General features: G+C 46.0%; 13 protein-coding genes across 27 annotated transcripts; 5 read left to right on the top strand and 8 right to left on the bottom strand.

Annotated features, from left to right (window-relative positions):
- The first annotated feature begins 12,038 nt into the window (after positions 1-12,038).
- Positions 12,039-42,176, top strand: P2RX1 (purinergic receptor P2X 1). Its single transcript, XM_053367912.1, has 13 exons — positions 12,039-12,330; positions 23,964-24,111; positions 26,516-26,587; positions 31,744-31,813; positions 32,479-32,575; positions 32,905-32,985; positions 34,091-34,232; positions 34,465-34,598; positions 35,049-35,139; positions 36,512-36,577; positions 38,195-38,296; positions 39,306-39,366; positions 40,659-42,176. Exons 1-12 carry the CDS (start codon positions 12,194-12,196, stop codon positions 39,360-39,362), a joined length of 1,197 nt encoding a protein of 398 aa, XP_053223887.1. The 5' UTR covers positions 12,039-12,193; the 3' UTR covers positions 39,363-39,366; positions 40,659-42,176.
- An 11,574-nt stretch (positions 42,177-53,750) lies between these two features.
- Positions 53,751-140,036, top strand: CAMKK1 (calcium/calmodulin dependent protein kinase kinase 1). Of its 3 annotated transcripts, XM_053367905.1 has the most exons (17): positions 53,751-53,934; positions 84,388-84,504; positions 91,307-91,864; positions 99,427-99,474; positions 103,674-103,727; positions 106,232-106,283; positions 106,549-106,682; positions 108,525-108,561; positions 109,345-109,366; positions 111,129-111,217; positions 119,807-120,006; positions 120,614-120,667; positions 121,664-121,737; positions 128,220-128,307; positions 128,714-128,842; positions 131,080-131,183; positions 137,391-140,036. In XM_053367905.1, the coding sequence occupies exons 3-17, from the start codon at positions 91,412-91,414 to the stop codon at positions 137,461-137,463; spliced, it is 1,611 nt and encodes a 536-aa protein (XP_053223880.1). In that variant the 5' UTR covers positions 53,751-53,934; positions 84,388-84,504; positions 91,307-91,411; the 3' UTR covers positions 137,464-140,036. The 3 variants fall into 3 exon arrangements, with proteins under 3 accessions (XP_053223880.1, XP_053223879.1, XP_053223878.1); XM_053367904.1 differs by lacking the exon at positions 84,388-84,504; XM_053367903.1 differs by lacking the exon at positions 84,388-84,504 and having other exon boundaries at positions 53,751-53,991.
- A 4,964-nt stretch (positions 140,037-145,000) lies between these two features.
- C1QBP (complement C1q binding protein) lies at positions 145,001-151,508 on the bottom strand. Its single transcript, XM_053367913.1, has 6 exons — positions 151,185-151,508; positions 149,313-149,463; positions 148,984-149,068; positions 148,562-148,657; positions 146,796-146,918; positions 145,001-145,503 (listed from the first exon to the last, which is right to left on the bottom strand). The coding sequence occupies exons 1-6, from the start codon at positions 151,441-151,443 to the stop codon at positions 145,354-145,356; spliced, it is 864 nt and encodes a 287-aa protein (XP_053223888.1). The 5' UTR covers positions 151,444-151,508; the 3' UTR covers positions 145,001-145,353.
- Positions 151,509-155,420: 3,912 nt separating this feature from the next.
- Positions 155,421-166,482, bottom strand: DHX33 (DEAH-box helicase 33). 2 transcript variants are annotated; one of them, XM_053367901.1, is made up of 12 exons: positions 166,107-166,482; positions 164,961-165,121; positions 164,126-164,353; positions 163,512-163,682; positions 162,773-162,958; positions 161,373-161,484; positions 160,526-160,685; positions 159,783-159,871; positions 158,899-159,026; positions 157,980-158,183; positions 157,108-157,194; positions 155,421-156,511 (listed from the first exon to the last, which is right to left on the bottom strand). In XM_053367901.1, exons 1-12 carry the CDS (start codon positions 166,354-166,356, stop codon positions 156,203-156,205), a joined length of 2,085 nt encoding a protein of 694 aa, XP_053223876.1. In that variant the 5' UTR covers positions 166,357-166,482; the 3' UTR covers positions 155,421-156,202. The 2 variants fall into 2 exon arrangements, with proteins under 2 accessions (XP_053223876.1, XP_053223877.1); XM_053367902.1 differs by lacking the exon at positions 164,961-165,121 and having other exon boundaries at positions 166,107-166,357.
- Positions 166,483-168,098: 1,616 nt separating this feature from the next.
- Positions 168,099-178,160, bottom strand: DERL2 (derlin 2). 2 transcript variants are annotated; one of them, XM_053367914.1, is made up of 7 exons: positions 177,998-178,155; positions 175,081-175,146; positions 173,481-173,554; positions 171,425-171,518; positions 170,321-170,516; positions 169,976-170,066; positions 168,099-168,642 (listed from the first exon to the last, which is right to left on the bottom strand). In XM_053367914.1, exons 1-7 carry the CDS (start codon positions 178,088-178,090, stop codon positions 168,537-168,539), a joined length of 720 nt encoding a protein of 239 aa, XP_053223889.1. In that variant the 5' UTR covers positions 178,091-178,155; the 3' UTR covers positions 168,099-168,536. The 2 variants fall into 2 exon arrangements, with proteins under 2 accessions (XP_053223889.1, XP_053223890.1); XM_053367915.1 differs by lacking the exons at positions 170,321-170,516; positions 171,425-171,518; positions 173,481-173,554 and having other exon boundaries at positions 168,544-168,642; positions 177,998-178,160.
- A 2,087-nt stretch (positions 178,161-180,247) lies between these two features.
- On the top strand, positions 180,248-182,817 carry MIS12 (MIS12 kinetochore complex component). 2 transcript variants are annotated; one of them, XM_053367917.1, is made up of 2 exons: positions 180,248-180,419; positions 181,279-182,817. In XM_053367917.1, the coding sequence occupies exon 2, from the start codon at positions 181,310-181,312 to the stop codon at positions 181,925-181,927; it is 618 nt and encodes a 205-aa protein (XP_053223892.1). In that variant the 5' UTR covers positions 180,248-180,419; positions 181,279-181,309; the 3' UTR covers positions 181,928-182,817. The 2 variants fall into 2 exon arrangements, with proteins under 2 accessions (XP_053223892.1, XP_053223893.1); XM_053367918.1 differs by having other exon boundaries at positions 180,252-180,353.
- A 1,099-nt stretch (positions 182,818-183,916) lies between these two features.
- On the bottom strand, positions 183,917-190,267 carry RPAIN (RPA interacting protein). Its single transcript, XM_053367916.1, has 7 exons — positions 190,097-190,267; positions 189,358-189,555; positions 187,861-187,906; positions 187,655-187,769; positions 187,387-187,450; positions 186,239-186,373; positions 183,917-185,972 (listed from the first exon to the last, which is right to left on the bottom strand). Exons 1-7 carry the CDS (start codon positions 190,172-190,174, stop codon positions 185,943-185,945), a joined length of 666 nt encoding a protein of 221 aa, XP_053223891.1. The 5' UTR covers positions 190,175-190,267; the 3' UTR covers positions 183,917-185,942.
- Positions 190,268-191,143: 876 nt separating this feature from the next.
- Positions 191,144-208,237, top strand: NUP88 (nucleoporin 88). The gene is given in 18 exon segments (XM_053367900.1): positions 191,144-191,169; positions 191,171-191,531; positions 192,610-192,779; positions 194,269-194,394; positions 195,768-195,854; positions 195,978-196,154; positions 196,594-196,780; positions 198,154-198,304; positions 198,745-198,843; positions 199,551-199,641; positions 201,004-201,105; positions 201,533-201,691; positions 202,966-203,091; positions 203,852-203,917; positions 205,124-205,204; positions 207,017-207,143; positions 207,366-207,484; positions 208,033-208,237. Coding segments are annotated over 18 exon segments (2,319 nt in total). The 3' UTR covers positions 208,097-208,237.
- An 883-nt stretch (positions 208,238-209,120) lies between these two features.
- Positions 209,121-262,338, bottom strand: RABEP1 (rabaptin, RAB GTPase binding effector protein 1). 4 transcript variants are annotated; one of them, XM_053367896.1, is made up of 19 exons: positions 262,153-262,338; positions 240,489-240,614; positions 238,376-238,579; positions 237,001-237,161; positions 233,946-234,065; positions 232,955-233,090; positions 231,964-232,142; positions 231,506-231,544; positions 230,203-230,325; positions 225,199-225,663; positions 224,870-224,974; positions 221,033-221,149; positions 218,649-218,747; positions 216,709-216,849; positions 215,052-215,241; positions 213,778-213,833; positions 213,369-213,467; positions 213,117-213,233; positions 209,121-212,627 (listed from the first exon to the last, which is right to left on the bottom strand). In XM_053367896.1, exons 1-19 carry the CDS (start codon positions 262,193-262,195, stop codon positions 212,526-212,528), a joined length of 2,622 nt encoding a protein of 873 aa, XP_053223871.1. In that variant the 5' UTR covers positions 262,196-262,338; the 3' UTR covers positions 209,121-212,525. The 4 variants fall into 4 exon arrangements, with proteins under 4 accessions (XP_053223871.1, XP_053223873.1, XP_053223872.1 ...); XM_053367898.1 differs by lacking the exon at positions 240,489-240,614; XM_053367897.1 differs by lacking the exon at positions 231,506-231,544 and having other exon boundaries at positions 262,153-262,337.
- Positions 262,339-266,398: 4,060 nt separating this feature from the next.
- Positions 266,399-270,598, bottom strand: IFT22 (intraflagellar transport 22). Of its 2 annotated transcripts, XM_053367919.1 has the most exons (5): positions 270,298-270,543; positions 268,973-269,052; positions 268,089-268,178; positions 266,698-266,900; positions 266,399-266,599 (listed from the first exon to the last, which is right to left on the bottom strand). In XM_053367919.1, exons 1-5 carry the CDS (start codon positions 270,334-270,336, stop codon positions 266,451-266,453), a joined length of 561 nt encoding a protein of 186 aa, XP_053223894.1. In that variant the 5' UTR covers positions 270,337-270,543; the 3' UTR covers positions 266,399-266,450. The 2 variants fall into 2 exon arrangements, with proteins under 2 accessions (XP_053223894.1, XP_053223895.1); XM_053367920.1 differs by lacking the exon at positions 268,973-269,052 and having other exon boundaries at positions 270,298-270,598.
- Positions 270,599-283,811: 13,213 nt separating this feature from the next.
- On the top strand, positions 283,812-379,185 carry COL26A1 (collagen type XXVI alpha 1 chain). 6 transcript variants are annotated; one of them, XM_053367908.1, is made up of 14 exons: positions 283,812-284,418; positions 302,635-302,757; positions 306,159-306,262; positions 360,636-360,697; positions 364,150-364,306; positions 365,603-365,692; positions 367,946-368,098; positions 371,565-371,657; positions 373,560-373,621; positions 374,009-374,071; positions 375,292-375,336; positions 376,560-376,644; positions 377,587-377,727; positions 378,628-379,185. In XM_053367908.1, the coding sequence occupies exons 1-13, from the start codon at positions 284,261-284,263 to the stop codon at positions 377,718-377,720; spliced, it is 1,329 nt and encodes a 442-aa protein (XP_053223883.1). In that variant the 5' UTR covers positions 283,812-284,260; the 3' UTR covers positions 377,721-377,727; positions 378,628-379,185. The 6 variants fall into 6 exon arrangements, with proteins under 6 accessions (XP_053223883.1, XP_053223886.1, XP_053223885.1 ...); XM_053367906.1 differs by having other exon boundaries at positions 283,814-284,418; positions 377,563-377,727; XM_053367907.1 differs by having other exon boundaries at positions 283,815-284,418; positions 306,165-306,262; positions 377,563-377,727.
- PFN4 (profilin family member 4) lies at positions 311,155-312,195 on the bottom strand. Its single transcript, XM_053367923.1, has one exon. The coding sequence runs from the start codon at positions 311,811-311,813 to the stop codon at positions 311,334-311,336; it is 480 nt and encodes a 159-aa protein (XP_053223898.1). The 5' UTR covers positions 311,814-312,195; the 3' UTR covers positions 311,155-311,333.
- Positions 379,186-422,035: 42,850 nt separating the features above from the next.
- On the bottom strand, positions 422,036-444,958 carry MYL10 (myosin light chain 10). Its single transcript, XM_053367921.1, has 7 exons — positions 444,837-444,958; positions 436,215-436,304; positions 434,827-434,902; positions 433,716-433,820; positions 428,902-428,980; positions 424,116-424,164; positions 422,036-422,373 (listed from the first exon to the last, which is right to left on the bottom strand). Exons 1-7 carry the CDS (start codon positions 444,837-444,839, stop codon positions 422,275-422,277), a joined length of 501 nt encoding a protein of 166 aa, XP_053223896.1. The 5' UTR covers positions 444,840-444,958; the 3' UTR covers positions 422,036-422,274.
- Between the last annotated feature and the right edge of the window lie 68,500 nt (positions 444,959-513,458).

Genomic DNA, 513,458 nt, shown 5'->3' with positions numbered 1-513,458 from the left:
CAGAGCTGTGTCTGCCACGGAGCCCCTAAATTAAGGCCCAGGGCACAATGCTATCCTGTTGCTTGTGTTTAAAGGAAGATTCAGCTGCCGATCTAGCTGGCTTCTGGACGTGAAATGGAAAGGAGGCCATCTTGGCCATACATTTAAAGTGCTGTGATCCCACCTTGAACCGTCATGGCTTCTGCCCCAAAGAATTCTGGGAGCTGCGGTTTGTTGAGGGTGCTGAAAGTTGCTAGGAGGCACCTGTTCCCCTCACAGAACTACAGTTCCCAGAGTTCTCTGTGAAGAGGGATTGATTTAGTTAGACCACTTCAGGAACTGTAGTTCTGGGAGGGGAATAGTGGTCTCGTTAGGACGTCTCAGCATCCTTAATAAACTGCAGCTCCCAGAATCCTTTGTAGGAATCCATGACGGTTTAAAGTGGTATCATAATGCTTTAAATGTATGGTGCCCCGGCAGCAAAAATGTCTTAGGCCAGCCCTGCCTAGGTTGAAGTATTTTCAGAGTAGTTATAGCAAGCTAAAATCTGACAGGTACCCCCCCAAAGTTCATCTGTGGATTTACACCAGTTTTTGGTTTTGGTTTTAAGAGAGACAGGCAAAGAGAGATCAGTCACACATATTGGACCTGCTTAAGCAGCTTTTGTTTTATTTTTTTAAATGACAATTCTCCAATATGCTGATTGAATATCAGGCCACCCCTTTCTTCTTTATCACCAGCATTGTATAAAATAAGATGTTAATTAAATGATTGGGAGCACCACCAGGCCTCTGGGAGTGTACAGACTTGAATATACTACTGAGTTGGTTTTGCTGTACAGGAAAAAAAAATTCTTGCATGAAATGTTGTTACTGTATTTAATATATAAATGTATTCAAGGAATTTTAATATGGAGGTTTTTTGGAGAGGGGGAAAAAACCCTTTATAGATACTGTGTGTGATTTCAGGAAAGTTGTTTTAAGAAACAAAAAGAAAAGTTATTCTTCACATTCTGGCTGTGTTGTGTGTGTGTTTCCCTCCCCCCCTCCCCCTTGCGGTCGAGCTGATCTTTGTTGGCATTTTAATATTTTAGTAAGATGGGGAAGACCCACACACAGATTGCACAAGGCAATGAAAATCCAAGCCAATTGATAAAAATAAGCAATAAAAATGCTACAATTGTAGTGAACAGCATGAAGTAAAAAAGAAAGAAAAAAGAGGTATAAACAAATTTATACAACCCAAAAGGAGCCCTGACTGACAAAGAGTCAAGGAGAATAAGGCAGATATGCGAAAGAGAGAGGATGGCACCCATTTATTCAGTTATTTAATTAAAGTAACCCAGACACAGTCAAGTCACCATCTGCCAGCATCCAAATTCTGTGAGACCTCGCAACTCACAACAGCCACAGCAACAACAACAACAAATTTAATTAACTGTTCCCCCAAAGCAGATGCATTTTGCAGATGAATTGCATGAGCTAAGCTGCTGGGTGGAGAGTCCTCTCTTGCAAGGTTGTGTCTGTGCCATTTTACTCCTTTCCATCTCAATATGTACCAGAAGTCGCTTTGAATTTTGTAAGAAAAGCAACTAATAAGTTACAATAGCAATAACAGTCCTTTATCATACATGGAATTCTCAGCACTCCCCTCACAGTCCCTCTCGTCTCCTTGGATCGATCTAACCCTGGAACCAGGAAAAGAGTCAACTGTGCCAGTGGAAGTCTCTCTAGTTTTAGCAGGGGAAATGTTAGGAGGTTACTTTCCGACTAGGAAGCCTTCAGCAAAACACCCCAATCTTGGGACACCCTCCCCATGCAGAGGTCCTTTGGCGCTGTCTGCGGTGCTGATTGAGTTGTTGGCTGGGACCCAATTGTATTTACTGTATTTTTCGCTCTATAAGACGCACCAGACCACAAGACGCACCTAGTTTTTGGAGGAGGAAAACAAGAAAAAAAATATTCTGAATCTCAGAAGCCAGAACAGCAAGAGGGATCGCTGTGCAGTGAAAGCAGCAATCCCTCTTGCTGTTCTGGCTTCTGGGATAGCTGCGCAGCCTGCATTCGCTCCATAAGACGCACACACATTTCCCCTTACTTTTTAGGAGGGAAAAAGTGAGTCTTATAGAGCAAAAAATACGGTATCATTCACAAGGCAGCTTGCGAGACTCTAAAATTGGAGGTGGACAGGAGGTTCATTTTCAGCATGAGGGCCATTTCCCCTCTTCATTACCCCCCTGGGGGCAGCAGCAGGTGTAGCCCACAAAAGAGGAGATTGGTATCCATCTATCTCGGGAGACAACGGAGGATTGCGCCTTCGGGGGTAAAGCCCAAACCATTGGAGAGTTACAGCACCTGGTGTGGCTGTCCAGTCCAATAGGGGAGAGACGTGTCCTGTTGCAGCTGGGGCAGATGAAGGTGTCCGGTTGTGCAGATGCACCATGGTGTTTCTTCTCTTCTGCTCTTCTCCCAGCGGTTATTCCTTCTCTGGTCACTGCTGTGGATACCCAACCTAAGAGTGTCCAGGCATTGTGGTCCTCTGCAAGGCATTCCCACATGCCAGGGCTGATGTTGCCAACCTTCATGCCACGTTTGCAGACATCTTTGTAACACGGAGTCGGTCTGCAAAAAAACCAGATCCGGTTATGAGCCATTTCGGCACGCAACAATTATGTAACGATGTTGTTTCTCATGGTGAGTCAAGCCACGTGATGGTGCCCATCCTAGCACACACAGTTTAGGGTTTGCAGTATTAGCTGGAGCTACAGGATAAGCTGCAGGTTGAGGGCACACCTAGTAATAATACTTGTGGGTGTCTTCCTTTTTTCTTTGAGGATACAGATAGATTTGTTGTTTCGTCTTTCACTCCAAGCTTCTCCGTGGAAAAGTGCATAAGCACACACCCAGTACACTTTGGCAGCAAATCCATGGTCCTGGACTGTAAATATGCTTTTGAACGGGGGTTATTTACTTGGCACATCCGGAGATGCGTCACTCAACAGTAATCCACAGCAATCATTCAGATGAGCATTTTCCTCCAGGTCAGATTGGCCAGTGACTGGGAAGTGGAGGCTCCCTCTTAGGTGCCTTCTATGCAGCTGGTGAATTTATCCCCTCGGGTTGCGCTGTCCAGATCCAAACCTGTTGGCACACTGTAAGCACCTTCTCGTGACACTCCTGGTGATGTTTTTTTTTTGCCAAGACAAGGGTGCAGTCCTGCTAAATAATACTGAGGCCAGGTCAGGGGCTAGAGGCAGGGATATAGTTCAAACAAGCACAGCCAAGGGTACCAGGGGAATAGGAGGGGGGGCTGGGGAGGAGGTATGGACCAAATAAAACTTCCCATGCACCCTGCAGGGTTTGGGTTCACCACACCAAGCAGGATTGAACTCCCCAGGCCCACACACCAACCAGTTTAGCTGGCAGTTCAATCCTGCTTTTGGGAGGGATTGACACTGCAAGCGGCCACTCCATCCATGTCTACTTTCACTGCACCTGATGTCACAGATCACATCAGGTGTGGGGCAGGTGGGTGTGGTGTGGGAGAAATGACCAGGTAAGCCAAATCTGGCCTGAGGGCTGGAGTTTCCCCACCTCTGGTCTCTTTGGCGATCACTCGTAGCCCAGTGAGATTGTCTTCCATAAACACGGTTTTAAAAGTCAGTCCGTAAGTGAATGTGGAGGCCAATTCTGGATCCACACGTCCTTCCACAGTGGGGACATAGGTTTCTGGGCAGGAGTTGATCATGGTGGGGGGGATTGCCAAATGTGCCTTCCTCTTAGCACGTTTCTCCCTTTCGTCCTATGTTCGAGTGACTTCAAATCCCATGACACCTTTGGTAAAGGCTGTTCTCCAATTGGAGCGCTTGCAGGCCAGTGTTTCCCAGTTGTCAATATTTATGCAGTGGTACCTCTGGTTACGTACTTAATTTGTTCCGGAGGTCCGTTCTTAACCTGAAACTGTTCTTAACCTGAAGCACCACTTTAGCTAATGGGGCCTCCTGCTGCCACCGCACCACTGGAGCACGATTTCTGTTCTCATCCTGAAGCAAAGTTCTTAACCCAAGGTACTATTTCTGGGTAGCGGAGTCTGTAACCTGAAGCGTATGTAACCTGAAGCATATGTAACCCGAGGTACCACTGTACTACTTTTGTTTTTTTAGATTTGCCTTGAGAGAGTCTTTGAACCTCTTTTGTTGACCACCAGCGTTACGCTTTCCATTTTAAAGTTCGGAATAGAGTAGTTGCATTGGAAGGCGATAATCGGACATCCGCACAACATGATCAGTCCAACGAACTTGATGTTACTGGCAGGGACTGTCCAGTGTTTCAAACAGGGGACATTCCCTAGAGAAGTCAAGGATTGAACCTGGGACCCTCTATAGGCAATGAATGTGCTCCCACTGCACTATGGCCTTGCCGCTGAAGAACCTGTGAAAAGCTAGCTACTGTACTTAATTTGGCCGTGGTTGACAAGCTTCTTTTTGACAACCAGCTCTCAGAACCCGGGTGCTTATGCAACGGTTGTCTATATTAGATTATATCAATTTTTATTTGCAACGCTGTTGTGGGATTTTATCACCAGGACAACCGAAACCTTAAATAGAGAACGGCTGTCAACATTACTGTTGAGCAGGAAGAGGCGGGTTGCGGCCGTCCCCCAGACTTTGATATGTAGGTGGGAAACTGTGTTCCTTCCCACCCATGGCAAACAGGGTGCTGTATTAACCAGCTGTTGCAGTTTATCCATTTGCTCTCTCTATCTTTCTCTCTCTCTCTCCAGAAGCCTTGGCAATAACTATCACAATAATAAATGGCAAGGGAAAGTAAACAGATGCTGGAATATAGGCAAGAGGATTTGGGAAGTCAGGAGCAAACAGAAAGCACCCTTTCCAAAAGGAAAACCTTCTTTATTGGCAGTCAGACAGACCGTTCTAACATTTAATAACAATTAACAATTGCTGTTAAAAACATTGTAATAAAATACACACATATAAAACTGAACACAGAGTTTCACAGAGTAAGAACCGTAATTCGTTCTGGAGGTCTGTTCTTAACCTGAAACTGTTCTTAACCTGAGGTACCACATTAGCTAATGGGGCCTCCTGCTGCCACCGCGCGATTTCTGCTCCCATCCTGAGGTAAAGTTCTTAACCCGAGGTATTATTTCTGGGTTAGCGGAGTCTGTAACCTGAAGCATCTGTAACCCAAGGTACCACTGTATATGACAGTCGCCATCTTCAGATAGCTCATGGAAGATAGAGGGAGTTTGTTTTTGGCTGTTCCAGAGGGGAAGACCTGAAACCATGGATTCAAATCACAAGAAAGGAGATTCTGACCGAATGTTAGGAAGAACTTTCTGACAGGAAAAGCTGTTGGACAGGGGAACAGACTACCTGGGAAGGTGGTGGACTCTCCTTCAGTGGAGATTTTCAAGCAAAGGTTGGGTGGTCATCTGTCAGGGATTCATTCTGCGATTCCTTCACTACAGGGGATTGGACTAGATGACCTTTGAGGGTCTCTCCCAACTCTAGAGTTCTAATATTCTATGGCCTCTATGTTCAAAAACGTTGCCACTTTCACTGTAACTGATTTATAGGAGCCCAGAGGCAAGTGGTCATAAGTGACTCAGAAGAGTGACTAGGGAGGGGCTGAATAATGGAATATATAATGTCTTTCATAATAATAATAATAATAATAATAATAATAATAATAATAATAATAATTTATTATTTATACCCCGCCCATCTGGCTGGGTTTCCCCAGTCACTCTGGGTGGCTTCCAACAGAACACTAAAATACAATAACTTATTAAACATTAAAAGCCCCTTGAGCGAAACTTTTTCTTTTTTTAAAAAAGGATTGACTCCACCTCAACATTGTTACAGGGCCAGTATCTGTTGTTCACTGGAGTTTTATCTTATCTGGCATCTAATAAATTAGAAGAGAGAACATTAGACCCTGCCAGGGAAAACTTAAACCGCTCATTTCAAGGGCACTATCTCAGGTTTCAAATCCAAACAAGGTTTTAAGGACCACTCCTGGAGGTGATTAAATTGTGGTTTTTAAAAAGAAGCAGAAGCACAACAAATGCTTTTGAAAAATGAGGACGATCAAAGTTATACGGGATATGTTTAGGGTTTTCGATGGGAGGGCTGCAAAATGCTCTCAAACAGATTGGAGCTCCTGTTGCTCGGTCCCTGCTCCTGCCAACCTAGCAGTTTGAAAGCACGTCAAAGTGCAAGTAGATAAATAGGTACCGCTCCAGCGGGAAGGTAAATGGCGTTTCCGTGTGCTGCTCTGGTTCGCCACATGACCTGGAAGCTGTACGCCGGCTCCCTCGGCCAATAAAGCGAGATGAGCGCTGCAACCCCAGAGTCGGCCACGACTTGACCTAATAGTCAGGGGTCCCTTTACCTTTACTAAGGCTGTTGTCTTAAACCTGTCTGACCAGTCCAGCAACCTCCTCTGTTAGGATATCTAACCCTCAATTGGTACAGGAACCCAAGAACTGGAGGGGACTCATCCAGACTGAACCCACAAACCCGTCAACTTACGTAAATTGTTGCAGAACTAGAAGAGGGATTCTTGACCCGAGAAACTTAAATTCTAAAGTTGAACACGTGGTTAGCTCTACTTGCTATGCTTCACATTGCATATGACCTTGTCATCAGTGCAAGTCGAACAGCTATCCTTTGTGAGAAGCAAAGTGATTTGTACTGGGTGTAGAACCCACCGGTGGCCAGGAATATACAAGCTTCAGAGGAATAATGTCATCCAAGCATTCTCTGGCCAAAACTCAGCAGCAGACAAGTCAATAGCAAGTCTGCTACCAAGAAGAGAAGATCGGGGGTGGGGGTGGGGAATGGTACTGTAGCAAAAAAGGGGGGGAAAGCTGATTTGAAATTGGGTGTGGGAGAGAGACTTGTTTCGTGAAAATTCACTGCAGAGAAATTGTGTCGCTTTTCCCATTTTGGATAATTCCAGGGGGACTGAAGTGAGGCAGAAATGTTATCTTATTGAAAGGGATATCTCTCTCTCTCTCTCTCTCTCTCTCTCTCTCTCTCTCTCTCTCTCTCTCTCTCATCTGTCTTTGAAGCATTTTCCAATAGCCAAAATTAATTGGTTACCTTCAGAGTGTATTGATATTGTGTTGGCTACGTGATCCCTGATGAACTAGATCATATAAGCAGCAAAAAGAAGGGTGTGGGTTTTGTGTCAAAGCAGCAAAATTGAAACGAAAAAAAACAAGGTGTGTCAGGGTTTCTTGGGGGGGGAGTCCTTTATTGCACCCAAAATCCACCTTTTTTGCACCAAGAACATTTCCCCATTAACCCACCGTGAAACGAAATGGAATATGAGGCCTCTGTGAAGTGAACCTTTTAAATCATAGAATAGCATATCTACTCTAAAACAGGACTTGCACCTTGGTGTTTATTTGCTGTTTACATGGTAACGGTTCTGCATCTATTACATGCTGGACAGGAAAAGTGGCTGAAGGACCTGAACCAATCCATTTGGCTTGGCCCTGTGCTTTTGCCGCATGCCATGGGAGGCTGGCTGTTGGAAACAGTTGGGTTGGGAATGCATTTGAATGGTTTGATTTGAACCTCTGGGGCATGAAGCAAATTGGAGAAGCACAGATCAGATGATAATGGGTTCTTCAACATGACATTGGCCAGGCCCCTAAAACTCAGAAGAATGTCTGATAACCATCAGATTGGACGGCCAACTGCAAACTTCAGGCCCTTGATGACAATCGTTTACTATCGAGTGCTGCAAGGCAAGCCTTATAAAGTGCGGTCGGCCAATAATCATAACTGATGGCATGAAATGAGGCCTTCTATGGAAGACTTGCTAATATGCCGTGCCAAAGCAGTGATAATAATGGGGCAGCTGGAACTCTAAATTTAACAGCAAAACATCTTGTAAAACACAGCCTCTTATGTAATAGTATCAATAATAATAATAATAATAATAATAATAATAATAATAATAATTTATTATTTATACCTCGTCCATCTGGCTGGGTTTCCCCAGTCACTCTGGGCAGCTCCCAATAGAATATTAAAAACACAATAACAACATCGAACATTAAAAGCTTCCCTAAACAGGGCAGCCTTCAGATGTTTTCTAAAAGTCAGGTAGTTGCTTATTTCCTTGACATCTGGTAGGAGGGCGGTCCACAGGGCGGGCGCCACCACCGAGAAGGCCCTCTGCCTGGTTCCCTGTAACTTGGCTTCTCGCAGTGAGGGAACTGCCAGAAGGCCCTTGGAGCTGGACCTCAGTGTCCGGGCAAAACAATGGAGGTGGAGACACTCCTTCAGATATACTGGACTGAGGCCGTTTAGGGCTTTAAAGGTCAGCACCAACACTTTGAACTGTGCTCGGAAACATCCTGGGAACCAATGAAGGTCTTTCAGGACCGGTGTTATGTGGTCTTGGCAGCCACTTCCAGTCACCAGTCTAGCTGCCGCATTCTGGATTAGTTGTAGTTTCCAGGTCACCTTCAAAGGTAGCTCATCAAGATGAACCACACATGGAAGAGATTCAGGGTATGTCCTCTGCTCCCGATCCCCAAAAGCCAAACCTGGGGAGGGGTGGTGGCGGTAACCGTTGGTGATGATAGCATCTGACCAATCTCAAACTAGCTGAACATCCCAGACCTCTCTGTCAGCATCTGCAATGGAGAAACTGTTGAGGGCATTAGGAATCTGTTCTTCAGGTCTCCTGGGCAGTTATCCAGGCTCCAGTCGCCTTCCAGTTAGACTACTGCAATGTGCTGTACATGGGACTGCCCCCTGGAGACTGTTTGGATGCTGCAGCTGGTACCAAATGATGCCTGCGAGACTTTTCAGTGAGACACATTGGCTGCCACTTCTGTGAGCTGGTATGGATTAATGCTCCGAGTTGCTAGGCTCCCAGACAACAAAAGGGCTACCTGCTCCTGACATGTGGTAGGAAGTCAAGATAGATAACTGCCAGTTGTCAGCTGAACCATTATCTTAAAGATAAAAATCTCCACAAAGTGCCATCTCAAAACTAGGCACAAGAAACTACCCGTTTATGTACCAATTTGCCACTTAAAAGGCCTAATTTGCCACTTAAAAGGCCTAGGCCTGCAGGATTTCTTGGGCATGTGAGGGGAATTGTTTTGTACCACACGACACCTTCTCAAAATGTCAGTGGTCTTCTGTGATATTCCAATGAGGTGACTTTGGCGCTGCTAGCGCAGAGGTTTGACTTCACAGATGGATGCCAATAACTTCTATGAGAGAGTTTTCAACTTAATAGCACAGCTTTGGACCAAGGCCAAAAACTGGCTGAGTGACATAATTGTGGATGCCGAATTTTAGGTGCAACTGAGTTAGCCTGCACAGAGTTTCTTAACTTCTTGAAAAAGATCCCAATTTGCTTAAAACAGCAAAAGGCCAGCTAAAATACAAATGTAAAAGGAGGCAAGCCAAGGGCTATCCAACCCAGCTTGGATGTAAAAACATCAGATTTAATTTCAAGTATGTCAGTTCAAAGGTGCCATGCTGCGAGAAGGGAAGATACTACTGTTAGCAAAGTCACTTAAATGATGCAGACTGAGTCTAGAATGAGTCTCTGCAAACCACTTCGATGTGGGGTTGTTGTTGTTGTTTAAAGATCAAGTGGTATACGAACTGCATGAAATAAATTGAATAAAAATGAAATAAGAAAAATCCCAGTCACACTTTACTGAGGGAAACCTGGGGGAGGGCATAAACAGTATATAATTTGAGGGAAAGGAACAGAGAGGTTTTGTTTTTCGGGCCTGCTCCACAGGAGGGAGACATACCACCAAACAGGAAAGAGAAAACTCCCTCAGAGATATGCAGCCAATCAGAGTAGATGTCACCTCACCATTATTGTTGTTGTTGTTGTCATAAGATCTCAGGGCGGTTCACAGATCTGACTAGAGATAATGCCACTCTTGCTGGTTGCTAAGCAACACCACCACCTATGGCTAGTTGGCTAACACTGAGAAGGGAAGTAACCCTTAAGTTACGCATGGAATAATTCCTGCAGTTGTACTTCCAGTAACAACAAGCAATATCCCCAGTGAAAAGACTTACAGTGGTACCTCAGGTTACATACGCTTCAGGTTACATACGCTTCAGGTTACAGACTCCGCTAACCCAGAAATAGTGCTTCAGGTTAAGAACTTTGCTTCAGGATGAGAACAGAAATCGTGCTCTGGTGGCGCAGGAGCAGCAGGAGGCCCCATTAGCTAAAGTGGTGCTTCAGGTTAAGAACAGTTTCTGGTTAAGTACAGACCTCCAGAACGAATTAAGTACTTAACCCGAGGTACCACTGTATAAAGATTTGAAGAAAATGTGGGAAATGATTGTTTTTTAAAAAAAAATTGATGTTATGATATTGAGATGTACAGGACTTGATGGATTGTTTGAGCGAAAGTCTTTGTTCCGATATGCGAGACTGGATGCCAGACCAAGACCAGCCAGCCCCTATGGAAGGAAGAAGCCTCAGCCAAAGAAGATAAAAAAGAAGACTGGCAAAATAAATTACTGAACTGTGCAGGACAAATTATTACAAAAAGGGCAATTGTTCAATGCATATTTTTAAAGCTTCATGTACAGATTTTTACATTGGTACAACTTTTAAAAGTCACTTGTAATAAGATGAAGGTTTTAAAATTGGATTGTTAAGTATATAAGGTTTTATGGATGTGCATAAACAAGTATATTATAATGGAACCAAGAGGGGGGTGGAGGAAAGTTGACCAAAAAATTATGGTTTAATCTGTTTGATTTTTTCTTTTCTGTTTTTTTTGTTTTTGTTTCAGAAAATCAATAAATTGTTACCAAAAAAACAACAAGCAATGTCCCCAGAGAGTGAGCGGTTGTCTGGGGGCACCCACCACTCTCTGCAGGTCTTGCTGTTTAAAAGCCCACTGAGGGGGTGAAATAAGCTCTGCGGATTCTCGCCAGCATTTAGAGGGGCAGAGCAACATGCGGGAATGTTATCTCAGTATGGAGGGGGCCTTGCTACTGTTTTCATAGGGAGAGTAGCTTGAGCAAAACAAGAGCTCTGTTGGACCAGGCCATTCTAGACCACCACCCCATTCTCACAGTGGCCAATGAGGTGCTCCAATGGGAAGCCTTGTAGGCAGAAGCAGTGAAATGCAGTAGACAACTAAACCACTGCCGAAGAGTTTTTGAGCCATGTCCAAATGGCCTCTCAAAACACTCTACTGTATTTTTGGACAGATAAATTGGGGGGGGGGGTGTCACCAGATTTCTCTTGGGGGAGGAGAAATTCTCCCGTAGTTCCTTGGTTGTGGGTTTCAACATTTGCATTGCATAACGCTGTGGGCACAAACCCTCCAAGTGTCCCTATTTTCCAGATAATCCCAGATTTACAGAAGCAGCCCCTGTTTCTGCTTTGGTCCCGGAATGTCCCACTTTTCCTTAGGATGTCCCTATTTTCATCAGAGAAACGTTGGAAGGCATGGAATGATCTTTTACAGGTTTTCAGCTTCCTGTGTTTTACCTGTGTTGCTTTGATTTGGGTAAGCCACCTTGAGCCTTGGTGAAGAAGAGGGATTCATAATCATACGCCAGCCTGACTCTAGCTCTTTAAGCTGTTGATAACCTATTGCAGGACAATTCTTTCTTAAGTGTCTAAGTCAAAGAAGGAACATCCTCTTGGTTATTCAATCAGCACAGGGAATGCTACTGCAAAGCAAATATTTACAGCGTGCAGAAGGCAGAGTAAAATGTAACAGAGGAGGACCTTTGGCAAGGAACTTTCGGCTAAAGTGCTGGCACCTTGCAAGCATTCTCCTATTTTAGCCCGTGAAAAGTTGGAAGGTTTGCACAAGCTCCTTCTTCTTCGCAGCTCTTTCACTTCCTCCTGCGACCATCTGGAGGAGCACAAACCTCTAGGGTGCAACGGTTTCCTGGGCAGTGGTTGCAGGCTGGTTTATTATATTTGCTTCCGAAAGCACACCCACCTCCCACCCCCCAGACCATCTAAGGAGATGTAAAGTGACCTGCTCACACCCATGAGAGAGAGCTCTGTGTCGTCTCCGGCAGAAGGGCAGAAGGTAAAGTGGATGAGTTGCAAGAAAACACCACACCAGGACTTGCAGGGAACCAAAGCCTGAAGAAGCAGCCAGAGGTTTCTCACCTGCAGCGGTTGGCAGAGACCAAGGCGGCGTTTCATCCATGGGGCACAAATTCTCGGAGAAAGTGTCCTCGTTCCTTTTCGAATATGACACGCCACGGATGGTTTTGGTGCGGAACAAGAAGGTGGGGCTCACCTTCAGGCTGATACAGCTGGTGGTCCTTGCCTACATCATTGGGTGAGTGCATCTTCTATCGTTTGGGTCAACCAGCTTGTGGGAAGGGGCCATCGTTCAGTGGTGGAGCATCTATCCGCCTTGCATGCAGAAGGTTTTGGGTTCGATCCCCAGTGACTTCTCCAGGAAGGACTGGGAGAGACTCCCTCCCAGCCCTTCATTTGGAATAATGAGGACTAGAATCTTGCTTTACTTTTAAGGAAAGGGCTGTAGCTCACTGACCTGGATGGACCAATAGGCTCCACTTTATCCTCAGTATAAGGCAGTTTGCTACATTCCACTGTAACTAGGTTAGTATCAGGCCGTTTGCCAATTGCACCTCCCTCTCCAATCTATTTAACTCTCTTCATTTAACCAGCTGATTGATGAATTAATTAATGGAATTAGTTGAACTAATCAATAACATCGTGGGTTTTCTCTCATATGGGTTCAATGGATAGTAGCAAGTTCCGCTTGTTCTTCTTATTTACATTTATATCTCATCTTTCCTCTAAGCAGCTCAAAGTGGCATGTATCGTTGTCCCTCTCCCCCTCCACCCTCCCAACAGGCCTGCAAGGTAGGCCAGGCTGAGAGCCAGTGATTGGCCCAAGGTCACCCAGCTATTTGTTGTGTTGAAAAATCCTGTCTTATTGAGGCAAGCCGGTGCCTGCCAATCAATCATTTCCAGCTCTTTCTAAATATCCTTTCTGCGCACACGAAAACGCAAAAGTAAACATGGCAATAAAAATCAACGGTCAGCCAACTGTTAAGAAAAATAGGGACAGCTACCCAGAAATAGCTTGCCAGGAGCTGGGATGCCATCAGCCCTCCAGAGGCTTCCTGTCCCAAAAGCCATGTCCGAAGTTACAGGCCCCTGCTTCTCCCTCTTCCAGAAGTCCTATCAGCCCCTTCCCCTGGGAGAAGAGGGAGGAGGCAGCCAGGAAGCACAGGAGACAGTTAACCCTTCCGCTAGTGTGCAAAATTGGCACAGGGGACGACAGCCTGCTAATCTTGCCAGAGATCTAGCATTGGGCACTCCTGGCCCAAAAGGATTCCTGCGGTCTGAGCCAAAGGGCACGCAAGACTCTGCAACCAAGGGAAGCATTTTATTGCTGTAACACTGTCAGGTTTTGTTTGTTTTGGTGTTTTTTGTGTGTTTATTGTTGATGTTTTCTGGAAAGCCGTTCATAAATGCAATGCAATGATATAATCAGAGGCTTAGGAAGGGTGGTGCGGGGGATGTGGGCCACCCCGGGTGTCATCTTGGGTGCGTTTTTTTTTACAAAATGGCACACCGCAGGGGGCGGCACTTACTGCGGGGCCTGGTCTGCAGCATGCCCGCGCCACACGTCTCTCCTGGGAGTGACGCGGTGGCTTGGGGCCCTGCGCTGTCCCAAACGGATGGCCAAGGCACCCCCCTGGGCAGATGGCCGCGGTGCCCCCATGCGTGGATCGCCCCACCCCCACCTCTCCATGTGCCGGAGCAGCTAGCTATGCCCCTGGATATAATAGCCATCTTCAGTAAATGGCTGTGACATGGAAGAGAAGAAGAAGAAGAGTTTGGATTTGATATCCCGCTTTATCACTACCTGAAGGAGTCTCAAAGCGGTTAACATTCTCCTTTCCCTTCCTCCCCCACAACAAACACTCTGTGAGGTGAGTGAGGCTGAGAGACTTCAGAGAGAAGTGTGACTGGCCCAAGGTCACCCAGCAGCTGCATGTGGAGGAGCGGGGAAGCGAACCTGGTTCACCAGATTACGAGTCCACTGCTCTTAACCACTGCACCACACTGGCTCTCCCAAAGAATAGCCAGAGATAGCCTTGTTCTCCATGAATTGGTTTAATCCACTTTTAAAGCCCTCTGGGTTGATGGCCATCACAGCCTCTTGTGGCTACTTTAGGCATGAGGGTACTTACAGAGAATCATAGAATTGTAGAGTTGGAAGGGACCCCAGGGGTCATCTAGTCCAACCCCGTGCAATGTAGCAATCTCAGCTAAAGCATCCATGACAGGTGGCCACCCAACCTCTGCTTAAAAGCCTCCCATGAAGTCCGCAACCTTCAAAGGGAGTCCGTTCCGCTGTCAAACAGCTCTGACAGTCAGAAAGATTTTCCCGATGTTTTGTTGGCATCTCGTTTCTAAAGATGGAACAAGCTAGTTTTCCGCTGCTCCAGAGGGGAGGCCCTAAACCAATGTGTTCCAATAGCATGAAAGGAGATTCCGACTCAATATTAGGAAGGATTTTCTGACGGTAAGAGCTGTTTGACAGTCGACTGGACTCCCTCAGAAGGTGGTGCGCTCTCCTTCCTTGGAGGTTTTGAACCAGAGGTTGGATGGTCATCTGTCAGGGATACTTTAGCTGAGATTCCTGCATTGCAGGGGGTTGGACTAGATGACCCTCAGGGTCCCTTCCAACTCTACAATTCCATGATTCTATGAAATGGAGGCCTGAAGCTCCAACTGTTTACACTCTACCAAGGACAGTCCTGGCCCCTAAACCTGTGAAGTCTTGAGATCTGGGCCTGTTTTGTTAAGGTAGCAGAGCAATCATTTTTTGTGAGGGCGGACCCTGCAGCCACTGGCACGGCTAGGAAAGACCCCCAGTTTGCAAACCTGGAGAGCTGCTGTCAGATAGTGTTGATAATACTGAGCTAGATGGACCAATGGCTAGTATAGAACAGCTTCCTAGGTTCCTCCTTAGTGCAGTGCAATGAGGACTAGAATCTTGCTTTGCTTTTAAAGTGGAAGACCAGAGTTCTGTGGAAGAGTTCTGCGCTGAAGATTGGGAAAATGAGAAACAGAGAAAAAGTGGAATTGACAGGTGCCGCCATCCCTAGTGATTTGTAAGTCCTGAGCTGCCAAGGAGGGGTGGAAAGGAGATGGATCTTCTGTTATTCTACCCATCTTCCCAGGAAAGAACAAAGGAGATTGCTGGCAGACAGTGTGGTTCCTGAAGACAAGATAGCTTCCAGAGATCTCCTCCAGGACTCTCAGAAAGCAATGCGTATTCCAAACAGTGACAAACAGAAAAGCAACAGTTGTAAAACTTTTGCAATTAAACATTTAAGCGTGCTTTGGGGTGTTTAGATCTCCAGGAGTGTTTTGCAACCCAAGTCCAAGAACGGTTGCTGGCATTAGATTAGTGCCTAATTAGGCATCAACGAATTTGTCAATTTCGCTTTCTCTCAATTTCTCCCCCCCCCCCCAATCTCAAGCTCAGTTCTTCACATTTCTGCATCAGTTTGTAATTTAAAAGAAATGGGTCATAACATGCCCGTGGTTTTTTTCTTTTTAAGCAGATACCTTTAATTTAATTTAGTTATAAGTCCCAACTGTGGAAGGACGTGTGGATCCAGACTTGGCCTCCACGGTTACTTACAGACTCACGGCTAAGACCGTGTTCACGGAAGACAATCTTACTTAGCTATGAAGGATCGCCAAAGAAGAATTCCATTATAAGAATATGTATATGCCACACTTCATTAAAAAAACCCTGAGCATTTTACAAAATCATACAATAAAAATAATAGTAAAGTGGAGATCCGCTGACTATTAATGCATTTTCCATCGATATATGCATTTCTGATGAACACTTTCCCCAAGTATGCATGTTTTTGTTTGGCTGGAGAATTGCACTTGGTGAAGTGCGAATTTCAAAAGATGGCCCCTTTCACATCACATATTGCTTGCGGAATTGTGAATTAGGTAGGTTCACATGGAAATGCAAACCAAACTGGATTTCTGATCCATCTCTACTAATTCATTTCCTATCTACGTGGGTTTGGGTGATTCAGTAGCTGAGTTCTCCCCCATCATATGTAAGATTTGCTCAGGATACAAGATGAGCTATTTAAAAACCATATAAAAGTTGGAAATAGCTTGTCTAAAAGCTCATCCACACTTTCTCTTGTTCTGCTGCTTTCTCCTAGGGAAAACCGCTCTTTAGTGCTTAATCAGAGCAAACATCAGCTGGGTTTTCTCCAGATTGACATTTGCTCCGATTGAGCACCAAAGAGTGGGTTTTCCCTGGGAAAGGAATGGGGCGAGGGGAAAATCGCTTGGACCCTCCCCTTGAACCCATGCTAAGAAAGTGCAGATTAAGTGGGAAATCGCTGAAATCTGTGCTTTCTAAGCACAGGACAAGCAGGATGAGCCCTAACTCTCTGAAGTCAACCTGACTTCCTGGATCAGACCAAATAGTTCATTTTGTCCGGGGTCCTGTTTTGACCCTCAGTGGTCAACCAGATGTCTTAGAAGAAGCCAACCAGCAAGGTTTAAAGGCAATAGCCTGGAATAATAGAAAATGATAGAACTGTAGAGTTGGAAGGGACCTAAAAGGTCATATGGTCCAACTCTGTTCAGTAGGGAAAGTGGATGGAGAACAGCTTTTCTCCTTCCCTCCTAACACTAGAACTGAGTGTTAAATCACTAGATAAATATTGATGATTGCCGATAACCTAGAAACGACACTCTCAAGCAGTAGGAAACCACTCAGGCGGTCTTGAGGGCCACTCGGCCTCCGAATGATTGTTCTGGGAGAGGCACAGGTGTAAATCTGCTGTAAATCTGATCCCTTCGCAGCAAATCTGGTTCTGTAATAACCATGTTTGCATGCAGCAATAAAACATGCACCATCTGTCCCTATTATTTTTTTACTCACCACTGTCCATCTTGTGTCATGCAGTGATCAAATGCTGTTACTGGGGGTGCTGTTTTTTGTAACTTTTTTTAAAAAAATTCATTTTATAGCGTATATAAAACTGAGAGAACGGTTAGAACAACAGTTCAAAATTAAAAGGTGAAAAGCAAAGCTATAAAATAGGGGTGTAGAATGAGCACAGCTGCACATGGGGAAAAATAACAAAGTCCTAGTAAAGAATATTAATGTTATCTGATTATCAGATAATATAGTTCCAGATGGGCAAAGCTTGTGGTGTGGCTTGTCTTGAAAATGATGGTTCTGTGGTATATGTAATAAAATAATGTCAAATTGTATAAATAGTGTCTGGAAGTTCTAGTTCTTGCAGAAGTCTCAAATTGTGCATAATTTTCTCCATTGTTGCTATATTTCAGAGTGAATGGTACCAAGCAAAGTGTTGGTTCTGTTGACATGCGTGGTGCTGTGGTCTAAAACCACTGAGCCTTTTGGGCTTGCTGATCAGAAGGTCGGCGGTTTGAATCCCCGCGATGGGATGAGCTGCCATTGCTCTGTCCCAGCTCCTGCCAACATAGCAGTTCAAAAGCACACTAGCGCAAGTAGATAAATAGGTACCGCTGTGGTGGAAAGGTAAACGGCGTTTCTGTGCGCTCTGACTTCCATCATGGTGTCCTGTTACACGAGAAGAGGTTTAGCCATGCTGGCCACAGGACCCGGAAAGCTGTTTGTGGACAAACGCTAGCTCCCCATGCCTGAAAGCAAGATGAGCGCTGCACCTCATAGTCGCCTTTGACTGGACTTAACCGTCCAGGGGTCCTTTATCTTTTTTGTTTTGTTTTGTTTTGTTATTATTGTTGGGGAGAGGGCTCTTGCACTCAAATCCTGTTTGCTAGTTTCCACAATGGGGCATCTGGTTGGGGCACCGAGCCAAGGGAGTGCCTTCTCAATAATAATTTTAATAATAATAATATATAATTTTTACCCCAGCCACTCTGGGCAGCTTCCAACAAAGATTAAAAATACGTTAAAATGTCACACATTAAAAACTTCCCTAAACAGGGCTGCATTCAGATGTCTTCTAATTGTCAGGTAGTTGTTTATCCCTTTGACATCTGATGGGAGGGTGTTCCACAGGGCGGGTGCCACCACCGAGAAGGCCCTCTGCCTGGTTCCCTGTAGCTTTACTTCTCGCAGTGAGGGAACCCCCAGAAGGCCCTTGGCGCTGGACCTCAGTGTCCGGGCAGAATGATGGGGGTGGAGACACTCCTTCAGGTATACTGGGCCCCTGGTAAGTGCTTCTCTGCCTTCAGAAAGGAGGCGTGAGGGCTTTGGCAGGGTCCTAAATCCCTCCCATCTCCTTCCCAAAGCTGGGACAGAACTAAATAGGCTTTGGGAAGGAAGTGGGATGACTCTAGGACCCTGTCAGAACCTCCCGCCTCCTTCAAAATACCTCCTCTGCCCCACAAGCCGTTTCCTGCTCCTTGCCCTGCCTGGGGCAGCCCAAAAAAGATAGAGAAGAATAAATCAATAGAGGAGTATTCAGGGGCAGAAAACGTCATGGCCTGGATGCCACCACCAAGAAGGCCATGCCACAGTGGTGAATGTCTTCCTTTCCTCTACAGTCATAGAACTGGAGAGTTGGAGAGGATGCAAGAAATCATCGAGTCCCCCCCCCCCGCGCAATGTGCCTTCCTTGGTGTCTCAGATGATGATGGGGCTGTGAGCAGCCAGAGACCCTAGCATCGTTCGGACTGTGTTTCTTGGCTCATGCACCAAGATGCCTTTTCGACAGAAACTTGGCGACGTGCCTGCTCCTCAGCATAAACGTCGTAACTTATTTTCCGGAACAGACTAAAATTAATATACCCTGGCTCTTTGCTGGCCAGATTCTCATTCCCAGCTTCATGAGAGATGGGCAAAGGGCAGTTCAGCTACAAGCAGAGAATGTCTGGAAGGTTTTTGTGTTTATTTGGGAATTCCCAGCCCTACACATGATACTTTATAAAAAGAGTAAAATTTAAGTTTCTAGGGGAATGATAATCCACTTGTTGTCGCTGACGCCTTATATCCTCCGTGTTAAACCAATGTGTTGGCAGTGTGGAAAAAATGAACAGAATGTAGTTTCTTGCCCTTTGCATTAGCTCAGGGGACTATCTGATGCAGGGGAGTGTTGGAAGAATCAGGACAGGCAAAAGAAAGGACTTCTTCCCGCAGTGTAGATTTCAACAATGGCATTTCTCCCAGAAAATATAGTGATAGACAAATCTGTGGAGAGCTTGTATACTAGCCCCAGTGATTACCGTGTTTTTCTGTGTATAAGACTGCTGTGAAGAAGCTACCTCCTCAACAACTTTGGGGCGACCTCGCCCAAAAAGGCTCAACAACTCAAGGGTGATCTCCCCCCAAAAAACATTGATTTCTTAATTTTGGGTTCGAAAAAATAGGTGTTGTCTCATACACGGGGGCATTTTATACACGGAAAAATACGGTACATTCTATTGTTTTATTTATTTGTAATAAATGTGATGTATGTGGTTCTCCCGCTCCTCATCTAATCGCCACAACAACTCTGTGAGATAGGTTTAGCTGAGAAGAAGAAGAAGAAGAAGAGTTTGGATTTGATATCCCGCCTTTCACTCCCCTTCAGGAGTCTCAAAGCGGCTACCAATCTCCTTTCCCTTCCTCCCCCACAACAAACACTCTGTGAGGTGAGTGGGGCTGAGAGACTTCAGAGAAGTATGACTGGCCCAAGGTCACCCAGCAGCTGCATGTGGAGGAGCGGAGACGCGAACCCGGTTCCCCAGATTAGGTGACTACCGCTCTTAACCACTACACCACACTGGCTCTCACTGAGAGGCAGTGACTGGCCCAAAGTCACCCAGTGAGCTTCATGGCAGAACCAGGATTTGAACCCTGGTCTGCCAGATCCAGCACTCTTAACTGTTACCCCACACTAGATGTGCCGTATCACATGAAAATATTGTAGTGCGATAAGGGGCGGTCCACCCATGAGGCAACATGAGGCAGCGGCCTTAGGCAGCGGCAGGATTCACAGCAGCAGCGGATCTGGTGCATCACCCACTGCAACAGCTGCAGCTTGCTCCTTGAATGCCAGATCCGCCTCCTCCTCAGCATCCTCGAGAGCCAGTGTGGTGTAGTGGTTAAGAACGGCAGACTCGTAATCTGGTTCTATACTAGCCATTGGTCCATCTAGCTCAGTATTATCAACACTATCTGACAGCAGCTCTCCGGGTTTGCAAACTGGGGGCCATGCCAGTGGCTGCATGGTCTGCGCCCTCACAAAAAGCGATTGCTCTGCTACCTTAACAGAACAGGCCCAGATCTCAAGACTTCACAGGTTTAGGGGCCAGGACTGTCCTTGGTAGAGTGTAAACAGTTGGAGCTTCAGGCCTCCATTTCATAGAATCATGGAATTGTAGAGTTGGAAGGGACCCTGAGGGTCATCTAGTCCAACCCCCTGCAATGCAGGAATCTCAGCTAAAGTATCCATGACAGATGACCATCCAACCTCTGGTTCAAAACCTCCAAGGAAGGAGAGCGCACCATCCTTCTGAGGGAGTCCAGTCAACTGTCAAACAGCTCTTACCGTCAGAAAATCCTTCCTAATGTTGAGTCAGAATCTCCTTTCATGCTATTGGAATACATTGGTTCAGGGCCTCCCCTCTGGAGCAGCGGAAAACTAGCTTGCTCCATCTTTAGAAACGAGATGCCAACAAAACATCGGGAAAATCTTTCTGACTGTCAGAGCTGTTTGACAGCGGAACGGACTCCCTTTGAAGGTTGCGGACTTCATGGGAGGCTTTTAAGCAGAGGTTGGGTGGCCACCTGTCATGGATGCTTTAGCTGAGATTGCTGCATTGCACGGGGTTGGACTAGATGACCCTTGGGTCCCTTCCAACTCTACAGTTCTATGATTCTCTGAGAGCCAGTGTGGTGTAGAGGTTAAAAGCAGTAGACTTGTAATCTGGTGAACCGGGTTCACATCTCCGCTCCTCCATATGCAACTGCTTGGGCCAGTCACACTTCTCTGAAGTCTCTCAGCCTCACTCACCTCAGAGTGTTTGTTATGGGGGAGGAAGGGAAAGGAGATTGTTAGCTGCTTTGAGGCTCCTTAGGTTAGTGATAAAGCGGGATATCAAATCCAAACTACTACTACTACTACTACTACTACTCTTCTTCTTCTTCTTCTTCTTCTTCTTCTTCTTCTTCTTCTTCTTCTTCCTCCTCCTCCTCCTCCTCCTCCCCTCAATGCTGCCTCTACAAGATTGAAAAATAGGAGGCTGGTCTCCCCTCAGCCCTAGGGAGGAAATGGCGGTTGCTGCTGGGCTCTGCACCCATCCAGTATCATTCACAGTAACAGACCCTCCTAGTTTCCCTATTTTCCATGGATGTCCCTGATTTAGAGAAGCTGTCCCGGTTTCTGATTTGATCCCGGAATGTCCCACTTTTCCTTAGGATGTCCATTGGAGGTTATGGAGTCATCCAACCTCCGAGCCTTCTGAAGGCAATCCTGTATAGGGAAGGGTTTTTTAAAAATTACTTAATGTTTTATTATGTCTTTATATATGTTAGAAGCTTCCCAGAGTGCTGGGGCAACCCAATAAGATGTGTGGGGTATAAATAGTAAGATTATCATTATGGAATGGGACGTCCTTATTTTCATCGGAGAAATGTTGGAGGGTATGGAGTGGGCCGCTTCCCCCCACCCCTGCTCAGTGATGGTCTTTGATTTCCCCTTCAACCACTGAGTAAGGTAGATTTAACTTTCCTCCTTGCTCCCGATGGAGATATTTATTCCCCCTTTGCTCCTGATGTAGGTCTTCGCTCACCCCTTCTTCCCTGGCATTTGGGGGGAAGGCCGCCATTTTGAGGTTCATCTCAGGTGCCAAAATGCATTGGGCCAGTCCTGAGCCTGATGTTATAATAGCGGCTTATATTTAGTAAAAACGAAAAATATCCAGCAACCACTTTCATTTCGCTCCAGAAATGCCATATGTGGCTGGAAGTGTCCCTCTCTTTTTTGCCAGATTAGCATTCCCTCAAATCAGATCCCTTCCGTTTTGACTCCGCAAATAGCCCATTAGGTCACAAGCAAAACACAGCGGATTGATTCATCCTGGCTCTCGGAGGCGGTAAAGGAAGCCATCACTTTTCGAGCTGAAATCCAAGATTGTGTGGCATGGTCTGCTCGAGACTGCCAGGCTAAAAAAGGAGATAAATCTGGTTTTCATCCCCACAGCAGAATGTGGGCATGACTCCCATGGCACAAGAGATGAAGTGGATGTTTTGAACCAGGTCTCCTCTTGGTCTCACACTAAAGCAAGACAGCTGTGACAATTTAAGAAGAGCCTGCTGGATCAGGCCAACCAGATGCCTGTGGGAAACCCACAAGCAGGATTCGAGCACAAGATCCCTCTCCCCTCCTGTGGTTTCCAGCAACTGGCATTAAGAAACAATGCTGTCTCCAACTGCTGAGGCTGAGCTAGTATTCATTGGTAGCTGTGCCCTCCATGAATTTGTCAATCTCTCTTTTCAAGCCATCCATGTTGGTGGCCATCACTGCCCCCTGCGGAAATGAGTTCCATGGTTTAACTCTGCACTGCGTGAAGAAGTCCTTCCTTTCATCCCTGCAACATTTAGCTAGATAGGCTGGTTTTAGCCTTAAAAACTAAAAGGCTAGTAATCCAATATGCTTTTTTAGGGACGCGGGTGGCGCTGTGGTCTAAACCACAGAGCCTAGGGCTTGCCAATCAGAAGGTTCGTGGTTCAAATCCCCACGATGGAGTGAGCTCCCGTTGCTCGGTCCCAGCTCCTGCCCACCTAGCAGTTCGAAAGCACATCAAAGTGCAAGTAGATAAATAGGTACCGCTCCAGCGGGAAGGTAAATGGTGTTTCCGCACACTGCTCTGGTTCGCCAGAATTGGCTTAGTCATGCTGGCCACATGACCCGGAAGCTGTACGCCAGTTCCCTTGGCCAGTAGCACCTTAGAGACCAACTAAGTTTGTTGGTATGAGCTTTACTTGCTGAAGAGTAGTAACAGGTACAGCAGCTTTGTTCAGGCAGGCTTAAAATGGTGATCCAGTGACAAACACATACTTAAGTCTAGCTTAAAATGGTGCCTGAGCACTGGAGCTCAGAAAGGAAGATTATAGATGATAGATAGATAGATAATAGATGATAGATAGATAGATAGATAGATAGATAGATAGATAGATAGATATAAATATATAACAGAAGACTCTGTGAGCTTCAGCTCCCATGATGTGCCTATCTAGCAAGATATGAATTGTAGGTCTGGCTGCTTTTTGAATATCCCAGAATTTCAACTTTCCCTCCCCCTCCTTTAGGGCTCAGTGTGCCATCAAAGAGAGTCAGGAGAGGCTAGCATGGTGGAGGGAAAGTCCAGGGTATTTGGATGATGCTTTACGTCACATAAATTTAGACTGTGGACCATATACAGTCTAGGGCACGGGTGTCAAACACAAGGCCCGCGGGCCGAATCCGGCCCGCCAGACTTCGTCATGTGGTCCGTGTAGCCACCGGCGGCCGCCAGCCTTCACCTTTTATTCTCCCCCCTTTTTTTTTTGACACAAGAAAGCCGCCTCTTCAGCGCATGCGCGGCAGCCTACAAGCCAGAGAACGTCTGCCCTCTAGCGGCGCCGGCTGTTCTACACAGGAAACCTCCACTTTACATGCATTCAGGAAACCTCCACTTGTTTTTATATTGAGTGCATATTGAGTCCTATAGATACAACCGGCCCTTTGAGGGTGACCAAACTGCTGATGCGGCCCCCGATGAATTTGCTTTTGACACTCCTGGTCTAGGGCCAACAGGTTGCCCATCCCAGAATTAGAGGACAGGTATAGAATCTGCAATGTGATTGGCTGTTCTGAGGATGCAAGAACGCAACACCCAATTGCTCCTTGTGGCTGTCAATTATCTTGTGTCTCTCCACCCCTCCCACTTCTTCACTAGGTGGGTTTTCCTTTATGAGAAAGGCTACCAGTCCAGGGATGGCATCATCAGCTCTGTCTCAGTGAAGCTCAAAGGATTAACCCTGACAAATACCAGTGAGATCGGCCCACACATATGGGACGTGGCTGATTATGTTTTCCCTCCTCAGGTAAGGAATTAAGCACTTCTGTCCAACAGAAGGAAAAGAAGCTCTTGGAAAGTTTGGTTTTAAGGAAAAGGAATTGGTTCCAGTGCCGGTTCACACCCTCCGGAAAGGAACCAATTCAATTCCTGTTCAGTTCACAACGTGGTCCTTCACATTCTCCACACGGACACCCTAGCCAGCCTTCAGAGTTTTACAAACTGCTCTGCTAGTATAGTTAAGAAGATGAAGAAAATGTGGGGGGGAAACAGAGTGGGATGTCAACAATTTTTCCATTTATTTCCCCGTATAATTATTATCTTTAAGCTTAAACAACAGCAGCACCTTTCAGATACAGTGGTACCTCGGGTTACATACACTTCAGGTTACATACAAACTCCGCTAACCCAGAAATAGCACCTCAGGTTAAGAACTTTGCTTCAGGATGAGAACAGAAATTGTGCTCCGGTGGCGCAGCAGCAGCAGGAGGCCCCATTAGCTAAAGTGGTGCTTCAGTTTAAGAACAGTTTCAGGTTAAGAACGGACCTCCGGAACGCATTAAGTACTTAACCCGAGGTACCACTGTAGGTAAAATGATGATCACAATCAAACACGGAGTTAAGTGTGGCCACACACACTGTGAATGTGACACAAACCGCAATGAGACCCAGCAGTATGTAAAAATACTTGCAATGTACCCCGAAGTACAAACATGTAAAAAATAATAATAAGGGCAATCAGTTAACAGCAACACAAATAGTACTGTGATACTATGGAACAACCAGTTATAGATCTGTTTTGAGCAGTAAATCTTTATCCTCTATGTCCCAGTTTATCCTAAGTCCATAGCTGCCAACGTTTCCCTTTTTTTAAGGGAAATTCCCTCATTCCGAATAGGATTCCTTGCAAGAAAAGCGAAAAGTTGACAGCTATGCCTAAGTCTCCTTGGCGAAAGCTTTTCTCAACTATCATCTTTAAGGAATGTGTCCCAGTAATCCGGGATGTGCATCAACGACTGATAAGACGTCTTTGCGCTGTGCAGTTTTCTTTTTCACGAGAAGCTGTTCTCTGAGGTGCTGATGGAAGTTTTTCACAAAAATTGGCCATTCACCCTTCTTTTGTCATGGTTGTATTAATTGTACAGTTTTTCATCCTGCTTAGTGCTATTTATACATATTTGAACTCTGTACGCAAATGGCAGTGCTTGTTGGTAGCTGATATCCAGGACATATTCACCCCCTACACGTAAAGCACTATGATAATATAAGCAGTCATGGGTTTCCCCAAAGAATTCTGGGAGCTGTAGTTTGCTAAGGATACAGAGAGTTGTTAGGAGGCCCCTATTCCCCTCACAGAGCTACAATTCCAAAAGTGGTTTAACCACCAATGCCCTTTCCCAGGGAATTCTGGGAATTGTACCGTTCTGTGGGGAATAAGAGCAGGAAAGTGGATAGTATTATTATTATGTTTTATTGCCATTACCCGCCCTTCACCAGCAGGTCCTAGGGTAGGTGACAACAACTTAAAATTATGAATTAGAAGCAGTTGAAACACATTACAGTCACAAGAATAGGGTGGGCCCCCAAAACACACACCTCAGGCCCAAAAATGTGTGTTTTCAGCATTTGCCGAAAGCAGTATAGCGAAGAAACCAGTTGCATCTCCCTAGCAAGGGAATCCCACAATTTAGAGGCTGGTTGATATGGCAGGTTGATGTATTACGAACCAACCTTCTCATCATTAAATAATGGATGGAGGAGATTTTGTAATAAGCTGATCTGGAATTTGAAATTCCACCACCAGGGTAAAAGGCAAGCTGGTAAGCCAACCTGTGGACCACCTGGTTCAAACAATCACAGAATTCTACAGTTAGAAGGGGTCCTGAGAGTCATCTAGTCCTACCCCCTGCAACGCAGGAATCACAGCTACAGAATCCCTGACAGGTCGCCATCCAATCTCTCGCAAGGAGTCTGTTCCACTGTTGAACAGAGAGCAGAAGAGGCATGTTGTTGTTGTTTAGTCATTTAGTCGTGTCCGACTCTTCATGACCCCAATGGGCCAGAGCACGCCAGGCACTCCTGTCTTCCACTGCCTCCCGCAGTTTAGTCAAACTCATGCTGGTAGCTTCAAGAACACTGTCCAGCCATCTCGTCCTCTGTCGTCCCCTTCTCCTTGTGCCCTCCATCTTTCCCAACATCAGGGTCTTTTCCAGGGAGTCTTCTCTTCTCATGAGGTGGCCCAAGTATTGGAGCCTCAGCTTCACGATCTGTCCTTCCAGTGAGCACTCAGGGTTGATTTCCTTCAGAATGGATAGGTTTGATCTTCTTGCAGTCCATGGGACTCTCAAGAGTCTCCTCCAGCTCCATAATTCAAAAGAGGCCTAATTACACTTCTCCTTACCCAAGCTATCTGGTCTTATTTTCCTCTGTAGGGCGACAGTTCCTTTGTGGTTATGACCAACTTCATTATTACCCGTGGACAGAAGCAGGAAACGTGCCCTGAGGTAATCGGTTGTTTCTTAATTCCACATATCTCTCTTTCCTTCTTCAGAAAGTGCTCACAGCAGCCAGCAGCAAACACGCACAAAATTAGGCTGCGCAACATTTGCTGGCGAGTCCAGAGTTTGGAGTCCGGGAGTGGAGAAGATGGGTAGCAACATCTTTGAGGAGCACCCCAGCTCTCAATAAGTTGAACTAGAGAGGGGGCTTTTCGGCAACAGCATAAATTGGGGGGCAGCGGGAAGGCAGGGAGTGGCACACCCCTGTTTCGCTTCAGGCGGCGAAACAGGACGGACCGCCCCTGCTCCCTGCCTAGGCAGGTGCTTTCACTGCACTTCTTTTGGTGCCTGCTAAAAACTCTTTTTTAAATTGTTTTATTTCATTTTATGTGTAAAGTTATAACAATACCAAATACATATCCATATAAAGAGATTTGTCTGAATCTTGGGACTTCCCACCATCCCCTTCCTGGGTTCTATAGCCAACATTTTCAACTGCATATTATTTCACAACCTATATTTTGCATCTGTCCATATCATCCATAGTATTTGTTACCTACAAGAATCCTGCTAATGTTTTCATCTGCTTACAGTGGTCTAAAAACATTTTTTATTTAGGTGAGCTTACCCAGATGTGTTGAATGTTGACGTGTGTTTTGATCCCGTTTTTAGCTTTTTTTGTAATTAATACATTACCAAATAGTTGTTTTTAGCTGTTTTCACTGATAATCTCACTGTTTTGCACACTGCTTTGAGGGTTGTTGATTTTGTTTTGTTGTTGTTGTTTTCTTTTTCTTTTCTTTTTTTAAATGATATTTATTAAAAGTTTAAGATTACAGAAAAAAGAAAGAAAAAGAAGGAAAAAGAAAGAGAAGAAGTAAACAATACAAATCAATACATTACAATACATATATAAAAAAGAACAAAAAACACAATACTGTACATCAAAACAAAAACAAAAGCAAAAACAATTAAAAACACATCCAATATTTCCATATCTTTATCTTTCATTAACTTGTTTCATCGACCTCCTCACACCTCCCTTTTTTGTGTTCTAGTTATTAATTATTTCAGCAAATCCTTTCCATCTTTCACTATTTTCTGTCATTTAATTGTCTTAATTTATTTTAACCTTATCTTACCATAAAAACCCTAAAACTTATTTATACTTAACTCCTTATAACATTTCTACTAAAGCTGTATAGTTTCATTCCAACATTTTTCTAACACTCATTAATTTTACAATATTTCTCTAAATAAATTTTTAAACTTTCTTCCAATCTTCATCCACCGTCTCTTCTCCCTGGTCTCGGATTCTGTCAGTCCTTTCTATCAATTCCATATAGTCCATCAACCTGGTGATCTTCTGTCCAAGGCTCTTAACTCTTTTCCATGCCCCTTCTGCAGATCTTCTTCATATTTATACCTGCACTTTACTTTGTCTTCTGCTGATCTTGTTCTTAATTTCCTTCCTTTGGCACTGAGGAGTAGATCTCGGGGAGACTCCAACCTAACAATGTCTTTATTCCTTTTCGACAGGTCAGCCCATTCTCCATAGTCAGAACTAAAATCCAAAAGATATTTCCGAGCATGTTTCAAAATCCCTCCAAAGTTAAAGGCCCCCACAACTCCAATCTCCCCCTGGCCCAAAACCAGATCCCAAAAGCCAGAACATCCCTGCATAAGGGGATCTATCCAACTTTCCTTCTCCAATCCAAGCGGGACTCCATCTCTCCAAATCTGACTTTCTCTAGATTCGATCATAAAAGACAACAGCTTATGTTCATCAAATTGCCTCTGCAAGGCCGAGGCTCTCTTCACTTGTGTTACTTGAGGTTCAACAACAACCTCCTCCTTTGTCTTCTCCACAGCTTGCCATGTCAAAACAGATTCCTGAATCTGTTCCTGAGTAGTTTCTGTATAAGTATTCACTTTTTGTCCCAAATCAATCATTCTTTGTCCCAAATTGTCAATTTTAGTAATCATCACATCCGTCTTCTCATGAAGCTGTTCCAATAAAGCACTTGTCTTGCAAAAAGCAATCACTAAGGCTTCTTCTGTCAACATTCTTGTCCAAGGTCAATGTCAAATCAAATCAAATTTATTAAAAACGGTCACAGACCAGATTAAGGTCAATGTCTAATTCTCACGGTCTTTAATCTCTGCAGCTGGAAAATTCCCCGGCTCCACTCCTGCAACAGTTTCAAAAGCTCCCTCTAGGGGAAACAATTTCTATTTGTGTCCGTCCTTTTAAAAGCAGATCCAGCAATAAAGTTAATTTCAATTTTCAAATATTTTGCTCCTTTTAAGTGCAAAAGGAAACATTGGAATCAATATGTTTCTCTTATTTAACTATCTGTCAACATACGTTTTATTCAGTCAATGAACTTTCCCAAAACGTCGGTCTTACTGGCAGCCCGTTCCCAGGTTCGAAACGGTGGTACTTTATCTTTCTTCACTCTCTCTCCTGCAGGCTTAAACGATCTAAAAATTCCTCCCTCTTCTCCTGCTTCCAAGGGGGGTTTGGTAGTTGATGGAGATTTAATCCTTTACAAAAGACTTTCCAGACTTTAGCTTGCAATGTCTTTGCTTCAATCTATTTACAAAAGAGGAAGGCGGACTTCCTGTTTGAAACCTTCCCGTTTCGGTGCCAAATTAATATGTTTAGAAATCCAATTTTCCGTTCTACTCACGGGTAGTTGTTTAAAGTCCAATTGTCCACAGGAAAAAGTCAGCGCTCTCCGGCAACAGCAATGCGGCTTCACTCCGTGAAAAAAGCAATCGATTCGAAGCACCACGCCGCTCACCCCATGTCGCTCCGGATCCCCGAAACCGGGTTTCCCCGCGAGTAGGGGAGGCGCAAAAGGTGCCAGCCGAATCCCACGTCCACAGGCTTCTCCTGCCTGTGGTTTTTAATGGGTCTCCGCCTCGCCGTGGCGGTCCAGACCCTGATTTCCACAAAGCGGATTCCTCCCAATCAGAGGAAATCCGCCATTGCCGGAGGCGCTAACCCGGAAGTCCTGTTGTTTTTCTACAATCAAACAGCATTTAAATTTTATTCCAATAAATAAATAAACTCCCTAGAGTCATAGAATTGTAGAGTTGCAAGGGGCCCTAAGGATCCACTAGTCCGACCCCCTTGCAATGCGGGAATCTCAACTAAAGCATCCATGACAGATGGCCACCCAACCTCTGCTTCAAAAACCTCCTATGAAGGAGAGTCACCACCTTCAGAGGGAGTCTGCTGGATTGTCGAACAGTTATGAGTTTAAAGAGCTGTTAGACTTTCACGCAGCTCTGACCACTGACCCATCCACAGGGGTCAAACGCAGGCAGCTGCAATGCAGCTCTTTGCTACATAGATCTGCTATAATCCACAGCAGTTCCACCAAGCTATGCATCTGTGGGTGGCAATCCTACCAACACCAGCAGCTGCAGTCTGGCTCCTGCCCCTCCTAGACCTGTATCATGCCATGTCTGGGGCTGACTGAAATACTTTATTGTCTCTTGTACAACTTTTATACAGTGAGATTACACGAGCACCCCCCACTCAGCTCTCTTAGTCCTAATTCCCCTCGTTTACTGACGCACACCCACCAAACCCGAAAGTCAGTTGCCCTGCTGTTATCTTTTCATTCAGCAGCCCACGGATAGAAGCTGTTCTTTACCCTGTTGGTGCGACTAATCATGCTTCTATATCTTCTGCCTGAGGGCAGGAGATCAAGAAAGTGCTGGCCAGGGTGTAAATCATCCCTAAGAATTTTCCTCACTCTCCTGAGGCAACGTTCTTCCACTATTTCATCCAGCGGATTCACAGGACAGCCCATAATATCTTGTGCTGCATTCACCACCCTATGTAGGCACTTCCTATCAGTTGATGTCAAACCAGCATACCACACCGTGATGCAGTATGAAAGGACACTTTCTATTGTGGACCAGTAGAAGGAGATCATCAAATGTTGATTGACATTGTTCTTTTGCAATATTCTGAAGAGATGGAGTCCCTGTTGGGCTTTCTTAACCACCTGGGTTGCATTTATTTTCCAAGTAAGGTCTTCACTGAGATAAACTCCTAGGAAATTAAAGGAAGAGACTATCTCCACACATGGGGAGTTTTGGTTCAAAACACCTGGATCGAACCAGGATGGAGAAGGATGACTTTCCCCTAAAGATACAAGCAGGCCACCACGATAATAACATTCCATCAACTGGCTAAAACATTCAAGAGGACACCCTGTCAACTGCCTTCTTATTTTACCACGAAAGCCCAAATCAAATAGAGTTTCAAATGGGGGAAAGTTGGCAAAAACTAACAGGCACGAGCAAAAGCTCTGCGAGTTTGAGGCTAGCACTGGACTGAAGAGTAACAGATTCTGTCTCCCACCTCCCTCCCTCTGCAAAGCCCAGGAATTTAATGTAATCAGAGGTCACTGATATTGCAAAGCTTTCTGCGGCGAACGCAGATGATTCAGAAGGGAGTGTTCTTGCCCCAGTGGGAAGTAGCAGCAATTGTGCAAGAACAGGAGAGCCCCAACCCTGAAAAGAAACGAGCATAAATGTTAATAGGGGGGAGTTACAAAAGGTCCCGACTAGGAAGGGTGAAAGGTCTGTAAAGTAGCCAGGAGGAGGGATGTCGCAAGACGTTTGTACCAATTAACTGAAGTGCTTTAATGAAGTGCTTTCCTGGCAAACAACCAAGAAGCAGAGCACTAATCAGGGACAAAGCAAAACAAGTAACGGGATGAGAGTCCTTGTGCTATTTTCAGGGATGCATCAAGCTGATGCAGACAATGCCATAAAACTTTGTTTCTCGTCCTCCTTTCCATACCACACAAGGTCATCCGCCATCAGGAACCTGCCCCTCCACCAACACACACCATGTTCAAGTCTTGCTGCTTCCATCCTGTAACCCCCAGTGAAGTGAGACTCACTTCCTCAGCAAACCTTCCCAACATGCTAGCCTGACTTGTGCTCCTCCATCACTAGTTTGATTCTTCCCATCCCCAACAATCAGGGGTGGTCGGAGTTTTAGTCCAGCAACGTCTGGAGGGCCACAGAGTCCCCAGCAATGAAGTGCCTGATGTAAGAATGCAAAAGAGATGTGATGTAAATTTACATCCTGGTTGTTGAGTGACACACATTTTTTTCTGCCCTTATCTCAGCACCCCGAAGCAGGGAAATGTGACCAAGACAGCGAATGCACTGCCGGAAAGTTCCTTCGTCAGGGCCAAGGTGAGAAGGAAACCGTGCAGGCAATAAGCCCTTGTTGCATTCACCCTGTGATTCATTATATATCTTCCTGTATATATAAAAACGCAAGGCTGTCGTCACACAGCCTGCATTGGAGGATTAGCATCACCATCCCGGATTTGCATGAAGTCAGGGCAGGGCTGCAAAAGAGAGGGCGAAAAGCTTTTCTCTATCCACTCTCTCCATGCCATGCATAATGTTATAAACTTCTGTGTTGATTTTACTCCCATCAGCCCTGGCTAGTGTGGCAATATGTCAGAGAGGAGGATGGGAGTTGTAGTTCTTCAACCTCTGGAGACCCACAAGTTCCCCATCCCCGGTCTAAAGCATTCAAGGCGAAGTGCATAGATTAAATGCAGAAGTTCCCCTTCCAAGGTTTACAAGCTGCTGGAGGAAATCATGGGTGAGAGCAGGCATGGGCAAACTTGGCCCTCCAGATGTTTTGGGACTACAACTCCCATCATCCCTAGCTAACAGGACCAGTGGTCAGGGATGATGGGAATTGTAGTCTCAAAACATCTGGAGGGCCGAGTTTGCCTATGCCTGGGTTAGAGTATAGTAGAGCTTTATCCAAAGACTGCAAATAGCTCCTGCTGGTCTCTTAGGTGATCTTCTACTAACCGGACTGTGTTTTCCACTTCCTGCAGGTATCATGACTGGGAAGTGTGTGAATTTTAGCCACACAGAGAAAACCTGCGAGATCTTTGGGTGGTGTCCAGTGGAGATCGATGACAAAGTTCCTAAGTAAGTCTCTGCTTTCTCATCCAAGCGACACTAGTCCTCATGAAATCAGAAGAATGTAGGATGTTGCCTCTTAGGCCATTGGGTCCATCTAATCAATGATTGTCTATTCCTGGGATCCTCAACACAGCATGAACTGGGAGGGTTTTGTGTGTGCATTTTTTATGTGTGTTTGTGTATGGTTTTATATATAATTGTTGCTAATGGCTCTGGATTGTTTTTATTAATAGTGGCATATAATTTTGTAAACAAGTAAGGTGGAAGGGTATCCCCACCTCCTTTGGACACAGGCATTTTGACACATAGGCACTAATCCTGCTTTTGTCTTACAGCCCCCCTCTGCTTCTGGCGGCTGAAAACTTCACCTTGTTTATCAAGAACAGTATCACCTTCCCCAGGTTCAAAGTCGCCAGGTAAGCCCAGGATCCATGAGATCGTGTGGGACAGTCCTCATGCTATACGGTAATGTTGTTGTTGTTGTTGTTGTTTTGTTCTTATATTACCTGCCCCTCCAGGGCGACTTATAAAATTAAAAACAGTTTAAAAGAAGTTAGAATCGTATAAGGGTTTGTTATTCTGACTGGAGTGTAATTGAAATTCATAAGATTTCGGAATGCAGAAATATAGTAAATCATCATCAAACCATCAATTCTTGTACACGGGGGAAGGGGGAGCACCTAAATTGTATAATTTGGCTTTTGAATGATTGGCATTATTAATGGTATTATAATTTGGCATTGTTATAATAAGGCTTTTATTGGATTATTGTGATTGAAAACTAATAAGAATTATTTAATTTTTAAAAAAGTTAGAATCATAAAAATAAAGTAGGTCCTAAAATTATACAGTTCAAGCCGGGGCAAAGAGGTGGGTCTTCAGCAATCTCTGTGTTATGTACTGAGTTGAATAGGATCCAAATTGCAGCAGTCTTAGAACAACAGGATTCAGAATGCAGCAGTCTGATTGGTCCTAGGACAATAGGACCCAGAATGCAGCAGTCTGATTGGTCCTAGAACAATGGGATTCAGAATGCAGCAGTCTGATTGGTCCTAGAACACTAGGATTCAGAATGCAGCAGTCTGATTGGTCCTAGAACAATAGGATCCAGAATGCAGCAGTCTGATTGGGCCACAGGAGCCACTCAATCCAACTCCAGGTGGAAGTGAATCCGCAACCAGATTGGCCTATAGGAGAATCCCGGAATTAGCCAATCACGTGGGGCCCATTGTGTAAATAATGTATATAAAGCAGACATATCGGGGGAACTTCCATTCCTCCTCACCACTATGAGCTGAATAAAGAGCATGAAATCCACACTCGACTGCGAGTATATTTCACTCTGGAAGCTGTACAATGAAGCTGGACACAGGACTCCAGGCGGGATCCTGTCTTGAACCTACCCTGCCTTTTCCGCTCATGGCATGATGCGCAAGACAGCTGGCAGCCCAGTTAACAACCCTCATTTAGTGAGCCATCCGCAAACAGAGATAACAGGGTTTGTTTCTTTCTGTTCCGCAGACGTAACCTTGTGGAGGGAGTCACTGAGCCCTTTCTCAAGAACTGCACCTACCACAAAGACAGGGAACCCCTGTGTCCTGTGTTTGAGCTGGGGTACGTGGTGGAGGAATCCGGGCAGAAGTTTTCCGTTCTCGCCCTTAAGGTGAGGACTTCCTCCTGGCCAGTCTGGGCAACGGGAAATTGGTTGACTAGTAGGTGCTGAGTCAAAGTGCGTGGGGTGCTAAGCAGGCATGGATGGCTCCAACTCCTTCAGACGCAAGCCAGTTTTGCAGGCCGTGCCGGATTTACTTATAAGCTAAACAAGCTATAGCTTAGGGCCCCACTCTCTTGGGGCCCCCCAAAAATTTAGGATGCCCTCTTGTTCCCCTGGGCAGGGGGGCGTCGTTGGCATCACCATCTCCTGGGACTGTGACCTCGACTGGCCTGTGAGGCACTGTGTGCCCGTTTATCGGTTCCATGGGCTTTACAATGACGACAACAACAAGCTCTCTCCAGGGTTCAACTTCAGGTACAGTGGCCTTTTGGGGTTGTTCTGTCCCGTCTGTCCGTCTCTCTTTCTCCCCCTTATTTATTTATTCCATTTGTATCCCCACCTTCACCTCCAAGGAGCTCAACGTGGCACGCTCAGCTCTTCTCTCTCTCCATTTTTTTCCTCACAACAACCCTGTGAGATAGGTCAGTCTGAGAGAGGCAAGGACTGGCCCTCAAGGTCACATCCGTGGCTGGGTGGGGGGATTTGAACCCTGGTCTCTCCCAGGTCCTAGTCCGTCACTCTAACCACTATGCCACTCAGAAATAAATGCCAGCTGCCGGCATCATACATGGGGAGATCACTGCTGTGAGGGGGGTGGCCTGGAGAGAGCCTTGAGGGCCAGACAGAGAGAGACCCTGAGGATTCCAGTTCCAGCAACCCTTGTTCGTTTTCATGCATACAAATTGCCTCTTTTTGCTTTGAAAGGTACGCCAAATATTACAAAGAAAATGGAAGAGACCTAAGAACCCTGTACAAGGTGTTTGGCATCCGATTTGACATTCTGGTGAACGGGAAGGTAAGGCTCGCTTTGAAGAACGGTTGGCGTTTTCTCCTTGTGGCCTCGATTGTTGTGAGTAACGTCAGTCAAATGCAGCTGCGAGTAGGGTTGCCAGACCTCCTGAAATATCCAGATTTGCCTGGCCCCCTCCAGGTGGCAGGGGTAATAATAATAATAATAATAATAATAATAATAATAATAATAATAAAATTTATTATTTATACCCAGCCCATCTGGCTGGGCTTCCCCAGCCACTCTGGGTGGCTTCCAACAAAATATTAAAATACAGTAATGCATCAAACATTAAAAGCTTCCCTAAACAGGGCTGCCTTCAGATGTCTTCTAAAAGTCTGGTAGTTGTTGTTCTCTTTGACATCTGGTGGGAGAGTGTTCCACAGGGCGGGTGCCACTACCGAGAAGGCCCTCTGCCTGGTTCCCTGTAACTTGACTTCTCGCAGTGAGGGAACCGCCAGAAGGCCCTCGATGCTGGACCTCAGTGTCCAGGTAGAACGATGCTTAAATCTCCAGGTGGGCGAGAGCGCCTTCAATAATAATAAAAATATTGAGAAGAATGTGCATGCAGCTTGCTGGCTGCAAATTATAGCCTAGACTATATGGGTTGGTGGGTTGCCTTCCTCTGCTCCCCTCTCCCAATTAACCTCCATCTCCAGGGCCTGCCCCATGACATCACCAGGGGCCATCCGTATGTCTCAGGTCTGGACCTTGAAATCTCAGGTCTGGGATGCTCCTGCAATCCTAGCTGTGTCCCTGGTTTGACCAACCCTCACCCCCTCATCCATCCCAGCTTTTCTTAAAGGCACTCAGGGCAGTATACATGGTTCTCCACCCCCATCTCATCCTCACAACAACCTTGTGAGGTAGGTGACACCAGGAGCAAGTATGACAAGCCCAAGCTTCTTGGTTGAGTGAGGATTTGAACTCGGGTCTCCTCGCCAGTTGCTCTAACCCAAAGAAGTGAACCTGTGGCCCTCCAGGTGTTAACTGGAGTCCAACTCCCATCAGCCCCAGGCAGAATGATGGAAACTGGGAGTTCAGCAACATCTGGAGGGATGAAGTAGTTCCTCACTACTGCTCTAACCACTATACCTCAGTGCCTCTCAGTCCCAGGTAGATAGCTCAAGCAGAAGGTTTACCTGCATTGGGTGCAGATCACGCACTCTGTATTGTGAAACTCCTATTGTGTTAGATGGAATTTACTTCCAAGCAAGATGCAAATCAGGGGGTGGGACATTCCCAGGCCCCACCCCTTCCTGCAGCTTTAATCACCCACAGAGTTGTGCAGAATTAACCAATCAAAGCTCACTTGCTTTCTTTGGTGGCCATAAACGACACTAACAGTTCTCCCCTTGCCATCTGTGTTCCTATTCAGGCAGGAAAATTTGACATTATTCCAACGATGACAACCATAGGCTCCGGGATTGGCATCTTTGGAGTGGTAAGTGCTGTTATGAAGAACCCCAGAGGAGTCTGGCTGCTAGATAAGGCCCTAGTGGGTCCGTCCAGTCTCACAGTGGCCAACCAGATGGCTGTGGGAAACTCTTAAGCAGGACCCAGGTGCAAGAGCACTCTCCTCACTTGTAATGCCCAGCCACTGGAATTCAGAATCAACAACAGCACCTCCAACAGTAGACAGAACACAGCCACCATGGCTAGTAGCCACTTACGGTCCTTTTCTCCATTAATCTAATTCTCTTGTAAAGCCATCCAAGTTGGTCGCCATCGCTGCCTCCTGTGGCAGGGAGTTCCCCAGTTTCACTATGTGGTGTGTAAGGAAGTACAGTGGTACCTCGGGTTACAGACGCTTCAGGTTACAGACTCCGCTAACCCAAAAATAGTACCTCGGGTTAAGAACTTTGCTTCAGGATGAGAACAGAAATCGCGCAGCGGCAGCAGGAGGCCCCATTAGGTAAAGTGGTACCTCAGGTTAAGAACAGTTTCAGGTTAAGAACGGACCTCCAGAACGAATTAAGTTCTTAACCCGAGGTACCACTGTACATTATTTTGTCTGTTCAGAACCTGTTCAGAATAGCTCTATTCTGGCTATGAAACAGGTGGAACTCCAAAAGAATCTGCAGGCATTTACAACCTTGGGGGTTGTTGTCACTTAATGCATCAACATAGAGGACAGAAGAAGATACAGATTTGCCAGAGATCTGCATGCCAAATTATTGGCATAGGAGCCAACTTGGATTCAATGGCTATAGTTTAAATGCAACATGCAACCCATCTCGCTATTGTTGGGAAGACTGTGACCAGGTGGTCTGTGTGGTTTTCTCAGGCCACACTCACACCATCCATTTAAAATACTCTGGTGCCACTTCTGATGGTCATGGCATCCAGGAGTTACGGGTGCTGAGAGTTGTTAGGAGACCCCATGTTCCCCTCACAAAGATCCCTGGAAAGAGGGACTGGTTGTTCAACCACTTTGGGAACTGAAGCTCTGTGAGGGGCATAGGAGACTCACATCACCCTTAACAAACTACAGCTCCCAGAAGTCTTTGGGAGATGTCATCAAACCTCTGCTTAAAACCCTCCAACGAAGGAGAGTCCACCAGCTTCCAAGGGAGTCCATTATACCCTCCAACGTCTCTCCGATGAAAATAGGGACGTCCTAAGGAAAAGTGGGATATTCCAGGATCAAATCAGAAACCAGGACGGCTTCTGTGAATCCCTGGTAATGTCCCTGGAAAACAGGAACACTTGAAGGGTCTGGTCCATTCCACTGTTGAACAGCTTTTAAGAAAGTTATTCCCAATGTTAGTCGGAGTCCATGTGCTGATTTTTTCTACCCGTGTGAGTGCGCTGACATTCACTGCCCTTTCAGAGATTTAGCTTCCAGAGACTCAATTTTTCTGTGAAAGATTAAAATGGGAGACAAAACTAGCTTTAGAAGGAGCACATAGCAGAAAACAGAGACTGTATTTATTACCTTGTAAATAGAGAAAGTGAGGGTGTCTATGGGAATGGCAGGAGGGCACTGTCACTCAGGTCCATCTGTAGCCACTCCAAGCACATGTCAACAACACTGGACGTCCTGTTTTGTCTTCTGCAGGCCTCTGTACTTTGTGATCTCCTTCTGCTCAACTTCCTATCCAACCGGGACTACTACAAGCAGAAGAAGTTCAAGTATGCAGAACAGGATTCCATCAAACCTGTGAGTAGGCATCACGTTCTTCCTCCTCTCCAGAAGGGCCACAACACGCCATAAATCTGGGCCGCGTCTGCTGCTCACTGTGGTTAACGGTTTGGGCTTGGAAGAGGGTGGTTTGGATTCCAATCCTTTTTTGGCCATAATGCTCAAAAAGCAACAGCAGGCGTGACACAATCTGTTGACCCAAGGCCGGCTCTACTGTTAGGTGGTGTGTGGTGGCAGCCTTAGTTGCTGAGGGGTGGCAGCAAGATGCTGGAAGGCAGAATTGGGTGCTTCACATTATGCCCTACACTCGCTTTAGCTGCCCTCCGGTGTGGTGTGGGTGTCTACCCCAACACCAGCGCTTACGTAAGATTCGAGCGCCAGAACAGTTGGCTTCTGTAGCTGGAATGAGGAAGGCGCATCACCTTGTCCTTTGCCTCAGGTGGCAAAATGTTTTCAGCCAGCTCTGACTTGGGTCGCATGCATTTAAAGCATTGTGATACCACTTTAGACAGTCAGGGCTTCGACCAAAGCATTCTGGGAGCTGTAGTGTTTTTTTAAAGGGTGGTGATAATTGTTAAAAGACCCCATTCCCTTCACAGATATATAATTTCCAGAGTTCACTGGGAAGAGGGGTTGACTGTTAAATCACTCTGAGAATTGAAGTTCTGGGAGGAGAACAGGAGGCTCTTAACAACTCTCAGCACCCTTAAAAACTCCCAGAATTCTTTGGGGGGAAGCCATGACTGCTTCAAGGGGCATCATTGTGCTTTAAACAGATGGTGTGAATGTGGCTCATCATGACAGGGTGAGGTTTATTTATTTATTTACCCTTAATTCAAAGAGCTAGGGAGCCTGTGGCCATTCATATAAAGTTCTTTCTTTCCTTCCACCCCTCAAGATTTTTTGAGGGGGGAAGGCTTTCATTTTGCTCCTGATGAAAAGGAGGAAATTTTGGGGATGCAATGCTGGGATGAACCAACATGTCTCTCATTTTATTTATTTTATTTTGGCGTGGGGGAAATCTTAGGAAAAAGAAGACGCCGTCATGTGCGACTTACACGGGAAGGAAAAGGCTGTTCAATGAAATTGTAAGTTGCTATGAAAAACAGTATAAAATGAGGCGGTGACAGTGCGCAAACCTATGCATGTCTGCTTGGCAGTAAATCCCACTGAATTCAACAGGACTTAGTCCAAATTAAGCTTTATCTGTCCTCATCTAAACATCCTGTTCCATCATTTTGTCCCAAATGCAAAAACCTCACCCATCAAGCATGTGGTCACATGATGTCCATTTCACAGATAAAACCAACATCGAACAACACACCATCATAATCATCGTAAATTGTCATATTAACTTATAAGGCCCTGAGCAACTTAGGACCCAAGTATTTTACCTTGGGAAGATCATAGAATTGTAGAGTTGACTCCATCATCTAGTCCTGCCCCCTGCCAACCATATTTACTTATTTATTTCATAAAATTGGCACACCACGACTGTTTTAAAAACAAAAACAAAAACCATCAGAGCATAAAAAGCAAAGAAGAATGAAATTATCAGTTTAAAAAATGTTAAAAACAAGGATTTAAAACATCAAAAAAAGGTAGAATCAGCAATAAACTTAAAACAGGCTAAAACGTGCATCAACATTCTACATATCTAGTAGATATTGTGATTGTCAAATTGTGATTGTCAAATTGTGTTACAGTGGTAGCTCGGGTTACATATGCTTCAAGTTACATATGCTTCAGATTACAGACTCCGCTAACCCAAAAATAGTGCTTCAGGTTAAGAACTTTGCTTCAGGATGAGAACAGAAATTGTGCTCCAGTGGTGCAGCAGCAGCAGGAGGCCCCATTAGCTAAAGTGGTGCTTCAGGTTAAGAACAGTTTCAGGTTAAGAACGGACCTCCAGAACGAATTAAGTACTTAACCCGAGGTACCACTGTATTAGTGTTATTATGGTTTTTGTTGTATGTGTCTTTTGCGATTGTTGCTTGTATTGAAAAACTTATTAAATATTTTTTTAACAAAGCAAACCACTGAGGGGGGTGACAAAATTTCGGGCGGCACTCACCACAGGGCCTGCAGTGCGCCCAAGCCACGCCTCTCTCCTGGGAGTGACGTGGTGGCTTGGGCACCCGCAGGCTCCGGGCTGCCCCAAACTGTCTGCCTGCTGCCTCTCCCTCAGCTGTAGAGCAGCTGACTGGGAGGAGGCAGGCAGACTCCCCACGGAGCGTCCTGCCCCGGCTCACTCCGCCCCGCAGGCAGCTGGCCCTGACTCAGGGTGCAGAGCACGCACGGTGCCCCAGGTGCCCGATCGGCTTGCTCCGCCACTGCCCCCCCTTTCTTCCTCATATATTTACTTCTTAACTTCTTGCAGGATCCACTCACCAAGCACATGCCCCGCCTCCTCTTCCTTCTCCTTGAATACGTGGCTGTCGACCTGAGAGATTTATCCACCTACCCCTTCCTGCTGAACCCCGGGAGCACGGGACTCGCCTCCCTTCTATGGCTTGGAGAGGCTGTTTTATAGACTCCCCCAATATTCTCAGTGCAGAGAACACTGAGAGGACATGGTTTTAAGAGTCACTTGATGTGGACACTGGAACACTATAAAAAAAGACAAGATGCAAGCTGTCTGGGGAGGATTTGAGACAGCCTCTGGGACTCTCGACTGGGGATGGTGCAGAAGCCGAGGACGTATGTCGAAGAGACAGGGAAACACAGCAACGGTCCTTCTTGGAGTTACACTATAGATGCAGCCAAATTGCACGTAGTTTCTTTTGGAAGTTAGGGAACCAGTAATGTCAAACTAGCCTAGGGATGTGGGGTCGATTCCACTTGCATTTAAAGATGAACTTTCCTAGTAACAACGAAACAAGATGCAGACTTAAACACAGCTGTCCTTTGAAATTCACAATTTTGTGATGCAGTTCTCTTATTCTCATTTTTCCCCATCTTAGGTTCAGTTGTCCACATTTCCACATCAGTTTGCAATTATATATATTTTAAGAAGTCCTTGTGAAAATGCACCAGCATTTTAGTGCAAATTCTCATGTACACTTTTTTGCTTTTAAAAAAACAACATTTTATTGGTTTTCTTTGATGTATAGCAAAATATAACTAGTCAACTAAACTTAATTGTAACACACACACACATCCAGTCTTGCCAGCTACTGGGTAAGTATTCAATCCTTAATAATATTCATGTCTTTTTTTAGTTTTTCTACAAAATTTCTCCTGCATCACACATTTTTGCATGCAAAGCATATTTTGCCAAACACGGTGCATTTTTGGTTTGCTATTTTCACCAGCATATGCATTTCTATGAAAACTTTACCTGTGTACGATTTTTTTGCACACACTGCTTGACTGAAAGAACAGATTTGCAAAATTCAGAGAAGTGCGAATTTTGAAGGATGGCTGTGTCTCTCAGTTCACAAAGTGTGAATTGCATAGATTCATGTTTACGTGTGAACCGAAGCAAAATTCTCCTCCATTCCTACAAAGCTGATAACAAGGACTTGCACCTGGGCTGGCCTTATGCTGACCCTCTGCAGCCGAGAAATGTGTGGTTCTTTGGCAATGCCCAAAGTCCTTAGAGATGGTGGTTCTATGTGAGCACCTCATCTTTGCCAATGGCATCAAACACTCCCAAGGCTGCCAGTGACTCTGAATGGGCCCCTTACTTAATGGCACAGCTCAGTGGTTTAGACACACACACACACACACACACACACCCCACTGCCATGCTTTTCAGTCAACAGCTGTTCCTGCTGCATGAATCCCAGGGAAGGTGGGTTGCAGAGGCCTGTTTTGAAATAATATATTTTTTATTTTTAAAAAAAGAGAAATAAAGACCTTTAGTTTTGGTACTACCTCAAATTTCTTTGCTCCGTGATTATCCTTGTGTGCATATTGCTGTGCAGCTGTCAGTAATGATGGTTCCTGATTATTTATTGAATCTTGCTCTTCCTACCCGAGGAGCACAGGGCGGCAAGCAGGTGTACCCTTTAAAACAAAAGCATTTCAAAATGGATTTTAAAGGTTGAAACATTCGTTAGTCCAATGATCATCAGGTTGCTTGCAATGGTATTCTTCAGACTTCAATTTCATTTTCTGGTCGCTCCTTTCTGAACCTTCTCCAGCTATCCTTTTTGAGAGGAGATAATAATAATAATAATAATAATAATAATAATAATAATAATAATAATTTGTTTATACCCCGCCCATCTGGCTGGGTTTCCCCAGACACTCTGGGCGGCTTTCAACAGAATATTAAAATACTGTAGTCTTTTAAACATTAAAAGCTTCCCTAAACAGGGCTGCCTTCAGATGTCTTCTAAAAGTCTGGTACAGTAGTTGTTTATCTCTTTGACATCTGGTGGGAGGGCGTTCCACAGGGCAGGCGCCACTACCGAGAAGGCCCTCTGCCTGGTTCCCTGTAACTTGGCTTCTCACAGCGAGGAAACCGCCAGAAGGCCCTCGGCGCTGGACCTCAGTGTCCGGGCAGAATGATGGGGGTGGAGATGCTCCTTCAGGTATACTGGACCGAGGCCATTTAGGGCTTTAAAGGATATCACCAACACTTTGAATTGTACTCAGAAACGTACTGTGAGCCCGTGTAGGTCTTTCAAGACCTGTGTTATGTAGTCTCAGTGTTATGTGGTGATGGGAGCTGCACCATAGATTTGGATAATGGTGTTAGGATATTTCTTTTAACTTTTTTTCCAGCAGTTGCTCATGGGCCTCAGACCCTCTAAGTGTCCCTGTTTTCCAGCGACATTCTCAGATTTATGGAAGCCGTCCTGGTTTCTGATTTGATCCTGGAATGTCCCGCTTTGCCTTAGGACATCTCTATTTTCACTGGAGAAATGTTGGAGGGTGTGGAATAGGACGTCCCTATTTTCACTGGAGAGATGTTGGAGGGGATGTCTCTGTTTTCATCGGAGAAATGTTAGAAGGTATGGGGCCTTGGTTTCCAGACCTCTCACTATCCGGTGCCAGAGATAACAATCTCCTACCTGAGTGATAGATTTTTGCCTCAGAACATGGGAGGCCTGCAGTATAGCTAGGCTTTAATTTCTCAGGGACGAGAAGGCCGCTAACATCAAATGAACTGGCTCTACATCAGAGTAATGCTTTGACAAATAAGAGTGGATATGGTTCCCCTTCTTTGTAGCCCCTTTTACCACAACAATATATTTCTTTTGCCTGTTAATGAAACAGGATAGATCAGAAAGGCCAGAAGTAACAAAGTCAAGATAGCTAAAGGCCCATACAAATATAATTCATTCATTCATTCCTTTCACTTAGTCCCAATGGCAGTATTAAAGCAGGCAGGCAGTTACTGCCCATTCAAAATGAAAAGACATTTTATTATAATCTGCAGCTTCTCTGCCCCCCCCCCCGCTGCCCTCTAGGCTCCTGGCTCTGCTTATTATCTCCTTCAGGAATGCAATGCAAGGCAAGGTTATTAAGATGATGTTTTCTCCAACAGAGACTCCGAGATAATGCCACCAAGGGGATAGTATCCTTGAAAATAGAACACAGTTACTGTAGTAAAAAAATTGCTTCACCAAACACCGATTACAAAACAGCTTTCCTCTGCCTCTGTTTGGAGACTTCAGATCTCTCTGAAATAACAAAATAGAGGCGGGAGAACATCTGGGCCATGCCACACCTGTTTTTCCTCCTCAAGAACATTTGCTGATGTCCTCCTTAAAATGTGGTTCCCAGAGCTGGACACAACTCTGGATGTGGCCTGATCAGCAAAAAACAGAGCAGAACTACAGTCCTCTTCAGGGGCAGAAGCAATTCGGTCCTTGGCATCTGCAGGGATGGCTGGGAGAGAACCCAAACTCAACTCCTGGAGAACGACAGCCGGGCTGTGTAGGAAATACTGAGCTGGGTGAAGAACAGTAAGGCAGCACCCTCTGTTCATGGAAGCTATGAGGGTATCCCGTTCCGCTGCCTCCATCACTCTCCATGAGTTGTTGTTGAAGAAGAAGAAGAAGAGTTTGGATTTGATATCCCGCTTTATCACTCCCCTTCAGGAGTCTCAAAGCGGCTCACAATCTCCTTTCCCTTCCTTCCCCACAACAAACACTCTGTGAGGTGAGTGGGGCTGAGAGGCTTCAGAGAAGTGTGACTAGCCCAAGGTCACCCAGCAGCTGCATGTGGAGGAGCGGAGACGCGAACCCAGTTCCCCAGATTATGAGTCTACCGCTCTTAACCACTCCACCACACTGGCACCACACCACAGAAGGACCACTCCACTACACCACAGAAGGACAGACAGGCATCTGAAGGAGGGAGCCTCCTAGGAAGGGCTGCAGGAGAAGGACGCAACAGTCACACGCCTTTCAGTCCCAGCCCCTCGAGGACAAGGCTGGGATCAAAGGGTGCATGGCGTCATTCTCACACTGCCCTCCCTGGTCCGCTTTGCAATTGCAGCTTCGCAAAGTGGCACAGGGCTGGCTCAGGGAGGGCGGCACGAGCAGCACTGCTGCCCCCACCGAAAAATTTACCCGGGGCAATCACCCCGGCAACCGCCTACACACTACACCCCGATGCCTCTCTTGTTAAAGAACGCTGGAGATTATATCTGGATAGACGGGAAAAGATATCTCGGGTTAAAGGACACGGGATCACAAGTCACTATAGTCCACCCGGAGATCATCAGGGCTGAAGCCATTATTCCAGGAAAATTAATAAAATTAAAAGGCATTTCGAAACAAGCAGAGATCCTAAAGGTGGCGGAAATAGATGTCAGGTTCAAAAGCTGGGCAGGGAAGTGGCAGGTAGCCCTTTCGGAAGAAATCCCCAGCCCTGTGTTCATTGGTTGGGACATTTTAGAACATGTGCAGAGTACTTTCATAGTTACCAGAGCAAAAGAGAGCCCACAGTCACCTAATCCTGAGGGGGCGGATACAGTAGCAGAGGCATACAATGCTGAACGACAGCAAGGGGATAATCAGTGTGAGGAAAGAAAAGACACCTTTTTGTTTCCTTTGACTAAAAGTCAACTCCAAGTTTTGCCAAAAAGCAAAAAGAAGATACTGAGTTACAAATGTACTTTGAGGCAACCGAGTCGGAGAGGCCGTTAACTCCCGAGTGCCCAGAACGGTTTTGTTTGAGCAAGGACCTTTTATATTGAGAAGTCCTTGCCCCACCATCCAGGGGGGTGAAGAAGTGAGAAGACAGTTAGTAATCCCATATGATATAGAAGTTTATAAAATTATCCCCAGAAATGAGGTAGAAAAAGGGTTTTCTCCCTCTCAAGGCTAGAGGGTGCATGTGTAGAAACTAGCCCATTGTACAAAGGTAAAATGCACATCTATTGCTTTGCTCAATTTTGCCTCTGCCCCCCACCCCCCACCCCGGCATGGGGTTCCTTAGGTTGCAAGGATGGGAATGTGGCCCTGAATCAGAGAGAGATTCCCCAGCGTTAAGGGGACCTGATGGCTTTATAAGGGGATGAGACAAATGTTTGGAAAAGGTTTCCATCAAGGATTATTAGACATGCTAGCTAAAACAGAACCTCAAAGTTAAGAGACTTCCTAAATATTGCTAGGAAGAGAATATTTTGAGAGAGAGAACGCTATTTCCTTCATTCATTCTTTTTCTTTTAAAAAAGTTTTTTTGGTGCAGAGAGGAACTACTCCAAAGCATCTTTGCTCTAGAAAAGGGAAACTCGGATCAAAATGCAACAGGTCCTGTCTTTGGAATCGTTGTTGCAGTATTAGAAATTGGCCAGCAGAGGGAGTGAGAGCACTTGCAATAGCTCCCCTGGAAAAGTCACAGGCAGGTTCTCCCATGTAAAACTTGGTGGTCAGTGAGGAAGACCACCACCACTGCTAACACCACTTTCAGGTCTGGAATTTGAACTTTCCTCAAGCCGGACCTGCAGGCATGGCATTAAAAAGCACTGGAAAATGCACAGCAGTGATCTCATTTCCATGGAGGCAGAAACAACAAAAAGATTTGGCTGGGATCTTGAGGCTACCTGTTTCAACGTGGTGTATGTGGTGTTGTGACGATATGAACAGCAAATTATCAGGGGGGTTGGACTATATCAGGGGTTGGCAACCTAAGGCCTGTGGGCCGGATGCGGCCCAATCACCTTCTCAATCCGGCCCATGGATGGTCCGGAAATCAGCGTGTTTTTACATGAGTAGAATTATGTGCTTTTATTTAAAATGCATCTCTGGGTTATTTGTGGGGCCTGCCTGGTGCTTTTACATGAGTAGAATATGTGCTTTTATTAAAATGCATCTCTGGGTTATTTGTGGGGCATAGGAATTCGTTCATCCCCCCCCCCCCAAAAAAAATAGTCTGGCCCACCACATAGTCTGAGGGATTATGGACCGGCCCATGGCTGAAAAAGGTTGCTGACCCCTACTGCCAAAGAAATTTTAAAATATTTTATGTACGCGACAATGGCGGCAAGAGTCTTAATAGCAGAAGGATGGAAGGATGGTTAAATCCTGACGAAAGAACTGTGGCAAGAAAAACTGATGGACTATGCGGAATTGGCAAAACTGACACACAAACTACGTGACAAGGATAACTGTGATTTTAAAGATGAATGGGAACCTTTTACGAAATATTTGAAGAAGCAACAAAATGAACTGAACTCTTTGGCAGGTTTTGAATAAATATTCACAAACTCTTTATTGTAATATATAGATAGATAATTTGAGGATCTTTACAATTTTACAACATGCAGACAGAAAGATGTGTTGAGAAACCAGAGAAAGGAGCTGAGGGAAGTCCGGGGTGGGAGGTTGGGTTTTTTGTTTAGGAGGGAGGGGGAGGGGAGGGGGAAATGGAGGGGGGGCAAATATGTGGATGATGTATTTTTGTTAAAATTATTGTGTTGAAATTTCTATTTATTTATTTTTTAAAGGTTGCTGACCCCTGGACTATATGATTCTTCCTTAGTCTCAGTGTTGCCCTTGTGGAATTCAGCAGGGAGGATGGGGACAAAACTAGAATGAGTTAGCTCTCCCTGTCATTAGCTCTGGCGCCACCTACTGGTGGCCTCCTTGCATTCTGCCCTACCAGCCCCGATGGTCACCAGACACACTGCAGACAGACAGACAGACAGACATGCAAAGCCAGTGTGGGGTAATGGTCAAAGTGTCAGACTTGGATCTGGGAGACCAGGTTCAAGCCCCCACTTGGTAATGAAGCTCACTTGGTGCCCTTGGGGGCCAGTCACTGCCTCTCAGCCCTAACTTATTTCCCAGGGTTGCTGTGCCACTGTTGTCTAAACCACTGAACCTCTTGGGCTTGCTGATCAGACGGTTGGCGGTTCGAATCTCCGCGACAGGGTGAGCTCCCATTGCTCTATCCCAGCTCCTACCAACCTAGCAGTTCAAAAGAACGACAGTGCAAGTAGATAAATAGGTACCACTGCAGCGGGAAGGTAAACGGCATTTCTGTGCTTTCTGGTTTCTGTTATGGTGTCCCATTGCGCCAGAAGTGGTTTAGTCATGCTGGCCACATGACCTGGAAAGCTGTCTGTGGACAAATACCAACTCCCTCGGCCTGAAACGAGATGAGCGCCACACCCCATAGTGGCCTTGGACTGGACTTAACCATCCAAGGGTCCTTTACCTTTCTTACCTGTGGGAATTACAGGAGGCAGGAGAGGACCATATACCTTCAGTTCCTTGGAGAAAAAGGAGGGATGTAAATACAACAGGGCAGCAGTCAGAGCCGTCTTTCCCATACGCAGGAAGTGGGGGAGCTGTGCGGCTTTGCCGACGGCCTCCCCTTTCCCTGCACCCCCGTCAGCTGCGCCCCACCAACCATAAGGCTGGCAGGCATGCCTCTGCAAGGATCACTCTCCTCCCACAGAGGCTTGGGAGGAGCACAACATCACACCCAAGCCTCTGCGGAGATCGCTCTCCCGCAGTGGCATGGGGGAAAAGTTGTGCCCCAGTGGCTGGTCATGCGCGGCTACAGCCACCCAAACACTATGTGGTAATTTTGGGGCATTGGGCGGATATTTGCACCCCGGCGCCGCATCTGCTAAAGACGGCCCTGGCAGCAGTGTTCCTTGGTAGAAGAATTGGAGGCGTTACTATTGTGACTCTGCTTTTATGTGTGAAATGCTGTAGCATCTGCTTTTCTGGTTCAGGCAGCAAAGAGTCTTGGTCTCGGCCGGGCCCTGCCGTTGGGCGTTCTCTATGTGTGTACAAGTGGCCCTGCTGCCACTGTTCTCAAGCTCTTCCCGAGTCGTCCCCCCCCCCTCTTTTTCTGCTTTGTGTTTGCATTTTCAAGCTCTTCCAGAGGCTTTCCCTGATTCATCTTCTCCAGATGGAACCTCGTCACTTTCCACATATTTCGTCAGCTAGAAGTGAAAGGCAGCCTGCAAATGAGTCACAAGGCTGCAGAGGGAGGGGTGCGGAAAATATGAATGAACAGTCTGAGAAAAGACGGCGGCAGCTGGATTGAGCTCTGTTTATGCCTCGGGCACATTTGGCAGGCAGCTGCAAAGGAAGAGCAACCCTAAAAATACTAAATAATTGCCTGTATCACAGGTGAGCAACCTGCCGCCCAGGCCGAAGGTGCTTCCATCCCAAAATAGTTCCTCCCTTCTCTTCTCTTCCTCGCCTTTGCTGCTTTTTGAAAATGTCTCCTGCAAACTTGCATATATATTCTGTGTGGCTTCAGTTATGTATTGCAGAATCATCGAATTGTAGAGTTGGAAGGGACTCCAAAGGTCATCTAGTCCAACCCCATTCAATGAAGGAATCTCAAGCATCCATCACAGATAGGTATTCATCCTCTGCTTAAAACCTTCAATGAAAGATAGTCCACCACCTTCTGAGGGAGTCTGCTCCACTTTGGACAGACTTACTATCAGAAGGTTCCTTCCTTATGTTTAGTCGGAATCTCTTTTCTTGTAACTGGAAACCACTGGTTCAGATTCTACGCTCTGGAGCAGGAGAAAACAAGCTTGCTCCATCTTGACAGCCCCTTAGATATTTGAAGATGGCTATCATATCTCCTCTCAGTCTCTTCTTACCCAGGCTAAACATGCCCAGCTCCCTCAACTGTTCCTCATAAGGCATGGTTTCTAGACCCTTCTTTGCCACCTTCCTCTGTACACATCCCAGCTTGTTAATATCCTTCTTAAACTGTGGTGCCCAGAACTGGACCCAGGACTCCAGGTGGGGTCTGACCAAGTCAGAATAGAGTGGTACTATTACTTCACTTGATTGGGACCCTATACAGTGGTACCTCGAGTTACATACGCTTGAGGTTACAGACGCTTGAGGTTACAGACTCCGCTAACCCAGAAATAGTACCTCGGGTTAAGAACTTTGCTTCAGGATGAGAGCAGATATCGTGCTCCGGCGGCGCGGAGGCAGCAGGAGGCCCCATTAGCTAAAGTGGTGCTTCAGGTTAAGAACAGTTTCAGGTTAAGTACAGACCTCTGGAATGAATTAAGTACTTAACCTGAGGTACCACTGTACTTCAGTTGATGGAGCCTAGAACTGCATTAGCCTTTTTTGCTGCTGCATCACACTGTTGACTCATGTTAAGGATATGGTCTACTAAGACCTCTAGATCCTTTTCACATGTACAAGTGTCCCACATCCCATATTTGTGCAGCTGGTTATTCCTACCTAAGTGCAGAACCTTACATTTGTTCCTATTGGGCTTCATTTTGTTGGCTTCTCCAATCTGTTAAGGTCATGTTGAACCCTGATTCTATCTTCTACGGTAATAGTTACCCCTCGCTATGTACTAGGGGCTGTACCTGCTGGCGTGAAAGAGAGAGGCAGTGTGGTGTAGGGGTTAGAGTGTTGGAGTAGGACCCGGGAGACCAGGGTTCACATCTCCACTTGGGGGCCAGTCACTGCCTCTCAGCCTAACCGAGGGGGAGAACCGTGTGCCCAACCCTGAGCTCCTTAGGAAAAAAAGCTGGTGTTATGTACTGAGTTGAATAGGATCCAAAATGCAGCAGTCTGATTGGTCCTAGAACAATAGGATTCAGAATGCAACTGTCTGATTGGTCCTAGAACAATAGGGTCCAGAATGCAGCAGTCTGATTGGTCTACAGGAGCCACCCAATCCAGCTCCAGGTGGAAGTGAATCTGCAACCTGATTGGCCTACAGGTGAATCCCAGAATTAGCCAATCACGTGGGGCCCATTGTGTAAATAATGTCTATAAAGCAGACATTCTGGAGGAACTTCCATTCCTCCTCACCACTATGAGCTGAATAAACAGCATGAAATCCACTCTCAACTCCGAGTATATTTCAGCTGGGAGACGAATGCAATAAACAAACAAATCCCCAAGAGGCTTTGGATTTGGGGGGCTTTGGTCGCTATGCTCCTGTGCAGTCCTGCTTGGCATATTCCCTGCGAAGAGTGCATAGAATCTCTGCCTGGGATATCACATTTGTGGCTCCTTTCTCTCTGAGAGGAAACCACGAGAAAGACCATCTGCAACCAGACACAGTGAATGGGGAGAGTTTTCAAGGTTCCCTCCCTAGTGTTGCTCACTGTGTCTTAATTATGCCATGATAGTCCTAATTACTTTCCCTGGCAAACTCCAGTTTCATTTGGCAGAGGCCCTTTTGTGCTGTTAATTGCTCGTTTTAATTTTTACAGGTAGCACGAGTTGCACGGGAAGCGGGGGGGGGGGGGAGACGGGCACAGCCCACCCCAAATCCTAAGTTGTTAAAATGAGTCAGGCGCCAGGCGATAACTTTCCTTTTTAACCAGGTCTTGGGCTTTTAACAATCTCTAGGGCCTTTTAGAGTGGGTGGGGATGTTTTGAGCTGCCCGCGGCAAAAAAGAGACTAGTAATATTATTGTCGACCCACCCCCGTTTTCACTTTCAATAAAATAAAATAGAATTGGCCTGTCTCTAGTCTGTAAATGAGGGACGCGGGTGGCACTGTGGGTTAAACCACAGAGCCTAGGACTTGTCGATCAGAAGGTCGGCAGTTCGAATCCCAGTGATGGGGTGAGCTCCTGTTGTTCGGTCCCTGCTCCTGCCAACCTAGCAGTTCAAAAGCAGGTCAAAGTGCAAGTAGATCAGTAAGTACCGCTCCAGCAGGAAGGTAAACAGCGTTTCCATGCGCTCCTCTGGTTCTCCAGAAGCAGCTTAGTCATGCTGGCCACATGACCCGGAAGCTGTATGCCGGCTCCCTTAGCCAATAAAGCGAGATGAGCGCCACAACCCCAGAGTCGGCCACGACTTGAGGGTCCCTTTACCTTTACCTTTAGGGCCTTTTAGAGTGGGTGGGGATGTTTTGAGCTGCCCGTGGCAAAAAAGAGACTAGTAATATTATTGTACGACCCCCCCTCCCCCCCGTTTTCACTTTCAATAAAATAAAATAGAATTGGCCTGTCTCTAGTCTCTAAATGAATGAAGCAGCACAGAATCTAGAATCGTAAGACCTTTTTAGACTACAAAGGGGTCTGTAGAGGTCTTCAAGTTAATGAAGCATCTGCAATGCAAGGCTACAACAGCCCCTTCTCTGATGGACAGCTGCCTAGCCTCTGCTAAGGCCACATTCACACCATACATTTAGAGTGCTATGATACCACTTTGAACAGTCAAGGCTTCCCCCAAAGGATCCTGGGAGCTTGTTGAGGGTGCCGAGAGTTGTTCAGAGACCCCAATTTCCTTCCCAGAGCTACAACTGTTAGAGCAGTTTAACAATCCAGCCCTCTTCACAGGGACCCGTCAGAGGGGCATAGGGCGAAGTCTTATTCTGTTGCGGTTGCAAATTTATGTTGAAATGTGAAGAAAACTTAAGGTTGGAAAAATGAGAAATCGAAAGAGAAATCATCAAGGTTCTGCCTAACCTACCTGACAAGGTTATTGTGAGGATATACTGGAGAGGCCATTGGGTGGAAGAAGTTTGCACCTAACATTGGAGAAAAAGGTGCAATATAAATGCAAATTTTTTTTTTACATATTTCTAACAGGCCTTTGGGAATTGAAGGTTGGTTTTTTTTAAAGAAATATATTTGTTTTTTATATTGTTTAATTGTTTTTCCTTGCTTTAATTCTGTTACCGAGTTTAATTACTTTTCAGAGTTTATTGTTTATATGTTTTTAGCTTTTTGTATTTTATCCGTGCTGTCCAAGCTGCCTTGAATCCTTATTTCGGAAAAAGGTGGGATATAAATAAATATAATAATAATAAATCATGGATACATTTCAAAGTTTTCTCTGTGCGCTACACGTCTCATGAAGATATTAGTGTATTTTTCGTCTTTGTGAAAGCCACCCAGAGTGGCTGGGGAAACCCAGCCAGATGGGCGGGGTACAAATAATAAATTATTATTATTATTATTATTATTATTATTATTATTATTATTATGCACGGCCAATTCCTGCAGATTCACTGTGCAGGAGCAAATACACAGCTTCCAAGCCCAGGCAGGCAACTGTCCCTTGGAAACTCAAGGTTGGGGAAATGAGAAATGGAGAGAAAGCGGAATTGGCAGATTCTGACCTTCTTTGCAGGGTTTTTGTGAGGATATCCTAATGGAGATGGGGAGAAGTTTGCACGCCGCCTTGAGCTCCTTGAAGGATAAGGTGGGATATAAATGCAACAGATAGAATCATGAAATTGTAGAGTTGGAAGGGACCCCACCGGTCATCTAGTCCAACCCCCTGCAATGCAGGAATCTCATCTAAAGCGTTCATGACAGATGTCCCTCCAACCATTTTGCTTAAAAACGAGCGGAATTAATAACCGGCACATGCACTGCAGAATTGACCAGCGCACCACTGGGATGAAATGCACAGCCTTCATTGCACAGCAGCAAAACAAAAGCCTAGTAATAATAATAAATATCCAAACCCAGATGATGGATTTTTCAGAGCTAGCCAACCTAACCTGAAGAGTCCGCGACCAGAAGGAGGAGGAGTATCAGGAAGAATGGACTAAATTTAATGATTATTTAGTTAACTATGTCAAGTTAAATTAATTGGAAACAGCTTGCAGATAGTTAATCGGTTTAAGATTTTATATAAGTTAAGTGATGAATTAATATGTTTAATTTCAAAATGAAAAGATCTAAGGATGTTAATGTTCACGTTAAACTTTATAAGATTTGGAAAACCGTTAAAGGATATGCATTGAAATTCAACCAAGGGGAAGCGAGGAAGTCACTTAACAATGTTAATAAGTGTAATTTTTAATAAGGTTATGATTTATGTTTGTTTGTTTGTTTGTTTATAATTTTGTGAAAACCAATAAAAAAATTGGAGGAAAAATAATAATCCAACCCCACCTAGCTTGCAAGCCCGGGCAGGCAGCAGCAGAAACCTTCCCTCCTGCCGAACGCCGGGCAGCCGATCGAGAATTAAGCTCGCTCCGCCGGCCAATGGCGAGGCGCGCGGCGGGCCAGCCAATTATACGGGCCAATGAGGAGCCGAGCGGGCCGCCTGCCAATCGCGCCGCCTGTCACAAAGCCAACCCGCAAGCAGGCGGAGGAGGAAGAAGCAGCGTCCGCGCAGCGCGGCGCCGGGCTTGCTACGGGGCTGCGGATTGGAGGCTGGCCGGATTACTTTGTTTCGGGGCTCCGCGCTGGAATTGCGAGCGAGCAGAAGCCGGAGGAGAATCGGCTGGAAGGGAGCCGCCTCCTTGGGAAGGAGCCGGAGCAGGTGAGCGGCTGCATCTCAAGGAGAGAGAGGGAGATCGAGAGAGATCCAGCTAGAGAGGTTAGCGCCTTTGCATTTTCTGTTTCTCCAGATCCGTGATCCAGACCCGTGCAACAGCTGGAGGGGTTTGATATCGGTGGGGGAAATAATGAATCGGCACCTCTCTGTGAGCCAGTGGCTTTGGGCGGTGAAAAGGGTCCTTTTCCTCCGCACGCCCCCCTTCCAAAAGGGCCATTGTGTCTCATGTGTGGGTCGCGTCACGTCTGTGGGGCGGTGAGGGGTGACAGCTGGTTGACACCCTCGAACCAGATGGGTTTGGCAGCGCAGGGCTTCGAGCGGAGGAAGGGTGCCTCTGAACATGTGCGGAGGGCCGCCCCCAACCTCCCCCATCAGCGAGCGGAATGCGAGTTTTGACCAGACAAGATGCGGAGACGGGCGGAGGGGCGCGTGCTTCCCAAGCAAAAGGGGGAGATGAATGGGGGTCTTCTTTCTCTCGACCTCTCTGCGGGTCCTACTGCGGACCGACGGCTTTTGACTCTGCTCTTCAACCTTTTGAAAGGTCCATTCTGTGTAACGTGTGGCTTATGTCTTTGGAGGTGAGGAGATGCAACCCCCCCCCCCGTAAAAAACACAAATGAGGTTTTGCAGCACAGGGTTTTGGAAATGTGAAAGAAGAGAATAGTGCCTTCTGAGCATGTGTGGAGTGTCGCCACCAACTAAAGTGGTGCTTTCGGCTACACACAAGGCTAAGATTTGGAGATGGAGCTAAATAATGTATCTGGACAGTGCGCCTAGGCAGACTTGAACCCCCAGCGTTGGAGGGTCGGAGGAAAAGGAGAAAAGGTGTCGCTACTGAATGAATTTCCTAACGCGAGAGATTCAAGGGCAAAGCTCAAGTCTTTGCTCCGGAATTGTGTTTCTCTCTAAGCCAGGGTTGCAAACCTGTGGCCCTCCAGATCACTGCAGCTCCATCAGGCCGGGCTAGCATGACCAATGGTTAGAGATGGCACTAGCATCTAGGGGACACCCTGTGGGCTTCCCTTGGCTTACTCTGACTGGCAGCAGCCCTGTAGAGCTTCAGGCAGAGGATATTCCCTGCCCTTTCTGGAGGTGTCATTGGGGATTTCTGCATGCAGAGCAGGGGTTCCATCCCTGAGCTATGGCTCTTCCCTTAAAAACAGAGCGAGGCTCCGGTCCTCATGATTCTATGCCCAGGTCAGGTTTAAATAATAACATAGCAAGCTGCCTTATCCTGAGCCCACAGGGGCCCATCTGGCTCAGAATTGTCTACACATTTATCAGCTGCTTTCTGGGGTTTCAGGCAGGGGACGTTCCCATCGCCACCAGGAGACGCCAGGGATTGAACCTGGGAACTTCTGCATGCATGGCAGGTGTACTGAGCTGTAGCCAGCATGACAGGGGTTATGGGACTTAGCCTTGTAGTATCATAGAATCGTAGAGTTGGAAGGGATCACCAGGGTCATCTAGTCCAACCCCCTGCAAGACAGGAATTCTTTTGCCCCAAATGGGTCTCGAACCCACAACCCTGACATTATGAGTCTCATGCTCTGCCCACAGAGTTTCTGGGGCCCCCCAACTTTCCCACATTCAGGTGTGGGAAGGGACAGAGAGAAAAGGGCATGGCACATCTTTATTTGGGGGGGGGCAGTCTTAGAGTTCCTGTCTTCCAGCTCTGAAGAAGGGAAGGGCTTTAGTTCAGTAGTAGATCCCCTGCCTTGAATGCAGAAGTTCCTGGGTTCAGTCCCCGGCATCTCCAGGTAGGGCTGAGAATGTCCCTTGTCTGAAACCTTCTGGTCAGTGTGGACAGCGGTCAGCACTGCTACTCTTTAAATCAGCCCTCTTATTCAGAACAATGAGGACTAGAATCTTCCTTTGCTTTTAAGCGAAAGACCACAGCTCAGCTCTGCAGTGCAGGAATCTTTTGCCCAATGTGGGATTCGAAACCAGGACACTGAGGTTAAGAGTGTCATGCTCTACCAACTGAGCTATCTCTAGGAATATTAGACAATCTTGAGCTAGGTGAGTCGATGAACTGACTCCTCCTTGAGCAGCTTGCTGAGCTTTTATTTTCCAAAACTCCCGTCAGATACCACCCTCAGTTGTTAAAAGACGAGCTTAGAGCTAGAGATGGGACTCCAGTAAAGAGTTTGGAAGGGAGAGTGTGTCCTTGGGGCACCTTAAGGGTCAGAGAAATGAATTGTGGCATAAGCGGTAGAGTCAATTTCTGGAAAAGGAATTCTGTGGTCCATGCAATCTCACTGTGTGATGACACATTGCTGGAAGCTACAGGACAGGAGAGTGATTCCTGCATTGCAGGGGGCTGGATTCGATGACCCTTGGGTCCCTTCTAACTCTGATTCCATGATCTTATAATAACGCTGCCATTCTATAGCCACTAACTGGGAGTAAATCCCATTGAACTCGATGGGACTTCCAAACAGGCAGGCTTAACATTGTGTTGCTAAATCTCTCTTTAAGCCTTTGAAATATTTGTTAGGGAACCTGTGGCCCTCCAAATGTTGCTGGACTTGCAATGTGGCCAAATAGTCACATTCAAGTCCCTCGAAAACCTGGAGCGCTCTAGTCTCCCCACCCATGATGCCTCAAGGGGCCTCAAGACTCATCTGTGTGTATTTGCTGTAATGAGCTAACATGGCTACCTTTATTTGGCCAGTCTGCTAACCTGGCCTACCTCGCAGGGGTCTTGTGAGGCTCAATCTGTGACCCTTGGTGGATAGGTGATGGTAGTGATGACGACTTTTCATTTAAGTACCTCTCTCTTCGTTTAAAAAAAATAACAATCACAGGGCAGTTTGCGGAACGAAACAGCCCAGAATGAGGTGGCGTGAGATAAGGATTGCAATAAACAATAATTAAAGCCCAGGCACTAATTAAGCCCTGATGAGCAGTCAACTTGGTTAATTGTCAGTCTTGACTCTCCAGGTTTTCTATCAAGAGTGTCTCTCTCTTCTTCTTTTTTTAAAAAAGCTTGTTCTGTTTCCCCCTTTTTTTGGAGACAGTGGAAAAATACCACCTTAGGATGAACCACTAAGTCTTTGCTGTCACCATACAGCAAATGTATGGTGGTCTTTGGATCCATATTGATCAGCTAAGTAGGGGTGTGTGTGCTATTGCAGTGATGGCTGGTAGGGCAAAAATCAGGGAGCCTTACAGTAGGGGGCGCCCAAGCCAATGATAGGCAAAGCCAGCTAACTCCAGCTTTGCCCTCCTTCTTGCCCCTGCTGAGTTCTACAAGGGACAGCATTGGAGGTGTTTAAGCATAGTTTGGACGGACAGTCTGTCAGGGATTATTTAGCCGCTGTTTCTGCATTGTAGGGGGTTGGACTAGATGGCCCTTGGGGGCCCAGTCCAATAACTCTGCTATTCAGTGATTCTAAGGAGGAGGAAGCTGACAGGCAGGGCGTCATCTGGGCTGGTTGTAGGCAAGAGTGAGGACTGGCTGGGGGCAGACAGGGCTTATTGAGCAGTGGAGTTTGGATTTGATATCCCGCTTCATCACTACCCGAAGGAGTCTCAAAGCGGCTAACAGTCTCCTTTCCCTTCCTCCCCCACAACAAACACTCTGTGAGGTGAGTGAGGCTGAGAGACTTCAGAGAAGTGTGACTAGCCCAAGGTCACCCAGCAACTGCATGTGGAGGAGCGGAGACGCGAGCCCGGTTCACCAGATTACGAATCTACCGCTCTTAACCACCACACCACACTGGCTCTTAGCTGCAAAGGACCGTCCGCAACTGGGCTATTGCTGTCTCTCCTTGAACAGGAGCCTCAGTTTGACGATGAGGGAGAAAGAGCAACTTGCATTCCCATTTGCTCGCTTCTGAGCTGGGGCCTACTTCAATTTCTATCTTTCTTCCTTGCTGCCAATCCAAAACTGGTGGATTCATCTCGGGTGGGAGCAGAGAGAATGGCAGAAAAACCAGGGTTTGGCCATCCTTGCACTAAGGTTTCACAAGCCCCCTAACCTGCTCCTCTGGTTTCTGGAAGTGAAAAAGGCGCCTTACTGAGACCACCACACTTTGGGGGTCCTTTGGTCTGCAAACCTGGGTGGGTGTCGGAGAGCACCCTTTTGCTCAGTCTCCTCCTTCACACATCTCCTCCAGCTTGCAGATGGTTTTGTTTTGGGTGGTTTTTGGGTTGGGGAAATCGTCTCTATCTTCATTCTCCCCTCCTTCCCATTCCTCCTTCTCTAGACAGCACCTTCTGGAGATGATCCCAAGGTCTCCTTTAGATGTGTATGTACCAAAGAGGCAATGATAACTCCTAGCTGCCTTCGAGTCTTGTGTTTGTGTGTGAAACCTCAAAGAAGGCCTTCTATTTTTTATGCTTTCCCCGTATTCCACAATGGATCGGGTCCTCATTGTACATTGTAGGTGTCCTTCATTATTTTTATTTTTTTAACTGCTGTAGCTTTTCAGCTCTCCTGAGATGGTATGTGCTTTTGTTTTTGAATGCTGAATTGGCAAGGCTCCTGAGTTTTCCACCTGCTCCCTGTTTCCTCCATAAACTGGTTTATCCAGGTTAGCAGAACAAAAAACAGGAGTGTGGGGCTTGATGGCAAGTCGCAAATAAATACCTCCTCCCCCATCCCCGTTTCATATACAGTGGTACCACGGGTTAAGTACTTAATTCATGCCGGAGGTCTGTACTTAACCTGAAACTGTTTTTAACCTGAAGCACCACTTTAGCTAATGGGGCCTCCTGCTGCTGCCGCGCCGCTGGAGCACGATTTCTGTTCTCATCCTGAAGCAAAGTTCTTAACCTGAAACACTATTTCTGGGTTAGCAGAGTCTGTAACCTGAAGTGTATGTAACCCGAGGTACCACTGTATTATTATTTTTTTAATTGTTCAGTGCTTAAGAACCAGGAAAGGCCTCATGATATTCCCCGCTGTCTTCTGTGGGGTTTAACATTACTTATTTCATTGTGGTTTCTGCCATCTGGTGCAAGAGCTTGTGGCTTACCTAACACCCGGCTTACCCAAACTTGTGGTGGCCACAAAAATGCTTCTGTTTACCCCTGCAGAAAGGGAAAGCACTTTCCCTTAAGAAGATAAGAAAGGCCTGGTGGATCAGGCTAGTGGCCCATCTTGTCCAGCATCCTCATTGGCCAACCAGATGGCCTGTGCGAAACCTGAAAGCAGGACTCGAACACAGGAGAACTCCTGTGGTTCCAAGCAACGGGTATTCAGAAGCATTGCTGCCTGCCATGTAAAAGGTAAAGGGACCCCTGACCAGTCGTGGCCGACTCTGGGGTTGCGGCGCTCATCTCGCTTTATTGGCTGAGGGAGCCGGCGTACAGCTTCTGGGTCATGTGGCCAGCATGACTAAGCCGCTTCTGGCGAACCAGAGCAGCACACGGAAACACTGTTTACCTTCCCGCTGGAGCGGTACCTATTTATCTACTTGCACTTTGACGTGCTTTCGAACTGCTAGGTTGGCAGGAGCAGGGACTGAGTGACGGGAGCTCACCCCTTCGCGGGGATTCAAACCGCCGACCTTCTGATCAGCAAGTCCTAGGTTCTGTGGTTTAACCCACAGCGCCACCCACGTCCCTGCCATGTAGCCATCAATAATAGCCTTCCCCTCCATGAATTTGTCCAGTCCTCTTTTAAAAAGCATCAGGGTTTGTAGCTGCCACTGCCTCCTGTGGCAAGGAGTTCCATAGTTTAACTCTGTGCTGTGTGAAGAAGTCCTTTTTTTTTTAACCTGTATCTTCTGTCATTGAAATGTCCACAAGTTCTGGTGTTATGAGAGAAGGGAGAAAAACTTTTCTCTATCTACTTTCTCCATGCTGCGCATGATTTTATAAACTTCTATCATGTCACCTTTGAAATCCCAAACACTGCCACCTTTCCTTGTAGGAGAGTTGATCTTCTATCTACCCCATTGAACATTTGGGTCGCCCTTTCCCTCTTCGGACAGCCCTGTTTTTTCAATTTTTAACGAAGTGTTGTTTGCCTCTGGTGCATGGATGAACTGGCTGAGAAGCTCACCCTGGTGCTCTTGAATGAGTCACTGTTCTGGGTGTGCCTCTGGGTTTGGAAACAGGCAAGCTCAGACCAGTGACTCATCTAGCAGGCAGCCTCACTGGCGATTCTCTCTAGACCTGACGCTCTAAAACTTCTTTTTCTGTTGCTGAGGATCTTTGAGAAACAGTGGACTTTTTCGTTTTCTTTGTGCCTTTATCACTGACATCTCCCTCAAAGCAGCGCTGAATTGTGAAATCCCAGGCCCTAGACCAGGCTGCAGAAAACAGCATTTTTAACAGATACATTTTAAAGGGGGAAATGGCCCCCGTTCTGTGTTTCTGAAAACTGTAGGCACCGGGCCAGAACCTTGTTAGTCTGTTTGGTAATCCAGCTCTGGTCAAAATGACCTCTGTCTCCACTGGCAAAAAAATAAAATAGAAAGAGAAGATCAAATTAAGATATCCTTGATTTCTCTACAAACTTTTTGCAGGCTGACTGAAACGAGGGTGCAAACCACCGGTTGGCCACAGACCACACATTATGGAAAACCTCTGTTCCTTATATATTTATATGCAGCCTCAAGGTAGCATGATTCTGTTCTTCCCATTTTTTAATCACAACAGCCCTGTGAGGTAGGTTCAGCTGAGAAAGAGAGAGCTGTTGTGAGCTTCATTTTGTAATAAAACACTTTGCACTGTGTGGATAAAGTAGAGAGAGGAGAGTTTTTCTCCCACTGTTGTAACTGAGAAGCTGGCTGCCTAAAGGTTCATCTCTGGCTGTGAGTGACCGGGAAGATCCAGCAACACCCGGCGGGTGCTTGGTTTGTGAAGACTGCGGACCACGCCGATTCTCTGATTTGGAAGTAGCCAAGATGGTGTCTTTGTGATGCTGTTGGATGACAGCCCCCATGACGCCTGAGACAGCTCTCCACTTCGCTGGGAGTCCCTTCTGTGACTGAGGTAAAAGCTGCAAAGCTCTTGGGCTTGTAGAGTCTGGTGAGGTGGCTGGGCTCCTTGCGATGTCTCCGTTGTCTCAGGGACGAAGGTACTAGCCCTGTCTCCTGTAGCCTTCCTGGTGCAGACGGCCTGTGTGCAGGATGAATCCTACAGTGGGTTTTCTCATGCTGAGGAGGTGTCAGGGAGCTTTGGCGGTTTTCCAGCTGCATCTCCCAGGTTTTTGGGTGTGTGTGTGTGTGTGTGTGTGTGGAATGGGGAATTGGCATTAAAAGACAACAACAGGCTTTCTGGCTGGGGCGTGAAAGTGGGAAATGGTATAATATCTCTCACTCATTCAGAACATGAAGTAAATTGTCTCTGTGTTCCGATGAGTTGTTCTGGAACATCAAAAGAGGCAGCCATCAGATGAAGCTGAAATTGGAAGCAATAAATCCTGCACACGGCATGTGTTAGATTTAAGGATGGGCAAATCTCTCTCCGTTTCGATTTCTCTCATTTATTTGTTATTATTTTATTTCTCCCCTATCCCTAATTGGATTTCTCTTCCTGTTTGCTTGGGATTTTGCAGGGACAGACTTCGGCCACATCCGCACGCCGTACATTTAAAGCACGATGATATCACTCTAAACCAGGGCTAGTCAACCTTTTTATACCTACCGCCCACTAATGCATCTTTCTTGATGGTAAAATTTCCTTACCGCCCACCAGTGCTCGATGGAAGGAGAATTCAGCTTGCGCCGTAGAACCCCCTACACCCCACCTAGAATCCTGACATGCCCACTAGTGGGCGGTAGGGACCAGGTTGACAACCCCTGCTCTAAACTGTCATGGCTTCCCTCAAAGAATCTTGGGAGCTGTTGTTTCTTAAGGGTGCTGAAAGTTCTGGGGAGACCTGTACAGTCATACCTCGGGTTACAGACACTTCAGGTTGGTTTTTCAGGGTTAGGTAAAGGGACCCCTGACCATTAGGTCCAGTTGTGGCTGACTCTGGGGTTGCGGCGCTCATCTTGCTTTATTGGCCGAGGGAGCCGGCGCACAGCTTCCGGGTCTTGTGGCCAGCATGACTAAGCCGCTTCTGGCGAACCAGAGCAGCGCACGGAAACGCTGCTTACCTTCCTGCCAGAACGGTACCTATTTATCTACTTGCACTTTGGCGAGCTTTCAAACTGCTAGGTTGGCAGGAGCTGGGACTGAGCAACGGGAGCTCACCCCGTCGCGGGGATTCGAACCACCGACCTTCTGATCGGCAAGTCCTAGGCTCTGTGGTTTAACCCACAGCGCCACCCGCATCCCATTTTTTGGGTTACAAACTGCCAAAAGCCGGAAGTATCGGAACGGGTTACTTCCGGGTTTCGGCGGTCACGCATGCGCAGAAGCGCTAAATTGCGTCTTGCGCAGAAGCACCGAATCACAACTGTGCATGTGCAGACGCGCCGCTGCAGGTTGCAAACGCTGCGGGTTGCGAACATGCATCCCACATGGATCATGTTCGCAACCCGAGTGTCCACTGTATTCCTCTTCCAGGGGAACAGTTCCCAGAATGGATTGACAACGAAGTCCCTTTTCCCAGGGAACTCTGTTTTTGCATGCAGAAGTTTCAACTCCTGGCAAGTCCAGATTAGGCTAGGAAAGGCTCCTTTCTGAAACATCAGAAAACTGCTGCCTATCTGTCACGGACTGATTGGACACAGAGAAATGGTGGTGAGGAACCAGTTGGGGAAGGAGGCTGAGAGCCCAGGAATTGGTGGTGGGACGACGACGAGTGGTCAGAAGGAGAAGACTGGGGTGAGGTGGTGTCAGAAACTCAGGAGGTAACAGCGTTTGGTGAGCTGGGAGAGTCTATGGAAGAGAGAAGTCCAAAATTGTGGGAAACTGGTTGCCCCTTATACAAAACTGTCAAGAAAATAATACCTCTAGTGAAAGCAAATTCAAGTACAGTGGTACCTTGGGTTGAAGACGCTTCAGGTTACAGACTCCACTAACCCAGAAATATTACTTTGGGTTAAGAACTTTGCTTCAGGATGAGAACACAAATTGCGCGGCGGCAGCGGGAGGCCCCATTAGCTAAAGTGGTACCTCAGGTTAAGAACGGACCTCCAGAATGAATTAAGTTCTTAATCCGAGGTACCACTGTAGCTTCTGAGTGGTTTTAAGAGAGGTCTCCTCTTCCTCACGTCCTCTTCATAAACCGGAGTACATCCGTTCGGCATGCACCTGGCCAGGCGTGAGGAGCCTACAAGATGACAAATGGCCTTCATTTACCTGGTGCAGTTTCCTAATGTGCTAACCAGACAAGGAGAGATGTCTCTGCTGCGGCCTGGCTGGCCTTCTCGCTCCCGGCTTGGCTGCATATTACCACCGGCTTCTGACTGCAACACAGCTGACCTCCTGTTAGCACTGCAAATGGATCTTTCAGAAGCATTTCAGGAAGAGAGATGTTTCCCCACTGCCCCTCTGAGCGGAAAATTGAGGGAGAAGTTTTGCTAATTGGATTTCTGTCTGGCCTGCCTTGAATATTTTACTGACATGCTTGCAATGGGTGGAATGCGACTAAATTTCACTCAGAGTAGACCCATTAAGAGTAATGGACTTGCTAAGTTAGGCATGGATGCGGAACAGAGCTGCTCTTACAACCGTTAAAGAGCAGCTCCGGGAAGTTAAAATCAGATCAGAATACCTCGCAGGCCTGAACAAAAGTTAATGGAAACATTCTTCATATGGTGCTAAGAAAAGATAATGATGTTGGCACCAAAGGGACCTCTCTGGAGAAGATGTTCCAAAAATGGGGTGCTACTGCTGAAAAGGCCCTGTCTTAGAATACTGGGATCAGGAGTGGGCAGGCTTTTCAGGATTGAGGGCCACATTGACTTAGGGGAAGGCGGTCAGGGGCCACATGTGGATGGCAGTGCTTTGAGCCAAAGATGGGTGAGACATCCATTCTCTGTCACTCTCTTCCTTTTATCCACCCATGGAAGATGGAGCAAGCTTGTTTTTCGCTGCTCCAGAGGGTAGGACCCAAACCAGTGGATTCAAATGACAGTAAAGGATATTGTGACTAAACATCAGGAAGAACTTTCTGAGGTAAGAGCTTTTTGACAATGGAATTGACTACCTGGGAAGGTGGTTCCTCTCCTTCATTGGAGGCTTTTAAGCAGAGGTCGGACGGCCATCTGTCATGGATGCTTTAGCTGGAGTTACTGCATTGCAGGGGGCTGGACTAGATGACTCTTAGGGTTCCTTCTAACTCTACAATTCATAGAATTCACTGAGGCAGTGTTAGAAACTCAGATGTACAAGCTAGGCGCCCAATGGCTCCTTAAACCAGGGTTACAGTTGCCAAAACAGAATGCCTAATTGCAGTTTTGGGGCCAGACAGCTTGAAAGTCATATTTACCAATACAGTGGACGCTTGGGCTGCGAACGTGATCCGTGCGGGAGGCAACCTGCAGCGTTTGCAACCCACGCCCCACGCGTCTGCACACACATGGGTCATGATTTGGTGCTTCTGCACATGCGCAAAGTGCCGAAACCCGGACGTAACCCGTTCCTGTACTTCCGGGTTCAGTGCGGTGCGCAACTCGAAATAGCGCAACACGAAGCGTCTGTAACCCGAGGTATGACTGCATTATTTTTTTGGTTCCTGGATTTAATTCTGATTGTGCATATAAAATATAACAGATAGAATTCTACAGGATGCTAGTCAAGATCCAGTGATCCCCAGGCATGCATCTTCAGATGGTGGAGACATCAGACGCCATCCTGGTGCCCAGGCATCTTCACTTGGCCGCAAGTGGCCGATAGGTAAAGGACTCCTGACCATTAGGTCCAGTTTGTAGCCGTCCCTGCCTTCTATTGGAATAGGTAAAGGTAAAGGGACCCCTGACCATTAGGTCCAGTCGTGACCGACTCTGGGGTTACGGCGCTCATCTCGCTTTATTGGCCGAGGGAGCCGGTGTACAGCTTCCGGGTCATGTGGCCAGCATGACTAAGCCGCTTCTGGCGAACCAGAGCAGCGTATGGAAATGCCATGTACCTTCCCACCGGAGCGGTACCTATTTATCTACTTGCACTTTGACGTGCTTTCAAACTGCTAGGTTGGCAGGAGCAGGGACCGAGCAACGGGAGCTCACCCCGTCGCAGGGATTCGAACCGCCGACCTTCTGATCAGCAAGTCCTAGGCTCTGTGGTTTAACCCACAGTGCCACCCGCGCCAGGTTCAAAATGCGCCTGGTCCCTGGTGAATTTTGAACGCTGTCCTGAGGATCGTCTCGTCCAACCCCCTGCAATGCAGGAATATGCAGCAGTCCCATATGAAGATTGAGCCTGCAACTTTCTCATGCTGAGCACCATGTTCTAACCTACTGAGCTAATTCTTTGATTCTACGTTGCAATCACAAAACAAGGGCATTGAGCTGCAGCGGGCAGGTGCCCCCCAAATAAGGAGTGCCCATAGTCAATAGAAATAGTTTTAAACATATGTGAGCACCGTAAGGAAATGTAAAGCTTTCAACAGAATCTTTGGGGAACCTTGAGCTTAATTTCAACAAGTTATAATTTTGCCAGTGCAGGGAATAATTTTCCGTCTGCACAACCAGGAGTTACAGTTTGCGAGAAAAGCATGCGACCGCAAGGGGAGAACTTTGAAATGAGCATTTTCCCTCCCTCGTTTCTTGTTGCCAAAGAATACTCTCAGCTGCACGCTAATTTTCCCAAGCACGCAAACTAATGGGTCCATTTCCTTTGGAAATGGCTTTTAAAAAAAATATAAAGAAGGAAATTGTACGGTTTATTTTAGGGTTGAGTGTGCTTGTACAAAACCCATGTTTGAAGGCCAGAGGATAAGAAATTGCTTGCCTGCATCCTCAAAATGGGACACGGGTTGCGCTGTGGGTTAAACCACAGAGCCTAGGACTTGCTGATCAGAAGGTCGGTGGTTCGAATTCCCGCAATGGGGTGAGCTCCCGTTGCTCGGTCCCTGCTCCTGCCAACTTAGCAGTTCTAAAGCACGTTGAGTGCAAGTAGATAAATAGGTACCGCTCCAGCGGGAAGGTGAACGGCGTTTCTGTGCGCTGCTCTGGTTCGCTAGAAGCAGCTTAGTCATGCTGGCCACATGACCCGGAAGCTGTACGCCGGCTCCCTCGGCCAATAAAGTGAGATGAGCTCCACAACCCCAGAGTCGTCCACGACTGGACCTAACGGTCAGGTGTCCCTTTACCTTTACCTTTACCTTTATCCTCAAAATATCATCCTGTTCAAAAAGGTGTGGAGAGTGTGGGTGGGAAGAAGGCAATTAAAAGGGAAAAGAAGTTTCCTTCTGGTGGGCATGATCTGGAGCTTAATAATAATAATACAGCACTATTGATGGATAGTTTAGTCGGTAGAGCATGAGAATCTCAGGGTTATGGATTCGAGCCCCACGTTGGGCAAAAGTATTCCTGCATTGCAGGGGGTTGGACTAGATGACCCTTGTGGTCCCTTCCAACTCTACAATTTTATGGTTGTATGATTCTACCTTGCTTTTCTGTTTCGAAGTCCTCCTCCTATGTGGCACCCCCCCTCCACTTTGTTGCTGAGTCATAAATCACATCTTGCGCACGTCTGAGGCTACCGTAGGTCCATCGTCTGTGGCGAGTCTTTTGTAATGAGAATCCAATTGCAATTTTTCCTTCCTTTTTTTGATTTATGGTTTCGCCGCAAGCAGATGGGGAGTGGGGGGGGGGGAGAGGGAGGGAGCGAGGGAAAGGGCCTTATTCCCGTTTAATTATTCCGAGTGGATTTTTGGCAAGCAGGTCCCTCTTTGCCGTGTTTAGATTGTTTTGAGAAACCAGCTTCCAGGAAGAGAGCTCATGTTTGCACATTTTTTAAAAATCTGCTGGTGTGTACATGGAGATAATGCATACTCATGCGCCCACCCCCACCACACCCCCGCTCCCCAAGCTATCTGCTTTAATTTCACTGTTGCTGTAAAGTCCGTGAGCTAACAAAACAACAACCTACTAGATTTGGCTCCACTGCAAAATCTGCGAAATGTTTGCATGTTGGCAACCTGGCATTCGTCTGGATTGATGCTACCATGGAGGGGTGAGTGGGTGGGAATCTGCATTTAGGCTCCCCCTCCCATCCAGCCCACACCAGCGAAAGCCTAAATTTTTGATGCACCAATTCTTTGATCAGGAGGGCACCGTCCATCGTGTAGCGATGCAAATCGGAACCGTTTCTAACTGTAGAATTCCCCTGTCCCCAGAAATGCACCTGCCTCTTCTGTAATGATGGTTGCATGCACTCCAGTTTGTGGGCAGCGAGAGACTGTGGAACTCCCTCCCACAAGAGGCTGTGACGGCTTCTTCCCCTTGGATGGCTTTAAATGAAGATGGGACAAATTCAAGGCGGATAGGGAAGGCTCCTAGCTGTGATGGCTCTGCTCTGCCTCCGCAATTAGAGGCAGCCATGCTTCTGAAGGCCAGTTGCTGGAAACCCAGGAGGGGAGAGGGCTCTTGTGCTCAGAATGTGGTTTTCCCACAGGCATCTGGTTACCCAATGTCAGAAGGGGATGCTGGTCTAAATGGGCCATTGGTGTTGTAAACAAAATCTGCCCTTGTTCCCTAATGGGGTGTCCAAGAGCCCGTATAGAGTCCTTACGCAGGTTCCCTATTGGTTGTTGTTGTTTAGTCGTTTAGTCGTGTCCGACTCTTCGTGACCCCATGGACCAGAGCACACCAAGCACTCCTGTCTTCCACTGCCTCCCGCAGTTTAGTCAAACTCATGCTGGTAGCTTCGAGAACACTGTCCAACCATCTCGTCCTCTGTCGTCCCCTTCTCCTTGTGCCCTCCATCTTTCCCAACATCAGGGTCTTTTCCAGGGAGTCTTCTCTTCTCATGAGGTGGCCAAAGTATTGGAGCCTCAGCTTCAGGATCTGTCCTTCCAGTGAGCACTCAGGGCTGATTTCCTTCAGAATGGAGAGGTTTGATCTTCTTGCAGTCCATGGGACTCTCAAGAGTCTCATCCAGCACCATAATTCAAAAGCATCAATTCTTCGGCGATCAGCCTACTTTATGGTCCAGCTCTAGGAGAAAATAACAGAGACCAACCAGAGAATATTGAGAAGCAAAGCAGCTAGTAAGCCTGATCTTTATTGATCTGTTGCAACAGGGTGCTCCCCTCACATGCAGGAAAGGAGGAGGACCCCGAACAAAGGTGTGCCTGCCCTTATATAGACATTTGAAATTGCCCGCCCTGGAGTCCAAGACCACCCCCAGAAACATCATACATACATCACAGAAGGGGTGTAGCTCAAGACCACCACCCCCAGACACATTATACCTACATCACAGAAAGGGCGGTCTACAGCAAAAATCTGAGTGCGTTGTTTATCTCCTGTTGTTGTTTATCTCCTGTCTGGCAGATTACCTGCTAATGCTTACTTGATTGGATACCCTGGGGAGCCTGGCCAGTCTTTTGTAATGATAAATACTTAGTTCCTGAGCCAGGTCACAAGCTCACACCCTATTCATATCTTAAATGTGCCCTTAAGACAGGATTCGTGAAGGAAAAGACAATGGGGAGGCTTTTCCATTTGCCTTTGACCTTGCAGAGAAAACATTTGCTCAGTTTGGGAATAAAAAATGGTTTCAGGTCGGTCTTCCTGTGCTGATCTATGTACGTGACTGCCTTCATTTGCATTGCTCTCAACTGAGAATGAGGCGGGGTTTTTTTGCGAAAAATGAAAAATAAATTTGAAGATGTAATCTGTGATCTTGTTAACAAAAGCAGCCGCCAAGTTAATGTTTAGTTTACTTGAGACTTATTATATACCTTGTTCCTTGAGTAAAGTCTGCTAAGTTAAACAATAATTTGCCGGAATTGAATGGTGGTCCTTTTGTAAGTGCCAAACTTTTTTTTTTTGTCGGCCCTTGGGAGTTTTGTAAGCTCTAAACACTGTACTTATTTTCCCCTGATGGATATCCCAGCCCTGGACACGTCCAAATGTTTAGGTTGCATGAACTTTGGGACGGTGATAGATTCAGCGTGGTTTGGATACCGGAATTCTAACCGGACAGCAGATCCTTGGTGCAGCAGCCTTGCATTCAAATCTAATGATGATTCCATATTTCTGGGATCTTTTTTTTTTTTTAAGTACACTTTGTGAGAAAGTGTTCTCTAAGAACAACAACGCAACAACACGAAGAGGCCTCACATCCCTGGGATTTCCATTTCTGACCTTTTGCTCTTTCTACTGACCAGCTGGGCCATTTCCAAAGTGAATCTTGTTTTAAAACACAAAGCCCCACCCTTCTTAATGGGATGGGAAGCAGCCTGGGAATTGTTCCTAAAAGGAAATTCCAATTTTAAAAAATGGAGCTGTGGCAAGCTAATGGGATGTCGGCAAACTTCGGAAGCCCTTTGGACAACAGGGAGAGAGGGGCATAAGATCTTAAGAGCCTGTGAGAAATCTACGTGCAGGATCCGAGCACAAGAGCACTCGCTCTTCCTGCAGTTTCCAGGAAGTGATATTAGGAAGTACTATTGCCTCCAACTGTGGAGGCAGAAGAAGAGTCATCATGGCTAGTAGACAGCCCTCTTCAAAATGAATTTTTCCTTTCCTCTTCGAAAGCCAGGCAGGTTAGTGGCCATCACTGTTTGGAGAGAGGTTGATTTAAAAGATGCATAGTGAATGCTTAGGACAGTGTGGTAGCTCAGCGGAGTGCTCTTGTATGCATATTTTTTAAATTGGTTATTAGGAAGTTTTATTGATGCAGTTTTAAAGCTGTGGATTTCAGTGCCTTGTTAAGTGTTGTTTTAATGAGATTGCCGTGAGTTATGCTGTCGCTGGCAGCTTTGAGGAGGGAGGAAGTGGATAAGAGAGAAGTTCTCTCTCTCTCTCTCTCTCTCTCTCTCTCTCTCTCTCTCTCGTAGCACTGGAATTCGTGGGAAGCTGGATGTGGGAAGGTTCAGGACTGATTAGAAGAAAGGGCTTCTTCACTCAGCGCCTGGTTAAACTGTGGAACTCCCTCCCACAGGAGGCAAAGATGGCAGCCAACTACGTTGGCTTTAAAAGAGGATTGAACAAATGCATGGAGGAGCATAGGGAGAGCTTGGTGGATCAGGCCCGTGGCCCATCTAGTCCAGCATCCCGTTCTCACTGTGGTGACTCAGGTTCCTGTGGGGAAACCTGGAAGCCAGATTCAAGCACAAGATCATTGTCTCCTGCGCTTTCCAGTATTTCTGGTATTCAGAAGCATGACTGCCTAATGACGGAATATCTAGGCACCTTTTTTTTTTAACAGTGGTATTTATTATTGTTATTATTATTTATTATTATCATTATTCATTTCATTTCTGTACTGCTTTATATTTTAAAGAAAAAAATCACAAAGCGGTTTGCAACACATGAAAACATCAAATAATACAGAATGAAGCAAATTCAAGCTTCAAGGAAAATATTTCAGACCCTTCTGCAAGTGACATTTTGCTTTCCCTGTATTTATCTACCTGCTTGAGTTATAGAGCTGCTCCATAGTAGACGTACTCTAGGAAGCCAGCGTGGCGTAGTGGTGAGAGTGTCGGACTAGGACCTGGGAGATCAGGGTTCGAATCCCCACTCTGTCAGGAAGCTCACTCCGGGATCTTGGAGTCACTCACAGCCTCTTGACCTTCCTCACAGGGTCGTTGTAAGGATTAAGAGAGGAGGGGAGTGAGCCATGTGCTCCCTGGAGAAAAAGGTGGGATATTAATGCAAAAAATGAGCTCTTCCGCTTGCCTGCTTAAGAGAGCTGGAGAGGCCAGCCAGATGGATATGTCAGTCGCCAACTTGGCATTCAGAGATCTCCACGTGGTCGCACGTGGATCTGCGCCAGTAGCAAAATGCGCCTAGCGCCTGGCTAATTTCTAACACTGAGGAGAAGGGTATTGGTGGCTGCTAATAATATAATAATAATAATAATAATAATAATAATAATAATAATAATATCTTTATTGTCATTGCCCCCTCTCAGGGACAACGAAATTACTTGACTGCTCCATAAAAACACTAATTAAAACAATACAGTATAGTACAGCAAGGAAGATTAGATGACTTTCAAAGTCCAGGCTTCCCATTCAGGGCTGAGATCGCTCTGGAGAAGAAGCTGTTCTTAAGACGGCTCGTTCTTGTCTTCATCGTCCTGTATCTCCGTCCCGACGGCAGGAGCTCGAAGAGACAGTGACCAGGATGCGATGGATCTTTTACTATGTCCAGTGCCTTCCTATGGCACCTTGTGGCATAAATCTGCTCTAAGGTGGAGAGTGGGCAGCCAACAATGCTCTCTGCTGCCTTAACAACTCTGCACAACCCCATCCTGTCCTGGGTAGTACAGCTTCCGTACCACACACATAAGCCATAAGTGAGCACGCTCTCAATGGCACAGTGATAGAAGGCAAGCAGCAGTTTCTGCGGAAGATGGTTTTTCCTTAGAATTCTCAAAAAGTACAGTCTCTGCTGCGCCTTCTTCACAAGCCCCCTTGTGTTGACACTCCAGGACAGATCCTCTTGTAATTCAATGCCCAAAAATCTAAACGTTGTTACCCTCTCCACACAGACCCCATCAATCAAAAGTGGCTGGATATTGCTCTTCTGTCTCCTGAAGTCCACCACAAGCTCCTTTGTCTTCCTTGTATTTATGAGCAAGTTGTTAGCTCTGCACCACTCTGTCAGCCGCTCCACCTCATCTCTATAGTCCGTTTCACCCTCCCTTTCAGGGATAAGCCCAATCACGGTTGTGTCATCTGCAAATTTCACAACCCTATTACTAGGGTGAGCAGCGACACAATCGTACGTGTAGAGAATATAAAGGAGTGGACTGAGTACGCATCCCTGTGGTGTTCCTATGTTAGTCTTAAGCATTTTAGAGGTATAAGGGCCCAACCGAACCCTCTGGGAGCGGTCTGACAAAAAGTCCAATATCCACCCACAAAGTGATAACGGAAGCCCCAGATCTTCCAGTTTAGACATCAGACACTGTGGTAGAATGGTATTAAATGCCGAGCTGAAATCTAAAAAAAGCAGTCTGGCATAACCCCCCACCCCCCGCTGCTCCAAATGTGCAAGGACGGCATGGAGGGCAATCGCCACAGCGTCCTCTGTCGATCTTTTCGTTTTATAAGCAAATTAGAATGTGTCCAGTCCCTCTGGTAGGCAGGCAATGACATCCTGCTAGCCAGGATGACTATGCTCAGCCTCCATGGTCGGAGGCAGTAATGTTTCTGAATACCATTTGTAGGAAAACCACAAGAGGAGAAAGGGCTCTTGGGTCCTGCTTGAGCATCTAGTTTGCCCTGTGAGAACAGGGATGCTGGAGTAGATGGGCCATTGGCCTGATCCTGCAGGTTCTTCTTATGTTCCTAACTTTGGATCGGAAGCAGAGGAGATGCATATATTACCGAAAGATATCGGGGAACAGCTTTCCTTGCAATCGGGAATAATTAGCTGGGCTAGCCTGATCTTTTTTGACTGAGCTGTGTGCAAGGTGGCCTTGACTGCTGAGATTGTGGCAGGCCTAGTCAGCGCAAATTAGCATTTTGATGGCTCTCTTTGCATCGCGCTCAGGCGTTCTGCCTGGGAGAGCATCCAGACCCAGCTTTGATTAGCAGGGCTAAGATAAACCCTTTATAGAACTAAATGCGGTAACGGTTAATCTCGGCAGAGTCACCTGGGTCCTGCGAGACGTAAAGAAGCTTTGCTGCTTTTGATTGTTAACATCCACTGGGCAAAACACACACACACACGTGTGAACACTTGTTGCTAGCAAACATCATTTTTGCAGATGGTTGTTGGGGAAATGACCTTTTTTGAGATCATGCAGCCAATCAGAAACTGACCCTGGCTATTTCTCCCCCACTCCCATTAGAGTTAGGCAATGTGGTGACCTGGGGGTGACATTAGACCTCTAACTTCCAGCAGCCCAATCCAGCAAGGCCAGAGATCATGTGAGTTGTAGCAGCAGGCACCACTTTGGCTAAGCGCTGGACTATAAAGCCGATGCGTCAGGTGACTCCTTACGCACTACCGAACAAGAGGACAGAGATCTGCATAAAAGTGGCTTCAGTGCTTCTTCATCTTTAAACTAGACTTGGACAGAATAGCCCTTCAAATAGAGGATGCCTTCAAATCAGGCATCCCCAAACTCCAGCTGTTTTGGGACTACAACTCCCATCATCCCTAGCTAACAGGACTAGTGGTTAGGGATGACGGGAATTGTAGTCCCAAAACAGCTGGAGGGCGAAGTTTGGGGATGCCTGCTCCAAATAGAGAACAGTCCCCTGTCAAGTGAAACAAATGGCCACCCAAAGCTGATGGAAAAGGGGCTCTTGTACCTTTAATAGTTGCCTGGAAGAGAGGTGTTAACTAAAGGTGCAACGAGCCCTTTTTCTCTTTTTCATCTGGCTACACTCCCTTCTAGGCTCCATTCAGCTCCATGGTTATCCCAGATTTTCTGGGACTGGTCTTGAAAATCTGTGTGTATTCAATACGTTATTGCACAGATACTTTCAACTCTGCTTTTATAATACAGTGGTACCTCGGGTTAAGTACTTAATTCGTTCCGGAGGTCTGTTCTTAACCTGAAACTGTTCTTAACCTGAAGCACCACTTTAGCTAATGGGGCCTGCCGCTGCTGCGCTGCCGCTGCGCGATTTCTGTTCTCATCCTGAAGCAAAGTTCTTAACCCGAGGTACTATTTCTGGGTTAGCGGAGTCTGTAACCCGAAGTGTATGTAACCCAAGGTACCACTGTAATGCAAATTTGGCCTCATGTGAAAGGCCGAAGGTGCTCCCCAGCCCGGATTTCCCAGTATGCCTTCAGAGAACTAAAAGTTAAATTTGCAGGATTTAAGTAACACAAGTTAGCAAATACAGTGTGGGAGGCACTGCAGATATTTCTTTCCAAAATGAAGATATTTTTGGCCATTCTATCCTCCCCCTATTCCGAAGCCTCTTGCAGAAAGTGATTTATTTGCAAGAGGAATCTGTTCTTTGTGCTTCTAGATGATTAGAACATTTTCAAGAGACAATAATTGTTTATAGAGCTGGAGGAATAAAGAGCTCTGGCTGAAGCTTGCGGAATTGAAACAGTTTGAGGGGGTTGCAAACAAAGGGTGGCTGGGCGGGTAGTAGAAGTTCCCTTGGCATTAAGAGGAGGGCAAGCAAAGCAGCAAGGACACCCAGGAGAAAAAGCTCCCATCTGTTTGCATGTAGCCTAGATGCAGAAAGATGCACTGCGGATTCTGGTGGAAGAATCTACAGTCTAATCCAGGTCTTCAGCATGTGAGGCAAAGCTGTCATCGCCCCAGAAGATATTCCTGGGCGCTAAATTGCCCACCCATATATGTGTGTGTGCTGATTTGCTCAGCACCATCCGCTGGCATCCCTGCACCTGAGGATCTGAGCCTCAGGATGGGTACTAACATCTCTTTATTATTTATAACCCGCCCCTCTGGCTGGGTTACCCCAGACACTCTGGGTAGCTTCCAACACATATAAAAAAACCATAATAAAATGTCGAACATTTTTTAAAAACTTCCAAGCACTCAACACCATACGTGGTGGTAGACATTGTGGAATGGGGGAGGGGGGCGGACCCCTGGCTCTCCTCTAGCTGTTGCTTGGCTCACATCTGTGGGATGTTAGCATCCAAAATGCATGGTGCCATGCACTCTGTGGTTCAGTTCTTAACCAACTTGTGAGTCAAAATGAGAGCAGCAGGTGTGTTGCATTGTGCTGCTGTCTGCCTCAGAGTCAGAGCACCAGTCTGCCTGTAAATGTTAGGTCGCCTGTCACTGTTTAATCTATGTACACTGTTATGTACTGAAGTTCTCACCCTGGGCCAGCAGGGGGATACTGTAGATAGTTTTCACTCAGGTCCACATATGCAAATAAGGGATTGAAAGTGACGTTCGGTGATTGGATAGTTACAGAAAGTTGTTACTGTTGCATTGTAGTGGAGCTCTATATAAGCAGGCTGGCTGAACCCTTCAGTTCAGTTCTGTTCTGGTTTGTGAATAAACAAGAGCTGTCTGAAGAATCGCTGTGTCATCTGATATGTTCACCCACAATTTAACATACACAACCCGTGTTGTGTATATGTTCAGTCTGCAACTGCAAGTACACTAAGCAATTTGTTCCTTAAACTTTAAACAAGGGCGACTTGCGTAGCTTTTATAGGAGGGGAAAGAGAACGGGAGGGTCAGACGACCCAGGGCTGTCTTTCGCATACTTCCGCCAAATGGGAACTAAAGTCTAATTCCCACGCCATCAGGCAGGGTGGCTAGGGATGATGGAAGAAGACGGAGAGCAGCTCAGGCCCAAAGCCTGAATGTGGTCCTTCAGTCCTCTTTATTAGGCCCTCAGAACCCTCCCCAGGCCACACACACTAGTGGCCTTGCTTCATACGCCAAATATTTTCCCCTGGCTGGACTGTGTCCTTGAGCTCTGATAATACCTCTTCATTGTCTGGTCTATAGAGAGGGATGATTGACTGTGTGTGTTTGTGTGTGTGTCGGTACAGAAAGTAGCCTACTACATACATGTAAAATTTGCATTTATTGCTCTGCTGACTTTTGCCTCTGACTGCTCCCACTGCTGGCTGCCCAGAAGAGAATTTATCCTTCTTTTTCGCCATCCTTGTTTTTGCAGGTCCCAGTTGGCAAGCTGGCCCGCTCCCTTCTGAACCGCTTAATAATAATAATAATAATAATAATAATAATAATTTATTTATACCCCGCCCATCTGGCTGAGTTTCCCCAACCACTCTGGGCGGCTCCCAATCAAATGTTAAAAACAGTGCAGCATTAAATATTAAAAACTTCCCTGAACAGGGCTGCCTTCAGATGTCTTTTAAAGATAGGATAGCTGCTAATTTCCTTCACATCTGAAGGGAGGGTGTTCCACAGGGTGGGCGCCACTACCGAGAAGGCCCTCTGTCTGGTTCCCTGTAACCTCACTTTAAAGTTTGCAAAGCATCCTCCAGACACGCATTTGGCCTTTTGCCATCTTCTCCCACCCTTTTTCCTGGCGCTCTCAGAATGAACAGGATTTGACAGGTTGCATCCTCTCCCCTTGGAAACTGCACTGCATGTCTCCCGGGAGCTTGGTCTCTCTGGTTTCCCGCATTTTCCCCATAGTGTTCTTCAGGTTTGAAGTGCAGAAGATGTAATCTTGTAAAGGGGCTTTGAATTCCCTAATGCAAGAGCAGCAGACAGTGGAGGCTGGCACCAAAAGAGAGTATATTGTGTTGGAGACTAATTGGATGTGGTTTTCGAGGTGTGTGCTTCATCGGAGGAAGGGATCTGCGATGTCTAAAGCGTCTTGCCAACTTGATCCTTCTGACTGTAGGGAAAGTTTAATTCCAGCAATAGATGTAATGTGGTCTAGTGTTGGAATGTCAGGATAGGATTGTGGTTGTCTAGGGACAAATTGGATTCGTTTCATGTTTAAAAGTGAATCCACCTAATCTGCAGTTTCAAACCAATAAGTGAATCCAAACACTGCCATCCTTTGAAATTTGCATTTCTTCAAATTTTGCAGTGGAGTTCTCCAACCAAGGATTGTACACAAAAATGCATATTCTGTATTAGCAAAAAATAACATGCAAAAATGAGTTATATTAGGGGAAATTGTTTAGCCATCATGGCTAGTAGCCATCAGTAGAATGCACTCCAACATTTCTCGGATGAAAATAGGGACTTCCTTTTCAACAACAACAACAACAACAACAACATTTATACCCCACCCATCTGACTGGATTGCCCCAGCCAGTCTGTGCTGCTTCCAACATATGGTATATAAAAACATAATACAACATTAATCATTTTTAAAACTTCCCTATACAGAGCTGCCTTCAGATGTCTTCTGAAGGTTGTATAGTTACTTTCCTCCTTGGCTCGGGGGTCGCATAACTCCATACCCTCCAGGGTTTCTCCAATGAAAATAGTGACGTCCTAAGGAAAAGCGGGACATTCTGGGATCAAATCAGAAACCAGGACGGCATCTGTAAATCCAGGACTGTCTCTGGAAAACAGGGGCACTTGGAGGGTTAGGGCTTTTAATTACCTATGGAGGGTCTGCAATAGCCTTCTCTGTGAATTTGTCCTCTCCAAGTATGTAGCCGTCCCTGCCTTCTATCAGAATAGGTAAAGTTAAAGGGACCCCTGACCATTAGATCCAGTCGTGGCCGACTCTGGGGTTGCGGCGCTCATCTCGCTTTATTGGCCGAGGGAGCCGGCGTACAGCTTCCGGGTCATGTTCAAGAAGGACACTGACAAACTGGAACGTGTCCAGAGGAGGGCAACCAAAATGGTCAAAGGCCTGGAAACGATGCCTTATGAGGAACGGCTAAGGGAGCTGGGCATGTTTAGCCTGGAGAAGAGGAGGTTAAGGGGTGATATGATAGCCATGTTCAAATATATAAAAGGATGTCATATAGAGGAGGGAGAAAGGTTGTTTTCTGCTGCTCCAGAGAAGCGGACACGGAGCAATGGATCCAAACTACAAGAAAGAAGATTCCACCTAAACATTAGGAAGAACTTCCTGACAGTAAGAGCTGTTTGACAGTGGAATTTGCTGCCAAGGAGTGTGGTGGAGTCTCCTTCTTTGGAGGTCTTTAAGCAGAGGCTTGACAACCATATGTCAGGAGTGCTCTGATGGTGTTTCCTGCTTGGCAGGGGGTTGGACTCGATGGCCCTTGTGGTCTATTCCAATTCTATGATTCTATGTGGCCAGCATGACTAAGCCGCTTCTGGTGAACCAGAGCAGCGCACGGAAACACCGTTTACCTTCCCGCCGGAGCAGTACCTATTTATCTACTTGCACTTTGATGTGATTTCGAACTACTAGGTTGGCAGGAGCAGGGACCGAGCAACGGGAGCTCACCCCGTTGCGGGGATTCGAACTGCTGACCTTCTGATCAGCAAGTCCTAGGCTCAGTGGTTTAACCCACAGCGCCACCCTCTATTGGAATAAGTGCCATATTAAATATGCACTATGTGAAGATGTACTTTCTTTTATCTGTCCTGAATCTTCCAACTACCATTGGAGTTCCACAAGTTCTGGTGCTACGAGAGAGGGAGAAAAACTTTTCTCCGTCCACTGTCTCCATTCCATGCATATTGTTATAAACTTCTGTCATATTGCCTCTTACTTGCCTTTTCTCAGAACTGAAAAGTCTTATGCTGACCATGAGGTTTAGATTGCTTCCCCAATGAGCAGGTGACTGTAATACGTCTGTCCCCTTCCACTGTCATCTCTTGCCTCTCACCCTTGAATTATTTTGTGGTTGGAGGGATTAAGGGCGAGAGAGAGAGAGAGAGAGAGAGAGAGAGAGAGAGAGAACTGTGCCGGTCAGGACAGCTTGCGTCTGTTGTGTAACTGAAATGAACATGGCGGAGAAAATGTTAAATATGCAAAATTTGCTGGTGGGGAGCAGATGTTTTGCTGCTCGCTCTGTAAGGCCTAATTTGTGTTGCTTTGACAAGCTGACTGCGCACCTGAAGGAAAAACCCCCTCCGTTCGCCCAGGGAGGGGCTGATGGGCTCCAGATGGCGCCGAATAATTTCTGCACATTGTTAATGTAAAATGCAGTTAATAGGGCCTGGTGTTTGTTTTCCTGTTTGCCTCCTACTTGCTATGAGGGGCTACAGAGAAAGCTGCAAATAGTTACGAATCCTTTCTGGAAACCTTTATTTAGTCATTCTTTTTTCAAAAATGTAATTGCATCAGGCATTTATAACTGTGCCTGATCCAGCAGAACTCTTCCTGATTTTTAATCCTCTATCCTTTTCTTTGTACAAAATGGCAAACCCCTCAACTGTCCCAGGAAAACTGGGACATTCCCCCTCCTTTTTTTATTTGCGTGAGAGCACAGCAGCCATTTTGGGCACCGTAATCTCGCCCTGGAAAAAGCGCTTTTGGGGGAAGCGACAGTGTTTTGTTATTTATTTATTTCTATTACCTGCCCTTCACCCTAATATAGACCTCAAGTGTCGGAAGCCAGGGTAAAGATGTGCGTCTTCAGCATCTTCTGGAAGCTGTATAATGAAGGTGCCCAATGCACTTCTCTGGGGAGGTTGGGCCACAGTTTAGGGGCCACCACAGAGAAGGCCCTCTCCTGGGCTGCCACCCCTGCGAGACTCTGAGCTACCAAGAAGACCCCCTCTACCAATCTCAGCAACCAACAGAGTCTCTAGGAAAGGAGGCTGGCTTTCAATTATGGGGGGCCGAAGTCTTTTAGGGCTTTAAACACCAGCGTGAGGGCCCAGAAACAAACTGGCAGCCAGTTCGGCTGCTTTGAAATGGGATTTATGTGAGATCTAAACAGAACCCCAGGCAGTAATCTGGCTGCTACATTTTGGACCAGTTGGTTTTCCTGAGTCGTATTCAAGGGCAGCCTCACATAGCAATATCCCTGTCTGCAAATTCCCAGAGCATGGTGTATACCATACCCCGCAAGTGTCCCATTTTAAGCAGGACACCCTGGATCAAAGAAGCCAATCCTAGGCTCTGTTTGGATCCCAGAAGGTCCCATTTTTTTGGTCTGGCCCTCTGGTGTGAGCCATTGCACCAAACTGCCAGACCAGAAAGCACTCTGGTGTGTGACCTTGCTGACAAGCGTCGGACCTGAAGGCACCGCACCCTTCCTGACACCCCAGTTTTGGGGACGAAAATGTCGGGAGGTTTTGTCTGAAAGGTACTCTACCCATGTGTCATTGCCGTGGCCTACAAGACGCCTAGCGTGGTGGGGCCTCTGCTAACAAAAACTCTCTTCCTCTCGGATGCCTTTAGCATCCTTCGGATCATTCCCTCTGGCACAAAGCCATTACATTTCCCCCAAAACCTCTTCTGTCTTCCTGTGTCACTCATCTTCTTCTCTTTTTATATCCTCCCCAAGAATGAATGTAAGCAATCTGTTGCCATAGCAATGACAACTTCGCCATCACCCGGGAGCCCGTAAGTACTTCAAGCGCCTGGCTTCTGTCAGCAGCAAGCACTGTCAACTTTCTTGCATTGTCTCCTCTCTCTCTCTCAGCCCTCCAATTTCTTCCCACTCCTGGTGGGTTTTTAGAACCATTAATAACCTGAGGGAGAATCATATTATCGTTCCTCCAGAAGCACCTGGGGGGGCCTGCAAGATCCCCGGCTAGCTGCAGTGCGGAAGTGGGAAGAAATTAAATTCGCTTCGCGTATCATCGTGAAGCCGCCTCGTTCGCATTTTCATGGGGAGAGGAAACAACAAACTGAACCACAGCAATCCTTAGAAATTCGCTGTCCTGAAAGGAACTGGCGATACTGGTGGAAGGGCCAGATTCTGGAGGGGTAGACCTTCGAACATTGATTTATTTTATTCATCTCGTAAAAGTTATACTCTCTGCTTGATTGTCAGAAAAAGCCCTCAGAGCGCTTTACAAAGAGGATAAAACCATGGTATTTGAAAGTCTGGGAGACAGCTATTTTAGAAAAAAATTACTTGAAAATTGTCCAAGGTCAAAGTAAAAAAGGCATATTCTCTTTGGTATGGTGTGATTTCATTACTTATATAAAGGATGCAACAGATGGATCTGTTGCCGTTCCAGCGTTTAAATGTATCTGGCTAGGGCAATGAACTGAAGTGCTAGTACAGTGGTACCTCAGGTTACAGACGCTTCAGGTTACATACACTTCAGGTTACAGACTCCGCTAACCTAGAAATATTACCTCAGGTTAAGAACTTTGCTTCAGGATGAGAACAGAAATTGCGCCGCGGCGGCACAGCGGCAGCAGGAGGCCCCATTAGCTAAAGTGGTGCTTCAGGTTAAGAACAGTTTCAGGTTAAGAACGGACCTCCGGAACGAATTAAGTACTTAACCCGAGGTACCACTGTATCATGTTTGAGTTTTTTTTCTCTGTCTTTCTTTAGTTTTCTGAAACTTGACCTCTGCCTGCAAATCCAATTTTCTGGATAGTAGTTATATTACTGGTGCTCAGTTTTTTGTTTTTCGGCTTGCTGATTGCTTTAATGCAGTGTTGGCCAAACTTGGTCCTCCAGCTGTTGTTAGACTATAACTCCCATCATCCCTAGCTAACAGGACCAGTGGTCAGGGATGATGGGAATTGTAGTCCCAAAACAGCTGGAGGGCCAAGTTTGGCCAACACTGCTTTAATGTTTTTATGTTTCTCTCTTTTGGAACTTCACTAGTATTGTAGAGACCATGCTCCCTGACTTGATTGTACTGGGTCTTGGACTGCTGTTTCTCTCTCTGTATGTATGTACTATAAAAAGGAGTAAAATTATTTACAACAGCAACAACAACAACAAATCACACTCCTCTGAATTTACAGTTCAGTAACATGCACCAAAATGCATATATTAAGATGAGATGTGCCTGGAAATGCATTAATATACTACTACAAAAATAGCACAAAATCATCCAGTACGTTAAGAAAAATGGCAGAAGTGTTTCTTACGCTAAATCCTCAGTAAAATGCTGATGAATCGTCACAAGGATTTAATGATAATAATAATAATCCACAAACTGGTGTGGAAATGTGGAGAACTGAATGTATGAATGGAAAAATGAGAAACTGATAGAAATCAGAATAGTAACATACTCCCATCCCTGGGGCACAGGTAGTGCTGCAAGACAGATCAAGGATTCTCTGTATTCTGACTTCGCTATTTACAAAGAACAGTTACGCATGAGCACACCCACACTAACCCACACTCTATTAAGCGCCGGCTGGAATTATTGTTATTATTAATTTGCTGATTGCCTTTTGCATCTGTGTCAAGGTGGTTTACAAACAGATGTTGGCAAACTCTTTATGATTCCCACAAATGTAAGAATGGTGGGGAAAACCCAGCCAGATGGACAGGGTATAAATATTATTATTATTATTATTATTATTATTTATTAGATAGCAGTATATAAATACAGGAAACTCCCAACTGACAAACATCCAGTTGATACCCGCATAGTGCCAAAATTAGAAGTGACTCAAAACTTCACTCAAAGGACAAAATGAAGCTGAAAGCTTTACATGAGCCCCACCGATGCACGCCCCCCCCCCGGCAAAACGAGAATTGCCTTTACTTCTATAAACAAACAAACAAACAAACTGCAGGTAGCTGAATTAGTTTTGCCTCCTAATTTTCCACCAGCCCTCCCCTTATCCCAGTGGCTTCTGGGCACAGGGTTGTGAACAGCAGCTATTGTGCTATTTTCATGAGGACTAGTGTCATTTCAGATCTTGGGCTTAACTAGTGGCAGAGAACCGGTGTTGTGTTGGGTGTCTTGTGAATCAGACCTCTTGGCCCCACGAGGTTAGCGTTGCAGCTTTCATTTTTCCTGAACATATTTTGTTGTTTTAAATTGGCCTCCCACCCGCCTTTCCCCCCCTCCTTGGGTAATTTTTGTCTGATTGTTGCTTATATGTGCAATTAGGGTAATTGTGTCTGATTATGCAAATGCGTGTAATTAGAAGCTGGAAGATAAAATATAATACATCCATGGGCTCCCTCTCCTTTCTTCCTGTCTCCTTCCCCTCCCCCATTGTTCTGAACTTCCCGAACTGGCTATAATAATGCAGAAAGCAAGTGATTATTGTGATCGCTCTTGACTTTGGGATGAAATTGTTCTTTCGGAGCCCTGGAGTGCTTCGGAACAGATTTTTAAATGCAAATCTTGCTGTATGGTTAGAGTACGCTGGTCTGCTTCAGCTATTCAGCCACCACTAATGTGGGCCGTAGAAATGATAGAGAAAGCAGGGTACCTTGCGCACCAGGTCCCGATCCAGCGACAGTTGTGCCCCAGGAAGTAGCATGAAAGAATGAGAGTGACCAGAGCTACAGTCCTCATCCCCTGTTGAATTCCATAGGACTTACCGTATTTTTCGCTCCATATGACACACTTTTTCCTCCTAGAAAGTAAGGGGAAATGTCTTTGCGTCTTATGCAGCAAATGCGTGGTCCCTGGAGCCGAATTGCCCAGGAGCAATGCTTTTTTTTTTTTTAAGAAAGAGGGAAGGGGGTGTTGAAAAGAAGCTGCTGAGCAGCTGATCGGCAAGCGATCAGGAGGGAGATAAGGACGCTAGCAATAAAGGAGGCTGCCTGGGAGCGGGAAGGTAAAAGCACACGGATCCTCAGGATTTTTGCATTGGGTCACCCCAAATTCACCATCAGATTACATAGCATGCCCATGGCTACAGCCTGCACCAAAAAAAAATCATGCATCCACTGTTTCGTGGGGCCGCAATGACACAAAAATGTGGTTATAAAGCACAGATCCACATGGATTCTCAGGATTTTTGCATTGGGCTACCCCAAACTTACCGTCAAATCACATATCATGTCTGTGGCCACAGCATGAACCACAAAAATCATACACCCACTGTTTCGTTCAGAGTATTTTTTTCCTTGTTGTTTTCCTCTAAAAACTAGGTGTGTCTTATGGTCAGGTGCGTCTTATGGAGCGAAAAATACGGTAGCTAGACATCTGTCAGGGATTCTTTAGCTGTGATTCCTGCAATGCAGGAGGGGAGAGGGCTCTTGTGCTTGAATCCTGCGTGCAGGTTTCGCAAAGGCACCTGGCTGGCCGCTGCTGGACTAGATGGGCCATTGGCCTGATCCAGCAGGCTTTTCTCATGTGTGTACTGACAGAACTCAAAATGATGAATGGCTAGCATTAAAAAACAACTTTTTTTTCCTCCCATCGTAGGTCAGGGCAAGGGGTTTAGCTATATCTCTGAGAGGTTTCTGACGAGAGAAACAAATTCTTTGATGTCCTGGGAAGATGGCAAGGGTATTCCTTTTATGGCGGCTCCTCTCTTCCTGCTATGATGCCTTTCGAATCAGTACTCCTTTGATCTGCCCCTAAGCTTGCCATAAATAATGCAAGGGAGAGGGATTCAACCCAGCTAGAGGAAATGCCGGCCAGCAGAGCCTAGATAAGGTTGCCACATAACGTTACTCCTTCGGCTACGCCCCTGCAATCAAAGCCAAGATCTCCATTTTGCATGCCTTTCCCAGAGACCTGAGGGGAAGCAAATACGTCGCAAGATGCACCCAGCTTTTTTTTAGCCTGAGGTGAACCATGGTTTTGGTGCCAGTGGTCCATCCTCAATCAAATTAGGTTGGCTTTGTGGATTTCTTCAATAACTGCACTGTTGTAATGTTTAGGTGGAGTCCCCCAGGCTTATATAGAGGCATTCACTCGCCTTAACTCTACGCTTGCATAAAAACAGAGTCACGTTCTCAGAGGAAAAGCATGCCTGCACTATCTGAGCTGAATACCTGATTTAGCAAGAAGAACAGGGTGCCAACCCTCTATCTCTCTATTCCCTGTTTAGGGAAGCTTTTAATGTTTGATGCATTACTGTATTTTAAAATATTTTGTTGGAAGCCGCCCAGAGTGGTTGGGGAAGCCCAGCCAGATGGGTGGGGTATAAATAATAATAATAATAAAATAATAATTAAATAAATAATATCTTAGGGGCCGCCACAGAGAAGGCCCTCTCCTGGGCCAGCCCCCCTGAACTTCTGAGAGAGGTGGAACTACCAAGAAGGCCCCCTCTGCTGATCTTAACACCCGGGAGGGTTTGTGGGGAAGGTGGCTGCCTTTCAAGTATTTGGGGTCTTTTCGGACTTCGAACACTAAGATGAGCGCCTTGAACTCTGCCTAACAGATTTCCCTAAAATGCATATTTATGCACACTTTCCCCTACTACTAGTTTTTGTTTATTTTTGTTTTAAGAACCACCTCCTGAAATTCAGAGAAGTGCAAGATTTGGAGGGCTGCATTTGGTTTCTGGGTCTTGCTTCAGGAAGTGGGAATGCGGAAGGCTGGCATCGAAACACAAACTGAACCAACTTTCCCCTCCATCCTTAACCTCTGTTGCATGCAGATCTTTCATTTTGCCATCAAGCAGCAGTTGTGTGTTGCTTATGCTTTTAAAAAGGCAGCTGCTCAGCACTACAAAGGAAAATGGCAATAAACTAACTGCCTTTTCCTGAAATAGCGTGGGGCAGATTTTACTGCCACGTTGGGGTTCTTTTCAGCAGATGCTCCGCAGGGAGGGAGATGAATCGCGGACAGTTATGACCGGGGATCTCCAAGGGGAACATGAGTTTTATTTGAAACAATTTCATTTCCTTTTGGCCAGGTGCCCAAACATCAGCAGACAGTTCCTTCCCCTTGAGCAAGGAAACGTATTGTTAGGGTTGGAGAGGGGGGATGTCTTACAAAAACCAGCAAAATACCCTGCCACCCCCTGCCATTCCTTTGCTGCCCTCTTACACAACTAGAATTAGAGAATATTGTTCCAGCAAAAACAAACTCTTTTGAGACTGTGGCCACATTCATACTGTACGCTTAAAGCACTTTCATGCCACGTTAAACAGTCATGCTTTCCCTCAAAGGATTCTGGGAGCTGGAAAATGGCGGGAGTAAAGGGAAATTTGGGGCGGTATCCCGGTATACAGTTCTTTCCTTCTGTTTTCAAGGGGGAATCGTGCAAGAACTGAAAGATAAAGGCGGAGAAGGCGGGCAGTAGCGACATTGTCCCAAAATGTTTGTTGTGCCCAAGACCCTAACGACTACGCCACGCTGTCTCTGTGGTTTGGGTATCATTTTATTTGATGTCATTTTATTGAAATGGTTTTTATTTTTTAAAAAATGAGTGGTAGTAAACAAGGCACATTTTGGTAGGGTTGGTCTTGATGCGCCTTCCTGAAGGAGTTAGCTAGAACCAACTGCTATTCTCTCCAAACTGGTTCTCCGTGGGGGTATCCTTAATTTGCATCTTCTTCCTTCGCCCCTTGTCCATTTTATTATTATTATTGTTGTTGTTGTTGTTACGATATTCCAACAGTAAACAAAAGGCTACGAGCTTCACCCTCCGTTGGCTGATAGTATCTCCGGACAGGGAAAATTTGCATTGGCCCTGTTCGCCTCAGGGAAAAGGAGGAGGAAGTTTTAACAAGAGTCCTTCTCCCCTCCAGTCCATATTGTGACACACTGCCAGCTTCCCTGAGTTGGGTGAAAGATGGGGTGTGGCCAGAGGTCTTCCCTGTGAAGGCACCCTCTATTTCAGTGGTTCCCAACTTGGGACCCTGCGGACCCCAAGAGGCACCACTCATCCCAGCCAGGGAAAAACATGGAGCAAAAGTTAAGAGCTAGTGGGGGACAGTGGCCAAAGGCCTTTGGCCTGAGGGTCTTCCATCCCAGCCTTAGGCCACATTCCCACCATACCCTGAATGCCACTTCAAACATTCATGGTTTCCACCAAAGAATCCTGGGAGCTGGAGTTTGAGAATTCTTACAGTGGACCTGTTGCCTTCTCAAAGCCACAATTGCCAGAGTTCCCTGGGAAGAAGGATTGACTGTTAAGCCACTCTGGGAATTGTAGCTCTGTGAGGGGAACGGGGGTCTCCTGGCAACCCTCAGCTCCCTTAACAAACTACAGTTCCCAGAATCCTTTGGAGGAAGCTGCGACTCATAGCTCTTTAAATGTACAGTCATACCTCAGTCATACCTCAGGTTGAAGTAGCTTTGGGATGAATATTTTTGGGTTGCGCTCTGCAGCAACCCGGAAGTAACTGAGCGCGTTATTTCCAGGTTTCGCCGCATGCGCAGATGCTCAAAATGACGTCACGCGCATGCGCAGAAGTGGCGGATCGCGACATGCAGGCGCGGGTTGTGTTCGCTTCAGGATGCGAATGGGGCTCCGGAACGGATCCTGTTCGCATCCAGAGGTACCACTGTACGGCGTGGATGCAGCCTTAGAAGAAAGAAGGGGAAGCATTTTGGCAGACATGGTGCAAGGACCCTTCTGCTTTTCGTGTCGGAATGAAGTGGCCGCACTATTTCTAAATCAAAGCAGAAGGAATGGAGGAAATGATGAAACAGGGGAGGGAGCTGGTTGTGTGTGAATCCTTTGCAATAAGAGGCCTCTTTGGGCTTCAGACAGTCTGCAACACTGATCGAACAGTTCTTTGCCGTTGTTACACCGCAACCTTTCCATGCCTTCCCCTGCGTTCTTGTCATTTGCTTGCATATCATTGTGCAGTTGACAGGTTTCCAATGGTTTTGATCTAGTGTCATGCTGGCATCCAAGCTGCTCTGGTTTCTGTTTTTGACTGTGTTTTAGGGTTTTTCAACATGTGAACTGTCCAGGGAACATGGTTGATTGGGTGTAGGATGGATGGGAGAGAAGTATGATTCAGCTCACATTTAAAGGCGAATCCACCCACTTAAAGGCAAATCTATGAAATTTGCAGTTTCCAAAATAGTCTAAGAACCAATACACAGCCATCTTTAGAAATACACACTTTGCTGAATTTTGCACCGCAGTTTTCCAGTGAAGTAATGTGTTTTTAAAAAATACCTATATGTGGGTGAAATGTACATAAAAATGCATATTCTTTTTTTTTTAATAAAATTTTTATTGGTTTTTCAACATATAATATAAAACAATACAAAAGACAAACACTAACAAACAAACATACAAACATGTATAATTTCACAAATTTTTTCATATACCCAATTTCAGCGACTTCCCCATGCCTCCCTTTTCTGCATCTCTGTTTTAACCTTTTTTTTTTCAGCAACCCCTGATCCAAATTATTTATTAATTCCTTTTTTTTTAACCTCTTTCTTTCCTCTTATCCAATCATTTATCGCTGCAAATCTGTTATGCTTTACCCATGACATTTTAGCACTCAATAATTTTGCAATTATTTTTAAGATAAAGTTTAAATTTCTTCCAATCTTCTTCCGCCGTCTCTTTCCCTTGGTCCCGGATTCTGCTCGTCATCTCTGCTAGTCCCATGTAATCGATCACCTTCGTCTGCCACTCTTCCAGTGTGGGTAGTTCTTGTGTCTTCCAATACTTTGCTAGTAGAACTCTCGCTGCTGTTGTAGCATACATAAAAAACATCCTATCTTTCTTTGACACCAATTGGCCTACCATGCCCAGGAGAAAAGCCTCTGGTTTTTTATGAAAGGTACACTTAAGCACCTTCTTAATTTCATTATAGATCATTTCCCAGAAGGCCTTAATCCTTGGGCACGTCCACCAAAGGTGATAGAAAGTACCTTCAGTTTCATTGCATTTCCAACATTTATTATTGGGCAAATGGTAAATTTTTGCAAGCTTGACTGGGGTCATGTACCACCTATAAATCATTTTCATAATATTCTCTCTTAAGGCATTACATGCCGTAAATTTTATACCGGTGGTCCATAACTGTTCCCAGTCAGCAAACATAATGTCATGACCAATGTCCTGTGCCCATTTAATCATAGCTGATTTAACCATTTCATCCTGTGTATTCCATTTCAGCAGCAAGTTGTACATTCTAGACAGATTCTTCGTATTGGGTTCTAACAATTCTGTTTCTAATTTTGACTTCTCCACCTGGAAGCCGATTTTCCTGTCTTGTTTAAAAACTTCGTTTATCTGATAATAATGTAACCAATCTCTTACTTTAAACTTCAATTTCTCATAACTCTGTAATTTCACATTTCCACCTTCTTGTTCTACAATTTCCCAATATTTTGGCCATTTAGATTCCATATTAAGTTTTTTAACTTCTTTAGCCTCCATTGGTGACAGCCACCTAGGGGTTTTATTTTCCAACAAATCTTTATACCGAATCCAAACATTGTATAATGCTTTCCTTACAATATGGTTTTTGAAGCTTTTATGGATTTTTACCTTGTCATACCATATATATGCATGCCAACCAAATCTATTATTAAACCCTTCTAGGTCCAAAATGTCTGTGTTCTCAAGAAGTAGCCAATCTTTCAGCCAGCAAAAAGCTGCTGCTTCATAATAAAGCTTTAAGTCCGGCAGGGCAAACCCCCCTCTTTCTTTTGCATCCGTTAATATCTTAAATTTTATTCTGGGCTTTTTGCCCTGCCAGACAAATTTCGATATATCTTTCTGCCACTTCTTGAAACAGTCCATTCTGTCCACAATCTGCAATGTTTGAAACAAAAACAGCATTCTTGGCAAAACATTCATCTTGATAACAGCAATTTGGCCTAACAAGGAAAGTCTCAAATTTGACCATATTTCCAAATCTTTCTTAATCTCTGTCCAGCATTTCTCATAATTGTCTTTAAATAGATTCACATTCTTAGTTGTTAAATTAACCCCTAGATATTTCACCTTATTTGCTACCATTAATCCAGTTTCACTCTGAAACTTCTCTCTTTCCTCCACTGTTAGATTCTTTCCCAATACCTTTGTTTTTTGTTTATTTAACTTAAAGCCTGCCATTCGACCAAAGGCTTGTATTGTCTCCAAAACCTTTTTTGTACTAGTGTCTGGCTCTTGCAAAGTTAAGACTAGATCATCTGCGAACGCTTTCAACTTGTATTGTTTAGCTCCGACCTGAATCCCTTTAACCAGCTGGTCACCTCTGATCATATTTAGTAAAACCTCCAGAACAGTTATAAAAAGTAGTGGGGATATTGGGCACCCCTGTCGTGTCCCTTTTTCAATAGCAATTTGTTCAGTAACCACGTTATTTACAATTAATTTTGCTTTTTGTTCAGAATAAATTGCACCTATACCATTCTCAAAACCTTGACCCACCCCCATTCCTTTGAGATTCTTTTTCATAAAACTCCAAGAGATATTGTCAAAGGCTTTCTCAGCGTCCACAAATATTAATACTGCCTTAGTGTTAATGTTATTCTCAAGTAGTTCCATAATGTCTATTATATTCCTCACATTGTCAGATAAGTGTCTTCCTAGGAGAAAGCCAGCTTGGTCTTTATGAATCTCACCCACCAAAACCCTCTTCAGTCTTTTTGCCAAAATGTCTGCAAAAATTTTGTAATCCACGTTAAGCAATGATATAGGGCGGTAGTTCTTAATCTGATTCTTTTCCTTCTCAGATTTTGGTATAAGTGTAATATAAGCTTCTTTCCACGATTCAGGTGCCTTCTTCCCCTCTAAGATTTCATTGCAGACTTCCTTAAACGGTTGAATCAACCAGTCTTTCAAAGCTTTGTAATATCTGGAAGTCAGGCCATCTGGTCCTGGAGATTTTCCCAATTTCATGTTTTGAATGGCTCCCTCTATTTCTTGCTCAGTTATTCTCTGGTTCAAAGTCATTCTACTTTGATCAGATATTTTTTGTAGTCCATACTTTTTAAGAAATTCTTCCATCTCTTTTTCCTCCACCGGCCCTTGTGCATAAAGTTTCCTGAAATAACTCTGAAAGCAGTTTCTAATCTCATTTGGCCTAAAAATGTTCTTTCCTTCAACCTCTAGGCTTGTAACCGTGTTTAACTTTTGTCTCTTCTTCAATTGCCATGCCAGAAGTTTCCCACATTTATCTGCCGATTCAAATGTCTTTTGTCTCATTTGCTTTATTTTCCATTCTATCTCCTGGTTCATCAATTCCATATACTGTCTCTGGTAAAACTTTATTTCTCTTAAAATTTCATGAGACTTTGGCTTTGATCTCAATTTCTTTTCACCTTCTTTTATTTTTTCCAAAATTTTATTTTTCTTTTCATTCTGCCTCTTCTTTTTCAGGGTATTCTGCTGTATCAGAAATCCTCTCATAACAGCTTTACTTGCGTCCCAAATTGTTCTTTTTTCCACCTCTGTTTTCAGATTTATCTCAAAGTAGTCCTTAATAGATTTCTGGGCCTTTCTGTACACCTCTTCATCTCTGAATAGGGAGTCATTCATCCTCCATCTAAAGGAGCCAGCCGTAAAATGCATATTCTTATTCTTATTATACTACCCTTCATCAAGGATCACAGGGTGGTTTACAAAATAATAACACAAAAATACACAACACATATCAGTGAAAATAACATTCAAAAAGGCATCATATTAGGGGAAACTGCTTTGCAAAAATGTGTATGTTAAATATTAGAAGAAATTCATGCTGATGAACCTTCCCAAGGACTTAAAAAAAATTCAAACTGATGAGGAAATATGAAGAACTGAATTTATTATTTATTATTTATTTTTTAAAACTATTTTTAATTCAACAACATGTAAGAAATAAGGACATAATGAGGAAAAATACCGTTAAATTTAAACATGCAAACAGAAAAGATACAGATATTGGTTGCTGTATTTGCAATGATTATTCCTAATAATCACATATACTTTTAAAAACAATTTTCTTTATTTGTTAGTATCAGGATGCTGCCCTCGGGGTCTGATGACATTCACAGTGGCTGGAAACCACAGCATAGGAGAGGGCTCTTGTGTTCGAATCCTGCTTGCTGGTTTCCCACAGGCATCTGCTTGGCCCCTGTGAGAACAGGATGCTGGACTAGATGGGCCACTGGCCTGATCCTGCAAGCTCTTCTTATGATCTTACTTAGTTACAGCTACGCAGGCTTGACCATGACTTTTTGTGATACTTTCCAGGTGTCCATGCAGCAGGGTGTCCACCTCAGATGCTTCCCATGAGCCACACCGCTCCAGCACCCTCCGTTGTCGTCATCTAAGAACGCGGAAAGCCACGAATCGAGGATGGGGGATTCCGCAGCCGAGACAGCGGTCCAAATCCCCGATGTCTGTTGCAAAGACACCCAGACGGAGCTCGCCGAGAGAGTCGCGGCGATCCACGTTGCCGTCGGCCCCGACGCCGCCGACCAAAACGGTCAAGGAACCATCGCAGAGAATGACGTTGGGTTCTCCAAGATGGCTGCCAACAATCAAAGGAACGGGGTTGATGTTGATTCGGGAACATCCGAAGAACTAGATGGTGCTCACGAGTTGCTTGCCCCAAAGAGGGCTCCAGCAAGACCCATCCTCTCTGGCCGGAAATACTCCCTTCAGGAAAAGCCCGCGGGGAACTACTTGGCTTCTTCGGATGCCGCAGGCTTTGGTCCTTACGCCACGGGCCCTTCCACTCACATCTCGCCACGGATAGTGCGGCGGCCGACGATAGAGTCCCATCGAGTCTCCATTTCAGATGCTGCGGTGGGTTGGCTCTCCCTTTTGGATGGATGGGGTGTTCTGTTAACAAAGGGCGGTTGAAAAATACTTTTTGGGTGAACTGATAAATGAAATTCACACAGCCGGCTCTGCCATTAGACAGAGTGAGGCAAACTCCTCTGGCAGCCATTTTGGGGGGCTGTCAAAAGGAAGCAAACAGATAGTTATTTAATGTATTGTTATTAATGCGGCTGCTGTTACTACTGCAGTTTTACAGTTAGGGGGTGAGAGAAGCAATTGTGGGAGTATCTGAAGCGCTGACATAACTTGAGTAACCTTGGTTTGGGATGTGGGAGGAATTGGTTTGTGTTGAAAGGGAAACCTACTTAATTCGCCCCTTTCTGAAGCAATATGTGAACTGAGACACAGCCATCCTTTGAAATTTGCACTTCTTTGAATTTTGAAATGAAATGCATTATATTAAGGGAAACTGCCTTGCAGAAATGTGTACATTAGATAAAACACTGTGTATTTATTAATGCAATCCACCATTTAACGCAATCTCCACTCCTTGATCCTAAGTCCTGCCTTCTGGAGCAACCGTACCCAATAATAGAATAGTTTGGTGGCATCTGCAGATTCTCAATTCCTTCATCCAGGTCATTTATAAAGATGTTGAACAAGACGTTGTACTCTTTGGGTTCGGTCAGTCAACCAGCTACAAATCCACCTAACAGTTACCTCATTCAACCCACATTTTACCAGCTTCCTCGCTAGAACATCATGGGGGACTTTGTCAAAAGCCTGACTGAAATCAAGATACACTATGTCCACAGCATTTCCCTGATCCACCAAGTTTGTAATTCCATCAAAAGAAGAAATCAGATTGGTCTGGCATGACTTATTTTTGAGAAACCCATTCTGGGTCTTAGTAATCACAGCATCCTTTTCTAAATGCTCACAGACCGACTGTTGAATTATCTGCTCAAGGACCTTCCCTGGTATCGATGTCAAGCTCTGTAGTTACCTGGGTCTTCCTCCCCCCCCCCCGCCTTTTTGAAGATGGGGACAACATTTGCTCGGCTCCATCTTCTACATGGCAGCTCTTCAGATATTTGAAGACCACTATCGTGTCTCCCTTAATCTTCTTTCCACCTGCCAGCCAAACCAGGGATGGGATACTTCAGGCCTGGAGATCAAATGTGGCCCTTCAGGCCTCTCTGTCAGGCTCTTGAGACCCTCTCCAAGCCACACCCCTCACCAGCCCATCTCCCACACCCTCCGTGAGTGTTCTCCCCTGGCTGGTATGTGTCTTTCAGCTCTTAACTATGTCTCTTGCTTGTCTGGTGGGAGGTGAGATAGGAGTTGGGTGAGCATAGGTCAGGCATAGGCAAACTCGGCCCTCCAGATACTTTGGGACTACAACTCCCATCATCCCTAGCTAACAGGCCCAGTGGGAAGGGATGATGGGAGTTGTAGTCCCAAAACATATGGAGAGCCGAGTTGGCCTATGCCTGGCATAGGAACTAGCCTGCTGTACAGAGCTAATATTTGCATTCCTTGCGCCACCTACTTTTGCCTCTGGCCCCACCCACCCCACGTGACCCCTGGAAGGTTACACAGACAGGAATGTGGCTCTCAGCAGGTGGACAAAGTTTACCCCACTCCTCATCTGAACCTAAGATGCACCAGGCTGCAGGTCTCCCCCCAGCTCGACTCGGCAGCAGGAACTTATTTCTACACGCCAAGTTTTTTCTGCTTCAAAGTTGCCACGCTGTTGGCTCCCTGTGTACCTTTGGCGCCTGTCTTTGGGGAATTCTAGCAGCGGCTGGCTCATGATTATTTTATCAGCTGACGTGTGCCACATTTCCCAGCACGGCGCACACAAGAGCAGAATATGGGCACAGTTTGAAATTTTAATGCGGGCAAACGGTGGGCAGGTGCCTGATTGTTGGCAGCTGTGCTAGGAAAAGCAATAGATAGATCGGCCAAAGTGGCCTTCCTTGTGAGGGTGTTGGAGCCCCAGAGTACCAGCAGAAGGTCTCACAACACTGTTTATTGCAGCACCAGCTTTTGAGGAGCAGAGCATCGTGTGATGCGTAGACAGACATATTTGTACAGTGCTGCAGCAGGAAAGCATTTTTTAATATATATAAAGAAATGTACAAACAGTGGGGCCAAAAGGTCATGAAATCCGGTGGGATTTGTTATAGTTCAGTTGCATTTCTACACGGAGTGCAAATACACACAAGATAAGAATAGATCGACCCATTCAAAATGACAGCTGCTGCAAATAAAGCTGTCTGTCGGGCTGCGCTGTGCAAAGTTGACATCGGAAATGGGAAAGAAACCCAGCAGCCAGGAATAAGCTTTGCCAGGTCATCACTGTGTCCTCACTGCCTCCTGTGGGAGTGAGTTCCATAGGTTAACAATGCACTCTGAGAAGAAGGTCATCCTTTTATCTGTCTGGAATCTGGATGGCCTGGAGTTCTAGTGTTTCTGGAGCAGAATAAGAACCACTTTCTCCATGCCATACATAATATTTTTAAGTTCTATCATTTCGCCGCGCCTTTTCTCCAAAAGATTCCCAAATTCTGCAGTCTTTCCTCGCAGGTGAGTCACTGCATTCCTTTGGTCATTTTGATGGCTCTTTTCTGAACCTTTTCCAACCCCTTTTTGGGGCAAGGCGACCAGAACGGCACAAAGTATTCCAATCGCCTCCTCCCCTGCCACCGTCTTTCCTATTTAGACACATTTTCGATAGGCAAGTTGTTCAGCGTGGCGTGGCATTTGCCCCACCCCAATACATCTTTCTCCCTGAGCCCCTTTCTAGCGACATTCAGATACATTGGAATACTTTCCGAAGCGACACCTTTCCCCTGGTGCAGGCTGCTTGGGGGTCATCCATCACTGTCAGAGGCAGTGTTATCCCTCACACCGTGGTTGCGAGTCATTACGCAAGTTACATCCCTGGTAAAAACGAAGATGAGATCAATCACAGCTGTTTTGTTGGCTTATTCCCATTGGTGAAGATCCATGATGGATTGGTGGCTGCCTGCTGTGCTACACAACTGAGGCTACGCTCGTGTCAACAGAGAAGGATTGCATCCTTAGACAGCAATGCATTTTAAGACCTTAGGCCTGGGGTCAAATGCGGCCCTCCTACCCTCGTGTATCAGGTGTCTGGAGCTTTCCCCCCAGTCACATAAAACCCAAGCCATTTCATCAGAGGCAGAGAAGAGCAGAAGAAAGGTTTGCAGAATCCGGCCAATGGCCCATCTAGTTCAGCATCATGTCCTCACAGTGGCCACTCAGACACCTGTGGGAGACCAGCAACCAGGACCTGACTCTGGAGGCTAATAGCTTTGTCCAATCCTCCTTTAAAGCCGTCCAAGTGGGAAGAGAGTCCCGCAGTTTAACTCTGCCCAAATCTTTATCTGCCCCAAATCTTCTAACATTCCGTTGGGTGTCCACAAGTTCTAATAAATGATGAAGCAGAGGAAATGTCACAGAGCCAAGCGGCAGTAAATCACACCGTTCAAAGTTGGAGTTACAGTCGTACCTTGGTTTCCGAACATCTTAGTTCTTGAACGTTTTGGCTCCTGAACACCGCATACCCAAAAGTGACTGTTCCGGTTTGCGAACTATTTTTGGAAGCCGAACGTCTGATGGGGCTCCCGCAGCTTCCACGTGCTTTGGTTTCTGAACGGCTTCCATTCAACTTCCAAGGTATGACGGTATTTGCAAAAACACAGTCTCTGTAAACTTGGCTGAGTGTCAGGCCTAAAGGGCACAGCAGCTCATCCCCATTGGTGCTCCTCCTTGACATCAGTTGCCAAGACTGAAAGTCCCCGCGTCCCCACAACCGTTCTCTCTTCTCCGTGACTTTTTCCAATCAATCGGAGACTGTGCCTGTGTGCAGGCTGTCACTGCTCCGCCCTTTTAATTCCTCTTCTGGTTCTGGGAGACATAGGGAGGAGGGGAGCTTGTTGCAGCAGGAGACACCCGTGACTCTTCACTAGCCTGATTCATCTCTGCCTCTTGATCTCCCTTCTCCCTGTGACCACTCATCGTTGTCCCACCACCACTCCCCGGGCTCTGAGCCTTCTTCCCTTGGTGGCTCCCCATCTGGTTCCTCCCACCATTCCTCTGCGTTCAACCAGCCCATGACAGGAAGCCTCTTACTCCAAGATATAATATAAAATATGATATAATTTATTATTTATAACCCGCCCATCTGGCTGGGTTACCCCAGCCACTCAGGGCGGCTTCCAACAAAGTATTAAAAGCTTCCCTTAACATTAAAAGCTCCCTAAAGAGGGCTGCCTTCAGATGTCTTCTAAAAGTCTGGTAGTTGTTCTTCTCTTTGATATCTGGTGGGAGGGCGTTCCACAGGATGGGTGCCACTACCAAGAAGGCCCTCTGCCTAGTTCCCTGTAACTTGGCTTTTCACAGTGAGGGAACCGCCAGAAGGCCCTCGGCGCTAGACCTCAGTGTCTGGGCAGAATGATGGGGGTGGAGATGCTCCTTCAGGTATACTGGACCGAGGCCGTTTAGGGCTTTAAAGCACCAACACTTTGAATTGTGCTCGGAAACGTGCTGGGAGCCAATGTAGGTCTTTCAAGACCGGTGTTATGTGGTCTTGGCAGCCGCTTCCAGTCTAGCTGCCATATTCTGGATTAGTTATAGTTTCTGGGTAGCCCCATGTAGAGTGCATTGCAGTAGTCCAAGCAGGAGATAACTAGAGCATGCACCACTCTGGCGAGACAGTCCACGGGCAGATAGGGTCTCAGCCTGCGTACCAGATGGAGCTGGTAAACAGCTGCCCTGGACACAGAATTAACCTGCGCCTCCATGGACAGCTGTGAGTCCAAAATTACTCCCAGGCTGTACACCTGGTCCTTCAGGGGCACAGTTACCCCATTCAGGACCAGGGAGTCCTCTACACCTGCCCACCTCCTGTCCCCCCAAAACAGTACTTCTGTCTTGTCAGGATTCATCCTCAATCTGTTAGCCGCCATCCATCCTCCAACCACTTTCAGACACTCACACAGGATCCAGGGCTGAGTTGTTAGAAAAATGGTCTTCTGCATTTACTCCTTAGTTGCCATGGGAACCAGGCCTTCACACCCTTCTTGAGTGTTTTTGCTTGGCTGGAATATGACCTTCAGCCCTGATGATGCTTCTTGCTTATCTTGATGGAAGATAGAGAGGGGCGTGTGATTATAGAAACTAGGCCAGTGTGGAAAGGTAAAAGTAACATTCACTGCTCCACTCACTTTTGAATCTGGCTCCGCCCACCACTAGAATGTGGCCCCTGGAAGGTTGCCTTGGACAGAAATATGGCCCTCAGACTGGAAAAGTTTCCCCACTCATGTTTTAAGGGGTGGATTGAACATATTTTCAGTGGACCAAAAGCTGAACGGCCGGCTGTATCATGTTCTGTTTTATTCAGTTTACAAGCTGCTTGCTTAAGATAAAACTATACTCTAGGTGACACAGACAAAATTAAAACATTGCACATTGAATTGTGCAATAAAATTCAATAAAAATCATAAATCAATTTAAAAAAACCCTCCCTAGCAATAAAATCCAGTCATAAAATCCAGCATAGATAGATGCCGTTTAAAGCCGCAGTTAAGAATCTGAGAAAAATCAGCTCAGCTAGAAAAACTAAAAAGAAGAAGAAGAATCGTTTGTCATCGACCTGCGGAGATGAAATTAAAAGAGCAATTAAAAGAGATGTGTTAAAAGGCTTGGGAGCACAATAAAAGGCCTTTGGCTGGGAAGGAAATGAAAAGGGACTCTCTCAGGATAGCATTTCACAGACCAGAAGTGAGGGGCTTTGCAGAAAGGCCCTCTTCATCTTAAGAGCCCTCAGGATTTCATTGTGTGGGACACTTGGAGAAAAAACAAACTTAAAACATCCCAGCAAAAAGGCCATAGGTAAAAGACCTGATAAAAAAGGAATATTTTTGCCTGGCACCTAAAGCTATGTAATGATGGCGCCAGGCAAGCTGCACTGGGGAGAACGTTCCACAAGCAAGGAGCCACCACTGAAAAGGCCCTGTTCTTGTGTTGCCACCCTCCAAACGTCACATGGAGGGGGGCACACAAAGAAGGGCCTCAGGTGATGATCGCAGCGCCTGGGTCAGTTCATACAGAGAGATGAAGTTCTTGAGGTGTTGGTACCCTGAGCCACATAAACCTTTATGGGTCAGAACCAGCATTTTGAATTGGGCCTGGAAACCAGTTGCTAGCCAGAGCAGTTGGGCCAGGCTGGTATTACACACTCAGAGGATTTTGCCCTGGTAAGCAACCTGGCTGCCGAATTCTGTACCGGCTGCAGTTTACAAAAAAAGAAAACCATTACTTCGATCATAGCATATTACTACAAATAAACGAACTTACCAATAAACCCCAACCATGGAGGCAGAGCATAGCGTGGCTTGTTGCCATCAATAGTCCTATCCTCCGTGAATTTGTCCAGTCCTCTTTTAAAGCCATCTAAGTTGGTGACCACCCCCTGTCTCCAGTGGGAGGGAGTTCCATAGTTTAGATACGCACCGTATGGCAAACACGGCCCTAGTAAGTGTGTTTAGGGTTGCCGCCTTCATCAGTGAGTCCATTAATCAGCTAAAATGCACCTGATGAATAGACCCAGATTATTTTGCCTCACGTATCCTCCGTTAACAAATCCCAACCCAGACTTAGATGGCTTGGTGTGTTATGCTGACTACAGCGTCTGGCAGAGGGCAGACTTTTCGTACAAAAATTGGCCGGAGGCGGCAAAAAACCTTCAGAGCGAGCTGCCTTCGGAGCCCGATCGCATTTGACAGTCTCTCTGCACGGCAGCGCATCCTCCCTTTTGAAATGGAAAGACTCGCTTCATGCTTCCAGCTGAGGGAAGCGGACCTAGCAGCTCACTCAGACGTGTGACTGAGGAGAAGTGACAGGCAGAGGGAACCTGGCTTGCCTCTGAGGGTGTACTTTTCCTGTCTGCAGATCACAAATACTAAGGGGGTATTCTTCCTCGTCATCTCCCAATGAAGCTGGGTTGCGGTGCTCAGATGCCATTATTAGCTCTCGCTGTTGTCGCTGAATTTGGGGCGAGGGAGGAATTCGGTTCAATTTGCATCGAAAGGCAAATATTACCTAATTCACAGTATCCAAAACAGCTCGCAAATTGAAACACAGTCATCTCTTGACGTTTGAAAGTATCCAAATTTTTGAAACGCAGTTTCTCTATCCAAGGTAATCGTGTACCAAAATGCATCTATTGAGACGTGCGTTAAAATGCATGTGTTGGCGAAAAGGACATACAGAAGTGCATTGTATTACGGGAAACGTAACTTTCAGGGGAAATACGGTCTGCGGAATCAGGGATATTGGGCAAAAGCGCATCCGGGAATGTTTGCATTAGGAGAAATACTCACAAAAATGCTGATGGGTTTTGGTGATTACTTTAAAAAAAAAATTCAGCTGATGTGGATGTGAGGAGAGCTAACTGGAAAAATGAGAAACTGACCAATTTGCCCATCTCAGCCTCCAAATGCAATCCTTTTGAACTAGCTACCCTAACTGAACCTCTATTTCTACCCCTCCAGGATTGTGTGCAGCTGAACCAATATAAGTTGAAAAGCGAAATAGGCAAGGTATGTGACCACAACTCTTCCTCAACTACTTCATCAGAAGTAGATTTTTGGGGTTCTATGCAATTTTATTCTGTATAAGTTTATTTAAAAAACCCTGTTGATTGTTATGTATATTTTGGTAATTTTATTATGCCTACTGTTTTTAAATATCTGTTTTTAATCGCTGCTTCTAATGACCATTTTATACTATTTTACGCTCCAAGTTCCTTCCGTGCTATCTTGGAACTGTAGGTAGAATGCAAAATCCTGATGGCGACTCCTTTCATCCTTCCTTCCAGCTGAAGATATATGAGCAATTATACTTCCAAGTCCTCTTAGTGTTATTCAGTTCATACGTAACTAATAAAGGATGGTTTCCATCGTAAACCTTTTGCAAAATAGAGCTTCCCTCCCCCCCCCTTTTTACACACACAGTTCCATTTGATGTTATATTCCATATTTATAATCCAATTTCTTCCATCCTCGCTTGTACAAATATAATTTGAACTAGCATTCAGAGGAGGGTTGCTGAATCATAAATGTAGAGAAGAAAACTTTAAATAAAGAAACCGTAGGCTCCCGTCCCCACCGTCTTTTGCACCAAATGAAATCTTATCTCAAGTTCAAACCGTAATGTCCTTGCAGTTGGTTTTTTCCGCATTTAGCGATCTTATCTCTACTAGCACACACCTGTAATTTAGTCCAATTAAGCTCTAATTAACAGGAGAACCTCTGCTTCTTAATGGCAGCGTTGGAGGGTTTTCGGCAGGTGAAGTGCTTTTGCACTCAGCGCCTCCTTGCCCCCCCCCCAATTCCATGCCAGAGGAGAGCCAGGTTTGAGACAAACTGTGAGTGAAGTGAAGCCGCCCCCCCCCGTCCCTGGGGGGGGAATTTGCAAGGATAATTGCCCTCAATCATGCTTGTTTTTCCTTTGCCAATGATCTCCTAATGTCATGAGGGCTGCTTCCATTAAGGCAGAGCGGAACCGGAAGCCAGCGTGGCATTTGATTGTGAGTTTTTGAGCCGCTTCTTATGTCTTGGAGCCCTGCCGCAATGCCAGCTCACTCTTAACAAATCTGATGGGGCTCAATGTGCTGAACAAGTGAGGTTGCAGGAATAAGGGGAAGGTGCTGTTGTTGACTTCACCGATCCAAGCCTCTTCCCGCTACAGGCAGCAGGTAAGCGGAGGAATGGCTGGTGTTCTTCTCCTGCCTGCCTTTGGGAATCCTGTGCCAGCCTCCTGCTACAGAGATAATGACTGTGTATATCAAAATTTGCACATGGCAGAGTTCCCAGCACTGCAGCACCTGGGCTCCGCGTGACGAGAATCAAGAGATGTCCCCTTCCTCTGCCCTTCATGGAAAAGAGCCTAAAGTCTGTGCTCCAACACATAAGTATCCCTGGGAGGCAGCCCAACAGATAAGCATGTTCTGCAAGAACATGAGAACAGCCAGCCCTCATGCTGCCTTTCCAAAACTGGTGCTGGGCTTTTGGAAGGAGGCGCAAGGCCCTGGCAGGGTCCTAGAGCCCTCCCACCTCCTTCCCAAAGATGGGGAAGTGCTAGCTAGGCTTTGGCAAGGAGCGTGGAGGACTCTGGGACCCTTTCGGAGCCCACACACCTCTTTCCCAAAGCCCAGCACCTCCTTACCTGACCTTGGAAAGGCAGGGGTTGGGAAGTCATGAAATGTTGCTGGAAAAAGGTATGTAACCCTCAGGCCCTCCATGTTGGAACACCCTGGCCTGACGATTGAATTTTGAAGTCTGTGGGAGTTGGGGTGGGGAAGAGGGAATTGGCCAGATAAAAAATAACCCATCTCCCCATTCCACTGACAGAAGTTCTTTCTGCCTGATCAAAGAACTTTCCATCCTCATGAATCTCTTTAAACCGATGAAAAGGATTGCGTAGGTAGATCATCTGCCTTTGAACTCAGTTTAGCTCCTTCCATTTAAGCACCTTTATTTACATTTTTTTGGCATATCAAGAGAGGGGGAAAAAGAAACTAAAATCTTCTGGGCATTTGCAGACGGGTCATCGCAGGAGCCCTGCTGGATCAGAGCAAAGGACCACTTGGTCCGAGATCCTGTTCGTGACTGCTGTCACCATCTGCAGTGATCATGGAGCCCAAGAAAGTAAAATCTCTCACTGCCTCCATTTCTTCACCTCCTGGCAATTAGAAGGGGAAGAAATGGAGGCAGTGAGAGATTTTACTTTGTTGGGCTCCATGATCACTGCAGATGGTGACAGCAGTCACGAAATTAAAAGACACCTGCTTCTTGGGAGAAAAGCAATGGCAAACCTAGAGAGCATCTTAAAAAGCAGAGACATCACCTTGCCAACAAAGGTCTGTATAGTAAAAGCTATGGTTTTCCCAGTAGTGATGTATGGAAGTGAGAGCTGGACCATCAAGAAGGCTGATCGCCGAAGAATAGATGCTTTTGAATTATGGTGCTGGAGGAGACTCTTGAGAGTCCCACGGACTGCAAGAAGATCAAACCTCTCCATTCTGAGGGAAATCAGCCCCGAGTGCCCACTGGAAGGACAGATCGTGAAGCTGAGGCTCCAATACTTTGGCCACCTCATGAGAAGAGAAGACTCCCTGGAAAAGACCCTGATGTTGGGAAAGATGGAGGGCACAAGGAGAAGGGGACGACAGAGGACGAGATGGCTGGACAGTGTTCTTGAAGCTACCAGCATGAGTTTGACCAAACTGCGGGAGGCAGTGGAAGACAGGAGGGCCTGGTGTTCTCTGGTCCATGGGGTCACAAAGAGTCGGACACGACTAAACAACAATTTACATTTTTTTGGCATATCAAGAGAGAAGTTGCTTTTTTTAAAAAAAGAAACTAAAATCTTCTGGGCATTTGTAGATGGGGCATCGCAGGAGCCCTGCCGGATTGGAGCAAAGGACCGCTTGGTCCAACATCCTATTTCCAACAGGAAGTGGTCAGATGTCAGGACACAAGCAGGGAAAGGGGCATGGCTCAATGGCAGGACACCTGCTTCGCATGCAGAAGCTCCCAGGTTTGTTCTGCAGCATCTCCAGGTAGGGTTGAGAGAAACACCTGAGCCTGTGACCCTGGAGAGCTGCTGCTGGTCAGTGTATGCAGTGCTGAGCTAGGAGAAGGACCAGCGGTCTTGACTCAGTTTATAAGGCAGACTTGGGTTGCGGAACAGTATCCGGCCAGCGGGCCACATCCTTACTCCCCTACCCTGATGACAGGTGGGCAAGACCACGCACCTGTCAGCAACCTGATGTCACAATGATGTCAGGTGACTGAAACCTGTCAAAGTCCAAGGGAAGTAACTGACAACTGACAATCAGCAGTTACAGCAGCCACCTTTGAAGATGCGCTTTCGGCGCCGTTCAGCACTGGGAGTTGCACCTTCAAAGGGAGTCTCTGTAGCCGCCGACCAGCTGATTAATGTTTAGTGGAAGCCCTTTTGAAGTACTCAAAACGAAACATATTTCCCCCTGCAGAGAAGGAGGTTTGTATTCAGAGCATTTAGAAAGGGAGCTTTTCTTTCTTTTTTTCATTTCCAAGTAAGCAGTATTTTTAGTGCAAACTCTTTCCACCAGAACGAAAATATGCTCCATTTTTTCAAGGCAGCATTTTTCTTGTTTTGTTTTCCCCCCGCTGCTGAGAAAGCAGCTTGGATTTAAAGCACTGCAGGAAGCGTTTTGAATCCAAACTGCATCCTCCAAGCCTTTGTTCATACTTCCAGAACTTACACGTGGACTCTCTGCGCTTCGAAACCCCACTCTTCTCTTAATTTTTGGAATGCAGCTCGCCCAACGAAAAGCGTGCAAAGCATCATGAGAAAATTGCATTTTGGGGAAACAGCTTACAGAAAATAGATACGTTAGGCAAAAAGGTGTAAAGAACTGTGTATTAATACACGAAAGGTACATACAAATCTGCAAGAGGTTGCAGGAGTTCTCATGTCGTCCTCCCATTGATCAAAGGAAGCCACATTTTTGTCCTTCCAGCGTATTAATCTTTTTGCAGATGTCCAGGCCCAGAGAATCCATTTACGTTGACCATTTGTCAAGCCCCGTATATTAGGTATAAGAGGATGTTCTGGAATTTTCAACTCTTTCCTCACAATAGTTTTTATACATCCTGATATTTCTTTCCAAAAAATTTGCTAACGTCGAACATGCGTTTCAGCGAGCCATTCTCTAGTCTGAACTGACATTGTCTGTGCATTTATTTCTTAGGGCTCCTATGGCGTCGTGAAGCTGGCCTACAACGAAAGTGACGACCAATATTATGTAAGTTCCTCCCCTGCTCCCTGCTGTTCCCTATGCAAGTGGTTGGATATTCCCTCCAATCAAATTTGACCTCTCAGGGGAGCGTGTTTTCACTCATCCCTTGTTTGTTTGTTGCATTTTTACCTCACCTTTTCCTCCAAGGAGCTCAAGTTTGCGTACATGGCTCTCCGCCTCCTCATTTACCCCCCCCCCCCACAACAACCCTGTGAAGTAGGTTAGGCCAAGAGGCAGTGACTGGCCCACAATCAGTGAGCTTCATTTTTGGGTGAGGGATTTGAACTCAGGTCTCTCCCAGGTCTTACTCCAACACTCTAACTATTGCACTGCCACAGGCTCTTGCCTGTCTGTGTTTGGTTGAGTTCACTTGCCTTGAGAACGGACTCTCCGTTCTACCACAAAAAAAACCATTTTGTCCAGGAACAGAGTGGGCTTCATCCTAGAGATGGAGGAGGCCAGCTCAGATTGCAGGAATTCTCCCCAATAATTCTGGGAGCTGGAGTCTGTTAAGGGTGCTGAGGGTTTATAAGGAGATCCCTATTCCCGCCCCCTCGCCCCCAGAGTTGCAGTTGGAGGCAGCAATGCTTCTGAATACCAATTGCTGAAAGCCACAAGATGGGAGAGTCGCTCTTGTGCCCGAATCCTGCTTGCTGGTTTCCCACAGGCTCACCTCTGTGAGAGCAGGAGGCTGGACTAGATGGGCCTTGGGCCTGATCCAGCAGGCTCTTCTTATGTTCTTTAATCCCAGAGTACAGTGGTACCTCAGGTTACAGACGCTTCGGGTTACAGATGCTTCAGGTTACAGACTCTGCTAACCCGGAAATAGTACCTCGGGTTAAGAACTTTGCTTCAGGATGAGAAGAAATCGCACGGCGGCGGCAGCGAGAGGCCCCATTAGCCAAAGTGGTGCCTCAAGTTAAGAACAGTTTCAGGTTAAGAACTGACCTCCAGAATGAATTAAGTTCTTAACCCGAGGTACCACTGTAGTGCAACAACCAATCCCTCTTCCCGGAGAACTCTGGGAATTGTAGTTTTGGGAGGGGAATTAGGGCCTCCTAACAACTCGGCACCCTTAACCGACTCCAGCTCCCAGAATTCTTTGGGATAAGCCATGACTGTTTAGAGTGGGTATCACTCGGGATGACATGAATGTGGCCTAAGTTGAAAAAAGGAAGTTGGAAGGACCCTGCACAGATCGCGGACAGCACCACTCCTCATTCAAACATCTTGGAAGATGTTTCTGTTGGCTGGCTCACCAAGTAAACCTCCGCATTCACAGAGCCATCCAGATTCCCTGAGGCCACTGAGGAAGAAAGCAAAAGAAAATGGCACCTGGGAGGGAGGGGGGAACCCATAAGAGAAACTGCTCCAAATTGCATAATGAGCTAATGGCCGGTTAGCTCCCCAGCACGCTACTTGATTGACAGGTGGCTTTTCATACCGAAAGAGATTGCATGTTCCATGTATCTCTGCTTTGTAGAACAACGTTCACACCGATAGCGCTTTGACGAGAGCTGTCAAGTGGGCAATGGAAATATTTCACGCAAGTGCAATGCACCACCAATTACCTGGGACCCTTTTAAAATTCTGACAATTGGAAACAATTCAGATTCTCTCTTTCAGTCTCACTCGCACAAACAGACACACACACAAGCAATATGCTGAATTTTTTCACCGTTGCCTGTCTATGTCCTTTCCCCCCTTCAAGGTGGTTACAGCAGAGACGAGGGAGCGTTGCTCTGCTGCCTTCTGCCTTTTGATCTTACCTTTAAAGCATATGTCCAGATTTTAAGGCTGAGATTACCGTGGTGACAGCGTCAGGCTACTAGGACCTGGAAAACACCAGGGTTCAAATCCCTGCTTTGGGTCACCTTGGGGGACTGTTCACAGACTTTCTTGGCCTAACCCACTTCACAGGTTTGTTGTGAAGATAAGATGGGGAGGAAGAGGACCACATACACCCCCTTTGACCTCCCTGGAGGAAAAGTGGGGTCTGAACGAAGTACCGTATTTTTCGCTCTATAGGACACACTTTTTCCCCTTCAAAAATTAAGGAGAAATGTGTGTGCGTCCTATGGAGCGAATGCAGGCTCCTTGGCTTCAGTGATAGCAACTCAAAGCCTCCAAAGCACAGAGGAAGTGCTCCCTCCGCGCTCCGGAGGCTTTGCGTTGCTTTCGCTGAAGCCTGGAGAGTGAGAGGGGTCAGTGCGCACCGACCCCTCTCGCTCTCCAGGCTTCAGGGATAGCCGCCTGAAGCCTCCGGAACACAGCGGGAAGTCCTGCTGCGCTCCAGAGGCTTCGGGTTCCTTTTGCTCCTTCCTCTTTTGTTGTTTACCCTCCTTTCACCCTATAGTCCCCGGGAAGCTGACCACAATTAAAACACAGTATTGAAAAACAGTTTAAAACAAACTAAGAAATAGAATGGGTCCTACTTACTGCTCCAAATTACTACTTACTTGACTTTTTATAATACACCTCTCATCCCCACCCCTTCTGTTTCACTACAGGCCATGAAAGTCCTCTCCAAAAAGAAGCTATTGAAACAGTATGGATTTCCACGTAAGTATCTGTGCCTTTTTACATCTTGGGGAGCTTATCTGAAGGTAGGGCAGGCACACACTTCCGTCTAGGCAAACAAGGGGCATTCTGGGAGTTCAAGGACATATTCCAGCCAGGCAAAAACTCTCAATGAAGGTGCAAAACTGGGCCAATATGGGACGATACTTAGTTTGTGAGGACAACAACTTTATGAGCATGCAAGGAGACAAGGAAAACTACTCCTAACTAAAGTGTGAACTGGTGCGTCTTGTTCCTTTGGGTAAAGGTCGACCTCCACCTCGAGGGTCAAAAGCTGCTGCCGGGGGACAGGCAAAGCCCATGGCCCCCCTTGAGCGGATCTATCAGGAAATAGCCATCTTAAAGAAACTGGACCATATCAACGTTGTCAAGCTGATTGAGGTTTGTTTGTTTCTGTTGTGTGTCTGACCCTGAAGGTAAAGGGACCCCTGACCGTTAGGTCCAGTCGCCAACGACTCTGGGGTTGCGGTGCTCATCTCGCTTTATTGGCTGAGGGAGCCGGCGTTTCTCCGCAGACAGTTTTTCTGGGTCATGTAGCGAGCATGACTAAGCCGTTTCTGGCGAACCAGAGCAGCGCATGGAAATGCCATTTACCTTCCCGCTGGAGCGGTACCTATTTATCTACTTGCACTTTGATGTGCTTTCGAACTGCTAGGTTGGCAGGAGCAGGGACCGAGCAACGGGAACTCACCCCATTGCGGGGATTTGAACCGCCGACCTTCCGATCGGCAAGCCCTAGGCTCTGTGGTTTAGACCACAGCGCCACCCGCATCCCTGACCCTGAAGCATCCCTGCAAATGGTGCGTACAGGATCATGTAACAGGGGCTGTATGTGTCCTCTTGGGCAGGCTTTTTACTTGTAAGGAAGCTAAAGAACATAAAGAAGAAAATAGTTTCAAAACTCAGCTCCCTTTTGTTAAAACTGTCCCGGAGATCAGATGCATTTTACATCCTGTTGCTGCTTTCAGATCAAAATGCACCGTTCTCTCTCTCGAATGTGGCCAAGTTCTGAGTAAAGCTCTCCAGGAACCAACCCCAGACATTTCGCAATTTCCCCCTCTTTGGGAAAGACTGCAACGTTTATAATGTTGTTCCCCAGCCCCACAGACAAACAAGAGTTAAAAACCCATCTTTCCCATATAGTCTTGCTAGTCTCCATACGCCATTGCAACTAATGCCACATTCAGACCATAGATTTAAAGTGCTAAGGCAAGTTCAGCAATCACGGCTTCCCTCAAAGAGTTCTGGGAGTTGTGGTTTGTTAAGGGCGCTGATAACTGTAAGGTGGCCTCTGTTCCTCTCACAGAACTAGAATTCCCAGGGTGGTTTAACAATCAACCCTTCTTCATAGGGAATTGTAGTTCTGGGAGGTGGGGTAAGGTAAAGGTAAAGGGACCCCTGACCATTAGGTCCAGTTGTGGCCGACTCTGGGGTTGCGGCACTCATCTTGCTTTACTGGCCAAGGGAGCCAGCGTACAGCTTCCGGGTCATGTGGCCAGCATGACTAAGCCACTGCTGGTGAACCAGAGCAGCGCATGGAAATGCCATTTACCTTCCCGCCGGAGCGGTACCTATTTATCTACTTGCACTTTGTTGTGCTTTCGAACTGCTAGGTTGGCAGGAGCAGGGACCCAGCAATGGGAGCTCACCCCATCGCGGGGATTCAAACCGCCGACCTTCTGATCGGCAAGCCCTAGGCTCTGTGGTTTAACAATTCTTTGGGGGAAGCCATGACTGTTTTAAACGCCATCGTAGTGCTTTAAATCTATGGTGTGAATGTGTCCTCTTTTAAGTTCTTGCACTCTAAAGTCTATATCCATCTAAATTCTACTGGGAGTAAACCCACTGAAATTAATGGAGCTTACTTGGTCATGGCCATTAATTTCAGTGGGTCTGCTCATGAATAAAACCAACGGTGGATACACCCCTAAATGTTTGCCTCCATTGTCCCTTATGTCAGGTTTGAGATGGCAACACCCACAGGGCAGAAACTTGCCCCTTCCTACTCTCCTGTAGCACCATCACTCAGCCCTCTTAACACAGCTCTCAGCACCTTCATTCGGATTACAGTTCCCAGGCTTCTTGTGAGGGGATCCAGGACAGCATAAAACCAATCCACGTTTTGTGCTGTCGAATGATATCCTCATCCTTCTGTCATTGCTCCTTCCCTTGGCCTGTGATCTGAGGAGGCCCAAAGGTTTGAATAAATCTCTTTCCTTCCAGGTACTAGATGACCCCGCAGAAGACAACCTGTACATGGGTAGGCATGTCCATCTTTTAGAAAAACGTAGTTGATCGGCGCCGGTTATTTGTGAGCAAACCGTTGTGTGGGGGGGAAATGCAGACGAGCTGTGTGATCAAGTGGGGCAAATGGGTTTCAAGCAGAGCAGCTGCAACAAAATGCCGCAGCATGCAATTACCCCTGTTTAGTGTTTCAGCCAGCCAGCCAGCCAGCCACGACTCCCTTCAGGTTGCTCCATTTCGTTCCTCTCCTCACATTTTCTGACCCCTCCCACAACAGATAATCGGCATGCTTTGTGCTTAATTTTCATTCTGCTGGTGGGTTTTATTGGGGGGCTTAACTTCTTGAGCAGTTGCTGTGTCCCCAGCCCAAGAGCAAGCTGAAGGTCCACCTGTCAGGAATTATTTAGCTGTGATTCCTGCATTGTAGGGGGTTGGACTGGATGATCCTTGAGGTCATGCGCATTCGGTGATTCCCTTGGAGCAGTTTATAGAAGTGGGACCCTCACAGAATATTATTTCATAGAGCTCTCCAGTTTAGGGTCCGACTCAGCTACCCACGTCCATTTCCAGGATACTCCATTCCAGTCCCCCATGCCCACAACAGCCAGCCAGTGTAGCATGCACCTATATGGAGAAAGGGTGGCGTAAATTCAGCCACAGCACAATCCCTTGCAGGCTTACTTAGGACTTTGTTCAACATAAGTGTGTGCATAACCTTGCAGCCTCAGTAAGTTAAAAGGCAGGTGGTTAATCAAGCTCGTCCTTTATTTATTTTCCTTCCCTTTTCTGTCTCTTCCAGTGTTTGACCTCCTGCGGAAGGGGTAAGTAAGTAGCTTGAACCTGACTGCTAGATCATGGCCAAAGGCCTGTCCAAAAGATGTTTTAAGGCGGATGTTTCCTCATGCTCCAACCAACCTGGTGCCTTCCAGATGTTTTGGACTACAACTCCCATCAGCACCATCATCATACAGAAGTGCTGGCTGGGTCTGATGGGAGTTGTAGTCCAGAGCTTCTTGGGAGGGCTTCCAGGTTGGCCAAGACTTATTTCAAGTGCTTAAGCTGCCAACAAAAGTAATAGCAGTGGCCGAGTCAGGCATAGATCTCCCGTTCCTCATAAAAATGTTAATCATCACCTGAATTCCTTCCTTGAAAATGTAAAGTGTGAAGAACAAGTGTTGGCACGTTAGCGGCCAAGGATTTATTTATTTTTTCGATTATTTAATGGGTTGCATCCATTAGTCATTCTCCGAGTCGGCCTATTGAAATGAATGGGCCTGTATGAATCGTATCTACTTTGAGGCTTTTTCTACAATCGAGGTATATACATTTTAAGAAATAAATAAATACATCTAAATGGGGTGGTATTCAACTAAGCTTTACTCGGGAGTACACCTATTGAAATTAAGAGGCCTTACTTCTTCATTAATTTCAGTCAGTATGATCTGAGTCAAACTTAGCTGAATACCATCCGGTAGGTCTACTCTTGAGTATAAAAATTTTAGTGGCAAGGTTGCTCAATGTGGCAAGACAATCTGAGGATGTAACACCAATCCTGGCCCAACTGCACTGGCTACCAGTTAGTTTCCAGAAACAATTCAAAGTGCTGCTATAAGGAGAACCTCTCCCCATGTGAACCAACCTGAACTCTGTGATCATAACCTGCAGCTCTTCTTTGTGTGCCCCCTTTCATGAGATGCCTGGGGGGTGGGCAACACAAGAAGGGGCCTTTTTAGAGGTGGCTCCCCATTTGTGGACTGCTCTTCCTAGGGAGGCTCACCTAGTGCCATCATTACATAGCTTCAGGCGCCAGACAAAAAACATTCCTTCTTCATCAGGCCTTTGGTTTCTAACCATCTATGGCCTTTTTACATGGGCGGGATTATTATTATTATTATTATTATTATTATTATTTAATTTTACCGCGCCCATCTGGCTGTCTGGGCGGCTCCCAACAGAATATTCAAAACATGATAAAACATCAAACATTAAAAACTTCCCTAAACAGGGTTGCCTTCAGATGTCTTCTAAAAGTCAGGTAATGATTTATTTCCTTGACATCTGATGCGAGGGCGTTCTACAACTCGGGGGCCACCACCGAGAAGGCCCTCTGCCTGGCTCCCTGTAACCTCACTTCTCGCAGAGAGGGAACCGCCAGAAGGCCCTCAGAGCTGGATCCGGGCTGAACGATGGGGATGGAGACACTCCTTCAGGTAGCATAGGTTTAAAAAATAAAATGCTGGTTTTAATGTACTTAGGTGTTTGTTTTTTGCTTAAGAAATTGTAACGTGCTTGTGAGTTGCAAAAAAGCGACTAATAAATTTAATTAATGGTAGCAGTAGTAATAATAATACGACTGAGACTGGATAGGTTTTTTAAGTATGTGGATTTTATCAGTATTTTATAACACTTAGAGAGGGTTTTTCTAAAAGTTGAGCAGTGTATAAATGTAATAGGATTTCCATGGAGAATAGAGGGAGTCAGGTTTGATTGCAGCTCCACACTGAACATGTCCTTCCCAGATTGGTCTTATGTGATGATATGAAAAGGCCTTTCGTGGTTCTCCCTTTTTTACCCCATTTTTAGGCCTGTCATGGAAGTGCCGTGTGACACCCCCTTCACTGAGGAACAGGCCCGACTCTACTTAAGGGACATCGTCTTGGGCATTGAATACTGTGAGTATCAAAACAACACGTTTCCATGGCATTTGGGTGGCCGGGCACCCAAGGACAAATTGGGGTAGGCCGCGTTCTGCAGCCTCCAGAAGCATATTTGGAGCTGGCCTAGGACCTGCTTTCTAGATTGTTCCGGGCCCTTCTGGAAATATGTAAGAGGTTGGCACAGCATAGGCCTGGTGGTCTCCAGCTGTGGTACATCCACCTTCCATATCTGCAGGCCCCTGGAACATAGGCACCTGCCGACTCAGACCTTTGATCCATCAACTCAGTATTGCCTTCACTGACCGGCCGTGGTTTCAGACAGTAAATGTTCTCAGACCTACCAAAATACCTTGAAGGTATTTGAAGGTGACTATCAAACCACCTCTCAGATAAATCTCTTTGAAGGTGCACTCCTGGTTGCCCATCAGCTGAATGGCATTGAAGGTGCATCTTCAGAGATGGGTGCTGTAACTGCAGATTGGCATGTACAGTGGTACCTCAGGTTGCAGACGCTTCAGGTTACATACGCTTCAGGTTACAGACTCCACTAACCCAGAAATAGTACCTCGGGTTAAGAACTTTGCTTCAGGATGAGAACAGAAATCGTGCTCAGGCAGCACGGCAGCAGCAGGAGGCCCCATTAGCTAAAGTGGTGCTTCAGGTTAAGAACAGTTTCAGGTTAAGAACGGACCTCCGGAACGAATTAAGTACTTAACCCGAGGTACCACTGTACAGTGACCTCCTTTGAACTTTGACAGGTGTCCGTTATGACATTGGTTTATTGACAGGTGGGTGGTTCTGCCCGCCTGTCGAGGTTGGCCCATGGGGATGGAGGAGGAGTAAAATAAGGTTTTGATCCACCAGCTAGATCCTGATCCTCGACCTTAATCTGCTTTATATTGGAGTCAGGCCATTTGCCTATCTAGCTCAATATTTCTTACACTGACTGGAAGCAGCTCTTAAGGGTTCCTGTGCAGAAGAGCCTCTAAAACAAAAATGCAACTCTGTGTGTGTGTGTTTTAAGGCTTATAAAAAGAACTTAAATTCTGTTGCAACACAGGGTTGTACCCAGTATTATTCCTTCTCAAAGTAGATCCATTAACAGTAATGGACTAACCTGGGCTCATTAATTCCGGTGAGTCTACTCTGAGCAGTTGGATATGATCCTTAGGGTCCCCTACCTGTTAGGTTAAGGTTACCAGACGCCCCTGTTTCCCGGGGACAGTCCCCAGATTTACAAATCAGTTCCTTGACAAAATCCACTGAATTCGACTGAAATTGAAAAGTGTCCCCGGATTCATTGGGGGAAAAATCTGGTCACCTTATGTTAGGTACCTTCCAAAAGCTAGACTGACCTTGCCAGAACTCTCCCCAAAGCTACAGAAAAGGCTTAATATGTGAATGATTACTCTCCTTTGTCTAGACTCCCTCATTCCTTAAAAAAAATATCCCCCCCCCCTTTGCAAGGCTCAAGCTGTTCTTGTTACAGTGAGGAGCACAGGGTGGAGGGGAAGAATCAATTTCTCCACACACACCTCCGCTCACTGCTTCCTTCCTACAAATCGTAACACCTTTATTGATTGCGTCCAGGAAAGCCCATGGCGGTTAATGTGGAAACGGGCAGCGCAGCACCCTCAAGGGAGGTGTTTTAATCTGCGGTTGAACAAGCGGGTTTAGGAAGAAGAAAGGGCGGGGGGGTGTGGACTGTTGACGAAACCACAGGGAGGTTGCAAGCACCGCAGTCGCTCACTTTCGCCTCGATTCGCAAGCTCAGTCCTGCTGCGGTGCTCCCAAACTCCAACAGTGGCAGACAATCTCAGCAGCGGCCTGTGTGCTGCCTAATTTTGGCACACACAGACCCCCTCCTCTCGCCTTCAATTGTTCATGCTCCCCTGTGTCCACCTCTGACTCCATGCCAGGTAAAGGTAAAGGTACCCCTGCCCGTACGGGCCAGTCTTGACAGACTCTAGGGTTGTGCACCCATCTCACTCAAGAGGCCGGGGGCCAGCGCTGTCCGCAGACACTTCCGGGTCATGTGGCCAGCGTGACGACGCTGCTCTGGCGAGCCAGAGCCGCACACGGAAACGCCGTTTACCTTCCCGCTTGTAAGCGGTCCCTATTTATCTACTTGCACCCGGGAGTACTTTCGAACTGCTAGGTTGGCAGGCGCTGGGACCGAACAACGGGAGCGCACCCCGCCGCAAGGATTCGAACCGCCGACCTTTCGATCGGCAAGCCCTAGGCGCTGAGGCTACTCCATGCCAACCTCTGTGTTAAAGGGAAGCACCCAGATATAAACACCCCCTGTGTTCCTGAGGGCTCCGCCATCGACTCCCGTCTGATTTACTTGACAAAGGGCCTCTGCCTAAGTCAGATATGTCAATTTTCCTTTCTTTCTGTCAGTATAGGGCAGCTTCCGACACTCTAAAGCAGCCCTCTATTCAGAATAATCAGGACTAGAACCTTGCTTTACTTGAAGTAAGAGACCATGGTTCATTGGCAGGGCATCTGCTTTGCATGCTGAAGATAATAATAATAATAATAATAATAATAATAATAATAATAATAATAATAATAATACAGTGGTACCTCGGGTTACATACGCTTCAGGTTACGCACTCCCACTCCGCTAACCCAGAAATAGTGCTTCAGGTTAAGAACTTTGCTTCAGGATGAGAACAGAAATCGTGCTCTGGCGGCGCGGTAGCAGCAGGAGGCCCCATTAGCTAAAGTGGTGCTTCAGGTTAAGAACAGTTTCAGGTTAAGAACAGACCTCCAGAATGAATTAAGTACTTAACTTGAGGTACCAATGTAATAATAATGCAGTAATTTATTTATACCCCGCCCATCTGGCTGAGTTTCCCCAGCCACTCTGGTCGGCTCTCGATCGAGTGTTAAAAACAATACAGCATTAAATATTAAAAACTTCCCTAAACAGGGCTGCCTTCAGGTGTCTTTTAAAGATAAGATAGCTGCTTATTTCCTTCACATCTGGTGGGAGGGCGTTCCACAGGGCGGGTGCCACTACCGAGAAGGCCCTCTGCCTGGTTCCCTGTAACCTCACTTCTCGCAATGAGGGAACCACCAGAAGGCCCTCAGCGCTGGATCTCAGTGTCCGGGCTGAACTATGGGGGTGGAGACGCTTCTTCAGGTGTACAGGAAGATCCAGTCCCCAATGACATCTACAGACAGGTATGGTGTCTTGGACTGCTTGGACACAGAGGAATGGTGGGAGAAGCCAGCTGGGGAACCACCAAGGGAAAAAGACTCGGATCGTGGTTGGTGGCTCAGAGGGAGAAGAGGGAGAGGACTGGGATGAAGAGGTTTTGAAGAGATAGCAGGGCTTAGTGAGTGGAGAGAGTCTGTGGCAGAAAGAAGTCCATAATCAGAGGCTAGAGAGGGGCCAAGAGACAGAGATGAGTCAGGCTGATGCAGAGTCATGGGTGTCTGTCCTTCCTGCTGTGAGCAGCTCCCCTCCCTGCTGGTCTCCCAGGACCAGGAGAGGCATGAAATGGGAGGAGCAAACACAGGAAACACAACCATGCAGGCTTAGTCTCCAATTGCTTGGGGGAAAGCTTGGAGAGGAGGCGACTTGGGCAGCTGTGAGATGACGGGACCTTCAGTCTCAGCAACTGCTTCATGGAGGGTAATAATAATAATAATAATAATAATTTATTATTTATACCCCGCCCATCTGGCTGGGTTTCCCCAGCCACTCTGGGCGGCTTCCAACAAAACACAAAAATACAATAACCTATTAAACATTAAAAGCTTCCCTAAACAGGGCCGCCTTCAGATGTCTTCTAAAAGTCTGGTAGTTATTTTTCTCTTTGATATCTGGTGGGAGGGCGTTCCACAGGGCGGGTGCCACTACCAAAAAGGCCCTCTGCCTGGTTCCCTGTAACTTGGCTTCTCGCAGCGAGGGAACCACCAGAAGGCCCTCGGCGCTGGACCTCAGTGTTCAGGTAGAACGATGGAGGTGGAGACGCTCCTTCAGGTATACTGGGCCGAGGCCGTTTAGGGCTGAAAAGGTCAGCACCAACACTTTTGTGCTCGGAAACGTATTGGGAGCCAGTGTAGGTCTTTCAAGACCGGTGTTATATGGTCTCGGCGGCCGCTCCCAGTCACCAGTCTAGCAAGACCTACCAGAGATGAGTTGCTATGGTCATTAGGCCTGACACTCCTGTGCAGATCCTCTTTCTGCTAATAAAGAGTTAACTCCAACTTGCTCCTTGCGATTGACTGCAGGCTCGCTCCTGTCTTATGGCTGGGGAATGTCCCCCTGCCTGAAACCCCAGAGAGAGCGGCTGCCAAGTCAGTGTTGACAAATACTTGGTCTGACTCAGTGGAAGGCAGTTTTCTATGTTCCTGTGACCTCTCCCCGCTGTCTTCACTTCCCTTTAGATTCCCCCCACCCTACATCTCTCCCCCCCCCACCCCGCTGCAGATTTCTTTTGATAGGGTGTTAAATCATTCCTCCCCTCCAGATGCTGTGATGCGAAGCCGATAGCTAAAAGCGTGTTTCTGTGGCGGCAGCGCCTTATGGAGTGCTCTTTGTCCTTGAACTGCGGCAAGCAACTCTGCTGATCAAATATAATGCGGCAAGAATCGGCAGACGGCATGATGTGCCATTGTGCTTGAAGTGCATTTGTTCATTCATTCATTCCCCCTCCCTTCCCTCCCTCCCTGAATGGTGGTGGAATCTGTGTGGTTCCCAGGCTGCTGGCTTCCAGGCATGAAGATGCCAGCGAAAGAAAACAGGCTGTGAGGTTTCATTTCAGACATTTGCAGTAGCTTTCTTTCCTCCTTTCATCTATAATCTCAGTCAGCCAAACTTACTCTCTCTGGTCGCATTTGCACGAAACATTTTAAAGCACTGTGGTACTGCTTTAAACCACAGTTAAACCACAGAGCATAGGGCTTGCCGATCAGAAGGTCGTCGGTTCGAATCCCCGCAATCGGGTGAGCTCCTGTTGCTCGGTCCCTGCTCCTGCCAACCTAGCAGTTCGAAAGGACGTCAAAGTGCAAGTAGATAAATAGGTAACGCTCCGGCGGGAAGGTAAACGGCGTTTCCATGTGCTGCTCTGGTTCGCCAGAAGCGGCTTAGTCATGCTGGCCACATGACCCGGAAGCTGTACACCGGCTCCCTCACCGCAACCCCAGAGTCATCCGCGACCGGACCTAATGGTCAGGGTTCCCTTTACCTTTACCTTTTACTGCTTTAAATAGTCATAGTTCCTTCTCCCCCCCCCCCTTGCAAAAAAAGAAAAGAATTCTGGGAGTTGTAGTTTCTTGAGGGTGCTGAGAGTTGTTAGGAGACCCCTGTATTCCCCTCATAAAGCTACAATTCTCAGAGGTCCCTGTAAAAAGAATTGATTTGAAAATTGCTCATCTAGGTGTTGCTGAACTAGAATTCCCATCCGTTCCAGCAAGTGTGGTCAGGGATGATGGGACTTGTAGTCCAGCAAGATCTAGAAGGCCAAAGCTTCCTTACACCAGGAGTAAGAGAAAGTAGATTGAATTATGAGGCTGGTGTGAAAATGGAGCTTGTTTATAATTTGTTCGAATTACAAAACTGCAAGCCTTGATATTAGTAAAAATACACACAAACACACACATATATATATTTAAATTGAAAGAAGGGAAAATAGGGAGGGACAGAGGAAGAATAGGAAGAGAGGGCAAAGATGTCCCATAATAATAATTTTAATAATAATAATACCCCTCCCATCTGGCTGGGTTTCCCCAGCCACTCTGAGCAGCTTCCAGCAAAATATAAAAAAATAATAAAATGTCAGACATTAAAAATCTTTCCTGATGTTTTCTGAAGTTATGCAATTATTTACCTCCCTGACATCTGACGGGAGGGCGTTCCACAGGGAGGGCGCCACTGCTGAGAAGGCCCTCTTATAAATAGTAGTTGTGCAAGTAGGTAGCTCAGTTGGTTAGAGCGTGGTGCTGATAACGCCAAGGTTGCAGGTTTGATCCCCGTACGGGACAGTAGCCTATTCCTGCATTGTAGGGGGTTGGACTAGATGATTCTTAGGGTCCCTTCCAACTCTACGATTCTAAGTTTTCATGACAATGGGAAGTAGATTTGTTGTTTTTTCCTCCCCTGGGGAACCTTGACAGAAGCGGCGACAGGAAAGCATCTTATATACCAAGGATGCGTCTGAGCTAGGAGCCGAACTCTCCTTCATGCTTGTTCCTGCACGTAATGATTACCTGTCACAACCAACTTGGGAGCCCATTTGTTAGCTGAACGTTTTGCCAAAGCAGCTCTTTGGATCGGCTCCTGCCAGAAGCCGTGATTCATCCTGCACTGGGTCTCTGTTGGCGGGGAAGCTGCCCAGTGTGAGTCCAAACGAAGGCTGGGTCTCAGTCCCTGGCCCTCCCCAGTTTCTTAAGATGTATGTGTTATAAGGGGAAGAGTACCAGCACGCTAGCTGTCATGCCCTTGGGAAACGCTGCGCAGGGGTCTCAGGTGGGTGGAACAACCCTCCTGTCAGTCATCAAAGTCATCCCTCCCGGAGTCAGGACAATCAAAAATGATAGAATTGGAGATCTGGAAGGGACCCCAAGAGCTATCTGGTCCAGCCCCCTGCAATGCAGAACTCACAACTAAACTGACAGATTGCCGTCCAACCTCTGCTTGAAAATCTCCAGCAAAGGAGAGTCTCATCATCTTCTGAGATGGTCCATTCCACTGTCAAACAGCTCTTACTGTCAGAAAGTTCTGCCTCATGTTTAGTCGAAAGCTCATTTAATAATAATAATTTATTATTTATACCCCGCCCATCTGGCTGAGTTTTTCCAGCCACTCTGGGCAGCTTCCAATCGAGTGTTAAAAACAATACAGCATCAAATATTAAAAACTTCCCTAAACAGGGCTGCCTTCAGATGTCTTTTAAAGAGAAGATAGCTGCTTATTTCCTTCACATCTGAAGGGAGGGCGTTCCACAGGGCAGGCGCCACTACTGAGAAGGCCCTCTGTCTGGTTCCCTATAACCTCACTTCTCACAATGAGGGAACCGCCAGAAGGCCCTCGGCGCTGGATCTCAGTGTCTGGGCTGAACGATGGGGGTGGAGACGCTCCTTCAGGTATACTGGACCGAGGCCGTTTAGGGCTTTAAAGGTCAGCACCAACACTTTGAATTGTGCTCGGAAACGTAGTGGGAGCCAATGCAGATCTCTCAGGACCGGAGTTATGTGGTCCCGGTGGTCACTCCCAGTCACCAGTCTAGCTGCCGCATTTTGGATTAATTGCAGTTTCCGGGTCACCTTCAAAGGTAGCCCCATGTAGAGCACATTGCAGTAGTCCAAGCGGGAGATAACTAGAGCATGCACCACTCTGGCAAGACAGTCTGCAGGCAGGTAGGGTCTCAGCCTGCGTACCAGGTGGGGCTGGTAGACAGCTGCCCTGGACACATAATTAACCCGCCATTTGAAAGGCTGCGTGCTTTGCTAGGTTCATGCAACCAAGAGAACAGCAAGAAACAGTTGCTAAGGAGGGTCTGATCCAAGCCTTAGCCTGAGAGGTTGTAGGAATGCAGGCATTTGCAATGATGGAATTCCTCAAGCATCCGTAAACCAACTGTTTTGACTGATAACATAGCAGGACCCCTTTCGTAATGAATTCATTTATTTGTTTGACTTAACACACACACACACTCCTGCTCACATAGCCCTGTTGACATTCTCCATGTGTTGGTTGGCAATTTTACCTTGTCCCATTACCCAAACCGGCAGACTGCAAGCTGGGCACTGCAGCAGCGCTGCTGCAGCATTAGAGATGCAGGTCACATTCATGCACCAAAAACTTTTTTTTTCTTTTGCTGCAAGGGGATGGTTATGCAAAAGAAACTGACCTCGGACTCTGTATACCTGCCATGGTGAAAGGTTCAGAGTCTTTGCCTTGAGGCTGAAATTACCTTGATTTATGGCACAGCTGCCCTTGGATTACATTCATACATACATAATTTTATTTCCACGTTGCCTTCCCATAGTTAAAACCATCCTCAAGGCAGCTTATGCAAGAAAGAAATATGTAATTGCAAACATAACAAAGATAGTCATAAACAAGAACTGAAACACTGAAAATTACACAACCAAATCGAACAATTTCCACATTAAAATAAGATTTAAAATGAAGATGCAAAACATTGATATCAAAAACAACAACCAAAACAAAACAAAAAACCCTAAGCAATAGCCCAGAACTGTACAAAACAGCAGGACCTTCTGCATTCAATGCAGGTGCTCTAACCACTGAGCCACAGCCCCTCCTCCTTCTGGAGAGAGAATCAGATCTCTCTTAGTTATCGGGATCTTTCACTCGCAGCCGTGAACAGAAAGTCTCGTGTGTATTGAGTTGTGCACAGCAGCAAAAAAATTGCAAACAGAACCAAAAAAAAACCAGAGAAAAAGTAAACAAAGAATTAAAAATGCGAACCATAAAATGTCACTGCCTAGAGGGACAAAAGTGCATCTCCAAAGGGATAATAAAGCAAAGCTATATAAAACTAAAAGGATTATCCACCGGTGAGTTCCATCATGACTGAGAATAAAGGTTCTATAAAAGTTCTCCTCTCCACCTCTCTTCAGTGCATTACCAGAAGATCATCCACCGGGACATCAAGCCTTCCAACTTGCTCTTGGGGGATGACGGGCACGTCAAAATTGCCGACTTCGGAGTGAGCAATCAGTTTGAGGGCAGCGATGCCCAGCTCTCCAGCACTGCTGGGACTCCAGCCTTCATGGCCCCTGAAGCCCTTTCTGAGTCTGGGAAGAGCTTCAGTGGGAAGGTAGGATGCTGCTTATGTGATGTGGACCCCGCTTGGGGAGGGGACCCCAATAAGAGCCCAGTAAGAGCTGAGCTGAGCTCTTACTAGTGGCGCTGTGGGTTAAACCACAGAGCCTAGGGCTTGCCGATCAAAAGGTTGGCGGTTCGAATCCCCGCGACGGGGTGAGCTCCCATTGCACGGTCCCAGCTCCTGCCAACCTAGCAGTTCGAAAGCACAAAGTGCAAGTAGATAAATAGGTACCGCTCCGGCGGGAAGGTAAACAGCGTTTCCATGCGCTGCTCTGGTTCGCCAGAAGTGGCTTAGTCATGCTAGCCACATGACCCGGAAGCTGTACGCCGGCTCCCTCGGCCAATAAAGCGAGATGAGCGCAGCAACCCCAGAGTCGGTTACGACTGGACCTAATGGTCAGGGGTCCCTTTACTTTTTAAGAGCTGAGCATGCTTATTGGCCACAAAATGCTGACTGGCTGTAACCGGGGTTGGAGGGGAGCAATGGGGAAATGGGGAGGAGGTGGAGTATTCGGAGTGGGGGGCGCTTTATACCACAACATTTTGTTGCAGCCCCCCCAGAGATCTGATTTTTAAAAAATCTGTTTGCTTCTTTTCAGGCACTAGATGTCTGGGCCATGGGGATCACACTATTTTGCTTTGTGTATGGAAAGGTAAGATGTCTATAAAAGCGGGACGGTTTTTTGTGGTGGTGGTTGGGGCAGGGCCGGCCCACCCTTGAGGCAAGGTGAGGCAACTGCCTCAGGCAGCTGGATCCGCAGGGGCAGCAGATTATTATCACTTATTAGAGTTCTATGCTGCCCTTCATCACAAGATTCGCGGTTCGCGTCTCCGTTCTTCCACATGCAGCTGCTGGGTGACCTTGGGCCAGTCACACTTCTCTGAAGTCTCTCAGCCTCACTCACCTCACAGAGTGTTTGTTGTGGGGGAGGAAGGGAAAGGAGAATGTTAGCCGCTTTGAGGCTCCTTAAAGGGAGTGAAAGGCGGGATATCAAATCCAAATCCAATCCCATCCAAGATCTCAGGGTGGTTCACAGAGCAAAAACACAATAACAAAAGTAAATGGTTAAAACGAGAACAACAAAACAGTGCCCACCAAACTCATTTATCAGGCTGCAGAATATTAATCAGCCAGAGGCTGATTAATGGCCTGAAGTAATTTCTTTCTGGAGCTGTTGTTGATGGTGGTTACTAATTGCCAAATGATTAGATAAAAGAATCCTGAGCAAATTATAAAAAGAAGATAAATCTCAGGCAGGCTCATGATGGAGAAGGAAGGCAGTTCTTAAGTGTGCAACTGAAAAGCGTCTTGTATGAAGATGTTCTGAGAATCTCTCTGCAGGAATCATAGGAGCCAACTCCTAGGGGCCGAGGTCCCTTCACACACCACACCCCAATAAAATACTTGAGGGGGCTGGTCCCCCTTGAAGTTGATGACCGTTGCCATTCAAATGGTGTGTGCGCACCACATCTTGTGACCTACCCCACCCCCAATATTTTAATTCAAGTTGGCACCCCTGGCAGGAATGCCCCAGCCTCCTTGCAGAGCCGAGCTCTCAGGGTTCCTTGGGACTGGTTATAGAGTTTTAGTCTGTAAGTGCAAACAAGAGGATTCACAAAAGCATGCAAACCTTTGCTCTGTTTTGCAGTGTCCTTTCATTGATGAATTTATCCTCGCTCTTCACAACAAGATCAAGAACAAGCCGGTGGACTTCCCGGAAGAGTAAGTAAGCTTTGCAGGTCGCAGTGGAGCACAAGGGTGCTGCAGATGCCTCTGGAATGCCTCTGAGCGCCAGTTCCTGGGAATCCCAAGTGAGGAGAAGGGCTGCTGTTGCCCCCAGGTCTTGCTTGTGGACTCCCCATTGGGGCTTCTGGTTTGCCACAGTGAGAACAGGATGCTGGACAAGATGTGTCTTTGGCCTGATGCGCTTAACCCACAAGTTTGCATTCTCACTACCTCTCATTGTGGACCAGAGGAGGTGGTTTTGCTTCACCTCGCAGCAGCATTGAGCACAGTTGACTCTGATATTTTTCTGAGTCCCAGGAAGGAGTGAGACTATGACTCATTGCTCCGGTCATTGTTGACACCTACCAAGTTAGACATTGTTGTCATTTTCCAAGTTAGCCATTGCTGACATTTACCAAGTTAGGCATCGCTGACCTTTAGCGAATTAGATGGTCCCCTGAAATATACTCAGAGTCGAGAGTGGATTTCATGCTCTTTATTCAGCTCATAGTGGTGAGGAGGAACGGAAGTCCCCCCAGAATGTATGCTTTATATACATTATTTACACAATGGGCCCCCACGTGATTGGCTAATTCCGGGATTCACCTGTAGGCCAATCAGGTTGCGGATTCACTTCCACCTGGAGCTGGATTGGGTGGCTCCTCTGAACCAATCAGACTGCTGCATTGTGAATCCTATTGTTCTAGGACCAATCAGACTGCTGCATTTTGGATCCTATTCAACTCAGTACATAACATCCCCCCTAAAGAGCGCTGCACCATTTGGTTATCTGTTTTTCTCCTCTCTTCTCCCCTACCTGCACCAGCCAATCTGTGTATGTCCTGCCTGACGTGAGAGAAAAGTCTTTCCCTCCCACAGCAAAGGCTACACCCAGCTCCTCCCATTCCGAGTGGGCAGATACAGCATCCTGGGTTACTGGTTCTCTGGCACTTTCAATAAGGGCCAGGTCACAGGTCCAAGAGAGAAGACAGGATTGTGGAATTTCCACCCTGGGAAATGTGAGCGGGGCTTGTAGTGGCAGCCAAGGACAAGGAACCGGGAGCCAGCCTTGGCTTCAAAGATACGATGGAGATGTATAAATAAATACATGAATAATGAGCCGGAAGATGTGATCCTGTATATTTACACATGCACACAAGCAGATTCATATATATCAAAATGAAATATTTTAAGAAAAATATCCAGAGTGCACACGTTTTGCAATGGTTCTGTGCATCTGGCTGTTAACCCGGTTGGCGGTTCGAGTCTACCCAGGGATGGCTGCCGGCAGGATTCCTGAATTGCAGATAACTAGTAAGAGCTGTTTGACTGTGGAACGGTCTCCCTTGGGTGGTTGTGGCCTCTCCTTCACTGGAGGTTTTTAAGCAGAGGTTGGATGGCCATCTGTCATGGGTGCTTTAGCTGAGATTCCTGAACTGCAGGAGAGCTGGACCCTGGGAGGGGGGGTCCCTTCCAACTCTAGGTAAAGGTAAAGGGACCCCTGACCATTAGGTCCAGTCGTGGCCGACTCTGGGGTTGCGGCGCTCATCTCGCTTTATTGGCCGAGGGAGCCAGCATACAGCTTCCGGGTCATGTGGCCAGCATGACTGAGCCGCTTCTGGCGAACCAGAGCACCGCACGGAAATGTCGTTTACCTTCCCGCCGGAGCGGTACCTATTTATCTACTTGCACTTTGATGTGCTTTCGAACTGCTAGGTTGGCAGGAGCAGGGACCGAGCAATGGAAGCTCACCCCGTTGTGGGGATTCGAACCGCCGACCTTCTGATCGGCAAGTCCTAGGCTCTGTGGTTTAACCCACAGCGCCACCCGCGTCCGTCCCCCCTTCCAACTCTACAATTCCATAATTCTGTGATACTTTAGGAAGCTGCCATTGGCCTCTCTATCTAGCTCAGTGTTGTCTACTCTGACTGGCAATGGGTTTGAGACAAGGGGAACGGAGGGGGTGGCAGAGAGAGGGGAAGAGTAAAGGGAGACAAGAGAAGGGAGAGAAGGGGGTGGTAGAGAAAGAATAGGCAGTGGGAGGCAGAGAAAAAAGAGTAGGGAGTGGCAGCAGCGGCAGAGGAAGCCGCTCAGGCACCTGGGGAGGGGCAAGCCACCCATAGGGGTGGGGGTGGGGCGAGCCGCCCATAGGGGCAGGGTGCACCGTGGGGCCTCCAGAGTCTGCCTGCCTCCTCACACTCAGCTGCCCTACAGCTTGGGGGGAGGCAGTGGGTGGACCGTTTGGCCAGCACGGAGCCTGCGTGCGCCCAGGAGAGATGCATGACTCAGGCGCACTGCAGGCCCTGCGGTGAGTGCATTTTGTCACCCCGCTCAGTGGTGACACCCAGGACAAACAGCACTCACCGCACCCCCCTTCCTCCACCCCTGAGTGGCAGAGAGAGAGAGGAGCAGGGCAGAAAGGGGTGACTTTACCCCTTTGGGGGGCTCCGGCCTCACTTCTGACTGATCTTGCTTGCTGCCAACATGCAGCTCCAGCAGATCCCCCCCCAAGGAAATGCAGCCCCTAGCAGGAAAAAAACAACAACATTGCCCATCCCCGTCTCGCAGCTTTTGTAGAAAGTTTCGTTGTCCCCTTCCCAGCCCATCCCCAAACTTGCGTCTCGAGCGAAGATGCTGCAGCTGTGATTCTCCCAACTCGGCGTTGCACCAAGGCAAAGGATTCCTGACCTACTTGCATGAATTAATCCTTCGTTCCTAATTGAAATGTAAAGATGATATCATATCACCGCCGCTGCCGCTTGAAAAGGAATATTGGGGGAAGAATGTGGGTGGGTGGAGAAACAAACGGGGGGGGGAGGGCAAGTGTTCGGAGAGAGAGGCCCCTCTTCCTTTAACCCTGGGCTTGTTTTCGGTGTTGGATTGTAAATCATGCATTACACGGAGGGACTGAGTACCCTCACTGCCCCCCGCCCCCGTTAATGGTCTAAAACTGACTACAGTGGTACCTCAGGTTAAGTACTTAATTCGTTCCAGAGGTCCGTACTTAACCTGAAACTGTTCTTAACCTGAATCACCACTATAGCTAATGGGGCCTTCTCCTGCTGCTGCACCGCTGGAGCACGATTTCTGTTCTCATCCTGAAGCAAAGTTCTTAACCTGAAGTACTATTTCTGGGTTAGCGGAGTCTGTAACCTGAAGCGTATGTAACCTGAAGCATATGTAACCCGAGGTACCACTGTATCTAGGAGATCCTTACAACCAGGCTGAGCCAAGGAACCCCACCCCCCTTGTTTAATCACCCTTTCTGTAGGCTAGGAAGTTGGGGTAGGTTTGTGATTTGGAGGTGGGGGGCTGTCAATGCAAAGAAGGGGTGTTGTCCAGCAAAGGTCTCGGTGGTGATGGCCATGTGGCTGCGATTGTTGGCCATGGGCGACTGCCCTTTCCTCCCCACCCATCACATAGCCCAGGGTGCACAATGCCCGTGGGGTGTGTCATTGCGCTTGCCAGGACTTCCAGCATTGCCTGTGAAATGTCTCAGTAAAGCTGCCCTCTGAAACCCGGGAGACTGAACTTGTCTGGGTCCTGGAATCTTGTCCCTGAGACGCCCCACTGAGGCAGCGCTGCCTAATCTGCTCTGACGCGGCACGCTAGTATGCAGTAGCTCAGGTTCAGATTTTACTATTGAAGCCTTGCAGTGCCATGGCCATTTCACGCATTAAGTCCCCAGTCAGCTGGGAGTTCCCTGGGGCATTCTTGGCATGGCAGCATAAGTCTGGCAGGGCCCTGGCAGGATCCCCCAGCCAGCTTAGCCCTCCGAGTTCTGGGGCAAGTGTACTCCGGGTTTCGGAGCAGTTGCTGGAAACGCCAGGGGGAGAGAGGGCTCTTGTGCTGGTGTCCGAGCTTGTGGGTTTCCCACAGGCATCTGGGTGGTGATTGTGAGAACAGTGTTCTTGTCTAGATGGTCCATTGGGCCTGATCTAGCCGACCCTTACAGTGGTACCTCGGGTTAAGAACTTAATTCATTCTGGAGGTCTGTTCTTAACCTGAAACTGTTCTTAACCTGAGGTACCACTTTAGCTAATGGGGCCTCCTGCTGCCGCAGCGCAATTTCTGTTCTCATCCTGAGGTAAAGTTCTTAACCTGAGGTAATATTTCTGGGTTAGCGGAGTCTGTAACCTGAAGCGTATGTAACCCGAGGTACCACTGTATTTGGTTCTTACTAGCGAAACTTGTCTATCTCAAGTTTCCCTGCCAGTTCCACCATTTCACATGATCCTCTTTCACCTGCCTCCTCCTCCAAACTATATATTTGGAGTTTATTAGTCAGCTCTGCGAGAGACTCTTCACATCTGCCACCTCCGCAAGGGATTAGCTTTTAATGGGCTGGCTGGGCCTCTTCCTCCTAACATCTCCTGCGGCAATAACTCTTCGCTGCCTGGCTTATTTTGACATCCCGGTGACCTGTTCTTTCCATCTCGAAAGGCCTCTCTCCTCATTAGCTTGTGGAGAGAGGCAGGGGAATGGCAGTGTGTTGACTCAGTGTTTAAACCTAAGCCTGTTAATTTGATAAAGCCCATAAGAGAAGAGGGATTGGAGGCAGCAGAGAGTGCAAGGAAGGAGAGTATCATCAGATTAGTCCTGGCTGCACCACAGACCTCCCAGAGACTCAGTCAGTGCACTGGCTCTTCCATGGGACCGTTTGCAAGCCGAGCATATTCTGCCCTGGCTGCAGAGGCCAAGGAGCTTCTGTTTACTAAAAAAGACCTTGCTATTTTCTGCACTCAGGCGTGGACAGAAGCCAGTCAGTCACAAACCATTTGTTCTGCGCCGTTGCTTAGTTTTCCCATTTGGAGTTCACAGTTTTTTATGCTCCAATGGAGCCGGTGTGATCTGCTTGGTCTAATGTTCTCATTCCTAAAGCATGATTTGTAAGGTAGTTAAATTTTGATTCGGGGTTCAAGATGACCTCGACAGATTGGAGAACTGGGGCCAAAACAAGCAAAAGGAATTTCAGTAGGGACAAATGTCAGGTTCTGCGCTTCGGCAGGAATAAGCAGCTGCACAAATATAGGATGGGGAACACCTGGATTGCCAGTAGTATATGTGAGAAGGATCTAAGGAGTCTTAGTAGACCACAAGCATAAAATGAGTTAACAGTGTGATGTGGCAGCAGAAGAAAAAGAAAAAGCTAATGCAATTCTGGGCTGCATCAACAGAAGTCTGGTGTTGATCTGGATCAAGGGAAGTTATTTTGTTGTTTAGTTGTGTCCAACTCTTCGTGACCCCATGGACCAGAGCACACCAGGCACTCCTGTCTTCCACTGCCTCCCGCAGTTTGGTCAAACTCATGCTGGTAGCTTTGAAAACACTGTCCAACTATCTCGTCCTCTGTCATCCCCCTCTCCTTGGGCCCTCCATCTTTCCCAACATCAGGGTCAGAATGGATAGGTCTGATCTTCTTGCAGTCCATGGGACTCTCAAGAGTCTCCTCCAGCACCATAATTCAAAAGCATCAATTCTTTGGCGGTCGGCCTTCTTTATGGTCCAGCTCTCACTTCCATACGTCACTACAGGGAAAACCATAGCTTTAACTGTACGGACCTTTATTGGCAAGGTGATGTCTCTGCTTTTTAAGATGCTGTCTAGGTTTGTCATTGCTTTTCTAGGTTTGTCATTGCAGGTATCTTTTAATTTTGTGACTGCTGTCACCATCTGCAGTGATCATGGAGCGCAAGAAAGTAAAATCTCTCACTGCCTCCATTTCCTCCCCAAGGGAAGTTATAGTACCGCTCTATTCTGCCTTGGTCTGATCACATCTGGAGTCCTGTGTCCAGTTCTGGGCACTGCAGTTTAAGTAGGATATGACAAGCTGCAATGTGTGCAGAGGAGCGGGAACCAAGATGACCGAAGCTTATGAAGAATGCTTGAGGGAGTTGGGTGTGTTTAGCCTGGAGACTGAGAGGTGATATGATAGCTATCTTCAGGTATCTGAAGAGCTGTTACATGGAAGATGGAGCAAGCTTGTTTTCTGCTGCTCCAGAGGGGAGGACCTGAACCAGTTTCTTTAAATGTCAAGAAAGGAGATTCCAATTAAACATGGAGGAAAACTTTCTTACGGCATGAGCTGTGCAACAAAGGAACAAGCTTCCTCGGATGCTGGTGGACTCTCCTTCCCCGGAGGTTTGTAAACAGTGGATGGCCACTTGTCAGAGCTCCTTTTAGCTGTGGTTCCTGCACTGCAGGGGGTTGGACTAGATGACCCTTGGTGTCCCTCTCCAACTCTACACTGGTGAGCCACTATGATTCAAAATGCGGCCTAGGTCTCCATCTCCCCCATGTCAGCATGTTTCAAAGAGAGTTTGTTGCTTGTACTGGGTATGTCCATCCCAGTTTTTCCAGTTTGGGGCTGTTGTTTTTTTAAAAAACTCCTACAAAGTAGTTTGGTGTCTGAACACAGAGGATTGGCAGCCTGTAGCTTCTGTCCCCACAACAAAACACTTTGTTTTTCTTTCTGCCAGGCCTTGGATCAGCGAGGAGTTAAAAGACCTGATCCTGAAGATGCTGGAAAAGAACCCTGAAACGAGGATAACAGTCCCCGAAATTAAGGTAAGTGGGACATGAACTTTAATAGGAACAAAGGAAGCTGCCTTATATGTATAATTGTCCTTCCAGCTCACTGACCGGCAGTGGCTTTCCAGGGTTTCAGGCAGGGTTTTCCCCAGCCGTTCCTGTAGATGCCAGGGTTTGAACCTGGAACCTTCCTGGCTTGCGCAGACTTAGAATTTTGCCACCTCTGGGCTGTTAAGTTTCAGTGTCCATCTCATTTACATGTTAAGTTTTATTAGAGTTGCCCCACCAAGCTGTGCCTGACCTCAGCCAGCCCCAGCTGCCTATGCCCTCCAACACCTAGCTGCCACCCCTCAGGATTTTCTGCCTGAGGCAGCCACCTCACTCTGCCTCATGCTAGGGCTGGCCCTGGCCGTGATAGCCTTCGCTTGTGTCTTCCATGCAGCTGCACCCTTGGGTGACGAAGTTCGGAGAGGATCCTCTGCCTCTTGAGGAGGAGCATTGCACAATTGTGGAGGTCACCGAGGAGGAAGTGAAGAACTCCGTCAAAACAATCCCGAGTTTGCCTGCTGTGGTGCGTACCGCTGCCGCCGCGACACTGTGTTGTGCAGGGCTTAAAAGCCACCATCCTTCTGCGTTGTGTGGTTGATGGTACAGAACTGGGTGCTTGGCTAATGGCCGGTGTGGGTGCTCTTTGTCCAAAGTTGCGTTGCAACACACCACATTAAGCTGCTGAGTGGAAGGAGGTTTGATCCTGTTTTCCCCAGCAGAAGGAGATGAATGCTTTAGGATTTGACTGGGGAGCTGGTTCAGAAGGTCAGGAGCTACTGCACTGACAGTAGCCTTGTCTGTGTTTTTCCGCTTGCTTCTTTTCTGCCCTAAAATACCTGCTCAACCTGTATATTACAAGCAACTTATCAGGCGAGCCTGACATAATAAGAATGCTTATATTGGAAGCCACCGTCATAATCTGGTATGCATCATTTGAAATTCACCACGCTCGTTTTGCACCTGGCTATCGGCCACTTGCAGCCAAGTGAAGATTCCCAGGCGTCAAGATGGCGCTTGATGTCTCCACCATCTGGAACTGCATGCCTGGGGATCCTTGGATCTTGCCTGTTTTCACACACTAACAACACATCCGGTAGAACTCTACCTGTTATATTTTATCTGCACAATCAGAATGAGTTTCAGGAACCAGTATGTCAAAAAAATACAAATTTCGAGCCGTCTGACCCCAAAATGGCAACTAGGCATTCTGTTTTGGCAACTGCAACCCTGGTTTAAGGAGCTATTTGGCGCCTAGAGTATGTATCTGAGTATCTAACACTGCTGCTATGTAGGGGGCATCCCTGGTGCAGTGGACTGTAAAACTCTCTGTGCACCTACTCCAAAAGTCTGGCAGCTGCTCACTCGCTCTTTCTCCAGGCAGTTTTGGGAACAAAGCAACTGTTAGTGCAAGGAGATGCTCCTGGATGCTTGGCACCCCTTTATGGCTCGGCTGGCTCTGGCATTTATCTGGGACTCCAAGCACACTGGGACACGGGTGGCGCTGTGGGTTAAACCACAGAGCCTAGGACTTGCCGATCAGAAGGTCGGCGGTTCGGATCCCCGCAATGGGGTGAGCTCCCGTTGCTCGGTCCCTGCTCCTGCCAACCTAGCAGTTCGAAAGCACATTAAAGGGCAAGTAGATAAATAGGTACCATTCTGGCAGGAAGGTAAACGGCATTTCCGTGTGCTGCTCTGGTTCGTCAGAAGCGGCTTAGTCATACTGGCCACATGACCCGGAAGCCGTACGCCGGCTCCCTCGGCCAATAAAGTGAGATGAGCGCCACAACCCCAGAGTCGGTCACGACAGGACCTAATGGTCAGGGGTTTGGTGCTTGGAGCACTCTGTCCCTTTAAGAACAAAAGAATACAGTGGTGCCTCACAAGACGAAAATAATCCATTCCACGAGTCTCTTCGTCTAGCGGTTTTTTCGTCTTGCGAAGCAACCCTATTAGCGGATTAGCGCTATTAGCGGCTTAGTGGCTAAAAGGCTATTAGCGGCTTAGCGGCTTGGAAAAAGGGGGGAGCGAAAAAAATCGCAAGACTCGTAAGACGTTTTCGTCTTGTGAAGCAAGCCCATAGGGAAATTGGTCTTGCGAAGCGCATCGAAAAACAGAAAACCCTTTCGTCTAGCGGGTTTTTCGTTTTGAAAGGCATTCGTAGAAAATCGTTTTGAAAGGCCTGTAGAAAATCCACGTGCAGGACTCAAGCGCATCAGCAATCTCCGTGATTTCCATCAAGTGGTATTCAGGAGAAATACTGCCTCCTAGTGTGGAGGGGAGAGCACAGCCGTTTGCCCAGTCCTCTTGTAAAACCATCCAAATTAGTGACCACCACTGCCTCAAGTGGGAGAGAGTTCCGTAGTTTAACAGCGTGCTGTGTGAAGAAGTGCTTTCTTCTATCTGCCCTGAATCTTTTTTTTTTAATAAGCTATTTTTATTAAAGCTTGAAACAAAGAAAGAGAAGACAGTATACAGAAATAAATATCAAATATCAAGCATTATTTAATCTGCCCTGAATCTTTGGACATTTAGATTTATTGGATGTCCAACAGCTCTAATGTTGTTGGAGAGCGAGAAAAACTTTCTGAACAGGCTGCAGTTGCAAAACAAAAAACATACAATCACATTTTTTAAAAAAGAAGGCTGCAATCACAATCTTGAGACTGAAAGTATGGAAAGGCTTTCTAGAAATAGATGGGTTCTTCTTCTCTGTGATCCATTTGCAATCCTGATTTCTTCTTCTTACCCCCTTCCCTAAAGATTTTAGTGAAAGCCATGCTGAGGAAACGATCTTTCAGCAACCCATTTGAGGCCCAGGCCAGGCGAGAAGAGAGATCCATGTCGGCTCCTGGAGACTTATTAATGTATGTACCTCTTTTTCTAGTGTTTGTCTACGGCAGGGATGGGGAGCCACACCACAAAGCCAGGAAAAGGGTTCTGTACCCTGGATCTGTGGAGATCTGGGAGGAAGTGACAAGCTCAGGAACAATCACGTTACACGCCACCACAATCTCTGAGCAGTGAGAGACTCCCGGGGGCGCGGGATATGCCTGCCCTTTCCCAGGGTTCAGTTTCCTTGGAATGAAGGTCAGCGGAGACTGAGGTGTCATTAGGATATATGGTTTTATTTACACATAGATACATCCAAAGGACAAGATCGACATGCTCACAGCATTGATACTCCAGCAGATCCTGTTTCTCCATTAGTCACAGATTTGGATCCAGCACAGAGCAAGTCTGTCACTGTGTCTCCATCTTCCCGTTCAGCTCACCCACATTGCTGTGGCTATGGTTCTCCTACATAGCTGCTAGGTGGGGAGGGTGGAGACAAGGCCCACCCATTAGCCTGGAGGGCAACATCGCTTAGTTGCAGCTCTTGCAACCTGGTTTATTCTTTTGGGATGCTGATGAGGACACTTCAGTGGCCAGCTAAGGTCCTTGTCTTAAACTTGTCTGACCTGTTCAGCAAAACCTCCTCTCTGAGATTCTTGGGCACAGGGACCCAAGAACTGCAAGGGTCTCTGGGTATCATCCAGACTGACCCCACAAACCAAAAGGGGAAGAATTATTTGAAGGTAGGAGATCGGCTGAAGGCTTAGGAGGAGCTGGAAGAGCCTTCACACAGTTGCACTGTTCATGGTGCTCATTTGCATCTTGCGTGAATATTCAAAACCAATTGGGAAAGGCGAAAGTCTCATTTTTAGCAAACAGAAAAGCAGCCCCCTAAAAGTTGCTTTTAAAATCATTTTTAAATCCCCAGCTTGTAATTCTGCACAATGTTTCCAGTGTTCATATTTCTCTAAAAGTGAATTAAGGGCCGAAGTCAAGGCAATTAAAAAAGCTTTCAAATTGCACAGTCGGTCCTTAATTTACTTTTAGAGAAATAGTAATTGGTGTGTTCCTTGCCCTCGCAACCCCCCCCCCCCGAATTATATATTGATTCTGTGACCATCAGGATTAATGTTTAATTATTTTGCATGGCAACTTCGGACAGCCGGGTTCACTTTTCAACACCCAGTTCCAAATTGCGGCAAACTGAAATAGATTTTCTCTTTTTCAAGGAGACAGAAATAGCAAAACAAATTGCAAGCTTTCTCTTTATGGGGGGGTTGAGATGAAGGTGGGGGACAGAAGCTTTATGTTCTGATTTGCGTATTCTTGACATTAAGGTTTTGTCTGTGGGCAGAGAAGGAATAACACATTTGCACAGGGAATGCTGAAACGATAAAACCGAACCAATTATCAGTGGTTGATGCTAATCTTTCCCCCTGTATGGTTTTCTCCACAGGATGTGCAGAAGTGAAAGGAAAATAGTAATTAATTATGTGAGCCAGGTGGTTAAAAAAGAAACTGGTACAGTTTTGTAGTACACCTTATACTATGTAGAATATACTACAATACTGGAATTACTAAAAACTACAAATACGCGTTCACAACATACATTTGAAGCCTGATGAAAACACTTCAGACAACCATGGCTGCTAAACACCCCCAAAAAAGAATTCTGGGAGCTGTAGTTTGTTGAAGGTGGCTGAGAGTTGTTCGGAGACCCCCATTCCCCTCTCAGAGCTATCATTCCCAGAGTGGTTTCACCATTCAGCCCTTTCCCCAGGGAATTCTGGGAATTGTAGCTCTGTGAGAGGAATAGGGGGTCTCCTCCATCTCCCAGCATTCTTTGGGGGAAGCCATGAGTGTTTAAAGTGGTATCATAGTTTCCTGTCCTACGGGTCCAAAAGCTGACCAGGGCGAAGGATTGATTGATGCCCCAAAGAACCCAGTTTCAGGGATTCCAACGAAAGTTCTAGCACTTCATTATAGAGACATACCAAGAGACTTACATGCAACAGCGCAGTGCTGAATTCCTTGCCGCCACACCTCAGGATGGATGTTGAAGCGGCATGCACACTGGCTTTGTCGGTGAGGGGCTAATTGTACATGGGTTACTCACACAAAAAGCGAGCTACGTAAGCTGGCAGCAGTAGCTCAGTTAACCACCCTTGGCTTAGAGGCCTGTTCCCCACGCCCACCCATCTCTCAGAAAAAAGGAGTAGTCGACAGCCCAGCCAGTGTGAGAAGCTTCCCCTCTCCCAGCTAACTGAACCAAAAGTAAGGCTTCAAAGCAAAGCAGATGAGCATATATGATCTCATTTGACAGATCACACCAATTAGTCCTGGGGTTATCTTGACTACCAAGAAAGCCTTTACAGGCCTACCGGGATATTCACACCGTGTACACAGAGCGCTTTAAATGCATTTTGCTGGTTTTGCCTAAGTTGACTCGCAGCACAATCCTTTGCAGGTTTACTCAAGAGAAAGCTCCACGGTATTCAGTAGCTTGCTTCCAGGTGTAGATTCACCCACTGAGCTCAAAGTAATTTAGGTCCTGGAACCCAGGGATAAGTCTTTCTGAGTCCATGCGCACTGCAGGGTGCAGAACCTCTGGCCTTCCAGATGGTGGCGCTGTAGTTGTCATCCAGCAAAACCTGGAGGGCGGCAGGCTCTCTGTCCATTGTGGAGTGGTTAACCTTCCAGGTGTTGGGTTGCAACTCCCATCCTTCCTCTCCATGGACCCCGTTGGCTGATGGGAATTGGAGTCCAGAATGTGTTGGGGGGGAAAGGCTGTTCTCAGCCAGGGGCTCCGAGCACCAGAAAACCCCATCAAATCATCATGGGCTGTGTGACAAAAGTCCTTGTCTTCCGTCCCTCCATATGCTTCCTTTGAACAACTTCCAAATCCTCCATAAAGACCCCTCTCCTTGCCTTTTTCCTCACTCTCACCCCACCCATCCCTGTTGATTTTCAAAAAATATTATTTCTGCATATATATTTTTTTTACTTTCTGTCTCAATTCATGCAATCTCATTGCTGGGTTTTCCCCCCATTTCCTTTGTCTTCGTGGTTTGTCTCCAGGCATGGTTTCCGCTTAAGCCCATCTGTCTATTTGCACCCAGCTTTAAGGTAACTCGGTGTCTTGCGCTGTGACCTTTTCTCCCGTCTCGTAATTTGGTGGTGCCTGTGTGTGTTATTAGAGAGAATCTCTTTCACTGTTCCTAGAAGAGTGGGTATGTTCCACTGTGTCACGCTCAACGTTCAGTCATGAATACAGCCCTCCCCCTTTCTCCTCCTCCCTCTTCCCCTTCTTCCATATTTTCTCTTTCTTTGTTTTTCCCCTTCCTTTATTTTTAAAAACTTCTATTGATTCAGCCTGTGCGCTGTGGGCAGCTCAAGGTTAACAAGAGAGCCGTGGACCAAAACAAGTCCCAGAAATGGAGGCAAATGGAACACTAAGCTGGAGTTTCCCAAGCAGAGAGAACTATATTTGCAGACTGATGCCTCAGGAGAGGTAGAGGGCCGTAGCTCAGTGGGTAGGGCATCTGCTTCTCACACAAAAGGTCCCGGGTTCAATCCCCAATGACGTCTCTAGGTAGGGCTGGGAGAGACACTGCCAGTCAGTGCAGGCAGTAATGAGCTAGATGGACCAATTACATATAAGCTTCCTGTGTAGTGCTGAAGGAAAACTTCTCCCGCATTTTTCTTTTAACAATCCTCCTTCAATTTAATGAGAAGAAGAAGGGGGGGGGGGAATTTTGATGATGTTCTTGTGGGTGGGGTGCAGGGTTTTGGTCCTGCTTCCTCTGCTTTTGGGGTGTTTGGGAAGGGTTATTTTCTTCCATTCTACAAGCTAACGGTGGTCTGCACTCGGCAGCCTCCCCGGTTGCCCACACTTCGATCAAAATGCAAGGGAAGGCATCATGTGATTAACTCATCCCTCTTTGGCGCCTTTTTAGGACCAGAAGGGGCAGGAGGTCAGGGAAAGGTCTGAAGGAACATCTCCTGGAAAGAAAGTCACAAACACACACAAACCCTTAGCCACCTCAGAATCAATAAGGCCAGCTCAGAACCCCATGCTGCCCCACTCCAGTGCTAAGGAAATTCAAATTAAATGGCAGAGCACTCCAAACATTGCAGAGCCTTCATCCTGGCATGCCTAAATTTCCCCTCAGCGACTCTGGAGGGAAGAGACTTAAAGAGCCTCCACCATGAACGCAAGTCTTCCAAGAATCTCCTTCACCAGTCTAAAATTTGGTTTCCTCAGAGGTTGAGTGGTCGAAGAACGGATTCTGTCACTGTTGGATCCATGCACTTTTCAAAATTCTACCAGAAGTCAGGCTTACTAGCATCATCTAAAACAGGCTTCCTCAGCCTCCGCCCTCCAGATGTTTTTGGCCTACAACTCTCGTGATCCCTCGCTTGCAGGACCAGTGGTCAGGAATGATGGGAACTGTAGTCTCAAAACATCCGGAGGGCCGAGGTTGAGGAAGCCTGATCTAAAAACATAAGGAAAGCCTGCTGAATCAGGCCAGTGGCAGCATCCTGCCCTCACAGTGGTCACCCAGGCAAGCAGGAACCAAGCGCAAGAGCCAGTGTAGTGTAGTGGTTAAGAGTGGTAGGCTCGTAATCTGGGGAACTGGGTTCGATTCCCCACTGCTCCACATGCAGCTGCTGGGTGACCTTGGGCCAGTCACACTTCTCTGAAGTCTCTCAGCCTCACTCACCTCACAGAGTGTTTGTTGTGGGGGCAGAAGGGAAAGGAGAATGTTAGCCGCTTTGAGACTCCTTCGGGTAGTGATAAAGCGGGATATCAAATCCAAACTCCTCTTCTTCTTCTTCTCTCCCCTTCCTGCGGTTTCCAGCAACCGGAATTCAGAAGCATTACTGCCTCTAACTATGGAGGCAGAAGATAGCCATTGTGGCTGGGAGCCTCCCCATGCAAAAACAAATAATCTGCTGCTATACAGGAGAGAGAATTTGTTGCCTTTCTGGATGGCTCTGCAAATCGGAAGCTGCTAGAAGTTACCGGAACCCGTGTCATCCTGAGCTCGGTCATTATCAGTTAATTGGAGCACCGTTTGGCTCTCCCAGACAGCGTTTCTCATTAATTTAGGCAATTAGCTGTACTGTATCACCTGGGAAACACTGTCATTGGGGAGAGAGAACCAATCCCTTTCAGGAAATGGCTTTTTTCATTTTTTTTAAAAAAGATCACCTTATGTTATCTGGGGAGAAGGTGAGGGGAAGAGCCTGGCAAAACAGCTTGGAGACTAAAATCTTGTGGCCTGAGTCTAATGACAGCATCAGGGAAGGACTCTGGGGCAGATTTCCAGAGACTCACATTCAGGAAAATGAACAGGGAACGCACACCCCTTCCCAAATGAAGCAGGAGTGGCTTACCACATTTCAAAGAAAATAAAGTAATGCTTTGCTAAAGAGTTTGGGGGTATGTAAGATGAGTGTCGTGCCAAAACCCCATTCTGCATCCCCACCGCCCTGCCCACCATTCCCCCTCAATGAACAAGAAAAGAAATGGCACTTGGAAGTTATCAAAAGGGAAATAAAATGTTCATGAAATTCTAACAAGCATTTTTGTTCGGCTTGCCTCCTTTTTGAACCGGGCAGGGGGGGGTCTCTTAGACTGTTCTTCCTTCCATTCTATAAACTAACTCACCAGTGGTCTGTACGCTACAGCTTTCCTGCATGCCCACATTGCCATCACAGGAAGTGCAGGCACCCAGGGAGGCTGCAAGGAGCTGGACAAATCTTTCCTAGAAAGCAAAACGCATAATGTCGAGGTTAGAAAAATGGCAGTGTCTTTTGCAGAGGAATAAAATATTCGAGAAACTGGAGAGCAGATTTCAGTTTAGAAGTACATAAGACCGTGAAGTCCAGAATCTAAAATCATCTAACTGTACTCACCCCCTGTGCTTCCAGTTTACATACCACCATTGATAAAACACCTTCCCAAAGTGGAGAAATAGGTGAGTGAGTGGACCATTGGTCCATGTAACTTAGTAGTGTTTGCACTGACTGGCAGTGGCTTTCCAGGGCTTTCAGCAGGAGATTTTCTCCCAGCCCTACCTGAAGATGGAAACTCAACCTGGGACCATTTTTCTCTGCAAAACAGATGCTCTGTGAATGAGCTATGGCCGTCTCCAATAGGGACTACCACACACAGCTTGTTTTCCTCTGTAATGGGTGGGGTTTTATAACGTGTATCTTTTGAACGTGCGCAGAAAGCAAGGGAGCCGAGAAGGGTTGAAGGACCCCGACCTGCCTGACGTATCCGAAGACGAGGCCACATCCTGAAGCCCCGAGCATGTCGCACACTGATCACTTAACTGCTGCTACCGTGACCATCGTATCCAGTGGTGTCGTCCTGCACGCCATGCTGTTTTCATCAACCAAAGTTTGTGACTTGCAAAAAGAGAGAGAAAGAGAGAGAGATTCCTGCTTTGCAGGCGGTTGGACTCAAAGTCCCTTTGGGTCCCTTCCAACTCTACAATCCTATGATTCTATCATATTGAAGGGATAAAATGGTGGGAGTCCCAGCTGGTGGGACAAGTAATGGCCCATGGAAGAGCTGGCTCTCCGGCTGCCCACATCTGTTTACGTCGTAAGACATTTTGGTGTTGTATACTGGACCATGTGCCTCATATCTTCCAGTTGTGCTTCATGTTGTGATATATGTAGTCAGCGACATACGGCGATTCGACTGATGAATGTGCACCAACTGTTCTTTGCTAGAGAATGCTTGGTTCAGAACCACCCATGTACATCCCGGCTCCCGGCATTTATTTATTTTTGTTTTGGAATTTCTTAGTCAGGTTGCCTGCTCAAGCCCAATGTTGTCTGTTACGCAACCTGCTATAATGGAACAGGTGTGTCCTAAGCTGCCTCCATTAAGCAGCCTTTTGACCTTTCGGAATTTAATTGGCCCAACCTACTCCCAATATAAAGTAGACCTTGACACCAGGTGAATCACAAAGCTTCAGACCAGTTTTTCTCCAAACCAAACTATGCCTTTACTTACAAGTTTCGATTCACGCAGTTTTTGAGAAAATGCTTTAAAAATAAACAAACTAGTTTTACGCTTTGAGTACATACCCACAAAAGCAAATATAAATAGAGATAAACTGCATCCAGTTAGACCTATTCTATACTATCCCTAGCCCAGCAAATACTCATCAGTACAGTGGTTTCTTGTCTTCTCAGTTCAACTTCTCAAGACAGGATCCATTGCAGGTTTTCATCCTGGCCCTGTGCTTATTTCAGTTCTTTCTTAGTTCTTAGCTCTGTGTGTTTCGGCTTTTTTCTCATAATTTCTTCAGTTCTGATCTCTTTTTTAAGCCTATTTTCTTTATCAACTTTACTTATGTACAAACTTCCCCTTGCAACCTTTTAGGCAGTCAGAAGGGGAATAGAGTCCTGGTTAAGTTTCTGTTTTTCCTTAATTGCCAGGCTGAACCATTGGCCCTCTTGTGCAAAAAAAACTTCTGCTTTGCATTTTAAACTTTCCTGTGTAAAACACCTTCCTGTGAGCTTTTGACCTCCCTGTGCAAAAGAGCATATCTCAGTGACCCCTGTGCTTTAAAGAGGTGCCTTTTTGTTTAAAGAATGCATCAGAAACACTCCCACCAGTATCCATATCCATCATGCTTCAGCTGGTTCTGTAGGAAGCAGCTGGATCAAAGTCAGAAAATTGGAAGATGGCAACTTACTTTCATCCATAGCCCTTGGGTTTTGGTTGTAGAGCTTGTAATCTCGTGGACTTTCAGAAGAGTCTGGAATTGATTCTGTAGATTCCCTGCAGTGGGATTGGTTGAAATCAGCCCCCTGTGCAATCTACAAAACCTGGGGTTGGCCAGCATCAAGAAATGTTGATCATGGAGATCAGGGAGGGAGAGTAGTTAGTGGCCTGAAGCTTGCCAATCAATCTTGGATGCCCAAGAAGGGGACACAATCAGCACAAAGTAAAGCACCCCTAGGATGAAAAGACCATGGCAAACTCTCTTGGATTCCGTCTGAAGTTCCTGCAAGGACATGCATAACAAGGAATGAAGCTCTGTGCCTATATGATGATCAGAACAGTGGCTTGCCTATATCCTACAGCAGGCAAACTCGGCCCTCCAGATGTTTTGGGACTACTACTCCTATAACCCTAGCTAACAGGACCAGTGGTCAGGGATGATGGGAATTCTAGTCCCAAAACATCTGGAGGGCGAGTTTGCCTATGCCTGTCCTACAGCGTCCAGAAGCAGCTTGCTGTGTCTTGTGTAGGAAGGAAGGAAGAGATTAAAGGAGACAGGTTGCTTGCAAAAATAATTTCAATTCGACTTTGCTCAAGGATAATCTTCTCCAAGTCACTGAGTCAAACCTGATTCCTTCCTTCCTTCCTTCTGAAGCCACACAAGGCTGTACCTGCTGAATTTTTACAGCAGTTGGTGCAGAAATGGAGCCTACGAAATATTTAAAAGACTATAAAAGTTTTTTGATATTTTTTTTAAGGGTGGAAGGTGCAGGAAATGGGTCATCCATTAACAGCATCCCTGGCTACCCTAGAACTTGAACCTTTTTATTCTGTTTTTTTGGGGGGGGTAAGAATGATAGCAGGAGCAGTAATCAGACTCACAAAAAGACTGCACAAAAATCAACAAAAAGAAAACCAGTGGCTTTACTAACAGAAGATTGGAAGTTCATCTGTGCTAGTGAGAGAGGATACATTCGATTCAATTCAGTTCAATTCAATCTGCACTTGAAAGGAGAACCTACTTAATCTACACTGTAGCAATATGTCTTATATATAACTGAACCTTGGAGCTTTTTTAAAAACAAAAACAAGTGGTTTATAATTTTTCTAAGTAAAATATATCTAACTAGGAGCTGTCACCCCTCCTTGCTCTGCTGCTTAACCCCACCCAACCTCCACCCCCTTCTCCCCACGCCAACCAATTCCAAGGCAAATGTATCAAAATCTCATTCTACAAAGCAATATGCAAACCAAAAACTCAGGCGTCTCTCAAAATTCACACATCTCTGTATTTTGCAAGGCAGTTCTCCCGCTAACTCATGTGGTCAAAAATGCATATAGTGTGCCTAGGAATGCATATATTAGAGAGAACCACATGCAAAAATGCACTGAGAATAAATTGCTTTGCAAGATGTGTATGTTGGGAGAAATTGGGACCGAAATTCTCAAGGATATTCCAACCCTCAGGAAGTTTCTGTTGAAATCTGTTTCTCCCTGTTTCGTTCTAGTCCCATCTTTTCTGCCCCCATATTTCACATTTGTAGGGAATTGTGGAATGACCGCACTTTACTTTCTGTAAGAGTGACGTCCAAATTTATCATTCCCAACATTCAGAGCTGTATTCCGTCTCTCTGGGAATTATAGCCAACCGTTCTTCACCCTCCCCAAATTGGCTTCAGCAAATCCTGTCGTTTTCCAGGCTTGCAGCAGTCAGTCAGTCATCCATTCCTGATATTTCCTCACCAAACCATCCATTTCTACCTCGCGAATTATTGCTAATCCTGTTCAAGTAGTTATTAATTTGATGTCTGTAAAGTGTGCTTTATAACCGTAAGTGGGCCAATAGGCAATATAATTCCTCTTGCATGGCTGGCGGGCATGAAACTCGTGAAACTCAACAGGATATTAGTTCATATTGAGCATGGATACAGTGTCAGCACTCCATGTTTACAATAGTCCTGTATAATGGGCTAGTTTGATTGCCCCAGTGTTACAGTTTGGTTCCAAAGCTGGCATTTGGCAGCTTGGCTGAGAGTTCCCAGCTGGGATGAGATTTAGTAATAATAATAATTTTATTATTGGTTCCCCACTCTTCTGACTGGGTTGCCCCAGCTACTCTGGGCAGCTTCCAACGTATCTAAAAACATAAGAAAACATCAAAGCTTTAAAATCTTCCCTATACAAGGTTGCCTTCAGATGTCTTCTAAAAGAGTTACTTATCTCCTTGGCATCTGATGGGAGGGCGTTCCACAGGGAGGGTGCCACCACCAAGAAGGCCCTGGTTCCCTGTACCAGGGACTTGGAACCTAAGATGGTGCTGACTTCTAGCTTCTGCTCTTAACGGTGACCCTAGATTAATGCAGATTTGTCCCAGTCGCCGAAGCATAGGAGTGGGCTTGGATGTTCCTGCAAATAGGGTCAGGGAGCTCCTGCCAGCCTAGCAGTTTGAAAGCACACCAAAAAAAGTGCAAGTAGATAAATAGGTACCATCCGACGGGAAGGTAAACAGCGTTTCCGTGCGCTGCTCTGGTTTCAGTGTTCTGTTGCGCCAGAAGCAGCTTAGTCATGCTGGCCACATGACCTGGAAAACTGCAGACAAATGTCGGCTCCCTCGGCCTGTAAAGCAAGATGAACGCCGCAACCCCCGAGTCATCTGCGACCGGACTTAACTGTCAGGGGTCCTTTACCTTTTAAGACCTTTTGAGGCTCTAAGCACTGAAAACATTGCGGTGCCCTCCACCCCCTCAAAAAATAAAAACACCCTTGTAATTAAAAATAAAAACTGTACTAAAGTTATTTTTTAATGACGCGGAGCCTACATGTATGCATGCCTAAATTAAGATAGCCTCATTCTGGATTTTCTGATTGCAAAAGTCTTGAGCAGCTCATCTAAGTTGCACATTGCAAAGATAGGTGAGATAAGTCAAGCCTCTCCTGAAATGTTGTTCCCTGAGGGTTTTTTAATTTCCACTTGAGTAAAAGAGCATTCTGCAGAGCAGTAATTGCCAGTTAGAAAAGTGATGGCTGCTTCAATGCTTTTTTTTTTAATGTCAAATTATTGTTAATTCAATTTATATGCCGCCCTTTATCAAATGATCCCAGGGCAGTGCACAACATTAAAAACTCATTGCAGAACATCCGTGATAAAATCATAATGAAATGCGTACTGACAGACAGCCTAATAATAAAATATCATCATGATAACAGTCCTCTCCCCCACACTTTCACAAGCCATAGATTATTTAATAGCCATAGGCCCGGCTAAAGAGGAATGTTTTTGCCTGGCACCTAAAGGCATGTAGTGATGGTGCCAAGCGAGCCCCTTTGGGGAGAGCATTCCACGATCGGGGAGCCACAACAAAAAAGGCCCCATTCTATGGGATGGGGGACATAGAAAAGCGACTCTGATTACGAGTGCAGGGCCCGGGTCGGTTCATACGGGTTCAAATTCTCCCCCCTCCCTAATTCTCCCCCCCCCTTTTTTTCTTTTTGTACTGGTGTCCTAAGCACTTGCTGTGATTTCTGCATTGTAGGGGCTTGGCCTAGATGACCCTTGACCCCCCCAACTCTACCATTCTATGCTTCTGTTGGGTAAACTAGCACTGTCTGCAAATGGCATTCCTGCCGTGTGTGCAGTTATCCTTGGGCAGTGAACAGAATAACCCCCGACTTGTCCATATCTCTGAGGCTCAGGAGCGACTTCAGCTTTTTAGGATCTGCATGCCATCACACACTGCTGTCACCGTTACAGAAAATCTGCTATGGTCACATCCCTTATTCCAAAAGGGTGTACGCTTCTCAGCTAGTTATATTCTTGATGTTGTCATGTGCCTTATTTAAGACTCTGTAATAAAGACACACGCCCACACCCCAAAATATGATGTCGAGAACATATAGAGAATAGCATTTAAATCCACGCTGCCACATCTCTTACTTTCCCTGCTTTGTACCCAAGCCACCGGCCCGTTGTCTGTCGACGTGTATGTGTCTGTTGTGAAAACCAACCTGTATTTCTCCCTAGGTGTGTGCATGTCTATGTGTACATGCACAAACCCCAAAACTGAAAGCATGAGTCGTACACAGCGATGGCATTCGAGACCATTGCTGCGCTGTAAATATGTACCATGAATATAGAGAGAGCCTATTTAGGGCGGGGCGGGGTGGCGGGTTGCATGCTTTTGTACTGTACTCTGGAAAATGGAAAGGCAGGGGGTGGAAATTCCAATAAAAGTCCTTGGAATAAACCAATTGTCTGATGAAGTGATTGAAATGGAAGCTCACGTAGATTCCTTTGGGCATTTCGTCAGGGAGTGGCGCACTTTTAAGCCTGTAGAGCTTGAGACTCTTAGGGTCGTAGGTTCTAGCCCCGTGTTGGAGAAGATTCCTGCATTGGACCAGATGACCTTTGGGGTCCCTCGCCACTCCAAATTCTCTATCACACTTGCCTTGTGTGTTCTGGCCTCTTTTTTTGTAGAAAATCAGGACAGTTGTAGTGAGAGATTTAAGGCTGCAGTCTCATGGACGGCATCCCAGGGACCATAGGATACTTCAGAATCCCCTTCCCGATGCTGCAGATCTGATGTCTGCTCCCTGTGGCCATGGAAACATCCCTAGCCCTACCAAGGTTGCCGCTTTGATGTTGGTAGCTACAAAGAGAAGTCTCTGGGGTGGTTTAGAAATGTGCCAGGGCGGGCCTGGAAAACCACTGGGATGAAAAAGAGCCAAAGATCTCCGGGTCTCCTGACATACCCCAAACCGAGGAGAGACTTGGGCCTAAACCTTTCCCTCCTGTTATTTGCAATGGGAAGCAAAGCTATTTTTTAAAAAGCAATTTAAAAGGTTGGAAACAGAGGGACATACCTGTTCAGCTTTTACCACACTCCCCATAGGCTCTCAGCCTGAAATACCCTTTTCTCCCACTCACTTTGAAATAGGATGTGCCAAGTTACGAGGCGCTCAGAAGCTTGCTTCTATGCAACATGGCCTGTAAAAAGGGTATTATTTAAAAACACTTTCAGAATTCCCTTGGTGCCCTCTGCTGGCCTAAATATTCAATAGTTTTGTTTATGCATTGGACGGACTCCAACCACATTTGTTTTGTTTTGCTCCGAGGTGTAGCGGTTTAGGGTTGCGGAAGGTCAAAAGACCCGTTACTATTTCTGCGGCAGGGACGGTGTGTGTCTCCAGCATCCTAGAACCAGCCAAGGGTTGACGCTTCTTGGCTACAAAAAAGAAATCTTTCAACGCTTTGTACTGATTGGAGCCAGAGTGAAAGGAGTCAGTCCCCTGAGGATAGGCTCCTAGGGTCACTCTGCAGAAGGGGCACAGGAAGAACATCGAGGAATTGTTCTGCACGATTCAAAGCTAAGCATTTAGGAACCCTGAAAACACAAGGCGCCCCAGTTTCAAGAATGTGCAAGCTTTGCTGCGTACAATGGAACTTCAGCGGAAACACAATTTAGGTCACTAAGATTATATTGGAGCACTCCAAATCATTTGCCCATGTCTGTGTACGGAAAGTAGATCCAGCTGAAAGGCAACATGTGGAGATCAGTTTTCATCATTGCAGTGTATTCCTTAGTAGCATTGTTTAAGAGGATTGTATAATCTTAGAAGGGGGTATAGCTGTGAAGATGTAACTAACTATCATGACAGGATCCTGCACTTCTGACTCTGCCGCTTACAATAATGTGAATACTCACAACATGCCCTTCACCAAACCGTTTCAGGCTGGAGTAAAACACGAAATCAATATAACAAGTTAAAAGAACATGTAACATGAGACCAGAGTTAAAACCACAGATGTAACTAAGCAGAAATGCACCGTTGATTTTGTGTTGTGCAGTTTAAAGCTTGGTATGTCAACTCACAGTGTTGAAGCATGCCTTTATAATCCCACGAAGCTAACGAAGGCGTTACTAACTAGAGGGTTGTGCCACCTGGCTGGAACTCCTAGAGGGGCTGGTTGTTAGCAGTGGCACAGCCATCCTGTGTACATGTGAACACACACACACACTCAGCTTGTCCATCTAAGGTGAGGTCTGGGTGAAAAAGCAACGAACAAGTCAACAACACTGTTCACTCTACACAGACAAAAGCCTTCAACTGGATTTATTTTGAGATCATTTTCTTTTCCTTCTTCAACTGTTCCAAAAACCCCAACCACACTTCCAAGGGCGAGAGGAGGCTACGGGGTTTTACAAAAACTTTGAAGCGGATCTGCGTGACGCCGGTCAGGTCGTGAACAAGACCGCTGCAGGGTTCTGAAACAGTGACATCTCCTCCTTCCAAGGATGCATGTTTAACACACACACCCCGTGTGAAGCTCCCATTTCTCACTCTCATTCCACAGCGTTTGGAAACAAAGTCCAGCCTTCAGTGGGAAGAAAGAAGCAAAGGAAATTGAGGACCCCCCCCCCGAATATACAAGCCCTGACACTCTTCTCAGCCTACTGGCATTTGACAAAGAGTTTAAGGTCTTCGAGGAATCGAATGTATTCCCGGTGCTCCAGCGCTGTGCTGAGGTCAACAAGCTCATCCGCAAATGTGTTGTCTACCCCTCGGTCAGCCAAGAAGTCCATCAGGTGGTCATACAGAGCCTAGGAATATAATGGGATTTAGGGGGGCAGGAAGAGAGTGAGTGAGTGTGAGTGTCACAAAAACTCAATAGCTGTTACACTCCTTTCTGCTAGGTAAACCTGGGTTTGCCACAAACATGTACCGTATTTTTCGCCCTATAGGACGCACTTTTTCCCCTCCAAAAATGAAGGGGAAATGTGTGTGCGTCCTATGGGGCGAATGAAGGCTTCAGGAAGCTCTGCGCAACCCTCGGGAGACCAGCTCCGAGGGTTGCGCAGAGCTGCCTGCAGTCCCAGGCTCAGCGCAGCTCTGCGCGGCCACCGGGAGCCGGGCGCGAAGTCCTGCCCCGCTCCCAATGGCCGCGCAGAGCTGCCTGCAGTACCGGGATCAGCGCAGCTCTGCGCGGCCATCGGGAGCGGGGCGCGAAGTCCCGCCCCGCTCCGGATGGCCGCGCAGAGCTGCCTGCAGTCCCCGGCTCAGCGCAGCTCTGCGCAGCCACCGGGAGCCGGGCGCGAAGTCCTGCCCTGCTCCGGATGGCAGCGCAGAGCTGCTTGCAGTCCCTGAATCAGCGCAGCTCTGCGAGGCCATCGGGAGCGGGGCGCGAAGTCCCGCCCCGCTCTGGATGGCCGCGCAGAGCTGTCTGCAGTCCCCGGCTCAGCGCAGCTCTGCGCGGCCACCGGGAGCCGGGCGCGAAGTCCCGCCCTGCTCCCGATGGCCGCGCAGAGCTGCCTGCAGTCCCGGGATCAGCGCACTTCTCCCTATCGCCAGCCCCACAAGCTCGGGGGACAGCGGGGAGGCAGAGTGCGCCTTCCCACTGTTCCCCGACCTGGTTCTTCCAACCCCACACCTGGGGGGGAAATAATTTTTTTTCTATAGTCCCCCCCCCAAAAAAAAACTAGGTGCGTCCTATGGGCCGGAGCGTCCTATGGGGCGCAAAATATGGTACTTGGGAGCTCTGTGTAGCTCCCAACCAAGTGCACCTGTGTGATTCAGGAACTTTTCACATTTTTCTGGAAAATCCACATGATTCAGTGTTGAGCTCTTGCACAGGACATAATGCATCTTTCTAACACGATACCCAAGAGGCGTCAAGGAAGACATGTGGATGTCCTTCCATAAATGCACACAAGGGTCCTTTGCAGTGCACAAGACTTCCTGACACACTCGTATTAGCAGGTTTGCTAATATTAGCAGGTTTGATAGGCAAGCTTGCAGCCAGACTAATCTGCGTTTCCGTAAAACCGAAAATACAGTCGTGCAAAATAAGAGCACCACCCAAGCGCATGTACCCTAGTTATACAGCTGCTCCTACCCAATCGAGAGAGTCCGTGTTGAGGGTGTAATTATTGTCTCTCCATTCTGAGTCTCCGGTGGGCTGGAAGCTGACCTCTCGGATAGAGAAGATGTCGCTGTCTTCTTCTTCGCCAGGAGCAACCTGATTCGTTTTTTAAAGGGGGTGGTTAGAAACAACCCAGTTGGCAGGAATGAAAAATAAAGTGGTGGGTGGGTGGCTTTAAGATAGTTCTGTATTAAGCTTTTTTTGGGGGGGGGGTTATGCTGGTAGATGCAGAGCAGCTAAACAAGGTCCAATCGTGGGATGCTAAGCCACACTCCCCCCCCCCAAGAAAACCCTTCCCTCCAACCTGTGGGCCTGGCAGAAGCACTCTCACTGCTCCCCCAAAGTGCATGACATAGGGCTTCCCTTCCATGCCGTATGACAGTTCTCCCCATGGACCTGATCCAGATTTCACTGAGACTGCTACCCCCCAATAGCTGGGGGGTTTTGTATTCATTTATTTAATAAAATTTATACGCCACTTCGATTGTAAAAAAACAACCTCAAAGCAGTTCACAAAAAAGATAAAACAATAAAATTATCAGTAAGAAAAATGGAACAATAATTTGAGGCTTTCCAAATGTTAAGGTAGCAATAGACCAAAAGCAGATTAAAACTGGGGTCAACTTTCTAAACATCTCCCTAAACAAAAATGCCTTTTAAAAACCTCTTTTAAAATGTGAGAGTTATTGGGTTGCTGCTGATTATGCTGATTGGGTTTGATTTTGATTATGTATTTTGTGGTTTTATATTTTGATTTTATTCTGTGAACCACCCTGAGACCTGTGGGTATAGGGCAGTATATACAATCAATCAATCACTCAATCAATCAATCAAGTAAGTTTTTATCAGGCACCAGAAAGAGCACAGTGAAGGCACCTGCCTGATGTCAATAGGCAGGGAGTTCCAAAGTGCGGGTGCTGACACATTAAGAGGTGGATTTCTTACAAATGCAGAACAGATATTGTGTGGTGCCGGAGGTGGGCTTCCCATCCCTGTAGTAAATACATTTTCTCAGCCTGGGGCCTTCCAGATGTTCTGGACCCCAACTTGGATCCACCTGAGCCAGCATGACCAATGGTCAGGGATGATGTAGAGTTGGGATATAGAAAACATCTGGATGGCAGGCAGGCTGATGAAGAAAGCTGGTTTACTGTACTGTAGGGGTAGAGAAGCTTCTTCCAGAGGAAGGGCCACATTCCCTTCTGGGCAATCTTCTGAGGGCCACATGGCATGGTGGGCGGGGCCAGAAGCGAATGTGGGCGGAGCAACACATGTACATATTAATTTTCTCAGGTGCGTTAGTTTATAAACTCGCACACCACTTTCTATCCTCCCTCCAGGCTAGCAAGAGGTGGGATCAGAGTTCAAGGAGCCAGTGTGGTGTACTGGTTAGCGTCTCAGACTAGAACCTGGGAGACCAGGGTTCAAATCCCCCCTCGGCCATGAAGCTCATTGGGTGACCTTGGGCCAGTGGCTCTCAGCCTAACCTCCCTCACAGGGTTGTTGTGAGGATTAAATGAGGAGGGGTGAACCATGTACACCCCCTTGAGCTCCTTGCGAGAAAAAGATGGGATATAAATGCAATAAATAGTAATATTCCAGCCAGGCCTAAAACACCTGAGGGGGACATGCAGCAGGGGCCAGGGAATAGCATGGCCTTGGGAAAGGCCCCCAAGGGCCAGAAAAGGGGGCTCAAGGGCCACATGGCCCCACACTTTCATTTCGAAAACAACACCCACCTCGTCCTCAGGATAGTGGCAATCAAGCACAAGCGTCTGCTTGGTGTCGTCTTTGGTGACTTCTACAACGAAGTTTGGGGTCGACGTGAGCTCAGGCTAGAGAAGAGAAACAAACACCTGTGTGGGCCTCTGAAGTAACAGTGGCCAAAGGATGCTCTGCTAGCAAGAGCAAGAAGGGAGGTCATGGCTGCCTTATTGCTGTTGCTACTCTGGACATGATCCACCCAACAGTTGGATAGGGGAGCTGGAAAAAAATTTCACACCTGGCAACCAACCCGGCCCTTTGGTTTCAGATAGTAAATGGGCAAACGCCCGGGACACGTATTTTCACAGCCCTCTAGCAGCTATGGGGGCACATTTACCAGAGACGATTTAGCGTTAACTCTGGTGCCTTCCTTAGAGAAGGATTCTTCCTCGTTTACCTCTTGCTCATCCGGCTTCTGCCCTTCCTGAGCCTCGTCGAAGCTTGGCGGGATGCTGTTGTTAATGTTGAACGAAACAGTGACCCTGCAAGAAAGTGGACCCGCAATCAGCAAGCAGAGAACAAGACAGAGCAGTCTAGTGTTCTACTCCACATGCTGGGAAGCTTTGGGCCTCCGGTTGCCGCTGAACTACAACTCCCATCAGCCCCAGCAAGTGTGGCCAAGGATGATGGGAGTTGCAGCTCAGCTTCTGGGTTCCAGAGGCATAACTGTACCCCACCCCCAGCTGTCACTTTTAAGCCCTCTGTGAAAATTCCTCGCACGCTTACGTTTCACCAGCTACCTTCCGCACTAGCTTGGCCTCTGTGCCGTGCACGTCCAGCTCCCACCCTCCGGACATCTTGGGGAGGGACTTGTGCTTTTGGATTTTCTTCTCTTCTTTGATTTCATCCGTGAGGAACTCTGCAAAAGCTTTGTCACCTGCAGGTTGGGGGTGGAAAATAACAGGTTTTCTTCCCCCTCTGACACCACGAACCAAAAACTCCTGATTGATAGACAAAGCATCACTCTCAAGCCATTAAGAAAGGAATTTGCAGTGCTGTTTAATAATTTTGGCAGTGCCATCGGGTCTGCGCTCCAAGGAGCTTGAAGTACAGTCATACCTTGGGTTGAATGTGCTTCATGTTGAGCACGTTCGAGTTGCGCTCCGCGGCAACCTGGAAGTAACGGAGCATGTTACTTCCGGGTTTCACCGCTTGCGCATGCACTCAAAATGACGTCACGCGCATGTGCAGAAGTGGTGAAAAGCGACACACGCGTATGCAGACGTGCCGTCGCTAGTTACGTTTGCTTCTGGGTGCAAACGGGGCTCCGGAACGGATCCCGTTTGTATCCAGAGGTACCACTGTATAACATTTTGACAGCGGGCATGAATGCTGGCAAATGCTGGTCCATGTCCTAAAACTGTTAAGGAGCGATTTGGAGGAAATGTTATTATCATTATTAAATGCTGTCACCATCCTCACCAACATCATCATTATTTTTGGCACATCCAATCAGTAGATACTATTAAGCTGACTGTATATGCACGCACTATTTGAATCTTTGAGTTTAAGTGATTTTTTTTATTCCAAATAACTAGCAGCAGTTAATGCAAGTACCCCACAGCACTTATTATGTAAACCAAAACTTCCGAGCTAAAAAACTTTACTGTTTTTGTACAACCCTACAAACCTGCTAAGCATTTACTCAAATCCCCATTTTTCAACTGGACTTATTTCCATGAATATTGGGTTGCATCCAACACAATCAGAGCAATCTCACTGAAATCAAAGGCCATGACTAATAGTGGGTCTACTCTGAGGAAGCCTGACATGGGATCCATCTAAGCCATGGCTGTAGGCCCTTTTCAGAACTATTACTAGAGATGCAGTGAGGCCCAAGTCCTCTGCATGTTTACCCAGGAGTAAGTCCCCCTGAACTTAATGGGGCTTATCTTTTGAGTAAGCATTTATGGAACTGAACTGCCAGATTTTCTTTTGGAACTAGGAAACACGTGCTCTTTCCCTTCCTGCCTGACCCTATTCAGGCCTCTGCCCTCAAACATCTTCCCAGCTCCTGATCCTTTTATCAAATTAGGTAATTTAAAGGCTTGCAGAGAGCCAATGGTTAGTGTCGGATTGGGAAGACCCCAGGGCTCGGCCATGCAACTCAAGGGTGTGACCTTGGGGCCAGTCACTGCCTCTCAGTCTAACCTATCTCCTTGGGCTGTTGTGGGCAATAAATGCGGAGGAAGAAAACCACAGACCTTGAGCTCCTGGGAGAAAAAATGTGGGATGGAAATTCAGTAACTGCTCGATCCCGCTTGGGGGGGGAAATGAGGATGAACCCATACCCGTTATTATTACTATTTTTTTCAAGGCATGCCTCCCCCTGGGCGTAAGCTCCTCTTGGATGGCAGGCGCACATTTACTCGCGAGCAACCCGATGCCGAGGGGTATTCCTCGCGAGCAAGCGCGCCTTGGCTCGCAGCCCAGCCCCCAAGCACTTTTCCCAGGACAAAAGCTCGCTAGGAGGAGGATCGCGGCCGTCTTTTTCCTCGGACGCGATCCCCAGCGGGGCTTCCTCGCGAGCAAGTGCCGCCCGGAGCCCTGCGTTCCTTGCGAGCGACCTTCTTCCCCTGCCCTCCGCGCGTAGCTCACCATCGGTGTGGAGGCCGCCGCAGGCGCAGGAGACGGAGGGCGAGCCCGGCCGGAGGAGGAGGCGGCTGGGGCCTTGGCCGGCGCCGCGCAGCACCCACAGCGAGCGGGTGAAGGGCCGGGAGACGGCGGGGGCGAAGGCGAAGGCCGGGCCGGGAGGCGCCGCCGAGCTGGGTTGCAAGGACAGCAGCGGCCGGGGCTGGATCGGGCGGCGCGCCACGGCGGAGAGGGCGGCGGAGCGCAGGGCGCGAGCGAGCAGCATGGTGTCTGGGGATCGAGGGAGGCGGACACACGTGGGGAGAGACGGGCCGGAAGGGAAGGAAGGGCCAGGCGGGGGAAATCCTGACCCGCCTCTTTCCCTCCCGCCTGCTCTGCTTAAAGGCACCGCGGCGCGCAAGGCGCGTCTCCAAGCGAGCTCTCCAAAGCGCGCGGGCCTCTCTGAGCGGTGAGCGCTTTGCGCATTGAAAAATGAGAGAGGAGAACCTTCTCGCCAGTCCCAGATAGGCAGGGAAGGCACCGTCCTAAGGGCCCCACGGCTTTTAAGGGCCCTGCAACAACGGCTCAAAATAATATAGATTTGATCTCGAAATCAGGGCCGGGTTTAGGTTTGATGAGGCCCAAAGCTACTGAAGGTAATGGGGCCCTTTATATGTTCAGCTGTCCTTTGTCAGCAACAAATTGAGGCTGGTTTTTTTGTGTTGAATATATGCTATATGGTAATTTATGGACCTAAAAGGTATCTAAAGCCATTTGCACATAACAAAATGTGTATTTTATCAAAGTAATTGTTGAACTGAAGTACAATTAAGAAGAAGTATATTAATAGTGAAATACAATTAAGAAGTATATTTGGGGGGCCAAGAGAGTGGGGCCCTAAGCTATAGCTTGTTTAGCTTATACATAAATCTGGCGCTGCTCGAAATATAATTACAATCGAGGATTAGGAAATGATTTGTGAGATTTCAATTGCCTAGGGGCCTCTATAGGGCACTGCCCCTAGCGCAGCATCCTGCTCTTGCAGTGGCCAGCCAGATAGATGCCTGTGGGAAACTGCGAGCAGAGCCTTCTCCCTTCCTGTGCTTTCCAGTAACTGGCACTCAGAAACTGCCTCCGACTGCAGAGGTAGAGGATGGCCATCATAGCAGGCTAGTAGCCATTGACAGCCTTGTCCTCCATGAATTTGCCCATCCTTATTTTACAGCAATCCAAGTTGGTGGCCATCACTGTGTGAAGACGTCCTTGCTGTTAGCTGTCCTGAATCTTCCAGCGTGTGGCTTCATTGAATGCCCACAAATTCTAGTGACATGGGAAAGGGAGACAAACTTCTCTCTATCCACTTTCTCCATGCTGTGCAGCTTTATAAACTTCTATCATGTCACCGGTCTTGCCTTTTCTCTAAACTATAAAGTCCCAAGCATTGCTACCTTTCCTTGTGGGGAGTCACTCCATCCTTTCATAATTTTGGTTGCCCTTTTCTGAACCTTTTCCAACTCTCCAATGGACTTTTAGAGTCGAGGTGACCAGAACTGTACCCAGTACAGTGGTACCTCAGGTTAAGAACCTAATTTGTTCTGGAGGTCTGTTCTTAACCTGAAACTGTTCTTAACCTGAGGAACCACTTTAGCTAATGGGGCCTCCCACTGCCACCGCCATGTGATTTCTGTTCTCATCCTGAAACAAAGTTCTTAATCCAAGGTACTATTTCTGGGTTAGTGGAGTCTGTAACCTGAAGTGTCTGTAACCTGAAGCATCTGTAACCCAAAGTACCACTGTATTCCAAATGTGGTCCTCACACTATAGATTTGTGTAAAAACTGGTAGGTTTCAGTTCCTTTCCTAACGGCGCACAGCATGAAATTTGTTTCACAGCTGCCACACACCTCCAAGGTCTTGTCTGGTCACTCACCATCAATTCAGACCCTGTGAGCGTAAATGCAAAGCTAGGATTTTTTTGCCTTGACATGCATCACTTTACATTTGTTTGATGTTTGCCCTGAACAGTAATTGTGGGTCTTTAAGGACAGTTATTTTATGCATTCGTTGACTTTGGGAATTGCTTTGAGTGGTGATGTGGGTTTAGTTGCTTTCTCTTCACTCTGTTTGAGGCAGAGCGATTCATAATGTGATCAACCTATCATATGATGCAAATACGAGTGACAAAAAATCAATGCAAACAACCACACACAAAAACAACTTCCAGTGCAAAAACCAGTATTTAAACTACTAAACCCCAGGATTCATTGTATCGTGGAGGTTATTAGCCCACATCAATCATACTCTCTTAAATAGAAAGGCTGAGAACCACCACTTGGCTACTTCTTTAGAGAGGTCTTTTTAAACTTGTGGAGTTATAAGTCGGGCCTCGCAAGACCTCCTGCCAAAGGTGGCATCTATTCTGCCAGCAGCTCTTATTATCCCCGGATACCTGGAAGTGTGTCTGCAGTTTGCTTGTGCACAGAATTGTACTGAAAATTGTGATCACTGGAGCTTTCAAGGCAGATTCCCATGGAACTGCAACCAAAGTTGACAGTGCTCACTATCAATGGCATTCTCTCCCCTCTAGACTCAGAGATGATGAACTGATTACTTTGCTGGCACATACCAACTTCTGAGGCTCCCCTCTATGGAGTCTAGTAGCTACCAGGTTGCTGGCAGAAGGTCTGCTACTAAGGATTGAATCCTGGACTTTCTACATGTCCCACTCTGGTCCAGCCAATCACTTCTACGGATGTAGCTCATAATCAAGGCATGAAGTCAACAGCCCTCCTGCTCTTTCTGCCTAGCTAGCACCTTGTCTTTAGAAGTGGATTTTCCATAAAGGGTAAGAGTTATTGATACACCCCACTTTGGGGGATTCGTCTAAGCCAGCTTTGTAAATAAGCTGGCAAACATTACTAGCCTACATATAATGAGCCTTCTAAGTGGTTAGTGCCCTACATTTCCATGTTGACCACAGAAGTGGTGGCAGAGCAAGCCCCTTATCTGCAACCAGCATGAATTCAGGTGATTTATTTTTTAAAAACTGCTTTTTTGCCAAGCAAGCTGGTGGAGAAGGAATGGAGGAATCGGCCTCTTTTCTGCCAGATGCTCACTTGCCTTCATGGGATTTCTTGTCCCTGATGGTGACCAGGTTAGTCATTAACCGGGTGACTGGTCTCCCCTTTTGTGCTCGAGTGTGGGGAGCGCTGCTGAAATGAATTGGGAAAGAACAGTTTTCTCTCTTTGTCAGCTATCTAGTGGCTTTTTGGCAGGTCTCCAGCCTTCCCCCAGAGGGACATCTTCCTTCTCCATTACGCAGCTCAGGTGCTTTTCCCCAGAGGAGTCAACCTACTGGCAAAACAGACTGTGTTGGTATCTCCCTTGTTCTCACAATAAGAGTGTGCCCTGTAACTCTTAACGTGTGTGTTGCGGCTGTCAACAACACAAGCAAGATGTGGCGTTTCAAGATAGTGCACTTCCTAGTCCTTATGACAACCACGGGATTATCTCCTCTGATTGGCATGTGGCTGGGGGCTGATGGGAGTTGTAGTCCAAAACAGCTGGAGGTTCACTAGCATGGCAAAAGTTGCTATCAGTCAAGGGTTAGGGGCTTTTAGTTCAGAGGGTGATGCTGCCAGTTTCGAGTAGCTGTTATCTTTCTCCTCCCTGAAATTAAGTACGGAACAATTAGTGCTACCTACCGTGGTGCAAAAGTGTGCAAGGTGGACTTCCAAGTTAAACCAGAAGTGGGGGACTTCAGGCCTGGAAGAGGGCAAATTAAGTATTTCATATTTCTGGGGAATATGAGTGGCTGGGGAAACTCAACCAGATGGGTGGGGTATAAATAATATATTATTATTATTATATTTCTCTCTGGCTCCTGGGACTCTCACAAGGCCACGCCCCTCTTTGGCCTTGCACCGCCCCCTCCTCAGTCCTTTTGCCTGGCTGGGATGTGTCCTTGACTGCAGTAACGCCTTTTCCTTGCCCTGATGGAGGGGTGTTTGTGTGCCTGGATTTTGCAAGGCTGGAACATAGCCTGCTGCACAAAGGTAGGAGTCCCAGCTGTTGTCTTGCCTCTGACCCTGAAGGTTTGCCCAGGGAGGGATGTGTCCCTCAGACTGGAAAAGATTCTCCACCCCTGAGATGAGCAAAGGCGAATGAGGGAAAGAGAAAAATTAGCATCTCACACCTAAAAATAAGTGTGCTTTGAAAGACTGCTCTCCCCTTGCAAAACGATTCACACAAAAACGCGAAACCACAGGGTTGACAAAGTCTGTTTCAAGGCCATTTTCAAATAAATAGAACTGCTTTCTTTGGGTACACACCTCTTTTCCAATTTACTGAGCTCCAAGCTCTTCTGTCCTCCCTCAGATAAGAGGATCCCCTAAGACATACATGATGGCACAATAGCAGAAGGATCGTTTGGAATGAAACTTCAGTCACCCAGTTTTTGCTGCTGCACAGATGCAGTTGGCACAATGTACCTGTGCAACGCTCCTTTTGAAAGAGACTTTACAGGAAGCACTTGCTCACAAGTGGATGCAGATGCGCGAGGTCCAGCCGCTTAGGAAGCAATTCTCTGAACAGTGGGGAAAGTCTTAAATCCCTGTGCATTCAGTTCCTCCCAAAAAAATCCCACTTCCCCAAATTCTTTGGCCAGGGTGGCTAACCCACAGCACTCAGTCCATTTTCTTCCCATCCCGCTTAAGACCCCACTAGTTTTGGCAATACAGCAAGAAGAGAAATAAAAATAATGTAGACGCAATGCTGGGGGTGGGCAGAGAGGCTTATATCTCTCCACCCAATTGTCAGGTTGATAAGTCTGATGAGCAGGGAGGACACAGGAACCCCTCCTCCCAAAGTGATCTGCACTGTTCAGCCGAGGAGGGAGGGCTGCGTGCCTGTTCGTGCATGCATCCGATACAGGTGTGCATGCGAAAATGCGGCCTGGTGGCATGCAGCCCTGGAGTTGGCCGAGAGCGAATGCTGCTCAGGCCAATGAAGGTTCGGTGGGTAGGTTTTCCTTCCCTTGTCCCCGGGTCAGTTCTTGGCTGCTCTGAGCTTCCGGCGGAAGTATTCAGGCGCCGCGTCATAAAGCCAGTCGGCATCGACCACGCACAGGTCCCTCATGTAGCACTTGTTGGTGTGGAGCAGCTCATTGTAGGTGACGCAGGCCGGCTTGCAGTGGAAGAGGACGGAGGAAGGGTGGATGGCCACCAGCTGGTGCGTGTCGGTCGTGGCATAGGTGCCGTCCGCCTGCAGCTCGGCCGTGTTCATGAAGAGGCTGTGCGCCAGGCAGCGGCGGATGTTCCCTGTGTCGGATCGGGAGGACTCCAGCGGTATTGAAAGCTGCGTGGTGAAGCGCAAAACAGAAAAACAACAACAGGATGAGGACTTTTGAGGACACCATTGTTCAGCACAGAGTTTAAAAACCATCCCTTCCAGGCACTCTGTAATGAACAGGGGGATGCACCACCATCTTCACAGATTCAATTGCTGCCTGGCAAATTGAACAGCATCCTATAATTACTTTTACCAGCACAAGTTTGAACTGGAAACCTGCATAGCAAACCTAAGCCCACAGCACCTTCCCTTGTGTTTCCTCCTGTGTGAGATCCCTTTCTGGGTTCCACCACTGCCTGAAGCAAGGCTGCCAGATCACTTTTATTTTGCTTGGGTTTTTGAGTTGTGCCATGTTGCCGTGCCTGGTGGGAGTTCTAGTCAAAAACACCGGTTGGCAAAGTCTGTCAAGGACTATTATTCTTGTATGATTCAGATTTATGTTTCAATACTATCTGGAGGAGTTTCTTCTTCTTTTGTTCTCTTTGCACTTTTATTGCTTCCCTCCCCTTTTTGTCCCACCCCCGGCTGGCATCTAAAATGACAACTTGGATCTCATTAAAAATGGCACATGCTGAACCATTTTGAAGCCTCCCTATAGTTACCTTGATACAAATGTCCCTGAGCTGAGCTCTGACGTCTGAGACCAGCATCATATTCCTGCTGTTCACAAAGTTTTCTTTGCACCATTCCTGAGGAAAAGGAGAAAGTGTGAGAGGAGAAATTAGAAGGCTAACTGCTCGGGTCAGGTGTTAGCTCCATATACCTCACCTTGAAATTTTCATACATGAACGAACACACATTGTATCTACCTATTGACAGACAGACATAGATGTGTACGCTAGTAGTAGCATTAAGAACATGGAGCGGTGCTCCCCCAACAACGAAATCCAGTAACAAGCCAGCGATAAGTCACTAAATAATAATACTTTAAAAAAAGAAAGAAAAGAAATTAATGTTTGCCTGCACTTGACGCCTAGTCACGTTGGCTACCTGGTACTGAAGGAAGTGCATGCTCAGAGGTAATCTTGATTTTAAAAATATATATAGTTGTAGGATCCTTGAGAGACAAGAGTACTTTGCTCTGACTTTCTGAACTTGCTTGCTCTCCTCTTTCCTTCCCATTTCTTTTTCCTTTTGTGCTGTCCCTGCCTGCAGGCTCACAATCTTATCCTCTAATATCTGTACAGTGCTTATAAAATTTTGAGCACTTTTACAAGTTCAACAACATCAACTAATTGCTTTATGGCACCTGTCATTACTTAATGTCTGCCATTACATGTATAAGGGAAGCATAAGTGTCTCTTAATTGATTCTTTTTTCAAAATTTCTGTTTAAAATGACTGTTCTGAACATGTAGGAATTAAGTATCAAAGCATCCTTGTCAGAACACAGATAGGGAAGCCCCCTACAAATTAAGTGTTACAGAAGATGGATTTTTAAGGAGGGGTGCCCAAAACCTGCCCTGACCACTTACCCGATTGCCACTGATGTTTTTGAAAGCTCGATAGATGTTCAGCAGCGTGATGTGATCCCCTTCACTCGAGATGAATTTCTTCCGGACGGCTTGTACTTCATCCCGCCGCGAAGGGGGGTTGTAGAGGACACTGTCCACGGAGAGCAGGGAGACAATGGTGAGGATCTCCTCTGTGCAGTGGAACTTGGGGGCCATCAGGATGGTCTGCCAAACACAGGTAGAAAGAGGCTGCTTTTAAAAAAGATGAGATTCAGCAAGCGAGCCAATCGCCTGGCAAGGAGAAATTGTATAGGATGCCAAACTGGAAGGTTATAGGTCAGGTTCGGGAAGAGCCACACCGTGGAAGTGATAAACTTGTGACTGGCCTGGACCATTTCAGATTGCAGGTGCAGACTAGCATGACACAATGCTCCTTTCTATTTAAAGAATATGTTTCTGCACATAGATGAGTGGACTTCTTCCTGATATGCCGTTTTCCTATGTGCTGGGAATTCTTCCATCATGGCAGCCTAAGATGGAAAAGCCCAGAAACAGTAGGGTCACCACTTCTGTGACAGCTAAGACTGAGCAATGCTAGGCAGTATTGTGGCTTGTGGAGTTCAGAAGGGTTTCCAGGAGATGAAATGGCAATGGTGCAGAATGCCGGCTCAGGAGTGGCACCTACCCTACCTCCCAGGCTGGATAGCTGGGCTCAAACGCCAACTCCTTCGTTTCCACATAGTACTGGACTCGCTAGGGGAGCGGAACCAAAGTCAGTTATCACTTTCTCAACCATAAAGAAGGCAGAAATGCAAAACAGAGGAAGACGTGGCTGTGCTTTTCTTCTGTTTTGCCAGTGAAGTTGAAGAGCAAGAAAACAGAAGCAAGCAGAAGGATCTAATTTGTCTCACAGGAAACAAAACACAGGTGACTTCCTTACTTTGGAGAACTTGGGCTCCAGAGGAAATGCAGCCATCTTCCTTCCCAGGGGGGTGAGAATCAGCTGGTCGTCTTTCCTTTCCACTGCGCCAAGGAGGGCCAGTTGCTCCACGGCTGCCTGGAGCGCTTCTGTCAAGATGAAGGAGACGGGGGTGAGGATCACACAGCTGGTCACAAGCCACAGGTGTCAGAAGTTGCATAAGAACCTAAGAGGAGCCTGCTGGATCAGGCCAATGGCCCATCCAGTCTAGCATCTTGTTCTCACAGAGGTCAGCCAGATGCCTGTGGGAAACTCACAAGCAGGACCCAGGCACAAGAGCCCTATCCCCACCTGTGCAAGGGAACCCAGCTCAACGTGCACAGCAACCTGACAGCAGTATATACATAATCACTACATACGATTAGCCACTAGAAGCAGGCATGTTCCTCAGGTTAGCGCTAGACTTTGTGTAACTGGTTTGCTGACTATAGATCAGGGGTCGGCAATATGCAGCCCGTGGGCCGGATGCAGCCCATGAAGACCGTTTTACCGGCCCCCGAGCCACCCGCTCAGCGAGTCCCCCGCCCGCTGTGCAAAACCAGCACAGTGCGGCGCGGGGACTCGCTGAGCGGCGCCAGAAATTGTGTCTGTGCACGCGCAGATACTGGAAATCGTGTCTGCACATGTCCAGACGCTGAAAACGCTTCTGTGCAGGCGCGATTTTCAGCGTCTGGGCATGCACCAATGCAATTTTCGGCGCCACGGACATGTGCAGATACAATTTCCAGCATTGCGCTGTGCCACTCTGGCCCACAGACCATCTCCGTGGGAGTGATCCAGCCCATGGCCGGTAAACCTTGCCGACCCCTGGTATAGATAGAATAACATCGAACAGCCAGAGTTACCTGGAGATGGTTTTGACATGAAGTCAAAGGTGAGGACGTTCGGGATTCTCAGAGCCAAGAGGTGGAGCATCACACCAGCTAGGTTACACCTGTGGAAGGAGAACCATTTCACAAACAGCCTGAACTTTTGCTAAAGCAAGTGAGCCCACCCTACCCAAATTGCACTTAGTGGCTCCTTCTAAGCCTCAAACACCTTGTTTTTAAATATCATTTTACAGTCTGATTTTATGTTTTTATGCTGTAATGAACCACGGTGATACACTTTTATTATACAGCGGTAAATAAATATTTGTATAAATATTTTTTTAAAAAATGAGTTACATATTTCCTTTCACTGACAGCTTCCTTGGGTCCCTCGCTGTGATGCAAATTCTTTTTTGGGGGGCCTCCCATATATATATAATTGAACACTCCCACATCTCCTCTGCTGTGATACCAAACAGGACTGAATCTTGCCCACCCCTGAAGCAGCTGCCATCACCCAGTGATGGCAGCTGATTGGCAGGTGGGTGTGCCTTCGGGGAAACAATCTCATGGGCCGAGTGGGAGCCCCTTGGAGTCCAGGATTGGCCTGTGGGCTCAAAGTCTCCCACCCAGCTTCCTCTCTTATGAACTTGGGATGATCCAGTGCAACTCTTTTGAAGGAGATTCAGGATGGACCAGAAGAGGGAGCACTTCTCCGCTCAATGTGAAATTTACTTCACAGAGCAGTGAACACTTCTCCACGGGAAGAGCAGCCTCACCTCTGGATCTCTGGTATCGTCATTTTGTCAAACTTCTCAAACTCATCTTCGGTGTAGAGGCGGTAGCAAAGCCCGCTGTCTTCTCGCCCGGCCCGGCCTGCCCGCTGCCAAGCCTGGGCCTTTGACACCCGCTGGACCGCCAGCACTTCCAAACCACTTTCTGGGAGGAGCAGAAAACACCCACCATTAACCAGATATTTCACATGGAGCAAAGTAGGCTTTCTGTGGCTCCAGAGGAAAGGAACCAAACCAATAGGCTAAAATCGTAAGGTGGTTTTGACTAAACAGAACTGGCACTACTACAAGCACTGCAAAATATCTGTTGTGCATTTGTAAGAAATCAATCTTTTAGCGTGGCAGCACCTACACTTTGGATCTCCCAGCCTACTGACATCAGTTCACTGTTCTCTTTGCTGAGCCCACTAAAAATATTTTTGTTTGGACAAGTCTAATGTTATTGTGTGTTTTAATCTGTTTTTAGTTTATTGCTGATTTTAGTGTGTGTGTTTTTATAACCTCCGGCTATAGCCTGATCTTAGCCCGACAGGAGGGTCAAATATGGCCTGCGAGGCCATTTTTTCAAAACCACACTCACCTGTCAACAGGGTGATGTCAGCTGATGTTGTGTTGTCAGCTGATATTGGTGACTGGCCCAGGATGATGGGAGTTGTAGTTCAGCAACCTCTGGAGGGCCAAAGGCTCCCCACACCTGGTTTAGAGGCTTCTTAGCTAGACTGACCAATGGTCTGACTCAAAACTAGCCAGCTTCCTGTGTTCCCAGGACCCTCTACATTAGCTAGTCTCTCAACTCTATCTCCTGGCATGACTCTGTCCAATACACACATACCGGGACTATACTTCTTCGCTTTAACCATGCCTGTGTCCACAACATATTTAATGCCTGCAATGGTGATGGAGGTCTCAGCAATGTTGGTAGAAAGAACTACTTTGCGATAACCCTGGGAGAGAAGAAGAAAAAAGCCTTATTAGTGCTCATTCTAAGTTTGTACTTTGCCGTAAAAGTTTATTTTTAAAAGGTTCAAGCCATCTCCTCACAATGAAAAGATGAAAGTGTTAAAGACAGGCAAGAAATAACATATCAAAAACAACAAAGCAGGAGTAATTCCATCAGAGGCTCGCCTTCAAGTTGCCTGTTTGTTACTGGATGTAAGGCAGGTGGATATCCTGGAGGGGGGCTTTTTAGCTGTGGGAGCCACCAGCTCAGGAATAGCCTTCTGGGAAAGGTGTCATGAGCCCCAAGGAGATGTCTTGGAGGGGCTGGTTAGAGCAGGATGAGGGATGGGAGGAGTTGCCCAGAGACAACCTGGGGAGGGAGAGAGAATGGCACCAGGGCCAAGAAAGACAGCGGGCCTACCCAGAGCGGAATCAACAGAACAGGATTTGGATCCTGGGTAGGGTCTAAAAATGTATAATGAAGACGCCAGACAAACCTCCCTGGGGAGACCTAGTGATCACCACCAACTTAAAGGTAAAGGTAAAGGGACCCCTGACCATTAGGTCCAGTCATCGCCGACTGGGGTTGCGGCGCTCATCTTGCTTTATTGGCCGAGGGAGCCGGCGTACAGCTTCCAGGTCATGTGGCCAGCATGACTAAGCCGCTTCTGGCGAACCAGAGCAGCGCACGGAAACGTTTACCTTCCCGCCGGAGCAGTACCTATTTATCTACTTGCACTTTGACGTGCTTTCGAACTGCTAGGTTGGCAGCAGCAGGGACCGAGCAACAGGAGCTCACCCCGTCGCGGGGATTTGAACCGACCTTCTGATCGGCAAGTCCTAGGCTCTGTGGTTTAATCCACAGCGCCACCCGCGTCCCATGAAGACACCAGACAAACCTCTCCGGAGAGACCTCGTGATCGCCACCAACTTGGGTGGCTGTAAAAGATGATTAGACTTAACTCATGGAAGATAAGCTTATCAGTGGCCACTGGCCATGAAGACGATGTTTGGCCTCCACTGTCAGAGCCAGTGAATACCAGTTGCAGGAAATAACCAGTTGCTTGTGGGTTTTGCGGAGACATCTCACTGGCCACTGTGAGAACAGGATGCTGGACTAGATGGGCTCCCTTTGGCCTGATCCAGCAGGGCTCTTCTTGGGTTTTTAGGAACCAGGCCTTTTGTCTAATTTGGATGCTACAGGGAAACAGTCCATCTTGAGCAGTTTAGTAGTTTTTTTAAAAAAAATAAAGCGTCCGAGTAATCAAACCACTTCTGCCATCAATTACTTACTTTGGGTGCAGTCTGGAAGACCCGGAGCTGTTGTGAATAAGGCAGAGAAGCATAGAGAGGCATCACCACCATCTGAGGGCAACCGTCAGGAAGATGCTTTGCAATGTCCCGACAGGTTTTGGTCATTGCTTCGATCTCTTCCTGACCCGTCAGAAACACTAGGATATCCTGAGGAGGAGGAGCTTCCTTTAAAGAAATGAGACACATATGATTGGAAAGTGGTCATAGCTTAATGGTAGGGCACATGCTTTCATAGAATTGTTGAGTTGGAAGGGTCCTCAGTGGTCATCTAGTCCAACCCCCTGCAGGTCCCAGGTTGAATCCCTGGCATCGCCCTTTAAAATGATCAGGTTGCAAAACAGGTTAAGTTTGCTCTGCCTGAGCCCTTGGAAATCCACTTAGCAGTCAGAAGAGGCTAATCGGACTAGCAGGCAGCATTCTATTTAAATTGGATGCACATACAGAAAAATGAAGATCTACATTAATACTTTATCTGCTCTCTGATTTGTAAACTTGTCTGATCGCTATATGTCTCAACACCTCTTAATATATCAAAGCCAAATTTTGAATACATTTGAATGTCATTTTGAATAAAGATAGCATACCAAACTTTTCAAAACTGCACTCATTTGAATACCTCTTAAGATATTAGAACCAAAATTTGTGCGATTGTTCCTGAGAAAGGTCAGGATAAAAAATGTACCATAGATATTCAAAAATATTGAAACTAATGTGGTACCTGGTGGATTTGGAAAACTGTCACTAGAGCTGCTTGGAGGTAATCGCTTTGAGATTGCTTAGCGTAGAAGATCTGGATGGGATGTTGCCTGCCTTCTAGGTAAAGGACAGGAGCGCCATTGAAGTACTGGGAAAACAGGTCGACATCCATAGTAGCTGACATTATGATTATCTGTAAGAAAACAACAAACAACAACAACCCACCCTTGTTACTGAGAATTGTGCTTGATGAGTAGTATAAGAGATCAATATGAGGCCCTCCAGCAATTTAAGTCCAGGGTACCTCAGGGAGCGCTTGAACCCTTATATTTCAGTTCTATCACTGACATCATTTGCAGAAGCATCACTGGTTGTTCCCTGAGTTGGTGAGGCAAATTTGACAACAACAAGAAACACAGCCTTCAGTGTCTTAACGCCTGCTGAAAACCTTTCTATTCTGCCAGGCTTATGCAGGCAACTGAAAATACACGTCTCCACAATAGTTAATTAATGCCTGATTTTAACTTTTCATACAATTTTTATTGTATGGTTTTATGTGCAATTGTTGCAAACTGCTCTGATGTTTCTTATGAACAGCAGTGTGTGTCAACTGGCAACCTCCTGCCCACCACTTACTTTCAGTGGCGACTTCCCCAGTTCCTTCCGCCTCTTCTGTGCTGCTTTCACCACTCCAAATAGCACATCTGTGTGGATTGTCCTCTCGTGTGCTTCATCCAAAATGACGACGCTGTACTTGGCCATGAGGGGGTCCCCAATGGCTTCTCGCAGCAGCATCCCATCGGTCAGGAACTTGATTTTCGTCTCCTCAGAAGTGAGGTCCTCAAAGCGTACCGTGTAACCAACCTGAACGTAGGAGCCATGGGGTGGGGGGGGGTGCAGAAATAAGAAGGTGGCACATATTTTTCACCAGCTATGCTTCATGAAAAAGTGGAATATCAATGTAATAACACATAAACATACAAGGTGATATAATTTTTTTGCTCCAACAGGCCTTTGGCCACTAAACTGGCTATTGTGGCAGGATGTTTTCAATAGTGGGTGTTGTATGTCTTTTGTGCTTTTCAATGGTTTTAAGTTACTAAACTGTTTTTGATATTTATATTTATTGCATGTTTTTAGTTGCATTGTTTAACTTATGTTGTCAGCCACCTTGGGTCCTGCACTTGGAGAAAGCAATACATAAATTCAATTAATTAATTAATAATAAATAAACAAACTGAAAAGTACATAGAACAGAGACAGGAAGTGGGGAAGTGTGTCACTTTTTCAATTTCTAAGGCTGGATAGCTCAGTCGGTAGAGCATGAGACTCTTACTCGGAGGGCTGTGGGTTCAAGCCCCACATTGGGCAAAAAATTCTTGCATGCAGGGCGTTAGACTAGATGACTCTCAAGATCCCTTCCAACTCTATGATTCCTTCAGCTCCACTCAGGAAAATACCAGGATCGTACCAGTTTCCCCAGCTCTGTTTTCTTCTCATCTGAGACTCTGGTGGCCAAGGATATAGCAGCCACACGGCGAGGCTGGGTCACAGCAACGATGCCTTGGCGCCCAATCCCTCCTTCATAGAGGTACTGCGGGATCTGAGTCGTCTTGCCTGAGCCTGTTTCCCCTGCAGAGCATTAAACAAATGGCATTGGGAAGTTACTGCCTGTGGTCTCCAGCAGAGACACATGTTAGATACATCAAGGTCAGTTCCCAATTACAGTGGTACCTTGGGTTAAGTACTTAATTCGTTCTGGAGGTCCACTCTTAACCTGAAACTGTTCTTAACCTGAAGCACCACTTTAGCTAATGGGGCCTCCCGATGCCGCCACGCCGCCGGAGCACGATTTCTGTCCTCATCCTGAAGCAAAGTTCTTAACCCGAGGTACTATTTCTGGGTTAGCGGAGTCTGTAACCTGAAGCGTATGTAACCCGAGGTACCACTGTACATGTCTACAGCATTCTGCTGAATGGAAAACAAAAGCAAGTGGCTTCCCAAATTCAAACAGTCAACGCAAGTGGAGCTATCTACTCAAGAGTGAACCCAACAAATTCGATGGGATGTCTCCTGCCTGACAGGTGTGTGCTTTCTTCCATTCATCTCAACAGCGGAATGAGGACAATGCTAAGTCACTTTGAGTTGGCCCTACATTGGCCCACGGAAGGTGAGAAGGAGAAGCAGAATAGCATAAGCCTCAGTCCCATTGCAGAACAGGGAGGAATGCTCTCCCAGTTCCGTAAAACAGATTGTCCTCCGGATGTTCCTGAACTTGGGGGTTCGAACCTGGGACCTTCTGCAGGCAAGACAGGTGCTCTAACCACTGAGCTACAACCCTTCCCTAACAACCTTGGGGGGGGGGAGGGAGAGGCACACAAGTCTACCATCCCTGCAATAACCACAAAGGGAGGTGCTTGCTTCAGCCCCACCTCTCAAGCATGAAAAGGAGGCGGAGTTCCACAGGCCCCTCCCCTGTACACTGGAAAAGGAGGGGCTTGTCGCAGAGAATTCCCCAGTCAGCCCCTTTCCCCGCACCCTCCGCAAACCCCTCCCCCTTTAAGGGGGAGGATGAGAATAACGGCGGTTTGTTTCTTATTTTTAACCCTTCCCTCACCGATGAGGACGGCGCAGTCCAAGCTCCGGAGCTGCCCGAGCAGAGTCCCCCGCGCCTGGAAGATGGGCAGGCTGCGTCGCTGGCTGTCGAGCCCCGAGGAGGAGCCGGCGGAGGAGGCGGGCGCCGTGTGGCGCTTGGGTCCGGGCGCCGCCAGCAACATCGCTCTGCGCGGGGCCGAGCCGAGGGGCGCCGTGGCGGAGGCCAGCTTCGGTCTCTTGGGCGGGGGCAGTGGGCCGCCTCCCTGAGGCATCCTCACCTCCCGGCAAGAACAGGGCTGCCGCCCTCCTCGCCGGCGACAGGGAACATGCTTCGCCGGGCTCCGCCTCTCTGCTCGCGCCTCAGGGCCGGAAGGACTACGCTTCCCAGCACGCCTCGCGCCGGATGATGTGCATCGCCGGGCCCCGCGTCCTGGCGCCAGCCTCAGCAGCAGCCCAGTGCCTGCTGGGAGATGTAGTGCGGATGGACTGTTCGCAAAAGCGAGTATGGATGCGCACTTGAGACTCCACGAAGGCAGCGCCACCTACAGGCAGCTAAGAGCGCAAGTGATGGAAGCGGAAGGAAGTAGCCGCTGTTGCATGGCAACGGAAGAACCTTTAAAGCACATACCGCTCCCCTCCCCGAATCTAAGGATGCTGGGAATTGTATCTGCTAGTGGTAAACTAGAGTGGTAAACTTTGGGGGAACCTACGTGGTTTAAATCTTCTTCTTTGGCGATTTCTCGTAGCTGATAAGATTATCTTCCATGAACACGGTCTTAACCAGGCACCCCCAACCTCGGCCCTCCAGCTGTTTTGGGACTGCAATTCCCATCGTCCCTGACCACTGGTCCTGTTAGCAACGGATGATGGGAGTTGTAGTCCCAAAACAGCTGGGGATGCCTGGTCTCAACAGTCTGTAAGTGACTGTGGAGGCCAATTCTGGAACCACACATCCTTCCACAGTGTGGACATAGGTTTCTGGGAGTTGATGACGGTGAGGGTTTACCAAGCGTGCCTTCCTCTTAGCACGTTTCTCCCTTTTGTCCTGATTTCGAGAGTTTTCAAAGTCCATGACACCTTTGGTAAAGGCTGTTCTCGACTTGGAGCGCTCGCAGGCCAGTGTTTCCCAGTTGTCAGTGTTTATACTACTTTTTTTAGATTTGCCTTGAGAAAGTCTTTGAACCTCTTTTGTTGACCACCGGCATTACGCTTTCCATTTTTAAGTTCAGAATAGAGTAGTTGCTTTGGAAGACAATAATCAGACATAGTCTCAGGCTGCAGTTCCAACTCCTTTTACCTGGAACAAGCTTCCTCAACCTTGGCCCTCCAGATGCTTTTGGCCTACAACTCCCATGATCCCTAGCTAGCAAGACCAGTGGTCAGGGGTGATGGGAATTGTAGTCTCAAAACATCTGGAAGGCCAAGGTTGAGGAAGCCTGACCTGGAACTAAGCCCCACTGAATTCAATAGGATTTTCTTCTGAGCAGACATGGTTAGAATTGTGCTGTTAAGTCAAAGATAACTTCAGCATCTGCACTAGCTTGTGATCCTGATCCTGCTTAAATTCAGATGTAAATAACTGTCCCTGAGGACAGCACTCACCTGTAGAAAAATATATATTCCTTCAGAGCATCAGTGTATAGCAACAGTATACAAGCTTCCCTCCCACTACCAGCACAACAAAGTAGAAATGTTCTCTTTTAAGATAAACTGAAGCCAAAATGTGTTCATCTGCTGGGTCCAAATTCCACATTTTACGCAATACGTACACACAATGTTAATTATTCTGATACGCCAATCCCAGAATAAGCCTCACATCACAGGCATGACAGCAGGCCAAGTTCTGTAAAGCACTAAAGCTTCTGAGTGTTACTTTACCTACAGGATCCGCCCAAGTCTTTGAAGACAGAAACCAACTCCTCTTTGCTGGTTTGTTTCAGGAGCATTTTTTGCCACAGCCAAAAATCAAAGTGACATCAGTTGTTTGAAATGTAATCAAGCACAAATGAAAAACTAAAGTCAAAAAGTTTTAATCATCTTTTGAAGTTCTCCAGTCTCTGTATCAAATAAATGGGGATGGAGAATGCCTTAGAAATATATTTTGTTTTTACACAAGAACTGATGATCTCATTAAATGAGTTGCGAAAGTTCCACTTCCAGTTTGTCTTGGCTTGGAGTAGATTATCCACACCTGAACCCAGGAATGCAACTAAAGCCCCGGCGAGGGTTTGCAGTTACTGTCAATTTCCTGGAAAAGGTCTTTTGATTAGAGCACCTTCCCACCAACCCCTTCCTTAAAAAAAGAAAAAAGTGCATCATATTGTTCAGACTAGTAAAGCTATTGAAACTTCCTTTATCCACAAGAGAGCAAATAAATCTCCGGGAAAGTTCTCCAGGCCAGTGTCTCTGGAAAGGTCCCTGTGTCTAGGACATCTGCCCGTCTGTCTTCTGTTCAGCCTCCCAAGCGCTGGCCTTCACCCCAGGCAAAGCCTCCAGGCCGTTCTTCGGGCAGAGGGTTGTAATTGGGATCCTCTTCAGGTGTATCAAATATGGCTTTCCTGTTAAAGCAAAATAATAATAATAATAATAATAATAAATTTTAAGTTCACGTCATCAAGTACAGAAAGCTCTCTGTAACCTGGTTGGCAACTACTTTTGCCTTGAGGGCTATTATAAGAAAGGAGCCAGGCCCCCCCAACCCTACTGTGACCCACTGCCCATGTGATTCATGTGAACCCTTCACTCTGCGGTTGGCAAGAGCGGTGTGTCAAATTTTGTCGTAAAGAAGAGTCATCCCTTTCTAGGCCAGAATATCAGGAATACTGCTTTGGCACTCTGCTTGTCTGAATTGTTATTCGCTGGAATATCATTATGGAATTAACGCTGATGTGCTGCTGCTACTTGATTGCCGTATGTCTTGTGTATTATGTACCACATCCAGTGCAATTTTCTTGAACGTGAATTAAAAATCCTTGTTTGAAAAGAACATGAATTGGTACAGCTTATTTTCTCCTCTCTGGTTATGAACTAGATTACTCCTTCTGCAGGGGTGTGGTATGATTTTGACAACTTGGCTTCTCTCATCCGTTTCAGATTCAATTTACTGTATTTTTTGCTCTATAAGACTCAATTTTTCCCTCCTAAAAAGGGGGAATGTGTGTGCATCTTATGGAGCGAATGCAGGCTGCGCAGCTATCCCAGAAGCCAGAACAGCAAGAGGGATTGCTGCTTTCACTGCGCAACGATCCCTCTTGCTGTTCTGGCTTCTGAGATTCAGAATATTTTTTTTCTTGTTTTCCTCCTCCAAAAACTTCTTGTGGTCTGGTGCGTCTTATAGAGCGAAAAATACACTCAAAAGTTTGTGAAGTTTGACCTGGCAGCAGCCCTCGGCATCTAGAGCTTTGCAATTACATATGTGGTTGCCTTATCCAGAATCAAACTGCTGGTCCATCTAGTCCATTATTGTCTACTATGACTGGCAACACATCTCCAGGGTTTCAGACAGATCTTTCTCAGCACCTGCTAACGGATCCTTTGAGCTAGGGGATGGTGCCTAAGAATTTCTCCATGCAAGGCATCCGCTCTAACAGTGAGATATACTGTCTTCAGTGTAGTAGGAGGTTCCATCTAGCTCTTGTGTGTGGTCAGGTAGACTTTGGTAGAATTTCAGCTTTTTCAAAAGACAGGTGTTTAGCCTTCATGGTCCCAGAAACAAAGGCAACAATACTAAAAGATGAGAGATAGGTCAAGGCATCTCTGCCAATCAGACCCCATCTCTCCTGGTGACACCCTAGTTTTAGAATTCCCTCTCTGAACTGGTTTTGGGACAGTGTCTTCCCACCCCCCGCCCAATAATAATAATAACCCAACACTACACAGGAAGACACTTACAGGATTGATGGTGTTTTCAAAAGCCTTCCTCCCCCAGGCTGATTTGGAAAGACATCTTCCAAGAAGAAATATATATGACCAACAGCAATACCTAAAGTCAAGGGGAAATATTCAGAACCTTCTAAAAGTGCTCCACACAGTCCTCAATCTTGGGTTATTGTCTGTATGCTGCTGTTTCTGGAAACTCAATAAACACATTTTATTTATTTAAAAAAGGCCAGACTTTCACCAAAGTTCTGTGACCTTAGAGTGAAGGGATGGTTAGTTAGTTAGTTAGTTAGTTAGTTAGTTAGTTAGTTAATTATTATAATAATAATACTGATTGAATGACCATCATTGTCTTACCTAGAAGGTCAACAATAATAGAGTTTCCCAGTAAGAGTGAAAATCCCATGAGGACCCAGGGGAGAAAGGGAGCCTGGAAGATGAGAAGCCCAAAGAAGTTCATGCGGACGAAAGGGTTCCTGCGACTCCAGACGTAAACCAACATGATCGTAAACGCCTGTCCTAGGAAGACCAAGTTGACGAACAAGCCAAAAAGCTGGTGGAGGAGTGGTTAAAGAAAGAGCGGCTGCACCCATGTCAAGAAAACATAACCATTTTTTTAAAAAAACAGCATGAAGACCAATGGTGCAATACTGCAGAATGTACTTCTTGTTCAGTTCTTTCTTTTAAAAAAATCCAAATCTTGACACACATACACCCCGCAAAATAAGCTGATGAATAAACAAGATTTATCAACTTCCTTTTCTGCCCATCACAAAAGCCGAAACAAAAAGTTAAGATATCATGCCAAGCTATGATTTGTGCTAGCCATAGTTTAGAATCCCCACTACAGTTTGAGCTTCCAACCATACAGCAGGGAAAACATGGTTCGGAGCTACTGCTTCCGTTCTGATTAGCATGTTTGCACAGAGCAGCCTTCTGCAATCTAGTGATCTCTAGATATTTTGGGTTATTCTTTATATACCACCTTTTTCTTCCAAAGAGCTCGAAGGTGGTGTATGTGGTTCTCCTCCCCATTTCACCCTCACAACAACCCTGTGAGGTAGGTTAGGCTGAGAAATGGTGACTGGCCCAAAGTCACCCAGTGAACGTCATGGCTCTGTGGGGATTTGAATGCTGGTCTCCCAAGTCAAAGTCCAACAATCTAATTTACGCCACACTACACCCACCATCCGGGAGCACAAACCCTGCTGCTTGGGGTTGATGGATGTTGGAATCCTAAACATCTGGAGGGCACCATGTTGGGGAAGGCTTCACTGGGACCAGGGAGCTCCAGGTCCTGGTCACCACTCAAGCCACAAAGTCCACCTGGGCCTGTCATCCATACTCAGCTTAACCTACCCTAAAAGGATAGCTGCAAAACTGGAGAACCACTTTGCTATAATGATTTATTCAGCTCTTTTCAGTCTCACAGTATCTTTATCTCAACACCAAAAAGGATACAGTCATTAATAGTCCACCAAAAAGGAACATAAATACAAAGTCTGCTGTGCGGCCCCGGAATGATCCTTCCTCAAGCATTCGGCAGTAGCGGTATCTGAAGTTATTAAGGTCAGGAGAAACGCTCGATAACAGGCAGGCATTTACCATTTTTATCTTTGCAGGGAAATGAAAAATACATTCTGCACTTAAATAGAATTACTTGCGAGTATCAGATAGGCCTAGGATTAAATCATGTGATGCTGTAGAATACTATGTTAAAAGCTGAAATGAAATGAAAGAAAGATGTTAATGGATTAAATAAATTATATGTGAAAATAGTTTTGGAAAACTGCAACAATGATATATATGGAAACTCAGCCAGGGGGATTTGAGGAAGTCACCCAACAATGTCAACAAAAGTGGAATTATTACAGTTAGGATGTATGTATGTATGTTTTCTGATTTTTTTATGTTTGTTGATATGTTTGTTATAAATTGGGAAAATTAATTTTAAAAAATTGGAGGGGAAATACATTCTGCATTTGAGTTTCAAAGAGTTCCTGAAACCAGTCTCTGGGTATCAGAAGGGATTTGGGTAGGTGGGTGGGGAAAAATGGATTTGAAGCCAGCAAAGGGGGGCATATCCAGTCTGATTTCATACCAAGCGGCCACAAAATGTGCCAACATTCTTAGCAGAAGTGAAGCAAATGCACAGGCTAGGCTCCATAACTCATACATCAGGGGCATCTGTTGAAATGAAAATAACTCTACGGAATCTTAGCAAGGATCAGTCTCTCAACCTGCCTCATTCCCCATCTAGCCAAGCGATATGGTTGCCAGGGCAACCCTGCCAACTATGGCAAAGGCCATCTCACTTTTCCCAGAACTCAGTAGCCACCAGCATTAAAATGAAGGAGGGGAGAGGGAGTTTCCTGTCCAAAGTGGCTGCATTTCAGCCAACAAGGTTTGCTTCTACCGATAAATTCACAAGTTGCTTTTCTGCAGAAAGAACACAATACCCAAACCCACTTAAAGGTGTAACAAAACTCAGTAAAAAAACCAGCTGATCTCAATGTGAGTCTTACAACAGAGGAATCCTGACCTTTATCCAGATTTGTACAGTTTGTTTTTGTAGCCGTGGCCTTCATCTAAGCACAGGACTTTCTAAAGAATATGCATTTATGTTTAGTCCGTCAATCATTTATTGTGTCTGACTAAAAGCCATTACAAATTCAATTACAGATCCAGCAAGTCAATTAAAACCTGATAAAAGAAATCCAGAGATATACATCCATTTACAATAAGTCAAATTAGTGAATCACCTGTGCAGTCTACAACATTGTCTTTTATATAGCTAGCATTAATACTTTTAGCGGCTTTAGCAAATAGGACTGTTTTGTATGTGACAAGCAGATCACAATCAGATAATAGCCAACGTATTTTCACTTCAGGGTTCTGTCCCTGTAGTGGTGTATTTATATTTAGAAATAGGACTACTGTACCAAAGTTCACCCGCTTCGAAGGACTACAAATATATTTATTCAAAACATTGCTTTCCCTCTCGTTTCATATACCTCATGCAGCTTACAGAACAAACCATTAGAAATATTAGTAATGAAAACATCACGGATGAGCTACAATTTATGTGTCTGTAACTACTGCAGTTACTACTGTAACTACTCTAATCCCATGGAATGTCTTGAGGTAGAGTGTGAAGAAATATTTTCACCTAGTGCAATGTTCCTGCCTCCACTGGGTGTTCAAAAGTTGGGTGCCAACACACAAAATGCCTCCTCCCTTGGCAGTCATACCCAAAGATGGGGCACCGAGAACAGTGTCAAAAAATATTTTAAAACCAGCCTATACAAGGTGGGCTATGTAACTGGGAAGTCAGAGCAAATCTTTCCACTATAAGCCAAAGACCAAGCAAACCTTGAGGGCCAGACTGGTCATTGCTAAAGGCTGAACTTGAGAGAAGCAGCTCCTGCCAACTTTGTATTGATGCCTTCCTAGAGAGTCTCTTACAAACCTTCGATAAAAATTTTTGTGCTCTGAGGAATTTTAGGCCAAAGGATACAAAAATATCATATTAAATAAAAAATTAAATCCAACTGGTCCGAAGAAAAGGTAGTTCGTTACGAGCCTCCATACCTGCAAAACAGATGAGGGAGCAGATGTTAGTTACCCGCATGCTCTCAGGAAAGGCCTCATTGCTTTAATTCAGGGGTAGGCAACCTAAGGCCCGGGGGGCCAGATCCGGCCCAATTGCCTTCTCAACCCGGCCTGTGGACGGTCCGGGAATCAGCGTGTCTTTACATGAGTAGAATGTGTCCTTTTATTTAAATTGCATCTCTGGGTTGTTTGTGAAGCCTGCGTGGTGTTTTAACATGAGTAGAATGTGTGCTTTTATTTAAAATGTATCTCTGGGTTATTTGTGGGGCATAGGAATTTGTTCATTCCCCCCCCCAAAAAAAAAATATAGTCCGGCCCACCACATGGTCTGAGGGACGGTGGACCGGCCCACGGCTGAAAAAGGTTGCTGACCCCTGCTTTAATTAGAAGAAATCTCAATTTGCTTTAAATCATCTAACCTTTCAGACCGATGGCCTCATTCACTCTTACCAAACAATCAATCTGATAGGAGTAAAAGCACAAAGTCCAGTCCTGCGCCCTGTCTACTTTTTGATTTTTTTGCCACTGCCACCAGAAAACAGTGGGGTCTGGGGAGATCAGACCCCTGGCTTATGAATTAAATTCACAAGTCCACATCGCACAGAAAACATATTTTCTTCCCTTTCTTTAATCAGACAGAAATTAAATAATTAACACCTGAGTTTGCATAGAGCACCTTTTCGTCATCACTAAGTGAAAGCTCCATTAATTTCCATGGGTCAATTCTCTGACTAGAACTCAAATTTGACAGGACCCAGAATGCTTACATTGTATAAAAAAGTGAAAGTGGAGATCTTAATACTTTTTAAAATGTTAAATAACATTAGCAAAGAAGTCACTTTTCCACTAAAAAATGGCAGTTCTGGCCAACACAGAGTTAGGGCTGGTTCTGATGTTTTCTCATAATGGGTCCAGGTTTTAGGATGCAGAAGAGGAAGAACAGAGATTGACCAGAGATGAAAGATTTAAACAGGTGGACCCAAACCTCATCCATTAAAATGGCAATCTCCTGAACTACTCTACCAGATTTGAGTCTTCTGCCTTTCAACCCCTCTTCTCTCTATTGGTGTCTTAAAGACAAGATGAAAACAAAAATCACAGCAGATCCAGCTGTGGCTCCAATTCCACCACAGTATGATGTAATCAGGCCACATAACACAGGCTCCCATTCCCATCATAGCATGATGTAATCAGACCACATTTACTCTTCCACTCAAAAGAGGACAATCATTCTATTACCTCTCAATGGTATTAACATGCACGGAACCATTGCCTGGAGCCATCACAGAAGCACTTGTGTCTGTCCCACCCAAACCCTCAAATTCCACCTGCAGCAACCCCAAAACACCTCGCAGTTGGAGAGGTAGTTTGCTCATCTGCTTCATTCCACTAGTGTGAAAATGGCAGTGATTTTTCAGTTGTGGAAACACGGCTTTAACAACTGCCTTTAAAAGTCACTGATGTGCAAAAAAAAACCACACACCCCCAAAGCAAAATCTACTTACTTGAAAGTGTTTAAATATTAATTCAGGGTTGAAGTACAGCTGAAACGGCGTGATTAATTCTAATTGCTGAAACAAAGGAGAATGCAAAAGAGCTTAGAATTATTTCAGTGCAGTAATGTAACTTAGGAATGAAACCACTGGGTGCCAATACAGCTTTCGCCAACCTGGGTCCCTCTGACATCGTTGAACTACAACTCACCATCTATAGCCATGCTGGCTGGGCATGATGGGAACTGCCCTCCAAACATTTGGAGGTCACCAGTTTTGTGAAGGCTGAGCTAGTCAACTCTGCCTTGTATTCCAATTCTCAGATTTTTCCACTTAAGAACATAAGAGCAGCATGTTGATTCAGGTCAGCGTCCCAATTTTATGGGAGAGGGTGTGTAATAGTTATTTGTTATTTTGCTACTTAATGTACTGAATTCATCAACATTTGCAAAAGCTGTTACTGACTTAAAAATGACAAGCACCTGTACCGTTGCAGACATTTTTATTATTCTATGCCTAGATATTCTTGAAAGTAAATAAATATATAACAAAAAAGGAACAAAAAAGAAACCCAGGTACTTTTGCAAAGCATAGTTTGGGTTAACCACAGTTTGGGCAATATTGGACTTGATTAACCACAGCTATGACTGTCACTCCAGGCGCCACTGGTAAATGGGAGTACCAAACAAATAGAAAAATGAAAGGCTTATATGCTGGAAGGGGTGGAGTACTTCATTGGTAGAGCACATGTCAAAGGAACAATTGCTGGCATAGCCAATTAAAGATTCTCAAGACAGCAGAACTGGTAAAAGGCCACTGAGAGCCTCTGCTAACTGGAGCACCCAATTCTCAATGATCTTCTGGTTTCGGAAAAGACTGTTGAGCTCAGGCACAGAGCCTGTGCTTTGATTACAAGTGGCCCCAAGTTCAGGTTCACTACATTTTCCTCCTACCCAACTACCTTAGGAGCTCAAGGCAGTGTACGCAGTTCTTCTGAGCCAACTTTAACTTCCACAACATTCCTGAAGGTAGGTTAGGCTGAAAGATGAAGTTGCATTGAGGTCACCCCAGTGAAAGCTTTGTGGGCAGTGGACCCAGTTGCTTCCTATTGTTGGTCCGAAAGCCTAACCACTACACTTGGCTAGCTCCTAGAGATGGAGGGGACACAGAAAGCTGCCTTATACTGAATCAGGCCACTGGTCTAACCAGCTTAGTATTGCTGACTGGCAATTAAACCATAAACAGGGTGGTGATACAATGACTACTGCAAACAGCACAAGAGAATATCACCAAGGCAACTATCTGTAAACAAACAGGAAATGTCCATAAAAAGGGCAAAAATAGTTTCTTTCTCAAAGAGGTTTCATCTTAAACAACAGCAAATGCAGTAAATAAAGAGTTCATTTGTAATATATCAGTGGTTCAGTGCTCATCTCTTCTCTTTCCAAAATAATTTTTTCTTAAACACTCGCAAACACAGTAAAAAAGCGCCCACTTGTGATATACCAGTGGTTCAGTGCTCAGACGTCATTCCAGTAATCTGACGTTTCGTCGCTGAAGAACTTAGTCATCTGACTGGCAGCAGCTCTCCATGATCTCAGGCAGGAGCCTTTCCTAGCCTTTCCTGGATGCCACCCACCGTGCAGGCAAAGCAGATGCTGTACCGCTCTTCCAGGAGCGTGGGTGGGTCTTGAACCCGTAACCCCAACAGCATAGGCTTGCAGGGCATTAGCCAGCGGCTCATTGTGGCTCCCACCATACCCAAACCCTGGCCATGCTCCAACATCAGATGGAGGGCCACAGTTCTCTCACCTTGATTGTAAATGAAAAAGCCAGTCTTTGGAGAAGGGTCATAACTCAGTGGTAGAGTGCCCAGCTTGCAAGGGAAGGAGACCAGGTCCAGCGCCCAATGGCATCTCCAAGTAAGGTTGGGGTCTGAAACGTTGGGAGCGCCACTGCCAGCCAGTGCTGATCTAGATGGACCATAGTCCGACTCAGTATAATGGTCACCTCCAGACTGGATTATTGTAACTCGCTCTACGTGGGGCTGCCCTTGAGACTGACCCAGAAACTCCAGCGGGTGCAGAATGCTGCGGCTCCCGGTGGAGTACAGGATCAGGTTTAAGGTGCTGGTTTTAACCTTTAAAGCCCTATACGGCCTAGGACCCTCGTACTTACGGGACTGCCTCTCCTGGTATGTCCCACGGAGGACCTTACGGCCTTCAAACAAAAACACCTTGGAGGTCCCGGGCCACAGAGAGGTTAGGCTGGCCTCAACCAGAGCCAGGGCTTTTTCGGCTGTGGCTCCGATCTGGTGGAACACTCTGTCACAAGAGACTAGGGCCCTGCGGGACTTGACATCTTTCCGCAGGGCCTTCAAGATGGAGCTGTTCCACCTGGCCTTTGGCCAAGGCACAGCCTGACCCCCTACTTTGGTCATCCTCACAGAACTCTAGCCCAATGGTTGCCATTAATTTGATTTTGAACTGATTTTGGAATGAATTGATTTTAGAATGCTGTATTACTTTACTGTTGTTAGCCGCTCTGAGCTGGGGAGGGCGGGATATAAATAAAATATTATTATTATTATTATTAGGCAGCTTCCTAGGTTTCTCTCTTTCAATGAGCTGGCCTACCTCGCAGGGCGGTTGGGAGGATGTTGAAAAGGGTATTATAAATGTCTAGAAGAAGGAAGAGCGGGATGAACTGTGGGCTTAATTAGCAGCTTAAAGCAGGCCATTCATTAAGCTCATGGACTGGCACCAAGAGAGAGGGGGAGCTTGCAGGCAGTCCAGCCTGGGCGACCTCATGCTGGAGGCGGGGTGTAGGCGGGACTATGCTAATGAGCCTCGGCCCTTCGCCCCGCCCCCTCCGAAGACAGGGGCCGGGCGGGTAGGCCGAAGCCTCCCTCCCTCCTCCCCTTACTCACCACGGCGGCGGTGGTGAGGACGCAAGCGGTGGTGTAGGCCCGGGTGACGGGAGGCACCTGCAGGTATTCCTGGCGGAAGGTCTGGTACGCCATCTTGGCGCCGGCGCCGCCTAAGCACTTCCCTCGCCTCTTGGCGTCCCCTCAGCCTCGACCAATCCGTGCCGGCAACGATTGGCCAATCAAGAGCCTTCCCCGCCCTAGCTTTTGCCCGCCCTCTATCTCCGCTCCGGCAAATCAGCGCCGTCTTCCTTCGCCTTCGCAAGCCTAATCGGAATCGAAGACTTCGAGCCCATAGATTAAATAGATTTAGAGTCATGCTACAGAGGCGACATAGGAGTCTCGTGTCTCCTTAAGAATAGAGGCAGGCGGATAAGGGTAAGAGTGATCCATTCAGCGGTTCTCAACTTGTGGGTCCCCAGATGTTGCTGGACTACAACTCCCATCATCCTTGAGCTCTGGCCTTGCTAGCTAGGGGTGATGGGAGTTGTAGTTCAACAACATCTGGGGACCCACAGGTTGAGAAAGGCTGCGAGTCTAAGCCTAAGGAACACACTTGATTCTTGTTGCGGGGATATCAGTGGTAGCTCAGTGGCAGCAGAGTATCTGCTTCGCGTGGAGAGCCGCTGCCAGTCAGTGCAGACAATACTGAGCTATAGATGACCCGACGGTTTGACTCCCTGTATGGCAGCTTCCTGTTATGTTCCTATGCCTCAGTGGAGTCCGCGGTTTCTGAGGAAGAAGAGCCCACTGGCCTTTGCTGCAGTCGGAGGGGACTTTGGGCTGGAAGTCCACCTCCCCTCAGTCAACACACCGAAGGGTTGTCAAAGTTCCTCTTCCCATTGACGCGAAGAGTGAACAGCCCTGCAGGGTTGGCCTAAGCGCCAACTTCAGCTCCATGCGACGTACAGCTGACAACCACGGGCAACACTGCAAGGATGTTGTAAATTAACTCCTCCCAATCCCTAATCTGCAGCATAGATCAGCAACTGTAGGGATGGCAGCTAGTGCTGCCAAATGCAGCAGTTCTTTCCAAGAATATCAGGACAAAAGAAATGAGGAGGTGGGAGGGGAACCAAGACAGTTTTATTAACAAACAAACATACAAAGCATAACATAAAATATACCCAACAGGGGCCACCCAATCTCCCCTTCAGCTGCCCGGAGCTCCAGGTAGAGCAGCAGGAGAAAGACCCCGACCGTTGGTCTCCCAGCATCAGGGCCTTTGATCTGGGCAGAAGCTCCCCGGGCCCCTCCCACCTATGGCTTTTATAGCCTGCCTTAATGTAATCAAGTGCACCTGGCATTAGGTAAAGGTAAAGGGACCCCTGACCATTAGGTCCAGTCGTGACCAACTCTGCGGTTGCGGCGCTCATCTCGCTTTACTGGCCGAGGGAGCTGGCATACAGCTTCCGGGTCATGTGGCCAGCATGACTAAGCCGCTTCTGGCAAACCAGAGCAGCGCACGGAAACACCGTTTACCTTCCCACCAGAGCGGTACCTATTTATCTACTTGCATTTTGACATGCTTTTGAACTGCTAGGTTGGCAGGAGCAGGGACCGAGCAACAGGAGCTCACCCCGTCACAGGGATTCAAACCGCCGACCTTCTGATCGGCAAGTCCTAGGCTCTGTGGTTTAACCCACAGCGCCACCCGTGTCCCTTGCACCTGGCATTACTCAGGATTAATACAGAGCGGCTGAGTGTCTCCCACTACCTGCAGCCAGCATCCAGCCAGCACTTGCAATACAGAAGATACTCCAGACAGGTGTGTAAAACACAAGAATCCAACTGGGGATGTTAAAGGGAAAGGGACATGCCACCTAACTCCTCGAAATACAATCGTCTTCTGCATTTTCACTACACAGCTCTGTAGGGATGGCAACCCCTTCAGCTGGACCTCTCCCCCCTGCAACTGCAGATTCGTTAGATTAGATTATTAGATTATTACTCTATTATATATTATTCTATTATTTAATTTCTGGTTGGCAGCGATTCTCTCAGCCTCATCCCAGTCTGCAACCTGCAATAGGGATGCTTACACCGCAGGAGTGTTAATGGCTGCTAGCCACGACCGTTCCGTCCTCCTAGGTCGCAAAAAGTATACAAATGAAACGATCCCCTCTTGACTTTTTCATTGCTCCGTGTTTGCCATCACGGAGGCTTACTGGAAGCCACGGTGTCGCTCTTGCCTGTCCCCATCTCTATGATCGGATCTGGGAAGGAGGGCGTGAGAGGAACGGTGGGCGGGGCCGAGGAGGTGAAAGGCTAAAAAGTGGCGGGAAGCAGAGGGGCTTCCAGGTCGGTGCTGCACCGGAGAGGCTGCCGTGGTTGTGGGTTCGAATCCCCGCTTGGAAAGGTAAAAAGACCTGAACTCGGGTCAGGAGCTCCAGATCTCGAAACGGGAACTTGCCCCAACTGTCTGGTACTGTATTTCTATAGGAAATAATTATAGATTCAATCACAGACATAACTATATGTTTTAATCCTGCTTTTTAAAAAAAATTAAAAGTTTCTTCTAGACTGTATCTTTGTTTTTTGCTGGTTTAAATGAATTTGCCTGCTGTTGTAAGTTGCTTTGAGATTATTTTGCTTAAAAACAGTGACTAATAAATTTAATTAACAATAATGGTTAAATGCCATTCTCCCAGACTGAATGTTTTCTCAGTTTATCTTTAGCACTGCAGCCTTTGAGGGGCTTGTAAACGCCAGTAAAAAAATTATAAAGTTACTGCTAACCTGGATTACACCTCAGTGGGTGAAATCTAAACCAGTAAGACCATAAACTCACAGTAGCAGCTAACACATATATTTATATGTATATATTGAAGCATAGTGAACAATGCAAGAATGCAGGAGTAAGATGAATAGAAACGTCTTAGCAAGCAGATGTTTAGATCATATTTTGTTCAGAGGACACTGTCTCCCCACTACATCCCTCTTCCCTCATGAAATTGTCATTGTTTTTCTAAAAATTCACCCCTGAACCTGTTCTCCTAGGTTTACCATGTTGTGTCATGTCAGAATGTAGGAAATTACAGTAGAAAATAAACAACTATTTGACTTTTAGAAGATATCTGAAAGGAGCCCTGTATAGGGAAGTTTTTAATGTTTGATGTTTTACTGTAGTATTATAATTGCTGCATGCAATAATAATACAAATAGCTCCCTTTGCTGAGGTATAATAATAATAATAGCTAACAGGCAGTATCTGGTTTTGCCAATGGGGTCATCCAGTATTTTTTTTACCTCTTATAACACTGTCCTTTTTTTCTATTTCGCAGACTTCCATGCTGTGTAGCTAGTTTTGCAAAAATGTCGGTAAATCCCATGGCCTATGAGGCCCAGTTCTTTGGCTTTACTCCTCAAACGTTCATGTTGCGAATATATGTAGCCTTCCAGGACCACCTTGCTCACATAATGCTTGTGGTGGAGGACACGATTCTGAATAAATTGGAGTGCATCCGTCCCAATAAGCTCACGCCTTCCCTAATCCGGAGGAGCACAGAGCAGTTCTTCTCTTTAATGAAGAAGATTTTCAACAACCTCTTTGGCAAAATGGAAGACACCCTTCTGAAAACAGTGTTGAGCATCCCCCCAAATGTTTTGCTTCCGGAAGACAAAGGCCAAGAGGAATTCCACTACACTCCAGAACAGTTTCAGGAGCTCCAGGATGAGATTGACCAGCTGGAACGACAACTCAAGGCCGAAAGCGCAGCTGAACAGGCTCTTCTAGCGGAGCTAGAAGAGCAAAAGATTGTCCAAGCGCACCTTGAAGGGATCCTCCAGTGGTTTGATGGCCTTGAAAACGTAGGCAGAGAAGAGGGGGTCGGCAACCTGAAAGAAAGCTTTTCCGCCTTGACAAAAACAACTGTCAAACTCCAGAGTGTCGTGCGGGAGGTGGAAGAGAAAATGAACAAGCTGAAGAAGTGATTGTGTAAAGGTGGGGATGGAGAACCATCAAATGTTCTTGAACTCTATCACTCCCATCAGACCCAGCATAGCCAATGGTCTGGTGGAGCTTGTAGTCCGGCCACATGTTCCTCACCCCTAGTGGCAAATAAAATGGGATCCATTGGATCAGTGTTGCTGTTCCGCCTTAAAAGTATGGCAAGAAGCTTTTTGCATCTGGAGATGGCCTCGTGGTCCCACTCGCTAGCTGTTGGTCAAAACTGGGCAGCTACTCTCTTGTGACACATCTATTCTCACCCACACACCTTTAATGAAGAGCTCTGCGATAGGAGCAACCCTGCCATGGACACTACTCCCCAATATATTGCAGGACCTCTTCTGGGGAGGAATTGCTCCTTCAGGCAGCTGGAATCTACAGGGTGGCCCAAAAGTAGCTATACTGCTTTAGAATCCACTTTTTTTCTTCTTGACTGTTCTTTGATTCAGCTGTATACCTACTTCTGTAGATCAACTTTTGGGCCACCTTGTATGTATGCAGAACTATATAATTACACTCTTAACTCTGAAACTTTTAAGAATGGGCACATTTTTCTTTGTCTTTCCGACCCCTGCCCTCATAGTTTATCATTTTACCTTGTTATTTATAAGCTGCTGCTTGGCTAGCGCAGGGTAAAAATGTTTTCAGCTCTTAGCTGCGCCAATACCTTTATTTAGTTTCTCAAGTGTGCTTATCGACAATGTGCCTTCAAGTGATGTGTGTTTTCCAGCAATGCTTTGAACTGGAAAATTATTAAACTTGCATTGCAAAATTTCCAGCTTTAAATGTAAATATTCCCTAGAGTAAGGTGTTTCAGGGGGTTTGGTTGGTTTACCAAATACACATAAATAAACGCATCACTTTGAAACAGCCATGGCTGCCTGTATTGTGTCGGTTTGTTGTTACTGACGAACTTATGAAATGGGATGTGTTCCAATAAAAAAGTAAACCCTGGAGGTTTTCATTTTGGAAAACATTCCATCCTGTGGCACTGCCCATCTTCAAGGACTGTTAGACAGTGGAACAGACTCCCACGAGAGGTGGTGGGTTCCCTTCCAACTCTGATTCTTTCCTTGTATGATAGGTGGCCAGTGAGCTGAATACAGTGGTACCTCGCAAGACGAATGCCTCGCAAGACGAAAGTGTTTTTCGTTTTTTGAGTTGCTTCGCAAGACGAATTTCCCTATGGGCTTGCTGCGCAAGACAAAAACGTCTTGCGAGTTCTTGTGAGTTTGTTTCCTTTTTCTTAAAACCGTTAATATCGTTAATAGCCGTGCTTCGCAAGACGAAAAATCCGCAAGATGAAGAAACTCGCAGAACGAATTAATTTCGTCTTGCGAGGCACCACTGTACTTGCTTAGACCTGTTGTCCATCTAGCTCAGTACTGTCTAGCACATATGGGAAGCCCTGGAGAACAAGAAACAGGAGGGAAAAGAACAGCACTTGGGGAGCAAGCTGGTAACCTGGAAGAGGAAAAAACCAAAGGAAAGGATTTCAGGATTGTCCACAATGACAGGTAGCAGCTCTCCAGGGTTTCAGCCCTCACTTCCCAGCTCCAATTGGGGATTTCAGGGATTAAATCTGAGACCTTCCTGCTACTGCTGTCACTGTAATTACTCCTGTGTAACAGTGCCTGGTGTAGTCTGGTCCATGGGGTCACGAAGAGTCGGATACGACTACACAACAACAAACATTGCCTAGGATTGTGGCTAAGGAATATATCATGCTTTTAGAGAGAGAGTGTGTGTGTGTGTGTTCAAATAAAACTACCAACAATTTCCTTTGCATTTCAAGTTATAAACAACACTGGAATCCCATCTATGCAAAGATGATTATCTTTTCATTGTACTTTTTAATACGAGAATACTGGAGGTGGAAAATAACACTGATGCAATGTTGAAGCATTGCTGAGTTTATAAATGTAGAGAAATAGAAACATTTTCATACCATAGGAAGTTGAACTACACAACCAAAGGGTTCCCTGCTCCTTTAATTGGGGTTGAAATCTCACCCAAAGCTTCAAAGTTTCCATGTATTGTCAAAACAGCCTGTAATCGGTGGCAGATGCTTTTATTACACGTTTCATATTTGTTACTAGTAACCTTGTCACTTAAGCCACAAATCAGAAACACAAACAACGCAATAAAATAGCAAATTAAATAAAGCAGAAGCACAAAAGGGATACAATAATCTCAGAAAGGTAAAAAAACAACAACACAATAGTGTTCAAACTGCTGTTAGAGCAGAGCTATCTGCAAGCTTAGCCTGCAGGCCTCAGTCTGGCCCAACCTACCTGGCCTACACATGGTGTCACAGATGTTATCAGGCGTGGGCTGCTGCACACCTTGGCTGAAAGCAGGGAGGGCAGGCACATCCCATTTTGCAAGCTGTATCCCACAGGAGGTGGAGGAGAAAAAGATCTGACCTGCTGGCCTGATCCAGTTCCCCACCCCTAGAGCAGAGACTAAGGCCACACTCACCCCATACATTTAAAGCACCATGATACTACTTTATAAACAGTCACAGCATCTCCCAAGGAATCCTGGGAGCTGTAGTTTGTTTAATCGGTGATGAGTAGTTAGGAAGCCCCAATCCCGTCACAGAGCTACTATTCTCCGAGTGGTTGAACCACCAATCCCTCTTCACAGGGAACCCTGGGAATTGTAGGTCTGGAAGAGGGGATACAGGGGTCCCCTAACAACTCTGAGCACCCTTAAACTCCAGCCTTAAATTCTTTGGTGGAAGCCATGACTGCTTAAAGTATCATAGCACTTTTAAGAGTATTTTGTGAATGTGGATTGCCACATATGCTAGGGGTGTGCCACACCTGGAGATTTTCTTCCACACTTAATAGCTTTTGCTTCATGCTTCCTTTTGTAGACACCAGTAAGCAATCAATTCTTTCGTTTAAACGCTGATGGGTGAGCCAAATTACCCCACTGAAACACCCAGAATAAAAACATTTGATCTTTCCCAACCCGTATTGGGGTTTTTAATCTACGTTTATACCACAGCCACCCTAACCACCCTCAGATATTGGGAGAGTTCATCCTCCTTTTTCTCTGAGTGTCCTCCGGTGATACCGAAAAATTCAAGTTTTTTTCCCCTTATGCAACTCTTTCGAACTATTGGTTCACCGGTGTTTCTTCTGCTTGAAGCAGGCCTCTCAATGGAAGGCTCACTGCAAAATGACTTTCTTGGATGGTCTGAAAGCTTCCTTGCATGTCTCAAGTCCAAGTATACTTACACGTGTATGCTGGGACACTTGATATGAAAAGGAATAAACTGTAGTATATCCTGTAAAAGCTCTTGCCTTCAAAAACTGCTGGACATTAGAGAGTTTGTAGTGCAAATGGTGTACTAAAGATCTTCAGATACTTTTGTTGCAAATGCCGGTTTTGGAATTTAGTTTAGTGGTTCCCTGAATGACAAGAGGAGGCAATAGTGCTTGATCTAATTCAAGATTAGTCTGGTTCCTTCAGAGAAAACTGAATGGTGACAGTTGCAGTCCAACTTTATTCGCAAAGAATTATTAAAAGGATGTATGTGACACGAGTCTGCCTTAGAGGGGGGTTCTGACACATCAACCCAGCGGGTTTTCATGATCTCATGTCATCCTACCTTCCTTTCAGTGAACATTGCACTTTTTAAGCAGGAAAAGCAACACTCCCTGCTCTGATAGCAGGATCAGTGAAATCTAGATAAACATTTCAAAGCAGCTGTGCCCCACTTAACGTTACAAAACAAGAAAACAAAATATCCCATTTGTTCCATGTGCACCAAGACCCACCTCCTCTCAACACTGAAAGGTATTTTTGTTCAACCGAGAACCACTGTAAACAACATGCATCAAGGAATCCACAAAGGGCACTTTTTGACATTATGTACATTTGTGTGTATTAAACCCACACGTAGATAAGACGCTTCTCAGAAGGGGACGTGGGGAAAGACTCGAGAGTTCTCTGCTTTCCTGGAAAGTGCTGCAAATGGAGCCACGGCTACAAAATAACTGTCCACGAATCGCAAACCTAAGAACACAAAAAGAAATATAATAATTGCCTGCCATGTGCAGTTTCTTCATACTGTGCAGCGCTATGGAGATCAAAAGACTTCTTTCATCACTTCCCATCAACTGGCAGCGCTATAGGGGCTACACCCAGGGATATCCTCTGAGCTCCCAAACAAAGACAAGGGCCTTCTCAGTCCTAGTCCTGTCATGCTAACCACTACACCACACTGCCTCTCCAGCGGGCAGGCACATCCCACTATTGCTGTCACAAAATGAGGTGCTTACCTGACAGCTCATGAGGAGATGTGCTTCGCCTTCCGTCCAGCTGGTTACAGCAAATTCAGGCCAGCACTGACAGCGGCGGCCATGTTCTGTCACGTTGTCTTCCAGTGAGGAGCAGAGCTTCTCCTTGGTCATCCCCTTACAGAGAGAAGGAATCAAACCCTTTTGGTGGAGCAGGCAACCCAGTCCTCCCCATTCCACACATGTATACCTCGCTCGCCAACCGCTTCCCTTCCCCACGGTGGGGTCTGGCACTGTGGTCTAAACTACTGAGCCTCTTGGGCTTGCTGATCAGAAGGTCGGTGGTTCGAATCCCCGTGACGGGGTGAGCTAAGTTGCACTGTCCTAGCTCCTGCCAACCCAGCAGCTTGTATGCACGCCAGTGCAAGTAGATAGATACTGTTGCGGAGGGGAAGGTAAACGGCGCTTCCATGTGCTCTGGCATGCATCACGGTGTTCCGTTGTGCCATAAGCGGTTTAGTCATGCTGGCCACATGACCCGGAAAGCTAGCTATGGACAAATGCCAGCTCCCTTGGCCTGAAAAGCGAGATGAGCGCCGCAACCCCATAGTCGCCTTTGACTGGACTTAATCGTCCAGGGGTCCCACCCTAGGACCCTGAAGTGCAAAGTGGGTAATAAATCACAACAACTTTACAAAATTAATAGTGAAATCCAGCCCGGGAAAGCTGCTCAGCTGTTTAACTCAATGGGCCTTTTCTGCTGTGTCTTCTCATTTGTGGAATGCTCTCTCCAGGGAAGTTTGCCTGGCACCTACGCTACATATCTATAGGGTCCAGGTAAAAACTTTCCTCTAATACAGTGTTTCCCAAACTTGGGTCTCTGGATGGGGTTGGGTTTTTTAAAAACTACAATTCCCACCATCCCTGACCACTGGTCTTGTTAGCGAGGGATGATGGGAGTTGTAGTCCAAAAACAGCTGGACACCGAACTCTGGGAAACACTTATCTAAAGGCCTTGGCCCTTAACCACCTATGGCCTTTTAGAAGTGGGTGGGATATTTCTGATGCATTTCTCTGCCCCCTTGGTTTTAACATACCCAGACCTTTTGTGTACAAATCTGGTGCACTCTGCTGCTGAGCCATGTTCCTCTACCCCAAACGGCGCAAATGATTTTTGTGCACCCACTTACCTGCGTGTTGATGGAAAGCCCACACGGACACACGACCGAGTGACTCATCACACAGAGATTGTTCCTGGGAAGAAAACAGCCATGAATTAATGCAAGGTGGAGAAGCGATCAGGGGTGAAACTTCAACAGGGATGAATTCCTTTTTGTTTCCTTTATTAAGTCTTACGCTGGCGAACTTCGGCCACCTGCTAGCTATTTCTCCACATCATCTAACTGGGATGAGGCCGAGGAAAGGCCTGACCTAAAGCAATGTATGTGTTCTCCTCACCTTCTGCAAACCGGGCAGATGACCTTGCGCTCTGCATCCAAGCCATCCAGGATAGCATTCAGGCACTCCTCCTCAAAGCGCAGGCTTTGTTCGTACTCTTCTACGGCCAGCTGTTCTGCAAGGGAGAAAGCCCCGTCCCCTGCGTCACAGGCTGTGCCAACAGAAATTAAAGCTGCGGCTATCAGAATCAAAGGAGAATCAAGTACCTTGCAAGATCAGCTCCTCCTGGATTTCCTCCAAGACGTCCAGCATCTAAAGGGAACCGCACAGTAAGCTGGTATTAGCTCCACAGAATAAAAACAGACTTCACCTGCCAGCAGAAGGACAATATGGAGAGAGCCAGTCTAGCCTCTCTAGGAAGGGAGCTCCAAAATATGGGAGCTGCCACCGAGAAGGCCCTGTCCTACGTCCCCACCAAGAACGCCTACGAGGATGGTGGGGCTGGGAGAAGGGCCTACCCCAAAACATCTCAGAGCCCGAGCACGTTTGTGTGGAAGAATACAGTCCTTCTGATAGCCTAGACCTAAAGCTGTACAGTGGTACCTTGGTTGTCGAACTTAATCCATTCCGGGAGACTGTTTGACTCCCAGAACCGTTTGAAGACCAAGGCACGGCTTCCGATTTCGTAAGCTGTGTCGGACGTTCGACTTCCAAAGAACATTCGCAAACCAGAACACCCACTTCCGGGTTTGCTGCATTCAGGGGCCGATTCGTTCGACAACCAAGGTACCACTGTATAAGGCTTCATAGGCCTAAACCAGAATTTTGAATTATTATAAATAATAGTTAAATTTGTATACAGCCAGAGGGATGCCAGCCATCTAAGTTACAGAGGTGCCAACCTTTCTAGGCTCATGGGCACATTTGGATTGAACCGGTACTGCAGGTGCCCTTTGGGCATTTTAAAGTGCTGTTTGGGCATTTCTCACCTTTCACCCCTGGGATCAGTCCAGCCACCCGCCCCCCAGAGAGTGATAGACAGACACAGACACACTTACATTGCTCTTCCAAGGGACCTGGCTAGAAGGCAGATCCACTAGAATTAATCTGAGCCTTGAGAAGCACATAGAGCTGAAAGAGGAAGTGTGAAAGAGTGCCGCTCTTCCAACTTCCTCCTTTGGCTCTATGTACTTTCCGAGGGAATGAAAGGTCACCTCTCTGGTTGCCAAGGGTACTTCATGCGGCTGTGAGGTGTGTGTGCGCTCAGAAACCTTGTGGGCACCAGGACATTATGCTGACAATCCACACACACACTGCTGAGATTTCCATTCCACCTTAAGGAGCAGGTGTGAGGAACTGTTGCGCGTCACATGGCTGTTTACATTTCAGCAGTTTGCTAGGAACTTCCATTGTGTGTGTTGCTTTTGCTTTTCTCTGTCTCTCTGAGAGGATGAAGAGAGAGAGAGAGACGACATGTTTCTTTGTCCTGATTTATGATTAATAAATCTGTAGTTGTAGTATGCTTCCACAAGCCTCACGCCTATTCTGTGTGTGCAATCTGCTGAGTGTGCCCTGGCTTTGAAGCCCGGGTCGCTGATTTATGTCAGAGCAGAGGCTGATGGGTCTTCGCAGCGGATGGCTGGAAGGAGACGGCCCAGCTGGGGCTAGCCAGCTGGTCTTGCAGCCCTCTGCATGTCGACACCCCCCCACCCGCGATATGGACAGCCGCCCACAAAGAACACAGTACAGTAGCTGCTTCTTACCGCAGAGACCTGAGGGGAAGTTTCTTGTTTCCTGGGGAAGGGCAGCTGGAAATCCAGAGGCTGCAGAGCCTGCCATTCCATTTCCATCACTTCCTGGACCAAGAGGGCTTTGCTCGCTTGATGCGCTGGGTCTTCTCCCACATGGCGGTATCTGTCCAAGAGTCTGGCACGGCTGCTCTTCAGCCTCTCCACGCAGCGCTGGAGGGCAGGGAACAGAGAGATAAAGACTTGCATGGAGACACCAGCATGGCAAAACCATTTCTCTGACTTTCCCCCCACAATCTCCTACTTAGGAAGACGAAATGCTTTCTGAACAATTTTCTTTTTTTTAAAGATTCAGTTCAGTTCAGGGATCTTATAAAAACACATGGTTTGTGAGCATAGCCGTCACAGCTAGTAGCCATCAACAGCCGCCGCCTCTATGAATTTGTCCAATCCTCTTTTTAAAAGCCATCCAAGGTGGTGGCCATCCCTCCCTTCTTGTGGGAGGGAGTTTAGCTATATGCTCGGTCCCTATGGGTTGGGCTCCTACGGAAACGGCCACCCAGGTAGGACGGCGGCCAAATCTGCCCTTTAGCAACGCGCAGAGCCGGCAGGGCTCCTTGAAATGTATCCAGACATGGAACGTTCGCAGTAATCATGGAACGTTCGCAGTCGCCGCGTTCTGCGGAAGTCATGGAACGTTCGCAGTCGCCGCGTTCCACGGGAGTTTCGGGCAGACCCCGCGCCGCCGTCTTACCTGCCTGAAGGTCTCCTTCCAAGGCGGGGTCCGGGCGCCCTTGTAAAGAGCCTGGTGCCGCTGAACCTGCCCCTCCATCCCCTTCGCGAAGCACGACACCCGGACCCGGCAGCTGCGTTTACACGGCAGACTTTACCGCCTTCCTTTAACCGCCCTCCACCCGCCCAAGGCACCCTGGGAAATGGAGTTCGGCAAAGGACTCCGGTGCATGCTGGGAAACGCCTCGCACCTTTCATATTGAGGGATCAGTCAGGCACTTGATGGGAATTGTAGTCCGGAAGGAAAACGTTCTCGTCGTTGAAACGTCCCTTCCCGGGTTTTGGCGGTGGGAGGAGGAAGAAGGCGAAGTAAACAAGCCAAGCCTCAAAGACAAGGAGATGGGAATGTAAGAGTGATAAAGCAATAAAGTGCGCGAGGGGAGGGTGGGAATCAATTTTACGAAAAAAGTGTGACCAAAGCAATAAAGAAAAATGAAAGTGTGATATGCAATATTTCTAATACCGTGCGGAAGAATATTGTGGTCAAACGGTAGAGATATATTGATAAAACAAGGATGATAAAAATCTAAAATGATCGAACAAAAAACTGAAATGCCATTGTGGCTGAACAATTATAGAAAATGTTAGAATGATGAAGCACAAAAGTAAGAAAGAAATATTAGTTAGGCAACAGTAAAAGAACGTTTCGAATGATAAGACACATGAATGTAGCAATCCCTATCTCTATGTGTAACTAACACAATATTCGCAAAAAAACAAAAAATATACTAAATTAACAGATGAAATCCCGGAGATCCTTCCCCGCTTTTTTCGCCCAGCCTAGCCAATAGAAAATACTGCCAAGATTTGAACGGGCGGGATGTTTTTTCGACGTAAGCAGCCCTCACTTCCACCCCAGGATAATGAGAATATCTATGGAAAACCCCCAAGCCTCGCGCAGTTTTCACGTCTACACTTTTCACAAGTCTACGGTCCAGAGACCGCTTGCGTCAGCAGGCCGCGGTGCACTCTGGGTCTCGTCCTTCCCTCGCTCCCTCCCGTGGCGAAGATGCCCGCTGGGCTCAACCATCTTTATCGGGACGCCGACGTCACCGCCCGCGGTGCACTCTGGGGCTCGTAGTCCCGCGCTCCTGAGGCGGCGAGGCCCCGACCGGCTTCATCGACCGGCGGCGATGGCGGCGGCCGTGGCGCCGGGCTTGGGAGAGCGCTGGTGGGCGGAGCTGCCTCACCACGCCGTGCTGTGCCGCTTGCGGGAGCAGGCCGACAAGGAGGCCGGGCCGGAGCCGGGGCCCGAGGCGTCGCGCCCGTCCCTCCCGCGGGACCTGTTGTTCGGCCTCGGCGGGGAGCTCTTCCTGTGGGACGGCGAGCGCGCCGCCTTCTACGCCCTCAGCCTGCGGGGCCTGGGCGACGAGCCCGACAGGCTGGGCCAGTACCAGGTGCGGCCTTTCTCCCCGATAGGGCTCGGCCCTCACTGAGGTGGCCAACCTGTGTTTGGGCGCAGCCGCTTCGGGCCTCAAGGTGGTGGCGACTCACCTGTGGAAAGCCCCTCTACATAGGACTATAGGCTTTCATTATCAGTAGCGATAATAATGAATGGCTTATTGCGGTTTTTTTCTCCCAAGGAGCTCAAGGTGGCATACAGTGGTACCTCGGGTTACATACGCTTCAGGTTACATACGCTTCAGGTTACAGACTCCGCTAACCCAGAAATAGTGCTTCAGGTTAAGAACTTTGCTTCAGGATAAGAACAGAAATTGTGCTCTGGCGGCGCGGCAGTAGCAGGAGGCCCCATTAGCTAAAGTGCTTCAGGTTAAGAACAGTTTCAGGTTAAGTACAGACCTCCGGAACAAGTTAAGTACTTAACCCGAGGTACCACTGTGCATTCTTCCCCAATTAACCCCACCACCACCACACACACAACAATCCTGTGAGGTGTGTTTGGCTGAGAGGCAGTGACTGACCCCTAAGGTCACACCCAGTGAGTTTTGTGGCTGAGCAGGGATTTGAACGCAGGTTCCAGAATTTTTGGAAGGGGGCAGGTCTTTTGTTAGGGGGGCAGAACCTCAGTTAAGCTATGTATTTTTATTGATTTAGGAGGGCTATGCCCAGGTCTCTGATGTTCTAGTCTAGATAACTACTACACTTGCAGCTGTGTTTTTAATTGTTGTCCAAGCATTGGGAGAGAATGCTTGAAGGAACACTTCTCCAAGCTTTTGTCCAAGGCAGACCCTGTGGGTTTAGTGGTCTCTTGGCTTTGATAGAAGAACAGTAGCAGCTACCAGTGCCTTGCATGAAGCATAAAAATAATATAGGTAGTCTTCATCGCTCAGCATCCATACCAGATCATGCCTGAAAGTGAGCACAGATGAAATGCTAGGAAGCGACAGGTGCAGTTTGCTTGCAGCCAAATATGTAATTGAGTGACACACACACATCTTGCACTAGTTTTTAAGATTTTGTTCTGCACAAAGTTCAAATATTTAAGCGTTAACCAATTGCTGCTTTGATTTCCAGACCCTGCTCTGCATAAATTCACCCTTTTTTGAGGTGTATCAAACTGCACTGAGTCCTACACAGGAGCATGTAGCTCTGATAGGAACAAAAGGCTTGATGGTGCTGGAGTTACCTAAACGCTGGGGAAAGAACTCTGAGTTTGAAGGTGGAAAACCAGTGGTTAATTGTAGGTATGTAGGCTCTCCATTTCTCATAATTGCTTTGCAGCTCTAGAACTAGGGACGGTTGCTACTTCATTATCATCTGGGTCTGTAAAGAAAGCAGTTTTGAGTACATTGTGTCAGTCTCATTTGCTGACTGTTTTTACTGAAATTCTCAGGCATTATATTTGGAGGGACTTTTGTTTCAGCTGCATACATTCCTCTACTATAGAGAGGCAGTCTCTTTTCAAACTTTTTTAGAAGGGTGGCTGAGGTGCTTTATGGTGCAGTGTTAGGATACAGGCTTTGTAGGCCTGAGGTTCTAGGTTCAGTTCCTTGCTTTTCCATTAAAAGTGATTGCTTTTGAGCAAAGTTCTGAAGCAGTCCATCTTGCAGTCCATTAAAAGTGATTGCTTTTGAGCAAAGTTCTGAAGCAGTCCACCTTGCTGGTGGCACATTTGCTTTGCTGTATCAAGGGGAGGCTAAGGCAACTTTTCTTTGCAATGGAAGTAGTACCATCCATCTGCTCAAATTCCTCACAGTTAACATTTGACAGATCACTGCAAGGCTGGAGAAAAGAGTAAAGGCTGTTGCATTTCTCCCGATTGTGGAAGAAACAGGAGAGGACATTGCACAGAGAACTCACAGCCTGGCAATCTGCATTATTTGCTAGTATCAGTGACCTCTATGTGCACGTCACTAAATATGAGAGGATAGGTCCCTGCCTCATGGAGCTTACAATCTATAAACAACAAGGAAGACAAGGGACAATGAGAGGCAAATGAAGGGAATGGGAAACAAGGAATGGATACATAAATATTTCAGATATATGTACTTGAACATAGTTATAGCACTAGGAGATAGCGGCTAGGGGACTGTGCCAAAGAATAGGTTTTGAAGAGAGAGAGCTTCACAGATACATTACTGGGAGGCGATTCTGGGCATAAGCAGGGTCATTTGTGGGAGCAGGACTGTTAATTGGTTCAAAAACAAGATTTCAGGAAATGTTAGTTTTGGACAATAGCTACTCTTTCAACCTTTTTTTACATTTATGGGGAAGATCAGTTCGATTTTAGGTTGGAAGCTCTTTCGATAACCGAGTCTGTGACTACATTTTTACCTAGAAGAAAGCTTCCTTAGTTAAATTCTTTCTCCACAGAGATAAAATGTTTGAGTACTGACCCTTCAGGACCAATGATAGCTAATTATTTAGTACCTAGAGTTTAAGCAAGGGTAGTGTTCATGTAACACATCAAGTTAGGAAATAAAAAAGGACTGTTACAAGTCTATGTCTATCCCTTGAGCTTTTTTGCTTTTGATAGGTTTGCCAGTTGGGGAGGAAAAGCCTGGCCTCTTCTTGTGCTCTTGACACCAGCTTGCAGAAATTGACAGGGGACACAGGCATGGACGTCTGTAGCCCAAGCTGCTGGTCAAAGGCACAGCAACAGTCAAACAATTGGCAGCCCTCTGTTGGGTTGGAACATAGTGCCTTTCATGATGGAGACCTGTCTTCTTGCAGCACCATCCCTATTGCTGAAAGGTTCTTCACTAGTTCACCATCCCTGACCCTGAAGCATTCCGCCTGGTACCCCAGTGAGACACTGGACCCTCACATTGTGCTCTTAACATCTGACAACACGATAAGGTAACTTTATTGCTCTGAATGGTTTGCTTTTGAGTAGGCTTTGAGAGCCTGGTTTCCCTGACTGTTTAAAAAGGTGGTCTGGTATCCAATATATATTAGTCATCCTTTTTTATATATAAAATTTAGTGGAATATAGTGGTGAAGAGTGTAAGCCACGGGCTTTTAGTTTTCTGGTTCAAATCTTTGCTCAGCTGCAGACTCACTCAATGATCTTGGGCAATCTTTCTTACTTCAGCTGCCTCGTTGACAATAAAAGGGACAATAAAAGGTCTGAAATATTTTCTGTGCACTGCACATGCTGTATCATTGTTCTGTTGCATGCCTGCCCCCCCAAAAAAAAATCTCTGAGCAGTGAGAGCCTCCAAGGGGTTCCAGTGCTTCCCTGGGATTGGTTCCCTTGCAATAAAGGTCAATGGAGACTGGTGTCTTTTTGAGATATGGTTTTATAAAAATCATATGTACAATCCGAGCATCAAATGTAGGGGCTCACAGCATTATCCTAGGAGCTTTTCCAGCTAATTAGCAGAGTATAAATGCTTTCAGAGGCTAATGTAAAAGGTAAAGGTACCCCTGCCCATACGGGCCAGTCTTGACAGACTCTGGGGTTGTGCGCCCATCTCACTCAAGAGGCCGGGGGCCAGTGCTGTCCGGAGACACTTCCGGGTCACGTGGCCAGCGTGACAAAGCTGCATCTGGCGAGCCAGCACAGCACACGGAAACGCCGTTTACCTTCCCGCCAATAAGCGGTCCCTATTTATCTACTTGCACCCGGGGGTGCTTTCGAACTGCTAGGTTGGCAGGCGCTGGGACCGAGCAGCGGGAGCGCACCCTGCCACGGGGATTCGAACCGCCGACCTTTCGATCGGCAAGCCCTAGGCGCTGAGGCTTTTACCCACAGCGCCACCCGCGTCCCCAGAGGCTAATGTAGCCTCCTTTAAATATTTATTTGATGGGGTCATTTGGAACCACATGCTTAGAGACCCGCAGAGCAATTGTTTAAGCAATACTTATTACAGTTTTCTCCCACTCTTTTTCCAAGGAGCTCAGTGTAGCATGTATGCTCTGTCTTCTTATTTTATCCTCATAGCAACCCTGTGTAGTAGGTATGTCAGACCTGGAGGGAGTGACTAGGCCAGGACTACCCAGCAAGGCTGAGGGCTAAGCAGGGCTTTGAACTGGATCTCTCTGGTCTTGGTCTGACACCAGGGCAGCTCTTCAGCTGAAGTGATACTGCACCAGCTTCTGCCAGTGTAATAATGTTGGGGGCAGTACCAAAAATTGTAAAGGTATTCAGCTAATAGAGGTTGGGTTTATAGAAGCTATTATCTGGGATGTACTTCTCGTTTTTAAAAATGTCATATTTTGCTTTAAAGGATTTACAGCCTGAATTCACCCCAGACACCTGTGAAAGTGATTCATCTTTCAGAAGCTGATGAGGAGACTCTGAGGCTCAATAAGGGGTGAGGTCTGAAGCTTCCCTCATAGTTGCCCCTCCAAGCACACCCCAGCGGCCACTTTTTGTTGGGCAAACTGAATGTGTGCAGAGAACTGCTACAAACTCAACTGACTGCTCCCTCCCTTAGGAGAGCCTACACAGCATTGATAGGAGAAACGGCAGTAGCATTCGACTTTGGGCCCCTGGCAGCAGTCCCCAAGAACATTGCTGGGCAGCGAGAGAAGGAGGAAGTGCTAGCGTATCCTCTCTACATCTTGTATGAAAATGGGGAGACTTTTCTGACCTACATTAGTCTTCTGCACAGGTAAAGGTCTAACCCAGATTCATGATCCCCTTTTCACCTTCATTTTTTGCACTGGGCAGTGCTTGACCAGACCTCATAGATGGCTGGGCGGTAGGAGGGTACTGATTTGAACACCAAAAGAGTTGCTCCTAGTTCAACTCTGAATGGAAACCCAGGGTTCAAGAATCAACGCTTGCCTGTATTATCTCCTTGTATGGTTGAGGTGATTTGGTTGGTGTCTGATTAGTATATCCTAGCCTTTCTGCTCTGAGGCTGGCAAGGTGAGTTTGGTGCCTTGGTTGGCTGCAAAACTTTGCTGTTCCAGGTATTTGGCCATAGCTTGCTTGGAGTTTTTTTGAGGGTGGTGGCAGCAGCAGCAGCAGCAGCAAACTGCCCTAGAAGTTTGGGCTCTTCCCAGTAGGCTTCCTTTGATTCCCTCCCCCCCATTTCTTTTTTGTAGCAGTGGAAACCTTGGTCGGCTCTTGGGCCCACTGCCAATGCATCCTGCAGCTGAAGACAACTACGGGTACGACGCTTGTGCGGTTCTCTGCCTTTCATGTGTTCCCAACATCTTGGTGATTGCCACAGAGTCGGGGCTGCTTTATCACTGTGTGGTACTGGAGGGAGAAGAAGATGATGAACAGATGGTATGTTTGCCTGTTACTACTTGGAGTTTTCAGGAGAGCTTCCCCACCCCCCACTCCTGTTATATGAGGAGGAACTGTAGTACTTTGCACTGAAAAGGTCCCCCACACAAACTCTGGCTTTTCCAATGAAAAGGACTGGGTAGCAAATGGTAGGAGAAGCCTCTTCCAGAGATCACAGAAAGCTGCTGCCTGTCCTAATATTGGGCAAGATAGACCCGTGGACTTGGCATAAGGTTGTTTTCAAGTGTATCCCCATCCTGGGTATTCATTTTTAGCTTGCTATCTTTGCAATCCTCCCCTTTTTTGTCACAGGTTTTTCACATTATGACATGTTCTTACTGAGCATGTGACCAATAGTGCAGTGCTGTTGCACATTCTTATCCTTTTTCTAAATTAATTTGTTGTACTGATATCCCACTTTTCCTCCAAGGAGCTCAAGGTGGCTCCCTCTCCAGCAATCTGTCCCCACAGAAGCATGATGGCCCTCTGCCCAGCTGATGATTTGCAGTTCCTAAACCCTAAAACTGTGGCTCATCTTAATTATGGAAGTTGGTTTAGTTTTCCCCTGATCAACATCTTTGCATCTCTGCAGCCATAAACAATTTTGGAGGTTTTGCAAGGAGGTCACACCCAACTCAGTTGTATCCAGAGTAGACTCAATGAAATTAGTGGACCTAAGATAGTCATACATGCTATTCATAGCAGCCACCATGGTATAGTAGTTATCAAGTGTCAGATTAGGACCCGGGAGAGGTTCAAGTTCCCACTCAGCCATGTAGCTCACTGGGTGGCCTTGGGCCATTCACTGCTTCTTGGCCTAACCTACCTCACAGGGTTCTTGTGGAGATTAATTGAGGAGGGGGAGAGCCATGTACACCATCTTTAACTCCTTGGAGAAAAAGATGAGGTATAAATGCAGTAAGTAATGCTCAACCCCTTGGGAATTAATGGACATGACTCAATACAGCCGGGTGTCTTATATTTCATATTCCTCTTGTATTGAGGAGCTATTTTAAAAACATTGTGCATCTCATAAATGCACAATATTGATCTGCATTTGGTCCTTAAAAGCATAAACACACAAAAGAGTAAGAAGTTGGTATTGTTTCCCCTCCCCACCAGCTCACTAAGAGACAATTGAGGGTTCTCTATTTATATTTCTTTATTATTTGTACTTACAGCCCACACTTTATCAAATACTGGGTTTCCCAATTAAAATACATGCAATGTGCAATTAAAATAATAAACAAAACCCCCATTTTTACCTTTTTTTGCGGCGGGGGAGGGAGGTGCTTCCTAAGTGAATTTAATCCCTTGAGCTATTATCTCAAGGGAGGACAAATTTAGAAGTGTTAACCAAATCATCCCTACAGTCTGTCAAATCCTGGGATTCAAGAACTGACCTCATTCCGTCGCTCTACGTGTTTGAATGTGTTGAACTGGAGCTTGCACTGAAACTGGCTTCAAGGGAAGGGGAGGAACCCCTGGAGTCGGACTTCTCCTGCCCAATCAAATTGCATAGAGGTAGGAGCACAAGTCAGTTACCTCTCTTGCTTTCCCCTTGCTCTGCTCACTTGGCATCCAATTAAAGCGACCTTTCAGGTAAATGCAAAAATTAATAAATGCCAGGCTCCCTGCTCCTTGATTTGCATGTAGCTTTATGTCACAGGATAGCATCACCCAGCTGTCTGAGCAAGGTGTTTACTGTCTCTTTCTGCAGCTCCCAGTGGTCTGAGTTGCTTTGCCATCTTGAGGCAGCCCACAAGCATTGCCCATCAATAAATGAGAGGGTGGCAACAATGTGGGTCATTGCTGGGAGTTTATGGAACTGCTTTACATAAACAGGTTCGGCACAGTTCCATTTTCACGCCGTTCCACGTTGCCGCTTTCATATGTGGACTAAAACCTTCCCATGTCTTTGTTGGCTCTCCTTGAATTCATAAATATCTCACTTGCATTTTCAGATCCCAAATGTCCCTCTCGATATCACTGTACACATGACGCTGGGGTGCACAGCATTGGAGTCACCTGGATCAACAAACTTCAAAAGTTCCTTGACTCAGGTAGTAGTGAAATCTTCCTGCCTTGGAATGTTGCATTCCTAAGCCTTGTTTCTCACAGGTGCAACTTGTCTTGAGTAGTGTGCCAGTAGTGTGGAAAGGTGGGATATAAATAGAGTGGACAGTGGTACAGTTTAGTGAGACATCTGAATCTGGCAGACCATAGTTTACCTCCAGGTAGAACTGAAAACCTACTTCAAACTGTAGTTTCCAATTCAGATTTGGAGGTAAACTTAGATTTGACTGAGCCAGAAATAATGAGGGGCATCGGAGCACGTGCAGAGATGAGAGAGAACCAGAGCCTAAGGCATGACACTCACAACACAGCCATGATGTGAACTGAACCCATATATTGCTGGCACAACCCATTCAAAAATGTGATCCAAAACTGGTAGGCCAGAGCAAACTTGTCAGTATCTGCGTCCTCCCAATGGTCAGGACCACCTCCTTTTCTCTTCTTCCACCTCCCAATGGGCTGCCAGGAAAGGGGCAGATGGCTTTTGTCAGAGATCTGAAATGATCAACTGCATCATCTGTAACTCAGTCCAGTTTGGCTCCCTCCCCCTACCAATCCCCTTTCCCCTCCAGATTCCCCCACCCCCCCGTCCCCACGCATGACATTTGGCTAGGAGTTCTGATTTCCTCATTACTGTTCTGTGGTGTGATAGGTGTGACTCCCCAGTAACCTGCATGTTTACTTGCTTTTTCAGATGAAGAAGACAAGGACCGTTTGCAAGAACTTGGAGCAGAACAGAAATGCATCGTAGAGCACATCCTTTGCACAAAACCTCTGCCATGCAGGTAAGAGTCTACTTCTTCCCAAATCCATATTCTTCTGGCAGCTGCTTACTGCTGGAGAATCCAGGCCGAGAACAGCTATACACAACTCAGTTTCTGAAAAATCAAGCATTGAATGGTGTTGTTTGTGTTAAGATTTGGATGAGAAAGCAGGGTGGACAGGGAAGGAGAACTGTTTTTGTGTCTCTCTGTCGTGAAGACAAGGCTCTTGACTGTTTTTGGGGTGCCTTTTTTTCTTGGTGTGGGTAAGGATGTTGGCTGGAAAAAGGCCTTTTTTGGAGAACATGAGAGAACAAGGCATGAATGCTTATTCTGGGGATTTGCAGGAGGCCTTCAGTGAGCAAAAGGTTAAGCCCCATCACCCAGAGATGGGCAGGGAGATGTAATGAAAGAGAAAGCTTTACCGATGTGAGGCACACTCAGCACTTCTTTAGTGAGTACTCTCAGAACCTTGTGTAGATCCCAGGTTGGAAACATCTGCATCCCAGGTGGGTTCAACAGAGAAGGAGACCTTCTTAACTAGCAAGACATGCATGGATGGGCCAGTGGAAATTTCAGCTTTCTTCTAGTAAATGTGACAGACGCACGACTTTGAACTGGTTTTTCAAGGTGTTGGAACAGAGCCCCAGTTGAGGCTGTAGTGCAGTAAAGGCAGCACATTGGTGATACTGGCGGAAAACTGAAACACAGAATCATAAAATTGTAGAGTTGGAAGAGACCCCAAAGATCATATCATCAAACCCCCTGCAATGCAGGAATATGCAGTTTTCTGATACGGGGTTCAAGCCTGCAGCCTTGGCATTATCAACACCACACTTTAACCAACTGAACTATCCAGGCATTTCTGCCTGCTGTGACATTTCAAGACCTACCTAATGGTCTTATAAATGTGATGAGTAGAATCTCTGCAAGACACCAGCACAGGGTCCACTGCAGCTCCTGGATACTTAAAGACTTATAAATCTTGCATTCAGCCTCCAGATGAAGAGGCAGAGCCAAACTGGGTCAAAATATAGGAATAGGGCCTAAATAGACGATAATGAGCTGGAGGGGTTATCTCTGGTAATTATAGATCTGAGAACAACGGTGGGGATGACCTCTACTCTTGCTCAGTTTTTGCAGAAGACTGACCAGGAGAGACACTAAGTATCAAAAAGCCTAGGAAACCAAATCAGTATGAGGTTGTAACTGTGGCTACTGTGAAGGAAGAATATGATACGAGACACTTAAAAGATTTGCTAGATTCTGCGGTGGATTCTTTGTTGTGTTAGTCTGAAGACAGCAAGTGGCTTCTGCTCTTCTGTTGTTGGGGTTGCCAATGTTTTCTGGGATAGCTTGACATTTTTTTCTGTTCTGTTCCTTCAGCCAAGCGGCCTCAATTATAGGGTTTTGGATCGTCTCAGACATTCTGGGTCCCACAATGGTCTGCATCACCAGGAGCTACGAATGTGTCACCAAACCTCTTCTGTACGTACTGAGCCACATTTACCTATTTAGTGCTGAAATATGGTAGGCATACTTCCAAGGACACAGTATATTTCCCTTATATAGTTGCTAGGACTCCTGAATTGCCTAGGTAACTCCTTCAAGAGTCCATGGCACCAGGCTCTGCTGACCTTGAATTCATGACTGTTGGTTCTCCTGGTAATCCCTGACATACCCCTTCATTACCTTGACTGGCACACTTGCCTTTCCCTTATTCCTAACTAGGCTTGTGTTAATAATTCTCTGAAGTTTCTTATTCAGCATTTCATGCCTGCTCTTTGCAAAGGTCTGCAAACTTTTTTGGGGGGGAAGGGTGTAAAAGAATTAAAAACCTCTAAAGAACTTCATGAAAGCAAGTGAGGAGTGTCTTTGGAAATGTCTAACTAATGCCTGACACTTGTATTGACAGTTCTGCCATCCACCCACCATGCCCTCCGCTTCTGTGCACCAAGCAAGATTCGCCGGTTACAGTCTCACCTCTCCGCATCCTGGCCGAATCACAGGATTCCTTTGAGCGACACATCCGAAATATCCTGGATCGCAATTCTGCTAACCCTCTCCTATTGAAGTATGAAATCTTTCTGGAGGCAAAAGGCTTTTGTCATCCCCCATCACTCTTGTATCCCCAAAAGGCAAAGGCACACCTTGGCCTTTGGTGCTGTTCGGAAGGGGGGGTTCCATCATTTGGTATTCTCAGCCCTTTTCCTTTCCCTCTGACAGGATTCACCCTTCTCATTGTTATAAATAATCCTGCATAAGGTCTACACTTGCTGTTCCACCACCTCCATCTTCAGGATGGACTTATGCACAGTGGTCTTTCGTTCTGGCCGATCTCAGCTCCTCTTCTCCCACACTTGACAGCTCTTGCAACTTCACTGGTGCCACCATAAATTTCTTGCTGCTCTTTCTGCACCAGCATATCCTGCGGCTCAGTCATGGCACAGTCGCTTTGGGGTTCTGGCTGGGTTGTTAGGCTCATGGGACATGAATCTAGCAGGGTGGGTGGGCTTCTTGGCTTCTCTTTACTATATTATTAACTAAAAGGGAAGGATGGCATTGGAGATGAGGAAAGTCAGCACTGAACATCTTAAGTGTTTCTGGGCATTTTAAATAGATTGGCTTTCTGGTGTGTTGATGAGCATCCGACTCGAGGGCTTTGCCAAATGCAATTTGATTGTAATGTCCTTATCTGAGCTGAACCCTCAGTTTGAGGCCAGTTAGAAATCTTACCTAAATAACTGGACCCCTCTCCAGTTCAAGCTTCTTGATGCACACAGCCTTAGGGCATATGGTGTCAGAAGCATTTGTGTGGCAAAGCAGCCTTGGATAGCTCAGTCGGTAGAGCATGAGACTCTTAGTATCAGGGTCATGGGTTCAAGCCCCACATTGGGCAAGAGATTCCTGCATCTCAGGGGGTTGAACTAGATGACCCTCGGATCCCTTCCAACTCTATAATTATATGATTCTAAATGCTCTTTATCAGAGCATGTACCGTAGTTTTCCGTGTATGACGAGCTTTTTTTCTTTAAAAAGTAGGTTAAAAATTAGGGTGCGCCTTATACACGGATAGGGCACAGGGGGTACGTGGGATTGTTTGATGCTGGGAGCCGGAGATTGTCAGCAGCTATTGGTCGTGTTATTTGTGGCTGCGGCAATTGTGTGGGTGATTGGTGGCTTTAGTGATGTGTTGTGAGTTGCAGGGCAGGTGGGTGAGCAATGTTTGGCAAACTCCCTCTAAAAAAAAGGTCAACAACTCTGGGCCACCCCCCACCCCCACCCCCAAAAAGCTCAACTCTGGCAGTACACTGTAATGGCCAAGACAATGTTGTGTTTGTCTTCCAGGTCTGCAGATAAAGAAGTTTCCCCTCCCCCTGAAGAATGCCTTCAGCTTCTCAGCAGAGCGACTCAGGTGTTCAGGGAGGAATACATTCTGAAACAGGACTTGGCCCGAGAGGAGATCCAGCGAAGGTAAAATGGGCCCTTGGCTTCTAAATCCTTGTTCTTCTTCCCTCCTGTTGCAGCAACAATTGGCCATTTTCTGATCCTGATCCTGCAATCTATTATCTGCCAACTTCATCAGATGTAATACAATAGGGACAAGAATCTCCAGTGAATAGGTTTCCTGCCCTTGGGAATTATTTACATTTTTCTGAAGAGCGTATCCCTGATTTGCTTTTATCATTGGGCTAATCGAAAGAGTGGCATAACTGGGTGGAAATCCCTGCCTTGTTTGCCCCCAATCCCTGCTCCAGAGGAAAGACAATCTGTGGCAACGTTTGGCTTAATTCCAAAAGCCTTCTGCAAGCTGTCAATTCTGTCCTCTGGCAAAGGAGAGTGAGGAGGTAATGCACCTCCTCCAGCAGCCCTCTGGATTGGGGTGGGGAAAGGGGTTGGCCTGCCCACCATAGAATGCAGCCCCTAACAGAGTATCAAGGGAATGTGCCCCCCCACAGGAAGAAGGTTGCCCGCCTCTGTTCTACAGCTAGGTCGTCATCCTCCCCCTTTCTCTCGTTTTCGGAACAGAGCAGTTAATAGCACAATTCCTCTTTCTGTAGTATGTGTGTCTTTAGATGTCTCCACCCCCGGTTAACCCCCTTGTCCTCATAATTTATTTTTCTCATTGAACAATGGGTTAGAGGTGTAGGGGAGAGCAGAAAGGCAAGCCAAGCAGACAGGTTGCGTCAAAAAACCTAACTGTTTGGCTATCCCTTCAACCCTTGCTCCTCAGAGTGAAATTGCTTCGGGAACAGAAAAAGAAGCAGCTGGAAGATCTTGCCTACTGTCGAGAGGAAAGGTGAGGTGACTGTCTCTTTGCTTTTTAAGCTTGCTTGGCTGGTAGTTTAAAAGAACTGGGTCGCCCCGTGGGAGCAGCTCAGAACTCAGTGGTAGAGAATGTGCCTTGCATGTCAAAAATCTCTGGTTTAACCCCATCCATCGCTAATGAAAAACGATTGTGGGTATTAGGGCTGGGAAAGCCCTCCTGTGCAAAACCTTAAAGAGCTGTTACCAGCCAGAGTAGGCATCACTGAGCCTAGAAGGATCTGTAAGATACTTTTCAGAACATCCTTTCCAGAGGCGTCCACCAAGGTCCGATATTAGATACAAGCGTTTTACCCCAGGTTGAAACCTGAAGAAACTGGCTCCTTGGCTTCATGTACTGTTGTACCAAGTTTGGCAATGACATCTTAAGAATGCCTAGAGAACATACAGGTGGACCACTTTCCAAAACATATAGTAGGCTATAAATAGTTTGTGGCTTTTATTTGCTTCTGGCTGTTTTTTATAACATGTCTCAAACAACATCGGTTGGCATTGTCTTTTAATGGGACATAGAAGTTATCAGTGGGTAGTGCTGCTGGGATTTCCTGGACATTACTGGGATTTCAGTGGTGGAAGTTTTGGGGTTTGGGGTTCAGTGGGGCACTTCAGTTATACAGGAACATGGATTAAATTACTTTCAGTTGTCTTATTTCACTGTACTCATAAAATCTCTACTTCCACATCTATCCCAAATATAAAGGTGTGGAAGAAAATTCTCTGCTTATTTGTTTGTTAGAGAAAGTCTCATTTGCTTTGCTGTGAGTTTTCTTTTGCCATTGATGTCTATGGGAGACCCAGCTGCTCTTCTGCTGCCTGTCATTTCTATGTTTTCCATCTGGTTGGCATGAAAATGCATTCCATGTCGATAACAGACCTGTCAAGTTCAGACAGCCAATCCCTTTATGAGCAGTTTTTAAAAGGCACACATAAAGCACACCGCCGGCGAAGTTATAGTAACTGGTGTCCAGGATTTGGATGAGAGTCAAAATTTCCTAAAAATTCACCCTTGCAGCCTCATGTAGACATGCCAGCTGCTGTTGGGAGACAGGGAAAGAGAAGGGTGCACTGCCCTTTAGAACTGCTTTGTTTCATAAGAAACAACAAATAGACCCCACTTGTTCTGTTTTATGAGACAAATGTGCACCACTATCCCAGAATAACATTTCCCCTTCACCCAAAGGAAAAGCTTGCGGGAGATGGCAGAGCGATTAGCTGACAAGTACGAGGAAGCCAAAGAGAAGCAGGAAGACATTGTGAACAGGTAAAAGGGCACACTCTTCAAGGCTCTCTTGCTGGGGGCTGGAGCAAGAAAGTGCCCATGCCTGTCTGATGCCAAGTATGCCTTGGGCTTGTGCTAAAGCCTTGTCCTTAAGATGTGCACCCTTCGGAATTGCTGGGCCTCAATTAATGATAAGGAAAGCCAGGTTGTGGAGAGGCATTTCAGCTGAGCAGCATGCAGCTTGCCAGCCAGCTGAACTAAACCTACAACTTAAGCTGCTGCTAACAGCTTCGTGCAAGTTTATTCACTGACTAAAGCCTTTAAACCCGTGTTTAAAATGGCAGAGATGCTCCCAAACAATGCTGTTGTCTTTGGAAGGGCAAGCTGTTTGGAATTGGCATTATCTAGCCAAACTTACACCCCCTTTGTGTGCCTGAGTGGTCTCAGTGTATTAGAGAGAAGGTGAGCAACACAGTTGCAAGTGGATTGTGTGTGAAGTTAATTGGCCTCATTCTTCCTGAAAAGCAGTTGACAGAAGCCAACTTAATAAAGGAGGGTTGGGAGTGCTTTGAAAGTAGGGGTACCACAATTAATGTGCATAATTTTGCATAACATGGATTAGAAAATAGGTAGTATGCAGTTTGTACATGCAGTTTAATATTCAGTTGGGAGCCGCCCAGAGTGACTGGGGAAACCCAGCCAGATGGGCAGGGTATAAATAATAAATTATTATTATTATTACTAGTCTTTGGACCTGCTTGGGAATACAATGATACCTTGAGTTACAAACGCTTCAGGTTACAAACTCCGCTAACCTGGAAGAGTTACCTCAAGTTGAGAACTTTGCTCCAGGATGAGAACGGAAATTGTGTGCCGGTGGCACAGCAGCAGCAAGAGGCCCAATTAGCGAAAGCACGCCTCTAGTTAAGAACGGACCTCCAGAACGAATTAGTAACTAGAGGTACCACTGATATATAGCTTTGATGGCAACTTTCAGCGTTTTGAAAATAAGGACTGAATTTGTCTTTAGGAAATTATGCTTGTAGTGTAGGGTGACAGTCCCCTCTTCAGCTCCTACTTAATTAGCACTTGACAATGTAAGTTTGTCTCGGTTCTAAAAGCAGAATTTGCGAACAGTTAACTTTGTCTACAAGTTGGGGATGGTCACACGTTACTCAACAAGTGTATAGTCTCTGTGCACAATAGAAGAGCTGCACAAATGAACTAGCATACACTTTCACAGTGTGCAGAGACTTCTTATATCTGTGTTGAATGTAACATATGAATGAGCCCATTGACTCTGACAGTGGTGGTATAGTGATATATGAAGTGGTGGTCAACCAAGTTATCCTCGGAATAGACCCACTGAGTTGAATGTACATTATTAAGCTTGGTCCAGTTCAGTATTCTGAGTAAAACTTCGTTGAATACCATCCATGGTCAGTAAACGTGGGTTTAATTTGCCTCCCCCTCAGCTACTTTTGGTATGATATTGTCTGATTCACATTCTTTCAGAATTTTCAGGTAGGACTTATAATTGGTATCTGGCAAACCTTTTGGCAAATTATTTGAACTTATTATTAGACTGTCGCTAAACTTCTCCTGGCTGAAAAAAAATGTAAAGAAATTTCCCCGATTAAACCTTTTTCTGTCTGGCTGCTGTTAAAATTTCTAACGGCTGTGTTGTTTCTTTTTTAATCTACTTTTAATGTTGTATAGCTTATTTTAGACATGCTTCAGATCTTCCTCACATCTTGTATCGTGGATATACATGGCTGCTGGTTTTATCTTGTTCTAGTCTGTGACTGCATAATAAAAAGATTGATTGACTGACACTGTCTTTGTGGGCTGAAGGATGAAGAAGGTACTGCGTAACTTCCACTCTCAGCTGCCTGTCTTGTCAGATAGTGAAAAGGACATGAAGAAGGAACTACAGACAATCGAAGAACAACTGCGGCACTTGGGAAATGCTATCCGGCAAGTAAGTGTGGATGTGCATTGTTTTTGTAACGTTTGGCTGTTTTTGTATATGCAATGCTTTGGGATTATCAAGTGATCTAAAAAGCCTTTAAAAAATAAATAAGTAGAAGAGGAGGGTGGGAGCTAGAGGCACTGCGCGTGAAGCTGGAAAGCAGTATTTGAAACACTTTCTCAAGGGTTTTTGAAGCATCTGTCTCTTCTGCTATTTACTGCTTGCCTTTAGGTTAAAATGAAAAAGGATTATCAGCAGAGAAAAATGGAGAAGGGGACCAGTCCGCGGAAGCCTAGCATCAACCTTAACACCTATCAGAGGAAATGCATCCAAGCAGTTCTGAAAGAGGAGTAAGTGGGTGCTTGCACTTTGAAACACTTGGCAAATGAACAGCGAGCGAGTCAAGAGGCCCAACTCTTGGCTGCTGAGTTGTTGTGCTGCCGCTGTACTTTCAAGCAGTAATGTTGAGGGGTTGTACACGTGGGGTAAGAGGGTGCTGAAGTAAGAGGGTCCCACCAGTATTGGCACTGTGCCAGCTGTGAAAGACACACCTGCTCAGACAAACATTCCCTTATCACCTGATTTGAACCTTCTTCTTCACTCTTCCAATTGTTGTGCTGCTTGTTTCGTTATACATTTTAAGTGCAGTTGTCTCCGTGCTTAGATTAAATTGTTATCGTGTACGTTAATTGTATTTTTGGCAATTGGTTTTATACTGGCAAGGTGCCCAGAAGCAGTATATAAATTAATAAATGCTTATTTGCTAGTGTAGCCGCTTGCAGTAGTGAAGGTGAAAACCCCAGCTGGGAAAGTTGTGTGTTGCACTCTGTTTTTCATGACTGTCTGCGCAGAATGGCTGAAGTCACTGAAGTGCTTTCTCTTTCTCTCTCTGATGCAGGGGAGAACGCATCCAGGCGATGGTAAAACAGATAAATGATGTCAGAAACCATGTGACCTTTTAGAGCTGTCATGAATGGTGTAAAGCAAACTCGTGAAACATGAAGGGAACGCAAACTGCCTTTCTCCTACTTTATACGTTGGTTCCTTGTGTTATTTTTTTATATATAAAACATCTCTGTTGTGAATAAATTCTTTTTTTGAAACCTCGTCTCACTTCTAAATCTAGGCTTAGACTATTTGGTATGATGTACTGCTGTTTCTTCTCCAGAAGGCAAAACACAGGAAGAATCTTGCCAATAGGTCTTGGGCATAATCACCAGGATTACTCTGAAAGTCTCTTTACAGAACTGATTAATTCCCCACACACCAAAGGAAAAAGCACAAGCACGGTTTTACGCCTAGATATTGCAGGTGCGATATTAAGGTCAGTGCTGCTCATGTATTCAAGTTTTTTTGCAACATTCACATAACGTAACAGCAAAATGTCAGCCTATGTTTTCTCCCGATTTAATTCAAGTCTGCCCCTTGTCCAGTAAGTAAAAAACCATGTTGCCAATTACCCATTTGCAAATTAAGCCCCTACCCCATATCTTTTTAAAGAAAATCTATACCTTACTTACTAGAACAGAAAACCTCTAAGCGGATGTTAATCCTTGCCTTTCTAGTTCTTACTGTATTTACGCAAATCTAATGTGCCATCGAATCTACTGCGCACCACAATTTTCAAAAACATTGAAACCAAAAAACTATTTGCTGGTGGTATCAAATTTAATGCACACCCTAATTTTTGCGACGTAATTTGGCCAAAAAACGTGTGCATTACATTTGAGTAAATACAGTAATTTGCCCTCCCTGCAACCTGCAGTTCACTTCTGCGCATAAAAGCAAGTCAGAACTTGCCATGATGTCGTAAGGATGATTTAACACAGGATAATAATGGAAACAAATCCTTAAGCCCAGTGATGAACAGAACATTAGACTGGTCTCCTACTATGTCCATTTTGAGGAAAGCGTCACGGATCTCTTTCTAGCCTCATGACCTAACGTTCACCTGGGCAGAAAGGAAGTATAAGAAGGATCACAAAATACTTTTTACCTCCTTTAATTTGGAACACTTCTTAAGGATACACCTTCAAATACAGTTAACAAATGGTTACATTTCTGAATTTGGTAGACAGGAGAATTTTACATCCACAGTTTCACAGGACACCAGAGGCTTGGTTCATTGGAATGTAGTATTCCAGACACTCATTTGGAATTTAAAGGCTTAACTAATTTTTTTCTTAAGGGACTATATTTATAGATGACTTGCCTGTCTCCTACCCTTATTCTTATCCAAACCATGCTTTAAGAGGTTGTATAGCAATGGCACAGGAGTCAAGTAAAGAAGATGTTAACAGGTTAGACATGCTGCAAGAACTTATTTTGCACATATTAAGACTGTACAAGTATACAGAACAGAGCTAAAACTTGCAGGCTTTTTCTCTTAAATTCTGCACACAGCCCCTTTCTCAAGAGTTACTGTATTATATTCCCTGTCTGTAGTAGCTAAGGCTCAGTGCGTAACCCTGAAAGCCAATGGTACAAATTAAGCAATCCTTTACAGCAAGAGAGCCAGGACCTAAGGTCAGATGGGCACAACTTTCCCTTTTAAAAAAGAGGGGGGGGAAGCTTAATTATAGAAGAAATTATGTCCACAATTAAATCATTTACTTTCACTGAGGATTTCCCGGCATTGAACAAAATTATTTTCCCTTATCTAAATTATTTGGACGGCTTCTTTAATTCATCCTGTGTGTATCTTGGGTTCTAGGTTTGAGAATTTCTGCATTACACTGTCAATCTTCTGTTAATTTAGTTACAACTATGAAAGTTTTAAAATCTAGTACTGCTGATCTATTCCCCTGTCCTCAGGAGCTGAAAACATACTTCCCCTGTTGTCTCTGAAGCCATACTAGGCATCTGGATGGAAAAACTCAGCTAATCAAGCACCTGACCTCGCAAAGTACTGCTCTTCAATGCATAAGCTGTAACGAGTTCAGTAATGGTCTTATTGTGCTACTCTACATGCTATATCGTTCTCTTCCTATTTAACCAGTTTCTAACCACTTTAAGACAAATAGTTAAATAAAACTGACTAGTTGGTGCTTTTCCAAAGATGGCTCACCAGAGAAGGTGGACAGGAGAGTCACTAAATCCATCCTGACTCATACTGGAAAAGATTTAGCAATGTTGAAATGGCAGGAGCAGAACAGGGAGAGTTAGCCTCACGCATGCTTGAAGAAATAGGAAAACCTCTCCTACAGCCTCTAGGACAGAATTAACAATCCAAAGAAACTTGTCAATGCAGACTAGATTCTTCTCTCCCAATCCTACTGGTTGCAAATGTTCCTCGCAGCGGTAGGCGTCCCAACCTTGCCATTTCTTTACTGCCGCAGTATTCCACCCCTCCCATAAACACACACACACACACATACACACAAACAGACTGGATTCCACCAAGTGTTTTCTGATTCTGTAGCAATTATGTGGGTGGAACCACACTGAGCGAGAGACTCCCCATAGGAGATCGCTTCCAGCACAACAGAAACCTGCAGAACAGCCAAAGTGACTGATTACTTCTGGCCCCAAGTGGTTAAGTCTGGAATGGGACCCTTGGCAGGAGCAGGGTGGGGGCAAGGAACTCTGGTAATTCCTCCTCTTACACTGATAAAATATGAAGCGGAATTTCAGATCACTAGTTGTTTGGGAAATAATCAGGTAATGGCGAACATGATTATATTAGGGGCCATGTTAGGCTCATTCCAGCAAATCAGCTTCATGGAGCAATGGCTGGTCTTTCAGTAGCAGGAACAGAAAGGGGAAGGGGAAATGGGCTGCTCTTTGCACCCAAAGCACCTCCCTGTTGAAGGTGATCTGTTCTGCTACAGGAAAAGGCTATGAATGCAAGGGAGCTGCAGCTCATGGATACAGCACACCCTGCCTATTTCACACAACCCTTCTAAGATGCACTTTCTAGGAAGCTACACGCTCTTACAGGGAATCATGGTTGAGAGAAATCAAAAATATTTTTGATACGCTTGAACCTGCAAATAAGGTTTCTTTCATGGTGGCTCTGCCTCAAAGCCTGTTTCTTCCAAACTCAGCAGTACATTCCACCCCTGCCTTCATGCTCAAATGGTTAGATGCAGAGGGCAAATGAGTTGCATGGAGGTCCCACTGATTTGCAACGGGGCCAGAGCATGATCAGCTGCCAACCCAAAGTCCACAGCAAGGGGAGTCTGCATCTAAAGTGGCATATCCAAGAATGATTCCATTGAAGCTTAACCGCCGTTTCAGAATCTGTTTTAAAAGAGCGGCATATTTTACAGCTTCTAAATCTGTGAGTCTGAAAAGCACCTGCTCCACTTTGCCTTGAAATCGACATGTTTGTTTTATTAAAGAGTCATAAAAAACCTAATTCCATCCTCTGTCCTTTGTATTCAGATTAAATACCCCCCCCCATAAAGCACACACACTTCGAGGGGAGGAATGGTGGGATATAGCTCCCTCCCATAAATGAAAAGATCCTAAATTTCAGCTCAACTAGGGCAGGATATCTTTGCCTGCCACCTCTGAAATAAAGGCAACACAAAAAGTGTTGTTTTCAAACAGCTCCTGCAGCCGTTCCAGGGTGCATTTGCCACCCATTCTCTTCCCCCAACAATCTGCAGGGCGAGGCTTTTTATTTCTAGTGGTCGCTTTCCCCCGAAGGCCAAGTCCTCTCTTTCGACAACTTCAGAGCCTTCTCATCTACACTGCCCCCCATCCCCCGAACATCCTGTCCCATCACACTTTTCAACAGCAATTGGTCTCCTCCTGCACAACATACGAGATACAATGTGTGCACCGAGCTCAAAAACCCCAAATCCAGTGTCCTGCAGATAAATTCATATTTTAATATAAAATATTCATACAGCATGCTAGACCAGCATCTGCCTAGCCTGCTCTCTCACTCAATACCCCTGGTAGCCCTTCAGTCTTCATTGGGGTGGAGTTCAACAGCTTCACTCCAAAATATGGTTTGGGGAGAAGGGGAGATTTGATTTGCAGAACTACCTTCACCACAGTATTTTGTTTTTAATGGGAAGAGGTGAGAGAAAGAAGAGAGCCGAATTCCAGAGTAGGGGTGGAGGTGAGAGAGGGAGGATAGGGTGGTTATTTTGACAAGTCCGGTCCCCCACTAAAGCCCCCCCCCCCAAAGCATCTTGCTCATCTCTCCATCTGACGCTTTTCTGCCCCCAACACAAAGCCATCTCTCCCTTCCAGAAACACAGCCTGGATCATTGTTCCCCTGTGTCATCTTCTGCTTCTTTCAGTTAAGAGTTAAATAATAATTATTAAATGTTTTGCTATAAAGATGAGGGTTTTTCTTTAAAAAAAAAAAAAACCAGAAACAAACACAAAACAAAACAAAAAATTTGCAGCCTTAGAGCCCTGCTATGGAGGGTGTCATGTTTCAGGCAGTTGATTAATGTCTGTCAGTTTTGTGTCGTTGAGGATCACACGGATTCTCTCCAGGGAATCTGCCTGCCGGATCCGTTCCAATTGGACCTAGGAGGAAAAATTATTTGGTTCATTATTTCCGGGTTCCCAGACCTTAGATCATAAAAATACTGTAAACTGCAGTGAAAAACCCGTCAGCCCATACGGATTGTTTTCTGTTCGGCTGCTAAAGCTGATCAATAGGTGGGAAACATTTTTAATGAATGGGAGTACATTTTAATCAGAGGGGGAGAAATTAAAAAGGCTATTTGGGTTCTGGGGTGTTACTGTAGCGAGATGATAAAGACAGACTTTCTTTAGAGTATGGTTTAACTAACATAAATCAGTGTAAATTATACCACAATTGCTATTATTATTATTATATACTCTGTCAGATGCACTAAGTGACCATAATAATAATCAAGGCAACTAGCTGTCAATTTACTACTATTACTTAGGCATTAGAGCCCACCCAGTCCAGCTTGGGCTTTCCGGAGTCTGGAAAATCTCTTCTGAATCTCCCCTTGGTTTATTCACCAATTGTGCCAACAACCCTACCTGAAGGGTCTGCGAAAGCTTCACAAAATCTCTCTGCACTTGCTCACTAACATCCAATTCTGTCTGCAGCCGCTGAGCTTTGTTCTTCTCCTCAAACATCAGCTGCTCCAGGTTTGCCTGAAACAAGTTTTTATTTGCATGAAAGGGCTTATCATTGCACTGTAAGATGGCCCTGATGGTCAGGGGGCATTGGAGTGGCAAATAATGCCCCCCCTTTTTACATGAACACAACCTATTTTCATTAATAGTTACCTTTGCAGCCAACTCCTTCTTCAGCTGCTCCTCAAGGCTGTTTCTCCTTTCCTGCAAGCTTTCCAGCTGTTGGTTTTTCTCCTTCAAGGCGGATTCCAACTGTGAAATCAAGAATAAGTTGCATAAGGTTCAACACTGCCCTTGTCTGGCATTCACCTGCATGAACTGACTGCAAGTTAACTAAATCTTACAATTCCCTGGCCTTTAATAAAACGAGAATGGAAAAGCCTGCAGTCAATGAACACTCTCCTGTATTGAACAGCCCCAGAAAACTTGGGCCAACTGCAAGTCCTGGGCAAGTGACGCCCACCTGCTCTACAGGGGCTGCTGCTACAAGGTGGACAGAGAGAGGCTGTTTTTCACCAGAGCATGTCAAACATCCCCTAAAGCATCCAGGTGGAACCCTTACCTGCTCCTTCCCTGCTTTTATTCTCTCCAGTTCTGTTTTCAGACTGGAAGCAGCAGCTGTAAGAGAAGAGAGAGACTTTCAGGTCATTAACCAACCTTGTGTTCGGGCACATGCTGGCCAGGTAGGGACTGAAGTCGCCAACATCACTTTCTCACCGATGGAATTCCATAAAAGACTGTTTATCATATTTCAATGTGTATGTTCCTGTCTGAGCCTCTAGCTGCTGATTTTTTCCTCTCAACTTATCTTGGCACGGAATATTAGGGCCCTGCCCTCCCTTTGCAAAGGGAAGGAGGCTGAGCAGCGGCAGGTGGCTCCCTCATACCTGTGCTCTGTTCTCAGGAACCTACTAGCTCTCAGGCATAGCTCTCACCTTGTCCTGTGACTCTGAGCCTGAGACACAAAACTCGTGCCATCTATCTTAAATCAGTAGAGATAAGAAGTTTCCGTGGAGGAAGGAAAAGCTTGTTTATGTATTTATTTTTATTTCCTAATATTTATACCCTGCTTGATTGCAAAAAAACAACAACCCCAAAAACAACCCCTCAAAGCTGTTTACAAAAAGATAAAACCAATTTTAAAAAAAGTCACAACCACTGTTGTGTTTGGCTATGATTAAAGCCTCACACAAATCCCTATGGGCAGGAATACCTTTGTATGGCAGGCTGAGGACTGGGAAAAGGTTCTAGAAAGGGGAGGAGCAGGGAATTCCATAAGCAAGATGGCCAGAGGAGGAGTGCACTTGAGTGTGGAAGAGCCTAAATGTCTGATTGAGGCAGAGGAAATAAGAAGGGGATAATGAGGCAAAGTGCTGTGACAGGCTGCATGCTATGTCCGCTGTCACTAGAGGATTGAACTGGCAACCCTAAAGAGGCAAGGAGGATCAAAAAGTAGCGGCTAGAGGCAGGATGAGGAAACAAGTACTGAATTTCCCATATCAATTTCAACTAGCCAGTTATTTGGTTGCAGGGTCCCATTTCAAACATTGGACTTATTTCAAGTGGTTTCATTAAAGCACATCGGGCATGACCCTGAAAAAGTTTCTTGGGATGCTCCTCTCAATATGGGGGACGAGAAGTGGAAAACTACCTTTCAAGGCTCTTGAAAGGGTTACCAAGATATTGCAGAGCACTTTGTGTGGTTTAGATGCAATGAATGGCACTGATCCTTCTGTGCAACTAGAGGAGCAGTTTCCTTCCAGCTCAGGGTACCTTTCTGCTCTGGTGCTCGGTGCTGCCCTCTCCCTCCAGGCCCAGCACTTGCCCTTTTCTAACCTATTTCCTCTTTGCAATTCTCTATTTCCAGCTGCAGAGTCTCCTCTATGTTCTCTTTCAAACATTGCTCAGCTTGAATCTGCTCTTTCAGGAACAAAATCTCCGCCTTCAGCTTTTCCTCCAGGTGGTCTGCTGCTGTCCGCACACTAATGATGTCTTCCCGATATTTGAGGACCAGGTCGCGGAGTTCCTGAAAGGAAGGTTGACACAGTTCTAGAACAAAGCACTCTCTCTTTCCCATGCCCAGACACAGCCCTAATGTAACAAAATATTTACCACCCTGCCCCCTGTAGAAACCGGTTTTAAAATTAGCAGAAGAGGGAAGTATACACTAAAGAGAGAAACCAACATTAGATTCCCCTCCCAAAAAAGCTGTGTGTCCAAATGCTAGATAATCTCTTTCTGAAAGTCAGCTGGGGGATGGTGGCAGGGTGAGGAAGAAATGTTGAGGAAGTAGAGATCCACACTGAGGAGCATCTGACACCAAGGTCCCACGACCTAAAGGCACCAGAGCAGAGTCCTCAAGCAGAGAATGATGTCTCAGCAAAAAGGCACCTGTGTGAGATTCCTAGAGTACAACTGGAAAATGCATACTAGTGAGGAGGGAGCAAGAATCAAGCATGACATTCAGTAGAGAGATGTCACATTTTCTAGGAAATCATCTTATTTCTTTTCACCCTGTAGAGTCAGGGGAGGGAACTGATGGGGGAAGGTGGTATGGCCAATTAATCAGGTATGGCCAATTAGACTTGGGCTCACCTCTAGGGGATGAAACTTGGGACATGTTGTATCTGACAGAGAGAAAGAGATGGATCATTGGCACCTTTCAGCAACCCAGGAAGAAGGAAAAGTGAAAAGGTGAGACTCTAGAGACAGAGATGTCAAACCCACTCCTGGTCAGTGTTAGAAACAGAGATATGAAAGCTAGGAGCTAAATGGCACCTTAAACCCAGGTTATGGACACAACAATGGAATGTCTATTCACACTTTTTGTAACAAGAATACAAAGCTGAAAATGAATGAACTGCAGCTAAAATATTATGTTCATTTTTCACATGGTCTAGTCCTTCCCTTGCCCACCCCCCTAACATTCTTAAGAGGGTCTCTTATCCAGTCTTAAGAGAGTAGCTGGAGGTGGGGAGGCAGAAAAAGGTCCTCCTTCCACTCTGCAGTTTTAATCTGAAATCTTAGGCACAGGACTGCGCCCAGAGCTCAGAAACTGCTCATGCTAATGAAACCCCCTGTCGCAAAATGCGCCTACAACTATGGGAGTTTCGAACACTGCTCCTGGTAGACAGAACCATCAAGGGAGGAATTCCAGCCTGAATGCATGGAGGATTTCGGAAATGTGACAGGCAGGTTGCTATGCAATGGGGAAGGTTAGGCCATTGTCCCAGGTACACTGGACTTTTAAAGGAACAGGCATGTATTTCATTGTCACACTTGTGTGCACAGAAAGCTCATTTATGCATGTGCCCAGAAGTTAAGGTCAACATGTACTAACCTAACCTCTCACTGGGGCAGAAGTGAGAATCCTTGTGTTTGTGTGGATACAGAGGCACCTGAAACTAACTTGTACATCTTTACTCAACTATCTCCCTGAGCTTTTCATGTTGAGAATAACTTCCAGTCAATAACCACAAACATATTCTCCTACCTCTCCAGATTCTGGCAGGATAAAGTCTTCAGCCTGCTGCAAAGAGACATGCAGGCAATGTTTTCCTTGAAGGCTTTCATTGTCTTTCTGGAGTCTCAACAACTCCTCCGAGACATGTTCCCTTGACTGCGTCAGGACAGCCTCCGGTGGAAAAAACACACACAAATATTTCAAAGTCATGGTTTCAAAATCAATGAAGTTGCATCTCCAACATTTTCTAAGCTCATGCAAGGTAAAACACTACCTCTCTTTGTGTCAACACCTACCCCAGATTGGAAATAGGAAGTGATTTTAAATCATGTAGGAGTCAGTGGGAATTAAACTGCTGCAGAAAAACACCTTACAGCTAACCGACCAAAGATCAATTGCATCATGGTTTCTCATTCCAACAAGCAGCATATTACCAGAAGCAGTAAAGGATAGATGTGTCTTTTCTTGTCCGCAAGGGTGCCCTTGCTCCATTGCAAGGTCAGAGTTCTCAATTACCTCAAAGAGCTTTAATAGCCTTTGAAAAGTTTAACACTGAAAGTAAAATCGATTGCAGCAGACACAATTGAACAATAATTCATACCGACATGATTCCGAAGGTAAACAGACAAAAAGGAATCTTGTTACATGAAGTGAAAAGAAAAATTCAAAACACCCAGTACCAGGATGACAATAACTGTTCTACTGCTCAGAACTGAGTGTGCAAATAAGTACGCATTTGCTGTTTACAAACTTTGCATTCAGCCTTCATCAGTAAAACAATTTCATGGTGGGTAACATTATGAAGAAAAATCTACACTGCCAGTCAAGAAAAGGTATTACAAAATCTAAAATCAGAATCTGCACTTACATATGAAAAAGAAGGAAGTTAAAGGCAAAAACCAGTTTATAATAGGCATATTTTGTGCCTGTTTCCTGAATGGAAGACTGACCTACTGGTCAAGACATGGGCAAACACTTCTAGCCTAGTGTCCATTCCTATCACTGTGAAGTTTCTGGGACAGAGCCAGCAACAAATGACACTAGGAAGACACTTATAGATACTTGAATCCCACCTGTGTAATCTCTAATCCACTTTTCCCACTGTTCTAGTGTGCAGATAGAGTGGGTTCAAAAGCCATGGAAGCAATACACGCCACTGCTGGATAAGAATAAGCTACCCCAGGACAAGATGAAAGACATAAAACCTCTGCCATCAACCGTTCCCAAGAGACTTTAGGTTGAGCATTTACCACCTTCTGACAAGACAGCCTTTCTGGCCTTTACACTGCAGGCAGAATTCATCATTATGTTATTATTTATTTATTGCATTTATATCTCACCTTTTTTTCTCCAAGCAGCTCAAGGTAGTGCACATGGTTCTCTCCCCCCTCCCTCCATTGCATTTAATCCCCAAAACAACCCTGTAGGGTAGGTTAGTCTGAGAGGCTGTGACTCATGTGGGGACTGAACCCTAGTCTCCCAGCACTCTAACCACCACACCACGCTAGTAGCTCTGTGGGACTCCTCTGCATCTCTCAGGACATGGTCAACTGAGATATCCCTACTCCTCTTATTGCTGCAGTGTCCTCAGTGCCCCCTTCCCCTGCCTTCCTTAATATTCCTTAGAAAGTGGCCATCTTGATGGGTTCCCCACCACCATGTGCATATCTGGGCTCCTCAAACAGCTGGATAAGCAGAGAGAACAAGGAAACAGATGCACACCTAGCTTTGCTGTCAGGAGTCAGCCAGGTACAATCTCCTTATTTCTCTCTCTCTATATATACATATATGTAGGTGAGGATGGACAGCACTCAAGTTTGTTAACTGCCTGGCATCAACCATTCTTTGCCTTGGAAGGGCAGGCAAGTGGATAATTACAAAGCTGTCATTTGGAGTAAAAAGCCATACAGTGACATTATTTATTTATTCAAAACCCCAAGATTATTTTAAAAAGTCTGCATCTCTTTTACCATTTGGTCCTGGACATCTCTCCTGGCTTGAGAAAATGCCTGTTGAAGTTCGCTAAGCAGGGCCTCGGACTCCTGAACTCTAACAATAAGCGAGGAGATCTGTTAAAGGGAAGGGGACGGGGGTGGGGGGGTGGGGAGAAGACCTTATCAACCAACACAAATATAACACAAAAAGGAATCACTATACAAAGTCTTTAGTAGATGGTGTGTTGCCCCTTGCGATGTTTCAGTCAGTATGTTGAAAGGGCCATGGACAGATTGGTGGGGATGTCTATTAGTGCAGGAATTTCTGGTACATGGTCTCTTATATAGCATGCAACTGAAGTCACCCAAGCAGCTTTCTCAACAGCAGTTGATAAAATTTGGGAGGCCATGATTACATACATTCCATTTGTCTTCTATTTTCTATGTGGAAGCTCTTCAAGCTTCTGATCACATGTCATTCAAGCATAGATGCATTTGATTCTTTAATTTCTATACTGCTTAAAATATTTTTTAAAATCTCTCTGATCAGTGTACAGATAACTGAAACAACAACAGACAACTTAAAACAGAATATTATAAAAATGCACAGTGATGTATAAAAATGTGATACAAAGTTACTGGTACATGTAATACAAGTTAATACAAAGTTACTCATATATGTAAATCAATATCTTTTCATTTTCCTTCTGACACACTCTACCTCTCAGCCTCTGGATTCTCACCCAGGGGCAAAACCAACTCTTAGCTCCCCTCCAAAAGTCTCACCATGAGAAGAGCTCCTGGAAACAGCAAACATCCTAGCCTCTCACTCTATAGACTTGCTTTTTGTGAGCAGGCCCAAGGTGGTTGGTACTTCCTCAGGCTGCGCATATATATTTTCCAGCTATGATCTGGCTACATAACTTGCACACATCTAAACTTCTCCTTAGGCTATAAAAGCGGCAAAGGAGTCTTGTGGCCCCTTGAAGATTAAATGTGGCATTCAGCTAAGTAACCCCTTTGAAATTAATGGACCTAACTTAAGTCATGTTCATTAATCTCAATGTGTCTACTCTGTGTAAAACTTAGCTGAATACCACCCCTACAAATTTATTATAGCATAAGGTTCCATGGACTACAGTCTATTTAATCAGAAGCATGCAATGTTATCCAGAGTTATATACATGGTGATGGTGATTTTATCGTTTCTACTGAAATACAACAACATAGAGAAGTCTGGAAATCCTTTGCTTGTTTTACTCTAATGGTCCCCAGAAGCTTGCCTGTGATACTCTGTAATTAGAGAGTTTCCTTTCCCCTTTAACTATGATATTGTTTTATCATGCATTCTTCCTTTTCTCTTGTCTATCTATATTTTTAAAACTTATATCAAACCAAAATTCCATGGTTGGTTGGTTGTTTTATATCACTGCCATTAAGGGAAGCTGTTTACATAGGGAAATCACACTTATGGGGTTAATCAAGGGCTGGAATAGAAGCATCAGCTTTTCTTGATTTATTCTCCCAAATCTCACACTGGGTAGGTATTAAGCTGGCTCTAGGTGCTTGACCTTTGAGAGTACAGGGTTAGATGAGGAGAGGCCACTTCTTTCCTCTTCCCTCCTCATACCTTTTTTGCTTTTGTGCTGTGTCTTTTTAGACAGCAAACCTATGAGCAAGGACTGTTTGGTCTTAATTAATTGTATGTATGCTGCTCTGAGCTTACATAGCAATTAAAAGCAACTGAAAATAAATGAAACCTCTTCTATACCTATAATTGTTTTTTAAAAACAGTAAAGATAAAGTAAAGGTACCCCTGCCCGTACGGGCCAGTTGTGTCCGACTCTAGGGTTGCGCGCTCATCTCGCTCAAGAGGCCGGGGGCCAGCGCCGTCCGGAGACACTTCCAGGTCACGTGGCGAGCGTGACTAAGCAGCATCTGGTGAGCCAGCACCAGCGCAGCACACAGAAACGCCATTTACCTTCCCGCTATAAAGCGGTACCTATTTATCCACTTGCACTTGGGGTGCTTTTGAACTGCTAGGTGGGCAGGAGCTGGGACCAAATGGCGGGAGCTCACCCCGCCGCGGGGATTCGAACCGCTGACCTTGCGATCAGCAAGTCCTAGGCACTGAGGTTTTACTCACAGCGCCACCCGCATCCCTAAAAACAGTAGTCCCTTAAAAACAGTAGTAGTTGCCAACTCTCTCTCTCTCTCTCTCTCTCTCTCTCTCTCTCTCACACACACACACACACACACACACACTTCTCTCTCTCTCTCAAAACAGTTCTGCTAAAAGCTTGAGCTGTTCTTCCAGGGAACTCTGGGGTTGTACAATGAAAAAGCTTCAGGCCTAGGATGCCCTTCTGCAGACTGCTGCTCTTCCTTTAGGATTTTGCTTCTCTCCAGCTTTTCTGTACCTGATTTCCTGAATCTTCAGTGCTTTGTTTCATGTACTCCTCCAGCTCCTGTTTCTCTCGCATGGTTTTTTCGAGTTGGTCATTGGCCTGCCTCAACATCACCTGAAGCTTCTTCACCTATGTGGTTGGGACAAGAGCACACCATAAATTACCTTTCTTCTAAAAGGGGGTGGGGTGACGACAACTGTCCAACAACAGTATCATAGAATTGTAGAGTTGTAAGCTGCCACGAGGGTCATCTAGTCCAACCCCTGCAATGCAGGAATCTTTTGCTCAACGTGGGGCTCAAACCCACAACCCTCCGAGTAAGAGTCTCATGCTCTACCAATTGAGCTATCCCAGTAGATCAGCATCCACTGACCTCATGTTCTCTAGATGCTCTGAACTTACAAATACCTTGGCCGATGAGAGTTGTAGTTCAAAACATCTGGAGGGGTCAAGACTGACGTAGATTAAAAAAACACACCATGAATTAATGTTTGCACTCTTGATGAGAGAGTGGCTGTGACCAAAGGCCTCCCTGTATAGGATGCAACCTTTTCCAACACTGCAGCAATTGATTCATTGCACAGAATTCTAAATTCTTTTCCTAACTGTAATCAAAATGTTGTACAACTTGCCTTTTCTTCTCTGCAAAAAAAATCAAAAGCTTTCTGTAAAGACTACAAAAATCAAGTATGCCAAGTTTTCTAGATGTAGGTGTAGCTATGCACAAAAAAGCTGAGGTGTAACATATTTTAAATGTGAAGAAGAGTTTGAACTTTTGGACACGAGAGACTCTGAAAGATCTGGTAGCAGTTAATCTGTCTGCCAGAGGGGCTTGTCTACATGATCAATGAACCAAGGGCAGCTTTCTCCAACCCGGTGCCCTCCAGATGGGTTGGGCTGATGGCAGTTGCAGTCCAAAACATCTGGAGGGCACCAGGTTGGCAAAAAGGCTGCCCTGGGTTAACAACCCCCAAACTCTTTTCAACCTCCAATTTTAACTCAAGGGGTGAATCAGAGGCTGAAGTGAGTTGAAAGAGAGGAAAGGAGCCCCTGCACAAACTCAGGGGCTCTTGACTCACCTCTCATGCAAACAATAGCGGAGTTGTTATCACTGATGTGCAGAGGTAGGTGGAGTGCAGAGTTCCCTGCAGCCACAAGTGACCTGTGAATTAATTATACGAGAAAGTGAGTGCTGCATTGTGACTGGGTGCACTGTAGACCTCCTTGATCACGTGGAGAAGGGATCCCTGCATTGAAGGGGGTTGAACTAGTTGATCCTATGGGTCCCTTACAACTCTACGATCGTCGATCCAGGAAACCATCCCCGAGTCAACAAACTCAACCTCAGCCAACCTGATCTTGCAAACAAGCCCCTGGTCTCTACAACAGAGATTGGGAACCTACAGCTATTATAGAATTCCAAGTGCTGCTGGACTCCAGTTCCCAATGGACCCAGCCAATAGGGCCAGTGCTGCTTCTAAAGCCCAATAACACCAGAGGGTTGGTTGCAGGCTCCCCACCTCTAGAAATGTGAATCTCAGAAGAATATTGACTGAAAGTACAGGCTGAGTCATGCTTCATTTGTGATTCGCCTAGCCCTAAACCACCCAAACTTTATGTTCTGCACAAGCAGCAAAGAGGTTTTTATTACAACTGCTTTGACACTGGTAACACTTGCAATAGGAGGGAAGATTCCCTTTGCTCCACCCCCCTGGTGTGTGTTGCAACTCTGCCAAAATAGTAGAACTGATGGCGCTTATGCACAGAAGGGAAGGGGCAAGACAACTCTATGTAAGACATTTTAATAATAAAGTACTACAGTACAGAAGTTCTTGTTCTGCAACACATTTTTAGCAGGGGCAGTCTTTGAACTGCACAAGGCCCAAAGGCCACAACACTCGCTCCACCCACCAGATCACACCTGCCTGAGCCCAGATGCAGCCAAAGGCCTCCTTTACCCTCCTCTCCCTGCTATGAGTAGCAACAGAGGATTCAGAAGCCTGATGCACTTCAGCTGCTCATTCTCATTTGCCTGTTCTTGACTTGTGCATGGGAATCAGCAGCTGAGATGCAGAACAGGAAGAGCTCCACAGCTTTGCGGCTTCCACAGAAGAGAAGGTGGTTAGACCTTATCAGATGGGCAATATGTAGACAGCAGAGGTCCCAGGTGTTGGGGACTCAGCTGGGTCTAGACTGAGCCTTTGAGAAACCAGCTGCCTCCCGTTTTAATTTAGTGCAGCGTCCCCCGACCTGGTGCCCTCCAGATGTTTTGAACTACAACACCCATCAGCCCCAACCACCACAGCCATGCTGACTAGGGCCCATACTGAACCTCTGGAGTACAGCAGGTTGGTTTAGTGGATGGGCGGGTTCAGACTCAGATAAAGATGCATCTATTGATTCCCGCCTTTCAGATAAGAAACCACAACTCAAGAAACACTCATGATCCAAGAGATATACTAGTCACATCTTGAACTGAGACTCAAAGGTCGCTGTTTGTGAGATATTTCGAATGTCCAGTGATAATGGCAATCTTATCAGATTTTTCCAGGAGGGAGGATTCTAAGTTTTTAACCTGAAGGTTGAATAAGGAAATAGATCAACACAGGTGGGGTTTCTCCCTTAAAATGTCAATTGATTATAGAAGAGAAATGCTGACCATGTGCTCTGCTGACTTGGCTAGGGAGTTGTTAATGTATATATTTTTACTGTTTTGAGGGGGGTGGGAACCAGATACAACAAAGGAAGAAAATTCTTACAAAAGATTACCAAGCTTGCAAGTAAACTCACAAGTAAAAAAATCACACCACATAACCGATTGAGCTTCCTGTCCTTTCCCAAGCAATACATGTACACTAAAATGTCAGAGTGAAGGCACATAAGAAAGTACGCATTTAACACCAGGGTAAACTAAGAAAATGCTGTGTGTAAGAGACAAAATAAAAGGGGAAAAAACTATGAACAACTGGTAAGTAGAAAGAGCCTAACAAGAACTTGAGCAAGAGTGAAACATTCAGCCACAAAGCAATGAAGTTAAGCATTTCAGATCTTTGTATAATGTATCTGAGGAAGTGGATTATTGATTTCACTATTAACACAGCTGATAAAGGAATACTGCTAGGGAGATGTTAGATACGTCAGATTTAACAAAGTTGAAGCAGATGCAGAAGACGATGTAGAAGATAAAGAGTGAGAAAGGATGGCTTCCTAATTTCATACAGCCCATGGCCTAATTTTACAGAGGTGGGGAGCCAGGAGGAAGAAGATGACGACGACAGGAGAGGAAGAAAGGCCAGACAGATGGAGCCATGTGGAAGGAGAGAAGATCACTTAGCAAGCAATCAGTTCAGATCGCTGGCAAAAGTGATCTGTCCTTCCCTGAGGAGCCCACTGGAGGAGAAGGCGGGGGGGAAGGACGATGGCAGAACAAGAATAAGAGTCTGATCCCCTTCCACTTTTGTTTCTGACCAACACCACCCCAGGGTGCAGCCCCTAACACATTACTACTGCAAAGGGATGTGGACGTGGCCCTCAAAAGAAAGTGGTAAAATTATACTTTACAAGAAAAGAAGCAATTCTGGGAACCACAGAAACCCACCCCGCAAGTGTCAACATTTCTTCCCCTTTATACTGAAGTATAGTAACAGTTCTATGTGAAAATTTTGCTTCTGTCTGACACTCCAGGAATCATTTTATTTTCTCATTTCAAAGGTTGAAGGCTGGCCAGCTTCACTTCTGCCAAAGTCCATGCAGCCGAGAGCTATGCTGCCCAGTAAGTACTCAGTGAACTGGTAGCAGCTTCTAAGAACCAAGACCCTTTTGCATGGAAGAGAGCAACCTTGGACCCACCTGATCCCTGGTTTCTGCCTCCTGGATCTGGATTCCTTGCAACTGTTTCTCATAATTGGAACACATATCGCAACGCCGGCCCAGCTTGTTCCCAGCGTTTTGCACCTGGAGAACATAAAAGTCATCATTTGCCATGGAAGCTGCAGAAACTCTGCAAAAACAATGCCAAAGTATCACAGAAGACTGCACTGTGATGGCGGCTGCAGCAAGTGTTGGTGGAGGTTTAAGGATTCTGGGCAGGGCAGAGCAGTTTTTTGTATTTAGTGGATGCACCATCCTCCACAGCAGCAATCTTCAGGAGGGAGGAAGATGGTGGATACAAAACTTACCTCTTTCTGAAGGAGATTCCACTCTGTTTCACTAACTAATCTGTAACCGCTAGGAGATACGTAAGCATTCTCAACACTCTGTGTGATGCTGGAGAGCAGGGATGCTGTCTCCTCCTGCTCCGGTGTCATCGCTGTGATTGCTTTCTCCTGGTCTTTGGTTAACATAAACCCACTGGGCATTTGCAGAGAGCCAAGGGAGGCCGTGTCAAAGTTCTCTGACATAGAGTCCGCCCCAACTAAGGGTCCAAAGTCAGACTCATCAAGATTCCCAGCCGATTTGGCTTTGTTGTTGTAGCCCAGAGTTTTGGCCTGCAAGGATCCTGATGTTCCCAAGCTGTCCGTTGACTGTGCCCTCCGCAGCCCCTCTTTGAACATGTCGTTGTCTGACTTGAGAGATTCTCCCGAAGACAGCAGGGCATCTGTGTCGAGTGAGTGGACTGAACCGTGAGTACTGTTTATGTGCACCTAGAGAGAGATAAAAACACTTAGGCAATGCTTACAACTGAGAAGAGAAGAAGCTGCCTTACACCAATCTTGTCTACTCTGACTGGCACCTTTCCTCAAATTTCTGTGAGGAAAGGTTGCAAGGTTTGGGACTTTTTCATTCAGAGGAAAGGCAAGTAAGATAGAAGTTTATAAAGTTTTGCAGAGCATGGAGAGAGCAGATAGAAAAAAGCTTTCTTCCCTCTCTCGTTAACACTAGAAATCATGGACATTCAATGAAGCTGAATCTTGGAAGACTCAGGACAGACAAAAGGAAGCCCATCTCCATGCAGCACACAGTGAAACAATGGAATCTGCTCCCATCAGAGGCAGGGATGGCCACCAACCTGTATGGTTTTAAAAGACGACTGGACAAACTCATGGAGGCTATTAATGTCTACTAGTCATGGTGGCTCTGCTCTCCACAGCTGGAGGCAGTAATGCTTTTGAATACCAGTTCACTGGCCTGATCCAGAAGGCTTTCCTTGTATTTTTTAGTAGCTCTGAAAAGTTTCAGCCAGAGATCTTTCCTTGTAAATTTCACCAAGTTTAGCATTTGACTTGGGAGAGCTGCTAGCCAGATGCTTCTAGGAAAGCTACAAGCAGAGCACAAAAGCAATCGCCAACTCCTGTTGGTTTCATGCAGTATTTTACATTTACAAATACTAACATTCTGTTTAAATGTTATGGCAGTTGCCACAAATAAACAGATGAAGAAGAACAGGTCTGTCTAATACTTTCTAAAGGCTGACAAGTTAGTGTCCACTATCACACTTTGCCTTAGGAAACTTCACGTATGCATTTCGGTTGTTTGACCTACATCTATAGTGAATCAGGCAACCCTATAACATCCCAATATTATATATGGGGGAGGAAAAATAAATCTCTTTGATCAATGTCTTCCGCACCCCACACTCTCGCCCCCAACTAGACTCATGACTCCAGCAGAGGTGGGTAGAGTCCCAAATTCTCTGAAGCACATAGCAACAGAAACCTGAAACGACTAGTTAGTGGAACATGAGACTCTTAATCTCAGGGCTGTGGGTTTGAGCCCCAGGTTGGGCAAAAAAGATTCCTGCATTGCAGGGGGTTGGACTAGATGTCCCTCGGGGTCCCTTCCAATTCTATCTTTTAATGGTTTTGTTATTCCACGTGACTAATATTTCCTATAATTCCTTCACAGCATTAAGAAGGTTGCTAATTCAGGACTGTCGCCTGGGGATTAAAGTAGAATTCAAGCATTTTTTTTAACCAAACAGGAAGCAGCGTTGTACAAAGTCAGACCGTTGGTCTATGTACAATCAGGGTTGTCAACATGGCTGGCAGTGGTTTCCCAGGGTTTCAGGAAGGGATCTTTCCCAGCCCCACCTGGAGATGACATTGGGGAATGAATATGTGACTTTCACCTGCATGCAATGCATGCCCTCTACCACTGAGCCCAAAGCCCCTCTCATGTGAACAAGCTCATGGGACTTAATCTGAAAGGAACATCCTTTTTAAGCATGCCTGTAGCAGTACGTCTCCTTTTTGTAATGAATGCAGGTCTGTGTGTGTGTGTGTGTTGCTTACAACCATCTGCACAACTCCATCTTCCTACTTTACTACAGTATAGCCTTTGCAGGAAGCAATATGGCACGACATGCTGGCCGAAGCAACATAAAAATGTCTTAAGGGCTTAAGCGTCAAACCTCAAGCACACAATTCTCTTGTGTGGCTTACCAGGACTTCACTAAGACACAGAGAAGGCAATTAGTGCTGGTGGGAGCCAATTATTATGGAACCTCATTTAAAGAACCCATGTAAATCCTATTAACATGCCCTATGAAAAACTGGCTTACAGCCACCTTAAGTTAAAGGATTAAAACAAAGAATTTTTCCCGTAGACACAAGAATTATGTTCTGCTGCTTCACAACGCAACTGAAAGAAGAATAGGCAAGACAGCAAGGGAAAGACCGTCAGTCCTGAATATGCCCCAGTAAAACTATCCGTTTTAATATGGAGAAATACTGACTTTGCTCTACTGAGGGTGACTGAATTTAAAACCAACTCAGTTTCAAAAGGGATAAGGAAGACAAAAACTAGCACAGCAAGTACGCCCAGGCGATCAACTTAGAACAATGGTTACATTCAAGCCAAAGCCAGTTGTTTACCAGATTGCTTATTAAAACGCATAAATAATGGGGTCTAACTGTGCAACTTGCAAATTCAAAGCCAATTCCTATCACTAGAATGTATTTCAGATTCACCACCACAAGAATTATGCTGAGTGACCTGGCAGAGATCAGGGTTCAAATCCCCACTCAGCCACAAAGCACAGCAGGTGAGAACCACATATGCCACCCTGCATGGACATACCTTAAACTTCCCAGTTTAGGACAAGGGCAGCCTTCACCACCCCAGTGCCTAGCAGGTGTATTAGACTACAATTTCCATCAGCCCAAGCTGGAACCACCAAAACATCTAGAGGGCACCAGTTTGGCAAAGGCTGGTTTAGGAAATCAGCTCCTCTGCGTTCACATGTAGTAACTTCAGGCTTCACACCATATTTAATTATCTTTACAATTCAGGTTTTGTGTGCAATCCAAATCTTTAATGTGCATATTAAAAGGTAAAGGGACCCCTGACAGTTAAGTCCAGTCATGGACGACTCTGGGGTTGCGGCGCTCATCTCGCTTTACTGGCCAAGGGACCCGGTGTACAGCTTCTGGGTCATGTGGCCAGCATGACTAAGCCACTTCTGGTGAACCATAGCAGCGCACGGAAACGCCGTTTACCTTCCCGCCGGAGCGGTACCTATTTATCTACTTGCACTTTGAGGTGCATTCAAACTGCTAGGTTGGCAGGAGCAGGGACCGAGCAGTGGGAGCTCACCCCATCATGCGGATTCGAACCACAGACCTTCTGATCGGCAAGCCCTAGGCTTTGCGGTTTAACCCACAGCGCCACCCGCGTCCCTACTAATGTGCATATTACCAGAGTTTTAAGATGAGGATTTAATTTTTGTGACATTAAGGCTTTAGAAAATTGCTGGATAACTGATGCCTCATGTTTCATTCCGAAAAAGAGGGGGAAGGTCCCAAAGGTTGAGAGAAATATTTCAAAAGGAAAAACAAAAACAAAATAGTGTAGGAATTCACTGGGAAAGAGCTGAAACATCTGCATTCCATTGTAGGCTGAGTAGTATGTTGAGTATATAGTTATCAACTGTCAATTGTTAAACTATTTTTAAAAGGACAGGCCCAAGAATGTAAGATAAGCCCTGCCACATCAGGCCAATGGAAGCCCTTCTAGGCCAGTATCCTGTTGTCACAGTGGCCAACCAGATGCCTCAAAGGGAAACCAGCAAGCAACACCCGTGCACAAGAGCACTCTCCCCTCCTGTGGTTTCCAACAAGCAGTATCTCTTGCCAAAATCTTATGCAAAGCCAAGGAAAATTACATTCTGCTCATTTAGGTCTTGTCTTACTCCAGCACCATTTGTTTCACATTTACTAGACTATAGCCATACATTTAAAAGGCAGATCATACACCAAGAATACCATTCATCATGCTAAAACTTCAAGTTTGGCAACACATGATAAGCAAGCTGACTCCAGCTACAAAGGCTGGGGCTGCTGAGGAGGCAGGAGACCATCTTGGCTGAGTCCTGGAAGACCTGCTCCCTGCCTTGCAGGCCTTTCCCACCTGGCCTGGGAGGGCGGTCCCCGACTGACTCCAGCTACAAAAGCTGAGGCTGCTGAGCAGACTCTTGGACTAGGGTGGAGTCGGGTTTGTTGCGGGAAGTTGTTGCTATTGGTTTTTTGTAACTTTATTTTAGTACTTATTGTGATTTATGTGAAAATTGTTCAGTTTGGTTGTGTATATTTTCATGTTTTATTTATTGTTTATAACTACTTGTGGTTATGTGATTTTTTTCATGCTTCAAGCCAGCTTGAGCATGGTGTGGAAGGCAGCATACAAATAAAATTATGTATGTATGTAAGTAGCAGTGAATGAGAAAACTCATGTGACAAGACAGGATCACATGGAAAATATCCCTAGATGTTACTGCAACAAGGTGAAGGACTTGCCTGCCACAGGGGGTATTGGGTTTAGGGTTACCCTCATGTAACACGGTTCTTTGTTCCTTTGAAGAGTGAAGTGCATCCTGTCCTCCAAGCCGTGTCACACTCCTTACAGGTTATTTTATTTATTTTATGTTGACATTTAAACACCACCTTTCCACCAAGGAGCTCAAGGTGGTGTATGAAGTTCTCCTCTTCCACATTTTATTCTCGCAATAACCCTGTGAGGTAGGTTAGGCTGAGAGTGAGTGACTGGCCCAGTGAGCTTTATGGCCAAAGTGGGGGTTTGAACCCTGGAATCCATGATAGGGGTCGCAGTTTGCTCTCAACACATTGTAGTATTGGTCTGAATAAGCCAAGATGGCTACCAAGGAGTCTCCATTGATTTTTGCCATCAGTAGCGTTTGCTAAAATTAAATACAATCAATAACGTTTTGGGAAACAAATCAGCTTTACCTCTTCACCAAGGAACTGCGGAAGGGATTCATCATGAGTGATGGAGCTTACTTTCGATTCATCATCAGGGCCTTTCTGCTTGTCTTCCTTCCTTTTATGAAGTTTCCGCTGCTCTTCATCTTCCTAAAAACAATGAAGTGTTTTGATGTGCTTTCAGCGTCACCTATACTATTATGAATTTCAACGTGGCAGGTGACGCCTGAGTGCCTTGCTAAGCAGGGAAGGAACGGGGGGGGGGGGGACACACGTCCCAAAGGAAAATATTGCAATCGAAAGAGAAATGGAGGGTTAGGTGTCAAAATGACTCAAGTTCTGGATTGAACGACTGAATGATTGCGAGCTCTAAGGTCCAACTGAACACAATCACAAAATGGTGGACAAATAATAGAATCACAGAGTTGGAAGGTACCCAAAGGGTCATCTAGTCAGCTCCCCCTGCAAGGTTGGGGGTAGGGGAGCTTATAACAACAACAACCCTCTAGTCATCTAGATCAGGGAAGGGGAACCTTTGGCTCTCCAGATGTTGCTGCACTACATCATCCCTGACCACTAGCAATGCTGGCCAGGGCTGATGGGAGTCAGAGTTTGGTAACATCTGGAGGACCGCAGGTTCCTCATCCCTGATCTAGGCGTACTGCTATTGCATCAGCTTAGAAGTCAGCTGCCATCAATTAGTATCAGTCACACATGGTATCAGGCCTCCATAGATCTCAGCCCAGACCACAAGTGTGTTAACAAACAGGGATGGGGCAAGAAATTGAAGCAGGGGTGCTCAACTATGCAAGTGCATCTACTGGAATTGTTGCAAGTTAAATTCAACGCAGGCATGGCCAACTGCAAGCGGCACCCACCCCCTTTGATTCTGCTCACATTCCACAGCCCAAGTGCAGCCTTTCAAGTCACCAAGCATAAACAAATGGAGCAGCTGGTTTGCATGACAGATGATCTGAAGGGCTGCCTGGAGGGGAAACTGCTGCTGGAAGCAAAAGGTCTCTACCATAGGGAAGCTTTGGGACATGTGGGTTTAATGCAGCAGGGAAGAACAGGTTTGCTTTCTGCTCACATTCATTTTGAGTATTTATAATAGTCCTCCAGTATTTGCAAATCCTAGGTCATTTACGAGCCGAGCGTGAGGATCTCCATAGACCCCTCGTCACACGCACATGGCAAGAACTGAAAGTGCACACCAAGCGCAAAACTCAAGCAAGTGAACCCAGCTGCAGAGCCATTTGCATCAAGTCACATGCATCTCACAAATATTCGTCACATGTCATTTAGGAATTGAACATGTAAAAATGTTTACCCTTTTTATGGATAGGACTGTACTCGGCTTCAGTGTTACCTAAGAATAATAAGCGATCTCCTTCACAGAGAAATCAAATACACGCAGAGCAGGTCTTTTTATAAAACACATTGAGGTTGTTTTGTTTTTTGACAATCAAGCAGTGTATAAATTTTATGAAACAAACAAACATCTGTCTCAAACACAGCAAATACAAGAAAAACAAAGAAGCCCACCTATCTCGGGGTGCACATACATACACACAATACATTAAACCACTGTAAATGTGCACACACATGCCAATGCACACTAACCTCCTTAAAACAATTTCTGCCTTAATAACGTATGTCAAAAAATATTTGAAACCCAGAAACAAATGCTCCCCGCATCCTTGCACTCCAGCCTCCTTGTCACCAAACGCCCACAATTATTATACTCTGAAAAAGGCAACAATATTTGATTGCAACACACACGCCAACCTGATCTTTCTTCTTCAGTTCTTCAACTTGCCGAAGCTGCTCAGAGGTCAGCACCATTTCCATCCACTGCATGTCCCTCATCAGCAAACGCTGCGATTCTAAGAACTGGTCGTTGGCCTTTTGCCAGGTGTGCTTCAGCTGGTTGTGCTGCTGCCGTTCCTGCTCTAATAGATGGCAGACTATGCAGAAACAGAAAAGGATGATGAATTGGGGTTTTAATGGTCACCATTCACCGAAGTAACTCTGGTTACATTTGTTTGCTATTCCACACATTAGAGCTTTTTACTTAAATCTAAGAAAATGCTCATCTTGCACAGAAACAAAGTAGGCATTTACTCTCGCAAGAGTCACCATTTATATGATTTAGGCTAGGCTCTACCCTGGTTGACTGTAAATAAGCAATTAACATGCTTGGAGGGGCCCACCTCCTGCCTCCCCATTGCCTCTTGGCATCGATGGTCCATCCAGTCCAGCATTCTGTTTTCACAGTGGCCAACCAGATGCCTGTGGAAAATCCACAAGTGAAACCCAAACACAATAGCACATTCCTCTTCCTGTGGTTTCCATCAACTGGTACTCAGAAGAATTGCTGCCTCCAACTGTGGAGCCAGAGCCCAGGCATCATGGCTAGTAGTCATTGATAGCTGTATCCTCCATGAATTTGTTTTAAAGCCATCCAAGTGGGTAGCCACCACTGCCTCCCATGGTAGACAGTTCCATAGTTTAACTATATGCAAAATAACTGCAGAATTGGAGTCTGGGACAAGCCCTGCCTGCAAATCCCCACCTTTTTTACTGCCCTGTGATTAAAACTCTAATGATCCCCAGACCACGTTCTGTATGATACCACTGTGCGGAAAGTAAGTGGAACACTCTGGAAGCCAATGTGGGCATGCAGCTCAGCCCAAGCACCTGGCTGCCCGCTCCTCATCTAAAGCATGGGTCTACTGTTGCCACCTCCTATGTTTTTAGCAAAGAGGAGAATTCACACCTTCGTGAAGTTCTTTCCGCAGCTTCTCTGCATCTTCCTGCAGAACTGATTTCTGAGTGTTCAGAACAGCCACATACATTTCTAGATCGGTCCTGCAGGATTTCTCAGCTTCCAAATAATGATTCAGTTCTTTAACCTGAAAAAGGTATATAATCAATCAGAGGAAGATTATGGTGAAATGCATGCAGCTGGCTTCAGTTGCTGTACTAAAATGACTGAAGTTTATAGCCACTTAGTGAATTCAAGCACATTTCTAGGAATAATAAACTCCACTGAGAGTCCTTTACTCCAGTTCTATAGTTGCCATCAAGTTTTTGTGGTGGCACACACAACCATTGTAAATTCAAAGCTCCTATTATTTGCCATTAAATGCTCAACGGCATTTAAAGATACTATCATTAGTCATTTTGAATAGAAAGCTAGTAAGTCACTAGAACTTACTAGCATCAAAGTCAATCAAATCTATCTGAAAATGCTAAAAACTAACAAATCTGCAAGGAGTGCATATACTTGCCAAGATGAAAAACTAGATTCAAAGAACAGTAAATAGATCTTGGAATGTTTACTTTGCTGTTCAGAACACAGAGGACACCAACTCAAAGGCCACATACATACAAGATTTCTGTATCCCAAAATGAACATACTGGTAGTCCTCTAGTCCACACAACCATCTCTGCCCTGTTCAATTTGACATCTCTACAATACCTTCCCCACTACTATCTGTGGAAAGATAGAGCCTGAAGCTTTAGACTTAGATAATACATGTTGCTTGCTTATCTTTCAAGATCTGCCTGCTATACAAGATTTTCTACAATCCTCTGCTGAAGACAAGTGAGGAAAACAGGGCTTGAAATATTAAGTTTACAGGCAGGTCCCGCTTCAAGATGTTTGAGAAGCACGATCTATGAAAAATATTAGTTTCCTGTATCAAGGCAGATGACCCCATTGCAATCTTACAAACACAAGATCTTTGGACATTTTCCTCACCCACCTTTGAAGCCTCCAGCTCCTTTATCCTTTCTTCAGCCTCTGTCAGTTTGTCTTTCAAAGTTGCAATCTCCTTTTCCATGGGCATCACAACTGAACGAAGCTTCTCTGCATCTTCTTGGGCCTAAAGTCAACATTTAATGATGTAACAAACCAACAATGGCCCAGGGTTCATTTATTGTTCTATTGCTTGAAATGTAACAGAAATGCAGCCTCAAATTGGAATACTCCTATGCAACCCACATGCCCCAAATGTTGATTCTGACTGAGATGGCCACAGAGCCCAGAGGTTTCAGACTTTGTAGCCTTTCAGTAGCAAACATGTTTGTGTAGGATGGCTATATGTTGCAGAGGCTTCTGCGAAGCACGTCTCACAGTGGGACTTACTCTTGAGTTGCCATGTACAGAACCGTTGACCTCAAATTAGCAGCTCTTGCTGAATCAAGCAGCCAAAGTTTTCTAAGTTCAACAATTCACTTAGAACATTTAAATGATACCATGAAAAAACACTGACCAGGCCTGTTTAACTTCAAACAAGGCTTCTACGTTAATGTGTCCTCTGACAACAATCATGGCCCAGATCATTTTAAAATATATTTTTAAGCCTAACTTACTGAAAGTTAAGGGAGGCATCAACAGAATTAAAATTTCAAAATAGTTGTGAATATGTTGTGCTTTCCACGCAGCCCAACATTTCACATCAGGACAGGGGGTTCCTGCACCCTGCTGCAGTTATTTCAGGTTGGGACAGCGATACCGTCTTTCTATTGCTTTCATGCTTGAATGGCCCTACAGATGCCGTTGGACTCCAGCTGTCATCAGCTTCAACCAATGGTTAGAGATGATGGGAACTGTAACCCAACAACATCTGGAGGGACACAGGTTGCCTCTGCCTCCACACTCAGCTAATAATGCAGAGACATTCTCATGCAAACATGCCCTTAAACCTGTAACATCAACACACAAGAACGTATCAGCCCCTGCCAGTTAATTTTAAGTAGCCAAAAAGCAGCCAGTTAGGTCAGCCAATATCTACCAGTATTTATGTCATGTCAGGAACGTAACTACACATAGTAGCCATAATTGTACAATTGCAAATTTATCTCATTCTCTCTCTCTCTCACACACACAAAGTCAAGATGTTACTGCCTTTTAAGCAGATGATGTGTTCCAGGAAATAGCTTCCAACTCCTTAAATGCCTAAATCAATGCCATCATTTTTAGTCCACAGAGGAGCCTAAGCATTAAGGCCCCCATTCTGTCCAAAAAACTAAGTATGTTTTACTATAACCACACTTTGTGTGTAAAATTAGAAATATGACTTAAGGGAAGCAGATTCCTGCATTTCACTAAACACCAATTCTCAGCGGTAAAAGATTGTGATATTTATTTAAAAACAACTAAACAATTAAAAAATGTGGATCAGTACTTTACGTAAAATTTCACATGCATCTCATTATAACAGCTCTATTTTTAAAAACACACACAAAAGCACGCATTTTCAAATTATATCAACAGGGATATGCATACAAGGAGACCAAAAAAAGATGTTTGTACAAGGAAGAATTCACCAGGAATTCCCCTATACAAGTCCCACTGAAACAAACAGGACCTGCACAAGGGAATTTCCTGGTGGGCTACACCTCATTAAGATTTGCCCATCTCCCACACTATCCTACAGCAGCACTGCTTCCGATCGAGTCAGGCAACCAAGAGGCACATTTTGGCATGGGCTAACAGAGGTTCACAAGAGCAGCAATACCCGTCCCCTATTGACCTGTTGTCAAATATTCACAGCCTCTGAACACATGGGTTATATGACTGGACACCAGACTGAGTTATGGCTGCTAGGCCTATCTTTCATATATGCTTCTTCAGATCACAAGTACTGCTTATACACAGGTTTCTGTGATGATCTGCCGCTCAGACATGGACTCTCAATGTTGTGTCCACACTTCGACTGAGTATGCTAGAGAGGTTTAATTACCCACTCTTCCTCCAATGAAATCAGGGCAGTATATAGATGCTTCTCTCCCACTCCTTTTATCATAACTATCCTGTCTATGCCCCTGTGCTTAAGAAAAAGTCAATATAAGAAGAGCCCTCAGACCAAAGGCTTAGTGGGCCAGATCCAGAACCCTTTCCCTCCCCAACCACCTGCAGGGGGGGCAGCTTTACCTGTCCCATGTCTACAGTCACATGATATCAGGTGACTGTAGTTTGTGCCAAACCATACCAGGGGCCAAATGGGAATGACTGGAGGTTCACCTTCACTGGTCTGTCTAGTCCAACATTCCTGGTTCCCACAGCAGCAAACCAGATCCCTATGGAAACTGCACAAAACAGGACCTGAGGGCAATAGCCCTTTCCTGCTGCTGTTCCAGTATAACAAGTATACCGGAGAATGCTGTCTCTAATTCTACAGGTGGTATAGTCTCACCATGATTAGTATCCACTGACTTGCATCCTCAATGATTTTGTTTAATCCCCCTGTAAGCAGCCATCTTACTTATCGACTAAGATAGCAGCCAGCACCACATCTTGTGGTAGCTTAACTATGACCTGTGTGAAGTATTACATTTTATTTGTCTTGAATCTTCAGTTTCACAGGATGATCCTAGGTTTTAATATTACGAGAGGGTGAAATAATATCCCTATCCATTTTCTCCACATCTCTATCGCATCCGCCTGCTTACTTGTCTCAGGGTGCCTGAGTAGGGAATACTAAGGGGAAAGCGGAATAGCAGGAATGGAGTTTGTGTTGGGGGAGAACAGAGGGGAGGAAGGGGAATAATTAAGAGATGTTTGTGCTACAAACCTAAATATTGTGGGAATAATTCAACTCAGGCACACAGCTTCAAGTTTCAAAGCAGAAAGAGAACATTTCTGGTTCATACCAGCTTCTGTTTCCTACTTTTATTTTCTAAGCTGACTAGTCATGACAAAAAGAGGATACACTCCTAGTTATTTATTTCCCAGTTCTCAAGAAGAAAGACAATGGGCAGACAGCTTCCAAACAAATCTGGCAGTACTACATGTTGAAGTATGCTTTGATTTACCTTCTTCATATCATTTTCCAGGTTTTCCTCTTCTTGGCCTTCGGAAAGACGTCTTCTCAGATCCACTATTTCCCTTTCCACGTTCTCTCGGTATTGGTTCCACTGAGCTCGCTCTTGCTCCAGCCTGTGATGAAACTGGAGTTCATAGTCACTGACAGTTTCTGTTTAATAACAACAACAATAACAAGTTGCTCATCACTTCTTTAATCCCCCACATCTTCTTTAGGTGACAAGCTCATTAAAAGGCTGGCATATGTCTCAGAGTGAGATCCTTAAGGAGATTATTTAATGTCCTGCTGAAATCAACAACATATGCAGCTGCCTCATACAGAGATAGAATGCTGGTCCATTGACCTCAGGATTGCCTACTGCAAGGGTTCAGAGCCTGGTACCTTCCAGATTTTGTTGGACTACAGCTTCCATCATGCCTGAGCGCCAACCATGCTGGTTGAGACGGATGACAGTCAGGATCCAGCAAGATCTGGAGGGCCAAATGTTGCCCAGTTCATCTACTCTGAGTGGCAGCAGTCCTCCCAAAGCCTCAAGAAGAGGATGGCCTACCCCAGTCACAGAGAAGCCAGAAACTGAACCTGGGCCTTCTGCATGAAGAGCAATGCTCTACCACAGAGCTATGGAACCTCCCCACCTTAGGAACAACATACTTCCCAAGCAAACAAGTAGGGTTCAGAGGTCACACTGTTATATATTTAGCACATTTCTCACTTGCTATTCAAAAATGTTCCAGGCTTGACCTGTCCCAGAACTGTAGGGACCCCCACTGAGAAGACCCTCTCATGTGTGTCATCATTCCTGAAACCTCTGAGGGCAGTGGAAATCAAATTAAAAACTGGCCTTCCCTGCCAATCTTAAATCCAGGGCTGGTCTATAAAGATGGAGGTAACAGTTCAGGAATTCATAAGGGAAAATGTTTATTTCTTTTAACTTCTGCTGTATTTTCCCCCTTCTGCTTCTGCTGATTGTTTCATAGTTTTGTTAAATACACAAGGCTATCTCTTTTCTGCCATTTCTAACTTGCTTGTGATTATGAGTCTTTTTATACTTTTTTATTATTTACCTACATTAGCATTTGAAGTAAACTTTAAGACAAACAGGATAATAATTTGCTAAGTACAGTATAATTAAATGAAAAATGAGTTTGGGGGCTGCAAGAAGTATAGAAAGCCAGAAAACATACTGAAGAATGACCTCAAATGTCAACGTGAACCTACCAACTTCAAATAATACACTCTCGTTTCTACAAGAGATATCTCAAGCATGTGGTTTCAGTGCTACTAAAGCAGTGGTTTGGGGATCAGCGATATCACTGAATATGAAACTTTTTTGATAGCAATTCACCCTTTTCCGTCAGTCCCACCTTTCATGATAGCCTGCAGAGAAGCAACCTCTTCCTGCCATTGCCTCTTCACTTCATCAATAGCTTCCTGCTTTGTATTTTCAGATACTGTCGCAATGGCTTTAATATTCTCCATTTCAGCTTGGGCTTCCGTAAGCTGCGCTCGCAGTTGCTCCAGATCATCCTGAGCTGCCTGAAGTACTGCATTTTGCCTCTTCAGATCCTCTGAAATGAAAAGTAGTTCCACTTAAAAGCACAATACATTAATGCAGAGGTTCAAAGTGAAGCCAAGGGGACAGAACTCCTGCTGTTCCTCATTTTAGCCATAAATGAGTCTGTAAACGCCGCACTTAGTTTACTGCTTCATCTAACAAAGAGGATCACTGGCATCTCACTTATGCCTCTACCATGCTAGGAGTGGTAAAATTTACCTTATGCTCAGCTATATTTCACAAAAATAATTATTCCTTTGGCTACGAAACAGAACTTCCCAGTACAAGAACTTCTCCATTACATCACTGCCATACAAGTTCCCTTTCTCCTTTTAGGATTGGTGATATAAAGCTGGCATGGGAAGCCTCCAGTTCATGGGCCTAATCTGACTCACCAGGCCTCTTAATCTGTCCTGCAACACTCTCCCTTGGGCAGAAGGTAGATCAAACCTACTGTTAGATTATTGGGTGATTTGCAATAGATCGGGCAAGGCGGGGAGATTCTGAGGCACAATTGTTTTAACAATAGCAAGAAATTGATATTTTCCCACGTAAATTAAATTGATGAAATGGAGCAAGCTAACTAGGAACAGACTTTGGTATGAAAGGAATATGAGCTCATTCAGTTCTGGTACTGATTCCTGTACAGAAATAAATGCCTAGTCTCAGAATATGCTCATAATATCCTGCTCTTTAAATCTAATGATATATTTTTGTTTGGTGGCTTTGGTTAGGGTTCTAGTACAAAATGAAGTAAATACAACAAGTCTGAAGACTCCCCACCCCTGTCACACACCTTCCCCTTAGGCCATGCCCCTCACTTGTACTATTTTGCAGCAAGTTCATAAATCAACAGATTGCAGCATTTTACCTCTGCACTGAGAAAGGGCTTCCCATTTCTCACCACACAGCAGGGAAGCCAAAGTGAGAAAGGGAAGAAAGGAAAGGGAAGGGCGTGTGAATGGGGTGCGATGGTTGGTCCTGCCCACTTTGGGAACATGCTCCTCACTTTCCCTGAGAGATTTCAACACGTTGGGGGGGATGTTCCCCATCCCTGGTGTAAAAGCTTTCCCAAACTTTCCATCTGTATAGGAAAGTGAAGTCCAAAGTAATATACAAGGAAAGAGTTCCAGACATATCAATGATTATCATTAATGTAGTGGTTCAGGCTTCTTTGGAATTTCTAAGGGCACATATTTAGGCGTCATGGGAATTTAAGTAGTAGTCTATCTAATTTGATAAGGGCATGAGTCAGACCTGTCTGTGTACTGTGACCCGGAGCTTGCCAAACTTCTACCAATATGCCCAGGGTGTATTTTACTCATAAAGCCACCAAAGTTTGAGTCTGGTCTCAGATCTTTTAGTTACCAGCTCTCTTTTCACTACCAACAAGGACATTCTTTGTCTCCAATCTTGAAGTCTGTGATACAACAGTCAACACAAAAACAATGAATACGCTTCCCTAGTAGTCATGGCACTTCTATCCAAACAAATGGGATCATCAGCTCCCCATGGAGGTTTCAGGATGACACCAACATTTCCAATCAGTTGACGCTTCCTGAGGTGTTCTCTAAACTTGCACAAAGAAGCTGAGCTAAATATAGCTAGACATGTAACTAGATACATCAACCTAATCCACAGGTGTCCGGTGGTTTTACCCACATCAAGAGACAGAAGCAATGAATGCAAGCACTATATATCCCCATTTTAAGGTGTGATGTTCTGTGTCGTTCCATATTCTGGTAGTGACTCATTTTGGAGTGCACAGTTGTGACATTCTGCAAGACAACAATGCATGTAGTTGAAACCCCAAACTCACAATGTGATAAAACGACACCAAATTAAAATAGCTTACTTGTTCAGTTACTCTAAAGACCACATGAATGACTACAATTTCTACATTCAGTAAATTTAAGTATTACCTTCTTTAGCCAGATACAGCTCTTTAAATTTTGCCCTCTTTTGATTAAATTCCTGCTCACGGTGCTGCTTCGTGCGTAGAAATTCAGCATTGACTTTTTCCAGTTCTGCTACTCGTTGAAGGAGAGCTAAAAATGGGCCAATGGGGGAAAAAAGGCACATGACCTCAACAATCAAACAAGCTGCATTTCATCACTTACTCACTAAGGCAAATCATTCATCCGAAAGGAACATGGCAAAAAGCATAAAGCGTTTGTCCAGATTGACAGCTTTGCCCTTGTGGTTTAATACTTTAGATACTAACTAGTTTGCAGGGCTAGCACAAGACATTTCACTGCCTGAGGCAAAAGATGACATGTGCTCTTCCAGTCAATAGTCTCTGGATTGGCAAATGAACCTTAGTTTCACCAATAGGACGTGAACAGCATCCTCCAGTATGTCAGAAGGTGACAGGTAAATTTTGGAGGTATAGAGCAGGCCACAGAAGACACAGCTGCCTCGCACTACCTAACAGTAGGGCTGTCCTTGCTAGTTTGTGTTTTTTAAAGCAACAGATGCTCTTATGGACTGTACCACCAACTCTAGCCCTCATGTCTTCCCCTGGACTGGAAGGGACCAGCACAGGTTAGTATGAATCCTATATGACTATCTGACTTTTAGCAACTATTTGACTTCTGGAAGACACCTGAAGGCAGCCCTGTATAGCCAAGTTTTTAATGTTTGATGTTATACTGTGTTTTGATTTGCTGAAAGCTGCCCAGAGTGGCTGGGGCAACACAGTAAGATGGGCGGCATATGTTTTATAGTTATTATGTTGTGCCAAATCAATATACCTAACCCACTGCAAAGCCTTCACTTTGAAGCACAAAATATGCAGGGTGGTAATCCTGTACACAGAAGCTGCCTTTGCTTCTTCGCTTTGCAGAAGGTCGTGGGTTCAATCCACCATGACTTCATTTTAAAAGGTGACAGGGAAAACTACTACTACTGAGACACTGGAAAACTGCTACCATATGGTATGTCAGGATGATCAGGTGCATTTTACATCCTTTTGCACCGAAGCGGGTCTTAAACTGAGGCGCGCTTTCCCTAATGAGGCCTCCCACCACTGATGCCCTTCCACCGTTCGGATTCCGTTCTTAGACCGAGGTAAAGTTCGCAAACCGAGACACTACTTCTAGTTTTGCGGAGCTCGTAAACCGAATAGTTCGTAAACAGGGCTGTTCTTAAACCGCGGTACCACTGTATACATAACTGAATAAAGTGTTCTATTTGCTTCTTATTTTGCTTCTTTAATGCTGGTCAAAGACTGTAAAAATAAAGATCTGATTTGATTTGCTAGCACAATAAGAGACAGTACTGGGCTAATGGTCCAACTTAGTTCACCAACTGTGAGCAAAACTGAACATGACCATAGCTGGACATATTGCCACAAGTGCAGCAGCACATTTTCAAGTGTTAACAGAAGTTAACAGAATTATTATTAATATTACTACTGCTGCTGCTGCTACTACTACTACAATTTCTTAACCACTATTCAGCTTAAGGTCACTGTATTAAAACCCCAAGAGGGTTTTGCTTCTCCCGTGGCCACAGCCACTAATTTCCACCAGAAATTAGGCATGGCTTTGTCTCTCAGCTGCCCAGTTGGCATCCTACTTCTAGCTTCTAGGTCACACATCTCAACTACAGCCTTGTCTTTCTAACTACCAGAAATCTGAGGGAGGCGGTCCACCCACTTACCCTCTAGCACAAAGCCACTTCTTTCATTTACCTTAAAGAACCATGCTTAGGTCATTACCAAGAAACTTGCCTGGCTATTCCAGCAATTGAATTCTTGTTGGATCCAGGAATTAGGATACCAGGTACAGCCTACCCCTCCTCCACCTCACAATAATACCTTTCCAACCAATATTAAGAGTTCTAAGTCACACTAGGCAAGTAGATTAACCACAAAAAATTAACCAGCTTGTATCCTGTTTCTATTCTGAGCACCACTTTAGCTCCTGCTAAACCCTGCAGTAAAACTTTCAATTAACAAATGAACTTAAAGCACCTTGAAGTATTAAATACCCATTTCATATATAATGGGGGGGGATTCAGAAATGAGTTCATACAGTAAGCATGCGTGCTATCTTTAAGAAGAGAAGCACCTGCACACCCATTCTATTCAATCATCTAAACCTTAAAGCTCTGTATCTCCTCTATGGTGCCTCTATCAACCACAGAGAAGGTGGCTGCTATCAAGAGAAGGCTGCTTCCACCTGCCATGCTATACCCCCTGTGCTAGATGCCTTCATATGGGAGTACCTGTCAGAACTGTGAGGGATTTTTGGGGTCTTTTAGGTCTGGTATAAAAGTTGGTGGACATGGATTTCTAGGTACTAACACCATCCACTTTTAGGCTACTATGGGATAATATTACAGTGGTGCCCTGCAAGACGAATGCCTCGCAAGACGGAAAATTCGCTAGACGAAAGAGTTTTCCGTTTTGGAGGTGCTTCGCAAAACAAATTTCCTATGGGCTTGCTTCGCAAGACGAAAATGTCTTGCGAGTTCCTGCAGGGTTTTTTTTCCTCCCCCCCCTTTTTCTAAACCGCTTATCCGCTAAGCCGCTAAAAGCCGCTAATAGCGCTAATCCGTCAATGGGCTTGCTTCGCAAGACGAAAAAACCGCTAGACGAAGAGACTCGCAGAACGGATTCTTTTCGTCTTGCGAGGCACCACTGTAATTGTAAGCGTCATGCTCTCAAATTTCTTTTGATATGTTCTAAATTAGACCGGGCAACCTTTTTTACCTGAGGGCCTGATTCCCTTGGGCACCTGCTTCTGGGCATCAAATACACTGTGGGGGCTGGGGGCCAGAGAAAACCTTGCCAGGTAGGCAATTTTCATATGTAATTGGGACAGAGATACAGGCAGATTAGATATCACGGCACTGCCCATTTAGGCCCTATCATGCCATGCACTATATTATATTCCAAGCAGCTATCTCTGGGTTTTCAGTCAATTCATGGAGAAACAAAAACACCATTATCACCACACTCCTTCTATCGACATCCTGGTCCCCTGCAGTTCCCAAGGTATAAAGGAGCTGAGATTAAGAGACTCACTTAGGGCAACTCAGAAATATCAGGGTTAAACTAGAGGCTGGGGTACATGAGAATTCTCAAGCCAAAGTGACTTAGGAAAAAGCATCCCAAAGCTAAGTACAGTGGTACCTCGGGTTACATACGCTTCAGGTTACATACTCCGCTAACCCAGAAATAGAACCTCAGGTTAAGAACTTTGCTTCAGGATGAGAACAGAAATCATGCTCCGGCGGCGCGGCAGCAGCAGGAGGCCCCATTAGCTAAAGTGGTGCTTCAGGTTAAGAACAGTTTCAGGTTAAGAATGGACCTCCGGAACGAATTACCGTATTTTTTGCTCTATAAGACTCGTTTTTTCCCTCCTAAAAAGTAAGGGGAAATGTGTGTGCGTCTTATGGAGCGAATGCAGGCTGCGCAGCTATCCCAGAAGCCAGAACAGCAAAAGGGATTGCTGCTTTCACTGTGCAGCAATCCCTCTTGCTGTTCTGGCTTCTGAGATTCAAAATATTTTTTTTCTTGTTTTCCTCCTCCGAAAACTAAGTGCGTCTTGTGGTCTGGTGCGTCTTATAGAGCGAAAAATACGGTAAGTACTTAACCTGAGATACACTGTAACTGTTCTGCCAAAATAGTATCAGACATGCATATTGAAACAGAGGACTGTCCCAAACCTCTCTGAACGATCTGAAATATGAAACAAAATTGGTGTCACTATTTATGTAGTTTTCCATCTTAATATTTGTGCAGCTGTACTCTCACAATTCCGCAATGTATTACAATCTTCCATATGTAATTACAGTGGCTGTGTATATAGTAAACAAAGCTTGGTAGGCCAAGGGTACTAATGCAATACCATCTGACTGAAACAGGAGACACAGAACAAGATGCTTTCTAAGCACTGGAATGAGGTTGCTATGGGGCCCACAAAATTCATGCTACATAGGAAAACTTATTTCCTACGATTCACAGTATCACTCTCATTTTGCTTTGTTTTTATGTCCAAAAAAAGCTTGCCATACCAGTTTCTCTGAAGCAGACTTCTTATTAGTGGGAGCATTTGTACCCTGCTCTTCAGCCAAGAAGGCTCCCAGAGTGGCTTACACACAATTAATTAATTATAGTCTAAAAAATACAACACACAAGACAAGAGGGGAAGGAAGGAACAAGGAAAAGAAATCAAACTCAGGCACTCATTCTTAAATAGTTGTTCTTGTAATGACCAGCTTGCGTGGTTCAGTGGTAGCAGGTACCTGATGGAGCTGGGCTTTTGGAAAAGATGGTAGAATGAGCCCTGATTCCACCTCTCCCACTGAGGCAGTCAGATGGAACAGCAGCTCTCAGATGACACTTGAGGGACAGGAGGGCTGATGCAGCTGGCCTGTTCTAATTCAAGAATTCCTAACTATTACTACTTTTTCCTTTTTCTCCCCCCCCCCTTGCATAGAGCATCTCTTACCACCCAAAGTCTTAAATTCTACTTGAGCCCTCTTAACATGGAATCTGGAGGAGATATTGACCTCAGGAAGGAGACAAGTTGCAAAGAGGCTGGAGAAGAGAGAGTATAAAAGGAAGTGCATTTCATGGTATTCAACTCACTCTGTTCACAGCTGTTCAGGAGCCAAACTGTTGCTCAAACCCATGGATGGGGAACCTGTGACCCATCTGATGTGGCCGGATGACAACTCCCACCATCCTATCATTGGTCAATCTGACCCAACATCAGGAGGGCTAAAGGTTCCCCATCTCTGGTCTAGCTTTTGGCTAGGAAACACACACACCACACACACGACGACTTCCTTTCTTATTCTCCTGGCCCTCAACTGGCCAGCTGGGTAACACAAGAACCAGTTTTGATTATGCCACATCTTAAAGATGTGTGCCAGCACCAGGATAAACACCAAATAAGGGAACTGGCTCACACCCCAAACCAAAATCCTCATACTCTAACCTAACCTAGAGAAGAGCTCTTTTTAAGTAGCTGTCTTCTTGTAAATTGGTTATGCATAATGAAGTATGTTGAAACACTTTCTGAACTGTGCTATGAGAAGTAACAACAGACTTCATTCCTCCCACAAGTTCTGAGTGATGCTTTTCAATTAATTTAGCAATTAAGAAAGTGTAGGTGAAAGAAGAGACTGAGAAAATGCTTATTTGAAAGCTAGATTTAGTTCAGGCACTTCAGTTTAAGCATACTCGGCATTTGTGCCTAATTAGAAAAACAAAATAAAATTCAGATTTAAAGAGACTTTAGGTCAACTCAATCTTGGGAGTTAGGGCCTTTGGGAAAGGTGCTTCATGAATTCCCATTCTTTCAGTTTCATGAACTCTCCACTCATGCTTTCTTGTCCCACTCACTCCTGGAATCCAAATCTCAACTACCACTTCTTTTGAGGATGGAAGGAATGAGGAAATAATTGCCTGACTGCCTAACTTTTGTTAGGGCAGAATCCTATGGCCTTGGGACAGCCTCCTACTTGAAGCTCCTCCTTGCAGCTGTGGACACTACACAGAGGACATAAAGAAGATTTTCTGGGAGCATGTCAGGTTAGATGAGAGATGCGGCCAAGACTGAGGACAAGGAAAACCCCACCTTTAAAAAGGCATGAAAAGTAATAGGAGAAACACCATTTCCTCTCCACCTTCCATCCTGTTGACATGAGCCCAGCACAGCTCTGGATTTCTTGGTTCTGGGGTTTTACTCCTTTGCCTGATTTGGATTGCTCTACTTGTGAACTTAGTTGGAGGAGGGAAAACAAAAGTCTTTCACATATGCAAAGAACTGGGAAACAGATGTTATAGATAGATATTGTCAGCTATACCCAGTATATTTGAAACTGGCCAGATTTCAATGGCAACTATGCTAAAGTTTCTAGTTTTTCAAAGTACATGAAGGCCACTCCAAAATTTAGGCACAGCTAATTATCCATAGAATTATTTTTGAGCACAGTCGGATTCCAAATTCACAATACAGACATATTTCCTGAATGCAACAAGAACAAAACAAGCCATCACAAGTTCAGAACAACTTAAGTGTAGCTGGACCAAACATTCTGAATGAAGACTGTGAAAGCCATCTATTGAAACAATAGTCCAGAAGAGTAGCTATGCTGGCTACAAAACAATGAGTTCTGTGCCACATTTGAAGGATGATAGATGTATTGCAGCACAGCACACAGATGGCCTCCAGGCAATTGCAAGGCAACCAATGAATTTTTATTGGCAACCTTCATGCACATCTTTCACACATAAAATGTTTTGAGCCTTCACCCTATTAAGGAGATTAGAGGTCGGGGGTGACTTTGAAATCAGGAAGCAAAGATATAACATTCCAGAAGTATTGATCTACAGGCCATTTTATGCCAAAGCTGATAAAAAAAGTCTTGCCTTTGCCCAGCTGAGCCTTACTGAAGTATGCCAGGCCCTAGAGCTATAAAATCATCAGTGTGATCCATAAGATACCATCCTGTATCTCTCTGGGATCATGCAATAGGACCACTATGATAATCCCATGCCTCTCAATTACATCATTTACCTACCAGAGCCCTGTATTGTGCTTCTGCCTCAAATTATTTATTTATGACTGAAATAGACAGAATGGATTATTTGCTTTCCATTTCATAGACAATTTTGCCCAGTAACTGCCAGCATTTGCTTCTGGAAAAATCTCAGCATTTGAAGCACAAAGCATGTTTACTCAAAAAATAAAATTTATTCATCCCTTTAAAGCCTCAGGATGAAAGGAAGCAAGTGTCTGACATGTGTGAGAATGGCTCTCCTCTGTCAGAATTCCCTAGCAGTATGAAGGCATGAGAAGCCCTTAACCATCTCTGAAGTTTGTCCTATAAACTAGTTGCCATCTCAGCTACCTATGTAAACTGGCCCACAAATTAAGTGAGAAAATTTTCTAACAGCAGGAAGATTCTGTTTCATTTAGTTTTCTTCTTAATAAAAATTAGACTTGCCCCCCCAAAAGGCCTAGAAGAATATATTCTCACCCACAATTCAGCTCCCATTACCCTTTTGGTTCTCAGTTATGAGGATTTATGTACACATAATCATTCAAAGAGATGATGAAGCTATATTGCTTTTCTTGTCAATCTCCCTTTGCTACCATAGCTCTAGATTGTGTAACAGTCTTGGGTAGTTTTCATAGGGTAGGAGGCAATAAAAAAATAGGTTAGGATGGATTTTTAAGTCATACAGTAACTTGAGCCGTCTCTTTCAAAACAGTTAATGGGTGAAAGAAAGTCCCTCAGGGCTTGTATTAACAATGATAATAATCTAGATTAACTAAAGATTTGAAATGAAATCATATTAATCTCTGTATGAACATTCAGTTTAGAGGTGAAGCAATTTGACTTCGCCTGATTTAACTCAGAGAAAAAAACATGAATATTCAGAGCAAGGCCAACTTAACTGGATAATGCTTTGTGTGTTTTATATGTGAATTGCTACCAGATAATTTGCATTGCTTTGCCTTCCAGCAATGTACATGCGCTTCTGTGTCATTCCTGCTCCCACAACAGACCCTTTGCCCCCCTTGATTCTGTATTCTTCTATAATACCAGGCCAATTCAACTGCATAACTATATACCAAGCAGGGAGAAAACACACACAGGGACTGGTCACTTATTCCAAGACAACGGCAATAGCAGAGGCCCATATATGATACATGCACAGCTATTCCTCAGAACACAAGGATCCTACCGAGGGACAAGAGGAGACAGTTACTGATGTACTATTAAATGACTGTGAGGGAGCTGGTAGCACCCATGCTTAGAAAGATCAGAACTTCAGCAACCAACCCATTTACTTTGTAGCACCTCCATGAATGCCAAACAGTTCCACAGCCTACCGATATATATTATACAGTGGTGCCTTCGTTCTGCAGGTCCATTTGTAAGCCGAAACCGCTCGTAACATGAGGCGCACTTTCACTAATAGCGCCTCTAGCTGCTGCCGTGCTGCCAGCGCGCGCCTTCCGCTCGCATCCCGGGGCAAAGTTCGCAACCAGGAGCCTCTACTTCCAGGTTAGTGGAGCTCGTAACTCGAAGCATTTGCAAGGAGGACAGTACGTAACACGAGGTTCCACTGTACTGGGTTAGTCTATAAGCAAGTAGGTGGGAAGTCTATGCATCAGTAACAATCCAGTTAAGGGGGGGACAACATGGGTGTGTGTGGAAGTACTAACCTTAAAAGCAGAAACAGCTTACATACCTGTCATGAGGTTCCCTTTGGATAAATTACTAAACTGCTTTGTCCTTCCCACAGGCAGCAAAACAAGCTACATAACCATCAACAGAGTTAGGAGTCTTGTTCCCAATTGCAGCTCTCTATGTCATTTCCCATACTGTTCCAGAGGGTACCCCAGACCTCAAAAGAAGTTTTGAGAGGCACGAGTGGTTGGGGCGGGGTGTGTGAGAGCTGGGCAAAAATCAAGGGCCCTGCCTTGCAAATGTGGAACTGCTTCCATTAGCAAAAAAAAAAACACAAAAAAAAAACCCACTATGGGATGCATACTCTTTGTAATAAGAGTTTTACTCATATATATTTAAGGACAACTTTAAGCAAGTATCCCATGGCCTCAGTTCCATGGGAACAATAGGTGCTTGCTCTATTGGGTTTCTGATGACTTGACAGACTGAATTTGCAGCCAGGCAAACAGGATTGTTGTGAGGCTGGATGAGACACAGAACACCTTTTGCTTAAAGAGAGCACTTCAGAAATTTTAAAACACTGAAATGAGAATGAGCTAAATTGTGCATCAAGTACAGAAACCAAATAGGATAGCACATTTTTAAACCAGATAATATAAAATAAATGAATCATTAAAAAATGGGTTGTCCAACACAATTTAGACACATTTACTATGAATATTCATTTTTTCTATGTATAGGCTTTAAAGGGGGGAATAGAAATCTTTGGTAAATCTCTTCATACACATATCGCCCAACACCTTTGACCACAAAGGGGCCCTTCTGCTACTATGAGAAAGGGTGTGTAGTATTCTCCCCTCATCCAATTTTGCAAGGTGTCAAGATTCGTATAGGCTGGGGTTGGCATACCCATCAGTTGACTTCTTTTCTGACCACAGTCAAATATTGTCAAATATTCCATTATGTCATGAATGCCCCTATGTAGCTGGAAGCTTCCCAGTTCTGTATTTTATTATAGCACCATTTGTTCCCAAGGGAATGAGTAAGAGCTGCAATAGACACAGGCAGACCTAGCAGCATAGTAAAACTTCTCTTACTGGCTACTCACTTACATTTCCTGATCACTAGTAGCTACCTGGTATTTTGCAAGAGATCCAGGGCAGTCAACTTGCCCAGTGACCAGAGGTTACAAACTATCAGAAGCTATAATGCAGCAGCTTGCAAGCGTACGAAGATAGTAGAATATGTCTTGTTATTTCAACAGTAAAACTGTCTTTGTTCCTCTCTTAAATCACAGTGGGAGAAATAAAGTTGAAAATGAGGTTATACTAACAATAGTATGATGAGCAGAGACCTAGAAAGCCACAAACTGCTTTCTAGCCAACTTTTACATCAGTGTAGAGAATCTTTGTTTTTTTGTTTAAGTACAAGAATGCTTTGCTTCATGTGTGCCAGTACAAATTGTATTATGCTGTCCTGGGTCATTAGGCAAACTAATAATAGATAAGCAAAAAACAAGGGTCATACTGCCTTACAAAGTATATTTATGGGTTCTCCTGAAGAAAAATACATGTATAGGGTTCTGGCTTTCTTTTAAAATAACAGCCATGGAACAACAGTTATCACAATTATCTTGAACATATTACAAACAGCTAACTAACCTGCATAGGGGCTTTCATAAGACAACTTTACATTTGGCAGTGAAATAATATGCTAAAAACCAAGTAAAATTAGTTTCAGGAGAAAGGGGCAAGCTTCTTATCCAGGGATCAACAATCTGGATATTCAATGCTTTTTATCCAAAGGAAGAACTTGATACTTGCTCAACTGGATCCAGTCACAAGGCAAACCAAGGGTTCCTTACAAATGACTTTCGCATAAGAAGTGTTCAAGAGCAAGAAAAGAGAGGCCTAGGAACTTTCAATGTGGTATTTCCAACATATAACCACTGAGGCTAAACCACTCAGTAGGAGAAGGGAGAATGTTTCAGTGTTTGTGTTTACCAATCTGCTCCTGGTTATGAACTGAAAACTGTAAATTCTATCCAGTCTATGTTAAAATTCACAGATTTGAAGAGGATCCTAAAGAAACAAAGATTTTTGCTGGATCTTCAGTTTTCTGCATTTCCTTCCTATCCCTACAGCCAAACTGTTCCTGATCTCTCTATGTTTCCTTCCTGCTTTTGTCAAACAAATTAAAAACTTAGTGGTGATTTTTTTAAACTACACCATACAGAACCACTTAACTGAAACAATTCATTCCACACATGAATTTTATATTTCCTTGGCACAGAAGAGAAATCAACAGATCAGAACCTTGCACTTTAAAACTAATAGCCTTTCCTTTCAGTTTGGAACCCTATGAGCATCAGCTCTAACTTCATTAAATTCTTAAGAGAATGCTGTTGTCATTGTCCTTGAACACCTGATAGCTTTGGAAAAAGATGCACTTTCTTAGAGATAAACATGTTTCCATAGGTTACTGAAATCTAGGGATTAATATGAGCAACCCCACCTCCCTCCCACATATTTGTTTGAAAGAAGGTTGTCAAGAAGACAAACCTTTCAAGCTACAGCCCAAACCCCAATTGTCTATTTGCCACTGCAAGGCTGAATAGAGCTTGTCCACTGCCCAAAGTAACTGGCTGATACCAGCAAAGTACAGTACCCTTAAAGCTCCGTATCATGAAAACCAAGAGGCTACAGACTAAAACTACAGGAGTGAAAAAATACATGTTTCTCACCGTGGGGAAATTGTCACTTCTTGAGGACAAAAAATGCATACCCCAGCTGCAAAGTCATCATCAACAGAGGAAGAAGGAAGAAGCAAGTCTGCTAAACCAAAGATTCAACAGTATTTATCTCAGTCTTTATCATGTGCCGTCTTATGTGAAGATCTGGACTTTCCATGGCTGAAAGGAGTTGCATCCATTGTCAGTCCTACTCAGAGGAGACCCATTTTAATTAATGGACATGACTAACTTAGGTTTATCAACTTCAGTGGGACTACTCCAATTAGAGTTGGATATAGCACAGTTTATTTCCATTTGAATGTTTACCACACTGTATAATTATTTAAATGTGCAGACCACATTTAACATCCAAACATCAGAGCAGCATTTTATTTTCATACCAGCTCTGAAAGGTAGGTTATGGTAACAGGAAAATGACTTGTCCAAGTGCCTTCCCAAATGAGTTTCATGGCCTATCAAACTATTTTGAAGCTGCTAAGGCTTCCATGCTGCCTCATCCAACATGTCAGCCCAAATCCAGTAAGCCCAGGGACAAATGAGCATACATTTGACGCCATGTATCACATCAGGAGCTGCTTTTGACATTCCTGAAGTTGCTTTGATAGCTTCCAGGGCGACTCAGTAGAGCTGTTGAAAGTCCTGATGTATGCAAGAATCATCCTGATCTCTTCTTTGAACTGAAGTCATACTATCTATATCATTGTTCAAAACTCCCATTGTTCCAGGTGCATTTTGCAACAGGGAATTTCATTAGCACGAGCAGTTTCTGAGCTCTGACCGCAGTACTGTGCCTAAGATTTCAGATTAAAACTGCAGAGAGCTGCAGTTCATTCATTTTCAGCTTTGTATTTTTGTTATAAAAAAGCACGCCTAGACATTTCATTGTTGTGCCCACAACCTGGGTTAAAGGTGCCATTTAGCTTTCATATCTCAGTTTCTAACACTGATCTATATCACTGTTACACACATCCACCATGCAGTTGTATTAGTACCAATCAAACTGCTCACATACAGTAATCATCTATGGAGGCATGGTGGAAAATTGCACTCAACTAGAGAGGGGCAGGCTTCCTTATTTCACTTTTCCCAGTATATAGAAACCTTTGGCTGGAAATCCTGTGAATCCATCATTAAGACTCTGATCTTTGTCCATTATTTCCTAGCAAAAACAGGAACACACTATATATATGGTTTTCTTTAACTCTACTTTATCCCCACTATCACCATGATGTATAAGCAACTGCGCAAAATGTATAGGCAATTGCACAAAGAGCACAGCAAAATCATCCATCAGAAACATTCCTCTATTTGGAGGAATATAAGATCACCTAGAGTAATGACTACCATATTTTTCGCTCTATAAGACGCACCCGGCCATAAGACGCACATAGTTTTAGAGGAGGATAACAAGAAAAAAAATATTCTCTCCCTCTCTGCGTAGCGGCTCTTCAGCAAAGCGGCAGGAGAAACGGAGCCCCTTCCATTGCTCCTCCCGCTTCGCTTAAGGGGCGCTGAGCAGAGAGGGAAAGCTGCACAGCACCTCTCCAGCGAAGCGAAGCCAGGAGAGCAAGAGGTTGGTGTGCACCGATCCCTCTTGCCCTCCTGGCTTCAGGGATAGCCGCCCAAAGCCTCCGGAGCACAGCGGGAGCGCTCCCGCTGTGCTCCGGAGGCTTTGTGTTGCTTTCGCTGAAGCCATGGAGCCTGCATTCGCTCCATAACACACACACACATTTCCCCTTATGTTTTAGGAGGGGGAAAGTGTGTCTTATAGAGCGAAAAATACGGTACCTCTGGGCAACCTCCAGTGGAAGAATGAAAGGCAGAGAGGAGATGGTACACACATGTTCCCTAGAACTCCTGATTAGGAAACGGGCTCAGGATATGTAGCACCGAGTACTGAGAACTGTGTCTCACTGGCAAAGGCAGGGAGGGGTTGAGAGAAAGAGCACAAGTTCCTGCTGTCTTTCTCTCTCCTAGGCTAGAACCCTACACTCTAACTCTAGGGGAGTGAAACAGAGCAGCCACTGCTGTAAAAACAGAGCACTGCACTGACAGTTACCTCTAATGGCTAGCTGCCCAAGCTTCTCAGTGCATGGGAGAGATGCTGGAGAGCAAGCAGAGGAGTGTGGTTGAGGGGGTGGAAGATCTGATTTCTCTCTCTCTTAAAACACCCAGTCACATTACAAATAACTGGACAGCAGCAACAGCAGGAAGAGATAACTACAGAACTTGTGAGGGTGGGTCTTAGAATCACCAGCTCATAATAATATAGAATACATTGTTTCCCCCCCAAGCAGGGCTGGCCCAATACATTTTGGCACCTAAAGCAGATCCCAAAATGGTACCCTACTTCCTGCCAGGGAAGAAGGAGTGAGGGAAGATCTACATCAGAAAGAAGAGAGGAAAGAAAATCAACATCAGGATCTGCTGCCCCAGAGGATCCTGCCAACCAAAGCAGTCGCCTCACCTTGCCCCATGGATGAACCAGCCATACCCCCTAGTAATTATAGAGAATGATAAAGCTTTTACATAAAGGCTACAGTACACCCAGGAAATTCACTACTGCTTTTGCACAGCACCCTGAAGATATCCTGAAGTAAGCAAAGAACATACAAAATTAGTAGCTGGACAGGTCGTTGGACAAAAATGTTGCTCTTCTTCTTCAGGAGATGATAAGAACAAAATCCACATTTTCTGATAAAGAAGTTGCTTTTGCTATGAAAGCAATTATAAGACAAAAAGATCTGCTGCATATTTCACTTTTATTCTTTGGCTATTGCTTTCCAGCGTTGCAAAAATCCTTGTAGGCACCCAAAATGTCAGAAAGCTAGAAAATACTGCAAGGTGGAATGCTCTTGTTTCATCCACCCAGCCATGCCCTCATCCATGATACTCCATTTCATCTCATTTCTCACCTGGTTTTTCCTTTTCTCTCCCAAAAGTCTGTCAGCAGTCCACTGCCACACTCAGTTCCTACTAAACTGTTTTGGCAACAACAACAAAAACACCCCTTAGCACTTTTCTTCTTCTTCTTTTTGGTACTTTTGCAAACATTGAGGTTTCCCTAAAGTCTGCTAATATTTCTCTCTTGTGCATAGATAGTACCATTTTGGCTACATGAAGATACACATTGACCTCTAAACTACAGAAACAGATTTGGGGAAATGAAACACAAATGGGGCAAGCCAATCTCAGATGTAGAAAGTGGGATAGTCATAATAGCTGCAAAAATCCTTCAAAAAACCCAGTGCAACTGTGGGAATGATTCCCCACCCCACACCTCAAGGATCGGGAGAGGGACTGTGGACAGTTTTGGCACTGCATTTCAAAAGCATTCCAAGCACCTTAGAAGTGCAGCAACAAACTGATATATTGCAGACTTATTCCCTGAAGAAGGGAGAAGGGGGCTTGTGTTGCTGCTGCTTTTCCAAATACTTTGGAAGAGCAATGTAACTGTAGGAGCAATCCTTACCTCACCCTGCTATCCAGGTCCAAGTTTGGAGTTGAGGAAGAGAATAGAAGATTGCCCTTGACACTGTATATGGGGACATAGCACTAAGCCAGGGACACAATCCTTTCCTTTGGGAGAGAGCAGGTTGCTAGCGACTACAAATTTTTGGTTGGCCACCAAGGCCCACAAAAATTTCTGAATCACAAACACAATAAATCTATGAAGCTCCAATCAGTCATAACAAGCAACTTCACATAAACTGCATTCATTTAACTTTCTCCACTTAATTGCTTCACAAGAACAACGAACTGAATACACATTAAATCCTGTTATTCACTCAAATGAAACACTTCGTTTCAGTTTGAAAAGAGACAAGAAGTTCAGCCAACATGCTGCTATAGCAGTGTTACATGCACTGCTACCCCAATCACCTTGGGGAGAAAACAGGGACACTTGAAGCCAGGATTGACCCAAAGCAGGTGGTGGTGATGGCAGGGAACAATTTTGTGAGTGCTGGCCTCCCTTCAGGAGAAGCACGCCAGGGAGCAATTGCTTGCCTCAGAACCAGGACCCATCAGGTCCCATGCAAATGGTGGCAGGGCAACAGCCCCCATCCCACCATCATTTGACATTCTGGGGGAAATTATGCATGAAGTCCAGCTCTCTGTGAACTAGTGCAACCAACTGCTGTGATATACAAGAGATAGGTGACCAGAGCAGATGCTGGACAAGCACCCTTCTCAAGGCTAATCTGCAAGTCTGAATTACAGTCACCACCCTGAAATAAATTGTACAATGCCCTAAAACTCTAAACAGAATGAAGGATGATATCAGTAAGTTTCAAATAAATAAAACTCACATTGCAAGATGACCTGTACACGGCCACCACTACCATCTAACGCTGTATACCAGGACCCGTAAATAGCTACCCACCTGTGGTGTCACCTTCAGGCAAGTAGGCAGGGAAACTCTTAAACTGTGGTTCTTCCTACGACCTTTTCAGGCCACCCATGTGCCAGAAATGACTAATCTATACATGTGGGCTGGCAAGTGAGTAACTTTTATAAACTTAGGCTGAAGAAGTTACAAAGCTAAGCAGTAGTTGAAACCTCACGCATCTCTTACCAGCAACTCAGATAATGTTGCTTGTATCCAGCCCCACTCCTGCTGGCTGGGGCTGAGTACAACATCTGGAGCGCAACAGGTTCCATGCACCTGGGCTAGAGTGCCAGACTACAAATGGGGAGATCTAGATTCAGATCCACACTCAGCTGTGAAACTCATGGGGATGAACTTGTGGTTTGTCACCACCTCTCTGCCCAACATATCTCCCAGGGTTATTATAAGCATAAAGGTTGAGGAAAGAACTATGCATGCAGTATTGAGTTCACTGGAGGAAAGTGGGGGATAAAATATAGTTTTGTGCCCTCATGAGTCATTCCAACTGCAGCCACTGAAAATTTTAAAAATCATATATATATTTTTAAAGGATGTGATAATGTCAAATTCTTATTCTAAACCAATAAAAAAAAACTCTGTTCCAGTTAACATTCAACAGAGGCTTTTGAACAACAGTTCTGGTCTTGTTGCAAATGAACAAAAATGAAGGTTCAATCTTCTTTTCAGTTCAGATTTGGTTGATGTACTGCATAAAATATAATTTGGCAGCTAAGAATGCACTACAAGTAAAGATCAACAAGTCTAATTCTCTGTCTATAAAGATATTTGCTTAACTGCATCCATTCCCCTACAAAGAATTATCCAGTCTTTGTTTCTTGTTCTCCAAAAAACATGCCACTGGTCAATCGTGAAGTGATTAAACTAACTTTCCCCCAGAATGTCCTAGGTTAATATTATGAAGCTTCAGTAAAAGTTTTCTTACAGAAGTTGTTATAACTGCCTCTCCAAACACAAATAATCATAATTACCTGCCCAGATAAATACAGTACCTCTTTCAATTCTAATACAGTATGTTAAGTCACTTCACTGGATTTAGTTCATCCAAGTGATCTCCCTGACCTTAGTGATAGATTTCTTACATGAACCTGTCAACTAAATTCTTTGCAGCATTTCTGGCCCCTGCTCTTTATATACATAGGTAGATATTCCATAGGCTTTTAATTAGTGTACTAGAGGTAAAGGAGCCACTCTTCTTGAATAAATCTATGACTACCATTGACCTACCACAAAATTCCTACAACACCAGCAGGTTATCACTGATGTGCTTTTTTTTTTTTTACTTTTCATAGAAGAAAAACTGAGAATGGTACCTTGCAAACTGATGCCTCAGTGGGACCTTCAATGTGTACCATTCCAGTTGCAAGTCCTACATTGTTCCACATAAATTCACTCAAAAGTCTTAGGCTGGAGCCACAAGTGTACAAGCTTACATTTTACACTCCCTCTCTGCATTAACATTGTGAATGGTTCAGTATATATTTATTCAGATCACCAGCCAGTACTAAAGATGACTCATACTAACAGAGTTTTAATAGTGGCATAAACTGAATATATTATGTTTTCAGCCCCAGTATAATAGTTCACATTCTGCTGTTCTTAGGAATAGTAATATTCAAATAACATCCTTTCTCTTCATCCCACATACTTACTTTTCCAGATTCATCCCTCTGAAAATAGGCTTCCCAAATCTTTACATAGCTAGTGAAGAGGGAGAGTAGAGCAGGCACATTAAGAAGCTCCAAAGAAAAGACTACCTAAAGGATCTTTACATTCTGGTATAAACGGGCTAGGTGAGGGCCAATAAACAGAAGCTTATTCCAGACAAGACAGAGGTGATTCTGATCAGAAGGGAACAGACTGCAGAACAGGGATGCAGTCCATTTGGGATGGGATAGTACTTCCCTTGAAGAATCTGGTTCACCATCTGGAGGTACTATTGTATTTGGATATACAGGTGGCAGTGATGGCCCAAAGGGTCTTTGCCTGTCTTAGGCTAGTATGCATCATTTGTGAGAATGTCAGATCTGGCTACAGTAACATATCCTTTAATTACATTCAGGATGTATTATTGTAATGCACCCTATATGAGTTTCCTTTTGAAGAGTGTTAGGAAATTTTAAGTGATCCAGAAAATGGTTGGAAGGATGTTAATGGGCCCATGGGATAACATTACACAAGCCTATCCAGCCTGGTGCTTTCCAGGATGCGCTGGCTGTGGATGGATGGAGTTTTAGTCCAAAACTAGGCACCAGTATGGTGAAGACTGTAGCAATGATTCTCCAACATCAGCTTCGTTGGACTGGTCATGTTGTGCGGATGCCTGATTATCGTCTTCCAAAGCAACTACTCTATTCCAAACTTAAAAATGGAAAGTGTAATGCTGGTGGTCAACAAAAAAGGTTTAAAGACTGTCTCAAGGCAAATCTAAAAAACTTATACTACAACTGGGAAACACTTGCCTGCGAGCACTCCAGTTGGAGAACTGCCTTCACGAAAGGTGTTGTGGACTTTGAAGACACTCAAATTCAAAACGCAAGGGAGAAACGTGCTAAGAGGAAGGCATGCTTGGCAAATCCACGCCGTGATCAACTCCTGCCCGGGAACCAATGTCCCCACTGTGGAAGGATGTGTGGGTCCAGAAATGGCCTCCACAGTCACTTATGGACTCACTGTTAAAACTGTGTTTATGGAAGACAATTTTACTCGGCTACAAGTAAGAAGAAGATACCTATCCAGCATCAGCTGCACTGGTTGCCAATTTGTTTACAGGTTTCACAGTGTTAGTAATTCCTTTTAAATCCCTAAGTGGCTTGAGTCCTGGATACCTGAAGGACCACCTTATCATGTAACAGCCTGCCTACTGCCTAAGATCTGATGAAGTGGTCCTTCACACTGTCCTGCCTAAGGTGGAAGCTCCATTTTCTGTTATGAGGTACTTTGTGATGTATATTATTAGATGAGTAGGGTAAACATTCTCATAGAAATAAATCCATATTGCCATGACAGGTATTGTCAGTCACATAACCCTAAACTCTGTGTTGCTACTTGATTCTCAGGTACCAAGTGTTCGGTACTGTTTGCTAGCTCCGCCCTTTTCTTGGGAAGAGACAGCTGACTATTGTGTCACTGTTCAGGATTAATGCAGTTTACCCTACCATGGGGCTGTATTTGAATGGTGTGAAGAAATTACCTATGATCCAGGATGCAGCAGCTGAACTCCTGACCATTGTAGCCAGAGAGAACATTATGTAGCTATTATTAAGGAAGAACACGTACCTTGGTTTTCGAACAGCTTCATTTTTGAACATTTTGGTTCCCAAACGCCGCAAACCCGGACGTGAGTGTTCTGGTTTGCGAGCTATTTTTGGAAGCCAAATGTCTGATGGAGCTTCTGTGGATTCCAATTGGCTGCAGGAGCTTCCTGCAGCCAATCAGAAGCTGTGCTTGGGTTTCCGAATGTTTTGGAAGTCGAACAGACTCCTGGAACGGATTCCGTTCAACTTCCGAGGTAGGACTGTATTGCCCATTTGCCTTCATGTCAAATTTAAAGTGCTAGTAATTACACTCAAAACATTAAATAGTATTTGTCCTTTATCAAATATGTCTCCCACACCTGCATCTTCTAAAAATCTGCAGATGAAGCCCTGCTCTATGTGTCTTCAGTGGTGGAGATGTGTAAAGTGGTAGTTTTTCTGTTTTGGCTCAGCTTCTTTAGGAACTCAATCCTTTGGGCCTGTCCAATTCACTCCTTGTTTTAGAACAATTGTTAAGATCTTCCTGCTTCAGAAGTCCTTTTTATTTTTTTACTGAACAGTAGCAACAACTTTTATTGCATTGTTAGTTTAATCTGATTTGTTGGTTTTACAATCTATTGTTTTAGAGCTGTTTTACTTTTCTGTTAATTATTGCAAACTTCTTTGAGAGCCCAGCAGTAGTGGATAAGTGGAATAAGGATATAAGAAGAAACTTGCTAGATCAGGTCAAAGGCCCACCTGGTTCAACCCATGTGTTCTGACAGTGGCCAGCCAGATGCCTACAGAAAGCCTTAAGACATGACCTGAGCACAACAGCACTCCAGCACTTGTGGTTCCCAGCAACTGGTATTCACTGCCTTCAAAGGTGGAGGCAGAACATTAATTCTACCCTTATCCCCCATTAATTTGTGTAATCATCTTTTAAAGCCATCCAAGTTGCTGGCCATCACTACATCTTGTTGAACAGAATTATGGGAGCAAATTCCACAGTTCAAATGTGTGCTGTGTGATGAAGCACCTTGTCTGTCCTAAATCTTCTAACATTCAGCTTCATCGGACAGTCCTGGGCTCTAGTATCAAGAGAGAGGAAGAAAAATGCCTGCCTATCCACTTTCTCCACATCATATAGAATCTTATGCACCTCTATCATGCCCCTCATTACCTGACTTTTTCCTAAGGAGATGCAAGTAACATAAATATGTTGTATTGTATTGTATTATGCATAATATAAATTTTATTTTAATGTAAAAATATGTAGCTGATGTAGCTTATGATAGCACCACATAAAATTTGATTTTCAAAAGTTGGACACATCCTTATCCAGGTAAATCCCATTAGCACACTTCAATAGTAGTGTCACACCAGCTAAAATAACTGCTGTTTCATTGTACAGAAAGAGCACTTCTGCTACCACATGGGACTTGCATGTGTGTGCACGCGCGCGCACACACACACACTCTCTTCCTTCACACTCACACTTCTCCCTCGAAATTCAACTCCACAACCCAACCCTACAGAGCCTTTTGACTCTCGTTGCATTTCGAAAGCACGTCAAAGTGCAAGTAGATAAATAGGTACCGCTCCGGTGGGAAGGTAAACGGAGTTTCCATGTGCTGCTCTGGTTCGCCAGAAGCAGCTTAGTCATGCTGGCCACATGACCCGGAAGCTGTATGCCCGCTCCATCGGCCAATAAAGTGAGATGAGCGCCGCAACCCCAGAGTCGGTCACGACTGGGCCTAATGGTAAGGGGTCCCTTTACCTTTACTCTCCAAGAAGAATGCAACCACTGGATCTGTCTTGTTCATTTCACCAAAGGCTTACAGGTCAACCACAACTTCAGAAACATGGGATAACCCAGGGCTGTGGATGTGCAACTGCCAACAGCATGAAGCTGAAGGAAAAGGGAACTGAGGCTGCCCACAGTGCAGAAGGGGGAAAGCTTGAAGTTTTTGTTGCATGGAACATTGGACTCATTTTTGCACAGGGCTTAGTAGGCTAAAGGAATGGGTTGTATATGGCTGCAAAAAGGTGGTGGTGGTGGTGGAATATTTTACCAGCAATGATTTTAACTGTAATTTGAATGTTGGATTTCCAATCCACAAAAATTAATGCCACAATAAATGTTATTCTTTTAAGGTGCTACAAACTCAGGAGATTCGTCATGAGGGGAGTAAGACAGAAAAACACAGAGCGCTTGAGGTGAGGATTGAAGGGAGTAGCTACTGAGGGTAGAAACCAGTAGGCTGGGGGTGGTGATGCCTGTAGTGGTGGGGCAGGAAAATGATAAATTAATAGGTGTGGGTGTGGGTGGGAGAGAGAGAGAGAGAGAACCAGTAAAGCACAAGATGGGGGAGAGAAACACTCCTTAAAGATAGGATGAAACTGTTAAGGAGAAACCAGTAGGCTGGGGGGGGGTGCATAGAAGTAATTGCAAGGCGATGCCTTCGGTGGGGTGGGGGGCAGGAGAAAGATAAATTACGGAGCGGGGAGGATAAAAGAGAAATAAAATAAAGCACGAGACAGGGAGAAGACTGATAAGGAGATAGCACTGCGAGGAGGGGGGAGGGAGAAGTAAGGGTTAGGGAAGCAAAAGAAGGAGTTGCATGGGGATGCCTGTCGTGGTGGGGCAGGAGAAGGAGATACATTACTGGCGTGGGGGGGGGGAGAGAGAAGAATAAAGTAAAGCACGAGATTGGGTGGGGGGGTGAAATAGTCCTTTGATGTGGAGGGAGGAGACTGCTAAGGAGAAACCACTGGGGGGGAGGTAAGGGAAGTGACAATTTAAAAGTGGGGGGGCACGAACAGGGAGTGTCAGAGGCTTGATATTGGGGAGAGGGGAGAACCCCCCTGGGGGTGGGGCTACACTTCCGCCGCCCCCTTCCAAGCCTCCCTGGCCTGCATCCCCAGCGCCATCTGCCCGCCCCCCACAGACACACACGCGACCCCCCAGGCCCAGGTAAGCCTTCGCAGGCCGCGCCCGGGCTTTCCCTCCTCGTCCTTCTCCTCACCTTCGGTCGACGACTCTTCTGCCGCCGCCCCGGGCTGGGCCATGGCTGAGCCAGCTCACGCCGAGGCCGGGCCCGCTAAGTCAGGCGAGGGGAGCGGAGCGAGCACAACAGGGGCCGCCGCCTCAGCCTCCGCCGCCGGCCCTGGGCCGCCTCAGCCGCCTCATCCTGACAGGCAAAAGGGGCGGGCGAGGAGCTGGGGGGCGGAGGAGGAGAGTGAGGGGGAGCTCTGCGCATGCGCCGGGTTGCCAGCGTCTGAGGGGAGGCTGGCGGGCTGCGGGAGGGGAGCCTCAGCCGGGGAGGTTTATAACCACGGGGAAAGCCGGCTTTGGGGGAGCTGTGGCTGGCAAGGACTCCCGGGGCGGGGCGTAGGGGGGTATTTTTTCAAAAGGAAGAGGTACACGCGTACAAAAATTAAGGGCGCATTCACACGTTACGCGCCAGGGGGCTCAAAAGCCCGAGTGACAAAAATTAAGCGCGGGGGAGCATTCTTCAAACTGCAGGGGGGTGGGGAAATAGAGGCTGGGTTTTTGCAAATTGGTGCACAAAAATAGGGGTGCTTTCACATGCTAAAACTTCACTAGGGTTTACATGGAATTATAGAATTGTGGAGTTGGAAGGGACCCTGAGGGTCATCCGTTCCAACCCCCTGCAAAGCAGGAATCACAGCCATGACAGATGGCCATTTAGCCTCTGCTTAAAAACCTCCAATGAAGGTGAGTCAAACAGCTGTTACCCTCAGAAAGTTATTCCTGATAATTAGTCAGAATCTCCTTTCTTGTGACTTGAAGCCATTGGTTCAGGTCCTACCCTCCTTAGCAGGAGAAAACAAGCTTGCTCCATCTTCCATGTGACAGCCCTTGAGATATTTGAAGATGACTTGGCTATCTCCTGTCAGTCTCCTCTTTCTCCCCTTGTGGGGTCTGTTCACAAGACTCAAGAAGAATTGTGACTGTAAAGAAAAAGCATGGCAAGGTGGCAAGTTAGTTTATTCCTGTGTGAAAATAATTACCAAGCAGGTGTGGCAATATTTTTGTTTGCACCGTAATTCTCTTCCATTCAAATTTACTCTGTTGACACAACAAGATGTCCATGTTTTGCCAAATACATTTATGTCAATGGGCTTACGTGAGTCTAATGTGTGTTGGACACTGGTCAGTTTGAAAAACAGAGTGTCTATATGTACAATAGTACCTTGGTTTACGAACTTAATCCATTCCAGAAGTCCATTCTTAAACCAAAGCGTTCTTAAACCAAGGCGTGCTTTCCCATAGCAGTGGAGGACTCAATTTACACTCAACAGGAAGCGGAACATGTTCAGCTTCTAAGGCAAAGTTCAGAAACCAAAACACCTACTTCCGGCTTTGAAGCGTTCTTAATCCAAGTTGTTCATAAACTAAGCTGTTCTTAAACCAAGGTACCCCTGTACTCCCAATGCAGACATAGACTATACCAAAGCTTTAGGGTCCCTTATTTTAGGAAGTTTATCTAGCAACCACAGTCTGACCCTTCTGACTATTCTACTTTGTGAAATGTGTCATCTGTCGTAGTTTTGCTTGGAATCCCCCTAACTTCCCAGCAACGATTCCCTACAGTATTGTAACAAACCTTTGAACAGTTTAGTGCCCTTACTTACATCTTTCAGGCTGCATCTCACAAACACCCAAAGACCACGTCTGGTATTTTCTACACACTTGATCTTAATGACCACATACTAGAGTAAAAGCGAGCAAATGCATTGCTAAGCAGAAACAGGCCCATAGTGACTTTATGATTTTTCTGCTTTGGAAATGTAGGACATTCTTCCACAGTTGAAAATCTTTGCAAGTACCATCGGGAAACCATGTTATTCCTGTCCTCTTGTTTAAAAGGTTCCATGTGGTGTATGGCTCAGAATAGATGGAAAGCAGATGAGTGTGTATATGTGTGTACCCCCAAAAGTATGCTGTCTACAAGTTCAGATACAAACACATGCTCATGGCCTTATTTGAAAGCTGCCTTATTAAATTTCTCTTTTTTCTTCTTCTTACCAGGCCAGGATGGAGGATGGGGTGCTGATGTTTGTGTACGTGTAGAAAGAAGGCTTCTGTATATAATTGTAAAATGCTTAGGGTTGCCATATTTTAAAAAGTGAAAATCTGGACAGAAAAGTTGTTGGGTTTTGAGCTTTTTTATAATATTAACCAAACTAGTTGAGCTTTTTGAGCTATTTTTCATGAAATTCACCAAGATCTACATTACTGATGTGGGCTGTTATGCCTACAGATTTACCCAGACCTTCAGCGATTTCTGCCTGGACATATGGCAACCCTACATTTGCTGCTGTGCCCACTTTGGCCTGCAAGCTTACAAATTCTTGGCATGTGAGCTACAAAAGGTTGCCTAGAAAGGAAATGTTCTCCACTCCTGATCTAGAAGCTCCTAGAATAACATGAGGTGGGGGCAGCAGGTAGAGCAGACCCATCTGATAGGTTTCCTAGCCCTTATTGCTGACTTATTGAGTTACTGAGAACTCAAAGCTTAGGCACTATTTTGTGACATTATAAATGTAAAGGGACCCCTGACCATTAAGTCCAGTTGTAGACGACTCTGGGGTTGCGGCGCTCATTATAGTTGACCTAATAAAGGTATTGGCCCAAAGCGAGTTTTAGACTTTTGTTAGCTTGTTCTGTGCAGCTGTACAATCAATCATTATAATGTGCCTCTTTATTTTAAATTTTATTGTGTGAACTGGTTACAAAACTTTTATGGACATAAACAAGAAACCAGAACAAACTTCAGCTGTAGTTGAACATGAACTGGGACCAAAATTGTTAGAATTTGACTCCCTCGTAAAATATGGAATTGCTCAGCAAAGGGGTAGGCATCCATATGATTTGCAGATCAGCTCTATTTTGGGGGAAAGGGGAAGTGATGGTGTGCATTACAGATCTTTGTGTCTTATGTGGCATTCTCAAAGCATACCAAGTTCTTCCCCTTTTTGTTCACTGTGGGAAATACAGATGCAAGCAGAAGGAATCATAGAATTGAAGAGTTGGGAGTTAACTTACAGTCTGGCGCACCATCATTGCACAAGAAAAGGCCCTTGATGTTCCATGGGCCATGGTTTCCTTGAATCATCTTTTCCCACAGTGCAGCACAGCAGCCACTTTTATCCTTAATAGTAAGCCATACTTTGCTTAATAAACTGTGGTGTGCACAAACTAGGCACTGGTGGACATAACCCACTCATGCAGGAACAAACAAACCAAGGTGTAGCCAGCTTAGCCTGTTAGTCACCCATACCCCTCCAACATCCCACTGATCAAAATTGGAATGCTTGTTTTTTTGGATCTGAGCTCTCACGGGAGTCAGCTGTTTTGCACAAGACCAAAAAACAAGCATCTTTTGGTCCAGTACTCTGGCACAAGCCAGCTGTGTTATGCGAGAGTGTGAGAACAAAAACAAGCATCTTTTGGTCCCAAGCTCTTGTGAGAGCTAGCTGATGAGTGTGAGACCAAAAAACGAACAGCACTTGGTCCAGTGCTCTGGTGCCTGCAATCTGAAAGAGCAAGACAAAAAAACAGTGTCTTTTGAACCTCAGACCTGGTGGCCACATGTGGCCCTTTAAGCTGCTCTGTCTGGCCCTTGGGACGCTCCTCAGGTTACTCCCCCTTCCCAGCTACATCCTCACCAACCCTGCTTTGTACCCTCCATGTTTTTGTTGGGCTAGAATGTGTCCTTCTCTGAGATAAGACATACTGGGAAAGGGTGTATGTGTGTTTATAGACCAGCCTACTGTACAAAGTTAAAATTTACATTCATTGCTTCACCCACTGTTGCCTCTGGCCCTGCTCGCCACTGGCATGAGACCCCTTGAAGTGAATGTGGGCTGAAAAGGGTTTCTCATCCCTGATTAAGCTAAGAACTTCTATTTTATTTATTGCATTTATATCCCACTCTTTTCTCCAAGGAGCTCAAGGTGGCATACACAGTTCTCCCACTCCTCACTGAATCCTCACAACGACCTTATGAGGCAGGTTAGGCTGAGAGTGATTGTCCCAAGTCACCCAGTGAGCTTCATGCTGAGTGGAGCTTGGAACCCTGGTCTCCCAGGATCTAATCCAACACTCAAACCACTACACTACATGTATGCCACTTCCACTGCTGTAAAACTGCTTCTTTAAGTGTAAACCTGAGGAATCCAAATTCTTTTTTTTTTAAAATGGGTTAGGTAGAAAGCAAAAGACCAGGAGTGTATGCGTGTGTCTGTTTAAGTGGGTATTTCTTTTATTTTCTTTGCAGCAGCGTTCCTCCTGCTTTTAAGTGATCAGCAGCATCTCCTCTCTGTCTCGGTTCTCATTCACCAACTTGGTGATGCCCTTGAGGTACTTCACAAATTCCATCCGGAAATCTTCAGGTTCTTCTTCGAGGCTAGAGTGGGCCACCTGCAGCCTGTTCAGCGGTGGAGCTTTGAAGTTTAAGAAGCAAACCATTAAAACTATTGGCAATTCTGACAAAACACCAAATATAGGTTAGAGCCAGGAAAGCAAGGCATCAGGGTCTTACGCAAGGTGAGATTCTCCGGGTCCATTGCACTGCCTGGCTTGTGATGCGAAATGAGCAGGCACTGGCTCTCCAGCAGCTGCTGTTGTTGCACAAAACAGGAGTGCCACATTTCAATCTCCTTCAAATGGGTGGGCGAGTCTTGGTTGAAAACAATGACGACCCCATGGGAATCTTTCATCAGTGCTGGCCAGCAAGTCTCGAATCTGGAAGCGCAACAGAGAAACGGCACAGCTGGCATCACCTGTGTACAGTTCTGGTTGCCTCACCTCCAAAAGGATATTGTAGAGTTGGAAAAGGTCCAGAGAAGGGCCATCAAAATGATCAAAGGGGTGGAACGACTCCCCTATCAGGAAAGCTTGCAGTGCTTGGGACGTTTTAGTTTAGAGAAAGGGTGAGAAAGAGATGATATGATAGAAGTTAATAAAATTATACATGGCATGGAGAAAGTGAACAGAGAATTTTTTTCCTCCTCTTATAACCCTGGAACTCATGGACATCCAATGAAGCCAAAAGTTGGGAGATTTTTTTCAGGACAGGGAAAAAAGTAAAGTACTTCTTCATGCAGCAAATTGTGGAACTCTCTCTTCCAGGAGGCAGTGATGGCCACCAACTTGGATGGCTTGAAAAGAGAATTGGACAAATTCTTGGAGGATGAGACTATCAATTGCTACTAGCCATGATGGCTCTGCTCTGCCTCCATAGTCAGAGGCAGCAAAGCTTCTGAATACCAGTTGCTGGAAACAAAAGGAGGGGAGAGTGCTCTTGTGCTCAAGTCCTGCTTGCAGGTTTCCTACAGGCACCTGGGTAGCCAATGGGAGAACAACATGCTGGACTAGATGGACCATTAGCCCAATCTAGTAGGACTCTTCTTAGGTTCTTACCTACCTTTATCATTTTTTTGCTTTAAAAAAATCTCAGTTGAGATTCTGCAGCTGCTTTGCACATACTGGGTTGTATCCAACTAAGTAATTATTGCAAGCAGAATGATTTCCGCCTGCACAATGGAAATTCCCTTTCCCCTGCTCCCGCTGCATGTCCCTACGCCTCTTCTTCCAACCCTGCAGAATATATTTAGGGGCAATACAAGGAATGCGCAGAGAAGAGAAGTTCCATTGTGCAAGAAGGCCACCAAATCTGTGCCTTGTCTGGCATTTCATTTTTTTGAAGGGGTTCACCAACCACAAACTAGAATGCCCCTTACACAAGTGCATGTTTCCAACATGCCCAGAGTACCCTCTGCTTCTTAAATGATCAAAAATAATGGTAGGGCTTTGCTCCAACTTCTCGTGAATAGCCTCCCCTCCCCTTCCTTAACCATGGCTTGGTGTAGCATTTGAATTACACCAACTTATTCTGAGAAAGTTGGCAGGATACGTAAGTGATCCACTTACTTTTGATCTCCTCCACAATCCCACAGTTCAAACCGACACCCTGCTCCTTTGCCGTTTCCACCGAAATTTGGCATCTCATATTCTAGGATCCTAGAATTTAAAAATACATATTTTATACAAATCAATAAGGCTGGCATTCTTTGGGCCTACCTGAAAGACAGAGCTCCCATCCATATTTGCTGGTCCCTTTTTCCAATGTCAGTTCTTAGTTACCCATGTTGTGTGCGTGTTTCGTAATTGTATTTTCATGTGTCTAAAGATGAAACCCATCCCCACTTACCTGGGAATAAGTCCCATTAAATTCAACAGAACTTACTTGTGAGGGGACATATTTAGTTAGGAATGTGCTGTTAGCTTTATAAGCCACCTTTGTAAGCAGTGTGCCCTGAAAGGCATGTTAAAAATTTTTTTTAATTAAAGTAAAAAATCTCACAGCCCCAAATTCCATCCAACCTCCGCATTTGGCTTACCTGGCACTGGAGCAGCTGCCACTGTTATAATGCATTCCCCCTTCCCCCATTTCATGTACCATTTTAAGACTTTACTAGTAATCCACACATAGTGAACTGTGTAACAAATACCAACACTTCATCACTTGAAGAAGGCCTGGTTGGTTTGATATGAAGAGATAACCAAGAAGTTGATGTCAAGGAAATCTTGTAGATTTTGCAACCATGCTGTTTTGCAAGGATGGAGAACTTCTTGTGGACCTCCAGATGCTTCACTCCAACTCCCATCAGCCTCAGCTAGCACAGCCAGCAGTCAGGGATGATGGGGGCTGTAGTCCAGCAACTTCCAGAGGGTACCAGGTTCTGCACCCTGTTGTCTGGGGGGGGGGAATCCATGTTTTGCTAGCAGTTCCACTCTACCTGCTTGAAACTCACCTTACTGCATGTGTTGGGAGGTAACTACCAATGCCTTCGGTGCTCTCTGACAAGAAGTTTGCCAAGACAGACTTTCCAGCCTATCACAAGTGAATACAGAAGCAAGATTAGCAATAGGAAATAGGAAGCTTCCTGCTACCAAGTCAGACCATCGGTCCATCTAGCTCAGTATTATCTGCACTGACTGGCAGTAGCTCTCCAGTCTCTGAAAGGGGTCTCTTTCAATCCTACCTGGAGGTGACAGAAACTGAACCAGGGATCTTTTGCATGCAAAGTATGTTTTCTGACCCCTAAGCTACGATCCTCCCCAAATGTTACGATCTTTTTTTTTATTTGTTATTTCATAAAATTTATAAAGCACTCGATTTTAAAACAAAACCTCAAAGCAGTTTACAGAAAGAATAATAAAATTAACTTTGCAGTAAAACAATGCAAAACAACTCTGTAAAACATTCAAATAATAACTAAAATCAGTGATAACCTAAAACAGATCAAAACACACGCAAACATTCTACAAATTTGGGTAGGCTCGTCTAAACAAGAATGCTTTTAGCAGGTGCTGAAAAGAGTACAGTGAAGGCACCCGCCTGATGTCAATAAGCGGGGAGTTCCAAAGTGCAAGAACTGCCATGCTAAAATATAAATTTATTATAAATGCAGAAGGAGTATTAGGCAGCACCTGTAACAGTGCTAGTTCCACAGACTGAAGCAGGCATATATGAGGAAAGGCGGTATTGCAGGTAAACCAGTCCCAAGCTGTTTAGGGCTTTATATAGTAATAGTAACACCTTGTGATATGCGCAGTAGCAAATTGACAACCTGCACAGGTGTTCTATGCGGAAATGGTCTCTCTCTTACCAGCAACACTGCTGCAGCATCCTGAACTAACTGCAGCTTCCAGAACAAACACAGAGGAAGTGCCACAGAGCACATTGTAGTAATAAACAGATGTTAATGAGATGAGATGGACACGGTTTTGTCTCTAAACCCCTAAAAACAACGTGGTATGTGCAGTTCTATTAACAGTTATTAGCCTGGCGTTTAACAGAACCTCCATGTTCAGAGACAGTGTACCAGAAAACCAGGTGCTCAAAGCAAACAGCCAGGAATAGCTCCCTCCATCACGTCAGGGTATATATGCTTCCCAAAGGCATTCTGCTGGAAACGAAATACTGGATTTGTCCTAATCTGAAAAAGTCAAGAAGAAGCTTTGCCCCTATGATTATGGTTCACAGCGCTTTTAAGGGCTGGGGAGGCGACTGTAAGACCGTGGGGAGCTTTCCTTTCCTCCAAAAGGGACCCCAGGCGCTCTTTCGCTCACTCACCTCGCTGGGGCCAACGAAGAGTATCTTCACCTTCAGCATCGCCCCGTCGGACTAGGCCGCATAGCCTCGGCCTCGCGTAGAAAACCAAGCCGAGCAAACGGCCGAAAGGGCGGGTCGAATGATGCCGGCTGACTCCGCCCAACCCACCGACGCGACGTTGCCAGGCGCGGTTGCTAAGGGCGGAGAGAAGGCTGAGCCCTGGCGGAGAAAAGGGGAGACGGCTCGTTTCATAGCAGCCGGGTATTTCCATGTTTACTCAGACAAAGGTTCGTATCCTTAAAGCCCAGTCTTGCACGTGTGAACGACCACTGTGTTCAAATGGGATTTATTTCTAGGTCAGTGTGCATAGAATTCCGACCATAATTAGGGAGGACTTGCATTTGTTTACTGACAAGTATGCCCCATTGGGTTCAGTGGGGCTTACTCCCAGGTAAAGGTATATAGGATCGCCACCCTCCCTGGTGGTAATGTGTCTTCTGGAGTGCAACAGGCATGTGTCCTGTACAAAAGACATAGAATTAATAAAATTCTGAGACCAGGACTTTGTTTCTAGTAGCAGAACTGAGTGACACTCCCAGCCCCTTCCACACACAAAATCCCCAAGCTTTCTTCATTTCTGCAGTAGAATTTAGTGTGTGCATATCATTTGTTGTTGCAATTGTTAAATGACTGGGAGTCAGAATCCTCATCAATCTGCAAATCAGCCACAGATCTGCCAAACTGGATGTTACTCAGTAGTATGTTGGGGATATTTATTAATTATTTTATTTGAGATATTTATGTACTGTTTTTCAGGTAGACCTCACATAAAGTAAAGGTAAAGGGACACCTGACCATTAGGTCCAGTCGTGACTGACTCTGGGGTTGCGGCGCTCATCTCGCTTTATTGGCCGAGGGAGCCGGCGTACATCTTCCGGGTCATGTGGCCAGCATGACTAAGCCGCTTCTGGCAAACCAGAGCAGCGCATGGAAACGCCGTTTACCTTCCTGCCAGAGTGGTACCTATTTATCTACTTGCCCTTTGATGTGCTTTCGAACTGCTAGGTTGGCAGGAGCAGGGACCGAGCAACGGGAGCTCCCAATGGGAGTTCCCAAAAGAACATTACAACAGTCGGCTTTTTTTTTTTTTTAAAAAAGGTTATAGTAAAAGAGAAAGATAACTTAGTTCTGAGTAAACAAGTACAGAATTATGCTGTTTTAACCCCTTGTTCACCAAGTTGAACTATTTAACATTTTAAAAAAACCAACCCAAACTTTTACATAAAGAGAAGTTACTGTACTCCATAAGTCTTTATTTTCCAAGTATTCAGAAGAATAACAACATACTTAAATGGCTATGTACAAGCAACAGTCCATTTCAAATTGATGAGAGGCTATCCAAACATTTTAGAAAGATGGAACATGTTAAAGGATGTTTTGTTTTGGTTGAAACTTAATCTGAAAGGTTTTTTCCCATTACGAAAGAGCAACACATTAATCCGCATTTCATCAGCCACACATTTATTTCATAAAATTGATACACCAGTTGATTGTATAAAAAACCTCAGTGGTTTATGGAAGGAGATATGAAGCACATGCTGATCAAGCTACAAAAAACCAAAGGAGAGAAAAATCTGGAAGCTAATGCTAGTAAGATGCAATGAGCCCCCGTTCTTCCTTGCCACCTTAGCCGGTTTTGAGCAATGCTTTTGCTATTCCTGGAGGCTCAATTTCCTGCATTAATATGAAACTTTTATAAGACAAATACATTTAGTAGTACTGGGTAAAGGTAAAGGGACCCCTGACCATTAGGTCCAGTCGTGGCCAACTCTGGGGTTGTGGCGCTCATCTCGCTTTATTGGCCGAGGGAGTTGGTGTACAGTTTCCAGGTCATGTGGCCAGCATGACTAAGCCACTTCTGGCGAACCAGAGCAGCACACAAAAACGCTGTTTACCTTCCCACCGGAGCGGTACCTATTTATCTACTTGCACTTTGACGTGCTTTCGAACTGCTAGGTGGGCAGGAGCAGGGACCGAGCAACGGGAGCTCACCCCGTCGCGGGGATTCGAACCGCCAACCTTCTGATCGGCAAGTCCTAGGCTCTGTGGTTTAACCCACAGCACCACCCGGTACTGAACTGTACAGTACTGGGTAGCAGTACACTAATAGATGTAGTCCTCTTGCTGCTGCTATAGCTGTTTTCGTTAAATTTTTAAATGAGCTACATGCTCTGTGCAGTATGCTAATGTAAAAAAATCTACTTAGAGCACAGTTAACATGCTATTTCCTCAAGACTGCAAAATGTGTGGAAGATTTTCTTTTCCTGTTCACTGTCATTAATTATATACTGAGTGAAAAACACTTAGGGGTTTTTTCAGTCTGCTCTCTTAGGCCTTGTAGTTTTTCCTTGCGTGTCTGCTAGCTTTTTTCCTTTCATACATTGCCACTGATTTTCATGTAACATATTCTCTTTAGAGTTACTAGAGACTAAATTCATTCAAAGTATAACACTGTACATTGCACAGTAATATTAGAAAGGTGTGTGTTTGATGAAGCAACTGTCAGTATCAAATTCCATGGACCAACAGTAGCACCTAGTGGCGGAACAGACTTAAATTCATTTCCTTTTTCTCCGTTTGCCTTTAACCTGATATGACTGGCAGTTTTTCTCTGTATCCGCTGGGGATTGGCCGCTTGTCCAGCCCGCTGCCCTGTTCTGCTTTCTGCTAAAATGGAAGCTGAAATCTGAAACTGCACTTTCCCCTCGGTTATACACCACCATTGCATTCTCTGGTTTGGTTGTGTGCTGGATGCAGAATCTGTTGCCCGATCAGCCTAGTCTGGGTGGCCTGCACATGTCCATCTAAACTCTCCTAGTACATATACTTTCTCTCTTTTTCTTTTAAAAGGAGTGAGTCGGCTGTCTGGTGATGGGCGGTGCATTCGACATCCTGATACGGCTCCCCTGTGGGAACTTGATACGTCCTGAGAAATAACAGTTTTGTAAAGTTCAGCTCCACGGCGGTCTCAGTCGTCATTTGCTTCTGGGGCAGCTTGTTCATCTACCAGGCTCCCTTGACACTCTCGCATTTGTGATTTTGGGGAGTGGGGGAGGTCGGGACAGGGGATGACAGAGATGGTGGGACAGGAGGACCTCCTCTTGCAGCTCATCTTTCAGTTGCTGCAAAAGGAAAAAGTCGTCCTCCCCAGCATCTATCATCATTAAGGTTGTCATAGGTAGCCCTGGTTAACCCTTCCTTGTCCAGCTGCACCCACCCCCACGTGCTTTCTAGGCAGCTGTTAGACTTTTAAAAAAAGCAATTTGGCACCCATGGAATATTTTTCTTCTTTCTTTCTTTATAGCATTTGCACTCCAGTCTTCTGCCAAAAAGCCTCCCCATAGTGGCTTACATACACTCAGTTGAAAGAAGACAGCACCCATCAACCTCTTGGGGGCCCTTAGCCAATCATGGCTGAATGGGAAACATTTGATAGGGAAGGAGAGAGGTTGGGAAAGGTTGACAGCCTGACTGGGGAAGTAACTAGAGAGCTCTTTCACCTGTGACAAACAGCTTCCACGACTTCTTGCGTTGTTTTGCAACACACACACACACACCTGCAAAAGTGGTCTGACCAGAAAGGGCAGAGAAATATCCTCATGAAAACCATTGCTTGCTTCCAGCCCCAGACCTCTGTTAGGGCTCCCTTAGACCACAGGCGAAGAGCAAGGGGGACAGCATTCAGCAGCAAATGAAGGGACTACATCTAAATCAGCCTAGACTCTATAAGCCAAGTCAGAATTTTATGCTCTTGACCGATTGCCAGGATTATAGGCACTGAAGGATGCAAAGCAGAAAGAAGCAGGGGAAAGAAGGAAAATATTGGTGAGTCGGGTTTTTTATCATCCTCTGGTCCATACAGAAGGGGAGGACTGAAGCTTCATAGTAAAGCACTTGATTTGCTTGCAGAAGTCCCCAATAGCATCTCCAGTTAAAAGACCCAAGTTCCAGGAGAGCAGAAAGACAACTGCTGTCTCTGCCCCAGGCGCTGAATATTGTCAGTCAGAACAGACAATACGGGGCTGGATGGCCAAATGTATGGCGTGATGTGAGACAGCTTCCCGTGTTTAAGAGTGTGCAAATGTCACACACACCCAGGGGCTACACCGCAAGTGCAGCCACCTTCTACAATGTATGTTCTGCGAAGGCAAAAGCATCAATGCAGCATGCTGTACCACCACGGCTCACAAAGGTAATGGAAATCCCTTACAGCCTTACAATTGAAAATCCACGACGCAAAAGGAAAAGGGAAAAGGAGGGCAGAGGGAAATGGAAATTCAGGCACAAGATCTCTCTTGCAAGAGGATACCCCCCCACCCAGCCTGAGCTGATGGACCTGCTGCCCCCCATTTTCTTCACATGTGAACACGTAAAGACCACACCCTCCAACACCTTGAGTGCCAAAACTGGCAGGTCATGTGACCTGCGTGAGATCACAGAGCCTGAAATACATTTTTTTTCAGGCCCATGTTCTGGGGCGCCACCTGAGGTTGTGGTCCCCCAAAAAGTGCTATTTTCCTGAGTGAAAGTGCTTTCTTCTGAGTGAGAGCTCAGTGCGAAATCATGCGAGATCACGGCACCCCCAAATGGTTGCCGTGCTCTTGCACAATAAAACTGAATGCCCCATTTTTTTCCCAGGACACTTGCAGGGTATGGAAGATCGATCTGTCCCCCTGTTAGAAAAAAACTGTATCACTTAACATGCAGGTACTGTTAATATTCCTGGAAGGATTTTATTTGTGGTGTAGAATTTAGAGGGTTGGACTAGGGCATGGTAAACCAGGGTTCAAATTCCCCCTCGGCCACGAAGCTCACAGCCACAAAGCTCACATAGGGCCTCTCTCACTCCAACCTACCTGTTATGTACTGAAGTTCTCACCCTGGGCCAGCAGGGGAATACTGTAGATAGTTTTTACTCAGGTCCACATATGCAAATAAGGGATCGAAAGTGACATTCAGTGATTGGATAGTTACAGAAAGTTGTTACAGTTACATTGTACTGGAGCTCTATATAAGCAGGCTGACTGAACCCTTCAGCTCAGTTCTGTTCTGGCCTGTGAATAAACAAGAGCTGTTTGAAGAATCGCTGTGTCGTCTGATATGTTCACCCACAACGTAACACTACCTCTCAGGGTTGTTGTGAGGATAAAATGAGGAGGAAGAGAACTATGCACTTAACATTGAGCTCTGTGGAAGAAAGCTGAAGTACAAATGTAATAATGCTATAAGAAAAAAGTTTCTATGATTTCTGTTTCACCTCATGCATGGTGTGATTATAAGAACCAAGCAGCCCCAGGAGGATCACAGGAATGGTTCGCTCCATGGTGACCTTTCCCCGTGGCTAGGGAAACTCGGCTCTCAAAATAAGCACCAGGATCCCACTGGGTTTTGTGTTGAAAGAAGCCTGATTCCATCGCTCTGTACTGCAATTGCAGCCATGATTGCTAAACCCAATTCACTTTTTAAAAAATCCCTTAAATATAGCAAAAGGTTTGAATGATGTACGTAGCAAGGAAAATGTAGAACATGATGCCAGACAGTATTTCTGAAGAAACAGGCGATAAATCAAGGAGGTGGCAGTTTTGTTCGCATATGATCACATCCAGACAACTCAAGAGTGGTATCTATAGAGCAAAGAATTGTCTGCGAGGAGATGGGATCTGGGCGGGGAGATAAAGCTCAGGCCAGGAGATAATACCAGGCTGTATTTCAACTGTTAAGTTATGAAGCAAAGGGGATCCGGCCTCTCGTTTAGGTTTGCAGAAAGATCTCCCTGTGGCTCAGCCGAGATGCCTTTTAAAATGGTGAAGAGGATTAATCAAATTGATTCGGACAAAAGTCTGTGAAAAACAAGAGCATGAGAGAGAAATGCAAAGAGGGGAGGCTGTGTGTGAGGTGGCGGGGGGAGGCAGAGGCTGATCTGGCAAAACTCTTGGCCTCCATGTGGAATAAGTTACTGGAGGGGGGTCCTGAGAATCCAGCCAAGCTGGATGCCTGGGAATGAAGTGATGGCAGATGGGCAAGGGGGGAGGGAGTTGGCAGCCTTTGGGAGATGCTCGGGCTGTAAGGCTGAGCAGAAGAGAAGCCGTGAAAGTCAATTGGTTTAAGAGACCAGCTATAGGATTCAATGCCCATCTTGGTTGTGAAATAAACTCAGTGTTAAAAACAGTGGAAATGGATAACATTCACAAGAATAGGATGGGTCCTGAAAGCCACAGGTGTTTCATCCTTAGTGTTGTCGATTGACAGCAGTTCTCCAGTTTCAGACAGGAATCAAACTCTTACCAGGAGATGCTGAGGAACAAATGTGTGACCTTCTGTGTTGTGATGTATGTGCTCTTCCCTTTTGCTGCCAGACATCCTTGAGGAATAACTGCAAATCATCCAGCAGAGAGCTGTTGTTGTTGTTGTTGTTGTTGTTGTTGTTTAGTCATTTAGTCGTGTCCGACTCTTCGTGACCCCATGGACCAGAGCACGCCAGGCCCTCCTGACTTCCACTGCCTCTCGCAGTTTGGTCAAACTCATGTTGGTAGCTTCGACAACACTGTCCAGCCATCTCGTCCTCTGTCGTCCCCTTCTCCTTGTGCCCTCCATCTTTCCCAACATCAGGGTCTTTTCCAGGGAGTCTTCTCTTCTCATGAGGTGGCCAAAGTATTGGAGCCTCAGCTTCAGGATCTGTCCTTCTAGTGAGCACTCAGGGCTGATTTCCTTCAGAATGGAGAGGTTTGATCTTCTTGCAGTCCATGGGACTCTCAAGAGTCTCCTCCAGCACCATAATTCAAAAGCATCAATTCTTCGGCGATCAGCCTTTTTTATGGTCCAGCTCTCATTTCCATACATCACTACTGGGAAAACCATAGCTTTAACGATACGGACCTTTGTTGGCAAGGTGATGTCTCTGCTTTTTAAGATGCTGTCTAGGTTTGTCATTGCTTTTCTCCCAAGAAGCAGGCGCCTTTTAGTTTCGTGACTGCTGTCACCATCTGCAGTGATCATGGAGCCCAAGAATGTAAAATCTCTCACTGCCTCCATTTCTTCCCCTTCTATTTGCCAGGAGGTGATGGGCCCAGTGGCCATGATCTTGGTTTTTTTGATGTTTCAAGATCATGGCCACTGGGCCCATCACCTCCTAGCTGCAAATCATCCAGCAGAGAGCTATTGTTGTTGTTACTATTGTGATTGTGATTATTTACCCACCCTTCCCCAGCAGGTCCCAAGGTAAGTTACAACAGTTTAAGAATTAAAATAGTTACAAACAGATCACAATCACAGGAATAAGTTGACTCCTTGAAACACAGAGCAGGTTCCAAATGCCAGGGTAAAGAGGTGCAGCATCATCATCATCATTATCATCATCACCTGGAAGCTGTATAGTGAAGGTGCCATACACACCTCTCTAGGACGGGAGTTCCACAACCTAGGGGCTGCGCAGAGAATGCCCTCTCCCAGTCCACCACCACCCCAAGCTTCTGAGTGAGGTTGGAACTAGAACCGAGGTGGCTCACAAGACTCTTAAACTCAGCATGGTGGGTTCGGGCAAAAGGTTCCCGCATTGCAGGGGGTTGCACCAAACATCTCTTGTGGTCCCTTCCAACTCTACAGTTCCATGATTCTACCAAGTGGAACACTATCTGCTGATCTTTCCGCCCTTGGCGGTGCACATACTGTAGCTTAGCGCTTTAAACACTAATGTGTTTAAGGCCCAGAAACAAACTGACAACCGGCGTAGCTGTTTTAAAACAGGGTTCATACGAGATCAGAAAAAAACACGAGCCAGTAACTGGCTGCTGCATTTTGGACCAACTGAAGTTTCCGAGTTGTCTTCAAGGGTAGCCCCAAGTAGAGCATGTGGCAGTGATCCAACCAGGAAGTTACCAGAGCATAGGGCACTGTCCTTCAGGGTATCCAGAATTTCTACTTCTGTGTCATGACTGGAACACATATGTAGCCAGTCTGAGGGTAGCTGAAGTCATTCATTACTACAGCTTCTCCTCTTCTGGATGCTTCCTTGACTTCATTCATCACCTCAAGATCTCCCTGAGCACACCTCCTGGGGCCCAGTGTCAAAAGATGCTATGAACCAGCTCTCCGTCTTCCTAATACTATTATTTACTGCATTTATACCACATTTTTTTTCCTCCAAGGAGCTCAAGGTGGTGTGCACGGTTCACCCCCTCATTTAATCCCCACAACAACCTTGTGAGGTAGGTTAGGCCGCGAGGCAGTGACTGGCCCCTACGTCACACCCTGTGAGCCTCATGGTCAGGTGAGGATTTGAACTCTGATCTCCCAAGTGCTAGTCCTACACTCTAACCACCACGCTGCACCGGATCACAAATTTATATCTGTAGCCCTCATTTGCCAGCAAACATTTTATCAATACGTTGAGTGCTATAAAAATATATAGTTTTTAAAATATTGCTCACTAATAGCATGTCTGGTTTATAAGAACTGGTCCGTTTTTCTTTCTGGGTTGCTCTTCAGAAAAAAAGGGGGGGAGTAAGAAAGAAAAAATCTCCCTGATAAATTGAATGAATAGATATTTGTCTTGGCTGCCTCTCTTTCCAAATTGAGCTGGTTCCAATTTATCAGCATAGTTTTGAGAAAGTGTTCAGAATAGGCAGTTCTGATAGGCACCCTGGGGGGGAAACGAGGCAGCCTATTTATTACTGCTAATGTAGGCCATTACATGACACATCTCCAGAAGGGAATGCCTTCTTTCTTTTGCTCCTTCCAGCAGAAAACCTTGTGCTTTTCTCTTCTCTCCCCAAACACCCTGGAAGATGCTCCATTGACCTGTGTATGTCTTCAGGCCAAAAGAGGTGCAGTGCTGGAGAGCTCTGCCTGGATCTCAAAACAGAGCAGCAACAGCTTTTCAAAAACTAGTTCCCTAGTGCAGCGGTTCCCAATTTTTTTGGGAGGCCACCACTCCCTTGGTTCCATAAACTTACCGCCAGTGCCGCCTGCCCTGGCCTATAAAAAGCATTATTTGGAATAGTGATTTGCATGGCCCACTAAGGAAGAGAAAAACACAATGAAACTCAAAATAGTAGCAATTAATTGCACATTTGGTTTAATTCAACACAACCGATGAACTTGGAATCGCAGAATTAGAAGGGACCACGAGGGTCATCTAGTCCAAACCCTGCAATGCAGGAATCTTTGCCCAACATGGGGCTTGAACCTACAGCCTTGAGATTAAGAGTCTAGTGCTCTGCCAGCTGAGGCTGTTGATCTGGTGATAACAGCTTTCCAAAGTCTGATAGTCATTTATACCTCCAACACCTCCCTGCTGCCCCCCTCCCTCTTAGTCTCTCCTTAGGTAATTCCACCCCCCCCAAGGGACAGTACCACCCACTTTGGGAACCACTGGCCTATTGCCTTCCAGATGCTTCGCACTACAACTCCCATGGCCGGGCCTTGTGAAGACCATGCTCCAAATCATCTGGAGGGAAGCAGGTTGGGGAGGCTGTGCCTTGCCATTTTCCTGGTCCAAATCACTTTCCCCAAACCTTTATCTTTTCTTCTTTCTTTGGAGGTGGAGGAGTTAGACGTGCCACAGGGATCAGTACACTCATCCCAGGGGATGAATAGCAACCTGTGTGGTGAAGTGTGGCCTAATGGTTAAAGTACGGTGGTACAGTCATACCTCGGGTTGAATGTGCTTCGAGATGAGCGGGCTCGAGTTGTGCTCCGTGGCAACCTGGAAGTAATGGAGCGTGTTACTTCCGGGTTTCGCTGCTTGCACATGTGCAGATGCTCAAAATGACGTCATGCGCATGCACAGAAGCTCCAAAATGTGACCCACACACGCGGACACGGGTTACGTTTGCTTCTAGATGCGAACGGGGCTCCGGAACGGATCCCATTCGCATCTAGAGGCACCACTGTACCTTGGTTTGCAACTGTTTTGGATTACAACCGTTTTGGATTACAACCACGTCAAACCCGGAAGAGTGTGTCCCTTTTTTTGGATTACAACCCAATTTTTTTGGATTACAACCAATTTTGGGGGGAGAGAGTCCCCACTGGTGAAAGCACGCCTTGGGTTACAACCTGTTTTGGTTTACAGCCGGACCTGTGGAACAGATTATGGTTGTAAACCAAAGTACCACTGTATTGGACTAGGACTTGGCCCTGAAGCTCACTGGGTGAACTGGGGGAGGGGGCAGCCTAAGCTACTTCACAGGGTTGTTGTGGCCATGTAGTAGATTCGTTTTGTCCCTCACTTAGGAATTTCTTTCTGAATTATTTTTTTAAAAAATGTATTTCTGTAAGGTTTAAATTTCCCCTGGCAAGTCTACCGATATGTTCCTATTATGAATGGAAGGTGGTGTCTCAGTGATAAACAGATCCATGTTTGAAGAATAAATTCACAGCTGGAGAACCAGTGACCTTTCGGATGTTGTTGGACTCCGTCTCCCTTCATCTTTTGGTCATGCTGGCTGATGGTTCTTGGACTCCCAACAAACATCTGGTGGGCCACAGACTCCCCATCAAGGTACATATTCATAATGCAGACAAGTCCTCTGGCTTGGAGTTTGACATATATCGCAAACATTCTCTACAAATAAATCAGATCAGAACTGCAATGCATTTTTGTGAGCTGAAAAGCGTGGTCGAAATCTACATTCCCCACAAACTTCCAAAATATAACTCTTTGGGGACACTGAATAGCATATTTCGTTTGTTCTTTTTTAAATTGCTTGCCTCTGGTGATTGCTCTTTAGTGAAATGTCCCTTTATTCTAGAAGATTCGTTATGACATGAGTAATACATATCTATGTCAATCTACTGTATATCATGGAAAGTTTTTCACTCACCTGTTCTCTATGCATTCAGATGCCTCTAGAGCAGGGATGTCCAACTTCCAAGAGACTGCAATCTACTCCCACTAAAAAAAAAAAAAAACTGGCAGTGATATACCGATTGTATTGACCAAAGTTGTTGAGCTTTTTTGGGGGAAGAAGACCCAAAGTTGTTGAGTGACGCCCCACGATCGACCAGTAATTGACATGTTGGACATCCCTGCTCTAGAGATATCATCACCAAATTTGGTATGAAGGTTCCCAAGACAGAGGATCCATTTTTTGTCTGGATGCCATTGGACACCGTTTTGAATCAAGATGGCAGACCAAACAATTCTAAACTGATTTGGATACCTCTGAAGACCTCGTCACCCAATTTGGTGTGATGGTTTCCAAGATCAAAGAGTGGGTTTGGATGTATGTTTAGATATCTTATGAAGGCATTTTGAATCAAGATGGCAGACCTAAATATTCCAACTTTTGGAATTATTAGAATTCCAGAGCAATGCTGGCTTCTTTCTACTGGTCGGTCATAAAAACAGCTACTTTCTGTTGGCCTGGAAATGACTTCACTTGGGAATGGGACCTACAATAATTTTCTTAAAATCTGGCAAGATGAACATTTGAGTTGATGACCTCCCCAGTATTCTGAAACAATACCATTCCAGGAAGAACTGTATCATCTGAGTTCAACTGATGTCTAGATGACTATGCTTACATTTTCCTTTCACCTATACTACTCTTCCTGCCCCTTTATCTCTTTTATATTCCTTTAACACCCCTGATAAATGGATGTGTTGCAATTTACATTCTCCTTCAGAGGATGTCAGTGGAATACATGAAGCAGAGCTTTGATTTCTGTCAGCACCGAGATTTAGTGAAATGAGAAAACAATTATCACCAAATTCATGTCAGAGCTTATATCAGAGGTATAATGAATCTCCCTATTAATTAGAAACAGAGGTCTATGTGTCTGTTACATCTATAAGTTCTGGTATGTTACTAGGAGAAAGCTTTAGTGAGGTTATCTCAAAAGCGTGAGAATCCAGGAGTTCACCAGTTACTTGCTCCAGTCTGTTCTGTGCTGTCCAGAATTCTGTCACCAAAAGTGGCAAGCACCTTAAAGACAATCGCATTTATAAGCTTTTGTGGATTCAACCCCACAATGGTCACTGGGACCATTGACCTTATGTTTTACTCCTTTCTGTACCTGCCAAACAAAAATTTCACAACATGCCTGTGAAAAAGTGGGCTGGAGTCCATGAAAGCTTTTGCCATCACCAGTGGTGGCAATTCCTGTTCTGCCATGTGAGATGAAATGGGAAGTGCTGCCATGCTCTGCCATGCCACCCTCCCTACCATCTCCATCACCAGCACTGCCACCCTCCACCAGCATCCCTGATGTGCCGCCTGCCTCCACAGGCACTGCCTGCTGTGCCACCTCCACCATTGGTGGAGAAGCAGCACTGGCATCGATGCCAACTTCTGGTGAGATCTCAACGAGACATCACTGAAATCTCACAAGTTCTCATGCACTCCATGAAATCTCACGACATCTTACAGAAAGTGGGTGCCAGTGTCGCTTCTCTGCTAGTGGTGTGGGTGGGAGGGCCATCTCGGGGGCTTCCACCACCTGAGGTGTCTGCTTCACCCTGCTTCATGGGTGGGCCGGCCCTTGAAGGAAGGCCATCAGGAATTGGTTAGTCTTGAAGGCAGAGCTTTCCAAACTGTGTGTCGCGACATGTCACTGTGTCGGCTGCAGTGTGTAGGTGTGTCATGTGAATGCTCCCTGCACTCAACCCAGGGCTGGAAAGTTTGCTACTTATAGTTTGCTAGTAAAACTGAATTACTGTGTTGTGAAACGATGCAGGTCTAAAAAGTGTGTCACCAACAGGAAAAGTTTGGAAAGCTCTGCTTTAAGGTGCCACAAGGCTCCTTGTTTTTAGATGTATTGCTTAATGATCCCCTCCTTCAATTCTTTTCTTCTAAATTTTGGTTGCTGTTTTATTATGGAAGTTAATCATAGAATCATAGAGTTGGAAGGGACCCTGAAGGCCATCTAGTCCAACCCCCTGCAACGTAACTTTATTGCTTTTTGTAAAGATTTTGTATTCCATTTTATAAGGCACATAAAACAGAGAGAACAATTGTAGCAACAGATGAAAATGAAAATATGAAAAACAAAACCCCAAAAGACACAAGCAAAGTCCAGTTCCATATGGGTTAAGTAACAAAGTCCAAGTTGTGAAAGGGGAAAAGTGAGAACAAAAGTTTTCTACACATCAACAAGGAATGTGTGTGTTATTTGATAATCAGGTGTACTTCCAGATTTGCCAGGCATGCATGTGATGAAAATGATGCTTCCACTGTATATGTAATCAACAAATGCCAAATCATATAAAAAGCACTTATAGGTTCTGCTCCTTGTGGACATCTCAAAATATGTGCAATTTTCAAGGCACTATATTAACGGATCTGTTTTGCACTTGGGGGACATATTATTAATGACTGACTGTCAGCTACTTTGAGGTTACTGAGTGGCAGAAGAACAGCATTTACGTACAGGCGAGAGGGGGAAAGGCCACCCTCCCCCAAAAGGAGCAAGAGACTTGACTTGCGCCTTCAGGCAAGGTTCATTCTAAAGTTTCCCGGAGCTGCTGTGCCGCCTCGCCACTCCTGGCTTGTTCCAAGACAGCTGCTGCTGGAGCAGCCGCGACGACGACGCCCTTGAAGGGTTAATCCGAAGCCCCCCCACTCACGTCCCCACCTCCCGCCCCTTTCGGAGAGAGCCGCTGCGAAGCAACCTCGCTCTGGTTTGAAAACGCACCCGCAGGCTGCTTGTGCGCCCAGGGCGCACGGAGCTCGCGCTTTGGCCACTGGGAAGCCTCCGTCTCTTCTCCGGCTGCTCCCCCAAACAACCAAGAGCCCCCGACGGCAAATCCCTCTCCTGTCTCTGGTCTCTTTCTCTCTCAGCCCAGTTCCCGCGCGGGGCCCTCCGCAGCCTGGGGACGATGCGCCTCTGAGTGGCTCGGTTTTGGGAGACCCCCTCGCCACTTTTGCGCGCCTAGGTTGCAGCCGTCCAAAGCGCTTCTCCAAGCCGAGCGGCCCTTCCCAAAATGCCGCTGGCGTTCTTTTGGTGCTGCTTCTGCTTCTCCTTTTGGGGATGTACCCTCGGGACGGGATTCCTCTACCAGTTCCCAGCGTCGGCCTTGCAGCACAACTACCCGGAGCCGAGTTCCGGAGGGCCGTCGGGCAATGGCTTTGCCAATCGCCGGTGAGTGACTCAAGCTTCCCTTCCCAGCAAATCCCAGGGTGGTCTGTAGGAGCGAGGAAAGGCGAAGTTCAGGAGCACTGCTGGGGATGGGAGGCTGCTGTTCTAGTTTACCGAGGAGTAAGCTCCAGAACTCCATTGAAGTGCGACTTACCTCTGAGCAGACATATACTATATATATAAGATTGCATTAACTTTCATGGTGGCTTTTCTTTTGGTGATGAGGAGACAGCCTGGGGGTGGTGTTGTTTTTAAAACTAGCAAAACCATGAGAATAAAAACTTTTGCAGAAAAAACCCTATGTATATAGTCGGTTGGACAAGCCTGAAGTAGATAAACTGAGCTTTATTGTTGTTAATTATCCAGCAGTTCTCTCCATTTTAATTCTTGCAACAACCCTTTGAGGTAGACTGGACTGAGAGGCACTGATTGGCCTAAGTTCACCCAGTGAGCTTTCTTACTTTGAGAAAAAGCAGGATATGAATTCTCGTCTCCCAGGGTTCTTAGTCTGGCTGGCACTCTAACCACTATACCACACTGTCTCTCAATAAACCTGAAGGGGCTTGTGTTGTGAATCTTATCCTCAATTCAAATAGATCATAAAGAAGGCTTTGCTCCTAAACTGCTCAATCCGGGATGGGGATGCTGCTGTTGCTTTGTGAGTCTCTGTATTGAACCACCACCAGTGTCCATCTTTGTCAAGAGCAAAGGCGCCCAGGTCTTACCTCCATGTTCATTTGACCCCCTCCACTCACTCATTCATTTCAATTTCTGGAGGAAATAGTGGGGAGTTCCAGGCACAGGGAGTGACAAAGGAGAATGGGCGGGGTTTTTATAGGAGCAGGTGACCTTTGATTGGCTGAGAGCAGTAGAGGTGGAGTTATTTTTGTGCTGTAAAAAGTGTGAATGAAGCCATGTTTTAAGGGTCTGGTCATTATTTATTAGGAATGGGTGCCTTTCTCTGTTTTCCAGTCCTAAATTCAAGTCCTTTCCATTTCTGCATCAGTCTGTGATTATTATTTTTTTGAAGTCCTCATAAAGAATTCGTCAGTGTGTTAGTGTTAATTTCTCCCAATACACATATTTTTAGATACAATTTTGCCTAAAATGTGACTTTTTTCACAGAATAATTTCCCCTTCTATAACCACAGAATCATAGCATTGTAGAGTTGGAAGGGACCTCAAGGGACATCTAGTCCAACCCCCTGCAATGCAGGAATCCAATGGATTTTAAAATGTTATTTACACAAATGCACGTACAGTATTTTTGTGAATACTGTTTCATGGCATATGCATGTTTGACTGGAGAAGCATGCATTTTGGAGGATGGCTGGGTTTTGGTTCGCATAACCTTTTGGAAATGGCCAATTAGATAGATTCTCCTTGAAATGTGAGATGGGTCAAGTTTCTCCCCCATCCCTATCCCCAATTTGGAAAGTGGTCTGTCTGCTCATCTGCTCTCTGTGCATTCCAAGGCCTCTTGAAATATCACCCCCAAACTTGGCCCAACACTGCTCGAGATGGGGGAGCCAGTTTTCGTCTTAACTTTGGATTTCATTGGGCATCATTTTGAATCAAGATGGCAGACCACACCATTCCAAATTGTGCTGCTCAGGAGGTCTCTGAAGATAGTGCCGCCCAGTTTGGTGTTCTACAGATGGAGGAGTGGGTTTTGTCCTGTGTTTGGAAATCATCGGGTGCCATGTTGGATCAATATGTTGGACAAAACTGTTCCAACCTGTGCTGATTGGGACATCTCTGAAGATATTGCCACTCAGTTTAGGGTGACAGTTCCTGAGACAGAGGAGCAGGTTGTGGGCTAGGCTAGGCTACCGTCAAATGCCATTTTGATTTCAAATGAATAGGGTTGTGCACTGGATTCAGCCAAAGCCTGATTCCCAAAACAAAATGGGTCAAGTGGATCCGGGCTCTGACCCGGATGCCAAGAGTCAGGTGCCAAGAGGACTTTCAAACAACCCTGCACTGTACTTTGGCTGTGCATGCCTTTTCCCAGCAGGGGAATGTGCACACATGTGCACACAAACGGAGCATGATAGAATCTTGCTGGTTGCAGGCATATGCTTTGTCTGTGCATTATCTCGGCCCGGTATACCTGAAGGCGCGTCTCCACCCCCATCGTTCTGCCTGGACACTGAGGTCCAGCTCTGAGAGCCTTCTGGTGGTTCCCTCACTGCAAGAAGTGAGGTTACAGGGAACCAGGCAGAGGGCCTTCTCGGTAGTGGCACCCACCCTCCCATCAGATGTCAAGGAAATAAACAACTATCTGACTTTTAGAAGACATCTGAAGGCAGTCCTGTTTAAGGAGGTTTAATAATGTTTGATATTTTATCGTGTTTTTAATATTCTGTTGGGAGCCGCCCAGAGTGGCTGGGGAAACCCAGCCAGATGGGCGGGCTATAAATAAATAAATAAATAAATAAATAAATAAATAAATAGTTATCCACGTGTTTGTTTGCTATGCATTTGAACACTTTGTGGTGCCTATTTTGGTGTGGCGTTTCTCGAGTTGGAGGAACTGGTTTTCATCTATGTTTGGTTACCAATGGGGGCCATTCTGAATCAAAATGGCTTACTGAACCATTTCAAACTGCACTGATTTGGACACCTCTGAAGGTATGGTTGCCCAATTTGACACAATGGTCCCCAAGATCATGTGATTCTTGCCCTACATTTGGAAACCGTTGGAGGCCATTTTGAATCAAGATGGGGCACCAAATTGTGCTGGCTTGGACACCTCTGAATAGACCACCCCCAAATTTGGCATGGTGGTTTCTGAGGTTGAAGATGAGGGATATGTTTTTTATTTGGATATACTGTAACTGGTTGTTCGGGGTAGTGGCAGCAGGCAGAAAAACTAATAATTACATTATCCGTTTACAAATACTGTATCAGTATCTTTTGACTACATCAAGAACTGCCAGCCAAGTGCCTTATATATACCCAGTAGGTCACTGTGTTCTGCAGGCAAGTTTCTCCTTCCAAGTCCCTAAAATGGGTGAAGAAACTCTTGGCCACAGGCTATTCTTGGCCTTCTGACACCTCCTCCCCCTTACTCTGCTCCCTCTTCTCCCTCTGACCACTCACTGTCATCCCACCACCAGTCCCCTGGCTCTGAGCCTAGTTCCCTTGGGGGTTCCCCAGCTGGTCCCCCCCCCCCCGCATCCAGCCACTCCATGACACCTTATGAAGGATGGTTGAGGGAGCCAGGTATGTTTAGCCTGGGGAAAAGAAGACTGATAGGGTTGCAAAATTTCAAAAAGTAAAATCCAGGACACCCCAAAAGTTGTTGAGCTTTTTAAAGGAAGACCACAAAATTGTTCAGCTTTTTAAAGGGAAACCCAAAAGTGGTTGAGTTGTTGTTTTTTAATAAATATGCCTGAACCACTGAATTCAGGTTACAAAGATATTCTGACTAAACATTATGAAGAATTTTCTGATGCTAAGAAGAAGAGAAGAAGAAGAGTTTGGATTTGATATCCCGCTTTATCACTACCTGAAGGAGTCTCAAAGCAGCTAACATTCTCCTTTCCCTTCCTCCCCCACAACAAACACTCTGTGAGGTGAGTGGGGCTGAGAGACTTCAGAGAAGTGTGACTGGCCCCAGGTCACCCAGCAGCTGCATGTGGAGGAGCGGAGACGCGAACCTGGTTCCCCAGATTACGAGACTACCGCTCTTAACCACTATACCACACTGGCTCTCAATGGCTCCCAATGGCAGAACAGACTCCCTCGGAAGGTAGTGGGTTCTCCTTCATTGTAGGTTTTTAAGCAGAGGTTGTTGGATGATCATCTGTCAGGAATTCTTTAGCTGTGATTCCTGCATTGCAGGGGGTTGGACTAGATGACCATTGGGGTCCATTCCAAATCTATGATTCTATGATTTTATGATTAAGGCAACAGACCAATAAAAGTTGATACACACAGTAAGGTATGTTGAGTTTTTGAGCTTGCAGCTTCCAAAAACGAGGGGTGCTAAGAAGTTGTAACATGACTTGGGAATTCAAAAGATATTTTGGTTATAGTTTTCCTTGGTAAGTAAAACGTCTGTAAAATTACATAGAAATCATTAAAAATGATTGCCAAGTACTTGCAGTTATATATTAATATTATTTTTATTGTTTATTATTATTATTTTCAGAAGGTAAAATTCTTTGGTTTTCCAAAAGCAGTTTATGTGCATCTTCATTAAATGTAGACTGACCAAGCTAAATGTTCTCCCAAGCTAACTGTTGTCCATTCACAAAAAATAATAGCAAATTTGAAATCCTCACACTCAAAAAACAAATTATTGAGACCCCTCACCAAAGAAATTTGCAAAAATGAAATTTCACCCACTAAAATAACATGCCCTAATGCACAGTGTCATTAACAAAAAATAAAATAAAATATATAAATTGATATTAAATACATTTGTGTCACCCCCCCCTTTTAAAAGAGAATAAAAATGTAAAAAAAAAAACTTTAAAATTCTCAGATAGGAGGGACGGAGGAGGTTAGTATTGTCATTGTTCCTGGCCTATTAGTGCCAAGTATGGGGGCAGCTTCTGATTTAAAACACAGGGAATCAATCAGCCAGACCCACCGATAACAGTTCTGCACACATGTTCTTTGCTTTAGATCAGTAACTTTCAATCTGTTAGGGCAACCTTTGCCAACCTGGTGCCCTCCAGGTATTTTGGGCCTGATGGGAGTTGTAGTCCAAAACAGCTGAAGGGCAACACATTGGCGAAGACTGTAATTTATATATTTGTAAGTAATATATTTATACAGATTTATATACTACTCACACATTTGGGTCCATTCCAACTCCACATTATATATGATTGATTACTCAGTCACTCACTCAAGTATTTCTTCCTATGTTTCCTAGTGTGCCATTGTCCCAAGGCATTATGGGAATTTTAAAATGGTGGCTTATTGCCGTCTGCTGGAGGGTGGGCAGTTTTCAATACTGATGGGCCTTTGTGAGGTGCATTCGAGGGTGCTGGGTATTGTCATCGGCCTGGATGTGATCTGCAAAGAGTTTCTCCAAGGTGGAAAATGTGGATGTCGCTGTAGTGGAAGTCACGAGCCTGGAATATCATTTCTTCCAGTAGAGGGAGCATTACCAACATTTCGGAGCATTACCAACATTTCGGAGAACAGCTGTGAATCTGGACCCCATACCTTGCTTCTGAAAAGATCTAAGTTCCCCAGCCTAAATGAACCAGCCTAAAGTTGTCAATGACCTGGAGCTGAGGAAGCCTTGTAGAAATCATTCCTAAGGCTGACCCGCTTTGGGAGGAAAAGACGAGAATCGAAAGTACAAACCGATTGTACAAATGTACGAATCTTCCATCTTTAAATGCAAATGTGGCCTGTATCACCGGAGGGAAGGGAGAAGCCAGCGAGCACAAGCCAAGGATTTTGTGCTGTTGTCCACATCTGAACCACACATTTACATCACTCTTCCACCCACTTTAAACTGTCATGGCTTCCCCAAAGAATTCTGGGAGCTGTCGTTTGTTGAGGGTGCTGAGAGTTGCACGGAGACCCTCTATTCCCCTCCCAAAGCTATCATTCCTGGAGCGGTTTAAGCAGTCAATCCCTCTTCACAGGGAATTCTGGGAATTGTAGCCCTATGAGGAGAATAGGGTTTTTTCCTAAGAATTCCCCTAAAAATAAAAAAGGAAGAAAACCACTTGACTATCCCGGGGGGGAAATGGTCCCTGCCAGAAATCTCATAACCAAAAGGTCTAGAAACATGATACTTTTTGACAAAAAGTTAGCGTGTGTCTGTGTGTGAGAGACCCACCTACCCAATTCAGAGCTCTTATTATATGCTGGCATGGGACGGCTTGGCTCCTGTTCAGGTCTGGCTCCAGAATAAATAAACGTAAAGCTCGCCTCGTTTCCTTCTCCCCCCATCTGCGCCTGCCAGACTTGAAGGCTTGCGGGGTGGTGAGCCTGGGGGAGAGACCTGCTGTTTCTTTTCTTTTCTCCCCCCCCCCCGCCTTCCCTCCTTTCCTTTCCAGTTCCTTGATGTGGTTTCTCCCTTCTGGGAGTCAGTCTTTGCATTTGACCTTTCCACAGTTGGCTTGAGTTAGTGGGTCAAGCTGAGCATGTCAGGAGATGGAGAGGGAGGTCGGGGTGGGGGCAGCGAGGGAAACATTAGGAGCTGCCGCTTTGGGGGGCGGCTCTGTCTGAACGGGCGCGGTGGCTGCGCGGACCTGATGGGAAGCAGTGGCTCGGCCTCCTGGGCGGTTTTATCCTGGGAATTTGTCGTGTCGGGGTTCTGCCAATCTCTACTGATTTTCCTGCATCCCTCTCAAGTCATTAACGTAATAGGAAAACACTATAAAATGCAAACTCTCCAAATATCCCTATTTTCAGGGGACAGTCCCGGATTTACGGAGGCCGCCCCAGTTTCTGAATTGATCCCGGAATGTCCTGCTTTCCCTTAGGATGCCCCTATTTTCATCAGAGAAATGTTGGAGGGTATGGAAGATCAGCCCTGCTGGATCAGGCCCATTTTAGCCCAGTGTCCTGTTCTCCAAGTGGCCAACCCACCAGTGGGAGAGCCCTCTACTTTCCCATGGTTTCCAGCAAGAAGTGTTTCTGCCTCTGGGGTTGCCAGGTCAGGAACATACCAGACCCTCAGATTTCAGGGCCCAAACCTGAGATTTAGGGATGAGCCCTGTTGATGCCACAGGGGTGGCCCCTGTGATTCTTCCCCCTCCCACCACTGAGCCTTGGAGATGGGGGTTAATTGGGAGGAGGGAGCAGAGGAAAGCAGACCTTCTAAGGAGCCTATGCAAAAATATGCAGCCAGCTCCTGCCGGGCTGAAGCTTGCAAGCTGCACACATAGTCTTCTTCATTAAAAAGTGAATTAATTAAAAGCATTCTTGCTCACCTAGAGAGTCAAGCCCTCCCCCTGCCACCTGGAGGGGGCCAGGCGATGCTGGATATTTCAGCTCAGCCCTGCTGGTTTGGCAACCCTAACTGCCTCCAAGCACACAACATTCTGTATTAAAAGTAAATTACGTTAAATTAAAAGTAAAGTATATTTTTAAAAAATATATAAAGAGATCCAGTGTGGTGTAATGGTTGAGGTGTTGGACTAAGACCTGAGAAACCAGGGTTCTAGTTCCCCTTAAATTATGCAGCTCACTCAGTGACCTTGGACCCCCCCGCTGTCTCTCATCCCAGCATACAACACCTCACAAGGTTGTTGTGATGACAAAATAGGAAGGGGAGAACCATGTACATTGCTTTAAGCTTCTTGGAGGAAATCTGAGATTTCCAAGCAAACAAACAAACAAACAAACAAACAAACAAACAAACAATGCATTCAATATTAAACACCCCATTAGTAATACAGCTGTGTCCTAAAGAGGGTGAAAACATAGCCTTTAGATAATGCTTTTGAGCGTCCAGAACTCTTTTCAAGTCCAGCTTTGTTTCCATTTTTACAAACGCTGTTCAAGATAGACTAGTATTGCCATCTCCATATTGCAGAAACCTATGTGTAGCTGAGGCTTAAGGAGAGCATAAGATTTGGGCTACAGTCGCCGGATTCTGTCCAACTTTTTTGGGGGGTGGGCAGCGTGCGTGTGTGATGTCATGCGCACAGCACACATGTTTTATGTCACGCATTAGGAGGAGGTCTGGCAGGGCCTGCCACAGCAACGGGTAGGCTCGGCAAGGCCTGGCACAGCCTTGGGGAGGCCTGCCGCAGGCACAGAATATGGAGGAGGCCTGGCCCTCTCCTTGAATTTTGTTGGGGGGGTCCTTAGCTCCTCCCCCTCGATGGCGCCCCTGGTATAGGCCTTTTATTCTGTTAACTGGGAGTTTTTGTTTTAAGAAGTTTGTCCTGAGCGGGACTCAGTAGATGGGAGAAGCAGAGCAGAATAGGCAGATGCGGTTTTAACCCAAGCACTTAACCTCAGAGATGCCATGAACTTGTGAACCAAATCACCTCATAACTCAGCAGCATGAAGAAATACAGGATGGGAACTTGCTTTTACACAAGCCAGTGCCTCTCACTTCACATTTACAGAGATAAGCTGCTCTTGATTGCCCGTAAGCTCCGAGCAAACCTTTCTTTCTTTTTCTTTAAAAAATGCATTTATTACATAGTGCAGAAATGTGGGCTGGACAGCATTTGAGTAAGCCAGGCCAAGAAGAAAAAGCCAGGGGAGCAACTGTTTGAAGAAATACAGCACCTTCCCCGCGACACCCTGGGATTCATTTATTATTTTTTTTACAAAAAAGAGCTGCATGGAAACACACTTTCAACTGGACCGTGAGCCAAGTTAAATGGATCAGTTGCTCAGGCTGAGCCAAAAAGCAAATTATCGGAAGGGCAGCATACAAACGAACTTGGCTTCTGAATCCGTCCAGCTTCAGCAGTTGGGAACTCCTGGGCACTGTGAAGGAATGCTGTTTCCTGGTTCTGTATAAAATGTCCTGAAAAACAGAAATCCCTGGGGAATCCTATACATTCCTGCTTAGAAGTCCTTGCTTAGAGTTTGGTGGTGCTCACTCCCAGCTAAGCAGGCATCAGAGCCAGATGGCAGGGTCTTCACCAAATATAGAACTAGGAATATAAAATAGCACTTTAACAAAAAGTCTCACGTATTTGATCCAAACATCTCTTTTGCAGTCCATTCCTGGTAAAATCACAGTCTCCTTCAGAAAGTGCTGTTTTTTCCTTTACAACTATAAACAGCTGCTAGGAGACCATGATTTTTGTCAGGACTGCAGGGAATGAGAAAGAGGTTTCCCTCCACAAGAAACCTGGGGAATGATTTTGGTGCTCCCCCGCTGTTGCTATGCAGCAAACAGTATTCAGAGGTACAGTGCCTCAGACTATGGAGGTTTCATTTCTCTACTGGTGCTGCTTGATAGATCTGTCCTCTCCCACGAATCCTCTTTGAAAGCCAGTATTATCTGCTTGTTTGATTTCCGTCCCACCTTCCCAACAATGAACTCACCTCAAAAAGGGTATTGAAGAATTGGAAAAAGTTTCAAAAAAGGGCAACCAAAATTGTCAAGGGGATGGAGCCACTCCCCCTGGAGGAAAAGTTGCAGATTTGGGGGCTTTTTAGCTTAGTGAGTATGGTAAGAAGTGATATGATAGAAGCTTATACAATTTTGCATGGCACGGAGGAAGTGGGCAGATAAAAGTTTCTCTTTCTTCCTCATAATACTAAGAACATGTATTCTCATGAAGCTGAACGTTGGAAGATTCAGGACAGAGAAATGAAAGTACTTCTTCACGCAGCGTATAACTAAACTATGGAACTCCCTCCCACAGGAAGCGGCAATGGCCATCAGTTTGGATGGCTTTGAAAGAGGATTGGGCAAATTTATGGAGGGCAAGGTTTCCCAATGGCTACTGTTAGCCACAATGGTCGGAGGCAGAATGTTTCTGAATGGCTTTCCTCTCCGGCCCTATTTCATGCTCGTCACAGATGTCTACGGCCATACTGTTCTGAATGCTCCTGCTCTTGTCAGATCTCAGAAGCTAAGCAGAGTCACGCTTGGTTAGTACTTGGATGGGAGACCGCCTGGGAATACGGGGCTTGCAACAACCCTGTGAGGTATTTCCATCTGATAAATTGTGATTGGCTGCAACGTCACAGGGTGTGTTTCATGGCTGAGCAAGGATTTCAAACTGGGTCTCCCCACTCTGAGTCGGACACTCTAACCACTGCACCACATCTAGTCTGGGTAGTAAAAAGAACTCCCAGAGCTTTCCCCTTGCCTCTCTTAAATCTACTTCTAATGGATTTAAGTGCGTGATCCCAAGTTCTTGGAGACAGAATTGTACCCCCCCTCCCAGATGTTGTTGGTCTCCCAGCTCCAGCCAGCCTCTGCCAACACGACCAGCATTCAAGCATGATGGGAGTTGGAATCCATAAGTCCCTAAGATGAGTCTGCTGGATCAGGCCAATGGCCCACCTAGTCCAGCATCCTGTTCTCATATTAGCCAACCAAATGCCTGGAGGAAACCCATAAGCATCATTTAAGCTCCTGAGGTTCCAGCAACTGGTATTCAGAAGCTTTGCTGCCTCCAATTCAGCAACATCTTGGGCCATCCACCCTGGGGCCATTTTGAAAGGGAGGGCGAAAATATCCCTCTTCCCCACAATGCCTGATTATTATTATTTTGGAAAAAACAAATTTGGCTGATTTTTCTTCCTAAACTAAAACAGGTATCCACTCACCCTGCCCACCTGATATTTTTGATTGGCCCTTTCTGCCCCCTTTCCCAGCTCTAGGATCTTTTCTTTATTATTATTACCTTTCTCCAGCTCTAGGGTCTTTTTGAGAGGCTGTAACTTCTCCCATACACTCATGCAAACCTTCACTAGCACTCGATGTCTGAAATAAAACGCTTGCTTTTAGCACAAGTGCTGCATTCCCTGGTGTGTCTCGGATATTGCGAGAAACAATTGTGGGGCCTGCCATTCCTCCCTCCTCACTTTGGCAAGAACCGCTGCTTTTTGGCAAGGGTTCTTCTTCCTACAATGCCTGTCTGTCTGTGTGTTTGTGGGTGCATTTCAGTGTGTTGTGCTGGTGTGTTGCACGCTTTTCCGTTCGGCCTTATTTCTCTTTGTTACCTTGCAGTGAGTGTGAAGGGGAGCAGAGCCATGCCTTGTGACCAGGGATTTTTAAAAAATCAAGGGCTCTCTTGGTTGTTTCAGCAGGATAGCAATAGCCACAGGCTTAGATGGTTTGTTTGTTTAATTAAAGTAGTGGTCCCCAAACTTTTCTGGGCCACTGCTCCCTTGGTTCCATAAACTCATCTCCAATGTCCTCTACCCTACCCTATGAAAAGCATTATCCAGGAAACAATTTGCACCACCTGTTTTAAGGAAGATAGTAATAAAATTCAGAACAGGAACAATTAATTGTACATTTATATAAATTAATTCAACAAAATCGATGAATGTGATCCGGTGATACCAGTTTTCAGTGCTTTTTTTTTCTGGGGAGACGCAGGGGCACGCATACCCCTAAACATGTTGTGAATCTCAGTTTGGCCCGCGTGGTGTAGTGGTTAAGAGCGGTGGACTCGTAATCTGGTGAACCAGGTTCGTTTCCCCGCTCCTCCACATGTAGCTGCTGGGTGACCTTGGGCTAGTCACACTTCTCTGAAGTCTCTCAGCCCCACTCACCTCACAGAGTGTTTGTTGTGGGGGAGGAAGGGAAAGGAGATTGTTAGCCGCTTTGAGACTCCTTAGGGTAGTGATAAAGCGGGATATCAAATCCAAACTCTTCTTCTTCTTCTTCTGGCAGTATTTCAATATGAGTAGGAAAATGGGAGTACCGCTAGACATTTTTTTAAGGAAAAAATAGCACTGCCAGTTTTTCAAAGTCTGATAGTAATTTATACCTCCAGCGCCCCTAGGTAATCCCACCGTTACCAGGAGGCGGTACCACTCACTTTGAGAACCATTGCTGGGGGAGGGGTTTGCATAGATTTTTCGTGCAGCAAGATAGTTCAAGTGCAATATCACTGCTCGAGGGCCTCTCTGCAAGTTGGCAGCAAGAGCTGTCATCTTTTACACCAATCCGTACCCTCATATCTATCTGCATACCCAACTACAGTGGTATCTCGGGTTACATACGCTTCAGGTTACAGACTCTGCTAACCCAGAAATAGTACCTCGGGTTAAGGACTTTGCTTCAGGATGAGAACAGAAATTGTGCTCCGGCGGCGTGGCAGCAGCAGGAAGCCCCATTAGCTAAAGTGGTGCTTCAGGTTAAGAACAGTTTCAGGTTAAGAACAGACCTCCGGAACGAATTAAGTACTTAAACCGAGGCACAACTGTACTGCCACAATTTAAGAAAGGGCAAAAAGACCTCTGTACTTAACTTTCCTGTATTTAAAGGACCAAGGATATTAAGCTGGGTGTAGTGCAAGCCTGTTGAGCTTCACAATCTGTGTTCCCACCACTAGCACCATATTCCCGCTCCCCCCCCTGCATTTTTAAAGCAAAAGTTCAAAACGTCTTTGTTGAATTCAGCCAGCCCCCTTTCCCCTCAGAAGCAATGACCTTTGAGTTTTTATTGAAATTCCTCTCCCCTCTTGAAGAGAAATGAGATCTCTCTGGAATGAAACACAATGGATAAGCTTGGGTGTGGTTGTGGGGGGGGGGGAAGAGACCCTCTCCTTATCAAAACACTCCCACTATTTTCTGTGCCCTCAGAGCTGATCTCCATTAAATATCGCACAGAGACCTTTCCTCCTTAGGAAAACAAGGAGATAATTCGGTGCAGTTGTTTGGGTTGATAACAAAAGCTTTAAAGGCAGCCCACAGCTCTGAGATCCCTTCCATCCATGCAGAGGCACAGAAATGTGCTTCTTTGAGCAACAGATCCTGATCTTTACCTTGCTTGGATGGAGTGGTCCTACATCCCCATCTCTCCATCTGCTTGATGGAACAGACCTATTCTCATTGTCCCGTTTACAGACCCAATTCTGGACCCAACACACTCCTCAACTGAGGCCCAGAATCTCTGTGTGCCCCCTCCGTGGGAGGTCTGGAGGGTGGCAATATGAAAACACGCCTTTTCGGTGGTGGCCCCCTGCTTGTGGTATGGTGTCTCCCATCCCCATCACTCCATACCTTTAACTGGCCAGCTAAGGCTATTACTTAACAACGGAATTGGTCTGACCGGTTCACCAGCTTTCTCTTGTAGATCCTATCCTCTGTTACAGGGTCACAGGTTCGGAAGTGACACAAGATATCATCCAGACAACCTCCCACCATACCTATAACAGTATATCACTCTTGTTCTGAATTGCTTTGGGACTTTCCCTTTTGCAGGAAGTGGCTCATATGTCTGCTTATCCCACAAATGCTCTCTACCAGTGATTTACCACATGATTTAACAATAAAAACAGCAATAACAATGCATTTAATTGTAATAACGCTTTACCCTAGTGTAAGCATTTCAGTGCACATTGCTTGATCGGAGAACTGCACTGTAAAATTTGGAAAAGGGGTGAATTTTGGACATGCTTTGGTTCGTGAATTGTTTCTGGAAAAGTAAATGAGGCAGATTCACCTTTAAATGTGAACTGGACTGAATTCCTTCCCCTGCTCCTGCAGTGGCCCAGGTGAAGCAGAGAACCCCCAAGGGGGGCACAGTCCTGAGAAACCCCCCCAAAAAAACCCCCTGGCAGCCCTCCCACTTATACTGAAGTAGCCCAGTCCATAAATATAAACACTGAGCAGAGAGTGAACCCTGTAAGGCATTTTTTTGTAAAGCTTTTGTTAAATCAGTTGCTGATGGACATAGTTTTGAAAGACACAGCAGGCTTGTGCACTTGGGGAGTTGAAATCTGAGCTGTTACATTTTGCTCAGCGTATCTGTTGCTATCCTGGGCTGGGGCCAGCTGCGTTCCTAACTTTCTTGCACCAGTACATCTGTATGTAATAGAGTTGACGGGGGTGGGGGGCATCTATAATCTCTAAAACCTAAGATGGAGGTCTTTTCATTACCGTTTCGTCTTAGGGCTTTGGAACGCTTTTGCACATCAGTGGGGCTGTTTTAAGATATTGGTTTAAAGGAAAGGAGAATTCCCGCTCCCCCAACTCACAGACGTCAACCAGTATCTTGCCTGTACCACTTCAGACTGTGTAGCTCATGTGGTTGTGAACTGCACCATTCCTCCCACTCCAGAAAAAAAAAGATTCCTTGCATATAGAAAGCTAGCTGCCACTGAGAACTCGAACCCTTCTCCCTTCCCTTACAACTAGGTATCTTTCGGATGGGCTGTAAGCGGGATTATTCAGATGTATAGCTGCATCATCTTGACCCGAAGTCCATTACAGTGGTACCTCAGGTTAAGTACTTAATTCGTTCCGGAGGTCCGTTCTTAACCTGAAACTGTTCTTAACCTGAAGCACCACTTTAGCTAATGGGGCCTCCTGCTGCCGCCGCACCTCCGGAGCACGATTTCTGTTCTCATCCTGAAGTAAAGTTCTTAACCTGAAGCGTATGTAACCTGAAGCGTATTTAACCTGAAGCGTATGTAACCTGAGGTACCACTGTATAAGAACATAGGAAGAGCCTGCAAGGTCAGGCCAGTGGTCCATATCGTCCGCCATTCTGTTCTCACAGATGCCTGTGGGAAACATGCAAGCAGGATTCAAGCTAAAGAGCACTCTCTGGCCTCCCATGGTTTCCAGCTGCTGGTATTCAGAAGCATTATTGCCTCCAGCTGTGGAGGTTAGAGCATAGCCGTCAGGGCTAAGAGCCGCCAGTAGCCTTATCCTCCATGAATCTGTCTAATCTGGCTTTTAAAACCATTCAAGTTGGTGACCATCCCTGTCTCCTGTGGGAGGGAGTTCCATAGTTTAACTATGTGCTGCATGAAGAAGTCCCCTTTTTTTAACTTGTCCTGAATCATTCTAACTTCTTTGGATGTCCACAAGTCCTTGTGATGACCTGGGACTTGGGCTCGGACTCGGAACCAGAGGAGACGCGGTCCGCCTCAGGCATGATCTGAACCAAGTCTGGGGCCTGATCCTGAAGAGTCCCTGTATGCACAGGTTCCCCTGCAACAAACGCCAGTTGGGCCGAGTTAGGGTCCTGAGCCTGCCCTGGCTCCAGATGTGGGGATTACCTTGTTGCCTTCAGCTGGGCCACTTCTTACACCTGCTCCACTACAGGTTGGGTCAGGGGAGGCTGAAGCGGCCCCTGGGTCTAGTAACCCACCGACTTCTCCTGAGCTGCAGAGACTAAGTTCTGAGAGGAGAGACCTGAGTACTCACAGAAGGAGTGCTTGCCTTCGGGCGAAACAGGGAGGTGAGTCACTGGGGGATCAGGACTGGACACTCCCCCGACAAAGATAAAAAGCTGTGGGACCCCACCCCAGGGAACAACATTGCTGTATGCTAGATCCTGCTTGAGATCCTGTACCTATCCTTGCCTGGTTTCCTGCCTCGTGTCCTGCCTTGGCCCTGTCAGACTGACTCCCAGTGGAACCTTCGGATTCTGGACTGGACCTGGACCATGTTTCATGGGTTACCCCCGGGCCCAGCACAGTCCTAGTGTTATGAGAGAAGGAGAAACATTTTCTCTATCCACTTTCTCCATGCCATACATCATTTTATAAACTTTTATCATGTCATCTCTTTCTTGTCTTTTCTCTAAACTAAAAAGTCGTCGACACCTGCAATCTTTCCTCATAGGACTGTCACTTCATTCCTTTTATCATTTGAGCTGCTCTTTTCTCAACCTTTTTGAACTCTTCAATATCCTTTTTGAGGTGAGGTGACACAACAAAGATTTGAGTAGCTCTTAGCTGAATTAAACAGTCTCATTTTCTCTACCCAGTGGCAGTCTCCCTGTTGTTGTTTTGTCGGGTATGCCAGAATCACGAGTGCATGAAGAATACTTGCTTATAATGCGTTAAGTCTACACCGCTCCTGATAGTACGACTGTGAGTTGTGACCTACTATGCAAAGGACAGTAAACGGCGTTCCGTGTGCTGCGCTGGCTCGCCAGATGCAGCTTGTCACGCTGGCCACGTGACCCGGAAGTGTCTTCGGACAGCACTGGCTCCCGGCCTATAGAGTGAGATGAGCGCACAACCCTAGAGTCTGGCAAGACTGGCCCGTATGGGCAGGGGTACCTTTACCTTTACCTTTTATGCAAAGGACAAGTTCTCTCTGTGAAGGGGTTTTCTATCTGTAAGGCTGTCTGGTTTAAAGAACCCCAAGAAGGTATGCCAAGCACACTCCAGATATTGAAAAACAATACAGGTCCAAAATTGGATGGGCTGCACGTTGAGACTCTACTGTGAAATCCCGCTCTTTCCCTCTTACTTACCAGGATGCAACCATCAGGCCATAGGTAGGTAGGGAACTATGGTATCATGCACAGACCCTGAGAGTCATGGGAACTTCCATATCCATGGCTCCTTGGAATCCCGGACATTGATTAGGGTTGCCTGAACTCCAGGTCTGACCGGAAGCCTCCAGGTTTGCAAGTTTGCCTAGATAGGACTCTCAGAATCGCACAGGAACATCTGGGGCACACAAAAATCTAACATAAAGGATGCTTCTTCTTCCATGTGCTTTGTGAAAATTCAGCAGACTCCATTATTCACTTGAAAGTTGTTGTTGTTAAAAAAAAAAGCCTCTCTCTTAGTCTTAAAATTACAGCTCTGTCTGGTCAAAGCCATGTTACTCCCATAAAGATTAGAGGGTGCATCTGACAGACTGAGAAGAGCTTTTTAATTAGGTGGCTTGCTTTATTGCTAGGAAATCCTTTATCCTGGGATGCAGGCTTTGAAGTGCATCGGGCAATGTAAACAATGCTTGAGTGCCGTCCCCTCCAGCGGTAAATCTTTTCATGGAGTTTAATTCTGCTTAGATGACGTTCCACCTTGTTTCCTTTCCTCCAGGTTCATTGGCACAAAAATGATAGCTACCCTCTCAGTAGAGGTAGTGCTAGACGTCGGTTCTGTGGTTTCCTCCCAGTAGCTCTGTGCATTCTCTCGCATCTGAAACAGGGGCTGGCCAACATTATATTTATTTGGATGCTCATCCTATTTCCAGGGAGAGCTGAAACAAGCTTGTTTCCCAAATGCAGTCTTTGTGGGGCTGCCCTTTGACCTGGTTCAGAAGCTCCAGCTGGTGCAGAATGTGGCAGCCAGATTGCTGAGGGGGCCTTCAGGATGAGAACATGTGACACCTTTAATAACAACAACAGCAACAACAATAATAATTTTATTATTTGTACCCAACCCATCTGACTGGGTTGCCCCAGCCACTCTGGGTGGCTTCCAACAGAACACAGTAAAACACCATACTTTAAAAACTTCCTGATACAGGGATGCCTTCAGGTGTCTACAGAAGGTTGTGTAATTTATCTCTTTGATGGGAGGGCATTCCACAGGGTGGGTGCCACTACTGAGAAGGCCCTCTGCCTGGAAAAAGGGGGAAAAAGACCCGCAGTGAGGTAGATGGAAGTCACCTTTAAAAAGTAGAAGACTATCTAATCATGATGTAAAATCCTGGAGACATATGGTGTTGAACCATTAACTATGGGTGTTTCTTCATGATCTCTTTTTTTTTGTATTTTGTGTACCTTGTGTTGTTTTGAAGATGAATGGAATATTTGTAATATCTAATGCGGCAGCTAGACTGGTGACTGGGAGCGGCCCCCAAGACCATATAACATCGGTCTTGAAAGACCTGCACTGGCTCCCAGTACGTTTCCGAGCACAATTCAAAGAGTTGGTGCTGACCTTTAAAGCCCTAAACGGCCTCGGCCCAGTATACCTGAAGGAGCATCTCCACCTCCATCGTTCTGCCCGGACACTGAGGTCCAGCACCGAGGGCCTTCTGGCGGTTCCTTCACTGTGAGAAGCCAAGTTACAGGGAACCAGGCAGAGAGCCTTCTCAGTAGTGGCACCCGCCCTGTGGAACGCCCTCCCACCAGATGTCAAAGAGAAAAATAACTAGCAAACTTTTAGAAGACATCTGAAGGCAGCCCTGTTTAGGGAAGCTTTTAATGTTTAATAGGTTATTGTATTTTAGTGTTTTGTTGGAAGCCGCCCAGAGTGGCTGGGGGGACCCAGCCAGATGGGTGGAGTATAAATAATAAATTATTATTATTATTATTATTATTATTATTATTATTATTATTATTACTACTACTACTACTACTACTACTAATAATAATAATAATAAGCATTGCAGAGAGAGAGAGAGAATGCCCTCTGCTTGCTTCCCCATAACTTCACTTCTTGCAGTGAAAAGCATGGTAAGGTAGCACCTTGGACAGCCCCAAGGGGAACCTACACTGGCAGTGAGACAAGGCAGGCTTGAATGTCATTCTAACAACCAGCAAACTTAGGCAGAGCCTTAAATTGGGCCTCCAGCTTCCTTTGAGCATCTAGCTCCTCCCTAATGGGCGGAGCCTCTGCTCTTAAAGGGGCCCAGACTATTTCAGGATCCATGCGTTCTGGCAGTGTGAGGATGGCTGTGGCTTAGCTATGGCCTCTGCGCTGGACTCCTTGGGAGGTCTCTGTTCCAGCAGCAGCCCTAGTGGACCAGCCAGTACTGGAATTTTTAATAATATCTAGTCCCCCTCTGTTCTGTGCTAGTTATTCCACCTTCTTGATTTGCAGCAGTCAGCGATTTGGCCTTAATGACATCGAGTTTGCCTTCTGTTCCTCTCTGCAGGCACTGGTGTCAACACACGGTCACCCGGACTGTTTCCTGCCAGGTGCAGAATGGCTCGGAGACTGTGATCCAGAGGGTTTATCAAAGCTGCCGGTGGCCGGGACCTTGTGCCAACTTAGTGAGGTAACCTCTGTCTGAATAACTTCTCCTGGCTTGGTTGGAATGCTGGGTTTTCTGCACAGGGTTGTAGAGGCAAGCTGCTTGCAGTCACAGAGAAGGACCCACATAGTTGACAGACTGCCTTGTACGCCCACCAGATCACTGCAGTCTGTGGGAGAGTTTCTCCTGCAAAGATCTCAGAAACCCTCTCTGCAGGAGCTCAGAGCAGGGCCTTCAGGGTGGCTGCCCCTGTCCTGTGGAATTGCATCCCTGTTGAGATATGATAGTCGCCCCCTAGCTGCACTTTCCAGAAACAGTTGGAGACTTTGTTGTTTTGATGGTCTTTCCCAACTGGATAAAGGCATCGTTACTACAAGTGTCCACTTGTTAAGGTTTTAGTTTTTGTTTTCAATGTATTGGTTGACCCCGCCCCCCTAATTTTTGATCATCTTATACGCAAATTGCCTTGAGATGGTGGTTTGGAAGGCAATTAATAAATTAATTATAGTAGTAATAATAAAAAAGTGGTTCTGAAGGGAGTGAAGAAGTTAAGAGTGTATAAAAATACCTGCTAGTTCAGGCCTGCTAGTTCAGGTCTAAACCACACAGCCTAGGGCTTGCCAATCAGAAGGTCAGCGGTTCGAATCCCCGCGACAGGGTGAGCTCCCATTGCTCGGTCCCTGCTCCTGCCAACCTAGCAATTTGAAAGTACGAAGTGCAAGTAGATAAATAGGTACCATTCTGGCAGGAAGGTAAACGGTGTTTCCGTGCGCTGCTCTGGTTCGCCAGAAGCAGCTTAGTCATGCTGGCCACATGACCCGGAAGCTGTTTGTGGACAAACGCTAGCTCCCTCGGCCAGTAAAGCGAGATGAGTGCCGCAACCCCAGAGTCGTCCACGACTGGACCTAACTGTCAGGGGTACCTTTACCTTTAGTTCAGACCAAAGGCCATTCTCACACTGGAAGCCCACAAGCAGCAGCGCTCTCTCCATTTGTGAAACCCGGCAGAATACAGAGTTGACTGCACTGACAACGGAGCCCACGTCTTCCATTCTGACCAGTGTCTGACTCCAGCCCTGACGGTACCCACTGACAGGCACAGATTTGTCTGATCTTTTAAAGCCATTCTAGATGGTGGGTGGGTCCTCGCCCCATCCTGTGGGAATGAATGCCGCAGTTTACCTGTGTGCTGTGGAAGTGGATAAGAAAGCAGGCCCGACATGGCATGTTGAGTGTACATGCCGCATCATAGAATCACAGAACTGTAGAGTTGGAAAGGACCTCAGGGGTCATCTAGTCTTAATGCCCTGCAATGCAGGGATTGCAGCTAAAGATTGAGATTCAGGGATGGTGGGAGTAGGCACCCAAAACATCTGGAGGCAGCAGGCAAGGAAAGAATGACACAGAGTTAAAAAGGAGAAGGTGCAGACAGGGCAAACACAATGAGCCAAGCAGGGGAAATGATCAAGAGGCCACACAATGGCCACCTTTAAATATCCTGAGGGGCTGTCAAATAGACGATGGAGCAAATTTTCTTTCTTTTGCTCCAGAGTCCAAATTGCAAGGAAGGGCATTTCAGCTGGGCATTTGGAAGAGCTTTTAAGGACGGTGCACGATCTTGAATAGGCTGTATTGGAAGTGGGCGGGCTTAGGCTAGATGACTTTTGAGGCCACTTCAAACTCTCATGAGCCTATGATTTTTTAAAAAAAAATATTAAGGAACTGATCCATCTTTCTGATAAAGGGAGGATGAAACACTTGGGGCTTTTTTGTCGTGAAACAGAAGACGACTTAAAGGGAAGGATAAAGGATAAACTCTGTTTCACCCAGTGGAACTGCTTGGCAATCGGTTTACTGGACTGACAGAAGGAAGTGCTTTTTCAGACAACAGATAATTAACTCTGCAAATTTCACTGGCCACACAATGCGGGGATGACGGGTTTAGATGGCTTTAAGAGGATATTAGGCAAGCTAGTGTCAGGATCAGCCTCCAGCTTTTACCAAGGTGTGCCAAGGTGGTTGTTGGGGATGGTATGTGCAAGCTTGGATCAGATTATGATTTCTTCTTTTTCTGTGAGGGGGGGGCAGTGTTCTTTTCTGTCTGCCCTCCCAACATGTCAAAAAGCAGAATCATAGAATTGGAAGAGACCCAAAGGGTCATCTAGTACAACCCTTTGCAATGCAGGAATCACAGCTAAAATCCATTTTCCAGTTCTCATAGAGGCTAACCAGATAGCTATAGGTTAGCATCTAGCAACTCATACTGATTTTAACAAGGCATTTTAATAAGGCAAAGGTAAGGGCAAGGAATCACCAGGGACCAAGAAATTGAAACTGTCACTGTTAAATAGTCACGGCTGGAATGTTTGAACTTCACTTTTTTGGGGGCGGGGAGAGTTGTTTGTTTTAAGAGGATTTCAAGCATGCAACGATTCCAAATGCAAAACATCAGATTCCACATTTGGCACCAAAGGCTAATTCTTCAGAAACAAGTACACTTTCAAGACCGGAAACTGGTCAGGACAATATTTTTTTTGGGGGGGGGATTGGGGAGGGGTAGAGATATGGCTTATAGCATCCTGGGACCCAAATGGAGTACACAGGAAATGTCTTCCTCCTGTGTGTTTAAAGCATTTGCCCTGCAATGCATATCAGTTTTGCAAAGAAGCCATTTGAGTACACAATTGCCTTGTAGACTGGGATCCAACTTGCAAGTCTCCTTTCTCGATTGTGCTGGCAGAAAGTTGACAGGCTCATCTGGGGCGCTTTTGAGTCCATTTGTGTGTGTTGACAGTTGAGGGAATTAGGCAGGTTTAGCTTGGAGGAGAGAAGACTGAGAGGCGATAGGATAGCCATCTTCAAATATCTAGAGGGCTGTCACATGGAAGAGGGAGAAAACATGGCCTTGTACAGTAGGAGGGTCTTATGTTCCCATGAAACTGCAGTGAGGCTGCACCTGTACTCGCTTACCTGGGAGTCTGTACCCTTGTTAGAGTTCATCCACACTTCCTCTTGTCCCAAACTTCCACTTTCCCCTTGGGGAAAACTGTTTTTAGCACACAGTCTGTCAGAATAAACAGCAGTGGTGTGCAGTCGGTGGATTAGACTGTCCACTAAATGTTCAGGGTAAATTAAGAGTATTGAAGCCTGACCCTCCTCCCCAAAGCCTGGGAAGCTTCTGCTCTTATTTAGCACGAAAGAGTGGATTTTCCCTGGGAAAGGAGCAGGACAAGTAGGAAACTGCATGGACCCAGGCTTCCTAGGCCTAGGACCAGTGGGAAGTGTGGGTGAGTGTTTTGTGTTTTGTGCTGTGTCAGCCTTGCATTAAAGCATACCTGAGCTTACTTGCAAATGTGCAGCTTTTGATATTTGCAAGGTTGGCAGGTTTGGGGCAGAGCCGTCTGCGTGACCTCTTGCTTGTGTTAGTTACAGGACTCTCATCAGACCCATGTACAAGATCTCCTACAGAACACTGACTGCCCTGGAATGGCGATGCTGTCCTGGCTTCACGGGAAGGAACTGCGAGGAAGGTAAGCATCTGTGAATGAAAGTGTGTAGAGCTTCCTTCCTGTCCCCCCATACCCTGAGTTTGCAGGATCTTCCAGTTGCACTGTTCAAATATGGAAATACAGATCTGTGGGAGTTCCTTTCCCAACCTTCTCTTGAAATGAAATCTTCTCTCTCTCCCCATCCCTGGAAGACTCTTGCATTCTACGAGAGGGTTTCAACCATTGTTGAAACTTGCTACGGAGTATAACAGAACGTCTTGACCCTTTGCTAATAGGTTCAGGTTTCTGGAAGAGGAAAAAAAAGGAACTACTTAACCATCACCAGCTGGCGGGCACCTCCTTAGTGCTGATGGCTACAGATTGTTTAAATTAGAATTATCTGAGGAATTTTAACTCTTAACCAGGCAGCCGACGAGGAAGGTCTCCAGCCTGCGAGGAAGTCTTGCTGGCAGCTAGCTAAACTCTGCTGTGCAATATTGCGGGCTTTAAATCTTCGCTTTTAGATTTTATCTTTTGGAAGAAATGACTTGCCTTCTTCACGGGCTGCCTGTCATTTGATATGCTCCACGGCTGTGTATACGTGGGGAATTTGGAGACCATTTGTGCTCCCCGGGAAGCACCGTCTGGGATCCTCGCATCCGAACCGCGGGCTTCCCTGCACGAGATGTCATGCTTCTGATTCGTTCTGAGTGGAATTATTTATGATTTATTATTGGGTCCCAGGGCAGGTTACGACATTAAAGCACAACCATGCAACTAAATATTAAAAACAGTTTAAAACGTCTTTCAATTAGAGAAATAGGGTGAGTCCTAAAAATACACACCTCAAACGTTGAAAGGGTAGGGCGAAGAGGTGTCTCTTCAGAATTTGCCAGAAGCTGTATAAGGAAGGTGGCATCACAGTTCACAACTGAGGGGCTGCTACAGAGAAGGCTCTTTCCCAGGCCACCCTCACCATCCCTGCTTTACACCTTCCTTGGCTGGAATGTGTCCTTGAACTTTGATGATGCCTCTTGCTCACCTGATATGGTCCAACATCCAGGGTTGGCCCTGAACTCCCTAAGCTGGGCTGCAACTCTCAGGTGCAGCAGAGGGCTCTATACCATCACCAGGGTTGCTGCAAGATTCAGTTGCCAGTGCAGCCGTTCTCTGGTGGAGACACCATCTTCAACCCAGGCAGCAGAATATCTTGTGCAGGCCCCAAGCAGTGATTAAATCACTAATTTGGGTCTGGCTACTGCCAACTTCCAAGTGTTCCTATTTTCTGGGGACAGTCCCAGAATTAAAGAAGCCATACCGGTTTCTGATTTGATCCTGGAATGTCCTTAGAATGTCCCTATTTCTATCGGAGAAATGTTGGAGGGTATGTAGTTATGTGACCCCTGAGCCAAGGATGTAAGTAACTCACAGCCTTTAGAAGACATCTGAAGGCAGCCCTGTACAGGGAAGTTTTTTTAATGTGTAATGTTTTGTTATGTTTTTATATATGTTGGAAGTAGCCCAGAATGACTGGGGCAACCCAGTCAGATGGGCAGGGTGATACTAATACTAATACAGTCATACCTCGGGTTACAGATGTTTCAGGTTGCGTCTTTTCGGGTTACGGACGCGCCGAAACCCGGAAGTACCGGAACAGGTTAGTTCCAGGTTTCGACGGTCGCACATGTGCAGAAGCACTGAATCGCAACCCCCGCATGCGTAGACATGCCGCTGCGGGTTGCGAATGCTGCGGGTTGCGAACGTGCATCCCGCACGGATCACGTTCACAACCCGAGCATCCACTGTACTAATACTAATACTAATACTAATACTAATACTAATACTAATAGAATCGGTTGTCCCTATTTTCATTGGAGAAATGTTGGAGGGTATGCTTCTGTTCTGAGGCCTCCCGTGCTTTATGGTTTTATTCCTGTGTCTCCCTGGGCCCAAAGAAGTCTCAGGTAAACCCCAAGTGATGGAACATGTCAGATTCCCTGACATTTGGAGTGAGTCTTAAGTTAATTCCTGCCTTGTTTGGGCTTCTCTCTGCATCTAGCTAAGTTGATAAGATAACAAAGAACTTAATCGGAGCTGTTGCTTCAGCTTTGGAGGGACTTTAGTCAAACAGTTCTGCTGGACGATCGGTCTCGCTTTGCTTTGTTTTCTTTCTCTCTTTTTGGAGCGAGGGGGATTTTTTTAGCTGCAGCAGGAAATGAGCCACCCAGCCTGCGGAATCCTGATATAAAGACCATATGGAAAGGGGCAGCGCAGAGGTGATGTGGGCTAGTTATTGCAATCATGCATCAGTCTGATTGATTTCAATCCAAGATGATGCTGGCACCTCCAACTAGCCTCTTTCCCCTCCTCTCATACGCTTCGAAGTTCAAAGCCCAGGGACCCTCTCCTGGGAGGCCAATGTGTCCCCCCCACCAACCCGGGAAACTTGGCGCCAATTTGAGGGCAGCCAGAAAATGACAACCTTGTTTTACTTTTGCTAATATCAGACGTCATCTCTCTCTTCTCCCGTCTTTAGACCCAAGTTTTCTTTTCTTCAGATGGAACGGTGCAAATCCGGGAAACAAAATTACCCCCTCCGCCTGCCTGATAACGGGAAGGGCAGTTTGCATGCTGCGATTCTGTCGCAGTGTAGAAACTCTGTTCCTACGACTCACATTGTTAAAAAAAAAGTGTCTTGTGTCCTTATGGTTGTGTAACGCATTCTGATTTTGGCGCATAGGAATCATCCTTAGACCAAGGCAGACCACTGAGCTTTCCATCTCAGTATTGTTAACACTGGCTAGCAGCAGCTTTCTAGGGTTGCAGGCAGTGGCATGCAATGAATTTTTTTTGTAGGGGAACTGTTAGGGCCAGGGGTGACAGGTGGGCTCCTGGACCCATCAGAGCATCGCGCCTCCCAGCTGATTGAATCCAGCTGACTGAGTTGTGTTTCCCCCAGCTTCCGATAAGTTCTGAATTTCATCTACAGTGGTACCTCGGGTTAAGTACTTAATTCGTTCCAGAGGTCTGTTCTTAACCTGAAACTGTTCTTAACCTGAAGCACCACGTTAGCTACTGGGGCCTCCTGCTGCTGCTATGCCGCCGGAGCACAATTTCTGTTCTCATCCTGAAGCAAAGTTCTTAACCTGAAGCACTATTTCTGGGTTAGCGGAGTCTGTAACCTGAAGCGTATGTAACCTGAGGTACCACTGTATCTCTTTTTTTAAACACCATACACATGCACAGGTGTACATTTTGGAGAAATAAGCCATATGGGTACAAGAAAGGAGAAGTGGTGAAATGATTCTTTTCCAGAGAGAGGATCACTAGATGACCTATTTATGACATAAGATAGAACCCTTAAAAAACTACAGATATGTCCCAGTCATTGTTGCCAGAAGCACCAAACCCATCATCATCAGCATTATTGACGGACTTCCATCATTATTACTTTTTATTTTGATGTTTCGATCTGCTTTGTAATCCGCTTAGAGTTTTGTTTTTTTTAAAAAAATATAAGCGGTATATAAATTGTAGAAATAATAAATAACAGTAAGTATAAATTAGATCAGCTTGCTTTTAAAGGAGAACTGAATCAAGTTATATATACCTTGCCAATCTCTTACACAGAATGTTCTAGAACAGAGGGGTAAATATTTAGCCCCGAGGGCCACAATCCCTTATGGGGAATCTTTTGGGGTTCACTTGCCAGTGGTGGGCATGCTCGGAGTCAAAAGTGGGTGGGCCCAGAGATAAAGATTGGTGGAGCAATGGATATGATGACTCTTACCTTTGTTCTGTAGTACACCTTCCAGTCTACCCCAAATTTCTGTGCCCACACCAGTGTCAGAAACTTGGATATATATGCTAATCATCAAATGCTACCCTAAACCTGGGTTACGGTTGCCACAATGGAATGTCTAGGTGCCATTCCCCCCCCCCCCCCATGAAATTGATGATGATGATTTTCATTTCTATACCTCTTTATATTTTAAAGGAGAAAAAAAATCTCAAAGTGGTTTACAACACATTAAAACATCAAATTAAACAACCCAGAATAAATCACATTCAGGCTTCAAGGGAAATAGTTCAGATTCTTCTCCAAGTAACATTTTGCTTTCCCCATATTTATTTACCTGCTTAATTTATAGAGCTGCCCCATAGCACAAGGACTCTAGGAAGTGTGGTGTAGTGGTTAGAGTGCTGGACTAGGACCTGGGAGATCAGGGTTCAAATCCCCACTCAGTCAGGAAGCTCACTGGGTGACCTTGGAATCACTCACAGCCTCCTAACCTACCTCACAGGGTCACTGTAGGATTTAACCAAGGAGTGAACGATGTACTCCTAGGAGAAAATGATGGGATATAAATACAGTAAATAAGCTCTTTTGCACCTGCTTAAGAAACCTGGAGGCCATCCAGTTGTCAGTCGCCAACCTGACATTCAGAGAGCTCCATGTGGTCACAACTAGACTCGCGCCAGTCACAAAATGTACCTGGCACCTGGGGAATTTCTAACACTGTCTACACCCCTCCACCCAGGAAAGCAAGAACCACTATCCTGATGATGATGATGATGATAATAATAATAATAATTTATTATTTGTACCCCTCCCATCTGGCTGGGTTTCCCCAGCCACTCTGGGTGGCTTCCACAGAAACCAAAAATACACTAAAATATCACACATTAAAAACTTCCCTGAACAGGGCTGCCTTAAGATGTCTTCTGAATGTCAGACACTTGAGATAGGGTCAGGAGCAGAGCTACTGGTGGTTGTGTCCTGGAGGGAAGGCATGGCCTGGAGCGTGGAAAGTCCTGAGGGCCAGGCAGAGAGGGCCACAACATCCCCAGCCAGGAATTGCAGCCAGCCTCAACCAATCAAGGCTTCAGGCCAGGGAGAACCTGAAACGATACACGTATATCAATCAAGCACCAAGGTTTTACTTCGCGTGCATTTAATTTTTCTCCCCTCCAACCCCACAAGTAGGAAGCTTGTGAAAAGGATTTGTGGTCCTTGCATCAGCTGCCCTCTCTTGCCGATAGCGATCCGTTCTCTTGCTGGGCTGGGCTGCGCTGGGTCTCCGAGTAAAATGGCTCCATCTCCACAGCCTTTTCAGTTTCCCTTTGCTCTGAAGTAGTCCGCCAGCTTCTCCACGGCTTCCACACACACGCTGGGGTACATGCCTTGGGCGTAAGTGCCGACCACGATGAAGGTCCCAGTTTTGGCTAAAATCACCCCGTTGTCTTTCCCTTTGAGGTAGATGGAGTGGTCGTCTGCTCTGACACACTTGTAGTACCGGTCTTTGAAGTAAAGCCCGTCCCTTCTGACTTGGAGCAGCTCCTTAAAAAAGGCTTGGAGGAAGACCAGGGCTTGGCTTTGGATGTTGAAGCCCGGAGTGGTTGCCAGGATGTTGCCGTCCACTATTCTGATGAGAGCGGCGTTGGCAACATGCTTGGTCCTAGTGAGGCCGTCTATCAGCATACTTTGTGTCTGGTTCATTTTCCTCTCTCCCCGGCTCTCTGCTGTTAAGGATTTGTCTGCTTCCTTGGTTACACAAAACAGCTTCAACTGCCGTGGCTTCTCCCAAAGCATTCTGGGAATTGTAGTTTGTTTGGTTCCCCACCACCACCACCACCACTCCTGGCTCCTGAAATGAACTAGGCCTTCTCTCTGAATTTTTCATTTCTCGTTTCTTTTTAGAAAGCCTTCTTTAAAAACACACACAGAGAGATACAAGTCAAAGGGTGCAAGCTATATGGGAAAGGGAGCTGGTTCTAGTCTGGGATCAAGTAACCCCTTGCTGACCATGCCGATTCTCACATTCATTCATTTCCTTTCTTTTTCATTTGTTGAACGTCAGTAATGACAAGCTGAGAATGTGCATTTGGCAGGAATTCCCAGGAGGTTTATCTCATTTTTTTTTCTTGTTCCCCCTTTGTTTATTTCTTTAAGGCATTTAAATCCCACCATTTAGGCAAAAAGGCTCTCGGAGTGCCTTCAAAAATTCAGTACTTCTGTGTACAATTGGGAGGGGAGGGAGTTTTCTCAGGTGTAGCGGTGCTAAAGTTAGGGTGGCCACTTATCTTTATTTATCTTGTTTAGTGTATATATGACCTGGTTTTCACCAAAAGTCCCAGGGCAGTTTACCTCATTATAAACAACAAAAAATAAAATTGATAATAAACAATGAAAACAACTATCAACCCTTTGTGTCGAAGACACAGATTTGCACCTGATTTTCTTTTTTTTTCTTTTTTTTAGATTTGCACCTGATTTTCATATTTTAATGTGTTAATGCAAATTTAGAAGCGGAATGACAAATTTGAATAGAAGCTCAATCCATCACATCATAGTAACAGAGATAGCTGCTTTATACTGAGTTAGGCTGTTGTTGTTGGTTTGTTCTGTTAGTTTGAAATGGACTTGGATCATTGCTGGTCAAACAGGCCTTGCAGGTGTTGCGATGTTTCAAAAAACCTGAAGATCCCGTTTGATTTCGAGGCAAAGAAAATGCCTGTACCTTAAAGAAAGCAATACATCTGAAAAAGCCACTTCGAAAATCTCCTATAGCTTTACCATAATTTCTTTTAAAGTTTCCTTTTACTGGTTCTTAAAGGCATCATCTATCAAATGGACCATTCTCTGTGTTTTGCTCTTAAATAAAACCATTTACATCTCCAGGCTACCCCCCTGGCATTCCCCCTCCCCTCCTCAAACCCACAAAGAGCAGTCCGCTTGGGAAGACTGAGCTGAACAACACCAGATTTATTTCTGCAAGAGGCCCTGAATGCATTTGGTAATCCAGCTCCCCAAGAGATGGGCTTCCTTTGTCTGTACAACTTCCAAAAATGATCCAGGAGTTTTCCCTTTATATTGGAGCAAGATCTGGTTTCTCAAATGCTGTGTTTTTAGCCAAAAGCACACAATTGCTCTCTGCTTGGGACTACCAAGAGATTGGCGTGGGGGTGGGGCAGGGACTATAGGAAGAAGAGAAATACGCTGTACATCTCAAGCTCAAAAAAAGAAGCAGTGTTTTATGGGGGTGAAATCTTAAGAAATGGCAGCATCTCATAGGTTTATCAAGGTGTACCTACTCAAGGCTAAATTTACTTTTGTTATACAGTGGTACCTCAGGTTACATACGCTTCAGGTTACATACGCTTCAGGTTACAGACTCTGCTAACCCAGAAATAGTACTTCAGGTTAAGAACTTTGCTTCAGGGTGAGAACAGAAATCGTGCTCCGGCGGCGCGGCAGCAGCAGGAGGCTCCATTAGCTAAAGCGGTGCTTCAGGTTAAGAACAGTTTCAGGTTAAGTACGGACCTCCGGAACGAATTAAGTACTTAACCTGAGGTACATTAAAGCACAATATTAAAAGCAGCTTAAAACAACTTAAATTATCAAAATAAGATGGTTCCTATAGATTTGCACTGCATGTGCCAGAAAGCAAGGTAAAGGGGTAAGTCTTCAGCATTTTCCGGAAGCTGTGCAATGAAGGCGCAGGGCACACCTTCCTCTGGGGAGGGAGCTGCACAACTTAGGGGCAACCACAGGGAAGGCCCTGTCCTGTGCTACTCCCCCAACAGCCTCTGAGGACAGAAGAACTACCAAGAGGGCCCCCTCTGCCTATTTCAGCACCCGAAAGAGTCTGTAGGGAAGGAAGGAGGTGGCCTTTCAGGTATTCAAATATCAAAATGTGCCATTGGAAAGCTTACAAGGTGCAACTGAAAGAAATGGGGGTGGGGAGTAAGACACCTTAGGTGTATATGTTTAAAAAGGCAGACAGTGTCACAGCTTATACAGGCCTTGTTCAAGATCTATCATCTAACAACCATCTGACTATTAGAAGACACCTGAAGGCAGCCCTGTTTAGGGAAGTTTTTAATGTTTTAACGTGTTTTTAATTTTCTGTTGGGGAAACTCAGCCAGATGGGTGGGCTATAAATAAATGATGATGATGATGATGATGGCTGAAGGGCATTACGATATAAGTGCAAAACACTAATGTGTAAACAAACAAACAAACAAACAAACAAACAAACAAACAAAGGGGGGAGCTAAGGGATCATCAAACCAATAAGTTGGGAATATAAAGGTAAAGGGACCCCTGACCATTAGGTCCAGTCGTGACCGACTCTGGGGTTGCGGTGCTCACCTCGCTTTATTGGCCAAGGGAGCCGGCATACAGCTTCCGGATCATGTGGCCAGCATGACTAAGCCGTTTCTGGCGAACCAGAGCAGCGCACGGAAACGCCGTTTACCTTCCCGCCGGAGCGGTACCTATTTATCTACTTGCACTTTGACGTGCTTTCGAACTGCTAGGTTGACAGGAGCTGAGACTGAGCAACCGGAGCTCACCCCGTCACGGGGATCCGAACTGCCGACCTTCCGATCGGCAAGTCCTAGGCTCTGTGGTTTAACCCACAGCGCCACCCGTGTCCCTTGTGCCACCCACGTCCCTCAAGTGAATTCAAAGAAACAGGATTTAAAACATTCAAGCTACCCTTAACTTTTAGCACTTGCACAGTTCAGAAAGGCTTATCCTACCTTTTCTGCAGCAAACACAGATGACGCTACCCTATGGCTGATATACTTACCTGCATCATCCAGCAGCTACATGATCTTAAAATCATCTAGTTGGCCTGCTGAGGAAGGGCTGAAAGGGAAGATTAAACTCTATCTTAACTGCAGGTTTCTCGGGATTAGTTTACAGGGACAGGAAACCATTGGCCATGCTGGCTGGAGCCGATGGGATTTGGAGTCCGTCAACATCTGGAGGAGAGCTACAGATCTTCCCACCTCTGGCTTACAGTCATGTGCTTTACTAAAGAGAACGTGTCCTCGCTCCCATCATAAGTTGAGGAGCAAGCAGTACATTATATTAACTCCCCCCCCCCACTTTTAAAGCCACCTAACTACTCTTACTTTGAATGAAATGCAGCTGTGTGGGCCCCTGATTTCCTGCCCACCTCCCAACTGCTATTTGACCCCTAAATATGCTTTCTACTGCGCCTTTGGGGGCAGCGGGGGGTGATTTTTTGGCAGGAAACCCAACGCTGGACCCTGCTCTTGATTGGAAGGCTGATATAGAGCCTGGCCAGCTGTTTTCCCTTCAAAATAAAAATGGCCTGCATAATCATGCATGCACATCTCACGCATGTACACATGTTTCCTGTAGCACGTAGTTTGCGCCTGAGATTTAACTTCCTCAAACCCTCTGAGGTTAGGAGCTGAACCTGGAAGGCTATCAGCTGGTACGACTCAATTTTTTAAAGTTTGAAATCCTTCAAACGTAGCAGTGGGCACAAATTAAATACAGTGTGGATGCATCGTACATGCATTTCGCTTGCCACGATTTCAACCATGAGTTTGGAGGCCACTGGTTGAAATCCTGCAAGTTAAATGAAAGTAAGGCAAAGAGTTCAAAAGATTTTTTTTGTGCTGGGAAAGCACAGCAGAAAAAGTCTTTAAGACATCTGAAGGCAGCCCTGTTTAGGGAAGCTTTTAATGTTTGATGTATTACTGTATTTTAATATTTGATTGGAAGCGGTCCAGAGTGGCTGGGGAAGCCCAGCCAGATGGGCGGGGTATAAATAATAAGTTAGTAGTAGTAGTAGTAGTAGTAGTAGTAGTATTTCCCTTGCTGAGGGTGGGGAAGTGGGGCAAGAAAATCTCTGCATGCCGCCTCCAAAAGCCTTGAGATGTTTGTGGAGGGGTGACACCAAGGGTCTGAGTATATCCAAGGTTTTTTCCCCCCAGCCAGAACTCGCTGGAACTCAGTTCCGGCACCTCTCAGATGGGCGTCATTGCAATTAAAAGAGAACAAGGGAGGTGTTGAAGGTGAGTTCCAGCACCTCTTTTTCCAGAAAAATAGCACTGAGCAAATGCATTTTTGCGTATACAGTTGTTCCTTGGAAGTCAAACATTATCTTTTCCAGAAGTCCGTTCGACTTCCAAAATGTTTAGAAACCAAAGCGCAGCTTCTGATTGGCTGCAGGAAGCTCCAAAAGAACGTTAGAAAACCGGAACAGTCACTTCCGGGTTTCAATTGTTCAGGAGCCAAAACGTTCGAGAACTAGGCTGTTCAAAAACCAAGGTACGACTGTATGTGGAATCCTTGGAACCGACCCCACGCACAAGATGTGATTGAACTTTTATAGCAGTTGTCCTTTATAAGAGGGTTGTCCATTTAATAGAGGGAGCCTTTTGCTCAAGTCCCACAGCAGCTCCACAAACTGTTTTGCAAAGGAATCAAGGGTCTTGCCTTTCAGCCTTCACCCATGCGAGTAGATCCTGGCCGCCATCCACAGCTGGTTTCCCTTCATGGCTTTAATAGGAACTGTTCACACCGAAACCGTTTGCGAATGGGAGATTATCTGCGGTATGTGTCGTTCTCCCGTACTCTCTCTTTTGCCTCCCTGCAAGGGATAGCGGTTCAGTGTGGATTCGAGAGCATTGTTAGGGCTCCGTCTCCTTGGCAGAAAACAACAGGCTATAAAAACCGCTCTCCAGAACAGCTGCGGAGAGAAAGGCCTTTGTGATATTCCTCCTCTGCTCCTCCGCAACTGCCCCCCTCCGCTTCCCAGCCCACTAATCGCCCCTTTTGCTGACCTGAACGAAGGCAATTATACATCCTGGTTATTGTAAACGGACCACAGAACACCAGGCATACCTTAAAATGATGTCATGTCTAGACGAGCCATTCAGGTATAAATTATTGAGAGAGAAGGGGGGGGGGGGAGTAGCTTGTTCAGTGGTTAGAATTGTTAAAAAAAAGTTAACGAGATATTTTTGTGTTTCTCTTGTGTGTTGTCTCTCGAACGCCGTACCGTGCCTTTGGACTGGGAGAATTCTCAACTGCCTCTTGGTTTGACAATGAGGATTGACTTTGTGAAACTGGAGAGTTCTTCCTCTGTTTTTCCCCTCCTCCCTGCCGAAAGAACCCTGTATCATTTCCTGTTAGTACAGAGTTTTGGGGTGGAGGGGCATGAGACACCTGTGTATATGAAGGTGGGATGAATCTTCTATAAGCCAGAAGGAAGTGGCCTAATAATAATAATAATAATAATAATAATAATAATAATAATAATAATTGTACCCCACCCATCTGGCTGGGTCTCCCCAGCCACTCTGGGCGGCTTCCAACAAAGATTAAAAATACATTCAAATGTCACACATTTAAAACTTCCCTAAACAGGGCTGCCTTCAGATGTCTTCTAAATGTCAGGTAGTTGTTTAGCTCTTTGACATCTGATGGGAGGGCGTTCCACAGGGTGGGTGCCACTACCGAGAAGGCCCTCTGCCTGGTTCCCTGTAGCTTTGCTTCAGAAGACAGTCCTCTACCAGCACTTCCCTTTTGGGGGGCACTGCCCCTTTGGCTTCATAAACTCACCCCCAGTGCCCCCACCCTACCCTATAAAAAGCATCACCCACTGCATAATCCTCTAAGGAAGATAACAACACAATAAAATCCAAATGATAACAATTGCACATTTATTCGAAATCCAGTTACAGCTCTTTAGTTTAATTATTTCAACAAAATCTGTGAACTCGATCCAGTGATACCAGCTTTCCAAAGCCTGATCTTCATTTTCAGATCTGGTGTCTCCCTGCTGCCAGGATGGTACCTTCCACCTTGAGAAACATTGCCCTAAACAATTTAGATCCCCAAGCAATAACATCACCCTTGCAGCCTCCCCAGCTTTTATTGGCACTCTTATTTGGGTATCATTACTATTACAATTATTATTATTATTATTATTATTATTATTATTATTATTATTATTATTACCATCTTAAATGTGCTCGCTGCAAAAGGGACCTAATCAGTTCTACCACCACAGTTCATCTTGCAGTTTCCTACATCACATTTTTAGTGATCTGCTGGTATCTTTCTAGGAGTTCCAGTTTGTCAGTGTCCTTCTTGAACTGTGGTGCCCAGAACTGGACACAGTACTCCAGGTGAGGTCTGACCAGAGCAGAATACAGTGGCACTATTACTTCCCTTGATCTAGATGCTATACTCCTATTGATGCAGCCCAGAATTGCATTGGCTTTTTTAGTTGCCGCGTCACACTGTTGTTTAGGTGTCTGAGGAAAGGAGTGTGGGAAGGAGATTGCATTGCAGGATGAACCAGTGGCCCCCAAGAAGGAATTTAATACCTTTTCCCTCTGTGTTTTTTATTTTTATTTTTAGAGCTTTTGTGCTTTAGGGACTAATGCTTCTGTTTCCAGATGCAAAATAAGCACTGGTTGTTTTTAAAGCATGGGTCGGCAAACTGAGGCCCGGGGGCCGGATCGAGCTCAATTGCCTTCTGGATCCAGCCCGCGGACAGTCCAAAAATCGCTGCGTGGATCGGTGTGGGGATTCTGATGGTGTGGGCCGCGCCATTTCCCCCCTCTCCCTCCCTGACACACACCGAGTCGGCGCCTCCTCCCTCCCTCCTGGCTTCTCCCTGCCCTGCCTAGAGGAGGAAGGGGGCTGGGCTTTGTTGAGCTGCAGTTGGCTGAGCACCATTTTAAGCAGCCCCTCTCTGGAGCCAGCCCTTTCACGCCGCTCATCGTCCCACCGCTGCCACCAGCCCCTGCCGCTCTCAAGGCACAGGTAAGCAGCCCCTGGGGCTCGTCCTGTGCTGTGGAGAAGGGAGAGGAGAGTTGGGGGGATTCCCCCCCCCCAAATATAGTCCAGCCCCCCACAAGGTCTGAGGGACAATGGACCGGCCCCCTGCGGAAAAGGTTTGTTGACCCCTGTTCTAAAGCCTGATTCGTTAACTCTGTCAGAGAGTCTGAAGGGCACTTGGGGAGTACAGATGGACTATTTGCCTTGGAATGCTCTGCACAGGGGATTCTGCCAATTTGCTGTGTATGTCCCATTCCCAAAAGTTGTTGGGAGAAGGCACAGAATGAGGCAACTGAATTGAAAAGAGTTGAGGCACTTCTCCAGCGCAGGAAAGTTTTGCCTTGTAGCCTATCAGTTTAGACACCAGAAGGGCACCCCAATCTTCGCTTTCCCAGAGTTTGGTTTCCTTGGAATAAAAACCAATGGAGACTATGGTGCCGTTATGATACATGGTTTTGTTTACCCATATATACAACCTCAGTATAAGATAGAGATGCTCACAGCATTAACACCCCAACAGATCTTGTTTCCTCATTGGGTTTCCAGGGAAGCCGCAAACCACAGCTCTTGGTTTCAGCACAGAGCAAGACATGTCTCTGTGTCTCCAACTTCTAGCATCCAGCAATACTCACCCCTTCTTGGCCTGCTGGTCTCCATCCTTCAGCCAGCCAGATAAAGTGGGAAAAGGCCCACCCATTTATCTCTGTGGCAACCTCTTTGGACATGTGAATGACAGTATTTTAGAAAAGCATGGCTGCCCTGAAATAGGTTATCAACTGGAAAAAAAAATTAAAAAAAAAATTCCCCAGCTGCAGTGTTGATAGATAGATGATAGATAGATAGATGATAGATAGATAGATAGATAGATAGATAGATAGATAGATCAGCAGTTGTGGTGCCTTAGGGTTCAAGTACCTGCATTTTCACACTAAATATATGTTGACTTTCCCACTCTAACATTTCATTTCGGTGCAAAATGTGTCTCACCAGCTGCAATATATACAGTAAACACACACAAAATTGGCAAGCTGTGCACCTTGTGTTCATTCACACACATTTGCATTTAAGTGTACTAAAGATGTGTAGACTCACACTGAAATTTAGTTTGAGTTTTATATATCTATATACACCCTCTATGAGGTCTACTTTCTAAAAACTAAAATTCTAAAATTCCCAGAGTGGTTTAACAACCAATTTCTCTTCCCAGGAAACTATGAGAATTATAGCTTTGTGAGAGGAATGGGGTTTCCTAACAATTCTCAGCACCTACATGTTCCAGGATTCTTTGAGGGACGCCATGACTGTTTAAAGGGGCATGACACTGCTTTAAATGTATAATGCAGATGGTTTCTAAGTCTGAGCAAAGGTCCATCACACTAGCATCCTGTTTCCCATCATAGCTGCCTAATAAGCTTTAGAATTTTGCCTCCACATTTTGCTTTCTAACTTTCTTTGTCTGATTGACACTTATGGTTCCTAGAAACTGGCATTCAGAGATGTACGGTCTCTGACAGTGGAGGCAGAGCATAGCCATCATGGCTCAGTGAGGGAAATAGGGGTCTCCAAACAACTCTCAGCACCCTTCACAAATCATAGTTCCCAGGATTAGGAGAAGCCATGATTGCTTAACGTGGTGTGCTTTAAATCTGTAGTGCAGATGGGGCCGTATTAGAGCTCTTCTTAAGATTTTGCTGCTTAGGAGGGGAAGTGGTTTTCCTAACCATCCTTTCCCAGGAAGACTGAAATGGGTGACAGGCAGGCAAAATGCCTTAGACTACAATCTTAGACTTGATTGCTTCCCCCTCTCCTAATTTTCCCCTCGCAACCTCCCTGGTGCTTAACAGCTAACAAGTAAGGGTAGCGCAAGAGAATCAGCTCACTGTCAGAAAGTTTCAGAATTAATGGGATAGTGTCCGATTCCAAAAAACCCGCATAAATTACATCCTGGAATCCATTATGTCTTGCTCTTGTTCGACAGGAGGAAACACGGACGGTCTATATAGTGAAATAAAAGACATCCTGGAACCTATTATACTCTCTGAGAAAAAGACAAAAGGAACACAGGGAAGGATGTTATAGGATCGACGGGTCTAATAAATGAAGTGTTGGCATCCTTCTTCCACCAAGACGTGGATTAACAACAGATGTATTACACTAATGTCTATTTATACGTTAATCTAAAACAACTGCATTGCTGTTATGGACAAGAATTCTCTATATTCAACTCCCTCCAACTTCACTCCTCACCCTCCAATATTGATTCTGCTTCTAGGACAGCCTTCCACAACATTGTATCGGCCATATCTTCTGGACTACAACTCCCATCATCCACGGCTATGTAAGCAGTGGCTGGTGGGCATTGTAGTCCAAAACAAATGGACTGGGCATTATGTTGGGGGAGGTTGCCAAAGTTGGGGAAATGAAGTCAGATGGAGGGTGGGGAATGGAAGGATTGGTCAATTTAATTTTCTCCATCTCTCCTTTTTCCAGACTTAAATTCAGGTCTCCACATCTCTGCAACCATTTGCATTAAAAAACCCCTCATGGAAATTTTCCAGCATTGAATTTATCCTAATAAACACATTTTTGTATGCAGTTTTGAGGAATGTACATGCTTTCTTCAAGCAGTATCTCCTAACATAACACAGTTGTGTATGTTATTTTCTCTAATGTATTAATTTATATGCAAGCTTTCCCCTAATATATGCATTTTTGCAAACATTGTTCAGTTGGAGAAATGTACCACAGAATTCAGACTATAACCTTTAAAGGATGGCTGTGATTCGGTTTTCCTATGTTTTTGGAAACCGCAGGTTTTTAGAGTTCCCTTCAAATGCAAACCGAATCCAATTCTGCCCATCCCCAGTTGCGGCAGAGGACATAAGGCACCCCAAAGTTAGATGCATAAGAGGAGAATTATGAATTTGTACCTGTCATTTAACCAGCACTGTTGCTTCAACACTTTATTTCATAACTGAGAGTCAGATGATGTTCCCTGAATCAACAACACATATCACCAATAGCTTAGACAGCCCACACCTAGTTCAGTGGTGTATCCTGATCTCACGATGTCAAATAAATCTGGAAATACCTGCTATTTTCTCTGGGTCTAGCCCATTAAGGACATCCACCTGAACACTTGTAACATATCTGGACTGTGTTAGACTCCTCTGAAGGAACAGGGATGCCATCTAGGGATGCCATTGGCATCCGTCCATCTTGGGAGACAAAGTAGGAGTATGCCTTTGGGGTTGAGGTCAAACTGTTGGATGGTTGCAGCGCCTGCAGTGACTGTAGAGACCGAATTGGGAGAGACGTGTTTTGCTGCAGCTGAGCAGATGAAGGTGTCCTGTTGTGCTTCTTCCAGCAGTCATTTCTCCTCCGGTCACTGATGTGAATGCACAGATTTGACTGTCTGTCTCCAGGCACTGCGGTCGTCTGTAAGGGATTCCCACATGGGAAGGGTCAGTGTTGCCAACCTTCATGTCGCGTCTTACAAACAGCAGTACAGTGGTAAAAGGTAAAGGTAAAGGGACCCCTGACCATTAGGTCCAGTTGTGACCGACTCTGGGGTTGCGGTGCTCATCTCGCTTTATTGGCCAAGGGAGCCGGGGTACAGCTTCCGGGTCATGTGGCCAGCATGACTAAGCCACTTCTGGCGAACCAGAGCAGCGCACGGAAACGCTGTTTACCTTCCTGCCGGAGCAGTACCTATTTCTCTACTTGCACTTTGACGTGCTTTCGAACTGCTAGGTTGGCAGGAGCAGGGACCGAGCAACAGGAGCTCACCCCGTCACGGGGATTCAAACCACCGACCTTCTGATCGGCAAGTCCTAGGCTCTGTGGTTTAACCCACAGCGCCACCCGTGTCCCACTACAGTGGTACCTCAGGTTAAGTACTTAATTTGTTCTGGAGGTCTGTTCTTAACCTGAAACTGTTCTTAACCTGAAGCACCACTTTAGCTAATGGGGCCTCCTGCTGCCGTTGCGCCGCCACTGCACGATTTCTGTTCTCATCCTGAAGCAAAGTTCTTAACCTGAGGTACTATTTCTGGGTTAGCGGAGTCTGTAACCTGAAGCATATGTAACCTCAAGTGTATGTAACTCGAGGTACCACTGTACTAGGAGCTGCCACCCCTGTTCACTGTGGGAATGTTCAGGGTGGCAGGAGAGGATATATTGTTTATTCATATCCTTCCTAACTTGCACCAGCAAGTTCCTTTACTTAGCAGAGTGCATTCCCTTTTACACAGCAGAAAACTAGTTGCAAACTCATGTGAGTTTCTTAAGACAATACGCAATTCAATCTGGCTTGTCCAGATTGAAATGTGTTCTAATATTTTCCTGGTAAGACCCCTTGAACCCCTCCTAAAAGAAGAAAGATACCACATTCATAAGTAATAAAAAGAAAGTTTACTCACAATCAAGCAGAGCGCAGTGTGATCCCTGAAGGCAGGCTTTAGGCTTAAAGTTACAAACTTATACTAACAGGTTTACCCTCTAAGGGAGATGACCTGGGGGACTCTTTGGCTGGCAACCAGCAGTTCATTCCAGGAAGTTTGCAGGACGAAAAGAAGATGGAGAAGAGAAGAGTGGCAAGATGCCTTGTCCTTTTACCAGGTCTGGAAAGGTCGTGCCCACCTACTAGTCACATGCAAGGAAGGATGTTCCAGGCCAGGAGGAACAGGAAGTTTCGACTGGCTGGATCAAACATTCCTTTGCATGTCCACTCTAGGAAAACAAGGAATGTTGTATTTGACTGCTCCCAGTGGATTCCATCCCACATTCACTCCATGCACCAAACCTGGCTACCTGACAACTTCTTTGGTGGCTCCCCGTCCTTCACACCTAGCTAACTACTCCTCTCTTTACATCTGACCAGACCCTCCCCACCCTTAACAGCTGCCCCATCCCCTTGCCTATCCTTTCACAGTTGTCCCCAAGCTTCTTCCCCATTTGGTTTGGTTGGGGGGAACTTTGGAGAGCACTTTGACAAACTGCTTTCTATAGCACCTCCTCTCCATCGTTAAACATCTTGCCTGGGCTGCCTGCCACCCACGCTGCTTGCTCGCTTGCCTGCCTGCCTGCCTGCCTGCCTGCCATTCTGTCATCGGTCCTGACCATTGCCCATGATGGCTGCCACGCATGGAGGGAGACAGCCAGTGTGGTGTAGTGGTTAGAGTGTTGGACTAGAACTTGGGAGACCGGGGTTCGCATCCCCACCAAGCCATGAAGCTCACTTTGTGTGACCCTGGGCCAGTTGCTGCCTCTCAGTTTAACCTACCTCACAGGGTTGTGGTGGAAAGTCAGTGAAGAGAGGGAGAACCATGTATGCCAGGAGTCAGCAAACTTTTTCAGCAGGGGGCCGGTCCACTGTCCCTCAGAACTTGTGGGGGGCTGGACTATATTTTGAAGGGGGGGAAATGAACGAATTCCTATGCCCCACAAATAACCCAGAGATGCATTTTAAATAAAAGGACACATTCTACTCATGTAAAAACACCAGGCAGGCCCACAAATAACCCAGAGATGCATTTTAAATAAAAGGACACATTCTACTCATGTAAAAACACGCTGATTCCCGGACCGTCCACAGGCCAGATTTGAAGGCAATTGGGCTGGATCCGGCCCCCGGGTCTTAGTTTGCTTACCCATGATGTATGCCCATCATGAACTCCTTGGAGAAACAAGGTAGGATGTGAATTTAATAAATAAATAGTTCAACAACATCTGGAAGGTACTACACTGTCTACCTCCCTCTCCCCGTTTTAAAGAAAAAATATAAATGTATTATGTAAAGGGGCCCAACAGTTTATCGATTCTGTTCTAGAAACATCTGACAGATTTATAGCCGTCTCGCCTCTTCCTCCCGATTTGTACAACCTTTATTCCTTTTGCTTGCCCTGCCTTTTCATCTTGAAGGGAGCTGCATAATGCAACTTAATTTACCTCACGCTGTTACTCTTCCTTCTCCACCTGCTGGGTGTGGGTTCAAGCCATTGGGGAGTACTGAGGGGCAGGCAGGAAGAAAAGAACTAATGGGAAAACAGGGTTGGATGTTAAGCAACCCCCTCCACCCCATTTTGCGGCTTTTCATTTGTTAATAAGAGTTTAAAGCCTCAACCCCACCCACTCCCTCTGTTCCTCCTCTTTAAAGTCGCAACTTCAGCCGACAACTCAAAAAACTTTTTACATTTGATCTCTCAATGGAGTTCGTGAACTGGTTGCTAACGGTTACTATGATGTTAGACATCTGGGAATAGCCCTAATCAAATAAACTGCTGACTCAGTTAGGCTGGATAAACCCAGACTAGTGAATTATTAGGTTTGACATAATGTTATATTTATTTTTTCCTTGTGTTCAGATGTCTCTGGCGAACAGGCCCTGTCTGAAAGAAGGATATACATGGTTTTTGAGTTGTTGGGTTGTTTTTTTTAGTTGAGGCAGATAACGGCGCTATATCCCTGACATAAAAGGCTTCTGCTCAATCAGTGCGTGTTCATCTGGCCAGCGTTTTGGAGAATTTGCCAACTAAAGAAGCCACAGAGACTTTTCGTTGCTAAGTTAACTATGAAGACATATGTGTCTGTATATGAGAGAGAGAAAAGGGTGTCTGGCGTTGCTTGGGAAATCTAAGAAACAAGTGCAGTATTAAAATCAGTACAGTTCTGAACGCTTTGGTCCACCATCTTGATTCCGAATGACGTCCAATGGTCTGCAAACATAGAAGAAAGCCTTGTTCTTCCATCTCAGGCACTGTCATGCCAAATTAGGCGATGATATCTCAAGAGTCATCCAAATGCATAGAGAACAGATAGACAGACAAACCACTTTCCTAAACTCACATACACACACACAGTGCTCATGCTTTCTCCATCATTTTATGGGGATTGGGCTGCAATGTAAAAACACCCCCAACAATTCAGATCAGGAGCAGCTATCTTTCCCCCCCTTAAGATGTAGCATTTTAAAAAAATTAAAAAGGTGAGGGGAAACCCTTTCAACCTCATGTTAAGGTAAGAAGACATAGGAACAAAGGAAACTGCCTTACAAAATGTCATACAGTTGGCCTACCTAATTCAGTACTGCTTACACTGGCTGGCAGTGTGCTTTGATGGCCCCTCAGAAATAATTTTAGGATGCAATCCAAACTTCCTATGTGCAAGGCAGGTGGGGGGGGGGTTGTTGGTTAGAATGGCGGAACTGCCCCTTCACCCAGCCCTGCTGGCCCTTCCTCCTCATTTACTCAGATGCTGCCTGCCTGTGTCTGTTGTGTGTGTGTGTGTGTGTGTGTGTGTGTGTAAGTGTAAGTAATATAGCTAGAAAGCAAACAGAAGAATGAATCACACCGTTCTGTGTAATGTATAGTTTGAACCTTAGACAGAAGACCTTTGCCACGCATGCCAAATTTGTTTCCCATCAACTGCCATTGAGTGTGCAAAACTTTGCTCGGCAATTAAAAGGATTTAAAGGCTCAGAACTAGGAGACCGGTGTGACGCATTGCCCTGGCACCAGTTTGTTACTTGGCTTAATAGTTTAGAAGTGAGTTAATCTCAGAGCTTAATTGAATTGAAGGTGTCATGTCAAAAGATAAACAGTGTACGCACAACCTTGGTTAAAGGCTCTGGCACCAGTTCTTCTGTAGAAATGGAAATGTTTCCTTTTGCGGAGGGGAGCCTGTGTATAAAATGCAAGGCTGAGTAGCGTAATTAGTTCACAGGGTGGTTTAATTTCTTGTTTCTTGTTGTTGTGTGAGGAATTGATTGTGGTTTCTATTTACCTTGACTTATTGGGCAGGTGGTGCTTGATGGTCGTTTCTGACAATAAAATAAAAATATGTTTGGGGACAGCCAAAATGTTCAAGGGTCTGGAAACCAAGTTTTCTAAGGAACAGTTGAGGGAGCTGGGTATGTTCAACCTAGAGAAGAGAAGAATGAGAGGTGGAATGAGAGCCAGCTTCAAATATCTGAAGGGCTGCCACATGGAAGATGGAGCAAGGAAGCTTCTCAGCTGCTCCAGATTGCAGAACCTGAACCAATGGATCGGAAGGGACCCCATGGATCATCTATCATGCAGGAGCTATGCACCCATACAGGGATCAAGCCTTGGCCTTATCAGCACCACGCTGTAACCACCTGAGCTAAATCAAATGACAATAAAGGAGATTTTGACTGAACCTTAGGGAGAACTTTCAGGCGGTTAGCAGCCGCTCGACGATGGAACAGGCTGCCTCAAAAGACTCTTGCATTGCAGGTTTTTGGAAGGCCACCTGTCCAGGATTCTTTCGCTGTGAATTTGAGAGGATGGGCTGGGGTGGGCTCCAGCAGGGGGTACCAAGATTGGAGGTGAAGCTGGCACAAAAAAGAGGTGGGAAAGTGGGTGCAGCACCTCTGGGGAGGAGCCCCAGAGTTGTCAATGGGCAGTTCCTCCAGTCCCTTGCCAGACTTCCCCACATATTATTATTATGTGGTGCCTTCCACATAATAATAATAATAATAATAATAATAATAATAATAATAATATTGGACCCAGCCCGTCAAACATTAAAAACTTCCCTAAACAGGGCTGCCTTCAGATGTCTTCTAAAAGTCAGATAGTGGTTTATTTCCTTGACATCTGATGGGAGGGCGTTCCACAGGGTGGGTGCCACTACCGAGAAGCCCCTCTCCCTGGTTCCCTGTAACCTCACTTCTTGCAGTGAGGAAACCCCCAGAAGGCCCTTGGAGCTGGACCTCAGTGTCTGGGCAGAACGATAGGGGTAGAGAAGTTTCTTCAGGTATACTGGGCTTTAAAGGTTAGCGCCAACACTTTGAATTGTGCCTGGAAACATACTGGGAGCCAATATAGGTCTTTCAGGACTGGTGTTATATGGTCTCAGTGGCCACTCCAAGACACCAGTCTAGCTGCTGCATTCTGGATTAGTTGTAGTTTCCGCGTCACCTTCAAAGGTAGAGCGTATTGCAGTAATCCAAGCGGGAGATAACCAGAGCATGCACCACTCTGACGAGACAGTCTGTGGACACAGGGCTGGCCATAGTATTGGGGAAAGCAATGTGATGGTCTCACGCCTTTGCCTCTGACCAGCGGCTGCTCTCCAAGGTCTCTCAGGCTGCAATCCAACTGGAGCTGCTGGGGATTGAGCCTGGGACCTTTTCTTTTTTCTTTTTTTTTTGCATGTGGGGCACGTTCTCTATCCAGCAAGCTATAACTTCCCCACTGGCTTTGCTCTTCTATCAGACATCATTAGCTGTGCTTATGGACCCTATGACTGTCTATATGCCCAGGCACCTTGTGATGGGGTTGAGTTAATTGGCTTAAACATTAATGTTTAGCTTTTTGGTATGTAACCTATTGGCAGCTGGTGCTGGTGCCAAAACGCAGCGGAGAGTGAAATCCGAATAATACCTTTTATTTCCATTTGACTGCGCAGTGGTAAAAATAGGTTGGCGGGGGCAGAAAGTGAAAGTTAGCTGGCAATTGCTATCCTTCCTTTTTGATTAAAATGGATGGCTTGTTAGATATTGAGCACAACAATGTCTTTCTACAGGACCTCTGTGCTTCTGTTACAGCAATAAAGCCTATTCTGCTTTTGTGCAGCTATAACAACCACATTTTAGTGCAGCAGCACCCAAACTATGGAACTGCATGTCTTTTTTTAATTTCAAAATATTTATTTTTATTTTTATTTTCTGTACTAAGTAAGGAAACCTATTCACATAGAGGAATACGCTTGTTCAGTAAAAGCAACAGGTACGCTTGCTTTACAGTAACTTAATTCAGCCCTTGAAAATTTAAAAGACAACAGCAAATAGGCAACTGCTCTCCACCTGCGGAAACTAATAGTCTTGATGGTTCCAAGTATTATTTTTAAAGCCCTAAATGGCCTCGGCCCAGTATACCTGAAGGAGCGTCTCCACCCCCATCATTCTGACTGGACACTGAGGTCCAGCTCCGAAGGCCTTCTGGCGGTTCCCTGACTGCGAGAAGCCAAGTTACAGGGAACCAGGCAGTGGCGCCCGCCCTGTGGAACGCCCTCCCACCCGATGTCAAAGAGAAAAACAACTATCGTACTTTTAGGAAGGCAGCCCTGTTTAGGGAAGCTTTTAATGTTTAATAGGTTCTCGTATTTTAATATTCTGTTGGAAGCCGCCCAGAGTAGCTGAAGAAACCCAGCCAGATGGGTGGGGTATAAATAATATACAGTGGTACCTCGGGTTACATACGCTTCAGGTTACATACGCTTCAGGTTACAGACTCCGCTAACCCAGAAATATTACTTCAGGTTAAGAACTTTGCTTCAGGATGAGAACGGAAATCATGCTCTGGCGGCACAGCGGCAGCTGGAGGCCCCATTAGCTAAAGTGGTGCTTCAGGTTAAGAACGGACCACCGGAATGAATTAAGTACTTAACCCAAGATACCACTGTGTTGTTGTTGTTGTTGTTGTTGTTGTTGTTGTTGTTGTTGTTGTTGTTGTTGTTATCTTTGTCATATTACACAGCAGCAGAAAAACAGGCCAAGGAAGTAGTTAACAGTTAAAATAATTAATTTATAAATACTACAATACAATACAATACAATACAGGAGAAGGAAAACTCTAATCCTAAACCTCCACTGCCTTGCAGGATATCTTCAAGAGAAGAAAAGGCTAAGGAGTAAACTCCTTAGGGAGTGGAATCCCTAAGACAGTTGGAAGGCGCCTTGTATGCCTCCTTCCAGCAACTCCTGCAGCCAAGCTGGTGCCAAACGTCTTGCTCTGCTTTCCTTTGGACCACATCAGCCAGGCCAAGAGGGGGGTCTTGTGGTCTGGGCAGTCCTGGACCTCCTTACACACTTGCCATCCAACCTCTGCTTGAAAACCTCCATGGAAGGAGAGTCCACCACCTCCTGAGGAAATCCGTTCTGCTGTTGTCTTACTGTCAGAAAGCTCTTACTGTCAGAAAGTTCTTCCCAATATTTAGCCAGAATCTCCTTTTTTAATCGTTTGAATCCATTGGTTCGAGTCCTCCCCGCTGGAGCAGCAGAAAGCAAGCTTGCTCCCTCTTCCATTTTTGCAGCCCTTCAGGTATTTGAAGCCTAGAATTGCATTCAGAATGGGCAACAGGCCTGTTCCTTAAAATGCAAATTCTGCGCTCTCTCTCTTTCTTTCTCTAGCCTTTTTATAGTGTAAAGCTTCGTTAAGTTCTCCAGAAAGCCTCTTTGGTAATTTAAGCCCTCCCTGGGAGTAATTCAATGTGTGGTTTAATCATCGTTACTAACGGTAGATTAAATAGTCATAGGAAAACAGAAAAATACTTGCAGTGCCATAGCAACTGCTGCGTGACTCAGGACACAGGCAATTGCGACCCCCTTCCTCGCTTCCAAAGCAACTCTCTTGGCTCCCTGTGATATCAGAAACGCAGCAGCAGCTGTGGAAATATGTCAGGATGATCCTCCGTTTGCAGGACAGGGCAATTTGCCCTCCGTCAAATGGCAAATAAAATGGTGGGCAGGGACATATTTCACTTGGATATAAACAGGGAATTTACTCATCCTACAACCAGGCTCAGACAGCGTTGCCATCTTTTTCCCACAGCCAAAGTTAGGAGAAATTTCTTATTCTCCTAACTTCTTCCCTCATTGCGAGAAGTGAGGCTACAGGGAACCAGACAGAGGGCCTTCTCGGTAGTGGCACCCGCCCTGTGGAACGCCCTCCCATCAGATGTCAAAGAGATAAATAATTACCTGACATTCAGAAGACATCTCAAGGCAGCCCTGTTCAGGGAAGTTTTTAATATGTAACACTGTACTGTTTTTAACACTGATTGGGAGCCGCCCAGAGTGGCTGGGGAAACACAGCCAGATGGGCGGGGTATAAATAATAAATTATTATTATTATTATATTATCTTATCTGTGAGTCGGACTGGCTGCTGCCTCGCCCTTTCCCCAGGTGTTTAAGGAAGGACTGGGTGTGCCATTTGTCAAGAATGCTGTAGTGTCACGCTAAATCCAGAAGTCCATAAGACTTCATGATAGTCACAGCCACCCTCCATCCCCTAAGATTATACCACCTTCCTTGATTAGAAAACAATTTTATAATTTGCACTCTGACAGGTGCCATCTAATATCCATTCCGTGTTTGCACGAAAGTGACTTTTCGGTGTGGCAGCACATATCCTTTGGCACTCCCTGCCGATTGATAGTAGGCAGGTGCCTTCACTGCAGTCTTTCCGGCACCTGTTTAAAACCCAGATGTTTAGAAAGCTGACGCAAGTTTTAATTTGTTTTTAGTCTTTTGTTAATTCAACTTTTTGAAAGGCTTAGATTATTTCTCTTACTGCTAATTTTACTCTTTTATCTTTTTTGTAAATCGCTTTGAGGGCAGTTTTTTTGGGGGGGTTTTGCAACCTAGTGGTGTTTAAATGTTACAAAAGAAATAAATGAAATAATTATACAATAATAATGACAACGATAATAATTAGGAATGCATTTCAACAATGAATGTGTTGCACACCATTCTCTTGAAACGAAAGCTTCTTGTGTTTTCAGTGCTCCCAAATTATTTATTGTCATTATTATTATTATTATTATTATTATTATTATTATTATTAAAATTTGTACACTGCCCTTCACCTGAAGATCCCAGGGCAGTTCACAAAAAAAATACAAAATGAGAGTACAAAATACGTAATAAAAGAAAAAGAAAAGCAAACCAATAACCCCCCTCCCACAAGCACATTTAATTGCTTAGCTTTGGAGCAAACAGATGTTCTTCCCGTGTGCCTTCTTCAGAGTGACCCTGGAAGCCAATCCTCAGTGGCTGATTCATATCCTTATACTCTGCTTGGCTCCAATCAGCACAAAGGATGAGAAGACCTTCTCAGTAACTACATTGGGGTGTGTGTGTGCTGTTGCATGCTGTTACATGCTTGATGTGCAACTCATGCTTCTGAGGAAGCACAATGCGTGTGTAATTGTCGCATTGGGAGGTCGATAGTGAGAGGAGGCCAGTCCCCACCGCATGGCATGGCGTTGCGCTCACTCAGCTCCTGGCTTGCTGGCCCTGCAGAGGAAGTGAGCTTGGCGAAGGGCGTGGAGGCATGATGGGACGTGTAGTCCCTACTCGCCCTGCCCTGGAGGCTGGGCTGGGCAGCAGAGGCGACGACTCATTGGGAGACAGTGCAATGGCAGGGCCGTGAAGTCCTTTTGAAGAGTTTGGATTTGATATCCCGCTTTATCACTACCCGAAGGAGTCTCAAAGCGGCTAACAATCTCCTTTCCCTTCCTCCTCCACAACAAATACTCTTTGAGGTGAATGAGGCTGAGAGACTTCAGAGAAGTGTGACTAGCCCAAGGTCACCCAGCAGCTGCATGTGGAGGAGCGAAGACACAAACCCGGTTCCTCAGATTACGAGTCTACTGCTCTTAACCACTACACCACACTGGCTCTTTTGCTGTTACTCCAGATGACCTTGTGGGACCCCCACAGTGAAATGCCCCCGGGACCCTTTAGACCAGTGGTTCTCAACCTGTGGGTCCCCAGATGTTGTTGGACTACAACTCCCATCATCCCTGAGCTCTGGCCTTGCTAGCTAGGGGCGATGGGAGTTGTAGTTCAACAACATCTGGGGAGCCACAGGTTGAGAAAGTCTGCTCTAGACAGTCCTGGTCACTCCATCGTGAGAACAGCACTGGTTGAAGGAGGCCGACATCTGGCTCTGTGCTTGGTCTCCTCTGCCCCCTCAAGATTGGGTGGTTCAGCCCCATCCCAACAGAAATTGTGGGGGCTGGAGACACCGTAGCCCTATAGAGTTGGCAGGGATGCTTCCATTTTCATGCTCATGGGGCAACTCCAGGACTCTGGGGACAGGAAGCCCTTTGAGACCCTGCTGCAGAAATATTAACGGGCCTTCAACGGGCCGCCACTCTGAAACACTACACAATTGGTCACATCCTGTACTGCAGAACCTAGAGTGGGCAGATCACCTTCCAGGTGTGACCGTTGCAATTCTATGTGGCTCCATCCTAACTCACCTGCAAACGACCGGCCTTCGTGTCCTTTGCTTGGGAACTGTTCCCCCCAGCCCCGCTTCCCGCACCTGGAAGGACAAAGGCACTCTTGTGCAATCTGAAGTGTCAGCTTGGCCAGAGATCATTGGAAACGAGATGCTGATCCTGTGTCAACTCGGTGGCCAAGGAAGGGAGCCCACTTCCCCTTCAGCTACACCCTGGCTGATTCATGGGGTGTTTCCCCTTCTGATCCTCTCTGGCAGCTCATGAATTTATCGCCAAACCAGAATAATAAAAACACCAGCAAAGTTGTATCTGTTCCATAGCTCTGCTGATGTGGGAGAGGTGTGAGGAAAGGGCGTTTTGTTCCATGCTTCTGACACTCCATAGCTTTGGGTGGGTAGACAGTGAACCTGTTCTTCTCGAGGTGAACAGGTCCAGAGCTTTGACATGTGTTGCTGAGCTACTCAGATCCACCCACAGAACTGGGGCTGCAGTGTTCAGTTCATTCGTTGGTTAGGTTTTTAATGAGGAATTATTTTCAATAAATCTGATTATATATACTAGGGGCTGCCACCCCTGCTTGCACAGCTGGCCAACCCCACCTCCTCCCACCCCCTTCCCCTATCTTGCCAGCCCTTTAAAACTCACCCAACCCCCATCCCCTCCCAGCTCTGTCAGGCCCCTCATATCCTCACAGCTCTTTCGAGACCCCCCCCCAATATCTATACAGCTCATCCCTGCTTCATTCAAATCTTTGCTGTTGTTAAGAGCTGCTTTCTGACATCATTAAAATCCAGGATTGTGATGTAGCACTACAAACGTTCAAATGCGGACTGCGTGATGACAGACTTGCGTTTTTATGTCTATAGGAAGATATATACAGTGGTACCTTGGGTTACATACGCTTCAGGTTACATACGCTTCAGGTTACAGACTCCGCTAACCCAGAAATAGTGCTTCAGGTTAAGAACTTTGCTTCAGGATGAGAACAGAAATTGTGCTCCGGCGGCGCAGCAGCAGCAGGAGGTCCCATTAGCTAAAGAGGTGCTTCAGGTTAAGAACAGTTTCAGGTTAAGTACGGACCTCCAGAATGAATTAAGTACTTAACCGGAGGTACCACTGTAACTGAACCAAAATTTCTCAAAGACCTACCCTTCCAGAAACATTTTCTCACCTTTTTTTTGGAGGGGGGGGCCCTGCTATCTCCCCTGATATCAATGCTAACTTCTCTACTAATAAGCTTTTACACAAGCTATGAAAAAGTTTGATGTGTTTCAGTTGTCCATTCTATCTATTATCTTTGATAATTTTTCTCAATTTCTGAAGTTTCCTTTTCTTTTCTGCTTTTTAAATCCTTTGCTAACTTATCTGAAAATCGATAAAAAATACTTTTAAAAAAAGAATTACAAGACCATAAATGATCTGACCTTCTTAGAAGTTATATTCCTGTCTTAGAAGAGATGTTCCCCCTTCACTCCCACAAAGGGTCACATCATTGGAAGTACAGTCGTAGCTTGGTTCTCAAACGCCTCGGTACTCGTATATTTTGGCTCCCGAATGCCGAAAACCTGGAAGTAAGTGTTCTGGTTTTCGAACGTTCTTTGGAACTCGATGTCCAACGCGGCTTCCGTGGCTTCTGCAGCCAATCGGAAGCCATGCCTTGGTTTTCGAACATTTTTGGATGTCAAATGGACTTCCAGAACGGATTATGTTCAAGAACCAAGGTACCACTGTTTTGCCTGCAGCGACATCTGCATGTTTCAGGTATTCTCCCCTGCCCCCCAGGTTAAGTAACATTGCTGAATTGCCAACATAAAGTAAAGGGTCAAGGGACCCCTGACCATTAGGTCCAGTCGTGGCCAACTCTGGGGTTGCAGCGCTCATCTCGCTCTATAGGCCGAGCACAGCTTCCGGGTCATGTGGCCAGCATGACTATGCCACTTCTGGCAAACCAGAGCAGCGCACGGAAACGCTGTTTACCTTCCCGCCGGAACGGTACCTATTTATCTACTTGCACTTTGACGTGCTTTCGGACTGCTAGGTTGGCAGGAGCTGGGACTGAGCAACGGGAGCTCACCCCGTCACGAGGATTCGAACCACCAACCTTCATGATCAGCAAGTCCTAGGCTCTGTGCTTTAACCCACAGCGCTACCCATACGCAGATGTGCCGTATTTTTCGCCCCATAGGGCGCATCGCCCCATAGGGTGCACCTAGGTTTTTTGGGGGGGAAATAAAGAAGAAAAAATTATTTCCCCCCCAGGCGCAGGGCTGGCACGGGGGAAGCCCGAGCTTCCCCTGACCCCAGCCCCCAGAACAGCCTGCTCTCCGCAAGCCTAGGGAGCCCAGCGGGAAGTTGGAAGGCTTGCGGAGAGCTGCGCGAAGCCCGGGCACGCTCTTCAGCGCGCCCCAGGCTTCAGAATGCAGGCAGCTCTGCGCAACCCTTGGGTCTCCCTAGGGCCGGTCTCCCTAGGGTTGCACAGAGCTTCCTGAAGCCTGCATTCGCCCCATAGGATGCACACACATTTCCCCTTCATTTTTGGAGGGGAAAAAGTGCGTCCTATAGGGCGAAAAATACGGTAATTGGACAACTTAAACAGGGACGAGTGATCAACTGACTATAAAACTATAAAACAGGTACGGTTGATCCACTGACTATAAAAAGAAAGAAAGCTGAGAATTTTATGCCGTAGCTGTGTCATGGAGTGTGTGTGGGGGTGGTTCTTGAGAGCAGTAAAGGAGAAAGGTGACAAGACATTTTCGTGTGACATTTCTTGTTCTTTTATGGGCATCATTCACCAAAGTGGTTGCACATGGAACTTTTGGCCCAGGTACCATTTGACGTAATGCTTCCTCCATGCTTCATGCTTGAGGTGGGTCAAGCACGCTGGCCGAGGGCACCCAGGGATCTCATGTCCTTTTTCGGCCTCTTTTTATTTTTATTTTTGCTCTTGAAACTTTGCAAACATATTGCAAGCACATGTTCTTGGCATGGGATATTTTTAACACGCCCCCACCCCTAAATTCCAAATCTTGCTATGCATAACAAGGAAACCTAAAAGCTGAAAACCACATTAGAAAATGATGTGTGGGGCAAGTTTGTGTGTGTGTGAGGTTACTCTTTTGCTAATGGTTCAGAGCTTTCATTGTTGTTGTTTTGTTTAAAGAGGTGGAAGAAGGCATTCTGGCCACTGGCCAGAGAACAGGCATGCTCTTAATAACACAAATGTATAACTTTTTCCAGCACCCTCAGAGCAATGCAATTCAACCCAGGGACATAGGAAAATGGCCTGAGTTAGACCATTAGTCCACCTGGCTCATTATTGTCTGCACTCAGTGTTTCTCAAACTATCTGATGTGGCCGTTCCACCCGCTCCCCAATTTGCCAGGGGTTTTGCTCTGCCTCCACAGTTGCCAGAAACCACAGGAGGGGAGAGGTCTCCTGTCCTCAAATCTTGCCTGCGTGCTTTATTATTTATTGTGATTATTTTTAAAATTTCGAGAACGCCCTTCATCTAAAGATCGCAGGAAGGTTTACAATGTAAAACCACAAAAATACACACCTAATAACAAACAAGAACAACCCCCTGGCCACAGGCCATAGGTGATTTAATTAGCCAAAAGCCTGGGAGAAGAGGAACATTTTGCCTGGTGCCTAAAGATGTGCAGCGAAGGCGCCAGGTGAGTCTCCCTGGGGAGAGCGTTCCACAAGCGGGGAGCCACCACAGAAAAGGCCTATTCTCAAGGAGGAGTCACATGAAGAAGGGCCTCACATGATGATCGCAGGGTCCAGGTCAGTTCATGTGGGGAGAGGCTACCCTTGAGGTATTGCAGTCCTGACAGTGGAACAGCCTCCCTTGGGAGGTGGTGGAGTCTCCTTCCTTGGAGGTTTTTAAGCAGAGCTTGGATGGCCATCTGACACGGATGCTTTGGTTGAGATGCCTGCATAGGAGGTGGTTGGACTAGATGACTTTCAGGGTCCCTTCCAACTCTACAATTCTGTGATTTTAAGCATGAACTCTGCCACTGAGCAGTAGCTCCTTCCCATAAATCTTCAGGTACCTTATTTTTGCGCCATTGCTGGGGAATCCCACCCATGGGTTAATGAATGTCAACCAACTAGACCTAGAACCATGACCATTCCTCACTACGCTTCAAATTAACTCTTTTCCACCAGCGTCTGTTTCTACTGTCCACTTTGAGGTTTACATCTCACGGCCTCTGAATTGTTTAGCAGTCTTGATTTAACGGGGTTGGCTTTTCAGCTCTCTACTGTGACGGACCTCAGCAAACAATATTTTACAGAAAGGAGACGAATGCTGGATCCGGCAGTTTGGAGGGCCTTACCTCCTCCCTAAATCAAAGCTCTTTTATTGGGATATGCTGGAAGGAGTGTGGGACTTATGGAAGCCTGGCTGGCCTGTGTTCATGCTCTCATCTGGATCTGATTCTCTCTGCTTTGGGTAAATGAAAAGTGGTTTCTCTGCCGTTTGGCATGGCGTTATATGCAGAGAAGTCAAGATGAACCAGAGAGAACTGTGTGTTATGTTGCAAAGAACAAGCCATGGCTGTGTCCCCTGCATAGGAGGCAACTCCTAGGGCCTGAGGTCCCTTCTGGCCCCCCAATAAAATTTTGAGGGGGCCAGACTCCCCCAAAGTTAGCCAGGTAAGTCCCAACCTCCATAATTGATCACATGGCATGGTGCATGCACACCATTTGAATGGCAATGCCCATTATCTTTGCGGGGGTCCTTCAAATATTTTATTGGGGGTGTCTGAAGACTCCTCAGCCCCAACTTCATAGGAGTTGGTTCCCTGTCTCCTATGAAACAGTCCAAGCAAATAACAGCCTAATTGCGTTCGAGGAAGAAGAATCACACCCAGAGGAGTATATGTAGCTTTTTGCAAACGAAACAAAAAATGTGCATTGTGACTAGTCCGGTCAGCTTCAGAGCATGGAATAAGGGTCTTCTCTTTTGCCTCAGGCAGCAAAATATCTTGGGCAGGCCCTGCTTCACAAAATCCTGGAGCAAAAGACTGAAAGCACTTAGAGAATATCCAGCTGCCTCTTCCTGCTGGTTTCCTCCCATCCCCTTGCTTCCCACCCCACACCCCCCTCTGGAGCGCTCTTGACATGTCTCCAGAATGCGGAGCCCTGGATCCAGGTGTCTGAAATGAATGCAGACTTTGTGCAAGTCGGACCAGGGAGGAGGGTTATGGTCTTGCTGTTTCCCCCTTTCCTTAATGCTTTCAAGACAAGAGAATGCGGACGGCAGATCACCCCAGATGTCTGGACAGTATATCAACCCCGGGTTCACGATTGACGTTGACTCAGCGTGTTTGAGAGGAATCTTTGACCTCTGTCTGGTTCAGAAGGAAGAAGCCATAACTTTCCAATCCCAGTTGCTTCGGGAAGGGACGTCACTTTCGAATGGCCATCCCAGCTGTGTGCAAGGATACATCTGCACCTGGGGATAGACAAATCTGTCAATTTGGGTTTCTCATTTTTCCAGTCTCGAGCTCGGAGCACCACAATTCCGTATCAGTTTGCAGTTTTGTTTTGTTTTTTTAAGGTCCACGGAGAAAATTCACCAGCATTTTAGTCTCAATTTCTCTTCTTTTTGCATGCAGTGTTGCCCGATAGACACATTTTTCAAGCAAGCTTCCCCAACGTTGTGCGTTAATGTACATTATTTTCGTGAACAAATGCATTTTTCTATACACTTCCTCCTAATGTGCACACACACTGGAAAATTGCACGTGAAGAAGTGCAAATATCCCTGCATTGCAGGGGGTTTGACTAGATGACCCTTGAGGTCCCTTCCAACCATAGCTGTCAACTTTCCCCTTTTCTTGCGAGGAATCCTATTCGGAATAAGGGAATTTCCCTTAAAAAAGGGAAAAGTTGACAGCTATGCTTCCAACTCTATGACTCTAAGATGCAGTTGCACTGAATAATCAAATGAGGAGAAGAGGCACCTGACCAAAAAAAGAGAGAAAAGAACCTTTTATTTTTTAACTCCATTTTATTTTTTTTAAGAAAAGAAGCCATTGGTTTCAAAATAGCATCTAATTCCCTCTCCAATGACCCCCAGAAACCATTGCCATCATTACAACAATTTGCTGAATCAAGCTCTTTGCGTTGGGATAATATGCTACTAAGTGCTTCTCACATGTATTGCTTTTGGGATGGAAACTGGAGCGAGCTCCCAGAGGTCTGTTTAGAATTTGCTCTTCTGTAATTTCCATGTTATGTTTCCTTGTTCGGCGGTCAGACTTGGAAATGTTTGTTGGCATTCCGTGTGTGTCGAGATTTGGTGTGTTGCATGTAGGGGAGGTTCTGCTCCAAGCCAGTGCACCATGGGAACCACCATGCCAAAATCAATTCACTACATATTTTTTATGGCCTGCTGGGGGTCGATCGACTCCTTTGCTTTTTTTCAGCCCCGGGCAGATAGCAAAGGAACAAGTTCGTTAAAGTCCTGGGTGGGCCAAGAGATGCCCAATTAGCCAAGAGCATGAACTCCATCTCTAAACCTGGAAGGGAGCCTTAGAAGACTATGCTTCAGAACCTGGTGGTACAACCCTACATCTGTGAAGAGCATAATAACACAAGAAAAGCCTGCAGGATCAGGCCAATGGCCTATCTTGCCCAGCATCCTGATCTCACAGTGGCCAAGCAGATGCCTGAGGGAAACCCACAAGCAGGATTCAAACGCAAGGAGCCCTCTCCCCTCTACGTCGGTGCCCATAGTTTTAACTATGCACTGTGTGAAGAAGCTCCTTTATCCCGAACCTTCCAACATTCAGCTTCATTGGAGGGGCACAAGTTCTACTAGCATCATATTGGTTCCCATCACAGCCTCCTGTGGCAGTGAGTTCCACAGTTTAACTATGCCCTGTGTGAAGAAACTCCTTTATCCTGAATCTTCCAACATTCAGCTTTGTCAGATGGCCACAAGTTCTAGTATCACGAGAGAGGGAGAAAACCCTTTCTCTCTCCACACCAAGCATACCGTATTTTTCGTTCCATTAGACGCACTTTTTTCCTCCTAAAAAGTAAGGGGAAATGTGAGTGTGTCTTATGGAGTGAATGGCGCTGCGCAGAGAGTAGAGCTGCGCAGTGCCCCTTCAGCAAAGCGGGAGGAGGAAGGGAAGGGTCTCCTTCTGTTCCTTCTCCAGCTTTGCTGAAGGGGTGCTGCGCCTTCTCCCTCTCTGCGCAGCCCCTCTCCTGTGAAGGAGAGGGGCTGCGCAGAGAGAGAGAACTGTGCAGCGCCCCTTCAGCGACGCGCCTGTCATGCAAAGGCGGAGGAGGAACAGAAGGGACTCCTTCTGTTCCTCCTCCCGCTTTGCGGCGTCCTGGAAGCCAGAGGAGGAACAGAAGGGTCTCCTTCTGTTCCTGTTAAGTTGTGGGCGAAAATATCAGACGACACAGGGATTCTTCCAAAGCAGCTCTTTATTTGTAAGCTGGAACAGAACTGAACTGAGGAGCTCAGTCAGCCTGCTTATATAGAGCTCCAGAACAATGTAACTGTTGCCATTTTCTAAAACTATCCAATCACTGAACGTCACTTTCGATCCTTCATTTGCATAACTATCTACTGTATCCCCCTGCTGGCCCAGGGTGAGAACTTCAGTACATAACACCTCCTTCTCCAGCTTCACTGAAGGGGTGCTTCGCCTTCTCCCTCTCTGCGCAGTGCCTCTCCTGTGAAGGAGAGGTGCTGCGCAGAGAGGGAGAACTGCGCAGCGCTCCTTCAGCGACACGCCGTCCTGGCTTCTGCCTTAGCCGTGCACAGCCTCTCCGTGCAGGGGGAGCCTTCATTTCGCTGCCCTGAAGAGGCTTGGCGCGGTTATCCCAGAAGCCAGAACAGCCACACGGTATCCCAGAAGCCAGATCCCTCTTGCTGTTCTGGCTTCTGGGATTCAGAATAATTTTTTCTTGTTTTCCTCCTCCCAAAACTAAGTGCGCCTTATGGTCTGGTGCATCTTTTGGAGCGAAAAATGTGGTAATTTTATCAATTTCTATCACATTGTCTCTCACGCGCCATTTCTCTAAGCTGATAAGAAGAAGAAGAAGAGTTTGGATTTGATATCCCGCTTTATCACTACCCGAAGGAGTCTCAAAGCGGCTAACATTCTCCTTTCCCTTCCTCCCCCACAACAAACACTCTGTGAGGTGAGTGGGGCTGAGAGACTTCAGAGAAGTGTGACTGGCCCAAGGTCACCCAGCAGCTGCATGTGGAGGAGCGGAGACACGAACCCGGTTCCCCAGATTACGAGTCCACTGCTCTTAACCACTACACCACACTGGCTCCCACAAACGCTGCAACTTTTCCTCAGAGGGAAGTTGTGCCATTCCCTCAATCATTTTGGTTGCTCCTCTCTGAGAGAGACTGAATTGGACAGGCTTTCCTATCTCTATCCGCAGTCCTACAAGGTTGTCTGCATCCACAATGGAAACTTGGTCGAGATTTCCACAGTAACCGCAGGTAACCTTAGCCATAACGGCCCCTCCCGGCTTTGCTGCCCTCAACATTTGGTCATCACCCAGCTCACCCGCCAACCATGACATAAGTCCAAAAACATCTCAGCTGACACCCATGGATTCTTGGGTTTTGCCACATTTCTCATGACTTTGAGAAACATGTACAGTGGTACCTTGGGTTAAGTACTTAATTCATTCCAGAGGTCCGTACTTAACCTGAAACCGTTCTTAACCTGAAGCACCACTTTAGCTGAAGGGGCCTCCAGCTCCTGATGCACCGCCGGAGCACGGTTTTTGTTCTCATCCTGAAGCAAAGTTCTTAACCTGAAGCACCATTTCTGGGTTAGCAGAGTCTGTAACCTGAAACGTATGTAACCTGAAGCGTATGTAACCCGAGGTACCACTGTCTCTGCTGTCATGAGATGGATGTCTAGCTGGATTCCTTGAAATATGTAGAACGGTTATGCCTTGAACATGCTATCAGGGGTGCAAAATATCAGGATGAGGGCATGCACAGCCTTGCTTACAGCCTGCAAGCAGAATTCTGTTTGCCTGCATCCTGCAAAGGGCCACCTCTGCCTCCCACTTCCTCTTCCCAGAGGTGAAGAAATTTATCCGTACTCAAGGACAAGAAAATGTATTTTTCAAGTGTGCTTGAGGCCATTGTACATCTGCTCTTAGAATGCACTGAATGCATTCTACAGGAATCCACAGGTATAATAGGGGGGTATTTTAGGGACGCGGGTGGCGCTGTGGGTTAAACCACAGAGCCTAGGATTTGCTGATCAGAAGGTCAGCAGTTTGAATCCCCGTGACGGGGTGAGCTCCCATTGCTCAGTCCCTGCTCCTGCCAACCTAGCAGTTCGAAAGCACATCAAAGTGCAAGTAGATAAATAGGTACCACTCCGGTGGGAAGGTAAATGGCGTTTCTGTGCGCTGCTCTGGTTCGCCAGAAGCGGCTTAGTCATGCTGGCCACATGACCCAGAAGCTGTACGCCAACTCCCTCGGCCAATAAAGCGAGATGAGCGCCGCAAACCCAGAGTCGGCCACGACTGGACCTAATGGTCAGGAGTCCCTTTACCTTTACCTATTTTTAGTTAGGGGATGGAATTGGGAAACGGGATTGGAAGAAGTGGAAGTACAGCAGAGAGGATTCATAGAAGTGGAGGAGAGGGATGGGGAAATAGGGGTTTGAGAGAGGCAGCGGGGTGTAGTGGTTAGAGTTTTGGGAGGGTGCTTTGTGATAAAAATGCATCATCCCAGATTTATGGGGAAACGAGGCAGAATGGCACTTTGGAAAGACACAGATCGGAAATATTCATTCATTCATTCCTTCTATTTATAGACCACCTTTTCCTACAAAGGAGCTCAAGGTGACGTTAGTGGTTCTCTCCCTAATCCCCACAACAACCCATTGAGGTAGGTTAGGCTGAGAGGCAGTGACAGGCCCCCTAAGGTCACCCAATGAGTTTTGTGGCTGCCTGGGGATTTGAACCTTGGTTTCCCAGGTCGTAGTTTGACACTCTAACCACTAAACCACACTGCCTCTGACCTGATCTGTCTATCCCTAAAACACGGGACATCTTACAGTGGATGATGAGAGGTCGAATGGTTATTGTTCCATTGTTGTACTTACCTTATACTTCAAATGTGTTGGGATACAACATGAGTCCGGGGGGGGGGGGCATTCACTGAGACAAAACAGATACACCCAGATGGTTCATAAGGTCTAGTTCATGGCCCAAGTCATAAACATCTGCTTAAAATAATGTTCTACGGTGGAGAGCATAAAAAGGGAATTAAATCTTTACTTCCTCTTCCATGGCTATATGTTTGTCAGCTGGAAATCCGATACACCAGGCAAATATTATTCCTTGCAGTTGCTGGCTAGAGTATGATTTTGTGTGTTTGAGGTCCAGTGGGTGGGAAAACAATTGGAGTGTTTGTGTGTGTGTGTGTGTTTCCCCAGATTTTGAAATGGAAAATGTTTCATTAAAATAAAAACCAACCCAGAGGGCACCATCTGTAAAGACCGAGTCTGTCATTTACTGATATTCCTTTAGTGTTATGCCTTGAGTCACATGACCTGGGCAGTTTCTTAGGCTTTTAGTTTTGAGTTTTAGCAGAGGGCCTTAGAGCCTCCTCTGAATAAACTATTCCTCATTCTTGGTACCTGTTATTGGACCCAGAAACGTTACATGGTGTCAGAAGTGGGGAATGAGGAGCACGATGCATTAACTGGCTGACCCATTCATTGGGGATGCCAAACATCGACTTGAAGGTGCATAACGATGCCCTGGATTTTAAACAGCTGTTCAATTTTTCTTTGCTGCCTGGTTTTGCTTGGGTATTCTAAGAAACAAAACAAAACAAAATCAGTTTTGAAAGTAGTGTTTAAAACCAGTTGTGAAAGGTTCAGTCCACAATCTTGATCCAAAATGGTATTCAATTGTTTCCAAACTTGGGGTGGGGGGTGGGACTGCTCCTTGATCTCAGGAAGTACCATGAGAAATTCAGTTGAAGCCAGTGCAGTTTTGAAAAAATCAGTCTGAATCAAGATGGCATCTATCGAATCACAGATGAAAACCATAATGTAAAATTTGGCTATGATATCTGAAGTGGTGTTCAAATAATATATAGCAGATTGTGCTCCCCCCTATTTTTAACTCCTCTATATTTGGCTGGAAAAGCAAACAGTTTTTAAATGAGCCATACCCAGTAGATTTAAACACTTAAAGAATATTGAGCCTGCTATGGCAGGGTGAAGTGACTTCCTTCTGACAGGTGTCGGTGGTAGGTAGGAGCAAGAATTTATTTTATTTTATTATTTCACAACATTCATATAGTGCTTGATTGTTATAAAACCTCAACATTGTGTGCATAAAAAGGATGCCTGAGACATGCCATAAGACTTTGTTGGGGCACTATTTGGGTGCCTGCTTCAAAAGCAAAGGGTGACATTCAACTCTAGTCCTACTCAGAGTAGACCTATTGGAATGGATGGACATGACTAACTTAGCTTCATTGATTTCGGTGGGCCTACTCTGAGCAGGATTAGCGTTAACTGCTACCCGAAATATCTGAGGTTACCACTGGCTGTGTTGTGTTCAGATCTGATTCTGGCTTCCATGGGGATCCAGGGTGCTAGTAGTGGTCAGGACCATGGATAGCTCCAAGTGAGCAACTTGCTCTAATGAAGGCAGAGAGCCAACCGAGCCTTTGAAAAGTCTCTGCTTGCAGATTGCCTTTCCCAGGTTCTGCCCTCTTGTGGATAACTTTAGAGTCCTAAAAGGCCAACCCTGCTGCCTGAAGACAGGCACTCCTCTTCTGTCCCATAGCCTGGTATGCTCCCTGTACCACCGGGTGCCTTGGGAGGCACTGGGTTCCCCAGGCTTACAGGAAGGTGTGTGTTAGGGAAGAACAAGCCTTGCTGAAGCTGAGTCAGCATGGCTTCAGCGAAGGTGAGCCCTGTCTCACTGACCTATCAAAGTTATTTGAGAGTGTCAACAACCAAACAGATAAAGGTGGTCCCAGCTCTGCCCCTACAGGCCTGGCGGTACAGGAGATTGCTCTATGGGCTCCTGTCAGCCTTGAGCTCAGGGACCTCCCAAATTCAGCCCCTGAACTTTTTTTTCTGTCTGTGTGTGTATCCTGTTATTCCTTTTTTTAAATAACTTTTTTTATTCAAAATTAAAACAAAACATATTATCCAGAAACATATCATCCTTATTTCCACCCATTTTCCCCCTCCCTCCCCCCATAGAACCCACCCACACCCACCCCACGATTTCCCTCAGTTCCAGTCTTTGATTTCTCTAAAAATGCTGTTTTCTGCATGTTACACAGTTGTATAGATCCTCAAACTATTTAGCAGATTATTATCAATAAAAAGTTTGTGAATGTTTATTCAAAGCCAGCCAAGGAGTCCAGTTCGCTTTGTTGCGTCTTCAAATACTTTGTAAAGGGTTCCCATTCATCTTTAAAGTCACAGTTATCCTTGTCCCTTGGCTTGTATGTCAGTTTTGCCAGTTCTGCATAGTCCATCAATTTTTCTTGCCATGATTCTTTAGTTGGTGTTTCTTCAGTCTTCCATCCTTGTGCTATTAAAACTCTCGCGGCCATTGTCGCATACATGAAGATGTTTTCCAGCTTTTTTGGCAGATCTTTCCCTACAATCCCTAATAAAAATGCTTCAGGTTTTTAAACAAATGTTAAATGGAACATTTTCTTCAGTTCGTTGTATATTCAGCACCTGAACTTGATCTGGATTTATAGCTGGGGATTCTGCTGTCTCTCGTGCTGAATCTTGGTTGCTGCTAGGCTCTGGGGTCATGACAGGCTGTTTGCCCTCCCAGCGACTGACACATGAAGAAACAAGGATTATAGACATATAGAGCAGAGATCTTGCACCCACAGGCTGCCAGTTTGTTTCCAGACCTGTTTCAAGTTGCTCATGTTAATGTTTAAAGTCTTAAGCAATTTGGGCCCAAATACCTGAAAGACTGCCTCCTTTCCTACAGGCCTTCTTGGGTGCTAAGATATGCCCGGGGGGTGGCTCTTGGTTGTCCCAGCATCCTTAAAAGCTCATAAGTTGTGGAACTCCCTCCTTGCAAAGGTGTGTCTTGCATCTTCAGCTGTCAGCGAATCCTGAAGATGCACCTCTTTATGTTCTAGCAAAACAACAAATGCAGTAAGTTTATTTTGCCCTTGACAAGCAAAGACACCAGCAAGGAAAACCATTTCTGGGCAACTTGCAAAGTTGAGTTAAAACAGTATCCTGTTGAAAACTCTTCCCGGGGATGGCTCTGCTGCCACAGCTGAGATGTGGAAGTTCAGCCGAAGGAAAATGTGTAACCGTTTTAGCTCCGCTTAAGGGATTGCCATCCTCCCAGAGTTAGCCAGTGGGAATTCTGGGGAATTTTGGCCGAGGAGAGAGATGGCACCCCCTTTCAGATGCCGCCATTGCGGGTGGGAGAGGGGCAGCGGGAGGGAGAAAGGAGATTAACTTCACATATGTTACTCCACTTGGGCTGGTGGTTCTTGTTTCATGCTATTAATCTTCAGTTATCATTTGATACACTGTTCTGATCACGACTGAGACAAAATCACCTGCTGCTCACTGGGAACATTTTCAGCCGTGTCTAAAATCCGCCCCAAGGTTTTCAACGATTGTTTGCTTTCCAGAAGCATTTGCCAGTCTATCTGCATTTCTCTCTCTCCCTTCCTTCCTTCCTTCCTTTCTCTTTCTCTGTTGACAAAATTTACCTTCATTTATTGGCTATCTAGCACGCACTTGTCGTCCCTGGTTAGCTGGGATCATCTACATAACTAATGAGGAGGCTTTGGATAATAACAACAACAACAACAACAACAACAACAACAACAACAATAATAATAATAATAATAATGAAAAAAATAAATTAATACCCCCACCCATCTGGCTGGGTTTCCCCAGCCAATCTGGGCAGCTTCCAACAAAAGATTAAAAATACGTTAAAACATCAGTCATTAAAAACTTCCCTAAACAGGGCTGCCTTCAGATGTCTTCTAAACGTTGAAATCTCGGCCGAATTAACTTGCCTTCTGTGATCTCAACCTCCTCACTGTGCCCAACCGCTGCCCCCTCCCTTTGATGCCAGGGCTCACAAAGAATCACCTCCAGCATTTTTCACCAAGCTGGATTTGAGAAGCACATATAACCTAGGTATGCCAGGGATTCTTTGGCTGTGAGTCCATCATCTCAGGGGGTTGGACTAGATGACCCTTGAGGGTCCCATCCTACATTGTGATTCTGTGATTAGAGTGCCGGGCTGTGTGTTGGAGAGAAGGGTTGAACGTGGGCGGAAATGCAGTTGTTCTTCCAAAAACAATTGGAGAGGGGAATGGGATTTGGGAGCGGGTAGCATCCAGAGCAAATTACAGAGCACATCTTGCGTGTGTTGTTCTTTCCTAGGGTTCACCGACTTTGGAGTTTCCTGTTTGAAGGCTGAGCAATAACACAAAGGTTGTAATTTATCTTAGTCACTCAACGTCAAGGCAGCCCCTCCGCTCCCAAGTCTGCTGCGCGATCCTCCTGAGGGCACTTCCATCCTTTCCTTTCCCTTTCTTGTTGCAAAGGGCAGGCACATCCTGAGAGAATGTGGCTGTGTGTACTTTGAGCCGAGAGCCACCAGCTCCTCCCGGGATGACATAGTTAAGTGCAAAGCACTTCGGCAATTCCAGCTTGCCCGTAAAAAAGATTATAGGCCCTGGGAAGGGAAGTGGGGGACTTGGGCATCCGTAAAAGTTTAAAGCAAACGGCGGGTTGTGCTGTGGAAGCCCTAGACAGTCTTTCGTTTTATTTTTAGAAAGCAATCTCAGCTACTTTTCCCTGGGGACAATTTGAAACCTAAGGGCTCTACTTTTGCAGATACAGTACAGTGGTACCTGGGGTTACACACGCTTCAGGTTACATACGCTTCAGGTTACATAGGCTTCAGGTTACAGACTCCGCTAACCCAGAAATAGTACTTCAGTTTAAGAACTTTGCTTCAGGATGAGAACAGAAATCGTGCTCTGGCGGTGCAGTGGTAGCAGGAGGCCCCATTAGCTAAAGTGGTGCTTCAGGTTAAGAACAGTTTCAGGTTAAGAATGGACCGCCGGAACGAATTAAGTACTTAACCTGAAGTACTATTGTACTGTATTCTGCATTCAGCTCACTGCCTGTTGTACAGTGTGGCTCAGTGGGCAGAGAAGCTGATTTGTATGTAGACCAGGCTTCCTCAACCTCGGCCCTCCAGATGTTTTTGGCCTACAACTCCCATGATCCCTAGCTAGCAGGACCAGTGGTCAGGGATGATGGGAATTGTAGTCTCAAAACCATTTGGGGGGCCGAGGTTGAGGAAGCCAGATGTAGATGGTCCTAGATTAAATCCCTGACGTTTCCACATAGGGCTGGGTGAAATTCTTTATCTGAAGCCCTGGGAAGCCACTGCCATTCATTGGCAATGCTGAGGACCGCTGGCCTACAGTGGTACCTCGGGTTACATACGCTTCAGGTTACATATGCTTCAGGTTACATACTCCGCTAACCCAGAAATAGTGCTTCAGGTTAAGAACTTTGCTTCACGATGAGAACAAAAATTGTGCTCTGGTGGCGTGGCGGCAGCAGGAGGCCCCATTAGCTAAAGTGGTGCTTCAGGTTAAGAACAGTTTCAGGTTAAGTACGGACCTCCGGAATGAATTAAGTACTTAACCCGAAGTACCACTGTATTTAGAAAAGGCAGCTTCCTTTGTGCTTAATAATGACAGAATTTAACCTACAATCTTAAACACACGCTTTTAACAACAACAATAATAAAAAGCATGGGGCGATCACATCTTATGCACATTTAACTTGTGCGCTTTTGGCTGTATGCTGTTGATGGGTAAAGGGACCCCTGACCATTAGGTCCAGTTCTGGCCGACTCTGGGGTTGCGGCGCTCATCTCGCTTTGTTGGCCGAGGGAGCCAGTGTACAGCTTCCGGGTCATGTGGCCAGCATGACTAAGCCACTTCTGGCGAACCAGAGCAGCGCATGGAAACGCCGTTTACCTTCCCGCCAGAGCGGTACCTATTTATCTACTTGCACTTTGACGTGCTTTCGAACTGCTAGGTTGGCAGGAGCAGGGACCGAGCAACCGGAGCTCACCCCGTCACAGGGATTCGAACCGCCGACCTTCTGATCGGCAAGTCCTAGGCTCTGTGGTTTAACCCACAGCGCCACCCACGTCCCTATGTTGAAGGGAGGCCAATTCAAATTGTGCAAGAGAACTTAAAAGCTGTTTCGTGCCATGTCTGCTTAGGGTTACCTGGCGAGGAAAGAGCTTGTTTGCTGTGGACAAGCCCAACTCTAGGATGCTCAGTTGTGAGACAATCCATGAGTTTCCATGAACCATCTTTGGGCCAGTCTTTGGTTGGGTGGTAAGGTAGAAATATTTTCATAGAATCATAAAACTGTAGAGCTGGATGGGACCCTGAGAGTCATCCCCCTGCAATGCTGGAATCTTTTGCCCAAAGTGGGACTTGAACCCCCGACCCTGAGATTAAGAATCTCATGCTCTGCTATCCCAGCTATCCCAAGTTTTATTTTAATCCACCTGTCCATTAAAATTCTACTGGGGAAGGGCCATGCTAGAACATCTGGCTTGCATGTAGAAAGCCCTGAGTTCAATTCCTGGCATCCCTAGGTGGTGCTGAGATGCCTGAAACCTTGGAGAGCCAATGCCAGTCAGTGTGTAGACCTGGCATAGGCAAACTTGGCCCTCCAGATGTTTTGGGACTACAATTCCCATCATCCCTGACCACTGGCCCTGTTAGCTTGGGATCATGGGAGTTGTAGTCCCAAAACATCTGGAGGGCCGAGTTTGCCTATGACTGGTGTAGACAATACCCAGCTAGAAGCACCAATGATCTGATGGTGTAAGGCAGATTTCTGGGCTCCTATTTAAAGGTAACACCCCCTCCTTTATTTCTTTAATCCAGTTCACCATTTTACACTCTTGTAATTTTCTGCTGATGTGTTTTGGCTGCAGGCCAGGACCTGAGACTCTGCGCTCATATGGTTTCAATAAAACAACAACAACCCCCGAACGCAGACAATACGTCTTCTCGAACATGGCTTCCTGTAAGATTGGAGGGCGATAGCGAGCAGCTAATATTTTATCAGAAGCAGATAGATATCTGATGCTGTGGATCTGTATTAGCTAGGAAAGTATCATGGACGCAACAGTTTGTGGAACGAGCCCATCAGTCTTTCGGACAAAGAAGTGAGCAATGTTTTATTTTGCAGAGATTCTTAGATTTAGCTGCGTTACTGAAGAGGAGGCGTTTGGCAATGGGAGATTAGATTAGGCAGCATCCCTCTGCATTTTAGCGGCTGGCATTTGATTCCTATCTCCGTGCATCTTTTCTCAAGCATTTGGCTAAGGCTTATCTAGCTGCCTCTTGCAGGCTTGTTAGCCTGCTAGGAGTGATGCAGGCTGACAGCAGGATCCGAACTGGCAGCAGCACAGAAGCAAAAAGAGAGATAAGTTGTCTGAGTGAAGATTATAAGGCAACTCCCAATGACTAAAGCGGAGGAAGGCGATATTCTGGTTTTGTTTTGTTTTTTAAATTAAAAAACCCACTTGTGCTAGCGTTGCATCTCACCTCTGTGCGTAGCTGCCAACTGTTCCCTTTTCTTGCGAGGAATCCTATTCGGAATAAGGGAATTTCCCTTAAAAAAGGGGAAAAGTTGACAGCTATGCCTCTGTGTGCTTAGTAGCCAGAGGAGCCCAATAAGAACTGCCTGGCCAGATCAAACTGAATCTCTAGTCTAGTATTCTGTTTCCAGCAATAGATGGGATAATCCATGGGGTGCAAAAAACTTCAGGTTTGTTCCAAACATAGGAGGCAATTGCTAGGGGCTTCTAGCAGAGAGGGCAGGTTGAACAGGCAACCACAACAAGGAGGAGTAGGAGAGGCTGCAGAAAGGCCAGCAGGCAGCAAGGTTTGGCCAAACCAGGGGCCCCAGCAGGAACCCAATGGAGCCAACCTCTCATTGACCTGAAGATGCAACCTATATGGCTTCACATATAGAACTGAATTTTCATTTTATTTATTTGCATTTGTTTTGGGGTTGTTGTTGTTTTGCAAATGCCTCCACACTCAAGCAAGGAGTTGCAAATGTGAAATTGGGCTTGGCAGCCTGCATCTATGCTGGGGAGGGGTTTGGTTTTTAAAAAATATATATATATTTCATTGCAGTGAATCAAACAAATTGATGCAATAAAAATAAGGGAGGTACAAAAAAGCAGTGCAGTATATCCAGAAAAAAACTTAATATTAGGTTGGTAGAGAACTTAAGATCACGAGGAATGCCAAATGTCATGTTGTGCTGTACAGAGGGAGTCCTGTGGGTCTGCATTTGTTGTATATAAAACAAAACCCTACCAAAAAAGCGTATAATTTTTCAGGGTATTCCAAGCTTTTGGCAACACATAATTTACAAGTTGTTGTCCCTCCCCCCCAGCCAATGCTAAACTCCACATTAAAAAAAAAATACAAAAGTGAAAGTTTCAAGTTCTGTAAGGTTTTCCATTTTGGGGCAATTTTGAGGTTCTGGCAACCACCGCCGTCTCCGTCAAGAGTTCCCGAGAGCTGAAACCTTTCAGCTGATTGTCCCATAGATTTAGTAAACAAAGCTCTTGTGAAATTGGAACAGGATGTTTGGGTAATCTCTCGACAAATCAATGTCCAGAATGGAAGTATCTATACTCTGAAGGTGCTCTGGCTGCCAGTGTGGTACAGTGGTTATTGTTTTGGACTAGGACCTGGGAGACCTGGGTTCAAATCTCGCACCCAGCCATGAGGCTCACTGGGTGATTTTGGAGGCCCATCACTGCCTCTCAGCCCAAACTCACAAGGTGGCTGTTCTGGGGGTTATATGAAGAGGGGGAGAACTATGTCCGCCACCTTGAGCTCCTTGGGGTGGGGTGTAAATGCAAAAAACAAGCAAGAAGGCACAGACTGTGGTGTCATCAATTCAGTCCTTATAATGAGTGGAAACCTCTATTAACCACTGTGGTGAAGAGTTTTAGCGGATGGAGCATTGGGCTAAGACTTTGTTCTGCCACGAAACTTACTGGGTGAGAGTGGACCATAGCTGTCCACTTTTCCCTTTTCCTGCAAGGAATCCTATTCGGAATAAGGGAATTTCCTTTTAAAAAAGGGAAACGTTGACAGCTATGGACTGAGCCAGTTACAAACTCTCAACCCTAACCCACCTCATCCAGGTTGCATACCCTCTAACATTTATCCATTTAAAATAGGGACGTCCTTTTTAATAATAATAATAATAATAATAATAATAATAATAATAATAATACCTCACCAATCTGACTGGATTGCCATGGCCAATCTTGGCAACTTCCAACATATATAAAACATAATAAACCATTTAACATTTTTTTAAAAAACCTTTCCTATACGGGGTTGCCTTCAGATGTATTCTAAAGCGTGGCTTGGGGAAGATACCCTCCAACATTTATCTGATGAAAATAGGGGTGTCCTAAGGGAAAGAGGGGATGCGGGTGGCGCTGTGGGTTAAACTACAGAGCCTAGGACTTGCCGATCAGAAGGTCGGCGGTTCGAATCCCCGCAACGGGGTGAGCTCCCATTGCTCGGTCCCTGCTCCTGCCAACCTAGCAGTTCGAAAGCACGTCAAAGTGCAAGTAGATAAATAGGTACCGCTCCAGTGGGAAGGTAAACGGCGTTTCCGTGCGCTGCTCTGGTTCGCCAGAAGCGGCTTAGTCATGCTGGCCACATGACCCGGAAGCTGTACGCCGGCTCCCTTGGCCAATAAAGCGAGATGAGCGCCGCAACCCCAGAGTCGGTCACGACTGGACCTCATGGTCAGGGGTCCCTTTACCTTTAAGGGAAAGAGGGACATTCTGGGATCAAATCAGAAACCAGGATGGCTTCTGTAAATCCAGAAAATAGGGACCTTTGGAAGTTCTGGAGGTTGTTGTGTGGATTAAATGAGGAGAGGGAGAATTGTGCACCCAACCTTGTGCTCCTTAGCCAGGGGGAAGATGGCTATAAATGCAGTCGCGAAATAAATAAATAAACTGCCTGCCTAACAGGGCAGCTGTGAGCGGATATGGGAACAGAGCCGTGTACCCCACCTTGAATTCCCTGGAGGGAATAGTGGGGTCGTTTGCGAGGTTAAAATGGGGATAACGCCCAATATGTTACCCCTGAGCAACATAGACAGATAGAAAAATAAACGGATAAATATTGCTATCCTTCCCCGCCCCCGAGATATACTCCCTGGAAGCAGCTCTGCATGAATCCTTCAGGTTAAATTAGATCAACCTGCATTAATTGTCTGCCTCTAAATATATTGTATTTGGCCCAGAAAGTCATATAAATCAAGGATTTAAAAAGTCCTCGTCCCAAGCAGGTGGAACCTCTGTTTCCATGTAAAAACATATTTCTACTTTGGCACTCGCCCTACAGGATTCTCTCATAATCCAGGGCTCTTTCTTTTACTTTTTTTTTTAAAAAAAGGAAATATTTATGAAACGTATAAAACATAAGTCCTTCTTTCCAACCAGCTTTCTAGATTCCTTGCCAAGCGTAGTTTTCTCTGAGCCATAGGAAGCTGGAGGGAGAGGGTTTTTCGGTTTTTTTACAGGAATCTTTGCAGAAATGTCCTCCTTGCGGAATACACATTGCTTACATTACAGCACAGTCCCCAATGGGGAGAGTAAGAACTTTTTGCTGCTCTTTTTCAGCTCAGGGGCCATGTTCCCTTCTGGGCAGGCTTACAGGGGCCACATGAGAAAAGTAAAAATGTCAATGTAAAAAAAAGGGAGGGGGGCCAATGGCAGAGGAGTATATTCCAGAACAAGTCATCACAATTAAAATACAGTGGTGCCTTGGGTTAAGTACTCGTTCCGGAGGTCCATTCTTGACCTGAAACTGTTCTTAACCTGAAGCACCACTTTAGCTAATGGGGCCTCCTGCTGCCGCTGCGCCGCCGGAGCACGTTTCTGTTCTCATCCTGAAGCAAAGTTCTTAACCCGAGGTACTATTTCTAGGTTAGCGGAGTCTGTAACCTGAAGCATATGTAACCCAAGGTACCACTGTAACTTGGGACCAGTTTAACAACTTGGGACCAGTTTTCCTGCAAGAAAACTGCAGAGGAGGTCAACCAAGATGATCAAGGATTGGGAAACTAAGCTTTAGGAGGAGCGCTTCAAGGAGCTGAGTATGTTTAGCCTGGAAAAGAGGAGACTGAGAGGAGATATGAGAGCCTTCCTCAAATATCTCAAGGTCTGTCACATGGAAGAGGGAACATGCTTGTTTTCTCCTGCTCTGGACGGGAGAAGTTGAACCAATGGCTTCAAGTTACAAGAAAGGAGATTCTGACTAAACATTCGGTAAAAACATTCTGACAGTGAGAGCTGTTTGACAACGGAGAAGTCTCCCTCTGGAGGTTGTGGACTCTCCTTCCTTGGAGGCTTTTAAGCAGAGGTTGGGTGGTCATCTGTCATGGATGCTTCAGCTGAGATTCCTGCATTGCATGGGGTTGGACTAGATGACCCTGGGGTCCCTTCCAACTCTATGGTTCTATGATCACCTTACCCTAGATAAGCGCACTCGGTCGCTTTCATTTGTAGAACTGGCACAGTTAACAGGCACCACATAATACCCACAATACCCATTTAATCTGTCAGAACACACACTTTGAAACTCCCTGCCTATTGACAACACTGCACTCTTTTTGCTGCCTGCTGAAAATACAGTGATACCTTTGGTGGCGAACGGGATCCGTTCCGGAGGCCCGTTCGCAACATGAAAAGAGTGCAACCCACACCGGCGCGTCTGCGATTCGGTGCTTCTGCGCATGCGCGTGACGTCATTTTGCGCTTCTGCACATGCGCAAGCGGCAAAACCCGGAAGTAATCTGAAATAACATAACATGAAGCAAACGTAACATGAGGTATGACTGTATTTCTGTTTCAAGCCTACCTAGATAGGTAGAATGTTGGCACGTTGTCAGGAGTGGGCCAGCAATAAATCACAAGGAGTAAGTCAAGTTAATTGTTTATTAGAAGAAACCAGGCCTGCTCAGGAGTTGCAGGCCTATTGAGCACAGCAACTCTTAATCTCGGTAGGTCTACCCTCTATGAGGCAGCTGTGGAGACTGAGGGTCCCTGACTTCCCACAGCTGCCCCACTCGCACTGGCCGTCGTTCTCCTTCCTAGCAGCTACAGTGGTACCTTGGTTCTCAAATGTTTTGGTACTCAAACAACTTGGAACCCAAACACTGCAAACCTAGAAGTAAGTGTTCCAGTTTGTGAACTTTTTTGGAAGCCGAATGTGCTCCGTTTTGAGTGTTACACTTCCATTTCGAGTTCCATACTTCTGTTTTTGCTATTTATTTTGCGTTTTTGTTTTTGCGGCACTTTTTGTTTTTGCGAAGGTTTGGAACCCTGTTCAGCTACTGCTTGGTTGATTGTGTGACTGCAGTACATTGTTTACTGCTTTTATTTTATATCAGTGGTCTCATTAGATAGTAAAATTCATGTTAAATTGCTGCTTTAGGGGTTGTTTTTAAAAGCCTGGAACAGATTAATCCATTTTGCATTACTTTCTATGAGAAATCACGCCTTGGTTTTGGAATGCTTTGGTTTTGGAACGGACTTCCAGAACGGATGAAGTTTGAGAACCAAGGTATCACTGTACATTAGGAAAGACCTACCAGCTAAGGTCATTCTCTCACAAAGAAACATGTCTGGCTAGATCAGCAGCCTCTTCCTCCTCCCTTAGAATCTAACTCCAGGACACCAAGAATTGAAAGGGACTCTGTTACAAAAACTGCTTTTTTCCCTTAGCAGGCTTCCTCAACCTCGGCCCTCCAGATGTTTCTGGCCTACCACTCCCATGATCCCTAGCTAGCAGGACCAGTGGTCAGGGATGATGGGAACTGCAGTTTCAAAACATCTGGAGGGCTGAGGTTGAGGAAGCCTGCTTTATCGGGTATCCAAGAGCCCGTATAGAGTCCTTAAGTTGGTTCCCTATTGGTAGGAGAAAACAACCAGAGGCCAACCAGAGAATATTTAGAAGCAAAGCAGCTCGTAAGTCTAATCTGTATTGTTGTTGAATCACCTTGTTGGGCAGAGTGAGCTAAGATATTTGAAGATTCTGTGTTTAGTGAGATAGGCAGTTCTAGTATTTTTTTCTAAATTTGCACCCGTACCTACAAATTTGTTGTTGCTTAGTCGTTTAGTCATGTCCGACTCTTCATGACGCCACGGACCAGAGCACGCCACGCACTTCTGTCTTCCACTGCCTCCCGCAGTTTGGTCAAACTCATGCTGGTAGCTTCGAGAACACTGTCCAACCATCTCATCCTCTGTCGTCCCCTTCTCCTTGTGCCCTCCATCTTTCCCAACATCAGGGTCTTTTCCGGGGAGTCTTCTCTTCTCATGAGGTGGCCAAAGTACTGGAGCCTCAGCTTCAGGATCTGTCCTTCCAGTGAGCACTCAGGGCTGATTTCCTTAAGAATGGAGAGGTTGGATCTTCTTGCAGTCCATGGGACTCTCAAGAGTCTCCTCCAGCACCAGAATTCAAAAGCATCAATTCTTTGGCGATCAGCCTTCTTTATGGTCCAGCTCTCACATACATCACTACTGGGAAAACCATAGCTTTAACTATACGGACCTTTGTTGCAAGGTGATGTCTCTGCTTTTTATATTTGAGACCTTTAATCATGAGTAGGCAAACTAAGGCCCGGGGGCCAGATCCGGCCCACGCCTTCTAAATCCGGCCCGCGGACAGTCCTGGAATCAGCGTGTTTTTACATGAGTAGAATGTGTGCTTTTATTTAAAATGCATCTCTGGGTTATTTGTGGGGCATAGGAATTCGTTCTTTTTTTTTTTTCCAAAATATAGTCCGCCCCCCCATAAGGTCTGATGGACAGTGGACCGGCCCCCTGCTGAAAAAGTTTGCTGACCCCTGCCTTAAATTCTCATAACACCGCCAACCCATATTACCAAAGCCGTAGCATTCTGTTCCTCTTCCCTCTGGACTGTGAAACACTTGCTTTTCCCAAGCTGGTAAATGCATGCAGCTGGAAATTGCTTCGGTGTGCGCACACTAAAAAAAGAAAGAAAAAAGAGAAGAATCTGAGCTCAGATTTGAAAATAGATTTCAGGTCTCCTGCGAAGGCTAATCAGGAACCTCCGGGGATTTCCAGAGGAGGTAAAAGGTTGCTTAGGAAGCAGCTTTGTACCTCGATTAACATCTGCAGATTTGTTGTAAGGGAAAGTCTTGGGAGCTCTGGGAGCCGCACATCTGCTTGGCAGATGAGCTACCTAAAAGCGTACAACAAGAGGGGCTTTTGTGATGGCAGCAAGGCACATCTGGGGAGAGGGAAGTTTGGATGCCTGCCTTTTGCCATCCTTGAAAAAAAAGCGAGGAAAGGGGATAAAGCAGGCTTGGAAGGAACTGAAGTCCAGCTGTGGTGTGCACACATGCCATTTACTCCAGAGGAATCCCACAGCAGCAGATGGGATGCAGTGCTGAAGGAAAGTGGAGGTTCAAGGCCTGGGCTCCTTGGGATGGACCTGCCTCCGCAAAGAAGATACAGTGGTACCTTGGATCTCAAACGCCTTGGTACTCAAATGCCTTGGTTCTCAAACACTGAAAACCCAGAAGTAAGTGTTCCGGTTTTTGAATGTTCTTCGGAAGCCAAACGTCCAATGCGGCTGTCGGCTATTGTTTCTGGGGTGCCTGCACCAATCGGAAGCTGTGCCTTGATTTTCAAACATTTCGGAAGTCAAGTGGACTTCCGGAACGGATTAGGCACTTTTTGTTTTTGCTGTTTATTTTGCATTTTTGTTTCTGAGGCTTTTTCGGTTCATTTGTTTTTGTGACTGTGTGGAACCCAGTTCAGCTACTGATAGATTGATTGCGGAAAAAAAATTAATTTTGATTTTTATCATCTACAATACTGTCTTATTTATTTTATAGTAGAGTATATTGATTATTGCTTTCGTTTTATGGATCAATGGTCTTGTTTATGTTAAATTGCTGTTTTAGGGGTTGTTTTTAAAAGTCTGGAACAGATAAATCCATTTTGCATTACTTTCTAAGGGAAAGCGCACCTTGGTTTTGGAACACTTTAGTTTTGGAACGGACTTCTGGAACGGATGAAGTTTGAGAACCAAGGTACCACTGTATTTATCTTGAAATGGTTAGCCTGAGCTGCCGGGCCTCCTGCAAAATCAGGCCTCTGGGGTCCCATGTGGAAATGGCGACAATGATAGCCGTCACAAAGGAATGGGTAGGCAGAAAGAAACCGTTAGTGATAGATCCTCTAGTTGTTGGATGAACTCCTTGAGGGATGCTGCGGGGATTTTTGCAAAGGCTGTTAAGAAAGCACAAAAGGGGAACACTCTGGAAAGTTTTCTGTCCTGAAATCTGGCCAGCACAGATATATGAATGAGGCCTCTGAATTGAAGGCGCATTGGAATGCCTCCTTCCATTTTTTAAATCCCTGCAAGTAGAAAACCAGTCAAATGACTGGATTAGAAGCACTCCCCCTGAAGATCTGGTTTTCTACTTGCAGGGAGTCTCTCAGAACCTTTCTGAAATTTGCAATGAAGAGAATTTTGGAAGAACTGTTTTTAAACGTGTGATTTTTTTTTTGGCATATGGAATTACCTGACTTTCCAGAGTGAAACCAATGCCTTAGAAACCCTCCATTGGCCCATATTTCTTCAGTTTGCAGTCATAGAAGGTGCTGCATGGAGGTTTGACACAGCTTACAGTCCATTCACGTTTTCCTCCCACTGAAGTCCAGATGGGCGTGAAACACACCTCGATAAAACACTACAATAAAAGGAAACTTGGTGTAAAAACACAGCTTGATATCATACAGCCCCTAGCACAGTGTGTTACGATGGCTGCAGCGTTCTGAAAAATCATTAAGTGGTCTGTCAAGACACCAAACAATTTTCAAGTGGTCCGGGTGGGTTGGGAAGGTTCTCCTGGCCCTGCGTTACATGACTGATTGCTAGGGGAAAGCCCCGGAGAGGAGGGGACTTTCAGTCTTGGCAACTGATTTTCGTGGAGTAAGACCACTGGAAATGAGCTGCTCCGCTCATTAGGCCTGACACTCAACCAAATCTGTGGGGTTCGTGTTTTTGCTAATACAGTGGACGCTTGGGTTGCGAACGTGATCCGTGCGGGATGCATGTTCGCAACCCGCAGCAGTGCGTCTGCGCATGTGCAAAGTGCGATTTAGCGCTTCTGTGCATGTGCGACTGCCGAAACCTGGAAGTAACCCGTTCTGGTACTTCTGGGTTTCGGCAGGTGCGTAACCCAAAAAAACGCAACCTGAAGCGGCTGTAACCCGAGGTATGACTGTAAAGAGTTCAACTTCGAACAGTGTGATTACTGACCAGCATGCTCCGGCAACAGTGACAATCTTGTGGGAGGGAGTTCCATAGATTAACCATGCCCTGCCCTGAAGGAATTCTTTGTTCTAGGTTTGCTGAATCTTCCTTCATTCCTCTTCATTGAATGACCATGAGTTTTGGCATTAATGAGGGAGAGAGAGCAATTTGTTGCTGCTGTTTAAAATATTGCTGCTGAAGAACCTGCCGTGGGAGGCTCACCTTAACCCCGTCCTCTTTTTCTTCTCTGGTAGATTCTCCTCCAACCTGTTGTCCTCCCCCCACCCCACCCTGCTCCCTTGGACTACAATTCCCATCAGCCTCAAGCCAGCATAGGCTGGAGAAGGATGGTCTACACTGTGGCCATAGCTTTGCCAATGCTGCCATCTAGTGGCTCGATATATAGCACTGTTGCTATTGCCTTGGTCCAAGTGGCTAATTTCATAAAATGTGTGAGTCCACAAGCAGTGGCCCTTACTGTTGTATGTCTCTGTCTTCTGATACTTGAAGGAAGAGATGGATGGATGAAACTTGGCGCAGTCAGTATTTATTTGCGTTCATGCATTAATTTGCTAAAACTGCTGAGAATCTTGCAACTAATCTGTAATGAAAGAAAACGATGTTCCTTGGTTTGGAGATCAATACGCACCGTGAAGTATCTTTTTGTGTATTTTTGATTCTTTATACAAATATTTGTCCCTAGAGGAGATTTCATTAATCTATAGTTGATCTAATAAAATAGTTCATTGAATGATGGGGATTGGGAGTGGAGATGTTTCCCCCCCAAAATGACTTTCTTCTTGACCAATACTTGCTGAAAAATTATGGCTGACAGTCCCCAGATACACTGGTGGTTCTTTGCAACTCTCATTGTAATTTGACAACTCTCAGCACCCTTAACAAACTACAGCTCCCAGAACTCTTTGGGGGAAGTCATGACTGTTTAAAGTTGTGTCATAGTGCGTTAAATTTATGGTGCAAATGTAGCCTTAAAGACATTCTGTTGCTGTCAGGGGGAAACTGTATAGAGAAGAAACATGGCAGCCCCATGTAAACACTGGAGGCAGCCATGTTCCCCCCCCCCCCCTTACGATTGGCATCTTGAAGCCAACTGCTTATTTATTTTCATATTCAACCTAGGAAAGAGGGTTTTTCTTGACATTTAGTTGTGCCAAATACAAATAACTTGTTAGAATCCGCCACTCAGAAAGTCTTTTTTGGCTGAACAGTGGGGCAGAAGCAAACAATAAATGTTAATACATACATGAAAATGAAAAGAATGGCAAATATTTCAAAATGTTGTTAATTTGTTTTTAACTGTGTTTCCCCGTCCCCCTTTTTAGAATGTATGAATTGCACGAGACTCACAGATATGACTGAGAGGCTGAACACCCTTGAAGCCAAGGTAAAGTATTATTATTATTTCTATTACTACTACTACTAAAAGGTAAAGGGACCCCTGACCATTAGGTCCAGTCGTGGCTGACTCTGGGGTTGCGGCGCTCATCTCGCTTTATTGGCCGAGGGAGCTGGCGTACAGCTTCCGGGTCATGTGGCCAGCATGACTAAGCCGCTTCTGGCGAACCAGAGCAGTGCACGGAAACGCTGTTTACCTTCCCGCCATTTACCTATTTATCTACTTGCACTTTGACGTGCTTTTGAACTGCTAGGTTGGCAGGAGCAGGGACTGAGCAACGGGAGCTCACCCCGTCGCGGGGATTCGAACTGCCGACCTTCTGATCAGCAAGCCCTAGGCTCTGTGGTTTAACCCACAGCGCCACCTGCGTCGTCTACTACTACTACCACTACTGTCTATCACCTGCCCTTCACCCCAAGGTCCCAGGGTGGGCTACAGCAATTAAAACACATTACAGTACAGTTTAAAACAATAAGCTTCTCAAGGAAGAGTTGGATAGGCTAAGGGCTCTTATGCTCTTATGCTCTTATGCCCTAGAATCATAGAATCTTAGAGTTGGAAGGGATCCCAGAGGTCATCTAGTCCAACCCCTGCAGTGATGGAGTCACAGCCCAAGAATGGCCATCCAACCCCTGTTTAGAAATCTCCAGTGAAGGAGAGTCTACCACCTTCCAAGGACTCCATTCCATTATCGAACAGCTCTTGTTGTCAGAAAGTTCTTCCTAATGTTTAGTCGGAATCTCCTTTCTTCTCACTTGAAGCCATTGGTTCATGTCCTCCCCTCTGGAAAAGGAGAAAACAAGCTTGCTCTGTCTTCCATGTGACAGCTCTGTAGATATCTGAATCTGGCTATCATACCTCTCTTAGTCTCCTCTTTTGCAGGCTAAACATTCAAAGCTTGCTCCATACAGCAAGAAAGATTCTGTTCAATCTTGTAGGGTGGGCTTCCTATTTTTTAGACCAGCTTCCCCCAAACCTTGTAGCTTTCCAGATGTTACTGGACTACAACTTCCATCCTCCCTCCCCGGTGACTATGTCAGGTGAGGCTGATGGGCATTGGGCGAGTCCATCATCATCTGGAGGGCTGCAGGCTCTCTCCATCCCTGCTGTACAGTGTCTGCCCAGATGCCCAGTTTCTGGGGAACACAAGGAGGCAAAGGCTACTGGATTCGGGTCCTGCTTGTGGGATCCCCAGAATCACCTTGTTGGGCAGAGTGAGCTAAGATATTTGAAGATTCTGTGTTTAGTGATAGGCAGTGATTTAGTGTTTAGTGATAGGCAGTTCTAGTATTTTTTTCTAAATTTGCACCCGTACCTACAAATTTGTTGTTGTTTAGTCGTTTAGTCATGTCCGACTCTTCGTGACCCTATGGACCAGAGCACGCCAGGCACCCCTGTCCTCCACTGCCTCCCGCAGTTTGGTCAAACTCATGCTGGTAGCTTCGAGAACACTGTCCAGCCATCTCGTCCTCTGTCGTCCCCTTCTCCTTTTCCCCTCCATCTTTCCCAACATCAGGGTCTTTTCCAGGGAGTCTTCTCTTCTCATGAGGTGGCCAAAGTATTGGAGCCTCAGCTTCACGATCTGTCCTTCCAGTGAGCACTCAGGGCTGATTTCCTTAAGAATGGAGAGGTTTGATCTTCTTGCAGTCCATGGGACTCTCAAGAGTCTCCTCCAGCACCAGAATTCAAAAGCATCAATTCTTTGGCGATCAGCCTTCTTGATGGTCCAGCTCTCACTTCCATACATCACCACTGGGAAAACCATAGCTTTTACTATACGGACCTTTGTTGGCAAGGTGATGTCTCTGCTTTTTAAGATGCTGTCTAGGTTTGTCATTGCTTTTCTCCCAAGAAGCAGGCGTCTTTTAATTTCATGACTGCTGTCACCATCTGCAGTGATCTACCTACAAATTAGCACATGCAAACTTGGGTCCTCTTTCACCTCTTCCTTTTGGTGATGCATCTCCTCTGTTTTTGGACAAGATGCCCCCCTAGCCACTCTGTACCCCATCCATCCTTCTCCGTGGCTTTGCATTCAGGCGGCGAGTGTCCTTCATCTGGCTGTGAGGACAGCCCTGATCCACACACGCTCTTTGAAGCCCCATTTAATGACTAGATTCCTCGCATGACCACATTCCCTAGCCTGTTATTGTGAAACCCGCCCACATCTTTTAACAAAAACCCTCCGGAGTGCAAAATAAATGTCTGCTATAAATCCTAGCTTCCAGGCACTCTGTCTCAAACCTTCCAGTATTTGACCTGAGCTGGTGTCCCCCAGTCCAGTGGAAGAAGCAGGCCAGGATGATCGGAACATCACAAAATAACATGACACAAATCACAGATACGATTGATTCCCTATGAGATTGATAGAATGACCCGCATCATTTCTGCATGGCTACAGTTTCCTATAACGTGGTCCCGCTTTTCCAATGGGTTCCAAAATGGAAAAAATGAATTCTTTTCTTCCTATATACATACAAATGTAAGGCCGTCATCACGCAGCCCTCATTGGAGGATTGGCTCATCACAGTCCTTGATTTGCATGAAGTCAGGCATAGGCAACAACTCCCAAGGCCAAGGCACTTTGGGGCCTTCCAATGTTTTTTGTTATGAGGGGGCCGCCATCCCTATTATTCAGAGGGTGGAAGAGGGCGAATATGGAGCCGAGTGCAGCTTGGCTTCGGTGGCTGGTGGCTCCTGCTGCTGCAGCCACCACTGGCCAACGGTAACTTGGCCGCTGGCCTGTGGGGCCATGCTACCGCTGTGTTTGGGTCCATGCCTGGCTCCTCATGATGTCGTGAAGGAGCGTCTCCACCCACATCGTTCTGCCCGGACACTGAGGTCCAGTTCAGAGGGCCTTCTGGCAGTTCCCTCACTGTGAGGTTACAGGGAACCAGGCAGAGGGCCTTCTCGGTGGTGGCGCCTGCCCTGTGGAATGCCCTCCCATCAGATGTCAAGAAATAAACCACTATCTGACTTTTAGAAGACATCTGAAGGCAGCCCTATTTAGGGAAGTTTTTAATGTTTGATGTTTTATCATATTTTTCATATTCTGTGGGGAGCTGCCCTGAGTGGCTGGGGAGGCCAGGCCAGATGGGTGGGGTATAAGTATATGATGATGATGATGTCAGGACGTCGCGTTGGACCCTGCAATCTTTTTCAGAAGTTGGTGCTTTTGAAGTCAGGAGCAAAAAGAGAAGGCAGGTTTTTAAATGGTGGTTTTAAACAACAGCAGGGGTTTGAATAAAGTAGTGATAGAGCTGCTGTGAGGAGCTGAGGGGTTTGGCTGAACGAGTATTGTGTGGCCCCTGTAACAGTTCCAGTTCTGCAGATCAAATTGGTTGGAGTTCGGCATTTGCAGGGTAAGAAAATGACCTCACAGTTAAACTGGTCTCTCAAGCTGTTTGCGGCTCCAGTTGATTGTTGTGTCTTGAATCCAGATCCTTCTGCTCGAGGCTGCAGAGCAGGCTCCGCCGTCGGAAAACGACCTGCCGATGGCAAAGACGACAGTCCCCACGTGGTACGACGACTTGGTGCCAGACGCCATTCCCCTGGCCAATCCAGGGACCATCCTGAGGAAAGCAACAGGACCCATCGGTGAGCAAACTGCAGAGAATCCTTTCCCTGCCCATCACACTGTGTGAAGGAGGAGCCGATCAGACTGCAGCTGACCTGTGTCGCTTTTGCATGCAATTATCTGTAATTTTATTTGTTTACTTGCAGCCCAAGTCCGCTCCATCCTACCTCTGTATTACAGTGCTTTATTGCATTTATTCGCTTGCAGCATTTATACTTGGCTGTTTTGCAATAGCTGCTCTTAGTTCAATAAATTAATTTAATTGGTTAACATTTTTCTCATGGGGTTGTCGCCCAAGTTAGACCACAAGGAAAGCTCTGATAAATCAACAGAGGGCCATTGAGTCCAGTATATTGTTTACTGTAGTAGCGGACCAGGAAGTTACAAAGGCAACAAACAGCCCAAACAGATAGAAAAAATACTGTGATTTTTTTTTAAAAAAGTTGTAAAATATATAGTACAGTGGTCCCTTGGTTTACAACCATAATCTGTTCCGGAGGTCCGTTTGTAAACCAAAACAGGTTGTAACCCAAGGCGCGCTTTCGCCAATGGGGCCTCCCCCCCCAAAAAAAATTGTTTGTAATAAAAAAAAAAGGGTTGTAATCCAAAAAAAGGTTGCGAACTGGGACACATACTTCCGAGTTTGATGTATTTGTAATCCAAAATGTATGCAAACCAAGGTACCACTGTATATGGAATTTGCCATTAACTCATCAGCGCCATCTGGTGTTACATTTGTATAATGCACTTAAAACACACTTAAAACGTTCTATTTGCAGCTGTATAGCTGAGTCCCTGGTATGGCTAGCATTGGAGCTCACCCTCCTCCAGAGACAGGAGAGAGCCTCTTCCCATTTTTGATGGTGTTTGATGACATTTTCAGACCTGTGCCCCACGGAGGACCTTAAGTTCCATAAATAGCAACACCCTAGTGGTCCCGGGCCCTAAGGAAGTTAGATTAGCCTCAACCAGAGCCAGGGCCTTTTCAACACTGGCTCCGGCCTGGTGGAACGCTCTGTCTCATGAGACCAGGGCCCTGCAGGATCTGATCTCTTTCCGCAGGGCCTGTAAGGCATTTTCTTGCAGAGTCTGCCAGTGTATGTTTGTGTGTGTTTTCATTTTGAATCCTACTGGCTCATCTCTCCACCCAAGCCCATCGCTTGGGTTGACCTGTGTGAATTGCACTCTGCTGTTGCTCAAGCTGCTTTCTTCCATGTTGCATATTTGTTTTCAGCTTCACACGTACATCTTCTCTGCAAAGAGGTGCAGCTTCTTGTCTTTTCTGCCAAACTTGTTTGTGCCCTCAATGTTTTCAGGATTACCGGGGCCAGCTGGGAAACCAGGACCGCAAGGCCCGAAAGGTGAAAAGGGAGAGTCTGGTGAGAGGGGCCCGTCTGGACCACCAGGTGAGTCTCCAGAGGAAGGGCCACAGCTCTGTAGTAGAGTGTCTTCCTTGCAAGCAGAATATCCCAGGGTCAAACCCCAGCATCTCCAGGCAGGGATGTAGTTTCCCCCTCACAGACCTCTAGGTGGCTGTCTACCAGCTCCATCTGGTACGCCAGCTGAGACCCTACCTGCCTGTGCACTGTCTCGCCAGAGTGGTACACGCCCTGGTTATCTCCCGCTTGGACTACTGCAATGCGCTCTATGTGGGGCTACCCTTCAAGGTGACTCGGAAACTACAACTAATCCAGAACACAACTGTCACACTGGTGACTGGGAGTGGCTGTTGGGACCATATAACACCAGTCCTGAAATATCTACATTGGCTCCCAGTACATTTCCGAGCACAATTCAAAGTGTTGGTGCTGTCAGGATGCAGTCAGCGGTCCCCGGCTGGTTGCCCAGGAAAGTATAAAGACAAGGAAAAGTTTCTTGCAGTCCTTTTTTATTTCAAACTTTACAGAGAGAGGCTATAGAACCCAGCCTCTTGGATTCAGTTCCAATTGTCCAGAAAGGAATCGGCGCTCTCCGACAATGGCTTGCGGCTTCACCCCGCGAAGAGGGTAGACGACTCTCAGCTCCGCGCCGCTCACCCCCGCTCCGTTCAGAAGCCTTTAAAAAGGCTCCCTTGCAGTTGGGGGGGGGCGCAAATGGAGGCTGCCGAGTCTCCAAGCTCACAGGCTTCACCGCCTGTGATTTCTTCGGGTCTCCACTTCGCCGCAGCGGCCAGACCCAAGCTTCGCGGAGCCGGTTCCCTCCGGAGCTCAGAGGGAACCCGCCATTAATCGCTGGCGTCGACCGGAAGACCGGCTCCCAGTACATTTCCAAGCACAATTCAAAGCGTTGGTGCTGTCAGGATGCAGTCAGCGGTCCCCGGCTGGTTGCCCAGGAAAGTATAAAGACAAGGAAAAGTTTCTTGCAGTCCTTTTTTATTTCAAACTTTACAGAGAGAGACTATAGAACCCAGCCTCTTGGATAATGGCGTTGTCCCGAGTGAATCTCCATCCCCTTCTCTCCCGCTTCCTCATTCATCATCATCATCATCACCTCTTCATGTACTGCTAAGGGCCTTCTGTCTTCAAGCTCTTTGCTCTCCTACTTTTAAGGCTCACCAGGTTTTGGGAGGTGGTGGGCCTGGAATGCTTTCAAATGACAACATGTCAGCCAGCTGCTGCTCTGGTTCTGCCTGCTCCTCCTCTCCCATTATTTCCCAACTTTCTCCCTCATCTGCCCCTGAGCTTTGACCTCCCTCAAACCACTGTTATAAGTCTATACTGTCTTCCTCTTCCTCCTCCCTGGAAGGGTCAGGATCGGGAGGCGGTCTCCAACTTTCCTCCTCCTCTGCCCAGCCTCTGACAGGTGCTGACTTTTAAAGCCCTAACCGGCCTTGGCCCTGGATACCTGAAGGTGTGTCTCCACCCCTGTCGTTCAGCCCAGACCCTGAGGTCCTGCTCTGATGGCCATCTGGCAGTTTCCTCACAGCAAGAAGTGAAGTTGCAGGGAACCAAGAAGAGGGCCTTTTTGGTAGTGGTGCCCACACTGTGGAACGCGCTCCCATCAGATGTCAAGGAGATAAGGAACCACACAACTTTTAGAAGACACCTGAAGGCAGCCCTGTATCAGGAAGTTTTTTAATGTGCAGTGCTCTGTTGTGTCTTTGTATATTTTGTTGGAAGCCGCCCAAGAGTGGCTGGGGCAAGCCAGTCAGATGGGTGGGGTAGAAATCAACAACAACAACCACCATTCCCAAGAACGATAGCTTCCCAGGATTCTTTGGTAGAAACCATGTGCTTTCAATGTGTGCTGGATGTGCTTTAAGTTTATGGTGTGGCCCTCTCCTTGCTGGCTGGTCTTGACTTCTGGCTTCGTAGTCACTGTTCCTGGTCCCCAGCTTAACTCGGACTCCCGTCCGAGGCTCAAAGCTGATACACTGAGGATCTCTTGCTCCTTGATCCACCATGGCTGCCTCCTGGAACATCTGGAACTTGCATGTAAACACATGGTGCTTGATGATCCAGCTGTGGCGCGGCTGTGACTTGGCGATGGAACAGCAGCGCATGTCCAGCCAGGCTTTAGTGCTGGGGGAGAGGCTCTCAATCAGTGCTCCTCGTGTTCCAGGGTGATGCCTTGGCATCCAGAACAGGACCTTGCTATTTCAAGTGCATGCAGTGCTAGCATTCCTCAAATGCCTGGGTTCTCTTTGTTCTGGTTCGCAGGGCTGCTTGGACCTCCGGGACCAAGGGGATATCCAGGTGAAACCGGCATTCCTGGCCCTCCGGGACCCCCGGGACCCCCAGCATCTCCTGGCTTCCCGTTAACCTTCCAGCAAGGAGTTCTGTACTCGCTGCAGCCCAACGCTGAGAAAGAAAGTAGGTCTCCTTCCATTTCGAAGAGGAGCCAATCATCTACTTCACTCAGTGGCCCTCAAACCTTTTTCTCTGGGACACACTTTCAGAATAAAAATCTGCTCATGCCAATTTTTTGTATTGCTAGGAAATACATTAGCAAACTTTTCTGAAATTGTGATATGTAAGGCCTTCTTAGGGACGCAGGTGGCGCTGTGGTCTAAACCACAGAGCCTAGGGCTTGCTGATCAGAAGGTCAGCGGTTCGAATCCCCGCAACAGGGTGAGCTCCTGTTGCTCGGTCCCTGCTCCTGCCAACTTAGCAGTTCAAAAGCACGTCAAAGTGCAAGTAGATAAATAGGTACCGCTCCGGCGGGAAGGTAAACAGCGTTTCTGTGCGCTGCTCTGGTTCGCCAGAAGCGGCTTTGTCATGCTGGCCACATGACCCGGAAGCTGTACGCCGGCTCCCTTGGCCAATAAAGCGAGATGAGCGCCGCAACCCCAGAGTCGTCCGCGACTGGACCTAATGGTCAAGGGTACCTTTACCTTTAAGGCCTTCTTAAACCAAAAGTGAAGGGAAGAGTCTGACATATTTCTCCATCCTTGGGCAGCGGTCAATCTGGCTGCATCCAGATGTTTTAGGACAACGTGCTTGGCCACTGGTCATGCTGGCTGGAACTGATCATCCCAGAAAGGTTCTCAGAGTGGTTTACAACGATCGGTGAGAAGACCCTGCAAGGTCTCCTGTTCTCAGGCTCACAAATCTAAGAGGCGCAACCCTGGGAGTTGTGGAGAGGGGGAAAGCACGCTCAGGCACTAATTCTTAGCTTGGTGTTTGGTGACAATATGATTGGGACTTGGCACGGGGATAACAATATAGTTCAACAGTGTGTGATGTTTGGGCTTGCTAGCTGCCTTGGGTTTCTTTTGAGAATTCGGGAATGTGCATTTTTAGAATAAATATATAAAGCAAGTGTGACGCACCAAGCAGCCTCTACATAGCTTGCTCTCATCAGAACTTAAGAGCCTGCTGGATCAGGCCAATGGCCAATGACCGGTCCAGCGTCCTGTTCTCACTGTGGCCAACCAGATGACCCCATGGCAAACACTCAAGCAGGATTTGAACACAAGAGTCCTCTCCCTTCCTGTGGTATTCAGAAGCGTTGCTGCCTCCAGCCATGGATGAGATATCTTTGAGATGAGATATCTTTGAATTTTACTTGCTGGAACACCAGCAATGTGGAGAAATGCTCTTGTCCTCACGTCCTGCTCATGCGCTTCACAATAAGTACCGTATTTTTTGCTCTATAGGACACACTTTCCCCCCTCCAAAAATTAAGGGGAAATGTGTGTGCGTCCTATGGAGTGAATGCAGGCTCCTTGGCTTCAGCGATAGCAACGCGAAGCCTCCGAAGCGCAGAGGGAGGGCTCCCGCCGCGCTCCGGAGGCTACGCTTTGCTTTCGCTGAAGCCTGGACAGCAAGAGGGGTCAGTGCGCACCGACTTCTCTTGCTCTCCAGGCTTCAGGGATAGCCACCTGAAGCCTTTGGAGCGCAGCAGGAACTCGCGCTGCGCTCCGAAGGCTTCGGGTTCCTTTTGCTGAAGCCGGGAGAGCAAGACTCTCCTGGCTTTAGCAGAGACGGAGAGCTGCGCAGCGCCCCTTCAGCGAAGCGGGAGGAGAAATGGAAGGGGCTCCGTTTCTCCTGCCACTTTGCTGAAGGGGCACTGAGCAGAAAGGGGGAGAATTTTTTTTTCTTGTTCTCCCCTTCTAAAACAAGGTGCGTCCTATGGTCGGGTGCATCCTATAGAGCGAAAAATACGGTATCTGTTTGGCCACTTTGGGGAAGAGGATGTTGGACTAGATCAGGGTTTCCCAAACGTGGGTCTCCAGCTGTTTTTGGACTACAATTCCCATCATCCCTGACCACTGGTCTTGCTAGATAATGGGAGTTGTAGTCCAAAACAGCAGGAGACCCGAATTCGGGAAACACTGGACTAGGTGGTCCTTGGTTCAGATCCTGCAGGGATCTATACTGCCTTGTATCAAAGCTGGCCTTGCACTTGCAAACATCGGAGCTTGGCTAGTTTTTGGCTTTTGTGCAAGTTCCCTTCCCTTGAGGCTGGCTGGAAACGCCGGTTCTTCAAGCTGTGGAGACCTAATGCATAAAAGATTCCTTTGCATAATGCAGCACACCCAAAAACCGATGACATGGGATTCCAAACTGCCAACAGCAGAGGGAAGTAGAGCCCTGCTTACGGACAACACACACTCCCAAAACAAGTATGGGAAGAACAGACCTATTTGGGGTATTTTTGGGTGTGGGTGTGCCTGATTGTGACTATCCAGCATGCTTTCAATGCACCAGAGCTTCCTGCTGTCAGCAATTGCCTGTCACTTTTTCAGCCATCCATGGTAAAGAAAGCAGGCTCCATTCTGGAGCAAGCCGCAACTATGATCTCTTAGCCTCACATGGATCCAAACGATGGACCGTCCAGAATAAGGGTGGGGAAGCATCCATACATTACTGAAGCAGTTAGATTAGGTCCCACTTTTAAATAGTGCTGTACTGTTTTTAATCTATCTCTGTTTTAACAGACCTGATTTTGTATATTACTTTCCAGCTAGTATTATTCTTAGTCTTCTGTACCTTGGTTCTCAAACTTAATCCGTTCTGGAAGTCCATTCCAAAAGCAAAGTATTCCAAAACCAAGGCGTGCTTCCCCATAGAAAGTAATGCAAAATGAATTAATCTGTTCCAGACTTTTAAAAACAACCCCTAAAATAGCAATTTAACATTGATTTTACTATCTAACGGGACCATTGATCCATACAATGAAAGCAGTAAACAATGTACTGCAGTCACACGATCAATCAATCAATCAATCAATCAGTAGTTGAACTGGGTTCCACACAAAAACAAAACAAAAAGAGCCACAAAAACACAAAATAAATAGCAAAAACAGACAGACCTCAGCGTAACACTCAAAACGGAAGTATGGCACTCAAATTGGAAGCGTAACACTCAAAATGGAGCACGTTCGGCTTCTGAAAAAAGTTCCTAAACCGGAACACTTACTTCTGGGTTTGCTGTGTTTGGGTTTCAAGTTGTTTGAGTACCAAGGAGTTTGAGAACCAAGGTACCACTGTAATAATTTTTCACTGACTTGCTCAAGGCAGCTAACAAAGGGTTTACCTCTTGTTCCGCTTCTTTCCCCAGGAGGCAAGCCTCTATTTAGTGCTCAGTTGGAGCAAATGGCAATTCAGGGGTTTTCCCACAGAATGCTGTTTGTTCCGATTTATCGCTAAAGGCCAGGTTTTTCCTAGGAAAGGAACGAGACATGGCGAAAACTGCTGGAACCCCTCCACGGGGCTAGTGGAAGTGGGGATGAGCCCCAAATCACCACGATGTCACCAAACGATGGGAAACATTCACCAAATTCCTTCGCTCCTCAATTATAGCAGTTTCCTCTCCTTGATTCTCTCTAATGCAGATGGGGAGCCACAGCTTGCATCCACCGTGATTGACACCATCCTGGCTGGTTTGCCTGGGCCTCGTGGCGCACCTGGGCCCGTTGGACTTCCAGGTAAATAGATCTGGTTGAAAGAGGTGGGCTCAGGGAGGGGAAGCAACAGGGACAGCAGCCGGAACAACGAAACCAGGCACTGCCATGGATTCTTTAGCCAAGATTCCTGCTTTGCAGGAGCATGGACTAGATTACTACTCGGGATTCCTTCCAACTCTACAATTCTACGAAGAATCCCAGCTATTAGACTTGAGCGTGCACTTCCATTTTTTTAAAAAATGTTGATTTAAAGAAGAAGGAAAAAGTCTTAAGTGGTTTTGCATGAGAGGCACTCAGAAATGACCTCCCGTCAAGAGCGCAAGAGGGCCCCCAGTCCCCCCCCTGTTCTTATTACCACATTCATCCATTTAGACTTCATTTCATTTCATCCCTGACTTTGATATATGAGGGCTGCATTAATTATGGAGGCTGATTCAATTGCCCTGGTGGGTGCCTGATGCTTGTGGGGGTTTCATCCGAAACAATTAAAAGCTGAGTTTGGAAGGAGTCCTCATCCGTCGTCCCCCCCTCTCCCCGACGAACTGCAAGTGTAATTAATAGTCGGCGTCTGGAAGAAATTATAATCCCCCCACCCACACACTCCCTAAGTGGGATAAAGCCATTAGGAGACATCTCCTTAACAATGCAGCATAACAAGTAGATATGTTCAAATGAGTGTTCTCATTCTGCCAAGCACTCCAGTTCCATGCCAGGAAGACGCTCTTAAAAAAAAATAAAACGCTTCCTTGTTAGAAAAAAGACACGTGGAGAGAATCTCTCGCCCAGAGTTGCAAACTTCCGATTCTGGAGCTGGGAAAGGTCAAGGGTCATAGCAAAAATAGTGGTGGGAAGTAGGGGGAGGAGAGAGAGGTGGGAAAATATTGTTTAAAAAGGTGTAGTCGTAGGTATATCAGTGTATTCGAATCTGAACTGTCAAATTGTGTTATTATTGTTATTATGGTTTTTGTTGTATGTGTCTTTTGTGGTTGATATTTGTATCGAAAAAATGATTAAACAAATTTTTAGAAAGGGCCAGAGCAAAAATAAAATGAAATTGGTGAGTTGTGCAGATCTCCGGGGATGAATGCAAACGAATTAGCTGGGTGTTGTTGTGCATGTGTAAAGTATTAGCGGACAATATCCAGGAAGCCGGCTTTCTCCAATGGCTACTAGTCATGATGGCTGTGCTCTGACTTCACAGCTGGAGGCAGCAATGCTTCTGAATACCAGTTGCTGGGAACTACAGGAGGGGAGGGGGCTCTTGCGCTCAAGTCCTGCTTGAGGGTTTGCCATGGAGGCATCTGCTTGGCCACTGTGAGAACAGGATGCTGGGCTGTATAGGCCACTGGCTCTTCTCTTCTTAGAGCTCTTTGGGTTCTGTCTAACTACAGTGGTACCTCTGGTTACGAACTTAATTCATTCCAGAGGTCTGTTCTTAACCTGAAACCGTTCTTAACCTGAGGTACCACTTTAGCTAATGGGGCCTCCTGCTGCCGCCAGCCCCCGGCACATGATTTCTGTTCTCATCCTGAGGTAAAATTCTTAACCCGAGGTACTACTTGCAGGTTAGCCGAGTCTGTAACCCGAGGTGTTTGTAACCTGAGATGTTTGTAACACTGTATGTTCCATTCAGAGTAGATTTCATTCCCTGAGATTAATAGACCTAAGATAGTTGTACCCATCAATTTCAGTGGGTCTGCTCTGAGTACGACTAGCATTGGCTATAACCCAATGTCTTTTAAGAACAAAAGGAGAGCCATGCCATACCAAAATAGAATTTATCTTTTTTGCTTTGGCCTCTAAGGACTCTTAATCCGAATGCCGGTTGTTCAAGTAAGGCTGTATCCTATACTTTCTAGTGCCGATAATCTAGACTAGCTCCTAATATTCTCAGCTGATGATCTATTTTCTCCCCCCAACTAGGGCCACCTGGATCTTCAGGTCCCAAGGGGGCCTTGGGACCTATTGGTGCACCTGGGCTGCAGGTAGGAAAACCAGCTCTCTCACAGATGAAAACGGTGGCAATCTTCTAACCGCCTTATTTCTCCTGCCTCAACCCATCTCACACCTTCCCCCATTCCCAAAGGCCCAAGGTCTTATCTCAGGGGTTGGGAACCTCCAGCCCATAGTTCTCTCTCCTCCTTTGGCTCACCAGGCTGACCCACACCCACCTGCCCCTCGTTGATATCCCACGCGACATCAGACGTGGGGCAGGTTTGCCTAATAAACAGAAGATACCTTTCAAGAGAGGGCTGCTTTTTCTGAAGTTCTATCCGCTCCCAGATCAAGGTCTTGTTCCATTGCACAAGATATTGTATGGGAGCAAAGCATTCCTACACTCAGCGGCTACCCCCTTCTCTTTCTTCCTGCAGGGCATGCCTGGTTCTCCTGGACAGCCCGGATCAAAAGGCTCCAAAGGAGATCGAGGAGAAAGGGTGAGTTCACCTTCAAGTCCATGCATGGCAAATCACCTGGTGCCTCCTTCATTCATGTATTTGGGTGGCCTTGCTTGGCAACTGCAAGGAAATCAGGGATCGGGAACTTTGGACTGTCCAGTTGTCGCTCCCATCAGCCCTGGCCAGCATGACCAATGATCAGGGATGATAAGAACCTAAGAAGATCCCTGCTGGATCAGAGCAGTGGCCCATCTAGTCCTTCTTTGATCGCACATATTTTAAACGAATTAAGCCATTCAGTAATCCATTGTTACACCACCAAAACTTATTTACACTGTTGAATTTTTCTTAATGCTACCAGCATTTTTAAATGTACGCAATTTTCACCCATATAAACATTTTCCAGTCCTCTTTAAACGTATATTCTTCTTCTTCTCTTATTCTATATGTTAAATCTGTAAGTTACGCTTATTCCATTAGTTGAAGTTGCCATTTTTCTTTGGTTGGGACTTCGCTCGTATTCCATTTTTGAGCTAGCGAAACATGGGCCATAGCAGTAGCATACAAAAATAGTCTTTTTTGACACCTGGGAATTTCCCTCTGAATTATCCCCAACGAAAAGGACTCTGGTTTGTTGTTTTTTTTGAAAGGTACTTCTAAACATTTTTTTCCAATTCATTATGTATCATTTCCTAATACTCTTTTACCCTTTTACAAGTCCACCATGTATGATAAAACGTATCCTCTACCTCATTATATCTCCAGCATACTTCTAATATCTTCCAACCATGGAGGCAGAACATAGCCATCCTGGCTAGTAGCCACAGATAGCCTTATCCCCCACCCTCCACCTCAGAATTTGTCCAGTCCATCCAAGTTGGTGGTCATCACTGCCTCCTGGGGGAGCAAGTTATTATCAGCTATCCCTGTGCAAAATCTGCCACCCACAACCATTTGCTCCAAAGGAAGTTCTGTGAAAGTCAAGGGGTTCCCTTGTGGCAACGCATGTAAACTATCACTATTTCCCAGTGGGATCCAGTTGCAATGAAAGCTGGTTTGGGAGTGTGGGATAACTCTTGCTAGCCTCCCCACCAACAAATCAAAGCAAAAACTCGCCCAAACAGCCAACACCATCAGTTCCCCTTGCAAACAAATCAGGCTCAATGTTCATTGTTGTTTGAAACACCTGCTAGTTAGCGACTGGGATTCTTCTTCTGCTTCTGTTCCTCATTCTTTCCTGGTGTTCTTTGTTTTTTTAGGGGGAACCCGGTAAAAAAGGTGACGAAGGAGACAAAGGTGCAGATGTAAGAGCACAACAAGTTCTTTATTGTTGCTACACTCTCCCCCCTTCCCTTGCTAGTAGGTATTTAAGATCTGCCTTCGCCAGCCTGGTGCTCTCCAAATGTTGTGGACTACAACTTCCATCAGGCTGCGCAACTGCGCTGTGCTGGCTGTCGTCAACAGGAGACGATCTCCAGAAGGCACCACGTTGGCGAAGGCTCCTTAATATCGTAGGATTTGCCTTGTGGTCCTTTATATATTGTGTATGCAAAGTCCCCGCGAGGTGCCTTGCAGCTAAAGTAGATCCCAGAAGAGAGATACTTTAATGGCCAAAAACATAAGAATCTAGAATGGCCAGGCAACACTAACTCTCTGGAAATGGCAACATTAAAAAAAACCAACAACCACCCAATAATCTGCTGTATATTTTGGAAAGTCGCTAGTTCTCTATGCATTTGGATGCTTCTTAAGATATCATGGGGACATGGGTGGCACTGTGGGTTAAACCACAGAGCCTAGGACTTGCCAATCAGAAGGTCGGTGGTTCGAATCCCTGCGACGGGGTGAGCTCCCATTGCTCGGTCCCTGCTGCTGCCAACCTAGCAGTCCGAAAGCATGTCAAAAGTGCAAATAGATAAATAGGTACCTCTCCGGCGGGAAGGTAAACGGAAGCTGTACGCCAGCTCCCTTGGCCAATAAAGCGAGATGAGCGCCACAACCCCAGAGTCGGCCACGACTGGCCCTAATGGTCAGGGGTCCCTTTACCTTTACCTAAGATATCATGACCAAATTTTGAACCATGGGTGAACAGGTTTTCACCTATGCTTGGACGCATTTGAGTGCCATTTTGAGTCAAGATGACACACGGAACCTTTCAAAACTGCGATTTCCACGCAATTCCAGGTTTCAGGCTGCTAGTTGTTAATTAGCCATTGTTAACTGAGAGTTGTGCAGACGGGAACGAGTGAGTCCTAAGGACCTATTGTAGAGACCTATACTGAAGGCAGCCTTCCCTTCTCCCTAGTGTGCGTGGATATATATATTATCAACCATCTATATATTTTCTACCATGTCACGCCCCCCCCCCCCCGTCTGCAGTGGTAAAGTCCAGATACAAGTTGGCTGTTTTAGTAAGGAAGGAAGAAGCCTAAGCAGGGTGGTTGCAATTTCCCTAAGGAACGGGTGTCGCTTGAATGCATGAACCAATGCCTTGCCTCCAGCAACCCAGACCTCCTCTCCTTTGTAGGGCGAAGGTGTCCAACAGCTTCGGGAGGCCCTGAAGATTTTAGCAGAGAGGGTGTTAATTTTAGAGCATATGATTGGAATCCATGGTGAGTGATGGGGAAATGTTCTGCTCAGCTTTGCCTTATGGGGAGAGAGGAGGCGCCTTTGATTGAATAATATTTATGCAGCTCTTCCACCAGAAAGGGCTCCCTGAGTAGCTTACAGGTCACGGTAAGCAAGACTTCTCGGTGGCCGCTCCCAGACTCTGCAACTCCCTCCCTAGAGATGCCAGACAGGCTCCCTCCTTATTCTTCCACCGACAAGTGAAGACTGTTTTATTCCGACTGCTTTGGTAGTAGACTGTTTTTTTAAGGAAAGGGCTTTCCATAGTGCTGTGCTCTTTTTGCTATCTGTATTTTCATAGATTTGTTTTTCTATTGTTTTAATTCTGTTACAGCTTAATCACGTTTTTAAGCATGATATTTGATATGTTTTTAGCTTTCTGCCTTGTTTTAATTTGCATAAGCTGTCTTGAGTCCCAGGCCAGGAAAAAAAGAAGGGATATAAATAAATAAATACAAACACATCTCCAATCATTGGGTGAAGGGTAGTATAGAAATGTAATTGATAAATAGTAATGATAAATAATAATAATAATAATAATATTTCCCTTGCTGGGGGGTGGGGAAAACTGCATGCAGAGGGTGGGCAGGGCTAGAAGTAAAAGTGGATGATATGCAAAGGCTATGATGCTTACCTTCAGTACAGTAAGCTTCTGCAACTGTGCAAAAGAGGTTTCTTTCTCCCAGTTCCTGCCACATCACATCTCTCTCCATCGAGGCATTGCCACAGTTCAGAGATGCATTCCAGCCAGGCATTAGCACCTGTGGAAGGGATAGATTGGGGCCAGTGAGGGGGGTGGCCCCGGGGAGAATCCCCAGGGCCGCATCGAGAGATCCTGAGGGCCACATCTGGCCCCCAGGCCTGACTGCCTCTCCCTGTCCCTGGCTTTCCTTTGTTTTCAGATTCTTTGTCTTCCGTTGAACCAGGCTCGGGACAAGACGTGATCCTGGGCGGCCCTCTCCGCGCGAACGTGAAAACCAAGCGGCATCACTCCAACCAGATTCTTTCCTCGCTTTTGGACGGCAGTGAGAGCAAAGGGAAAAGGAGCCGAAGGAAATAGGACACCAGTAAGGGCCCTGATCCATTGTGTCTAAGCACAATGACAAATTGCATGCAGAGGCTGTGCTGGGGAAGGGCTCGTAGCTCAGGGGTTGAGTGTCTGATTTGCCTTGCAGAAGGCTGCAGGTTCAATCCTCAGTGGTGCCACTGGGAAAGACTGCAACGTCTCCACTGCCAGGTTATAAGGGAGCTGAGTTGTGTCATGTGCTCATTGAGCTTCAGCTGGCCATGCCTTGACCCCATTGAAATCAAAGGGACAAGTTGGTCATGCCTTAACTTCACTCCCGTTGTTTTATATGCAGAACGTCCCAGGCTTAAACCCCAGCAGCTCCAGTGAGGGCTGGGAAGGACTCTGTCCTGGATCCCTGGAGATCTGCTGCTAGATCAGAGTGGGCCCTGCTAGTTTAAAGTTTCCCTTTATTCAAACCCTTTTCCTCCAGGGTACTTGATTTTGTGGGTCTGTTTTGCACAGAAGGCTTTCTTTGCACTGATTGGATCAGTACAGCTTTCATCACCATTTTGCTTCAAATGAAATAATAATAATAATAATAATAATAATAATTTTACTTGCACCCCACCCATCTGACTGGCTTGCCCCAACTTCTCTGGGCGGCTTCCAGCATATACAAAAAGTCAAATAGTTCTACAGGGCGGGTGCCACCACCAAGAAGGCCCTCTGCCTAGTTCCCTGTAACCTTACTTTTCGCAGTGAGGGAACTGCCAGAAGGCCCTCAGAGGTGGACTTCAGTGTCCAGGCTGAACGAAACAATCTTGCTTCATCTCAAGGAGGAAAGTTTCCTCTTCGGAAATAAAACTGTGCAGGGGCCGAGGTCAGACAAAATTGCAACATGTGTATTTTTTTCCGCATCTGGGAGGCGTCCCACTGTAATGAGCCCTTTTATTGATAGGTCCAACAGCGAGGGCTGAAGATCTTCCAGAGATTTAGGCACAGAGGTCCCTGCAGGACAGGAGGATGGATCAACCCGTCGGAATAGGAAGGCGTTCCTTGAACTCTCTTTGATCTTTAAAATGTATACTTCACAGTTACTACATTGCCCTATCTCTGCCCCTGTGTCAGTGTCCATCTCAGATGACTACCGTCATGCCCAGAAACCCCAAAGACCACGTGTGATAAAGACACTTCTTAGAGGGTGCTCTTGATGCAAAAGCTGCCCAAATTTCCCACCTTCATGGAAGCCTTTGCATCGACCCCTGCTTGCCGAAGTACCCTTTTGTGTCTGCAGTGGAATCCGCCTGCATTCTGGAATATTTAGCTGTGATTCTGTGAATTCATCCTGGATGTGGCTGTTGTACCAATTTAATTTTAGGTGGGTTTTTCATTAGGTACCAAAACGTTTGATCGGGGAACTAGTACAAGACAGACCTGACAGACTTCAGAACAAATCACAGATCTAGCAGGAAGTTTGTTTAAAAGGCAGTCCAACAAGCTTCTTGCAAACTCAAAAGGGGAAAAAATAAAACACAGCCATGTAAGTATATGAAGAAACAAAGGAAGGAGACATTTCAGCTTTTCCAGGAGAGCAGTGGTGGTGATTGGAGTCCCAGATCCCTCATTTCACATATGAGCAAGGGTACAGTCCCAGAGAATTCATGCACACCCAGCAGACTGCTCTATTCCTTCTTGCACAGTTCTTTCTCTCTCCATTCAGGATGGGGGAGAAATTGTACACAGAATTTATCGACGTCGCACAGCATGAGAAGCGAAACACAGCCGTCCTACAAAATTCACATGTATCCATACTCTGCAGGGCAGTTCTCTCATCCACCAGTGTTTACAAAAAATAAATAAATGCATCTATTGGGAGAAAGCGCACCTACAAACGCATGCACTAGTGAAAAGAGCCTACCAGGGAAATTCTGGTTCATCGGTTTCAGCTAGGCTTATCAACCAACAGTATTTACTAGTCCACAACCAATAAAAGAGATTGCAGGCAGTTGGAGTGGCTGACCCTCCCAACGCTACAATTCTGTGATCCTAAGTGCATTCTCTCAGGATGCAAAGCCAGTAAGGAACTGGTTCTGCCAGAGTTTACCCACACCCTGTTAAAAGACTGACTACCCCTGTTAGTAATGCGGATATTTTAAACATTCAGGTCCTTTCTTTGAGCTGAGAACTCAAAGCCGCATTCCAACCCGTAAGATAAGTCCCAGGGCAGGGGTTAAAAAGCCTGATCTCTGCTATAAATCAGAATTCCTCCCCCATCGCATGACACTTTGTAGGAGAGAAGTAATAACTGGGGATTCCTAGACTCTTCTTTGCCTCTGCAAGTATGTATATAGGCTTGCTCCCAGCGTGCAAGAAGAAGAAAGAAAAGCCATTTTAAGGGTTTAATCCTCTTCAAAGCCGTCCAAGATGGCGGCCATCTCATCTCATGTGGCTGTCAATACCATTCTTTATGTTTATGCCTGTCCTAAGACTTACATTTGTTGCATTCAGATCCTAGCTGGTTCTCCAGGAGCTCAAGATGGTGTACATGGTTCTCCCTCTCATATAATCCCCACCCACTGTAAGATGGTTTGGGCTGAGAGGCAGTGACTGGTCCTAGGTCCCAGCCAGTGAACTACATGGGTGAGTGGAAATTTGAACCCGGCTCTCCCATGTTCAACGAACTAAACACTTCACTGAACTAATACCTCTCCACACCATGTATATTTTTGAAAAAAACATCTCTATAACCTCACTTCATACTCCCCTTTCCCCCTAAACTAAAAGTCACAAATATGGCGAGCTTTCCTCATATCGGGGAGTTGTTCCAGCCCCCTGGTTGTTTTGCTCAACATTTTCGTAAACATTTCCATCTCTGCAATATCTTTTTTGAGGGGGGGCAGCCACCTGCCTCTTCTGCTTTAGTGTTTACAGGGGTGTCCGCAAAACCCACCGTTTGCTGTGGAATCAAACGAACGGGAAAGGTGCTATTAATTTCCACAAAGCTTGTTATGAGCTGTTTTGAGCTATGCAAGACGGTTTAGGCCGGATCTGTGTGGTTTTAAATGTTCGCAAATATCTCGTCTTGTTATAAACTCCTTGCCTTCGCAACTGGTTGTGTGGTCTTGCTGATGTTCAGCTACCAAGGTTCATCGAGCTTTCGCCCTGTATCATGAGCTCTATTGGTTTATCAGGCTATAGAGCAGCAATCTCCAGTTAGGCAGCTAGATTTCAGGCAGACACTGAAGCCAGCTTGGGTCTCTCCATCGCAAAGCAGCCTGCTTTCAAAAGTTCGTGTTGCAGCTTCCTGCAGACCTCGCTTTGGGTCTGAGATGTGGAAACCTGATGTGGGCAGGGCAGTTTTGAAACCTGGTTCAGCCTGGAGGCTTCCATTTGCTGACCCCTAAAGGGAAATAGTTCCCCTAAAGGGAAAAGAAAGCTTTTGCCTACAGATCGTGCATCATTACTGTTCAGACCTGCCAGCTGTTAATTGTATCTTCTCCCACCCTCCCAATTTGCTATGGGTTTCATTACTGCGTATGAAATGTTTTGTACTATTGGAGACACTATTAAAGAACCCATAGATACCAAAACTTTCTTATTTAATGCACTGAGAAATAAAACATACTGTAAGCGAAAAGTGGAGCCTTCTGTCCTTTATTTCTCTATTAGGCCCAGCTTTTTGGCCAAAAGTTGCACCACAAAATATAACTACACAATGTGGGGGTTTCTTAGCACAGAGTCGTGCTGGATCAAACCAGGAAGCACTATACTGCTTTGAGGTTTGTTACGATCAAGAGGCATATGAATTTTATGAAATAGTAAATAAATACTGATCCCGGACATTGTTCATCAAGCTTAGTATTGCCAACACTGACCTGCAGTTGCTCTCCAGGGTTGCAGTCAAGGAACGTTCCAAGCCCAGCTTGCGGATACTGGAGGTTGAACCCAGATCGTTCCCCCTTGTCATGGACTGGTTGGACACAGGGGAATATAGGGAAGTTTTAAAATGTTTAATGTTTTATTATGTTTTTATATACAGGGTATGTTGCTAGCCACCCAGAGTGGCTGGGGCAACTCAATCAAATGGGCAGGGTATAAATACTAGAATTATTATTATTATTATTATGAAATGTTGTTGTTGTTGTTTAGTTGTTTAGTCATGTCCGACTCTTCGTGACCCCATGGACCAGAGCACGCCAGGCACTCCTGTCTTCCACTGCCTCCTGTAGTTTGGTCAAACTCATGCTGGTAGCTTCGAGAACACTGTCCAGCCATCTCATCCTCTGTCGTCCCCTTCTCCTTATGCCCTCCATCTTTCCCAACATCAGGGTCTTTTCCAGAGAGTCTTCTCTTCTCATGAGGTGGCCAAAGTGTTGGAGCCTCAGCTTCAGGATCTGTCCTTCCAGTGAGCACTCAGGGCTGATTTCCTTCAGAATGGATAGGTTTGATCTTCTTCTCAAGTCCCATTATGGAATAGGGTGTCCCTATTTTTACTGGAGAAATGTTGGAAGGCATGGAACTGTAGTATTGGGAAGGATCCCAAGGATCATCTAGCCCTTAGCAGGATTCGCCCTGTGGGCCAGATTTGACAAGTGACCTAGAATTCAGCCCCACCCATCAGCTGACATCACAATGGTGTCAGCTGATGGACAGAGGGTCATGGCTTGGGGGAAATGGCCTTGTGGGCCAAACTTGGGGGACAAGATGGGCCTGCAATCTGGAGGTTTCCCCCCTCGCAGTCTAGTGAGTGCCATGAAAACCTGAGTTCACTGAATTGGACATCAGTATAATTGACAATGGACCCATTGTATGATATTAACCCCACTTCCCAGGTAGAGTTTTCCCACATGTTCCATATTGAATCTGGTCTAACTGTGGGTATTACGGGACCTATCGTGGGATAGGGGAGAACATTGCCAAAAAAGAAAAAAGACATGCACAGCTGGTTGACACTTGTGACATTCAGTAGATGGGAAGAAGATATTTCCACAAATAAAGAGAACTTAGCTTGGTAGATCTTGGAGTCAAAAATGGTTTTCCAAACCAGTGTTCCCCCATTCTCCTGCAACCCCTCCAATCTTGCCCTCTTCCCTCCCTTTTAATTCCCTTTTTCAACAAAGAGGTCTGACACTGACAACACTTGATTCACCCTCAGCCAGGGCAATGGGAACAGGGAGAGCGCTAATGTCTCAGCAGCCGATGATAAGGGAGGGAAGAAAAAGTCTCTGTCAAGCTCAGTCCCCTTGGAGATGTCCTCTGCCTCGATGCCTTCTGACAACACCGCTCTGATCTCATTTGCTTTCCTCGGCCTGTAATTGTTTTGAAAAGCAAAGCACATCATGGCAGCCGCAAGCTTCGCAGGGCTTGTGGAGAACTGGTCGTGATCCCAGAAGCTTGGAGGAAAAGCAGGGAGGTTCTTAACGCTGTTCCTTCTGCAGCAGAGTCATGGCCACATCCAGCGTTGCTGTCAAGAGGTTTGAGATCCTCCGACTCTAATGATGTAGTTCACTTTTTTGCAAGTGTGTGTATGAGTTGGCCCAAACTGCCCTTTTATGCTCCTCACTGCTCTGATCATCAAGATAGCAACATGTCTCTTTCCACCTGGGAGTCTAGAACAGGGGTAAGCAAACTAAGGCCCGGGGGCCGGATGCGGCCCAATCGCCTTCTCAATCCAGCCTGCAAACGGTCCGTGAATCAGCGTGTTTTTACATGAGTAGAATGGTCATTTAAGGTTTATGATTTCTCTATTTCCTTCTGAGGAAACTGAATAGTTCAGTGAAACGAGGTTTGTAGCTGGCATCCCGTTAAGGCTTTGTTCAATTCTAGGTTTTTCTCATTTTTTCCCTTAAACTTTTTGATTTTTGTTATTTAGTTTAATTTTATAAGATAATATTTCTAGTCGATTACTTCTTGTTTCAGGGATTTTCATGGTATTTCATTTGTTTTGCGTTTTTACATGAGCAGAATGTGTGCATTTATTTAAAATGCATCTCTGGGTTATTTGTGGGGCATAGGAATTCATTCATTTATTTTTTGCAAAATATAGTCCGGCCCCCCACATAGTCTGAGGGACGGTGGACCGGCCCACAGCTGAAAAAGGTTGCTGACCGCTGGTCTAGAATGCCTGGCTCTCATGCCAATGGACATTTTTCCAAGGAAAGAAAAGCACAGATACCGGCAGATACCATTGAAGCTCCCTGAACTTTGGGAATTTTCAGCTTTGTGCTGTCAGAAACCAAAAACCGGGAACCACTAGATGGCACTAACAAGCCCACTTGAACTACAGCAGACTCCACAGCCCCTCAGCTTTTCATAAACCCAAATGGGTTGTGTTTGGCGTTCGGTTGCAATTCTTGCACCAAGCACCACAGCTTTCTCTGTTATGCACTGCTGGTACCTTCTGCTTGCTTCTCTTTTTGCAAATGTATTTTTTGTATTTTTTTGTTTTAGGTAAGTATGAGAAAAACAAATACAGAACCGGAGTACAACGGTTGTTAATTACTCAAAGCAAAGTGTGCAAATACATTACAACATTTGTATTCTGAAATTGCGGAGAGTAAATATTTGAAAGACATTTAGTTCACAACGTCTAGTTGTCTTATTTATTTTATTGCCTTGCATTTCTACTTGCTTCCCCAAAAAGCTCAAGATGATGTGTGCTGCTCTCCCCCCTCCTCATTTAATCCGCACAACAACCTGGGGGGGGGGTAGGTTAGGCTGAGAGACAGTGAATGGGCCAAGGTTGCTGTCAGGAGCCAGAGTCAGGTGTAGATCAGTAATAAACAAACAGTGTTTGTTGAAGTTAACTCCTTATTCAAAGAAACCAAAACAGCACAGGCCTAGTGATCACAGCAATTCTTCTCAGTAGGTCTTGCTCTAATGAGGCAGTTGTGGGGACTGAAAGTTCCTGCCTTCCCAGATATGCCTAAGTTCTCTTCAGGGTTTCCCCCCAAGCAACCAGAGGCTGCCATCTGCCTGCAACCAATCTCTCCTCTGCTCTTTTCACTTCTCTGCATGTTCTGGGGGACCAGAGGGGAGGGGAGCTGGCTTCCTCAGCAGCCTGCCTCTACTCTGCCTCTTGGCCCCTCTCTACTCCTGCCTCTGAGTCTGGACTGCCCTCTGTCACAGACTCTTCCTGCTCACTAAACCCTGTTGCCTCTTCAGCTTCAGACACCTCCTCCTCCCAGTCTTCTCCATCTTCTCCTTCTGACCGCTCATCATCATCCCATGCCCCCTGGCTCTGAGCTTTCTTCCCCTGGGGGTTCCCTTTGGGGTTCCCCACCTGGCTCCTCCCCTCCTCTCCTCTGCATCCAGCCAGTCCATGACACTTGCTCCCAGTGAGCTTCGTGGCCAAGTGGGGATTTGAACTCTTGTCTCTCAGGTCCTAGTCTGACATCCTAACCATTGTACCAGACCGGCCTTCTTATGGAACCTCTCCATAAGGGGTTGTGTGATTGGGAGTGGGAGGGATGATAGCATTGTTATAAGAGAGCAAAAATGGATGCAGGTGGCGCTGCGGATAAACCACAGAGCCTAGGACTTGCCGATCAGAAGGTCAGCGGTTCGAATCCCCGCGACGGGGTGAGCTCCCGTTGCTCTGTCCCTGCTCCTGCCAACCTAGCAGTTCAAAAGCGTGCCAAAGTGCAAGTAGATAAATAGGTACCGCTCCAGCGGGAAGGTAAACAGCGTTTCCGTACGCTGCTCTGGTTCGCCAGAAGCAGCTTAGTCATGCTGGCCACATGACGCGGAAGCTGTATGCTGGCTCCCTCGGCCAGTAAAGCGAGATGAGCACCACAACCCCAGAGTCGTCTGCGACTGGACCTAATGGTCAGGAGTCCCTTTACCTTTAAAAGAGCAAAGGGAACCACACAAAATTGAAGTTATCTCTTTTCAATACCCCTTGGATTACTCTGCTGCATTATTATCATTTTTAGCTAAAGCAAGTTCTCAGATTCCAGCTGTCCACCTCTCTGGAGAGAGATTCTCTACAGTTTTCCATTGGGATTTCCATGCAATGTCAGCTTTATGAAAGGTATAAAAATAACTGAAGAAAAAAAGCACACTAGCTAAGCTAATCCTATCCAGGAAAGGGTGTAATTGTTGTACCAACCAAAGTTGGTACTGGGCACTCCGAGCCACAGAGGGGGTCACTTGGGCCTCATATGACAAAGATAGTCCCAGGAACCCCTCCAGGTTACTTAATTCCTTCAGACTGAATGCAACCCTGTTCAGAACAGGCAATTCACATACTTGCAGACCACTTGCCTACAAGGTCTTGGCTTGAGAACTGCCCTCTCCTGGGAGAAATTGTGACAGTCTTATCAAAATCCACCTTCTTGCCCTCAAGCAGAAACCCACAAATTGCCTTTGGTGTGATTCAATATTTTTTGTCCAAATTTGTACCGGTTGCTGAAACAATAGGTATGTCTTCCTTTACAACACATTCCTGCAAGCAACCATTTTTCGGCATGTGTCACACACTTGGAGAAGCAGGCAAAGTGCACCGCAGCCGCTCAACCTACAATACCGAACTTGCCCACCTGCTAATTTCTTCAAGATGGGTGGTAACAGGAAGCATTAGATATAATCTCCAGGAACAATGGATGTGCCTGGATTTAACAGGGCTGCTTTCTCCCCACCCAGGCAGGCTCCAACTCAATCCAAACGGCAACGCCTTCTAATTATATTGACTTTGCTCCTTTAACTGCAGCTACTGCCTAAAGGACGGAGGAAAGAAACAATTATTTCACACTCCGGTATTAAGCAGGGAACCTAAATCAGGAGTGGCTTCTGGTGTTTCTGTAGTTAATCTTCTGCAAAGTGACACTCTTCTCATACGTTTTTCATGGTGGTTCTTGAAAATGACAATTAAAAACGACAGTAAAAGGAAAGGAAATGTTTTCTCAAGTTTTTCACATATTAAGCAATTATTATCACTCAAGCAATAGCATGAAACACAAACCTATATATAACACTGTTAGTAATTTGAAGAGGCAGCGATTCAGGGATGTGTGTTCATATAGACACTAGGGCTGGTCGATATATCAATATAAGAACCAAAACCGGTTTGAAGTCCATTTCATGATATCAGTGTAGTAGTTTTTGATTTGGCAGTATATCGCGAATCATGGTTTGTGTTGGGGCTGAGCGGATATATCATCCAAAGCCAGTTTCAAGTCCATATCATGATATTGGTTTCATAATTTTTGACATGGCAATATATTGCAAATCATAATGTGTGTGTTTTGACCAAACTGCGGGAGGCAGCAGTGGCGTAGCGTGGGGGGTGCAGGGGGTGCTGGCCGCACCGGGCGCAACATCTGGGGGGGCGCGCTCGCCACCTCCGGAGTCGCCGAAGAGCCTCGGGCGCAGGCTATAGCAGAGCCCCATGTCTCGGGAAGGAGGAAGCCCCGGCCATGGGCGCTGCCCCCAGGTGGTGCAGCAGGAGCCAGGCGGCGAAGGGGAGCCCGGGGAGCGGAGGCGTCGCGGGGACACGGCTCGGGAGCTGCCGCTGAGGAGCCAGACCATCGTCCCCGGGAGGAGAGGAGGAGCGGTGGCGGCGGCGGCGGCGGCTGCTACTGCAAAGCAGGGAGAGAAGGAGGCGGCGGCGGGGAGCCGGGCAGGGAAGTTGCTGCTGGGGATGAAGAGGCGGCGGTGGCGGGAGGCGGACTTCTTTCCCTCTCTGGTGCTGCTGCTGTGAGGCGCTTGCCAGCCCACCGGCCCCTCCTGAGCAGGATATGGGTGGGCGGACGGGGTGGGTGGGGGAGAGGCGCCGGGCCCGCCTCGCGCCCTGACAGGAGCCGCCACTGCGCCCGCGGGCGCCCTTGACGCGGCGCCCTTCATGCCGCCTCGAGAGGCGTTGGGGGGCAGCCGGACTCCGCCGGGCCCCGCCCCTCACTCCGCGCTCGGCTTCAGGGCTGTCTTGCGAGGGGGCAGCGGGAAAAGGCTCTGAGGAGAACGTCGCTCGCTGTCCCGCGTCGCTTTTCCTCACGTCGTTTTCCCTTTCCCTTGAGGGGACGGGGAGGTGAAGGGAGCCCGCCTTCCTCCTCGCACGTGGCGAGTCGTCGGTGGAGGTAGAGAAACCACGCACATTAGATATTCATAATAATAATAATAATAATGGTTTGAAATTTAAGACTCCCCCCCCCCAAGGAAAAGGCACTTTCTTGCCCTGCCCGTGGACCAGGAGGTCATGGCGGGCGAGGCCTTTAGCAGCGGGGCCCTTATTTGCGCTGCCAGCCTGACCTTCACCCTCTTACATATAGAGAGGAAAGGAGACACGGAGGTGCAAAGGCTTGCGGTGCAGAAGTAAGCCCCGCTGAGTTCATCAGGGGTGCCAACGTGAATACAGTATGATATTGGGGGGGGGGAGGCAGGTAAGCCCCGCCCTGCATAGTTGATCACATTGGCAATGCCCATCAACTGGGGGACTGGCCCCCTCAAATGTTTTATTGGGGGGCCTGAAGCAGTGGCGTAGCGTGGGGGTGCAGGGGGGGCCGGGCGCAAGATCTTGGGGGGGGCGCGCTCGCACTCGAGTGCTAAAATCCACGGGTTGGGGGGGCGCAAATTACTTGCCTTGCCCCGGGTGCTGACAACCCACGCTACGCCACTGGGAGGCAGTGGAAGACAGGAGTGCCTGGCATGCTCTGGTCCACGGGGTCACGAAGAGTTGGACACGACTAAACGACTAAACAACACAATGTGTGTGTGTGCTATGCAAAAATCACAATGCGGGAAAAAATGTGAAGCCAGCCAATGCCTCTACATAGCTCCATCCTTAATTCAGACACTGTATATATCAGTATATTGCGATGTTTAGCTGATGATGTATCACAAAGTTGAAAACCAGATATCACCCAGCCCTGATAGACACCTTCCAAATCATCTTGACTATGGGTTATTCAGTATAAGAGGTGTCTTAGCAACAGGTTCCTGGGGATCTGGGGCAGCGTAGTTCAACACATGGCCCTCAAGGCCATTTTGGCAGCCCTTGGCAACATTTGATAACCTGCCCCCTGCTGTTTTCCCAAAGCCAGTTAGGAGAGGTGCTGGGCTTTGGGAAGGAGGCATGAGGGCTCTGACAGGGTCTGAGAGTCCTACATCCTCCACCCCAAAGCCTAGTTTTCTCTTTCCCAGCTTTGGGAAGGAGATGGGAGGGCTCTAGGACCCTACCAGAGACTTGTGGCTCCTTCCAGTGCCCACTTTGGGAGGCAGAATGAGAGCTGGGGACTGGGGGGCAGCAAATTTTGGCCCGCAGGTTCCGTGTCAAAGTACTCTTGCATACCTTTCTCCCCAAGAAGCCATAAGTCTTACTGGACAGTGAAATTCCAAAGAAAGCTTTAACTGTATTTATGTGTGGAACCACAATGGCAAGGAATAGTTATGCACAGAAGCGGAAGGAGGAAAGAATATCCTCAAAGCAAGAATGGGGTGGTGAAGATAACGGAATATGCAGAGATGGCAAAACTGATGGCGCTGATAAGAGACACAAATTTAGAAACTTTCGAGGAGGACTGGAAACTTTTCCAAATCTATTTAAGAAATAATTTCCTATAAGTGAAGTCCACAGCGGCGGAGTTTGAAGTTCAAGAAAAAATAGCAGCACATCTCAAGAAACCCGTTAAAGAGGATGAAATTGGATATGGTGGGCTTTGAAGATGCGATTGTATGTAATCCTGATCATAAAAACATTGAGGATGGATGAGCAGGAAGTTGTTAGTATTGTAGAGTAAGGATGATAACTGTTGAGTGTTAAAATGTAACTTCGAATCTTAAAAGAAAAAGAAATCTGAAAAAAGTACTATTGCGGACCACTTGGTATGAGAGGTTGGGGGTTTTTTTTGCACTTCTCTTCTGCCCAACTAGAAGACATAGGAAAGGGTCCCAGGTAAGTATTCACTAAAAAAGGATTCAAACTTATCCACCAGATTCCACAGGGGTAGGAGACTAGTGTTGAGTTGCAAGGGGGCAGGAATATGCCCCGACCAACAGGACCAGTGGTCAGGGATGATGGGAGTTGTAGTCCCCAAACATCTGGAGGCCCGAGTTTGCCTATGCCTGGCTCAGTACAATGAAGTCAGGGTCCACAACTGCTGGCACCAAGGCCATGGAGAGAAGGAATATGTTGATACAGAAGTTAATCAGTGACACATTCTTATACAGTTAGTTCTACCATATATTTGGAGATATCTATGACTCTGTAGACCACAGGCCACAAATCTGCCACTGGCTCTGGTTGCACGTATCTGTTCATCTAACTAGACCCCCCTGCTTCCTTTCTGCACCTGGATGAACACAATTGTATTTAATGCATTGTGACTTCAATTAAATTGCCATTAAGAAAAGAAACCCAAACACTTTTAACTACAAAGTTGGCCGCTTTGTATCCTTGGGGTATCGTATCCAAAGTTAATAAAAGTGCAAATGTCTCCCCACCAAAAGTCATTAACCCGTCAAAATATTTCTCACAAGACATGGGCTCGGTGAATAATACATCCCCACAACCATTCATTGGCACAACACGCCTAAAATAAGCCATTACTAAAAACACCGGGGATTTAAAATGGCCCTTAATTATGAAAGGAGTTAAAAGCCTGAACATTTTGCCTTGCCACCCTCCTCGTGTTGTAGGTGTGAATGTGTTAGCGTGGAATATTTGACTCGGGAATAGAAAGAATGGAAAGGTCTTGCATATAATGGCACACTTTAAATATTAGTGTGTTGCTGCAAGTCGGTGAAAGATTCGCTATGGAAACACCAGGTCACCGAGAAATGCCAGGAAAGGTTTGGGCCACATCTGCACCATACATTCTAAGCAGCGCTGTGCCACTTTAAACACTTTTAACTGCTTTCCCCAAAGAATCCTGGGATGTTTGAATTGAATTGAATTTTATTATTATGGTCACAGACCCGTTCCGGCTCACTTACAGTATCAGGAAAATCATAAAACACAACAGGAATACATTTCTTAAGGGTGCTGAGAGTTCTTAAGATGCCCCTATATCTCCCAAGCAGAGCTACAATTGCCAGAGTTCTATGGGAAAGAGGGATTGGTTGTTGAACCTCTCTGGAATTGTAGCTCTGTGAGGGGAATGGATAAACCTTCCAAAAAAGAGCTTTTAAGCTCTCTGCCATACTTGGGAAGCAAAGCTCTCTCCATGCTCCAGAAGTCTCAGGTTGCTTGTGGAGGGGCAGTTCCAAGGGTTTGAATATACACATTTTTGAGTATATGTGGATCCCTTGGAACCGAACCACTGGATAAGATGCGATTGTATTGCATTATTATTTTCTTAAAGTTTTCCTTCATCATTTTGGTGTGAATACACACGTTTTGATGAAATTTTGCCAGATGCAAAGCAATTTTTGCAAGGCAATTTGCCTTGATATAATGGCATTTAGCATGTTGTTTTCACCAATATTGCTGTGCTCACCTTACATCATTAGTGTGCGCATTACTCAGCTGTAGAACTGCATTGCAAAATTCAGGAAAGTCTGGCTTTCAAAGGTGGGCTCTGTTTCAATTCTATTGTTTAATGCTGTATTGTGTTTTTAATATTCGATTGGGAGCCGCCCAGAGTGGCTGGGGAAACCCAGCCAGATGGGCGGGGTATAAATAATAAATTGTTGTTGTTGTTGTTGTTGTTGTTGAAAGTGCAGGAGTTCACCACTGAAAGCAAAGTGAGTTGAATTTCTTCCCCATCTCTAACCACATACAGGTCTTCGTCTCTCTCTCTCTCTCTCTCTCTGCTGATTCATTTTGGAAGCTTTGGTGCGTAATTTATACTTAATCATTCTAAGCATATAGCGTGTTCATTGTGGTTGGGTTTTATTGTATGGCTGTCAATTTGTGTGGATGGCATTCACAGCTTAGTCATCAGCACAGCACTGCTCCCCGGAGGGCTTGTTTGCTTCGTGCTGTGATTTTGTGCTGCTGTAATATCGTTGTGGGTCAGTCTGGATGCTGCCCTGAGTTGCCTCCAATTCTTAGGGTCTGGTACCCAGTGAGGGCTAGAATCTAAGAGAGGAGGAGGTTGCTGAACAGGTCAGAGGACTTTCTTTGCACGGCGATGACCTGAGCTGGCTACTTAAGTGTCCTCATCAGCACCCCAAAAGAACGAGCCAGGTTGCAACAAAGTGAGGGTGCCCTCTGTGCTCATGGGCGGGCCTTTCCTCCATCCTCACACCTAGCTGCTAGAAAGGAGAGCAATAGCCTGTGGTGTGTTAGCAAGCTAAGCTGGAAGCAGCCTGGGAGTCGGAGACACAGAGATCTGCTTGCTCTGTGCTGGATCCAAAACTGTGACTAATGGAGAAGCAAGATCTGTTGGGGAGTTTAGGGAAGCTTTTAATGTTTGATGTATTACTGTATTTTAATATTTGGTTGGAAGCCGCCCAGAGTGGCTGGGGAAGCCCAGTCAGATGGACGGGGTATAAATATTATTATTATTATTATTATTATTATTATTAGTATTATTATTATTATTAATATTAATATTATTATATACTGTGAGCCCCTCCATCCTATGCTCAGGTTGTAAAAGGTAAAGGTAAAAGGACCCCTGACCATTAGGTCCACTTGTGGCCAACTCTGGGGTTGTGGCACTCATCTTGCTTTATTGGCCGAGGCAGCCAGCGTACAGCTTCCGGGTCATGTGACCAGCATGACTAAGCCGCTTCTGGCGAACCAGAGCAGTGCACGGAAACGCTGTTTACCTTCCTGCCAGAGTGGTACCTATTTATCTACTTGCACTATGATGTGCTTTCGAACTGCTAGGTTGGCAGGAGCTGGGACTGAACAACGGGAGCTCACCCCGTTGCGAGGATTCAAACCGCCGACCTTCTGATAGGCAGGTCCTAGGCTCTGTGGTTTAACCCACAGCACCACCTGCGTCCCTTATGCTCAGGTTGTAGATATGTGTAAATGAAGCCATATATCCTTCATATATCACAGTCTCCACTGCCCTTCATCCCAAGGAAACTAAACCCTGGGTAAATGCCTGGAACTCCTGAAGCCTCCACTTGAAGATTGGGGATGTGTCTAACACTAGCAACAATTTGGGGTGCTGCCAGTGGCATTTTACTCCACTGCTGCCCCGCATCTCCTGTTAACTCTCACATCATCATCATCAAAATCCATCCTCCGTCGCCATATTAGTCATAGCCAGTGCTTAGGAACTCACTAGGAAGTTGTCACAGTAAGTTGCCAGGCGACTCAGGGCAGCCCAGATTTCGGTTGGACAACAGCTGCATTCACCGCCTGCGGAGGGAAAACTATGGCAAGCTGCCTCCCTATCTGGTTTGGGGGTTGCCCCTGGTTCTGGTATAGGTCACATAAACACACCTCTGCCTTCCTCGTTCTCTTAGATCCAGGCAGATGGCTAGGGCAACTTGGAAGGGCCCTCACACAAATGTTCATGCGTGTAACAGTAGAGACCTGGTTGGAAAGCTTAAAGGCCGCCATCGCTATATGGGAGATGGATTGAAGAAAAGGAGTATTGGCCTGACTCCGGAGCTTGAACAATCGTGGCTAGGAGCTAGGTGTAGACATAGATCTTTTTAAAAAAGTGTAGACTTGCACACGTTGGCCAGCTTCCATTTTGACTTGAAATGTTTGTTTTGGGGCTTCTCGGAAGTACGTAGAGGCACGAAGCGGGCAAGGCAAGTGCTGGCCCACAATGGCGCCCACCTGAGAGGAACCAGAACTGTGCTACGGTACGCTCAAGCTGAAAACACACACAATATTAGAAGACATTCCGACGAAAGAAGAATGGCAGACGAAAATAATGGACTATGCAGAACTGGACAAAACGACAGCAAGGATTCGAAACCTGCGGGACCAGAGATATACAGAAGATTGGAAGAAGTATATGAACGATTTGAAAAGCAATTGTAACCAACAAATTATGCTAGTAGGACTGCAAGAAGTTTTGTAAGGAGGAATATATGAAGTGCTACAAAGTGGATAAAGAACAGAGATATTGGTTATGAGTTTTAAATGTAACAGGGAAAATAAGAAATGTATGCTGAGAGATTAGATTGGAAAATTTTCAGACAGGACTGATGGAAGTCAAAAAAATTGAATAAGATGTAAAAATATGTTTAATTACTGTTGAAAATGGTATGTTAAAAAAACTAATATATATATATATATATATAGAGAGAGAGAGAGAGAGAGAGAGAACACACACAATATTAGTCTTGCTCATAGTAAAAAGGTAAAGGGACCCCTGACCATTAGGTCCAGTCGCGGACGACTCTGGGGTTGCGGCGCTCATCTCGCTTTACTGGCCGAGGGAGCCAGCATACAGCTTCCGGGTCATGTGGCCAGCATGACTAAGCCGCTTCTGGCGAACCAGAGCAGCACACGGAAACACTGTTTACCTGCCTGCTGGAGCTGTACCTATTTATCTACTTGCACTTTGACGTGCTTTCGAACTGCTAGGTTGGCAGGATCAGGGACCGAGCAACGGGAGCTCACCCCGTTGTGGGGATTCGAACCGCTGACCTTCTTATCAGCAAGCCCTAGGCTCTGTGGCTTAACCCACAGCGCCACCCGCGTCCCTCTTGCTAATAGTAGATCCCTGGAAATTGATGGACCTAACTAACATAGGCCCATTAATCTGAGGGGGTTTAAGAACATGAGAACATTGCTTGTTGGATCAGGCCAGGCTGCAGTGTGTCGGATATGTGAAGGTAGCGCTCCAAGACAGAAGTGGGGACGCAATGTGGAAACTTTGGGGGAAAGCTCAGGTTTCCTAGAGGCACCGGACTGGTCACTGTAAGAACAGGATGCAGGCCTGATCCAGCAGTTCTTACGTTCTTATTCAGAATGTGATTATTGTCCTACTCAATATGCTTCTGTAGTTTTTCTGGTGATGGGAGGAAGTGGGGCATGAGGACATAATCTGACTTTGAGTTAAACACCTCTTACTCCTCCCCCAACCAATTCCTAAAGTTTTTTAAGGTTGTTGTTTTTTTTTTGGCTACTGCTCCAAGGAACCTCTGATTTAATCCCCATTGACTCCTTGCTATTCCTGGCAGTTACGCCAAAGACCCCAGGCGTTAAGTACAGAGCATCAAAAGAAATATTAACATCTTCTATCAGCAATTACAGGAAATTATGTAGATATAAATCTTGTTTTATACCTTCTCCTCTGTGTTTTTGTCAATCTTTCCCCTTTGATTTCCTCCCTCGTCTCTTTCTGGAAAAATAAAAAAAAAAGCTTTTAAGATCCCTGCTGTAAAAATCCAGTGCCGTAATTAGTGAAATGTTACACCTGGCATTTTTATTCAGCGGGAGAATAACAGTTTCTTTAGCTTTCTTCTTTTTCGTACACCCCAATATAAGCCCTCAAGGGCACAGATAATCTTCTCTTTTTCTCTCTTATCTAACTTCTAATGGAGTGTGTCTGTGAGGAACAATAAATAAATATAATGCACAGGTTTAAATCTATCCCAATGCACACACACACACCCTTGGTCTCTGTGTGCTCCATCATTTAACTGATGGAAATAAAGAGACTTAAATATATATATATATATATATAGTATAGCAGTTACAGAAAAAGTTTGGATAGAAAAATATAGTCCTATCAAGATTTGCAGTTTCAAACCCTCCAAGACATCAACGGCAAAATCCGGGACATAATCTGGGACACCGTTTCCCCATGTTTCTTGAGCGAAATCATGACAGCCATTCTGGACGCTATGATCTTGTGCAATTCTCCCTCAAAAAAGCATTTTTTCAGGGACGGCACCTCAAAACATCTATTTTGGTGCCCCGCACAAGATCGAGGGCCCAAAATAGGCTTTTGGGGAAAGGAAATTACAGTGTGAAATGGCGTGAGATCATGATGTCCAAAATGGCCGCCATTCTCTCACGAGAAAAAACAGGATGTCCCATTTTTTCTGGGACACTTGTGGGGTATGTAGTTTGTATTCATTGTTAAAAACAGCCCTCTGGAGGATCTGAGTGCAACTCTCTGGACTTGTGATTCTCTGCAACTGCTGTTCAAAGTCCTCTGAAACTGGAGGCAGAAGAAAGCCATTGTGACTAGTAGCTGGTGATGCCCTTCATGAATTTGTCCAATTCCCTCCCCTCCGCTCTGACCAGAGAAGTGGTGCAAATAGCTACCTTCAATTGTCTTAAAGCGTTGTCATGTGGAAGACAGAGCAAGTTTGTTTTCTATTGCTCCAGAGTGTTGGGCCCAAATGGCAAGAGAGGAGATTCTGACTAAACTTTGGGAAGAACTATATGGCTGCAACAGCTGTTTGACAGTGGAAGGGACTCTCACAGAAAGTGGTGGGCTCTCCTTCATTGAAGGCTGGAAACTGGAGACACTAATGGTTGGGTCTTTCCTCCATCCCTCTCACCTGTAGCTATTAGGTGCAAAAACAATACTGAGCAGAGGCACCAACCTGGAGAAAATATTGGGGGTGGGGGCAGACAAGGATAGTGATATGGCAGGGAGGGAGAAGGGATGGCAGAAAAGACACTTGAAAGTACAGTGGAACCTTGGTTCTCAAACGGCTTAGTTGATGAACAAATCGGCTCCCGAATGGCGAAAACCCGGAAGTACAGTGGTACCTCGGGTTAAGTACTTAATTCGTTCTGGAGGTCTGTTCTTAACCTGAAACCACTTCAGCTAATGGGGCCTCCTGCTGCCGCCATGCCGCCCGAGCACGATTTCTGTTCTCATCCTGATGCAAAGTTCTTAACCTGAGGTACTATTTCTGGGTTAGCGGAGTCTGTAACCTGAAGCGTATGTAACCTGAGGTACCACTGTAAGTGTTTCAGTTTTCAAACGTTTTTCAGAAGCTGAATGTCTGATGCTGCTGTCGGCTATTGTTTCTGGGGCACTTGCGCCAATCGGAAGCCGCACCTTCATTTTCGAACGTTTCGGAAGTCGAATGGACTTCTGGAATGGATTACATTCGAGAACCAAGGTACTGATGTAAATGACAAAGCTCTGGGCAATGTCCCTCCCCTTCTCCCACTCCAATTACAGTGCACCTTCTGTAGTTGCAGTTGCTAGTCTGGGAGGGATTTAGTTGAGAGGCGCCTGCAGCTGGGACTGACAATGGGAGCTTCTCTTGCTGTTGGAAGTACGTGTGGCCAGTGGACTTTGCAACCAACACACACACACACACACACACACACACACACACACACACGTTGCAGAAGTAGCCAGAGAATGCAAATCTCAGTTTCCTCTTTTTGTTTGGAACATTGAGGTGCCAGGATTTCTTCTGCCCCTTTGCTGCTATCCCTGTGCACACATGTTGTTGTTGCTGCTGCTGCTGCTGCTACTGCTGCTTATTGAATTTATATACAATTTATATAGTTCCAATTGCAAGGGCAGTAAGAAATGATGCCAGGGGTTTTTGTCCAATCCCAGCAACCCTTTTACAAGTTCCTTTACAGGGCCTGCTGCGAAATGAAGTCCAAACATGGAAAAGAAAGGAAGGCAGCAACACCCATCCGTTTGGGGGGGGAGCCCAGCCCCCTCAAAAAAATATATTGGGGCCCCCGAAGTGACCTGGGGCCCCTAGGAGTTCGCACCCTATGATAGTGTGTTTGTGAGAGAGTGAGAGGTGAGCTAGAAACAGGCTGGGAGATGGAGACACAGAAACCTGTGACTAATGGAGAAGCAAGATCGGTTGGGATGCTGATGCTGTGAGCCCCTTCGTCTTATGCTCAGGTTCCATATATGTGTAAATCAAACCATACATACTAAAGACACCACAGTCTCCGCTGATCATCGTTCCAAGAAAAACAAACCTGGCTAAGCGCTTGGAACCCCTGAGGTCTCTCCCCACTAAGAGATTGGGGTGGTGTTTAACAACAGGAACTGTCCTTGGTAAAGAGGTGGAGTGTTTTATTCCTGCTGATCTGACCAATCCTGGCTGCTTCTGGGCCCAGGAAACCCCCCCTTCTCGTTAAACGTCTTTCTCTTGGCCTCCATCACGAAGCTGTGCTTGTAGCCTAATTGTAGCACGATAACATCAAACAGTCGTCCTGGATTCAGTACCTTGGCAGGCAGCCATTCTTATCGCAGACAGATCTGACAGCTCTAATGATTGATCAGATAATTAGCTGGTAATATAGGTGTGTTGCTCAGCAAGTGCCAAAATACTTGACGTGGCTCCTGTTTCCTTGACTAGGACCTGGGTTTCAAGGAACTTTTTTAGGGTGGGTGGGGGGACACTGGCGGCAGGGCGGGAGGGAGGGGGAAGCATCTCTCATGGAAGCCAGCTGGAAGAGCTGTTGCTCCTAATTTCATTTGCTCCGTAGCACACAGCTAAACCATGGAACTTGCTCCCACAAGAGGCCACCAACTTAGACGACTTCAAAAGAGGATTAGACGCATTCATGGAGGAGGAGAAGGCTTTTGATGGCTGCTCGCCATGATGGCTGCCTCCACAGTCGGAGGCGGCAACGGGTCTGAATACCAGTTGCTGGAAACTACAGGAGGGAAGAGATGCTCTTGTGCTTGGAGAGTTTCCTGCGGGAGCTGTGAGAATAGGATGCTGGACTAGACAGGCCGTAGGTTTTTCTTAGGTTCAGCTTAAAGCTTAATGCTACTTCTTGGTTATAGCAAAAAATTCCCCCCATGGGTCACCTAAGACCAAATTCCTCTGCTGAAAGGATCCTGCATCAGGGCAGGGGCGGGGGAGAATATGCCTTGGGTATTTTATTTAAGGCTACCAAGATGATCAAAGGGACGCAGGTGGTGCTGTGGGTTAAACCACTGAGCCTAGGGCTTGCCGATCAGAAGGTCGGTGGTTCGAATCCCCGCGACGGGGTGAGCTCCCGTTGCTCGGTCCCTGCTCCTGCCAACCTAGCAGTTCGAAAGCACGTCAAAGTGCAAGTAGATAAATAGGTACTGCTCCGGCGGGAAGGTAAACAGCGTTTCCGTGCGCTGCTCTGGTTCGCCAGAAGTGGCTTAGTCATGCTGGCCACATGACCCGGAAGCTGCACGCCGGCTCCCTCAGCCAATAAAGCGAGATGAGTGCTGCAACCCCAGAGTCGGCCACGACTGGACCTAATGGAGGGGTCCCTTTACCTTTACCTTACCAAGATGATCAACGGGTTGGCGTGACTCCCCTACAAATGAAGCTTGCCGTCCGGGGTGGGGGGTGGGGACTTTATAAGTTTAGAGAGAAAAGGCATGTAAAGATAGATGACAGGATAGAAATTTACAAAACTACATATGGCATGGGTAAAGTGGATAGAGAAATGTTGAACTTGCTCCCACAGGCAGCAGCAGTGGTAACCAAATTGGAGAGCTTTAAAATGGGATCGGACACATTTGTGGAAGGTGGAAATCTGCCCTTAAGGACACGGTTACCTATCTGGTCTGAGGCTATAAACGTGTGAGTCATTTGACAGGCACAACATTGAGCAGACTTCAGAGCTCAAGGTTCTTGCCTCTCAGCCTTGCTCCTGGGGAGTAATAATAATCCAATATGGCCACTGGCCAGCAGGCCTCAAACCCTGATTGTGGGATGCTCTTTTAATCAGCCCCCACATCACTCCTGTGTGCTTCTAATTTGTTTGAATTGTACCACCAATGCCAAATCACACAGGTTATAGAGCTTGCCGCAGATTCCAAGATGAGGCAAATGGGAAGGGGAGATTGCCTTAGGACTGTGCATAGGCTGGCCAGGTAAACCCAGTGTCCACCTGAAATCTTTGCACTCAAGCTGCATGCATGTAGGAGTCCGACGGGCGTTACTTCCATTCTCGATAGACTTAACGCAATGGCAAAAGCTGATGCCATTCAATCCCTTGGTGCAATTCAGTCTTCCACCACCAGGGGGAGGCAGCGGTTCATTCTTCGGAGCAGGGGAACTCTTCAAGCAACGTTGCTCAATTGCTTGCACCTGATAGGCTGGCCATGGTGATTGATCTAAGGTGCTAATTCGCCATTGCCGCACTTCTGTTCTGCTCCGTGATCACCAGCTTAGGGCGCTATGCATGCGGAAACTAAACACTGGATCAATGGGCAGTTTCAAAGATGGCTGACACTTTTCAATAAACATGGCACATCTATTGGGTACCCAAGCTCTGAGTTGGGGGTGGGAAAAGGTCAATCCATGCCCTGGTAAATCTCCAGACTAGGCTGCTTCGATGTGCTCTGTATGGCGCCGCCTACACAGACAGCCGTTTGTACAGAATATGGCAGCTGATCTACTAACCGGCATTATGATAATAAATTATCTTCTGGCCCAAATGGAAGATGTTAATCTTGACTTTTGGGGGCCCTGAACTACCTAGGCCCCAAACATCCAAAACAATGCCTCCCCCCTCTTGCCAATCTGCTCGGGTTTTAAAATCTACATTTAAAGCACCATGGTTCCACTTTAAACTAGGGCTGCCACGTGTCTGCATTTTCGCTGACAGTGCTGGGATTTGGCTGTCGAAAATGACATCCGGGCGGAAGTTTCGGAAAGCGGCCAGAATGTCCAGGAAAACCCAGGCATATGGCAGCCCATATCAGAAGTGTTGTTTTTGAGGCGATTTCCCTAAAAAAATAGGTTAAAAATGGGAAAGAGATTTTGCAGAAAAAAACTCAACAACTTTGTGTCTGGATTGTCACTTTTTGAAATATGGCAACCTTACTTTAAACAGTCATGCCCCCCCCCCCGAATTCTCTCCAGGATTTGCTCCCGGGCGAGTCATAAGACCCACATCTTGCCTTTGCCCTGAAAAAAGCTATTTTTTGGAGCAAGATCTTGTGCTATGCCCCCAAAAACACACGTTTTGGGGGGCTGCACAAGACTGAGAGCACAGTTTAAGATTGTGGCACAGAAAATGGCTGCTGCAATCTCACATCCGATGTCTTGTTTTCCCCAGGGGCACTTGGTAGGTGTGACAGTGCAGCTAGGCCGGAAGGGCAGGGTTGCCAGACCTCCAAGTCTGACCTGAAGTAACAACACAACAACAACAACAATAATGATAATGTAAAAATATTAAGAAGACTGTGCGTGCAGCTTGCAAGCTTCAGCCTCCCAGGAGCTGGCTGCAAATTATAGCATAGAAATTCTGGGTGGGAGTCTGCCCTCCTTCACCCCCTCTCCTAATTAACCTCCGTCTCCAGGCCCCGCCTCCATGAAATCTCCAGGGGCTGCCCCACGTCTTCAGTTTGGGCCCTGAAGCCTCTGGAGCTGGGATGCTGCTGGCCTGGCAACCCTAAGTATGAGGATCCATCCGTTTTGCTTAAATTAAGGCGAGGTGCAAAAATGGCCTTCAAATAACTGAAGGGATGTCACCCAGACAATGGAGCAGAGTTGCTCTCTGTGGCTTCAGAAGGCTCCAAGACTAGAGCCAGTGGGTGGAATTTGCATGGGAGAAGATTTCAGCGAAGCCTCGGGAGGAACTTCACAATGGGAAGAGATGTACGATAGCAGAAGAGGCTGCCTCAGGTGGTGTTGGACTCTGCTTTCGCTGGAGGAAGAGTCTTGAGTGGCCATTTGCCAAGGATGCTGTAGGTGAGGGATTTCTGTGTTTAGTAGGCAGCCAGACTAGATTCCAACTTTTTAAAACAAACAAACAAACAAAAAAATGTATTATTCTCCTGAGCACGGCACAAAAATCCTTTCCGGCACATGTGCACACAAGAACCTGGAAAAGGCAGTTCCTCTCAACAAGGTTACACCATCGTTGGTTTTACAGTTGCTGCTGTACATATTTTATGATGCTGCCATCACTTTCAACTTGCCGTGACGCTCCGGAGGCTTGGGAAGAACAAGGGGAGCTATTCAAGAATTGTGCCGTTCCTGCAGAGTCTTTTCCAGGCGTTACCCGCATGGAAAAACAGGGCAGCTGCCCAAGCAGAACCTTGTAAAACCCTTTGATGAGTGGATGTTTGGATAAGCGCAAATCATTCTCAGCGACGTTTTGGTCCAATGCTCAGAGGGGGGTTGGTGGAGATGTTGGCAGACAGCATGCGTAAATCGATAATGAATGCAGTCCGTAAGGGGGTCGGACGAACCCTGCCGGATTGAGCCAATGGCCCGTCCATTCCAACATCCTGCTTCTCACAAGGCAAGGTTTCCCAAACTTGGGTCTGCAGCAGTTTTGGGATGGCAATTCCCATCATCCCTGACCATTGGTCCTGATAGCTAGGGATGATGGGAGTAGTAGTCTAAAACAGCTGGCATCCAGCTGCTTTGGAATTACAGTTCCCACCATCCCTGACCACTGGTCCTACTAGCTAGGTGCTAACTCCCTGGGGCCCTGGGTGCCTGAGTACCCACAAAATTCCCCATGAAGGGGCCAGGCACTCACACATTTTGGTGCCAGGGCACCCACGGCCCTGAGCACCCACAGTTGCGGGGCCAAGTTGGCACTCCTGCTAGGGATGATGGGAGTTGTAGTCCAAAAACAGCTGGAGACCAAAGTTTGGGAAACCCAATAAACTTTTATTTATTTATTTGCAAAACCCTGGACTAGGGCCTCATTCACACCATACATTGAAAGCACTGTGATACCACTTTAAGCAGCCATGCCTTTCTGTAAAGAATTCTGGGAGCTGTGGTTCATTATGGGTCCTGAGAGTTGTGTGAGGAGACCCCTGTTCCCCTCAGAAAGCTACAATTCCAGGAGTTCCCTGCGAAGAGGGATTGATTGTTAAACCACTCTGGCAACTGCAGCTCAGCTCCTGCCCGAATGCCTGGAGTTCTGTTGGCAATCAGCGTAGACAACCTTGAGCTAGATCGATGCTTTGATTTGGAATAAAGCAGTGTCTCCTCTTCCTAGTGCCAGTTTGTGGGGTGCAATGATAGCATGTGAAGGCTGGGCCGGGGGGCGAGGGGAAGGCCGTACGAAAAGGAGGAGGGCCGGGAAGGGAATACAGCGAGGGGGTGGAGATGAGGAACTTGACAAGAAGCAAACAGGTTTTCCAGAGTTGTGGTTTGGTAGTTGGCTGATCTGCCTGGTGCTTAAAAATGATTAAAGCCTCACTTCCCTCAACGCCCATTCGCTAGCAGGCAGGTAACTCAAGGCCAAATGAGCTCCAACTTCTCTGTCTCCGACGGGAGCCAGACAGGTTTTTTCAGGTTCTCTGGCGTCACTGCAGACTATGCCATGAGATAAGGTGGCATTTATGTCTGCGGGGTTAGTGGGAGCGTGGGGGAAGGCAGGGGGCCAATAACTCTGCAGCCTTGGAGATACGATGGGTATGAACGGTACATTTTGTCTAGGGTGGTTTCTCAATAGGCTACCAAGCACTAATCCGGAGTTAATTCATTATCACACGCTCACACTCAAACACAAGCATATATGAAGAATGCATGCATCCAGGTCTATCGATGACTGTGCTCTGTCTCCACAGCTGGAGGCAGCAGTGCATCTGAATACCAGTTGTTGGAAACCGCAGGAGGGGAGAGGGCTCTTGCACTTGGGTCCTGCTTGCAAGGTTTCCCAAGGCATCTGGCTGGTCACTGTGAGACAAGGATGCTGGACTAGGTGGGCCATTGGCCTGATCCAGCAAACTCTTCTTCTGTTCTTATTCCTGCCTCAGGAGTCCTCAGAACCACAGGTGGTCTCTTGTTCCCAGAGACTTTCCCCTCCAAGTGAAGACTTTACTCAAAATGTTTGGTTACCTTCTTTCATCACTGGACATCACATTTGTTTTGTTTTATTTCATGGCTTTTCCCCAGAAGTAGTTTGTAAGTTACACTTTTTTAAAAATAAAAGTTGGGTTTGTCTCCTCTTTTTTAGAGTCTGCTTTCGATAGCAAAAGACTGCTCACCTCCCTGAATCAGAATCTGAAAGTTCAGGTGCTGGTGCTTGCAAAATCTAATAGGCAGCTCCCAATTTAAGGAGAATCCTGCAGGATCAGACCAAGGGTCTCGCCAGCCAAGCATCCTGTTCCCAATGGCTAGCCTGATATTTTCAGGAAGCCCATGAGCAAGACAGGAAGTCCTACCCATATTCCAACTATTGATATTCAAAGATATCAGGTGAAGTGGGTGAATGTGGAGGTTGCATCTTAACTACCACGGTCCCTTGAGAGATCCACGAAACCATGTCTATGCTTCTCAGGGACTGGCTGGACAAAGAGGAATGCTGGGAGGCACCAGCAGGGGAACCCCTGAGGCAACCCTCCCAGAGGAGGAAGTCTCAGAGCCAAGGGATTGGTGGTGGGACATTGAGGAGAGATCAGAGGGAGAAGATTGGGAGGAGGGGCTGGATGCTGAAGGGGCAGCAGGGCTTAGTGAGCAGGATGAGCAGGGACAGACTCTGAGGCTGAAGCAGAGGGGAGGCTCCAAAGGCTGCTGAAGAACCCAGGGAATCTCCCTCTCCTGCTGAGACAAGTTCCTCTCCCCCCAGTCCTCAAGAAGGCAGGGAATAATGAGGAGGGCAGAGGAGAAACCAGTGGTGTGCAGATGCAGTTTGAGACTGCTGGGAAACATCTGGAAGAGGAGGAGCCTGAAAAAGTGTGGAAGGCAGTGACCTTCATTCCTGGGGCAAGACCTGATGGGAAGTGTTGCTGTGTTGTATTCCATTTCCTTGAATAGAGTTAACTTCACTGTCGACGGAGCCCTGCATCTTTCGCACTGACCCCAGCCCTGAAGATGCTGGTGGTGGCTGTCTTTGGTGATAATGGCGTTCCCCTCAATGCATACCAAGAGAGCCAGGCTTGGTGTTACCCCATCCATGGAAGAGCAACACAAGAGCACTTTCACCCCGCCTGGGACTCTGCATCAGGATTGCATCTCGGGCAATCTTAATTAAATATCAAAGGCGAGCAAAGAGAATTGGTTATAGCTTCTGAGAAGAGTTAACTGGAGGGGGAGATCTCATCTTTCACTATTCACACCTTGTGTTTTGTGTAAGCCTCCGCTTAATTGCTGGTGCATAATTACAGAGACGTTGTTGGCATTTGCCCGATGGAAAAAATGATCACAGCTTGGCAGGATTTTGCAACCATCCTGGGACTGGTTGGTCTTCCACAGCCACCGAACAACAGCTTATTGCTCAAGGTGGATTTTATTTATTGGCTGATTTGCTATGCTTCATAACCCGCTTTTCAGCCAAGTTTGGATCCCAGAGCAGCTTCCAGTTCAAAGTCACAAAAAGTCGTAATTTGTGAAAGCGATGTTTGCATAGCGAAGTATTCTGGGCCCTGGCAATTGGTGAAACAGTCTAGGTTCCAGTATGTTGGCCATGTGTCCTACATTACAGAGGGCAGCTCTTTATTTGAAGTGTCCAAAGAGAGCTTCTATCTGAAGTTGGGTTGCCAGGTCAGGAGCATCCCAGACTCTGAGATTTCAGACCCGGAGATGGAGGTTAATTGGGAGAGGGGAGGAGAGAGCAGTGTCTATGCAATAATATACAGCTGGCTCCTGCTGGGCTGAAGGCTGCAAGCTGCAGGCATAGCCTTCTTAATTTTTTTAAGGCAGTTTTGTCAAGGTGGAAATTCAGAGATGAACCAGGCAATCCTGGAGCCTTCAGGTCAACCCTGGAGGTCTGGCAACCCTAATCCAAAGGGCTGTCCAGTCCAAGTCAGGGTTCAAGATAAAGAACCATCAAAAGAGATAGCAAGAGACACCTTGAAGCCCATCCACACTTAGCATGTGGACTGTAGGCTCACAGTCTTCCCTGCAGTGTGAAGGGGGAAAGGGCCATAGCTCAGTGCTGGAGCTTCTTGCATGCAGAAGGCCTCAGGTTCAATCCCCAGTGGTATATCCGGGAGACATTCCCTATCTGGAGCATTGCAGGGGGTTGGACTGGATGACCCTTGGGGATCCCTTCCAATTCTGTGAAGTCCAGGTGAGGGGCTCTCCCAGCCTCACCTGGAGACATTGGGGGTTGGATGTGAGACCTTCTGCTTCCAAAGAAGACCTTCTGCCACTGAGCTATGACCGCCTCTAGATCTGTCACTGCATTGAAAGCATTTCATCAGAAGCAATGAAGCAAAAACCCCTGGAAAGATAACATTAACACAGCAGCGAGAGGGGTGCTTTTAAAAAAATAAAAATGCACTCATTCCTACACATCAATTCAGAAGCGGCAGGCCCCACCTGCGTGGCGCAGGCTACCCTACAGCCACATTGGGGGTGTACCCCCCTGATTCTGCTTCTCAAAGGCCTCTTGGATGATTAGGGTCGGAAAAGCTCGCCGGAGCAAAGTCCTTTCCCTGGGACTCCTCTGGCAGCCCTTCCCTCCCTGAGGTTCGTCTCGCGCTGATCAAGTTTGCACAGGCTCAGTAATTCCCCCTAAATTTTTACAAGCTTATTCATGTTTGCTGTCAAATGCATTAGTTACTTTTCTCCGGGCGATTCCAAGAGACAAACTATTAATTATGGCACTAAACGTCTCTTCTTGAGAGACGTATTTCAAAACATTTTCAACAATTACATGGCAGTGTCGGTAAACCAGGGAGCAGCCACTCTCCAATCCAACAATTTTCAAATTGAAGAAGGAAAGGGGGGAAAGGAAAAAAACAAACCAGTGAGCTATTTCCCCAAAGGCTGGAATTTCACCAGGGCGCCATTGGTTAAGTGGGGTTCACCCCTTTCCTCCCAAATACCGGAACACAAGAAGCTGCCTTATACAGAGTCAGACCATTGGTCCACCTGGCCCAAGGTTGTCCACACTGACTAGCTGCAGCTCTCCAGGGTTTCAGGCAGGGAATATTTCTCAGTCCTATCTGGAGGTGCTGGGAATTAAATCTGGCATCTTCTGCATGCAAAACAGTTGCTCTTCCCCTGAGCTGAGGCCTGTCCCCTGTAGCTACCAGGACTAATAACTTTATTTATTACACTGGGGTCACATGGAGAGAAACTCATTTAGAGGGAAACTGTTAAATCTGGCATCCTGCACGTTCTCGGTCCCAGACGGACTTACAGCTAAAAGGTAAAGGTAAAGGGACCCCTGACCATTAGGTCCAGTTGTGACCGACTCTGCGGTTGCGGCGCTCATCTCGCTTTACTGGCCGAGGGAGCCAGCGTACAGCTTCCGGGTCATGTGGCCAGCATGACTAAGCCGCTTCTGGCGAACCAGAGCAGCGCACGGAAACGCCGTTTACCTTCCCGCCAGAGTGGTACCTATTTATCTACTTGCACTTTGACGTGCTTTCAAACTGCTAGGTTGGCAGGAGGGACTTACAGCTGCTCTTCCAAAATTTTAAACTAGACCTAGTGATTGCAATGATGCAATTAACACAAAGCATTGCAGGGAGGGGGACGACGACTAAATGAGCCTGGGGTACCTTCCAGCTCTGCAGTTCTGTGATTCTATGTCTAGTTTGGATCTAAGATAGGCTTTAAAAAAGTCCCTGCAGGCAGACTTTCTGCACTAGCTGAAGATTCTGAACAATCTTCCAGGGCAGTCTCACAAAGGATGCATTGCAGTAATCAAAGCAGGAGGTAACCGGACTACTGGAAGAGGATACTGACTGGGAACACGAATGTGTGAACCAGCCCCGGGGGTTCAGTAATCAAATGAACCAACATCATGGATTACTTAGCAAAGGCCCTGATGTCGGCGGCCTCGCTCTCTCTGAAAGCTCTTTCCTATGTGATTTCCATTACGGTGAACAAGTTCTATGCCATCTATAATTTCTTGGCACCACACTCTTTTCCACCCCACATTCATGAACCTCTTTGTTCGAGGTCATTAATAAATACATTACAAGTGAACTGTTCCCATGATGGGCCCCTTGGGGGCGCTGTTGCAAGATGGACACTGGCACCTGGATGAATAAATAAAGAGCGTTCACAGCAGAACACGAAGTTCCCATTTTGCAAAATCAATAATGCACATACCTTTAAAAGCTTCGGATCTGGGCTCTCTGTGGGACACATCCATTTAGGGGCACCTCACAGCTCCGGTCTCCGAGAGCTGGCGCTCTGTGTTCCTGCACATCCCCCCAACATTTTGCAGGGGAAAACAGGGACACTTGCATACCTGAAACATCCCCAATCACACATCAACTGATCTGCGCTGATCCCTCCTGTGTTGCTAAAAAAAAAAGGTTAAAGATTCTCCCCTTCTTGCGATCTTCTACATTCACTTCCTTTGCAATAACCTGTCCCTACTGATTTAAAAATTGAGAGCAAGCTTGCTCTTTAGGTTAAAACATTTACTTCTTTTAAAAACACCCAAACTAATAATAATGCTCCTATTTTTGCATCCTGAACAACAAGAGATTCTAAGAGTGCCTGTGCTTATCAGGGCTTGGGTTTCCTGAGAATGAAGGTTGGTGGAGACCGTGGTGCCCTTAGGATCAATGGTTTTACTGACACATATTTACAACTTAAGCATAGGATGGAAGGGGCTTGAAAAATCACCATTCTGATAGATCTTGCGTTCCATCGTGTTCCAGGGAAGCCCCAGGCTCACAGCTCTTGGGGTCAGGGACTGGGCTTGAGGAGGAATGGTGGAGACTGCCTCCCAAGCCTGACCAATCCAGAGAAGAGGAAGACAGTTCAGAATTACAACAGGTGTTGCTCAGATAAGGGGGGAAAGTTGGGAAATAATGGGAGAGGAGGAGGAGGGAGAGGAAGAGGAAGCAGGGGAGGGGGACGCAGCTGCTGGACACAATGTCTTTAGAAAGCATTCCAGATCCCCCTCTCCCAGAACCTGGCAAGCCTTGAAAGTAGGAGAGCAAAGAGCTCAAAGGCAGAGGGCACTTATCAGCCCATGTAGAGGAGGTGGTGAAGATGACGAATGAGGAAATGGGAGAGACGGGAGTGGAGATTCACTCGAGACAACACCATTACCCAAGAGGCTGGGTTCTATAGCCTCTCTCTGTAAATACTGAATAAAAAGCGGACGGTATGAACATTCCTTGTCTTTGTACGTTCCTGGGCAACCGGCTGTGAGAGTTGCTGGCAGCAGCCTGGCTTTGGGTCTGGCACTGAGCAAGACCAGCCTCTGTGTCTCCAGCATCAGCCAAAACTCATGTAAAAGGTAAAGGGACCCCTGACCATTAGGTCCAGTCGTGGCCGACTCTGGGGTTGCGGCGCTCATCTCGCTTTACTGGCCGAGGGAGCCAACATACAGCTTTAGGGTCATGTGGCCAGCATGACTAAACTGCTTCTGGCGAACCAGAGCAGCACATGGAAACACCGTTTACCTTCCCGCCAGAGCGGTACCTATTTATCTACTTGCTTTCAAACTGCTAGGTTGGCAGGAGCAGGGACCGAGCAACAGGAGCTCACCCTGTCGCGGGGATTCGAACCGCCGACCTTCTGATCAGCAAGTCCTAGACTCTGTGGTTTAATCCACAGCACCACCCGCATCTCTTAAAACTCATGTACAGCACCATATTTTCTGTTTTTCTTCATCCTAGATGAAGCGGCATCCAGCCAGGTGAAGCGGGAAGAGCGAGAAGACCCATCTCTTTGCTTCTGTGGTTAACAGAGCTCACTCATTCTGTGGGAAACCTGCAAGCAAGACTCAAGCAACAAGAGCAAGAGCACTCTCACCTCCTGAGGTTTCCAGCAACTGGTACCCAGAGTATAGACATCATGGCTAGGAGACCAGCCACGGACTGCCTTTGGGTAGACCAGGTACTTCTCCTTTGGAGAAGAGACTTGGAGCCACGGGGTGGGGGGTGGGGAGTGCTTGTCCCTCACTCCCACCTGCCCTGCTCTGCCACGACAGAGGAACACCAGCCAGAGCCCTTGATATTGATCTCAGCATTTGGACAGGTTCATCGGGGAGAAGTCCATTCTGAAAGCACCCAGTCCTTACGCACTGTGCGGTGCAATCCTGTGAACATCTACTGGGCAGGAAGTCTCACTGTGGTTCCATAGGGTGTGTTGGAGAAAGGCACTGCAAAAGGGTGCATCTCCGTCAGTTTACAGGAGGGACATTCCTAAAACATATTGCCAGGAACTTTCATTAGGCGAAATTGTGCTATTCCAGCAAAGAGATGATGATGATGATGATGATGATGATGATGATGATGATTTATTTATTTATTTATACCCCGCCCTCCCCAGCCAAGACCAGGCTCAGGGCGGCTAACACCAGATATAAAACAATTGATTGAAATACAACTTTAAAAAGGAGATTAAAATACAACATTAAAATGCTGCCTCATTTCAGCAGAAACACAAAAACTTTTTTTGGGATGAAAACGTCAAGTCTTCACCAAGGCTAACTATCCAGCCTGGTCCTACGTGGGCCAGAAAAAAGCCAGGGAAGTCCCCAGGTAGGAGTTCCACCACAGAAGGAAAAAGGAAAAAGGAAAAAAAGAAAGAGGGGGAGGGGATAAAGTTAATTCCAAGCCAAAAGCCAGGCTGAACAACTCTGTCTTACAGGCCCTGCGGAAAGAAATCAGATCCTGCAGGGCCCTGGTCTCGTGAGACAGAGCGTTCCACCAGGCCGGAGCCAGTGTTGAAATGAACATATGCATGAACAGGCCAAAACTGCCCCTGGTATCAGCTGGACAGCTCAGTTGGTTAGAGCGCAGTGCTGATAATGCCAAGGTTGCAGGTTCGATCCCCGTAAGAGACAGCTGCATATTCCTGCATTTCAGGGGGTTGGACTAGATGACCCTCAGGGTCCCTTCCAACTCTGTGATTCTATTCTATTTTATTCTGTAAGGACGTTTGGACTGTATGCTTGCACTAGCGACCAAAGAGATCAACAGAGGGTGCCAAATACCTGCTCTTCTGGACCGAGGAGGTAGAGGGGTGTTTGTGTGTGCCCAGGCTACTGGAAGTACAGTCAGAACCTATGGGACGCATGACCTCATTATGAACATGCCAACTAGCTCTTTCCTGAAAGGTCAAATGCCCCAGAGCCGCTGTCACCTAAAGGTCAGGGACTACTTGTCAAATCATCTAAAGAAATTAAATGGTCCGTGATGAAGATGACAGCGATATTCCAGCAGAAGATCATTATTGAATACAAAAACCCCTCCGGATGGGCAATTTAATAGGATTTGAGAGGGAGGCATTTCCAGTATGTACATCGCAGCTGGTTAATTTCAAGAGAGGAACTATTTAATCATTTCCTCTCTTCAGCATTCCAGATGCTCGACAGGAGACAACGGTTGTGTGGTCCTTATGCAAAGGACTGGGCAGACTTTACATATGGAGGAAGACCATCAGGTATGGTGTTCTTGTCCCTGGCGCAGAAGATATCATTGTGAGCTTGGTCAGGGTGTCAGTCTACATGATGTCTGAGTCCCTTCTAATTCCTGGGGTCCTGGACCCAGAAATGTCTGGTGGAGGATTCAATTGTTGAACTAGTGAGGCAAGTTTCTCTGTGTGATAATGGCCATAGTTGCCACCTAAGTACCATCATTAGTGTAGCAGAAGAAGTTGCCAGAGGGCAAATGGGTGGGTATTATTATTATTACAGTCATGCCTCGGGTTACAGACACTTCAGGTTGCACGATTTTGGGTTGTGCACTGCACCGAACCTGGAAGTACCGGAACGAGTTACCTCCGGGTTTTGGCACTTGCACAGAAGCGCCGAATTGCAACCTGCGCATGCGCAGACGTGTGGGTGGCGGGTTGTGAATGCTGTAGGTTGCGAGCGTGCCTCCCGCACTGATCACGTTCCCAACCCGAGCGTCCACTATATTATTATTATTTCATATACTTTGGCCACCTCATGAGAAGAGAAGACTCTCTGGAAAAGACCCTGATGTTGGGAAAGATTGAGGGCACAAGGAGAAGGGGAAGACAGAGGATAAGATGGCTGGACAGTGTTCTCGAAGCTACCAGCATGAGTTTGACCAAACTGCGGGAGGCAGTGGAAGACAGGAGTGCCTGGTGTGCTCTGGTCCATGGGGTCACGAAGAGTCGGACATGATTAAACGGCTAAACAACAACAACCTATACCTCCAGGACTCAGGGCGATTACAACATAAAATCACAATATAAAAACACAAAATACCTCATAATATTTTTTTTTAAAAAACCACTCAATAACCCTACCCACACCACATTTAAAAAGAGTATTGGATGCCAATGAGCCAAAGGCCTGGTTAAAGAGGAAAGGTGTATAATGAAGGCACCAGCCAAACCTCCCTGGGAAGAGCGTTCCACAAACAGAGAGCCACTGCAGAAAAGGCCCGTTCTTGTGTTGTCGTCAACCGGACCTCTCATGGAGGAAGCAGATAAGGAAGAAGACCTCAGAAGATGATCTCAGGGTAGGTTCATATGGAAAGACGCGTTCCTTGAGTTATTGTGGACCTGAGCCATTTAAGGCTTTATAGGTCAAAACCAGCACTTTGAATTGGGCCCAGAAACTGATTGGTAGCCAGTGGTCGGACCAGGTTCAGTGTAATATGCTCAAACCGTCTTGCCCTGGTGAGCAACCTGGCTGCTGAATTCTGCACTAGCTGAAGTTTCTGAACTGTCTTCAGAGGCAGCAGGCAGAAGCTGGGAGAGAGACGTGCTTGATTTCCGCTAGAAACCAAGGCTGCGACCAATGCAGAAGCAGGGCCTTCTGGGGTGTTGATGCTGTGAGCTCCTCCATCCTAGGCTCAGGTTGTATATATGTGTAAATAAAGCATATATCCCAAGACACGGCAGTCTCTGCTGTGCCTCTTTCCGAGGAAACTCAACCCTGTGTAAACTCCAGGGACCCTGGAATATCTCACCGCTCAGATTTGGGGTAGTGTGTAACAATATCTAGCCCTAAATACCTTGAGCCAAGACATGATAAAGGGAAGTTTTTATCAAGGTCAAGACACAACGCGTTTAACTAGCTACTCTGAGAAGGACATGGTGAGGACAACAAATCTGGCCAATCTGATATCTCACCAGTGGTCCATCTTGCTGAGATTACGACTCTTGGCCCGTAAACATTACTGGAACCGGGTGAAACCAGAAATAGCTCTTGCAAAACCAATTCTGGCACAATTCAAGAGAAAATAATTTGAGGACTGGTGATTTATGCTGATGATTTAGAAATCAGAGCTTGCCGGAAGCTTTGCATCAAAAGCGACTGTTTCAGCTAAGAGGCCAATTTTTAAGATTTATCCAACAGTTTCCTGAAAGCCAAAGGTCTTGTGTAGTCGATGGGGTGGGGTAGGCTAACCCTAGCCCCACCCAAACTATAGGAAGCATAACTGGTTGCCAGGGACAAGTTCAGCTCTTTTACCTAATATCATATTAATGTGAGGGCTGATAACAATCGTCCATTGTATGGTATTAATTTGTAGATTTCTTCCTTTTCTTTGCAAAGTTTTTGTTTTATAGTATTGTGTGTGCTGCATGGACTTCACTGTATTACTTGGAAAACTTCAATAAAACTTCTATTTTTTATTTTTAAAAGGAGTGAAGACTACAGTAGTACCTCGGGACCTCGGGTTACAGACGCTTCAGGTTACAGACTCCGCTAACCCAGAAATAGAACCTCGGGTTAAGAACTTTGCTTCAGGATGAGAACAGAAATCATGTGGCCGTGTGGCGGCAGCAGCAGGAGGCCCCATTAGCTAAAGTGGTGCTTCAGGTTAAGAACAGTTTCAGGTTAAGAACGGACCTCCAGAACGAATTAAGTTCTTAACCCAAATTACCACTGTACAGCTGTAGGACTCTAACAGGAAACTGAAGACATCAACCACAGAAGCTGTCTTTTTTCATGTCTGGGAAAGTTTTCCCAAAATCAAATTCTTCCCACTGTCTCATTGACCCACCGTTAACCCAGGTCCAAGCCTTCTTTGCGTGGCACTCAGCCACGGCATTCTAGTCTAGCCATGCCAAAAGAAGATTAGCCACACCTACAGAAATGCCTTGGCTGTAAATCACACGGAGATGGCTTAAGCTGGAAACGGAGATCTTGCCAGTTTCCTGCAAAAACTCAAACTGTGTATCTTTAGATGTGTGTCACGGATTCTGGGCGCAATGGCTAGGTGCAAAGCTTAAACAGCTTGATTGAGAACGTTCTGATGTACACAGGGCCGGATTTAGGTTTGATGAAGCCCTAAGCTACTGAAGGTAATAGGGCCCTTTATATGTCCAGCTGTCCTTTGTCAACAACAAATTGTCACTGTTTTTGTGTGTTGAATATATGCTATATGGTAATTTATGGACCTAATAGGTATCTAAAGCCATTTGCATACAACAAAATAAGTATTTTATCAAAGTAATTGTCGAACTGAAATACAATTAAGAAGAAGTATATTAATAGTGAATTTTTTTTGGTGGGGGGGCCAAGAGAGTGGGGCCCTAAACTATAGCTTGTTTAGCTTATACATGAATCCAGCACTGGATGTACTTGACCCTTAAGTTCTTCCAAGAGGGATCACCAACAAAACATTGCAGTGTATCCTCACACCCTAATGGGAGAGTTCTTGCCAGCCATACCCTCCTCTAATATGCCATTCCATCGTTCCCCAGTTTTCTGCTCTCGTTTCCCAACAGACAAGTCCATGGTTGCTGAGAATGCTGTTACTGCTGCCTCATTTCGGGTGGTAATTTCCACCCAGCCTTCTTAGTAGTGGTGGTTGGGGGTTTGACGAGTGGGAAAGATGATGATGACTTTAAACCTCAGAGTTTCTTCTTTCTCAATGGCCCCACTTTGACAACACTCCTGTTTGCATCCCGACACAATAAAGCAGGTTTAGCCCCCAACTACTGTGAGCCCCCTTGTCGTAGCGAAGGGGCTTGAATAACTCAGAGAAGCTATGAGCTTTGCCCTGCAGGGCGGCCCAAGACGGACAGGTCATAGCCGAGAGTTTAGATTAAATGTGATCCACCTGGAGAAGGAACTGGCAAACCACTCCAGTATTTGGCCAAGAAAACTCCATGGGCATAAAAAAGGAGAAGCGTTGAGGAGAAAGTGAAAGTTTCCAAGGCATGCTCTGGTTCATGGAGAGTCAAACACGACTAAGACAACTAAACAACAACAACAATAACTGTGAACCCCACCAGCCACTCTTATTTATTTTCTCTTTTTATAGAAAAGGAAATTTGGGGGTTGAACTAAGGCTGTGTGCACACTAATCGTAGTACAAAAAACCGAGTTGTTCTCAACCCAGAATCCTTGCTGTTCATCCTCAACAAACTGCTTTCGATCTAGAGAGACAGTGCGGCACAGTGGTTAGAGTGTGGACTAGGGCCATGAAGCCCAGTGGGTGTGACCTTGGGGGGCAGTCACTGCTTCTCAGCCTAGCCTACCTCACAGGGTTGTTGTGGGGACTAAATGGGGGGGGGGGAACCATGTGTGCCACCATGAGCTCCCGGGAGGAAAAAGTAGGATATAAATGCAATTAAGGAATAAATAGTTTGACTCTAGATCATCCACAAGGTTGGGTATGGTTACTTGATTCACATTTGAAGATCGTGAATGGTGAATGGTGAGCGGTGATTGTAAGGAAGGTTTATTAAAAAGCTCATTAAAAGCGAGAAGAGTGTGGGTAAAGTTATCACGCTTGCACAGAAACCTATCTCCTCTTTGCATGCAATAGCTTGCAAGCAGCCTTCACTACCAATCTTTTGATATGTTTCCAACCCCAAACATCTCGCTGGCGTTCTCCGTGAGCTCGTAACTCTGCTCAGCTAACTGTCTGTGTGCTGTGCCTTGCGCTGGTATTACACAGCAAACTTACAGAAGACCTTTTCTTCTTTCCTTGTTTGAAAAACGCAGTTCCTCACCAGGGCTGTCAGCTATTGGGAGCTTGCACTGCCAAGAGCAGAGAAGATAGGAAATATGCATTTATTATGTGGAGGGCGCTATCCCATCCTGCAGTTTCTAGCAATCGGTATTCAGAAGCAATTTGTTGTTGTTTAGTCATGTCCGACTGTTCGTGACCCCTTGGACCAGAGCACGCCAGGCACTCCTGTCTTCCACTGCCTCCCGCAGTTTGGTCAAACTCATGCTGGTCGCTTCGAGAACACTGTGCAACCATCTCGTCCTCTGTCATCCCCTTCTCCTTGCGCCCTCCATCTTTCCCAACATCAGGGTCTTTTCCAGGGAGTCTTCTCTTCTCATGAGGTGGCCAAAGTATTGGAGTCTCAGCTTCAGGATCTGTCCTTCCAGTGAGCACTCAGGGCTGATTTCCTTCAGAATGGAGAGGTTTGATCTTCTTGCAGTCCATGGGACTCTCAAGAGTCTCCTCCAGCACCAGAATTCAAAAGCATCAATTCTTTGGTGATCAGCCTTCTTTATGGTCCAGCTCTCACTTCCATACATCACTACTGGGAAAACCATAGCTTTAACTACACGGACCTTTGTTGGCAAGGTGATGTCTCTGCTTTTTAACTGTGCGAGTGAGCTCCATAGTTTAGCCATGTGCTGTGTGTGAATAGGTACCTTTTTAAATAATATTTTTTAATTAATTTTCCAATTTTTTGACAATATTATCACATCGTATCACCTTTTACAAATTTTCACTTGTGTGTGAATAAGTACTTTATTTTCTCTGTTCTGAATCTTCCAACACTCATTTTCATTGGATGTTACGAGAGTGGGAGAAAAAACTTTTCTCTGTCTACTTATAAGTAGGCAGCTTCCTATGTTCCAACCTCTGTGTGTATGTTTTTTGGGCTGTTTGTTTTTTCAAAGTTAAGACATACTTGGAAGGTGGGGGGGCACATCTGAGTCAATAGATTGTTTTCCCATCCCCAAGTTCCAATTGTATAAGTCGACTATCCATTCCTCCATCCAATACACACAGAAAGAGAGAACAAAATCCAGGAGGCTGCAGTATATTTTATTTCATTATCTTAATGCAGGAAAGCTTTGAAATGTATACTCTCTCCATCTATTCAGCTGGTTTTAAGAAGAAAAAAGGTGGACCAAGCAAATGATACCAAACTTGAGAAGTTAATTAAATTATCCTATTAAACAGAGGCAGGATATGGGGCAACAGAGGCCAAAGAAAATAGGGGGTGAACAAGACCCTCTCAATTTCTGCACTGCAGCATACTTTCCATGTCAGCATTTTGTTAAGGAAACAGCTCTCTCTGCTCCCCTGCTCCCTGGAAATATTACTTCAGGTCACTTTGTTTCACACTGTCTTCACCTCTGTTTCACTCTGTTCAGGACACTCTGTCTTCACTTTGTTTCCCTCTGTCTTCATTTTGTTTCACTCTGTTTTCACCGTGTTCAGGTCAGTCTTTTTCAGCATTTCATTACTGCTCTCTCTGCTTCCGCCTCCCCAAAAATATCACTCTGGGACCCTCTGGAAGGCTCTAAAGCAGAGATGGAAGAACTGCATCCCTCCACATGTCATTGGACTTCCACCTCTGCTGGCTGTGGCTGATGGAAGGCACCACTTTGGCTTCCCTTGGGCTACACCCTAAATGGACAAAAAGTCATTACGGTGCTGTCTATTTTCTTCTCAATCTCTTGTCTAATAATTGCCTATGCATTTTCTGCTTGCATTGATTTCTTAGGGGGAGAGCTGAGCATATGGGAGGTGCCGTCTGGATGGGCTGTCTCCTACCTAAAGTAGTCTTGATGCCAAAAAAATCTTTGTAAGTACCGCAAGGACGTGATGAAAAGGAATGTGGTGTTGCGAAGGCAGGAGACAAAGTCCTTTTAGGCTAATGAGTCTGCTTGTGTTGAGGGTTCATGTCAGCCCCACCTCTGTCCTTAGTCTGCTCTCCTCCTTGCCTGTCTGCTAATGTCTCCTTGCATTTATTAATAACATTTGCTTTGATGGTTTCTAAACACTTGACGATTGGTTCCAGATGTGCAATGCTTTGATTGCAAAAAGTGTTTCTCTCTGGAAACTTCCTCTTTCATTTTAATTGGAGCATTTGCCTTTTTGCTGCGCTTAAAAAAAAAATCAAAATCTTTGTAAGACAATGTACCCTCTTCCGATTCAAGTTTTGTTTATTCTCCATGGAGCATTGTTTAACCTTTGGAATGAATTAGTCCATTCATTCATCCATTGGTCCCCTTGCATTTGGTATCATTTTGGATGATGCAGTTTATCCGCTGCAAAGGAGAGAGAGGCACTTAACACCTTGGCCTCAATTCAGTTAAAGTTGAATAGGACAAATTCAGGGAGGTGGGAAGGATATCCACACCTTTAGTTTATATGGATATGTAGATCCTGTTGTTAAACTCTTGTTTTGTGACAACCCAATGAGTGTGTTGTTTAGTCATTTAGTCATGTCTGACTCTTCGTGACCCCTTGGACCAGAGCACGGCAGGCACTCCTGTCTTCCACTGCCTCCCGCAGTTTGGTCAAACTCATGCTGGTAGCTTCGAGAACACTGTCCAACCATCTGGCCCTCTGTCGTCCCCTTCTCCTTGTGCCCTCCATCTTTCCCAGCATCAGGGTCTTTTCCAGGGAGTCTTCTCTTCTCATGAGGTGGCCAAAGTATTGGAGCCTCAGCTTCCGGATCTGTGCTTCCAGTGAGCTCTCAGGGCTGATTTCCTTCAGAATGGAGAGGTTTGATCTTCTTGCAGTCCATGGGACTCTCAAGAGTCTCCTCCAGCACCAGAATTCAAAAGCATCAATTCTTCGGCGATCAGCCTTCTTGATGGTCCAGCTCTCACTTCCAATACGGATAAATAAATCTGAACGTGAAGCGAATCAGGAAGTATTCTTCCTTTGCAGGTAGAACAACCAGACATGGTCTAAGGCAGGGCTTCCCAATGAGAGCAGTAGCGCCCCCTGGGGGTGGGATTACCTAGAGGGGCAATAAGAGGTAAGGGGACAATAGGGAGCTGTTGGAGATGTAAATAACTACCAGGCTTTGAAAAGCTGGCATCACAGGATCGAGTTTGTCAATTTTGTTGAATTAATTAAACTCAATAGTTTTAACAGGATTTTGAAGAAATGTGCAATGAATTGCTATTGTCTCGAATGTTGTTGTCCTCCTTAGTGGGTTGTAGAAACCACTGTTCTGAATAAAGCTGTTTATAGGGTTGGGTTTATAGGGGGCGCTGGGGATGAGATTATGGAACAAAGGGGGGGGTGTCCAAAAAAGTTTGGGAACCACTAAAGCATCTGAAACAGCACAGAATTCTGAGTATTTAGGTGGACCAAGGTGACCAATTTCCAAGCCTGTCCGGCGAACCTTTCAGTTAGCCAGTTAAACCTAGCCACCTTATAATGTTTCATGTTCCAAAGAAAGCAGTTTGCAGGCTAAAACTTAATGACAGCCCACCCCTGTTCATACTGTTACGGTAAGGTCTGATGTCAGCATTTCCATTATTGGTACTTAATTATTTCCCACCACCACCCAGCCAGTGTTTATGACAGCGATGTAGCAGTGTTTATGCACGCACACTCCTGCAAAAGGCTGGTTCTCTGCAACCTTAAAGGCAGAGGGGTGTATGTGTATATGTTTCAAAAATCACTGCCGAGCAATCTGAGGCCGGGGTGGTTGAGATGGTGGCCCCCAGATCTTACGGGACTCTAAGGCCACATTCATATTTAAAGCACTATGATTCCATTCAAAGCACTATGGTAGTGCTTTAAACAGACATGGCTAACCCCAAAGCATTATGGGAGCTGTAGTTTGTTAAGGATGTTGATTGTTGTTAGGATGCCCCTATTCCCTGCACAGAACTACCCTTCTCAGAGGGGACTTCAGCAAGTGAACTTTGTCATTGCTGAAATCCTCTCCAGCTATTAAAGTTTCAGAAACCCTTTCCTCTCTTTCCATCAGGCCACTCTGATAATGAGCACTTTCACCAGATTTACCACAGTTCCCAATATTATTTGGGGGAAGCCATAAAAAATGGATACAGGATTGTACTGCCTGTGTTTTTTTAACTGCTGTATGGAAAAACACATGAATCTGACCTTTGAAGTGTTTGTAAGTAAACCATTTTTAACTTGCCAAATGTGTGGTCTCTTTCTATGCTAAGGGAAAAGGGGAACTTTGAAAGCAACTTGGAAGGGGTATATTGTAATAGTCTAACAGCCTATATTTCCATGATTTACTTTTCTGAATATTTTGTGATTTTAAATCTCTGCTGGGGTTCTCTCACGAAAGAGTACTTGCCCTAAACCTGGATCTTAGGCATCTAGGGAATTCTCTTTTTTATTTACCTATTATTCTTTTAAATGAAAGCCAAATTAACCTTGGCCAGTGGCCCATCTAGTCCTGTTCTCCCAGTGGCCAACCAGATGCTTGTAGGAAACCCGTAAGCTGGACCTGAGCAGAGGAGCCTTCTCCCCTCCTGCAGCTTCCAGAACTGGGATTCAGAATCATTGCTGCCTCTGACGATGGTGGCATCAAACCCAGTATTCTCTGGAACTGCATGTAAGCATATGGCGTATTTATTTCTAGCTTTCACCACCAATGAAATGTGAACTGATGGTTTAAAAATACCATAAATAATCAAGTCACTAAAAAGAGTTTTGGAACAATATTTAAGTTGGCCAAGGTGTTCTCATCTGAAAATGCAGAAACCAGCAATTTATGAGTGATGGCTATTTCTCCCTTTTCATGTTGTTGTTATTATTTTTTAACAAATTCTGAATTTAGGTGGCCATCTGAAATTGATTCATCAGACCTACAGAGTATACCAGTCGCCAGTTTTTTTCTGGACCTAATTCAAGGTGCTCACGTTTGTGTTTAAAGCCATAATTGATAGGCTCCAGATACCTGAAGGACCACCTCCTTCCCTATAGATTTTATTGGGTGCTAAGATTGGCGCTGTGGTCTAAACCACTGAGCCTCTTGGGCTTGCCAATCAGAAGGTCGGCGGTTCGAAACCCCACGACGGGGTGAGCTCCCGTTGCTCGGTCCCTGCTCCTGCCCACCTAGAAGTTCGAAAGCATGTCAAAGTGCAAGTAGATAAATAGGTACTACTCCGGCGGGAAGGTAAACGGCGTTTCTGTGCGCTGCTCTGGTTCACCAGAAGCGGCTTAGTCATGCTGGCCACATGACCTGGAAGCTGTCTGCGGACAAACGCCTGCTCCCTCAGCCTATAGAGTGAGATGAGCGCTGCAACCCCAGAGTCGTTCGTGACTGGACCTAATGGTCAGGGGTACCGTTATGTTTAAGATTGGCAGAGGGAGCCCTCTTGGTAATTCCTCTTCCCACAGAGACTCGGGGGTGGCAGCCCAGAAAAGGGCCCTCTCCATGGCATTCCCTAAATTGTGGAACCCCCTCCCCACAGATGTCTGGCGTCTTCATTATACAGCATCCCTTTGACCTTTTGACACTGGGTGTATATTTTTAGGACCTACTTTATTTTTGCGATTTTAAGTTGTTGTAAACGGTAGTTTGTTAAAGGTGCTGCAACTGGTAGCTTTATAAAAGGGAACTACAGATCCCAGGATTCTTTGGGGGAAGTCATGCCCTATAAACGTCCATGGAATATACTATAAATGTATTGTATACTTCGGCCCTAAAGCAAGCGATTGGTACTAGCATTCTCCAAGAACCTCGATGTCAGGGACTGGTCTGAAAAGGAGGAATGGTGGAGTCTGCCCTCGCCCCTCCTCCTACACTTCCTGGAGAAGAGGAGGACAGTATAGATTTAGAACAGTGGTTTGCAGAAGGTCATAGTTCAGAGGCTGCAGAGGGGAGAAGCTGGGAAATATTGGGAGAGGAGCAGCAGGAAGAAGAAGATGCACCAGGAGAGAGACAGCGGACAGACTCAGTGCCTCTTGAAAGAATTCCTGACCCTCCCTCTCCCAGGATCCAGCGTGCATTGAGAGTAGGAGAACAGAAAGCTCAGAGTCAGAAAGCACAGATCAGCTGGTGCAGGGGTGACGTAGAATAGGAGAGACTGAGGGGGTTGGACTTTACTTGGAACAACGCCATTATCTAAGAGAGACTGCTTTCCTTCTCCTCCCTCTGTGAATATTGAATAAACTACAGGGATACCTCGGGTTACAAACACCTCGGGTTACAAACACTTCGGGTTACAGACTCTGCTAACCCGGAAGTAGTACTTCGGGTTAAGAACTTTACCTCAGGATGAGAACAGAAATTGTGCACCGGTGGCACGGCAGCAGCAGGAGGCCCCATTAGCTAAAGTGGTGCTTCAGGTTAAGAACAGTTTCAGGTTAAGAACGGACCTACGGAATGAATTAAGTTTGTAACCAGAGGTACCACTGTACCTGGTAAGAACTCTTCTTGTTTTTCTGCTTCTTTGCATACCACCATGGGAGGGACAGGATTCCCTGAAGCCTTCACACTTTATGTGGCCATTTTGAGCAGGGAACCAAAGACACCTTTGTGTTATTCCAACAAGCAGGTTCCTCGGTTGGGTCTTCAGATTTAAAACAGGTTCCAGTACTCATCTCCTGCTCACATTAAGCCAGGTTGGAGGGTTATAAAAAGAACCCATCCCTGTTTCACAAAGATTCCCTCCATCCCTTGTCTTTTTCACATATCTCCTGGTGTTTAATAAAGGGAAGGGGAAGAGGTGGAGCTACATTACACTTCCCAACATCGAGAACATCCCGTTTCTACATCGCTGACGACAACAAAAAACGAGAATACACAGAAGACCAAGCCGGGAGATAGATACAAAATGGTATCTTCCGCTTTTATTTATAAAAATGCCCAAGATTATCTAGCACGGCCTTCAACACTCTGCTGCTCCCCAGTTGTTTTCTACGTCTGATGGCAGTTGTACTCCAAAGCATGAGGAGGGCCTCAGGCTGTTGAAGCCTGGTGAAATATAATGGTTTTCATCTCACTCGGCTTCTTCTGAGGCAACAGTGAATAGCCTTCTCTCGATGGATCATCTCAGCATCTTCTAGTCCTTCTCTTCACCATGAGTGATAACGTAAACAAGGTTCTTGTAGTCCAGGTTGCCGGCAGGATCTGGAGGGAATGCGGTGAACGTCTGTTTCATCTGAGGAACAGAAGAAAGAAATAAAGATTGGAAAGGACAGGATGGGAATTGCATCTCAGCTGTCACAGGAGCGTGCTGGTCAGCAACCACACAGTTCAAAGACTGATTGCCTACCTCTGCTCTACCCGTTAGTTGGTACCATTGAAGAGAACCACTGTAATCATGCAGGAGGCATATTTCTCAGAGTGCTGGCTGCAGCTCAAGGTTCCACAAATGGACCACACTCCACTCTATGCTGATGTGGAACCTTCCATAGGGAGCTGGTGTCAAACAACAACATTGAGAGCTAGTGTGGTGTAGGGTTAAGAGTGTGGCACTGGGAGACCAGGATTTGGCCATGAAGCTCATTGGCTGACCTAGTCACAGTCTCTCAGCTTAACTTACTTGTCAGGATAAAATGGAGAAGGAGCAGAACTATGCATGGGGGAGCACAAGAATTATTGAAAAGCATTGAAAGTACTCAATAAAGAAGATTGGAAAAGGTTTATTGAATATATGGGAAATAATTGTGTACAGCTGAAAACGCTGGCAGCATCAAGATAAATTCAGCAGTGTAAATAAGTTTTGTTGGATGCAATAATGGAATACTGAACGGTATAGTTTTTGTAAAATATGCAGGGATTTATGATATGTAAAATGAACCACAGAAAGAGAAGAAGGGAAGTCATTGATATGCTAAGGATGTAAAATGAGTATCTTAAATTGTAAAACAGAAAACTTAATTGAAATTATATACAAAAAAGAAAGTGCTCAATAAACTGAGGTTATGCCTCCCCTAGCGTCAGCCTGCCCCCCAACCAAAGCCTGCTCCCCCTAAAGTCCTGCTCTTGGGGGTATTTTTACTTTTTACCCGTGACTTCCCCAACTTTAGGGAGCAATCTCATAAAAAGAGCTCAACAACTTTGGTGGATTTCCAAAAAAAAGCTGAGCAACTTTGTCTGCCCCCCACAAACAAAAATCCATGGCTACACCCATGGAACCATGTAGGCCACCTTGAACTCCTCGCAAAGGAAATAAATGCAGAAACTGGGAAGGTTAGAAATTCCCCCTCTAAAGGACCATCAATCTATGCATCCCAGACCAGCTCTTTCCCCCATTTACCGTATTTTTCGTCCCATGAGGCGCACCGGACCATAGGACGCACCTACTTTTGGGGGGGGGAATAAGGGGGGAAAATGTATTTTCCCCCCAGGCACGGGGCTGGGGCGGGGGAAGCCCGAGCTTCCCCCGACCCTAGCCCCCAGAACAGGCTGCTATCCGCAAGCCGTGGGAGAGCTGCGCGACTTTGCACAGCTTTCCCACAGCTTGCAGAGAGCTGCCCGAAGCCTGGGGGATGCTGAGCTCAGCGCCCCCCAGGCTTCTGGGTGCAGGCAGCTCTCCACAAGCAGTGGGAGAGCTGCACGAAGTCTTGCGGATAGCTTCCTGAAGCCTGGAGAGCGAGAGGGGTCGGTGTGCACCGACCCCTCTCGCTCTCCAGGCTTCAGTGAAAGCCTGCATTCATCCCATAGGATGCACACACATTTCCCCTTCATTTTTGGAGGGGAAAAAGTGCTTCCTATAGGGCAAAAAATACAGTATGTCAAGATAACCAGACTCCCAGGGACTACCCCTGGCAATCTCATGATGCCATCTCAACCATCAAATCCGGAACGAAACAAAAAAATTGGAAATCGTTCTTATCAAATAGAAAAATCTTCACATTTTCAGAAAAAAAAGGGAGTGCAGCATGTAAGGAATCTTACCTCCTCTTCAGTAAACCGGTCTGCCTGTGTCATGAGCATTTCCTTCATGCTGTTTGAAATAAAGCAAATCTATTTAAGGGCCACAGAGGAGGCCACAATTGCAATCTTTTGCACTGTGCTCAAACCTAACAGGAGTACATAGCAGGACGAATGCAGTGCTGGTGCCATTATGGCTGAAGGTGTGGAATCATAGAACTGTAGAGTTGGAAGGGATCCTATTCCAGCCTCCTGCAATGCAGGAATCACAGACCCACTATGTCCCATTGTATCCCCCTCTTGCTAGAGAAGCAACGGCACGTGAACAGAGCCAGGTCAGTGTGTCTAAGGGTGTGACTGATGGTGCTTGGAACGGATGGATTCAAGCGAACTAATTTGCTGAATTAATTCGGAAAGCTCTGAGTCACATCTGAAAGTAGTTTCCGCAATGTCCGGGTGAACCGAACAGGAATTAAGTTACTTTTGTGCTGATTTTTTTGGAGGCCACTTTTTAATTCACACACACGTTTCATTACATTCATTGCAGCCATCATTTCCCCCCCTATCTGTAAAAGGGATGTTGCTGTTTAAGCTTAGGAATCGTTGGGGGAAATAGACAAAACAACTGTTCCTGTTGTATTACATGTGCATTTGGATGTTTTCTTAGTGTTCTTAAGTACATTTTATCCTTCAGGTGAGCAGCTAGTGAAACTCTGAAGTCTGAAAAAAAATTGCCACGTGAATGAATTTTGAATTGAACTGTGAGAATTGAACTGGAGCAGAAGTTGTTCCTTTTTGGAGGGGGTGAACTTGCACTGGAACTAATCCTGTTTGGGAAGGGGAGAACTGGAACTGGAACTCATCCTCTTTGAAGACAGACTTCCCAAGCACCAATAATCTGGTTTGCCACCAAGAGAAATGGGATGCTGGACAAGATGGGCCACTTTTGGTCTCCCTGTTTCCACTGTTTCCATTTTTCCTCCTCTGTGTCCACCTGTCTGTATCTGGCAACTGTCCTAAATCTGTTGACTCCAGTCCATGAAACCTTCTGCCGCAAGACTCTTCTATTGATTTGGTTTCCAAAGAGGCTCCGTCCTCTCTCTCTCTCTCTCTCTCTCTCTCTCTCTTTCAGAAAGCAACCAATGTCACTTGGCATCTTCTGTTCACATGCATCCAGTGTTTTTGGAAAGAATGTGAGGCCAGATTGAGGGCGGCGGGGGTGGCTGAGGTGGTGGTGGCGAAGGAGGAGGATCAAATACAATTTTGAGCTTCAGAAGCACAGCACGGCAGCCTCTGGCACCATTACACATAAGAAGGACTGAGTAAAGAACCCAACAGTTTCCATTATTTATTTTATAGAGAAACAAAGACTCAGATTTTCCTAACTAAGAAGCCGTCAGCTTCCCTGCAGTTGTTGTTTTCCATATTACTTGTTTCTTTGCGGGGAGGGAGGAGACAACAACCCCCAAAATCAGACACATAGAAACAAACTGGGTTTATAAAAACAGCGCCTGCCCTGGGGTCCTGATGGTATCTGTTGCGGCCAGTTTCAGCTCGTTCCAATATTTTCAGTCCCAATATTTGGTTTCCTAGTAAGTCACAGAGAGCTGCGCTTTCTTTTTTTCCCCCAAAAAAGAAATGGCATGGAACAAGTTGTGCGTTAATTGAGATAATCTGGCGCACATTGTAGCCTCAAGAAGAGGTCGGTGGGGCTGTGGGCAGCACCAGTGATGTCTGGATGAAGATCCAAGAAGGATTTGATCCTTCTGTGGCTCCATCAGACTGTCTCCTGCAGTCTTGGGGAAGACACAATTGAGACTCACAACTGGATCTCCCTACTCTTTGCACTTAAACAAAAGGAAAGTGGAAGTTCCTTAGGCACCTAATTCTGATCTTTCTAAGCTAGTGGACTCAGCGGCGGAGGAAGCCGATTGGGCGGCTGGGGTGGCGGGCGTGCCTTGTAGGGCATGCCCTACAGCTGAGGGGGAGGCGGTGGGTGGACCATCTGGGGCAGCGCGGAGCCTGTGGGCGCCCAAGCCACCATGTCATTCCCCTCAGTGGTGACACCCGGGGTGCGGCTCCCCCCACCGTACCCCCCTTCCTCCGCCCCTGAGTGGACTCTCTAATTATAGAGAACAATCCTCTTCATTTTGAAAAAGGGAGGAACAGAAAATTCTCTCTTGCGACAAAGCGTATCTGAAGGCCACTGCAACACAGAATCGAACTGAAAACTGGCCTATTACACCCTTAAGTTCACATGCTGGAAACCTCCTTTGATTGTTGGTTGAGGATTGACATGTAAGTCGAAAGAGGAGAGGCAACTGAACTCGCAATCCCATATCCTCCAACATTTCTCTGATGAAAATAAGGATGTCCTATTATGACAAACCTAGACACCTCTGCTAAAAAGCAGAGACATCACCTGCCAGCAAAGGTCTGTATAGTTAAAGCTATGGTTTTCCCAGTAGTGATGTATGGAAGTGAGAGCTGGACCATAAAGAAGGCTGATCACCAAAGAATTGATGCTTTTGAATTATGGTGCTCTTGAGAGTCCCATGGACTGCAAGAAGATCAAACCTATCCATTCTGAAGGAAATCAGCCCTGAGTGCTCACTGGAAGGACAGATCCTGAAGCTGAGGCTCCAATACTTTGGCCACCTCATGCGAAGAGTAGACTCCCTGGAAAAGACCCTGATGTTGGGAAAGATGGAGGGCACAAGGAGAAGGGGACGACAGAGGGCGAGATGGTTGGACAGTGTTCTCAAAGCTATCAGCATGAGTTTGACCAAACTGCGGGAGGCAGTGGAAGACAGGAGTGCCTGGCGTGCTCCGGTCCATGGGGTCATGAAGAGTCGGACACGACCAAACGACCAAACAACAACAAATTCCATACCTTCTAACACTTCTCTGATGAAAAAGGGATGTTCTAAAGAAAAGTGGACATTCTTGGATCAAATCAGAAACTGGGACGGCTTCTGTAAAGCCAGGACTGCCCCTGGAAAACAGGGACACTTGGATGGTCTGCAGTCCTAGAGGGGCATGCAATTGGATGTGCCTGCCTTCTATTCTAGTCCGTGAGCTCACTTGTGGATGTGAGGTTGGATCCACAATGACTTCCTGCGTTGTTCAGGAAACGAAGCGTTGCTTCTGCAAACAGGATATGGAAGGAAGGAGAGGGCTCTGGCGTCATGTATGTGCAGGTCTCTCACATACGCACATTCCTCGCAAACAAGCGGGGAGGGAAATGGGATATTCTGGGCTTTGAAAATGTGGACTTTGGAGAAGGTGGTTGGCCACACTTTAAATACAGCTAATTTCCGTCACGGTCCAAGTTGGTGCAAATTTGTGGAGTGCTGTTTGGTATCAACAAGGCTGTTATTGGACAGCTGTGGGACACATAATCGCAACACTGTGCTCTCTTGCTTGTGAGTAAACCTCATAAACGTCAAGGGAACTTTGCAACCTGAATCACCAAACTTTTCCAAACGCCATGCCAGTTTTTGTTTTGTTTGTCCACCTTGGAAGGAGGCTGTTGTTGAGCTTCAACATCGCAAAGGACAATGTGCCCAATCTCTTTCTCATCTATCTCTCTGTGTGGTAAGAGTATGGTGTTTAAGGCAATATAGATATCACATATCTTTGCCATCACATTCAAAATCAGTTCCAAAACTCCCAAATGAGTCACGATTTTCCAAGTGAGAGGTGAAAACACGCAGTGGAAAAAATGAAATGCCCCAAAAGGATGTTAATTAGATGAAGGTTCTTATTAAAAGGTCAGTCACCGCCAATGGAGGTGGGGGGGGGGGAGGATTCTGCTGTTGTCTTCCCTTCTTCGCATGGAGAAATGCTATTAATGAATAGCAACCATCGCCTTGAAAGGGGAAAGACTTTCAAAGGGATGTGTGAGCCATGCTAAAAAAATTATTAGAGTCAAATGTCTAAATGCTGGAATTATGTGAAATGAGGCTGAGCATCAAATGCAGCCATGGGATTGATTTAATGGTTTGTTATGTAATGATTGACATTACCCTTGGGTCTAATAAGAAAACAGTATGTTCTGTTGTCTGGTGATGAGCTAATGAAATTGTCTTGTGACTTTGGCTAGGTTGGGCAGGGACCATTTTTGGTGGGGTGTTGTGGACGTCCTTTTCCAGCAAGAAAAACCCTGCAGTTACAAATTACACATTTATATTCCACTTTGTATTATGAAATTGTGGGTGCTCTTGATCCTCCTCTCCCAGGATAAGACTAGAAGTGGCATTAATTGTGTGGATGCAGGTAAAGCAGGAGGGGGAGCGTGGTGTAGTGGCTAGAGCTGCTTCAGTCGCTTCAACACTTTCCCTGATGTGCTAGTTCTCTACATGCAGGGACAGTTTTTGTTTTTGTTTGGTTTACATTGGGATTAATTAGTGTCTGCAGCGCAGAGTAGCGTGCATGGGAGCAAATAGAGGCTGAAGCTGGGTTAAAACTGGCCCAGACCTTTATTGGTCACAGCAAACAGTCTCCCTTGGGAGGTGATGGACTCTCTTTCCTTGAAGGTTTTTAAGCAGAGGTTGGATGGTTATCTGTCATGGATGCTTTAGCTGGGATTTCTGCATTGAAGGGGGTTGGACTAGATGACCGTTGGGGTCCCTTCCAACTCTACCATTCCATGATTCGATGATTCTATGACTTCTCACAAAATCTGGCATTTCACAGGGCAGGAATCCAGCCATTGGGCAGTGCAATACAACAGACTGGCAACGAGTCACAAACTTGACAAAAGCGAAATTAACATGGGGAAGAGATTCAAAATGAAGTGAAGACTTACTAATCTGCTTTCACATGACCTTTTCCTTCTCTGTCGAAAACCCTAAAAGCATTCAGAATGATCTCTTCCGGATCTGTGCCTATAAGGGCAACAAGCAGAGATTTATATTTCCAATACTTCTGTGCACACATATATCTGCTGGTTGACACCACAATGAGCATAATCTGATTTCACTCCACTCAGTTACTGGGCACTTGAGGACTGTAGGATGAATGTGTGAACATACTCCAGTAGAAAGCACTGCATTGTTGGTAGCCCAGACGACTCATGCAAGCCCAGCAAGTCACATGCTAACAGTAAATAAATGATCTCCATTTTCCAATCATCTGTGTAACTAAAGAGCCAACTTTTACCACTTATCACATTAGGGCTTCCCACGAATATTGTCACATACATGCGTGCGCACATACATACGCAATCCATCACCCTCATCATACCGCAACCTCCTGTGCTGCTTACAGAAGAAGACCAGACCATTAATTTCTGCATTATCCTAGAAAATGATCCCTATATCAACATTCACAGTCGTCTATGGAGAACGTGGGTGGTGCTGTGGTCTAAACCACTGAGCTTAGGGCTTGGCGATCAGAAGGTCGGCAGTTCGAATCCCTGTGACGGGGTGAGCTCCCGTTGCTTGGTCCCTGCTCCTGCCCACCTAGTAGTTCAAAAGCACGTCAAAGTGCAAGTAGATAAATAGGTACCGCTCTGGCGGGAAGGTAAACGGCGTTTCTGTGTGCTGCTCTGGTTTCACCAGAAGCGGTTTAGTCATGCTGGCCACATGACCCGGAAGCTGTCTGCGGACAAACGCCGGCTCCCTTGGCCTATAGAGCGAGATGAACGCCACAACCCCAGAGTCGTCCGTGAGTGGACCTAATGGCCAGGGGTACCTTTACCTTTACGGAGAACAGAACTGACACTTAAGCCACCAACAGTCCCGTCTCAGTCCTACAAAGAAACTGGGCAACCAAGAGAACAATAGCAACACAGGAGAAGTAGAATATGTAGAATTAGCAAATTTATCTAATAGAATAAGAGATCAGGAAGATGGAGTATTTAAGGAAGAGTGGGAAATGTTTGGAGAATAACTGAATAATCAGGTTAATCTGGTTAAAACTTTAGCAGGGTTAGTGTAAAGTCTGCAGTGTAAAGTATTAAATATATAGCGGGAAGGGAGAAATATGAATATATGGGGAAATCACAGTCTGTTCCACTGCTGAACAGCTCCTACTGCCAGAACGTTCTTCCTGCTGTTCAGGCGGAATCTCCTTTCTTGTAACTTAAACCATTGGTTTGGCTCCTATGCCCTGGAGTAGCAGAAAACAAGGTTGCTCCATCTTCCATGGGACAGCCCTTCAGGTATTTGAAGATGGCTATCATGTCACTTCTCTGTCTTCTCTTCCCCAGACTAAACATCCCCAACTCCCTCAACCACTCTTCATAAGGCTAGGTTTCCAGGCTGCCCTCCTTTGCACACCTTCCACTTTGTCAGGTGCAAAGGAGAACAAAGATCCTTTTTTTTAAAGGGAAATTCCCTTATTCCGAATAGGATTCCTCGCAAGAAAAGGGAAAAGTTGACAGCTATGGATCCCGTGCTTTTAATAAGTGTGGAGTAGAAGGAATCTCACCCCGTCAAGATTAATAAATAACAAGATGAAAGTTTTTTTAAAAAAATTATTAAAAGATGATCCAAAAAGAACTCCCTTAATAAAAAAAAAAAATTATGACTATGATAGACCAACACGGCTACCTACCTGAACCCATTAAGATTGTTTGACTGCTAGTCACTGCCACCTTCTAGGTTTGTGGGGCAGCCCACAGGGAAGGAGAGAGAAAGCTTGGTTGTTGTTGGGGGCTTTTTTGGGGGGGTAGGTTGTAAAAAAAAGAAGGGAAGATCCATGGCTATGCATCCCCCAGAAATTATATGCCAATAGCCAATACAGTACGATCACGTCTCGCGCACAATTATCTTGGGTTATTTGAAACCCCGCAAATTAATTGCTTGCAAGGCAGAGAGCTTGAAAACTCCTTTGAGCCGGGTTCTCCCGCTGCGGAAAGAGCTTGTTAAGTTCTCATACTTGCTTATCAGACTCTGGGAGGCTCTTGTGAGATATTGTGGGGACTCAAACGGTCCTCCAAGAGCCTGCACAAGAGCCTACCAGAGCCCGGTAAGCAACTCTTAGAAACTCTCTGCCTTGCTTGAAAGCTAAGGATGGCCATACGAGGGTGGTTCGGCTATGCACATTTTTGAAAATCCCTGGAACATAAGCCCAGCACAAGTCACTTTAGAGTCATAGAATTGTAGAGTTGGATGGTACACCAAAGGTCATCCAGTCCAACCCCCTGCAATGCAGGAATCTTTTGCCCAACATGAGGCTAGAACCCACGACCCTAAGATTAAGAATCTCATGCTTTACCGACTGAGCTATCCCAGGTCTGTAGACACGATGACACTGTAGGGATTGTAAATGGCTTTCAACTATTGTGTTTTAACATTGTAATGCATCCAAGGACCTTTGAGTGAAGGGCAGGTGATTACTGATGATGATGACAATGATTTATACAATTAGCTGTGCTAGAAATCTGTTAAAGCCATCAAAGCACTGTCAGCGCAGGAGCAAGGAGAGAGAGAGCTGGAACTCTAGGAAGAAGCTGGAAACTTTGGTTAGTGATATATATCCCACTGCCAGATGAGCAGCAAACACACCCACCCTCCCGAAAGCATTCTGTGTTAATGTCAGCCACATGGGCCTCTGCTCCACAAAGAGCTGGAGGAAATGCAATTTGTATACCACGCAGAGATGCCGCGCTGTCCTCAAAGAGACCACTTTGTGCACCAGCTAATCAATAGGGAATGCTTGCTGCAGAATTCCACTTCAAAGCTCAAGAGTCCAGCAGGATTACAGACCGCAAACTGCTTCTTTTATTATTTTTTTCACCCAAAGACAGGATGGCAGGGAAGACACCGCCGCAACACTGATTATTTTTTAAACAAATTTTAGAGATACCAAACTGGCTAGGCAGAGCACAACAGCAGCAGAGGAAGTGGACTTCTACTGAGTCAGACCATTGGTCCATCCTGTTCAGTACAGTACGATCGCGTCTTGCGTGGGGGTTACATTCCAGGGACGGCGCCTATATGCAAAAGTGTGTGTTGTCCCAAGCGAGCCAGCCACCAGTACAAAGTAAGTGGACTTAACTTTTTATTAGAAATAAACAGGATCTGAACTGGAGGGTCAGGCCTAATGAGCACAGCAACTCTTCTTTCGTAGGTCTTGCCCCCATGAAGCAGTTGCAGAGACTGAAGAGCCCCACCTCCAGGGTTTCCCCAAGCAATCTGAGACTAAGCCTGCATGCCTGTCTTTGCTCTTCTCATTTCATGCCACTTCTTGTCCTGGGAGACCATGGGGGAGGGGAGCTGGTCGCGGAAGGAGAGGGAGACACCCGTGCCTCTTCACTAGCCAGACTCATCTCTGCCTCTTGACCCCTCTCCTCTCCAGCCTCTGCTTCTGCCTCCGCTTCTGGACTTCTCTCTGCCACAGACTCTCCCAGCTCACTAAGCCCTGTTACCTCTTCAACTTCTGACACCACTTCTCCCCAGTCTTCTCCCACTTCTCCCTCTGACCTCTAATCACCAATTCCCGAGCTCTGAGCCTTCTTCCTTTGGGGGGCTGCCCAGCAGGGGTGGAGGAAGGGGGCGGTGGGTGCTGTCCGCCCCGGGTGTCACCACTGAGGGGGGGGGTGACAAAATGCCAGGCGGCACTCACTGCAGGGCCTGCCGCACGCCCAAACCACAGGTCTCTCCTAGGAGTGATGCAGTGGCTTGGGTGCCCGCAGGCTCCACACTGCCCCAAACGGTCTGCCCACTGCCCCCTCTCAGTTGTAGGGCTGGCCCCGCCCCTGGGCACAGGGCACACATACCGCCCCAGACGCCCGAACGGCTTGCTCCGCCACTGCTCCTCAGCTAACTCCTCCCACCATTCCTCTGAATTCAACCAGTCCATGACATTGGCATGTATACCTGAACCATCGCTCCATGAACAAAAAATTACAAGTTGCAATAGCTACATTCCAAGCATACCTCGGATTCATACCAACACCAGCAGCTGCCCTTTCTAGGGTCAGACTTTTTGTCCATCTATCCTGGTGCTCATTACTCTGTTGGTTCAAACAAGTCATTTTTGTTAGAATTCCTGCTTCGTGATTGCAGTCATGGGATTGTTGTCTATCACATGACGGTGTATGTTTTGACTCCACAGAGTGGGAAGTGACGGAGACAGGATGTTTGCATTACTGTGTTCCGTGAAGTGGAACTATTGTCCTTTGTTCTTTTTTGTTGTCTGATGCTAGAGAGAGAGGGAGCCATGTTGCAGTGCTCCTTGTGTGTTTATATGTAAATAAAGTAGATTAGCCAAAATGCTGAGATGCTGAGGTCTGTTACACAAGCTGCGAAGACTGCGGATCCCCAAGTGTGCCGATGTCTGATGGCATCGGTCGGTGTGATGTTTGGGCAGAAGAAAGCTTTTGAAGCTCCCGAACAAACGACCAGGAGGGAGAGAACATGCCAGTCGGACATGTGACTCTACCAGGGTCCTACTTGAGTGTAAGACAAGCTCCTGACAATTTTTCCATGTCACCTGCTATCGGGTCCTTCTGACTGGAGGGCCAAGGAATGAACCTAGGACCTTTACATATGCAACATGTGCTCTGCCATTGAGCCAGTTAAACTGCCAAGGCTCTGCCCCATGCAAAGGATTCTGGGAACTGTTTGTAAATAGAGATTCGCACACGCCATTTGACCACTGGTTTCCACTTACCTTTGAGCTTCTCACCAAACATAGTAAGGAAGACAGTGAAGTTAATGGCCCCTGGAGCTTCCTTGATCATTTCTTCTAACTCTTCATTCTTGACATTCATGCGACCTATGAGAGAAGAGTGTTCTTGTCACGTGACAGTAAATGGAAATGGTGGCATTCAGCCATGAAGAAATATATAGTTGTAGGTGTGTGACATCATCCAGAGATCTGCACACGCACCTGCACGAATGATACGCAAACCACCAGTCCAAAATCTCTAACCTAATATTTTCTTTTCTTCAAAGTTGAATAGAGCTTGCAGCAAAGTGTAAAAACCTTAAGAGAATGAAATTACTGCTCATATTTTGAACCCGGGGACACTGTGGAAAACTCAAGAATTGTCAGGACAAGAAGAAGGCCACAGGATATGGAATGACTCCAAATTACAAGGATTACGGGTAAAGGGAAAATCAGTTTATTGGCAGATGTTATTGCCTTCTAACTAATGATCCCAGAAGTGGGAGAACCTGAGGTTTTTGCAGAAATTTATTGGTTTGGTGGAGTGGCAGGCTTGAAAATAAATAAGCTGGAATTAGAAATAATGTTAAACCTTTGGTGCAAAATTGCAGACCCAGGTTGGCTGGGTTTACCATATGGCGAAATACACTGAAGTACTTGGGAGTATTTATTCAACACTTCATGCACCATCCCATTTTCTGTGTCGTCTCTGATTGGCTAGTATACACCAACTAACACAAGAAGGTTCAGTCTTCCATCTTGATTCAAAATGGTATCCAATTTGATCCAAACATAGATGAAAACCTGCTCCTTGATCTCAGGAACCATCGTGAAGAAGAAAGAAGAAGAAGAAGAAGAAGAGGAGGAGGAGGAGGAGGAGGAGGAGGAGGAGGAGGAGGAGGAAGAAGAACCGGGCTCAGGGTGGCTAACATCAAAATATATAATACATCAAGACATAAAATTCAGCAATCGGCTGAAATACATCTTAAAATCGGATTAAAATAAAAATAATGTGGTTACCAATATCCTAAGAGACGTCCAAACGCACAGCAAACAAACAACTTTCCAAAATACATATTAGATGCCAGTACACACAAAAGTTTGTGCTTTTTACCCAATGCAGCAAAGGTGTCTCTCAAGTCAGCCTTGTCAATGAAGCCATCTCGGTTCTGATCCATGATTGTGAAGGCCTATTGCGAAATACAAAGAGTGAGAGATTAGGGGTGGGGGATATTGCTTATAACTGTGTTGAATCCAACAAGGTGGAAAACCCTCCATAGCCGCCAGCATTTCGTAAACGGCTAACTGGGGTCCATTAATTTCAACACGTCTGCAGTAAGTAAAACTTGAATGGATTCAACACTTTGTGTATGCTTTCAAAACTAAAATACACATTTTATATGCACCTTGTTACGGTTTTTTGAGCCAAGAACAATATGATGAAATTTGGAGAAGTGTATGGAGGCAGTTGGAGGGTGGATGGCAGCTAACAGATTGAGATTGAATACTGACTAGACAGAAATACTGTTTTTGGGGGGACAGGAGGCGGGCAGGTGTGGAGGACTCCCTGGTCCTGAATGGGGTAACTGTGCTCCTGAAGTACCAGGTGTGCAGCCTGGGAGTCATTTTGAACTCACAGCTGTCCATGGAGGTGCAGGTCAATTCTGTGTCCAGTGCAGCCGTTTACCAGCTCCATCTGGTATGCAGGCTGAGACCCTACCTGCCCACGGACTGTCTTGCCAGAGTGGTGCATGCTCTAGTTATCTCTCACTTGGATTACTGCAATGCGCTCTATGTGGGGCTACCTTTGAAGGTGACCCGGAAACTACAACTAATCCAGAATGCGGCTGCTAGACTGGTGACTGGGAGCGGCCGCAGAGACCACATAACACCGGTCTTGAAAGATCTACATTGGCTCCCTGTTCGTTTCTGAGCACAATTCAAAGTTTTGGTGCTGACCTTTAAAGCCTTAAACTTCCTTGGTCCAGTATACCTGAAGGAGCATCTCCACCCCCATCGTTCTGCCCGGACACTGAGGACCAGCTCCAAGGGCCCTCTGGTGGTTCCCTCACTGTGAGAAGCCAAGTTACAGGGAACCAGGCAGAGGGCCTTCTCGGTAGTGGCACCCACCCTGTGGAACGCCCTCCCACCAGATGTCAAAAAGAAAAACAACTACTGGACTTCTGAAGACATTTGAAGGCAGCCCTGTTTAGGGAAGCTTTTAATGCTTAACAGACCATTGTATTTTAATATTTTGTTGGAAGCCGCCCAGAGTGGCTGGGGAAACCCAGCCACATGGGTGGGGTATAAATAATAAATTATTATTATTATTATTATTATTATTATTATTATTATTATTATTATTATTATTATTGGCTAACTTCATTGTGGTCCATGTATTAGTTGAGCAAAATCAGGTTGCTTTGCTTAAAAACATAGACCAAACGAAATCCCCACACATCCCAAAGTCAAGTGTTTTGCACAGCCTTAGGGAGAACTTACCTCTTTAAATTCTTGGATCTGGCTTTGATCAAACATAGAGAATACATTGGAGCCACCTCCTTCCTTCTTGTGTCTGGCCATTTTGGGTGCCTGCAGATTAATAATGAGAATATTATTATTATTATTTATTGAATTTATATACCGCCCTATACCCAAGGGTCTCAGGGTGGTTCACAGAATAACATCAAGTTATAAAACCACAAAATACCTAATAAAAATAAAAACAACAACGCAATAGCCCCCCACCAAAAAAAAACCCCATCACATTTTAAAAGGCTATAGGATGTAAATCAGATCAAGCAAAGGCCTGGTTAAAAAGGAACGTTATTGCCTGGCACTTAAAGGTGTATAATGAAGGCGCCAGGTGAATTTCCCTGGGGAGAGCATTCCACAAACGGGGAGCCACTGCAGAGAAGGCCCTGTTCTTGTGTTGGCACCCTCCGGACCTCTCGAGGAGGTGACACATGAAGAAGGGCCTCAGAAGATGATCTCAGGGTCTGGGTAGGTTCATATGGAAAGAGGCGGTCCTTGAGGTATTGCGGTCCTGAGAATAATCCTGGGAGGGGGACTGTACCCAGGCACCCAGGCACCCAGGCAGAGCGTGACTCTGGTCCTGATGAGAATTCAGACTAAAATGAATTCCACTTCAAAGTTGGAGTCCAACAGCATTACAGACTACAATCCACCCCAGTGATTTCCCTGTCCCTTGGGCCAGGCCCCCCAGCAAGGGTAGACCAGCTAAAAATATTGACACAGGATTTAAAATGAATACATGACCTCATTTTTATGTTAACAACAGAAATGATAATATTTGTACTTGTTGAGAATATTAAGACCTTAATGACGAATATCAATAAGGTAAGCACCCACACAATCATAGCTGGACTAAATGCACACATTAAACTTGTATATGTAATACAACACAATTTGTATCAGCAACAACTTTGTTGCATTCACATGGCGTTCACTTACGACAACATACGAAACCTACAAATGTTTCTGCACATAAGATCTCCCAGTTTGCTCGGAACGCACAGACTTTGTATCATAGCTGTCAAGTGTCCCTTATTTGAAGGGACAGACCCTTATTCCAGCGCCATGTCCCGCTGCTGTCCCTTATTGATGGATGTCCCTTAAATGTCCCTTAAATGATGTCCCTTAAATTTCAAAGGAAGCAGCTCCTCTTCCTCCCTCCCTGCTGGCCAGGGAGGAGGGAGGCCCCAACTGTGTTGCTTGGCTGTGTTGCTCACCCAATAAGAAGTCTAAGAACGACTGGGGGGTGGAGCTTGCATGCCTTGTGTGTGGCTAGTTAATGCAAGCCGAGGGGTTTTTTGAATGCTGGATGCCATTTTGTTGCACATGCTGCAGCAAACTTTGCAGTGCAAAGCCAGGTCGGGGAGCCATCTTAAGTTGAGGCTGCATAGACCTTGTGGTGCATGTGATTCAGATTCTATTCAGTTGAACCTCTGGTTACAAAGTTGGCTGGACAGTGTTCTCGAAGCTACCAGCATGAGTTTGACCAGACTGCAGGAAGACAGGAAGACTGGAGTGCCTGGAACAGGTGAGGCTGCAGGTCCCTTATTTTAAAGGCTGCTGGTCCCTTATTTTCAAATCTGTAAGTTGACAGCTATGCTTTGTATGCGATGAGGAAGTGCTCCTTAAAAGGAGGAGGAGCTTTGTGTGGATAGCGTCATTATATAGTTTAGACATTAGGTGGCGAGAGACCTAATTCGGGTGCCAGTTTAAATGTAATATTGGGAGGGCCCAGGTAAGCCCTGACTATTGATGATGAGACATGGCTCATGTACACCATTTGAATAGCAATGCCCATCAACTTTGAGGACACCCAGCCCCCTCAAATATTTCTGGGGGAGGGCAAAGGGACCTCAGCCCCTAGGAGCCAACTCCATCTAATTATAACAGGTGGAAAGGAGTCAGGAGTTTCTTGTTGGTGTTTTTGTTTTGAGAGAGACGACAAAGTTCTTATCTAAACCCTTTTTACTGTTTCTTTTCCTCAGTTATCTGTCAGGGGGTTCAAAGGAGTTGTAACTGGGACCACAGTAAAAAGGCGAGCAAGGCTGGAGCTAGAGTGGGATAGGCCCCTTCTCCCCCCCCCCTCTTTTTCTGCCACACTTTCACCCCCCAAAAAAGTTACAAGTGTCATAATAACGGACCTGGATTTTTGAGGATTCTGCATTGCTGTCGTTTTTAAATTTAAGAAAAACAAAGAGTTAAAAAAATATACTTGAAAATAAATACTTGAAAATAAATGAAACAGCGTGCAAAGATAAAACCAGAGGCTGATGCGAAGATGCATTATCCTTCCTAAGGATTTTCTCTGCGATAATTGTTTGCATTTCTCCTGGCTGCCAGGCTTAGGAAGTGAGGGAAGAAATGAGAGCAATGGACTGACGAAGTTGAGCAGACTGTGTGAATCATCCTTGTCACCCTTGTCTCCAGGGACTGAGACAGGACGGAGACTGTGTGTGTCAGCAGAGAGGGGGCTAAACAAAACTAAGACCAGAACCAGAGGCAGTGTGGAGCAGTGGTTAGAGTGCTGGACTGGGACCTAGGAAACCGGGGTTCAAATCTTCACTTGGCCATGAAGCTTACCAGTCATTGCCCCTCATTCTGACCTACCTCGCAGGGTTGTTGTGGGTGTTAAATGAGGAGGGGGAGACCCATGTATGCCGCCTTGAACTTCTTGGAGGAAAAGGTGGGATATAAATGCAATAAACAAACAAACTTGCAGACAGCTGGTGAAGCTGCATGTGGGAAGATTCAGGGCGAGGGAAAAAAATAAACGACTTCTTCATGCAGTGCATAGTTAAACTATGGAACTCCCTGCCACAGGAGACAGGGATGGCCACAAACTTGGTAGGCTTTATAAAAAGAGGGGCGCTGGAGAAATTTGTGGAGGAAGTGGCTGTCAGTGGCAGCATGGTGGAAGGCAGCAAAACTTCTGAACTGGCTGGAAACCTCAGGAGGGGAGAGGGCTCTTGTGTTTGAATCCTGCCTCTGGGCTTCCCATCGGGGCATCTGGTTGGCCACTGTGAGAACAGGACGCTGGACTAGATGGGACCCTGGCCTCGTAGAAAGAGCTGGAAGTCCCCTGGAGAGTCCTGCCATCATCTCTGTTTCCCTCCCCCAGGATTCCATTTGGATCCGGTGTGCTGCGATCTTTTGATCCTCTCCTTTTATGGACGGCATTCCATACCTCTGATCATATTTTTTTTTTATTCCTCCTTTTCCAGTTCTAGCTATAATTAGATGATAAATCTAATCCAGGCTTATGCCTCAGTTCACGGTGTCACGGCAGAGATGCCGGCGAAGTGACGTTTAGGGGGATCCAAGAATGGAAAAGAGAGTTTTGTGTTCCGATTTAAAAAAGAAAGAAAGAGAGAAAGAAATTCATAGGGACAGTGGGAGGAAAGGGGAATTATTTGCCTGTGCAGTGGGGGGGGGGGAGGAATGTCTTCAATTTCAGGCAGCAGGCAACTGCCTGCCAGGACAGAAGCTCGGAAAGTGGTGGGGATTATTTAGCTGTGATTCCTGCATTGTGGGGGTGGACTAGATGGCCCCTGGGGAACCCTTCCAACTCTACAATTTGATCATGCTATGGCATATAAATTTCCTGAAATAAATAAGGAAGTTCATTATCTACCCTGGAGGAAAGCGGACTGCAAGGGCCCATGGCAACAACTCTCCCACATCAGACCAAAGCTTTGGCATACTCTTCCCAAGGCGGCCAAACAGATGCCCACAAGCAAGGCTTAAATCTGATGGCATCCCCTAGTTACCTGTGCCCAGCACCTGGTGTTCAGAGATAGACTTCCTCTGAGCAAGGAAGTTCCATTTAGCCATCTTGTCCGATAGGCATCGATTGGCCCAACCTCCCGATCATCTTTGAATAAGAACATCCCCGACTGATGGGTCGCACAAACCCTCCTGAAGCTGAACCCTTGCGCACAGGGGTGACATTTTCCCCCCCCCCCCGGAGCGGAGGTGGTGGATGTGCACTCTTGCTCACACTGAGAGCCAGTGTGGTGTAGTGGTTAAGAGCGGTGGACTCGTAATCTGGTGAACCGGGTTCGCGTCTCCGCTCCTCCACATGCAGCTGCTGGGTGACCTTGGGCTAGTCACACTTCTCTGAAGTTTCTCAGCCTCACTCACCTCACAGAGTGTTTGTTGTGAGGGAGGAAGGGGAAAGGAGATTGTTAGCCACTTTGAGACTCCATAGGGTAGTGATAAAGCAGGATATCAAATCCAAACTACTAAAACTACTCTTCTTCTTCTTCTTCTTCTTCTTCTTCTTCTTCTTCTTCTTCTTCTTCTTCTTCTTCTTCTTCCTGGCTTCTCTCTGCTGCCACCAAAGCTGCCACCACTGTCAAGGTGGCGTGAGGTGTGGTGTCGGCAGAGGAAGCGAGTGAGGAGGAAAGGGAGCGAGCATCTGCCAGGGAGAGGCTGTGGCAGGCGAGGCAGTCAGCTGAATTACGTGGCAGCGCAGAACCAAAAGACATGCACCCCGATTTTCAGCTGGAAAATGTTGCAGAGGTTTACAAAAGGTTTGCCTAGTCCTGCATCCGGGTCATTCAGGAAAGCAGGGTTGGAAGGCAGTAGCCTTCTCCCAGGGAATAGGGAAATAACTTCCCCTATGAGGAAGGGTTATAACATTCCCCCCACCCCAGGGTTGCCATATTTCAGAAAGTGAAAATCCGGACACAAAAAACATTTTTTGGCAAATTTGTTGAGCTTTTCGTGAGGTGGGGGGTGTGTGTGTTTCTGTCCAGATAATATTTCTGACAAACAATCCCAGATATGTCTGGGAAATCCTGGATGTATGGCAGCCCAGTTATATTTTATTAAATTTTCAAAACAATCCCAGATACACTCCAATACATAATGATTTTTTTCTTTGGTTTTGTCGACTTCCCACCCTGTTTTCCATGGTGTTTTTTTATTTCTCCCCCTTGCTGCACCATATCTTCTCTCACCACAACGACAATACAATGCTCTCTCATTCCTCCTGTTCCTCGTGGTTCAAATCCAGCTCGCGAATTCATCATACTATAGTATTTCTTTAAATAATCCGAAAAAGACTTCCATTCATGGCTTTTTAGAGGCTTTTTAGTATGGGGGGAAAGGCGAGGAAGGGGGGGGGGATAACAGAAATCTATAAAATTATGCATGGAGGCAGGGGAGAGGAAATGAAGTTTTTCTCTCTGTCTCATACCACCACAACCCAATGGGGTCATCCAAGGAAGCTGATTAGCAGGAGAGGGAGAAAAGGCAGACGGAAGATTTGTAGGGTCTGAAGAGAAACTAACGCATGAAAGTAGACAGGGAGGAAGTTTGTCTCCTCCTCACAAGACTTGAACTTGGAGATCCTCCAAGCAAAGTGGATGATTCAGGACAGAGAAAAGGGAGGCAGCTCCCTCTGCAATGAACCCGCTGAGGAACCGGCTACCAAAAGATGAACTCCACGTTCACCCATTTAAAGTACTACGATAACCGCTGTAAACTGTTGTAAAGCCCTAAACGGCCTCGGTCCAGTATACCTGAAGGAGCGTCTCCACCTCCATTGTTCTGCCTGGACACTGAGGTCCAGCGCCGAGGGCCTTCTGGCAGTTCCCTCACTGCAAGAAGCCAAGTTACAGGGAACCAGGCAGAGGGCCTTCTCGGTAGTGGCACCCGCCCTGTGGAACACCCTCCCACCAGATGTCAAAGAGAAAAATAACTACCAAACTTTTAGAAGACATCTGAAGGCAGCCCTGTTTAGGGAAGCTTTTAATGTTTAACAGGTTATTGTATTTTAGTGTTTTGTTGGAAACCGCCTAAAGTGGCTGGGGAAACCCAGCCAGATGGGCGGATATAAATAATAAATTATTATTATTATTATTATTATTATTATTATTATTATTATTATTAAACAATCATGGCTTCCCCCAACGGATCCTGGGAACTGCAGTTCATTGAGGGTGCTAGAGTTGTTAAGAGACACTTTTTTCCCTCACAGCTACAGCTTCCACGTGAAGAAGGGTTGCTTGTTAAACCACAAAGGGAACTGCTTCTAAATTTGCACAAATTGCATACATCAGAATGAAGTGGTAGAGGCCGTGCAGCGACGTGTTGGGCTAGGGCCCATGAAGCTCGCTGGGTGATCCTGGGGCCAGCCCTTATCTCCCAGCCTAACCTACCTCACAGGGATGTTGTGAGGAGAAAGTGAGGAGAGGGGAAGGACTGAATAGCTGCTATTCTAGGATTCCCCTTCCCCAGCCCTCAAGATTCAGGGCCGCCGCAGTTCCCTGCCTTGCAGCGATTATTGTCTTACTTCTGACAACAGAGGTTTGTCTCCCAGTAATCGTTTGAAAGTAGCATTACAGAAAGAGCTGAAACTTTACGATGCTATAAAACCCCAGTAATATTTATAAATCCTTTTAAGACATCGTAAAGTGTGAGAGGTGGGGAGGGGGCAGCGGGGGGTGGGGGTGAGGGGCGGAAAGCCTCCCTGCAGAGCTCATTTGGCATAATTACATGTACATTTCTCTCTGATTAATAAAGAATGATCGTTTCCTTATGTATAGACGTCCTCGGGTTGCTTTCATTAAGAATATTACCATCATGACTTGGGATAGGAATGGATTTCCCCCCTACCCTTTTTTGCCATTTTGAACATGTTTGATGCTTCCCTGAGACTCTGTGTGCTTCAGAAAGTATTTTTTAAAGCAAAATTATTATTATTATTATTATTATTATTATTATTATTATTATTAATCCCTCTTTCCAGTTTAAAAAATGAACAAAAAGCTGCTTACAATGCAAAATAACCACAAAGATAAGAAGAGGAGGAGGCCTTCACAGAACTTGGAGAGAATCATAGAATTGTAGAGTTGGAAGGGACCCCAGGGGTCATCCAGTCCACCCCCCATGCAGAAAATGCAGCTAAAGAACCCCAGGCAGATGGTTATCCATCCTCTGCTTAAAAACATCCAGTGAAGGGTAGAAGGCTGGAATAGTGCTGTACCCAAAACTCCCACTTCTCAAAACATTTCTTCTCCTGTGAAAGAGCCTCCCATTTTTTCCTCCCTCCAGAATTTTGGTGGGTTAACCCTTGAACGTAGCTTATCATAGAGAGGTGACCATCTTGCAAAGCACCCAGAAGGCTCCCCCCAGTTTTCTATTAAACATTAATCCAGCACCCTGCAGCCTCCCTAGCTGCCCGCACTTATTTATCTTGTTTACTGAAAAGCAGTTGCAGACAGCTTAGCATTTTAGACGATCTGTAAGCCTGTTTTCTGTTAATCTCTCTGATCTGAAAAATCCTCATGGGAGAAGTTACTTCCTAATGTCTTCCCCTGAGCATTATTTTCAGGGGAAAGGCTATGGCTCATGGCAGATGAAGGTGATGGACTACATGGGCTTGGCAGAAATGACGAGCAGAATCCGAAACCAGGGAAGTGAAGCGGCGGAAGAAGAATGGAAAAAGTTCAAGGACTATCTAAAGAAATACTACAAAATTAATGACAGTTAGAATGATGTTGGACTAAAGTAAATGGTTACTATTAGCAATGGTTAAGACAAGGAGAATAAGGATGATTAGCTTAAATTTATAGTAAAATAAGGGAAGATTTGCTGAGTAATTGATTAGAATTTGGAATACAGAAATGGGAGGCATGAGGAAGTCGAGGAAGAAAGGTTTAAGAAATTAGGATATGAAATGGTACTTGTTTCTTGTTCTGTTTTTGTCTTTTGTTTTTTTTATGTATGTTTTGTTTGTATGGTTATAAAAACTGTTTAATAAAAATATTTTTTTTTTAAAAAAAAAGGCTATGGCTCAGTGGTAGAGCATTTCCCTTAGGTCCCAAGTACAATCCTCAGTATCTCCAGTTGGGCTGGAAGAGAACCCTGCCTGAAACCCTGGAGAGCAGCTACCATTCAGTGTAGACAATACTGGGCTACTTGGACCAATGCTCTGAGGCAGTTCCATGTGTTCCTTATTGAAGCTGGGGTGGCTGTCTTCTGAGCACCTGAGACTGACACCGTCACAGATTTCTTCTTAAGGGAAATATTTCCTTATAGCTAAAAAAAAAAAACTAAAAAAAAAACCCACCCCTTTCAGAACTGATTTCTTTAAAACTGACTTTAAAAAAACCCACTTCACTTTAAAAAAAGAATGGTAAACGACTGTCAGGCACAGAGCAGCCAGCCTCCCCACCTTCCTATAGAAAACCCAGCTGAGGATATCCATTAGGTTTTCAGGAAACCTGGGCACCCAAGGAGGCTGCAGAGCGCAGGCTGCCAGAGCGATGATTTGCAGCATGAAATAAAAGCCTTCCCTGGCCACCTGGAAAGCAATGAAACCCTTGCCCCCTCCCCCAAGAACGTAACCAAAATGTTCTTTTCCCTTTGATAATTTTGAAATGCAATTTTTTTGTTTCTTAGTAATTGAAGGAGAATGATTAAAAAAAAGAAACCAGGACAAATTTTTGGCCACAGCACCAAGGAGGAAAGGAAGAAGGAAGGAACTGATTGCGAAAAGAAGACATGAGTTGCACAAGATTAAATATAAGGATGAATTTGCTTTGCCTCCTAGGGAAGGGAAGGAGGGAGGAAGGAACCTACCATATTGGAGTTCTTCAGCGCTGCTATCAATCCACCAGCCAAACGACACAATGACTATTGTCCCTCTATATATAGCAGCATTTGGGAGTAAAAATATGCTCAGCCCAAGTTTAGACAATAGATGTGAGACTGGAGAAGGGTAGCAACCAGACCACACAGCCATTCCAGGCATTTCGTCCCAACTGGTAGCCTTGCTTCCATAGAATTAACACCTGGCAGATAACTCTTTCCTGAGAGCAGTGACAAGAGCAGTTGCAAAAGTGAAATTCCACATGGGCAAGATCTTTGGGAGAGAAAAGGATGGGGAGGGGTGTTTTCGTGTACAACACTGATCCTCTAGTGGATCAGAACCTGGTTAAGAAACAGAAAGAAGGGAGTAGGAATAAATGGACCATTATCCCAATGGAGAAAGTGGAGTTCCCCCAAGGAATCTATTCCGAACTTAAAAATGGTAATGCTGGTGGTCAACAAAAGAGGTTTAAAAACTGTCTCAAGGCAAATCTTAAAAAATGTAGTATAAATACTGACAACTGGGAAACACTGGCCTGCGAGTGCTCCAATTGGAGAACAGCCTTTACCAAAGGTGTCATGGGCTTTGAAGACACTCGAACTCAGGAAACAAGGGAGAAACGTGCTAAGAGGAAGGCACGCTTGGCAAATCCACACCGTGATCAACTCCCGCCCGGAAACCAATGTCCCCACTGTGGAAAGACGTGTGGATCCAGAATTGGCCTCCGCAGTCACTTACGGACTCATTGTTAAAACCGTGTTTATGGAAGACAATCTTACTCGGCTATGAGTGATCGCCAAAGAAGTAGAAGAAGGTGTTGGGACCTGTGCTTTTTAATTTGCTCGTAAGCAATCTCAAGTTAGGGATGAGCGATGAAGGGGCCAAGTTTGCTGATGATACAAAATCGTTCAGGGCAGTTGAAACCCAAAAGGGGTTGTGAAAAAGCCCCAGAAGGATCTCTCCAAATTTGAGTCAATGGTTAGTAAAACGGCAAATGCAATTCAGCACAAACAAGTGTAAAGTGATGCATGTCGGGGCAAAAAAATAAAATAAACCCTAATTTCACATATACGGTCATGGAGTCTGAACTGACTGATCAGGAGCAGCACTTTCAGGTTGTAGCGGATAGTTAGATAATGTGTGTGGCAGCTGTGGAAAAGGCAAATCCTATTTAGGAAAGGAACTGACGATAAAAGTGCCAGTAATCCTACAAATCTATGGCGTGGCTTCACTTGGAGTGCTGTGTCACCTTATCTCAAAAAAGGATATTGCAGAGTCAGAAAAGGTTCAGAAAAGGGCAAGTCAGATAATCAAAAGGATGGAGCAATTCCCGGAAAGATGGGGGCATTTGGGACTTTTTAGCTTAGAGAAAAAGGTGACTAAGACGTTCATAAAAATATGCGTGGCATGGAGGAAGTGGGTAGAGGAAAGCTCTCTCTCTCTCTCTCTCTCTCTCACACACACACACACACACACACACACACATACACACCTCTCATGACACTAGAACTTGTGAACATCCCATGGAGCTGAACGTCTGAAGAGTCAGGGCAGAGAACAGAAGGAAATTCTTAATGCGGTGCATGGATACTCTATGGAACAGGCTCCTGCAGGAAGCAGTGATGGATGGTCACCAGCAGGAATGACTTTCTAAATGTTTAAGACAAATGAAGTTCTATTTTGTTATGTGGGTTATATGGGTAAGATTTAATAAAAATACATTTTAAAAAAGTTGTTGTTGTTGTTTAGTCGTTTAGTCGTGTCCGATTCTTCGTGACCCCATGGTCCAGAGCACGCCAGGCCCTCCTGTCTTCCACTGCCTCCCGCAGTTTGGTCAAACTCATGCTAGTAAAAAAAAAAGTAGACAAGTCAAATTCATGAAGGATACAATACAATACAATAATCTTTATTGTCATTGTCCCATACAGAACAACGAAATTGAAAAAATCTGCACCAGACATTCAAAAACCAACTATCCCAGCTATCCCAGCCTGGTTAACCCCCTAAAAACTCTGATACCCCATAATTAAATACAATATACTCCCACGGAGACTACCTTACACTGCATTTAAAACCAAAATCACATTTGGATAGAAACTGTTTCTCAGGCGGCTAGTCCTAGTCTTTCTAACCCTGTACCTTCTTCCAGAAGGCAGAAGCTGAAAGAGATCATTTCCGGGGTGCGCACTATCCTGCACTATCTCTGCAGCTTTCTTATGGCACCTGGAAGTGTAGATTTGATCCAAGGCGGGAAGAGTGCACCCAATTATTCTCTCCGCAGTCTTTACAACCCTGGACAGCATTGTTTTCCCCCTGACCGTCCAGCTCCCAAACCACACACAGAGACTGTAAGTTAATACACTCTCAACAGTATAATGGTAAAATGCCATCAACAGGTCCTTTGAGTGATTATTTTTCTGGAGGATTCTCAGAAAATATAACCTTTGCTGTGCTCTCTTCATCAAAAAGTAAAGACCTGATGAAGAGAGCACAGCAGAGGTTTTATGGGGATATCGATGGCTTCCAACCCCAATGGTTATGCTCTGCTTTTGAATACCAGCTGCTGGAGACAGAGGAGGGGAGAGGGCTCTTGGGCTCACATCCTGCTTGGGTGTTTCCTGTAGACATTTGGTTGGCTGCTGTGGGACTGGGTTGCTGGACCAGGTGGCCCACTGGTCAGATCCAGCAGAGGTCCACTTATAAAAGTGTGGCTTTGAGTGCTTATATCTGCTTGTGGCAAATCCCGGATGCTTCTCCCCCCCATAACTGCCGTCGTGACTTTTGGGTCGTGACTTACAATGGTGCAACAGCCAAGCGCAGGCTTGTGGCTGTCTCTTCCGCTGAGCCCGTAGAGCCAGTATCTAATCTGACAAATATGGTGCTCCCTTTCATCCTCCAAGGTCACTTTCTGTTACTTACAGCTTGTCGCACTGCGTCAAGAGGGATAATCTGTCATGAATGAGAAGCAGACTAATCCAAACAAGCGTGGGGGGCAGGTGACATAATCTGATGTGGCTGTGGAGGAATGCCTTGTTATGTCCACGATGTGCATTTCCATTTGGTATCTATTTTTCTACAATAAGCACAGAGCGTTGGCGACGGGGTGTGTGTGTTAGAAACGTAGGAAGCAAGGCCGTCCAGTGCTGAGTTAAATGGGAAGCTGTCCTCGTCCCGACTCAGACCGGTGGTCCATCTATCTCAGTATCGTCTACACGGACTGGCAGCAGCTCTCTATGGTTTCAGGCAGGGGACATGCCCCCAGCCCGACCTGGAGATGCCGGGAATTGAACTTGTGACCTCCCGCGTGCAAAGCAGTTACTCTGCCGTTGAGTTACAGTTTGTTCCCCTGCCTACCTTTCTCTTTTTGTGTCCATTCATGGACACAATGGCTGCTGCAGAGCTACCTTTCAAAAATATCCTCCATGTATCAAAGTGCTCCTGGTTTGCTCCTCACTTACATATTGTCGGGGGGGTTGGTGGGTCAGTCTAGATGATGCCCTGAGGCCCCACCAGTTCTTGAGATCTTGTCTCTGTGAAGGTAAAATGTACAGTGGTACCTCGGGTTAAGAACTTAATTCGTTCTGGAGGTCTGTTCTTAACCTGAAACTGTTCTTAACCTGAGGTACTACTTTAGCTAATGGGGCCTCCCGCCGCCGGCACGCCACCCCACGCAATTTCTGTTCTCATCCTGAAGCAAAGTTCTTAACCTGAGGTACTATTTCTGGGTTAGCGGAGTCTGTAACCTGAAGCGTCTGTAACCTGAAACATCTGTAACCCAAGGTACCACTGTATAACTGCAAGCTTGTCAAACCCAGCCCCTTTGTCTAGATAATGGTTTTGGAGAGACTAGTTAAGTAATGTTATGTACTGAGTTGAATAGGATACAAAATGCAGCAGTCTGATTGGTCCTAGAACAATAGGATTCAGAATGCAGCAGTCTGATTGGTCCACAGGAGCCACCCAATCCAGCTCCAGGTGGAAGGGAATCCGCAACCTGATTGACCTACAGAAGAATCCCGGAATTAGCCAATCATGTGGGGCCCATTGTGTAAATAATGTCTATAAAGCAGACATTCCTCCTCACCACTATGAGCTGAATAAAGAGCATGAAATCCACTCTCGACTCTGAGTTTATTTCAGTAACACAGTTACCATAACCAAAGGAGTTGCTCTGTGCCATAGAACAAATTGGTGGGCCACCTCCCATCCCGCAAACCTTGCTGCTAGCTAGGAGAATGAGAGAGAGAGAGAGAGAGAGAGAGAGAGAGAGAGAGAGAGAGAGCGCGCGCTGGGCTGGAAGAGCAGGCTGGAAGCTGGAGACACAGCGACCTGCTTGCTCTGTGCTGGACTGAAAGCTGCAACCAATCAAGAAGCAGAATCTGTTGGGTTCTTAACAGACCCATGCAGAGCTTGTCTGATGCCCGGGGCAGGAGCCTTGTTAGAATAATGTTATAAACGCAAACAAAAGAATCAGCCAGTTCCTGGCAGGGATGCTTAATTGCCTGAGGCCTGGGGCAAGCGTACCTGGCGCACACCCCCTCTGCCTGGGCCTGGGTGTTGATGCTGTGAGACCTTCCATTTTATGTCCAGGTTGTGTATATGTGCAAATAAAGCCTTGTATCCTAAAGACCCCACAATCTCTGCTGGCCTCCATTCAAAGGAAATTGAACCCTGGGTAAGCGCCTGGAGTATCTCACCACTTAGAATTGGGGTGTAACAATAGTTTGTGCCCATATTAGGCTGGTGCCCCAGCTACATATGGATAGATGGGGGTGGGAGATAGGGACACCATATCTCTCTGCAGAAGAAAAGGCACAAGTATCTCCTTCCTTTAGGAATGTCTCGTGGAGGACTTGATGCTCACTCTATGTCTTTGCCATAATCTTGTTCTGGGTAGGATTCATGTCTGCCATGCTAATTAAAGTCAAGGAGCATTAGGAGGGCTATAAATCTTTTCTTTCTAAGATGGGATACACACACACACACACACACACACACACACACCAGTTGGTGACAGATGAGATGGAGGGAAAGTGTCCTCAAGGATGCCTGAACTGAACAATTATGGTCTAGTGCAAAGGACAGAAGAGTCGGGAGCAATGCTCTCCACAACAAGAGGAAGGTAGCTCTAGCTGAGGGGTAGGCAACCTAAGGCCCATGGGCCGGATGCGGTCCAACTGCCTTCTAAATCTGGCCCGCGGACGGTCCGGGAATCAGCGTGTTTTTATATAAGTAGAATGTGTGCTTTTATTTAAAATGCATCTCTGCGTTATTTGTGGGGCATAGGAATTCGTTCATATTTTTTTTCAAATTACAGTGGTACCTCAGGTTACATACGCTTCAGGTTACATATGCTTCAGGTTACAGACTCTGCTAACCCAGAAATAGTGCTTCAGGTTAAGAACTTTGCTTCAGGATGAGAACAGAAATCGTGCGGCGGCAGCAGGAGGCCCCATGAGCTAAAGTGGTGCTTCAGGTTAAGAACAGTTTCAGGTTAAGAATGGACCTCCAGAACGAATTAAGTACTTAACACGAGGTACCACTGTATAGTCCGGCCCACCACATGGTTTGAGGGACGGTGGACTGGCCCACGCCTGAAAAAGGTTGCTGACCCCTGCTCTAGCTTCTAGAAACATAGAATCCTAGAGTTCTATGATTCAGCATGACTGAACACATGTGAGACTGATGTGGCACGGAAGAGAAGCTGATCTTTCCATCCCTTTGCAAGACACCTCCAAGGGAGGTAAGGATTGCTCAGGTCTCCGTATTGATCGCTCCGTATTGATTGTCCAGTGGCAATGGCAGAGTCCAAATTAGCAGCTCACTGCACACACACATTGAGTGCTAATTGGTTTCACCCAGTGGGATAACAATCTCAGATGCCTCTGTATTTTAAGACGAAAGATCAATCAGCCACTGAAGGAAGCTTAAAGCAGCACCATCGCTTGATAAAAGCCATCAAAGCCCGTGCATTGCAAATTTATTTATTTATTTATTTATTTATTTTATTGTATGTATTTCAGAATTTACAAACAGCTGTACGAGAGGACGGGCTAGCGGTGCGTGGAAACAGAATATAAAACGTCGTGCAGACGATAAATAAAACATTTGAAAAAACAAGAATTAAAAACCGTGGAAATAAAACAGGCTAATTTGGGAAGGCGAAATGAAAAGCTTTCAGTCAAACGTCTGGCGATTTGCTATCCCTGAGAAAATAACCCATAACTTAAAAGTGATGAAAGGAAAAGAAAAAATGGGCAACTTTTTATGTAATTGAATCAATCAATCAATCAATCAATCAACCTGAATTGTTACAATCACAAATCAGCCACTAAATTACAATCAAATAATGGAAGGGTCCAGGCTGCTCTTCCCCATCTCATGATGTTCTTCCTAGGAAGCAGAGGATGCAGGCTACCAGTGGGGGAGTCTTCCCTCCTCTGCTCCCTCCTCCCTTCTCCCAATTAACTTCCATCTCCGGGGCTCAATGGTGGCAGGGAGGGCAGAAGAAGACTCACCAGGGACCTCCTCTTGTGACATCACCCAGGGCCGGCCCTAGGTCTCAGGTTTGGACCCTGAAATCAAAGTTTCTTGGATGCTCCTGAGCTGGCTAATGGAGGGTCCAAAGTGTGCTCCCCTGGCATACAGAGCCAAGACTTATTCTTCTTTTGTTGGCAGGAAAGAGGGAAGCAAGCTCCCTGCAGCTGCTCCCAGGAGGGAGCCAGCCTGGTCTTCCCTTTGCTAAGAGGGAGAGGGGATTCCAACCCTCCAGCAACAGGGCTGCCATACTTCCAGCGCTGACCTGAATCCAGGTTTGCCTGGCCCCTTCCAGGTGGCAGGGGGAGGACTTGACTATTAGCATTCTTAATGGCTATGCATACAACTATGCATGCAGCCAGCTGCAAATTCTTGCATAGGCTACCGGTGGGGGAGTCTTCTCTCCTCTGCTCCCTCCTCCCTTCTCCCAATTAACTTCCATCTCCAGGGCTCAATGGTAGCAGGGAGGGCAGAGGAAGACTCACCAGGGACCTCCTCTTGTGACATCACCCAGAGCTGGCCCTAGGTCTCACGTTTGGACCCTGAAATCAAAGCTTCTTGGATGCTCCTGAGCTGGCAACCCTATCTAGAAATCCAATAATAATAATAATAATAATAATAATAATAATAATGATGATGATGACGATGATGATGATATCATCCCACCCATCTGGCAAAAGCTTGAGCTTCCTTCTCTCTTCTTCAGGTAATGGCAACCTGTTCTCCTAGCTCTGGTGCCCATCATTCACTGCCTGCATACGAAAAAGCAGAATGAACTATGAAAAATATAACAGATGTGTGCTTAGTCTGTATATAATGTATGCAAACTTACAAGGGCCACCTCGTTTAGCTTTGCTTCCTTCAGAAGGTAACTTGGTGCAGATCCTGGTTGACTTATCCCAAGGGCAGTGCATCAGAGCCCAATCCATGGGTTAAGTTCTTTTGCAAAAGTCCTGTTTCAAAGAACAGGATGGCCGGGCTCTTCCACAAATCCCATTATGGTGCTTCTTTGAGACATATGATGTGGGCATGTCCAATGGCGTCCTCTTTCTGGTCAGAAATTATTATTCATATTAACTTTGTTTTGGAAAAAGCCCTTAATACTGCAGATGTGCAGGCAGTCTTAGATTATAACCCTGTGGTGTGGGGAAGAACAGATGGACAACGAAAGTGGACCCAGCAAGGATTTGTGGTTGCAAAGAGAATGGGAGGCTGGAAAACTACTCAGCAGTTGGAAGATCTCACAGCCTTTCTGCATTTGGACATATGGGCTGCCTATATTAATTTAGGTCAGGATCACTGGAATACAGTCATACCTTGGATCTTGAACGCCTTGGCTCCCAAACAAATTGGCTCCCGAACGATCAAAACCTGGAAGTGACTGTTCCAGTTTTCAAACAATTTTTGGAAGCTGAATGTCCAGTGGGGCTTCTGCAGCTTCCGATTGGCTGCAGGAGTTTCCTGCAGCCAATCAGAAGCCATGCTTTGGTTTCCGAACATTTAGAAAGTCGAACAGACTTCTGGAACGGATTCCATTCAAATTCCAAGGTACGACCGTACTTTAATTGTTACTGTCCGGTGACAAGATTTCTTTCTGTTTTCCTGTTACGTTTGAAGTTATTATTTTTTTAAAGTACCCATTCTTACACGCATATGGATTGAACTTTTATATTTTAGATTGATTTTATCTCACAAAAATGTATACACCGCTTGATTGTAAAAACACTCAAAATGGTTTACATAAGTCAACAGTGTGGTGCTGCAGCAAAACAAAAAAGGCTAATGCAATTCTAGGCTGCATCAACGGAAATCTAGTGTCCAGATCAAGGGAAGTCATAGGACCGCTCTATTCTGCTTTGGCCAAACCACACCTGGAATACTGTGTCCAGTTCTGGGCTCCACAATTTAGGAAGGATGTGGACAAGCTGGAACGTGTGCAGAGGAGGGTGGCCAAGATGACCAAGGGTCTGGAAGCCAAGCCTTCTTCATAGGGCTGTCCCTTGGAAGATGGAGCAAGCCTGTTTTCTCCTGCTGAGGACAGTAGGACCTGGGCCAATGGCTTCAAGTTACAAGCAAGTAGATTCTGACTACACAGTAGGAAGACCTTTCAGATGTTAAGAGCTGTTCAACAGTGAAATGGGCTCTCTCTGGAGAGCCAGTGTGGTGTAGTGGTTAGGAGCGGTAGACTTGCAATCTGGTGAACCGGGTTCACTTCCCCGCTCCTCCACATGCAGCTGCTGGGTGACCTTGGGCTAGTCACACTTCTCTGAAGTCTCTCAGCCTCACTCACCTCACAGAGTGTTTGTTGTGGGGGAGGAAGGGAAAGGAGAATGTTAGCCGCTTTGAGACTCCTTCGGGTAGTGATAAAGCGGGATATCAAATCCAAACTCTTCTTCTTCTTCTCCTTTCTTGGAGGTTTTAAAGCAGAGGTTGGTTGGCCATCTGTCATGGATGCTCCAGTTGCGATTCCTGCATTGAAGGGGGTGAGATTGAATGACCCACAGGAGCCCTTCCAACTCTACAATTCTTTGATCCCATGATTCTAATAAAATTATTGATGAAAAGAACTATTCGAAACATTTTAAAAGGAAAAGGGAAAAAAGAAGATCAGCTATAAACCAAAAACAGATGAAAGCAAAAGTCAACATTCTACATATCTGGGTAAGCTTTTGTCTAAACAAAAAATGTTTTTAGCAGGCATTGAAAAGAGGACAGCGAAGGCACACACTCCAAAAAGAAATCTTAGTGGTTTCTTTTACCAACTGTATTCTAAGATGGCACGCAGGCATATTTTGGGAGGGGGCACAAACCCATCAAAGCCAGCATACTATACTGCCTTCTCTTACACCCACTAATCTTTAGCACAGATGTTGTGCTCCTGCTTTGATCCCAAAAAATGTTCCCGGCAGCCACACGTAACAGGATGCCAGTATTTAATATGGCTGAAATAACTACCAGCCCCCTTTTAAAAGTGTAGGAGGAAATAATGAAATCAGATCCCATTTTTATTTTAGTTCTTTTTTTTTATTTTTTGCCAGACCACCACCCGAGAGAGCAAAGCAACTATTTGACAGCTGCTTGGTCTCTATTGTTCTTTGCCGATATAAAGCCCTTAGTCTTGTTTGACCTTAGAGGCAGCTGCATCTTCTGAAGGGCACCTTCGCATAACACCGAACATGGTCACAGGGCATGGAGACCAGCTATATATCACTCGCACTGATTTAACCCAATGCAAACTGCTACACAAATCTCGGAGCAAGATAGGCCTGGGATAGGCTTTAGTCCATGGGTAGGCAAACTAAGAATCGCAGAAGAATTGATGCTTTTGAATTATGGTGCTGGAGGAGACTCTTGAGAGTCCCACGGACTGCAAGAAGATCAAACCTATCCATTCTGAAGGAAATCAGCCCTGAGTGCTCACTGGAAGGACAGATCGTGAAGCTGAGGCTCCAGTACTTTGGCCACCTCATGAGAAGAGAAGACTCCCTGGAAAAGACCCTGATGTTGGGAAAGATAGAGGGCACAAGGAGAAGGGGACAACAGAGGACGAGATGGTTGGACAGTGTTCTCAAAGCTACCAGCATGAGTTTGACCAAACTGCGGGAGGCAGTGGAAGACAGGAGTGCCTGGTGTGCTCTGGTCCATGGGGTCACGAAGAGTCGGACATGACTAAACGACTAAACAACAACAAGGCAAACTAAGGCCCGTGGGCCGGATCCGGCTCAATCCCCTTCTAAATCTGGGCCGCGGACGGTCCGGGAATCAGTGTGTTTTTACATGAGTAAAATGTGTCCTTTTGTTTAAAATGCATCTCTGGGTTATTTGTGGGGCATAGGAATTTGTCCATCCCCCCCCCCAAAAAAAAATGTAGTCCGGCTCCCCACAAGGTCTGCGGGATAGTGGACTGCCCCCCCCCCGCTTGCTGATCCCTGCTTTAGTAGAATCTGATCTAGAGACAGAATAAAGGGCCATAGATTTAACAAGGGTATCCCTTCCAGCAACTGGGCGGGGATAAACAAATCCATTCATTTCAGATTCTTGCATTTTCCCCACAATTAAGTGCAGTTCACCCCGTTTCTGCAACATTTTTTTTAAAGTCTGCATGAAAACTTAGAGATAATTTTGCATGTAATTTCCCCTGAAACTCATTTTTGCAAGCATTCCTGCCCCTCCTTGATTTATATAGGGACATATCCGTGCTCTCATTTCACTGCCCATGACAACCCTGAGAAGCAGGTTAAGGCAAGAAGTATTCCAATTGGCCCAAAGTCACCCAGTGAGTTTCCTGGCTGGGTAGGGCTTGAACTTTGCTCTCCATGCTCCTAGTCTGACACTTAAACTGTCATGGGGGCAGGGCCTTCTGCGTTGTGGCACCCTGGAAGCAGAGGCTTACCTAGGGTCCCTTCCAGCCTTGGTAAGCAGCTGTCTCTGCCCCTCGAAAGCAAATCACTTTACCACAATACCCACATTATGTGTCTAAAAATTACTGCTAAAATGAATTTTATTACTGCCCGTTTAGTTGTGAATGCTTTAATTTCGTTGATTAAATGTTCCATTTGGACATGAAGGTTTGAGCAGGGCTGGTGTGTCCCAGTATGAGTATGGGGTCACCCAACAGTGTTCAGGCAGTAGGTCCTATGACATGCTTACTCACTAGATTTTCCTGCCTTGTGGCTATGCAACATAGAATCATAGAGTTGGAAGAGACCACAAGGGACATCGAGTCCAACCCCCTGCCAAGTCACCCCGGTATGGCTTCCCTTTATCACATACACAACCCAACAGGACAATGACAGTAATCCACCAACAGCATACAAATCAATATGGCTAACCTGATCCAAAACACACACACACCTCACTCACACACGAAAACAAAGAACATCACAGCCAATCACAAGCAAACAATCACACCCTAGGCCAACCCCAACCTCTCTCACCACCAAAGGAACACAAGTGTGTGTGTGTGTGCGCGCGTGCGCGCGCATCCCAAGAATCTCTGTAGTTTATTGATTTTTATTCCATAAAATTTATACACATGCTTGACGGTAATAAAAACAACAGCATTAAAGAATAAAACAACAAAGTGATCAGTGAAAACAGTTAAAATGGCGATTTATTTATTTTTTAAAATTAAATTCATCAATAAACTACGGTAACTACTGATTAAAACCCACATCAAGGTTCTTCATAGCATCTAAATATTATTATTATTACTATTATTATTATTATTATTACTATTATTATTATTAATTACTTGCAGGTGCTAGAAAGAGTTCCAAAGTATAGTTGCCGCCACACTAGAAGACCGAGTTCTTGCAAACATAGAATGGGTTAATTATGTGGCACCTGCAACAACTCCAGTTCTGCTGATCAAAGTGGTCAAGTGGGCATTTATGGGATAAGGCGATCTCATAGGTAAACTGGTCCCAAGTTGTCAAGGGCTTTATATACTAATATACTCAGTGCTTTTTTTCCTAAAAAAATGTTTAGGCATACTCTCATTTTCCTACTCATATTGAAATACTGCCTCTCAGTGAGGCCAAACTTAGAATCACAAAATGTTTAGGGGTATGCGTATCCCTGGGTTCCCCCCAGGGAAAAAAAGCACTGAATATACTAACACCTTGAACTTGGCCTGGTAGCAAATTGGCAACTGGTGAAGGTCTCTGAGCACAGGTGCTCTAACGGCAGTTTCCAGATCAAGCACAAGGGAAGCCCCACATAGAGAGCATTGCAGTAATCCAGTCTTGAAGTAACCAATGCATGAACTACTGTGACCAGGCACCACCCTTCAGCTGAAGATCACAGGCCAGTTCACAACTGAATTGTTGTTGTTTTCCCCCTGCCGATGTTCTTATTGTGTAATTGTGCCAAGATCTTTTATGGGAAGAGATTCACAAATGGAAATAAATGAATAAATCTGTTGAAATCCTTTAGAAGGGGAGAACAGAGAGGCAATTGGATCCATCTTCCGCTGGTGTCCTGCTATACGGAGGTGGGCGTTGTTTAATTGCAATCCAATTTTCCTTAACCACCAAATATGCAGAAAAATGCTGCTTGGCCCTCACATCGTTCTAATGCTCTGGTGCAGAACTTGGAGACCTCTGCATGAGAATGTTATCTTTCCAATTTTCCACTGTTAAGATTTCTTCGGTCCGCTGCTAGGTTTTCTCTTGCCATCTGTTCAGGGTGTAATCCTCCAGGGGCCAAAGCCTTCGCCCTGTTTCGAGCAGGCAGCCAAAATAGCTGGTGTCCGTGTGTGTGTTTGTGTGTGTGTGCGTGCGTACAAAATCAGACCATCATGTCATACCCCCTAAGCCTACTGGCTAAGACAGAAGGTTGCAGCTGTCATGGGGAAAATTGATGAGGAGGCCCCTGGAAGATAAATTCGCCCCGGTGACAAATACAGATTGGGAGAAGAATCTTAATGCAAAGCAGCGATTGCCGGTCAAACGGCTGGCCTGCGCTTCAATTAAACATGGATCTATAATACACTGACCTTTCACAATCAGATCCCTCCCAGTGTCAAATGAAGGCAACTGATCCCTAGGACTTTGCGAGAAAGCCGCTTGACAGCTTCGTACTCACAGATCATGACTCAACCAACGCCATAGCTTTGGTGAGCCAGAGTTGCCTGGATGTAACGGGACCTCTCTATTCTCTGGCTGCAGATGGAGAACAGGTGGTTGCTATTTTCGGTCTCAAGAGGAGCATGAAAGAGGCAGAGTTATCCCTACAGTGGGCCAGCAGCTCTCACCTGACCTCCGGCTACCTGCATCGCTGCTGCATCCCAGGAGAGGGGGCTGCGAGGTCGGCATGGTATCTGGTGCTCCTGCCAAAGCCTTTGCACCCTGCTGACCTCGCCAATGCCTCCCCTTCCATATCTCTAGCAAACAAAAGCCACTGTGGGTCAGGGGAATGTCACCCCACCACCCCACCGTCTGCTATGACCTGATTGAGAACTGATTTTTATTCTTTTTTTATTATTATTAACAATTTCAACATAACAAGTTATCAAAACAAATCTTCTTCATTATTTCCCCCCCTTTTTCCCCTCCCCAAAGAACCTTCCCTCCCCCCCAAGACTTCCCTCAGCTCCTCTCTCTAATTTCTCAACTCATGTTATTCTCTGCATACTGTAAAATTGTATACAGTGGTACCTCGGATTACATACACTTCAGGTTACATACGCTTCAGGTTACAGACTCCGCTAACCTGGAAATAGTGCTTCAGGTTAAGAACTTTGCTTCAGGATGAGAACAGAAATCGTGCTCCGATGGCACGGCGGCAACAGGAGGCCCCATTAGCTAAAGTGGTGCTTCAGGTTAAGAACAGTTTCAGGTTAAGAACGGACCTCCGGAACGAATTAAGTACTTAACCCGAGGTACCACTGTATATCCTTTTATTATCTGTCTACTATATTAACCCTCAATAAATTCGTGTGTTTATTCAAAACCTGCCAAGGAGTCCAGTTCATTTTGTTGTCTTTTTAAATAATTTGTAAAAAGTTCCCATTCTTCTTTAAAGTCACAGTTGTCCTTATCTTGCAATTTGTATATCAGTTTCGCCAGTTCTGCATAATTCATCAGTTTCTCTTGCCACTGTTGTCGGGGTTTCCTCATTCTTCCATCCTTGTGCTATCAAGACTCTTGCCGCTGTTGTAGCATACATAAATAAGTTATTTATTTTCCTTGGCAGGTCTGAGAACTAATTTTAAAGGGGGCTAAATGTTAAATTAAGCAGGAGCAGAAGGGCCAAAGAACGGGTGTCCAGTTTTAATTTTTATTCTACTGGGGAGAGGGGAATAGACCAGAGCTTTCCAAACTTTGCATGTTGGTGACACACTTTTTAGACGTGCATCATTTCGCGACACAGGTTGGCTAGCAAACCAGCAAACCTCCTTTCCAGCCTCAGGAGGAGCTCAGGGAGCGTTTGCACAACATACCTGCACACTGCAGCCGACACACTGATGTGTCACAACACACGGTTTGGAAAACTCTGGGTTAGACTGTCAGACTTGGGCCTGGGAGACCTGAGGATTTGAATCCACATTCAGACAGGAAGCTCACTGGGCAATCTCTAGTAGGGTTACGAGAACTTTTTAAGGTTAAATTTATCATTTATTGCTAAAAGGAAATTTATAGCCTGTTTTTTTTAAGGCTGGGATTTAACAGTAATATTATTAAGAATAAAATGCATATTAGAGATTTATTTGGAAAACCATTAGCCAAGGAGGAGAGAAGTCTCAGGCTGTAATAGCCAAATGATTTTGTATTTTATATATAAGATGGATGTTTTGATGGAAAATATCTGGAATAAACAATAAAAATTATTATTTTAAAAAGGAAGCTCACTGGGCCACTGTGGGCCAGTCACTGCCTCTCAGCCTAACCTACCTCACAGGGTTATTGTGAAGATAACATGGGGTGGAGGAGAACTGTGTAAGTCACCTTGAGCTCCTTGGAGGAAAGGTAGGTTAGGAATGTAAGTATGACAACAACTGCATAAACAAAAGTAGCTGTGATGGACTGGCTGGATGCAGAGGAGTGGGGGGGTGGGAGGCATCAGCTGGGGAACCCCAAAGGGAAACCCCAGGGGAAGAAGGCTCAGAGCCAGGGGACTGGTGGTAGGAGAACCATGAGGGGTCAGAGGGAGAAGAGGGAGCAGACTGGGAGGAATAAGCCTGCTGTCAGGTTTCAGGGAATCCTATCCCTCCCACAGTGAGATGCCAAGAAGCATATAAACAAGAAGAGTTCTTACCAATTATTTTATTCAATTTTCACAGAGAGAGAATGTAGAAATGCCATCTACCTCGGGTTATATACGCTACAGGTTACAGACTCCACTAACCCAGAAATAGTACCTCGGGTTAAGAACTTTGCTTCAGGATGAGAACAGAAATCGTGCTCTGGTGGCACGGCGGCAGCAGGAGGCTCCATTAGCTAAAGTGGTGCTTCAGGTTAAGAACAGTTTCAGGTTAAGAACGGACCTCCAGAATGAATTAAGTTCTTAACCCTAGGTACCACTATAATGGCTTTCCTCTGAGTAAGTCCCACTCCCTCAGTCCCTCCTATGTCACCCTTGCGCCAACTGATCTGGGCTTTCTGCCTCTGCGCTTTCTGTTCTCCTACTCTCAATGCCTGCCGGGTCCTGGGAGAGGGGGGTCAGGAATGCTTTCCAAAGACACTGAGTCTGCCAGCTGTCTCTCCCTGGTGCATCTTCTTCTTCCTGCTGCTCGTCTCCCAATATTTCCCAGCTTCTCCCATCTGCAGCCTCTGAACTATGACCTTCTGCAAACCACTGTTCTAAATCTATACTGTCCTCCTCTTCTTGGGAAGGTGCAGGAAGAGGAGGAGGCGGCTGTCCTCACCATCACTCCTCAGTCCAGCCCCTGACACCTGCTGAAGAAGCCAGTGAGTCCCCCCCTCCTGCTGCAACCAGCTCCCCTCCCTCTGGTCTCTCAGAACACACAGAGGATTGAAGAGAGCAGAGCAGTGAGGAAAGCTGGACCCATTTGGGACTTCTTAGAGAAAGAAGCAGCAGGATAGGAAAAAAGTGGACAGAGAAAGGTTTCCCCCTTTTCTCATTGCACTAGAACTTGTGCACATCCAACGAAGCCGAATGACGGAAGATTTGGGAAAGAGGAAAAGAAAGGGCCTATGGAACTCACTCCCACAGGGGCCCGTGATGACTACAAATCTCGATGTCTTTAAAGGAGATTGGGATTCATGCAAGATATGGCTATCTATGGCTACTAGCCAGGATGGCCAGAGGCAGCAATGCTTCTGAATACCCATTGCTGGAAAGTGCAGGAGGTCACGGGCCCCGCTTGCGGGTTTCCCACAGGCATCTGGGTGGCCGCCGTGAGAACAGGACGCTGGACTAGATGGGCCCTGGGCCTGATCCAGCCATCTCTTCTTATGTTCTGCAGAATGGATGCCTGGGGGGTCCTCTGGCAGGGCCTGCCCTTGACTTCTTCTTAAACTTGTTGCCTTGATGTGACTCTGCGGACATAACAGCTGAAGGCACCCTATGAAATTGGCGGTGATAACCGTGTAATGATCACTTCATGCAAGATCCAAGAAGAACGATTTTGCAGCCACGCTTCCTACAAGGGTTCTGGCAAGTCCCGGGACTCAACTCCAGCCCCCTTCCCCCACCTCAAGGGAAGGCTCTGAAGACATTGAGAGAAGGAGGACTCCTTTCAGAAGTCCTCTCAAGAGGTGGCTCCTGGGGGAAAACAAAAGAAACCAGAGCACATGAAGTTGGATGGCCACCAATCAGGGATTCTTTAGTTGTGGGAAACCAGTGGCATTGCTCCACAAAGGCTTCTTCTGATAATAGCAGGGTCACCACCTTCCCTGCAAGAGTGAGATGGGTTGTTTTCACCCCTGCACGTATAAAGTAGTATGTACTGTACTGTACTGTTTTTACACAAATCTGTGTTTTCCTTTGTCCTCTTGATTTAGTGGTGCATTAAGTGATGCTGTTCCTTTCAATGCCCCATCAAGAGGCATGCAAGCCCACTTCCCTGCCTGCTTGGAAAAATTCTCCTTTAAACATGGATAAAAGGTTACAGTCATACCTCATGTTACGTTTTTTCAGGTTGCGTCCCACGGGAACCCGGAAGTACCAGAAAGGGTTACTTCCGGGTTTTGCCACTCGCGCATGCGCAGAACTGCCAAATCGTGCATCGCACCTGCGCAGATATGGCGCTTCAGGTTGCGGCCTTTTCATTTTGCGAACGGGCCTCCGGAACAGATCCCGTTCGCAACCAGAGGTACCACTGTATTTTTATTTATTTTTTTAAAAGATATTTATTGAGTTTTCCCACCTTTATACATTAAAAAATCAAAAAAAAAGAAAAAACAAAAAAGTTAAAAACACATAAAGTTTACAATCCTTATTTTCAATAACATATTTCCCTGACTTTCCCACACCTCCCCTTCTTATATTCCAATTCAAATTGTTAATTCAACAAGTTCTTGTCCCCAATTTTTGACCTTTTTATATTTAATTCATTTTAAAAAAACCAATTTTAACTTATAAACATCAGTATTTAAACATCAGTGCTCATTCTTAAAACTTTTTTCTAAAGTTGACCCAAATTCCCTTCCACGAATTCCCCAATTTTCATACTAATAACAAAACAAAATAAAAAAAACAGATTATAATTCTGCACCCTTTGGATTCCCAAACCCCACCCACCCCTTTCCCGGTTTCAATCCCCAACAAATGTCCATCAGTCTTAGTCTACTATCAGCCTGGAGACCTCACGTCCGAGGCTCTGAATTCTCTCTCAATTCCTCTCTGCCGGTTTTTTTGGAAGTCCTTAATATTAAACACCAGATCTCGGAGAAGCTCTGTCCCGATAGGGTCCATATTTCTTCCAGCCAGACCTCCATACTTAAAAGTGGAGCCCGAATCTTGTTTCTTACTCCTTTTAAGTCCAAATGTCCCAAAAGCTCCAACTTTCATCTTAATCAAATTTGTAATCCATAGGTCTTCAGATCTCCACATAAGGAGATCTCTCCATTCTTCAATCTTCAATTCAAAACAGATTTTCATCATCCAGTACTTATTTTCCTTTGTAGCCATCATGTCAGGCCTCTGGCTCTCCTTTGTCATCTGCAACATTACATCTCCCCCTTTCTTTTCCTCAGAAACAACATATATCTCTTTCTCCACACTCTCAAATCTTTCAAGTTTCTCTTCTTGTCCAGCTGCATGGACTTCATGAGTCAAGTCCTTATCAAATTCAATGAATTTGTTTACTGTTAAGTCCAGAGTTGCAACATTTGTAGCCAAAACATCAATTTGGCCTTGTAACTTTCCCAAGAGAAGAAACACTCTGTCCAATTTAGCTTGAATTTTTCCTCCTTCAGCCATTCTTGTAATGTCCCAAAATCCCCTCTAGAGGGATTTTGGTTACTTTATCTTCCTTCCAGTTCAAATCCAAAAATCAAGTTAGTTTGTATCAGTTCTTCAGTGTTTTCAACAAATTGTAACCAAATTGTAACAAATATAGCCAACAGAAGCAACAAAAACAAAGTTCTCTTTTCCCGTCTTGACAGCTAATTTGACAGCTGTCAAACTCTTCAATACCTCATCAGCAGGCTCTCTCGCGGATCACTCCCAGGTCCGGGGGGGTGGCATTTCAGCTCTCAAAATTAGCTCTTATCCTCCAGTGAAATTACTTATACTGCCAAATCGTGAAATTAATGTCTTTTACCCAATAAAGAAGAAGAAATTCTCTCGACCTTAGTTAGCTAGTCCTTGCTTTAGATTATTTATAAGACAGGGAGACGGACTTCCTGTTTGCGCCTTCCCCGATTGTGCCTAATTCAAAAAAAAATTTTTCTTTACAAATCCAATTTCCGTATTACTCACGGGTTGTTGCTTTTAGAGTCCAATTGTTCACAAGAAGAAGTCAGCGCTCTCCGACCATGGCACGCGGCTTCACTCCGCAGGAGAAGCAGTCGACTCTCAGCACCGCGCCGCTCACCCCGTCCCCCGTTCCGAAGCCTTTAAAAAGGCTCCTTCGCGGGTCGGGGGGCGCAAATGGTGCCCGCCGAGTCACCAGGTTCACAGGCTTCAGCGCCTGTGATTTCTAAGGGTCCCCGCGTCGCCGCAGCGGCAAGACCCGGATCCTGCGGAGCCGATTCCCTCCGGAGCTCGGAGGGAATCCGCCATTAGCCGATGGCGCTAACCCGGAAGTCTCGGTACCACTGTATTTTAAAAGCCCACGGGGCACCTCGTAAGTATATGTGCAGGTAAGGTAAAAGGCAAAGGACCCCTGGACGGTTAAGTCCAGTCAAAGGTGACTATGGGGTTGCGGCGCTTCTCTCGCTTTCAGGCCGAGGGAGCTGGCGTTTGTCCGCAGACAGCTTTCCGGGTTCATGGGAGCAGCATGACTAAACCGCTTCTGGTGCACAGAGGACCGGGACGAGTGCCAGAGTGCACAGAAACGCCGTTTACCTTCCCGCCACAGCAGTACCTATTTATCTACTTGCACTGGCTTGCTTTCGAACTGCTAGGATGGCAGGAGCAGGGACAGAGCAACGGGAGCTCACCCCGTCGCAGGGATTCGAACCGCTAACCTTCTGATAGGCAAGCCCAAGAGGCTCAGTTGTTTAGACCACAACGCCACCCCCGTCCCTAAGTATAAGTGCATTCCCCCATCAGGACATCCACTACACCTTCCTGCAGGAGGGTTTTTGCCCATCCCTGAAACCTTCAGAATTGGTGTGCAGACCATTTTGCAAAATAGCATCTGTAAATATAAAATGGGAGTCTTCCTAGTGCATTCATCCCTATTCAGTAACAGGTTGCCACCTGCTCTTGTGCAGCAGCAGCGTCCGGAGAGCAATTTGGATTGAGGTCAAGGAGACTTTTGGAAACATTGATTAATGTTAAAGTAGAGGCAGGATCCTAACCATTCCATGACTGTTGCATAAAGTTCCACGACATCCCCCTTCCAAATCTTGTGCTTTAACTGAATTGGGTGCAGAATAAATAATAAAATAAAATAATATCAGGGGAAAGGCAAGAGGCTGTAAAAGAAACCTGGACACAGTTGTGTCAAATCGCGGGCAGCTTTGTCACTCCACAGCCTGACACCATAAAACTGTCCCTGCTCACCTCCGTAAAGGAAAATGACAAACGACACCAGTCAAAAGCTCACAGCCGGCTTCTAGATCTTTTCTGCCTTCTCCCACCCACCCCACCGCCCCTTCCTTATTCTTCAGAATTAGTTTTAGGCTCTCCGTCAGATAAATCAAACAACACACTTGTTCCAATTGGGGAAACAGAGTGGCCCAGTTATTTGCAAAGAAAAGCGGGGGGGGGGGACACAGCGCAGAGAAGAGAAGAAGGATGGGGAAGGAAGGAGACACACATTTGTAGAGCCAGCAAGCAATGCTGAATAATCAATAGCGAAGTTGCACTAAACAGCTTTGGAGAGATATAGATATTACTAGGGTCTGCATCCCCTGCTCATCAACCACCTGCCATTCATTGTTGTTGTTGTTTAGTCATTTAGTCGTGTCCGACTCTTCATGACCCCATGGGCCAGAGCACGCCAGGCACTCCTGTCTTCCACTGCCTCCCGCAGTTTGGTCAAACTCATGCTGGTAGCTTCGAGAACACCGTCCAGCCATCTCGTCCTCTGTCGTCCCCTTCTCCTTGTGCCCTCCATCTTTCCCAACATCAGGGTCTTTTCCAGGGAGTCTTCTCTTCTCATGAGGTGGCCAAACTATTGGAGCCTCAGCTTCACGATCTGTCCTTCCAGTGAGCACTCAGGGCTGATTTCCTTCAGAATGGATAGGTTTGATCTTCTTGCAGTCCATGGGACTCTCAAGAGTCTCCTCCAGCACCAGAATTCAAAAGCATCAATTCTTCAGCGATCAGCCTTCTTTATGGTCCAGCTCTCACTTCCATACATCACTACTGGGAAAACCATAGCTTTAACTATACGGACCTTTGTTGGCAAGGTGATGTCTCTGCTTTTTAAGATGCTGTCTAGGTTTGTCATCGCCTTTCTCCCAAGGAGCAGGCATCTTTTAATTCCGTGACTGCTGTCACCATCTGATCTCCTTCCCACCCCGTGCAGCTACTAAGCTCACTGTTCTTAACCTTTTGGGTTTTCCTTCATGGAAATCCAGGATTGTTATGCGGCTAGACATTTTCTAATGGGGGCTGCACGACGACAGCCTTTATGTATATGGGAAGATATAAAATTAGAGATTTCTAGTGGGTTTTGAAAGGAATCAGGATTCAATTAAAACTCTAGAGGCAAGAGCTCTTGGGCCAGGTTCGCAAATGAGCTGTGGGCCCACCTCTCCTGAGAGGCAGGGTTTTTAACCCCTGGCTTCCTGCACCCATACTGCCTCTGCCTCTTTCCCCATTCCAAGAAAGCTGTCTTTACAAGCCCCCAAAGAGGATGGCCAGTCATGCATTGCCAAAAAAGCACAAAACCGAAAACAGAAGAAATTTGCATATGGCAATTTATGTGTACGGGTGCAAATTTAGAAATTATTTTAATAGAAATACAATGCGGCAGGGGTTTCTGAAAGAGTGTTCTGAGGGCTGATACATAGCACTGTTTTTGCTTTAGGCTCTGCTTCTCTGTGTCTGCACCTCTACGTACATATTCCTCCTTCACTTTGCAAACAAAACAATAACATACCATATTTTTTGCTCTATAAGACTCACTTTTTCCCTCCCAAAAAGTAAGGGGAAATGTGTGTGCGTCTTATGGAGCGAATGCAGGCTGCGCAGCTATCCCAGAAGCCAGAACAGCAAGAGGGATTGTTGTACAGCGCTCCCTCTTGCTGTTCTGGCTTCTGAGATTCAGAATATTATTTTTTCTTGTTTTCCTCCTCCAAAAACTAGTTGCGTCTTATGGTCTGGTGCGTCTTATAGAGCAAAAAATACGGTAATCAGTGGCAACATTGCTCCCAGGCACTGTGTGTATATTGTGCTTCTGCAGTTGCTGGCCTCTTGTTTCTCAGTTGTTCCAGTCTATTTATTTTTTTTAAAGATATTTAAAAAAAAATAGACTGGGGGTGGCACTTCAGCTCCCAAAATTAGCTCTTTATCCTCCAGTAAGATTTCTTATATTGCCAAATCGTGAAATTAATGTCTTTTACCAAGTAAAAAAGAAAAGGTTCTCTCGACCTTAGTTAGCAGGTCCTTGCTTTAGATTATTTACAAGACGGGGAGATGGACCTCCTGTTTGCGCCTTCCCCGATCGTGCCTAATTCAAAAGAAAATTTTTTCTTTCCAATTTCCGTACTACTCACGGGTTGTTGCTTTAAAGTCCAATTGCTCACAAGAAGAAGTCAGCGCTCTCCGACCATGGCAATGCGGCTTCACTCCGCAGGAGAAGCAGTCGACTCTCAGCACCGCGCCGCTCACCCCGTCCCCCGTTCTGAAGCCTTTAAAAAGGCTCCTTCACAGGTCGGGGGGGCGCAAATGGTGCCCGCCGAGTCACCAGGTTCACAGGCTTCACCACCTGTGATTTTTGAGGGTCCCCGCGTCGCCGCAGCGGTCAAGACCCAACCTGTGGAGCCGATTCCCTCCGGACCTCTGAGGGAATCCGCCATTAGCCGATGGCGCTAACCCGGAAGTCCTCAGTTGTTCCAGTCTAAGTCCTGACCACTTCTGCTCAGTACTAGGGGGGATGTGATAGAGATAGATAAACTGAGCACTGGCTCTGTTAGGCTGGTAGCATCGGCTGGTGATCAGCGTTTCCTGGGAAGGAGATTCTCTGCAGATCTGAACTGCGTTAAAAGTCTGTCTGCAGTGTAAGCTTGAGCTAAGTAGCAGATGACATTCTCTCCCTGCAGGGCAGTCCTGTTACTCCAGCTAGTGACTCATATTATTAGTGGCCACTTAGTTATTACCACACAGACGGCGAGAAATAAATTTCACACTGCCAAAACAACCTGCAGCGCCATGCCTCTCTTACTTGTATTTGGTGGCAGCACCCACAAAGCAAAAGGGTGGCGTTGTGGGTTAAACCACAGAGCCTAGGACTTGCTGATCAGAAGGTCAGCAGTTCGAATCCCCGCGACAGGGTGAGCTCCCGTTGCTCGGTCCCTGCTCCTGCCAACCTAGCAGTTTGAAAGCACGTCAAAGTGCAAGTAATAGAAGGTAGTGCTTCAGCGGGAAGGTAAACGGCGTTTCCGTGCGCTGCTCTGGTTCGCCAGAAGCAGCTTAGTCATGCTGGGCACATGACCCGGAAGCTGTATGCCGGCTCCCTCGGCCAATAAAACAAGATGAGCGCCGCAACCCCAGAGTCGATCACGACTGGACCTAATGGTCAGGGGTCCCTTTACCTTTACCTTTACCTTTACCCACAAAGCAGCAGCAGCAGCACCAACTTCTGGAGGGTTAGTGCTGAAATCTCAAGAGATCTTGTGAGATTTCAATGAGATCTCGTGAGATCTCACCAGAAACTGGTGCCACTGCCAGCACTGCTTCTCCAGTGATGGTGGAGGTAATGTGTTTGTTCCCTCTTGGGCTTTTGCGACTCAAGGCGGATGCCTCACCTTGCCTGATCAGTGGGCCGGGACTTGCTCTATGTATCTGGCACTTGTGGCGTCAGGATGCTAAACTGCCTGTTTTAATTTATGCCTCTATTCAGCCTTGTGTGACTATTGGCTATTAACAACGGCCATGAATACGTCTTGTTTGTTTAAGCTCATCGGCCATAATCAGCAATGCATTAAACAAAAACCTGAAAACAAAAACTCCAGCAGGCATAAAACTAAGAACCGCAGGGATGTTTGTGGAATAAAAGTGTTTAAAAGAAGTGTAAAAACTACACAAAATGAAAAGGTATCATAAGATCTGCAGAGGAAGGATACACAAAAGGAATCTGATATGTTATGATAAGCTGAGCATTTTTATTCCTTAGTGGATGATTCAAAGTAGACTCCGGTGGACAGAAAGGCCAGGCCAAGCATCCACTGACAATTCATACCTTGGCAAATTTCAAAGGACGGCTTTGTTTCAGCTCATATATTGTTTTGGGGAAAGCTCAGTTGCACCCAAAGTCACCCAATGAGCTTCACGACTGAGTGGGGATTTGAACCCTGGTTTTCCAGGTCCAACACTCTAACCACTACACCACACTGCCTCTCTTGATGCCAGCAGTGTTTCTGTATCTCCCCAGGACAAATGTTTCTATATCTCCAGGGCAAAGCCCTCATTTTTGCAATTGATGTCATCTGGTAGCTGTCTACTTCATTTCACCATTCATAAAACGTGTGCTGAAGGTGAAATTGTGACCTCTTTTCTTTTTCTTTCTTAGTTTCTCATCTTCCCCGATTCTTAATAACTTACATCCCACAGCAGTACTCAAGTTCAACACTAGGTGGCACCTCCCTGACAAAGAAAGTGTTTTCCTTGGGCGCTCAAAGTCTCAACAATTGGCCTTGGAACAGCATGGGAATACATTGAGTAACTCAAAACACCTAGAGTTTACCAATAAAAACTGATACCTTCCCTGCATGCTGGCGTGGAACGTTTTTTACAGTAATCAAGGACACCTTGTACCACCAAGCATCACACAGCGTCTGGTGGGAACAGTTCCTGCTCTCTTTATCTACTGAATTTCACCAGATGTCCTATTCTGTGCTGGGAGTGTTTCTGTCAATAATATTTTCCTCTCCCTTGTTTGCCTGCATCTGCAGCTGAGCCCAGGAGATGGCTCGAAAGGCAGGAGACAAGAGTTTGGGTTCAAGCTTTTCCAAGCGAAAATAAATCCACACCTTCGATTATTCATTTCTGTATTTATCAAATTTGCATCCAGCCCAGGGCAGCAGACAGCAACATGTTAAAAATAAAATAAACAATCTGAAATCAAATAAAAAACGCATTCATTCAAAACCACCTGGAACTTAAAATAAAAACGAGAACCTCTGGATGTATGTGGAAATAACAGACCCTCACAGCGATTTTACTGTTGCCACAGCCGGTATCTCTCAGCCATCAAATGCTTGGGTAAAATGTCTTTACATTTCTTCTGAAGATCAGTAATGAGGGAGACCATCACATCTCACTAGGAACGGTGTTCCGCAAATGGGGAGCCATCACCAAAAAGGCTCTGTCACAGACCAGTGCCAAGTGGGCAGCAGCCAGAGCACCTCCTATGCCAGTTGTAGGGTCCAAGATGGCTGATATTGGGGGGAGTCCATGTGTGTCCCCAGAAAGTTGGGAACATGGGGCAGGAATATATACAGGGACAGATCCAGAGAACCAGCTTGGCATACAAACAATCCCTGGCAACTCAGGTTAGAAGGAACAGGTTGCAGGGAATGGGAAAGACCTGTCTCTGCCTGACACCACCCTGGTGAGCTGCTGCCAGTCTGAGCAGACAACACTAGGCTAGATGGACAAACGCTCTAAACTGGCATAAGGTAGTTTGAATACCCCGTGCTCAATATATTACACCACCAGTTTTTTAGTTGTTTTAAAAGGATCTCAGCAGAATTGGAAATGGACCTGTTTGTAAGAGAGCTGCTGCCAGTCAGAGTAGGATATACTGCACTGGAGGTAGATCAGTGGCCTGATTCCATGTGATCCCAGCAGTTCTGACTGGTGTTGTCTGCAAATCGTCTCTCATAATTCTCCATCCTATCTGTGGTTGGGGAAAGGAAGTGGTGCACCATGGGGGAAAATACTCAGACCAAATTCACACCACACATTTAAAAGCAATATGATGTCACTTTAAACAGTTGCGGCTTCCCCCCAAGAATCCTGGGAGCTGTAGTTTATTAAGGGTGCTGAGAGGTATTAGGAGAACTCCTCAGAACTCCCCTCACACAGCGACAATTCCCACAGTTTGCTGGGGAAAGGCACTGATTGTTAAACCACTCTGGGAACTGTAGTTCTGTGAAGGGAATTTGGGAGAGAGGGTCTCCTAACAACTTTTATGTAGATAAATTCATGGAGGATAATGGCTACTAAGCTTCTGCTCTGCTAAAACCCCTAGAACCTTTTCACATGTACAGTGGTACCTCGGGTTAAGTACTTAATTCGTTCCGGAGGTCCGTTCTTATCCTGAAACTGTTCTTAACCTGAAGCATCACTTTAGCTAATGGGGCCTCCCGCTGCCGCCACACGATTTCTGTTCTCATCCTGAAGCAAAGTTCTCAACCCGAGGTAATATTTCTGGGTTGGCGGAGTCTGTAACCTGAAGCGTATGTAACCCAAGGTACCACTGTACTACTGTCAAGCTAAGTGTCATCCATCCTATATTTGTGCACCTGGTCTCCAACCTGTTAAGGTCATCTTGAATCCGGATTCTGTCTTCTGAGATATTAGTTACCCCTCCTGGTTTGATGTCATATGCAAATCTGTGGAACATCCCCTCTATTCCAAGTCACCAGGCCCAAGACAAAACCCAAGGAGACCCTTCGGGGAGCTGAGACCTGGGACCAACTTACTCATCACCCTTCGCAACTTCGACGGTGACTTGTGAAGCAGTTGATCAAGAGACTGAGAAAGAAAAGCCATCTGAAGATTTCTCCTCGTACCATAGGCCTTCCTGCGATCCCTAATCACCCAGGTTGTATCAACTTTAGCCTGGAACGAGGTCCAGATCTAAGAAGAAATGTGGCAATCTTAAAAGCACTGAGAGAAGTTGAGAAGAAAGGAACTCAACACCCCGGGGGAGAAAGTCATCATTGTATTATGTGAGTAATCTTTTTTGATTTTCTCTGATGTGAAGTAAGGTGAAATAGATGATGAGATTTCTCCCCCTTCCCCATCCTCTGCCTGCCCAACCATCTCTTAATTTATTGGAGTTTTCTGCTGACTCTCTTTCCCTCTCTCTGTTTTGGCCTTAGCAAATGTCCCATGAGCTCCCTGGAACTAAGCTGAGACATTGTTGGGATTCTGCTTCTTCAATAATTGTTTAAAAAACAAAAGCAATGGTAGACTTTGCAGTTGTCATTGCTGATCACAGAGCATGTAAACAGAAGAAGATATGGAGTAAGGATGGTTTGCTCATTCATCACTTGATGGTAGCAACCCCCAAGTTGCATGGGTGAATGAAGATTGCAGAAAGCAACATCCACATTACTCCACAGGCAATACTGAGAGCCTGTGTGGTGCAGGGGTTGGAATGTCCAAATTTAAGGCAGCCTGGACCTATGTTGTTCAGGGCTTTGTAAATTAAAGACCTTGGATCTGGTTTGGTAGTTGGTGGGCAGCCAGGGAAAATGTTTTAACATTGGTGACACATGTTCTCAGCCAGAGGCCCCTATCAACAGTCTGGCCGCTGCATTTGGCACCAGGTAAAGCTTCCACCAGATAGAGCTTCTTGAATTCTGGTGCTGGAGGAGACTCTTGAGAGTCCCATGGACTGCAAGAAGATCAAACCTCTCCATTCTTAAGGAAATCAGCCCTGAGTGCTCACTGGAAGGACAGATTGTGAAGCTGAGGCTCCAGTACTTTGGCCACCTCATGAGAAGAGAAGACTCCCTGGAAAAGACCCTGATGTTGGGAAAGATGGAGGGCACAAGGAGAAGGGGACGACAGAGGACGAGATGGTTGGACAGTGTTCTCGAAGCTACCAGCATGAGTTTGACCAAACTGCGGGAGGCAGTGGAAGACAGGAGGGCCTGGTGTTCTCTGGTCCATGGGGTCACAAAGAGTCAGACACAACTAAACGACTAAACAACAGCAACAACAGAGCTTCCTGACCAAGCCCAAAGGCAGCCCCATATAAAGTGCATTGCTTAAATCAGCTGTTTTTGGACTACAACTGCCATCATCCCTACCTATCCAATGGTCAGGGATGATGGGAATTGTAGTCTGTAAAACAGCCAGAGTCCCAAGTTTGGGAAACACTGGGAAATATCCTGTTTACCTTCCCTTTCTCCATCTTAAAAGACCAGCCTCAGGTGCATATGTTAATATGGAAAAGGTTTTACATCCACTTCCTTATTCTAATGTGCCAGCAGCATTGAGATCCAGGAACCTTGTGCGTGGTACCAGTTGAGCAGCACCTGAGCCAAAAACGTGTTTGGTTCCAGAACCTACCCATGCATATTGAAAAGTCCTGCTCAGCAGCCTCCCATCAGATACATCAGCACTGAACATGGACAGATCTGATGCAATTTTCTTCTCGCTAGGCTGAGCAGAGATAATTATTTAACATACGAAGACATGCAAATTGATCACTAGCCTGTAAGGGCTGGGTGTGCCCGAACCCAGATTGATCTATGGGCCTTATTGACCTTGCTGGTTGCATCTCATTTGCTTCCAGTTGATTGACATGGATGGTATCTCTTACTTCTGTATGTGCATAATCATGTTTTTAATCTTGTAAAACAGCCCTTCCACACCCTGTTCCAAAAAGCCTTGGCAGAGAGGGGAATGAACACATTCTACTCTGCTGCAACTGCGGAGTCTATAGCAGCATCTAGATTCCACCTGGAGTACCGTGTCCAGTTCTGGGCACCACAGTTTAAGAAGGACATTGACAAGCTGGAATGTGTGCAGAGGAGGGCAACCAAGACAATCAAGGGTCTGCAAACCAAGCCTGATGAGGAATGGTTGAAGGAGCTGGGTATGTTTAGCCTGCAGAACATAAGGATGAGAAGTGATATGATAGCCATCTTCAAATACTTGGAGGGCTGACACAGGGAGCAAACGTGTTCTTCTACATGAGGGTAGGACCTGAACCAATGGATTCAAATGACAAGAAATGACATTCTAACTAAACACTAGCAAGAACTTTCTGATGGTAAGAGCTGCTTGGCAATGGAATGGACTTGCTTGGAAGGTGGTGGGCTCTCCTGCCTTGGAGGTTTCTAAGCAGAGGTTGGGTAGGCCAGTATGTTTCCGAGCACAATTCAAAGTGTTGGTGTTGACCTTTAAAGGCCTAAACAGTCTCGGCCCAGTATACCTGAAGGAGCATGTGCACCCCCATCGTTCTGCCCAGACACTGAGGTCCAGCTCCGAGGGCCTTCTGGCAGTTCCCTCATTGCGAGAAGCAAAGCTACAGGGAACCAGGCAAAAGGCCTTCTCGGTAGTGGCACCTGCCCTGTGGAACGCCCTCCCATCAGATGTCAGAGAGATAAACATCTACCTGACATTTAGAAGACATCTGAAGGCAGTCCTGTTCAGGGAAGTTTTTAATGTGTGACATTTTAATGTATTTTTAATCTTTGTTGGAAGCTGCCCAGAGTGGTATTATTATTATTATTATTATTATTATTATTATTATTATTATCTGTCAGAGATACTTCAGCTGTATTGCAGGGGGTTGGACTCGATTGTCCTTGAGGTCCCTTCCAACTCTGCAATTCTATGCTCCTATGATGGCAAGGCCAAATCAAGGTGGTTGGGTGCCCTGGTGAGGTTTCCGAAAAGCAGACCTTCCCTTCTCCAAAATAAGGAACACGCAAAATAAACAAACACACAAAATAGGTCTTCTGGCACCTTAAAGACTAACCAATTTGTTGTGGCGAAGAGCACAAAAAACAGGGTCAAGGAAGGGTTCCCTGCTCTCAGGTTTGACAGAACCCTCAGAACTGGCACAGATATATCCAAGTTTTCATCATGGGCCTACTACTTTGATCGCGGCTCTTAAGTGCTGAGAGACGGAATAAATTTCTCTCCTATTTTTTTTATTTTTTGAAAAAGTTGGCTGGCATGTGGTTAACTAAGCTCACAACCCTCCCAGTTCTTATTCCGTCTGTCCCTCCCAAGATCTTACAGCCCCATTATCCTGGCTCCCTCCCTACGGCAGCTTCAGGCTCCTCTGTTTTCTCTCAGGTATTTAAATGGATCCACACCCAGCTTCGCCCTTTTGCTAATAGCTGCACACATATACAATTAATCAAACCCATCCGGAGCCTGTAAACCTCTTTTCTTCTTCTCTTCGTCTTCTTCTGAGAAATGCTACGTCATCCCAAAGGACAGAATGTCACCCAGCTTCTGACGGCCAAAAAAGTTACCCTAGAAAGGAAGAATTTTTTATATCCACCCAGATGTGGCATAGTATCATGGGTGTTGTGAGTTGGTGTCCCAGGAAGTCTGAGTCCCAGGCTATCTTGCTTCATTTCCTTCCTTTAAAAAAGAAAGAAAGAAAGAAAGAAAAACCTTTAAAACCATTACAATTTTTTTACTTATTTGTTTTACTTCCCTTTGCTTACAGGGCAGCAAAGGTAGAGCATGAGACTCTTAATCTCAAGGTTGTGGAATAGATGAACTCTACAATTCTATGAAGGGACGCTGGTGGCGCTGTGGGTAAAAGCCTCAGTGCCTAGGGCTTGCCGATCGAAAGGTCGGCGGTTCGAATCCCCACGGCGGGGTGCGCTCCCGTTGCTCGGTCCCAGCGCCTGCCAACCTAGCAGTTCGAAAGCACCCCGAGGTGCAAGTAGATAAATAGGGACCGCTTACTGGCGGGAAGGTAAACGGCGTTTCCGTGTGCTGCGCTGGCTCGCCAGATGCAGCTTTGTCACGCTGGCCACGTGACCCGGAAGTGTCTCTGGACAGCGCTGGCCCCTGGCCTCTTAAGTGAGATGGACGCACAACCCTAGAGTCTGTCAAGACTGGCCCGTACAGGCAGGGGTACCCTTACCTTTACCTTACAATTCTATGAGCCTAAAGTGCAGGGTTGCCAAGTCAGGAGCATCCCAGACTCTGAGATTTTCACATCCCTGGTGATATCACAAGGAACGGGCCCTGGAGGGTCTTCTTCTGCCAACCACCACTGAGCCCTGGAGACGGAGGTTCATTGGGAAGCAGAGGAGGACAGGCACAGACCATTCCCACCCCCGACTCGACGCAGAGCCTTATGCAACGATTTGCGGCCATCTGCAGCTACTCTGAAGCCTGTAGGCTGCACACATAATCTTCTTGATTTCTCCCCTCTTAAAATTAAAGGCACTCTTGCCCACCTGGAGATTAAAAACCTCCCACTGCCACTTGGAGGGGCCAGGCAAACGTGGAGACTTTGAGTCAGCCCCGGAGGTCTGGCAACCCCAGCAAAGTACAGGGCCCTAGCCACCAATCGACTTGTTCAGGGTAGGGATTGGGGGGGAAGAATGGGTTTTGTTTGTCTAATGGTTATGGGGTTGCTCGTGCGTAAGTTGCCGCCACTCCTGGCTAGGTGGCCTGGTTAAACCTTTCCTGGCTGGACAGCCCCTCACTTCGTGGCTGTTCAGTCGCTGGCAGAATCTGACAGTGGGCGTTTCTTCAACCTTTTCCAACATAAAAGTTGTTTGACGCCCAGTCTCCTCCTAGCCTCCCTGCGTGGAAGCCTTCTGTGCAGGGTGGGTGTGGGTAGCGGAGGACCTGTGCTCTCTCCGCTGGTGTCCAGTGAAGAGTCTCTGAGCCTGCTCTCCGCTTCCCCCATTGGCCCCCCTCCATCCCTGGTGTCGCGCTGATTTTCTTCCCCAACAGGAGACCTGCTTCTCTCCCTACTTGGCCCCTCTCCAGCATCGTCGTGGAGCCCCTCCTCCTCCTCTCCCTGACAGTTTGCATCCTAACCCACGCTTCCCAACCCAGTAGACAAAACAAAACACGGCTATCCTTTGCCATTCAAGCTTTCCCAAATTTTGAGATGCAGCCGACCAAAGTGTATGAAACTTTCGCATTATCTTATAAAGATCTTTTTAAATGTTGTGAGTCGCTTTGAATCCCAGCTTGGGAGAAAGGAGGGGATGATAGATAGATAGATAGATAGATGATAGATAGATAGATAGATAGATAGATAGATAGATAGATAGATAGATGATAGATAGATAGATAGATAGATAGATAGATAGATAGATGATAGATGATAGATAGATAGATAGATAGATAGATAGATAGATAGATGATAGATGATAGATGATAGATGATAGATGATAGATGATAGATGATAGATAGATGATAGATGATAGATAGATAGATAGATAGATAGATAGATGATAGATAGATAGATAGATGATAGATAGATAGATAGATATAGATGATAGATAGTAAGTAGATGGGGTAATCAACATTATACCCTCCAGCTGTTGCTAGACTACATCTCCCAGGGTGGCCAATTGTCAGGGATGATGGGAGATGTAGTTCAGTGATGTCTGACTGGCACAACTTAGCCTCCTACTGAACGGGTTGCCCCGAGAGGCCCAGAGTTTCTGCCTGTTCCCTGCTGTGCTTTGAAGAGGGCTTCACACACCCAGCCAACCCCATCTGCCTCGGCCTAAGCTGCAGGCTTCAGTTTTGGGGTTCCTGTATCCAGCCCAGAGCTCGCAGCACCGATTTGCTGAACCAGCCGTGTGGCTTTTAGCAGATGAGGCACCAGCTCTGTATCCCCTTGGCCCTTATCGGATAAATAAAGGCCACCTCTTGTCTTGTTAAACTTTGCTAATACCACATGCCGAATTTTTATTGCCGCACTAGACTTCTTTGTTTGCCGAAGCCCCACCCAAGTGCCTGCACACACCTGCATAGGTCTATAATTTTTATTTGTGAATCATCCAGGCCCTAAGATCACGCCCGGGAGCTTTTAAGGAACCGAGAAACCTATTTAATCTACGCTATTATTATTATTATTATTATTATTATTATTATTATTATTATTATCATCATCATCAATGCCCTGCTGCTGCTTATTATTATTATTGCTTCCTTATTATTATTATTGCCATTTCAGCCTCCAGTGCAAACCACAACCGAACCTTTTCCTAGCAACCCAGCCTGCTAGGTTTGCTGAAGTTCCAGCAGGTTTCAGGTCCCCTGAAAGGTGCAAATTGTCGTTATGGCACTTGGACTAGAGTGCTGTGAGCCCCCAGGGCTGGCCTGAAGCCTCAAGGATTGCATGACCTCCCACAGGTGGGGGGGGCAGGGAGGGCAAGGAGGGCTTAAATCTCCAAGTGGGCAAGAATGCCATCAAATATTGTTATGAGTTTGCGGGGATTGGCGGTACATCAAGACCCTTCTAACCCCTGAATCCAGCAAGTGTTAAAATATTAGCCAGACGAGCTACCTGATGAGGTGATCACCTGGGCAATGGGCCATTAAGGGGAAGTGGATCTGTGTGGGACAGCAAATGAGTGAGGCCTCACATGGGTGGTAGTTAGAAAAAGACAAAGGTGAGAGTTGAGGTTTTCTGTGATATGAACTAGAAGCAAAGTAGCAACAAGGCAGAGCGAGAGCAATGTTTGATTTCTGCTCTAACCCAAGGCTGTGAGAAAAATCTGGGGTGCTGATGTTGATGTGATCCCCTTTATTACAAGCTCAGATTGCATATATGTGTAAATAAACCATATATCCTAAAGACACCACAGTCTCCCCTGTGCCTCATTCCAAAAGTAAACAAGAACCCTGCAATCTCGCACTGCTCAGAGACAGGGGGGTGGCATGCAAACTATATATACATATACATATACATATACATATACATATATACATACATACATACATATACATACATATATACATATACATACACACACACACACACATATATATACATACATACATATATATATACATGCAGGTCCCGTTATCCACCCACTTGTTATGTGGAAATTCACTTATCCACACACAAAGAATTATACGCAAACTTCGTTGCACACACAGCTGGTTCACAAACCCGAATGGCTGCAGTTTGCATGCTTCCTTCCTTATTTATGCTTCGTTGGTCAACAACAGCCATTTTCAGGCAGAAACTGTGGAGAGAGGGAGAGAGATTGGACAAATCAGGGCGCATGTCACGGCTTTTTCAAGCCGGAACTCTCCGGAACTCAGATATGGCACCTTTCTCAGGTGGGCACCATTGCCATTATAGAAGAACAAGTGAGGCGTTCATGGTGAGTCCCAGCACCTCTCTTTCTAGAAAAATAACACTGGAGCAGATATACTCTAACCTGCTCTTAAGCTCTGCATAAACAACTCAGGATGAATGCTGAATAAATAGGTTGCCTGGATGTGCTTTTACTTGCCCAGGCGATAAAACCATGGTCTTGACAGGCAGACAGTATTGTGGTCTTGCGAGATGCTGAACTCTGCCAAAAGTTCCCACTTGTGATCCACCTTCGTCTACCAAGCCGCACCCATGACCATCTTTGGTCCACCTCCAACTCGCCATATTTCATCCTGGCTTTGCCCCCTGATCCCGTCTGGTGGCAGGAGGGTGGGATATTTTGGACAGCCCAAGTTAGTAACCCCAAGCACCCTGGTAAACCTAAATCTTCCTCCCTTCATTTTAGATACATTCTGTCTTTCGTCCTGCCCTTATGATAAATAGAGAGCTTTGCTCATGATTTGTCAGATAGGTAATATATGAGTTTCTCCGACAACCCAGGGCTTGCCGTTTGAGCAGAGCGACTTTCTCATTCCCCGAAACAAGTTCCATCATCCCTTCACTTGAAGAATGCAAAGAAAAGTCAGCTTCGGTGCACTCCATCAATTAAACCATGACAGACACACTTTCCTCTCCCAAACAAAGAGAAGGCAAACATTTTAAACAGGCAGAGTCCAAGTTCTAATTTTTACGTGTCTCTTAGCACAAGTGAATGGGAAGGGGGCCCAGAAGAGAAAATCAATTTTCTTTCTTTATCGACATTTTTTCCAGTTCCTTGGTTCTCAAACTTAATCCGTTCCAGAAGTCCATTCTTAAACCAAAACCGTTCTTAAACCGAGGCGTGCTTTCCCTAATGAGGCCTCCTGCCACCAGAGCCCTTCCACCATTCGGATTCCGTTCTTAGACCGAGGTACGGATTCCGTATTCCGTTCTTAGACCGAGGTAAAGTTCTCAAACCAAGACACTATTTCTGGTTTTGTGGAGTTTGTAAACCAAATCGTTCTTAAACCGGACTATTCTTAAACCGAGGTACCACTGTAGTGCAAAATGGTGCTATGGTACCACTTTAAACAGTCATGGCTTCCCCAAAGAATTCTGGGAGCTGTAGTTTGTTGAGGGTGGCTGAGAGCTTGTTCGGAGGCCCCTATTCCCCACACAGGGCTACAGTTCCCAGAGTGCTTTATCGATCAAAGCCTTTCCCCCAAGGAACTCTGGGAACACCTATCTCTCAGACTCTTGCTAAACTACAGCTCCCAGAATTCTCTGGGGGAAGGACATGGCTCTTTAACGTGGTATCAGAGTGCTTTCAATGCATGGTGTGGCCCTTACAAGACATATTCCAGCCAGGCAAAAATTCTCAAAGAGGGTGATAAGCAGGGGAAATGAGGGGCATGTAGCCTGGGGAGAGGCCCCTGCTGACCTCCAGGCAGTGGCGCAGTCAGCGTGGCAGATACGGCTCTCGTTCTCTGCGTCTTTCGCTCCTTCCTCTCAGGAGAACATTTGCCACATGCTTCTCCGGAATCTCCTTCTCTGACAAAAAATATGAGTGGAGAGGCCTCACAGACGAGATGGTGTCTGTGAGATAACGGCGGCCGCAGGAAGCGGAGATTTGAGCCGGCCTCAGCAAAAGCAGCCCCTGCGAGACGTGGCTTAAGCACGCATGACTCATTCCTTCCGTGACATCCAGTCAGCGGTGATTCCTGCGGCAGAAGTACATTTCTCCAGCGTTTCCTGAGCGTGATTGAAGCACAGAAGAATCCAGACATGAAAACTCATTACCTGGAAATGGGATGAAGAGGCTGTAAAACAAGCTAGAGAGCTGGTGTAATTTCCTGCATTGAAAGGGGTTGGACTAGATGGCCCTTTTGGATCCCTCCTAAATCTACAATTCTGTGCTTCTTTGATGCAGTATTGTAGCACCCTGCTTGTGGTTAACGCTTAGCTGGAATGAAATATTCAACGCAGCAATAGAGAAATTAAAATAATAATTTATTTGTCAGACAAATAAATGAGAGGCACAGTGGTATATGGTTACCAAGCTCTGGCCTGCCTTCCTGCCATTATGGCCAGCACTTATATTCCCTCAGCTCAGCCCCCTTGCTCCTCCTTTGGCTGCCTCTGTCCAATCAGCCTGGTTAAAATTCCTATTGGCTGTTTGCTAGAACCAATCATAAAAGATACACCCATTTCCTATTACCTTTTATGGGAGACAAAGAGCTATATTTCCTTCTATTTATAATTGGCAAATAAATAGCCATTAACCTCTACAAGGCACCTTAATTACCAAATAACCTTTTGCCCTAGACTAGGCGCCTTAACTAACATTTCATCTTTTGCCCTATTGCCCTATTCACTCCAAAACAGATGGTGGCTAATTTTATCTAAACAGATCTTTTGTTCATCTTCCCACACATTATCAATGAAAGATCTCCTTCTTTGGAGGTCATTAAACAGAGGCTTGACAACCATATGTCAGGAGTGCTCTTGATGGCGTCTCTCTGTCTGGCAGGGGTCCGGACTCAATGGCCCTCATGGTCTATTCCAACTTCTTCTATGATTCTATGATTCTATGATTTCTTACTTTCTAAATCCTTTGCATAATTACATTTAAGCCAATATTTCATACATAACATATATAGAGCAAAGATCTTGTCTTAAGTAAAAAAGGAACTTAGTAAAAGCTAAGTTTCTAAATTCTCTGAAGCTTCAAAGCAGTTTCAGAGAGAGAGAGAGAGAGAGAAAGAGGCCTCTCCCTAGCCAGCTGCTGTTTGTATTAGCTCTTGCCCTTTTAACCTTAGGAAGATGTGGCTCAAGTTTAATGGGAGGCACTATTTGTTTTTGCAACCTTGATTGTATTCTATCATTTGTATGGTCAGTGTGACCTTTTGTTCCCAGCCTGTTTTATGACCGCAATAAACCAAAGGGGCCTCTGACAAAGACCTTGCCTGCTGGTGTCCTGTCTCGAAAGAAACATTTGTGAATTTAAGCTCATTTTTGGAATACAGGAATCTGATCAAAATATAAGCCTTGATTAAAAATGCAGGCTATGATCAGATGCCTCAGTATGATGGCTATTAAAACCATAAGCAGAGAAGTCCCTGTTTCAACTCTTGCTTTGGCCACCAGGCTTTAGGCAAGCTGTTGCTCTTTCAGCCTCAGTCTCCCATCTGCAAAATGGGTGCAATAAAATACTGTTTAATAAGTACATATCACCAGTGATGTGTTACGGAGTGGAGAACTGAAACATGAACAACTTAAGAACAGCACAACATGCAACATAAGGAGTATCATTAAAAGACAGAAGAACAAATAATTGGATACAACAAAGGTAGAAAGTTTGTGGATGTAGCGCAAAAGGCTGCAAAGTTTAAATGGTGATATGCAGGGCAAGGTGGGACTGAGGCCATATAAAGCAGTGTTAGTATGGAGACCCTACAGTTGCAAAAAGACTTGTTTGATGGGTAGACCATCTAAAACTAGATTTTTTAAGCATTATTATTATTATTATTATTATTAAACCGCTGCTCTTTGGCTGGAAAGATTCCCAGATCAGCTTCTTTATAATCAATAGTGCATAAAAAAGCCCCTGCCTGCATGGTTACAAACTAGAAGACACAGCACAAGAAGAAAAAGGGATAAGGAGGGAAGAGGGAAAAATAAGCAAACTCAAAACTCTATTCCTCATGTTACAGAAGGCATAGTCAGGCATTCACCTGAACATGTGAACCATGGAAAGGAGGCCAGAGTGCCTGTCCTGACCCCAAAGCCCCTGTGCTCATTGCCCCATGACGTTCGGGCAGCATATACTGGCATGCAAGTTCATGTGACTGGGGGCCTTGGCGTTATCAAGATCCCCTGATAGTTTGGAGGGTTCTATGCATGTCTGAGGGACGCGGGTGGCGCTGTGGGTTAAACCACAGAGCCTAGGACTTGCCGATCAGAAGGTCGGCGGTTCGAATCCCCGCAACGGGGTGAGCTCCCATTGCTCGGTCCCTGCTCCTGCCAACCTAGCAGTTCGAAAGCACGTCAAAGTGCAAGTAGATAAATAGGTACCACTCCAGCGGGAAGGTAAACGGCGTTTCCGTTTGTTGCTCTGGTTTGCCAGAAGCAGCTTAGTCATGCTGGCCACATGACCCGGAAGCTGTATGCCGGCTCCCTCGGCCAATAAAGAGAGATGAGCACCGCAACCCCAGAGTCGGTCACGACTGGACCTAATGGTCAGGGGTCCCTTTACCTTTACCTTATGCATGTTTGAGCAAAAGCTCATTACTTCACAGAACCAATGGAACGGTCCGGCTTCCCACTTTCCCCTCTGCTGTATCATGATAGAATGTCTGCTTCCAGGTGACCAATGAGGGAGAGAGAAGTGCGATGGAGTTGTTCTCCCTGTGAAGCCAATGGAAAGGGCCAGACTTCCCTTCTCTCCCTTTGTGGCAGTTTGATGGAATAACTGGCTATGAAGTCAGCACAGTGCCTTCAGGTGCTCAAGGTCACTCAGGGAGTCCTGGGTTCAAATCCTTGCCCTGTCACTAGTGAACTAAAGCAAATCACCATCTCTCAGATTACAAGCTGCTCCATGGAGGCAGAAGTTTTGTTTTTATAAACAATATAGACCGTGAAACCAGGGGTTGTGAATGGATTGCAAATGGGATAATTCAGAACTGGTAACAATGCTATGTTTTCCTGATCCAGGAAATAAAATGCATCTTCTGTCAGTTAAGCAGTTCTGGAACCTGAAAATCCAGTAAACGTCAGATTCTGCCCAATCCAAGGATGGTGTCTTCCTGTGCTTCTGAGTCACAAGATTCTATCCAGGCACTGCCTTGAATAAAGGTCAATCCTGTTCCAGCTCTACGTCCCGCCCCCTCAGCCCCACTTGGGCAGGGACAGCATTTCTGCGTAGAATCACAGAGTTGGAAGGGACCCCAAGGGTCATCTAGTCCAACCCCCTGCAATGCAGGAATCTCAGCTAAAGCATCCATGACAGATGACCACCCAACCTCTGCTTGAAGCTTCTTTTGAAGGAGAATCCACCACTTCCCGAGGGTGACCATTCCACTGTCAAACAGCTCTTCCTGCCAGAAAGTTCTTCCTGGTGTTCAATCAGAATCTCCTTTATTGTGACTTGAAGCCATGGGTTCAAGTTCTACCCTCCTGCAATCTAGGGTTCATCAGTACAGTGGTACCTCGGGTTACATATGCTTCAGGTTAAGAACAGAAATCGTGCTCCGGTGGCGTGGCAGCAGCAGGAGGCCCCATTAGCTAAAGTGGTGCTTCAGGTTAAGAACAGTTTCAGGTTAAGAATGGACCTCCGGAACGAATTAAGTACTTAACCCGAGGTACCACTGTACAGGGCTGCCTTCAGATGAAAGGTCAAATAATTGTATATCTCTTATTTGCCAGAAGGGGTTGCCCCAGCCACTCTGGGCAGCTTCCAACAGATATAAGAACACAATAAAAAACATTTAAAACTTCCCTATGTAGTGGTGCCTCGGGTTACATACACTTCAGGTTACATACGCTTCAGGTTACAGACTCTGCTAACTCAGAGTCTTCAGGTTAAGAACTTTGCTTCAGGATGAGAACAGAAATCGTGCTCCGGCACCGCCGCGGCAGCTGGAGGCCCCATTAGCTAAAGTGGTGCTTCAGGTTAAGAACAGTTTCAGGTTAAGTATGGGCCTCCGGAACAAATTACCGGTAAGTACTTAACCCGAGGTACCACTGTACAGTGGACCCTCGGGTTATGTTACCTTCAGGTAACGTAATCCTCGGGATGTGAACGTGGAACCCCCGAAAGTGTATACTTCTGGGTTTCGCCATGCACGCATGTGCAGAAGCGCTCTGCGCACTACACGCATACGCAGAAGCACTCAATCACACCTCCGGTTATGAAGTTTTCAGGATGCGGACGGGCCTCCGGAACGGATCCCATTTGTAACCGGAGGTATCACTGTATTTCATTTTAAGCCGTGCATTCCAGGAGCAGATCCACACTTTAAAACTGTGCATCCAAGCAATTTGTTTGTTTGTTTGGCTCTTCAGTTTCTTTGGGATTTTAGTGCCGAATTAGAGCAGAAACAGCAAATGACTTTTCTGCAGATTGTTGTTTGTTCTGATTCAGCAGCGAAACATGGGTTTTCCCAGGGAAAGTGCTGGGACCAAAAAAATAAAATTAAAAAAACAATACTCGGACATGGAGCTGTAAAGCGTGGGCCACAAAAGGAAATCTGGATGAGCCCTAAAAGCGTTGCAGCCACGTTGTTGTTTATTACAGTTTTTCATTATCTTTTTGTGTGTGTTGTTATTCTTTATTGAGTTTTACATTAATTAATTATATACATTTCCCATTCGTTCCTCAAAATATGTTAACTTATACACAAATGTAAACTAAAATAAATCAATACTTCTTCGCATGTGACTCCCCTCCACCTTATTGTGGCTCCTTACTTCTTCCTTATCTTTTTAACTGTGTTGTTTTTCCTTATTTCACTTCTCTTCCATAGTATATGTTACCTATCTGTTACTTTGCAAACTTTAATCAAAACACATCAAAGATGTTGTCTGAGAACAATGTTTTTTCCAGGTACTCCTTAAAGCAGTCCCACTCCTTTTTAAACCTTTGGTTTGGTTGATTTCTAATTACTTCTGTCATTTTTTGCTAATTCCAGATATTCACACAATTCGATTTGCCAGTTTTTCATTATTTTTTGCCGTAACGTCAAGCAGGGATAGGAATGAAGGGTGGGGCGGTTACAACTGTGAAACGGGAACTTGAGGATTGGGGGACGTGGGTTTCTATTTATTTATTTAATTAATTGTTCTGCTAAAGCCTTTTATGATTTAGGACCAGGGCACATGAAGTATTTTCCATCTCTGTGTGAACATCTTTGTGTTCCTTCAGCAGAACGCCCCCCGCTGCTGCCCCCGCCGTCTGACATGGGATGGGTGGCTCTCAGACAAGGGGTCATCTAGGCAGAAGAGCCCCAGTTGCGGAAACTTCTCCTTGGAGTTGCATCCAGCTGGTGAGAGGAAACAGAAGAACATTCTGGAATCCATTCCGAAGTCTGAATTTTCATGAAAAGTTTGTTGGTTGCTTGTTGACCCATTACCCCCAAAAAACCTGGCAATGCATTACACACACATACATACATACACAATCCAAAAAGAGGACACGGTGCGGCACAAAATGTGCATGTTCTAATTGATGTGTGCCTTTAGAAATAATTACAGTAATTAAATAGAAATGCAATCTATCTGACCACCCTGGGAAAGACTGTGACCGGGGGAGCTATAAGCCTTCTAGGTCTGCTGTGCAGGTGCTCATTGCTGAGGTACAACTTCAAGGCCCCTTCTAAGAGTTATTTATGTTCAAACTAGGCTTGGAATGAATAGTCTTTAAAACAGAGGACACCTTCAAATAGAGAGCCAGTGTGGTGTAGTGGTTAGGAGAGGTAGACTCGTAATCTGGTGAACTGGGTTCGCATCTCCGCTCCTCCACATACATCTGCTGGGTGACCCTGGGCTAGTCACACTTCTCTGAAGCCTCTCAGCCTCACTCACCTCAGAGTGTTTGTTGTGGGGGAGGAAGGGAAAGGAGATTGTTAGCTGCTTTGAGAATCCTTAGGGTAGTGATAAAGCGGGATATCAAATCCAAACTCTTCTTCTTCTTGTAAAGACATGTGGCCACCCTTGATAGAAGTTTCCGGCTGGAGTTCGCTAGAACTGGGGTAGCTGGCAGCCTTGGGGTTTGGGAGGTTGCATAAATCTCTCCCTCTCAGAATCAGATGCAGGTTTTGCTACCTGTTTGTGAAGTACGTTTGCCTCCATTCTTGTCAGGGACGGGACTGAGGAGGAATGGTGAGGACAGCCTCCTCCTCCTCCTGAACCTTTCCGAGAAGCGGAGGACAGTATAGACTTAGAACAGTGGTTTGCAGAAGGTCATAGTTCAGAGGCTGCAGAGAGGAGAAGCTGGGAAATATTGGGAGACGAGCAGCAGGAAGAAGCAGCAGCACCGGAGAGAGACAGCTGACAGACTCAGTGTCTTTGGAAAGCATTCCTGACCCTCCCTCTCCCAGGACCCGGCAGGCATTGAGAGTAGGAGAACAGAAAGCACAGAGGCAGAAAGCACAGATCAGCTGGCGCAGGGGTGATGCAGAATAGGAGGGACTGAGGGGGTGGGACTTTACTCAGAGCAACGCCATTATCTAAGAGAGACAGTGTTTCTATGTACTCTCTCAGTGAATGTTGAATAAAAGAATTGGTGAGAACTCTTCTTGTTATCTGCTTCTTGGCTGCCACCGTGGGAAGGATCAGAATCCCTGAAGCCTGTCAATATCTTATTTATTTATTTATTGCATTTAGAATCATAGAATCGTAGAGTTGGAAGGGACCCTGACAATCATCTAGTCCAACCCCCTGTAATGCTGGAATATGCCACTGTCCCATAAAGGAACCGAACCTGCAACCTTGGCATTATCAGCATCGCACTCTAACCAACTGAGCTATCCAGGCTGTCCCTGGGTGTTTATATCCTACCTTTTTCTCCAAGGAGCTCAAGGCCAATGTCCATGGTTCTCCCCATCCTCATTTAATCTAAGGTTACCAGATGTCCCCGTTTCCTGGGGACAGTCCCCAGAGTTACAAATCAGTCCCCTGACAAATTCCTATCATTCCAACTCATTTCAATGAAGGGTCCCCGGATTCATTGAAAAAAATCTGGTAACCTTACTTTAACCCCCACAACAACCCTGTGAAGTAGGAATGCTTGGATGCTCTGTTATCTAATGCAGGCATAGGCAAACTCAGCCCTCCAGGTGTTTTGAGACTACAATTCCCATCATCCCTGACCACTGGTCCTGTTAGCTAGGGATGATGGGAGTTGTAGTCCCAAAACATCTGGAGGGCCGAGTTTGCCTATGCCTGATCTAATGTCACTGCCCTTGGAATATCTCACTGAGCCAAAGCAGGAAACATTTAACTATAGATATCCTTAAATGAAAATCCTTTTGAGGGTGGGTGCAATGTGGACTACATGGGGGTTTATTTGCATATATTGATTTCGTTAAGCTTGCTGTACCTGTTAACATGTTGCCAACTTTCTAGCTGGTGCCTTGCACACACAGACAGACAGTCATCGGCTGCACTATTTCAAAAGCAGTGTAACCTCAGCTCAGCTTATCACGGCAAAAAACGGAAAAGAAACTCTGAGCAAAATGTGGCTGGCCCAAATATGGAACTTAGCTCTGGTGGACAAATCAACTCATAAAACCAACGAAAAGGCAAGACACCTTTCAGAAGAGTTGGTCTGATTTTATTCCATATGTTGCAACAACAGAACACGGGTTGAGGATTCCTGCAACACATTTATGTAATGCTTGATATGGGACGGACCCAATGCTATTTTTATAGGATTGCCGTACAGCCAGAATTTCCAGGACACAGCCAGGATTCAGCTGCTGCAAACAGTATCCGAGTGGAATGCCAGGGAAAATCCGGATGGATGGCAACCCATGTTGGAAGTTGGCCAACAACTTTGGGCAAAACTTTAAAAAGCTCAACAACATGTGTTTTTACTATTTTTTGTTGGGAGCCTCCCAGAGTGGCTGGGGCAACCCAGTCCGATGGGTGGCCTATAAATAATAAAGATTATTATTATTATTATTATTATTATTATTATTATTATTATTATTTCTTTTTGCTGTAGATTCTTTTATAACTGTTGGGCAGGGGGTCACTTCATTATTCCCCTTCTCTCATTCTGTATTACCTGTAAAAGATAAACAAGCAGTTAAAATTAATGCAGTGCAAATTACCCCTTACTCTGCAGAAAAAGTCCATCCTCGCACTCCTGCAGCTGGCTTGCTTTAGCCAAAACAACATGAAAGGTGCTAGCAAGATGCAATTGGAGCCTTTAATAATCTCAGTGGCTAATGAGGAGCTCAACAGAAGGGACTTGCCGAAGTAGACGTTACCTTCTTCAGGGGCAAGTTTTAGAAAACGACGAGACCAAACTGGCAGGCCCAAGGAAGGGAGTCCTCGCGGATCCCTAGGCGGTTGAAGAGTGGAGACAGATTGTCTGTCCTTCAGCAATTAAGTTGTCTTCTGTGATAACCTGGGAAAATGCTATTATCGGGCACATTTGCCAACATTTGTAGATCCAAAGAAAATAGATTTTGGCTGCTCTCTCGCAACCCATCCTTCAAGCAAAGCCAGGTAGTTGAATAACAGCATCCATCAATTTTTAAAAGGGCATTTTATTCCAAGAAAAAAAAAATCCCCTACTTTTTTTTGTAAAGCATTATATTCCAACTCCACCATCATTATTTTTCTTTTTGTGGATGCTTTATGTCTTTGTGCTTTCCATATTGCCCTGGGTGCATCAGAAAGTTGGGAGGGGATTTTGCAAATGTTACGCATAAATCAAATAATGGACTGGTTCAGTACGTGGCAGCTTCCTTAGAAAGAAGGCATTGCTCCATGGGAGAAAACATGTGCTCTGCATGCAGAATGCCATCCTTGGCACCTCTGGGCACCTGTTTGAACTGCCCTGTCTAAGACCCTGGAGAGCCAGTGCTAGTCAGTCCAGACAATGCTGTGCTCGATGGGCCGGTGGTCTGACAGTAAAAAGCAGCTTTCTACATTCCTATTTAATCTAGCCTTTCTTCCAAACCCCCAGATGTTGGACTTCAGCTCCCATCAAGCCCCAACCACTATGGGCAGCGATAAAGGGGGTTATAGTCCAGCCACATCTGAAGGAACAGATGTTCCCTAGCCCTGAAATAAATATTATTCCCATTTCCCCCCCCCCCAAAAAAGTGTACTTGTTGCAGGAAGGAGAGAGGAAAACCCTATAACCTTATTTGTAAGACATAAAAAATGTGGTCATCCCTTTTGTTTGCAAAGGTGGTGACTGGTTTTGCAAAGGCGGCAATTACGAGCGTTAAGAATTTTGCAAAAAAAATAAATAAATTTAAAATAAAATAAATGCTCATATGCATTCAGCGCAGATCCCTTTAATTCCGTATTTTCTTGGTTGGCTTTCTTTTAAGCAAGCAGGTAGGGATTAACCCAGGGACTGTGAATACTTGGGGCAAGAGAGAGGCCCTCCAGAAATTGCTGGACTCCCAGCTGCCATCGTCCCTGACCATTGGTCATGCTGTCTGGAGAAACGCAGCTTTCCCTATTCCTGTTTGGGAGCCCAGTTCTTCTTGTTAATAAAGGCATCCCCAGCTTTCCCAATAAGCATGCAGGAAAGTTAAACCGCCAATTGTTGCTGAAAGCCAGAGATCAAATTGATGGGAGATTTCAAAACATTTTCCCATCATCTCCATTCAAGATAGCAGGGGCGGGGAGGGAGCGAGTGGGGGAGGGCGGTTCCAATATATCTTGCAGGGGAAAAGGAAAACTGGTTTTCCTACCTTCCAGGGATGTTGGGAGACAGTCTGGTTACAAAGTACATCGTGATCTTGGGATGCCAGCTCTGTTGAAATGCAGATTGCTATTATTAAGTCGGGAGGAGCAAACCCATTTAGATAAAAGTAAGATTCTGATCATAATAAACAGCAATTAAAAGCAATAATTAATGTCTGCAGTGCTTTCACCATCTATTATCAGGTACGAAAAGAGCTGTGCATTTGCTACAAGGTGTGTGCTTTTTTTTTTTAAGTTCAATGAAATTATTTCACACTATCTGGGAGCCAGATTGTTCAATCTGTGTGGGTCAGGGAGCACAGGAATCCATGCGATTTCATGTGGGTGGCAAGGAGGAAGAATGGGGGTGGCGGGGGGGCAATTGAAAGAAAATAGGAGTAGACAGAGAAAAGAGGTGGCCACACCAACTTTGGGCTTTGCTCGCTTTAGGGCTCCTGCCCCACACAGTCTGAGTAAAGAACATAAGAAGAGCCTGCTGGATCAGGCCAAGGCCTCATCTAGTTCAGCATCCTGTTCCCACAGTGGCCAGATGCCTGTGGGAAACCAGCAAGCAGGATTTGAACACAAGACCCCTCTCCCCTCCTGCGGCTTCAAGCAACTGGGATTCAGAAGCATTGCTGCCTCAAACTGCGGAAGCAGAGCAGAGCCATCCTGACTAGTAAGCCACCGATAGCCTTGTCTTCCATGAATCTGTCCAATCCTCTTTTAAAAACTTCCAAGTCGGTGGCCATCTCTGTCTCCTGTGGCAGTGAGTTCCATGGTTTACGCTGCATGAACAAGTCCCTTCTTCCCATACCTACGATTCCCCTCCCAGAGGGGAATCCCCACAGTTCCTTGTGAAGAGGGGTTGACTGGTAAACTACTTTGGGAATTATAGTTCTGGGAGCAGGGTGTTGTTGTTGTTTAGTCATTTAGTAATGTCCGACTCTTTGTGACCCCATGGACCAGAGCACACCAGGCACTCCTGTCTTCCACTGCCTCCCACAGTTTGGTCAAACTCATGCTGGTAGCTTCGAGAACACTGTCCAACCATCTCATCCTCTGTCGTCCCCTTCTCCTTGTGCCCTCCATCTTTCCCAACATCAGGGTCTTTTCCAGGGAGTCTTCTCTTCTCATGAGGGGTCCAAAGTATTGGAGCCTCAGCTCCTTCCAGTGAGCACTCAGGGCAGGATAGGGAGCACCTAACAATTCTCAGCACCTTGACTACAGTCATACCTCATATTATATTTGCTTCATGTTCTTTCAGGTTATATCCCGCGGTGACCTGGAAATACCGGAAAGAGTTACTTCCGGGTCTCGCTGCTCACGCATGTGCAGAAGCGCTAAATCACACCGCGCACCCGTGCAGATACGGCGCTCCAGGCTGCGCTCTTTTCATGTTGCGAACAGGCCTCCAGAACGGATCCCATTTGCAATCAGAGGTACCACTGTACAGATCCCAGAATGAGATGGATTGTATCTGTGTAAAACTCAGCGCACACAAATCTGTGTTTTCTTTTGTCACGAGTGTTAAATGGGCATAAAAATGTCTCCTTTGTCAAAGAGTTCCGTGGCTTAACTTTACGCTGCACGAAGAAGTCTATTCTTTGAGCTGTTCCAACATTCAGCTTCGTTGGAAGAGAAGGCAGATGGAAAGAACAGAGAGAAAAGAAAATGGGAAGACCAATGAAAACGTGGGGGGTGCGTGCTGATGGAAACAAAGCCCAAAATGGGGAAGTAAGGGGAGGCAACAGCATGCTCCTGGGAACCCCAAGAAGACCAATGAGGCCACCATCTCTCTGAAGCTCAACTGTTCTGGTCCCTGCATTGATGGGCCGCCATCTGAAGACCACACCTGTCCTGCATTGGGTTAGTGACATGGCTTCCTCTGAGTCCTCTGGCACTGACCAGAAGGCACCGTCCGCTCGATGAAGCCCTCTGCCCCACTGTCCCCAGACACACCTGGACCTGATGAGGTGGGAGACCCAGGGGCTGCCATCTTCTCAGCCTTCGGAGGATGGTGGGGGTTCGGGGACTCAGCCTGCTGTGGCTGAAAGAGTTCAGACGCAATAGACAGTCTTTATAGAATTCCTTCAAACCATAACAAGTACAAAATGAATTCTTTAGCCTCAAAGTCTCTGAAAATCTTTAAATGAAGCGAGGTACCAGACTTTGTACGATGAAAGAAAAGCTGTGAAGCTTTGTGCATTCGGCAAATAGGATGTCCAACACTGAACAGTGATTCCGGATATTGACTACTGTTTCGTAGAATTCTTTGTCAGCGTGGTGGGAGGATATAGGATTGCTTCATAAACTGAAAATAAAATTTTACAGACGATGACCTGCATGCACATATCACTTTACAAAAATTATAATACACGCTGATGAATGAATTCTATAAAGATTGTCTGTTGCGTATGTACCGGTACATGGTCATCGTGTTGCCTAGACATTGCTGACGTTCTCTTTGCAACACAGAGGTTTGTTTGGTTACTGAAAGAGTTCAGAGGCAGAGACACACCTAGGGATGTCTCCCAGGGAGAAGTAAGGAGGCGAGAGGCACCCAACCGTGGGCATCTTTCAAAGTCACTATCCATCTCTAGCGTGTGGAAATGGAACCAGCCTTTCTGCTCCTGGAATATGGAATGGTGTTTGGGGAAAGAACTACTGTATTTTTTGCTCTATAAGACGTACTTTTTCCCTCCTAAAAAGTAAGGGGAAATGTGTGTGCGTCTTATGGAGCAAATGCAGGCTGCGCAGCTATCCCAGAAGCCAGAACAGCAAGAGGGATTGCTGTGCAGTGCTCCCTCTCGCTGTTCTAGTTTCTGGCTTAGCCGCATGAAGCCTCCTCAGGGCAGTGGGAGCCTTCATCCTGCTACCCTGAAGAGGCTTCACGTGGCTTTTGGGATAGCTATGCAGTGGCTCTTGCTGGCTTTTCTGGGAGGTGGGGGAAAGGACAGAGGGCAGCCCCTCAGTCCCTTCCCCCACCTCCCGGAAAAGCCCCCAATAGCCACACTCCCTGTAAAGAGCCGCGCGGAGTGTGTGTGTGGCTCTTGGGGGCTTTTCCCTGAGTAGGGAGAAGGGCAGCCCATCAGTAACGGGCAGTAAAAGGGCAGCCAATCAGTAAAGCCTCCAAGTGCCGCACATGCTCCATGCGGCTCATGAAAGGAAGCGATGAGCAGAGCCTGGGATGCATACAGGCTCTGCTCAGCGCTCCTTTGAAGAATATTTTCTTTCTTGATTCCCCCTCTAAAAACTAAGTGCGTCTTGTGGAGTGAAAAATACGGTACCTGCTCAATTTTGGGAGGCCATGTGAGGACAGAGGACACCTGTCCCCCTACAAAAGAGGGCAGCAAGACTTCACACACCTGCTACCACAGACTGGCTCCCTGGTGCGTACAGCCTGTGGGTCTGTAATGTGCAGTTCAGCTGCTCCGAAGTAATCCTTCCCCCGGAGGCATCTCCCAGGAGTCTGTGTCAGCCATGACCCTGTCCTACCACACCCCTCTCCTCCTCCTCCTCTTCCTCCTAATTGTGGTGGTGAATCACTTTCTTCAACGTCGCTTCCTTTTCCCTTCTTTGAGTCAAGGCCTGGGTGGCAAGATCCTTTAACACAGCTGTCTGTTTATCCTAGTAAAACAGAATGCATTTTTTGTTTATGGAAAAGGTCTATTTTTGGGTCGGCTCTCCCTCCCTCCCTCCCTCCCTCTCTCTCTCTCTCTCTCTCTCTCTCTCTCTCTCTCTCTCCCTGACCCCTTAACTGACACCAGTGGAGAATTGCTCTTTACATTAAAGACGGGGGGCAGGGGAACACACCTAACAACGTTTACAAGCGGAAGATGAAAAGCTTAGCGATGGAAAGGAATTCCCGTAATATTCACTCCGTTTGCAGAACACTGAGGATTCTGAAAGCCAGTTCACTCCCTGCAATGCAGGAATCTCAGCAAAAACATCCGTGACAGAAGACCATCCCACCTCTGCTTAAAATTTTGTTATATGTTTGTTGTTTAAGAACATAAGAAAAGCCTGGTGGGTCAGGTCACCTGGGACGGCGGGGCCTGGACTGACTCCAGCTACAAAAGCTGAGGCTGATGAGCAAGACTCTTGGGCGGGGGTATTGTTTAGGGGGTTTCGTTGTTGCTGTTACTGATGTTCATTTTTTGTATCGTGGTTTTGGGTCTCGTCACAATTCACATGGAAACTGTTCAGTTTACATTCAGTCCGTTTATGACTGCTTTTGTTATGTTTGTAATAATGTACTTTTCCCATGTTGCAAGTCGCCTTGAGCATGGTTTTGGCTATGGAAAGGCAGCATGCAAATAAAATTATGTACATAGCTCACTTGGTTAAGAGTGTGGTGCTGATAATGCCAAAGTTGCAGGTTTGATCCCCGTATGGGGCAACTGCATATTCCTGCATTGCAGGGAGTGGGACTAGATGATTCTCTTGGTCCCTTAAAACTCTATGATTCTTGGAATTTTATGGATACAGTGGTAGCTCAGGTTAAGTACTTAATTCGTTCTGGAGGCCCGTACTTAACCTGGAATTGTTCTTAACCTGAAGCACCACTTTAGCTAATGGGGCCTCCTACTGCCGCCGCGCTGCCGGAGCACGATTTCTGTTCTCATCCTGAAGCAAAGTTCTTAATGCGAGGTAATATTTCTGGGTTAGCGGAGTCTGTAACCTGAAGCGTATGTAACCTGAAGCATATGTAACCTGAGGTACCACTGTATATGTATGTATGTGCCAGTCCCAGTGATATAGTGGTCCCGGATCACAGGAGCGGGGGGAGATGGAAGATCCACTGGTACTGTATATCTCCACAGGGCCTCAGTCTCTAGCATCCTAGAACTGCCCAATCAACATGAAAGGGGAGCTTTCTAGACACTGAGAAGTCTTGCCACCCTTTGTGCTGATTGGAGCCAATCCGAATGAAAGGAGGGAAATCAGCCAATGAGGATTGGCTCCTAGGGCCACTCTGGAGAAAGGAACGCCGAAGAACACCAAGCAGTTGTTCTGTTTGCTCCCAAAGCTGAGCATTTAGGAGCATCGAAAACATAAGGCGCTTCCATTTCAGGAGAACGCTTTGTGATTCCTGTTCTACAGAAAGGAACTTCAGGGAAAACACAACTTAGGTTGCTCTGAATGAAGCACTCCAAATCATTTGCCCATGTAGGTGCACAGACAACAGTGGCGCTGGCAGAAAGGCACCACACGGAGATCTGCATCGATCGTTGCAAAATTTTATATAATTACAAGGTTATTGCATAAACTTGGAAAGTTTCATAACCTTAGAAGGGGTGTGGCTGTGAATGGGTGTGACTGTGACTATCATGAAAGGGCCCTGCACTTCTGAATTTTGCACTACACTATTGACCAGTGCCAATGGGCACCAGGCTCCACTGACCAGCTTCTGATCTGAACAGAGGCACTGTCCGAATCACTCTCTGACTTGGGAGCAATCTTCTTGTTTCCTAACAACCAGAAGGTCTCTCCTGAGTTAATATTGTCATAGATCTAGGGCACCAGAGTCCATTAGTGAATGGTAGAAATTAATAAACCATAGTATTTAGATAATATTTCAGATATGAAGCTGCAGAACCATGCCAGACAAGAAATTCCTGGGTTAGCGCATGCAAACCAATCTGGTTCAGCTAACCAAGCCATTAAGATTGTTATCTTGATTTCTTATTCTTCCGGTAAGTTTCGCCATTTCTGCATATTCCATAAGTTTTTGTATCCATTCTTCCTTTGCTGGGACTTCTGCTTCTTTCCACTTTGGGGCAAGTAGCATTCTTGCTGCTGTAGTAGCATACATAAATACATTTCTATACAATTTAGGTAGTTCTGTCCCTATACAGTGGTACCTCGGGTTACATACACTTCAGGTTACAGACGCTTCAGGTTACAGACTCCGCTAATCCAGAAATAGTACCTCAGGTTAAAAACTTTGCTTCAGGATGAGAACAGAAATCGTGCGGCAGCGGGAGGCCCCATTAGCTAAAGTGGTACCTCAGGTTAAGAACAGTTTCAGGTTAAGAACGGACCTCCGGAACGAATTAAGTACATAACCAGAGGTACCACTGTAATTCCCAAAAGAAAAGCTTCTGGGTTTTTAAAAATAAAAGTTATCTTGAACATTATTTTGATATACAATGAATTGAAAAGGATGTTCTTGGGGCATAAAGTTCTGCACCCCGTCCATTGAAGACACCGAGCGTAAATGTGTGTACAATAAACCACGTTTCTTAAAGGCACTCTGCTCCACTGTGCCTCAATTTTCCCAACACAAACACAACCCTGGAAGCCCCTGGGATCTTGCTTCCACTCGGCAGAGACTGGAGGTGCTGTGCAACCTTCGTAACACTATGATCCTCTGCCTGCTCAATTCCTTGTGTCTCCAAATTGCTGCCTGCCTATGCGGGTCGAGGATCACAAATTAAGCAAGCGAGGTGGAGGGGAGGAAGGGAGATAAAGTCCTGATCTGTGTAATACTTGCTTAGGTAACAAATCTTTGAACCTCCATTTTTCGCTCTGGTTGTTTATCCTGGTATCCCTGCATTCTCCTTTTGCAAAAAAAGATTCTGCGCAGTGTGTCTCAGGCCTGACCAGCCTTGGTATACACAGCAAGGCTGTTGTGGGGAGTTCACAATCCAGTTCCACCCTAGGAAGGAAGCCCTAGGTCCCCTGAAAGAGAGGCTTTTAATCACAGCGGCAGGGGAGTAAGGTGAACAGGGTGTGTAGACCATTTTATTGCATTGCACCGGAGGCCCTTTTTTCCCCTTTAATTTTTCTTTTCATTCATTACACTGGAGGGAATTCTATTTCAATTTTTCTTTCTTCATTACTATCATTTGCTTTATCTTCAACCCCCCATCCATCGGAAGGTCTGAATTTGGCCCTAAATAAACTTGCTTAGTTTGAAATAAATAATAACAGATACAAAAAGGAAAAGGAAAAGATGATGACTTCTGGCAAATGCTTCATCCAGGGTGAAAAATATGCAGTGCTTTTTTTTTCCTAGGAAAAATAGGTGTCGATACTCACCATGAAATTATTATAGTAAGTGCCACACTTTTTAACAACAAAAAAAGAGGTGCCGGTCCTGCGTACCCTGAAAAAAAAGCACTGATAATATGGAGACGCAAAGACTATGTGTTTATAGAACTATAAAAACAAGCTTATACAGTGGTACCTTGGGTTACAGATGCTTCAGGTTACAGACTCCGCTAACCCAGAAATATTACCTCGGGTTAAGAACTTTGCTTCAGGATGAGAACAGAAATCGCACGGCAGCAGCTGGAGGCCCTATTAGCTAAAGTGGTGCTTCAGGTTAAGAACAGTTTCAGGTTAAGAACAGACCTCCAGAACAAATAAAGTTCTTAACCTGAGGTACCACTATACGTCTTTCTAGTTACCTGACTGTGGGATTCTGCTGGCCCCTTCAAATTATCAAACTGTCAACTGTCAACAGTCAGTTCTTGTTGGGGTTTTTATTGTGTAGTCCTGTGAGTTCGGGTTTTGTTTTCCTATGAGTGAGCCATTGCCACTGACAATGGTGAATAAACGTAGTTGAGGAACTTATTCTGCCTTGGGCTTCTGACTTTTTCCAAACATTTAACACTGGAGTTAAATCCCAGTTGTTGAGCACTTGCTTTGCTCCAGAAAGTCTCAGGTTCAATCCTGGCATCTCCAGGTATGGCTGAGAAAGTCTCGTGCCTGAAAGGGTCTGGAAATGAAGCCTGGTGAGGCATGATTAGGAAACTGAGAGGAGATACAATAGCCACCTTCAATTCTCTGAAGGGCTGTCGCATGGAAGATGGAACAAGCTTGTTTCCTCCTGCCCTGGAGGGTGGGACCCAAACCAATGGGTTCAAGTCACCATAAAGGAGATTCCAACTGTTGTTGTTTAGTCGTGTCCGACTCTTCGTGACCCCATGGACCAGAGCACGCCAGGCACTCCTGTCTTCCACTGCCTCCCGCAGTTTGGTCAAACTCATGCTGGTAGCTTCGAGAACGCTGTCCAACCATCTCGTCCTCCGTCGTCCTCTTCTCCCTGTGCCCTCCATCTTTCCCAACATCAGGGTCTTTTCCAGGGAGTCTTCTCTTCTCATGAGGTGGCCAAAGTATTGGAGCCTCAGCTTCACGATCTGTCCTTCCACTGAGCACTCAGGGCTGATTTCCTTCAGAATGGATCGGTTTGATCTTCTTGCAGTCCATGGGACTCTCAAGAGTCTCCTCCAGCACCAGAATTCAAAAGCATCGATTCTTTGGCGATCAAGAGCCTTCTTTATGGTCCAGCTCTCACTTCCATACGTCACTACTGGGAAAGCCATAAGAGCTGTTTGGCTCCCTCTGAAGGTGGTGGGCTCTCCTTCCTTGGAGGTTTTTAAGCAGAGGTTGGAGGGCCATCAGTCATGGATGCTTTAGCTGAGATTCCTGAACTGCAGGGGGTTCAACTACATGACCCCTGGGGTCTCTTCCAGCTCTACAGTTCTATGCTTCTATGAAACACTGGCGAGTCCCTGCCAGTCAGTGTGGGCAACACCAAGCTAAAGCACCCAGTGGTCTGACCGAATTATAAACTACTTTCTATGTTCCTAAACGTCCCTCTCTAACAAGCCGCCTTGGAGAACTAAGGCACATCGTGGTAGAGGACGCACGTAGGCAGCGTGGAAGCTTGCCGGTCACAGTGCCAAAGGAGTTGGCGTTAATCCCTTTGCTATGATCAAAATGCCTATTGTTCATAATGAGAAAATAAAGACTCTGTCCTGTTATTGAACTCTGGCTATCTAAAACGTGGGCTCCCGAAAGAATGTTAACATTGATTTATACGATACAATTGAGGGAGTGAAGACCTGGTCCGGATGATTTGTGCAAGAGCTTACGAGATGCCGTTGGAGAAATTGCTTTGAGGATGCCAAGACAGATTTATGACTAGTTTAAAAAAGAAGAAAAAATGGGAAAAAATTAAGTTTGTTGTATTTTGAAAATGCATGCTCTGCATTTATTTGCGTATACGCTTTTATTTTTAAATTTGCATTCACCTTGACTTCAGAACTTTATATATATATATATATATATATATATATATATATATATATATATATATAGTTGTTGTTGTTGTTGTTTAGTCCTTTAGTCGTGTCCGACTCTTCGTGACCCCATGGACCAGAGCACACCAGGCACTCCTGTCTTCCACTGCCGCCTCCTGCAGTTTGGTCAAACTCATGCTGGTAGCTTCGAGAACACTGTCCAGTGTTTTTTTTATATATATATACAGACATACATATATATACAGTATATATATATATATATATATATATATATATATATATATATATACAGAATATATATTACATACATTGGAGACTGACGTTTAGGTGCTCACTTAACACTCGTGAGAAAAGAACACACAGATTTGTGTGTGCTGAGTTTTACATAAATACAATCCATCTCATCCTGGGATCTGTAGTCAAGGGTGCTGAAAGTTGTTAGGAGCTCCCTATCTTGCTCCCAGAACTATAATTCCCGAAGTAGTTTAACAGTCAACCCCTCTTCACAAGGAACTGTGGGGATTGTAGCTCTGGGCGGGGAATTGTAGATATTGGAAGAAGGGGCTTGTTCTTGCAGCGTAAACCATGGAACTCACTGCCACAGGAGGCAGAGATGGCCACCAACTTGGAAGTTTTTTAAAGAGGGTTGGAGAAATTCATGGAAGACAAGGCTATCGGTGGCTTACTAGCCAGGATGGCTGTGCTCTGCCTCCGCAGTTGGAGGCAGCAATGTTTCTGAATCCCAGTTGCTTGAAGCCGCAGGAGGGGAGACGGGTCTTGTGTTCGAATCCTGATTGCTGGTTTCCCACGGGCATCTGGTTGTGGGAACAGGATGCTGGACGAGATGGGCCTGATCCAGGAGGCTACTCTTAGGTTGTTACGAGACCACCATCAATCTATAGTTGGAACATTCTGAGCCAGTGCCTGAGGCAGCATCAGTCTGGCCAGTTAGAAGTTGTGATCAGTTAAAGAGGGGGCAAGGAAGAAGAGGAAGCAGGAACAATTCTCTGTCTCTCTCTCTCTCTCTCTCTCTCTGTGTGTGTGTGTGTGTTGGACGGGGCTCTGTCTCTCCCAACTCTGAGCGAGCGCACATGCCAGGAGTGATAACATGTGGGACTTCCGTGATTTATGCCCTTGTTAAAATCAATAAGCGAGGCTTCCTTTTTCATGTGAGCCTTTCATCTAAGTAAAGGGAGAGATTGCATATCAAAGGCCCGAGCAACGGCCACTTTAGATTTATTAGTAAATCCATTGAAAAAACATTTCCAGGGAAATAAATCTCAGCCGCCTGACTTCCTCCTATTCTTTACTTATCTCCCATATTGATTTTTGTCTCCGAGATTTAAACCTCTCAATTTGTTTTATGAGACGCTCATTGGACAGATGACAGGCAAAAGGGCGGGGGGAGGGGAGAAAGGAGAAGGCCCGGTTCCTCGTTTTGCCGCTTCAAAGACGGAATAAAAGAGCGCAGCAGTTTATTTATTTATTTTTTAAAAGGGAAAGTGAGTCCTGTGCTCACAACACAGGAAGAAGGGGAGGGGGAGGTCTTTCTGACAAGGTTTTTGGATCGATGTGCCAAAAGCCTGGCCTTCCCTTCAAGGATGTTGCTGCTCGCTCAGGCTGCTCATCGACAAATCCAACAGGTAAACAAGATGTTGCTAGTATTTATTCAGCCCCTCAGACGCCGGGTAGGAAGGATTATTAATGGTAACAGAGCCCAGGTGGCCCAGTCGCTTCTAAAGTCAAGATAGTCATGGGTGGGACTGCCGAGACTTGCAATTTGACCTGAATTTCCAAACTTTTAACCTCCTTTTCAGGATCTCTGTGGGAAGGAGTTCAACCTAATTGCCTATAATTCTCATAACAGGACAACTCAACTCGCGGACATCCAACGAAGCTGAATGTTGGGAAATCCGGGACATATAAAAAGAAAGCACTTATTCGTGCAATGCACCGTTAAACTGTGGAACTCCCTGCCACAGGAGGCAGCGATGGCCACCAAACAGGATGGCTTTAAAAGAGGATTGGACGATTTCGTGGAGGAGGAGAAGGCTATAAATAGCTACTAACCACGACGGCTGTGCTCTGCCTTCATGGTTGGAGGCAGTACAGTGGTACCTTGGGTTACATACGCTTCAGGTTACGGACTCCACTAACCCAGAAATAGTACCTCAGGTTAAGAACTTTGCTTCAGGATGAGAACAGAAATCGTGCTCCGGCGGCGCAGCGGAAGTGGGAGGCCCCATTAGCTAAAGTGGTGCTTCAGGTTAAGAACAGTTTCAGGTTAAGAAGGGACCTCCAAAACGAATTAAGTTCTTAACCCGAGGTACCACTGTAGTGCTTCTGAACCCCAGTTGCTGGTAACTGCAGGAGGGGAGAGGTCCTCAGGTCCTGCTTGCTGGTTTCTGGTCAGCCCTTGTGAGAATAGGATGTTGAACCAGACGGGCCATTGACTTGCTCCTTATGATCTTCTTACCTTAACCTCAAGGTGAAGAGTGACCTTTTTTTGTTGCTAATTTCATTCGTTCTTGCTATTACCTGCCCAACTTGTCCATCTCTAACCCACAGATGTTCCTTCCAGGTGCTACAACGCCTTGCCCCGTGACACCAAGCTCCACCCCTTAACCAAGCTCCGCCTCTGAATCTCAGGACCTGTCCAGGCTAGGACATGGGCAGATCACAGTCGGAGCACAGGAGGAAACCAGTGTGGTTTTTCGCTCAATTAGCTGGCAAGCCTCCTGTCCCTTGCCTCCAGTGTTTCCCTTCCATCGTATGACTCTAGAATCTTCCCATTATCTAGGACAGGGATGGGGAACATCTGTGGCCCTCCAGATGTTGCCAGCTCCATCCCCCACAACAAGGGGTGGAGGAATCTCTGCATTTTGCTTCCTTTCAGATTCTCATTTTTCCACTCTTTTAAGCATTGCTCCCTGGTATCAGTTTGCAAAAAAACACACACACAAAAAAACAACCCTTTGAAAAAGTCCTCGCAGAAATTCGTCAGCATCTTGGTGTGCACATTTTTAAATGCAAAAAATAATTACTGGCTAGCGTAGCTGGAGCATGGTACCGATAACATCAAGGTTGCAGTTTCCATCCCTGTAAGGGACAGCTGCATATTCCTGCATATTCTATGATTCTATGTACTAATATACACATTTTCCCTAATATAACACATTTTTGGCTTGCTATTCTCACTAATATATACACCTTAGGGTTGGAGAACTGCCCCACAGAATTCAGATAATTTTGAAGGAAAGCAAGGCCTCACTGCACGTATTGTTTTGAGAGATGTGAATTAGCTAGATTGGCATTAAAATGGGAAGCAAACCAAATTCTCCCCCCTATCCCTGGCTCGGGTGATGGTCAGGGATGCTGCAAGTTGCAGTCCAGCAACATCTTTGGGGGCCACACCTGCCCTTACCCCTGATCTAGAAACTCTGCACTTACCTGTCTTCTTTCCCCCAGACTCTGTGGGGCCTTCCCCTCTGCTAGACCTTGGTTCTGCAAGAACTTTGCGGGTACCAAGTCTTGGAAAGTAATTGCCAGAGACTTGCGGGTGGGGGGCTGGGGGAGAGGAGCGAAACTGTTGCTTTTCTCAAACCGAGCCTTGCCTCACAAATTAACGCCACCCATGTGGCACAGCTGGGAAAACAAATGCGTCCCTGAGAAAATAAGTGTGCTATTCACGAAAATACAGCCTCGAGAAATAATTGCCATTACTCAATTTTCGTGAGGGGCTTGCATGGCTCATATCACAAATCGGAGGGTGCCTGGGACTTTTTAAAAGACGCCCGGCCTGAGACACCTGCGTTTTTGCACGAGCAGCGGTACGTGCTGCAGTTTTGTGTATTTGGGAGAATGATGGATTTAGCCATCCAGGAGAGGGTTCCCCAAAACACAAGGCGATGACTGTCTACCAGCGGAAAGGGGGGGGGCTTGGCTCTGGGTCGAGGGAAAACATTCCCTAAAACTGGTTGGCAGGGCTGCCTGGGTCACAGACTTCAGAGGGGTGCAGAACTCACCTTTGAGGTGCACAGTTGTCAAGGCCTGGACAGAGGAGGATTGGTGGAGATCGCCTCCCCAGCCTGAACCTTCCAGAGAAGAGGAAGACAGTATAGATTCACAACATGGATTTGCGGTAGCTCACATCTCAGAGGCAGATGAGGGGGAAAGTTGGGAAATAATGGGAGAGGAGGAGGCAGAGCTGGAGCAGCTGGCTGACACGTTATCACTAGAAAGCATTCCAGACTCACTATCTCCCAGAACCCGGTGAGCATTGAAAGTAGGAGAGCAAAGGACTTGGAGACAGATGGCCCTAAGGGGCCACCGTAATGTGGGTGCTGCTGTTGACGAATGAGGAAGCAGGAGAGAAGGGGGCGTGGAGCTTTACTTGGAGTAACACCATTACTCCAAGAAGCTGCATTTCTAAGTCCCTCTCTGTGAATATTGAATAAACAACATTGGTAAGAACTTTCCTTGTCTTATCCATTCCTGGCAAACTACCGTGGGGGGGGGGTGGCTCCTCTGAAGCTTAACGACAGTTTTATACAGATTAGTTTTTGTTACATCTTATACATTTCTGACAATATTTTACTTTGATTTTATATTTTGAAGGATTTTTATCATTTTTGAAGTATTTCACACATTAGAGTTGTTTTAAAATATATACATTTATGAAAAATATGATATGATAGCCATATGATATGATAGTAAAGGTAAAGGGACCCCTGACCATTAGGTCCAGTCGTGGCCGACTCTGGGGTTGCGGCACTCATCTCGCTTTATTGGCCGAGGGAGCCGGCGTACAGCTTCCGGGTCATGTGGCCAGCATGACTAAGCCGCTTCTGGCGAACCATAGCAGTACACGGAAACACCGTTTACCTTCCCGCTGGAGCGGTACCTATTTATCTACTTGCACATTGATTTGCTTTCGAACTGCTAGGTTGGCAGGAGCAGGGACCGAGTAACAGGAGCTCACCCTGTCGCGGGGATTCGAACCCCAGACCTTCGGATTGGCAAGTCCTAGGCTCTGTTGTTTAACCCACAGCGCCACCCGCGTCCCATATATGATAGCCACCTTCAAATATCTCAAGGGCTGTCACAAGGAAAAGGGTACAAGCTTGCTTTTTCCTGCTCTGGAGGGCAGGACTCGAAGCAATGGCTTGCAGTTACAAGAAAGGAGATTCTGACTAAACATCAGGTAAAAACTTTCTGATGTTAAGAGCTGTTCGAGAGTGGAACAGTCTCCCTTGTGAAATGGTGGACTCTCCTTCTTTGGAGGTTTTTAAGCAGAGGTTGTGTGGCCATCTGCCATGGATGCCTTAGATGAGATTCCTGCATGGCAGGGGGTTGGACTCTTGGGTTACTTCCAACTCTCCGATTCTATGATTCTATGAAGCAGGTACACCAACAGGCCAAGGGTCAAGAAGGCGGTTTCTGTATGTGCTATAGAGGGAAGTGAGGGGCAGATGGGGCTCGTCAACCTGAGAAGGCAACCCATCTAGGAGAAGAAAAACTCTGATCCTAAACCTTCACAGCCTTGTGGGACATCTTCAAAGGAAACAAATATATTGACGCTGAAGATCCGTGCTGTGAACTTATAGCAACAGCTTTAAGAATTCCAAAGTTTATGCCTCCACAAGGAGTACTTTTCTTCATACTACAGTCAAACCTCGTATCCCAAACACCTCCATTTTGGAACATTTTGGCTCCCGGACTCCGAAAACCCAGAAATAAGTGTTCCTGTTTTTGAACGTTATACGGAAGCCAAACGTCTAACATGGCTTCCGCTTGAGTGCAGGAAGCTCCTGCAACCATTCAGAAGCCGCACCTCAGTTGTCAAATATTTCAGAAGCCGAACGGGTTCCTGAACGGATTACGTTCGACAACCGAAGTTTGACTGTACAACAAAAACTCCTGCATAAAGTGCCTAATGTTTCTGTTGCTCTAAGGATCCTTCCCACACACTCGGTGTCAGTGGCAAGTGCTGAAATCAGTTTCTCAAAGCTCAACCTTATAAAAACTTGCATACGCTCAACCATGTTGCAAAAGAGACTAGTTGGCTTGGCAACTATATCAATTGAACATGCCCAAGCACTTGACCTGAAGGAACTGAAGAAAACATCTGCGGAGGAAAAGGCATGCAAAATGAGATGTTGATGTGCTTGATAATGAAACTTTTAAGAGGCTTAAATTTTAACCTCACCATTTGCAAGGTTATTCAAAATGATTTGGGTGCTAAAATGTTTTCTATTGCATTTGAGAAATATAATGAAAGGTTTTTGTACTCAAGTTTTGTGCTTTTCTTTTTCTACAGCACATCTCTTTTGGAAAACTGAAGTTAGCAGTATTTTTTGTGGGTGCAAGTAGTTAGTAGGTAATATTGCACTTTTGATAAGCAGCGCGTGGCTTATGAATTTGGCTGGAGAGTAGACTTGCATCACTCATTTGTAGAATAAAGATCAATCTGTATATAAATTACATGTGCTGAATTTTATCTGAACCTTTCTTCCAGCTGTTTAGCAGGAGGGTATGTTGTGGGGGGCCATGTTCAATTTGGAAGAGGGTCAGAAGCAGCCTTGTGCAAACTGCGCACTTCTAAATGATGGTGGGAAGGACATGTTTTTTGGAGATCCTGCATACTGACTGAGGAATGTGCATATTGTCTGGAGAATGTACAAAATGCAATCAAGGTACTCAGGTTCCTCAAAGCTCATTGGGGATTATGCATAATGGCCACAAATTCAGTTGATACTTGTAAATTTCCCAAGGCCTACTGAAGGTTATCTTCATTGACTGGGAAATGTGCAAAATTCTCTTTTCATGGCTGGATTATGTGCACATTCCCCATGAGGCCCTGGTGAATGTGCACAATGACTGCTTCTTGTGCGCATTAATCACTCATCTTACATTCCTTTTAATGTGTGTGCGTATACAAACTGACAGCTCTGCCTACTGAAATGAGCACGCCCTGCTTCATGAGAAATCAGGTGAACGATGAATTATTTCCTTCCTTCCTCATCATTTACAGATCTGCGTCTATCATTTTGCAACACAAAATATGCCATTTACGCTGAGCGCCGTTGAGTTTTGTTTTCGTGCAAACAACCAAACAAACTAAAAGCATTCGTTGCCTCGACCTCCAGGGAATCGGTAGTTGAAAAATAACATGGAGGGAGTGCAATTGTGTAGTTAAAATTGCCTTAAAGAAAATAATGAAATAAAATAAGGTACCTGCTTCTTGGAAAAGATGGCGAATTTTTAACATAACGCAGTGCAGAGGTATTCTAAAGCAAAATGGTGATTCGTTGTCTCCCCCATGTTCCAGTATGGGTGGACCTCCAGCAGGAGCACGCAAGGGCAAAATGGACTGAAACAAACATCCCTGATGCCTGTTTGACTTCTGATGCTTTCTCTTTTTTCAATGTCCCCTGGCTTCTCTCCTCCAAAGGACATTTCAGAAATTCCTCTGGTCTTTCGAAGAACCATAGAACCATAGAACCATAGAATCTTAGAACCATTGGAAGGGACCCCAAGGCTCTTCTAGTCCAAACCCCTTGCCATGCAAGAATCACAGAAGAAGAAGAAGAAGAAGAAGAAGAAGAAGAAGAAGAAGAAGAAGAAGAGTAGTAGTTTGGATTTGATATCCCGCTTTATCACTACCCTAAGGAGTCTCAAAGCGGCTAACAGTCTCCTTTCCCTTCCTCCCCCACAAAAAACACTCTGTGAGGTGAGTGAGGCTGAGAGACTTCAGAGAAGTGTGACTAGCCCAAGGTCACCCAGCAGCTGCATGTGAAGGAGAGGAGACGCGAACCTGGTTCCCCAGATTATGAGTCCACTGCTCTTAACCACTATGAATCCCTGGCCATCCAACTTCTGATTAAAAACCTCCAGTGAAGGAGAGTCCACTGCCTTCCAAGGGAGCCTGTCCCACAGCCAAACAGCTCTTACCCTCAGAAACTTCTTCCTGATGTTCAGTTGGCATATCCTTCCTTGTCATTTGAATCCATTGGTTCAGAGCCTCCCCTCTGGAGCAGCAGAAAACAAGCTTCTCAGCCTTGTCTTCTCTTTCCACTAATTGTAGAAGAGAGACATGCCCTCCAACATTTCTCCGATGAAAACAGGGACATCCTATTCAATAAGGATAATAATTGTATTATTTATGCCCTGCCCATCTGACTGGGTTGCCCCAGCCACTCTGGGCGGCTTCCAACATTTATAAAAACATAATAGAACATTAAACATTTAAAAACTTCCCTATACAGGTCTGCCTTCAGATGTATTGAAAAGGTTGTACGGTGGTACCTCTGGTTACAAACACCTCGGGTTACAAACACTTTGGGATACAGACTACGCTAATCCAGAAGTAGTACCTCAGGTGAAGAACTTTACCTCAGGAAGAGAACAGAAATCGTGCAGTGGCAGCAGCAGGAGGCCCCGTTAGCTAAAGTGGTACCTCAGGTTAAGAATGGTTTCAGGTTAAGAACGGACCTCCAGAACGAATTAAGATCATAACCAGAGGTACCACTGTATAGTTACTATCGCATGGGCTCAGGGTTCCCATAATACCATAGGCTCCAACATTTCTCCGATAAAAATAGGGATGTCCTAAGGGAAAGCAGGACATTCTGGGATCAAATCAGAAACCAGGATGGCTTTTGTAAATCTGGGACTGTCCCTGGAAAATAGGGGAAATTGGAGGGTCTGAAGAGAGACTGTCCACACTAAGGAAGTCCTGATATGGGTCTTTTGCATCTTCCTCCATCTACCTGGGCTAATTGCACATAATTCCCTTGTTTCCCTGCCCCATCAACCCAAATGAGGAGGCCCTCAGCAAATTGTTAGAAAGAGGGGGAAGTGTTCAAGTGTGAAATGAATTCCTTGAACATTAATAATTATTCCTCGGGCCTTGGTTTTCATAATTCGACAGCTCCACAGTTAATAAATCAAGGCGAGAGAAAGGCGTGATAACAGCAGTGCCCAAGGAGAAGTGGATCTATGAGGTGTGGTGGAAACGCAAATGAAAGAAGCAGGCCGTTGACCCAGACTTTATGTGGGGGTGGCGGGCGCGGGGCTGCACATTCTCGCACTTGGCACTGGGACTCCCAGCGAAAAAGGTTGCAAGTTGGATTTAGCAGTGGTTCTAATGGATGGTGCGTTTTTTAAACAACGGTTGCAGCCTGTTTTGTCAGCCTGTTGTCAGTTGGTTTATTTCTCTCCAAAATAAAAGAGGTGCTGAAGCGAAGATGGAGATGAAAGAAGCAAACGAACAGCTTGGCTTCAATTTGTGCTTTTGTTTTAAAGAGGTTGGAGGCAGCAGGATAGAGGCGTCATTTCCTGCGACGTGACACTCGCTCCTTTTGTTCCAACGTCCTTTGTGGTCAAAGGGGTACTTCAAGCACTAGAGAAGCCTGTCCAATATATAGTCTAGCCTTGGAAGATGAGAAGAATACTGAACATAAAGTGCAGGGATGGGGAACATGTGGCCCTCCAGATGTTTCTTGGGACCTCATCTCCATCAGCCCCAGTCAGAAGAGCCAGTGGTCTGGGATGACAGGAATCGTAGTCCTGCAATATTTGGAGAAGCACTGGTTTGAAGCCCTGATATGAATATCACTCCCCTGTTAATGTGTGCAGATCAAGATGATGTTTTAAAAACATAGGTGTTGGGAGGAGAGGACTTGCAACACCTTGTTTGTAAGACATAGAAGAGGAATTTAAAACGTGGTAATCCTTATGTTTGCAAAGATGGTGATTAATTTTGCAAAAAATGCCAATTGAAAGCACCAAGAATGGGGGGGGGGCAAAATGCTCCTATGCCTTCAGCAAAGAACCCCTGCATTTTCCCACTTAGCTTTCTTTGCTTTGGTTTTCCTTATATTATTTATCACATCTATACCCCACATTTCTCCCAATAAGCACATTTTTGCATGCAGTTTTGACCAATGTAACACATTTCCCCAAGCCATTTCTCCTAACACAATGCACCTTTGTGTGGTATTCCCACTAATGTGTTAATTTCAACGCACACTTTTAGACAATATATCCATTTTTGTTAACACTGTCTGGATGGGAAACCATTTCGCAAAATTCAGCTGGATGCGAATTTTAAAGGATGGCTGTGTTTCAGTTTCCCTGGTGCTTCAGAAAGTTTGAATTGGGTAGATTCAGCTTTTAAAAGCATACGGAATCAAACTTCTCCACATCTAGTTGCAAGCATGTCCCTAGTTTCTTTAGTGAATTGCTGCAGGGCATGGGATTGGTTCCTGACCTTCGTTGTTGCTGTATAAACTTCCTCTTCCTGCCCACAGATTTTTTGTTTATGCAACAGTGTTCATGGATTGACGGAAACATTCCCTGGCACAGGGAAATTTCATTAGAAGGACACAGAAGGAGGAATCTCTGAGGGGAATAGTAACCTCCGAAGAACTCTCAGCATCCTCAGCAAACTACAGCTCCCAGAATTCTTTGGGGCAAACCATGACTGTTCCAAGAGGGATCACAGAGCTTTAAATGCACAGTGCAAATATGGCCCCTCTCTCTCTTTCACCATCCAGTTTAATGGAAGCCATCCAGGAATGGACAAGATGAGGCACTGACTCTATTCGTTTATTGAGTGATTGCATTTGCGTAACTCCCATACAACTAAGTCCTCCACGCAGAGTACAGATCCACTCAAAATACAAAATGCAGCCCAGGATCTCAAGAATAAAAGAAATTATATCAAAGCAGCCTATCATCCTGTCCAAGGGAAGAACTATGTGGCAGGAACTGCTCTGCCTTCCTGACCCTGGCATTGCCGCCAAGCTCAACACTAGATCAGACTAAGACACATCATAAAGACAGTCTTAAAGGCAAGGAGTGTAAAAATACAAGATAAAAAATAGAGCTTTAAAAAAATACCGTAATATACCGTATTTTTCGCCCCATAGGATGCACTTTTTCCCCTCCAAAAATGAAGGGGAAATGTGTGTGCGTCCTATGGGGCGAATGCAGGCTTTCGCTGAAGCCTGGAGCGCACCAACCCCTCTCGCTCTTCAGGCTTCGCGCAGCTCTCTGGGCGGCTTGCGGAGAGTTGCCTGCATGCCGAAGGCTGGGCGAGCTGAGCTGCACGCGCAGGCTTCGCGCAGCTCTCCGCAAGGCGCGGGAGCCCGGCGCCGGGCTCCCACGGCTTGCGGAGAGTTGCCTGTTCTGGGGGCTGGGGTCGGGGGAAGCTTGGGCCCTGCACCTGGGGGGGAATAATTTTTTTCCCCTTTATTTCCCTCCCAAAAAACTAGGTGCGCCTTATGGGACGGTGCATCCTATAGGGCGAAAAATGCGGTATATTCCATGGTGGAATACAAGGTTCAGATATATACATTTATGAACACCTGATGTAGTTCATCCTGCTAGAATAGCTCAGTCAGTAGAGCATAAGACTCTTAATCTCAGGGTTGTGGGTTTGAGCCCCATGTTCGGCAAAAGATTCCTGCATTGCAGGGGCTTGGACTAGATAACACTTGGGGTCCCTTGCAAGCCTCCAATTCTATAATTCTGTTATGCATTGTTATCATGAATTAAAATTGTTATCAAGAAATAAAATAAGCAATGAAACAAGCTGAGTGTGAGGGGGTGGCAAGAACTCTAGTTTTCGGTGCTATTCTTTGAAACAACAACAATTGGGGGTCTCGGAGCAAATCCTTGGAGCCCCCAGCAAGCTGGAAAGAAACTCCTGTTTCTTTCCCTGGTGACATTCAACCCGTCCCTCTGCTTCTCTCCACGCCTCCACTTCCCACACATGTGCATCGCCTGATAGCCACCAGCCATCAATGCTCATTTAAGCATAGGCATCTTCTAGCCGCTGGCTTCCTATTTAGAAGAAAGATCCATCGCTGAGAACTAACCAAAAGCCTGGCGGTGGGTTCTCTCTGCACTTGACACGACAGAATAACATTTTAGTTTCCTTCGAACGTTAGCTGGGAAATGTTTTACGTTCCTCGGTTTTAGTTCTTTTCTTGGTCTGTAATCTTCCCCCTTTAGACCGTTTTCTGTCCCTCGTCGAGAAGTTACAAATATTCTCATGAGAACTGTGGCTCCAGAATGAAGGGGGAGTTGTAGTGCGTGAACCGTTTGAAAGGCTAATGGGGAGGCGAGAGGCATCCACTTGACACATTATTTATCATTCCAAAGGGTCTCGTGGGGGCATCTCTCCCCCTCCTTCCACTGCCCCCTCCTTGTCACAACCTCTCTGCCAATCTGAGTCTAAATATTCTCTGGCAGGACTCATCCTCTCGCATTAAGATCAAAGAGGGGCTTACAGGTAGGTGTCATCCTGCCACAGAGAGAATGGCAATTGCCCAGCCTTCGGATTTCGTTCCTTGTCTCTCCCGGCCACCTTCGCCATCCATAATCATTCATGTCCATTTAGATTACCCAGGAATGGCAGCCCTGGCTTAAAATGCATCCTCTGGTGGATCAGAATGCAAACCAATTTCCTGCAAAAAAATAAAATGATCGTTTGAAGTCAAGCAAACAGAACTTCCATCAGTTCCATTAAGAAATGTTCCTGCCTCCATATTGTTGCACACCCTCTGAATCTCCAGGCAGCGAGTGATTCCAGGGGTTCCAAGTGCTTTATCCAGGGTTTAGTTTCCTTGGAATGAATGTGAACAGAGACTGTGGTGCCTTTAGGGTATAGCATTTTATTTACACAAATATGCAGCCTGAACACATGGTGGGGGGCTTCACACTTCTCTAGGAAACACAATCCCACTATTGACACCAGTGTTACGTGCACCCAAGTCTCCAAGCAGCAAGTGACTTCAGGGGTTCCAGTGCTTACTTGGGGTTCAGTTTCCTTGGAATGAAGGTCAAGTGAGACTGCAGTGTCTTTAGGCTATAAGGCTTTATTTAAATATATGTGTGTAACTTGAGCGTAGGATGGAGGGGCTCACAACATCAAGACTTCAGCAGATCTTGCCTTTCCATTAGGTTCTAAGGGAGATCACCGAGTCATAGCATGGGGTCCAGCACAAAACAAGACAAGCCTTCATGTCTCCAGCTTCCTGCGACAGGGATCTGCTAGCAGTGTTAGATGTTCTAAGGGAGGGCAGGAAGATTCAGGGGGGATGAAAAAGGACAGCATTTCCCCCCACCTCCATGAAACTTTATTCCACAGTGCTATCAACTGCTAAAGAGCTCAAATTCAAGACTGGTTGTCAGCACAAAAACTGATCCAGTAGCACAACAACAAGAACAACAACAAAGAGAAAATCCATCACCCAAAAAAGGATAAAAGAGGAAACAGATCTGCATAAAATATGCATATGCTCACTGATACATATAGATAGGGTTATCATATGTATGGAATTTCCCGGACATATCTGGAATACTGCATTTGGCAGCAGTGTCCAGGTGGAAATTGAAAAAGTCCAGGAAAATCCAGATTTACGGCAACCCACATTGGCAGTGCCATTTTTGGCGATTTTCCATAAAAACAGCTCAAAAGCAGCAATTTATTTTGTGATTTTGACCAAAAAACAGAACAGAACAAAAGCTCAATAACATTTCTATCTGGATTTTCACTGTTTGAAATATGTATAGATGTAAATTCAGAAAGAACGTGAATGGTCAGCTTCAAGGATGCTATCTGTGGTTGATCAGCCTCAGGGATGCTAACTATGGATGGTCAACTTCAAGACCTCTGATCTCCCTTCTTATACATCGTCCTCTTTTAACAAGTCTTGGCCACCCTGGGCCAAGAGTCAGGGCCAAAGAGTAATCAGCATCAGAGGGCAAGCCAGGAATTGGAGACAAAGTACAAGTCCAGAAACATGAAATCCAGAGTTCAGTTAGATCTTGGAAGTGGAGCACCTGTGAGATGAGAAAAACCATATCAACTAAGGAAATCACTGAAACCTAGGAGGAGAAGCCGTGGAGAAGTCAACTGGTAGGAAACCAAGAAAACTGCAGATGGAAATTTTTAACTGCACGTTGCTGTCGAGGAAATGAAGTCACTTCTCCAGGTGTGAATAGATTGCACTGCTCATTAATCAAAATTGCAGGCTCTCCTAAACCGAGAGATGACTCACCTGTTTTTCTCTGGTGCGGCAAGCCCAAAGGGGTGCCATTTGAACTATGGAATCTGTTCCCACAAATTTAGGGATGGCCACCAACTCGGATGGCTTTGAGAGAGGATTAAGAGAAGCCCATGGAGGATGAAGCTACTAATGGCTTCTAGCCACTGATAGCCAAGTTCTAACTCTACTCTCAGAAGCAACAATGTCTCTGAATACCAGTTGCTAGGAATC

Source organism: Podarcis raffonei, chromosome 15 (assembly GCF_027172205.1).
Source record: "Podarcis raffonei isolate rPodRaf1 chromosome 15, rPodRaf1.pri, whole genome shotgun sequence".
NCBI lineage: Eukaryota > Metazoa > Chordata > Lepidosauria > Squamata > Lacertidae > Podarcis > Podarcis raffonei.
The sequence above is the reverse complement of the archived record's forward strand: the minus strand, read 5'-3'. Positions and strand labels throughout refer to the sequence as shown.

Coding starts and splice junctions, on each gene's coding strand:
- P2RX1 (XM_053367912.1), top strand. CDS start 12,194: ATGGGGCACAAATTCTCGGAGAAAGTGTCCTCGTTCCTTTTCGAATAT. Junction 24,112..26,515: donor ATTATGTTTTCCCTCCTCAG/GTAAGGAATTAA, acceptor TTTCCTCTGTAG/GGCGACAGTTCCTTTGTGGT. Junction 38,297..39,305: donor AACAGGATTCCATCAAACCT/GTGAGTAGGCAT, acceptor GGGAAATCTTAG/GAAAAAGAAGACGCCGTCAT.
- CAMKK1 (XM_053367904.1), top strand. CDS start 91,412: ATGGGGGATTCCGCAGCCGAGACAGCGGTCCAAATCCCCGATGTCTGT. Junction 109,367..111,128: donor TTTGACCTCCTGCGGAAGGG/GTAAGTAAGTAG, acceptor CCCCATTTTTAG/GCCTGTCATGGAAGTGCCGT. Junction 131,184..137,390: donor GCTCCTGGAGACTTATTAAT/GTATGTACCTCT, acceptor GAACGTGCGCAG/AAAGCAAGGGAGCCGAGAAG.
- C1QBP (XM_053367913.1), bottom strand. CDS start 151,443: ATGCTGCTCGCTCGCGCCCTGCGCTCCGCCGCCCTCTCCGCCGTGGCG. Junction 148,658..148,983: donor AGAAGCCGGATGAGCAAGAG/GTAAACGAGGAA, acceptor TCTCTTCTCTAG/CCTGAGCTCACGTCGACCCC. Junction 145,504..146,795: donor ACACGGACTCTCTCGATTGG/GTAGGAGCAGCT, acceptor TTATATTCCTAG/GCTCTGTATGACCACCTGAT.
- DHX33 (XM_053367901.1), bottom strand. CDS start 166,356: ATGCCTCAGGGAGGCGGCCCACTGCCCCCGCCCAAGAGACCGAAGCTG. Junction 162,959..163,511: donor CAGTTTTCCAAATCCACCAG/GTACCACATTAG, acceptor ATTTCTTTAAAG/GAAGCTCCTCCTCCTCAGGA. Junction 159,027..159,782: donor CATGTCAAAACCATCTCCAG/GTAACTCTGGCT, acceptor TCATCTTGACAG/AAGCGCTCCAGGCAGCCGTG.
- DERL2 (XM_053367914.1), bottom strand. CDS start 178,090: ATGGCGTACCAGACCTTCCGCCAGGAATACCTGCAGGTGCCTCCCGTC. Junction 173,555..175,080: donor TAATATTTAAACACTTTCAA/GTAAGTAGATTT, acceptor TCTGTTTTGCAG/GTATGGAGGCTCGTAACGAA. Junction 170,067..170,320: donor TATTATTGTTGACCTTCTAG/GTAAGACAATGA, acceptor CCTTGACTTTAG/GTATTGCTGTTGGTCATATA.
- MIS12 (XM_053367917.1), top strand. CDS start 181,310: ATGTCGGTAAATCCCATGGCCTATGAGGCCCAGTTCTTTGGCTTTACT.
- RPAIN (XM_053367916.1), bottom strand. CDS start 190,174: ATGGAGGGGCAGGTTCAGCGGCACCAGGCTCTTTACAAGGGCGCCCGG. Junction 189,556..190,096: donor GGAAGGAGACCTTCAGGCAG/GTAAGACGGCGG, acceptor CCTGCCCTCCAG/CGCTGCGTGGAGAGGCTGAA. Junction 187,770..187,860: donor GGAGGAGCTGATCTTGCAAG/GTACTTGATTCT, acceptor TCTCCCTTGCAG/AACAGCTGGCCGTAGAAGAG.
- RABEP1 (XM_053367896.1), bottom strand. CDS start 262,195: ATGGCCCAGCCCGGGGCGGCGGCAGAAGAGTCGTCGACCGAAG. Junction 224,975..225,198: donor GGAATCTCCTTCAGAAAGAG/GTAAGTTTTGTA, acceptor TATGTTCTCCAG/GTGCAAAACGCTGGGAACAA. Junction 213,234..213,368: donor AGAAGGAGTTGGCTGCAAAG/GTAACTATTAAT, acceptor AACTTGTTTCAG/GCAAACCTGGAGCAGCTGAT.
- IFT22 (XM_053367919.1), bottom strand. CDS start 270,336: ATGCTGAAGGTGAAGATACTCTTCGTTGGCCCCAGCGAG. Junction 269,053..270,297: donor TCTTCGTTGGCCCCAGCGAG/GTGAGTGAGCGA, acceptor CACTTGTGATAG/GCTGGAAAGTCTGTCTTGGC. Junction 266,600..266,697: donor CCCGGAGAATCTCACCTTGC/GTAAGACCCTGA, acceptor TAAACTTCAAAG/CTCCACCGCTGAACAGGCTG.
- COL26A1 (XM_053367906.1), top strand. CDS start 284,261: ATGCCGCTGGCGTTCTTTTGGTGCTGCTTCTGCTTCTCCTTTTGGGGA. Junction 360,698..364,149: donor TGAACACCCTTGAAGCCAAG/GTAAAGTATTAT, acceptor TCTTGAATCCAG/ATCCTTCTGCTCGAGGCTGC. Junction 365,693..367,945: donor GGGCCCGTCTGGACCACCAG/GTGAGTCTCCAG, acceptor TCTGGTTCGCAG/GGCTGCTTGGACCTCCGGGA.
- PFN4 (XM_053367923.1), bottom strand. CDS start 311,813: ATGCTTTGGGAGAAGCCACGGCAGTTGAAGCTGTTTTGTGTAACCAAG.
- MYL10 (XM_053367921.1), bottom strand. Junction 428,981..433,715: donor GTTTGGTGAGAAGCTCAAAG/GTAAGTGGAAAC, acceptor TTGCCCTTATAG/GCACAGATCCGGAAGAGATC. Junction 424,165..428,901: donor GGTCATGTGAAAGCAGATTA/GTAAGTCTTCAC, acceptor TATTTCAAACAG/CATGAAGGAAATGCTCATGA.